The sequence below is a fragment of the Chiloscyllium plagiosum genome, unplaced genomic scaffold, assembly GCF_037043375.1.
Source record: "Chiloscyllium plagiosum isolate Xiang-an unplaced genomic scaffold, Cpla_swu_hap1 HiC_scaffold_18, whole genome shotgun sequence".
Classification (NCBI taxonomy): Eukaryota; Metazoa; Chordata; class Chondrichthyes; order Orectolobiformes; family Hemiscylliidae; genus Chiloscyllium; species Chiloscyllium plagiosum.
Genome location: NW_028270156.1, coordinates 16,838,522 through 17,415,237, shown reverse-complemented (window position 1 = coordinate 17,415,237; position 576,716 = coordinate 16,838,522). Strand labels below are relative to the sequence as shown.

Below are 576,716 nucleotides of genomic sequence, written 5' to 3'. Positions count from 1 at the left end.
AAAATGTGCAAGATCTGGGGGCCTTTCTTTTCACACAGTGCATTCTCCAGAACATTCACTTAATAGAACATAGAACACTACAGCGCAGTACAGGCCCTTCGGCCCTCGATGTTGCGCCACCTTGTCATACTAATCTGAAGCCCATCCCACCTACACTATTCCATGTACGTCCATATGCCTGTCCAATGACGACTTAAATGCACTTAAACTTGGCGAATCTACTACCGATGCAGGCAAAGCATTCCATACCCTTACTACTCTCTGAGTAAAGAAACTACCTCTGACATCTGTCTTATACCTATCTCCCCTCACTTTAAAATTGTGTCCCCTCGTGTTTGCCGTCCCCATTCTTGGAAAAAGGCTCTCCCTGTCCACCCTATCTAACCCTCTGATTATCTTGTATGTTTCTATTAAGTCACCTCTCAACCTTCTTCTCTCTAACGAGAACAGCCTCAAGGCCCTCAGCCTTTCCTCATAAGACATTCCTTTCATACCAGGCAACATCCTAGTAAATCTCCTCTGCACCGTTTCCAAAGCTTCCACGTCCTTCTTATAATGCGGTGACCAAAACTGTACACAATACTCCAAGTGTAGCCGTACCAGAGCTTTGTACAGCAGCAGCATAACCTCCTGGTTCCGGAATTCAATCCCTCTATTAATAAAGGCCAAAACACTGTATGCCTTCTTAACAACCCTGTCAATCTGGGTGGCAACTTTCAGGGTTCTGTGTACATGGACACCGATATCTCTCTGCTCATCTGCACTCCCAAGAATCTTACCATTACCCCAGTACTTTGCATTCCGATTACTCTGGCCAAAGTGTATCACCTCACACTTGTCCACATTAAACTCCATTTGCCACCTCTCAGTCCAGCTCTGCATCCTATCTATGTCTTTTTGCAACCTACTACATCCTTCGTCACTATCCACAACTCCACCGACCTGAGTGTCATCTGCAAATTTACTAATCCACTCTTCTAAGCCCTCATCCAGGTCAATTATAAAAATGACGAACAGCAGTAGACCCAACACCGACCCTTGCTGTACGCCGCTAGTAACTGGACACCAAGATGAACATGTTCCATCAACTACAACCCTCTGTTTCTTTCAGCAAGCCAATCACTGATCCAAACTGCTATGTCTCCCACAATCCCATTCCTCCGCACTTTGTATAATAGCCTACTGTGGGGAACCTTATCGAACGCCTTGCTGACATCCATATACACCACATCAACCGGTTTACTCTCATCTACCTGTTTGGTCACTTTGTCAAAAAACTCAATAAGATTCATTAGGCACGACCTACCCTTCACAAAACCATGCTGACTGTTCCTGATCAGATTATTCTTTTCTAGATGGTTATAAATCCTCTTATAACCTTTTCCAACGCTTCACCAACAACTGAAATGAGACTCACTGTTCTGTAATTACCAGGGTTGTCTCTACTACCCTTTTTGAACAAGGGAACCACATTTGCTATCCTCCAGTCCTCAGGCACTATTCCTGTAGACAATGATGATTTGAAGATCAATGCCAAAGGCTCGGCAATCTCTTCCCTTGCTTCCCATAGGATCCTAGGATAGAGCCCATCCAGCCCAGGGGACTTGTCTATTTTCACACTCTACAGTATTTCTAATACCTCTTCCTTGTGAACCTCAATCTCTTCTAGTCTAGATGCAAGTATCTCTATATCTTCCTCGCCAACATTTTCATTTTCTATAGTGAACACTGTGGAAAAATATTTATTTAGTGCTTCCCCTATCTCCTCTGACTCCACATACAACTTCCCACTATTATCCTTGATTGCCACACACAACTTCCCAACTTGGTAAAAGACTTGGCAAAAGATGGTGGTGATAAACAAAAACAAAGATCTGAGATCTGAAACAAAAGCAAAAAGTGTTGGAGAAACTCAACAAGTGACCTGCATGTGACTCCAGGCCCGCAGCAATTGCCCCCAAACAATTCAGGATGAGCAATAAATTCTAGCCCAAATGGTGATGCCCACATCCCATGACTGAATACAAAACAAAATTGCAACCATAAATGTAATTCTAGCAGGCAGGGAGTGTTAATGACAATTCATCCTGTGCTAATTCAGGGCTTACCCCAGTGGGGTCACGAGCTGAAGTTTTGGGGTCATGAGCTCCGATGCAGCAATGGCCGCAGTCCGAAACCTTTAAAGCTGGGAAATGAACATCCTGAGCATACTGGTGTTCCAGTTTCAAGTATCCAAGGCGTCTACGACCAGAATCTGCAATTTGCAAGTTTTACTGTCTTTGTCCAACTGTTCAATGTCCCCATTGGTCTTCTCCTTTCCACCTCCACCATGATATCATGACTGTTTTCAATTTTCAAGCCTTAAAATGCAATCACAGTCAGAAAAACATTTGGGAAGCAGTGTGATTACGTAAGAAATGTTCTGCCAACTGCACCACACAAAGCTGACCCACCTCGAAAGGTTTGAGAACTTCCTACCCAATTAAGTCCCCCTGCCTGCTATACCTGCCCCACCCCAGTAAATTCTACCCAAAGGTTCAGGTTAATGACGTTTCATCATTATTTATTTATTCTGCCATTTGAATTTGGTGTAAATAAGGGGTCTTGCTGAGTCGGTGCGAAGAGAATGTTTCTTTTTATGGGTGAATCCAGGACTAGGTGTCCATGTTTAACAATAAGAATTCACCCATATAAAAAGTGATGAGTTTTGTTTTCCCCTCACAGAGCGGCAAGAGTCTTTGAAACTCTTTCCATGAGAAGGCAGTGAAAAGTACAGCCCTTGAATATTTTTAAGGCCAAGATGGCTGGATTCTTGTTAAGCGAGGGAGTGAAAGTTGTTATCAGAGGTATGGGGGACTGCGGATTTGAGTTACAATCATATCACTCCTGGCCTTATTTAATAATGAAGCACTCGCAAGGGCCGTGAGGCTCCTTCTCCCTTATTGTATGTTCCTCCCTCATTTACATTATGATATCATTTCTCTACAATGGGCAAATGACACATTAAGCTCAAAGGTTTCCATTTGAAATACTTGCATTCTATCAATATTTAATAGCACAACTGCACAATTCATCTAGTGACAGCAATAGTGGCCTACACCTTATATAATGTACTGATACTTTGAGCTCAGAAGCAGTTAGAGATATAGTGATGGACACCAGTGAATAGCAAGTATCCCAGGAGCCAATTTCCTCCCCAAAAACCCTAAATTTCCATTTTTTTTTAACATTTGCTTTGTCGCATGTCAGAGAAAGTGCTCTCCTCTAAACGAAGTTATCACATCTCTTGCCTTCTGGTCAATATACTGGGCTGGCATTATACATTGACTGTTTTACAGTTTTGACAGACTGCTTGTCTGTTCTGTGCAGCAGCAGTGACACCTACAGTCTCACTATCAGCTGTGTTCGACATGGTAACTCCTCACAGATGTTTCACAGTCTCTGTTGGTTCCTTTGGCATTGAAAAGCTCTCTTTCTGCTCATATTCACAGTAGAAGCGTTAGCTGAAACAATATTTCCTGTTGTTTGAAAAATCTTTGAAATAGATAATTTGAAAATAAGCATGTGGGAGCTTAAGAAACCAAAGAGAAGAATTTGATGGCACCATAGGCAACACGCATCCAGCTTCCACCAGAGACTCACTCACTCAGTCCATGACATTATAACTTTTACATCTAGCACGTGATAAGATTGTCTTGTGACATGTATAACTCCCATTTCCATATATTTATTCAAATTTAAACCACCACTCCAAATTCCAGTGCAGTTTCGCAACTACCCGCATCTTTCCCCTATAAAATAGATGTGTTAAAATCCTTTGGATTTAACTACTTCATGTTGACTTTTGAAAGGAAAGTCTCAGTTAGGATTGCTGTTAAAACTATTTGGTTTTTTTGCAGTTCTATTTTGTTGTATGCATTAATTGCAGTTTCCTGGATAAGCGATTACTCGTTGTGCATTTGCTTTCTTGTTATCGTTTAAAGTGATGGTTGGCCAAGGTTCCTTTGATTTGGATGATGTGTTACAGTTGAATCAAGGTGTCTGCGTTGCTGTGGCAACATGTATTTTTACATGCGTGCTAAAGTCTGGTGTTGGCAGAGGCTTCCTTTCTATCACAAGGCTGACCAGGTATCACCACACCCCCACATCACTACCACCCTGAATGGCTACCATTAGCATTTGTTAGAAGGATTTACAGGTTGGTACTCAACCTGCTCAGCCACATTACAAAAGCACGTGGTTTGACTATCAAGTCCTCGTGTGGGACTCAAGCCCGAGCCTCTGGCTTAGCAGCAAGGACACATTCTCCACCGGACAACAAAAGTACCTACATTTAACTTGCACAAGGAAAATGAATGGATAATAGTGTACACACACACACACACACACAAAACAAGTTGCCTGGTTTAAGGTTTGTGATGTTGAGCAATGTGAAGAATATAAAGGTGCCTCATGTTGAAATGGACAAGCCATGCACAACAAACTCAGACTATTAAAGGTAACACTGGGATACCAAATGTACCTGAAGCACTTTGTTCACCCCTGTCATTATTCCAACTCACATTTATATTTCCTTTTGGATAAGCCTGAGAATGCTACATGCAACCTACCTTAAATTTATGAACTGTAACTGAATTTGTTCTTTATCTAAATACAATGTAAAAGCCTGTCATTGCAGTGGGAGGTGACGCGCACAAACCTGTAAAACATTCAGTAGGACTATCATTGACCATCTAGAGTTGGAATGACTCTGCTCAAGAAGGGAAGTTTCACATGTTATGAAGTTGTAATGCTACTAAGTCTGGATGTAGATTTGTTTGCTGAGCTGGAAGGTTCATTTCCAGATGTTTCGTCACCATACTAGGTAACATCTTCAGTGAGCCTCCGAATGAAGCACTTGTGGTGTAGCCCGATTTCTAATTATATGTTTGAGTTTCCTTGGGTTGGAGATTTCATTTCCTGTGGTGACATAATTTCCAACCCAAGGAAACACAAACATATAAATAGAAAGTGGGCTACACCACCAGTGCTTCATTCAGTGGCTCACTAAAGATGTTACCTAGTATAGTGACAAAACGTCTGAAAACGAACCTTCCAACTCAGCGAGTAAACCTACATCCAGAACCTCAACCTGAGCTGCAAATCTTCTCAAAACTCGTTATTTCTAAGTCTGCTATGTTTGCTTAGAGACAAAAAAGCTGCAGATGCTGGAATTCAAGATAGACAAGCAGGAGGCTGGAAGAACACCATAAGCCAGGTAGCATCAGATGGTGGTGAAGTCAATGTTTCGGGGGTAACTCTTCTTTAGGACTTTGGGGTAAGTGTAAGGGGATCTGCAGATAAATGGGGTAGGGGCAGGGTGGTGAGGTGGGGATAGGTGAAGGTAGGTAGAGTGTACGACCTGATTGTCGATGGGAGGTATAAATCCGTATGACCTGATTGGTTGATGGGAGGAATGAATCCCTTTATTTGTTGTGTTTGCTTGTCTGCATGCCACACGTATTCAATCAATACTTAATTACAATGTTGGCAAGGGGGAACACTTTTGTCAAGATATAAAGAAGACAATAGTTGGGCAAGACTCAGAGTATTTTAACAGTTCTCTCAAGTGCCAAACATCACAGATGGGGATGAGGGGTCCTCAATGCAACTCCACTTGTTTTTCTTTAATTATGCACAAATAATGTTGCAGAAGAGAGAAACATGGCACAACACTTTCCATATTAAAGACATCAGGACAAGTGCAAGAATTCCAAATTTCAAATGATCATAACAATGTATACTACAGGAGAAAAGAATGCCGATTAGTTTGCAAGTCATTGTGATTGCTTCGAATTTGCACTTCTTGTGTTTGCCCCAATAAATGCAAAAGGAGAATCTTTAGCAGCATGGTTCTCTTTTCACCAATAGAAAGATAAGGTTCAGGTAATATCAATCATATCATCGTGCTTACAAACCAAAAGAATGACAGATGCTGTAAAACAGAAATAAAAAGAGAAGTTACTGAAAAAGCTCGGCAGGTCTGGTAGCACCTGTGGAGAGAAATCAGAGTTAAGGTTTCGGGTCGAGTGACCCTTCTTCAAAACTGGCTGATATCATCGTGCATGTCAACTTCCTTTTCGTCCAAGAAGCAACCACAATGCTCCCACTGAGATAATGAACAATGGCTCTTTTATATGAAAGGAGATGAAACACTGCAATGATGACTGCTGGAAATCACAGATTAGTCCTTGTCTCCAAACCTGTTGATGCCACTAATATACTCATTCAAATCCTAGAAGTGACCAAGCATCCAATGGTTACCATTGCTGCCGCCACCAGAAAAAAAGCTGTGGAGTCCAACATTGGCACAACTGCATCCAAAGGTCAAAGATTGTTGCGGATCGTGCTTGATGTAGTTGTTGTGCTAAAATATAAAAGTTACAAGATTCAAGCCAACACTTTGCAATTTGTGAGATGTATCTCACCCATTCCATGTCCACCCAGCTCTTACTGCAATGCTTTCATCAGATAAAAGCCAAACATCTTCTAAAGTAAACTGAGTCCCAGCAGGTAAGCTGAAATTGTCCCTGCAGCTTCCGTCCAACACGGACCTAACAGGAGCTTGTACAGTCAATAGGAGGGCAGGCCATTTATTTGGAGTCCCAGACACAATATGCATACTGCTCACATGCTACATACACCCATAACACCTGATATCTGACTGTCCAGGCAATCCTGCTTCCAGGAGTGCATCTTCCTAGCTACTTACAAGATGAAGGAGGAGAAAGGGAGGACTGCAGATGTTTGAGGTCAGAGTCAAAAGAGTGTGGTGCTGGAAAAGCACAGTAGGTCAGGCAGCAGCTGAGGAGCAGGAGAATCGACATTTTGGGCATAAGCCCTTCATCAGGAATCATGATGATGAAGGGCTTATGCCCGAAACGTTGATTCCCTTGGTCCTCGGATGCTGCCTGTCCTGCTGTGCTTTTCCAACACCACACTCTCGACTACTTACAAGATGAACTTGATCCAAGCAAAAATTATTTTTAAGACTGACCAGCACATCCAGTACATTCCACTTTCTGCAGAATAAGTCAGGTTCCAGTTCCCTATCCATTTGAATGCCAGCACACATCTGTTCAAAAGCCTTCACTCCAACACCAGAACTGATAGCCATCAAGGCAAGGGGGTTCCAGATGTTTGGAGTCCACCTCCCTAGCTTGGACCCTGACAGCACCCCCTGCTGCTATTGCCTTATGAGGTGAGATGAAGGTTATGCCTCAAACAAGGCTGGACAGGAAATCATTCAGTCAACAGGGATCCCAGCTGAATTTGACTTGTGCTGTTTTGGGCCACACTGGACTCTGAAGTGAATCACATCTCAAGTTATAAATTGTATGTCAGTGGGGATCCATTGAATTCAGGCAGTGGGTATGATGTAGAGATTCTTCAGTTCTCCCAGACATCAGAGAAGGCCAAAAGTAAGGCCATTGTTTGGAGATGCACAATATGCGATATCTATACCCAAAAATAAAAAGTGCTCTTTTTTCCTATCTATGTAAAGTGGTGAATGCGGGTACAATTACAACACTTAAAAGACATTTGGATAGACACATGAATAGGAAAGGTTTGGAGGGATACAGACCAGGAGCGGGCAGGTAGGATTAGTTTAGTTTGGGATTATGTTTGACAATGACTGGTTCGACGGAAGGGTATGATTCAATGACCATGACTCAATGACTGGACTCACTCTTCTATTAGTTGTTTCAAAAGAAATGGGATGGGAGATAAAAGAGGTGGAGGAGTGGCATTGCTAATAAGGGATAGTATCACAGCTGCAGAAAGAGAGGTCGCCGAGGGTTTGCCTACGGAGTCAGTATGGGTGGAAGGCAGAAACAGGAAAGGAGCAGTCACTTGATTGGGAATTTTCTGCAAGCCCCCCAGTAGCAATAGAGACATAGAGGAGTGGATTGGGAGGCCGATTTTGGAAAGGTACAGAAGTAACAGAGTTGTTGTCATAGGTGACTTTAACTTCCCTAATATTGATTGAAACCTGCTTAGTTCAAATAGTTTGGATGGAGCAGTTTTGCTTAGGTATGTCCAGGAAGGGTTTCTGACTCAATATGTAGATAGGCTAACTAGAGGGGAGGCAAAATCGACGTTTCGGGCAAAAGCCCTTCATCAGGAATAAAGGCAGAGAGCCTGAAGCGTGGAGGGATAAGCTAGAGGAGGGTGGGGGTGGGGATAGAGAAGCATAGAGTACAATAGGTCAGTGGGGAAGGAGATGAAGGTGATAGGTCAGGGAGGAGAGGGTGGAGTGGATAGGTGAAAAAGGAGCTGGGAAGGTCAGACAAGTCAGGGGATCGTGTTGCTGGAGGTTAGAAACTAGGATGAGGTGGGGGAAGGGGAAATGAGGAAGCTGTTGAAATCCACATTGATGCCCTGGGGTTGAAGTGTTCCGAGGCGGAAGATGAGGCGTTCTTCTTCCATGCGTCTGGTGGTGAGGGAGCGGCGGTGGAGGAGGCCCAGGACCTCCATATCCTCGGCAGAGTGGGAGGGGGAGTTGAAATGTTGAGCCACGGGGCGATTTGGTTGATTGGTGCGGGTGTCTCGGAGATGTTCCCTAAAGCGCTCTGCTAGGAGGCGCCCAGTCTCCCCAATGTAGAGGTGACTGCATCGGGAGCAACGGATACAATAAATGATATTGGTGGATGTGCAGGTAAAACTTTGATGGATGTGGAAGGCTCCTTTAGGGCCTTGGATGGAGGTGAGGGAGGAGGTGTGGGCACAGGTTTTACAGTTCCTGCGGTGGCAGGGGAAAGTGCCAGGATGGGAGGGTGGGTCGTAGGGGGGCGTGGACCTGACCAGGTAGTCACGGAGGGAACGGTCTTTGCGGAAGGCAGAGAGGGGTGGGGAGGCCATCTGGTGTGTTCTATGGTGGAACTGCTCCTCCTGGGAGCAGATACGGCGGAGCAGTATCCCAGGAGGAGCAGTTCCACCATAGAATCCCAGGAGGATCAGTTCCACCATAGAATCCCAGGAGGAGCAGTTCCACCATAGAATCCGCCGTATCTGCTCCCAGGAGGAGCAGTTCCACCATAGAACACACCAGATGGCCTCCTTCTTTAGAGACCGCAATTTCCCTTCCCACGTGGTTAAAGATGCCCTCCAACGCATCTCGTCCACATCCCGCACCTCCGCCCTCAGACCCAACTCCTCCAACCGCAACAAGGACAGAACGCCCCTGGTGCTCACCTTCCACCCTACCAACCTTCGCATAAACCAAATCATCCGCCGACATTTCCGCCACCTCCAAACAGACCCCACCACCAGGGATATATTTCCCTCCCCACCCCTCTCCGCCAGGTGTCAGATCTCTCAATGGGAGAGCGTTTAGGTGATAGTGATCACAACTTCCTGATCTTTATTCATGGAGAGGGATAGGAGCAGATAGTAAGGGAAAGTATTTAATTAAGGGAGGGGGGAATTACAATACTATTAGGCAGGAACAGGGGTGCCTAGATTGGGAAATACACGACAGCAATGTGGAGGTTGTTTAGGAAGTACTTCCTGATAATGCTGGACAGGTTTGTCCCACTGAGGCAAGGAACGGATGGTAGGTTGAAAGAACCTTGGGTGACAAGGGATGTGGAACATCTAGCCAAGGGGAAGAAAGAAGCTTACTTTAAGGTTGAGAAGACAAGGATCAGACAGGGCTTTAGATAGTTACAAGGTAGCCAGGAAGGAACTGAAGAATGGACTTAGGAGAGCCATAACAGGGCAAGAGAAAACTTTAGTGGGTAGGATTAAGGAAAACCCTAAGGAGCTGTACACTAAGGTGAAGAACAAAAGGATGGCCAAAGTGAGGGTAGGGCTGATCAGGGATAGTGGAGGAAACGTTTGCCTGGAGACAGAGGAAGTAGGGGAGGTCCTTAATGAATACTTTGCTTCAGTATTCACGACTGACAATGAAACAGACTGATATTCTCAAACAGGTTGATGTTAGGAAGGAAGATGTGCTGAAAATTTTGAAAAACGTAAGGATAGATGGATATACCCATGGTTACTGCAGGTACCAAGGGAAGAGACTGCTGCGCCTTTGGAGATGATCTTTGCATCCTCACTGTCCACTGGAATAGTACCAGATGATTGGACGGTGGCAAATGTTATTCCCTTGTTCAAGAAAGGGAATAGGGATAATCCTGGGAATTATAGACCAGTCAGTTTTGCGTCTGTGGTTGGCAAAGTATTAGAAAGGATTCTGAAAGACAGGCTTTATAATTACTTGGAAAACCATAGTTTGATTAAAGATAGTCAGCATGGCTTTGTGAAGGGAAGGTCATGCCTCACAAACCTGATTGAATTCTTTGAGGATGTGGCTAAACACCTTAATGAAGGTAGAGCAGTGGATATGTGTACATGGATTTTAGCAAGACGTTTGATAAGGTTCCCCATTGTATGCTCATTCAGAAAATAAGGAGGCATAGGATATAGGGAAACTTGTCTGTCTGGATACAGAATTGGCTGGCCAATGAAAGACAGAGGGTGGTAGAAATGGAAAACATTCAGCCTGGAGATTGGTGACCAGTGGTGTTCTGCAGGGATCGGTTCTGGGACCTCTGCTCATTGTGATTTTAATAAATAACTTGGATGAGGAAGTGGAAGGGTGGGTTAGTAAGTTTGTCAATGATACAAAGGTTGGTGGAGTTTTGGTAATGTGGAGGGCTGTTGTAGGTTGCAACAGGACATTGACAGGATGCAGAGCTGAGTTAATAAGTGGTAGATGGAGTTCAACCTGGAAAAGTGAAGTTATTCACTTTGGAAGGTCGAATTTGAATGCAGAATACAGGGAAATCTCAATTACCTGAACGACATGGGCAAGGATCATTTTGTTCAGGTAATCGAATGTTCGGATTATTGCATGTTTGGATAACACAGTTTACCCAAGCATTGAGACCTTAGCATCTTGTTCGGATAATCCAAAATTTGGATAATCGAGGTTGTTCAGTACAGGGTTAAAGGCAGGATTCTTGACAGTGTGGAGGAACAGTGGGATCTTGGAGTCCATGTCCATAAATCCCTCAAAGTTGCCACTCAGGTTGATAATGTTGGCTTTTAGTTTAAGAGCCTTGATATTATGCTGCAGCTCTACAGAGCCCTGGTTAGACCACACTTGGAATATTGTGCTCAGTTCTGGTTGCCTCATTGTAGGAAAGATGTGAAAGCTTTAGAGAGGGTGCACAGGAGATTTACCAGAATGCTGCCTGAACTGGAGGGCATGTCTTATGAAGAAAGGTTGAGGGAGCTAAGGCCTTTGTCATTGGTGTGAGGAAGGATGAGAGGTGACTTGGTAGAGGCATAGATAGAGTGGACAGCCAAAGACATTTTCCCGTGGTGAACATGTCTATCATGAGGGGTGTAATTTTAACGTAATTGGAAGAAGGTTTATTGAATTGATTGTCACGTGTACCCAGGCACAGTGAAAAGCTTTGTCTTGTGAGCAATACAGACAGATCACATAGTTAGGTAGCATAGATAGTAAATAATAGGTGAAACAGAGCAAAAACAAAAACACAGGTACAGACGAATGTTAAGAGTTTGTGAGTCCATTCAGTATTCTATCAACATTAGGGTGGAAACTGTGTTCAGGCTTCTGTGCCTTCTCCACAATAGTAGAGGTTGTAGAAAAACATTGCCTGGGTGGGATGGATCTTTGAGAATGTTGGAGGCCTTTCCTTGACAGCAGGCCTGGTGGATGGATTCTATAGATGGGAGGTTGGCCTTTGTGATTGTCCGGGCCAAGTTCACCACTCTCTGTAACCATCTCCCATCTGGAATGGTACAGTTACCATACTAGGCAGTGATACATCCAGATAGAATGCTTTCGATGGTGCACCTATAGAACCTGTGATGTCATTCAGTGCTTGCCATAGTCGCTGGGTGTCTGTCTGGGTCTCTAGTTTGGATTTGTATTGGTCCTTGGCTGTCTTAATGGCTCTGCAAAGGTTATACTTGGATTCCTTATATGTGAGTGGGTCTCCTGGTCTTAAGGCCTCATGCCTGGTTTTTACCAGGTTCTGTATGTCGTGATTCATCCAAGGTTTACTGTTGGGGAACACCCGGATTGACTTCCTCAGTATGCAGTCCTCCACACGCTTGCTGATAAAGTCTGTGACAAAGGTGGCGTATTCGTCCAAGGTACCTGTGGATTGTTTGAACATATCCCAATTAGCCGATTCCAGACTGCACCGGAGTTGATCCTCTGCCTCCTCCGACCAGCACTGGACCTGTATCCATGAGGGGGTTTCCTGCTTGAGCTTTTGCCTGTAAGCCAGGAGAAGAAACACGGCATTGTGGCTGGAGTTCCCGAAATGAGTGCGGGATATGGAGCGGTAGGCATCCTTCACAGTGGTGTAGCAGTGATCTAAAATGTTCAGGCCCCTAATGGGGCAGGTAAGATTCTGGTGGTACTTGGGCAACACCTTCATTAGATTGGCTTGATTGAAGTCGCCTATTACAATAAACAGGACCTCAGGTGTTCAGTTTCCAGGGTGTTAGTGGTGGAGTACAGCACATCCAGAACTTCCTCAACCTTTGCTTGTGGCATTTGTACACAGCGGTTAGTATAGCAGCAGTAAATTCCTTGGTAGATAGAAGGGGTGGCATTTGATGGTGAGGAGCAATGGCTGCTCAGGGTTGCAATGTTCATGCATTGTTGTTGATTAAAAAACAAACCCCTCCACCCTTTGTCTTACCCAAGGATGCTGTATGATCCATACAATGGATAGAAAAACCATCAGCCTGAAGTGCACAGTCAGGAATGGATGAGTTGAGCCAGGTTTCTGTGAAGCAGAGTGCGCAGAATCCTGCAGTTCACGATGGAAGCTGAGCCGTGATCTGAGTTCGTCTATCTTGTTCTCCAGCGATTGTACATTGGGGGGATGTCAGAAGTAGTTTCTTTACATAGAGAGTGGTGGGTGCATAGAGTGCACAACCAGCAGTGGTAGTAGAGTCAGAGACATTAGGGACATTTAAGCGACTCTTGAATAGGCACATGGAAGATAGTACAATGAAGGGTATGTAAATTAGTCTGATCTCAGAATAGGATAAAAGTCGGCACAACATCGAGGGCCAAAGGGCCTGTACAGTGCTGTACTGTTCTATGTTCAATTATCTATGTTCTATGTTCTCACTGCCTGGGGACTGAATTCTAAGACAGTTGAGCAAAACTCCTTTAGAAATTTGATGGAACTTTTATCTTTGCACAAGTGAAGTGTATGACCCTGAGTACACAGTATCTAGATTGTTCTTGCAAATACCTTTCTTCAAAGACTGTTGAGCACTCAAACAGGGCACCTTGATTTGGATCATGAACCTCGATTGTGGCAGGGATTCAGAGTTTAGTCACAATATGTCTAATAATTAATTCAATTGGCAGTGGACACTTCATTATTTAATTTGCAGCCAAAAGGAAGTTTGTGTTCAAGTGACTTCTGTCAGCTGCTGTCTACTATCTACAATTAATGATTTTGCTGTTCTTCAAAAAAATAATAATCTTGTAAAGATATGTGAAGGCAGGTAGCAGTCTCTCATAACCCGAAACAGTAACTCTGGGGGTTACAAGCTTTGTACCAGAGTGCAAAGGACTGTACAGGCCAAATAAAGATGGATATTCTTGAAGACCAGGGAGTAACAGTCTAAGGATATAGAGTAGACTATTTAGGACTGAATAGCTGCAGAAAGCTGTTGAGGGCAAAACATTGAATATTTTCAAGAAGTTAGATATACTGCATAGGGCTGAAGGGATCAAAGGGAATGGAGCAAAAACTGGAACAGGGTACTAAGTTGGATGATCAGCCATGATCATATTGAATTGCAGAGTTGTCTTGAAGAGTTAAATGGCTGACTCCTGCTTCTATTTTCTATATTTCTATGCTTTGGGTGGCCAAACCTCTTGTCCATTGTCGATAACACTCTCTGTGTGAAAATGCCTAAAGGCCAGCCCAGCAATCTACAACAACAGCAAGGACCGCAGAACAATCCGCCATCCCATCAGCAAGGATCATTTACTTCACTGTGAGTTCTGTGATCCATGTTGGATTACTGAGCTTGACAGAGTGCTGCAATCAGATTTTGATGGCATTAGTTAGAGGACCAAATTTTTTTTATCAATGGGGTGCCAGAATTCTGAACCTCTCCGAAATCTAACTACGATGGAAGCAAAATCTCAAAATGAAATAAAGTCTAACAGCCATTCACTGCTGTTTTGGCAAGGTTCAAATAAGCTCTCTGAGCAGCTCCTCATTACTGATTTTATGTAGAAACCTGAACAACTGAGAGAAATGACAGTCTTTTAGGAGCTATTTATTTTATTCTTCCAATATAAACTGCCACATGCAGGATCATCAAAACAAATTCTAAGGTGTAAGAGTTTCAAGCATAAATAATGGTTTACTGACGGAATGCAGCCTTCCACTTAATGCAGGAGAACCAGTGTGTTTTAGGTTCCCTTAATATGAATGCAAATTATTTGGGTATAGGTTTGATTTTCATTCTCAAACATACCTGAAACTTAATGCAAAGGATGTACATCTAGGAGGAGATAGTGACACAGAGGTCCACTCTAATGCACTCGGTTGGGGTTAAAATCCTAACACAACAACTGCTGGAATTTAAGTTCAATTAATAATATAAAGCTGCTGTCTGTAATGGAAATCCTAACAGCTATCACCCATTGTTGTAAAAATTCATCTGGTTTTGCTAATGTTCTTTTGGGGAGGAAATCTGATACGTTTACCTGGACTGGCCTACACACAACTGCGGGCCAGTAGTTTTGTGCTTGAATTTTAACTGATCTGTGAAATGAGCTCATAAGCCACTCACTTCACACAAAAGGCAATTAGGGATGGGTAACATTCGCTGGCCATGCCAGCAATGCCACATCCCATGTTTACCATCGACCTTTATCTGTTCCTAAAACCGGAACCTGTAGCTCCAACTGCTCATGACACCCCTTGGCTTCCATCTTATAATGTATGTGTTCATTCTTTCCTCACTAACAGGGGATGGCAAGAGGCTTAGCCTATCATCTGTCTGGAAACTAAACTTATGGAATCAAAGTCTTATTTCTAGAATCTACCAAGGCCCTAACAAGATGGACAGTAGGCAGGCTTTAGTGTTGTTATACATTTGGAAAGAAATCGCATTATTGGACAATTCTGTATAGTAAATTGAAAAAAAACTAAGTAATACTTCATCCTGCATGTAAAACTTACTGTACTTAATGAAGGAATACTTAAAGAGAGGGCTAATAGAGGGTGCAAAAGAATGAAAAAATAATTCGTTGCATTTCATTTTATGCAAAGGGTGACCATTGACTGGGAATACATTTGTATCTCTAAAAACAAGAAGAAACAGAAACTGGGATTATTGGGTTACGAGGTGCATGCTTATGATGTGCATCTCTGTCAACAAAAGCTTATAAATGCATGTGTGAAGATAGGCACCAGTCTATGTTTTATCAGTTGGCTTTCTGGGCTATAATAAATTATTTCATTTTTCAAGGCTGGTGAGCATGAAGCTTCACTTTTTTTTATTAAAATGAATAACGTAGGAATTCTGTAGCCTACACTGTTCCATTTTCATCCATATGAATTGCGATGCTGCCTGACCTATAATTATTCAAAAGTTACTTTTTGTTTTGTTCATTCCTGGAACGTGTCACTGTCTGGATTAGCAGTTATTACCTGTCTCTGATGTACTTAAGAAGGTGGTAGTGAGCTGCCTTCTTGAACTGCTGCAGTCCATGTGTTATATGTTGACCCACAATGCCATTAGGAAGGGAATTCCAGGATTTTAACTCAGCGACAGTGAAGGACAAGTGACATAATTCCTCATCAATATAGTGAATGGCTTGGAAGGAAACTTGCAGGTAATGGAGTACGCATGTATCTGCTCCCCTTGTCCTTCTAGATGAAAATGGTTGTGAGTTTGGAGGGTATTGTCTAAAGAGACACCAGAACCAGATGCCAGAACAATTAAAAAACTACCCATGTCCTAACATCTGTTGCCCACAAATGGCTAGAGTCTGTAATTAAGAATAGATTAACTGAATACCTTGAAAATGTTCACATGATCAGAGAGTGCCACCTGAGCTTTGTGAAGGGTAATTCATTCCTGGTAAATCTGATTGAACTTTTCAACAAGTGACTGAAATAGTAGCTGAAGGGTATCTCATGAATGTTATTTATTTGGTCTTTGCAAAGACATTTATCAATACGCTCATAAGAAACTCTTTTCTGAAGTGGAAGCCCCTGGAAGTGATGACAAGTTATTGACCTGCGTAGGACATTAGCTAATAGGCAAAGATAGAGAAAAGTGACCAAGGATGGATGTTCTAATTGAATAGACCAATGACGTCCTTAAAAAGATCTGTGTTTGGACCTGGAGTAGTCACCATATCTATTAAAAGCTTAGAAGATGAAGTAGGAATCACAGATCTAATTTACTGATGACATAGAGATAGGCAGCATTAGAACATAGAACATTACAGCGCAGTTCAGGCCCTTTGGCACTCGATGTTGCACTGACATGTGATCCAATCTGATGCCTATCTATCCTACACTATTCCATTTTCATCCATATATTTATCCACTGACTACTTAAATTCCCTTAAAGTTTGTGAGTCTACTATTGTTGCAATGTACTATTGTAAGCAGTGTAGACAGAAAATTGCAAAAGAATATTGATAGAATAAATGAATGAGCAATAGTGTGCTAAATGGATGCCAATGTAGACAGATTACCAACATTTTTGATTAGTCAATTTGGGATGGCCGATAAATGTTGCCCTTGCCTTCAATGTCCACATCCCATGAATGAATAAAATATAATTGTGAAGTCTTCTCCTTTGAAGTTAGAAATGATATAAAAAGGTTCTTTCTAAATGGGGAAAAGTTTGTAACAGTGGAGATATCTATCTATGAGTTCCAACATATGAATCAGTAAAATGTATCAACAGATATACAAATTCATCAGAAAGGTGATTGAAATGATAGCTTTTCTATCAAGAGGATTAGAATAGAAGGAGGCAGAGGTCATTCTTCAGTATAAAATGCTATGGTTAGAACACAATTTGAGTTACTGCATACAGTTCCTGGCACTAAATCTCAGAAAGAATATACTGAGCTTACAGGGGGTTCAGCACAGATCTACCAGAATCATATCCTGAGCAAGATTTAGCTTACAAGGAACATTACACAAATTAGGGTTATGTTCCCAACTCCAAACTGACCTCACAACCTAACCCAATCTGAGTGCCCACCTTACCCACACTATCCCCATGCTGCTCTATCCACCAGCAAAACTATCAGTCTACCAACTGTGCTGTCTTCCCAAATGATCCAGTGTTACCAAGAAGAACTGCTATCAGGTACAAACTACATTTCGGAAGAGGGTAGAATGGAAGGAGATAAGTGGGAACACCATGACCTGCAATTTCTCCTCCCAGCCACACACCATTCCTTCAGTGCCACTGGATCAAAATCCTGGAACTCTCTTCCTTATGGCGTTGTGGGTCTAGCTATGCCAAATGGACAGCAGCAGTTGAAGAAGGCAATTAACCGCCAGCAACAAGGGATGGGCAATAATTATGAGCACCTACATCCCATGAACAATGTTTTTTTTAAATTCTCTGAAATAAATGCAGAGCTCATCCATAGTGGAAAAAGTTGGAGTAGAGAGACAACCTCACCATGGTTTCCTCTCCCAGAAGATTCTGATTGGAGATTGTCCCAAGTGTCAAGATTGTGGTAGAGAAGCAGCACAGTATGCAGGTTCCTTACCCCAGGAGCTCAGAGCCCATCTACTCCATCTGCTTTTTACTTTTCTTTTCCTTTCTCTATCTTTTATGTTTCCATTTATCATCTTACCTCTTTAACAGCTTCAGTGGAAGGTGTCTTAGTTTCATAGAGTCATAGAGTTTTACAGCTTGGAAACAGACCCTTCAAGCCAACTTATCCAAGTCCTAAATTAATTGAGTCCCATTGGCCAGCATTTGGCCCATATCCCTCTAAACCCTTCCTATTCATATACCCATCCAGATGCCTTTAGAATGCCATAATTACACCAGCCTCCACCACTTCCTCTGGCAGCTCATTCCATACACGCACCACCCTCTGTGTGAAAACATTGTCCCTTAGGCCCCTTTTAGGTCTTTCCCCACTCACCTTAAACCTATGTCCCCTAGTTTTGGACTCCCTGAGGACTTGTCAAATGTTTCACTTTATTTGTCTGTATAAATACATGTGACAATATGTTGCTATTCTATTCAATTATATGTATTATTTCTTTTTTCATATCTTTGCAATCTTCCATTTGTTTTTAGTCTAATGTTATTAATGCTCATGTCCTATAGTATTTCAGTCCAAAAAAATTAATTTATTGTCTTGTTGTATCTATTAATGATATCAGCATACTTTTATTCAAACTCTATTTCTTTCATTTCTTCTCCAGAGATTCAGCAGCTGCTTGAAGAACAGATTACTTTAGCTCAATGTCTGAAGCAATTCTTGCCCATTCACACTCTGGCCCATCGTTTGCTTCCCAATTCCCGTCACTAGAGTAATGTCAGCCCCAAAAAAAAGTGAAGAAGAAAATGCGTAAATTCTCTGAAGTGATGCGCAAGTATAACAGTATCAGGAATAATTAATGATACCATCACTATCATAACTAGGAGAGTAGTTGATTTCTGCCTGCTTCTGAGCATTCTTGTAACAGCAGCTCATATGAATGTGTCCCTTGTGGTTCACACAGTGGAATTTTGAGTTCATGTAGATAACTAAAATAGAATCAGCATAGTGTGATGACATTTGACCTAAAAGCAGTGCAATAAATAATTTTTGTAATTAATTTTCAAAATACTTGTGGAATCTATAATTGGTTTTACAAAGTTTGAATTTGCATCAGTTGTAAAAGGAAAAGCTGATATTTCCTTAATTAACAATAAATAAAAGACCATAAGACCACAGTAGCAGAAATTAGGCTATTCAACCCATCGAGTCTGCTCCACCATTCAATCATGGCTGATATGTTTCTCAACCCTATTCTCTTGTTTTCACCCCATAACCCTTGATCTCCTTGATACTCAAGAACCTATCTCAGTCTTAAATATACTCAATGACCTGGCCTGTATAGATTTCTGTGGCAATGGATTCCACAGATACACCACTCTTATCCTTATCTCCATTCTAAAAGGTGTTCCCTTTACTCTAAGGTATGCCCTCAGATCTTAGTCTCTTCTACTAACGGAAACATCTTCCCAACATCTATTCTGTCCAAGCCATTCAGTGTTCTGTATGTTTCAATTAGATCCTGCCTCATCCTTCTAAACTCTATATAAACCCACAGTCCTCAAATGTTGCTCATATGTTAAGCTGCTCATTCCTGGGACCATTCTCATCATATTGATCCATGTGAACTGGCAATGCTGGACCAGGAAGCAACACCAACTTGAAGGCAGTTAACATATGAGAGCCATGTGGCCAGAAACAAAATGGAGCTCTGGACCAAGAACAGCTGCAGCAGAGGGCAAGAAATAAAGAAGGCACATACGCAAGGAACAAATACAGAAATTTCTGGAAAAGCTCAACAGGCCTAGCAGGATCTGTGCAGAGAAATCAGAGTTAACATTTGGAGTTTGGTGACCCTTCCTCAGAACTGAACAGGAGAAAGTGAGGACTGCAGATGCTGGAGATCAGAGCTGAAAAATGTGTTGCTGGAAAAGCGCAGCAGGTCAGGCAGCATCCAAGAAATCCTTATGCCCGGAACGTCGATTCTCCTGCTCCTTGGATGCTGCCTGACCTGCTGCGCTTTTCCAGCAACACATTTTTCAGCTCAGAACTGAGCAGCCAGAGCTGCTGAGCTTTTCCAGCAATTTCTGTGTTTGTTTCTGATTTACAGCATCTGCACTTCTTTCAGTTTTCATGTGTACAAAAAGTTGTTTGTGTGGGTAAAGCAGCTGCACAGAACAGAAAACTTAAGATAAGATTAAAATAGGAATTGTGAATTGGACAAATTTACTGTCACTGCTTTAATGTTAGCAGCGCCAACCAGACCATTTAAGATGGTTTAGTAAAGGGAATGCATAAAGAAGTCACTGGAAAATATGTTCCTTCAATTCTGTCATGACCCTAGCTAAGCAAATTCTACAGGATTGTCCCATTCCGATAACAACTGTCTCAGGAACCTCAGAAGGAATAACACTAGAAAGTGCTGGAGAAACCCAGCAGGTCTGGCAGCTTCTGTATAGAGAGAAAAACAGAGGTAATATTTCAAGTTCAAATGATCCACCCTTGGAACTTACCCCAAATGCAATACAGCTGCTGGTGAAACAAATTTGAGAGCTGAACTGATTCAATGAAAAAGTGATAATTCCGAAATACCAAGACTGTGTTAGAGAATTTTAAAACATCACAAAGGGTACCATGAGTCTGCAGTGTGTGAGACAAATGCTTAAAGCAGTGTTAAATGTATCTTCCTTGCACCAACAACTTAAAGAGAATTTTACTATTTTATTTGAAGTGTAATTTGCCTGTTGTTATTTTCAATTAGTGTTGATTTTTATGATATGTTTGCAGGCCAGAAACACTGGAGTTAACATAGAGTTTTATTACATAACTGAAGTAGGTTCATTCCAATTTTCTTATGTACATGCATTTCAAACGGCTACAAGAGGGCACTATCACAATTCTTATTCATGATAAAGTAAAAATTATAAGTGAACTCATGTTGGCATTTTTGATTGGATGTTCTTAAAACAGTGGAAATAATTAATTAATGGAACATTGCAATAGCAAAAAAAAAATCAGCTATCTTTGAACTTCAATATATTACACCCTCATGATCCAGCAAGGACACACTAACAGAGCAGATATGTTGCAATGCTTGGACTTTCCTAGAACATACACAAATTAGGATCTGGATTAGGTCATTCAGCTCCTCAAGGCTGCCCCACTATCCAATAAGATCATTGTCGATCAACTCCACTTTCTTGCCTACTGCCTATATACTTCAACTTCCTTGTCAATCATGAATCTAACTCAGTCTAAAAAATTAATCTCTGCCCGTGCCTCCATCTCTCCCTGGGAAGACTCCAATGCCTCTAGCAATGTCTGAAATCTCTGTCCATGTGTCCACTGCACTTTAACTTTTCTGATAACTCACTAAGCAAGCCTCACATTTTAATCTTAAGCTGTTGGTCACTCTTTGAGCCTAATTTTACCCGCAATTTCCACTCACTGCTGGCTTTCACCTGTCATTTCAGGAAGGAAATTTGTCATCCTTACCCAAGTCTAGCCCTCATGTTGGCTCTACACCTGCAGCAAGTGGTTTGCTCCAAAATGGCCCAGAGAGTCAATCAGTCTAAGGATGAATTGTGATGGCAGCAACATCTACATCCCATGAAAGAATACAGAAGGAAACTCTGCCTACTACCTTAGCAGCCCACTCTCTCTCACTTCCAGACTCTTTTTTGCTAAGCGTATGCAAAGCTGCAGGGGATAGGCCACCAAATCTTTTTAAAAACGCAGCACCTGGCTGCCTGTTGTTAACAGTTGAGAGAGTAGTGAATACAGGAAACTCTAAGTTGAAGCACAGGCCTAATAGCAAAATGAACTTCAAATTGCTGGATATTTGACATTAATTCAGAGAAGAAAGTCAAAGACTAATCCGAGGAGTGTTTTATATTCTCTGCTACTTTTATGAGACTGACTGAAAATTGAATGCATACTTCACAAAAAGATTGTACTGTTGAGATAGGCTGTTTCATGTAGCTACAGTAGAATTAATGTATTTAGAAATTGTAATTAAGTAATTCAGTCACTGGGGATTAAGTGTTTTATGACTGGAGGTAATTTCTTTTGGTTTGAAGAATCTATTCTGAATGGGCAGAAAAGTCATGCAAATGATTTTATTTTTCCTCAAGAAGTGATTTTTTTTTTATATAAGAAAAATGGCTTAACATTTTAAACAGGGCTTATTTTAATATGCAGCCACCTTTCTATTTTGTTCTATTCTTAAAGATTTTTTTAACAATCAGACTGTCTTCAAAATTAAAAAAGGTGCCAGAGAAACTCAGCAGGTCTGGCAGCTTCTGTGGAGAGAAGGCAGAGTTAATGTCTTGAATTCTATTCAGAATGATTCCAAAGAAGAATCAGACTCACAACATTTTCTGTTTAATTTCAAAATTCCAGCATTTTGCTTTTGTCTGACTGCTTCAATACGAACTGACATTCCATCATCTTTTGGTTGTCTAACTCCAGTATCCATTGCAGTTTATGGGATCATGCACTTGTATCTAAGCCAACATAGCAACAGTAACTCTTCTTCAAAAGAAATGCATTGGCTGCCAAGTACTTCAGGGAATTCTGGGGATCTGAATGGGCATCACTTAATTTGAGCTTTTACAATTGACAGACAGAAGCAAGTCTCATGACAGTGTAGCTGGAGATTGAGAGCAAAGAGACTAAGTGCTGAAATCAGGGAATTTGTTAAGTGCATGAGTTTTAGGAGTTTAGTCAAGTTTGCATGTGTCTTGATTTTTAAACAATCAACTGCAGGTGATTGAGTGTCAGATTTTATTATTATTTTATTTAAGTGACATATCTGTCTCTTATTAAACTAAAGCAAAACTCTGAAGAGTGTATTGTCTTATTACTATTAGAATTCTCATATCTATATCCCAATCTTCCTTCATATATGATGAATAAAACTAATGTCCCTCTGTGTCATAGGTGAAAGTGTTAAGGGCTGCTTCACCCAGTCAGAGAGTAAACAATCAATGTCACCCTAGATATTTAATTGCTTCCTTTATCAGTGTCTGTCCGACATTGTATTTTTCCAAAGCTCTCATTTCTAACTGTCTCCTGCTTACACATAGTGTCAGGGATCTGACTGACACTAATCTCTAAGTTGCGTAAGATTCACTCAACAGAAAGTTGAAATTTGCCTTCCACTTCTAATTTGGAGATCCAAAATCCAAAGATCTAAATTTCCTCAAACACATAACATTTGTGTAGCAGCAAACTGTAGTTTCTCTTTTAATGTTAAACAAGCTTGCTGCTAGATGAAGCTACGGTTAGTTAATTCAGAAACTAGTTGGAACTGGTTCTTCGAAAATTGTGACTGACTTGGACTACTGGAATCTAAGCTTGTACAGATGCAGGGGGTTTAACAGTTACACATAGTAAGTCACACAAAAATGGCAGCTAGCGACTGAGTGAAGTGAGTCGGAGTGCTTAAATCTAACAATTTGGTATGCCAAGGGACACAGGGCAGTGAGGGTGGAAGTCCTCGTCTAACCTTTACAAAAATGAGTGGCACAAGAGAGGAAACCAAAGACTTGATAGCTGAGACCTGGAGGAGGATTTAATCACATGTGTGTGGTTGGTGAGTTTAAACTGTGGCAGCCTTTTAAAATGGTAAGGGAGAGATACAAGTAATGTATTAAACTTAGCACAACCAGTTAAACTCCAAATATAATCACAAAAGATTCTTAAGATATATCTGAAACTTGAAATTTTATTTGCTAAAACAAAACAAAATAAATATAACATATTTAACAAGTGATGTGCCAGAGGCCAGCCTCAATTTTTTACAATTGATATAAATGACTTAGATAAAGGGGCCAAAGGTATGGTGGCTGAAATTACTGATGACGCAATAATAGGAAGGAAAGTAAGTTGAGAAGAAGATACAAGGAGGCTACAAAAGGGACATTGATCATTTGATAAATCGGCAAAAATGTGGCAAACAGAATAAGTCATAGGAAAATGTGGAATTGTCCATTTTGGCAGGAAGAATGAAAAGAAAGCATATTATGTGAATGGAGAGAGATTGCAGATCTCTGAGATGCAGTGGGATCTGGGTGAGCTATTCATGAATCTCAAAAGGTGAGAGTGCAGGTACAGCAAGGAATATCTATTCCCAAAGAATTATGAGTGTTTGGAATTCCATTCCATAGTGACTAGCAGAGATGGTTCATTCAATCTATCAAATGCTGAGGTGGACAGATTTTTTGATCAAAAAGACAGTCAAGGGGGTCAGGCAGGAGAGTGTTGTCAAGGGCACAGTCATATCAGACAGAATCTTATTGAATGGCGGGGTAGATTTGATGGGCTGAATGGCCTAATCTATTGATATTTTATGTAGTTTTCAATAAGGTAGTGCATTTTGAGCTACGTTTCGTCTTCACTCTCAACCATATCAGTGCAAAATTCCCTGAGTATCAGGCACTACTGAATTTTAACTGCCAATGTACTATAAGCGTGCTTACTTTGTCAACCTCATTCCATAGTTTCAGAGCTTCATCCTTGGATTCAACTGGTATTTCTAGTTTAAAATAATCCATAGATTTGACCATTTTGCATTGAACTTCTGAGACCTGCATAAATTAAGAATAGTAAAGGCATCTTATCCTTACTGATCATTCTAACAATGAATGCATAAAACTGCTCATTATTATATACCATTTAGTCAATTGTCTATCCCTTCTGTGGGCTTACAGTGAAACCCACAACTCTGAACTTACAAACATATGAAAACGGAACAAGGCTGGGCCAATCGGTCATTCAAGTTTACTCCACCACTTCATAAGGTCATGGCTGATCTGACTTTAACCTCAACCTTTTGTCTTTTAGAATAGAATATCCTTTTATTGTCACATGTACTTCATTGGGAGAGTACAGTGAAAAGTTTTTACAATGTCTGCCTTCTTATGGCGACATCCCAGGTACAAGTACCTAGGACGCAGCAGAGGAATAAAAGTAGTTACATTACTTTACAGAGTTGGAAATTAAAATTAACAATAGGACATAATTAAAAGGGTTGACATTAAAATAACATACAAAATGTCAGATTGACATTACATTGTAGCAGCTCAATGCAGGGCCTCCGCACATGGTTTGACCGCCCGCGCCAGACACAATAAACAGCCGACCCCTCACCACTCCAAGCCGGCACTCAGTTGTTCCAAGGTAAGCTCCTGAGCAGCCTTCCCTGTGCCGGTCTCCGCCTGGGAGTCGCTGCCTGTGCACTGCTCCGGGGGTTGCTTCCCCGTGCTGTTCCAGGACTCGCTGCTCACACTGTTCCGAGGCTCCCTGCTTCAGGGACTTGCTGCCGGCGCCTGCATTTGCTCCAGGATTTGCCTCCGGTGTGAAGGGGAGAGAAGAAGAAGAAGGAAAAAAGAGAGGAAAAGAAAGAAAAAGGACAGGCAGAGCAGAGGAGCTCCCACAGGAGCATCTTACTCTGCTGCCAATCCTACATCCCTGCTTTTCACCAGTCATCTTTCATCCTCTTGATTCCACAACTTAATTGGGTGTCTTTCCTCTCTGGTATACCATGTTGTCGGATTTGTCTACATTTACAAAGGCATCTCTTCAAATAAGCTAATAATTGGTCAGGCACAATCAAATCCATAACAAAAACAGATATTGCTGCAAAATCTCAGCAGGCCTGGCAGCATCTGTGGAGAGAAGTCAGAGTTAAGGTCGACTGACCTGTCCTCAGAACAGTTCTAGTTGTTGTTGATTTACCTGGTTGCTTGTTGCAAAAATTGATGAAATTCACAATCTGATCATCAACCCCATTATTTTTAGCGAAATAGAAGGAAGACAGTTGGATTTATCACCTCTTTTGAACATGGACGTTGCTTTTTCTTCTTATGTATTTTTATGAAGCATTTTTAAATTCAAAACATTGACATTTTCTAAGTAAAGTAACAGGAAGACTTCTTGATGATGATGAATAAGATCTAAACAAAACTGACCTAAATTATCTGCTTGTCTTTAGAACTGTTATTTCTAGCAAAAGCATGCTTCTAAGTGCCTCACACATTGTGTTTTTTTTGTGCACATCACCACTGAAGTTCTGCATAAATTCCATTACTGTCCTGTTGCTGATGAAGTCAGATGTCCTGTTGATACCACTGTCGCATCGAGGTAATTGAGAGAAGGAACAAACAAATCAACAATCTTATGTATAAAGACACAAATGTCAGTCAATGGCAGCACTCCAAAACCATCAGTAATAGTCCACAGTGTTATTCTTCTTGATGAACACTGGACTGATTCCAAGACACAAAACCTGTGCCGTTCCCATTCTCCCTGTGGCAATAATAATTACCCAGCAAGCTGTTTTACTTCAAACAGTTTGTTTTTCCCTTTAGCTATAATATACCCAAATGGCATGCATGACAGACAAGCATTTATACACTGTTGAAGCAAATTTCATACAATTCTAAAAAGAAATGTGTCTCATTTTGCACTGTCTTATGCAATGTAAGTAGTGGATCAGCCAAATTTGCACACTGCAACTGTTCACAAACAACACTGAAATGATTGAGCAGTTGAAAGAATTGGACCCCAGAAAAATGAGCCACCAAACCAGCTGAATTTGGCCTCAATTTAAAATGTCATTGTTCAGGATGACATTTAACAAAGTTGAAGCGTTTTTGTCGAAGATCTATCATGCAATGCTTCCTTTCCAAAGTGAATGCGATGAACCTGTTACCCTTTTCAAATGCTGTATTTGTCACTTGCTTCATGCACTACAGACTGACTAAAGTGGCAGATGTACCCTGTAGTAGGTTGGAAGTATGTAGCAACATAAAAACATGCTGCAAAAAGCCTCCCAACGATGGTAATAGCTATTCTTTACCTGGATGTTTCCTGCAGATGTTACAATCTCTCAGATAAATACGGAGGGATCTTGTAATAATGGGCTTGCAAGGTAAACACAGAAAAGCCAAGTGCCCAAGGCATTCTGGCAGTTGTAATTATTGGCCCATTGCAAGTTTGTTTCAATATGAAGGTTGAGGAATTGATTTGAAAGTTTCAAGGAACATAGAGTCGTGGAGCTGTACTCTATGTTCAAACCGTCCATTCTGACCAGATGCCCTAAATAAATTTAGTCCCATTTGCCAGCATTTGGCCCATATCCCTCTAAACCCTTCCTATTCATATATCCATTCAGATGCCTTTTAAATGTTGTAATTGTACCAGCTTCCACCATTTGCTCTGGCAGCTCATTTCATACACGTACCACACTCTGCACAAAAGTGTTGCCCCTTAGGTCCCTTTTAAATCTTTCTTCTTAAAGGTATGCCTTCTAGTTTTGGACTCCCATACCCTTGGGAAAAGATCTTGTCTATTTACCCTATCCACGCCCCTCATGATTTTATAAACTTTTATAAGGGAAAATAGCCCCAGCTTATTCAGCCTCACTCCATGACTTAAACCCTCCATCCCTGGCAACATCTTTGTAAATCTTTTCTGAACCAGCTGCTCCTTTTTTGAGGTATTTTAGGTGTTAGAGGTGATTTCTTCGAATTCCAGGAGCAGCATTTACTGTTTTATATGCTGTTGCATTGTTTTGGAACTTCGGAGAAAACAAAATCAAAACAACAGCACTTTGAAAGGGAGAAGGACAGATAATAGGCAGCTCATGGTCAGTGAAAGAGAGAGAGAGAGAGAGAAAGAAACCCACACTGCTAACTGACACAGCAGTGAATCTGCACAGTTACTGCCTTTGCTGTTTGAATTCATGCATGGGAGTGTGTCTAGGAAAACTTAAACAGTGAAATTCACAACTGATCTTGGAGAAACCTGTGCGGGAGGGCTCACAGCACAGGAACAGATAAGTGAATATTCTTTACGTGTAGCCTTGCTGTAAATCTACAATAGTGAGAATGAGCTGCCAGAGAAAGTGGTGGAGGCTGGTACAATTGCGGCATTTAAAAGGCATCTGGATGGGTATATGAATACGAAGGGTTGAGAGGGATATGGGCCAAATTTTGGCAAATGGGTCTAGATTAGTTGAGAATATCTGGTCAGCATGAACGAGTTGGACCAAAGGGTTTGTTTCCGTGCTGTAAATCTCTATGACTCTAAGTTTCACAACATCTTTCCTACAGCAGGGAGACCAGAATTGTACACAAAATTCCAAAAGTGACCTAACTAGTGTCCTGTACAGCCACAACAACTACTATACTCAATGCTCTGACCAATAAAGGAAAGCATACCATACACCTTCGTCACTATCCTGTCTACCTGTAACTCCACTTTCAATGAACTATGAGCCTGCACCCAAGGTCTCTTTGTTCAGCAACACTCCCCAGGACCATGAGAACAAATTACATCTATGCATTCCCTTTGATATAGAGAGGTCCCAAAGCACTTCACATGAATTTAATGGTCAATTCATTTCAGGGGGATGGGAGTTAATGAAAAAGAGGAGATGGAGAGATTTGAGAAGGTTCTTCATTGTGTGCTAGCTCGACAGATGAAGGGACAACTCTTAATGATGGGTCAGAGTAAGTGAAGGAGATGCAATACACCAAGGTCAGAGTCAGTGAGACAGGTAGTCCATCGGGATACAAAGAATTTTACAAATTTAGGGAAGGATGCAGCTGTGAAGGAATTTAACATGAGGCTCAGAATTTTTAAAAATGTGGCAGTGGAGAGATAGGAACCCATGTAAATCATCAAGATGTAGGATGACAGACAAAGTGAGACATGAGTTTAGATCAGAGTGGTGCTGGAAAAGCACAGCAGGTCAGGCAGCATTCGAGGAGCAGGAAAATCAACATTTCGGGCAAAAGCCCTTCATCAGGAATAGAGGCATGGAGTCTCCAGGGTGGAGAGATAAATGGGGGGGGGGGGGGGGGGGGGGGGGCAGGGGAGGGGGGTTTACTGGGGAGAAAGTAGCAAAGAGTACAATGGGTGAATGGGGATGGAGGTGATAGGTCAGAGAGGAGGATGGAGTGGATAGATGGGAAGGAAGATTGGCAGGTGGGACAGGTCGTGAGGATGGTGCTGAGCTGGAAGGTTGGAATTGGCGCAAGGTGGGGGGAGGGGGAATGAGGAAACTGGTGAAGTCCACATTGATGCCCTGGGGTTGAAGTGTTCTGAGCCCCCAACCCCCCATTTATCTCTCCACCCTGGAGGCTTCCTGCCTCTATTCCTGATGAAGGGCTTTTTGCCTGAAATGTCGATTTTCCTGCTCCTTGGATGATGCCTGACCTGCTGTGCTTTTCCAGCACCACTCTAATCTAAACTCTGGTTTCCAGCATCTGCAGTCCTCACTTTTGCAAAGTGGGACATGACCAAGGATAAGATTCAGAGAGCAGAGGTTTGCATGAATTAAACTTGACGGAGACTGACAGACGAGTGATTGTTTGGAATTGTCTCATTTCAAGGTTATAGCATCATAAATGAGGTGAGTGAATGGTGGAGATATATAATGCTTTGGAGGGGGAAATGAGGTCTTTGTAAAGGAAAAGGCATGCAATCAGAAGTTAGGATTTAATAGGAGGGTTTTTACTTTGGGACACTTTAATATAGAAAATGACAAGGCATTTGATGGAGCATATTGTCATAAAATACTGGACCGTTTAAACAAACTAGAAATTGACAGAAATGAGAAAGGATTAATTTAAAATCTGCACCAGAATCAATCAGCAACTTGATGAGCATCTTCTCAGTCAAGACAAGAGTATGCCAAGCATGACTCCAAGCAATGAGGATTTGTACCGCCCCACCCCTGTTTACATTGATTCCAGTTTTGCTAGTGCTCCTTGTTGCCACACTCGGTCAAATCCAGCCTTGATGCCAAGGACAGACATCATCTCTGGAATTCAGCTTGTTTGTCCAGGTTTGAACAAAGACCATAATGAGATTAGGAGCTGAGTAATCCTGATGGAACCCAAACTGGGCATCACTAAGCAGTTGAGCAGTGCTTGTTGATAGCACTGCTGATGACACAGCCCATGATTTTACTGAAGGTCAAGAGTAAAATGTTGGGGCAGGTATTAAATGCGTTGAATTTATCCTGCTTTTCAGTGTATGATACACACCTGTGCAATTTTCCACGTTGTCAAGTAAATGCTAGTGTTGTAGCTGTACAGAACAGCTTGGCTGGGAGTGTAGCAAGCTGTGGAGCACAAGTCTTCAGCACTAATACTGGAAAACTGTCAGGGTCCATAGCCTTTGCAGTATCCAGTGCCTCCAACCATTGCGTGACATCACATAGAGTGTATGAACTGGCTGAACACTGTATCTTGTGCTAAGGGGGAGTTCAGGGGGAACCCAAAATGGATCATCCACTCAGAACCTTGAGCTAAAGATAGCTGCAAGAGGTTCAGACTTTTCCTTTGGACTGATGTGCCAGGCCCCCCCATCATTAAGACAGGGATATTTGTGGAGCTTCCTACTCCAGCTCCTTAGTTGAAGCCACGTGGTCCATCCAGTTTCAATCCTTTCTCGAGACTTTTGAGTGGTTGAATAAACTGAGTGACTTACTGCGCCACGTAGGCAATAAAGTGTCAGCCATCTTGTCATGGGTCTGGAGTCAAACAGAGGACAGTCCAGTTTTCCTTCCTGAAAGGATATTCAAGAATTTTTTTTTTTCAAAAATCAGCAATGGTTTTGTGGTCATTAGACTGTTAAAGGTAAGATTAAGGTGAATGATTTCAAATCAGTTGTCATTATGCACTCTCTTTCCTTTGAGTGGAATCAGCGATTTACAACTTAAGATTCCAATAACTGCCCATGCTCACTGATCCCACAACAGTTTCATTTGAAACACAGAAACTTGGAGCAGGAGTAGGCCACTCGGCCCTTCAAGACTGCTCCACCATTCAACATGATCATGGCTGTTCCTCTGTCTCAATGTCACATTCATGCTGTCTCAACATACCCATTGATGCCTTTAATATCTAAATGTTTATCAATTTCATTCCTGAATATACTCCGTGACCAACCCTCTCAGCTCTCTCTGGTTGTAAATTCCATTAGTTGACCATCCTACGTGTGAAGAAATGTTTCTAAATCTCAGTCCTAAATGGCCTACTCCATACCAAAAGACTGTTAGCTCAAATGTTCAAAACTCCCCAATCAGGACAAATATTTACCTTGTATCTAGCCTGTCTAGTGCTGTTAGAACTTTATATGTTTCAATCAGATCCACTCTCCTTCTCCTAAACTCTACTGAGTACAGGCCTGGAATATCCTCTCATACCATTGTCATGCCATCCCTAATATCAATCTAATCAACCTCCACTGCACTTCCTCTGAATTCAGTCACAGATCATTACCAGGTAGTTAATGGTAGTCTGACTAGTAAATAAGGACCTACAGGGAAGGAAGACCCTTCCTTATATTTGTGGACAGAATGTGGTGTGAAGTTATTCTATTTAGGTTCAATTAGAAAATGACTGAACGGGGTACTTCACATTTCCATTGGGTTCATATTGTTACTCAAATATTTTTAAAACTAAGGGTCACATTCTAAAGGTATGACAGAGATGAAAAGAAGATTCTTCAGAAACTGGTGAGCCTGTGGAAGTCGCTAACACAGAAAGTAATCAGGTCAAAATATTATGTTTTATATCAAGGATTTGGATATAACACTTGGGGCTGAAAGATTTAAAGGATATAGGGAAAAGCAGGAGCAGATTATTATGTTGGATAATCAACAATTATAAAGAGTGAGCAGGCTTGATGGGCTGTGTGGCCGACTCCTCCTATTTTCTATGTTACTTTGTTTCTATATCTTTACCCATTTTATTGCCTCATTACTTCATCCAACTGTGAAATAAATTGACTTCATGCATCAAACCTAACTTCCAATATCTTTAAAAAGTACATATGTGAAAGACATAGGTATCAGGTCCAGGTTATGAAGAAACAGCATTATTCTAGCATTTCTTCATGCTACCAAGCAAGTAGACAGAAGACAATACTCCTGATGAAGGGCTTACTCCAGAAACGTTGACTCTCCTGCTCCTCCGATGCTGCCTGACCTGTTGTGCTTTTCCAGAGCCATAGTTTTCGACTCTGACTCTCCAGCGCCCGCTGTCCTCACTTTCTTCTAGAAAACAATACTGGTCAAAAAGCAAATTGTTCAGATCCTGGAGCAAATGATACCAGCAAAACAAAGAAATTATCTGTGGCAATTTCAAACTCTTAACAGTGGGTATCACTGTAATTTCCAATGTTAGAAATAGCTACCTAAGTAGATTTTAGTGGTCCTGCCTGTTCCACTTATATAAATTTCTCATAAGCATTAATCTGCAATTAGCCAGTACATGGCTGCAAATGGAGCACAGCCAGAAAGTAATGAAAATATTTCCAAAACATTAGAACAGGCTTGTGAAGGCAGACATGCCATAACATCAAAAGAAGATTGTTCACTAATTATACTTATGCTTAGAGTTAACTAAATACAAAATGTGTTAAAAGCTATCAAGGTATTCTGCATCTCATTCTACCAGAGAAGACAATATGCATCATTAGCTTCAGTGCAAAATGATATATCAAGCAATTAGAGAAAGCCAACATTCAATAGATATTATGCAGTAAGTGGGAACATTTGGCTGCAACACAAAGGGCAGCCTGAAAATCATCAGCTGGGAAGATAAGCTGGCTCTCAGGAGCAATGTGGTTTGTAGGGTCCCAATTTGTGGAATGATAGTTGCACATGTTCACTGCAAAAGGCCAGTGCTCATTTAGCTGCACAAATGACCTTTCAAAGATGGGAAGGATGAAAGGGATTCCAGTATTTCAGTGGATATCTGCTGAGTGGCGAGTTGTTCTGGGACCAGTGCCTGATAAGCTGCAATGAAAATCAAACATAGGGGACACCAGAGGGACATGGTCGCTAATTAATCCGGTGAGTTGAGTAAGTTATAGAAAGAAAACAAGTCAGGCCTTGCTACAAAAACCCTCCAAAAGGTCAGACATACCTCAAGTTAGCTAAAAGATGAAAGATCCAGATTTATTCTGTTTCCTCCACCTGTCATGAACCCAACAATATAAACAGCTCATCAGTAACACTACTTGGGTTCTCCCAAGCACTTGACTGCCATCACATTCTTTTTTAACAGTGATTTATTTAGGTCACAGTTGAGAATGACTTCCTGGTCTTTCACATGACTAACCAAGATCTCTCTGGCTCTATTTCAAAACCCAGCTTCCAAAAAAATGATAATGGTTAAGTTTAATATACCTTTCAGACAATAATTTCTGATCATACCAGTAATACCACATCCAATAAACAAATAGAGTCCTTGTCACAGAATCATACAGCACAGAAACAGGCCCTTCAACCCAACTTGTCCATGCCAACAAGGAAGCACCTGCATCACAAGAGATAGAATGATTCAAGTTGAAGGTTTTTGTCCTTCAATCATCATATTTTTGTCATGACTGACAGTGGCTGTATTTGTAGCATTGGCAACAACTCTGACGTCCCAGGAGTAAATGAGGAAGATATAATAGCATTGGATCTAAGTGATAAAGTATATTACAACCATGTGCTTCCAGAAATTGTTTTAGAAGTACAGGAAACCATTAATGCCTTCTCCATGAACAGCTGCTTTAAAATGTCTGTTATTAAAATTCATAATCAGCAACATGTTCTAATTTTTATGCACAGAACAAATTAGACTTCTAAGCCTGAATTTCCTTGTCACTATGCACTTTATTTGTATCTTACAGTCTGCTGAATTTATTTCACTTTTAAGCAATATTTCTACCCTTCTGTCTATGACAAAATTTTCTCACTCCCCACTCCATCTAAATCTTTCATGATTTTGAACATTTGGTGTCCAGACTTGAACACAATCCTCATGTTCACTTCAAATCAGTATGTTGTAAAAGTTCATTAAAACTTTCCATTGTTAGTCCTGATTTATAAAGCCCAGGATATTTATGCCTTATTAACTTTCTCCATCTGATCCACCATCTTCAATAATTGCACACATGTACCTTCAGGTTTCTCTTTGCCTGCACCCACTTCAGAATTGTACCCTTTACTTGATATACTCATCCTCATTTCTTACCATGATGTGGAAATGCCAGTGTTGGACTGGGGTGAACGCCAGAGGTCACATGGCACTAGGTTATAGTCCAACAGGTTCATTTGAAAACACAAGCTTTTGGAGTGCTGCCCCTTCATCAGGTGAAGTCACCTCACCTGACAAAGGAACAGCACTCTGAAAGCCTGTGGTTTCAAATAAATCTGTTGGACTATGACCTGGTGCTGTGTGACTTCTGATCTTCTTACCACAAACTATTACTTCACTTTTCCTGTCATTGTCATGTGTCCACCTTCACCTGTCACTGTCTTCTTGAAGTCAATTATTATCCTCCTCACATTTCACAAAATATTTCCAAGATTTGAGCCATCGGAAATTTTGCAATTGCACACTCGACCTCTCAGTCCAAGACAAGAGTGCAGATCAAGACAAACTGGAGTTCTGGTTCCGATGCCTAACCATACAACTGTTCAGCTGAAAAATCAATTGCTCACCTCCACCCTCTTCAGTCACTGAGTCAATTTTAATTCAAAGAAGCCATTTCTCTTCTCTCTGTGGACTTCAAATTCTCTTTCGGCAAGGTGAAAGGAATTCACCTTTTTCTAGTTCGTCTCTGGATTAATTTTAATCCATTAGACACAGTTATATGAGGCTGTTAGTACCTGAAAAGGTCAACTGGCAACACAAGATAAGATCTGCCCATCAAGATCAAAAGGCTGTTTCTGGTGTGAGGCATTCAGTTCTCTGTGTGCTTTATAAGTTCTGCATGTGTTCTGCAGAATGTAGAGCTTCGGAGATTACTGCTAACAGCATGAGCTGAAGTAATGATGTGTAACTCAAGCCTGATAATACCATAAGAGACAATCATGTATCTCAAATGTAATGTAACTAGCTAAGTAACATGAATTAAGTCTATTAATTGTTCATCAATGTTGAACTTATCTCCTGCTGAAGTGTTGTGTGGTCATCCTTGCCCACATGCTATCAGTAGCTTAGAATTTGTGGCAGTGAATCAGCCTAAGATATCCTGGATGGTTCCAGCAGAAACTGATAGATATCAGAGCCCAAATTTTCTGATCAGAATCAGAAACCCCATTTCCAATGACAATTAGACAAAGAAATACTGCCTTCCCGTGAGAGGAGAGAAATTCCATGCCAGTAAGATTCTCAGTGGAAGCCCTTTCAAATGGTCAGAGCATTGCATCCAATATGAAGGAATTAAGCCCAAAATGTCAACTCTTCTGCTCCTCGGATGCTGCCTGACCTGCTGTACTTTTCCAGCACTACACTTTTCGACTCTGATCTCCACCGTCTGCAGTCCTCACTTTCTCCATTGAGTCCAGGAGTACTGATGTCATGTTACAATTGTACAAGATATTGTTAAGGCCAGGTTTGGAGTACTGCGTTCAATTCTGGTCACCCTGCTATAGGGAAGGATATTATTAAACTGGAAAGAATGCAAAAACGATTTACGAGAATGTAATAGAATTATAGAGTCATAGAGATGTACAGCACCAAAACAGATCCTTTGTTCCAACTCATCCATGCCAACCAGATATCCTGACCTAATCTAGTCCCATTTGCCAGCACTTGGCCCATATCCCTCCAAACCCTTCCTGTTCATATACCCATCCAGATGCCTTTTAAATCTTGTAATTGCACCAGCCTGGCAGCTCATTCCGTACATGCACCACCCTCTGCATGAAAACGTTGCTCCTCAGGTCCCTTTTAAATTTTTCCCTTCTCATCCTACGTCTATTCCTCTTGTTCTGGACTCCCCCACCCCAGAGAAAAGACCTTGTCTATTTATCTTATCCATGCGCCTCATGATTTTATAAACCTCTATCAGGTCACCCCTCAGCCTCCAACACGCCAGAGAAAACAGCCCTAGTCTCTCCCTATAGCTCCAACCCTAGCAACATCCTTTCTGGATTTTTCTAAATCTTTTCTGAATCCTTTCAAGTTTCACAACATCCTTTTGATAGGAAGGAGACCAGAATTGTGTGCAATATTCCAAAAGTGACCTAACCAATATCCTGTACAGCTGCAACTGACCTCCTGTACAGCTGACCTCCCAACTCCTATATTCAATGCTCTGACCAGTACAGAAAATTATCGAGACTGAAGGGCTTGGATTAGAAGGAGAAGCTGGATTGGTTGGAAATTTTTCCCCTGCGGTGTAGAAGGCTGAGGGGTGACCTTACAGAGGTTGATAAAATCACAGGGACAGAGGTAAGGTGAATAATAAAAGTATTTCCCTCGGGATAGGGAGATCCAAAACTAGACGGCACAGGCTTAAGCTAAAAGGGAAAAGATTTACAAGGGTCACAAGGGGCTACTTTTCCACACAAAGGGTGTGTGTATGGACTGAGCTGCCAGAGGAACTAGTAGAGGCGGGTATAATTGCAACATTTAAAAGACATTTGGATAAGTACTTGGATAGACAAGGTTTACATTACATTACAGTGTGGAAACAGGCCCTTCTGCCCAACTAGTCCACACCGACCCGCCGAAGCGCAACCCACCCATACCCCTACATTTACCCCTTACCTAACACTACGGGCAATTTAGCATGGCCAATTCACCTGACCTGCACATCTTTGGACTGTGGGAGGAAACCGGAGCACCTGGAGGAAACCCACGCAGACACGGGGAGAACGTGCAAACTCCACACAGTCAGTCGCCTGAGGCGGGAATTGAACCCGGGTCTCCGGCGCTGTGAGGCAGCAGTGCTAACCACTGTGCCACCGTGCCACCCACTAAGGTTTAGAGGGATGTGGGCCAAATGCAGGATTAGTTCAGTTAAGGAAAGCTAGTCGGCATGGACAAGCTGGGCTGAAGGGTCTGTTTCCGAGCTGTAGGGCTGAGTCATTCCCAGTATTTTGCTGTATGACAGTCTCCAGAGCAGGAATCCACAGTGAAGTAGGTCAGCACTGAGACCAAACTCCTCTTTCATGGCAATTCCAGCACAGTTCACGATTTAAAAGTTCTGAAAGCACTTCCACAGTGACTGATAGAAGACAATTTCAGTGAGGGAATAGGGGACCAGGTTGCTGGGAGTAGAGTGCCAGATTGATTAGAGGTTGGGAATATGGGAAGGGGGGGTGGGGGAAGATGAGGGATTAGAATGCTGAGTGAGTCGAGGTTTGCCGTGGCAAGAGGGTCAGGGATTGGGTGCCAGGTGGGTGAAGTGTAGGATACCAGATGATTGAGGGGGTCAGGTGCCTGCTCTTGGGTTGGATGGTGAGTGAGGGGATGCCATGTGATGAAATTGGGGTGCCAGGTCATGTGTGGACCTTGCCAGGGGGTGCTCTTGAGAATTATCCAGTAGTTGGAACAGGTTTTAATTGCTCTTGCTTTTCTTGGGTAGCCCTTAAACTGAGGCAATGAGATCCCTCATTGGAGTCTCTGACTCCAATTCACAACTGGACTGTCATTTGGAGTTTTCTCAACACTGAATGACTGTCCATCATAACTTCAATTTCCAGCACAATTCCTGAAGAATCAGCTACTTTGGGACTTCTCCATGTCTTTGTGAGTAACTGCAGTCTATGTTGCTACAATTACTATCTCCACTTCAGCAGGTCTGGGCCCAGCTAAAACATCAACACAGTTGTAGAAAGTTGATTGTGTTTGTCCAGCATTGATGATGCCTCCAGACTTGTTTTAAACTATTACTGAAATAAATCGGTAGACTTCTGCTGTAAAATTATTGTCTTTTCAGGCCTTAATTGTCATTTATGCATCTACATTTTGGTGTACTACAAGAAATCATATTTGCCTTTTTGTTTCCTGCATATTTATAGCTCAGGATGTGTTTAGAGTCATAGAGTCATTGAGATGTTCAGCACAGAAACAGACCCTTCGGTCCAACTCGCCCATGTCAACCAGATATCCCAACCCAATCTAATCCCACCTGCCAGCACCCAGCCCATATCCCTCCAAACCCTTCCTATTCATATACACATCCAAATGCCTTTTAAATGTTGCAATTGTACTAGCCTCCACCACTTCCTCTGGCACCTCATTCCATGCACATACCACCCTCTGCGTGAAAATGTTACCCATCAGGTCTCTTTTATATCTTTCCCCTCTCACCCTAAACCTATGCCCTCTAGACTTTATCTATTTATCCTATCCATGCCCCTCATGATTTTATAAACCTGTATAAGGTCACCTCTCAGCCTCTGATGCTCCATGGAAAACAGCCTTAGCTTATTCAACCTCTCCCTGTAGCTCAAATCCTCCAACCCTAGCAACATCCTTGTGAATCTTTTCTGAACCCTTTCAAGTTTCACAATATCTTTCCAATAGAATGGTGACCAGATTTTCACACAATATTCCAAAAGTGGCTTAAACATTAAGGAGTATGACATTTACGTAATTAGACTCACAGCAGAATATCTTTGCTCTTTTATACCACTATCATTGTTTCTGTAAGCATTTCAACTAATCAAAATGCTAACCCTCCTGGGCTACCATACATAGAAAATTGTTACAATTGCCCTGATTCAAAACAGATGTAAAATAAAATCTGGGATTTTAGGTAAGTAATTTTTGTTGACTTTATTGGTATTTTTTACCGATTATTATTTGGTTCTTTGATTATATTTAATGGATTCAGTGTCATATATTAAAGATTAAGTCATACTAAAAGTTATAAAGCTGAATGAAATGTTCCTAGACTGCACAAATAATAGTTTAGAAAAGGCAGGAGATCGACACAAAGTAAAAGTGCTTCGAGGGCAGGTACAGAAACTGTGGGCTGAATGGCCTCCTTTAGTGTGGTAACAATTCTGTGATTCTGTGATAGATTGTTTAAATTATTAATTTTCTTTTACAGCAAAAGAATACATGATAGAGTTTGGTGTTTCAGTTAGGTTCCAATTGTTCACTATCATGCCCTCTTGTTAATGCACATTTCTTTCATTCTACAGGATGTTAATTGCAAGCTGCAAACAAGAAACATAAATCAGTGTAAATTCTTGATGACAATACACAGGCATTTCCACCTTTGTCTTCGACAGCTTTACTGCACTCAGCAAGTCCTCAGCTTTATACTGAATACAGCAGGGAATCAGCTGAATTTTCACACTGCCCAAGAACCACCGACAGGATAAAACAGAGCATTAAAATATTTTCATGCTTTCGGCACTGAACAATGACTTAAATCAGGAGTAAAGTCCTTCTCTCTGGGTTCTCTCTGGCATCAATCAGATACAGTGGAAACAGGACTGGAAGAGAAAAATAACACTAAGTGTGACTGCATTTCCCAACAAGTGCATCCGTTGGTAGGAAAAAAATCTGAGGTGTTTTACGTGGATTTTGTTTTAGGAATTACCAGTGACATTCAATATAAAAGAACGAAAGAGCAAAGAGCAGAGGTTTTCTACTCTTGTTGCCAAAATGAGCAAGTTCATATTTTCACACATTATGCTGTACTCACCCACATACTTATCCTCTAGCAATCGCTTGTATTCATCTTATGTCTTCTTGACAATATATTTTCACTCAAGATTAGAGTAGCACTGGAAAAGTACAGCAGGTCAGGCAGCATCTGAGGTGCAGGTGCCCTTTATCATTTTGGGCAAAAGCCCTTTATCAAGAATGCCTGAAACATCGATTTTCCTGACCTAACCTGCTGTGCTTTTCCAGCACTACCCTAGTCTTGACTCTAATCTCCTGCATCTGCAGTACCCACTTTTGCCTCATATATTTTCAGATCTATCTTTGTGGTATCAGCAAACATAGTAGCTATATATTCGGTCCCGACATTCAGTGCACCCAGTGCCATACATACCAACCGTAGTTTCTCCCTGGTTTTCAGTATACCCTGAACCCAGGAGTCATTAGTTGGACCATGATGAACTTTTACTTTTTTCTTATTTATGACTTCTGTCACTAATGTAGGCACCACGGTTTGGCAAAGTATAAAACTTTTCATTTTTTCTTTGTAAAAACACACTTGACAAATAAATTGCTTTTCTATTCTATTCAACTGGTTTTGCAATAGGTTTGTACATTATATGCATGGAGTAAGGAAACTTTACCAGGAACTTTCTGGTTACATGTTCTGAATAAGCGCACCATTGATCAGAAAGAATATCAGAAGACCAGCTCAGAGAATTGCTAGCAAGCCTAATTCATACCTTACACATTTTTCTGGCAGTATTCACAAATGGGCATAGAATGCCCTTTCCAAGAACGTGCAAGAGTCTCTTTTGCTGGGCTGATCCTGATCCTTATGCATTTTCATAGAACTTCAACCACAACTTTTTTTTTAATACATTTGGTGTGGGTGTTGCAGTCTAGATCAGAATTTATTGCCCAGTCCTAATTATTCTTGAAAGTTTGTGGTGAGCTGAGCTGAGCTTTATTCCTGCACCGATGCAGTCCTTGCATTGTTGGTGCACTCACAGAGCTCCAAGTTAATAACTCAGCAGCAGTGAAGACATGCTGTTAGAGTTCTCTGTCAGATTGGCATGTGGCTGGGAGGGGAACTTGCGACTGATGATACGCCCCTGCATCTGCTGCCCTTGCTCTGAGTGGCAGAGGTCACAGGTATGGAAGGTTGAAAGGAACCTTAGTGAGTTGTTGCAGAGTATCTAGTAGATGGTACACAATACTACCGCTGTGCATCAGAGACAGATGGAGTGACTGCTGAAAGTTGTGCTTGGGACACTATTTGAATGGGCAGATTTGTTCGGGGTGAAATAGAGCTTTTTGAGTGTTTCACCAGCATTGCACTGGGGTATGTTGTACAATCACAGAACATGCATTTAACTGAAATCTGTTAAGGAAAAAGACGATTAAACTATAAATGCTCTAACTATCAGAAACCAGCTCCACAATTCCAAACACAGCTATCTGCAGAGGAAGTCTGTCTTCATCAAATTTTAAGAGTTGGACCCTGGTTGTGGAACAAGAAATTTGGCTCCTAGCACAAGTGGAGCAGGTCTTCATAATAGAGTATCCTGAACTTGTGCAGCAGCCTGCACAGTGCCCCCTGCTGGGAAGGGATCTCAAATGGTCATGTCAAGTTTGCAGCCGAAGTAGCCTATCAGATATAACCTTCTGCCCTTGACAGGTCTACAATTCAGATACAAGAATGGCAATGCTTGCTGACTCTCGGGAGCACCACAGTAACAGTGAAATGTTACAAATATATTTAAATAAAAAGAGTAATAAAAACCTAGCAAACACCTAAAAATACTTGATAGAGTTTTTTGAACAAACAAAGAGGATTGATGAGGGCAGAGCGGTAGACGTGATCTATATGGACTTTAGTAAGGCATTTGACAAGGTTCCCCATGGGAGACTGGTTAGTAAGGTTAGATCTCATAGAAGACCCCCAGGGAGGACTAGCCATTTGGATACAGAACTGGCTCAAAGGTAGAAGACAGAGAGTGGTGGTAGAGGTTTGTTTTTCAGACTGGAGGCCTGTGACCAGTCTGGAGTGCCACAAGGATCGGTGCTGGGTCCACAACTTTTCATCATTTATATAAATGTTTTGGATGTGAGCATGAGGTATAGTTAGTAAGTTTGCAGATGACACCAAAATTGGAGGGGTAGTGGACAGCGAAGAAGGTTATCTCAGAGTACAATGGGATTTTGATCAGATGGACCAATAGGCTGAGAAGTGGCAGATGGAGTTTAATTCAGAAAAATGCAAGGTGCTGCATTTTGAGAAAGCATGTGAAATAGCGGAAAATTACATTTTTATAGATGGGTGGTGACAATGCATAATTACCACACAGTTACTTTCCAACTAGCCTTGATGTCACCACACAGGACAAATTCACACCGTTGTTAACCTGTAGAGCTTCAACTTAATTTTATCGAATTACATAGAAACTACAGCTAGGCCAAACTTATCAACTGTTTTTATTAATTCATGAGATGTGAATGTCACTAGCTGAGCCAGCATATTTTCCCCATTCCTCATTACCCAAGGAGCAGTTGCTGTGGGTCTGGAGTCACATTTAGGCCAGACTAGGTAAGGACGGTTGTTTATTCTCCTGAAGCACATTAGTGAACCAGATGGGACTTTCCTAAACAATGGATATCGTCATCATTATCGTCATCATTAGACACTCAATTCCAGATTTTTATTGGAATCAAATTCCACCATCTGCCATGACAGGAATCCAATTTGGGATCCTAGAACATTATCTGGCTCTCTGTAGCGATAATCTCACTTAGCCACCAGCTCCCTTCAATGTTGGTGTTTATACTACAACAACAGTGAAACACTGGCATCTACCTGACAATGTGGAAAATTCTCCATGTACGTCATGTCCATAAAAGTAGGAAAAATCTAACCCACAGTCCACTCTCAAACTTAGGTGTTGGAAACAGTGTTATCAAGCAAAAAATCTGGACCCCACTGCCAAGACTCAGTTCTGCCAGGATCACTCACTTTATTGCAGCATTTGTCCAAATATTGATAAAAGCTAAACTTCATTAGTGAGTGCCTTTGACGTTGTTTGCATTTGACTGGTAGTGACATCAAGGAGCTCAGGCAAGCTTGAAGTCAATGTGACTTGGTGGAAGGGGTACTTCTCCACTGGTTTCAGTTTACCACAGGTAAAATGAAGATGGTGCTGGAGGGCACGCCTAGATAGCACTACCTGAGTTCCTCAGGGTGGGTCCAACCATCTTCAGCTGCTTCATCAATGACCTGTCCTCCATCTTAAGGTCAGAAATAATATTTACTTCTGATTATGCAGTGTTCAGCTCCATTTGCGACACTTCAGAAACTGGCAAAGTCAATATCCTGCTGCAATAAGACATGGACAGCATTTTTGTTTACATTGATTATGGAAAGTAACATCCACAACACATGCATGAAGCAATAATCTTCTCTCCAAAGAGAAAGTTCTATCACCATCTGCCTTGGCATTCGATCGTTATTATCAACATCATGCACATTACATGACCAGAAACCAACCTGGACTAGCCATATAAATACTACAAGAGCAGGTCTAAGGCTAGGAATACTGAAGCAGATGACTTAACCCATCAAGACTGTCTATCATCAGACAAGCACAAGTCAAGAATATGACGGAAAATCCTTGACTTGATTGAAAATATTAAGCTCAAGAAACTCAAAACAGCATGCAAGATAATGCAGTCCACTTGATCAACACCCACTCAGGACAAGCAGAGAAAGTGAATCTTTTGTGTCATAACAAACAAGATGAAGAGTATAACAGGTCACACAACTGCACTTTTCACTGGAACAGGCTGAAATGATGCAGTCAACAGGTTCAAAAAGAGAGTGGCCAAATTACTCAGGACTCTTTTGCTGTAGAACGGTTTGCTGGAAGTAAAGATGACCAGTCAGGGTCTGTTGCCATAGTGTTGAGCCAATAAGAAAGCGTGTGCAGATACAGGGTGGAAAACAGAGATCTGTTTAGGTACAGAGCTCATGGAAATTGAAGTTATTGCTGCTGTGGATGCAAAGATGAGGAACAGGGATAGTTGGTCAGTTCTCAAAGGAGAAACAGCAAAAACAGACTGACTACCAGACTGTCTTTCAGTATCTCAGGGAAACTAAACAGTTAGGGCACAGGATAAATGTTGAATTTCATGCCTGAAGAGTTACATGACTGTATATATAACATAACTATCAGTCAATAGAGGTATAATTGTTTGGGCAAACTCCAAATTTTCAGTAACAAAACAGAAATTGCTGGAAAATCTCAGCATGTCTGGCAGCATCTGTGGAGGCAAAGCAGAATTAACATTTTGGGTCCAGTGACCTTCCTTCAGAATGTGCAGAACAGTTCTGAAGAAGGATTCTGCTTTCTCTCCACAGATGCTGCAAGACCTCCTGAGTTTTTTCCAGCAATTTCTACTTTTGTTTCTGATTTCCAACATCTGCAGTTTGTTAGGTTTATTTCCAAGTTTGGAGCTATTGACACTCAGAGTAAGTCTTTGTATCAGTCAGAGGATAGCCAGGAGAAATTGTCCGCAAGTTCAAGAAAATGATTCATTTTTTTCAAGAACAACTATAAACAGATAATAAACGCCCAGCTTTCCCGTGAGATGAGAATGAATTTATAAAATGGATGAAACAAACATTTCTCCATTTCCATCTACTTTCAGCATTTAGCATATCCCAGACAAGTAGCAAATTATAAACTAAAATAGAAATTGCTGGTAAAGCTCAATATGCCTTGCAGCAACTGTGGAGAGAAATCAAAGTTAACATTTTGGGTTGAGTGATCCTTCCTCAGAAGGAAATTAGAATGTCATCAATAATGTGTTCCAACAATTTGGCTTGATTCCAATCTCAAAATATTATCTCTTCTCTACCGTTGCAACATTTCTTAACTTCCCATGCTTGCTGTACTCCCTGGATGAGATTGTTTTAGATTCAATTTGATTCAATTAGATTTCCCTACAGTGTGGAAACAGGCCCTTCAGCCCAACCAGTCCACACCGAACCTCTGAAGAGTAGCCCACCCAGACCCAAGTGTTTTGGGCCTCTGTCAAATAGGAAGTGTTTTTAGGTGGCAAACTTTAATCACAGAATTATGGTGTAAAAAAAGAGTAACTTGGCCCATGATGCCCTTACCAACTGTCCAAATGAGCATTGTAAGAGAGTGCCAATCTATTAACTTTTCTCCATAATTTTGAACATTGTTCCTACTTAAGTAATCTTGAATGATTTGATTGAACATACCTACTCCACACTTCCAGGCAGTGCATTCCAGGCTTGAACATCTTGTTGTATAAAGGGTCTTTTTTTCTCAAATAACATTTGTTTCTTTTGCAAATTACTTTAAATTCATGCTCTCTTGTTCTTAATTCCATGTATTTCTTTCCACATTCCCTCATAATCAGTGCATGAAAGTGCAACTCAGAGCTAGCTTTATGTACATTAATCCAACTGACCACCGGGTTGATAAAAACTTACCTTCCGCACACGGGATGACCTTAGAAAATTGTTGAAATGCCTTTTCAACTTTGCTATATCAGTCTGATTCACAACTCTAAACGCTGGACATTTTAAGTAGCACTATACTTTCATCAATCCTATTTGAGACTTCTACCATGCTAAAGTGGGAAGATCCTCATATTTTCTAGAGAGAAGTTTGAGTGGAAGAGTTCAAATATTCTCCCCAAGATAATGACAATTCATCTTTAAGATGCATTGTGGGAAAAGTATAGCCTTGGTCAGCATATATAATTGACAGGCACTGTGTCAGAGCCAAACAGGATTGTTTGCACAATCAACAGGTGAAAATGAAAGGTCTACTGCTTTATGGTGCATCCGTGATGGTGCGTTGTCTATCTTTCTCCACACAATTCCCTATTCTCACTGGAAGAAGTTGTTAAAACTGCAATTAAAGAAATTATTATTGTTTTTTTGTTAAATCAATAATTTCTTGGAGTTCTTTGTTATAACACCAGATGATCACTGATATAAAGCTATGCAAAGTCTAATCATACATCAGTCACCTTGAAGTCAGAGGACAAAACCCTGCAAACTGCAATATATAATTAATAAAAAGGATTAACAACCTGCTGCAAACCTGGACTATTTTAAAGAATTACAGCTTCACGTTAGCAGTAAAAGGCATACCTGATAATGAGGCATTATACAGAACATTCTTGGCCTTGAATTATATCTAGCGTGGACCATTGCTCTCTAAGCAAAACAATCTGTATTCTTCAGAAGGAAATGATGATTAAATTCTAGTTCCCGTGATAGCTGCTTTAATTGCAGCTGCAATAAAATATCAAGATAGAAACCAATTCAATTTTTTAGTTGATTGATTTGTTACTTACATAACCAACAGAATCAAACAAATCTTTTCAGTGCCATAAATTGTCAGTGTGGAAATGTGTGCTTCATCTAATAAACCAGCTTAGGCCCATTGATTGAGAATTTACTCTTTGTAAGACATTTGAATATTAACGTTGCCATTGTAATTCTTAATAACAGCTTTATAACTTAATGTGACAAATTTAGTAACCTGAATTTGACAGGAACAAGTTAAACCTTCATTGTTGCAAATTAAATAAATCGAGGTCATAAGTGGATTTGCGGTTTTGATTATTCATTTGGTAGAATTCTGAATATTTATAGAGTGGTCATTCCACTTCCAGGTAACCATTTTGCATGCTTTATCATTTGTCCAATTTGACCAAATAATTATAAACTAGCTGCACTGTAATGTAATATTGAGTGGAATCTTGCGTCCTTGCGTGCGGATGAGTTCAGTGGCACTTAATCAGAGACAGGCAGATGGGGACCCTGGACCTGCCTACCCCCATTCTGATTATGTCTGTGGTGGGAAAGTCAATGTACAATCTACCCAGCCTGACACCAATGAGGCCCTTAAGTGGCCAGGTACTACCATCTTAAGGACCTCATTCAACAGCAATGATATTAACGTAATGGCAAGTAGGGGTTGGTTTACCACGTGAGGAACACGACAAATAAAGTGCTGTTTTCAGGCTCCCTCATGGAATGCTTTTATTTTTCAATGGCACTCAAAGCCCAATCAAGGAATCTCCACATCAAGAAGGAGGGCCCCACTCAGAGCCAGCCCTTGCTGCCATCTCCCCTTCCCATTCCCTGGCAATCCAACCCCATGAGTCTAACTCCAGCCTGACATTCAGCAATGGATATCACACAGGTGATAAACCAGCATCAGCTCCTTGGCTGGGAGGACCTGATCCCAAGGGAAGGCCAGCCACTAGCCTGTCAAGTGCCCTAGTGGAACAAGATGTAATGAGCCCTCCCAAAAAGAGGCAAGGTGGGGGTCTCACCAGCCTTACTGTTAGCAAATCAAACCCCTGTCACCCCAACAAGATTCTGCCTATTGTTTCATTTGCTGGCCATATTTATATCACCAAAATCTATTCTGACTTGCTATGCGAGATGCTGCATTTTGGGAAAGAAAATCTTAGCAGGACTTATACACTTAGTGGTAAGGTCCTAGGGAGTGTTGCTGAACAAAGAGACCTTGGAGTGCAGGTTCATAGCTCCTTGAAAGTGGAGTCACAGGTAGATAGGATAGTGAAGGCGGCGTTTGGTATGCTTTACTTTGTTGGTCAGCGTACTGTGTACAGAAGTTGGGAGGTCATGTTGCGGCTGTACAGGACCTTGGTGAGGTCACTGTTGGAATATTGCATGCAATTCTGGTCTCCTTCCTATCGGAAATATATTGTGAAACTTGAAAGGGTTCAGAAAAGATTTATAAGGATGTTGCCAGAGTTAGAGGATTTGAGTTATAGGGAGAGGCTGAACAGGCTGGGCTGTTTTCCCTGGAGCATCGGAGGCTGAGGGGTGACCTTATAGAGGTTTACAAAATAATGAGGGACATGGATAGGATAAATAGGCAAAGTCTTTTCCCTGGGGTCGGGAGTCCAGAACTAGAGGGCATAGGTTTAGGGTGAGAGGGGAAAGATATAAAAGAGACCTAAAGGGCAACTTTTTCACACAGAGGGTGGTACGTGTATGGACTGAGGTGCCAGAGGAAGTGGTGGAGGCTCGTACAATTGCAACATTTAAGAGGCATTTGAATGGGTACATGAATAGGAAAAGTTTGGAGGGATATGGGCTGGGTGCTGGCAGGTGGGACGAAATTGGGTTGGGATATCTGGTCGGCATGGATGGGTTGGACCAAAGGATCTGTTTCCATGCTGTACATCTCTATGACTCTATGACTCTATCCAGGACCTCAGTGGTGTAAACAGTGTATGGTGGAAGTGCTTTGTAAAAGAAAAGTATTCCCCACCACATCAAAGATTGAAGCAATATCAATATGTTTTATTATCTAGAAAGTGTAGGTGACTTGTAGCAGGGCTGAGGTGAGAGATCAGACTTTGGAGCGAAAAGAGCTATATGACAGAAATGGGCACGAGGTTGGCTGAAAATTTGTTTCAGAACTTAAAGGGAAAATAAAAGTTGGAAATAGATGTCAGCCCCTTTCTCAACCTCTACTTTATCAATAATATTACGGCCACTGAAGACCCACTTCAACTTCTAATTCAATCTCTTAAATATACTTTCTCCTCTCTATTCCTGAACAATATTAAAATCAGAATTCCTACATTAATTCATTCTTTTCAGCATCTCAGATTACAAAACACCTTACATGTCTCAAACTTTCCAGCTCCTATAATTTTCTAATCTTAATTCACTTAATGTTAGCATGACCAAAGAACAGGAATAAGCCTGCTCCACCATTCAATAGGATTATGGCTGACCCATAGTCTTCACATCTACGTTTCTGCCCTTTCGCCATACCCCTTGATTCCATTCCTGATCAATGATCTATCTATCTCAACCTTAAATATACACAAGGATTCTGACCTCATGGCTTTTTGTGGCAAGGAGTTCTAAAGACTCTCAACTATCCAAGAGAATAAATCCTTCTCCTTAGTCTTCAACTGGTGCCCCTTTATTTTGACACTGCACTCTTCCCAACTTTCCCTATGGGGGAAAACATCCTTTTAGCATTTACTCTATCAAGCTCCTATTTACCTCTCATTCTTGTAAATTCCAATGAGTAAAGTTCCAGTCCATTTCACCTTTGCTCACAAGACAATTCCTGAACAGCTTAATGACCTGAACATTACTTCTGACTTCACCCTGGTCTGCTTTTCATCCTAAAGTATAGTCATTGATTTGTTAATAAAATCATGGATAAACAAAATGCTAAATCCAGGTAATATTATTAGAAGACACAACCTATAAGACTGGTCAAATTTCCCAGAGAGAGTTCTGAACTTAAACAATTCTACCTCATCCAGTCACAACTCTGTGCACATATTTTGAATGATGATTTCAACCTTATGCCCAATGTAGCAACAAGCGTTTACAAATGAAATGCAGTCATAGAGTCACAGAGTCATAGTGACAATTACTTCACGATTGGACAAACAAATGGAAGTACCACCTTGAAGGATGCAACAGTGTGTGCTACAGTGTGCAGTTCCACATTCCTTTTAGCATCAGTTAACTCTAAATTGTATAGTATACTTGAGATTTATGCCTTGAACAGGATCAGAACCATTCAAGCACATCAATTATAAGCTGCATGAATTTTTACCTGATGGGAGAAATTTTCAAAATTAAAATTTAACGTAAACTTCAGGAATAATATCCATTTGGAGAGTTCCTTACACATTCTTGCAAACCATTTGAGCAATGGAGAGAGGGATTTCTAATAACCTAAATGTAAGAAATGAAAATCTAAGTACTATAGCAAGATTATAAATTTTTAGAATGACCTGGATGATGTGACTTCATTTCCTTTTGTGGAGACATGACCATATCATTTAAAAGGAGTGTGCTATTTTAGAATTTTTTGTTTAATTGGTTAAATCAGTGCAAGACTGTGTTGGGTTAATTTGTATGATATTATTCAAAGCATCTCATTGTAACAAGGATATACAATGGAGTCATGTTATGTTGTTAAATGGGAAATTCAACATAATGGCCCAGATATTCTGATGGTCAGAGAGTTGTTGGAGTTATATTTAGTTCTTAGGGCTAAAGGAATCAAAGAGTATGGGGAGAAACCAGGAACAGAGTCCTGTGTTGGATGGTCAGCCATGATCATATTGACTGGTGGAGCACGCTTAAAATAGCCGACTTCGACTCCTATTTTTTTTCTTGTTTCTATGAACAGCACGGACTGAAGTTGTAATAAAGGATCATGTGGAGCCTATTACGCAGCTAACTCCATGGGATTTGTCCGGGAAATTGAAACTTTGAATGAGCAAATTCCCGCTTGTCTGAAACCCTGTCCCCCTCAAAGCCAATAAAATGTCAGAAGCTTTCTGACTCACTTAATCTTAATAGTTACTCGGTGAACATTATAGAATTAAAAAGCTGTTCTAACTCCAAGGCAAATATTAAACTGACTAGCCCTTTCCTGAACTGCAATGTCTCCAGATTCCCCGACACTCACTGACCTGACACCATCCCATTCCCAGCCTATGAACTAACCCAAACCTTCTAAAACCAATACATTGCCTTCATTTTGACCCAACCTTACACCCTTTCTCCAACCAGCCTTACCTCATCCTGGTCCAGACACCCATCACCTCTGCTGGCCTGACCAATCTCAAGACTCTATACTAGACCCAGCATGCCAGATCAGATTTCCACCTCCCCTCCCTGCCCTACAAGAGCAAGTGCCACCATTTTCTCCCTATACCTCACATTCACAGGGACACGCCCCCCACCAACCCATACTCCCCTCCCAGCACATACCCCTGCCACCACAAGAAGTGCAAAACCTGCACCCACACGTCCTCCCTCACCTCCATCCAAGGCCACAAAGGAGCCTTCCACATCCATCAGAGATTTGCCTGCACTTCCACGCACATCATTTACTGTATCCTGTATCCCAATGTGGTCTCCTCTACATTGGGGAAACAGGACACCTACTTGCAGAACGCTTCAGAGAACGTCTCTGGGACACACGCATGAAGCAACCCCAATGCCTCGTGGCTGAACATTTGAACAGCCCTCCCACTCTGCCAAGAACATGAAGGTGCTGGGCCTCTTGCACTGCGAAACATTAACCACCCAACGCCTGGAGGAAGAACGCCTCATCTTCCGCCAACCTCAAAGGATTAATGTAGATTTCACCAGTTTCCTCATTTCCCCTCCCCCCATCTTATTCCCAATTCAACCTTCCAACTTGGCACTGCCCTCATGACCTGTCCTATCACGGTGGCACAGTGGTTAGCACTGCTGCCTCACAGCGCCAGAGACCCGGGTTCAATTCCCGCCTCAGGCGACTGACTGTGTGGAGTTTGCACGTTCTCCCCGTGTCTGCGTGGGTTTCCTCCGGGTGCTCCGGTTTCCTCCCACAGTCCAAAGATGTGCAGGTCAGGTGAATTGGCCATACTAAATTGCCCGTAGTGTTAGGTAAGGGGTAAATGTAGGGGTATGTGTGGGTTTCGCTTCGGCGGGTCGGTGTGGACTTGTTGGGCCAAAGGGCCTGTTTCCCCACTGTAATCTAATCTATCTGTCCATCTCCCTTCCCACCTATTCGCTCCACCCTCCTCTCCGACCTATCACCTTCTCTCCCACCTTCATCTTCCTATTGCACTCTCAGTTACCTTCTCTCCAGCCCCACCCTGTCCCATTTATCTCTCAGACTCTGGCTCACAAGCCTCATTCCTGATGAAGGGCTTATGCCCAAAGCATCGATTCTTCTGCTCCTCAGATGCTGCCTGACCTGCTGTGCTTTTCCACCACCACACTTTCAATTCTGATCTCTAGCATCTGCAGTCCTCACTTTCTCCTAGTTAATTCACAGGGACACCCCTCTCTCTGACCCTGTCACTCCACACATTTCTCATCAAGGCTCATTTTCCACACCTCTCTCTTCTGCACGCATCATGACCACTCAATCATTCCCACCTACCTCATCTCCCAAACTACCAGTTCCTCCTGTCCTCTGAGCGTCCTACTCATTCACATGGAACACTTCACCACCTCTTCTACCCCTCACTTCCATCACATTGAAATCTCTCCCTCTGTCTCATTGTTGTGAGCAGTTTTATACTCAGTATAGTTTAGAAGGATTGGGAGATCTCATTGAAACTAACAGAATACTGAGAGACCTGAATAGTGTGGAAGTGGAGATGTTTCCACTAGTAGGAGAGACTAGGACCCAAGGGAAGAACCACAGAGTAAAAGGACGACTCTTTAGAGTTGAGATAAGGAGGAATGTCTTCAGCTAGAGAGTAGTGAATTTATGGAACCCATTACCGCAGAAGGCTGTGGAGCCAAGTCATTAAATATTTTTAAGGGTCAACTGGCCATGCTAAATTGCCCATAGTGTTCAGGGATGTGTAGGTTAGGTGCATTAGTCAGGTGAACTGTAGAGTAATAAGGTAGAGGAATGGGTGTGGGAGGGTTACTCTTCGGAGTGTCATTGGGGACTGGTTGGGCCTCATATCCTCTTTCCACAATGTTAGGGACACTATGGCCTATGTAGAAGTGCCGGTGTTGGACTAGGGTGGGCATAGTTAAAAATCACACTAAACCAGGCTATAGTCCATCAGGTTTATTTGGAAGCACTAGCATTCAGAACACTGCTGCTTCGTCATCAGGTGAGAAGGAGTACTGCTCCGAAAGTTTGTACTTCAATCTCGTGTTGTATGATTTTTAACTGAATATATTTAAGACAGAAGCCAATAGCTCCTTGAGTTGTAAGGAGATCAAAGGTTGCAGGGCGAAAGCAGGTCAATACGGTTGGGATCAGCCATGATCAAATAGAGGAGCAGACTCGATAGGAGGAATGGTCTAATTCTGCTCCTACATCCTATTGACTTATTTTAGGAAGGTTAGTGCACCCCCTGGGTTAGTGTCCCCACAGCACCAAGATTAACCAAACTATAAGCCCCAGACCGGTTGTACTTGACCTGCAGGACTGACCATGGCTCTATCCCCAGAGAGCAAAGACATGGATCCTTGCACTCTGGTAGAACCAAGTGCCAGACTGCCTGGGATCAAACCACCCCCCTCCCTCTCACCCACCCCTGACATGGAATCAAAAGACCTCAATTCTGACTGTGATTGCATCTGTTCACTGACTGTCATTTCCATTGACCTCACAGAGACATGGTCATTTGGTTGAAGCACGTGCAATGTGTTTTTGTCAATTGCTGGGACGTGCTGTGGGTGTAAAATTGATGCAGCATGTCCACTCCTTTGACTGTTCAATATTCTGAGCCACCACATGCTGGCTGCCTCTCCCTCTGTACTGAAGAGCAATGCAAGCATTGACGTTGGCAGCAAAGTGAGTGAGTGTTAAGAAATGAAGACAACAGCCATATAGCAATGTCCATATACATGCAGGTACACTGAGATGAAAACAGCATTGGATCCAGGCCCAGAGAACCAGGCAGTGAGCTGCTGCCTCCAGGTAGCCACTTTGACTACCATGTTAGGAATTGGCAGCATCTAGTTTCTCGAGAAAGGAAAGGAGAATTGGAAACCACATAGAAACGAAGAGATTCGGCCTACTAATGAGATGCAAATGCCTGGACATAATGCTGTCATTGCTCAATAGTAAGACTCTGAATTCACTTTTAAATTTTAAGGGGAAAATAAGAAAATGATTTTGATGGCACAAGATTCTGCTTTTGTCACTTTTGCCATATTTTCCTTCATTTCTCACCATTGGCCACCCCTCTCAAGAGAGAAGGAAATTCTGCAAGGGAAATATGGAGGTCGCATTCTTCTGCAATTCACTGCCTGCACTTTATGTATATAAATTTGTCCTCCCTTTCTCTTTATCAACCTGCTCCAGAACCAATCTTTTATTGTCAATCCTGGTCTTAGATTAGATTAGATTACTTACAGTGTGGAAACAGGCCCTTCGGCCCAACAAGTCCACACCGCCCCGCCGAAGCGCAACCCACCCATACCCCTACACATCTACCCCTTACCTAACACTAGGGGCAATTTAGCATGGCCAATTCACCTGGCCTGCACATCTTTGGACTGTGGGAGGAAACCGGAGCACCCAGAGGAAACCCACGCAGACATGGGGAGAACATGCAAACTCCACACAGTCAGTCGCCTGAGGCGGGAATTGAACCCGGGTCTCTGGTGCTGTGAGGCAGCAGTGCTAACCACTGTGCCACCGTGCCGCCCACGGTGCTAGCATGCTAGTAAAGAGTTAAACCCTAACAACATCAATGTTTACCATCTGATATTGGTAGGTAGCATACAGATCTTCCAGAAAGTTGAGAAATGCTAAAGTTTTATAAAATTCTGTGTCACGGACTGCTAAAGAATTTTTACAGTATGCTGAGGTAAGGAAAACGTTAACCTTATTTAAAAGAAAACTTACTGTGACTTCATCTTACCACGAGTCTGCAAAAGAGAGCATGATCATTGCAATGCTTCATGTCATTATGTATATTGTCAGATTGAGCCCCTTGTACAGTCTGTTCTGATATAATGCAATAGTTCCGCTCCTGTGCGATCCCGCGTTATAAGAAAATAATAGCTCCACTTAAACAAATGGGACCAGATTGTGTCATGGCCAGTAAAGGTAAGGAAAGTTCATGTTCTACAAATAATAGTCTCAATTCTTCAATCGCGTTATAGTTAATTCACGTTGAAGAAATGTGTGTTATAGCAGAGCTAACTGTACTACAGTTCATGCAACTATAACCAAAACAGCAGATCAAAGTGATTGCTTGAGGGGTTTCTGTAGTGCAGTGTTAGTGTTCCTGTTACTGAAAGTTGAGAAATGCTAACCACTGAAGAATTGTGTTGTCCTAAAATCAATGTCATTCAAATGGAACTTGATATCTTGAGAATTAACCCAAAACTCGGTTTTGCTAACCAGATCTATATGAACAGGACCTCTGGTACTCCCATTTATCTGCCAGCCAGGGCTCCCTGATTGGACCAGATTAACAGCCCCAACTCATATTCTATGAGGTCCACCTGGCCAACCGCATTACAATCACTACAATGACATTGTTTGTTGTGGTTCTGTTCGCCGAGCCGGGAATTTGTGTTGCAGATGTTTCGTCCCCTGTCTAGGTGACATCCTCAGTGCCTGGGAGCCTCCTGTCACAGGAGGCTCCCAGGCACTGAGGATGTCACCTAGACAGGGGACGAAACGTCTGCAACACAAATTCCCGGCTCGGAGGCTCCCAGGCACTGAGGATGTCACCTAGACAGGGGACGAAACGTCTGCAACACAAATTCCCGGCTCGGCGAACAGAACCACAATAACAAGCACCCGAGCGACAAATCTTCTCACAAACTTTGACTTCCGGAACTAGAAAGAAGCTCACAGCGCATCTGAACCAACAGTCAAAAAGAAGGGCTGGAGAGAGCAATTTGAGTAAGAAATTTAAAAGCATGTATTAGAATGATACTTCCCTGGGATTGAATGACTGCGTAGGATATTGCTTGGAAAATGTTAGAATCTTTCATTTTGCTGTTTTGTTAGAATCTTTCAAAAATCATTTTGTCTGAGGCCGTATATATATTATAGCTTTTTTCTTCTTTCTTTTATGTAAAAACTTGTGTCCTTTTGTTAAAAGACTGTTGGCAGGATCATGTGAATATGTTCAGTGAATGGCCACTACAAAAACCAAACCGCAAAAGTGAACTTATGATCTATCAAACTGGATTTCATTCCAGGTGACTTGTATTACCATTAGCTGAAATTATAGCACTATACTCTAAGTTCCAGACGTAAATATGGGCAACAGATAAACTATGGTCAAAATTCCATAGGGCACATGTAAACAGCAAATGTACTCAAGACAGATCCAACGGAACCCTCAGCAGTTCTTTATTTTTGAATATTTGGTTTTGAAACTCCTTCAAAAGTCACTCCATCATGCATACCTCAATGACCTCTTGCATCTTAATAGTTCATTTTCCTTTCCTGGTAATCTGCTCCTCTAAAGTCCTTGAATCTGCCCTCCAGGCCTACTCAGATGCACAGTTACAGAAATTTTAGCAGACAGTTAGCTTGACTATGTCAGTACTGCCCTAGCTTTCCCCAAGCTCTAATATTTCTCAGCTGCATCAAGCAAATACTGTTTGTGGGCTTCCTTCAACCGCATTCTCAGCTGCACTGAACTATTAATGGATCACTGGCTTCTCCCAAGCTCTCACAACTCCGGGATTTTTTCTAATACCTAACCTCAACATTTAGCTGCAACGACTGCTTCCCAGGATTTGTCTGAGTCCTAACTGCTTGGAGCCTATGATAACAGCATCCCTTTCAGGATACAGTCACTTCTCCCTGCTGCCAAACACACCTGACTCAAATTGACTCTGCCACTTGAATGGTTGATCACCAATGCTTGAACTGTTCTGGGTAACCTATTGAAAATTTCACAACCAGCCCTGCCCATATTACTAGGCAGGATTAAATGTAACTAATATTGGGGCACTATGTCCCCTGAAAGTTACAATTCTGCAACCAACATTCTCTCCACAGTTGCCAATTTCTGAACACATAGACACACATGAACATAGAAACATGGATATCACCACAGTAGACTTGCGGCATGTCCTCATTCCGTTGTCTTTCCCTTATGCATCTGTTGATGAAATTGTGGGGGTATCCGTTTTTGGCGAATACATTGTATAGGTGTTCTTCCTCCCTCCTTTTTTTGCAGTTCTGGTGTACTGCAGTGTGTTGTGGCCCTTTTGAACAGTGTCTTGATGCAACTTCTTTTGTGTGTGTTGGGGTGGTTGCTTTCGTAGTTCAGGACTTGGTCTGTGTGTGTGGCTTTCCTGTATACCTTTGTGGTGAATTCTCCATTAGGTGTTCTCTGTACCATCACGTCTAGGAATGGGAGTTGGTTGTCCTTTTCTTCCTCTCTAGTGACTCGGATTCCTGTGAGTGTGGTGTTGATGATCCGGTGTGTGTTCTCTATTTCTGTGTTTTTAATGATTACAAAGGTGTCATCCACATATCTGACCCAGAGTTTGGGTTGAATTTGTGGTAAGACTGTTTGTTCTAATGAGCAAAACCAATGTAGTGTACAAAATCCCATGCAAGGACTGCACAAAACACTACATTGGACAAACAGGAAGACAGCTAATGATCCGTATCCATGAACACCAACTAGCCACGAAACAACAGGACCAGCTATCCTTAGTAGCCACACACGCGGATGACAAGCAACATGAGTTTGACTGGGACAACACTACTGTTATAGGACAAGCCAAACAGAGAACAGCCAGAGAATTCCTAGAGGCATGGCACTCATCCACAGATTCTACCAACAAACACATCGACCTGGACCCAATATACCAGCCACTATAGCGGACAGCTGGAACTGACAACCGGAAGTGGCAGAGACAAACCACTATAAATGCCGGAGGAAACATCACAGAAGCACTTTACAGGAGGCTACCAACCACTGAGGATGTCACCTAGACAGGGGACGAAACGTCTGCAACACAAATTCCCAACAGAACCACGACAGTATAGCATAACGTAAGCAGATTATTTTCATCTTCTGTGAAATGAAGCAGTCAAAAATCAAAATAGCACTTGCATTTACTTTAAGAGGTGATACATTATCCAATATTTCAGAAGGAAATCAATGGATTTTTCAACACAGAATCTGTGGTATATGTCCATGTTGATATTCCAAATGAACATTCTCACACTCGAATTACGTGTCCCCACTCTGCAACCATTTCTCTTTATTCTCTTCATCCTCATACGCAACAAACCTCCCTTCACATACAACAGGTGTTACTTGCTTGAAGGAGAGAGTGAGGTCTGCAGATGCTGGAGATCAGAGCTGAAAATGTGTTGCTGGAAAAGCGCAGCAGGTCAGGCAGCATCCAGGGAACAGGAGAATCGACATTTCGGGCATAAGCCCTTCTTCAGGAATGAGGAAAGTTTGTCCAGCAGGCTAAGATAAAAGGTAGGGAGGAGGGACTTGGGGGAGGGGTGTCGGAAATGTGATAGGTGGAAAGAGGTCAAGGTGAGGGTGATAGGTCAGACTGGGGTGGGGGCGGAGAGGTCAGGAAGAAGACTGCAGGTTAGGAAGGCGGTGCTGAGTTCGATGGATTTGACTGAGACAAGGTGGGGGGAGGGGAAATGAGGAAACTGGTGAAATCCGAGTTCATCCCTTGTGGTTGGAGGGTTCCTAGGCGGAAGATGATGCGCTCTTCCTCCAACCGTCGTGTTATTGTGGTCTGGCGATGGAGGAGTCCAAAGACCTGCATATCCTTGGTGGAGTGGGAGGGGGAGTTGAAGTGTTGAGCCACAGGGTGATTGGGTTGGTTGGTCCGGGTGTCCCAGAGGTGTTCTCTGAAACGCTCCGCAAGTAGGCGGCCTGTCTCCCCAATATAGAGGAGGCCACATCGGGTGCAGAGGATGCAATAGATGATGTGTGTGGAGGTGCAGGTGAATCTGTGGCGGATATGGAAGTTTCCTTTGGGGCCTTGGAGGGAGGTGAGGGGGGAGGTGTGGGCGCATGTCTTGCACCTCCTGCGGTTGCAGGGGAAGGTGCCGGGAGTGGAGGTTGGGTTGGTGGGGGGGTGTGGATCTGACGAGGGAGTCACGGAGGGAGTGGTCTTTACGGAATGCTAATAGGGTAGGGGAGGGAAATATATCCTTGGTGGTGGGGTCCGTTTGGAGGTGACGGAAATGACGGCGGACGATGCGCTGTACATGGAGATTGGTGGGGTGGTAGGTAAGGACCAGTGGGGTTCTGTCCTGGTGGCGGTTGGAGGGGCGGGGCTCAAGGGCGGAGGAGTGGGAAGTGGAAGAGATGCGGTGGAGGGCATCGTCGACCACGTCGGGGGGGAAATTGCGGTCCTTGAAGAAGGAAGCCATCTGGGTTGTACGTTTTTGGAACTGGTCCTCCTGGGAGCAGATGCGGCGGAGACAAAGGAATTGGGAGAATGGGATGGCTTTTTTACAGGGGGCAGGGTGGGACGAGGTGTAGTCCAGGTAGCTGTGGGAGTCGGTCGGTTTGTAGTAGATGTCCGTGTTGATTCAGTCGCCTGAGATAGAAATAGAAAGGTCGAGGAAGGGGAGGGAGGAATCTGAGACTGTCCAGGTGAATTTGAGGTCGGGGTGGAAGGTGTTGGTGAAGTGGATGAACTGTTCAACCTCCTCGTGGGAGCACAAGGCGGCGCCGATACAGTCATCGATGTAGCGGAGGAAAAGGTGGGGGGTGGGGCCAGTGTAGTTGCGGAAGATGTGACCATGAGCTTTACATGTACACCATGTTGTAAAAATAAGTTCTTCTTACGTTCCTTATCTGATCTGTGAGTGACTAACTTATGTGTACACCATTTTATATAGTCATAGAGCTGTACAGCACAGAAACAGACCCTTCATTCCAACTCATCAATGCCAAGATATCCTAAATGAATTGAGTCCCATTTGCCAGGATTTGGCCCATATCCCTCTAAACCCTGTCTATTAGTATACCCATCCAGAAGCCATTTAAATGTTGTAATTGTACCTTCCTCCAGCAGCTCATTCCATACACGCACCACACTCTGTGTGAAAAAGTTGCCTGAGGTCCCTTTTAAATCTTTCTCCTCTCACCTTAAACCTACACCCTTCTTTGGACTTCGCTACCTTGGAAAAGGCTTTGGCTATTCACACTATCCATGCCCCTCATGATTTTATAAACTTCTATGTGGTCACCCCTCAGCCTTTGATACTGCAGGGAAAATAGCCCCAGCCTATTCAGACTCTCCCTGTACCTCTTTTTCCTTTATCCCTTTTATTTATCAAGGAACAGCTACTGTTTGTCCTTGACATATCTGTCAGGCAGGAGGAAGTGGTCAAGCAAGGGAGCTGTGGTTTACGAAAGAGATTGACTCTCTTGTCTAGAGGAAGAAGAAATCTTTTGTTACGATGAGACGAGAAGGCTCAGTTAAGGCGCTTGAGAGTTACAAGTTAGCCAGGAAAGACCTAAAGAGAGGGCTAAGAAGAGCCAGGAGGGGACATGAGAAGTCGTTGGCAGATAGTATCAAGGAACACTCCAAAGCCTTCTATAGGCATATCAGGAATAAAAGAAATACTAGAGAAAGATTGGGTTCAATCAAGGATAGCAGTGAGAAGTTGTATGTGGAGTCCAAGGAGACAGAGGAGGTGCTAAATCAATATTTTTCATCAGTATTCACATTGTAAAAAGACAGTGTTGTCAAGGAGAATACTGAGATACAAGCTACTAGACTAGATGGGATTGAGGTTCACAAGGGGGAGGTGTTAGCAATTCTGGAAAGTGCGAAAATAGATAAGTCCCCTGGGCTGGAACGGATTTAGCCTAGGATTCTCTGGGAAGCCAGCGAGGAGATTGCAGAGCCTTTAACTTTGATCTTTATGTCATCATTGTCTACAGGAATTGTGCCAGAAGACTGGAGGATAGCAAATGTTGTCCCCTTGTTCAAGAACGAGAGTGGAGACAACCCTGGTCATTATAGACCAGTGAGCCTTACTTTGGTTGTGGGTAAAGTGTTGGAAAAGGATATAAGAGATCGGCTTTATAATCATCTAGACAGATGATTATTATAAAGCCGATCTCTAGACAGATGATTATAATTAGGGATAATCAACACAGTTTTGTGAAGGGTAGGTCATGCCTCACAAACCTCATTGATTTATTTGAGAAGGTGAAAACAGGTGGATGAGGGTAAAGTGGTTCATGTGGTGTATATGGATTTCAGTAAGGCATTTGATAAGGTTTCCCACAGTTGGCTATTGCTCAAAATTGCTCAAAAGGAGCGAGAGAGAAAGCAGGAAATTATAGACCAGTTAGTCTGACCTCAGTGGTGGGAAAGATGCTGGAGTCAATTATAAAGGATGAAATTACGACACATTTGGATAGCAGTAACAGGATAGGTCAGAGTCAACATGGATTTATGAAGGGGAAATCATGTTTGACTAATCTTCTGGAATTTTTTGAGGATGTAACTCTGAAGATGGAAATGGGAGATCCAGTGGATGTAGTGTACCTGGACTGTCAGAAAGCCTTTGATAAAGTCCCACATAGGAGGTTAGTGAGCAAAATTAGGGCGCATGGTATTGGGGGAAAAGTACTGACTTGGATTAAAAATTGGTTGGCTGACAGGAAACAAAGAGATAAACGGCTCCAGTTCGGAATGGCAGGCAGTGACCAGTGGGGTACCGCAGGGATCAGTGCTGCGACTGCAGCTTTTTACAACATATATTAATGATATAGAAGATGGTATTAATAGTAATATTAGCAAATTTGCTGATGATACAAAGCTGGGTGGCAGGGTGAAATGTGATGAGGATGTTAGGAGATTACAGGGTGACCTGGACAGGTTAGGTGAGTGGACGGATGCATGGCAAATGCAGTTTAATGTGGATAAATGTATGGCTATCCACTTTGGTGGCAAGAACAGGAAGGCAGATTACTACCTAAATGGAGTCAAGTTAGGTAAAGGGGCAGTACAAAGAGATCTGGGTGTTCTTGTACACCAGTCAATGAAGGCAAGCTTGCAGGTACAGCAGGTAGTGAAGAAAGCTAATAGAATGCTGGCCTTCATAACAAGAGAGATTGTGTATAGAAGCAAAGAGGTTTTTCTGCAGCTGTACAGGGCCCTGGTGAGACCGCACCTGGAATATTGTGTGCAGTTCTGGCCTCCAAATTTGAGGAAAGACATTCTGGCTATTGAGGGAGTGCAGCGTAAGTTCACGAGGTCAATTCCTGGAATGGCGGGACTATTTTACATTGAAAGATTGGAGCGACTGGCTTGTTTACCCTTGAGTTTAGAAGACTGAGAGGGGATCTGATTGAGACGTATAAGATTATTAAAGCATTGGACACTCTGGAGGCAGGAAACATGTTTCCGCTGATGGGTGAGTCCCGAACCAGAGGACACAGCTTAAAAATAAGGGGTAGGCCATTTAGGACAAAGATGAGGAGAAACTTCTTCACCCAGAGAGTGGTGGGTGTGTGGAATGCTCTGCCCCAGAGGGCAGTGGAGGCCCAGTCTCTGAATTCGTTTCAGAAAGAGTTGGATAGAGCTCTCAAGGATAGTGAATCAAGGGTAATAGAGATAAGGCAGGAACAGGAAACTGATTGAGGATGATCAGCCATGATCATAATGGCTCCTGCACCTATTGTCTATTGTCTAAAATACAGAGGCATGGGTTTGAGGGTGATTTAACGGTTTGGATCAGACATTGACTAATTGAAAGAAGACAGAGGGTGGTGGTTGATGGAAAATGTTTATCCTGGAGTTCAGTTACTAGTGGTGTACCACAAGAATCTGTTTTGGGGCCTCTGCTGTTGTCATTTTTATAGATGAGGGTGTAGAAAGATGGGTTAATAAATTTGTGGATCACACTAAGGTTGGTGGAGTTGTGGATAGTGTTGAAGGATGTTGCAGGTTACAGAGGGGCATGGATAAGCTGCAGAGCTGGGATGAGAGGTGACAAATGGAGTTTAATGCGGAAAAGTGTGAGGTGATTCACTTTGGAAGGAGCAACACGAATAAGGAGTACTGGGCTAATGGTAAGACTCTTGGTAGTGTAGATGAGCCAAGACATCTTGGTGTCCATGTACATAGATCCCTGAAAGTTGCCACCCAGTTTGATAGGGCTGTTAAGAAGGCAGCTTTTATTGGTAGAGGGATTGAGTTTCAGAGCCATGAGGTCATGCTGCAGCTGTAAAAACTCTGGTGCGACCACACTTGGAGTATTGCATTCAGTTCTGGTCACCGCATTATAGGAGGTATGTGGAAGCTTTGGAAAGGGTCCAGAGGAGATTTAGAGTCATAGAGATGTACAGAATGGAAACAGACCCTTCGGTTCAACCTGTCCATACCGACCAGATATCCCAACCCAATCTAGTCCCACCTGCCAGCACCCAGCCCATATCCCTCCAAACCCTTGCTATTCATATATACATCAAAATGCCTCTTAAATGTTGCAATTGTACCAGTCTCCACCACTTCCTCTGGCAACTCATTCCATGCACGTACCACCCTCTGCATGAAAACGTTGCCCCTTAGGTCTCTTTTATATCTTTCCTCTCTCACCCTAAACCTATGCCCTCTAGTTCTGGACTCCCCAACCCCAGAGAAAAGTCTTTGTCTATTTATCTTATCCATGCCCCTCGTAATTTTGTAAACCTCTATAAGGTCATCCCTCAGCCTCCGACGCTCCAGGGAAAACTGCCCTACCCTGTTCAGCCTCTTCCTGTAGCTCAAATCCTCCAACCCTGGCAACATCCTTGTAAATCTTTTCTGAACCCTTTCAAGTTTCACAACATCTTTCTGATAGGAAGGAGATCAGAATTGCATGCAATATTCCAACGGTGGCCTAACCAATGTCCTGTACAGCCGCAACATGACCTCCCACCTCCTGTACTCAATACGCTGACCAATAAAGTAAAACATACCAAACGCCTTATTCACTATATCTACCTGCAACTCCACTTTCAAGGAGCTATCTACCTGCACTCCAAGATCTCTTTGTTCAGCAACGCTCCCGAGGACCTTACCATTAAGTGTATAAGTCCTGCTAGGATTTGCTTTCCCAAAATGCAGCACCTCGCATTTATCTGAATTAAACTCTATCTGCCACTTCTCAGCCCATTGGGCCATCTGGTCCAGATCCTGTTGTAATCTGAGGTAACCCTCTTCGCTGTCCACTATACCTCCAACTTTGGTGTCATCTGCAAACTTACTAACTATACCTCTTATGCCTGCATCCAAATCATTTATGTTGCCAGGTATGGAGGGAAGGTCTTATGAGGAAAGGCTGAGGCACTTGTGGCTGTTTTCGTTAGAATGAAAAAGGCTGAGGAGAGAAAAAGGCACTGCACTGTAATGTTCTATGTTCTGATTTGAATTAATATGCATTTCCAATAATGTTCTTTTACAAAACAAAAAAAAACTTGCCAACCTGTAATTGTGGACTAAGGATAAGTTTATTAAAATAAATGCTCTTAATGAAAAATGTGGGTTTTTTGTAGAGCAGTTGATTATAAACAATGAAAATAGGATTCCCTCATGTAACACATGGACACTTTCACTTCTCTAACTAGATATCTCCTTGAGCAGCAGTGTAATTTGTTACTGATTAGGACTATATGTTGGAACTTGCATTTTATAATTCATTTTATAATTGCACCAGGCATTCATTCTATTAGTCTGGACTGGAATCGGTGTTCCATTGGTCACAGAACACTGATCAACTCCACTGCTCCAGTCAGTCCCGTTATACCACGTGTTCTTAATCCATAACACGGAGTAAAACCAGTACACATCAATTTTTAATATGGTTTGGATTGGTCTCTACTCTTTTCAAATCTCTTGTTAAAGAAGAAGCACCAAACCTTCCCATCACTGCTCATTGTTGATTCAACAGAGTCTATCCATTCAGTCGACAATCACCCCTTGATGCTCACTGTCAGGAGGCTTCAGGCATAAGTTTCTGGTCTTTGATGCAGCTCGATCTGCAAAATGATGTTCAGAGAATGACAGTTGTCAACCTGATCAAAACTCTCAATATTTATGCCACACAGTCATTCCAGGAGAGCACAGGAGACTTTATCAAGGTGTTTCCTCCTTTGTAGGGCTATTCACCACTTCCCTGATGACCAGTTCAATTTATATAATTTGACAGAAGCTCCTACACAGATGACTTAGCAAGTCTTTGAGTTATGCTTCAGACTACAAGACTGCAGAGCAAATGCAGGAGAGATTAGGCCTGATAACTCTTTCTGATTGGATGCAGGTCATGAACCTTCTCCTGTGCTATAAAATATGATTCTGGGACTGTTGTGGTTTTTAAGGAGACTCCTAATGGATACAGGGAGGTGGATGTGGAGCAGTTTAGAAAGCGAAATCAGGAATGTGAAGCACAGGCACTCTGTGTAAGACTGTCAATGATAAGGAAGGAGTTAGAAACAAAAGTTAGAGCAATAGATCATTGCAGTTAAGTTTCAGGATGGCATTTTGTTCTCTTATGAACCGTTTCACGGACACGTTTTCGATAAGGTCAGTGGACATAAATTCATTACACATTTTTGCTTTTCTTGTACCAATGTAGGTACAGTTCAAATAATGTAAAAGCTGAAAGAACAAGTCAGGTCATTCAGAGAAAATGCGGTCACACAATGGCATTCTCTTGGTTTTTGTACAAGACAATTCCCTAGAGCAAAGCTGTTATTTGTCAGAACTTCACTAACACTTCAAAGTCCTTCTTGGTGAATGCTAATTAACTGCTTGAGAGGTTGCTTTTCTTTACTCTCCTGACTTATGGTCTGAGTTGGCTTTTTCAAATGAAACAGGGGGTCAAATTTTATTCTTTTTAAGAAATGTTCAACTCCCACATACAATTAAGAGAGAAGCCAATCCATTGTACTAGTATTGCAATTGCTGTATACACATTAATTTTAGAGAGGAGTGATTGGTGTTCAGGCAAATAACTACATATTTCCCAGAAAGAAAAAAAAAAGAGCTATTTGTAAGACTGCCCTCCCACACAGATCTCCCCTTACTATCTGCAGAATAACAAAAGTTAGTCATACAATCATACAGCATGGAAATAGGCCCTTCGATTCAACCAGTGCATGCCAAACATAATCTCAAACTAAACTAGTCCCACCTTCCTGCTCTGGTCCATATCGCTCCAAACCTTTCCTACTCATATACTTAACCAAATATCTTTTAAACATTGTAGATGTGCCCATATCCACCATTTCCTCAGAAAGTTCTTTCCATATGCGAAACACCCTCTGCATAAAAAATTGCCTCCATGTCTTTTTTAAATTGCTCTCCTCTCGCCTTAAAAATGTGTCCCCTAGACTTGAAACCCCTCATCCTAGGGAAAAGGCATTAACGCTATTTATATCCCTTATGATTTTATAACCTGCTATAAGGTCACCTCTCAACCTCCTAAGCTGCACTGAAAAAACTCCCATCCTATCCAGCCTTTCCTTATAACTCAAATCTTCTATTCCTGGTAAATCTCTTCTGTTTTACAGACATTAACTTTTAAAGTTTAGGAAAAACTTGGAGGGCCCAAATCCTCAGTTGAAATTGTAAGACTACAAAGAAATGGCTATCCCAGAAGTTGTCTTTAACTATTAAAATGTTCGTTTACATGCACACAACCTCTCTCAATGCCTTCATCCCACCCCACCTCCAGCTCAACTAAAAAGTAAATAAAGTTTTAGTCAGTCGTACTGGTCAACTGGTACAGATTGACAGCTATATTCAATATTTTATACAGATGGCAATAGAAAGATCATTGACAGAAGAAAGAAAAATACCTTTTTTGAATTTCGCTATCAAACATAGAAAAATATTCACGACAAACTAACCTTCTTACTTCCCCATCTCCTCAATCATCCATGAACAAATCAGAAATTCCCAAATAATCTTTGTGCAGTCAAGTAATGGCACCTGAGAGTGTGGTGGAGGCAGATTCAATTATGGCTTTCAAAATGGGAGTTAGGTAATTAACTGAAGATTAAAAAAAAATGTTCAGAGCAGTGGGAAAGATATACAAGTTAAAATAGCTCTTACAAAGAGCCAACATGGACAAGATGGGTCCAATGGCCCATTCCTGTGTTGTAAACACTCAATATTTCTATGATATGATAAAGTTGTTCTAAGCCACTGTGTAGATAATTATACCTGGGAATCTTATGCATATTTTGATAGATATGTAAAAATTTGCAAAGATATAAATTTTGCATGAGATATAATTGTAGCAATACCATTTTCACAACTACTTATTTCTAAAGCTGCATTCACTAACAAAACTGCAGTTGTATTTTACAAGAATCAAGAAGCCGTTAACATTTCATTATCACCAATCTCCACTTCTGTTTTCAGTGCTTTGTGATGTTTAAGATTTGTTGTCTGCTGTTTGTCTGTAGTCAACACTGCAATTGTGTCAAACTGCACGTATTTTGGACAGAATTTTGATTTTTTCATTTCAATGCCAAGGTCAACAGTCTCCACTAATGAATACTGACCCAAGCAGTCACTCGACTGGCATTAGACCAGGAATAAACTGCATTCCCAAACTAGCTTAATGTATCAGCAACTAATTATAGCACAGTTCCACCTCAATAGAATTCACTAATGACTTCATTATTGCAACTTAATTATCTTTTTATTCAATTTATGAATGTCATCTTTTAATTGCCAGTAATGGTGAATATAGCAAAAAAGCAGGTTTGAATTATAAATGCATTAACAATAAGTCATCAATTAATGTTTCATCTTCCTTGCAAATATGTTGTCTTGTAAACTTCATTTGTCTTCATGTTAATTATTTACTGTTATAATTCTCCTTTTACTGAGGTAATTGCCATAACCAGAGAATACAGACATAAACATTTTGACAGTTTTTAATCTTTGCGAATGAAATGCCGTTTAATTGCTCTCCATGGAACGTACCTGCATGCATAATAGTGAAATAAAATGATCTCTAAGCATCCTTTCACCTTCACAAGGGGATAATATCTGTCACAAACTAATTGAACTCATCTCTAAGCAAACCTGTCACAGTTTGGTCATGGTGTTTAAATTGAGGATGGATTGAAAACTGAAAAGATCAAATTTAAAATATTTACATAATCAAATATTTGAACTGTTGAGTGATTTCTCCCCCAGCTTGGACAGAGGTGAAAACCCTTAAGGTCATATGCATTTTTAAGTGGAAATTGTGTGTGATGGGCCATTAGTTCCAATAGTACAATCAAATAGCATCATTTTCATGAAAATAATCCCAGTAGAATTACTTAGAATGCTAAGAAATACTAGGTTGATGCATTGTGCATGTGAATTTTGGTTTAAATTTACACATATATTTCCAACGGCATCAATGGATTTTTATTTCTTCAGTGAGTATCAAGCTATATCCAGTCACTGTGATGAATACCAATCAATCCCTCTGAAGAAACTGTAGTAATCTTTTGTGTTTCCAACAAAAGAACTTCAGTAATTCCTGGACAATGTTTTCACCAATGCCAAAGCAACCTGCTTTAGCTCGGTGAAGAGGCTTGTAATCTATAATTGGTAGGCATTTGGAACTTCTGGAGCAATCACTTGGAATTGAGGGGAACTTGATTCTGGTTCAATGGCTTCTGAGGTGGGTGGTATGCACAAGGTACAATCTGCAGACCCTGCAATTGTCAAGTAGGTGCCACTTGAAGGATTGTGTGCTCCCTCCGATTTCACGACATCACCTCTGCCCATTCCCAGCAAACTCTTGACATGTTCATTACCTTCCTGAATTAACTTTCTCTTTTTTGCTCAGTCACAAACTTCCTTGAGTTAGTGGGCATGTTTGACCTCTTCAGCAATGTTTTAAGGAGATGTTCAAACCATTTCCACTGTCCTCCTGGCAGTCTCTTTCCCTAAGCAAGTCTTTGAGTTGAGCATTGCTTTGGGAATATTGCGTCAAGCATCTGATTGACATGTCCTGTCCAAGGAGCTGGTTTTGGGTGATGATGGCCCAGTGGTATTGTCACCTGGCTAATAATCCAGAAGCTAATGGTCTGATGCCATGAATTCAAATCCAACCATGGCAGACAGTGAAATGTTAATTCAATAAAAATACCTGGAATTAAAAGCTAGCCATAGTTATCTACCCACTTCAATCATTATGAAAACATACCTCATTCACTTTTGACAAAGTGGTTGACCCTTTGCTGCCCACTGTGCAATTAAGGCTGGACCTTAAATGCTGGCCTCACCAGCAATACCACATCCACAAACAAATAAAAATAATTAGCACCTCAATGCTGAACATTTTGGGAAGGACATTGCTTGTGGACTGCCTTTGTTACATTTTCATTTGGAGGACCTTGCAAAAGGGCCAGTGCTAATACCCCTCCAGTGCTCGAGGTGTCTGCTATAGGCCACAATAGCCTCCCAAGGACATAGAAGCATGGGATCATTGGTATCTGGTAGACCATGATCTTAGTCTTAGGTCCGTCCCACTAACAGAAAGACCATCTTAAAATACATAATGACGAATCAGCATTCAGCAAGCTACCTGCCAGTCTGATTGCCTGGTGGTCCTGTTATCCCAGCCAATGGCAGCAGTGGCCAGGACAGGAACTATGAGCGATGGGGAGAAGAAGGGCTTATGCCCGAAACATCGATTCTCCTTTTTCTTTGATGCTGCCTGATCTGCTGCACTTTTCCAGCAACACATTTTTAAACTATGAGCGATGCCCAGGTTCTGGCTCCGGGGACCAGGAGCAGGTAAGGTGTGGGGTCTCAGGCAGGGCATTGAGGTGAGGTGAGCCTCAGCAGGAGATGTGAGGAAATACAGTGTTCATGGTGTTGAGGGAGAGGATGGAGGTTCAGGTTGCACAACCGGGAGCAGATCTTGGCTACTGCAAAGGAAGCCCTGGAGAAAGGAACACATCCATTCTCACCCAGGGTATCCCTATGGGTCCCATCCACTTCCCCTCCATGCTCTATTGCTCCTAAATTGCTCCCATCAGTCTCAAAGTTGAAGCCCCACAGGAATAAATGACAAACGATTGGCCACTAGAGGGCCTCAATTAGTGCAGGTTGAGCAGGTCCGAGTAAAGGGGCATGTCAGAGGTCGTTTGGAAGGTTTCCAGGAGAATTTAATAGGTGAGTTTCCTTACCTGGACCCCGTTAGCAGGAGACTGGAAAACTCTGCTCAGGTGTTCTGATAAAAGGTGATCTGTATGATATGGCAGCCACTTGGTGGTGCTGATCGCAGAGGTGCAATGTTATGTGATTACTATATACTTACACTTCACCACCTTCCTTCATCTGCCAGGACTAACCATTGGGTGGGAAGGCCTGTGATCAACCTGCTTCTCCTGCCAAGAATTGAGATGCTTAAGGGACCAATGTAAGGCCTCACCCCACCACTGCAAAGATTAACCGAGCTGCAGGCAGACATGACTTCATGTGGAGTGCAATGGTGTCTGATCAACTCATTGATCATGAGGAAGCTAAGGAGGTTCACTGAGACTTACACACGTCCCCTCCACCTATGCTACTGATTCCCCTGACCTGATCTTGTAGCCAACTGTACTTCTATAATTCCCAATGCAGCTGCTGTTGGAATTGGAAGTCCTTGTCAGTGAATAAATCAGGAATATGTAACTACTCTCAACAAGAGTGACCATGACAACTGAGTAATTAATTAAGAAAAATAACAAAATCACATTGATTAATAAAGATGGCAAACTATAGCAATCATGACCATTGATTGTTGTACAAACCCACCTGCTTCAGCAATGTCCTTTAGGGAAGGAAATCTGCTGTCCTCACCAGGTCTGGCCTACATGTGACTCCAGCCTCACAGCAATGTGCTTGCTAGCTTAGTCATCTAATAAGGGCAATTATGGATGGACAACAGACATTTGCCTTGCCAGCAATGCGTATTCAAAGAATGAAAAAATAAAATAGAGTTTCCACAAGACTGTACATTTCTCTGAGTTTTATTTCTGAATTTTGATGATCCTGTAAATTGTATTCCTCCAATCTTAGGATATTCATATGAGATTACGTGCCATAGATGATCGGTGTGGATGTGTTGGACTGAAGGGTCTGTTTCGTGCTGTATAACTCTAAGACTATAATGATTATTTGCCCAAGATGCCACACATACACATCATTCAGGTGAAATTATGAAAACTATAGTGTTGGTTAGCACAAAGAAGATTCTCTGTGTTTCAACTAAGTTAGGGATGTCCAACTGAAGGGCACTTTTCAAAAGCTAAGCTAAGGCTTTCATGAACTTCACAGTCTCTTGTTTCTTCTGTATAAAGGCAGTAGTTTTATCTTGTCAACCCTAATAGTCCCACCAGACAATTTCTTTCTACAGTTGGTTGTTGAACTTAGAAATGTTTTCTCAGATTGGTAGCTCATGCTAACAGGGAGAAAACACTTTCTCTAATTGTTTGGAGCAAACTACATCCATAAAACAATTTACACTAAGAAGATTTACTGTTTTACTATAGTTTGCCATCTTTCTTAATCAGTGTGATTTTGTTATTTTTCTTAATTAAAGTAATAATTAACATTAATGAATTACAACTGTTGGTGAAATGCAACCCCTTGTAATGAAGCAAATAGATGAAAAAGATCAAGAAGATAGTAGATACCAATTTAAAATTGCTGTTTCTTGTTAACCTTCCAGTTAATTACCTTGAGTGGAATGTCATATAACCAAACATTTAAAACAACACAGCCTAGAAATTAGATTGCACTGCAATTAAATGTATGAAAGTTCAAATTAGCAGCTGGTGTGGGTGCTCTCATTTATCCAAGAATCTGCTCCCACCATGATACATCACACTGTTCACTGAAGACTGAAACTTCTGTTTAGATTCTAACAATTTCAGGAGGATCCTCATGGCTCTTTCAGGCTCTTTTGTGACATAAAGGGGTGTGGAGATAGGGCAGGGATGTGATATTCAGATAAATGATCAACTCTGATCTCATTGAATGGCAGAGCAGACTCAATAGCATCAATGACCTCCTTCTGTCCCTGTGTTCCTATGATCTGGGACTGATCACAGCACAGTTCATGAAGGCCACAATCACATTTTCCAAACATGATAATCAAACCAGGGACCCTTAAAGGGACCACACAACTCTGTCACCCAACACGTTACTTATGCCTTTTCAGCTTCCTTTCTTCACAGATACAGCTGGAGCAGAAGGTCTTCTTCATAGAATCATAGAGTCATACAGCACGGAAAAGACCCTTCATCCAACCAGTCCATGCCGACCATGTTCCCAAAGTAAACTCGTACCACCTGCCTGCATTTGGTCCATATCCCTCCAAACATTTGTTATTCATGAACTTATCTAAATTTCATTTAAACTTTGTAGCATTCACCACTTCCTCTGGAAGTTCATTCCACACATGAACTGTGTAAAAACATTGCCCCTCTTTTTTAAATCTTTCTCCTCTCACCTTGAAAATATGCCCCATAGTCTTGAAATCCCCCACCTTTGGGAAAGGACACCAGCCATCCACCTTATCTATACCCCTCATGATTTTATAAACCTCTATAAGGTCACCTCTCAACCTTCTACACTCCAGTAGAAAAGTCCCAGGTCTATGCAGCCTCATCTTATAATTCAAACCCTCCATTACTGGCAACATCTTGCTAAACCTCTTTTCAACCCTCTCCAGCTTAATGATATCCTCCGATAACAGGGAAACCAGAACTGCAGAGAGTATTCCAGAAGAGGCCTCACCAACAACAAAATAACATCACAACTCTTCTACCCAGAGGACTGAGCCATAACAGCAAGCATGCTAAACGCCTCCTTAACCTTTTAATCAAAAGGGTCACCACGGGAATCCAAGGTGGCAGCACCCTGGTAGGATCGCATTTACTGGGCTTCGTGCTACAACACTGACCCGACAGAACTAGAACCCGTCCCATACACTTTACAGTCAGTAAAAACAGAGAAAAGGAGTTAGAAACCTAAAAAAAGTCGACTTACCTTTGTCCTTGCAGCTGGAGAATGCCAAAGAAAGGAGCGAGCTTTCCCAGGACCAGGGCCATGGCTCAGCCCTCTGAAGCAGTGGGCTTGCTTACTCACCAGACCCTGGTTGAGGAGCTGGCCAACTCTCCTGGGGAAGCAGATCCAGAAATAAATCGAGGAGAAATTGGTTCCTTTATCTGCTAAGCTGCAAGACCTGGGAAAAAGGACCAATGAGCACGAGCGCCAGGCTGCAGGGGTAGGGGCAGAGACTGACTCCTCCAAGAGCCGAACTGAAGCCCTGGAAACACAGGTCCAGGGTCTGTTGGATCTGGGAGATGATCTTGAAAATAGGGGCAGAACAAAGAACCTGCATGTTGTTGATATACTGGAGGGATAGAAGATGAATGGCCAGTGGCTTCTTCGAGAAGTGGTTTCCAGAGTTCTTTGATTTGGAGGTTGAGAAGGGAAGGATCACAAATGAAAGAGCCCACCGGATTGCGGCACAAAAGCAAGGTGCAGGTCAGCGGCCACGTTCTGTCCTGGTAAGGTTCCATCATTATAAAGACAAGCAGAGGGTCATGGAAGCCTCTTTTGCCCAGTGAAGAAATCCGAGGGCGTTGGTATGTGGCGGTTCCAGAGTCATGTTTTTTCTTAATTAAAGTAATAATTAACATTAATGAATTACAACTGTTGGTGAAATGCGGCAGTGGTCCAGAAAAGGAAGTCCTACGATGATGTCAAGAGGAGATTGAAAGAGCTTGGGATCCAATATTCTGTAAGATACCCAGCGGTGCTTCAGATCAGTCATAACGAATCCATACATCCACAGGTCGGCGCAACATCAAGGGCCAAAGGGCCTGTTCTGAGCTGTATTGATCTATGTTCTATGTCCTATGTTCTATTTATTCGACTGGCCAGAGAAAGTGAAGAACTTTGTGGATACGCTGACTTAAGTCAACCGGCCAAATAGGCATAGAGGACAGGTTCGGGTTTGTTCTTCTTTACAAAGGACTTGGTGGGGTCTCCTTTCTGGTAATAAGTTGCGTGAAATGATGTCCGGGGATGGGTAGACTATTTATCTTTAATCTCTAAGTTATGTTAAGAGTTGGGTGACATATTTATTTTTACTTTACTTTTCACCAGTTTACTCATTTTCCCTCCCCCATACTATCCAAGTCCCAAGCCTTCAACTTGGCACCATCCTCTTGACCTGTCCATCACCTTTCCCATCTATCTGTTCCACCCTCCTCTCCGACCTATCACTTCTCTTCTACCTTCATCTCCCTATCGCATTCTCAGCTACCTTCCCCCAACCCCACCCCCCCTTCCCATTTATCTCTCAGCCCCCCCCCTGTGGTGAAAGGGTTAAAATTATGTCCCAATACATGTGTGAATCTAACCGGAATGGAGGTGTTGCTTAGTCCCGTGTGAATCTTATTACACACCTCCCCGTGTGAATCTTCTTATCTGTATGTAACCAGAATGGAATGTGTTTTTTAGCCTTGCTCTGCTGTTCACATGAATGTTTATATCTGGAAAAGAGTATATCAGCTGGAAAAGTCTCCAGTTCGGTGAGTCTGCTCCGGGGTTACGTTTAACCGCCGAGCGTGGGTTGTTGGCAACCGCTCTACGAGAACTGACGGCTCCCAGTTCCGGTAACATGTAGAGTGAGTATAAGCCAGACCCGGGAGTCTGCTCCGGGGTTACGTTTAACCGCCGAGCGTGGGTTGTTGGCAACCGCTCTACGAGAACTGACGGCTCCCAGTTCCGGTAACATGTAGAGTGAGTATAAGCCAGACCCGGGAGTCTGCTCCGGGGTTACGTTTAACCGCCGAGCGTGGGTTGTTGGCAACCGCTCTACGAGAACTGACGGCTCCCAGTTCCGGTAACATGTAGAGTGAGTATAAGCCAGACCCGGGAGTCTGCTCCGGGGTTACGTTTAACCGCCGAGCATGGGTTGTTGGCAACCGCTCTACGAGAACTGACGGCTCCCAGTTCCGGTAACATGTAGAGTGAGTATAAGCCAGACCCGTTGTAAGTATGAGACCTGGTTGTGGCGACGCTGCGGGGAATAAAATGCTCATATTCTAGCAGACTCGCCTCTTGGTCGTTTGTTCTGTGTCAGACTACTCTCCTACGAACCTGACCTTGAGAATTTTTTAAAACACCCCCCCACCCCTGCCCCACAAGCTTCATTCCTGATGGAGGGCTTTTGCCTGAAATGTCGATTCTCCTGCTCCTCAGATGCTGCCTGACCTGTTGTGCTTTTCCAGCAGCACACTCACAACTCTGATCTCCAGCATCTGCAGTCCACACTTTCTCCCTTTGGGAAACAGCTAAAACCTATGCTAGGGAGACTGGCTATGCTAGGGAGACTGGCAGATGGATGAGCAGCAACACTTGCTCGAGACACATGTGAAAAAGGCATAATTTGACTGGCCCTCACTGGTTAAACTGCAGAGGATCACAGTGCTTCGGACTACATTGAACTCTGCGCTCACACGGACAGCCGAGGGAGCTTGCATTTGCAAGTCAAAAGCTGTTTGAGCATGGGGATAAGCCGGGCAAGTACCTAGCGTACCTTGCTAGGAAAAGGAGTGCGTCCACCCCCCACCCCCCACAAAGCCATTACCTCGATCAGAGGGGACACTGGAAAGGTAACCTATTATTCTAAAAGGATTAATGCTGCATTCTGGAAATTTTACTCTGAACTATACCAATCTGAAAGTTGTGAGAGTGGGGCGGGTTAGGATGGAGTCTTTTTTTAAGAATTTGGACCTTCCAGGAGTGAGTGACCCCTGAACAACAGTCTCGCTTCAATGCCCCGTTGTCAGAGCAAGAGGCGCAGGAGGCTGTGAGACAGCTCCAGAATGGAAAGGCACCAGGTCCTGACGGGCTCCCAGTGAGTTCTATAAGGAATGTATAAGTATATTGTCAGGGCGATGCTTAGTGTGTTTACTGACTCACAAAGTCATGGCCTCCTCCCACCGTCTCTAAGAACATCTCTCACCTTCTTAAAAACGAAGGCCTCAAAGGACCGTGCTTCCTATAGGCCCATTTCACTCCTGAATGTTGACTTCAAAATCCTATCTAAGACTCTGGTATTAAGGCTAGAAACTGCACTGCCCTCCATCATTAAGAAGGACCAGACAGTGCTCATAAAAGGTCACAGATCAGGAGATTACTTAACATGATCTAAGTATGTCAACATCAATCGGTACAGAAATTGGTGATCTCCTTCGAAGCAGAAAAGGCATTTGACAGAGTCGAGTGGCCATATCTTTTTCATACTTTGAAGCGGTTTGGCCTGGGAGAGACCTTCATCAGGTGGGTGGAGGGTTTGTGTAGTGATCCCCTTGCCGCGGTCCTCACCAATGGTGTACCATCAAGCAATTTTAATGTTTGTAGGGGCAGTCGACAGGGCTGTCCCTTGTCACCGTTGCTTTTCACATTGGTGATCGAGTTGCTGGTGGAGGCAATACGCAGGGATCCCAAAAGAACTGCTCCAGAGGTGGGGATGAAGTCACACAAGATCACATTGTATACGATGACATTCTTGACTTCTTATCAAACCCAACAGTCTCAGTGCCACACCTGAAACAATGCATCAATCTATTTGGTGGTTTCTCAGGTTATAAGATCAATTTTGCGAAGTCAGAGGCCATACCCATGGGTGGTCTCCCGAGAGTGCCTGATCCTGAAGGCGGATCTCGGTTCCCCTTTAGATGGTCACAGGAGGGCTTTCTCTACTTAGGTATATTTATTACTCCTGTTTTTGATCAGCTATTCAAAGCCAATTTTGCCCATTTATTCAACAGAATCAAGCAGGACCTTCGTAGATGGGAGGCACTTCTGATCTCTTGGTTAGGTCGAATAGCCCTCATTAAAATGAACATTCTGCCCTGCCTGTTGTAACCTATGCGAATGCTTCTTCTGCTTTTTACTAAGCAAACATTAGAAGACTGAATCGCTGATTCAGTTCTTTTATCTGGTATCGCAAGCGGCCCCTAATTAAATTGACTAAATTGCAGTTACCTTACAGACTGGGAGGAGTGGGTCTCCCTGATATCAAAAACAATCAGTTAAGCTCGTTGCTATGTTACATGAATGATTGGGCCCGGAGGACCCTCACTCACTTTGGTTGGACATCAAAGCATCTCAGGCAAGATGCCCCCTATATTGGCTTGCTGTTCTTAGACAAAATGAGAACAGTTAAAGAATATTGCTATAGCCCAATAGTCATCAATACTGTCAAGGCGTGGAGGGCAATGCTTCAGGGTAAGGGCAATATTGCCAAACATAATTTTTGACAACCATAGTTGGCATGCTGGGCTTTCACCAGAGATGATGGACTTTGAGTTTAAACTATGGGCAGCTAGGGGACGTGCCTTGCCTGGGTGATTTATTCGAAGGGGATATATTGATGTCCTTTGACCAGTTGGTCAGAAATATGAATTGCCCAATAGGGCCTTCTTTCGTTTTTTTCAAATTAGAAATTTCATACAAAAAGAGACCGCACTTCTAACTGATCCCTATAAGTCCACCCTGGAGAAGAGGGCGTTGAGTGCTGAGGGTACATTATCTGTTAGCAACACATCACCTATTGGGAGCGGGTCCCTTGGACGGGACCAAACGGCTCTGTAGGGTATGGGAGAGAGAGTTGGATGTTGAGATTTCTTCTGAAATGTGGGAGGATATCTGGGAAAATACAAGAAGGATCTCGATTTGCAACAGGACCCACACTTTGCAATTGAAGATTCTCCACAGGATCCATTTGGCCCCAGATCGTCTCGCTAAATTTAAAGCAGGAGCATCTCCAATGTGACCTAAATGTAAAGTGAGTATGGGCACGCTCATACTTTGTCTTTGGTCCTGCCACAGACTGCGGACATACTGGAGCGCTGTGGTAGGTGAAATAGAGAAGGGCTTGGGGACAGAGGTGCTTATGGACCCTGTATCTCTTGGCTTTGTTAATTCACTTTCATTAGGTGCACACAAAAAAAGGCTTTTCAGTGTTCTCACTTTTTTGAGCAAGAAAGAACATTCTATTAGGGTGGGTGTTGGAAAATCCCGCAGGGCTGGCTGGATGGCTAAAGCTAGTCATGGAGCACATCCCTTCGACTTTCTTACAACTATGGTGCACCATAAAACTGAGAATTTCTCTAAGACGTGGCTGTCCTTTCTGGACTACCTGGGTTGAAACTTTATTGCTGGAACAGCACAGCAGGTCAGGCAGCATCCAGGGAATAGGAGATTCGACGTTTCGGGCACAGGCCCTTCTTCAGGAATGAGCAGAGAGTGTTCAGCAGGAGAAGATAAAAGGTAGGGAGGAGGGACTTGGAGGAGGGGCGTTGGAAATGTGATAGGTGGAAAGAGGTCAAGGTGAGGGTGATAGGTCGGAGTAGGATGGAGGCGGAGAGGTCAAGAAGAAGACTGCAGGTCAGGAAGGCGGTGCCGGGCTGGAGGGATTCGGCTGAGACAAGGTGGGGGGAGGAGGGATGAAGAAACTGGTGAAGTCCAAGTTCATCCCCTGGTGAAGTCCAAGTTGGAGGGCTCCCAGTCGGAAGATAAGACGCTCCTCCTCCGACCGTCGCGTTGTTGTGGTTTGGCGGTGGATGAGTCCAATGACCTGCATATCCTCGGTAGAGTGGGAGGGGGAGTTGAAATGCTGTGCTACAGGGTGGTTGGGTTGGTTCGTCCGGGTGGCCCAGAGGTGCTCTCTGAATCGCTCCGCAAATAGGCGGCCTGTCTCCCCAATCGCTCCGCAAGTAGGCGGCCTGTCTCCCAGGAGGACCAGTTCAAAATACGTACAACACAAATGGCCTCCTTCTTCAAGGACCGCAATTTCCCCCCCGACGTGGTCGACGGTGCCCTCCACCGCATCTCCTCCACTTCCTGCTCCTCCGCCCTTGAGCCCCGCCCCTCCAACCGCCACCAGGACAGAACCCCACTGGTCCTCACCTACCACCCCACCAATCTCCATGTACAGCGCATCATCCGCCGTCACTTCCGCCACCTCCAAACAGACCCCAGCACCAAGGATATATTTCCCTCCCCTCCCCTATCAGCTTTCCGTAGAGACCACTCCCTCCGCGACTCCCTTGTCAGATCCACACCCCCCACTGACCCAACCTCCACTCCCGGCACCTTCCCTTGCAACCGCAGGAGGTGCAACACTTGCGCCCACACCTCCCCCCTCACTTCTCTCCAAGGCCCCAAAGGAAACTTCCATATCCGCCACAGATTCACCTGCACCTCCACCCACATCATCTACTGCATCCGCTGCAGCCGGTGTGGCCTCCTCTATATTGGGGAGACAGGCCGCCTACTTGCGGAGCGATTCAGAGAGCACCTCTGGGCCACCCGGACGAACCAACCCAACCACCCTGTAGCACAGCATTTCAACTCCCCCTCCCACTCCACCGAGGATATGCAGGTCATTGGACTCATCCACCGCCAAACCACAACAACGCGACGGTCGGAGGAGGAGCGTCTTATCTTCCGACTGGGAACCCTCCAACCACAGGGGATGAACTTGGACTTCACCAGTTTCTTCATCCCTCCTCCCCCCACCTTGTCTCAGCCGAATCCCTCCAGCCCGGCACCGCCTTCCTGACCTGCAGTCTTCTTCTTGACCTCTCCGCCTCCATCCTACTCCGACCTATCACCCTCACCTTGACCTCTTTCCACCTATCACATTTCCAACGCCCCTCCTCCAAGTCCCTCCTCCCTACCTTTTATCTTCTCCTGCTGAACACTCTCTGCTCATTCCTGAAGAAGGGCCTGTGCCCGAAACGTCGAATCTCCTGTTCCCTGGATGCTGCCTGACCTGCTGTGCTGTTCCAGCAATAAAGTTTCAACTTTGATCTCCAGCATCTGCAGACCTCACTTTCTGCTGGACTACCTGGGTACAGATCTGTCTGCCATACTAGTAAGAGCCTTTATATAGCCATGGCAATTCTACGTAATGAGTCTGGTATCCAGAGAGGAGGAACTACGAACATATGAATAAGTATAAACTTATGCGCTCGATGATCGAGGGCTATTGTTTTGTTTCACTGAACTGTGTTATGGTTATTATTGTTATTATTATTGTTAAGATTTTCCTTTTATAGCTTAGTTATTACTTATTTATCTATGTAATTAGTGAGCTTGTTTTTTACCATTGGTTTGCATTATTTGGTTTTGTATTTGTCGCAATATTCAAAAGAAAAGATTTTCCTTTATTTTAATAAAAATATATTTTAAAAATAAAACAAAATAAAGGATCCACCACTCATTGGTCACAACTTGCCCCACTCACTTACTGCCTCCTCCTCTGGGCTTTGCAGAAGAGTTTTGCCATTGCTGACCAGTCTTGTTTACCTTGCACAGACTGGCAACTTTATCTCGCCCATATTGCATAAATACACTCACTCAATGGCTTTCAACTCATGTCCTTTCCTTTTACCAGTCACATGCTGAGCCCAGATCAAGGGTTGTCCAATCTCTAAATTGACTTCGCCTGAGGCCCACTGAAGACATTACCTAGTAGGGTGACGAAGCATCTGGAAATGAAACTTCCAGCTCAGCAAGCAAACCTACATCCCCTAAATTGACATCCAAATGTTAACGGAAATATGTGACAAAGTGCCACTAAACAATGTAAAAACAGAAACAAAACAGAAATTGCTGGAGAAAATCAGCCGTTCCTCAGAACTGGATCTGAATAAGGGTCACTGGACTGGAAACGTTGACTCTGATTTCTCTCCACAGATGCTGCCAGACCTGCTGAGGTTTTCCAGCACTTTCTGTTTTTGTTTCAGACTTCCAGCATCCGCAGTTATGTTGCATTTTGTAAAGTAAAAACAGAGGTCTTCAGAGGCCAATGTGAGGAGCTTTAATAGCTGCTGCTGCAGGGCAGTTGCTTCCATGATTTATTGCTGTTGCTTCACATTCTGACAGAAGATGATCCTAAAGCCACACGCCCAGAGAATATAAGGATTGCATTAAGCACACATCTGCCTATCCAAACAGATACTAATACACTGAAGCGAGTAAAGATGTATTACTATATAACACTGTGCCAAGCACACAGCGTTCCTCCCAGCAGCATGAACTTGCTGAAATCTTTATTGTTGGGTTGTCAGAAGTGATAGGAAGGTTTTTTCTTTCACTGGGTAGCATCGATCACGTATTTTGCCAGTTTTGTACTAAATCCTGACAAAGGTATTGTGGTATATTGCAGTGAAGATAGAAGCCAGACTTTAGTTTTGGCTTACGCTGATGAAAGAGCAGGTAATTAATACATTAAGGGCATGAAATCCAAATCTGTACTGTGCTACCCTGCCATGAAAATCAAAGGTCCACCAAGCAAGGCTGCAGTCACCTTGAGGGTGGTCCTGCTCAGGGACTGCTATTGATGCAGATCTGGGCCTACCACATACCTCATGAAATTGCTCAACTCCATTTGGCTGACCTGACTCACAGTTTACAGACATTAGCCTTACAAATCCACATCTGTCGCTCACCAAAGAATGTGTGTCCAGTTGCAAGAAGGATACAACACTAGCTTTACTTTAAGAGAAGGGCACCCAACGTGCAGATATGGCCATTCAGAACAGCCTTGCTAAGCAGTGTGTTTTGGAGGTGCAGTGGTGAGCTCCTGGATTTTGTCAGAGAGTGTCATTGCTTCACCAAAGAGAGGGCAGAGGATGTGGCAACTTGTCTGCACAAAGGTCACAACATAAGATGGGTGGAGCAGCAGACTCAGGGTCTACAGTGTGATGGTACAGAGGCTGCATGCCCTCTGGCAATCGCAGATCGGATTCCTCCATTCTCCTTGTCTGCCAGTTGAGCCAATGAACCTCACATATAGACATCAATAAGCCACAAATCCTCATCTGATTTCAGCCTAGCAAGTTTCAGTTTCCAATTTGCGCTCTGATAAGATTGCACAGAAACCATCCTCTCCTCACGGCCTGTTTCAGCCTATAGTTTTACAAGCCTCTGAGTTACATGCGGAGTCAATAAAATGTGGTGCCAGAAAAAGCACAGCACGTCAAGTAGCATCAGAAGAGCAAGAGAGTCGACATTTCGGGCAGGACCCTTCATTAGAACTGGGGAGGGGGAAGGGAGCTGAGAAATAAACAGAGATAGTGGAGTAGGGCTGGTTGCAAGGTAGGTGGGATGGCGAGAGGTGGATGCAGGTAGGAGGTGAATAGGATTAGTCAGTGGGAAGGATGGAGCGGATAGTTGGGAAGGAAGATGGACAAACTAGGTCAAGTCAAGGGGACAGGGCAAAGAGGGAGGCCTGAACCTAGGATGAGGTGGGGTTGGGTGGGGAGGGGTTTGGAAGCTGGTGAATTCTATGTTGAGGCCATAAGGTTGGGTAAGCTCCCAAGGCAGAAGGTGAGGTGTTCTTCCTCCAATTTATGTGTGGCCTTATTTTGATGGTTACATGCACTGCCAGTATCTGACCTAGAATCTCAGATCAAGATATGGGGTGCTTTTCATTAGTGCTGCTTTATCGCTGTCTCTTCTGTCTGAGACCTCTGTGGCTGGTCAGGTAGCCAAATTTAGATAAAAATAGAGTAAGTTGTGAGGAAGGGTCACTTGACCTAAAATGTTAATTCTGATAAGGCCATAAGACCTCGAAGCAGAAAGTAGGCCATTCAGTCCAAGGATTCTGCTTGTTTCTTAACTCCATTCTCCTGCTTTCTCCCCATAACCCTTGATACCCTTGATACTCAAGAACCTATCTCTCCACAGATGCTGCCAGATCAGCTGAGCTTATCCAGCAATCTCTATTTTTGTCTCATTTACAGCGTCTGCAGTTATTTCGGTTAGCCGATCTTGAATTTCTGAAAGCAGCAAATTGGAAAAGGAAGGAATGGATGGGGGATGTAGGAAGCATTTCTCATTTGTGTGGTAGCAGGATATGGATGAGTTGGATATTGACAAGAGGAATGAGGAACATAATCTTTTAGTGTGCATCATTCTGTCCATGAAAGAGAGAGAGAGAGGGCAGAATGTCATTGATTGTTATTTGGTAGTACAGAACTTGAATACTGCTCAGAAAGAGACACTTCTTATTGTTTTTTTTGACAACTCATAAGAGTACCAATTTAAGGGTAACATTATCAATTATTTTTGCATGAAAGGAGAGCACTGAAAACTTGGCAAGTAGACTCTGATTGGTAGGTGCATTGCCATGGTGAATGTACCGAGTAATGATGATTGACAGTTAACTTCCATGTTTGATTTTGTTTTAACCAAAAGCTTGACTCTGATTGGTATGACCCATAGAACTGAACCATCAAATGGTTGTCATCTTCTTTGTTGAGTTGAATCAGGTGCAATGCGTGTATATATCCTTCCTGTCTGCAAAGAACAGGGTCCTATCAATTAATATATATACCTTTACGTTCTTTGCAAACAGAAAAAACATATGCACAAATACCTGATGTCTTTAGAACACCAAACTGTGGTGTTAATATTTAGCACACTATGAATCAGGAAATTAGCAATGCATGTAATGTCAGTGATATAGTAGTAATAGGTGACCTCAGTTTGCATATAGACTCAGTTAATTAAGTCAATATTAATGCTATGAAGGACAAATTCCTCAAGTGTCTATGATATGAGGTTTCAGAACAGTACATTAAGGAGTCAACAAGGTATTGAGCTATTTTTGGGTTTAATGTGTGATGAAAAAAGGTTAATTAATACCTATGTATAAGCTATAAAGGAGCCTTGGGGCGACATAATACTTGAAGATTGAACATAGCATAATTCATTCTGAAACTAGGTTCTTAAATTTGAACAAAGAAATCTCAAGGGTGTGAAAAGCAGCTAGGGAAAACTGGGAAATACAATAAACGTTTGATGGCAGACAGGCAATTTGAAAATATACTACAAGGTCTACAATAGATGTCCATTCCTCTAGGATACAAACACCCAAAAGGAGAAATGGGTCAACAATGTCTAATGAAATAAGTTAAAGATTATTATCTATCTGCATTAGATTAAAGGAATAGGTAAGCCTGAGGATTGGGAACAACTTAGAATCCAGCAAAGAAACCCAAGAAACTGAAAGAAAACAGAAAACAGAATATGAATGGAACCTAGTGAGGAACATAAAGGCGGGATTTAAAAGCTTCCATCAATATGTGAAGGGAAAAAAGATCAACAAAGACTAAGATAGCAAACTGTGGGACCATTACAAGTGTGAACAAAAGGAGAACCAAGGAACTAGTGTAAATGAGGAGCAGAAAGTAATGAGTATTAGTAAAGACGTAGTACTTGAAAAAAATAGCTGTGGGGTGATAAATCTCCCAGACTCGATAAACTCAAGTCCACAGTGAAGGAGTCTGAGAAATTTGGAGTTTTTTAAGAAAGTTACTTGTAATATAAACCAAAAAGAATGCGGATGTGGTGCATTAGATGTTAAGCAGGCTTTTCATAAAGTCTCACAAATAAAATTAGAGCATGTGAAATTGGAGGGTACCCCCTGTATATTACTTTGGTTGGAAAATTGGTGAGTACACGGACAGGATTCTCAGAATGGCAGGCTGTGCTAAGTGAGGTACAGCTGATATAAGGAAAACCTTAGAGTCTATTATAAAGGATATAACAGCGAAGCATTTAGAAATACAGAATATAATCAAGCAGAATTGGCATGGTGTCATGAAAGGGAAATCATGCCTGATAGATTTATTAGAATTCTCTGAGAAGGGAACCAGCAGAATGGATAAAAGAGAAATATATTTGGATTTTCAAAAGGTGTTGATAAAGTACTGTAAGTTAGGCTACTTAATAAGCTCAGAAGCCATGGTGTTGGAGATAATACAATAGAATGGATAAAGGATAGGCTAACAAATAGAAAATAAAGAGTTGGGTTAAGAAGGGCATTTTCAGGATGGCAAACTGTAACAAGTGGAGTTCCACTGGGATCAGTATTGGGGCCACAATTATTTACAATACACATTAATGACTTGGATGAGGAAAGTTCTATAGCAAAGTTTATGGATGACACAAAAATAGGTATGAAGGCAAGTGCTGGGGATGATAGAATGAATTTGCACATGAATATAGACAGGTTGAGCAAATGGGCAAAAACCTAACCAATGCAATCTAATAGAATATAGAATATCCTTTTACTTGTCAAGTGTACTCTATTTTAGGAGTACAGTGAAAAGCTTTCACAACGTCTGCTTTCTTATGGCAACATCTAAGGTACAAGTACCGAGGTACCAAGGGACAATTCTTGGGTACATTATGGGAAAATGTTACGCAGTTTGGCAGGAAGAATAGGGGAGATGAATATTATTTGAAAGGAGAAAAAGAAAGCTACAGCTCAGAGGGATTTAAGTGTCCTTGTGCATAAAGCAGAAAAATCTAAGTGAACTGAGGAGGGAGCTAGGCCCATTTCAGACAGCAATTAAGAATCAATCATGTTGTTTTGGGGATGGATTCACAGTTATGCCAAGCAGACACAGGAGCAGGCATAGGACATTCAGCCCATCAAGCCTGCCCTGCCTTTATAGCTCATGACTGACCATCTCTTCAATGCCACCTTCCCACATTATCTTCATATCCCTCAATGTCATTTGTCTCCATACACCTATGGATTTCCATCTTGAATCTGTTTAATGATTGAGGTATAGTATCATAGAACATAGAACATAGAATGTTACAGCACAGTACAGGCCCTTCGGCCCTCAATGTCGCACCGACCTGTGAAATTAATCTGATGCCCATCTAACCTATACCATTCCATTATTATCCATATGAATGTCCAAGGCCCATTTAAATGCCCTTAACGTCAGTGGGTCTACTACTGTCGCAGGCAGGCCGTTCCACACACCTACTATTCTCTGAGTGAGGAAACTACCCCTGATATCTGTCCTAAATCTATCACCCCTCAATTTAAAGCTATGTCCCCTCATGTTAGCCTTCACCATCTGAGGAAAAAGGCTCTGACTGTCCACCCTATCTAACCCTCTGATTATCTTATATGTCTCGATTAAGTCACCTCTCAACCTTCTTTTCTCCAATGAAAACAGCCTCAGTTCCCTCAGCCTTTCCTAGTAAGACCTTCCTTCCATACCAGGCAACATCATAGTAAATCTCCTCTGAACCCTTTCCAAAGCTTCCACATCCTTCCTATAATGTGGTGACCAGAACTGTACGCAATACTCCAGGTGCGGCCTTACCAGTGTCTTGTACAGCTGAAGCATGACCTCGTGGCTCCTAAACTCAATCCCCCTACCAATACACCAACACACCATATGCATTCTTAACAACCCTACCAATCTAGATGGCAACTTTCAGGGATTTATGCACTTGGACACCAAGGTCTCTCTGTTCATCTACACTGCCAAAAATTTTACCAATACCCCAATACTCTGCATTCCCGTTATTTCTTCCAAAGTGAACTACCTCACACTTTTCCTCATTAAACTCCATTTGCCACTTATCCGCCCAGCTCTGCATCTTATCTACATCCCGCTGTAACCCATGACAACCTTCGGCATTATCCACAATGCTGCCTACCTTAGTGTCATCTGCAAATTTACTAACCCATCCTTCTACACCCACATCCAGATCATTTATAAAAAATACAAACAACAGTGACCCCAAAACAGATCCTTGTGGCACACCACTGGTAACTGAGCTCCGGGATGAATATTTCCCATCAACTACCACCCTCTGTCTTCTTTCAGCTAACCAATTTCTGATCCAAATTGCTAAATCACCTTCAGTCCTGAAACTCTATATTTTGTGCAATAGCCTACTGTGTGAAACTTCATCAAATGCCTTACTGAAGTCCATATACACCACATCAACCACTTTACCTTCATCCACCTATTTTGTCACCTTCTCAAAGAACTCAGTAAGGTTAGTTAGGCATGACCCACCCTTCACAAAACCGTGTTGACTATCCCTAATCAAATTATTCCTTTCCTGGTTATTATAAATCCAATCTCTTATAACTTTTTCCAACATTTCACTCACAACTGAAGTAAGGTTCACTGGCCTATAATTACCAGGGTTGTCCCAACTCCCCTTCTTAAACAAGGGAATGACATTTGCTATCTCCAGTCTTCTGGCACTACTCCTGTCAACAATGATGACAGAAAGGTCAAAGCCAAAGGCTCTGCAATCTCCTTCCTGGCTTCCCAGAGGATCTGAGGATAAATCCCATCCAGCCCAGAGATCTTATCTATTTTCAGATCTTCCAAAATTGTTAAAACCTCCTCTTTGTCAACCACAATTCCATTTAAACTAGTAGCCTGTATCTCCGTATTCTCACTAACATTGCCTTTTCCAATGTGAATACTGACGAAAAGTATTCATTAAGCACTTCCCCTATGTCCTCAGATTCCACACAAAACTTTCCACTACTATCTTTGATTGGCCCTAATCCTACTCTTAGTCATTCTTTTATTCTTGATATATCTATAGAAGGCCTGAGGGTTTTCCTTGATCCTATCTGCCAACAACGTCTCATGTCCCCTCTTGACTCTTCTTAGCCCTCTCTTTTGATCTTTTCTGGCTAACCTATAACTTTCAAGCCCCTTAACTGATCCTGTTAGAAGTGGTAGAAGTTTGAAACTCACCTCCACAAATGGCAATTGATGCCAGATAGTTTGTTAATTTTAAACCCTAGATGGATACCTATTGCCAGCCAAGGCTATTAAGTGATAGGGAGCAAAGGCAAGTGGATGGAATTCAAGTGCAGTTCGGCTCTGATCTCACTGGATGGTGGAACAGTTTTGATGGGTGGAAAAGCTTCCTTCTGTTCCTCCGTTACAATGAAATTGAATTACCTGTGATTTCAGAAGGTATCATGTCATCCTGTTTGTTATATTTGCAGATCTGCCATTCCATTCATTTAAGTTTTGATGTTATAATGTTTTCACCAATAACTAATGTAGTTTCTAAGTTAAATACTCTGCTCCCTGATGTGTGACATATAGGATAGCAATTTTCCTTCCATACTTATTTAAGGTTCATGACACAATGAAACCTAAAAGAAACAAAACAGCAATTCTAACATGACAAATATGATCAATGACAAGTTTATCTGTGGCCCATCTATGCAGTGGCAAGTTTCATTTGTCATGTGTTTATGTTGCTCTTGTGTTGACTGAAGCAGCTTAGTCGTAGGTTTTTATTTTGCATAATTCAGGGAAACGTTGTCTCCTGTTTAATTTGAGGGGTTCTGTTGACATCAAGTTATTTAAATGATTCATGTTTGTACATAACACAATTTAGCTGTTATCAAATAATCTCTGAACAATACAAGAAAGGGCAGGGATGCTGCGTCATAAAGGCTTCCATCAATTTTTAAATTTGATAATTCTGACAAATGGTCTGTCACTCGAGATATTTATATATTTTTAAGAGCTTCTCCAAAGACCCTCAAGAAATGTCTCACATGCTACATATAACTAGCTGCTTAAAAGTGTACAGTAGCAATGCAGAATTACCCAGATATTATTTTGCCTTTATTCTCCACGATGCAGTGCATCATTGCTGGATTGTTAATATATTTATTGCTATGCATCACCAAACAAGGCAAATCAATGAAGCAGCGTAATTCCAAAGTGGGGATTGAACCACAACTTTCCAACAGGTATGAGCACTTCCAGTAATCCCTGGTGAATCTTAAAACATTCATTTTAGTCTGGGCCAAATACCATGTCACAATCCACTGGTAGAGCCTAGTTCAGATCAAGCAGCTTGTAAAATTGCAGTCACTAAAACATTTAAGAGCCATTGCCTCCAAACTTTACCAGATTATTTTCAAAGTAATTTCAAGGGTGAGAAAACAATCCAATCTCTTACTTTAACATTACTATAATAAGGCTTATTTTAAACAAAATCAGCTGTTTTTGACTGTTTTGTCTTCGAAATTGAATCACGGACGATTGCTTCTGCAATTTTTGCCGGATTAACAAATACTTCTGAGTTGAACATGACAAAATCCATTGATATTTGTTGCTGGAAATCACAACATGCACTGTTCCTCTGATCAACCACGTTAATGGAACTAGATAACACGGTGTCAATTCAAACAGCAGTGAGCACATTCCTTTCCTCAGAGAGGTCACATGTGGACCACAGCCTTGTAAAGTTACCATAACTTCAAGCAGTAGGATCCCACAAACATTGAGACTTCAAAATCCTTTCACTGGATGAGAGAAGCTTAACTTGTTCTCCTTAGAGCTGAGAAGTTCAAGGACAGATGTGATGAGCAGTTCAGTGTCATAAAGGTGTTGAATGAAGTAGTTGAGGAGAAACTGTATCCAATAGCTAAAGTGTTGATAACCAGAAAGTAACTGGCAAAAGGACCAGAGGTTTCACGAGGATGAGTTATTTTATGCAATGCGTATTAGAAATTGGAACATACTGGCTGATTAGATGCTGGATAGATTCAGGAGTGATCATCAAAAGTGAGTTGGATAAATACTTAAAGTAGAAAAAAATTCAGGGTGCAGTGGAAGTAAAGGAGCAGAGCTTACAGAATTCCTCTTCCAAAGACGTATTGCAAACTAGATGCGCCCAATGGCTTCCTTCTGTGCAACATTATCCTGTGATTCTGAGAAAGAACGGCTCTGAGGCCAGGAAGAATAATGCTCCATAACTTAAACAAGTGGACAAAAACACAATAGAACCATGAATAAATTATACAGCCTTTCAAGGGGTTCTGTCATGACTGATCTTCCACTTCAAATTCACCTTTTTTGCACACCCTTCACTCCCATCCCTCTATATCCCTCAATTCTCTGAGAGCTGGATGCCTGTCTGCCTCCAGCTTAAATATATTCAGCAATGGAGTACTCATAAATGGACAGAGAATGCTTAAGATTCACCATCTTCAGAGTGAAGAAATTCCTCCTCATCCCAGTCCGAAATGATGGACTCCCTTATATGCCCCACTTACCAGATCAAAATCAAATGAAAAATATGTGGTTACATTTATGGGTGAGATTTGGCCAAACACGAAGTCAGGTTTAAGTGAAAAAGTACAACTTGCAAAATATTTCCAAGACAAGTGGCTTACGCCAATGTGAACCAAGGGTAAACATTAAGCATATTTATCATCGTGAAGAAGACAAGAATGAGTCACTTCTTCAACAAATTAATCGCCTTTTATTCCTCATCCCAACTCCCTTTCCCTACAAGACAGACAGTTATGGGATTATTATCTTTAGGGGACTACTCAACAAATTCAGAAGGAAAATATATTAAAAAAAATTTCTTTTCCATTTAACCAGTACCACAGTTGAATGTTAGCTTTTCTCAGAGACTGAAGATTAGAGGTTTAAATCTGGCTCCTAGAGAAAAGCACATAATTTGGACCATTCGCTGAGGAGTGCTGCAGTGCTATCTTCCCTCACCTTGAACATTCATTTTCAGTCCCATCTGCCTGTTCTATTAGCACCATTGCCAGGACTAGTAGGAAAAGGAGCACAGAACTCTCTCAGTGTCCTACCTAAGATTCATCCATATCACCAGCACCAAAAACTGATTTCATTGGTAATTTGAACTAAAAACAGAAAATGCTGGAAATACTCAGCAGAATGCAGCAGCATCTGAGGAGATGGGAATTAGGGGAGTGAGGGAGATTATACAATGAGGGGCTGACATTAGATTAGTATTCCAGAGGCCATGTCTAGGGCCAGGAAATCCAACCATAGCAACTGGTGAAATTTGAATTCAACTAATCACAAAACATCTGAAATGAAAGCTAATCTCAGTAATGGTGGCCACATAAATGCCAGGCAATGACCATCACCAATAAGAGACAAGTTAATCACTACCCCTTGACATTCAATGGTGTTACCATTGCTGAAACCCCACTATAAACATCCTGGGAGATAATCATTGACCAGAAACTCAACTGGGCTCAAAACATAAACACACTGGCTACAAGAGCAGGTCAGAGGCTAGGAATACTGCAGAGAGTAATTCACCTCCTGACTCTTCAAAGCCTGTCCATCATCTACAAGGCACAATTCAGGAGTGTGATGGAAAACTCCCCACTTGTCTGGATGACTGCAGCTCTAACAACACTCAAGAAGGACCATCCTGGACAAAAAAAACCCAGTTGATTGGCACCAAACCCACAAGAATCCACTCCCTCCATCACTGACCTATAGTTGCAGTAGAACCTGCTATCTATAAGATGCACTGCAGAAATTCACCAAGGATCCTCAGACAACACCGTCCAAACCCATGACCACTTCCATCTAGAAAGACAAGGGCAGCAGATAAATGGGAACACCACCACCTACAAGCTCCCCCCAAGCCATTCACCATCCTGAATTGGAAACATATTGCCATTCTTCCATTGTTGCTGGGTTAAAATCTTAGAATTCCCTCCCCAGTGGCATTATGAGTTAACCCACAGCAGGCCTGGGAGTGGTTCAAGAAGGCAGCTTACTGCCACCTTCTCAAGGGATGGACAATAAATGCTGGCCAGTGTACCAGAAATGAATTTTAAAAATTGACAACAATCATTGATTATTGGAAATACTCAGTTGGTTCACTAATGTTCTTTAGGGAAGGAAATCTGTGATCCTTACCCAGTCGAGCCTGCACAGACCTGATCCATAGCAATGCGATTGACTCTTAGCTGCCCTCAAAGGGAAACTGCCTATGGATGATAAATGTGAGCACACGCCAGTGACACCACAACAATTTGAAAAACAAAACAAAATTAAAGCTACAAGTCAATTATAATTCCTTCAGAATCCAACGCTTTCTGATTTTATCTTGCACTGATTGCAGCTTGTGGGTCATAGAAATGTTTATCACCCAATGACAGTAACTGCACAATCGTATCTGAAATAAATAGTGAAATGCTGGAGGAAACTCTGTAGGTCGAGTAACATCTGTGGAGAGAGAAACAGATTTAGCGTTACAAGTCTCAGGTGACCTTTTAATGAGATGAGCAGCCTGACCAGACCCCAGACCGTTGGCTTCACAGCTTCCAGACTGATGATACGCAATTCCCATGATTGCTTGTGAGGGCCCTAACACAAAGAACCCTTCCCACCGGCACCCCACCACCACACCACCACCCCCAACCCCAACCCCAACACCCCACACCACCAACTTCACAACATGGCTATTCAGTTGCACAGATGTTCAGTGTGTTTGTGCAGGTTGTCGGTGTAACATTGCTGATTCAGTATGCCATACAGAGAGATGTGGCCCCTGACCCGGACAGATCCCGACTGCCAAGCATGGCACACACAGTCTGTGTGTCTGTGCAGAAAGAGCCCTCAATATGACAGTTCCGAATGCCCTTCGGATCTGGCTGAAGTGCCAATGGACTATCAGATATGGCAAGATTAGGCAATGTATGGGTGCTGTGAGCATGTAGATAGGTGCTTAGTGTGTCAGTGCTAAGTGGGCAAGCGAGAAGTCCTAAGACACAGCCTTGAGCTGGGTGCCTGTGCCTGCATGCAAACTATCTTTGCAGCAGCCTTTCAATGCTAGTTCCTATGTGTTCCTGCACTGCAGATCTGCACTTCCTGCAAGTGGTTGGAGACATACAAAAAGGATGGGGACAGATTGACCCAATGCCAATATCCATGGACGAAGGGTGCAAGGGGCTGGTGCCCATGGATTGTATTCTGAGAAGCTAAAGTGTACTCAGCAACATGGAGGTTTTTGGGAGCCAGTGGTGACCTGAAGTTAGTAGATACTTGCTCTGGCCTCCATTTTGAGAATTCTCAGCATCTACTTCACCCATGGTGGGTAGTAGGACTGTAGGCTGCATATTATGAGTTGAGATGTGCCATTAATAAAGTTGTCAACAAACAAAAATTCCCCCTAGGAAGCAACTCAGTGCTGCCTAGTAGTAATTTTGCTTTGATGCCTGGAACTTAGTTAAAAGATGCAGCAAGTTGTGGTGAATGCAGGTACAGTTACAACATTTAAAAGACATTTAGATCAGCAAATGAAGAAACAATGTTTGGAGTGATTATGGGCCAAGTGCTAGCAGGTGGGACTAGTTTAGTTTGGGATAATGGTTGGCATGGACTAGTTGAACCGAAGGGTCTGTTTCCGTGCCGTATGACTGTATGACTCTACGTTGCTCCCAGCGTTGAGATAGTCCTTGCATTATTCTGCAACATTTGCCATCATGATCCACATCATTTAGGCCCCTATAAGATTCTGCCCAATGTTATCTTTGATGGTTTCAGCGTCCACAGTGCCTGTTGCAATAATGGCCAACACTATTGCCTCGAGGAGCGTTCGCCGACATTGGTGGCTTGTACCGTTCCAGTTCCCTGTTGCTGCCTTTGGTTGTGTGCCACCTTGAGTGAAAAATGATTGGATGGTGTGGCTGTCATCATTGAATATTCGGCAGCATGTGGAGGCTGTGAGTAGTGGACGTGAGATTTGCAGGAGTGCCAGAAGTGTGAAGGTGCAATAGATCACATGAATGTTGGGTATGACGGTGGTTATTGGTTGGTGAATGATGGGGTTACAGTGGATTAAGGAGTGTCAGAGTCTAATGGTATACCTGGTAGAATGTGGCATTTGAAAATATGTTTACTGACCTTGAGTGTGCTGGTGAGGTATTTGACCTTCTTGAGGCCCTGCATCAGGACCAGACACCTGCCATTCACCTCCATGTTAGCTGCACTTTCTGATCATGTCTTCTGCCACCTCCGTCTTATCAATCCCGGTTACTTTTCCCATTTGTCACCATCCTCACCTGGACCTCTAGGGCAATGTCTGAAAAGCCTCCACTCTTTGGCATTGTTACCCCATTCTTTGATATTTCCCAGTCAAATTTATGCCCTGCATAATTGCCTGTACCTGCTCCAGGCACAACACACCTCCTCTATCTGGGAACCCGTGTAATTTGAAGCACTGCAGTGTGATTTTAACTGGTGCTAGTTGTTCACCGCATTAGCCCAAGTCCATTCAACTGCGGAATAAAGCAATCCATGGAGCTGGATGCTGAAATAGTGTCCAACAGCAGGTGACACATAGCTAGCACAAAGCCTGAAATGCAGGCAACAAGCCGCAGGAGTGAGTTTCCCAAGTCCTTATAATGCCAAGTTAAACTGGTGAGTTCAAACGAAGTATTTAAAAGAATATTGTTGGTGTAATAGTGCCACCCAGTGGATTGGTTTGTCATTGTGGATATCATTAAAATGAAGACAAATCTTATTCGAATTCAGAATTGCTAACGGTAATCACACAGACAAGGTTCCCATGAAAATCTATGAGAATGTAAACATTGAAACAAGCCAGTTGGATCAATCTAGTGTGTGTTAGCGATTGTATTATTCATGAGTCTCCTTCAACACTCCTTCTACTTAACAGGCAGTCCCCAGGTTACAAACAGCTTCCGTTCACAAGTCAATTTGTACCCAAGTCAGAACATAATGCAGGACAATGTAAAGCAACTATTTGTAAGTACAGGGACTATTCTTTAAAACTATATCCCTGTATGGGATCGTGTTCATAAGTCCAAATTAGACATTCAAAAATGTAGTTGTGTCAGCATCACAAGCTAATATCTGTATTCTATATCTGTAATCAGCATTTATGAAAATATATATATAGTATATAAAATGAATAAGCACCAGTAATATCGTGGTTAGCAATCACCAGATTTATTTTATATTATGTTGATTGAAGGATAAATATAAAGTAGGGCGACAAATCTAAAGGAGCAGGCAGATTGGGTGTATGTGTGCATAATTCAGTGAAGTTGGAGGAAGCAGTAAGCAAAGCAGACAGTGTTCGTGGATTTATTAAGAGAGGCACGGTGTACAAGAGCAAGGAGGGATGTTGAACATGTATAAGAGACCTGTAAGACCTCAGCTGGAGTATTGTATACAATTCCACATTATGGGAAGGATGTGAGAGACCATCGACGTGATTGACAAGAATGTTTCCAGGGATGGCAGGTTGCAGGTATGAGGATGGATTGAGGAAGTTGAGACTGTTCTGCTTGGAGAGAAGAAGGCAGAGAGGAGATTTGATTGAGGTTTACAAAAGTATGAGCAGGCTAGACAGAGTTGATAGAGAGAACTATTTTCGCTTGGAAAAGGAACAGGAATAACATTTATGAAAAGAAGCAAAGGTGATATGAGAAAAATCTTTTTCATTCACCACTGGTTAGGTTATAGAATGCACTGCATGGAAATGTGGTGGAGGTAGGTTCAATTGCAGTATTCAAGAAAGTACTGGATGATTATTTGGATGAAAATAATGTGCAAGGGCATGAGGAAAAGCAAGAGATTGGCACCAAGTAATGAAGTTCATTTGAACAGCCAGTACAGGCATCATTGGCCAAAAAGACTCTAGCTGTGCTATTTGACTTCTGTGATTCTGTGACCTGGGTAAGTACATTGGGGAGAACATCTTGTTCTTGTAATGGGATCTTTTACACCCAACAGTGCAGCATTCCCTCAGCACTGCACTGGAGAGTTTGTGTTCAAGCTGATGAGTAGGACTTGAACCCAGAACCTTGTGATTCAGAGGAAACTGTTATTAACTGAGCAATAACTGACCCTCTAGCTCATCTAAACCTATTGTCATATCCTTCTAGTCCTTTCTTGCTCATGTTATTTATCTAGTTTCCCCTTCAATATGTTCATGCTTATTGTTTCTACTGGTACTAGCGAGTTCTGTGATGTTTGTAGTAAATTGTTATTATTTGGGAATTTGGATTTGAAACTGGAATAAGCCTTACTCAAAAGTGCACAGTTCTGTGAATGTACCTTTCTTTTGACAAAGCTCAGAAAATTATTTTGAACAGTGAGTTCTAAAACGTTTTCGAAGTAAGCACGAATTAAGTCAAATGACAATCGGATACCTGGGAGTTAATCTTTGAATATTTTTAAAATTGATTTTATGACGTTCAAGAGCCGTTCGTAGATTGAGTTGCTTAGTGCAGTCAGTACCTTGTTTGTTGTGAACAGCCAAAGGGATATTCTGTTTTTTACATCCATCAGTCTTTGGCCCACATACCTGGCATCACACCAGCATTGAAGTATACATTATTCATTTGTGTGATAGGCAAATCCACTATTGGTTTAAAGGCAGAATCTCATCAGTTGTCATCATTACTCATGTTACTACTGCATTATAGCAGCATGAAGCAGCGAGCGTCACCCATTGCTGAAACAATTGAGAAAATCTCCATCGAATCTGAGATAACCTTTTGGGATTGACAGTCTTGGGCACTTAGGTGCAGTATGTAGATGTGTAGGTATGTTCCAAAGACTGGTGGAATATATTAAATAGCATATAATTTCAGCAGTTCACGAGACTCAACCAGCCCACACTTGCAAAACTCACAACATAATATCCAGTTATAGATATGATTTCCAGAAGGCATTTGATAAGGTACAACATCAAATGTTATTGCAGAAAATAGAAGCTCATGCGGTTGGGGGTACATAAATGATTTGGATGAAGGGACCAAAGATACGACAGCTAAAATAGCTGATGAAACAAAGATAGGTAGTAAAATAAGTTGTGAAGATAACATGAAGAGGCTACAAAGGGATACAGAGAGTTTAAGTGAGTGGACAAAGATCTGACAAATGGAGTACTATGTGGGAAAGTATAAAATTATTCATTTTAGCAGAAAGAATAAAAGAGAAGCAAATTAACCAAATGGCGAGAAGTTATGGAGTTCTGAGATGCAGGGAAAGCTGGGTATCCAAGTGCACAATCACAGAAGGTTGGTTGGCAAGTACAGCAAGTCATCAGGAAAGCTAATAAAATATTATATTGCGAGGGGAATTGAATGCAAGAGTAGGGAGGTTATATTTCACTTCTACAGAGCATGGCATTTTAATGTATCAGAAGCAATTTAGAGAAGATTTACTAGACTAACACTTGGAATGAGCAGATTGCCTTATGAGTAAAGACTGCTCAGGCTAGGCCTGCATCCTCTGGAGTTTAGAAGAGTTAAATTGACATAATTGCAACATGTAAGATCCTGAGGATACTTGACCTCGTGGATATCGAAAGGATGTTTCCGCTTGTGAGAGAATCTAGAACTAGGGGGTCACACTTCAGTCACATGTTTAAAAACAAGTTAAGGAAAAAACATGTGTCTCTCAGAGAGTTATGAGTCTTCAGAATTCCCTTCACTAAAAGATGGTGGATGCAGAATATTTAAATATTTTAAGTCAAAGGTAGATAGGTTGTTGATCACCAAATTTATCGGGGATGTGTTGAGTTAAAATCCATGACCATGACCTTATTGATTGGTACAGCATGTTCAAGTGGCTAAGTGGATCCACTTGTTCCTTATCCATATGTGATTCTACAATCGGATAAGATTCATTAGATAATTCTGATTCTGCTAAGAATTATACTGACGATCACTTCAAGATTGTCAAATCAGGCTCACAATGTGGTGTACATGACTTGTCTACAGTAGAAGCTACATATTTTCACACACACAGCCCCATTCTTGGCAGACAGAAAGAAAATGTTCACAGACTGCGCCAGTTTTAACTCAAAGGTCACAGCCACTTTCTGTTGCAGGGAGGACACCCCTACACTTGTTTCAAATACTGAAGGGCTCTTTTACATGCACCTTCGACCTCGGACAGGGTCTCACGAAAGGTCCATGCATGCTGCAGTGAAGTATCAACCTGGATTTTTGTGCTTGACTCTCGAGAGTGGAAATTGAACACACAGTTGCATAAGCCAGAGGTAGGAGTGCTGACAATAATTGAAAACATTCTCTGTGCACATAGCCTAATACATTGTTTTATAATTTTAAAGACCTTGGTTTGTCACCCCTCAGCTTTCTCTTCTTGTTATTTACTGTTTAAGTACAGCCTCATTCTTTTAGCATGTCATCCAATTTTAATACTTCATATTTTAATCAGCATTTGTTTCACTTTAAATTTCCAAGACCAGGAATTGTTACAGAGTAGCAAACCTCTACCTTTTCTCTACACATTTGAGATAGGTTTTCACTGGAGAATCCAGATCACTTATTGAATGCCCAACTCAAAATATATGGAATGTTTTTTAGTGCCTATGAACATATGAAGCAGGAACACGGTCGGCCCATTGAGCCTGCTCCACCATTCAGTAAGACCGTAGCTGATCAGTGTGTGTTTTTAATTCCACGTTCCCATTTTCCCTGATATCCATTCGCTCACATGACAAGAATCTATGCACCTCTGTTATAAAAATATTCAATGGTCCCACCTCCACCATCATCTGAGGCAGAGAGTTCCAAAGTCGTACAACACTCTGAGAGAAGAAGGAAATTCTTGACTCCATCCTGGTAGCGCACAGCAATTCAGGCAGCATCCGAGGACAGGCAAAATCGACGTTTCGGGCAAAAGCCCTTCATCATTCCACCCTGACCTTAAATTTACCTGGACCATCTCTGACACCTCCCTCCCCTTCCTGGACCTCTCCATCTCCATCAGTGACGACCGACTTGACACTGACATTTTCTACAAACCCACCGACTCCCACAGCTACCTGGATTACACCTCTTCCCACCCTACCTCTTGCAAAAATGCCATCCCGTATTCCCAATTCCTCCGCCTCCGCCGTATCTGCTCCCAGGAGGACCAGTTCCACCATAGAACACACCAGATGGCCTCCTTCTTTAGAGACCGCAATTTCCCTTCCCACGTGGTTAAAGATGCCCTCCAATGCATCTCGTCCACATCCCGCACCTCCGCCCTCAGACCCAACCCCTCCAACCGTAACAAGGACAGAACGCCCCTGGTGCTCACCTTCCACCCTACCAACCTTCGCATAAACCATATCATCCACCGACATTTCTGCCACCTCCAAACAGACCCCACCACCATTGATATATTTCCCTCCCCACCCCTCTCTGCCTTCCGCAAAGACCGTTCCCTCCGTGACTACCTGGTCAGGTCCACGCCCCCCTACGACCCACCCTCCCATCCTGGCACTTTCCCCTGCCACGGCAGGAACTGTAAAACCTGTGCCCACACCTCCTCCCTCACTCCATCCAAGGCCCTAAAGGAGCCTTCCACATCCATCAAAGTTTTACCTGCACATCCACTAATATCATTTATTGTATCCGTTGCTCCCGATGCGGTCTCCTCTACATTGGGGAGACTGGGCGCCTCCTAGCAGAGCGCTTTAGGGAACATTTCCGAGACACCCGCACCAATCAACCAAACCGCCCCGTGGCCCAACATTTCAACTCCCCCTCCCGCTCTGCCGAGGACATGGAGGTCCTGGGCCTCCTTCACCGCCACTCTCTCACCACCAGACGCATGGAAGAAGAACGCCTCATCTTCCACCTTGGAACACTTCAGCCCCAGGGCATCAATGTGGACTTCAACAGCTTCCTCATTTCCCCTTCCCCCACCTCATCCTAGTTTCTAACCTCCAGCTCAACACTGTCCCCTTGACTTGTCCGGACTTGTCCAACCTGCCCAGCTCCTTTTCCACCTATCCACTCCACCCTCTCCTCCCTGACCTATCATCTTCATCTCCTCCCCCACTGACCTATTGTACTCTATGCTACGCTATCCCCACCCCCACCCTCCTCTAGCTTATCTCTCCACACTTCAGGCTCTCTGCCTTTATTCCTGATGAAGGGCTTTTGCCCGAAACGTTGATTTTGCCTGTCCTCGGATGCTGCCTGAAATGCTGTGCTCTTCCAGCACCACTGATCCAGAATCTGGTTTCCAGCATCTGCAGTCATTGTTTTTACTCCATCCTGGTAGGGTCAGCTGTAATTTAAAAATGGTGCCCCACCCCTAGCTTTGGACCATCCAACCAAAGGAAACATCCTTTCCAGGTTCACCTTCTCAAAAGCAATCAGGATATTATACACTTAGAGTTGTAGAGATGTATAGCACAAAAACAGACCTTCCAGTCCAACCCATCCATGTCGACTAGATATCCCAACCCAATCTAGTCCCACTTGCCCGCACCCGGCCCATATCCCTTCAAACCCTTCCAGATGCCTTCTAAAAGTTGTAATTGTACCAACCTCCACCACTTCCTATGGCAACGCATGCCATACACGCACCACCCCCTGTGTGAAAAAGTTGCCCCTTAGGTCTCTTTTATATCTTTCCCCTCTCACCCTAAACCTACGCCCTCTAGTCTGGACTCCCCGACCCCAGGGAAAAGACTTTGTCTATTTACCCTATCCATGCCTTCATGATTTTATAAACTCTAGAAGGTCACCTCTCAGCCTCCAATGCTACAGGTAAAACAGCCCCAGCCTCTCCCCATTGCTCAAATTCTCCAACCCTGGCAACATCTGTGTAAATCTTTTCTGAACCTTTTCAAGTTTCACAACATCCTTCCAAAAGGAAGGAGACCAGAATTACACACAATATTCCAACAGTAACTGAACCTACATCTGTACAGCCGCAACATAACCTCCCAACTCCTATGCTCAATGCTCTGACCAATAAAGGAAAGCATACCTTCTTCACGATCCTATCTTCCTGCCACTCTACTTTCAAGGAGCCATGAACCTGCATTCCAAGGTTTCTTTGCTCAGCAACACTCCCTCGGACTTTGCCACTAAGTGTATAAGTCCTGCTAAGATTTGCTTTCCCAAAATGTAACACCTCACATTTATCTAAATTAAACCCCATCTGCCACTCCTCAGCCCATTAGCCCATCTGATCAGGATCCCATTGTAATCTGAGGTAACCTTCTTCACTGTCCACGACACCTCCAATTTTGGTGTCATCTGCAAACTTACTAACTATACCTCCTGTATTCACATCCAAATCATTAATAGAAATGACAAAAAGTAATGATCAGAGAACCGATCCTTGTGGCACTCCATTGGTCACAGGCTTCCAGTCTGAAAAGCATCCCTCCACCACCACTATCTGTCTTCTACCTTTGAGCCAGTTCTGTATCCAAATGCCTAGTTAGAGTCATAGAGATGTACAGCATGGAAACAGACACTTCGGTCCAACCTGTCCATGCCGACCAGGTATGCCAACCTAATCTAGTCCCACATGCCAGCACCCAGCCCATATCCCTCCAAACCCTCCAATCCTGGCAACATCCTTGTAAATCTTTTTTGAACCCTTTCAAAGTTTCACAACATCTTTCCGATAAGAAGGAGACCAGAATTGCGCGCAATATTTCAACAGTGGCCTAACCAATGTCCTGTACAGCCGCAACATAACCTCCCAACTCCTGTACTCAATACTCTGAATATAAAAGAAAGCATACCAAATGCCTTCTTCACTATCCTATCCACCTGTGACTCCACTTTCAAGGAGCTATGCACCTGCACTCCAAGATCTCTTTGTTCAGCAACACTCTCTAGGACCTTACCATTAAGTGTATAAGTCCTGCTAAGATTTGCTTTCCCAAAATGCAGCACCTCGCACTTATCTGAATTAAGATCCATCTGCCACTTCTCATCTCATTGGCCCATCTGATCAAGATCCTGTTGGAATCCATGAGATCTAACCTTGCTAAACAGTCTCCCATGGGGAACCTTGTCGAATGCCTTACTAAAATCAATATAGATCACATCCACCGCTCTGCCCTCATCAATCCTCTTTGTTATTTCTTCTAAAAATTCAATCAAGTTCATGAGACATGATTTCCCACGCACAAAGCCATGTTGACCATCCCTAATCAGTCCTTGCCATTCCAAATCCCTCAAGATTCCCTCCAACAACTTGCCCACCACTGACGTCAGGCTCACTGGTCTATAGTTCCCTGCCTTGACATTATCAAATTTCTTAATCAGTGGCACCACGTTAGCCAACCTCCAGTCTTCCAGCATCTCACCTGTGACTATCGATGCTCCAAGTAACACAGCAAGAGGCCCATGAATCGCTTCCCTAGCTTCTCATAGAGTTCTAGGTTACACTTGATCAGGTCCTGGGGATTTATCCAGTTTTATGTGTTTCAAGAAATTCAGCACATCCTCCTCTATAAAAAGGACATTTATCAAGATGTCACCATCTATTTCCCTAAATTCTATTCTCCATGTTCATCTCCAGGGTAATCTCTGATTCAAAATGGGTCCACACAAAGGCCTTTGCTGATCTTTGAGGGGCCCTATTCTCTCCTTAGTTACCCTTTTGTTCTTAATGTATTTGTAAAAACCCTTTTGGATTTTCCTTAACACTATTTGCCAAAGCTACCTCATGTCCCCATTTTGTCCTCCTGATTTCCCTCTCCTACTGCCTTTATAGGCCTTTATAAGGATTCACTCGATCTATCCTGTCTATACCTGACATATGCTTCCTTCTTTTTCTTACTCAAAACCTCAATTTCTTTAGTCATCCAGCACTCCCTATACCTACCAGCCTTCCCTTTCACCCAAACAGGAATATACTGCCTCTGGACTCTCGTTAACTCATTTCTGAAGGTTTCCCATTTTCCAGCCATCTGCAAACATCTGCCCCCAGTCAGCTTTTGAGAGTTCTTGCCTAAGACTGCCAAACTTAGACTTCCTCCAATTTAGAACTTCAACTTTTCGATCTGGTCTATTCTTTTCCATCACTATTTGAAAACTAATAGAATTATGGTCGCTGGCCCCAAAGTACTCCCCCACTGACACCTCAGTCACCTGCCCTGCCTTATTTCCCAAGAGTAGGTCAAGTTTTGCACCTTCTCTAGTAGGTACATCCACATTCTGAATTAGAAAATTTTCTTGTACACACTTAACAAATTCCTCCCCATCTCAACCCTTAACACTATGGCAGTCCCAGTCTATGTTTGGAAAGTTAAAATCCCCTACCATAACCACCCTATTATTCTTCCAAATAACTGAAATCGCCTTACTAATATTTGTTCCTCAATTTCTCACTGATTATTAGAGGGTCTATAATACAATCCCAATAGGGTGATCATCCCTTTCTTATTTCTCAGTTCCACCCAAATAGCTTCCCTGGATGTATTCCCAGGAATATCTCCCTAAGTACAGCTGTAACGCTATCCCTTATCAAAACTTCCACTCCCCCTCCTCTCTTGCCTCCCTTTCTATCCTTCCTTTAGCAGTTGTATCCTGGAACATTCGGCTGCCAGTCCTGTCCATCCCTGAGCCATGTTCTGTAATCACTATGATATCCCAGTCCCATGTTCCTAACCATGCCCTGAGTTCATCTGCCTTCCCTGTTAGATCCCTTGCATTGAAATAAATTCAGTTTAATTTATCAGTCCTACCTTGTTCTCTGCTTTGTCCCTGCCTGCCCTGACTGTTTGACTCACTTCTTTTCTCAACTGTACCAGATTCAGATTGATCTCTTTCCTCACTATCTCCCTGGGCTCCTCAGCTACGCATTCATCTGCTCTATCCTTCTATTCCTACCCTCAGTAGCTCATTGCACTGGGAGTAATCCAGATATTACTAGCATTGAGAACCTCCTTTTTAAATTCCTGCCTAACTTTCTATATTTTCCCTTCAGAATCTCATCCTTTTCCCTTCCTATGTCGTTGGTGACAATGTGTGCAATGACCTCCTGCTCGTCCCTCTCACCTTTGAGAACATTCTGCATCCTCTCTGAGACATTCTTAATCCTGGCACCAGGGAGGCAACACACCATTCTGATTTTTCACTGCTGACCACAGAAACGTCTGTCTGTACCTCGGACTAGAGTTCCCTAACACAATCGATTGTTTTGAACCCAATGTACCGCTCATTGCACTTGAGCCTGTCTTGATACCAGAAACTTGGCTGTTTGGGCTACATTCCCCTGAGAATCCATTAGTCCCTACATTTTCCAAAACAGCATACTTGTTTGAAATGGGGATAGCCACAGGAGACCCTGCACTACCTGCCTATCTCTCCTACCTTTCCTGGAGTTAACCCATCTACTTGACTGTGTCTGTGGCTTTTCTCCCTTCCTATAACTGCCATCCATCACAACCCCTAGCTCTTGTAAATTCCTCATTACCTCTAACTGACGTTCCAACCGAGGATTTGCAACCAACGGCATTTATTGCAGATATAATCCTCAGTAACACATAACTCTCCCTAAACTCCCACATCCAAAGGCCATTTTTGCATCTTCCAATCTGCAGACCCAGAAAATAGCACCATCTTATTCCTCTACAACACATTGCTCCAGGCTAACCTAATACCTATGACCTAAGAGACATTTCTCAATAAAACATATAATCAAGAAAGAACCCACTTTCCTCACTATTGTAGATTTACAGCAAGGCTATACTTTAAACTATGCATTTATCTGTTTCTGTGCTGTGATCTTTCCCAAACAAGCTCCTCAAGATCAGTTGTGAATTTTGCTGTTTGTTAACTTTTCCTAGGCGCACTCCGATGTCCAGCGATACATGAATTCAAACAGCAAAAGTAAGTTAGCAGTGTGGGTTTCTTTCTCTCGCTCTCTCTCTCTCACACACACTCTCTCTCCTGCACAGACCACGTGCTGCCTATTGTCTGTCCTCCCTTTTAAGAGTGCTGTTGGTTTGATTGTTCTTCTCCAAACTCCATCAATCAGCCCACTTACTTCTAAAGTCCAGTGGAAACAAGCCCAGTCTGTCCATCCTAACCTCTGTTACACTAGTCCGAGGTAAAGGATGCAGTGAAATGAAGACGAACTAAAGCAGAAAGTTAAATTACTCTCCTTTCTGCTTCAAAAGGTACCTTGTTTCCATGAACGGTAGTAACTTCTAAACTGGTTAAGGTGGACCGCTAGTCATCAGCATTCTGAATCCAAAACGCTAAATAAGGCAAGTGCTTTCAAACGTTGTGTAGCAAACTAATCAATCATGTTCAGAGGGGTTTATGTACAAATTCATTGGGGGATAAGTTAATCTTAAGAATTTTATTATACCTTCACTTTGACCTTGAAATTACATTGCTGATATTGGTAAATGATTATGTAAGTGTTTCTGTGCAAAGATTTGACCTATATTGTTCAATGACTCTGCCACAGGCAGGGCAAGTGTTGCCTGAAGGATGGTGTGGATGAGTTACTTGAAGGTTTATGTTCCCTCTCCCATGCTTTAATTTCCTCCCAGGTGAAGTCTTTCAAAATGTCCATTGAATGTCCAAATGGCTTTCTTGACAAAGGAAAAGAATTAGGCCATTCGGCCCTTCAAGTTTGATCCACCATTCAATCATGACCACTGTCAGAACCACATTCTCATGCCTTCTCCCTGCAATCTTTGATCCCCTTACTAATTAAGAGCCTATTTGTCTCTATCTTATAGACACTCAGTGACTTGGTCTTTACAGCCCTCTGCAGCAATAAGTTCCACAGATTCATCACACTCTCGCTGAAGAAATTCTCCTCATCTCAATTCTAAAGGGCCATCTCTTCACTCTAAGGCTGTTCTCTCAGGTCCCAGTCATTCCTCCTAGTGGAAGCATCTTCTCCACATCCACTTTATGAAACATCAATTTTGATTTCTCTTCACAGATGCTGTCAGACTTGCTGTGCTTTTCCAGCAACTTCAAGTTTTGTTTCTGATTTACAGCATCCACAGTTCTTCTGGTTTTTATTTAGCAAAAGTACTTTGGTTTCTTCTTCCAGATCGTTAATATATAATGTGAATACTTGTGTTCTCAACAATAATCCCTGAGGAGTAACAGAGAGTGGAATTTGGCAGTCTGGCTGGAAAAGCAATGGGAAAGTTAAATCATCACGTTACAAAGGCATTACTTTGCTTTCCAATAATGGCCAAGCTTGGGCAGGGAGGAGACAATAGAGATTAAAGTAGGTGTGTTCAGTAATGGCAAGAGTAAGAGGTTTAAGTGGCTAAAGTGAGTAAATGGTCAGGATGAAATAGATTATAAACAGCACCAGATGCAGGTCCTTGGCCTCCTCCATCGCCAGACGCCTGGAGGAAGAGCGCCTCCTATTCCGCCTAGGAACCCTCCAACCACAAGGGATGAATGCAGATTTCTCCAGCTTCCTCATTTCCCCTCCCCCCACCTTTTCTCAGTCCCAACCCTCGGACTCAGCACCGCCTTCTTGACTTGCAATCTTCTTCCCGACCTCTCCGCCCCCACCTCCTCTCCGGCCTATCACCCTCACCTTAACCTCCTTCCTCCTATCACATTCCCAATGCCCCTCCCCCAAGTCCCTCCTCCCTACCTTTTATCTTAGCCTGCTTGGCACACCCTCCTCATTCCGGAAGAAGGGCTTATGCCCGAAACGTTGATTCTCCTGCTCCTTGGATGCTGCTTGACCTGCTGCACTTTTCCAGCAAACACATGTTTCAGCATCAGATATGACCAGGAAGAGTATGGAAACATTGGCTTAGGAACAGGGTTTGTGATAGTGAGTGAAGGTAGTGACTTTGGTCTTTTCTAGTATTTAATTGGACACATTAATCAGACAATATATAAATACAGACAACTGCTCTGCCCAATAAAAAATACTTCGAGGCCAATTCAACTCCACAAAAATGCCATCCTTATTGCTCAGCAATATCACCACTGCTTCCAAGACAATTAACTTCCTACAATCCATTATCAAATAAAGTAACATTTGCCAATATTCAGTGAAGGTCTCTCTCTCACAAATCCTACATTGGATAGGCAAGGTTAACCTTCCAAGGTTAATAGAAAATATATCAGCTAAGATCTTGCAAGCTAATACTGTAAAAGAGATGAATTAGCACTATTACTGATAACTAAATCTTTCCCTTCCTTATAAAATAGTGCAAGAGGTTGTGCTTGGTTCAGGCAGACTTTAAGTTCCTCTTTGAGCAGCAATGCATTATTCTTAAAAACCCATTGTAATATGATTCATGTTCGAATCTGTAAATGTTAATTGTAGATGACATCAAGATAACTTAGCTGTATTGTCTGTCATAGGAATGATGAGGCTATCCATTGCTAATTCAACATAATTTCCAAAGATATTTTGGGTCCATCACTACATGAATCCAGCTTGCGTTGTTTAATTTCACCCAACTTTCTCTTTGCTAAAGGGTATCTTTGTTAGGGGGTTGGTTAGCACAGACAGCTGGTTTGCAATACAATGTGATGCCAGCAGAATGGGTTCAATTCCTGGACCATCTGAGGTTACTGTGAAGGCCTCTCCTCCTCAACCTCTCCCCTTGCCTGAGGCATGGTGATCCTCAGGCTAAACCACGCTAGTCATCTCTCTCTAATGAGAGAGCAGACCTATAGTCTGATAGGACTATGGTGACTGTAGCAGACAAAGTATTGGTTTTATCCAAATGGCTAGAATAAACATATCCCATCCCTACAATTATCTCTCTGTGAATGACATTTCAATTTGATTAAAGATCATGGACTTGAAATGTTAACTCTGTTTTTCTCTCTCCACTGATGCTGCCAGACCTGTTGAGTATTTCCAACAAGTTTTATTTTTATTTCAAGTTTCCAGCATGCATAATATGTTGCTTTTGTCATAATAAATAGTACTTTTTTTTATCGTATGCTTTGGGTGACCATCCCTGCTTTTAATCATTTCTGTTTTGATCTTAATAAAGCCAGGACACTGAATTCTATTCATCAGTTAGATGTGTAACAAGAATGTAATGGTTTGTGCTTTAATCTAACACTGTATTTTACAACTTTATTTCATTATTTAAGTGTCCAATACAGGGTGGCACATGTGCGGAATGAACTGCCAGATGAAGTGGAAGATGCAGATACAGTTACAACATTTAAAAGACATTTGGACAGGTACCTGAAAGGTTTAGAGGGATTTGGGCCATACACAGGCAAGTGGGACTAGTTTAGTTTGGTAAATTTGGTCGGCATGGACTAGTTGGACCAAAGGGACTGTTTGTGTGCTATACAACTCCATGACTGTGATTCTAAGTTAACATGCAGATGCAGCAAACCGTTAGGAAGGCCACCTTAGCCTTTATTGGAAAGGAATCGCAGTAGGGATCAGTAAGAAATAAGGAAGCCTTATGAGAATCACACCAGGCTTTAACATGACCATAAGAATACTGTACTCAGTTTTAGTTGTTCTGCTGAAGGAAAAACACTTGAATTAAAGGGAATACAACAAAAGTTTACTTGAATGATTCTTGGAATGAGAGGACCACCTCATGAGGATGGATTGAATAGAAAAGACCTAAATTCCCTGAAGAATGTGAGGTGATCTCATTGAAAAGTGGAGGTCTGAATAGGATTGGTGTACAGTGAAATGAATAGGTGATGTTTCATCAGCTGGAGAGGCTGCAAGTCAGAATCTTAGTCAAATGATAGAGGTCAGCAATTTTGCTCAGTGGATTGTGAAATTTTTGGAATTCTCTGTCACAGGAAAATTTAATCACAGTCATTAAATTTATTCAAGACTGAGATCAATAGACTTTTGGACAATTGGGAAGTAAAGAATAGGAGAACTGTCATATCTTCTGATCAACAACCATTGTTGGGTGTGATAGGCTAGTTCATTGCCACCAAACCTCTTTTCTACGTTGAGTCTAAGGCATGTATAATTATCGATGATAGAGGATAGACCACAATAGCCATTAACAAGAAGAATCTTACACGTCTTACATAACAAGGGATAGTTTATCATTTGATAATAACAGAAACATTAGCTTGATAGGCATAATCACAGTTAACAGGAGTCAAATATGTCATGTCAGTCTCATCCTCATTCTTCTAAACTTTAATGATTAAACCCGAGCCTGTTTAGCCATTCTTGAAAAGTCAACACCTTCATCCTCGGGATAAGTCTAGTGAATCTCTTTTGAACGTCTTCCAATGCCATTATATGCGTTCTTAAATACAGGGGTTAGAACTGTATTCAGTACTCCAAGTGTAACTTCACTAACATCCTGTATAGTTGTATCAAGATTTCTCTATTTTAGACACCAAACCCCAGCAATGAATGTCAAGATTCCATTTGCCTTCTTCATTATTTGCTGCACCTTTCTGCTAACATACTGTGTTTCATGTTCAAGAACACCCAGACCTCTCTATGTAGCACTTAATTGGGTTTTCTCTCATTTTTGGTACACAGCTGCACCTTTCATTGAAAGACTATTGCAAGGACATTACATGCAGAGACAAACAGGCAGCTAGCTCATGGACTGGATCAAGCTGCATTTCAAGGTCGCTCACTTTCTCTCAATGTCTACACACACCTCAGGCCTATGTGAATGCTCACAACATGTTTTGTATCGACTTACCTTGCCTTTTTGCATTTTGTCCCCTCAGCAAGATGTTAAAGTCTCATTGTACTTGTATCTTGATTTGCCGTTTAGCATAGACATAAAGCCAGATAGCCTATCATAGTTGGCAGCAGTCATCAGTCAAGGGCTATCAGCCATAACTGAATGGCAGAGCAGACCCAATGAGTTGAATGACCTAATTTCTGCTCCTATGTCTTATGCTCTTATGTCAACTCTCACCAACAGCATGTGCCAATTTCTGACTTGGCAAACTCTCGGCATGTGCATCAAGCAAACGTCAAGTCTCTAGGTCAAAGGGGAGCAATCCACAATCAGTTCAACTGGGTCTGCCATCAATCAGGGGTTCCAATAGAGTCAGGCCAGGGTAGCTTTCTCTGCCAAAGTCCAGGGCCTTGTGCACGGTCAGTCATCTGCTTTGGGTGGCCAAAGTTAGGAGCTGCATCTCACTGTTACCCAGGGTGTGAGCTACAGCCAGACCAGCAGTTCAAATACATATCGTCAGGGAATTCACAAAACATCAGTCAGGGATCGATATAGAGAGCAGTCGGGGGTCTGGTCAGACATCAGTAAGACTGTCGAAATAAGTCAGCTGGGGGGGGTGGGTCACTGTCAGACCTGGGGGCTCAACTCAATGAACATTAAGGTGGGCAGGGAAGTGTGTTAGGCAACACTATGATGCTAGGGAAATAGGAGGGTCTCAACACTGTGATTTGGAGGCATCAAATGGGATGCTAGAGGGACAAGTGCTTATCACAATGGTGGGCAGAACAAGATCGTAGTAACAGCGCTCAGCCTGTAAGGATGAGATTTGCTTTCATTGCACTGCTACTACTGAGCATTGGTGATGGACAGAATGGATATGGTGCCAATCAAGTTGGTTGCCAAGCTTCTTGTATGTTGTTGGAGCTACAGTTATCCAGGAAAGTGGGAACAGTCCATAACACTGTTGTGGACAAGCTGTGGAAGTTAGAAGGTGAGCTACTTACTGCAAGGTTTATAGTCTTTGACCTTCTCATATATATCCATTACATTTACATGGCTTATTTTTATAGGTCAGTGTTAACCCCCAGGATATTGCCAGTGGGAATTCAGTGATGGAGATGCCATTGAATGTCAGTGAGTCGACGGTTAGATTCTCTCTTGTTAGAGATAGTCATTGTCTGGTACTTGTTTGAGGAATAAACGTTACCTGCCACTGGTCAGCCCAAAACCTAGATATTTTCCAGGTCTTGCTGCATTAGACTTCTCAATATCTGAGAAGCCTCCATATGAACAGGTCACACCTCAAGGTTGCCTCAGAATTTGTGGGAGGTACAAGACATCCAGAGTCTATTGTCCTCAATGCCATTTCCTCCAGATGAGCAAGGCACAATGGCAGTACATGCTGAGGATGCTCCATGATACTATCACAGGACAATGTCAGCTGCTGGAATGGAATCTGTAATGTGAGGGGCTGGGTGGTTGTCAAGGTGACAATCATATTGAACTTTTCCTCAACTGGTTCCTTCCAAAGAGATCTGCATGGGATCTCTCAATCACCCACCACAAACATATTAAGGTGGTTACCGATGCCTTTTACACCAGATCACATCAGATCACAGGTCATTCTGCACATCTTGATCAGGCAAAGATGGGATGTAATGATTACTGAAGAATTGGGAGAGCAGCACCAGTCATTGAAGGAGCAGAATTTAAGCAGAAGGAATATTACCTTCAGCATAGTGTGGCATCAACCACAAACCTGACTTGACTAATTTACACTTGGTTCTACTGGATGAGTGCAGTGATCATTCACTGACTATAAAATTGTTCACACTCAACATGCAAGCAATATATCTCTTCTCACTTCTGTCTTTTGATTTGTGTTCACTTTTGATGAATGGAAATTAATATTTTAAACTACTTGAAGTCTTGTCTTTACATGATGGTGTGATGATGCTGCTCCTTTAACAAGGTTATGTTGGCCTTGGATTTTTTTTCAAATGGGGTTGTAAAAGGCAGAGGTTCCAATTTGTCTGGGCACAGGTCACCTTGCTAATGGCTAACAGTTGCTGCCTAAGGCTACAATCAGGCAAAAGACTTTTTTTTTAAATTGCACAATGAAAGGAGGGTGGCCAGTTCTCCCATTTCAGGGATTTACCAAGCAGTCTGTCTGAAGCTGCTGGTCAAAAAAGGTTCTGGCAAAACAGGTTTCTTGATTCAACAGATGTTTCTGGCTGATTTTTTTTTCTCTCTCTCTCTCTCTCTCGCTCTCTCACTTTCTCTCTCTCTTTCTCTCTCTCTAAAACATCTCACCTGGGTTTGGATTTATCTTTTTTTTGCCAAAGGGTATGTTTATGGGGGTGTTGCAGGAAATTGGAACAGCTCCTTTGTTAAGTTGCGGAGATATCATGTTGTTGGGGTTTTCAAATTCTAAATTCTGTTTCCTTTTGCTTGTGTTTCATTCGGTAGTGTGTAAATAATTCTGTTCCACTTGAAGCTAAGTGGTTTGACTAGCTGCATCACTTACATCTGCCTAAAACAACTAAAAGAAAGTTAGGGTCTGCGCTACCTTCTTAAAATGTTTTGAGGGGGTCTGGCCTGGTCCGTAACAATGGTCCCACATCAAACAATAAGGTGCTGAGCTACAGAAGGCATTGGGGTAAGAGGAGCAGTGAAGTAAAGGTCATGAGATGGAAGGTTGCTAAAGACAGGTAAAGTTGTATGGCCTGGTGTTTAAACAGCTGTCAGAGTAGGAATGGTGCAGTTACAAGTTCAAGGAAATGTCAGCCATGTCACCTTCATAGCTGCAAATGTGTTGCTGGAAAAGCACAGCAGCATCTCCAGCATCTGCAGCATCTGCAGTCCTCACTTTCTCCATGTCACCTTCATGTCAAGAGAGGTGTTGGTTTCAGGCTGCCGTGCCACTACATTGACGGTAAAGGGCAACTCTAGACTGCCAACACTTGACGAGGCACATGACTGGAGATCCTGAGATTTGTCAGCAGTGACATAGATTTTCCACCTACAGTGAGGGTGAGAATCAGTCTTGCATCAGATGAGAGTGCTGCCATAGAGAACATAGCAGTTAATGGGGTGAGCTTGGGATGGTCATGAGAGAAACCTCACTAAGCCTCGGTGAGGGAAATTCTCCTTGGAACTTGACAAAACTGGCATTTACCGGAATTCTGATAAGATTCAGCCCATAATCCTGATGGCATTTGCTGACTTATTTATGAAAGCTTTTTGCGATAATAGTCAAAAAGAAGTTTTGGAGATTATCATATGACATTATAGAGAAACATTGCCTAGCTGCAAGCCAGTAATGGTGCAAGTTATTCTTATTTTAAATTGTTACGTCAACTCTGTGGGAGAGATTTTTCTTCTCAAATTTCAACTATTATTACAGGCCACATAAATCAAACAAAAAAACTGTGACATACATGTGCATGACAACATTACTTTACCCAGTCCTTTATCCAAAATCCTTGGGGCCAGTTGTTTTTCGGATTTCAGATTTTTTTTCAAATTTCAGAATGAATTACATTTTCACAGTGAAATAAAAGAAATCTTACCGAACAGCAGATCCACGTGTGACTAGTACGAGGGCTGAGGCACAATTGATGCCAGCCAGCGCTGGGCCACACCGTCACATCACACCACATCTGAGTGACGTGGGTTGAGTGGGTGTAGAGTTGGGTCACCTGTCCGCACTCCATACAACGTTGTTATACAGATAAAAACCTTCATGAGACAAGTTTCAGATTTTGGAGCTTTTTGGATTTCGGAATCTTGGATAAATGATTGTGTACCTGTAACAGCATGTTCTTGGGAAAAAACTGACATTTAAAATCATATCATATACAAACAGTATAAGAAAATATGGATCTATAAACAATTTCATGATAACTAAAAACTGTGTATGTTACACATACATATGTATATAGCAATTCCAATTTTCAACTGCTTTTAACTTGTGTCGGTTAATAAAATTGCCTTTATAATCTTCTATGGCCTTGAACCAAAATGTGAACTTATACACAAATTGTTCTGATAATGTAATATGCATGAGGTGAATAATAAGTCCTTTCTATTGCAATAGAATCACTAGAGACAAAAGAAACTATCATGTCCTCCCCCAGACTCTCTGACTATTATAAGTTCTACAGTAATTACCCTTTCATATTCAACATCACAGGTCAAGGTGGAAAGCAAAAAATGTTTTCTTTTATGAACCAGAAAGCATCTTTACTGCTCTACATTTAATTATATTGTAACATGACTCAAAGGCCTTAACAGCAAGACTTACTCCAAATATTGCATGCTACATTCCCACATGCACCACCCTATGCATTCTCCTATATTTTAGAAAGCAGGATTACAAAACATTCAGATCCTTCTTCCCTTTCACTTTTCTCTGATCCCACCTCTTATTCTGATCTCATACTTGGTTTTCACAATTCACTTTGACATTCCCCTGTTTTACCTGACAGAATCTATGCTCCAGTGTCCTCAGCTATACCCACTCAGATTCAAATTGATTTGCAAGTTCAGTGAAGCCATTTGCTCTTCTGACACTGTCACCTCTGCTGACACATTGTTGGCCCAGATGCTTCCTCATCACAGCAGATCCTTTCCTACCTCGAGCCTCCCACTGGTTTCTTATTATCTTCCCTTTGTGATATCAGCCATCTCAACTTTACGTGAGCACAGCTGAAAAGAGAGTCATGCTGTCCTATCTTCCCTCTAATTTCTCCAACTACTGCATGGAACTCCAGAGCCATGTGCAGCAATGACTGGGAAACCTGGAAGTGAATGCATCAGGACACTGACTGGCCCACAAGGAACCTCTGACTGGAACATTGTGCGTTTGAAGCTCTTCTCAAGTAGTCATCAGGACAATTGCAAGAATGCCAAATTTCAAAAAGGGTAACAATTTATACCACATGAGAGAAAGGGTGCCAATTAGTTGGCAAGTTGGCAGTGATGTTTCCTGCTTTCACCCCATATTGGAAAGTTTCACCAACATTGCCTCCAATTTCCAGCCTTTTCCTGTCTTCACATGGTTCATCTTTGACCAGTTCTTCTGTTCACAGATGCTATTATATCTGCTGAGTATTCCCAGCATTTTCTGTTTGTGCTAATCCATCATTCACTCCTCATACCCACCTCATAAAATCATCAGTCTGTGCAAGTGTCGTCACTATTGAAAGGAAGGAAACATAGTCACCACTCTTACACAGCAAGCTTCCACAAATGTCAAGGTGATAATGATCAAATAATCTTGTTTCTCCGATTTTGATAAAGAAATAAAAATTGCCCCAGCAATCTAAAAAGAACTGTTCTGTTTTTCTGCCAATAATCCAATGGGTCTCATACATTCACAGGACAGAACAGAGAGGGTCTCAGTTTAATATGTCATTTAATAGATGGCATTTTCAACATGCAGCACTCATTGCTACTCTGGTATGTCAACATTGTGTGCTCAAGCTCTAGAATAGAGCTTGAACCTACTACCATCCAGTTCAGTGATTAGTGCTGTGATTGTAATGGGGTCACACAGGTGGACCTAAGGAAGCTGGATCAGTGTCAAGGACTCTCCATGTGTGAATAAAAGGTAACTTTATGCATTTTTTTTTTCAGAGAGGTTGTAAAATCAGTAACTCTGAAAAGTCTGACTTGGATGGGTTTTAGGCAAATTTGATCATAGCTAACAAATACTGCCTCAGGCAAAAGGCTTTCAAGTTTGTAAAATAAAACTTGTACAATGAAAGGGGAGTGTCCAGTTCTCCCAGCTCAGTTTTTCCCAGGTTTGATTTTCTTTTGGCAGTCTGGCTATTCACCGAAAGCAGTCAGTCAGTTTTGAGGCTGCTGAGCCAAGAAACAGCTACATGGAAGAAGATGTTCCATGCTGAATCTCTCTGCCATCTCTCCCTGTCCTGTAAGCCCTGTGTTTGATTTTACCATTTGTGCCAAGGGGTGTTTATGGGGAATTTTGAAATTATTTGGAACAGCATCATTAAGTTGGGATAATCTGTTGGGTTTTTGGATAGGTTAGGTTAGTCAGTATTCTGTTCTGTTTTGTTCGTGTTTCACCTGGTAATCTTGTAAATAAGTTCTGTTTTGTTCAAAACTAAGTGGTTTGACCAGCTGCATCACTCCTGGAATATCCATGTTACACCTACTTAAAACAACGAGCAAAGTTAGGGTGTAGGCTCACTTCTTGAAATGATTTGAGGGAGTCTGGTCTGGCCCATAACAAGTTATTTCAATTAGAGTGCCACCAACTCTGTTACGCTAATACCAGCACTAGCCCAGTATGCTACTCCAATATTTATTCAGGCCCACCCCCCCCCCCCCCCCCCCCCCCCCACCACCTCGCTCAATTCTGCTCTTCCTACTTAAATTTATCGAGCAATGAGAGGCAGTCTCCCGGTGCTGAGACAGCTATAGGTTTCTAATGAACAATTTAAGGAAGGGATTCAATAAAGAATAAGTGCAATTCCTGTCATGGTATCACTGCTTTCATTTGGGCAGTTGACAATGTTTTCTTTTGGTCGTTGCAGCAGTAGGTTATACAGGGCAAGTACAACACCATAATAAAATCATCCACATGGGAAATTCTGCTCTGAAGGGCTGAGATGTCCATTTTTTCTAAGCCAAGGCCAACCCATTAGTGTTGAAGCCCACTTTAGTTCTTAACTCCATTCCTATTATGCATGTCCACTCAGACACCCAGGTGCTGGCAAAGGTCGGAATGGTGTTATTTATTTTGTTCGATCTAACAGAATAGGAACTGTTGCTCAGTAATACAGAATATCATCAAAAAATGTAACATGTTGCCAAAGCTTTCCATCTTGCTTTGGAGGAGGCAATTGTATAGTCAATGTAATGACAGTGCCAATGTAATGTCAGGTATATGGGCCACATATTCCAGGCATTACTTGATTGAATCAAGTAACATGTTATGGACTAGGCCAGACCACTCAAAACATTCATAAGTAGGCAGCCCTAGACCTAACTTTGCAATTTGTTTCAGTCAGTGTACAGTGAAAATTACCCAGAGTAAGATAGCTAGGTTAACTACTAGATGTTAAAACAGGCAAAAAATTTATTCACAAAATTACACAGTGAAACACAAAGAACAGAATAAAGAACTCCCACAGAACCTGACCTATCCAACTAGACTTAATTATGCTGTTCCGAATATACACAACAATCCTAATAAGCAAACACCCTTTAAAAAGCAGTATAAACGGAACACATGCTACAGGTTGACGTTGAAGGGCAGAAAAGAGAGAGAGTTTCCACACAGCTCCCTGTTGAACTTCCCAGTTCAAGACTGAATTATAACTGCTCAGCTCAGCTCGCTAAAGACCTGACCACTCCCCTCTCTTTATACAGGTCACTTCTAAATCATGACCACTTTGGCCTGAAGTCTTATCTGTTTATGTATAAACAAAAGGCCTCTCAAAATCCTTTTCATCTTTGTACCAAACCAGACTGATCGGAGTCTGGCCCGGTTTATTGCCCCTCTGAAAAATGTCAATGGCAGAGTCTCCTTGAGCCTCGGAACAGCTTTTAGGAAGGAAAAGGATTAGCTTTGTGGCACGTGTTTCTTCAGTTGTTCGCAATAGGCAGAACACAAACTATACCACAACCAATGCACATTTCCAAAAATTAAGAAGAAAGCTGTTAAATGTGATTCTGCAATTAGACAGCACTGGCTGATCAATTCTGTGTGCTAAAAGCTACAATAACAACCAATTTAAGACCATCAGCTAACGTCATAACATGGCTGATTTATGTGAGCCAGCAGTGACACTATTTCATAAGCAGTGATGATTTCTGCCAAAAAAGGAACATGTTGGGAACTCTGGACCACTGAGTCTGACATCAGTGATGGATAATTTGTTGGAGGGGATTCTGAGAGATAGGATTGACAAACATTTGGAGAGGTAAGAATTAATTATGAATAGCATGGCTTTGTGCATGGGAAATGGTATCTGAAAAACCTGATTGAGTTTTTTGAGGACATGACTGAAAAGATAGATGAGGGCAGAGTGGTAAATGTTGTCTATTTGGACCTGAGTAAAGCCTTTGATACGATTTTGTCTGGTAGACTGGTTAGTAAAGTTAGTTAAGTCAGGGACAGCTTGCCAATTGGATACAACATTGGCTTGATAGTAGCAGACAGAAGATGGTGTTGGAGTGTTGTTTATCAGACTGGACACATGTGACCAGTGATGTTCTGCAGGGATCGGTGCTGGGTCAACTGTTGTTTGTCATTTATATAAACAATTTGGATTAGAATTTGGGAAGAACAGTTAGATTCATAGAATCCCTACATTGTAGAAACAGGTCCTTTGGTCCAACAAGTCCACACCAACTCTCCGAAGAGTAACCCACTCAGACCTATTCCCCACCCTATTATCCTATATTTACCCCTGACCAATGTACCTAACCTACATATTAGGTAGCATGGCTAATTCACCTAACCTGCACATTTTTGGATTGTGGGAGGAAACCAGAGCTCTCAGAGGAAACCCACGCATACACGGGGAGAATGTGCAAACTCCACACAGACAGTCACCCAAGGCTGGAATCGAACCTGGGTCTCTGGTGCTGTGAAGCCAATGACTTAGTATGCAGATGACACCAAAGTTGTGGTATCATAAACAAGGAAGAAGATTATCGAAAATCATAAAAAGACTCAGGATGATCCAGGTTATGATTACAGATGCTCACAACAGACTTCACAGATACAGACAAGAAATTGCGCGCCAAAAGTCGTTAATTTCAAAAACCACTAATCAGGAATGGACCCGGACCATAGAACAGGCCGTCACCATAGGACAGAACAGGACTACACACCACAAAAAAACGGCACTAAAAGAAAAAATGGCCAAACTAACACACAACAAAGAGGACACCACAACACACACCTGGGTTAAAAACCTCTCCCACAGACAGCTCACAGACACGGAAAGAACAATACTGGCCAAGGGACTCAACTACAACCACAGGGACGCCAAGACAGCAGACTTCCTAGCAGCACTAGAATGCACACTCAGGAACAATGGACTGACAGAAGAGACACAACAAACAGTGAGACAAAGTATCGTACCCCTGATAACAAGGAAAAGACAAACACATAACCTCAACACCAAGGAGAGGGAAGCACTAAAATCACTAAGAAACGATAAGAACATAATCATACTACCAGCAGACAAAGGCAGAATGACGGTCATCCTGGACAAAGCAGAGTACATCCAAAAAGCACAACAACTACTTGCAGATACCAACACCTACCAAAAGAGGGAGTTTGACCCCACCCCACAGCTCACCAATAGGATAAACAACACACTGAGGAACCTACAAAAAAACGGACAGATAACCACGTCTGACCTACAAAGAATGAAACCTGAAAGCAACAACACCCCCAGATTCTATGGACTACCTAAAGTGCACAAACCAGACATCCCACTCAGACCCATAGTATCACTACCAGGGACACCATCACACAAACTGGCTAAAGAACTACAGCAGAAACTGAAACACCTGATCAGCGGATCCAGACACTCTATACAATCAACACAGGAATTCTTGGACATCATCAGAAATATACACATAGACAAGGAAGAAACTATGGTCTCATTCGACGTAACGGCACTGTTCACCTTTATTGACAAAGCCCTAGCCAGAGAAACAATAGCCAACTTGCTGAACAGACATAACAGACAACAGGACGTTGAACCCATCAACAAAGACGTCATACTTAAACTACTGGACTTGTGCCTCACAACACACTTCACATTCAACAACCAGATATACGAACAAATCAACGGAACATCCATGGGCTCACCGATCTCGGGACTCATAGCAGAAGCAGTCATGCAAAGGTTAGAACAAACAGTCTTACCACAAATTCAACCCAAACTCTGGGTCAGATACATTGATGACACCTTTGTAATCATTAAAAACACGGAAATAGAGAAAACACACTGGATCATCAACACCACACTAACAGGAATCCGATTCACGAGAGAGGAAGAAAAGGACAACCAACTCCCATTCCTAGACGTGAGGGTACAGAGAACACCAAACGGAGAATTCACCACTGAGGTACACAGGAAAGCCACACACACAGACCAAGTCCTGAACTATGAAAGAAACCACCCCAATACACACACAAACGAAGTTGCATCAAGACACTATTCAAAAGGGCCAGAACACACTGCAGTACACCAGAACTGCAAAAAGAGGAAGAGGAACACCTATACAAGGTATCCGCCAAAAACGGATATCCTCGCAATTTCATCAACAGATGCCTAAAGGAAAGACAACGGAACGAGGACATGCCGTAACCCAAAGGACTAGCCACACTACCATACATCAAGAACATCTCTGAAATGACAGCCAGACTACTGCAACCACTAGGACTTATAACAGCACACAAACCAACAGCCACACTCAGACAACAACTCACCAGAACAAAGGTCCCGATACCCAGCATGAACAAAACTAATGTAGTGTACAAAATCCCATGCAAGGACTGCACAAAACACTATATAGGACAAACAGGAAGACAGCTAATGATCCGCATCCACGAACATCAACTAGCCACGAAACGACACGACCAGCTATCCCTAGTAGCCACACACGTAGACGACAAGCAACATGAATTTGACTGGGACAACACTACCATTATAGGGCAAGCGAAACAAAGAACAGCCAGGGAATTCCTTGAAGCATGGCACTCATCCACAAACTCCATCATCAAACACATCGACCTGGACCCAATATACCGGCCACTACAGCGGACAGCTGAAACTGACAACCGGAAGTGGCAGGGTCAAGCCACTATAAATGCCGGAGGAAACACCACAGAAGCACTTCACAAGAGGCTCCCAAGCACTGAGGATGTCACCTAGACAGGGGACGAAACGTTTGCAACAAAAACTTGCAGCTCGGCGAACAGAACCACAGCATAAAAGGATCTTGATCAATTGACTAATGGGCTGAGGAGTGGCAGATGGAGTTTTGCATGTGAAGTATTGCATTTTGGTAAAACAACAAGGGCAAGACGTACATAGTTAATGGTAGGGCCCTAGTGGGTGTTGTCGATCAGAGAAACTTTGGGGTTTGAGTAAATAATTCTTTAAAGGTTGCATCACGGGTAGATAGGGTAGTTAGCACACCCACCTTTAATGCTCAGACTATTGAGTATAAGAGTTTGGACATTATGTTGTAGTTGTACACGACGTTAGTGAGGCCATTTTTGAAGTACTGTGTATGGTTCTCGTTGCCCTATCAGAGGAAGGATATTATTAATTTGGAGAAGATTCAGAAAAGATTTACAAGGATGTTGCTAGGACTGGAGGGTTTCAATTATAGGAAGAAGCTGGATAGGCTGAGACATTTTCTACATTATCACTCCAGAAGAGATCCAGTCACATGCTCTCTGAGACATATTGATTTGAAATCATGTCTCCAAAAAAGACTAACTAGCAAATTATTAAACACCTTTACATACATCGAGCAAACACACATGCCATTACAGGTTGTTCGGCTATAATGTACGTTTCATCAACACAAATTCACTGTAACATGATTGACGAATTGGAGTCACTGTTTCTAAAGCATGAACATTTCAATTTTGTGTTGACTGTAATGCAATTACATCACCAACACTTTAAGCAATGTTTCTAAAACACAATTTTTCCAATACGCGGGGTTGCATACAAACGCAACCATTGCATTACAGAAGAACTGATTGTAGTTCAAAATCCAAACTCTGAAATAAATGATATTAATTTATATAAGTCACACACCTTACTTCACATTTGTCAATCGTAAATCTATCTAACCTTGCATTGCATATAGTCCGTGAGCCAACTGTCACTGCTCCCTGGGAAGGAGAATTCTACAAACTAACAACACTCTGAGAGAAGAATATTTCTTCTGCTCCCAGCATTAAATGGGAGACCTCTCATTTTCAGAACATGCAACCTGTTTTAAACTGTTCTCCAATAAGGGGAAACTTCCTTTCATTGTCCTCACTGTCAAAACCCCTCATGACCTTAAAGATTTCAATTAGATTACTCTTCTAAATTGCATTAGATGTCAACCCAACCTGTTCAATCTTTCCTCATAAATTAACCCATTTATCCCAGGAATCAGTTCAGTGAGGTTTCTCTGGACTGCTTCTAATGCAATTATATCCTTTCTTACATAAGGAGAACAAAACTGTACACAGCCTGCCAGGTGGTCTCTAAGTGAGGCCCAGTTGCTTCTTAATCTCTACTTTCAAGCTTCCTAGATTAAAGTTCTGATGCTCCTTTTTCCTCCCATTCTGCTCCACATCCTTACCTAAACCTGGCATAAAATTGTAGTCAGTAATTATTTTGCCTTGCTTGAGTACTGCATTTTGGAAAGGCAAATCTTAGCAGGACTTCTACACTGAATGGTAAGGTCCTAGGAAGTGTCGCTGAACAAAGAGATCTTGGGGTTCAAGTACATAGCTCCTTGAAAGTAGAGTCTCAGGTAGATAGAAGAAAGCGTTTGGTATGCTTTCCTTCATTGGTCAGAGTTTTGAATACAGGAGTTGAGAGATCATGTTGAGGCTGTACAGAACATTGGTTAGGCCACTGTTGAATACTGTGTGCAACTCTGGTCTCCCTGCTATCGGAAGGATGTCATGAAACTTTAAAGGGTTCAGAAAAGATTTACAAGGGTGTTGCCAGGGTTTGAGAGTTTCAGCTATAGGGAGAGGTTGAATATGCTGGGGATGTTTTCCCTGGAATGTGAGAGGCTGAGGGGTGACCTTATAGAGCTTTATAAGAACATAAGGGACATGGATGGGGTAAATGTACAAAGCATTTTTCGCTGAGGTAGTGGAATCCAAAACTAAAGGGCATAAGTTTAAGGTGAGAAGGGAAAGCTTTAAAAGGGATCTTAGGAGCATAGTTTTCACACAGAGGATGGTGCATGTATGGATTGAGCTGCAAGGGGAAGTGGTGGAGGCTGGTACAATTACAGCATTTAGAGTCATAGAGTCATAGAAATGCAGCACAGAAACAGACTCTTCAGTCCAACTCATCCATGTGGACCAGATATCCTTATCTAATCTAGTCCCATTTGCCAGCACTTCTCCCATGTCCCTCTAAACCCTTGCTATTCATATGCCCATCCGGATGCCTTTTAAATGCTGCAATTGTATCAGCATCCCCCACTTCCTTTGGCAGCTTATTCCATACATGCACCACCCTCTGTGTGAAAAAGTTGCCCCTTGGGTCTCTGCTTTATCTTTCACCCTAAACCTATGCCCTCTAGTTCTGAACTCCCCCACCCTGAGGAGAAGGTTTTGTCTACTTACCCTCTCCATGACCCTCATGATTTTATAAACATCCAAAAGGTCACCCCTCAGCCTCCGACACTCCAAGGAAAACAGCCCAGCCTATTCAGCCTCTCCCTCGACACCATCCTTTTAAATCTTTTCACATTTCACAACATCCTTCCGATAGGAAGGAGATCAGAATTGCACGCAATGTTCCACAAGTGTCCCAACCAATGTCCTGTACAGCTGCAACATGACCTCCCATTTCCTGTACTCAGTACTCTGACTAATAAAGGAAAACACATCAAACGCCTTCTTCACTATCTTATCTACCTGCGACTCTTCTTTCAAGGACTATGAATCTGCATTTCAAGGTCTTGTTGTTCAGCAACACTCCCTAGGACCTTACCATTGAGTCTATAAATCTAGCTATGATTTGCTTTTCCAAAATTCAGCACCTCGTATTCATCTAAATTAAACTATATCTGCCACTCCTCAGCCCATTGGCCCATCTGATCAAGATCCCGTTGTACTCTGAGATAACTTCACTGTCCCCTACACCTCCAATTTTACTGTTATCTGCAAATTTACTAACGATACCTCCTATGATCACATCCAAATCATTTATATAAATGACAAAAGGTAGTGGACCCAGCACCAATCCTTGTGGCACTCCACTGGTCACAGACCTCCAGTCTGAAAAGCAACACTTCATCACCACCCTCTGTCTTCTACTTTGGAGCCATTTGGTTAGTTTTCCCTGTATTCCATGAGAACCAGCCTTGCTAACCAGTCTTCCATGGGGAACTTTGTCGAACGCCTTACTGAAGTCCATGTAGATCACATCTACTGCTCTGCCCTCATCAATCCTCTTTGTTACTTCTTCAAAAAATTCAATCAAGTTCATGAGACATGATTTCCCACGCACAAAGCCATGCTGACTATCCCTAATCAGGTCTTTCCTTTCCAAATACATGTAAATCCTGTCCCTCAGGATTCCCTCCAACAACTTGCCCACCACTGACATCAGGCTCACTGATCTATCATTCCCTGACCTGTCCTTACCACATTTCTTAAATAGTGGCACCACGTTAGCCAACCTCCAATCTTCCAGCACCACACCTGTACTATCAATGATACATTTATCTCAGCAAGGTGCCCAGCAATCACTTCCCTAGCTTCCCACAGAGCTCTAGGGTACACCTGATCAGGTCCTGGGGATTTATCCACTTTTATGCGTTCCAAGACGCCCAGCACTTCCTCCTCTGTAATATGGACATTTTTAAAGATGTCACCATCTATTTCCACACATTCTATACTTTCCATGTCCTTCTCCACAGTAAACATTGATGCAAAATACTCATTTAGTATCTCCCCATCTCCTACAAAAAGCTCATATAGTATCTCCCCAGCTTCACACATAGGCTGTCTTGCTTATCTTTGAGGGGCCTTGTTCTCTCCCTAGTTACCCTTTTGTCCGTAATGTATTTGTAAATGCATTTTGGATCTCCTTATCCCTATTTGCCAAAGCTATCTCATGTCCCATTTTTGCCTTCCTGATTTCCCTCTTAAGTGTACTCCTACTGCCTTTATGCTCTTCTAATGATTCTCTCGATTTCTCCTGTCCACACCTGACATATGTTTCCTTCTTTTTCTTACCCAAACCCTCAATTTCTCTGGTCATCCAGCGTTTGCTACACCTACCAGACTTTCCTTTCACCCTAACAGGAATATACTGTTGCTGAACTCTCATTCTGAAGGCTTCCCATTTTCCAGCTGTCCCTTTACCTGTGAGCATCTGCCCCAATCAGCTTTTGAAAGTTCTTGCCTAATACCATCAAAATTAGCCTTCCTCCAATTTAGAATTTCAAATTTTAGGTCAGGTCTATCCTTTCTCATCCCTATTTTAAAGCTAATGAATTATGGTCACTGGCCCCAAAGTTCTCCCTCACTCACAGCTCAGTCATCTGCCCTGCCTTATTTCCCAAGAGTAGGTCAAGTTTTGCACATTCTCTCGTGGTTCAAAAGACATCTGGATGGATCTATGAAAAGGAAGGGTTTAGAGGGATATGGGCCAAATGGTGGCCAATGAGATTAGATTTATCTAGGATATTTGAACGCGATGAATGAGTTGGACCAAAGGGTCTGTTTCCATGTTGTACAACTCTACGACTCTAAGACTCTGATAATGCAACAATGTTACTCTCTCCAATGATTAATGCCAGATTTAACTGACAAAAGCTGGAAAACGTGAAAAGAATCCAAGTTAATTTTTCTCATCCACATTAATTATTACTTAATGGACCAGCCTAAAGCTTCATTTAGAAATTTTGATATTGAATTCCAGTCCTGGGAAAAGCTCACTTGGGATCACTGCAACCAATAAAACCAAATTAAAATCAGTACCACTCCTTTTCAGTTCATAGGCAAAGTGAAAATTCAAGGAGAGGAAATCTCAACCCAGTAACTCACCAAAACACAATCATCTATGTATGATGATACTGCCACTTTAAGAGGTTATTTTGTCCTTGCTTCTTTTTGAAGAGAAGTTGTAAGACAGAGTTAGCAAGCTGTCTATAGGAAAGAAAACAATTTTGAAGGACTTGGGTTTTATTTTAAGTTGGAACAATGGAAGTAGCCTAGGTGTGGTCAGATCTCACAGACCTGGCTTTCTAGTTTTGTTTTAATTACTGGGTTTACTTTTAAGCAGAAGCCTTTGGGTTCTCAAAAGAGTCAGAAGCAACATTGAATGTCTCCTAGTGAATTTTCTCTTGATGTTTGTTTCCTCCTGGATTGGAGAATTGCATGTGAGATTCTGTGTCTGAATTTGCCTTTTTGCCACAGGGTGTGTTAATGGGATGTTACTATATTGGAACATTTAATTAGTATTTATTGATCAGTTAAGTTTTCCAATAGTTCAATTATTCTAAATTCCACTTTCTTTTCTATGTTTAATTTAACTATAGTTTTTGAATAAATTGGGTTTTGTGTAACATTGGTAGTTTGACCAGTTGCATTGCATTTGGAACATGACCCTTCACATCTACCTTTAACAATGAAACGTTTAGGGTCTAGGCTACTTCTTTTAAATATATTGAGGGGTCTGGTCTGGTCTGGTCTGTAATATGTGGTAATCTGTCCTATTTACAACAGAACCTTACTCACTTCAATTGATCTTAACAGTAACCTATGGACCCTCAAAAATACAATCAATACCCCACATGATGAATATGGTCATCTTCACCTCGAAGAATGTATAACTGCTCAATGACTGAAACAAGATATTTAGTATGTGCATTATTCAGTGTTAAACATCTTTCCTCACTGGGATATATTCAGAAGCATATGTAGAAGCTACTACAGCTAATCATATCATGCAAGAAAATTACAACCCCTTGAAACACAATTAGTGTGTGTGCTATCTCTTACTTACAGAGCAAATTAAACATCCTAACTTTTTTTAAAATAGCTTTTCTTCGAATTACAGTGCACAAGTTCAAATAAATAATATGAAAGTCAAGTGATGAAAAATTAGGTTGTCTTATTCCCATTAGTTGTATAAATACATAATAATCACTACTCCATTTTTTGTACAGTTAACATAAAGATCATTGTCACTTTGTCAGCCTCACACAGGAATTAGTCAAACGGCTAGATGTTATAAATTGAAATCCTTGAATGTGTTTAAACTATGGTTATAAATAGAAGGAAATAATGATAATTAGTTATTTATATTTAAACAAAGATTGAAAGCTTAATAGTTAATTAATGCCTGGAGATCTTTGTGATCCATATAGGTTTTGGTGATACATTGTACACTTCAATTCTCCACAATTTTCCTTTTTATTAAGTTGGAAAAGAGGCAAAATTCTCACTCAAAGTTTGAGATGTGAAGCCTTCAGGTATGAGACCAGGAGACAATGATAAACTTATTCTGCTTATAGTAGAGTCAGACTCTTCAGTCCAACTCATCCATGCCAACCAAGTTTCCCAAACTAAACTAGTCCCCTTTGCCTGTGTTTGGTCCATATCCCTCTAAACCTTTCCTGTCATGTACCTGACACATACACTAAACACCACCAACTTCATCAGCAAGGACAGTATCGTCAAGCTAGTGGACCTATGCCTTACCATCCACTTCACCTTCAACAACAAAACCTACAGACAAACCAACAGAACACCCATGGGATCTCCGATATCAGTATTCTTAGCAGAGGCTGTAATGCAGAGACTTGAACAACCAGCTGTGCCAACCCATCCAATCCAAACTTTGGGTCCGCTACATGGATGACACCTTTGTCATCACTAAATTAAACAAATTAGAGGAAACCTTCAAGACCATCAATAATGCCCCTACTGGCATAGAATTCACTAAAGAGGAGGAAAACAACAACAAACTGCCATTCCTAGATGTCGCAGTAGAATTCCTAGAAGCATGGCATTCCAACTGGAACTCTATCAACAAACACATTGACTTGGATCCCATTTACCACCCCCTGAGAAAAAGAACAGTAAATGACATCACCATAAGAAATGATGTCACCACAGGAAATGGCATTGCCAGCCCTAGGAAACTCAAACATATAAATAGAAAGCAGGCTACACCAGCAGTGCTTCATTCAGAGGCTCACTGAAGATGTTACCGAGTATGGTGACAAAATGTCTGAAAATGAACCTTCCAGCTCAGCGAGCAAACCTACATCCAAATCAATTTTCATTCTTTTATTTCTAGCGAACAGAGTCCCAATTTGCTCAATCCTTGCTCATAAGAAAATTCCTCCATATCAAGGATCATCCCGAACTGCTTTCATTAAATTATTTTTCCTTAAATAAGGGGACCAAAACTGTTCACAGTACTTTCGATATGGCCTTACCAGCACCTTGTACAGCTGCAGTAAACCTTCATCACTCGTATTCTCCAGCCTCCTTGAAATAAGGACCAACATTCCATTAGCCTTCCTGATAACCTGCTGTACCTGTGTGCTAGTTTTCTGGTTTCATGCACTAGAACCGCCAAGCCCTTTTGTGTTGCTGCTTTTTGTTATTTTGTTTTTCATTCCAAAATGAACATCACATTTTCCCACATTTTCATTTGACAAAAGAACATGTTTATTCCATAAAAGAAGAAACAGTACACATGAAACAGTTTAAAATAATCTTAACACAATCAGCAAAATGAAATATTTAGCCTTCTTCCCTGCAATATACTTTTTAGATAAGATTAGAGTGGCCCTAAAAAAGCACAGCAGGTCGGGCAGCATCCAAGGAGCAGGAAAATCGACGTTTTGGGCAAAAGCCCTTCATCACCCTACCCTACCCACCTCTGCCTACTTTACAGATACTCAATCCAGTCCAGTATCACTCCCACCTTAACTCATTCATTTCTTACTTAATAGATTATTTCTAGTTTTGATTACCGAGACTCTTCTTTTTTAATTCTGAGGCCTGGATTCCTTTTCTGTCTCATGGCTTTCTAAACTCCAGAGGATAAAGGCCTAGCTTGTCTAGCCTTTCCTCAGAATGCAATCTGCTCATTCCAGATATTAGCGTTCAAATTGAGTGTTAATCTGAATTACATTATTTTAGAATAAGATTTGTTTTCACAATATATTATAAAAGTTAAAAAAAACTGGTTGAAGGATCCTTTTATATAACCCTAATATAAACAAAGTATACAACTGGCCATCTCATACCTGGTTAAAACATGTGCATTTATGGGGTGACAAGCAGAGTAGTCAGACTAGAGAGAGCAGTGCACTCCTGCAGCCACAGTCATAACAGGATCCCAATCCCAAAAGACCACTGGCTAGCAGAATACACATGGTTCCCAACCAAGGTAATATCAAGGATCAAGAACAAATACATGGCATCAATCCTTGAATACACATGGCTACAATTCCAATTATAATCATAGCCAGAAAACCTGTGTATAAACACGCTCCTCACACAGCACAATGCAATTAAAATAGAGGATAACACTCAAACATGCACTTAAGTATAAGCTCTTGAAAAATATAACAAAAAGAGTACCTTTTATATATTAGCATTGAGCAGTTTGAGTCTGACAGCATGATTGAAGTAAGTGACCATTGCGTGATATATAGCCTTTAATCGAGGGTACTTGAACAGTCTTCTCATTTTAAAGTTGATGGTTAATTTAATTCCTTTACACACTAAGTCAATCACTTCTTACTGGATGTAATAACAAACTGAATTGCACAGACAAGATGTCACAGCCAGACACCAGTTTGTTACAAAGCAGTAATTCAAGAGTTGGTTGAAAGCTCCATGTATGTATATTTATAAATCAGCAGCCTTTCCTTTTTACACAGTTAGCCCCCTGAAGTCTTCATGTAAAAATACAGTCCCCTGTAATACAGGACCAATAAGACAGGAGCAAGATTTCACACTTGGAGAGTGGATCCACATTTTCTTTCATTTCCAACTGAATCTTAGCTCATTCTAGTGGAGAATATCATTAACAGATTTCCCTCTTTTTAACTCTAATCACCTTAAAGAACTCATAGGATCATACAGCATGGAAATCAGTCCAACTACTCCTCTTCAACCATGTTCCCAAACTAAACTAGTCCCACTCGCCTGCATTTGGCCCATATCCCTGCAAACGTTTCCTATTCATGTATTTATCCAAATGCCTTTTAAATATTGTAACTGTACCTGCATCCATCACTTCCTCTGGCAGTTTCTTCCACATTCGAATCACTCTCTGTGGAAAAAAGTTGCCTCTCATGTCCTTTTTAAAACCTCTTCATCTCACCTTAAAAAATGCTCCTAGTTTTGAACTCTCTCACCCTGGGGAAAGGAACACTTGCTATTCACCTTTATCCCAGCAATATTCTTTCAGATACTCAATCCATGAGGAAAATCACCCTTACCACAACTCTTTAATTTTTTTACTTAACTGTCTCTGTCCAATCTTTCTTCTTGGTCTGCTGAAATGTCTTTAAGACATCTTTCCAGTTCTGATGGCCTAAACTTCATTTCAGTTCTGACGGCCTGAACCTCATTCTAGTTCTGATAGCCTAAATCTATTTTCAGTTTCTGACAGCTAAAAACCTCTGCACAAACTCTCACAGCTTGGTGATTTCACAAACTAACCTGCTCTTCTACTTCGGGCAAAACTGTTCTCTGAACTAGAAACCTAATTCATCTGCGTGAATGAAACTGCAACTTGATTCTTCTGAACTGAACTCAAACTAAACAACTAGGGCCCCCAATCATTTGTTTTTCTGTGTATCAAAACCTTAGCAGTGTAAACACTTCATCAATTAACATCAAAGGTAACTGCTAGGCATTTACAAAGTCACTTGCTTTCTTGGACATCATGTAATTAGGTTACTCTGCCATATGACTTACCTTCCACTCTTAAATTCACAAAACTGAAAGCAAAATCCATCATTAAAAATCTAAATTCCCAAATGATAATTACATATAATGCTGCTTTATCACACCTTTCCACTAAAAAATTCTAACTAGTTTCCTAATTAACGAACTACAGATGCCCCCAGCAGTGAACTTGTCTAACACCGAATGACTGAGAAAAATTACACTTTGCCATTACAATTAGGTTATATATTGGAAGGAGATCAAAGTTTAAAATTCCCTCATTTACCAAATTCTATGGTTGAAGTATTCAGTCTCACTGCACTCAGACTCCAGCTGCCACTTTCGTTGCAACTACTAAGAAACAGCAACGGTATTGTCAACAATATACTGGATTTCAACTTGGGAACAAAGAACATAATCTCACACTGATGGAAAAGAAACACTGAGGATAATTGAGACAATTCAGGAAAGGTTCATTCAACTAGAGAATCCGAAGTGTATCTCATGAAGAAAGATTGAACAGATTGATCCAGTATTGGAATTAGAAGAATGTGAGACATTATCTTATTGAATGTTATGACAGGGCAGATGTAAGAAGACTGTTTCTCTTTCTAGCAGAGACCAGAACTTTGGGACACAAATTAAGATTTCCCTTTTGAGGCTGAGATGAGAACCTTTTTTCTCTCTCAGATGGTCTGTGGTCTTTGGAATTGTCTTTGCCAGAAAACAGTGAAGACTTGAATTTGTTCAATCCAGAATTGGATAGAATTTTAATTGACCAGGGAGTCAAGTGTTGACCAGGGAGATCAGGCAGGAAAGTGAAGTTGAGACCAATCCAGATCAGCCATACTGAATGACAGAATGAAGGGCTGAACAGACTACTCCTGCTCCTCAGTCCTGTGTTCCCACATTCTTTTTAGACTATGACTATTATTATGTTTCAATTGAATCAAAGGAGCATACTCGTTTCAATAATCTTATCAAAGGTTTTGACAGTGGATAGAAACAGACAACTTTGTCAGTGAGTCAGTGATATGGATATGTGTTTCCTCATGTTATCGTATGATGAAGCAATAAATTTCCAACACTGCATTCACTAATTCCAACTCTAAAACACTCAGCTATTCTTTGTTTATATTTAGTGATTGAAGTCTGGATTTAAAATAACCTTCCTTTTCCTAACATTGTTTTCGCTTCACACAGCAAGCCAATATCTTTTTTACTGTGACAGTCTATAACAGACCCCTGATGTTTGTTCTGTTTTTCTTGTTAAAAATACCCTTCCAGAATATGTTTATGTAGATTTCTGCTTCCCATATGATCAACATTTTTAACCTCCCGCGTATCTCTGACATATGCATCTATGCTTATGCTTCTCTGATCTGAACTTGCCTTAGCATTTGTACTCTTATGTCTCGTTTGCAATACAAACTGAATCATGTTATGCTATTCTTATTACATGCTGCTTCAACTTTAAGCATGTTCCTAATAATGCTTCGAGCACTCACATTATCTTTCAGAGATTTGTGCTTTCTTTTAGGATTCAATATTCGTCCATAAATCATGGCTACTGTCAATAGTTCCCTCTGAGTTATTCTTTACAGCTGTATTTGTTGGTTGTTTTGCCCTCTTCTGTCAAAAATGTTTATTCCTGTTCATCCTCCATTTAACCGAAACAAATGTCAATCATGTCTCAAGAATTCTCATCAGTCTCTATTTAAATGCACTTCTTGCCACTCCTATATGAGCAATGTAATTGTAAAACTCATTATGAAAATGGTTTTATATCTTTATATTGCATTAAAATATAATCTATGGAGCTTAATACAAAACATAAGAGATTTTTATTCTTATCCTGTAACTTAAGAAAACCTGCATATTTACATTATAATTATTTGTATAATGAAGTGTTCGTTATTGCGCAATCCTTTTATAATTTTTTACACTTTATGTTTATTTCAATAATTATCTGCCTATCTGTCTCTCTGTAAACATACTTAGAATCATAGAGTCATAGAGATGTACAGCACGGAAACAGACCCTTCGGTCCAACTCATCCATGCCGACCAGATATCCCAACCCAATCCAGTCCCGCCTGCCAGCACCTAGCCCATATCACTCCAAATCTTTACAATTCATATCCTATCCAGATGCCTTTTAAAAGTTGCAATTGTACAAGCCTCCACTACTTCCTCTGGCAGGCCATTCCAAACACGTACCACCCTCTGTGTGAAAAAATTGGGCCTTAGGTCTCTTTTATATCTTTCTACTCTCACTCTAAACCTATGCCCTCTAGTTCTGAACTCCCCGACCCCAGGGAAAAGACCTTGTCTATTTATCCTATCCATGATTTTATAAACCTCTATAAGGTCACCCCTCATAACATGTTAAATAAAATGTCTATGTCCTCTCAGGTGGATGTAAAATATCCTGTTGCACGATACAAACTTTCTTTGACTATACATATGTGCTATACCGTAAATCCATTCTAATAAATGGGAGTATTACATGCTTTTCTTCAAAATATTTGTGGACTGAATTAATTTTAGCTGTCACAGAGGAAAATACATAATTTGGTTTTTCAAAACTCAATTCTCTTCCCATCCTACAAGAGGCCATTAAGTTAGTTATACTGTTTTCTGCTGCCACCTGGTGTATTGAATAACCTTTGCATCTGATTATTCTGGAGATCAAGTATATGAAAAAAGACTGCCAATTACAGAGCACCTTGCACAACCTCAGGGTGTTCCAAAGCACTTTACATCCTAATGAAATGCTATTCAAGCAATCACTGTTATAATGCAGGGAAACATAACTGTCAATTTCCACACACCAAGCACCTACACATAGCAATGTAATAATGACAAGATAATCACTTTTTTATGGTATTGATTGAGGAGTAAATATTGGCCAGAACACCATTTCTGGGACTGTGTTCATCCAAATGAAAAGTTCATTGGAGCATTGGTAGATGTATCGTCCAAAAGTTGTCGTGATGCAAAGGCGCATTTGGGAGCCTAGTGAATTTGAATTCTGGGAGCCTAGTGCTTCAGTGAAAGGTTATAATTTCAATTATCATTGTTAGATGACAACAGATTGGTGCTACTGTCAGGGCAGCATCTCAGCAATCCTTGTAATGTACTTGAGCACGGATTGTCATACTGCTCTGAGATCTTGTAAAACCCTTTGAACACTGGAATCCACAGTCAGTTAGCAGCAGTCTGGGCTTGCATAGCAACCAACAATATTTCATGACCTTAGTCTGAGCTTCCAATGCTGCACAGCAATGTTCACAGAATTACTACAGTGCAGAAGGACATTCGGCCCATCATGTCCACACTGGCTCTCCCAAAGAGCATCATGATGCAGTGTCATTCTCCTGCCTTTTCCCCATGACCATGCACATCACTCTATTTAAACAATCATCTAACACCCTCTTGAAAGGGTCAACTAAAGCTGCCTCCATAATACTTACAGGCAGTGCATTACAGATCCTCAATACTTCCCTTTTGGAGAACTGGCACACAGCTATGATTTCATCCTGACTTAGCTACAGTCTACTAATACCCATTGCACTATTCTTGCCCTTATACTTTGCTGTGAACTATGCTCAGTTCAACTATCTTGCCAGTTTCTGGCTGCAAGTATCAGATCAAGACACAATCTCCTTCCTCCTCAGCCTGTTCTACTTGTTATTTTTCAACCAACTTGCCTGGCCAAGTGGCAATTTTTGCATGTCTGCAAGCACAAATACACTTGGGCAGACTTGGAATCAAGGAGGTTTGACAATGGAGTTGTGGGTAAGGGCACTGAGGTGAAAGAAAAGGATACATGGTTATACTATCTTCTGCTTGTTCTTCATACATATGCATATATGTGCGCGTGTGTAGATAGCATAGATATAGTATCAGTTATGGGCCATCATGTCTCGTAAAAGAGAGATGTATGTGAACGAGTCTGTGATGTGTTTGGGTGATGCCCCTAGCATTGATGAACAGCTGGCAGTAAGTGTAAGGTCTGGATGTGATTGGGCAGCTTCCCACAGTGCAAAGTGTGTGAGAGGGAAGATTCAATTCACACAAGGTTCACTTCACGGCTGTTCTTTTTTATTTCAGCAATATACTTTATTCATAAAAACACTTTATATGCAAACACAGTCATTATAGCCTCATGCCTGAAATATATGTAAATATAGTCTTTTATAAGTAATAAATGCCTTGGGTTTGTTTTTTCTACATAAGTAAAGACAGCGGACAGAATCAGAGTCCGATAACTGAACAACCCCCGTTGTACTTCGGCAGAAAGATCTTAGGTGGTGGTCTTTCCCCACTGTGCCTTGGTGGCAGCTGCCCCAGGCTTTAGTGCCTCCCTCAGTGTGTAGTCCTGGACCTTGGAATATGCCAGTCTGCAACATTCAGTCGAGGTCAACTCTTTTGTCAAGATTCATCCCGAGCAACTCCATGATGCAGGACTCTGTGCTCTATGGCCTATTCCCTAGGATTCACACCGAGTCAAACACGACTGCATCTGGAAGACCATCAACTCAGTGAAAGATATTCTTTGGTCTGCATAAGAATTGTTGATTTGATTGATGGTTGTTAATCAGGTTATATAAACCCAGGGAGCTGATCTCACAAATGTCAGTCTAGGCAGTTGCTGCTCCTTAGTTTCCGCAACCACAAATAAGTTATATTTACTTTTTGACTAAGTGTGATATAAACTGTTTGATATATATATATATATATATATATATATTCATAACATTTAATATCTTTTGGATTTGTGGCACATGCGTTTTCTGTATGTCTGAATTTAAGAATAAACTTGTAAATAGTTTTGCAAGCATAGTTATGTCTTTCAAAACAGTTTATGGGAGATGCTTTGGTAGCTTTCTTTACTTCAGGTTATTATACTACTGTTATGAAGTTGAAGGCATGTACTGTACCTTTAAGAGAGAGTGAATACTGTTCTGCACTGAGAGCTTTCAAGAACAGTCCAAGAGTGTACTGGAAAATTGAAAATATGTAACATTTAGCTATGAAATAGATATCTGAGTTGGTTGCTGTTTTAACAACAATTTGAAGTTAAGCAATCAGTTTAAATTATGCCCCAGGATACTAAAACCCAATTGAACCAATGAGACAATCCAATGTTGGGGATGTAAAAAGGGCAGGCATTTTCAAAATCGGACAGAATAACTGCTATCAAGAAAGACCTAAGACATTGAAACATTCTCCATCAATGAATGATGAAACATATTCGCAGTAAAAGAAAGAAGACGACCCAGGGAGATCTTCAGCTGGAAGAAGAAAGACACTGAAGATGGCAACCACTGAATGGTATTGAAATTAAGGTGATACAATTTTTGTGTTTTATTGGAAATTATTATAGACTATATTGTTATAGAGTTGGAGGCAGGAAATAAACAGTTAAGAGAAAGGGGGGGCTTAGAGTTGTGAATATTTGTTTAATGTTCACTTTTAGAGTTAAAGAATAAATTGATAATATTGACAGAGGAAGGACATATTTTTAGAATTAGCAAATAGTTTAGAATTGGGTTTAACCAATTGATGAGAAAGATGTTGAAGCCTTCTTTATTTCATTTGAAAAATTGGCTAGGCAGATGGAGTGGTCAGAGAACTTGAGGGTAATGCTAGTTCAGACTAAGCTGGTAGGCATAGCTAGTGAGGTATTTGCAGCGCTGTCAGATGAGGGGTCAAGAGATTACGCAGATATCAAACAGGCTATTTTGAGTGCTTATGAATTGGTCCCAGAAACATATAGACAGTCGTTCCGAAAAATAAAGAAGTAACCAGGTCAGACTTACGTTGAGTTTGAAAGAATTAAACACTGTAATTTTGATATATGGGTGCGGGCCTTAAAAATTGATAAGACTTATGAGGCTTTGAGAGAGATTATTCTGCTGGAGGAGTTTAAAAACTCACTTCCCAAGATGATACGAGCTCATTTGGATGAACAGAAGGTTCAGTAAGTGAGAAGAGCAGCAAAGATGGCAGATGAATAAGGCAAAATTTAGCTTCTGACCAGAATTTCATCCTGTGAGTGAGAGAAATTGGAAGAAGGGGAGATCCTACACTACTATACAAAGATTAGAGCGCACTGGTAATACCTTACCACAGGTGAAAAAGGAAGCCCAAGAGGGTGAAAAGGAGGTGAAAGGCCTCATGTGTTTCCACTGTAGTAAGGTGGGACATGTAAAGTCACAGTGCTGGTCATTAAAGAAAGGCATTATGGGAAAAGATGTGGTAAAAGTGGCTAAGCCAGTGGCATTAGTGAAAGTAGTAAAGGAAACCCCAAGAAAAGTCAAGGAGCTGTAAGAGAGTGCACAGCCTCGGCAGGGGCTGGGTATTGAGTTAGTGTCTGATCTCTATGAAGACTTCATCTCTGTGGGTAAAATTTACTCAGGAAGAACAGGGGGAGAAGGGAAAAATGTAATAATTTTGAGAGATATGGGATCTAAACAGTCTCCAATAGTAAGAGATGAACATATTTGCACTCTTTCTGACATTCTACCCAAGAGAGTGGTAATTTGTGGAATAGATGGACAGAAATGTAGCGTTCCCCTATGTACGACCAGGTTGGACAGCCAACTCAAGGCTGAGGAAGTAACAGTGAGAGTGATTGACAAAGTGTCAGTTCTAGGAATACAGTTTGTTCTTGGAAATGTTTTAGCAGGATCCAAGATGGGAGTGACACGCCCTGTTGTAAAGAAGCCAAAGGAAGACTGGGAGGTGTCTGAAGAGTTAAAAGAAAAATACCTAGGAAATTTTCCAGACTGTAGTAACAAGATCCCACTATCATAAGCCATGGCAAGAAGCAAAACCTAAAGAGAAAGATGAAGGAGTTGAGGTTCATTTAGCAGACACTCTGTTCGATGTAATGGTGCAAGAAAAACCTGAACAGGCAAAGGGTCTGGCAGAAGTGTTTAGTCCTGAAAGGCCAATGGCCTTACAACAGGAAGATGAGACAATAAAAGATAGAGGGTTATTATCTGAAATATAGAATCCTCAGATGAAAATGGAGACCACGGCAGGTTAATGCAGAGGAGAAATGGGTGGAAGTGCATCAGATTGTGTTGCCGGTTGTATACAGACAGGAGGTATTACAGGTAGCACATGAACTACCAAAAGGAGGTCACCTACGTGTGAGGAAGACTCAGACTAAGGTACAAAAACACTTCTATTGTCCTGGACAATAGAAGGATATGGTTACATTTTGCTATCCATGTCATACATGCCAATGGTAGGTAAGCCACAGGCAGTAATAAAAACAGCACCTTTGAAGCCAATTCCCATATTCGAGGAACCTTTCATGCGGGTTATAATTGATTGTGTAGGTCCTCTTCCTAAAATTAAAAGTGGGAACCAGTACTTGCTAACCGTAATGGATGTGTCTACCAGATTTCCAGAGGCAATTTGATTGCAGAGCATTAAGGCAAAAAGGGTGTAGCTTTCTTCCTATGTTATGGGCTGCCCAGAGAGATTCAGTCAGACCAAGGGTCCTATTTTACTGCTAGGCTGCTTAAGGAAGTCATGGATAGCTTAGGCATACAACACTTTAAATCAAGTGCATAATATCCTGAATCGCAGGGAGCTTTGGAAAGGTGGCATCAGGCCCGTTAAGAGCATGCTGTCAGGGCTACCTGAATGATTGGGATAAAGGTATCCCATTCGTATTGTTTGCCATTAGAGATGCCTCAAATGAATCTACTCAATTTAATCCTTTTGAGATAATTTTCACACATGAAGTGAGAGGACCTTTGAAATTAATTGAAGAGAAATTGACAGGACCGAAGTCAGAGATCTCACATTTGGATTATGTATCTGAGGTGAGAGAGAGATTAAATTGTGTAGGTGAGTTAGCTAAACAGCACCTGAAGAGGGCACAGCATAAAATGAAGCAGGTGGCAGATAAAAACTCTAAAATTTGGATATTTTCCTAAGGTCTTAGTATTGTTACCAGTGGTAGAAGATCCCTTCAAAGCCACGTTTAGTGGTTCCTATCAAATTGAGAAAAAGTGAAGTCAGGTAAACTATCTGGTAAAGATGCCAGAAAAAAAAGACTGTGTCAGGTATGTCATCTAAATATGTTGTACCCTTACTATAATAGAGACAGGGAACTGGAGAAACAGTGTTAGTTACTGCCCTGCAGAATGAGGAATCAAACCAAGATGTCGTGGAGTTTGATGTGCCTCAAAATATGTTAAACAATGAGGAAGTCCTTGAGGAGTAGGACAGTTTAGTGAACTAACTGTCTCAGGGCAAAAAGGTTTGTTGCAGCAGTATGAGGACACATGCAGGAATAAGATGGGAAGACTAATGGTTAGATTAGATTAGATTCCCTACAGTGTGAAAGCAGGCACTTTAGCCCAACAAGTCCACACCGACCCTCTGAAGAGCAACTCACTCAGACCTATTCCCCTACATTTACCCCTTCACCTCATACTACAGGCAATTTAGCATGGTCAATTCACCTAACTCAGCACATCTTTGGACTGTGGGAGGAAACCAGAGCACCCGGAGGAAATCCATGCAGACACGGGGAGAACGTGCAAACTCCACACAGACAGTTGCCCGAGGCGGGAATTGAACCTGGGTCTCTGACGCTAATATTATTGTGCATGAGGTGGAAGTAGGGAATGCTGTTCTGATAAAACAACACCCCTACAGACTTAATCCTTTCAAAGCCACATAGGTCCAGAAGGAAGTGAAAGTGATGCTCAATGAAGATATCGTCGAACTGAGTCAGAGTGAGTGGAATTTGCCAGTCGTGTTAGTTCCCAAACCTGACAGGACTCAACAATTTTGTGTGGACTATCAGAAGGTCAATGCCAGAACAAAATTGGACTCATACCCAATACCAAGATTGGAGGACTATATAGAGAAAGTTGGACAAGCCAACACACATCACAAAGTTGGACTTACTGTATGGTTATTGACAGGTACTTTTATCAGAGGAAGTGAAAAACTTTTCTGCGTTTGTAACCCCAAATGGGCTATACCAATTCAAAGTGATGCCTTTGGAATGAAGAACACACCAGTCACATTCCAAAGACTCATGAACAGAGTTGTGGCTGGATTAACAAACTGTGCTGTTTATCTGGATGATGTAGTGATTTTTAGCAAGTCATGAAAAGATTACTTAGCAGAGCTCTTTGAGCGATTAAGAGAAGCAAAATTGGTAATAAACTTAAAGAAAATAGAATTCACAAAGGCAGAGGCGATGTTCTTGGGACATAATATCGCTCATGGAAAGTTGTCCCCAAGGAATGCAAAGACAAAGGCCATTGAGGAATTTCCACAAACATCCTCAAAGAAAGAGGTGCTTCGATATTTGGGACTAAGCGGATTCTATTGGGAGTTTGTTCCAAATTTCAGCAGGGTGGTGGCACCGCTAACAGATTTACTAAAGAAGAACACAAACTTTCAGTGGACAGAACAGGAGGCATTTGAGAATTTAGAAGCAGTATTAACCACCACATCAGTTTTAGTTTCAACAAATTTTTAGAAAGCCTTCAAAGTTGCAATTGATGCGAGCGATATAGGAGTGGGAGCTGTACTGCTACAGGAAGATGATAATGAAATTGAACAGCCAATTGGCTACTTTTCAAAGGAACTCAACAGCCACCAGTGAAAATACTCTACCATCAAAGAAGAATTTTGAGTTTAGTACTGGCCTTACAACATTTTAATATTTATGTGGCGAATAATATATCAGAGACAGTTGTGCACATGGACCACAATCTTCTCATATTTTTGTAAAGATTTAAAGACAAAAATATGCAACTATTTCATTGGAGTCTTATGTTACAGACTTTTAATTTACAAATTTTACCTGTTGCAGGTTGTAGCAGATACATTATCGTGGATTTAAAGAAAAACGTATAGATAAGATTGAACAGATATATGTGTGCAGAAATTAATATGAACTCAGATTAATTACCTATCTATTTCATTGTAATGGGATTAAGAATTAGGAAAAAAAATGAAGCCATCTTTTCATTATGATGGTTCATTTCTTCTTAAGGGGGAGGTGTTATGAAGTTGAAGGCATGTACTGTACCTTTAAGAAAGAGTGAATGCTGTTCTACACTGACATCTAACAAGAGCAGTCTCAAAGTGTGCTGGAAATTTGAAAATATGTAACGTTTAGCTGTGAAATAGATACCTGAGTTGGTTGCTGTTTTGAATTTAACTAATCAGTTTAAATTATGCCCCAGGATACTAAAACCCAATCACATTTGAATTTATTGTTTTGCCAACATCAGACCAATGAGACAATCCAATGTTGTGGATATAAAAAAGTCAGGCATTTTCAAAATCATACAGACTAACTGTCATCAAGAGAGATTCAAGACATTGAAACACTGGCTATCAAAGGTACCTTTTCATATGAAACATATTTGCAGTAAAAGAAAGAAGATGACCCAGGGAGATCTTCAGCTGGAAGAAGAAAGACACTGAAGACAACAGCCACTGTTGGTTTTGAAATTAAGTTGATGTAATTTTAATAAATGTTTTATTGGAACAGTATATTGTTATAGAGTTGGAGGCAGGTAATAAGCAGTTAAAAGAAAGATGGGCTTAGTGTTGTGAGTAGTTGCCGTTTAATGCTCACTTTTAGAGTTAAAGAATAAATCGATATTATGTTCTTTAAATAGTGGAATTTGCGAGTTCTCTGTCACTCATATTTTAACAGGTAAAGAGGTAAGGTGAGCTTTTCTGGTTCATTAAACTGTTTAGTTTAATTAACAGAGGGGTTCACCACTGTGTCATAACACTAGTTAATGAGGTGGACCATTATGAATCATAGAATCCTAATGATGCAGACAGAGACCATTCAGCCCATTGAGTCTGCATTTAAGGTTTGTTAGAAAGTTCAAATATGGGGTGTTTTAAGCTTAGGGGAAGCACCCATAGCTTAGAGGGAAGCTGAATAAATGTAAGATCATGTATATGATAGCTGCAGGAAGACGCTTTCAGTGTTTTCAGTCAAGGTGTTACAGTCACAGTTATCTTAAACCTGTTAAGGTAATAAAACATTTTTTTTCTGGTGTGAAGGCTGTAAAATGGGTATTTTAAGGTCCCCTGTACAAGGGATTTTTTGGAACTTGGAAAGGAATATGTTGGGTTTAAAAGGGTTCTATTTTTACAGTATGCAATGGACATTATAAGTAATTAGTTTCATTTATTCTATTTTATCTTCATTTCATTTAGTTAATCGACTTTTGTCTTATTATTAACACAAATCTGCAATATTCCATGCTTCTGTTTCAGTGAGAGACCACTCATTAAAACCAAAACAAAAAATGAGTTGTCACACCAGGTTTCAATCTTGGATCTAACCTGTCTAGTAATAAGTTGGAATCATAACTCAAGTTATTACGCAGGTGTTTTTTTTCTCGGGAAGAAAATTTAGAGTCAATCTACCTCAGCCACTTCCACAAGCAAAGCTGCGTTCTGTTAACTGAGCATTGAGAAGCAGTGACATTATCATCATTTTCACATCATCCAACAGTCATAAATCATGGTATACCCTAAGAAATCAAAGGCAATAATGAGAGAGCAGATATGCATAGTAATAAAGAGGGAAATAATAAAGTGTGATCGAACAGGTAGAAAATATACACGGATCAGTGTAGTAGAAATTAAAACGAGAATAAGTATAATGGTAAAAATTAAAGCTTCTAGCTCTTTATCAATGGGTATGCAATATTTGCAACAAGGTGATGAGTTGATAACACAAATTGAAATAAATGAATATGACTTGGTAGCTATTACAGTGGTATGTTTGCAAGGAGAAAGTGGGGATTGCAGATGCTGGAGATCAGAGTGCAAAAGTATGATGCAGGAAAAGCACAGCAGGTCAGATACCATCCAAGGAGCACGAAAATCGATGTTTCAGGCATAAACACTTCATCAGGAATGTTTGCAAGGTGACCAGGTCTTGGAAATCAATATTAAGTGATGTTTGACATTTTGGAAAATAGAATAAGAGTACAAAATCAGAAATTGCAGGGAAACCTCAGCAGGTCTAGAACCCTTCTTCGGAACTCTGATTTCTCTCTACAGATGCTGCCAGAACTGGTGAGCTTTTCCAGAAGTTGTTTGTGATTTTGTTTTTGATGTCCTGCATCTTCAGTTCTTGGGGTTTTTTTGTTTAGAATTAGAATTAGCTTTATTGTCACATACGCTCAAATGAGTGCAATGAAAAGTTTGCAGTGTTGCCACTTAGGGTGCCATCTTAGGTCCAAGATACCTCGGTACAGATAATTAAATATTTGGTGCAAAATTGAAAGAATAATAAATAAAAGACTAGCAACAGAATAAAAAGGAAATAAAGTACTCAAAATAAAGTCCTTTTAGAAGGAAAAGGGAGGGAGAATAACTTTAATAAAGGAAGGTTTCAGTGCAGTGGTAAGTAGTGATATAGATGCAATAGATGTGATATGGAACCAGTTTCGCTGGAAATAATGAATAGCAAAGTACAGAAGTCATAGGTGTGAGTTGTCTAAGGCTCTTGAAGAGTTGTCTTACTGTGGGACAAAGTAAAAATCAGGAAATAATAGATATGTGAAGATATTACAAATTTTCATGAATGATTTTAATCCGCAAATTGACCATAGAAATTAGATGGGCCAGAGTAACATGAAAGGTGAATTTGTAGTGTGTATTCAGGGATTGTTTCTTAGAGCAGTACATTGCACAACTTATCCAGGACAGGCATTTTTGGAGCTAGTAATGCGTAATGAGGTGGGATTAATAAGAGATCTCACAGTTAAAGATCCTCTCGGGGATAGCGATCATAACATGGTTTCAGAACTTCCTTATCTCTCTGATTGTGCTCCTGCTTTGTAGTACCATGTATGTCATCTATTTGATACATTCCTTCTTTCTTTCTTCCTAGGATTGAGATATTGTTAAGTTGAAATACTTCTACGGCTGATGATATTTTAAAAAGTTGGCAATTGAAGCAAATCAACTGAATGATGTGGTAAAGGTGGTTGGCAATGGATGAAACCCTAGCCATTGTCCCCTACATCAAAGACATCTCGGAAATGACTGTCAGACTAGTCAGACCCCTTAGCATCATGGTAGCCTACAAACCCACCAACACACTAAAACAGCAGCTAATGAACTTGAAAGACCCTATACAGACAACAAGCAAAACTAATGTCATTTACAAAATATCGTGCAAGTACTGTAACAAATACTACATTGGACAAACAGGCAGAAAACTAGCCACCAGGCTCCATGAACATCCACTAGCCACAAAACGACATGACCCTCTCTCACTAGTATCCTTACATACAGATAAGGAAGGACAATACTTCGATTGGGACAACACATCCATCCTAGGACAAGCCAAACAGAGACACACACGATAATCTCTAGAAGCATGGCATTCCAACTGGAACTCTATCAACAAACACATCAAGTTAGACCCCATCTACCAACCCCTGAGAAAAAGAACAGGACATTACCACAGGAAATGACATCACAGAAAATAACATCACAAGCCCAAAGAAACCCAAACATATAAATAGAAAGCAGGAATCATCAATAGTGCTTCACCGAAGATTTTACCTAGTAGGATGATGAAACATCTGGAAATGAACCTTCCAGCTCAGCGAGCAAACCTACATCCAGAACCTCAACCTGAGCTACAAATCTTCTCAAAACTCGGTGGTTGGCAACATTGACTTGAAGTCTAAGGATAATGTCTAACTTCATAAACAGCATACTATTTGCTACATTTGTCGGACTGTCATCCAATGAAAAATTTGGTTGATTTCTCTTTGGACTGCTCTATTCAATTGTGTGGGGTGTAGACACAACCTGAGCTCACCATTTGGCTTAGAAACTGTTACAAGCACTGAAGAGCACCTTGATGGCTCTGTGTCAGGTGATATAACTCCACTAGTAACGCACTGTCAAACTATGCTTGAACTTTCTTCATCAAAGACTGGTAGCCTCCTGGGTGTTTATAAACATATTGGCTTAGCATATTAACATAGGAACATAGAAAATAGAAGGATTAGGCCATTCAGCCCATTTGATTGTCCAACTGAATAGCTTGTTTCCACTTTTCACCCATATCCTTTGATCCCTTTAGCCCCAAGTTCTTTATCCAACACCTTCTTGAAATCATCTGATGTTCTGGACTTGGTTGCTTTCTGTGGTAACAAACCTCACAGGCTCACCACTCTCTGTGTGAAGATGTTTCTCCTCATCTCAGTCCTAAATGGATTATCCCATAGCCCTAAGCTGTGACCTCTGGTTCTGCACTCCCACGCCACCAGGAACATAATTTCTGAATCAAACCTATCTAGTCTTGTTAAAATTTTGTAGGCTTCTATAAGATCCTCCCCTTATTCTTCTGAACCCCAGCAAATATAACCCTAACCACTTCAACTTCTACTCATATGTCAGTCCCAGCCAACCAGGAATCAGTCTGGAAAACCTTTGTGCGCTCCCTCAATAGTGAAAACATCCTTCCTTCAATAAGATCTACAGGGATGGTGCAGGAGGGAGGGTTTTGGATTATTGGATAATTGGGGCTCTTTCTGGGGTAGGTGGGACCTCTACAAGCAGGATGGTCTTCATCTGAACCAGAGGAGTACCAATATCCTGGGAGAGGGGAAATTCGCGAAGGCTATTGGGGTGGGTTTAAACTAATCCAGCAAGGGGATGGGAACCAAAATTGTAGTTCGAATATAGAAAAGGTTGAGAGTAGGGAGGTTCAAAACCAACTTTCAGGGATGCAAGATGGCACTGGCAAGCAACAAGTTGGTTTGAAGTGTGTCTACTTCAACGCCAGGAGCATCCGGAATATGGTGGGTGAACTTGCAGCATGGGTTGATACCTGGGACTTCGATGTTGTGGCCATTTCGGAGACATGGTTAGAGCAGGGACAGGAATGGTTGTTGCAGGTTCCAGGATTTAGATGTTTCAGTAAGAACAGAGAAGATGGTTAAAAAAGGGGGTGAGGGGTAGCATTGTTGATCAAGGACAGTATTACAATTGCAGAAAGGATGTTTGGGGACTCATCAACTGAGGTAGTATGGGCTGAAGTTAGAAACAGGAAAGGAGAGGTCACCCTGTTGCGAGTTTTCTATAGGCCTCCGAATAGTTCCAGAGACGTAGAGGAAAGGATAGCAAAGATGATTCTCGATAGGAGTCAGAGAGACAGGGTAGTTATCATGGAGGACTTCAGCTTTCCAAATATTGACTGGGAACACTATAGTACGAGTACTATAGATGGGTCAGTTATTGTCCAGTGTGTGCAGGAGGGCTTCCTGACACAGTATGTAGACAGGCCAACAAGGGGTGAAACCACATTAGATTTGGTACTGGGTAATGAGCCCGGCCAGGTGTTACACTTAGAAGTAGGTGAGCACTTTGGTGATAGCAATCACAATTCTGTTATGTTTACTTTAGTGATAGAAAGGGATAGGTGTATACAGGGAGGAGATTGCCGAGCCTTTGGCATTGATCTTTAAATCGTCATTGTCTACAGGAATAGTGTCAGAAGACTGGAGGATAGCAAATGTGGTTCCCCTGTTCAAGAAGGGGAGTAGAGATAATCCTGGTAATTATAGACCAGTGAGCCTTACTTCAGTTGTTGGTAAAGTGTTGGAAAAGGTTATAAGAGATAGGATTTATAATCATCTAGAAAAGAATAATTTGATTTGGGATAGTCAGCATGGTTTTGTGAAGGGTAAGTAGTGCCTCACAAACCCTATTGAGTTCTTTGAGAAGGTGAACAAACAGGTAGATGAGAGTAAACCGGTTGATGTGGTGTATATGGATTTCAGAAGGCGTTCGATAAGGTTCCCCACAGTAGACTATTGTACAAAATGCAGAGGAATGGGATTGTGGGAGATATAGCAGTTTGGATCAGTAATTGGCTTACTGAAAGAAGACAGAGGGTGGTGGTTGATGGGAAATGTTCATCCTGGAGTCCAGTTATCAGTGGTGTACCGCAAGGGTTGGTGTTGGGTCCACTGCTGTTCGTCATTTTTATAAACGACCTGGGTGAGGGTGTAGAAGGGTGGGTTAGTAAATTTGCAGACGACACTAAGGTTAGTGGAGTTGTGGATAGTGACGAAGGATATTGTAGGTTTCAGAGAGACATAGATAAGCTGCAGAGCTGGGCTGAGAGGTGGCAAATGGAGTTTAATGCAGATAACTATGACTCTAAGTGTGAGGTGATTCACTTTGGTCGGAGTAACCGGAATGCAAAGTACTGGGCTAATAGTAAGATTCTTGGTAGTGTAAATGAGCAGAGAGATCTCGGTGTCCAGGTACACAGATCCTTGAAACCCAGGTTGACAGGGCTGTTGAGAAGGTGTACAGTGTTTCAGCTTTTATTAATAGGGGGATCGAGTTCCAGAACCATGAGGTTATGCTACAGCTGTACAAAACTCTAGTGCGGCCGCACTTTGAGTATTGTGTAGAGTTCTGGTCACCGCATTATAAGAAAGATGTAGAAACTTTGGAAAGGGTGCAGAGGAAATTTACTAGGATGTTGCCTTGTATGGAGGGAAGGTCTTACGAGGAAAGGCTGAGGGACTTGAGGCTGTTTTCATTGGAGAGAAGGTTGAGAGGTGACTTAATAGAGACATACAAGATAATCAGAGGGTTAGATAGGGTGGACAAGGAGAGCCTTTTCCAAGTATGGTGAGGGCGAGCACGAGGGGGCATAGCTTTAAATTGAGGGGTGATAGATATAGGACAGATATCAGAGGTAGTTTCTTTACTCAGAGAGTAGTAAGAGTATGGAATGCTTTGCCTGCAACGGTAGTAGATTCGCCAACTTTAAGTACATTTAAGTCGTCATTGGACAGGCAAATGGATGTACATGGAATAGTGTAGGTTAGATCGGCTTCAGATGAGTATCACAGGTTGGCGCAACATCGAGGGCCGAAGGGCCTGTACTGCGCTGTAATGTTCTATGTTCTTTGTTCTGTGTTAAGATCAAATCTGCACACAAAGCTCCAACTGTGGTCTCACCAAAGCCCTGTATAATTGCAGCAAAACATCTCTGTTCCTGATTAATCCTCTTACTATGAAGGCTAGCATAGCAATTGCCTTCTTTACATGCCTACCTTCAGCAACTGGCGTACAAAAACACCTGAATCTCATTGCACATTCCCCTCTCTCAGTTTATAGCTATGCATATAATAATCTGACTTCCTGTTTTTGCTACCAAAGTGGATAACCTCACATTTACCCACATTGTACTGCATCTGATATGCATTTACCCATTCACTCATTTTGTACAAATCACGCTGATTTATCTCTTCATCCTCCTCCCAGCTCACTTTCCCAACCAGCTTTATCTCATTGGAAAATTTGGTGATACTAAGCTTTAATTTTACATACTAATCGCTTATGTGGGACTTTGCTAAATGCCTTCTAAATGTTCAAATAAACCATTTATGCTGGCTCCCCTGCAGCAACTCCACTTAGAGTCATAGAGATGTACAGCACAAAAATAGACCCTTCGATCCAACCCATCCACGCCAACTAGATATCTCAATCCAATCTAGTACCAGCTGCCAGCACCCGGCCCATATCCCTTCTTATTCATATACCCATCCAGATGCCTTTTAAATGTTGCAATTGTACTAGCCTCCACCACTTCCTCTGGCAGCTCATTCCATACCCATACCACCCTCAGAATGAAAAAGTTGCCCCTTAGGTCCCTTTTATATCTTTCCCTTCTCACCCTAAACCTATGCCCTCTAATTCTGGATTGTCCCACCCAGGGAAGAGAATTTGTCTATTTATCCTATTCTTGCCCCTCATGATTTTATAAACCACTACAAGGTCACGCCTCAGCCTCCAACACTCCAGGGAAAACGGCCCCAGCCTATTCAATGTCTCCCTATAGCTCAAATCCTCCAACCCTGGCAACATCCTTGAAAATCTTTTCTGAACCCTTTCAAGTTTCACAACATCTTTCCAATAGGAAGGAGTCCAGAATTGCACGCAATGTTCCAACAATGGCCTAACCAATGTCCTGTATAGCCACAACATGACCTCCCAACTCCTGTACTCAATGCTCTGACCAATAAAGTAAAGCATACCAAACGCCTTCTTCACTATTCTATCTACCTACAATTCCACTTTCAAGGAGCTATGAACTGCACTCCAAGGTCTCTTTGTTCAGCAACACTCCCTGGGACCTTACCATTAAGTGTATAAGTCCTGCTAAGATTTGCTTTCCCAAAATGCAGCACCTCACATTCATCTAAATTAAACTCCATCTGTCAATTCTCAGCCCATTGGCCCATCTGATCAAGATCTCATTGTAATCTGAGGTAACCTTCTTCGCTGTCCGCTACACCTCCAATTTTGGTGTCATCTGCAAGCTTACTAACTATTCCTCTTAAGCTCACATCCAAATCATTTATATAGATGACGAAAAGTAGTGGACCCAGCACTGATCTTGTGGCACTCCACTGGTCACAGGCCTCCAGTCTGAAAAGCAACCCTCCTCCACCAACCTTTGTCTTCTACCTTTGAGCCAGTTCTGTATCCAAATGGCTAGTTCTCCCTGTATTCCATAACATCTAACCTTGCTCACCAGTCTCCTTTGGGGAACCTTCTCAAACGCCTTACTGAAGTCCATACAGATCACATCTATCAATCCTCTTTGTTACTTCTTCGAAAAACTCAGTCTAATTTGTGAGACGTGGTTTCCCACGCATAAAGCCACGTTGACTATCCCTAATCAATCCTTGCCTTTCCAAATATATGTACATCCTGTCTCTCAGGATTCCCTCCAAAAACATGCCCACCACCGACGTCAGGGTCACTGGTCTATAGTTCCCTAGCTTGACATTACCACCTTACTTAAACAGTGGCATCACATTAGCCATCCTCCAGTCTTCCGGCACCTCACCTGTGACTATCGATGATACAAATATCTCAGTAAGAGGCTCAGCAATCACTTCCCTAGCTTCCCACAGAGTTCTAGGGTACACCTGATCAGGTCCTGGGAAATTATCACTTTTATGCATTTCAAGACATCCAGCACTTCCTCCTCTGTAATATGGACATTTTTCAAGATGTCACCATCTATTTCCCTACAGTCTATATCTTCCATGTCCTTCTCCACATTAACTGCTGACACAAAATACTTGTTTAGCATCTCCCCCATCTCCTGCGGCTCCACACAAAGGCCACCCTGCTGATCTTTGAGGGGCCCTATTCTCTCCCAAGTTACCCTTTTGTCCTTAATATATTTGTAAAAAACCTTTTGGATTCTATTTTCTAAAGCTATCTCATGTCCTCTTTTTGCCCTCCTGATTTCCCTTTTAAGTATACTCCTACTTCCTTTATACTCTTCTAAGGATTCACTCGATCTATCCCGTCTGTACCTTCCTTCTTTTTCTTAATCAAAACCTCAATTTCTTTCATCATCCAGCATCCCCTATACATCCCAGCCTTTCCTTTCACCCTGATAGGAATATACTTTCTCTGGACTCTTGTTATCTCATTTCTGAAGGCTTTCCATTTTCCAGCTGTCCCTTTACCTGCGAACATCTGCGCCCAATCAGCTTTTGAAAGTTCTTGCCTAGTACCGTCAAAATTGGCCTCCCTCCAATTTAGAACTTCAACGTTTAGTCACCTGTCCTGCCTTATTTCCCAAGAGTAGGTCAAGTTTTGTACCTTCTCTAGTAGGTACATCCACATACTGAATCAGAAACTTTTCTTGTACACACTTAACAAATTCCTCTCCATCTAAACCCTTAACACTATAGCAGTCCCAGTCTATGTCTGGAAAGTTAAAATCCCCTACCATAACCACCCTGTTATTCTTACAGACAACTGAGATCTCATTACAAATTTGTTTCTCATTTCCCTCTGACTATTAGGGGGTCTATAATACGATCCCAGTAAGGTGATCATCCCTTTCTTATTTCTCAGTTCCACCCAAATGACTTCCATGGATGTATTTCTGGGAATATCCTTCCTCTGTACAGCTGTAATGCTATCCCTTATCAAAAATGCCACTCCCCCTCCTCTCTTGCCTCCCTTTCTGTCCTTTCTGTAGCATTTGTATCCTGGAACATTAACCTGTCCACCCCGAGCACATTTCTGCAATTGCTATGATATCCCTGTCCCATATTCCTAACCATGCCCTGAGTTCATCTGCCTTCCGTTAGGCCTCTTGCATTGAAATAAATGCAGTTTAATTTATCAGACCTACCTTGTTCTCTGCTTTGTCCCTGCCTGCCCTGACTGTTTGACTCGTCTTTGTTCTCAACTGTAACAGTCTCAGACTGAAATCTTTCCTCACTATCTCCCGGGGTCCCACACACCCCACCTTACTAGTTTAAATCCTCCCGAGCAGCTCTAGCAAATTTCCCTGCCAGTATATTAGTCCCCTTCCAATTTAGGTGCAATCCGTCCTTCTTTTACAGGTCACTTCTACCCCAAAAGAGCTTCCAATGATCCAAAAATGTGAATCCTTCTCCCATAGACCAGCTCCTCAGCCATGCATTCATCTACTCTATCTCCTATTCCTGCCATCACGAGCTTGTAGCATCTGGAGTAATCCAGATATTACTAGTCTTCACGACCACCTTTTTAAATTCCTGCCTGACTCTCTGTAATCTCCCTTCAGAATCTCAACCTTTTTCCTTCCTATGCCATTAGTTCCAATGTGTACAATGACCTCCTGCTGGCCCCTTTCCTCTTTGAGAACATTTTGCACCCTCTCTATAAGACATCCTTGATCCTGGCACCAGGGGAGCAATACACCATTCTTATTTTTCGCTGCTGGCCACAGAAACGTCTTTGTCACATCCTGAAGAATTCCAGTAGATTTGTCAAACATTATTTCCATTTTGTAAATCCATGCTGACTCTGTTCAATCATGTCACTGTTTTCCAATTACTCTGCTACTAATTTTTGCAATGGACTCCAGCATTTTCCCCACTACCGACGTCAGGCTGACTGGTCTATAATTCCCAGTTTTCTTTCTACCTCTCTTTTTTTAAAGGTATTATTATTATTGAAAAAGGGATTTTTAAAATTACATTAAACCAAAAACAATACAAATCAAAACAATACAAAAAGAACAGAACTACACTCATGTACATATACGTATAAATAAATAAATAAAACAGCTCAGCATGACAAAACAATAATTCTCAATCATCCAGAGCCTTAACTTGCACATATTCATATGTTCATAATTCTCCCTCTCAGGGTGTTAGATTAATTAAATACGATCATCGTGGCTATATAAAAGCCCTTATCAGCGTGGTAGATGAATCTGTGTCCAGGTAATCCAAAAAGGGCTACCATGTTTTATATAAGTTTTCAGTTTTTTGGTGTAGCATACTTTTGAGAAAATCCAGAGGAATATGCTCCATGACTAACTTATGCCAACCCAACAGGCCCAGGGGTGGAGTTTTCAAACACCCAACATTGTAAATGTTTCCTTGCGCAGAATGTAAAGGTATTGAAAGGTTTTTTCCTACGTGCGTCTAAAGGAAATGCACTGGGCAGGCCCAGGAGAAGAGAGACCGGGTGCATGTCCAATTCTGTGTCCAAGATCCTCTCTATTTCATTTACCATAGTGCTCCAGTATGTCTGAAGCCTGTGGCAGGACCGAAGACAATGAGTGAGAGTATTCAGACCCGTTTTGCATTTGGGACACGTTGAGGATACTCCCACTTTGAATTCTGAGAAGCGATCTGGGGCCAGTTGGACCCTGTGGAGAATCTTCAGCTGTAGGGCATGGGTCCTGTTACAAATTGAAATCTTTCTTGCATTTTCCCAAATATCCTCCATGTCTCAGAAGAGATCTCGGCTCCCAGCTCTCTCTCCCAGACCCTGCTCGGTCTTGTCCGAGGAGCCACCCCTCAACAGGTGATAAAGAGTGCTGACAGAGAGTGTGTTCTTCGCACAAAGCACCCTCATCTCTGTGTCAGATCTATAAGGGTCGGTTAGAAGTGTAGTTCTTTTCTCGATGAAATCTCTGATTTGGAAAAAAGAAGAGGTGTCTGCTAGGTAGTTCGACCTTCTGAGTTAATTGATCAAAGGACATCATTGTTTTCCCCTCAAATAAGACACCCAGGCAAGACACAGCCCTAGGTGCCCAGAGTTTGAACCCGGAATCCATTGTCCTTGGTTGGAAGCCCAGTATGCCAACGATGCTTTAGTTATGTTGCCCTCGGTCTGCCGCATTGCCCTCCCCCTCCCATGCTTTAATGGTATTAATAATTATTGGATTATGGCAATATTCCTTAACTGTCCTCATTTTGTCCAAGAACAGCAGACTAATGAGGGGGTGCTCTGCCTGAAAAGTTTTGATGCCCAAACATATTGAAGCAGAGTCTCCGCAAGCCCAATCACTCACATAATTAGTTGTTTTTAATATCCAGGAGGTCAACTCTCCCCAGTCTGTGGGGCAATTGCAATTTGGTTAATTTGATAAGGGGCCATTTAAAGTGCCAGATGAAAGAATGTTTGTCAAGTAAAGATTAAAGGAAGCATTCGCATCGGATATAATAGGTGAGGGAGAATATTCATCTTAATAAGGGCTATCCAGCCGAGCTAGGATATTGGAAGCTCCTTCCATCTTTGGAGGTCTTGATTGATTTTGTCAAATAAGTGGGTAACGTTAGCTTAGTTGATCCTGTAGCCCAAACAGATGCCAAATGAATTGATATATCGCATTAGATGAGGTACCGAACCTGCTGGGTTTGACAGTAAGATAAGGACATCATCCACATACAATGTAATCTTGTGTGACTTTAGTCCCACTTCTGGGGCAGATAAGTTGGGGTCCCTACAAATGGCCACTGACAGCAGCTCAATCACCAATGTAAAAAGCAATGGCGAGAGGGGTCAGCTGTGTCGACTGCCCCTAAGGATATTGAATTTACTTGATCGAACACCATTGGTGAGAACCACAGCCAGAGGTTCACTAAAAAGGACTTTTACCCACTTGATAATGGCTTCGCCTAAGCCAAACCGTTCTAGAATATAGAAGAGGTACAGCCACTCACCCTGATCGAATGCCTCCTCTGCATCTAGAGCAATCACCACAACCTGTACAGCTTGTTGCTGGCACACTTGGATCATATTGAGCAATCTCTGAACATTGTTGGAAGTTCTGCGGCCCGCGATAAAGCCTGTCTGGTCCTCTTTGATAATGGAAGGCAGCACAGTTTCCAGCCTTAGTGCAAGGGTCTTAGACAGGATTTTGAAATCAACATTTAAAAGTGAGATGGGCCTGTAGGAGGCAAAGTCCTCTAGGGTCTTTCCTTTCTTAAGAATAAGAGCGATGTTAGCCTCTTTCTTAAGGATGATGGGGTGCAGTCATGAGTGAACGAGTAATTGTACATGTTAGGCATCAGTCCTGACAGTATGTTTATAAATTCTTGATAAAATTCACTAGTAAGTCTGTTAGAACCGAGCGCCTTTCCACTCTAAAACTGTTTCACAACCTCCTGCAGTTCCTGCACTGATCACGGGGCATTAAGGAAAGAATTGTGCTTCGGAGTTACACCTGGAAGATCCAGGTTCTTAAAAAAGACTCCATCCTAACTCTGTGGGCGGCACGGTGGCACAGTGGTTAGCACTGCTGCCTCGCAGCACCAGAGACCCGGGTTCAATTCCCGCCTCAGGCGACTGTGTGGAGTTTGCACATTCTCCCCGTGTCTGCGTGGGTTTCCTCCAGGTGCTCCGGTTTCCTCCCACAATCCAAAGATGTGCAGGGTCAGGTGAATTGGCCTTGCTAAATTGCCCTTAGTGTTAGGTAAGGGACAGATGTAGGGGTATGGGTGGGTTGCACTTCGGCGGGTCGGTGTGGACTTGTTGGGCCGAAGGGCCTGTTTCCACACTGTAATGTAATGTAATGTAATGTAATCTAATCTAACTCGCCCGTCCTCACAGTATTCAGATTGGTATAATTCAGAGTAAAATATCAAGGGTATGTTATTAAAGTATGCCTTCTCGGCTGCCTTCAACCACATTTCTTACTGGCAGAGTAGGAAATAATTATCCCCCTGGCATAAACTTTGGTGGTCACCGAGAGAATGGATGGGTCACTGGCTGAGTCTGAATTAATGGCTAGCAAAGCTCTGAATTCATTGGAAAAATACACAGTGAACTTACTATTCTTAAGAATGAAGGGATACATTTGCCAGTCTCCCGGGCCTATTAAATTGCCTTTAATCTTAACCAATAAATATACTGATGCATTATCAGAGATAGTAACATTCCCAATTGTACAGGATGCCACAGAATCCAGGGGTGCTGTGGGGATTAGAAAGAAATCAATCCTGGTGTGACACCTGTGCGGGTTAGAGAAGAATGTAAAATCTCTGCCCGTGGGATGCCTCCAGACATCCACCAGCCCTAGTTCTACACACAGATCCACAAACTGTTTAGATTGCAAAGAGGGTATTTGGGCATTCTGTCTACTGTGGGGTCCATAAGACAGTTAAAATCCCCTCCCCCATGATAATGCGTTGCAATGTAAGGTTAATGAGTTTGGAATTTAAGAGGGTAGGCCAGGGGACAGTAAACATTTAAAATACTGTATTCTTCTCCATATATCAAGGCTTTGGGAATTATGAATCTCTCATACATGTCTTTACTACAATCCAATAACTTAAATGGGCATTCTTCCTCACAAGTATGGCCACTCCCCTACTCCTAGTGTTGAAAGATTACAAATAAACCCGATCAAACCCATTCTATTGTAATTTGAAATGCTCCTTATCATCCAGGTGCGTCTCCTGCCATAGGGCAATACACACCCTCTCCCATTTAAGACTTGAAAGTACCTTTTTCCTCTTGACTGCGTGTGGCTCCCCTCGATGTTCCACGTACACCATTTAAGCATGTCATTAACCATAACACTCGGTAGTAACATTTGGACTCCAGAGAGAAAGACCTCGAATCATAAATCACTGAGCCTTAATGAAAGTAAATCCACAGAACATAAAAATTATAAAGACCAAAATAACTACAATTACCAAACCTTCAAAACGTACAAACACTACATACAACAGAAACCCAAAACCAAACAAAATACAAAGTGCTAATGGCGCTGAAAATGGGAGCTTACCCCCCCCACCCAAAGGGGGTACCTAAACATCCCAAAACTGTGTCTTTTGCCCCATTGCCAATATGGCAACCAGGGCAGTGGAATACAAAAATCCGGCTTGAACTGCCATAAATAGGCATCTAGCCATCGTAAACACCTTCTAGCTACAGCTGCACCACAGACACAAGCATAAAGAAAAAAAGATGGTAGAGTTAACAAAGGAGTTAAAAGTGAGTACTCTGCCCATTCCCAAGTATAATTTAAGCTGGTTAGTCCCATGCCCATTCCCAAGAATATTTTAAGCTGGTTAGTACCATGCCCATTCCCAAGAATATTTTAAGCTGGTTAGTACCATGCCCATTCCCAAGAATATTTTAAGCTGGTTAGTACCATGCCCATTTCCAGGTATAATTTAAGCTGGTTAGTCCCATGCCCATTCCCAAGAATATTTTAAGCTGGTTAGTACCATGCCCATTTCCAGGTATAATTTAAGCTGGTTCGTACCATGCCCATTCCTAAGTATAATTTAAGCTGGTTAATACCAAAGAATAGAGAAAAAATGAAAAGAAAGAGAAGTTGAGTGACATGATTGTCTGTATCCATTAAATCGTCCAGTCTAATTTAACGAGTCCACAAAATGTTTTGCTTTCTCTGGAGAGTTGAATGAATGTGTGGATCCATAGAAAGTAAATCGAAGCACAGCTGGGTACCTTAAAGAGTACTGGATCCCAAGCTCCCTTAAACTTTTCTTGATGTCATTATAAGATTTTCTTTTTCGGACCACCCCCGCTGAGAAGTCCTAATAAAACATGATCCTGGAGCCCTTGTGAACTAAAGCCTTCGGATCTTTTGCCTGGGTTCTAGAGGCTTCCATGATTCTTTATATATCCCCGTCGCTGTGAAACCACATGAGGACAGGGCGAGAGCGCTGGTCCACACCTGGCTTTTGCGCCATAACCCAGCAAGCTCTTTCAATTTCAAATTTTCACTCGCCCTGTTTCGACTTCTAATTTGAGGAATCACGACAGCCAGTCCTCGAAAACTTTCGCTGGCTAACCATCCCTCCGGTAGACCAATGATACAAACATCTTTCCTCTTGCCCCTATTCTTGAGATCATCAGCTTGATCATTGAAGTTACGGACCTGCTTTTCAAGGGCTTGGATCCAATCTTTGGATGAATCAATCATGGTCTCTGCCCTTGTCGTTCGGCGCTCAACATCATCCACTCTCTTCTCAAGGTCTTCAAGCTGTTGATTATGTTTTTGAGTTATGGCAGACAGTGGGTCCAACTTACTGTTCAACTTTTCTTTGATCCTGCTTTCGAGCTTTTCATGCATCTTCGCTAGCTCTGTGATAAGCGCCTGGTGAGTAATTGGGTCCATCGGACTTGTAAGGGGGTCCGCAGCTATGGCCGTAGGCAAACTCAATGCCTCCAGCGAGTGCCGCACCTGCTAGGAATTACTCAACTTTCTTCCTTTTTCTTGTCATCTCCACTTGACAAAAAGTGATTGATAAAGATTCTATGGCTATTTCAGTGGTTAGATTTAGCGAAATGGTTTGAGTGGGGTGGGTTCAAACACTGCTTTGCTTTTGCTGTGGTGCAGAGTCCAGCAAAGCAGTCTGTTCAGTTCGCCACCATCTTGGATTCCCTTATTGTCCTACCTCTCTTTTTTAATAAATGGATTATGTAGCTATCCTTCAATCTTTTGAAAATGTTCGAGAGTCCACAGAATCTTGAAGATGGCTGCCAATGCATCCAATATTTCTCGGGCTACTTCCTTAGGTACTCTGGGATGTAGATTTAGGTTCTGGGGATTTATCAGCCGTTAATCCCATCATTTCCCTACTAATTCTGATTTCTTCCAGTTTCTCCCTCTCATGAAACCCTGTGCTCCCCTATATTTCTGGTACGTTGTGTGTGTCCTCCCTTACGCGCACAGAATTAATGGGCATACTTAGATGGTCAGCCACTTATTTAGCCCCATATGAATTCTTCTCCATCTGATTGTAAAGCATTTAGATTTGTCTTCACCAATCTATTTCTCTTCACATAACTATAGAAACTTTTAAACTCAGTTTCTTATGTTCCCCGCGCATGTGTGAGAGTGTGTTCTCTCACACTCTATTTTCATTTCCTTAATCTCTTTGTCCTCCTCTGCTGAATTGTAAACTGCTCCCAATCCTCAGGTCTGTTGTTATTTTCTGGCTAATTGTGTGCTTCTTCCTTGGATTTAAGTATTCTGAAGTAATGAGATATGATGTTCTTCATGGATCTTGAAAGAGGTCATAGAGTCATAGAGATGTACAGCACGGAAACAGTCCGTTCGGTCCAACTCGTCCATGTCAATCAGATATCCCAACCCAATCTAGTCCCATTTGCCAGCACTTGGCTCATATCCCTCCAAACCCCTTCTATTCACGTAACCATCCAGATGCCTTTTAAATGCTGTAATTGTACCACTTTCTCTGGCAGTTCATTCCATACACACGCCACGCTTTGCATGACAAAGTTATCCCTTAGGTCCCTTTTATATCTTTCCCCTCTCACCCTAACCATATGCTCTCTAGTTCTGGATTCCCCCACCCCAGGGAAAAGACTTTGTCTATTTATCCTATCCATGCCCCTCATGATTTTATAAACCTCTATGAGGTCACCCCCTCAGCCTTCGACGCTCCAGGGAAAACAGATGAAATGTTATCGTTTTGACATTAAAAACACTCGTTCTTACAAATGCAATCCCATACAGAGGTGTAATTTTAAAGACCCAAAATACAAACATTTCCTGTATTTATGAATGGTTCCTTTTCGTGTCATGCATTGTGTTGCAACTTATGTACAAATCGACAAGCGAACAGACTCCAGAACTGAACCCACTCGCAACCTGGGGACTGCTTGTACATGCGTTCCCACTTAGAAGAGATGTTAATTGGTTATTTAAGACATGAGAGTCTCCTTGATCTCTTGGTAATCAAGAGGAACCTTGATTATCCAAACAACACGGGCGGGGAGTATTTTGTGCGGATAACACGGATAACACAGTTTAGCCAAGCATCTTGCAATCTTGTTCGGATAATCTGAAGTTCGGATCATCAAATGCCGAATAATCGAGGTTCCTCTATATAGCAATTAACTGACCTCAGCTTTTAAGTTCTTAGCCCCTTAAACCTTGTAGTTTAATTCTTACTTGATAGGCATCTACTGCTTGAAATTAAAATTAAAAGTTAAACTGCTGCACCACTATCTGACTTAAAATCTACCATGAAGCCTTTCACTTCTGGTGCTAATATCCAGAATCTCTGTTTGCACCTAAGAAAATGCTTTTTCCCCTTGGTGCTCTTCATTTGCAATTTCTTGAATTTTCTGCTTTTCAAAGTATTTTCTTCTCAGAAATTTTCTCCTTACTGCTTTTTTGCTGATAATGTGCATTTAAATTTGCAAAAGCTCTTGACATGTCCAATCATGGCTACATTGGAAATTGTCAGGACCCCTGCTAAGCATTCATGATGTTTGCAGAATTGCTTTGCTCCACCATGTACAGTAAACATCCTAAAGTGGCTTTTGGAGGCAGTTTTCCAATCTCTGTATTTTTGAAGGCTTTTGGGAGGATAATGCTGCCCTCTTGTGGCCTACACAGCTGGCCAAATCAGTCAAAGCCTCAGTATTTCTTCAGTTTACGGACCAATTCTGAGATCTGCGCTCACCCCGCATCACAGATTGGCTCGCTCACTCCAAAGTCAAATCCTGCTTTAACTGTAAAAAAAAAACTGACCTTCTCATCACAGACCCTTACAACAATCCAATCATGAATCAGCTCATCTTGTAATGCCCCATATCTGCAATGGCTAGTTAGTAAAGGTCACGAAGGAAGATGGTTGTGGTTGTTGGAGATCAGTCAGTTCAGCTCCAGGCACCTCTACAGGAGTTTCTCACAGCAGTGTTCTAGACTGAACCATCTTCAGCTGCTTCATCAATGACCTTCCCTTCATCATAAGGTCAGAAATGGGGATGATCACTGATGATTAAACAAAGGTCAGCATCATTTGCGACTCCTCAGAAGCAGAAGCAGTCCATGTCTAAATGCAGCAAGACCTGGACAAAATCCATGCCTGGACTGAAAACTGGCAAGTAACGTTCATGCCACACAAATAATAGGCAATGACCATCTTCAAGAAGAGACAATCTAACTATCACACATCGACGTTCAATTTAGTTACCATCAATGAATACCCCACTGTCAACATCCTGTGTGTTACCATTGAAAGGAAACTGAACTAGGTTTGTGATATAAATACAGTGGCGACATGAACAGCTCAGAGGATAGGAATCTTCACTCACCAAAGCTTATCCACCATCTAAAAGGCACAAGTCAGGAGTGTGATGGAATACTCCCCACTTTCCCAAATGAGTGCAGCTTCAACAACACTCAAGAAATGGTAAGGTCCTGGGGAGTGTTGCTGAACAAGAGACCTTTTTTAAAAAATATTTATTTAATATTTATTTATTTTTACAAATACATTAAGGACAAAAGGGTAACTAGGGAGAGAATAGGGCCTCTCAAAGATCAGCAAGGAGACCTTTGTGTGGAGCCACGGAAAATGGGTGAGATACTAAATGAGTATTTTGCATCAGTATTTACTGTGGAAAAGAATATGGAAGATATAGACTGTAGGAAATAGATGGTGACATCTTGCAAAATGTTCATATTACAGAGGAGGAAGTGCTGGATGTCTTGAAATGCATAAAGATAGATAAATCCCCAGGACCTGACCAGGTGTACCCTAGAACTCTATGGGAACCTAGAGAAGTGATTGCTGGGCCTCTTGCTGAGATATTTGTATCATCGATAGTCACAGCTGAGGTGCCGGAAGACTGGAGGTTGGCTAACGTGGTGCCGCTATTTAAGAGGGGTGATAAGGACAAGCCAGGGAACTATAGACCAGTGAGCCTGACGTCAGTGGTGGGCAAGTTGTTGGAGGGAATCCTGAGGGACAGGATGTACATGTATTTGGAAAGGCAAGGAGTGATTAGGGATAGTCAACATGGGAAATCATGTCTCAGAAACTTGATTGAAGTAACAAAAAGATTTGATGAGGGCAGAGCGGTAGATGTGATCCATATGGACTTCAGTAAGGTGCTCGACAAGGTTCCCCATGGGAGACTGATCAGCAAGGTTAGACCTCATGGAATACAGGGAGAACTAGCCATGTGGATACAGAACTGGCTCAAAGGTAGAAGACAGAGGGTGGTGGTGGAGGGTTGTTTTTCAGACTGGAGGCCTGTGACCAGTGGAGTGCCACATGGATTGGTGCTGGGTCCTCTATTGTTTTGTCATTTACATAAATGATTTGGATGTGAGCATAAGAGATACAGTTAGTAAGTTTTCAGATGACACCAAAATTGGAGGTGTAGTGGACAGCGAAGAGGGTTACCTCAGATTACAACAGGATCTTGACCAGATGGGCCAATGGGCTGAGAAGTGGCAGATGGAGTTTAATTCAGATAAATGCGAGGTGCTGAATCTTGGGAATGCAAATCTGAGCAGGACTTATTCACTTAATGGTAAGGTCCTCGGGAGTGTTGCTGAACAAAGAGACCTTGGCGTGCAGGTTCATAGCTCCTTGAGAGTGGAGTCGCAGGTAAATAGGATAGTGAAGAAGGCGTTTGGTATGCTTTCCTTTATTGGTCAGAGTATTGAGTACAGGAGTTGGGAGGTCATGTTGCAGCTGTACAGGACATCGGTTAGGCCACTGTTGGAACATTGCATGCAATTTTGGTCTCCTTCCTATCAGAAAGATGGTATGAAACTTGAAAGGCTTCAGAAAAGATTTTCAAGGATGTTGCCAGGGTTGGAGGGTCTGAGCTATAGGGAGAGGCTGAACAGGCTGGGGCTGTTTTCCCTGGAGCGTCAGAGGCTGAGGGATGACCTTATAGAGGTTTACAAAATATGAGGGGCAAGGATAGAGTAAATAGACAAAGTCTTTTCCCTGGGGTCAGGGAGTCTAGAACTAGAGGGCAGAGGTTTAGGGTGAGAGGGGAAAGATATAAAAGAGATCTACGGGGCGACTTTTTCACACAGAGGGTGGTACGTGTATGGAATGAGCTGCCAGAGGAAGTGGTGAAGGCTGATACAATTGCAACATTTAAGAGGCATTTGGATGGGTATATGAACAGGAAGGGTTTGATTAGATTAGATTACTTACAGCGTGGAAACAGGCCCTTCGGCCCAACAAGTCCACCTCCGTTGCAACCCACCCAGACCCATTCCCCTACATTTACCCCTTCACCTAACAAACTACAGGCAATTTAGCATGGCCAATTCACCTAACCTGCACATCTTTTGGACTGTGGGAGGAAACCGGAGGAAACCCACACAGACACGGGGAGAATGTGCAAACTCCACACAGACAGTCGCCTGAGGTGGGAATTGAACCCAGGTCTCTGGCGCTGTGAGGCAGCAGTGCTAACCACTGTGCCACCGTGCCGCCCATTGGAGGGATATGGGCCGGGTGCTGGCTGGTGGGACTAGACTGGGTTGGGATATCTAGTCAGCATGGACAAGTTGGACCAAAGGGTCTGTTTCCATGCTGTACATCTCTATAACTCTACGACACTATGACCTTGAAGTGCACGTTCATAGTTTCTTCAAAGTGGAGTCGCAAGTAGATAGGATAGTGAAGAAAGCATTTTGTATGCTTTCCTTTTTTGAGCAGAGCATTATGTCTAGAAGTTGGGAGATCATGTTGCTGCTGTACAGGTCATTGGTTAGGCCACTTTTGGAATATTGTGTGCAATTCTGGTCTCCTCGCTATCGGAAAGGTGTTGTAAAACTTGAAAGAGTTCAGAAATGATTTACAAGGATATTGTCAGGGTTGGAGAATTTAAGCGATAGGGAGAGGCTGAATTCTCTTGTGCTGTTTTCCCAGGAGCATCAGAGCCTCAGGGGTGACCTTATAGAGGTTTATAAAATCATGAGGGGCGTGGACAGGGTAAATAGACAAGGGTCTTATCCTGGGGTACAGGGTCCAGAGCTAGAGGGCATAGGTTTAGGGTGAGAGGGGAAAGATTTAAAAGAGACCTAAGGGGCAACGTTTTCAGAGGATGGTATATGTATGGAATGAGCTGCCAGAGGAAGTGGTGGAGACTGGTAGAATTACAGCATTTAAAAGGCATCTGGATGAGTATATGAATAGGAAGGGTTTGGAGGGATATGGGCCAAGTGCTGGCAAATGGGAACTAGATTAGGTTAGGAAATATGGTCTACATGGACGAGTTGGACCGAAGGATCTGTGTACATCTCTATGACTCTAAACCTGACATCATCCAGGACAAAGCAGCCAACTTGATTGGTCCAAGATCAATTCCCACCACTACCAGCACAATGTGTACTATCATGCATTACAGAAATTCACCAGGACTCGTTGTGTATCTTCCAAACTCATGACCACTATCTTCTAGAAGGACAAAGGCAGCAGACACATGAGAACATTACCACCTGCAAATTCCAATCCAAGCCATTCACTAACCTGTCGTGGAAATATATTGGAGTTGATAAAGCGTGGCGCTGAAAAAGACAGAGCAGGTCAGGCAGCATCCAAGGAGCAAGCAAGTCAATGTTTCAAGCAGGACCGTTCTTCAGGATGGAAACATATTGCCATACTTTCACTATCATTGGGTCAAAATTCTGGAACTCCTTCCCTCATAGTATTGTGGGTCTACCTACACCAACTGGACAGGAGTTGTTCAAGAGGGCAGATCATCACCACCTTATAAAAGGCAACTATGGATAGACAATAAATATTGGCCCAGTCTGTGATGCCCACATTTGATAAGTGAATTTAAAACAGAAGAAACAATTACTGAATTCCCCTGGTCGGTGGGATCTTTGATAAGTCACATTCACACAACTTATGATTCTATTTTGGGCTTAAATATGCTTCAAATTTCCTAAAAATGAACCTGAAATCTGTAAAGATCACACAAGAACATTAAAAGCAATAGCCTGATTGCAAACAGGAACAGATTAACCTGGTGCTTCTGCTCCTTGATTAGCAAGCCTGTTGTTGCTCAATATCATTAGAACTATTTCTTCCACAATTCCCAACACTGACCTTTCTGTGTGTATTGTGCATTTTCGAAGTGCTGTGGCAGAGACACTGGTGCTGCCATCCCATTTACATGTTCGTTGATGACATCACTATGATCGGTTGAATCTCAGATGGCGAAGAAACAGACTACAGACAGGAGGTGGAATACCTGGAAGAATGGTGCACTGAGAACAATCTAGCTCTCAATGCCGGCAAAACCAAGGAACTCATTATTGACTTTCAGCAGGATGTTACTCATGCCCCCTACACATTAACAGCATAGAGGTGGAACGAGTGGAGAGTGTCAAGTTCCTAACAGTGGTCATCCACAACAAGCTTTCTTGGACTCTTCATGTGGACACACAGGTTACAAAGGCCCAACAACATCTCTTTTCCTCAGGCAGCTGAGTAAATTTGGCATGACAGCGAATACCCTTGCCAACTTTTATAGGTGCACCAACAAGAGCATTCTGTCTGGATGTATCACTACCTGGTATGGCAACTGTACCATTCAAGATCAGAGAGTGGTGAACTCGGCCCAGACAATCACAAAGGCCAAACTCCGATCTACAGAATCCATCTACCAGGCCCGCTGTCAAGGAAAGGCCGCCAGCATTCTCAATTATCCATCCCACCCTGGCAATGTTTTTCTACAACCTCTACCATTGGGGAGAAGGTACAGAAGCCTGAACACATGCACCAGCCGGTTTCTAAACAGTTTCTACCCTACTTTGTGGGAATACTGAATGCACTCACAAATTCTTAACAATCACCTGTACCTGTATTTTCGTTTTTGCCGCTGTTTACCTATTATTTACTTTTCTATGCTACTTAACTCTGTGATCACAAGACAAAGCTTTTCACTGTGCCTCGGTACACGTGACAATAAATTCAACTCAATTCAATTCAGTTCAATTGTGGGTTTAAGTATATCTCTGACCTAAGAAAATATCTGATTTGTTTTTACCCCTGAAGTCTGCTGCTGATTCTTCTCCTCATAGATTTCAGCCTGTAGCTGTAACGTCTCACTGATTTGGAGTCCCTATTGCTGCCAACGTGCTTTGATTTGTTTTTACCCATACAACCCTTAGTTGATAGGTTCAAAGTTTGTGAGAAGATTTGTAGCTCGGGTGCTCATTGTTGTGGTTCTGTTCGCCGAGCTGGGAATTTGTGTTGCAGACATTTCGTCCCCTGTCTAGGTGACATCCTCAGTGCTTGGGAGCCTCCTGTGAAGCGCTTCTGTGATGTTTCCTCCGGCATTTATAGTGATTTGTCTCTGCTGCTTCCGGTTGTCAGTTCCAGCTGTCCGCTGCAGTGGTCGGTATATTGGGTCCAGGTCGATGTGCTTATTGATTGAATCTGTGGATGAGTGCCATGCCTCTAGGAATTCCCTGGCTGTTCTCTGTTTGGCTTGTCCTATAATAGTAGTGTTGTCCCAGTCGAACTCATGTAGCTTGTCATCTGCGTGTGTGGCTACTAAGGATAGCTGGTCGTGTCGTTTCGTGGCTAGTTGGTGTTCATGGATGCGGGTCGTTAGCTGTCTTCCTGTTTGTCCTACGTAGTGTTTTGTGCAGTCCTTGCATGGGATTTTGTACACTACATAATAGGTCTTCAAGCTAAAGTTCCCATGAGGTTTGCAACTTCAGGTTCCACTTTGCACTGCTCAGAGACTGCTTCCTTAAATGTCCTGTCTCCAGTGCATCTCGGTCTCTGTCTTCTCTAAGATTCGCGATTTCTTATTCTTGGGAATTCCGGCAACTCTTCTATTAGAATCATTGAATCCCTACACGTGAAAGTAGGTCCACACTGACCCTCCAAAGAGCGTCCAACCCAGATCCACTCGCCTACTCTCTCCCATCCCATAGCATAACCTACACATCCCTGGACACTACAGACAATTTAGCACAGCCAATCCACCTAACCTGCACACCTTTGTAGTCTGAGAGGAAACTGGAGCACTTAGAGTAAACCATGCAGACACGGAGACAGTGTGCAAACTCCACACAGAAATGGATAGACTCTTTAATTGGAACACTTACACAACATCAGAAAATGCTGGGTTCAGCTCCAGTGACTGTCCCCTAAATATTCTACTATTTGACCATACTCTAGCAATCCCCTTACTGTTGCACTGGGAACATGTTGCTGCTGAACAGTTTTTGTTCAGAACAATCCTGGAAGTGGGTCACCTACACACCTACTATCACCGTCTACATTGGGATAATTAATGTTCCCCAATTAGATCTATATCGTTTTTGTTTCTCTCTGTAATTTCCTCGTAATTTGCTCCCCATATCATTTCTGATGGCCTTGGGCCTACACAAAGCATTGTAAATGGACCTTATTTGTTCTTTAACTTTAGCAAATCAATTCACGAAGTCCACTTTCACAATGTGTCACAATTTGGACTTTTGAAAGCTTGGTTCCCTAGATTTCCACCATTTGCAATATTTTGCTTTCAAATTTGAGATATTATGACGCATCTCTGGAGCAGGTGGGTCCAGAAACTAGGCCTCCTGGCCCAGTTTTTAATTTTTGACTTTTAGTTAATGTGTTATTGTTTCTTCTGCTGAGAACGGGATGGTGCTGGCGCCAGAGGATCTGGAAGCTGCCCAATCTGGAGGTGACGGTGTCGAAGAAGAGCTTATGCCCAACACGTCGATTCTCCTGCTCCTTGGATGCTGCCTGACCTGCTGCGCTTTTCCAGCAACACATTTTTAGGCTGTGACCTCCAGCATCTGCAGTCCTCACTTTCTCCTCGCTGGAGGACTCCCGAGCGGTAGGTGGCGGTGTCGCTGGAGGAACTCCCGGGCGGAAGGTGGCGATGTCGGTGGATGAGCTCCCGGGCGGAAGATGGTGTATCACTAGGGGAACTCCCGGCCGCAAGGTGGAGATGTCGGTGGAGGAACTCCCGGGCGGAAGGTGGTGTGTCACTAGGGGAACTCCCGGACGCAAGGTGGCGATGTCGGTGGAGGAACTCCCGGGCGGAAGGTGGCGTGTCACTGCAGGAACTCCCGGGGGGAAGGTGGCGGTGTCGCCGGAGGACTGTAAGGTTGTCGCGAGGTTTACCGCTTGATTGACAGGCGGCAGCGAAGAGTATTGAGTGGCAGTCTCACGTTCTCACCAGTAACCGCAGTACAGTCGGTGCCGGGGGCGGGGGGGAGATTAAACAATGACCACGGTGGAGGAGTTGTACCGTAACTACGGCATTCTGGCGGACGCCACGGAGAATGTGGGCCAGGTGAGTGCGCGGGCGGCGGAAAACAGGCGGTGAATGCGCTTTGTTTAGGCCGGAGACAGGGGCCGGGCCTGGGGACAGGGGCCGGGGAGAGGGGTCTGGGGACAGGGAACAGGGGCCGGGCCTGGGGACGGGGGCAGGGGCCGGGCCTGGGGACGGGGGCAGGGGCCGGGCCTGGGGAGAGGGGCCGGGCCGGGCCTGGGGGGAGTGAGGTTCGGGTGGCGGGCTGTCGGCTTCACTGTTGGCTCAGGCTTTTAGCCAGATCCAGCCCCACTCGCCACCACCCACTCGCGTTACTCTACCCCGTCTCTCTCTTCTCCCCCCCCCCCCCCGTCTCTCTCTTCTCCCCCCCCCCCCGTCTCTCTCTCCCCCCCCCCCGTCTCTCTCTTCCCCCCCCCCCCCGTCTCTCTCTTCCCCCCCCCCGTCTCTCTCTTCCCCCCCCCGTCTCTCTCTTCCCCCCCCCGTCTCTCTCTTCCCCCCCCCCCGTCTCTCTCTTCCCCCCCCTCGTCTCTCTCTTCCCCCCCCCCCGTCTCTCTCTTCCCCCCCCCGTCTCTCTCTTCCCCCCCCTCGTCTCTCTCTTCCCCCCCCCCCCCGTCTCTCTCTTCCCCCCCCCGTCTCTCTCTTCCCCCCCCCCGTCTCTCTCTTCTCCCCCCCCCCCCGTCTCTCTCTTCCCCCCCCCCGTCTCTCTCTTCCCCCCCCCCCGTCTCTCTCTTCCCCCCCCCCCGTCTCTCTCTTCCCCCCCCTCGTCTCTCTCTTCCCCCCCCCCGTCTCTCTCTTCCCCCCCCGTCTCTCTCTTCCCCCCCCCCGTCTCTCTCTTCTCCCCCCCCCCCATCTCTCTCTTCCCCCCCCCCGTCTCTCTCTTCCCCCCCCCGTCTCTCTCTTCTCCCCCCCCCGTCTGTCTCTTCTCCCCCCCCCCCCATCTGTCTCTTCTCCCCCCCCCCCCGTCTCTCTCTTCCCCCCCCGTCTCTCTCCCCCCCCCCCCCCCCGTCTCTCTTCCCCCCCCCCCCGTCTCTCTTCCCCCCCCCCCGTCTCTCTCCCCCCCCCCCCCGTCTCTCTCCCCCCCCCCCCCCGTCTCTCTCCCCCCCCCCGTCTCTCTCCCCCCCCCCGTCTCTCCCCCCCCCGTCTTTCTCCCCCCCCCCCCCCCCGTCTCTCTCCCCCCCCCCGTCTCTCTCCCCCCCCGTCTCTCTCCCCCCCCCGTCTCTCTCCCCCCCCGTCTCTCTCCCCCCCCGTCTCTCTCCCCCCCCGTCTCTCTCCCCCCCCGTCTCTCTCCCCCCCGTCTCTCTCCCCCCCCCGTCTCTCTCCCCCCCCCCGTCTCTCTCCCCCCCCGTCTCTCTCCCCCCCCGTCTCTCTCCCCCCCCCCGTCTCTCTCCCCCCCCCGTCTCTCTCCCCCCCCCCGTCTCTCTCTCCCCCCCCCGTCTCTCTCTCCCCCGTCTCTCTCCCCCCCGTCTCTCTCCCCCCCCGTCTCTCTCCCCCCCCCGTCTCTCTCCCCCCCCCCGTCTCTCTCCCCCCCCCGTCTCTCTCCCCCCCCCGTCTCTCTCCCCCCCCCGTCTCTCTCCCCCCCCCGTCTCTCTCCCCCCCCCGTCTCTCTCCCCCCCCCCGTCTCTCTCCCCCCCCCGTCTCTCTCCCCCCCCCGTCTCTCTCCCCCCCGTCTCTCTCCCCCCCCCGTCTCTCTCCCCCCCCCCGTCTCTCCCCCCCCCCCGTCTTTCTCCCCCCCCCGTCTCTCTCCCCCCCCCCGTCTCTCTCCCCCCCCCGTCTCTCTCCCCCCCCCCGTCTCTCTCCCCCCCCCCCCTCTCTCCCCCCCCGTCTCTCTCCCCCCCCCCGTCTCTCCCCCCCCCCGTCTCTCCCCCCCCCCGTCTCTCCCCCCCCCGTCTCTCTCCCCCCCCCCCGTCTCTCTCCCCCCCCCGTCTCTCCCCCCCCCCGTCTCTCTCCCCCCCCGTCTCTCTCCCCCCCCCGTCTCTCTCCCCCCCCCCGTCTCTCCCCCCCCCCCCCCCCGTCTCCCCCCCCCCCTCCCCCTCTCCCCCCCCCCCTCCCCCCCCACCCCCTCTCCCCCCCCCCTTTTCCCCCCCCTCTCTCCCCCCCCCCTCTCCCCCCCGTCTCCCCCACCCTCTCTCCCCCACCCTCTCTCCCCCACCCTCTCTCCCCCACCCTCTCTCCCCACCCTCTCTCCCCCACCCTCTCTCCCCCACCCTCTCTCCCCCACCCTCTCTCCCCCACCCTCTCTCCCCCACCCTCTCTCCCCCACCCTCTCTCCCCCACCCTCTCTCCCCCACCCTCTCTCCCCCACCTCTCTCCCCCACCCTCTCTCCCCCACCCTCTCTCCCCCACCCTCTCTCCCCCACCCTCTCTCCCCCACCCTCTCTCCCCCACCCTCTCTCCCCCACCCTCTCTCCCCCACCCTCTCTCCCCCACCCTCTCTCCCCCACCCCTCTCTCCCCACCCTCTCTCCCCCACCCTCTCTCCCCCACCCTCTCTCCCCCACCCTCTCTCCCCCACCCTCTCTCCCCACCCTCTCTCCCCCACCCCTCTCTCCCCCACCCTCTCTCCCCCACCCTCTCTCCCCCACCCTCTCTCCCCCACCCTCTCTCCCCCACCCTCTCTCCCCCACCCTCTCTCCCCCACCCTCTCTCCCCCACCCTCTCTCCCCCCCCCTCTCTCCCCCCCCCCCTCTCTCCCCCCCCCTCTCTCCCCCCCCCCCTCTCTCCCCCCCCCCCCTCTCTCCCCCCCCTCTCTCCCCCCCCCCTCTCTCCCCCCCCCCTCTCTCCCCCCCCCTCTCTCCCCCCCCCTCTCTCCCCCCCCCTCTCTCCCCCCACCCTCTCTCCCCCACCTCTCTCCCCCCCCTCTCGTCACTCCCCCCCCCTCTCGTCACTCCCCCCCCCCCGTCACTCCCTCCCCCCCCTCCGTCACTCCCTCCCCCCCCAGTCACTCTCCCCCCCAGTCACCCCCCGTCACTCCCCCCCCCCCCCCCCCCGTCACTTACCCCCCCCCCCGTCACTTACCCCCCCCCGTGTCACTTACCCCCCCCCCCCGTGTCACTTACCCCCCCCCCCGTGTCACTTACCCCCCCCCCCCGTGTCACTTACCCCCCCCCCCCGTGTCACTTACCCCCCCCGTGTCACTTACCCCCCCCCGTGTCACTTACCCCCCCCCGTGTCACTTACCCCCCCCGTGTCACTTACCCTCCCCCGTGTCACTTACCCCACCCGTGTCACTTACCCCCCCCGTGTCACTTACCCCCCCCCCGTGTCACTTACCCCCCCCCGTGTCACTTACCCCCCCCGTGTCACTTACCCCCCCCCGTGTCACTTACCCCCCCCCCCGTGTCACTTTCCCCCCCCCCGTGTCACTTTCCCCCCCCCCGTGTCACTTTCCCCCCCCCCGTGTCACTTTCTCCCCCCCCCCCCGTGTCACTTTCCCCCCCCCCCGTGTCACTTCCCCCCCCCCCCGTCACTGACCCCCCCCCCGTCACTGACCCCCCCCCCCGTCACTGACCCCCCCCCCCGTCACTGACCCCCCCCCCCCGTCACTGACCCCCCCCCCCGTCACTGACCCCCCCCCCCCGTCACTGACCCCCCCCCCCCCGTCACTGACCCCGCCCCCCCGTCACTGACCCCGCCCCCCCGTCACTGACCCCGCCCCCCCGTCACTGACCCCGCCCCCCCGTCACTGACCCCGCCCCCCCGTCACTGACCCCGCCCCCCCGTCACTGACCCCGCCCCCCCCGTCACTGACCCCGCCCCCCCGTCACTGACCCCGCCCCCCCGTCACTGACCCCCCCCCCCGTGTCACTGACCCCCCCCCCCGTGTCACTGACCCCCCCCCCCGTGTCACTGACCCCCCCCCGTGTCACTGACCCCCCCCCGTGTCACTGACCCCCCCCCCGTGTCACTGACCCCCCCCCGTGTCACTGACCCCCCCCCGTGTCACTGACCCCCCCCCGTGTCACTGACCCCCCCCGTGTCACAGACCCCCCCCCGTGTCACAGACCCCCCCCCGTGTCACAGACCCCCCCCGTGTCACAGACCCCCCCCGTGTCACTGACCCCCCCCCGTGTCACTGACCCCCCCCCGTGTCACTTATTCCCTCCCCGTGTCACTCACTCTTTCCCCCCCCCCCGCCGTGTCACTCACTCTTCTCCCCCCCGCCTTGTCACTCACTCTTCCCCCCCCCGTGTCATTCACTCTTCCTCCCCCCCCCCGTGTCATTCACTCTTCCTCCCCCCCGTGTCATTCACTCTTCCTCCCCCCCCCGTGTCATTCACTCTTCCTCCCCCCCCCGTGTCATTCACTCTTCCTCCCCCCCCCGTGTCATTCACTCTTTCCCCCCCCCCCCCCCGTGTCATTCACTCTTCGCCTCCCCCCCCGTGTCATTCACTCTTCGCCTCCCCCCCCCCGTGTCATTCACTCTTCGCCTCCCCATCTCACTCACTCACCCGCTCCCATCTCACTCATTTCCCCCCCCCCGTCTCACTCCTCCCCCCAACTATCTCTGACCCACCCCCCAATTCCCTCTTGTCCCCTCCACTCTCCCCATGAAACCTTCTGCCACCTGACCCCTACTTGAGCCTCTTCGCTGTCCCCTCACCCCTGCCCCCACGCACCCCCCCTCACCCCTCCTCCCACCTACCCCTTCTCAGTCACACTTCCTCCCGCACACCCCATCTCTCTTATCGCCACTCTCATCCAGTCACATATTAGTGCAGAATGGAAATAGACCCTTCAATCCAACTTGTCCCTGCTGATCAAATATCCTAAATTAACCTAGTCCCTTTTTCAGTATTTGACCCCTGTCCCCTTAAAGCTTTTCTATTCATAGACACACCCAGATGGTTCTGGCACCACCCTGTGTTGGGAAAGGTTGCCCCCTTAAGTCCATTTTAAATCTTTCCCCTCTCACCTTAAACCTGTTCCCTCTAGTTTTGGACTTCCTACTCTGGGGAATCTTGGTTATTCATCCTTTCCATGCCCTTCCTGATTTTTATCAACCTCTATAAGGCCACCCCCTCTGTCTCTGATGTTCCAGGGAAAATAGCCCCAGCTTATTCAGCCTCTCCATGTAGCTCAAGCTTTCCAATCCCTTTTTGGCCACTTTCATGTTTTAACAGCTTTCCTGTAGTCAAAATTGATCACAGAATTCCAAAAGTGGCCTAACCATTGTCCTGTGCAGCCGCAACATGACCTCCCAACTCAATGCACTGACCGAGCATACCAAATGCCTTCTTCACTACCTGCCTACTTGCGACGCCACCTTCAAGGTACTATGTACCTGTACCCCAAGGTCTCTTTGCTCGGCAACACTCCCCAGCACTCTTACATTAAGGTTATAAATCCTGCCTGATTTGCCGTACCAAAATGCAACACCTCACATTTATCTCAAGTAAACTCCCATCTGCTGCTTCTCAGCCCATTTGATCAATAGTCCATTGCACTTTGAGGTGGCCATCTTCACTATCTACTACATCACTAATTTTGTTGTCATCTGTAAACTTACTAACAATGCCTCCTTTATTCATGTCCCCATTTTGTCATACAGCATGGAAACAGACCCTTCAGTCCAACAAGTCTGTGCCTAACATAATCCCAAACTAAGCTAGTACCACCTGCCTGCTCCTGGCCCATATCTCTCCAAACATTTCCAAAACACGTATTTATCCAAATGTCTTTTAAACCTTGTAATTGTACCACTTTCTCAGAATGTTCATTCCACACACAAACTACGCTCTGTCAAAAAATTTTGCCTCTTACGTCTTTGTTAAATCTCGCTGCTAGCGAAAAGCGAACAAACTTTATCTCTACCTATATCTCTCATTATTTTGTAGACTTCTATCAGATCACCCTCCCAACCTCCTATGTTCCAGTGAAAAATGTCCCAGCCTATCCAGCCTTTCTTTATAACTCAAACCTTCCATACCTGGTAAATTTCTTCTGAACTCTCTCCAACTTGATAATATCCTTCCTATAACTGGATGACCAGAACTGGACACAGTATACCAGAAGAGGCCTCACCAATGCCCTGTACAACCTCAACATGACTTCCCACTCCAATATCAAATGACTGAGCAATTAAGGCCAACATGCCAAATGCCTTTTAACCACCCTGTCCATACCATTTACATAAGTGACGAAAAGCAGTGGCCTCATTACTGTTCCTTGAGACACACTGCTAGTCACAGCCTCCAGTCCAAAAAACAATCATCTCTGGTCCTCATCATCTTCCAACCCCACCTTGCTCTCTTCCCACCTTCCCCTCCACTCATCCTACTGTTCTTCCATAAGGCCATTAGACATAGCTCTAGAAATTAGGCCATTTAGCCCATCAAGTCTGTTCTACCATTCAATCATGGCTGATAAGTTTCTCCACCCCATTCTCCTGTAGCCCTTGATCCCCTTGACAATCAAGAGTTATCCATCTCAGTCTTAAGTACACTCAGTGACCTGGCCACCTCAGCCTTCTGTGGCAATGAATTTCATAGATTGACCACTCTCTGGCTGAAGAAGTTTCTCCTCATCTCTGTACCCTTTACTCTAAGGCTGTACCCTTGGGTCCTAGTCTCTGTTGCTAATGGAAGCATCTTCCCAATGTCCACTCTGTCCAGGCCGTTCAGTATTCTCTAAGTTTCAATTCGATTCCCCCCTCATTCTTCCAAACACCATCGAGTATAGACCCAGAGTCCTCAAACTTTCCTCATACATTAAGACTTTCATTCCTGAAATCATGCTAATGAACCTTCTCTGGGCCTGCTCCATGGCCAGTACATCATAGGGCCAGAATTGTTCACAATATTCTAAATATGGTCTGACCACATTCAACCTTCACCCCTTGCTCATCCTTGTCCACTCCCCCTCTCTCCTAACCTCCCCATACTTATGCATGAAGATGTATAAGATGCTCAGAGAGCAGTTTCCCTAAGTAGCCACCATCCAAGTTCATGGTTCCTCTTTATACTTTCTTTACTTGTATGTGTATGAGCTTGAGAATTAGGAGGAAGAATAGGCAATTCAGCCCTTCAGCCTGCTCTGTCATTTGATAAAATCGTGGATGAGCCTTTACCTATGTATTTCAGTACAAAACAACACCCATTTTTAGAGAGAGATTTCATAAGGCTTCAGGGAGGTCAACTTACACACTAGCATCCGTGACAGGTGATTTCCATTGTGAAGCCAAGTCACAACCTGGATAAGAGCCAATCAGTTTCCATAGACGTTTTTGTCTCCCTTTAAGCAAATCATTCTAGTCGCAGCTGCTTACTCTATTGTCATATCCCCTCAAACTGGTTATTTCATCCATTTTTAAGTCTAATCTGGATGTATTCAGAGTCCCAGAGACTCCTAATTCTAAAGAAACTTTTTTCCCCTTGAATCTTGTTTTATTTTGTATCTATAGATTTTTTTTCTTGGATGTCTCAATGACTAGTTTGTTTTCACCCACTAGGATTGGTTGTGTATTATTTGCCTTAATATTGTGTGTTTAATATATTACGGTGCATGATCAGTGGTATTTTAATAAAGTGAGGACAGCAACAGTTCTAGTTGCTCTTACAGCTGGAGATCAATGCCTATGTTTTGTTCTTCTCTACTAAATTTTTTTCCTTAATGTTTGTGCCAATTAATCTTGATTGGACCTATTTGAGAAAAAAAAGCATTATGGTAGGAATCTGAAATGCACTACGCGGGAAGGCAGTCGAGGCTGGAAATAGAACAAATATTTTAAAACATTTTAAAAATATTTTAATGAGCATGTGAAATATCATAACATACAAGGATATGGGAGAAGTGCTGAAAATTGGGGTTCGCGCACCTTTAGTGGTAATTGTTTTTGGTGCAGAGTCAATGTGCCAAAGGGCCTTTTCTATGCTGCGTGAGTCTATGACTAGAAACATGTTGATTTGATCTGTATTGATCGATATTCTCGTAGCTTTAAATTTTGCTATTGTTTGTCTGTATTTGTAATATTCAAACAAAATACAATTCAATATTTAGTATTTTTATTTCCCAATGGCAGGCAACATTGTAACGAAACAAAAACAGAAATCACTGGAAAAACTCCGAGCTGAAGAGTGATTGGATTTCTCTGATTTCTGTTCACAGATGCTGCTGTACCTGCTGAGTTTTACCAGCAATTTGTTTTGTTTCTGATTTCCAGCATTCAGAGTTCTTTCCATTTAACGTTGTAATTAATCTATGTTTGTCTTTGAAAGCCTCAATACCCTTGCTATTGTTCATTTCTCAATATAGAAACACAGTGCTTTATTCAATATGGAGGTGCAAATTTGTAACAAATTTTGACAATTGTGACAAAATATTACAGAAAGATTTTATGTTCAGAAGTCTCATTTGATTTGAGGTTTAATGTAATTGCTGTGGTATTGCAGCAGTAACAATACTGGAGTTATTATACCTCTGGAACTGACAGCAATGTCTGGAATTTGTTCAAGTGTAAATGCAGAAGTTGCTGTCAGTGTTTCTAAGCTGCGTAAGATATATTGCTGGGTGAAAATCTTTGAGAATCATTGAATTTCAGACAATTTTATTCTTTTATTCCATAATATTCTCTGCAAAAACCCTTGACATTACGACAGCTTCTTAAATGGTTTGAACAATATACTCATTACTTGACTACTGCTGCTTCTGAAACCTGAGTTTATACTTGTGGCATGTCAATTTTGTCCATTAAGATGAAGTCCAATTTTAACTTTTACATTATAACATTTCACTTTCCACTACAATCGCGTGTATGCCCAGTCAGATTTATTCTCGTTAAAATTTAGTTGAAGAAAAAGATAATTGGTTCATTTTACTTCCTGGCTTGCTGTCTGAGAGTGTAATTTAGTGTGGTCGCCTGTTTAGTGATACTAGACAGATTAGATTACTTATAATGCGGAAATAGGCCCTTCGGCCCAACAAGTCCACACCGACCCTCCGAAGAGCAACCCACCCAGACCCATTCCCCTACATCTAACACTACGGGCAATTTAGCATGGCCAATTTACCTAACCAATTCACCTAACCTGCACATTTTTGGACTGTGGGAGGAAACCAGAGCACCCGGAGGAAACCCACACAGACAGTTGCCTGAGGCGGGAATTGAACCCGGGTCTCTGGCACTGTGAGGCAGCAGTGTTAACCACTGTGCTACCATGCCGCCCGGTAGAACATTATTCCAACACTTCACTACCGGACACTTGGTAGATCTCTTGTCTTTATGCCATTTTCAAATTAAACCCAGAAAAATCCACAGTGTAGATGGTCGAAGCTATTAAGCTAGTTTTGTTTGGAGTCAGTAGCTGTTGCTTTGCTATTAATTTTGAAGCCTGGCCACAGTGAATGTGTTTTTATAACTGTTTAAAGGGGATGCCATACTTGTGTATACAATTTGTATACAGACAAAGCACCAGTGTAAAAATGCTAGGCTTTTCTGATCTGTGCTTTCTGTTATTTAGAATAGCTTGACCATATTTGATGCAATTTGTCAAATTAAACTTTTTTTAAAATTCTAATCTATGACCCGTCATTAAATCTCAAAAGCACTGTGTACGTCTTGTAGATTCAATCACATATCTATATGATCTAGCAATAGAATAATGTAATGTGCCCTGCATGTGTAATATTGCTTCCCCTTAGAAAAGAGCACTGTAATGTACTGTGAACAATAAATTAAAGATGCTATATTGATACAACGAGTTTTGAGAAGATTTGTAGCTCAAGTTGAGGTTCTGGATGTAGGTTTGCTCGCTGAGCTGGAAGGTTCATTTTCAGACGTTTCGTCTCCATACCAGGTAACATCTTCAATGAGCCTCCGGACGAAGCACTGCTGATTGTTCCTGCTTTCTATTTATATGTTTGGGTTTTTTGGGTTGGTGATGCCATTTCCTGTTCTTTTTCTCCAGGGGGCTGGTAAATCTGGTCCAAGTCAATGTGTTTGTTGATAGAATTCTGGTTGGAATGCCATGTTTCTAGGAATTCTCGTGCGTGTCTCTGTTTGGCTTATCCTAGGATGGATGTGTTGTCCCAGTCGAAGTGGTGTCCTTCCTCATCTGTATGTAAGGATACTAGTGAGAGAGGGTCATGTCATTTTGTGGCTAGTTGATGTTCATGTATCCTGGTGGCTAGTTTTCTGCCTTTTTGTCCAATGTAGTGTTTGTTACAGTCCTTGCACGGTATTTTGTAAATGACATTAGTTCTGCTTGTTGTCTGTATAGGGTCTTTCAAGTTCATTAGGTGCTGTTTTAGTGTGTTGGTGGGTTTGTGGGCTACCATGAGGCCAATGGGTCTGAGTAGTCTGGCACTCATTACCAAGATGTCTTTGATTTAGGGGAGAGTGGCTGGGACACGTTTTGTCTGCTTGTTTGGATTTGTTGCTGAGAAGTCTTCAGACTGTGTTCATTGGGTATAGGTTGATTTTCGTCTGCTCTGCATAGTTCCTCTCTGCTGCAGTGTGTGGTGGCTTGATGGAATAATGTTCTGATGTAGCTTCGTTTGTGGATGTTGGGATGATTGCTTGTGTAGTTCAATATTTGGTCTGTATGTGTTGTTTTCCTGTAGACGCTGGTTTGAAGATCCCCGTTGGCTGTTCGCTCTACTTTGACATTTAGGAATGGCAGTTTGTTGTAGTTTTCCTCCTCTTTAGTGAATTTTATGCCAGTAAGGGTATTATTGATGGTTGTCTTCCCCCCCCCCCCCCCCGACAAAAAGAACAGGAAATGACATTGCCATAGGAAATAACATCAGCAACCCAATCAAACCCAAACATATAATTAGAAAGCAGGAATCATCAGCAGTGCTTCGTCTGGAGGCTCACTGGCGATGTTACCTAGTTTGATGACGAAACATCCGAAAATGAACCTTCCAGCTCAGCGAGCAAACCTACATCTATGTTGATAAGGGTGACTTAGAAAAGTCAAACTTTATTGAAGGCAGTGGTTTTAATGTGCTGGATGGGCAGATCAGGTATGTATCTTGTACATCTCCAGAGTTTGCTGTCCTGAGCCTTTAGTGTCTTAAAATGCCACACCTCCATCTTAATACGTGTATTTTGTTTTATGTGACATAAAACAGGGTACTGTTGGTAATATGTGAAAATGTATCCATCTGCAATACAGATAAGAGTTGTCCAGCTGCAAAGTGATCTTTAAAATGTGTACAATTTCTGAGTTACACCTTAAAACTGCAAGCTTTATTCACCGGCTAAGCTCTTTGCTCAGTCAACCAGTTTTGAGTGATTGTAGTCTGTATATTTGTAAAAGTTATGTTTTCTGACATCCCAGAGGAAGTTTGCTAAAAGCAACACCAACCAGGTTGATAAACTGCAGTGTTTCCTATCATGTTCCAGTCATTATCAAAGATAATGTTTTCTGTGGGAAGTGCTCAGGAATCCAACTATTGTCTGCCTGTATTGAAATGTGTGTTGTGTTGATATGGAAACTGTCATCCTCATAAAAAGTCCTGTGAATTGTGTAGTTAATCTTGAGTCTTTTGTCTTAAAGTTTCATGGGGGGGTTATGCAGTTATGGCGGTGTGGAGTGCAGGTGGGGAAAAAAAAATGGATTCAGACTTCAATCAGAGCAGCCACGATCTTATTGAATGGCAAAGATGGATTGGGCTGAAGAGCCAACACCTCTGACTCCTAATGTTCTTATCTTTAATTATTTTTGTTGAATTAATATGATTTTTCCCTTTATTCATTTTCTGATGCTAAAATTTAGAACTGAAAAGTAATTAAATACAAACTTGAGTCTTTAACCAGCAATAAAAGATGACATCACAGGTCCTTTTTATAATGCTAAATCATCTGGAAAATCTACCAATAAAAGAACATGTGAACCAATGAAGAGCTCATAATATTGCTGGATGGGTGCTGGGGAGTGAATGGAGAGAACCATGCATTGTTTAGAATGCAAGTAATTTATTCATTCAAGGGATGTGGGAATCCCTGGCAAGTTGAGCATTTATTGACTATCAGAAATTACTCCTGAGAAGGTGATGGTCACAATCTAAATTGTGCTTCTGATAAGATTTCTTTTGAAGTTACCTATTTCAAAACAGTGTTATAAAACCTAGCTTCTGAAAGTTCACAGTTCCACATAGGGTGCATCTCAATCTCTGCAACAAGTGATCTCTATTAAGCTGAATGATCTGAATATTTTGTGGGGCTTCTATCGAAGTATGGCAAAATGTATTTTTATTTTGCAGTACAAAGATGCATATCAGGGCATTCTTGATGGTGTGAAGAGTGGTGCCAAAGAGAAAAGATTGGCAGCGCAGTTTATTCCCAAGTTCTTCAAACATTTTCCTGAGTTGGCAGATAGTGCTATCAATGCCCAGTTGGATCTCTGTGAGGATGAAGATCTTTCCGTAAGGCTTATGTTCCTTTTCTATTTCAATCTGAATTTGTTGGTTTTGATTGGGTGGGTATGACAAGGTGAAAAAAGAGCATAAGACTGTATTCTTTTCTTTTGATTTTCCGTTTGGCATAAGTTTGGTTTCATTAATTTTGTTCAATTAACTTTCAAAAAGCAATACATTAGAAATTGTGTGCTCAGTGCTGAAGAATTAATGCTGAAATTTTGGAGAATTGTCATAAGAAAATATTAGATTGTCTAATACATATGATTAAGTAAATTTTGCATCATTGCAAATATGTAAAATCTAAGAGGGTGGAATTTTGTATTTAGATTCGTCGTCAAGCCATTAAAGAACTGCCTCAGTTTGCAACAGGTGAAAACCTACCAAGAGTTGCAGATATATTAACACAGCTTTTACAAACTGGTATGTGTTTTGTTTTTGATGTAGAGCTTTAGTTCACCTTGTGCTATTGTGAAAATTCCATTAAATATGTTACTTCTTACAAGATTAATAACAATGCTTTATATTGTATGAATGATGTTTGTACATTTTGTGATTTGATCTTTCTGCCTATGAAGTTGAACAAAGCAGGTGGAAAATGGTTAACTAGTCACCATTATTTCTTTGGGAAGAATTTTCTTTTTAACTGAATCCATATCAGTCTGAATTTGCGTAACTTAAACACGAGATATAGCAGTTTTTCCAGATTAAAGTTCATATTGTGGTTCTCCGTGGATCAATGTTGGCATCCTTTCTCTCCTTGAATTATATTAATATTATTGTACAAGGCACAATTTGAAAATTTGTAGATGACATCAAACATGAAAGTACTATGAGCTGAAAATTTTTTAAATCTTCAGTTGTCAGGTCCAGAGTCCCTGACAAGGCCAGCATTTGAGGCCCATTCCTTTTGCTGTTGAATTTGCTATTTTCAGATTGCAATTAACAGTCAACCACATTACTGAGATTCTGGAATCTAATGTAGTCCAGAACAGGTAAGGATAGCAGGTTTCTTTCCCTGAAGGATATTAGTGAACCAGGTGTATTTTTAAAACAATTAATAGTTTTTTGGCACATTATTAAACCTAGTTTCCAACTCCAAATTTATTTAATTGAATTTGCATTTCACCAGCTGCTGTGGTGGGATTTGATCCCATGTTCCAAGACCAGGGACTCTGGATTGCTACTCTAGTGATGTTACCATTACACCACCAACCTTTCCCATCCTCCATATGATGAATCTGTATATTCTCAAAATTGTTGCACCCTAAAAGGAAGCTGTTTAGCCCACTATGCCTGTGACGCGTCTCTAAGCATTATGATTCAATGGCATTCTCTTCCCTTTACCCCATATCTGTGCCACCTTGTTCTCAATTCTTTTATGAGAGTGAACAGGTTATTCTTTTATACTGTATCCATATCCCCCTCATAATATTGAAAGCAACCCCCAAAACCTCTGATTGATATTCACAACTGAAGTTCTTATCCTTGGAGCCATTCTCAGAAACCTCTTCTGCACTCTCTCCAGTGTACTCACATCCTTCCTAAAACATAGCACCCAAATCTGTAGACAATAATCTAGCTGAGGTCTAACTAATGTCTTCTACAAGTTTAGCATATGCCTCTATTCTGTCATCCTATTATAAAGCTTAAGTGAAAATATTAGGAGAGCTTCAACTTGAGTATTTGAACATCGCACTTTTGAAAGGATGCAAAAAAACCTAGAATGATTTCATGGATGAGGAACTAAAGTAAAAGATCGCTTGGAGTTGCTGGGGTGGTTCTCCTTTGAGAAACAAGGTTAAGAGGGTATTCACAAAAGGTTTCTGGATGAAGTAGTTTAGGAATAGCAGTTGGAGAAAGGGACGATTGAGAACCAGGGGCAGTGATTTAAGATGCTTGGCAGAAGAAACAATAGTGACGTGAGGAATGCACTAGTGTGTGGTGAAGGAACACTCAGTTCTGGGTTTCAGAATAGCACAGAATCATTTTTTGAAATGAAACATTTGCAACACTGCTATGGGTAAGTTGAAGAATGGGGACTTTGGCAATATTGCCAGGTGAGTTGTTGTTGGAGCAACCGGCTGCAGGAGCCATATGATCTCCACTGTGTTGTAATCGCTCCATGATTCTATTTATTATTGCTTAATCTAAAGGATGTGACTACCTCCTAGCTCAAAGTGTGATGGTAACTCTTTTATCCTTCCTAATATCCCTCAATGTTCATGCCTTGAGCACAGGCTGAACAATTTAATTGAATTCCTGTGAGATGCAGATACTTACCAGAGTTTTGGTCGCCCAGGGTTGCCAAATATTTAATTGTTGCTTGTCCTCCACCACCACCCCTGTTTGTGCTCTAACTTGCTTTTACGTGCTTTTTGTGTGCCTTGCCACTTGCTGATCATTCTTTTTCTATCACTCCACTCCAGTCTAATCTATTTTCTAGACCATGCAGTGTTTATGTATACTAACCTTCCTACTATTAAGGAAGTTTCACAGAAAATCTTAAAGCAATCATTCAGAGTCGCCATTTCTTTGTGAAAGAAATATCATATTTGACGAATTGATTAGAGATTTTTCAGAAAGAAATAAGCAATATAAATAACAGTGAACTGATGGATGTCCTGTACTTAGATTTGTAGAAGGTATTTGACAAGGTGCTATAAAACAAGAGCCCGTGGTGTAGGGAAAGATAGAGGATTAGCAGGCTATTCGGAAGCAGCAAATGGACATAAATGCATTTTTGGATTGGCAGGATGTGATGAGTGTTGGGACATAAGTGGAGCAGCAATGATTTAGAGTCTACGAAAATGACTTGGATAAAGGGTCAAATATATGATTGCTAAATTTGCGTAAAGAGGTAGTAGTCTAAGTTGTGAAGAGGTCATAAGTCTGCAGAAGAATATAGTTGGTTTAACTGGGTGGAAAATAATTGGCAAATGAAGTATGATTTGGGAAAATGGACTTGTCAACTTTAACAGAAAATGATAAAGCAGTGTATTATTCAAATCTAGAAAGATTACAGAACTGAGAAGCACAGAAGGATCTGGATGTCCTGGTACGTGAATCTTAAAACCTTTTATGGTAAATGTATGTTGTTGACTACTAAGGGTATCAGAGTCGAAAAGTATGGTGCTGGAAAAGCACAGCAGGTCAGACAGCATCTGAGGAGCAGGAGAATCGACGTTTCGGACATAGGCCCTTCATCCTTCACAATCCATTCAGCTTTGATTTTATTGAACAAGCTTGAGGAGCCAACTCTTGCTCCTAAGTCATATGTTTGTATGTGATTGCATTTCACATTATTCCTAACTTGATTGTTTTGTGCTTTGAAAACCATAAGCTCAATTATTTTGCAGCACAAATTCAATTTATCATCTAGGATTTTTAAAAAATCTGAAGCAGTTAAGGGCTGTTGGATTAAGTTTATCTTTAATGTGGTTTTTATCAGTTCACGTTAAGGAGAAATGATTTCTAAACCTTGCAGTTACTTTCTGTTCTGAATTACAAGAACTTCCTCTTTCTTGCAGATGATAGTGCGGAGTTCAATTTGGTTAATAATGCATTAATATGTATATTCAAGATTGATGCCAAAGGTAACTGTCATTTTCTTTCTAATTATTGCGACTATTTTACTAACCTACATGTTACTTGAATAAAAGTTCTGTGAAATGGTATGAAGATAGAATGGCTGTTTCAAGCTATACTTGGACACAAAACAAGTTTTTTTTCTATTATTGTTCATTTAGTACACACTGTTGAACATGTAGTTTGTTTGGAGAAGGCGCACAAAATTGAAAAGTTTAGTGTGTCAGTTTCTATTATTTAAGATTGTCATAATGGCGGAGGAAGCCATTTATCTTTCAACTAGCTTGAATTTGTCAGAGTGAAATGTTATCTAGTAGCAATTATTAAGACTGACAAATTATCTACCTGTAATAAGATGTGAAATGGGAAAAAAATTAAACATTTAGAAATTGCAGGAAAATTAGTATGACTGAGAAGAAAAATTAAAACCAGCAACAGTCTTTTTTTAAATGTTAAGTACTGACATTTGTAAAATCTTTAGAGTTGAGGAGGCTAATTAGGGCTGGAGGCATAAGGTTACTCTTAGGCATAATATTGACAAGTATTTAAATTTGAATCATTTGATATATTATGAAAATGCATTCTGAAATACCAGTTTTTTGAGTGGACATCTGTACCACTTGGTTATTATTGGCTAATCCTTTACCTCTTTTACAAACTTTCATGGTAGTAGGTCCACACTGAGTTTAAAATTAATTGTGTTCTTAATTTTCCCTGTTACCAAAAGGAACCTTAGGTGGTCTTTTCACACAGATAATACAAGGGGAGGATATTGTGCGAGAGCGTGCGATAAAGTTCCTTTCTACAAAACTGAAGGTAGTACCAGAGGAAGTTATGACCAAAGAAGTAGAAGAATACATTTTTGTGGAGTCCAAAAAGGTAACTCATTAATCAAGCAATATCTATGTAATTGCTATTGGGAAATTTCTAACGGTTCTTATATTTAATAGATTGACTAAATACTCCTTGTAATTAGTCTCAGGTGACCATTAAAAAAACAAACCGTGGTACTCTCAAAAGTGAGCAAGACAGGAACAGTATTCCTGGGTGATTTTCTGGTTCTGGTTGAAGTAAAGCTGTTCATGTAGTGCAACTGTTCACTGTGTTTGCAACAGAGCAGATTCCCAGATTCCTCATAATTGTGTGCTAGAAAAACTGTACTCTGTTCTTGAATTGAAGTAGCAATGAAGGACTCTCTTCAACCAGTCCCCTCGTGTGACGTGATTAAACTACCAGCGTCTGTCACTAATGAGAGAGCAGTCCTATGGTCTGATAAGACTTCGGTGACTTTACTTATACCTATATCCTTTCTGTATTTGAGGGGCTGTTCAGTACAGTAAATGATCTAAATTGTGAACTAGGTTGTGTGGCTTTGGAAATTGCAAGACTCTCTTTAGACAGTCAGTGCTTTACAATCAGTTACTTTGTCAGTCGATTAATTACTTTGAAAGCATTGTAATTAGCGTTTTGTAGATGCAGGCATAGGTATTGTTTTTAGAGAGATGAGGTGACGCTGGACATTTCTGAGAACTCAATGTAAAACAGTATTGTGGAATGAACGTATTTTTATAACCTGTAACTACATGTTTGAATACTGGTCAGAATTTGTATGAATTAGTGGAGATTGCTTTTTCCTTGTACCTAACAGGACTGATTATGTATCTGCATTCCAACAGATGGCAGTGATTTAAGAACATAACTCACTACCAATACCTTCTCAAGTGTAACTAGAAATAAATTGCCAAAGTAATCAATTTCAGAATTGCTCTGAGATTTGATCAGAAATTCCTTGGAACCAATCCCAATTTGCTGCCTAACTAGCCAAAATGTTGTTTATGCATATCAACAGGATTTCTGCTGCACGTCTGGCAATGTTATATTAGTGATGGGCATCAAATGGTGGCCTGCTAGTGACTCCACATCCCAGGAAATAATTTTTTTTTAAATTCACATTTTAGGTAGTTAACCTTTTGTCACAGCACTTTCTGGTATGGAGTTCTCCTAATATTGTAAAATGTACTAACAAAGGAATTAAGGATTTTAGAGGGCAGGCAGGAAAGTGGGTAAAACTTTGCGTCGTTTGATACATTATCAAAGGTTTAATGGATCATAAAATGCATTCTGAAATACCAGCTTTTTGAGTGGACATATGTATCTCTTGGTTATTATTAACTAATCCTGTGCCTCTTTTACAAACTTGCATGTTAGTAGATCCACACTGAGTTTAAAATTATTTGGGGTGAGAAATAATCTTCTCAAACAGTGGAGCATGCTTGATGGACTGAATGACTGTCATCTGCTCCTATTTCTTAAAATTTTCACTGAACTTAATGTTTTGTATAAGGCAGGGCATGACTGGAAAGGGTATATGTCATTGCTTCAATTCACCTTGAGATTCAGTACAATCTCAAATAGTGTGATTTGGAATCCATTGCAGTTGCTAATAATGAGAGGAATCAAACATGCTATCTTATTTTCAAACAATAATAATGCCACCAGCAAATGTCAGTGGAAGTAGATTGGACATATATTTAAGCACCTATTGCAGGTGTTTTCTTTTTGCACAAAAGAGTTGTGAATGATAATTCATTAATTAAGGAAAATCTCAGCAGGTCTGGCAGCATCTGTAAGGAGAGATGGCAAAGCTTTGGCAAAGGGTCTGTTAGACTCTAAACATCAGCTCTTTTCTCTCCTTACAGATGCTGCTAGACCTGCTGAGATTTTCCAGCATTTTCTCTTTTGGTTTCAGATTCCGGCATCTGCAGTAATTTGCTTTTATTCCTTATTGAAGTCCTTTTTCTGATGTGCACCATAATGAATTTGCAGTATCAAAGTATTTACTGGTTCCAAAAAAATCCATATAATTGAGTACTAATAGCTTTTATGTTCTTCATATATTTTTTACTCATTTCTGCTACTTGATATTTAAAAGACAAATATTAAAAAGAAAATCAGTCCAAAGTATACTTTTCATTCACTTTCTTTTTTTTATTTTGGACTGGATAGAACTGAAAAGCTCTTAGAGTTGGGCAGCCTAATTTACATATTTTCAATGATGAACATGTCCCCTACCCTCCACCTCAAGGTTTTTCAGTGCAAGAAGGTATTTTGTAGCGAGGGTCATCTTATTCCAGATATATATGAAATTATTTTGTTTTTAGGTACTGGATGATGTGACAGGAGAGGAGTTTGTTTTATTCATGAAGATTCTGTCCAGCCTTAAGAATCTTCAGACAGTAAGTGGTCGACAACAGCTGGTGGAGCTGGTGGCTGAACAGGCAGATTTAGAGCAGGTGTTTAATCCTGCAGATCCAGATTCTGTGGACAGACTACTACAGTGCACAAGACAGGCAGTTCCACTTTTTTCGGTAAGACTAAACTTAATTTGTGTATTTCAGAATTGTTGATCTGTGTTGTTTTCTGGCATGTCATGTGCTGTGTAATTGGGATGAACTTGAGATTTTGCATTTGAATTTCAGTTAACATGTAAAAAGAAATCTTTGAATCAGTTGTCACAAATAGCCGTTTGAAAGTGAGAAAAGCCTAGAGTTTTACTTGTCCCTGAGTCTCAATCAGAAACTTGAAGTTTTGGGTGCTCTCAATGTCGCATTTAAAAAAAAGATTAACTTTCACAATCTATTCTGTCTTTTAATGGATCAGATATAACTATGCAGACTTTAATCATCTCTCAGTTAAATGATTAGCATTCATCCATGTCATCCAACATTTCAGCAGTCATACTTTATTCATGTCTTTCAAATGGACTTGAATATGTCAATTTTGGATATTTCATACTGCTGTTGAAGAGTTCTTAAGAGTAGCAAGGATAATTTGTGAAGTGCTTAGTCAAACTATTGCCAGGTACAAGGAATGGATTTTCAAGTAGAAATTGAGCTCCTCTCAAACAAAATGGAGAGAATTTCATCATGCCAGTAGTTGGAGAATTGTAGCTAATCATCAGCTTAATGTTGGCAGAGTTTCCAAATAGTGTCATAAATGGAATTAGAAACTGCAGAGCGGCAAAGTTGAGTATTGTTTATGCACCTGTGAAACCTGATCGCACATTTATGGGTGGTAAATGCTTTGCCAAAGTGTATAATGTAAGCAAGTGCAGTACTGAAAACAATAGCCTCTGTTATATATTTGCTTAAACTTTCTGTATGTTTTACGACTAATAAAATTGTCAAGCTTTAGAATGGACTTTGCAACTTAATTAAAGTGCATTGTATGGTATGTGTTTTACATTAAAAGCCTTTCCCATAACTCTACAAGTATATAATGCTGCTTAACTATATTGTGAAGCGAATTGTAAAGTTAGAATATGTTCCATAAAATGCCTTGGATAAATATTAGCATAAACGCGCTGGTTGATTCTTGACTAACTTAAAATCGTTATTTAAAAATGCAGTAAATTTAGAAAGAAGTGGTTACTTTAGCCTTGTCTTGTGCATTGTTTTATTTGTGCTTATTTTTCAGAAAAATGTCCATTCAACCAGATTTGTCACCTATTTTTGTGAACAAGTACTACCAAACCTCAGCTCTCTTACCAGCCCAGTAGAAGGTCTTGACATTCAGTTGGAGGTAAGGTGTAAACCAAATTAATTTACTGTTTATAACCCATTATAAAGTATTTGTGAGCCATGTGTAAAAGTTTCTTTGTAACTGGCTCTCTCCTCTGCATACTCACATCCCCATTCCCCTAGCACATGCACTTTGAAAGATGTTTTTCCAATTGAAAAAGCATGTTCCTCTGGATCTGTGCCAATGGTTTTGCACATTCCACTGTAATGATGGAGGCCTGTAGCCACTTGCACCCCCTGGAAGTTCCAACCCTATCCATTACTGCACACCAGATCAGGCATGCGCGCACACCTCCATACTCCCTCTCTCTTCTCTTCTCATTCCCCCATCTCCCCGCCAATGTAGCTCCTCAAAATGTTGACATAATGTTGCAAATTAGATTCAAATCAAGGTCCATTGCAGAATTCTCCATAGGTTTGTATTCAAGGTTTATTGTTTAGCAGTACTTTACTGTTTTTTTTTCAATTCTTCAGTGACAGTTCAATATTTTAATCTTGCAGGTTTTAAAGTTGCTGGGAGAAATGACACCTTTCTGTGGTGATATGGAAAAGTTAGAAAGTAACTTAAAACAGTTATTTGAAAAATTGCTGGTAAGCAACTTTTTCTGGAAAATGTAATTTTTTTTAAATTCAGTCACTGCAAATATTTTAGAGCCACACATTTTTGAATCATTCTTTGCTGATCACATTATTTGTTCATTTCACAATTTCTATTCTGCATTATATCAACATTTCATTCAGACTAAATTTTACAAGACAGAAGAAGAAACTTCACATTTGGCTTAAGCTGATTTCTTACAAAGCAGATGGCTTTGTCAAGCACTTGCTGAAATATTTATCTGGTTTGAATTGTTAATGGTTTCATAGGCATGGAACAGATCAACATTTTACGAACTACAGCTGCATGAAAATTGTACATTTGAAGATTGTGCAGCCTCATGTGAATACTTGTGCGCAAACACATGAGAAAACATGTTATGTAACTTTGAATTTTGTAAAAACCTAGGAATATATGCCATTACCTCCAGAAGAAGCAGAAAATGGTGAAAACGCAGGCAATGAGGAGCCAAAGCTACAGTTCAGCTATGTTGAATGTCTGTTATTTGGCTTTCATCAACTTGGAAAGAAGCTTCCTGATTTCCTCACAGCTAAACTCAATGCAGATCGACTGAAGGATTTCAAAATAAGGTGGGGCAAATGTTATTTATGTTTATGTTATTCTACTAAAAGTTGTTCTGTGATAGTAAACTGACTTGATTATGATCATTCAATTTTGGTTGTCCAGTCATTTCAAGGTATGTGATTTAACTCAAATTACTATTTGCAAAATTCATTTGCCAAAAAGTTGTAATGGGTGCATAGTTTGCATGCTAGATAGCTCAGACTTAATTACTGGTGCTTTAGAACTGCATTTGATAATATCAAGAGGCTAGAAATCTGGGATTGTTCTCCTTAAAGTAGACATGAGTAAGAAATTTGATAGTTCCTCAAAACCATGGAGCTTAATTGATTAAATGAGAAACTGTTTCCATTGTCAGATTGACCAGTAGCAATAGAACACAAACTTAAGTTATTTAAAGAACTTAAACCAACATTAGGAATTATTTTGACGTATATAAAGTTGTTGATGATCTGGAATGCTCTGGCCAACTAAGGTGGTAGAAGCAGTTTTCAAAAGGAAATGAAATAAATGAAAGGGGAAAGGCTTGCAGGCCTTTGAGAAAGAGTGAGTAAGTGGGACCACTTCAATAACTTGATCAAGGAATTGGCATAGGTCCGTTAGGCTGAATGATTTCTTCTGCTGTACCATTATATGATTGTATTAGCATATCACTGGCATAGAAAAATAGGTAAGAGCATTAGTAGGCTATTTGGCCCTTTTGAGCCTGCACTGCCACTCTGTACGAACATGGATAATCATTGAGCTCAATTCTCCCAATCCTGCCCTCCTCCCATATCCTGTGATCCCCTAAGCCTCACAGCACCAGGGTCCCATGTTCGATTTCAGCCTCGGGTGATTGTCTGTGTGGAATTTGCGCATTCTCCCCGTGTCTGTGTGCGTTTCCTTCGGGTGCTCCGGTTTCCTCTCACAATCCAAAGATGTGCAGGTCAGGTGAATTGGTCATGTTAAATTGCCCACTAGTGTTAGTGTTAGGAGGGAAATGGTTCTGGGTGGGTTACTTTTCGGAGGGTCGGTGTGGACTGGTTGGGCCGAAGGGCCTGTTTCCACACTGTAAGGAACCTAACCTGATCTAAAAGCTATATCTGCTACCTCCTTAAAAATGTGCAATGTTTTGGCCTCACCCACTTTTCGTCAATTCCACAGAATCTCCATTCTCTGGGTCAAGAAACCCTCCTCATCTCATTCATAAAAGTTTACCCCTTATTCTTAAATTGTCCCCAGTCTGAACTCCCCCAATATCAAGAACATTCTTCCTGCAGCTAACCTGCCCAGTCCTGTTAGAATTTTCTATATTTCTGAAAGATTTCTCCCCTCATTCTTCTAAACACCAATGAATATAATCCTAACTAACTTGTATATTAATCCTGCCATTCCAGGAATCAATTTGGTAAACCTTCACAACACTACCTTTATAACAAATACATCCTTCTTTCGGTAGGAGACCAAAACTGTGTATATGTTCTAGGTGTGACCTCACCAGTGCCCTGTATAATTGCAGCATGACATTCTTGTTACTCTAATCATCTAGCTATGTAGGATCAACCTAAAGTTTGCCTGCTTTAATGCCAGCTGCACCTGCATGCTTACTTTCAGCTACTCCCTATTTCTGCCGTAGTGGATAATCTCTCATTATCAGCATTATACAGTATTTGCTTACTCACTCAACCTGTCTAAATCACACTGCAACTTTTCTACATCCTCCTCATAGCTCATCCTTCAACCATTTTTCATCTGCAAATTGAGATATTAAAAATGTTTCTTCATCTAATCATTAACATATATTGTGAATTGCTGGGGTCCTAGCACCGATCCTAGTGCCCCTCTGGTCGCTGTCTGCCATTTAGAAACAGACCCACTTATTCTCACTCTGTTTCCTGTCTGCTAACCAATTTTTTATCCATCTCAAAACACTACCCGCAATTACAAGCACTTAAATTTTATACATTAATTTCTTATTTGGGACTTTGTCAGGAGTCTTCTAGAGGCCCAAATAAACCACAAACATTGGCTCCTCCAGTCAACTCTTCACGTTACATCCTGTAATCCTAATAGATTTATCAAGCATCATTTCTGTTTTAGAAATCCATGTTGACTGTTTGATCCTACCCATGTTTTCTCAATGCACTGCTATAAATTTCTGGATAAATGAAGCTCTAGAATTTTCCCCTCTACCAACATCATACTTGCTGGTCCGTAATTCCCTGTGTTCTCTCTAACTCCCTTTTTTTTTTAAATAGTGGCGTTACTTTAGCTACCTTCATATTTGTAGAAACTATTCCAGAATCTTTGAGGATGGTCATCAATGTATCTGCTATTTCTCGGGTCACATCCTTAACTACTCTGGGATGTAGATTGTCAGGTTCTGTAGATTTTCAGCCTTCAACACAATTAATTTCTCAACACCATTTCTCTACTGATGCAGAATTGCTTCCGCTTGTTTCCTTTTACTGAGCACTGTTCGCGTCATTTCTGGTTTCCTTTTTGAAGACAAGTGAAGTATGAATTTAGTTTGGGGAAAGTGAGGACTGCAGATGCTGGAGATCAGACTCAAAAAATGTGGTGCTGGAAAAGCACAGCCAATCAGGCAGCATCCGCGGAGCAGGAGAGTCGACGTTTCAAGCATAAGCTTATCCTGGTGAAGAGCTTATGCACAAAACGTCGACTCTCCTGCTCCTCGGATATTGCCTGACCAGCTGTGCTTTTCCAGCACCACACTCTGAGTTTGGTTTGTCCGTCATTTCTTTGTTCCCTATTATAATTTCCCCCATTTCTGACCAGGGATCTATATTAATTTTCACCAAACCTTTTCTCGATCCATACCCTTAGAAACTTTTACAGTCGGTTCTTATGTTCCCTGCAAGATTACTCTCATACCCTATATTCCCTCTTCTTGATCAATCCTTGGTACTCCTTTGCTGACTCTTAACTGATCCTAATCTTCATGTTCATTGTTCTTTCTTGCCAATTTGTATGTCTCTTCCTATCTCTAACCTCCCTTGTAAGCTGTGATTTGGCCACTGTTCTTTTTGCATTCTGGTGTGTTGTGGAATAGGCCAGACTACTCAAAACATTCTTAAGCTAAGACTTAAACCTAGACAAAGTTGACTACGAGATTTTAAAACGGACAAAAAATGTATTCACAAAATTACGCAATGAAACACAAAGAACAGAATAAAGAACCCCTACAGAACTCAAGCTATCCAGCTAGACTTAATTATGCTGTTCTGATTACACACAACAGTCCCAATAAGCAAACTCCCTTTAAAAACCAGTATAAACGGAACACATGCTGCAGGTTGAAATTGAAGGGCAGAAAAGAGAGAGAGTTTCCAACAGCTCCCTGTTAAACTTCCCAGTTCAAGACTGAATTAAAACTGCTCAGCTCAGCTAGCTACAGAGCTGACCACTCCCCTCTCTTTATACAGGTCACTTCTAAAGCATGACGATTTTGGCCTGAAGTCTTATCTGTTTATGTATAAACAAAATCCTTTTCATCTTTGTACCAAACCAGACTGATCGGGGTCCGGCCCGGTTTATTGCCCCTCTTAAAAAATTCAAGGATAGAGTCTCCTTGAGCCAGGAACAGCTTTTAGAAAAAAAGGGACTAGATTTGTGACAGGTGCCAGACAGGAATACACAATTATTGTTGTTTACCTATTTGCTGTTTGAATATTTGTTATTCCTTTCACTAACATTTCCCAACCTATTATAGCCATTGTAGTTTCCCCTATTCAGATTCAGGAGGTTTTTCTCCATCTTGATAACTTCTGTCACGCTATGTTTGCTCATCCCCAGGCTATCTCTCACAACTGCGTTGCCAATTATTCCTTTCTCATGGCTTAATACCAAGCCTCAGGTGGTCTGTTCTCTCATTGATTCCTCAACATGCTTCAGTTTAGATTTGTGACAATGATACTCTGTGTTCCTTCAATCAAGTTTCCTCTCTTCTGAACTCCAGTAGAAAGAAGTTCAGTTTGCTCAACTTTTTCTCATTAAAAAAAGCTACTCGTATGCCTCTCCTGCACGTTATTGTGTTGTTGCAGTCCTCCTCAGTGACCATAATGGCCACAATATTGGATTTGAACTTTAATCTTGGAACTTAAAGGACAGTGTGGAATATATTGCAGTCCCCTCTGATTTTAATTGTATACTTTTATGTTCAGATTACAGTATTTTGCAAGAGGTTTACAAGTTTATATCAGACAACTACGTCTTGCTTTACAAGGAAAAACAGGTGAAGCTTTGAAAACAGAAGAGGTATGTATTCTAGCCAGTTGTTATCTTTCAAACTTAAATAAGGAGACTTGGGAGAAACTTAGATACTTCTGGTAACTACGTTGTATGAAATTGTTTCTTAGAGCAGAATTGTGCAGTTTGTAGCCATGTGTTTTGGAATATATCTCCAACAAAATGTATCTTTCACAAAGTGTTGTTTCTTTCCAACAGAACAAAATTAAAGTTGTTGCATTGAAGATAACCAATAACATTAATGTTCTCATCAAGGTAATCATTTTTATAATACTGATTGCAGAAAAGGGCAACTTTGTTATTTTGGGATTTCGTGCAGCTAAAAATTGATTATTGTTCCTGTCAAAGCCTGGCACACAGTCTAAAATGCTGTCATAACAGTATTTTTGTAAAGGGGGGTTGATGTTTTAAAAACAAATTGTAAAGAGAAGCTAAAGTATTGCACGGCCATGTGCATATACCTGCCTTGATTGGATGGAAATCTTTAAATGCTTTATTTAATGCCTTGTCCATTTGTGCAGTTAGGCAAATAGATTGAATTATGATTTCCTTTCTGGATGGCATAGATGAATTCTGTAAACTGACCAGATCGGATAGCTCATTTGGCTGAATAGAATGCAGTGCATACTAGTGCCAACAGTGCGGGTTCAGTTCCTACACTGACTGAGGTTATCACGAGCATTCTGCCTTCTCATCCTTGCCCCTAGCCTGAGGCATGGTGACCCTGCGGTTAAACTCACTATTAGTCCTGTCTTTCTAATAAGAGCACAGCCTTATGATCCCCTGGGACTATGGTGACTTTATCTTACTGATCTGAAAAGGCATTGAGTAATTTGCACATTTCTTTTGGTTAGGATCTGTTCCACAACCCTCCCTCTTATAAAAGCACAGTCACCCTTTCTTGGAAGCCTGTACAGAAGGCTGAAGTAGGGTAAGATTATCCTTGTATCTCCTGTCGTGGTATGCTGTTTTCGTTTCTCACAAATAAACTAACTGTAAGAAATTGCACTTAAACTATGTTCACTTTGAACTGTGTCACACTATGGATATGTGTTTTTATACAAAATCTCTGGAATAAAACTTGTATTTACTTGAGTGTTTTAAGATTAAGATCATAGTTGTTGGTTTGTCTACCTTTATTAGTTTTCTTTCAATTGCACAATATGAGTTGACAAAGAGGAACTTCCCAAGAGCTTTAGGTAGGCAAGGGTAAAAGACCAATGACCACAATAATAAAATACTTAATTTCTGCATTGTCAGAATGCTGCTTGTCAGAATTGAGTAACTTTATTTAATAGGAATGTCAAGGATAATCATGTGTTTCATGTTAATAGGCAAAAACGAATGGCTGAGGAAAACACTTCATCCCCTCCGAAGAAACAATCCCCAGCACAAAAACGGGATACCAGGCAGATTTACAATCCACCCAGTGGCAAATACAGCAGTAATCTTGGTAATTTCTCCTATGGTAAGCTGTGTAAATCCAATTGTAGATCTAGCAATTTAGTTTTTCTATAATGATGTAACAACTTGAATAGCATCATTGGTGGAATGAGAGTTTATCTGTAAGCTACTAAGTGACTAGATTTCTCTTCTCAGTGGTGCTATTGTGGAGAAAATGACACGTACAAAACTCTTAAATGTTCTGGCAATGTGACCGGAGAAAGCATCGTTGTCTAGTGCGCACCCTGTATTTGATAGCTGGGCCAGAGCAGCATTGATTGAATTTGGATCTAGTTGGCTTCTTCATTTAGCTTATTTTTTCAATAGAGAGAGTAAATAACTAGGAAAGCAATTCATACCTTTGGAGGCAGAAGAGGCCAGAAGTAATATAATGTTCTTCTGAATTTTTCTTACCTTGGCTAGTTAATTTGGAAAAGGAATAACTTGTTAGGATAAAAGGTTTAAGTTAAGTGTCAAATTTTGTGTAAACTGTATGCTCATGTGACAAGTAGATGCTTGTGTAATTCAGTATAATTTTCATACCTTAACAATGTTATTCAAGTTGCAATTAGATAAGAAAACTCATCAAGCATACTTTTTCCTTTTTCTGTAGCAGAACAACGAGGAGGTTTCCGTGGAGGTAGAGGTCGAGGCTGGGGTGGACGAGGAAATCGTGGCAGGGGACGTCTCTATTAGAACGAAAGGCTCCTTCACCATTGTCCATTGTGCAGTAGTTACTGTGTATTATAATCTTGGGATTGCTACACAGCACCTATAAGAACAGCTAGTAGCCTTCAAAGGAGAATTCTGTATTTAAGAAAACCTAATTCCTAGGAGATACCTTTGTACATTTCGATCTATGTTTATATGTGGGAATGTGAAACTGTTTTTCCAAGCCCACACAATTGTTCTGAAATGTGCTTTTAATTTCTTTTTCTTTGTTTTATACTGCAGTTCTGACATTTATAATAATTGTAGGCTGGAAGGAATTTTCAAAACATAAAGCACAGCAACAATTGACATTCCAAAATCCATCTTGGCAAAAGCAGTAGGATAATTTGAAATATGGTAGGAAATTTATGAGTAACTCTCGTTATGCTACATGTTCTCCAACTGGCAGTTTCCCACTATGTGATATAAAATCTGCATTTGCAGCAATATTTGAAAATAGTCCTTTTGTGATCTCTGGCCAGTATGGGAAATTTCAAGCCATTCTGAATTCCCAGTGCCATTGTTTATTTCCAAATAAATATGTGCCGCTAGACAAAGTAGCATCATGGTAACAGTTCATGAGAAGACTCTTGCAGCACTAGCACTTCCAAACTTTGGATTTCATGCTCCTCATGTTGAAATACCTAACTTTTTAATTCCCTACAATAGAATCCTACTCTGATAGTAGATTGGCAGTGGTTTTCAAAGGCTGGCTAACAATTGATAGGAACTTCAAAATGTTTCTTTTCCCCAATTTCTCTCTCTGGATTATGTTTTGCCTTTTCGCAGTAGTTCACTGCTTCCTGATTGAAATTGGTGAATTTAATTTGTGTCAAAACTATGGTTAGAAGCACACTGGTATAGCGGAATATTCATATACAGTGTGCTCCTCCATTGGGGCTGGGTCAGGAGTTCTTCTGAATTTAGGCAGATGCAACCCAAACTCAGTTCAGTATGTATCCTTCGGCAAATGAATGGCACTATCCCTATTGATGAACATAAGACTTCATGCTGTGATAAAACTACTTAGTGCTGTGCAGTATTTACATAACCTGTTGCATTTTTATGATCTGTGTGGATTAATTGTTGAGTGCTATAGTACTGAAGTACTGTATTCAAAAAGTACCTGTAGTTTTAAAAAAAGAATGATTTGCTTGATTCCAAAGCTTTGTCTGCATTTGTGCTTTGATCCCAACTTCATTGCCCGAGCTGCGTGGCCGATAATTTTTTGACAGCAATATTACTTTATTGTGCGTTTGCATCGTCATGAGGTAAGTTTGCTAATCTATTCTTGTCCATTCTTCAGTTTTCATCCTCTGTCCCAGTAAACTGACAACTAACAACTTTCTTACACTAATGTTTTTTTCTGATCATTATATGTATATATTTTAAAATGAGAACGAAAACCATTGCATTATTAGGCCGAACACCATATCTATATAACAGAATCATATACGGTTTGATTGGGGTTTTGAGCAAACCTATGTAACAGCAGGTTAACCCTTTCTAATCAATTTTCACTAGCTTTCAAATGCTTCAAGACATGATACACTATCACACATCAGGTCTGGTTGTGGGAATTAATGTCCAGCATGCTTACACAAAACATTACGTTATGGTTCTAGTTATTGTTATATGGATGCTACAGTCACCAGTATGACTGTGAATAAATTGCAAGTTGTCAGATGTTATTGCATCATGATCTTACAGAAAATTCACTTGCATTGGTGATCTTAGGAGTCTAGCTTTAAAAGCCCTGTTATCTAAATTGAAAAAATAAACATTAATTCAAGGCAGTAACTTGTGAATTGGTGAAAGCTATACAAAAACTTGGCAAAGTACTTTCACTCTGCACATGGTGGTGATGAAAGCCACTGTGGGATTGTTAATGTCAAGATTTGAACTGTGAAAAAAATCTGAATGGTGAAACAAAATGGTCTTGAATTAACATTCACATATGTATTTTGGTTCTTTAATGTCAATTGTCAATGTTACAGTTGTTTCAGAATATGAGTGATACAGAACTATTTAACTGCTTAACTACCTAGATTTTAAATTTATCATCGTGCAGACTTAAATAGTAGAAGCTGTATTTTGGAAGCTTGTTGTTGGAGGTGAATGAATGCATTATGAGCAAATCTGCATGAATGATATTTTCATATTCATTTTCTAAAATCCAGGTATTGTACAGTTTCTTTATGTGGAAGCTACCTAATACATTACCGATAAAGAAGGTATTTCAGGGAAAGATGCTTGTAAAAAAGAATACAATGGAACCTTTTCATTTATTTAATCTTTGATTTGCGATATAACAGTGCAAGACCTTTTAGCAGCATGTGGAAAGTTTCAATTGTCTTTCTCTTGTGCAGAAAGATTTATTTCAACATTGGGTTTAAATGCAAATTGAGATGTAGAAAGTAATTAATGACTTCTATCTCTATGGCTGTAGATAAAGCAGTTTGTTCAAATTTTATTGAGAAAAGATGTAATTGCATGTGACCTTTTTATAGGGATATCCATATTTAGAGAATGCAATTTGTAGAATTTTGCTAGTTTTTAAAATGTCATTGCAGCTTCTGTTTAGAAATGCAACAAAGTTGACTGTTCACTGCCTCATTTTCCTTTAGTGGAAGGAAATGCAAGCATTGCCCCATCCTTTTGGAATAAAACATTTTGTACAGTAATAGTGCACACTGTGTATTTTTTACTGTGCACCTGTAATCAATTTGTAAACTATAATGGAAGGTAGAAACTAAATTGTCAACTATCAGGTTTTCGAGGATTACACTTAACCAATAACTATTGAAAAAGTTTAAGTATTTTTATATAGTCTGTTAAGTTCAATCTGTTTATATGTTCGATCGTTAACTGAGGTAGTATGGGCTGAGGTTAGAAACAGGAAAGGAGAAGTCACCATGCTGGGAGTTTTCTATAGGCCTCCGAATAGTCCCAGAGATGTAGAGGAAAGGATAACAAAGATGATTCTCGATAGGAGTGAGAGAGGCAGGGTAGTTGTCATGGGTGGCTTCAACTATCCAAATATTGACTGGGATCACTTCAGTAAGAGTACTATCGATGGGTCAGTTTTTGTCCAGTGTGTGCAGGAGGGCATCCTGACACAATATGTTGACAGGCCTACAAGGGGCGAAGCCACTTTAGATTTAGTACTGGGTAATGAGCCTGGCCAGGTGTTAGATTTGGAAGTAGGTGAGCACTTTAGAGACAGCGATCACAATTCTTTCAGGTTTACTTTAGTGATAGGAAGGGATAGGTGTACTCCAACGAGCAGGAGTTACAGCTGGGGGAAGGGAAATTGCAATGCAATTAGGAAAGATTTAGGAAGTGTAGAATGGGGAAGGAAACTGCAGGGGATGAGCACATTAAAAATGTGGAGCTTATTCAAGGAAAAGCTCCTGTGTGTCCTAGATAAGTATGTACCTGTCAGGCAGGGAGGAAGATATAGAATGCGTGAGCCGTGGTTTACTAAGGAAGTGGAATCCCTGGTCAAGAAGAAGGCTTATGTTCGGACAAAATGTGAAAACTCAGGGCACTTGAGGGTTACAAGGAAGTCAAGAAAGACTAAAAAGAGAACTCAGAAGAGCCAGGAGGAGACATGAGAAGTTGTTGGCGGATAGGATCAGGATTAACCCTAAGGCTTTCCACAGGTATGTCAGGAATAAAAGAATGACGAGTTAAATTAGGCCAATCAAGGATAATAGTGGGAAGCTGTGTGTGGAGTCAGAAGAGATAGGGGAAGCACTAAATAAATATTTTTCGACAGTGTTCACTATAGAAAATGAAAATGTTGGTGAGGAAGATTCAGAGATATTTGCATCTAGGCTAGAAGAGATTTAGGTTCACAAGGAAGAGGTATTAGAAATACTGCAGAGTGTGAAAATAGACAAGTCCCCTGGGCCAGATGGATCTATCCTAGAATCCTCTGGGAAGCAAGGGAAGAGATTGCCGAGCCCTTGGCATTGATCTTCAAATCATCATTGTCTACAGGAATAGTGCCTGAGGACTGGAGGATAGCAAATATTCCCTTGTTCAAAAAGGGTAGTAGAGACAACCCTAGTAATTACAGACCAGTGAGTCTCACTTCAGTTGTTGGTAAAGTATTGGAAAAGGTTATAAGAGGATTTATAACCACCTAGAAAAGAATAATCTAATCAGGGACAATCAGCACAGTTTTGTGAAGGGTAGGTCGTGCCGAATGAATCTTATTGAGTTTTTTGACAAAGTGACCAAACAGGTAGATGAGAGTAAACCGATTGATATGGTGTATATGGATTTCAGCAAGGCGTTCGATAAGGTTCCCCACAGTAGGCTATTATACAAAATGTGGAGGAATGGGATTTTTGGGAGACATAGCAGTTTGGATCAGTAATTGGCTTGCTGAAAGAAAACAGAGGGTTGTAGTTGATGGAACATGTTCATCTTGGTGTCCAGTTAGTCGCGGCGTACCGCAAGGGTCGGTGTTGGGTCTACTGCTGTTCGTCATTTTTATAAATGACCTGGATGAGGGCTTAGAAGGGTGGGTTAGTAAATTTGCGGACGGCACTAAGGTCGGTGGAGTCGTGGATAGTGACGAAGGATGTAGTAGGTTGCAGAGAGACCTAGATAGGATACAGAACTGGGCTGAGAGGTGGCAAACGGAATTTAATGTGGACAAGTGTGAGGTGATACACTTTGGCCGGAGTAATTGGAATGCAAAGTACTGGACTAATGGTAAGATTCTTGGGAGTGCAGATGCGCAGAGAGATCTCGGTGTCCGTGTACACAGATCCCTGAAATTTGCCACCCAGATTGACAGGGTTGTAAAGAAGGCATAGTGTTTTGGCCTTTATTAATAGAGGGTTTGAGTTCCGGAACCAGGAGGTTATGCTGCAGCTGTACAAAGCTCTGGTATGGCCACACTTGGAGTATTGTGTACAGTTCTGGTCACTGCATTATAAGAAGGATGTGGAAGCTTTAGAAAGGGTGCAGAGGAGATTTACTAGGATGTCGTCTGGTATGGAAGGACTGTCTTACGAGGAAAGGCTGAGGGCCTTGAGGCTGTCCTCGCTAGAGAGAGAAGAATGAGAGGTGACTTTATAATAGAGACATACAAGATAATCAGAGGGTTAGATAGGGTGGACAGGAAGAGCCCTTTTCCAAGTATGGGGACGGCAAACACGAGGGGACACAACTTTAAAGTGAGGGGAAATAGGTATAAGACAGATGTCAGAGGTAGTTTCTTTACTCAGAGAGTAGTAAGGGTATGGAATGCTTTGCCTGCAACGGTAGTAGATTCGCCAAGTTTAAGTGCATTTAAGTCGTCATTGGACAGGCATATGGACGTACATGGAATAGTGTAGGTGGGATGGGCTTCAGATTAGTATGACAGGGCGGCGCATCATCGAGTGCCGAGGGGCCTGTACTGCGCTGTTGTGTTCTATATAGATGGGTACTTTCTTTTTAAATGTACAGTGTTGAGAGCAACTTTGAGTGACTGGGTTGTGTGACCTGGTAAAATCTAGAAAACAAGCAGATGGTGCAGATCCCCAGTAAATTGCTGAATACTAAAGTATTCAATCAAAATTTAGATGTTGACCTTAAATGAAAAGCAAAATGGGATGCTCATTTGCATTCTAGCAATAGGAATTCTAATTATGTACGTTGTTCTTGGGAACGTTTCTAATTGTGAGGATGTGTGCAAAGATGTGTTGTCAAAAGGTGGCCAATTTGGATCTGTATCAGAAAATTGAAAACAACTTGTTATTTGCTGATTCCTACATGTTTTGTCACCTTGCATTAAATGTCTTCCTTTGCCCCCAAAACACAATTACTTCTCCTAATTTGGAAAGATCTTGGTCTGACAAATCATGCAATAAGTAGTGCTATGAGGAAATTTAGTAGTGTAAATCACTTGAAACAAAAGAACATTGCAATGTTTGTCATGTGAGCTAGTATCTGACTGCCTGTAATGTGCACGCTATCTTCAGCTACTTAGTAATTCTAACATTTGAATGAATTAATGATTCATTGTCACGTGTATGAATTATCAAAGTATGTGATAATTGTGGATTCATTAAGTTTTCATCTAAATTCTGCGATTGCAAAGTTCATTCTAATGTTGACCTTTTAGCTTTGCCTTTACATGTAAATGCTTACTGGAATTTCATAATACGCAAACTTGACTTAAGAGCAAGACTAGGCCACTTGGCCCTCCATTCCACCATGCAATACAATCATTGCTGACCTGATTACTGCATTTTCCTGCTGACACCCAAATGAGTTTTCACCCCCTTGCTTACCAAGTATTTATCTATCCCTGCCTTAAAAATATTCGCAAGCTTTGATTCCTCCACCTCTTAAGGTAGAGGTACCAAAGTCTCTCAACCCTCTCGTCATCCTCGAGTTAAATGACTAATCCCTTATTTCTGAACAGTGACATCTATGTCTAGATTGTCCAACAAAAGTAAATATATGAAAAAAATGCAGGAATCATATGAAGGGAATTGAACATTTTTTCAGATGAAATATAAATGGATTAAAGCTGCATGTAAGCTCTAGTGCCTTGCTGTAATACTTCAATGTGGTTTCAACAGCTTCATGAAAATACTAAAATATCAAATACATTTAGATGTAGTGTATGTGCTGTGTACATTTTTTGCTGTCCGCAATTTGATATCAAACCTGGTCATTGTTAATTCTTATTTTAAGTATGATGTTGAAATTTAGGTCTAATGGAAGTAGAATTTCTTTTGGGAAGGATTTTTCAAAGCTTAGTTCCAATCATAACAATTTAACCATATTGCTTTCCTACACTGTCTTGTACTAAACTTGTTCTGCACTCTGTCTTGAGTATCATTGAGTGGGTGACAAGAGGGACACAGATTGGTCATGCAATGTGTAGTGGACTGCACTTTTATTGTGAGGCTTTTTCCTTCATCTAGCCTGGGTTAGTAAGTGATCCTTCATGGATTTCTGGAAAGATCTATATATCCCACCCTGATGGTGATACAATATTGGTGTAATAACTTGTTCCAAAAAGATTAGGATGTGATTTTTCACAAAGTTGAGTTCCTAGTGCCTGAAAAGAAGAGCAAGTTGTTTCTGGATTAGAAGAGGCAGTTACCAAGAAGATTTATGGAAAAAATTGAGTGTCGTAATCAGCTGTGATAACCAGAACATCATATTCAAAATATAATTGGATCAGGAAACTCTAGTCTTATTTTCTATGATTCGGGTTTGTTGTGCCTGCTTAATTCACCGTTCTCTTTATTGTTTACTGCTGTACGTTGGTTGGATACGTTGACTGTAAATATACCAGTGTCTCTTCTATTGGCTAGTTCAACACTATTCACAAACTAATAAGTATTTCCCATTTCTTCCTTTCCTGTGTAGTTTATCTTTTTTAAATCTTCTACGTGCTTGCATTAAATGTCAAATAATTTTTCAATCTAGTTAACACTGTATTTAAATCGGTAAATTCTGACTGCCTCCTTTTGATTTCAGTTCCCTTTGTAGTTTTGTTTCTTCTGAAAATGTTCCCAATTTACGTTTGAATTCCTAAATCCAAATGTGTAAATTAGAAAAGTTAGTCATAGCCCAGCTTAATCTTTCACCCATTCTCCCCCCCACCCCTAACACACACGCACACGCGCGCACAAGTTCAATGTCACTTGTTTTAGCAAGTACCTTACCTGAATCCTGACAATTTATGGCTGGTCAAATAGACTTTCATGTAAAATGTCAGACATCTTTTGGAAATAGAGGTATGGTGCATTTTAGTGAACTTTTCTTAAAGATATCAAGGAAGTCGTCAGGCAGAAGTTCTGATTCTCCGCCCATGTTGATTACTGTTTTACGGAATTGCCCATCTAATTTTCAGTCTTGAGAAAATGAGGACTGCAGATGCTGGAAAGTCAGAGTCGAAAAGGGTAGAGCTGGAAAAGCACAACAGGTCAGGCAGCATCTGAGGAACAGGAAAGTCGAAGTTTCTGGCATGAGCCCTTCATTAGGATGTGGAGGGGAAGGGGCATGAGAGATAAATGGAGGATGTGGGGATGGGACTGGAGGAAAGGTAGGTAAGGAGGTGGTAGGTAGATGCAGATGGGGGCTAATTGTGATAGTTCAGTGGGGAGGGTGGAGCGGGCTATGGGAAGGAAGATGGACGGATAGGACATGTCAAGAGGGCGATGCCGAGTTGGAGGGTTGGATCTGGCAGGGGAGATTTGGGAACTAATGAAATCGATGTTGATGCCGTGTGCTTGAAGGGTCCCAAGGTGAAAGATAAAGTGTTCCTCCAGTCTTGCATAACTGAAGTAGTTGCCTGTGTCTGTCACCTTGTTTTGAGTATGATTCTTTTCCAGTCTACTGGCACCTCTTCAACATCTAGTGAGTCTAATTTATCAATATCTCCAAAATCTCCACACTTACTCTTAGATGTCATTGATCCTGGACACTGTCAATGGAGATGTACTGTTTTTGAAGGACTTCTGATTCTATACCTGCATTTTCTAAATATCAGAATCTTTGTTTTTGCTGGGATTATTTTGTGCAATATTGATAACATATTCCGAATGGAATTATTGAAAAAAATGATCACTCGCTATGCTTAATACTTGTGTTCATTCTTTTACAGTCTGTCAACATACCCTATGGTTCTTACATATTTCCTGATTACACATTTGCTAACATTCTGAAAGGATCTTCTTTCTTTACATTTTGGGTCTGAAGTTATTTCTTTTCTAGAGATCCCTTTGTCTTCCAATCATCCTTTTCATGTATTTGATACTTATTTTATACTAATCCCAGTTAATACCTTCCGTTTGCCTTCTGTGGGATTTTCCCGATTTTCTCTTGATTTGTCCACTTGGTTTTATACTTGCCTGGTTTATACTTGTGAATCCAAGGGCATGTATGTCTATCCTACATGCCATGCATTGTTTCTGAAAGGTGGTCAACCCATCAACCAACTGCAGAACAGCCATACAAAACCAATTTCCCTTTAATTGGCCCTTCCAAGATGATGCACCTGACTCCTGAATGTCTCTCAAATTTCTGAATTTTAAAACTTTTTATTACTTTGGATTATTTATGCAATACGGTCAAACTTCACACTGAAGCACTTGAGCATTGCATTTGCACATTCTGAACCCGCATGAACGCAGGGCAGCTGAAAAAAGTAAAATAAATGAGAATGCACCAAATAATAATTATAAATAAAAGTAGAAAGGAAACAACTACAAGGAATCCACTGAGCAAATTTTGAGGAACCAGTCAGAAGAATCAGAATTAAGATGAAGGCCATAAGGTACGTTTACTGTGAACGCGGCATAATGAAGGTGAAAATGTGCAAAACCAATCTCGTCAAAAAGCCTGAGATTAAACCTAATGATGAAAGTACAAAATGTCTTCTGTAACTTTTTTATACAGAGGATGGTACGCGTATGGAATGAGCTGCCAGCAAAAGTGGTTGGGGCCAGTACATTAACAACATTTAAAAGGTATTTGGACAAATACATGGATAGGAAAGGTTTAAAAGGATACGGGGTTCGCGTGGATGGACATTTTGGTCAGCATGGACCAGTTTGGACCAAAGGGTCTGGGTCAGTGCTATAGGACTCTATGACTATCTGTGAATAGATAGTAAAAGTGAGATGTTTTGACTGTGTGGGTTATACTCAACCTAATGGGGTGAATCATTACTTTGCAAGTGTAAAATGGTTGACTGCAAGTCTGTAATGGAAATAATTTAAGGAAAGACACAAAACAGGCAACCAAACTCTCATCTGTTTTGCACCAATGCAAAGTATCGGTCCCTTTTGATAAACCAACCCAAGTTACATATATCACAAAATAAACAGTTACTCAAAGGACTAGTAATTGTTGCAAATTAATTGCATGAAGTATATTCAGGAAATCAATAAAGATGTATTTATTTTTAATAATTAATTTGTACAAACTTTTTAGCTTTAATATTGCAGAAGTTCATTCGATTGAGCCATATGGGAATATGACATCAAAAGATGTAATTATCTAGAATTTGCTGTGTCTTGGCTAAAATTTTTTTTTGGTTTTTGCAGTTTAAAACCTATAGTAAGTAAACTGTTCTATTCTGTAGGAATTACAAACAGAACATAAAAAGCTATTGCCATGTTGCATAGTTTCATATTGTGTGGAGTTTAATCTATGCAATGTGTCATGAATTATCGATGTACAAAAATAAACTATCAATTATATCTTTAATATATTAACCATTTGTCTGCACACACTTCCTGTCTGCAAAATGTTATTTGTCAACTTCTGGCGTTATAATTTTCCCAAGTCCACGTTTTGTGTAGAAACTGTCATGCAAATTAATTTCACTGTACTTGTCATTCTGACAATAGTGCTAACATATTACCAGAGTTTTGCATCACCACTTTTAATTCAGAAAAGTTTAAATGTTCAAATTGCAGTTAATTTTTAAACTAACCAGTACAGAATCAAATTTTATGCAGTAATAAAATGACTTACAAAATGGGAACTGAATTATATACAAATGTGTCATCCAATTATCAACACTTCACCGGAAAACAATTTGTTTTTTGATGCCTGTGCAACAGCACATCTGAGGCTAATGATTACTGAAGTGTAATTGTCCTGATCAAGTTGGTATATAGGTTGGGAGTTATTCATAAGACTTTGAGTAATTAACGTGTCTTTTCAATTCATGGTATCATGTTTTTTGATCAACTTGAACTTTAATTTCCTGGCCGCATTACTTGTGCTGTTAAAAGGTTCTACAGGTGTATTTATACTTCACCTTCTCACCGTACTCTGGAACTGCAAGTGAAACAACAGAGGATTTCATGTCAGAAGCAAAAGTCCTTTTACACTCTTGAATGCTGTCAGACTTGGGGTGCCTCTGAAACGTTGCTTAATATGCAGCATTAATGTAATGACAATGTCAAGAATTTAGCTTTTTTTGTGAAGTACTTCCTATATAATGGTTAAAATTAACTCTTGTCTCCCTTGCAAGCCCAGTATAATGAACACTTTTCAGGGCTACAAAAAGTATTGGTCTCAACTGCTCTCTACTCTTTCCAGTGATAGCTCAGTCCAATTTACTCCGAGTAATGTTGACATTTTTATAACAATGCAAGAAAGTTCCATGGGCCCAAGGTTTATTTGAAATCTGCTCTGAAAGCTTGTGATTTCAAATAAACCTGTTGAGCAATAACCTGGTGTTGTGTGGCTTCTGATTTTGTCCACCCAAACCAATACCCAACACTTCCACATCAAGGATAGAGAGGAAGCAGTGGATGTAATGTTCAGTGTTCCAGCTGTGATCTAACTAATACCTTGTGCAGTTTTTAGAAAAATTTCCCTACGTTCATTCTCCACTTCATTTGCAAAAAAGACCATTTGTGTTCTCTGTTACCTGCCAAACTTGATTTGAGATTCATGGACAAGGACTCCCAGAGCTTTTAGCAGTCTTTCTCCATTCAAATAATATTTGACTGCTCTATTCTTCCTGCATAAACACACATTTTCCTACATAATAGTCCATCTGCCAAATTTCTGACCTCCCTTTACCTGTCAATATCTCGCTGGAGACTCTGTCATCCTCACCAGTTGCCGGCCCACTATTTTTGTGCCCTCTGCAAATTTAACTGTAATGCATTCACCTTCCTTGCATAAGTAATCTAGATTATAGTTTCCCTAAGTGTGGAAACAGGCCATTTGACCCAACAAGCCCACACTGACCTCCAAAGAGTAGCCCACCCAGACCTATCTCCTACCCTATTGCTCTACATTTCCCCTGACTAATGTACCTAACCTAGTAATGATTTGGAGACGCCATTGTTGGACTGGGGTGTACAAAGTTAAAAATCATGCAACACCAGCTTATAGTCCAATTGGTTTATTTGAAAGCACTAACTTTCGGAGCGCAGTGCTCCAAAAGCTCGTGCTTCCAAATAAACCTGTTGGATTATAACCTGGTGTTGTGTGATTTTTAACTTTGTACCTAGCCTGCACATCCCTGAACACTAGTATAGCCAATTCACCTAACCCGCACGTCTTTGGACAGTGGGAGGAAACCAGAGCACCCACAGGAAACCCACACAGACACTGGGAGAAAGTGTCCATGGAGTTTGCACCATCACCCAGGAATTGAACCCAGAATTCCTGGTGCTGTGAGGCAGCAGTGCTAACCAGTGAGTCACGGTGCCACACACACATAATGAGTATATATTCTAAATAATAGCACTGATCCTTGTTGGACTTCATTAGTTACAGTTTGCCATCTTGAAAATGTGCCCTCCCCCCACCAGATTCTAAATGTCCGTCTTCTATTAGGTAGCCAATCCTCTATCCATGCTCACATTCTACCTTCAACACCATGCACTCTCATTAAGTAACCTAATCTGTGATACTTCATGAAACACCTGAAAATCCAAATATATTATGCCCACTGCCGCCTCTTTGTTCTTGTTGTGGTTCTGTTCGCCGAGCTGGGAATTTGTGTTACAGACGTTTCGTCCCCTGTCTAGGTGACATCCTCAGTGCTTGGGAGCCTCCTGTGAAGCGCTTCTGTGATCTTTCCTCCGGCATTTGTAGTGGTTTGAATCTGCCGCTTCCGGTTGTCAGTTCCAGCTGTCCGATGCAGTGGTCGGTATATAGGGTCCAGGTCGATGTGTTTATTGATTGAATCTGTGGATGAGTGCCATTCCCCTAGGAATTCCCTGGCTGTTCTCTGTTTGACTTGTTGTATAATAGTAGTGTGTCCCAGTCGAATTCATGTTGCTTGTCATCTGTGTGTGGCTACTAAGGATAGCTGGTCGTGTCATTTCGTGGCTAGTTGGTGTTCATGGATGCGGGTCGTTAGCTGTCTTCCTGTGGTTAGTGATGGTTTCTTCAAAATCTTCTCCCCAAGTCTTTGTCAGCCAGCTCTGTCCTCATTCTTTTGTAGTTACCTTTTAAATTTAGCACAGTTGTTTCTGACCTAATTGCCCTGTCTCTCAAACTGATGCTAAATTCTACCATGTTTTGGTCACAAATGCACTCTGAATTTTTCCTCATGGCCCCCTTCTGCCATATTCTGCATGAAGATGTGATGCATGATTAATGTATTGTCTTTGTTACATGCCTTTGTATTCTGGCTTATTCTCTGTCCCCATCCTGTGCCCACACAACTAATGTTAGGGAACCTCTGAAGTATCTTTTTTCAATTTTATATTTCTATCCATAAGGATTCTTTATTTATTCTGATTCAATATTTTTAACTGTAATATTTATTCCATCTCATACCAACAATGCTCCTTTACACCCTTCCTTCCTGTCCCTTTAGAAAGTTTCACAATCCTGAATATTTAGTTCTTAGATTTGATCCCCTTGTAACCATGTCTCCGTAATGGCTACACGATCATCCCTACCATCCTGAATTTGTGTTTAATTCATCTGTTTTGTTCTGAATACTACATGCCTTCAAGTAAAGAGCCATTAATCTTGTCTGATTACCATTATTTTTTTTCCTTTTTGCTGTTATTTAACTATTGGAAAACGTAACCAAATACTCAATACAATAACAACGAATTAACAGTTCCAATATAGTAACATCCCATAAACACATCCCTTGTCAAAAGGGCAAATCCAACACAGATTCTTACAATCCAGAGGAAACAACATCCAGCGAGAGATTTCAGAATAGGTCCATTAGGAATCATTTGCTGAAGCTTGCAACCCTTCTGGTACTCAAACGTCTTGTGATTGCTATAGCTAGAGACAGCCTGAACTGGGAGAACTGGCCACTCCCATTGGACAACTTTTTAAAAAAAAACTTAAAGGCCTCTTACGTTATTGACTTAAGCTGGCTGTGTCGCCACTTCAGCACCTCTATCTTTAATCCTCTCTTCAGAAAAAGCCAGGATAAAATAACTATGTAAAGTGACAGCTTTGTGACACCTCTTTCTTCTTCTCCTCCCCCCGAACAAAAACAGCAAACTATCAATATACAAAGATGTTTCATTTTAAAACCCCTTAGTCTTACTCTGTTAGTAGACTAAATTATATGTACACCACATTGACTCTAAACATGCAAACATTCACGATTACATTCTATTTCAGTCAGTTTGCTCCTGTCACCCAAACTTTCATCTTTCTTCTTCCAAGTCACGACAATATGTTGGCAATCACATTTTCTTGTCTGCAGCGTATAATTTTCAAAGTGAATAGCTGCAATAATAAATTCCATCTAAACAGTCTGGAATTGTCCAAAAATATTAGTGGGTTGTAATCAGTACATATAATTGTCTCAGACACACTACTGGCAATTTAAATGTTGTAATACCAAAACCAAGCTCAAGGTCTCTTCAAGTATGGAATATTTCTATTGATGATGTGCAATTTCCTAAAGAAATACCCAATAGGTGTTTCTATCTTTTTGTCGTCATCTTGTAAGAGTGCAGCATTACCCACATCACTCGCATCGATATCCACCTTGAATGGCTTTACATAACTCTGTGTGGCTACTGCAGTGCAGTGGTTAACACAGCTTTCAGGCTGTCAAATGACTTCTGATAGTGTGCCATCCGCTGAACTTTTCTGCATTTCTTCAATAAGTTAGTCAGTAGAGCAATCACACTGCTAAAATTTGGTATGAACTTCCAATAAAATCCACTCAATCCCAGGAATAATAGTACTCCTCTCTTCACTGATGGTATGGGGCAACTCCCAAATAACCTTTGTTTTCACATCCCGTGGGGCCATTTATCCATGTCCGATAACATGGCCCAGGAACATGACTTGGGCTTTGGTGAATTCACATTTAGCCAGGTTTATTGCCAGGCATGCCTCCCAAAATCGATCAAATAATTCTAATAAAGGTTGCAAATGTTCCTTCTAAAAATCACCGGATTGTCGATGTACACACACAATTGGGTAATCTAGAAACCATTTTATTGGTTAGTCTTTGAAATGGGGCTGGCTCAGTTTTCACGCCAAAGGGCATGACTTTGAATTGATATAGTCCATTTGGTGTTATGAAAGCCAAAATGTTTTCGTTCTTTTGGATAAAGCTACCTGCCACTATCCTATGAGTAAGTTGCACCTTCTCAATACAGTCTTTCAAATGAGGAATAGGGTATGAATCAGATTTTGCAACTGCATTAGCTTTGCAATAGTCCAAACATAATCCTTGGGTACCATCTGGTTTTGGCACCATTACTATGGGTAAGCTCCAGTTGCTGCAACTCACTTGGATTATATTATCTTTGAACATGCATCCAATCTCTTTCTGAACCTGTGCCAATTTTAGAGGGTTAAGTCATAGAGATGTACAGCATGGAAATAGACACTTCAGTCCAACCCAATCTAGTCCCACCTGCCAGCACCCAGCCCATATCCCTCCAAACCCTTACTATTCGTATACCCATCCAAATGCCTTATAATTGCAACATTTAATCAGCCTCCACCACATCCTGTGGCAGCTCTTTCCATACACGTACCACCCTCTATGAAAGCGTTGCCCCTTAGGTCTCTTTTATGTCTTTACCCCCTCACCCTAAACCTATGCCCTCTAGTTCTGGACTCCCCAACCCCAGGGAAAAGACTTTGCCTATTTATCCTATCCATGCCCCTCATGATTTTGTGAACCTCTATAAGGTCACCCCTCAACCGCCGATGCTCCAGGGAAAACAGGCCTAGCCTGTTCAGCCTCTCCCTATAGCGCAAATCCTCCAACCCTGGCAACATCCTAGTAAATCTTTTCTGAACCTTTTCAAGTTTCACAACATCTTTCCGATAGGAAGGAGATCAGAACTGCACGCAGTATTCCAACAGTGGCCTCACCAATGTCCTGTACAGCCACAACACGACCTCCCAACTCCTGTACTCAATACTCTGACTAATAAAAGAAAGCATACCAAACGGCGCCTTCACTATCCTATCTACATGCAACTCCACTTTCAAGGAGCTACGAACCTGCACTCCAAGGTTTCTTTGTTCAGCAACACTCCCTAGGACCTTACCATTAAGTGTATAAGTCCTGCTAAGATTTGCTTTCCCAAAATGCAGCACCTCGCATTTACCTGAATTAAACTCCATCTGCCACTTCTCAGCCCATTGGCCCATCTGGTCAAGATGTTGTAATCTGAGGTAACTTCCTTCACTGTCCACTACACCTCCAATTTTGGTGTCATCTGCAAACTTACTAACTGTACCTCTTACGCTTGCATCCAAATCATTTATGTAAATGACAAAAAGTAGAGGACCCAGCATCGATCCTTGTGGCATTCCACTGGTCACAGGCCACCAGTCTGAAAAGAAACTCTCCACCACCACCTTCTGTCTTCTATCTTTGAGCCAGTTCTGTATCCAAATGGCTAGTTCTCCCTGTATTCCATGAGATCTAACCTTGCTAACCAGTCTCCCATGGGGAACCTTGTTGAATGCCTTACTGAAGTCCATATAGATCACATCTACCGCTCTGCCCTCATCAATCCTCTTTGTTACTTCTTCAAGAAACTCAATCAAGTTTGTGAGATGATTTCTCATGCACAAAGCCTTGTTGACTATCCCTAATCAGTCCTTACCTTTCCAAATACATGTACATCCTGTCCCTCAGGATTCCCTCCAATAACTTGCTCACCACCGACATCAGGCTCACTGGCCTATCGTTCCCTGGCTTGTCCTTACCATCCTTCTTAAACAGTGGCACCATGTTTGCCAACCTCCAGTCTTCCGGCACCTCACCTGTGACTATGGATGATACAAATATCTCAGCAAGAGGCCCAGCAATCACTTCCCTAGCTTCCCACTGAGTTCTAGGTTACAGCTGATCAGGTTCTGGGGATTTATCCACCTTTATGCATTTCAAGACATCCAGCACTTCCTCCTCTGTAATATGGACATTTTGCAAGGTGTCACCATCTATTTCTCTACATTCTATATCTACCATATTCTTTTCCACAGTAAATACTGATGCAAAATACTCATTTAGTATCCCCTCCACTTTCTTCTGCTCCACACAAAGGCCACCTTGCTGATCTTTGAGAGGCCCTATTCTCTCCCTAGTAACCCTTTTGTCTTTAATATATTTGTAAAAACCTTCTGGATTCTCCTTAATTCTATTTGCCAAAGCTATATCATGTCCCCTTTTTGCCCTCCTGATTTCCCCCTTAAGTATACTCCTACTACCTTTATACTCTTTGAAGGATTCACTCAATCTATCCTTACAAATGCTTCCTCCTTCTTCTTAACCAAACCCTCAATTTCTTTAGTCATCCAGCATTCCCTATCCTACCAGCCTTTTCTTTCACCCTAACAGGAATATACTTTCTCTGGGTTCTCGTTATCTCATTCCTGAAGGCTTCCTATTTTCCTGCCGTCCCTTTTCCTGCAAACATATGCCCTCAATCAGCTTTCAAAAGTTCTTGCCTAATACTGTCAAAATTAGCCTTTCTCCAATTTAGAACTTCAACTTTCAGATCTGGTCTATCCTTTTCCATCACTATTTTAAATCTAATAGAATTATGGTCGCTGGCCCCAAAGTGCTCCCCCACTGACACCTCAGCCACCTGTCCTGCCTTATTTCCTCTAGGAGGTACATCTGCATACTGAATCAGAAAATGTTCTTATACACACTTAACAAATTCCTCTCCATCTAAACCCTTAACACTATGCCAGTCCCAGTCTATGTTTGGAAAGTTAAAATCCCCTACCATAACCACCTTATGATTCTTACAGATAGCTGAGCTCTCCTTACAAATTTGTTTCTCAATTTCCTTCTGACTGTTAGGGGGTCCATAATACAATCCCAGTAAGGTGATCATCTCTTTCTTATATCTCAGTTCCACCCAAATAACTTCCCCAGATGTATTTCCAGGGATATCCTCCCTCAGCACAGCTGTAATGCTATCCCTTATCAAAAATCAAGTCCCCCTCCTCTCTTGCCTCCCCTTCTATCCTTCCTGTAGCATTTGTATCCTGGAACATTAAGCTGCCAGACCTGCCCATCCCTGACCCATGTTTCTGTAATTGCTATGATATCCCAGTCACATGTTCCTAAACCATGCCCTGAGTTCATCTGCCTTCTCCGTTAGGCCCCTTGTATTGAAATAAATGCAATTTAATTCTATAAGGATGTTGCTTAATCGGAATAGTATTTCTTACATCTACATCGTGCCTCGTTTGATTAATACTTCCCAGCTTATTCCTACCTATCTCCCTATGCATTAGTAATAACTCCTTCAGGTCATTTCAATTTTCTTCTGGAAGGTAATTCAATACTTTGCTCCAATTTTTGAGAATTTCCTCATTATCCAATTTAATTCGAGGAATGTCCAAATAAGACTCCTGTGAACTTTGTTCTTCACACTCTGTTATTGTCAGTAACACATTCTCCTTTTACTGTCCTTCCCTGTCAAAATACCTTTTGGGCTTATTCATATGAAATACTCTGTCAGCTTTCTGTCTATCTGAACTCCTTATTAGATAATTCACTTCACATTTAAATTTGATAAGGTCCACTAAACCTTTCATTTAAAGGTTCACCTTTCACTTGAAATAACACTAGCACTATTTCTGTTAGCAAAATTGCAATTTTTTGATTTCTTGTCTGCTTCCTGTTTCATCATGTGCTGTGATACTTTTAAATGCTGTCTTGCCAACTCCCCCACTCTATTTAATCTTGCCCTAAAATTTGACACATAGTCCAAATATGTGATCTTTAAACTCAACAATTTTTTTTAATTAACTTGAGTAGTCCTCTCACGTCATGCCCAAAAACTAATTCAAATGGACTGAATTTGATAGATTCATTTGGTGCATCCCCAACTGCAAAAAGTACAAACAGAATTTTTTTTTCCCAATCATCTACTTTGATGCCACCATTCAAATGCTCCCTGCAATTCTGGATGGTATGCAGTGGATTTGAGTTGTTTTATTGTTGCATCTCTGTGGGTAATCCGCATCTAGTGAGAAATTTGAGTAACTCTTCAACAATCTTTTTAGCAGTGATATTGGATAATGGTTGGCCTCTGGAAGCATAGTGGACGCATCCATTATTGTCAACAAATACCGACTCCCACTTTGTGTTTCAGGTAGGGGGTCCTGTGCAATCAATTAAGACTCTTGTGAAAGGTTCTTCAAATGCAGGTTTGGGTATTAAAGGTGCAGGTTTTGTCACTGCCTGAGGTTTTCCAATTACCTGACGTGTGACATATCGGGTAAAATTAAACTACATCCTTATGCAGTCCAGTCCAATAAAAATGCTTTTGTTTTTACTTGAGGTTTTCTTACTCCTAAATGCTACTATTGGTACTTCACGTGCTACCCAACACACCATGTTTCTATAACCCACTGGTAATACAACTTGATGAACTTCTGTCCATTTTTCATCCGTCTGAATATGTGATGGTCTCCATTTTCTCATCAATACATTATTTTTAAGATAATAACATTCAGGAATACACTCAGATTCTTCTTCTTTACATGCTTTTTGATACAATTGCTTCACTTTTTCATCTTTCTGTAGTAACGCAGTTAATTTCTCCGAAGTAAAAATATCCACTTTGTCCTCCACCTGTTCTTGTTTTGTCTCAAACGTGGACTTTGATAATTGTACTAAAACCTCCTTATCTCCTCCTGCTTCAATTGGTGGCTTTGTGATCTTATTATCACACAGGAAAAAAAATCCTAGGATATATTTATTGTAATACCTCAGTTGCCTGATTTTTCCACTGGTTTTTCAGCTACAGTAGGCACCTATGATCCAGTTATATTGTTACGAAGGACAAATTGTATTCACTGAGCCTAGAGTTCCTCCAGTGCACCGACCAGCATTTCTCCACTTTTTACCAGACACTCCAACTCATTTTATATAATGGCGCATTTCTCGTCTCAGAATGAATGCCATGTGCTAGCACTCTTTCTAGCAATAGTCCTTCTGAATTACATATCTCCTCATCTCTCAAAATCAAAGATTGACATGATCCCACATTTCTTAATACTGTAGCTTCTTTACCTGCTGCTCTTGGCCTAAGGAAGGAAGCCTGACCAAGTAAATGGTTTAAGAAGCTGTGGCACTTCTTAACCAACCTCCAACCAGGTTGTACATTCTCGTGCAGCTTTTTAGCCTCCACACTGTTTTCCTTTACCACTTTAACAAAATTCACTGGCTTATCCTGTTTTCCTACATCAGTCTTTCTAATGCTTTTTTTAAACCTCCAACTCTGACTTCATGTGGCCTACTTTATTGCAGTGAAAACATCTGAGCTTTGTCATTTTTCTGTCCCCAACACGTGTTTCCTTTTCACCTTGTAAGCTATCTTTATTATTTTCACTGGGATCTTCTTTTCCCTTACACCCTGAGGATTTCTCTTTCTCCAATTTCTATCCCTCATACTTTGTTTGATCCTTTCAAATTCAATGTACATTTGATCGGGGTCCCTCCTCAGATTTCTGAAAAATCTGTTGACTTCTGGCACTAGCTCATGTGCACTTGAGATGGCTTTCTTCACCTCATACTCCCCGGATATCTCCTCTGATAGTGACACAAATATCTCACTGGCTCTACCTAACAACCTTGTTTGGATCAACAAAACCCACCTGGTCATCGGCCACTTCATTTGTTCAGCTACTTTCTCAAATGAAATGAGAAAGACTTCTACATCCTCCTTGTCAAATTTAGGCAATGCTTGGACATATTTAAACAGATCCCCACCAGGTCTTTGGCAATGATGGGTTTGCTCATTATCATGAAGGCTACATTCTTCCTTTACGTCTACCCTCTTAAGTCAACTTTCCTGTCTAATTGCCAACTTCTGAAGTTCAAACCCTCTTTTTCCTTGTTTTTCTTCTCTTTCTTCAGTTTAGACATTCCACTCTTTTTCGTTTTGTTCTGCCAGAGCTATTATCCTTTTCTCTTTACTCTGCTTTTAATTGTAATTCAAACTCTTTTGATTCCTTTTCATACTCGAGCTGCTTCATCTACAATTGAATCCATTTCTAAAGATTCCAGTGGCATTTCCACCAAATTCAAATACCGTGCTATTGCTGTAATTACTTCTCCTTTCCTCACAGACAAAGGCAACCCCAGTTCCAACTTGTCTGCCAATTCCAACAGCTATGTCTTGCTCACTTTTTGTACAAGTCCCAAAGTCATTTCTTCCACCTCCAGGAATCTCTTCGAGACTAGAAGAGCCATTACTTCACAAAGCACTGTGTAAACCAACCAAATTCAACACTCGGAACAAAAGACACTAACACCTACCACTCGCCACCTTTGAGTCCAACAGCCCTAAACCCAAATTGGAATTATAGAATTATCCCAACAATTCTGTGGGCGGCACGGTGGCACAGTGTTAGCACTGCTGCCTCACAGCGCCTGAGACCCGGGTTCAATTCCCGCCTCAGGCGACTGACTGTGTGGAGTTTGCACGTTCTCCCCGTGTCTGCGTGGGTTTCCTCCGGGTGCTCCGGTTTCCTCCCACAGTCCAAAAGATGTGCAGGGTCAGGTGAATTGGCCATACTAAATTGCCCGTAGTGTTAGGTAAGGGGTAAATGTAGGGGTATGGGTGGGTTTCGCTTCGGCGGGTCGGTGTGGACTTGTTGGGCCGAAGGGCCTGTTTCCACACTGTAATCTAATCTAATCTTAAAAAAAAAGAGACCCCAATCCATTATGGACCAAGCCAGACCCCCTCAAAATATTTTACAGTAGCTTAGACCCAAACGTTTTCTTATTTTTAAAGGTTGATGTGAAGTGGTTGTGCTAGCTATGATGCAACTGGTCAAACCACTTGGCTTTAGGAAAAACAATTTATTTAAGCACTATAGTTGAAACATGAACAAAAGAAAGTGGAATTTAGAATAACTCAACTATTGGAAAATTTAACCAAATACTCTATACAGTAACAGCTCATTAACTGTTCCAATATAGTGACATCCCATAAACACATTCCTTGTCAAAAAGATAATTCAAACACAGATTCTTTCAAGCGGGAGGGAACAACATCCAGAGAGATTTCAGAGAAAGTCAGGAATCATTTCCTGAAATTTGCAACTCTTCCGGTACTAGAACATCTTGTGCTTGCTACAGCTAAAAAAAAGCCTGAACTGAGAGAACTGGCCACTCCCCGTTGTACAATTGTTTTAAATAAACTTCAAGACCTCTTATATTATTAATTTCAGCCAGCTGTCTAGCCACTTAGGCACCTCTGCCTTTACAACCTCTACAAAAAAAACCCAGGACAAGGTATCCTTCTTAAAGTGACAGCACTATCACAGTATATCCTATCCCACTCTGGATATCATTACCTAAACAGTTGTACTTTAATTTTGTCAAATCCTCTTGCTTTGTGAGCTTACATTCTGCCTCTCCTGAACCATGCTTCTCCCCTCTCCCACCCCTCGAATTAATTTGAAAGACTTCTCTACAGCCCTCTTTCCCTGATTCATTGGTCTCAGCATTGTTCAAGTGAATTACATCCCACCAGAATGAGATCTATGTGCCCTGTCCCAGTACTGGTGCCAGTGCCCCATCCCAGATGAGAGAGACAAAGCAAAAAACAGAAGTTACAGATAAAAACAGACACGTGAATGTGACCTCCCTACTCCCTTTGCCACACCTGGAAATCTCTTTCCTATTTCTAGTCAATAACAACTCCCACTTATCTCCCCAAGTATCTTTCCAAATAATGCAACCACACTCTCCAGACTCCTTTTTGGTCAATGCTGCACTTTATTGGTACTCCAGCCCTGAACGTTGCCCAATACTACCACAATTTGCTATTTTCACAGATTAGAGCCTGTTACCATATGAGTTTCTACCATAATGCAAATGCGTCTGCACTGTGATGGTTGCTAAATGAAAGGGCCTTCCTCACACATGCCAAATCAAAGCAACTATCGTCCCCTTTAATGACTGCACTCCTGATGAAGGGCTTTTGCCGGAAACATTGGTTTTCCTGCTGGCATCATTCTGGATGAAGGGCTTTTGCCCGAAATGTCGATTTTCCTGCTCCTCGGATGCTGCCTGACTTGCTATGCTTTTCCAGCACCACTCTAATCTTGACTCTGATCTTCAGCATCTGCAGTCCTCACTTTCACCTGAAGATCCTAGGAGTCTGCCAGTAAATAATAAGGGCTAAATTCCAAGCTCCAGGGCTACGTGCTGAGGGATGTACTAAAGTTTGGGGCAGCTGTTGCCAAGATGTAGTAGGGAAAGACCACTTTCTAAGGTCATTCTTCAGAAGTAAAATGGGGGTCCATTTGGTTATCAGACCCTCTCGGTGCCTCAATGTATGTAAATAGTGTCTATAAGAATAAAGAAATGCTTTGCTTTTTTTTTTGCAACAGGAGGGAACAATTCCAATGTTTGTTCTTGTGCAAAGACTACAGAGGTTTGGTAACTATATTCATAAAAAGTCTTAATATTCATAATTTTTGTATTGCAAAAATATATTAGCAAGGGCTAAATTGTATGGTCACTGATAAGTTATTTCTGTTTAACAGCTTGGAAAGGACATAAGGTTGCACAGCCCATCAAGTCTGCACTGAATAACTACCACCAAAGGTGTGTTAATCCCAAATTTCTTGCACTTATCCCATATCCTTAAATGTTATGATAGTTTAATGCTCATCCAAATACTTTTTTAAAGGTTGTAAGATTTCTGGCCTCCCCTATCTTTCCAAGCAGTGCATTCCACATTCCCACCATCCTCTAAATGAAAAGGATTCGCTCTGAATTCCCTCCGGATATCATGCCACTTGGCATAAGACTATGCCTCCTCATGATTGACCTCTCAACCAAGGAAAATCACTGCTTCCCTGCTCATCATATCCAAAACCCTCATGGGCATACTCCTCGTAATCTTATACCCTTTAATCATGTACCCCTTCAACTTCTCTGCTCTAAAGAAAGTAAACTAAAAGTGAAGTATTTAACCTATGCAAGTATCAGTAAAACCATGTACTGGTTGGTTCTTTATCCAGAGTGTGTTGGACCTTTGAAATAAACTTTCAGCTTGTGCAGTGTGTACTGATTCTTGGCACATTTAAAGAAGACAGTCCGGTCAATTCATGATTGTGAAAGATAGGTAATCAGCCAGTTAATACTAACACAGACAACAGATTTTGGTGCTCTATTTGTTTTTTAGGGACACTATCTAGTCATTCAATGCATTGTCAGTGTGGAATTGCTAGACCAGCTGGCCAGTTTTCCAGTCAATTCCATATGTTTTTGTATGCACCTGATCAGTCCTTTCCTTTATTTCACTTAGCTATGACTTTTCATAAATCTGACCATGCAACTTTGTAGCTTTGTGTTTAGCAAATCCTGATAGAATCCCTGAAATAATAATTATTATTATTGATGGAATAATGCCTTAGCATAATAAGTAGAGCATTTCAGCGTAGTCTGCCATTCAATAGGGTCATGATGATCTGGTTGTAATCTTTGCTTGGAAGCTTGGATTACTGCTAAGGCTATTGCTATCATAGCTATGGGAGTCAGTGCTCAAAGCAGTATGCATGCACTCGGTGATCCATAAAATGTTGGAGCAGAAGTAGCCCATTCTGCCCATAGAGACTGCTCTGCCATACAATAAGGTCAGAGTTTATCTTCCCCCTTGTTATGTCAGTCATCCTTTGTTTTTAAGATTTTCCAAATCCTCTGGCTCAGTACTAATTTTTGCCACATTGTATGCTTTCTCTTTCAATGTGAAGATATTATTAATTCACTTGTTAACCATGTTTGGCTTATCCCCTTCCTAGAATCCTCCTGCATTACTGGAATATGTCTTTGCTGACAGCCAGCAATGTCTTTAACATCTGCCATTGTTTCTCATCTGTATGTGCTGCTAGACTCTTACCTGTCCAGTCCAACCAGTTTTGCCCTCATTACTTTGTACCCTGATTTAAGATGAGCAAAGTTGTTTCCAACCCAAGTTCTCCCACACAAGCCAATCACCTGAGTGATCCACAGTCCAGCAGATTGCTGAGATTGGTGTGGTGTTGCTTTAAGGAGAAAGTGAGGACTGCAGATGCTGGAGATCAGAGCTGAAAATGTGTTGCTGGAAAAGCGCAGCAGGTCAGGCAGCATCCAAGGAACAGGAGAATCGACGTTTCTGGCATAAGCCCTTCTTCAGCTAGTCATAGAATCATAGAGATGTACAGCACAGAACAGACCCTTCAGCCCAACTCGTCCATGCCAACCAGATATCCTAACCTAATCTAGTCCCATTTGCCAGCACTTGACCCATATCCCTTCAAACCCTTCCTATTTATATACCCATCCAGATGCGTTTGAAATGCTGCAATTGTACCAGTCTCCACCAGTTTCTCTGGTGGCTCATTCCATACACTCACCACCCTCTGTGTGAAAATGTTGCCCTTTAGGTCCCTTTTAAATGTTTCCCCCTCACCCTAACCCTATGTCCTCTAGTTCTGGACTCCCCCACCCCAGGAAAAAGACCTCGTCTATTTATTCTGTCCATGCCCCTCATGATTTTATAAGCCTTTATAAGGTCACCCCTCAGTCTCCGACATTCTGATCTCCCAACTCCTATACTCAAGGCTCTGACCAATAAAGGAAAGCATACCAAATGCCTTCTTCACTATCCCATCTCCCTGTGACTCTACTTTCAAGGAACTATGAATCTGCATTCCAAGGTCTTTGTTAAGCAACAATCCCTCAGACCTTACAATTAAGTGTATAAGTCCTGCTATGATTTGCTTTTCCAAAATGCAGCACCTTGCATTTATCTAAATTAAACTCCATCTGCCACACCTCATCCTATTGGCCCATCTGATCAAGATCCCATTGTACTCGGAGGTAACCTTCTTCACTGTCCACTACACCTCTAACTTTGACGTCATCTGCAAACTTATTAACTAGAGCTCCTATGTTCACACCCAAATCATGTATTTAAATGACAAAAAGTCAAATGATATGTCAATGGTTCATAATTGTTTACCAGTAACTAGAAACTATTTATAATAAGTAATGTGCAAGAATTACTATTCATGTCCAAGGTGATTTCCTCAAACCACGATTTACACCAAAGCAAAGTTTTAAAACTTTGGTAGATCTTCTGCATCTTTCCAAACATCTCCACATAATCATGTGACACTGGCATCATCATACATTATACATACATATTGCACACAATTATACATTTTGCAGATTCTCTTACTCTTCACAAAAGCTCACCCCAATGTACTTCATCTAACCTCATTAACATAACGTTTACCTTTATCCCCTCATGCAATCATTTGGTTTCCTTTTGCTGCACCTCATTTAGTTGATGTGTTTAATGTTCCACTGCTTTAGGACCTGTTCCACTTGAAGCTGAGTTTAACTGTGGTCTGTGGCAGCTGCATTTCATTCTCTACATTCTGCTGCCATGCTGCTGAATGATTTCTGCTTTGCTGCAACCTGCTGGCTGTTTATGGCTACAGTTTTTTTCTCTACTCCACTCCGAAGCCTTCAAAACATTTCCATCACTCTTGGCTGGATCGGACCATCTCTTCAAGCTTCTATTGCACCAAAAATAGAATGCACTTCACCTCTCTACAGCTGTCCTTCACACCACTTCCTCTTTCTGCATTGATACCAGAAGTTGATCGTTTAAGTTCCCTTACATCCCTGGACATCACTGCCCTTGGTTCTCGATTACAATTTCAACTTTACGTAGAGTCATAGAGACATACAGCATGGAAAAAGACCCTTCAGTCTAACTCGTCCATGCCGACCAGATATCCCAACCCAATCTGGTCCCACCTGCCAGCATATCCCTCCAAACCCTTCCTATTCATATATCCATCAGATGCTTTTTAAATGTTGCAATTGTACCAGCCTCCACCACTTCCTCTGGCAGCTCATTTCATACATGCGCCACCCACTGCGTGAACAAGTTGCCCCTTACACTTTTATATCTTTCCCCTCTTACCCTAAACCTTTGCCCTCTACTCCTGCACTCTCCCAACCCAGGGAAAAGACTTTGTCTATTTATCCTATCCATGCCCCTCATGATTTTATAAACCTGTATAAGGTCACCCCTCAGCCTCCGAGGGAAAACAGTCCCAGTCTATTCCAATTCTCCCTATAGCTCAAATCTTCCAATCCTGCCAACATGCTTGTAAATCTTTTCTGAACCCTTTCAATTTTCACAACATCCTTCCGATAGGAAGACCAGAATTGCACACACTATTCCAAAATGAAAACTGTCTATATGTAATTAGTTACCAAGCGAAAGACAAATAATTAATGTATGCTTAACCTATATTTCAACAAAATAAAGCTGGAACTGATGGATCTAGAACCGGGGTATACCGTCTCAAAGGGTGATGAGTCTTTGGAATTGTCCCAAAGGACTGGGGTGGTTCAGTGTTTTCAAGACTAAGATCAATTCATTTCTACATATTACAAGCATCAAACATATGTGAATCATGTAGGAAAATCTTGTTGAAGAAGGACATCAGCCATGATCTCTTTTAGTGGTCAACCTATGCTATGTATGATTTATGAAATGCAAATTGTAGCAACTATAAACTGGTTAACAAGGTTGATAATGATTAAATTCTGGAAAGGTAGTGAGACAAATTATTGTATTTAAGATGCAGTTAAATAACATGACGAAGTGAAATTGTAATTTATATGAAGAATGAGCAATGTTTGTCAAATGGCTTCTTTCCCCATCTATACTTGATTTTATGATAATATTGTGGTTAAAATATTCAAAAGCATATTTAAACATGTCTTCATAGAATATGAAATGATTTGCTGGGGGTCATAGATGGAATGTCAATTGAAGTGTTTCCAAGAATGTTTTATTTGGCTCGGATTAACAGAGAAAACACTGGAAATTGAAAGACACTAGAACAATGCATTGGTTGTTGCTGGCAAAAGTCTGAACCAGATCTGGTGGGCTAAATAACCCATATGATAAAGATTTATCACTTGCTTTTGTTCATTTTGTTTAATGAATGATATAATTAAAATTTTGAAGAAAATAACACTTCAACATTGGACAACATAGAAAAGGAAATCAATAGATAATTGCTGTATTCTAGCCTTAATCAAGAGTGTAGGTGGTCTTGTGGCTTAATTTGTAGTGTCTATTGACATTTACCCACCATTCCTTGGATACAAGAGAATGATATTATGTTGTTTTCATATTTAATGTACCTGTTTCTAGATCTCCAACTTTCAATCTTTTCATTTCTGTTTTATACACTAAATATTGAGGAATATGGGCAAGTGTTTAAAGCAGTTATTAGGCACTACTAATTGAGCTATAAAACCACCTATGCTCTTGATTAGAGACAAGGGTTGGGGGGCAGTTGGGGGTGGTTTGGCTCAGAAAAGTCAGCGTTATGTTTTGGGTCCGTTGACCCTTCCTCTGACTTTTCTTCACAGATGCTGCTGTACCTACTGAGCTTCTCCAGCTGCTTCTGCTTTTTTTTTTCCATGTTATTCCAATTATTTTGTTTGTCTCGAGCATCACCGTTTTTTTATACTTATCTCTCTGCCTCATTAATTGGATTCATTTATTATTCAGCAATTGACACTTGTTATGGACTATGCCAGACCCCCTCAAAACATTTCAAGAAAGTAGCCCAGACCCTAACTTTGCTTGTGGTTTTAAGCAAGTGGAAAGTGGATACTCCAGGAGTGATGCAGCTGGCCCAACCACTTAGTTTTAAACAAAACAGAATTTATTTACAAGATCACTGGATGAAATGCAAACAGAACAGAATATCCCCTCCGAGCGTACTTTCACAATCAGGACTCCCGCCCACCTTCCAAGGACCCCTTCGCCCACCTCCAACACACTGCATCCACCTGGACACCCCGCGCTGGCCTATTACCTGCCCTCGACCTCTTCATTTCCAACTGCCGCCGGGACATTAACCGCCTCAACCTGTCGACCCCCCTCCCCCACTCCAACCTCTCATCCTCACAACGCGCAGCCCTCCAATCCCTCTGCTCCAATCCTGACCTCACCATCAAGCCAGCGGACAAAGGGGGCGCAGTGGTAGTCTGGCGCACTGACCTCTACATCGCTGAAGCCAAACGCCAACTCGAGGACACCTCTTCCTACAGCCCCCTTGACCATGACCCCACCCCCCCATCACCAAACCATCATCTCCCAGACCATACAGAACCTCATCACCTCAGGAGATCTCCCACCCACAGCTTCCAACCTCATAGTCTGGGAACCCCGCACTGCCCGGTTCTATCTCCTTCCCAAGATCCACAAGTCTGACCACCCTGGCCGACCCATTGTCTCAGCATGCTCCTGCCCCACTGAACTCATCTCTACCTACCTCGACACTGTCCTATCCCCCCTAGTCCAGGAACTCCCCACATACGTTCGAGACACCACCCACGCCCTCCACCTCCTCCAAAACTTCCGTTTCCCCGGCCCCCAACGCCTCATCTTCACCATGGATATCCAATCCCTCTACACCTCCATCCGCCATGACCAGGGCCTCCAAGCCCTCCGTTTTTTCCTCTCCAGATGTTCCCAACAGTACCCCTGCACTGACACTCTCATTCGTTTGGCCGAACTGGTCCTCACCCTTAACAATTTCTCCTTTGAATCCTCCCACTTCGTCCAGACCAAAGGGGTAGCCATGGGCACCCGTATGGGCCCCAGCTATGCCTGTCTCTTTGTTGGCTACGTAGAGCAGTTGATCTTCCGTAATTACACCGGCACCACTCCCCATCTCTTCCTCCACTACATTGATGACTGCATTGGTGCCACCTCGTGCTCCCGCGAGGAGGTTGAGCAATTCATCAACTTCACCAACACAATCCACCCTGGCCTTAAATTTACCTGGACCATCTCTGACACCTCCCTCCCCTTCCTGGACCTCTCCATCTCCATCAGTGACGACCGACTTGACACTGACATTTTCTACAAACCCACCGACTCCCACAGCTACCTGGATTACACCTCTTCCCACCCTACCTCTTGCAAAAATGCCATCCCGTATTCCCAATTCCTCCGCCTCCGCCGTATCTGCTCCCAGGAGGAGCAGTTTCACCATAGAACACACCAGATGGCCTCCTCCTTTAGAGACCGCAATTTCCCTTCCCACGTGGTTAAAGATGCCCTCCAACGCATCTCGTCCACATCTCGCACCTCCGCCCTCAGACCCAACCCCTCCAACCGCAACAAGGACAGAACGCCCCTGGTGCTCACCTTCCACCCTACCAACCTTCGCATAAACCAAATCATCCGCCGACATTTCCGCCACCTCCAAACAGACCCCACCACCAGGGATATATTTCCCTCTCCGCCATCCGCAAAGACCGTTCCCTCCGTGACTACCTGGTCAGGTCCACGCCCCCCTACGACCCACCCTCCCATCCTGGCACTTTCCCCTGCCACCGCAGGAACTGTAAAACCTGTGCCCACACCTCCTCCCTCACCTCCATCCAAGGCCCTAAAGGAGCCTTCCACATCCATCAAAGTTTTACCTGCACATCCACTAATATCATTTATTGCATCCGTTGCTCCCGATGCGGTCTCCTCTACATTGGGGAGACTGGGCGCCTCCTAGCAGAGCGCTTTAGGGAACATCTCCGAGACACCCGCACCAATCAACCAAATCGCCCCGTGGCTCAACATTTCAACTCCCCCTCCCACTCTGCCGAGGATATGGAGGTGCTGGGCCTCCTCCACCGCTGCTCCCTCACCACCAGACGCATGGAAGAAGAACGCCTCATCTTCCGCCTCGGAACACTTCAACCCCAGGGCATCAATGTGGATTTCAACAGCTTCCTCATTTCCCCTTCCCCCACCTCATCCTAGTTTCTAACCTCCAGCAACACGATCCCCTGACTTGTCCGGACTTGTCCGACCTGCCCAGCTCCTTTTCCACCTATCCACTCCACCCTCTCCTCCATGACCTATCACCTTCATCTCCTTTCCCACTGACCTATTGTACTCTATGCTACTCTATCCCCACCCCCACCCTCCTCTAGCTTATCTCTCCATGCTTCAGGCTCTCTGCCTGTATTCCTGATGAAGGGCTTTTGCCCGAAACGTCGATTTTGCCTGTCCTCGGATGCTGCCTGAATTGCTGTGCTCTTCCAGCACCACTGATCCAGAATCTGGTTTCCAGCATCTGCAGTCATTGTTTTTACCTTATCGAATAACTTAACCTGTCTGCAAACCCAACAGAGTATTCCAACCTAATTATGCTGTTCCAAATACTTGCAACAATCCCCACTAAAACCCTTTGGCACAAAAGGTAAAATTAAACACAGGGTGTTACAGGAGAGAGAGAGAGGGAGAGATGGCAGAGAGATTCAGCATGGAACACCTCCCTGCATGTCGCTGTTTCTTGGATTAGCAGCCTCAAAACTGACTGACTGTTTTCAGTGAACAGCTAGATTTTTGAAACCAAACCAAACCAGAGAAAAGCTGAGCTCGGAGAGCTGACCACTCCCCTTTCATTGTATTTATTTATTTATTTTAATATTTCAAGTATTTAATTTAAAACTTGAAAGCCTTTTTTCCTAAGGCAGTATCTGTTATCTATAATGAAACTGATCCTAAAACCCTTCAAACCGAGACCTTTCAGAACTGCTGCTTTTATGAGCTCTCTGGGGAAAAAAGCCAAGGACAACATAACCTTGTTAAAGAAGCAGCGTTGTCACACACTTTACTCACATTGTCTAACACCCTTGGTCACTTATTATTTGACACTCCTCACACAAACAGTTGTATGATCTTTTGATCTCTCTGTCCGTAAGTTCTGTGTTCTGTGCGCTTCTCTCTCACTACGTCTGATGAAGAGGCTATGGTTTGAAAGCTTGTGATTTCAAATACACCTATTTGACTATAGCCTGGTGTTGAGTGATTTCTGCTTCTTGATTAAGGCACTGTTTAAAAACCCATTTGTTCAACCAAACTTTTGATTGCTGCTCTTAATGTACTGTTGTGTGGCATCTATTCTGAACTGAATTGAATTTAATTTAATTTAATTTATTGTCATGTGTACCGAGGCACAGTGAAAAGCTTTGTCTTGTGAGCAATACAGGCAGATCATATTGTTAAGTAGCAAAGATAGTAAATAATAGGTAAACAGCAGCCAAAACAAAAACACAGGTACAGGCGAATGTTAAGAGTTTGTGAGGCCATCCAGTATTCTAACAACAGTAGAGTAGAAACTGTTGCGAAAATGGCTGCTGTGTGTATTCAGGTTTCCATATTTCTCCCCGATGGTAGAGATTGTGGAAAATCCTTGCCAGGGTGGGATGGATCTTCAAGAATGCTGGCAGCCTTTCCTTGACAGCCGGCCTAGTAGATGGATTCTATAGATGGGAGGTTGGCCTTTGTGATTGTCCAGCCCAAGTTCACCACTCTCTGTAACTGTCTTCGACCTTGAATGGTACAGTTGCCATATCAGGTATTGATACTTCATGACTCTCAGAAAGTGTCTTTAAACTTTGTCCACCCTAGAGAAGCTATAGTTATGCTAATTGTTGGTGTAGACTATTTCAGTGGAATGAAGGTTTGGCTGGGTTACTGTCCTGGCTTCAAAAGTAAAATTCAACTTCTGGATCTTATTGGCTCTCGGCAAGTGTTAATCTAAAAGCAAAGGTTGTCTTCTATGGTTTCTTATTCTCCACTTCAACCCATACAATCTGCTCATTGCTTCTTCATACTCCAGGGAAGTTAATTAGTTTACTTTAGATTTGCAGCTGTGAACAATGATTAACTAAAATTACCTACTGTTTACAGCACAGAAACCATCTATTTGGCCCAAATGACCCATACCAGTGTTTATACATGAGCTTCTCCCTGTCTAAGACTTATTCATGTACTGACACGTAGCCTCATTTATACATCAAGCCTTCAGTGCAGCAATGCTATCTAACAACATTTCCACCACTTTAAGTGAAGAAGTCACTCAAATTATTCATTGATTTATTAGTGGCTGTCATATTTTTATTGTTTCCCACCCCCAATTCCCAACCATTGTGGAAAAAGTTTTCTAATAAAGGGTTCGGCAACATCTGCTGCATATGGTGAGGGTTTGAAGAAGTGATATCTGATCATATGAGAGCATTACTCCGACTAGACCAGTCAATAGTGGCCAGCTATTCCATTTGATTACAAACACTCTATCATTTCAAATGTATTTCCTTTTTTTGTTTGGAATTTATTTCCATCAACAGTCAAAGGCCTAGTTAGCTGATGTTGGCATCAAGTTCAATATTGAAGAGATCAGTTGTTCCTGGTTCTGCTGACTTCTGTTGAACCTCGCAACTATGCAGAAGACAACACTAACAAAACCCCATTAGCTGTGTGTTCAATTTGATTTGAATGCTAACCCCATGCTTTTAGTTAGCATTTTCTGTTCTGTGCTGCAGAAAACTTTACTTGGAAAACCAGCAAGACAGCATTAGTTTTAGCATGTAAACCTAAAGGATGAAATTGATTGCATTTTACAAAGTCACCTTAAATTCACTATGGAAATGTAGCCATTCTAATGCTCTTGTTCTGTGTTGCAACAGGCTATGTCATGACACAAAAAGTAAATCAACGTCGCATCCAAAAGAATGTTTTCTCTTTCCGCAAGCTTGCAAATTAAATAATAAATTAGGCAAACATTGGCAGCTCAGTGTCTGTTTGGGTCTTATGGACGACCAAAAGTATATTTTCTTTTTCCCTCGTCAAGCTGTTCAGAGGTGTTATTACACTCCTCTGCAACAGTTGGAATTTGAACCCAGGCCTCCTAGCTTGGAGGCAGAGACTTTACCACTGTACAAAAGCAGCCCCATAAAGGTAAGCCTAATAATTATAGGCCAGTCAGTTTGACTTTGTGAAAACTGCCACTGCACCAGAAAACTCGTCAAAATAATGCTTCCTGTGGTATTTACATACATGGTAATAGCTGGTAATATAAGTGCTGTGGTGCAAGGTGGACTGGTGCACAACTGTGGAACTTGCTTATTAAGGCTGCATGGTTGTTTACTGTATTTTCTTTCCTGAGGGTGGCAGCAATTTGCAGATCATTTGGCAAACTCATCAAAACACCTTTCACAAATTTATTAAGCTTGTTTTATAGTTAGGGTGAGAGAATATGAAGTCATGTTTCCTGTCTAATGGCATTTTGTCAACATCTGCACTTGCTCCAGTGTCTGTTTCTTGTTGCAATTTGGTGATTGTTGTGAAGGGCAGTAATTTCAGTGACTGGTGACCATTATTATGACACTTAGTGAGACACAGTAACCATTACTGTGAGGATCAGTGAGACACAGCGAGAGATGGCAACTATGGTCATGGCAGTAAGGCATGGTTCCCCTTTTAGAATCATACAATCCTTACAATGTGGAAAGAGGCCCTGATGAAGGGCTTTTGCCCGAAACGTCGATTTTCCTGCTCCTCAGATGCTGCTTGACCTGCTGTGCTTTTCCAGCACTACTCTAATCTAGACTCTGGTTTCCAGCATCTGCAGTCCTTGTTTTTACCTTCGGCCCGACAAGTCTACACCAACCCTCGGAAGAGTAACCCATCCAGATCCATTCCCCATACTCTATATTTACCTCTGACTAATGCACCTAACCTGCACATCCCTGACCACTATGGTAGTTTAGCACAGCCACTTCACCTAACATGCACACTTTGGACTGTGGGAGGAAACCGGAGCAGCCAGAGGAAACCCACACAGACATGAGGACAATGTGCGAACTCCACACAGTCGCCAAGCTGGAATCGAACCAGAGCCCCTGGCGCTGTCATGCTGAGTGATTCACGGTGGCTGCTATGGCGGTGCTCAGAGAAACAGTGACTATTTATAGTGAGGGGTCAATGCCTTGGGTGACTCTGTCTGTGTAGGAGTTTGCACATTCTCCCAGTGTCTGCGTGCATTTCTTCTGGTGCTCCAGTTTCCTCCCTCATTCCAAAAATGTGCACATTCCTTTGTATTGGCCATGCTAAATTGCCCATAGTACCCAGGGCTGTGTAGACTAGGTAGATTAACCATGGTAAATGCAGACAAATGGTGGGTCTGGGTGAAGTTCTCTTCGGAGGGCTGGTGTGAATTCAATGGGCCAAAATGGAGGGAATTCTCTGATAAATGAACTATGGTGGGGTTGATGAGCTGGTGATCATAACACTGAAGGACAGTGAAACACTGTGGCAGGTGACCAATATGGTAAGGGCAGTGAGGCATGTTGACCATTATAATGAGGGGTCATTAACCCTTGGTCACCAGTGACTAGTGTGGTGATGCTCAGTGTGCCAAGATGACCGGCGTCCATACTTGTGAGGGGCATCTTGCCCTGATGTACAGTGTGCCAGGATGACCGGTGGCCATATTTGTAAGGGACATCTTGCCCTGATGTCCGGTGAGGATGACCGGTGGCCATATTTATGAGGGGCATCTTGCCTTTATGTACAGTGTGCCAGGATGACCGGTGGCCATATTTATGAGGGGCATCTTGCCCTTATGTACAGTGTGCTGGGATGACCGGTGGCCATATTTGTGAGGGGCATTTTGCCCATTGTGCGTGGCCCGGTTGCATGCCCTGCACAATGATGGCGGCCTTTCCTGAGTTTGCCGCCCCCCCCCCCCGCTGTGTCACGTGTTTCCGGTCGGTGGGCCGGGTGAAGGTAGGGCGGTTGGAATTGAAGATGGCGGCGCGGAGTCAGGGCGCAGTCGGCAGTGGTGGTGGGCACTGCCACTCCCGCCTCCTTCTGGCCGTCTTCCTCAGCGCTCTGAGGAGTTCGCTGGGCACGACGCACTGGATTGTGACCGAGGACGGAAAGATTCAGCAGCAGGTACGGGCCGGCGGCTGACGGTGCGTGAGGGGAATGAGTGTCCCTCTCCGTGATTTCTCTGTCGTTGTCTCTCTCCCACACGCACACACTCTCTGAGCTGCTGCTGAGGCAGGCCGAGCCGGTGCTGGACAAGTTCGTGTGTGTTTTGTTTGACGAAGCGGGCCTGCACTTGGCACCGTGGAGGTGAGAGGCCATTTCGCCGTGTCACCTGTGCGGTGCCTTGTTGCTGTTCCCCCCCCCCTCCCTGCCCACTGGGCGGTTTCACTTGCTCATCGAAACCTGTGGTGAAAACCCTCATGATTTGTGAGTGACTCCGGCCTCCACTGTGCCCACCCCCGTGACTGAAGAGCAGGGTGGCATGGGCGCCCACCGAACTGGCCCTTCCTTTATCTTAATAACAAAAAAAACCCCAAAGAATTGCGGATGCTGGAAAGCAGAAACTGCTGGAAAAGCTCAGCGGGTCCGGCAGCTTCTGTGGAGAGAAATCAGAGTTAACATCGAGTGACCCTTCCTCAGAACTTCTGGGTTTTTTTTTCTTTCTTCAGCTTGTAGTTCTTGCCCACATCTGGGTATGTCACATGCAATGTGCCATCACGCGATTTCAAATCAACATTCTCTGCAGCTTAGAAGAACGTGGGGAGTAGATGCATGGTAACATGAGGGTTCACCTCTAAGCGACACACCACCCCCAACTTGGAAATATACTGTTGCCAGGGGAAATCAGAACTTACTTCCTCCCACTCTATGGACATACCTGCTGCATCAAAACTGCAACAATTCAGGGTGGCTCATTACCATATTCGAGGGCAGTTTGAGATAACATTATTCCTGTGTGTTTAGATTAGATTAGATTACATACAGTGTGGAAACAGGCCCTTCGGCCCAACAGGTCCACACCACCCCGCCGAAGCGCAACCCACCCATACCCCTACATTTACCCCTTACCTAACACTACGGGCAATTTAGCATGGCCAATTCACCTGACCTGCACATCTTTGGACTGTGGGAGGAAACCGGAGCACCTGGAGGAAACCCACGCAGACACAGGGAGAACGTGCAAACTCCACACAGTCAGTCGCCTAAGGCGGGAATTGAACCCAGGTCTCTGGCGCTGTGAGGCAGCAGTGCTAACTACTGTGCCACCGTGGCGCCCACAAATTTCAGCTTGTTGCCAGATTAGTTGTAGTGATTTCCCCAGAGAGGTGATCTGTCATGTAGACCTGTTTTGAGTGGTCATTGTATCATTTGCATTGAGCACCTTGATATGGTTTGCCCTGAGTGATTATGTAGTCACCTTTGTGGGAGACATGGCCTGCCTCTCTAAATACTGTGTCCTGGAGGGTGGTCTCTGTATTAATGAGTGTAGCATGACTAATGACCACATTGCTTGAGTGTTTGTCTAGTCATCACTTAGCTGTCAATGATTCACATCAGAAGCAATTCAAGCTTATGAATTTACACTGGATAAGTGAAGAGACACTCACTTTTTGCTTGTGTTGTCTTCCAGACAACGGCTGAATCTCTCTATTCTGCTGATCAAAATGTGGCATTGGTACTTTTGATTTCAGAAAGTCATGATGCAATTAAAACTCCAACTGCCATTATTTATGCACTGTGCTCCAGAATGCTGTTGTTTTAAAAGAAAATCACATTCTACATTTGTGTTTAGTTTCAGATTATATGACATAGAAGCAGAAGCAGGTCATTCAGCCTGTCAACCTGTTGGAACAATGCTGTGCAACCTGAAAAGATTTACAAGGATGTTGTCAGGGTTGGAGGATTTGAGCGATAGGAAGAGGTTGAATCGGCTGGGGCTGTTTTCCCTGGAGGGTTGGAGGCTAAAGGGTGACCTTATAGAGGTTTATAAAATCATGAGGGGCATGGGTAGGATAAATAGACAAAGTCTTTTCCCTGGGGTTGGGGAGTCCAGAAGTAGAGGGCATAGGTTTAGGGTGAGAGGGGAAAGATATAAAAGAGACCTAAAGGACAACTCTTTTACACGGTGGGTGGTACGTGTATGCAATGAGCTGCTAGAGGAAGTGGTGGAGGCTAGTACAATTGCAACATTTAAAAGGCATTTATATGGGTATATGAATAGGAAGGGTTTTGGAGGATTATTGGCTGGGTGCTGCGATATGTGGTGGCATGGACGAGTTGGACTGAAGGGTCTGTTTCTGTGTTGTATGTCTCTATGACTCTGTAAGTCTTCTCTGCCATTCAGTGAGATTATAGCCAATCTGACAGTCTTCAACTCCACCTTCCTGCCTTTTCCCATAACTTTTGATTCAAAATCTGTCTACCTTAACTTTGACTAGTACTTAACAGCCCAACCTCTACAGCTGTCTGAGTTAAAGACTTCCGCGGATTCATTACCCTCTGAAAGAAGAAATTCTGCCTCATTTATTTTCAGGAGATGACTGCTTTTTCTGAGATTATGCCTTCTGATCCTACACTCTCCCAAAACAAGCTACAACCTTTCTATTAGGAGAAAGTGAGGACTACAGATGCTGGAGATCAGAGCTGAAAATGTGTTGCTGGAAAAGCACAGCAGGTCAGGCAGCATCCTGAAGAAAGGCTCATGCCCGAAACGTTGATTTTCCTGCTCCTTGGATGCTGCCTGACCTGCTGCGCTTTTCCAGCAACACACTTTCAGCTACAACCTTCCTACACATACCCTGTCGAGTTCCCAAAGAAGTAGTTTAACAGGATTTAACAATTTCCATATGTAAATGTAAAATCTACATTAGAGTTACTTCAGTGAATTTATCTAGGCTTGGCATGCATAATTTAAGGTAGTCAGAAAAAATGCTTGATAAGTATCTGCTTTGCATGCAACCTACTGAGTAACTGACCCTCTAAGAGTCAGTATTAAGTCTGATGCATGGTAAGTATGTTTGATGTATTTTAGCTGAAGTATGAAAGTCCTATGGTAAATGTGATTTGATACACCTTGGAAGCAGTAACAAAATAGGTAATCAATGAATGGCAGGACACTAGGAAACCCCAAGGGATCTTGAGTGCCTGTCCACAGATCCCTGAAGACGACAAGACGGGTTAGTTAAGATATATGGCACAGTTGCCTTTATCAGTCATGAGAGCAAGGAGGTGATGGTGGAACTGTGCAGAACTTTGGTTAGGCCTCAACTGCAGTTCTGTATGCGTTTCTGATCGCAGTTAGAAAGGACGAATGTGATTGCCCTGGAGGGTGTACAGAGGAGATTCACAGGGTGCTGCTTGGAATGGAACAGTTTAGATAAGGATGGCTGGACAAGATCAGGTTGTTGACTTTGGAGCAGAGGAAGCTGAGAGAGGACTGGATTGAGGGGCATAGCTAGGCTAGATAAAAGGCAGCTGTTCCCCTTAGTTGAAGGATCAGTAACAAGAGGACATAATTCCAATTTGAAAGGCAGGAGGTTCAGGGGAATTTGAGGAAAAATCTTCACCCACAGACTGCTGGAAATCTGGACGTTTTGGAGGGTCATAGAGGCGGGAAACCTCAACCTTTTAAAAAAAAATACTTGGATGAGCACTTGAAATATCAAAACATTTAAAGCTATGGGCCAAATGCTGGAAAGTGGGACTACTGTAGATTTAGAGTAGTTACTTTGTTGATGCAAACTCGATGGATCAAAGGGCTTCTTCTGTACTGTGTGATTCCAAGGTGTGGATTGACCTGAATCTAATCAATTATGAAAATGCTTGTTTTTGTGTTGGTAAATCAGAGACATCTCAACAAATGTTTTGTGTGAGGTAGTTTTTGAAATACAATGCAAGAAGTTGAAGTGTCACACGTAGATATCTTTTTGATACTATAATACTATGGTATTTGGATTTTCTGTGACAGATTGACCTTCGTTATAGAGATCAACTTGCAGAAAAGCACACTGAAGCATTTCAGTTTCTTTTCCAGTACCTCTCCATGGAACAAAAGAGTAGTTCAAATAGGAAAATAATTTTTGTACGGTATCAACCAAGGAACAATATAAAATTGATATAACTGCTTTTTTCTTTATCTTTTAAAACTGTCAATTTCTAAACTCAGTTTCCTAAAATCTTGTTGAAAAGTGCTGAGTTGTTCCTGGCAAAATAGTCAATAGCTATTACAATTTGATTTGGCATGGGGCAATTTCAGATGTTTTTAACATTTATTAGCATAATGTAAAACCTAGACTTGGTGACAAATTCACAAATTTCTGCATGTTGAGAAATGAACTTTTAATTGTAGTGGGAAACTTAATCAATTAAAAATGTCATAGTTTCACCTTGTATTGGAATTGATGGCATCAATAGGAGCACCTTTTTGATTGCACCCTTTTGTAATATTGTCTGTAAACTAGCAACCTATATGCCCTGTGATTGATAACCTTGCAAGTTTGGTAAAAGTAAGTTGTGCACATTGACTGGAGCTTAAACCATGCTGGAGTAATATCCAACGTCATTGCTTGGGTGGTAACCTGACACACTGAGTCACTACTTGAAAAGTAAATGGATTTTACATTCCATAGTGGAATTAGAATCAATGGGCTTCAAAAATTAGTGACACATACATTTCACCAGCTTACCCCCCAGACAGTAAAACAGAAATAGTTCTTTGTCCCAAAACTATCTGGTCCTTATTCACAATTGCTCAGTATGTTAAAATATTGTGAGCCATTTGAAGTTGTAAGAAATCAAATGTATTTTACCTGTACCTTTGCATATTGAAATAATCTGATTTTAACCTGAAATAAATCTAATTAAATGGTTAAATTTTACACTTAAAAGGACTAAAAACAAATACTCAATTCAGATCTTTTCCTGCAGCCTTTTATTTTCTCACTCTGAACAGAATTATTCATAACTTGTATTTTTGAACTGATTTTTCAGCCAGTATTTAAGTGGGTTGAATTCTGATTACCTTTGGAAATATGTACTGCAAATTTATCATTTATACCTAAATATAAATGTAAGATAAGGGCAGCATGGTGGCTCACTGGTTAGCACTACTGCCTTAGAGCACCAGGGACCCGGGTTCAATGCCATCTCGGGTGACTGTGTAGAGTTTGCACATTCTCCATGTGTTTGTGTGGGTTTCTTCTGGGTTCTACGGCTTCCTCCCACAGTCCAAAGATGTAAGGTTAGGTGGCTTGGCTGTGCTAAATTGCCCATAGTGTCCATGGATGTGCAGGCTCGGTGGATCAGCCATGAGAAATGCAGGGTAACAAAGAGAGGGTCAAAGGTGGGTGGAATAGCCTTCTTCCACACTAGGGATTATATGATTCTATAAAGATCATTTCAACGTAGGCAAAGCACAGTACAATGCTGATATAGGCAATGTTAAGTAACAGTACGATCCAGTCCTAATTTCAATCTGACAAAATGACTAAGTGCACAAATGTGGCTGGCACAGCATCTTTATCTGCAAGATCAATGGCTTGAACTTTCTAATAGTATGTCTTTTTGTGTTGGTTAACTTTAGCTTCTCAATGTCTGAACGTACCAAAGGGAAAACTTGATGGTCTCACAACCTTTTTATGCAAAATTTAATAAAATGAATGTTAAGTTGAATTGAGCTACCTAAATTAGTTTTGCAAAGCAGAGAAGTTTGACTTTATTTTGCATTCCAGTACCAAATTTAACTTCTTAATATTTATGAAATTTCTTGGCAATTTTGCTTGTGCAAGATCTTGACACAACTGTTCACAGAATCCAGCTCGGGGGAAAAATACTTTTTTTTTATTTGAACAAACCAGATTCTATGCGTAACAAATGCTCATTGATATTGACTCATAAAGTATTTCGTGGCCCAACTTTGTAAGCGGCACAAAATGCTGGCTGCAGAGATTTAACAGGTTCTCGAGTGTAGGTTTCCTCTTTTCTAATGCCAGTTCAATTCGCTACAACTACAATGGATCTATGATGTCCAAAAACACAGCAGCAACAGACTGTTTGAAGCTTTCATACTGATTGTGAGGCAGGACATGAAATACAGAAAGTTGAAACCCTTGTACAGAATGCAAAGTAAAGATTGGAAAATAATATGGGATTATAGATGAAAAATATCAGAACAAAATCTTTAAAATTACATGTTAAGTTTTAAGTCTTCTTAGGGAGTGAGATTTCAGCTTGTAAAATTCATTTTACAACACTGAGAGGTTGTTCAGTAATTAAACTTTATATGCTGGTTCAAAATTCAGTTACTCCTGTATTGAACAGGCCATAACATTTTCATTGGTTTTTGCAAAGCAATTCGGTCAGTAGTAGAGGTTCACAATGAATCAATGATTTCAAGACAGCAACAGTATATCCTGGAGAGGAGCAAGCTATTGCTGACAGCAACTTTAAAATTCCACATTTCATATGTGAGTGCCAGAAGTTGCTGTCAGCATTGTGCAGTAACATCAGCGAGTACTGTTACCACCATTATTACTACCCAAAATTTCAAGCAAAACAATGGCCGGCATCGAAAATCTTTAATTTGTAAGACTAAAAATAAATGTTGGAAGATTTTTAGTAAAGCTGATTTTTTAAAGTGAATATGTTTAGTATATGTCTCCCACTCTATTTATTCAGTGCACTTACATGGTTTAGAGTAATCTGACTTACTTTTGTGATTCTGCCAGTTTAGATAGTTGCTTGGCAGTGCAAGTATACATTGAACTGATTTGCCTTCTGAGTGTTTTTTCCAAACCTGATTGGAAGCAGCTGGTTGCCAATTATCACTAATCTTTGACTAAATAGCTGAGATTATATCATAGTTGAAAAAAATTTAGGCTGAATTAAATGTTCTCTCATGCTAATATATACGTTAATATGTAAATCTGCACTCTTAACATTACAAATTACAGAGGAACAACACTGGCATCTACTAAACAATGTGGAAATTTGCCTGGTCATGTTCTGTTTCCAAAAAGCAGGACAGGTCTAATGCAATCACTTGCAACCCTCTCTGTCTACTGTTGTTCAGCAGCAAAGGTAATCAACAGTGCTATCAAGTGACATTGGCAAAAGGATAATCAGTGTGGGTTCTGTCAGATCATTTGGCTTCGGGCCTCATTATGGCCTTAGTCGAACGTGGACAAAAGGGCTAAACTCCAAGTCAGCGCATTTGCAATCTGGTTAGGAAGATGGTTATAGGTTTTGGAGGTCATCGTCATCTACTTCATCAATGATTTTTCTTTTGCAAAATGTTCACTACCCACTACGGCAAGAATTGATCAAGATTTTCTTTTTCCCAGAATTTGCACCACCAAAGTAACAAGCAATGACTGTCTCCAACAAGCAAGAATCTAACCATCGCCCTTTAATGTTCAATGACATTACCAAAATTAAATCCCCACGATCAAAGTCTTGGGCATTGCCATTATACTGGTCCAGTCAAATAAATGCTGTGCCTACAAGAACAGGTCAGAGGTTAGGAATTCTGCAGCAAGCAACTCACCTTTGTCACCCTAATGAAATATTCTCCACTTGCTTGGATTGGTTGTAGCTTCAACACTCAAAACAAAACTTTTATCATCCAGAACCAATTGATTCAGATCCCATCCACCAATTCAACGTTCACTCCATTCGGATCCCATCCACCAATTCAACGTTCACTCCCTTCATCATTGACATGATGTACAATGCAAGATTCCTTTAGGAGCACCTTGCAAACCTGTGTCCTTACTACCTAGGGGGAAGAGGACAGCAGGTGAATGGGAATACAATGACATTGCTATTCCTTCACTGTTGCTGGGTCAAAAATCTAGACCTCCCTTCCTCATAGCTTTGTCATAGACAGAGGTGGTATAAGACGAGCCCACACTTGCAGAACTCTAAACAAAAATATGTGCTGTTTAGATGTGTTAACGCTTGCTGAACAATCCCAGCTATACTAGCAACAAGTTTACAGTTAGCAGTGAAGTTTTGAAGCTTGTAGTGTGGCTCATTTCACTTGCTAGCAGTGACATACATTCACTGAGCCGTTCTCTAGAAACAAAAGGAATGTGTTCAAGCTTTGTCTTTGTTCTTGAATTATCGTGGAGCCTATAATTCCACTTTACTCACACCACATCATTCGGTTCACTTGACAGCTAGTGGTATTTCTCCTGTGGTAGAAATAGTTGTATCTGTATGAAATTTGGTAATCTTGTGTTGTCCTGTTGAGTGTGAGATGAAAGGCTTTGGAAACATATCTGTCTTCATAAAGTTCTGTCTTTCAAAGACACTTTGTAAAAGAAAAGGAAGGCAGGTATCTCCTGTCTCCTAGCCAATGTTTATTCCTCTATCAATATCATATTTTTTTAAAAAATTATCTGATCATTACTGCTTTGCTGTTATGGGAGTTTGCTATGTCCAGTTAGGTGTTTTGCATTTTCTACTTTGAAACTTGATTAAACTTCAAAAATGAATGATTTAGCTGTAAATTACTTTGAAATATCCGGTGCTCCAGAAAGACACCATATCGGTGCAAATGTTATATCTCAATCTGCACTATCAGAAACAAGTTTTTTGATTGTAATTACTATTTATAGGACAGTGTTGTGCAATAATTGGTGAGTGTGTTTCCCCAGGTTGCAACAGTGACAGCACATCCAAAGGAAGTCCTGTACATGCTCTTTTCAAAGTCAGCCCTCCAATGTTTGGTCGAAAACATTGACCTCAAATTGCAGAAATATATATGATAAACTCTTAAGTGCTTTGAGGGTATTGAGGTCTAGCTGAATGCAAGTTATTCCATACTCTGGATTTATAATGCTGTTTTAAAATGAAGTGAAAAGACTAAACATATTTGTAGTGTTGAACAACGCATTTTGTTGATGTTCTTGTTAAAATACCTTGCCCTTCCAGGCTAAACTAAGTAGACTGGGCACTTTTCAGGGCCAGGAGTCATGTTGAGTTGTTTAGGAGTTTGCACAGTACACAGCAAAAAACCTGATCGGGGTAGCCACTGAATGGCTTTGTTGTGCCTATTTTCACATCAAATTTGCACAGTGAACAAATAGCTCGAATCTTATTTACAAAGTTGCCATTAGCCAGTCTTACTATGAAACAATAGGAATCCCAATATGTTTATTGACCAGTGAAGGTGAGTTTGCAGAAGGGGAGACATGAGTAGAGTGCCCTTGGCTGACTTTTGAATAGGTCATTGAGTGCAGATAGCTCACTTGACTTCCATGTTAAATGTGAATTTGAACATGACCTGGAGCCCATGAAGATAAACAAGTGAGGATCCAAGCATGGGGAACAGATTATCTTCATATCAGAAATAGGCAAATAATACGAAGTTGAGTGTTATTCCTTCAAAAACACACTTCTCATAGAAGCCAACAAAGACACTTGTGGCATCTGGGCCTATTAGGGATCAAATGACAAAACCATGTATTTGGGCATTCTTGATATTGTTAAAGCTGAATTCATAAGTTCAATGAATACTGATTCACGCAGTAATGTGGGGGATCTAGATTACCATGCTGCAATGATGTCTATGCCTTTCTTGAGTGTTACATTGGTGAATAGGCTAGTAATGTCAAATGAGTACATGGATTCTGCTTGCTCAAAACCAATTGTAGCAATTTATCCAACCATTTGTCCAGTTCACATTGTGCAAAACTAGCTATAACTAAAATTGGGCATAAAGTGACAAACATTTGTACATCTTGAGCAGCTTATGTATGTGGATGCAGTGAGCTATGAGTATGACCCTATTGTATATAAATGCTGAGCTCAAGCACAAGTCCTGTAAACTATTTCTGAGCTTGCTTTAGAGTAAGGCTTGTCCATTTATGCTAAGCAAAAGGTCTGATCAATACACATTTGGACCTGTCATATTAAGAATAGCATGTACTTTGTTGATATAGCCATGCTAATTAAGGACGACTATTCCAGTCCCTTTGTCAGGGTTACTGATTCAAATGTCTAGGTTTGCTTTTGCCCTCTCAATGCTGTATTCTTGTTGGGTATGAACATCAGACAAGTAGTTGAAAGTATCCATACACTACATCAGCTGGCCGTGTCTTCCAAGGATTCACTACCTTCAGTGGACACTGATTTTGTTGCCTTACAAGAGATGAGTTCAAAGTTTCTTCTTGATAAGATGAAAGATGAACACTCGCCAAAATTTAAATCATGCGCAAGAACAAACTCCTTTTAGACAGTACAGAGCCTGAAAAATATACTGCATGTTTGGTGACATTGTTAATTACATTAGCAATGTGCTTCCACTTAATTGAGTTTACATCCAGACATATTTTGAACAGGTCCTGTTTATGGTGTAATCATCGATTGAAACAATATAATGGCTTAAATGGACCAAATCAAAAACTGGAAGAAATTTCTTTGTCAATATAGTTGAGAATACTGCAAACCTACATCCACAGATCATTTTGCTCCATAGGATTGATACAGTTCCATGCATTGCAAAATTGGCCTTATCGGCAACCTCGTTATTAGCACCGAAACCATTTGTGCATTGTGCAAACTTAATGCTAAAATAGGATACATCAGAGCCATCCTGCAGGATAATGGCTACCCTCAGCAGATCATTTCTCTCTATATATTGTGTAAACTCCTGAATGGTTCTAAGCGAGCCACTCTTAGTCCTGAATAAAATGCATGTTCTCAAGTTTAAGGGTACTGTATCTCCAGAGTTTGAGCAGCAGGATGTTTCCCACACTGCTACAATGCATTAGCAATGTGAGTAGTATTCAATGCTAACATTGTTGCTGCCTTCAAACTGCCTGTCACACAAATGAGTAATGTGGTATATGAATTTAGTGCTGGTGAGATGTCAGTTACATATACTAGTCTTTGAGAGATACAGCTTATCAAATCAAATAGCTATCTCTTCAGCTGTTCACAATAAGCAAGGTACTGACATTTTTCTAACTAGCCCTCGCTGCCAAAATTTGAAAGAAAGCAAGCAAGTTAATGTCCATGTCTTATCAATCTTTGCATGTGTCAGTTTGTGAAGGGTGCATTTAGGAAGATGTAGAGTTATAAGTTAGCAATACGTATTTCGAATTGTCGTTGAAAGATAATTCGTTTGGAATAATATTTCCTTAAGTATGGAAATCATTCTCATTGAATCTGAGATATCCAATCAAGTAAATTGGAGACTTTAGATAGTTTGATATGTATGATGTATCCCTGAATTGTTGGACCTGATTTTCAGCACACTAACCCTGGTGACAAAATTTGAATTATGGCTGGGATGTTATAACAAAAGCAATAGGAGATTGGGTATGAAGTTATTAAGTGATAAAGGAGCAAAAAGGGAGAAAAACAGGTCTTCTGCTACAAGAAAGATAAGATGGCATTAGAAGCTGCTTAAACCTTCCTGCAGGTGAAAGAAAAACCCCTGACGAACTTTAACAAGAATCCAAAAGCCAGGTTGATTGAATTAACACACAAATTAGACGTGGAATTGCCTGCCAAATCTAAAAAGGAAGAAATAACTGAAGACCACGTGCAGCATTGGGCTTGATTAGATTAGATTGCTTACAGTGTGGAAACAGGCCCTTCGGCCCAACAAGTCCACACCGACCTGCCGAAGCGCAACCCACCCATTCCCCTACATTTACCCCTTCACCTAACACTACGAGCAATTTAGCATGACCAATTTACCTGACCTGCACATCTTTAGACTGTGGGAGGAAACCGGAGCACCTGGGGGAAACCCACGCAGGCAATGGCAGAATGTGCAAACTCCACACAGTCAGTTGCCTGAGGCGGGAATTGAACCCGGGTCTCTGGCGCTGTGAGGCAGCAGTGCTAACCACTGTGCCGCCGCTTGATGGAAACAATGGATGGAAATAGAACTAAAAGATTGGAATTTGAGGAAAGGGCACCAGAAAGAGAATTTAAGAGCATGGAATTGCAGATGCAAAGGAGAGAGGGAAAAAAAATTAAACTTAGAATGATGCAATTTTTAAAAAAAGTTAATTGTTGATGCAGACTCAAGTGGGAAAATCATAAATCATAATCCAAAATCCTGTAAGAAAATGTTTAAATTTGTACTGACCCTGCCAAACGTTGAGGCAAAAGCCATGAAGGCATTTGGTATAGGTTTGCTCGCTGAGCTGGAAGATTCATTTTCAGACATTTCGTCACCATACTAGGGAACATCAGTGAGCCTCCAGATGAAGCATTGGTGGTATGGCCTACGTTTTCTTTGTGTTTAGGTTTCCTTGGGTTGGTGATGTCATTTCCTGTTCTTTCAGGGTGTGGTAAATGGGATCCAAGTCGATGTGTTTGTTGGTAGAGTTCCGTTTGGAATGCCATGCTTCTAGGAATTTTCGCGGGTGTCTCTGTATGGCTTGTCATAGGATGGATGTGTTGTCCCAGTTGAAGTGGTGTCCTTCCTTATCTATATGTGAAGATACTAATGAGACTGGGTCATGTCTTTTTGTGGCTAGTTGATGTTCATGTATCCTGGTGACTAGTTTTCTGCTTGTTTGTCCAATGTAGTGTTTGTTACAGTTCGTGCACGGTATTTTGTAAATGACATTAGTTTTGCTTGTTGTCTGCATAGGGTCTTTCAAGTTCATTAGCTGCTGTTTTAGTGTGTTGATGGGTTTGTGGGTACCATGATGCCAGAAGCAATCATCCCAACATCCAAAAACAAAACTGCATTAGATCATTATTTAAATGAGCCACCACACTCTGCAGCACAGAGGAACTACGAAGCGCAGAGGAAAATCACCTATACGGTGTATTCAAAAAGAACAGGTACCCAATGAACACAGTCCACCAATTTCTCAGCAACAAACCCAAACAAGTAGACAAAACGTATCCAGAAACCTGAGCCACTCTCCCTTACATCAAAGACATCTCAGAAGTGACTGCCAGACTACTCAAATCTCTTGGCATCAAATTGGTATTAAAATTACAAAATCACCACATGACCTTAATCAGAGTCACAGAGATGTATAGCATGGAAACAGACCATTCGGTCGAATTCATCCTTGCTGACCAGTTATCCCAACACATCTAGTCCCACCTGCCATCACCTGGCCCATATCCCTTCAAACCCTTCCCATTTATATACCTATCCAGATGCCTTTTAAATGTTGCAATTGTACTAGCCTCCACCACTTCCTCTGGTAGCTCATTCCATACATGTGCCACCCTCTGCGTGAAAAGGTTGCCCCTCAGGTCTCTTTTCTATCTTCCCCTCTCACCCTGAACCTATGCCCTCTAGTTCTGGACTCCCCCACCCCAGGGAAAAGACTTTGTCTATTTACCCAATCCATGCTCCTCATGATTTTATAAACCTCTATAAGGTCACCCCTCAGCCTCCAACCCTCCAGGGAAAGCAGCCGCAGCTTATTCAACCACTCTCTATAGCTTAGATCCTCCAACCTTGGCAACAACTGTGACACTGTTACTTAAGAACGGGGCAAAAATTAACCCAGGAAACAACACACCTGTCAGCTTGACAACGAAAGTAGGAAAACTGATGGTGGCTATACTATGAGAAAAGGTAAATATACACTTAAAGAAAAGTAAGTTAACATTATGCAGTCACCACAATTTTCATAAGGGAAGGCCATGTGTGACCAATTTAGTTGAGTTCTTTGATGATGTGACACAGGCAGTCGATGAGGAGCATTTGTTTTATTCACACATGGGATGTGGCCACCTTCAGAGAATCATATATGAGAACCGGACCTTCTGCTTCTGCACTCCCCTAAAAGTTGGGGAATACAGACACGCTGGTGTCTCTGGCCAGGTCAGCATTTATTGCTCAGAGGGCAATGAAAAGTCAGACACATCGCTGTGGGTTTGGAGTCGTGATGATGACAGATTTCCTTCCATGAAGGACATTAGTAAAGTAGATGGGTTTTTCCAACAATTGACATTGGTTTTGTGGTCATCCTTAGACCCTTAATTCCAGATTCTTTATTGATGTCAAATTCCACCATCTACCATGGCAGGATTTGAACCCAAGTCCCCAGACCATTAGCTGAGTTTCTGGATAAGCAGTCTAGTTATAATACCATGTGGCCATTGCCTCTCCATTGCTGTGAATCTCATACATCTGGACTTCCAGAAAGCTTTTGATACGATGCCAAATGGGAGGTTGCTTAGCAAATCAGCGCTGTTTCGGGATTGATGGATCCGTGGCATCATGGATTAAAAGTTGCCTACAAGATTGGAAACATTGTAGGTATAGATGAGCATTTCTCAGATTGAAGACAAGTTGAAAATGGTGTTCCCCGGGAATGATGTTGAGACCCTTGCTTTTTCTGCTTTATATAAAATGGTTTTGAGAAGAATGTTGAGAGCAAAGTCTTTAAATTTGCAGATGATACTAAGCAAGGGAGAATAGGGGATTGTGAGGATGATGCTGATCGACCTCAGAAACAAGTTCACCAAATGAATTTCAATACAGAGAAATGTGAGCGATTGCATTTTGATAGAAGAAACATGTAGAGACAATACAAGCTCAATGGTACAACTTTTAGAGGAGTACAGGAGCAGAAGGTCCGTGTTCTGGCATATGATTCTCTAAAGGTGGCCAGGCAAATTGAAACAGCTTAAACGATTCTTGGGCTTATGAATAAAGGCATAGAACATAAAGCAAGGAAGTCATGCTACGCCTCTACAAATCATTGATTTGACCACATTTGGAGTCTTGTGTTCAGTTTCTGGGCACCTTATTTAGGGAAGGATGTTAAAGCTCTGGGGAGAGTTCAAAGGAGATTTGCTAGAATGAGGGATTTTAAATACAAGGAAAGATTAGAGAAATTGGGCTTATTCTCCTTGGAACAGAGAAGACAAAGGGGCGAAGAGGATAATTCAAAGTATTTGGCATGTGTTTATTAATTGTAGCACAGAAAGCAGATCCCAGATTTAACAAGTTGTATGTTTAATTGTGATATAGAACATAGAACAATACAGCGCAGAACAGGCCCTTTGGCCCTTGCTGTTGCGCCGACCTGTGAACTATTCTCAGCTCGTCCTCCTACACTATCCCAAAATCATCCATGTGCTTATCTAAGGATTGTTTAAATCTCCCTAATGTGGCTGAGTTGACTACATTAGCAAGTAGGGATTTCCACGCCCTTACCACACTCTGCGTAAAGAACCTGCCTCTGACATCTGTCTTAAATCTATCACCCCTCAATTTGTAGTTATGCCCTCTCGTACAAGCTGATTCATCATCTGAGGAAAAAGTCTTTCGCTGTCTACCCTATCTAATCCTCTGATCATCTTGTATGTCTCTATCAAATTTCCCCCCTTAGCCGCCTTCATGCCAATGAGAACAGACCCAAGTCTCTCAACCTTTCCTCATAAGATCTTCCCTCCAGACCAGGCAACATCCTGGTAAATCTCCTCTGCATCTTTTCCAATGCTTCCACATCCTTCCTGTATTGGGGCAACCAGAACTGTACACAATATTCCAAGTGTGGCCGCACCAGCGTTTTGTATATTTGCAGCATGATATTGCGATTCCGGAACTCAATCCCTCTACCAATTAAACCAAACACACCGTATGCCTTCTTAACAGCATTATCCACCTGGGTGGCAACTTTCAGGGATCTATGTACATGGACTCCAAGATCCCTCTGCACATCCACATTACCAATCTTTCCATTGACCCAGTACTCTGCCTTCCTGTTATTCTTCCCAAAGTGCATCACCTCACATTTAGCTACATTGAACTCCAATTGCCACCTCTCAATCCAATTCTGCAGTTTATCCAAGTCCCCCTGCAACCTGTAACATTCTTCCAAACCGTCCACTACTCCACCACTTTAGTGTCGTCTGCAAATTTACTAATCCATCCACCTATGCCTGCATCTAAGTAATTTATAAAAATGACAAACAGCAGTGGTCCCAAAACAGATCCTTGTGGCACACCACTAGTAACTGGACTCCAGGCTGAATATTTTCCATCAACTGCCACTCGCTGCCTTCTTTCAGAAAGCCAATTTCTAATCCAAACTGCTAAATCACCCTCAATTCCATGCGTCTGCATTTTCTCCATCAGCCTACCATGTGGAACCTTATCAAAGGCTTTACTGAAGTCCATGTATACCACGTCAACTGCTCTACTCTCATCTACATGCTTGGTCACCTTCTCAAAAAACTCAATGAGATTTGTGAGACACAACCTGCCCTTGGCGAAACCATGTTGACTATCTGAAATCAAATTGTTGCTTGCTAGATGATTATAAATCTTATCTCTTATAATCCTTTCCAAAACCTTTCCTACAACAGAAGCAAGGCTCACTGGTCTATAATAGAAATACATTGTATTCCTGTCCATGCATTATATCATCTAAATTATTATTGTTTTCCCCGCAAGTATACTTAACTCAATTCATCCCATTTTGGTCTGTGATTGTCCTGAAATTGTTTATTCTTTTCAATTATTCCTGCTTCCTTTGCCACACCAAAATGTGATTTCAGCTATGTGATGATCGCTGGCAGTCAAACATTGCCTGAACTTTCCAATTTCTCACTCTTTCAAATTCACTGATAATGTATGTTTCATGTTTTTTTTCCCTGATGTAGTAGCCTGTATCCAGAAACAGTCTGTTATCAATTGCACTGTTTTGTTTCATAGGGTGCTCCCCACTCTCTTTGTAAATGAAGCTAATTCAACTGCTTTAGTTATTTAGCTTCCACTTGAAAGTAAGAATCGCCATCAACCCATGGGCGAAGTTCCCAGGAATCCTTTCAATTTTAAAAATATCACTTTCTATGCAATAGATCGTTTCCCCTTTTGGTATTGTATTGTTATCTTGCTGGGGTACTTAGTGCCTTTTATTTCATCTCCTGAAACAGGTGGTTTCCTGATGCTTGCTGCAAAGTTCTACCCCACACTTGTTTTTGTATTTCATTTCTCAAAATGTCTTTCATCACTTCTTAAAGGCATTAGGGGCATTATTTGAAGCGCAACAACTGAACATAAATGTTTTGTGTGCCATTACTTGTTTAGCCCAGTGATACGAGGTACCTTGCTGGTCAATCCAGTCTGCTTGTCCTCAAAGCCATTGATACTCATTGATGGCAATATTTAAAAATTTCTGTAGTGATTGGCTCCTTTCACAGCAATCATGTTTGTCATTGTATGTCATTCCACATGATGCATTCAAGGCCTCAAAATCAATATAAACAGTGACAACGCATTCTACAGATTAGACTCAATATTAATTCAATGAACGTTTGGAGTTATTACTGCTACCAAAACAATTTATCAGTGAATGTAAGAAAAGTAATTGCATTATTTAAAAATACACTTTAACAATCTCCAAGTTGTATCCCTGTTGGTCTGATAATAGATCCCGATTTTGCTCAATGTTTTACTCCAAGGTAGAATAAAAATAAGTTATTTGTTTTCTAAAAAGTTAGCAAGATGCCAAATTTTTAAAAATTAATTCACTGGTTGAGGGCATCGCTGGCTAGGCAGCATTTATTGTCTACCCTAATTGCCCTGAGGGCAGTTGAGTCAACCACATTGCTGTGAGTCTGGAGTCACATGTAAGCCAGACTAGTTGAGAATGACAGTTTCCTTCCGTAAAGACATTATTGAACCAGATGGGGGTTTTTGACAATCGGCTGTTGGTCATCATTAGATTCCTAATTCTACATATTTATTGAATTTAAATTTCCGTGGCAGGATTCAAACCCAGAAGGTTATCTGGATTAACAGTACAGCTCGGTCATTGCCTCCCTGTGACTTTGTAACTGAGATCATTTTGAATAGCATCTTATTTGTGTACATAATGCGCGAGCCTTCACTTCAGGCTTGGATTCTAAGTATCAAAACAAATCCATAGATACAGGAGAGCAGAGGTAAGCCTGAGCATTGCAAATGTTTTTGAAGGTGACCCCTACTACAAAAGCTTGAATCTATGTACTTTTCAAAATAAAGAGGTATTTGTTTTTCTGTTTGGAGCATGAAGCTTCTTGAACTTCAGATTCAGGACAGACCCTACCGTGGGATGTTTCCATTATGTGATCCACAAGCAATACAGGATTTAGCGTTGTTCAATGCAGCAGACTTGATCAGGGAGCTTAAGGGGATGGAACCTTTAGGCGGTAGTGATCATAATATGATTGAATTTACTCTTAAATTTGAGAGGGATAAGATAGAATCAGAGGTAATGGTATTACAGCTGAATAAAGGCAACTACAGAGGCATGAGTGAGGAGATGGGTAGAATTGACTGGGAAAGGAGGTGCAGTGGGAAAGAAAGTGGGCCATAGAATCCCGACAGCGTGAAAACAGGCTATTCGGCCCAACAAGTCCACACCGACCCTCTGAAGAGTAATCTGCCCAGATCCATTCCCCTAACCTATAACTGTACGTGTACCCCATACTAATGCACCTAACCTAAACATCTCTAAACATTATGGGCAGTTTAATATGGCCAATTCATATAACCTGCACATTTTTGGATTGTAGGAGGAAACCCATGCAGAAATTCGACCGGGGCTGGAATCGAACCGGATCCCCGATGCTGTGAGGCACCAGTGCTAATCATTGAGCCACCGTGCTGCCCACATTGGCAGGAATTTCTGGGAGTAACTCAGGAGACACAGCAGAGATTCATCCCGAGGAAATAGAAGCATGGTATATGGAGGATAAGGCAGGGATAGCATAAAAGCAAAAGAGAAAGCATATAATGTGGCAAAGGATAGTGGGAAACCAGAGGACTTGTTAAAGTACCTACTCGAGACAGCTCAAAGAATCCCTAAAGGAAAGGTTGGTAGGTATAGGGAATGCTGGATGACTAAAGAAATTGAGCGTTTGGTTAAGAAAAGGAAGCATATGTCAGGTATAGATAGGATAGATTGAGTGAATCCTTAGAAGAGTTTGTGAGAAGATTTGTAGCTCGGGTGCTCGTTGTTGTGGTTCTGTTCGCCGAGCTGGGAATTTGTGTTGCAGACCTTTCGTCCCCTGTCTAGGTGACATCCTCAGTGCTTGGGAGCCTCCTGTGAAGAGCTTCTGTGATCTTTCCTCCGGCATTTATAGTGGTTTGTCTCTGCCGCTTCCGGTTGTCAGTTCCAGCTGTCCGCTGCAGTGGTTGGTATATTGGGTCCAGGTCGATGTGCTTATTGATTGAATCTGTGGATGAGTGCCATGTCTCTAGGAATTCCCTGGCTGTTCTCTGTTTGGCTTGTCTTATAATAGTAGTGTTGTCCCAGTCGAACTCATGTTGCTTGTCATCTGCGTGTGTGGCTACTAAGGATAGCTGGTCGTGTCGTTTCGTGGCTAGTTGGTGTTCATGGATGTGGATCGTTAGCTGTCTTCCTGTTTGTCCTATGTAGTGTTTTGTGCGGTCCTTGCATGGGATTTTGTACACTACATTAGTTTTGCTCATGCTGGGTATCTGGTCCTTCGTCCTGGTGAGTTGTTGTCTGAGAGTGGCTGTTGGTTTGTGTGCTGCTCGGAGTCCCAGTGGTCCCAGTAGTCTGTCTGTCAGTTCAGAAATGCTCTTGATGTATGGTAGTGTGGCTAGTCCTTTGGGTTGCGGCATGTCCTCGTTCCATTGTCTTTCCTTTAGGCATCTTTTGATGAAATTGCGGGGGTATCCATTTTTGGCGAATACATTGTATAGGTGTTCTTCTTCCTCTTTTTGCAATTCTGGTGTGCTGCAGTGTGGTGTAGCCCTTTTGAACAGTGTCGGAAGACTGGAGGTTGGCTTACGTGGTACTGTTTAAGAAAGCCAGGGGACTATAGACCAGTGAACCTGATGTCGGTGGTGGGCAAGTTGTTGGAGGGAATCCTGAGGGATAGGATGTACACGTATTTGGAAAGGCAAGGACTGATTAGGGATAGTCAACATGGCTTTGTGCATGGGAAATCAGGACTCTCAAAAATGATTGAGTTTTTTGAAGAAGTAACAAAGAGGAACGATAAGGGCAGAGCAGTAGATGTGATCTATATGGACTTCGGTAAGGCGTTTGACAAGGTTCCCCATGGGTGACTGGTTAGCAAGGTTAGATCTCGTGGAATACAGGGAGAACTAACCATTTTGATACAGAACTGGCTCAAAGGTAGAAGACAGAGGATGGTGGTGGAGGGTTGATTTTCAGACTGGAAGCCTGTGACCAGTGGAGTTCCACAAGGATTGGTGCTGGGTCCACCACTTTTCTTCATTTATATAAATGATGTAGATGTGAGCATAAGAGGTATAGTTAGTAAGTTTGCAGATGACACCAAAATTGGAGGTGTGGTGAACAGCGAAGAAGGTTACCTTCGATTACAACGGAATCTTGATCAGGTGGTTCAATGGGCTGGGATGTGGCAGATGGTGTTTAATTTAGATAAAGGTGAGGTGCTGCATTTTGGGAAAGCAAATCTTAGCAGGACTTATGCACTTAATGGTAAGGTCCTAGGGAGTGTTGCTGAACAAAGAATCCTTGGAGTGCAGATTCATAACTCCTTGAAAGTGGAGTTGCAGGTAGATAGGATAGTGAAGAAGACGTTTGGTATGCTTTCCTTTATTGGTCAGAGCATTGAGTGCAGGAGTTGAGAGGAGGTCATGTTGCAGCTGTACAGGACATTGGTTAGGCCACTGTTGGAATATTGCGTACAATTCTGGTCTCCTTCCTATCAGAAGGATGTTGTGAAACCTGAAAGGAATCAGAAAATATTTACAAGGATGTTGCCAGGGTTGGAGGATTTGAGCTATGGGGAGAGGCTGAACAGGCATGGGCTGTTTTCCCTGGAGCGTCGGTGGCATAGGGTTGACCTTATAGAATCATGAGGGGCATGGATAGGATAAATAGACATAGTCTTTTCCCTGGCGTGGAGGAGTCCAGAACTAGAGAGCATGGCTTTAGGGTGAGAGGGAAAAGATACAAAAGAGACCTAAGGGGCAACTTTTTCACGCAGATGGTGGTACGTGTATGGAATGAGCTGCCAGAGGAAATGGTAGAGGCTAGTACAATTGCAACATTTAAAAGGCATCTGGTTGGGTATATGAATAGGAAGGGTTTGGAGGGATATGAACCGAGTGCGGGCAGGTGGGACTATATTGGGTTGGGATATCTGGTCGGCATGGATGAGTTCGACTGAATGGTCTGTTTCCGTGCTATACATTTCTATGACTCTGTTTGATTTAGGTCATGTGGTGTTTTTGTAATTTTAATGTAATTTCAATTTTCTGTAAAAAGATCACTTGTTTGCAGCAATAAGGGGAGTAGCCTGAGAGAACTCTTAGGGCTAGGAGCTGGTGCTGCTACTCTGCTCATGGTTTTAGAACTTTAGCTCAAGCCTGGCTTGTAGGTATCTATGTTATAGTGTAACATTGATGCCATTCGTAAATAAAGGCAATAATGTAAACTAAACTGTCTGTAAGAGTTTTATATTCCAGACTGCCACAGTGTATGATCCTTGCTGAAAGTATTTTACGACTAATCATACTCAAACAAAATGTAATTTAATTCCCCACTTGCTTATATACCTGTCTCATTTTTTTGGTGGACCTGTGAATTGGTGCTCAGGTTATTTGAACCTTTTACAGGTGTGTGTGTTTAATAAATGGAGGAGAACGTTGGTTGTTGGTGACTGGCATGGAAAGTAATATAACTTAATTATTAATCTAGGGAACACTCTGGACTATTCAACACAATGTTTTGCCATGCCCAGAGCTGGCAGCTGGTTTGATATTGAATTGATCAATCATTGGAAGATCAATACTAGCCAGCTAACCACAGAGAATATTGATTTTAAAAAAAGTTCTTGCTGGTTTTGCAGATACAGAGGTATTTTTGGAAATTTTAGGACCGGCTTTTTTATAACTTTCTAGTTTTCTGTTCAGTTAAGGAATTGTTGAATGTCACAGACTGTAAGAAATCAGTAAATAATTCTGGGAGTCTACTGAAATTATTTGAAGTCACCAGTGACTTCAAAATTAGATAAGTTTTCCACTGGCACAAACATTTATCATCCAATGGTTGAGTGAAGATGTGGCATTCATTGTGTCACACTGTTTAATCGCAACTCTTTTCTTTCTCTTTTTAATATATCCTTTAACTGTGTCTTTCTGTCGGTGAGAGTGGGTGATTGTCAAAGAAGATTGGGTTTAAGTCCTAGATAATTAAATTACTTTGCATTTAACTTTGTCCTGCTAAATTACAGTACTAATAAATTGTTGATTTTTGTTTCAGTTGTCAACTTGGTGTTCAAGATCTGTTATTCATTGCATCTGATTAGCAACAATTGGTTACATTTTGAGGGTTGTTGAATATTTTAATTTAATTATGTTGCTACTCCAGTGATAATAAGGTTGATTACGTTGGCTTGCTATCCCTGGTCAAAACACTTAATGGAATCAAAATTGTTAATTCTTGAAAAATAATGTATTCCTATGCCTCAAAAATGTTATCTTGAAATGTGTACAACTTGTGAGAATGTGGCTATGCCACTGTGAAAATGTATTTTGAAATTATTGGAAATGTTATCATGTTTCTATTTTTGGCAGGTTGATTCCCCTCTTAATCTGAAACATCCCCATGATTTGGTAGTATTTATGAGACAGGAAGCTACAGTCAACTACCTCAAAGAACTGGAAGTAGGTTGAGAAATCCTTTTGTTGATTAAGGTGCATGAAATTTGGTGGAAGAGGAATTTTAATCAAAGAACTGGAATGTTTCAGATGTTTTGCAACTATTATAAGCAAAGGTTATTATCAAGCTTTATGTTATAATAAAGGCTAAAGAGGAGCAACTTGCAAGACATTTTTATAATTATCAAGCTGGATAGTCTCACTTGCAAACTTGCTCATTTTAGCTTATTTAAAATTTTTTGTACATTGGCTTCTTCTAGTATTTATAAGGTTTGTATCACTATCCCTTCCATCCAGATTTTGAGTCACTGAAAATTTCTGATTTGTTTAATGGGAAAGACAAAAGACTCATTATTGAGTGCTCAACTATTGTATTTATTTGATCTACACATTTAGATTGTTGTCATCTGAATCCAAATCCACGGAGGCAGGGTTTCATGAAAATCTTTTGAATAGAGGGATATATAATCTGAACAAACTTACTGTGGACACTACATGAAATAATGAAAATCTATATCCGATTATAATCTTCAGCATACCAAACTCTTGCAGATAAAAGATTAAAGTTCCTAATCTATGACCTGAAGGTATAGAGACTTTTGATGCATTAGCTATCAAATGCATCACTTCTCAGGAGGAGAATGGAACATTTTTATGAAGCTACTAATGATTTAACATGAGTAAAAGTTAGTGAGCAAAGTTGAAAGTGGGGTGGCCATGTCTAACAATTAAGGAAAGGTTCATCGAGCAACCTTGATTGTGTGCTTACACTGTCCTCTCCAGCATACCAGCTCTGATACGTAATGTTCAGAGCACTTCCCGAAATGATCTTCATGAATAGGGCAATTGAATAAGATGGAAGAAAAAGATTGCTACTAAATAAAAAGAAAAAAAAGATAAGTTATCTTTTCCATTTTGGTTAATTCCTTATTTCTATGTTGGACATCAAATTGGCGAAGCACTCCATTATTTCAACTTAGCTCGCTGGAGAAGGTGAGTGTTTTCAAGTATTTGGTAAAGAAAAGAATTTAGCTTCCAGGAAAATCTAAACCTGTGTTCTATTTATCTTAAAGTTACAAAGAAAGATCTGTTACCAAGTTTCATTGATTCTAATTATGTGTGGATTTAACCATTTCAATATAAATTCATCTAATCTCAAAACAGTTATATTAATAGATGTTGTGTGACTTTATTGTTTAAATAGAGAAAAGTGAAGTCTTAAACCCTCATCTTTGCTATTAGATACAATAATTCAACTTTTTATACACAGAAACACTTAGTTGCTCAGAAAATTCATATAGAAGAAAATGAAGATCGAGACACAGGTTTGGAACAGAGACATTACAAAGAGGATTCTGACTGCATTAAAGCCAAAGTGCCTCTTGGAGACCTCGATCTTTATGATGGAACATTCATTCCTCTGGAAAACAAGGATATCAGGTTTAAAAAGGCATTTTGTTTTTAAAAAAAAGTATTTTCTTTCTCTTCTCTGCCAAACTGTGTATCATTCACCAGCTGACGAACAAGAACGCTATTCACCTCCAAGCCAGTGACCGTCATGACAGTTCAGGGTTCAGTTTACATTGACTAGTAATCGAGATCAGTCATTTCTGCTGAGATGACATCAGGGAGCTGCTGTAGTGATGTTAACCATGAATCAATGTAGGGATAACTCCAAAAGGAGCTCTGGAAATCAGCATCAAGATAGTCCATTAATAATATGTGGGAGCTAGTGAAGAAGGGAAGTAGTTGCTAATAAACGTTTATCTGGTGCCATCCTTTCTAACGGAGTTAACTCCTAATTTTCATTCCAATCAAGCTTTTCTTTGATTTCAAGGATTTCTTACTGAAATTATACCTTATTCATAACGCCACCAGATTTGGTGTCTGATACAGAGGGACATCTGAAAAGTTAACCTTAGTATCAGAGGTGAACTGATGATGAAAGTTACAGTATGACCAGTTTTTTTTTCTGAGTGCTAAGTTGTTAGCAATAAGTTATGAAAATGCTATTATTTAACTAGCATTAAATGTGATTCCAAGCCAGAACATGTTAGGCCATTTACTTGATTATCCAAAAGGTGGTACTTCAGAAATAGTAAATAAAAACATAAAAAGATAAATTCCTCTTGAGGTCAAATTCCATTACTTTGAGGCTATAAAGGCATACGTCAAGAGTTGACTGAATTCTGTAAGATGGAATGGTGGTTTACAGTATTATTTAGACATACAAAGGAACCTTGATTATCCGAAGAAGACTGGCGGGGAGTATTTTGGTTGGTTTAATCCAATGCCAGATAACATAGTTAGCCTCGCATCAGGACCTTGCAATCTTGATCAGATCATCCAAAATTCGGTTAATTGAATGCCCAATAATCAAGGTTCCTCTGTAGACTTAAAATCTGAAGTCACTGAATTGTGAAATCAATGCTTCACTGAAACAAAAGATGACTAATTTGTGTGTGGGCTCTTAATTCTTGCAATGGTTATTAAGTTATAAACTTGCAACTTGATTTTAAGGGATGTTTTCACTTTGCATATGTATTGTAGATTTTTACAGCATGGAAACAGACCTTTTGATTCAACTCTCCATGCCCACTAAGTTTCCCAAATTAGTCCCACTTGCCAGCATTTAGCCCTGCATCCCTCTGTTCATGTTCCTGTTCACATGTCATGGAGAAATACAGCACGGAAAATGACCCTTCTGTTCAACTCATCTGTGCCCACCAGATATCGTAACTAATTTGAGGGTGGCACGGTGGCTCAGTGGTTAGCACTGCTACTTCACAGTGCCAGGAACCTAGGTTCGATTCCCATCTATGTGGAGTTTGTACATTCTCCCCATGTCTGTGTGGACTTCCTCCAGGTGCTCCGGTTTCATCCCACAATCCAAAGACGTGCAGGGCAGGTGAATTGGCCGTGCTAAATTGTCCATAATGTTAGGTGCATTCATCAAGGATAAATATAGTGTAGGGGAATGGGTCTGGGTGGATTATTCTTCAGAGGGTCAGTGTGCACCTGTTGAGCCAAATGACCTGTTTCCTCACTGTAGGGAATCTAATCTAATCCCATTTGCCAGCAGCTGGTCCATATCCCCCTCAACCCTTCCTATTCATCTCCCCATCCAGATGCCTTTTAAATATTATTGTACCAGCTTCCACCACTACCTCGGGCAGCTTGTTGCATTCACACACCACCCTCTGCGTGAAAAAGTTGCCCCTTAAGTCCCTTTTAAATGTTTCCCCCTCACTGTAAAGCTATAGCCTGTACTTCTGGACTTCCCCACCCCAGAGAAAAGACCTTGACTATTTACCCCATCCAGATTCCTCATGATTTTATAAACCTTTTATAAGGTCACCCCTCAGCCTCTGACACTTCAGGGAAAACAGCCGCAGTCTATTCAGCCTTTCTATAGGTCAAACCCTCCAACCCTGGCAACATCCTTCTAAATCTTTTCTGAACCTTTCAAGTTTCATAATATCCTTCCGATAGGAAGGAGATCAGAACTGCGCACACTATTCCAAAAGTGGCCTAACCAATGTCCTGTACAGCTGCAACATCACCTCCCAACTCCTGTACTCAATACTCTGACCAGTAAAGAAAAGCGTACCAAATGCCTTCACTATCCTATCTACATGTAACTCCACTTCCAAGGAACTATGAACCTGTACTCCAAGGTCCCTTTGTTCAGCAACACTCCCCAGGACCTTACCATTAAGTCCTGCCCTGATTTGCCATGTCTTTTAAATGTTGTTACTGTACCTGCATTTACAATATTCTCTAGCAGTTCAGTCCATATACGCAACCACCTCTGCGCGTCAGGTCCTTTGTAAATATTTTGTGTCTCATCTTAAGTCTATGCCCTCAAATTTTGAACTCTCCATTCTGGGGAAAAAGACCTTTGCTTCACCTTATCTACGCCCTCATGATTTTATAATCCTCAATCAGGTCACCCCTCAGCCGCCTCTGCTCCAAGGGGAAAAAGTCCTAGCCTATTCAGCCTCTCCTTATACGTTCAAACTTCATATTTATGTGTCTATGTACATATATATTTTATACAGTTTGTATTTTATAAATATGGTGTTTATAAGCCAATTTGCCTTTTAGTAGATTTTTTTGACTTTACTACAGCTTCTTGTAAACTGCAGAAATTGACATTTTGTTCTTTTCTTAGCCCTGAAGAATACATTGATACAAAGGCCCCATTACCTCAAGACCTAGACACACCAGATTGCACAAAAATGATGGATCTTCCATTTAGTATTCATGCTTTTCAGCATTTGAGGGTAAATGCTTTTCTGTAGGCTCTTCTGATTATAACAGGAATTGCACTTAAAATAACAATTGATTAAAATCTTAACTTCCGAGATTATTTTTAGGACTGTATGGATTTGTAATGCTCATTCACTAAATGAAAGGCAATAGTAATTTGTATTTTTATAATACTTTTCATGTTAAAGACCATCTAATTTCTTTGCATGAGGAAAATAGTAGAGACTGAGTTGGTGGTAAGGAGTCCATGGGGGAATTAGCTATGTAGATCTTTTAGGAGCTGCTACAGGCACAATGGGCCAAATGGCCTCCTTTTGCACTGTAAAATTCTATGATTCTATAATTAAGTTAATAATTGGAAAGTATTTTAGCCAGTATGTAAGGTTGTGGTACAATAAAGTGGCATTTTGCTTTGCGGCCTAGAACTGCGTTGGATAACCCAGTTCTGCTGAAAACTAGCTTTTAAGCTATAATACGTGTACAACAGCAGGCCTGGAGGTTTTTCGGAATGAAGTGTGTAGCTCTAATTTGCAGTTTAATTTTATTTCCAGTGTCAATAAATGTGAAACAACAGTGTTTAATTTATTGAGAGCATTTTTAAACTACTGTCTGCTTCTAGCGAGGACTTTATTTGGAAGAGTACTCTGGATGACATGACTGTTAACCCTTGGGAGTTGCATTTAAATCCATCGCCACCGGAGGACCTTAAAATACTATGTACTGGTTGTATAGGTCCTATTTGAAATTAAGTTTAAATAAGCTTTTTGAATCATTTTTGTACCTGTTAGTAATTTTATTTTGAGAGGCATTAAGAAAATATGAATTTGCTCTGTTCTTTCTTAATTGACATTAAGAAAACAATTGAATGCTAACAATCAAGTAGTGAAATGATGTTAACATTCATGTTATTGTATTTTGTAATGCAATCATCTTTTCATATAAGAGTTAACTGTCCTATTCAAAAAAATACTCCTGTTCTAATATTTATCTATACAGTGTGCATGAAGGGCAAGAAAAGTCATCAACATCCTATAGTATGTGGCATAAACCAATTGAGACTAAAGAATGATGAAACTACAGAACTATTTTGTTTTAGTATAAAAATATATACTTACCGAGTTTCAGGATTTGAAAATTGAAATGACTAGTAATACCTAAAATTTTAATTTTAGGGTATCCAAGAACGGATTAATCTTACAGCACCAGTGTTATCAAAAGAAGACCCCATCTTTATCAGCTTATCAAGAAGATTAGGTAGAAGTATTGAAGAAATAGGCCATAGAATTAATGCGGCCTTGTTGAAGGTACAATTTACATTTTTTATCTTCACTTAACATCTTTCTTTTATTAGCTGTTAACGTATGAATACAGATAATGTAAGCTATGCATGCATTTCAAGAAATGTATTTAAGTTCAGATAAAGCAAATCAGCCTTGAAATGTCAATTCAATTACTCCAACTCTTCCACATTTTCCACACAGCCTTGCAAATTTTCTCCCCATTTTTGGGTTTATCTAATTTCATTTGGAAGTTAATATTGAATCAATTTCAACATGCTTTCACCGCCGTGTGATCCAGATCATCATTGTGCAAAAAGAAAAGAATCATTTACCAATCACCTTGAATCTATGACCTCTGGTTGCTTACCCTTCTACTACTGGAATCAGTTTCTCCTTGTTTATTGTATCATAATTCTGCGTGATTGTGAGTATCTCTATTATATCTTTTCTCAACGGATCTGTTGTAGAAAGAGCACCTCAAGTTCCTCTAATTATTCCACTGGTACCATACTTAAAAGCCTTTTCTACTCTATAAGGTTTTGACATTGTCTTTGTGTGTTATGATCTGGAATGCACTACCTAAAAGGTGGTTGGGAAGCAATTGAATATAGACTTCCAAAGGAAGTTAAATGACTTCATTTCATACTCCATGTTTCTATTTAGAAAGCCAAAGCTACCATACACATTTTAACAGCCTTTTTATCTAGCCCTGTCATTGCAGTTATTTGATTGCAATTTGTGTCTATTCCATTTAATTCATGCTGCCACTTGTTGGTCTTTCTACCAAAATGCTTCCCTTCAGAGTTCATTAAATTTCATCTACTATATTTTTCCTACCAACCTATTACTATTTTCTCAAAAAACTTGACCATTATCTTGGAACTCCATACCCAGCTCTTGACCATTAATATAAATCAGAAAGAGCAGTAGTAGTTTATATTCACAGCTGGCTTCTTTCTGATCTGTGGGAGGAAGTTCACCTCTATTTTTTGTTCTTTAATTTATGTTTATGAAACTGCTGTCGCTTAGGCTGATGAGAAAAATTGAAGCCAATGAGATTAATAATGTGGTAATTTATCAAAGATTTTTTGCAAGATCCGTTTACACATCAACCACACTACCTTCATTACTAGAGCTCTATCAAATCAAACACAATTTGCCTTTAAAAATTTGTGCTGGTTATCATTTATTACTTCATTAAAATGTCAATGAACTAGCTGTCTTCTTAGTACCTTCTAAAATTAATGTATCATTAAATACTTAATGCTGAAAGTGCAGATTATCTTTCTAATCAGTTGAACCCTCACCAGATGTTTATTGTGTACAGTCATACAGCACAGAAACAGACCCTTCAGTCCAAGCAGTCCATGCTGATCATAATCCCTAACTAAACTTGTCTCATGTGCATGCTCCTGGCCCATCTCCCTACAAACCTTTGCTATTCACGTAACAATCCAAACGCTTTTTGAATGTTGTAACAGTATCTGTATCCACCACTTCCTCAGGACGTTCATTCCACTCCGTGAACCCCCCCCCCCCCCCCATGTAAAACAATTTGCTTTTTTTCAAATTCTCTCCCCTCAGCTCTCCCCGCCCCCACCCTACCTCCCATTCGTCGCTCTTCCCCCCCCCCACCCTCTTCTCTTCCATCCCCTGACCCCTCCTTCCCCTCCCACTCCCCCATCCTCTTTTCACCCCCTCTTCCTCCCCCCCAGTATTTGGGGATGAACACTGACTGACTGAGAGAAACTTACACCATCTCCTTTCCTCACTCTGACAAAGAGCATCTAGTTCCGATGACTTGTACCAATATCTTCCATACAATTTTGGACAAACAGTATAACACCTAGTTATCTAATATGTTCAAAATGTTAATTGAAATGAAATCCAATTGTGAATTTGGGATTACATACTCAACCGCTGACTTAATCGTGTCACTTTATACCTAATGGTATGTTGTTGTCCTTTTCATCTGCTGTAAGAATTGAGAACAAGTTTTAATCTCCGCAACTTCCAATACTATTATTCTCGAAGGAGAGTTTTACTGTAACATGTTTTAAGTAAATATGATGGTGAAACAATAAATAACTAGCTAATTTTGATGACATCTTCCAAGGAATAACTCAATAAATAATTGTCATTGTTAAAGTTGTTTCCATAATTGTATGAGATTTCCAAACTCATTTTACAAGCTATATTCTGTATGTTAAATATCAGTTTATTCAGCACCACTTCTCTTCAGCCACATTATTGTCCAAGCTTAATGGTAAACATAAAATGAATTTATCTTTTCAATACAATTTCTATGTATGTAAAATGGAAAGTGACTTAAAAATATTTTGAAATTTACCATATTAATACATCACCAACTTGCCACATCCTAAATTCCATAATATTACTGCTTCAGATATTTCTACTTCGACTTGAGGAATATGCAACATTCAGAAATGCCATTAATCTGAAAGAACATGATCAATATTTGTTTAATATTTATACTGTTCACAAACCTAAATAAAAATTATTAAAGGAATGTATTTTTTACATGAATAATAAGTCCTTTAATAGTTCAGTAGAGTGATGCCAATGGTCACATTATAATACTTTGTAATGGATTAAAATTGCAGATTAAGTGCCCACAATGATGCAAAGCACCATTTCAACCATTCCTATTATCTAATGTTTCTGTTATTACAATGTTGTCATTATTTTCAGAATACATCATCATGGGTATTGTATAACATGGCTTCATTTTATTGGAGGATGAAGAATGAGCCATATCAGGTGGTCGAATGTGTCATTCGGGCATTACATTTTTCTCCACGGTAAGCTTTCAGAAACCAAGTGATAAACTTAATACCGATGGGGTTCCTCTTTGCATCTTGACCAATATTTCAGGGTCAAAGCCAGCAAAACCAGTGCTTATTTGTCTCATTTTCTTCGTGTAGATTGGCAGCTTAGTTGAACATTATTAATTGCTGCAGTTGAAGAAATAACTAATTAGAGGTAAAATGCTTTGCAACGGCATGTGCATTGCAATAAGATGGAATCCGTCTGGTGGAAGTCATGCTTCAGGTATGCAAACGTCTGTTTAGACCATACCTGGAGTACTGTATGCAGTTCTGAACATCACATCTTAGAAAGAATATATTGGCCTCGGACAGAGAGGGCAACATAGATTCATTAAAGTCTTACCTAGACTCCAAGGTTTAAGTTACTTGGAAAGATTAAATAAACTTGGGTTGTAATTGATGAAATTTAGAAGATTTGATCAAGTTTTCAAGGTATTCAGAGTCACGAATGGAGAAAATACTGCTGCTGATTGTGGACAAGCTTTTTATTCACTCATGAGATGTGGGCATTGTTGACTGGGTCAGCATTTATTGCTCATTCCCTTATTGCTCTTGAGATGGTGTTGGTGGTGAGGTGACCTCTTGAGCCACTGCAGTCCATGTGCTGGTAGACCCACAATGCTGTTAAGAGGGGAATTCCAGGATTTTGACCTAGCAACTGTCTTGGAATGCGATATAGTTCATTGTCTACCTGTGGAACAACTTTCATTGTGGTAAAGAAGGCATCTGGCATTGCTTGCCTTCATTACTCAGACTATTGAGTTATAGGAGTTGGGATGTCATGTTGCAGTTGTACAGGATGTTGATGAGGCCACGTTTGGAGTACTGTGTACTGTTCTGGTTGCCCTGTTGTAGGAAGGATATTATTAAATTGATGAGGGTTCAGAAATACTTACAAGGATGTTACAGGGTCTGCAGGGTTTGAGTTATAAGGAGAGGCTTGATGACCTGGGACTTCCTTCACTGGAGTGTAAGAGGTGGAAGGGTAATCTTTTAGATGTTTATAAAATCATGAGGTGATTAGCAAAGGTATTTTCCTTGGCGTTAGGGAATCCAAAACTGCAGGACATAATTTTAAGATGAGAGGAGAAAGGCAACCTTTTCACAGAAAGGGTGGTTTGTTTGTGGAATGAAAGAGGAAATGTTAGATACAGATGTTGTTACAACACTTAAAAGAAATTTGCATAGGTACATAAATAGACAAAGTTTAGAGACAGATGGAACAATCGCAGGAAAATGGGACTGGTTGATCCCATTAGGGAAACTTGATCTGTTTCTGTGCTGTATGACTCTCTTTCCAAGTCAGAGTAGCTTGAAAAGGGGAACTTGCAACTGGTTATGTTGCCATGTATTTGCTGTCCTTGTCCTCCTTCACGGATTTGAAAGGTGAATCTTTGGTGAATTTCTGCAGTGCATCTACTGCTGCTACAGCCATATCTTACAGGAGCAAAATTACACTCAAAATGTGAAAGAATGTTTTAACTTTGTTCCATAAGCTATGCTTGTAGGTGAAGCAGTTATTAATTTTCAAACTGATTTTACTAGCCAAGAGTATTAAGGGAACAAGGAAAAAGCAATTGATGGTTGGGTTAAATATCATCAAAATCTGAATCATCGATTCTCAGAGCATAGAAGAGATCCTTCAACCCATGGAGTCTGCATCGACCTCCCTACACTCGTCATACTTTGCAGCACTTGGCCCGTAGCTTTGAATGCTATGGATTTCAAGTGCGCAACTAAATAATTTATCAAGTTTGTGAGGGGTTCCTGCCTCTGTCCTCCCAGGCAGTGCTTTCTAGATTCCCAGCCGCTCTGAATGAAAATTTTATTCCTCAAATCCCCTCTAAATCTCTTGCCCTTCACTTCAAAATGGCGCCCCTCATTATTGATCCTTCAATTGAGGGAGCAGCTCCTTCCTATCCACCCTGTCCATGTCCCTCATAATCTTTTACATCTCAGTCAGGTCCCCCCTCAGCAGCCTTTGCTTAAAAGAAAACAATCTGAGCCTTTCTAGCCTCGCTTCGGAACTACAGTGCTCCAACCCAGCAACATCCTGACTAATCTCTTCTCCATCCCTTCCAATGCAATTATGTTTCACTGAATGGTACTGAATAATCTCAAGGTGCTACATTGCCTATTCCTAATCTTTACTGCAGCAAAAATGACGTTAGTTATCAATCTGTGTGGTGATCCATTCTTGGAGAGAGCTGCATTCTGATTTAGAGGACTACAAGCCTGTACTCTCATGAGAGGGGAACAAGAATATAGAGGGACCTCGATTATCCAAATGCGATGGGCAGTATTTCATTCGGATAATTGAATATTCGGTTAATTGATTTCCTCTGGGGCTTGGAGTTTTCTGTGAAGTCTGCTCCCTGTTCAGGAGACTAGACAGCAGCACACCGTGCACAAGACCCCACCCCTCCCTGTCTGCTCCCACCACATCCCCCGCCTGCCCCCAACCCCATCCGCTCCCACCTGACCCCCAAACTGTCCTCCCAACCCCACGCCCCGTCCATCCCCACCCACTGTCCAAACCACGTCTGCGCCCCCACACTCTGGGGCAGCCCAACTGTACATCAACAGTAAGACTGCTGCTGCCTTTGTGGGGTAAGTCTCCAAATAGCACGTGTGCACGCAAGCGCACATACACACAAAAAACATTTTGACAGGTTCCACCTTTGCCCTGTATAGGACAATGTTGGGGAGATTATCTGGAGAAGGGGGGAGGTTCAGAGTTCACCTCTGTGTAGATCTCCAGGGAAAGTGTGGGGTGTGAGAGAGAGGGCAGGAGGTCAGTCATTTAGAGGCGGTGCCTGGACTGTCCAAGACTGTTCTCAGCCGAGTTCATTTTTAATCATTGTACCTGTAAGCAAAAGACACGATCAGTGTTGAAACAGCTGTTTGACGTAATGTTTCTAACAGGACCTTGAGATCCCCTTCGGATTGTCCGATTTTCAGGCAATTAATATTCGGATGATCGAGGTTCCTCTGTATATGTGATGTTACTGTCACATGCCGTAATTGTTTGCATAAGGGATTTTAGAGTCATACAGAAACACAGCACAGAAACAGACCCTTCGGTCCAATCCGTCCATGCCGACCAGATATCCCAATCCAATCTAGTCCCACCTGCCCGCACCCGGCCCATATCCCTCCAAACCCTTCCTATTCATATACCCATCCAAATGCCTCTTAAATGTTGCAATTGTACCAGCTTCCACCACATCCTCTGGCAGCTCATTCCATACATGTACCACCCTCTGCATGAAAACGTTGCCCCTTAGGTCTCTTTTATATCTTTTCCCTCTCACCCTAAACCTATGCTCTCTAGTTCCCTGACCCCAGGGAAAAGACTTTGTCTATTTATCTTATCCATGCCCCTCATAATTTTGTAAACCTCGAGGACCTGATCAGATGTACCCAAGAATTCTATGGGAAGCTGGAGAAGTGATTGCTGGGCCTCTTGCTGAGATATTTGTGTCATCGATAGTCACAGGTGAGGTGCCGGAAGACTGGAGGTTGGCAAACATGGTGCTACTGTTTAAGAAGGGCGGTAAAGACAAGCCAGGAAACTATAGACCGGTGAGCCTGACCTCGGTGGTGGACAAATTGTTGGAGGGAATCCTGAGGGACAGGATGTACATGTATTTGGAAAGGCAAGGACTGATTTGGGATAGTCAGCATGGCTTTGTGCGTGAGAAATCATGTCTCTCAAACTTGATTGAGTTTTTTGAAGAAGTAACAAAGAAGATTGATGAGGGCAGAGCAGTAGATGTGATTTATGTGGATTTCAGTAAGGCATTCGACAAGGTTCCTCATGGGAGACTGATTAGCAAGGTTAGATCTCATGGAATACAGGGAGAACTAGCCATTTGGATACAGAACTGGCTCAAAGATAGAAGACAGAGGGTGGTGGTGGAGGGTTGTTTTTCAGACTGGAGGCCTGTGACCAGTGGAGTGCCACAAGGATCAGTGCTAGGCCCTCTACTTTTTGTCATTTACATAAATGATTTGGATGCGAGCATAAGAGGCACAGTTAGTAAATTTGCAGATGACACCAAAAAATATATTTCATCACTTTCTGTCACTGAGTTAAATTGTTATATTTATGCGCAGGAGTCAACATCCCATGACTAATTCTACTTCCTCAGTGGTGTGATGTCTAGTTCCACCCTATAATGGCATCTTTAAAAGCTTCAGGTGGAAAGGAATCAAATACTGTACTCTTCTAGATTTGCCTGTGTTCCATATACTCGTTGAAAAATCCAAATGTGAAGATGTAGGGAAAAAATGTGTGCTTGCATGTGATGCCAACAGACAAAGCATAATTTTGGACTTCTACTCATTAAAAATATGTCCATTCATAAATAACTGCATCATTTATTTTGTACCTATTCTTTCATTGTGCAACAAAACCTGATAATGATTTATGAGAGCAGAGACCAAGTGTATAATTTTATTCAGTGATTCAAGGTACTTTTTAAAAAAAACTGTTATAACCATGGTAAGTGAATGTGAGGCCTGTGATTTTTCTTGTAGAAATTAATTACGTCAGGAGTTCTCAACTGGAGTCTTTCAGATGGTTTCAAGGGTCTGCTTCTTCCTGAAGGAATTTTTAAAAAAAAATTCCTGTTATGCAGTAAAATTTCCTGCATGATTCCTAATTTGTGCAGTGCAGTGTACGTCACATAAGCCTGCACAGGATTAATCGTAAGACGACAGACTCTGTTAGAGATGGTGGTGGTACAGTGGTGAAATCATTGGACTGGTAATCAACAAACCCAGGAGATGGTATGGGGACCTGGCTTCAAATTCCACAGCAGCTGGTGGAATTATATTCATTTTTTAAAAAATTCTTCAATTAAATGTCTAAGTCCATTTGGTTCACTAATGTTCTCTGGGAAGGAAAACGGTTGTCCTTGCCTTGTCTGCCTGCATGTGACTCTAGATCCACAGCAATGTTTGATTAGAAACAGGCCCTTCAACCCAACAAGTCCGCACCGATCCTCCGAAGAGTAGCCCATCCAGACCCATTCCCCTACCCTATATTTACCCCTGATTTGGCAATTTAGCATGGCCAATTTACCTAACCTGCACAACTTTTGGATTATGGGATGAAACCGGAACACCTGGAGGAAACCCACGCAGACACGAGGAGAACATACAAACTCCACACAATTGCCCGAGACAGAAATCAAACCCGGGTCCCTGGAACTGTGAAGCAACAGTGCTAACCACTGAGTCACCGTGCCACGCAGTAAACGGAAATGATAAAATCAGACTTCAGGAAAACTCTGATGAAATGGGCAGCAACAGAGACCTGGGGGACCATGTACTGAAAGTTTGAAGGTGATAGTTGTTGACTCCAACATGGTTAACTGTCTTCTGAAATGAGCCAACATTCAGTTGCATCAGCTGCTAACAAGTCTCAAAAAAAATGGAACTGAACAGACCATCTTCATAAGGGCAAACTTAATCTTTGTTGACCCAGCAAAATCCTCCTTACCATCATCTGGAGGCTAGTGCCAAAATTAGAATTATCTCACATGATAGTCAAGTAACAGCCTGACATCATCATATTCGTGACATCATTCCTTTCACACCAATCCCAGATATCTCCATCCCTGTTCCACAAGCAGCCCAAAACCAGCAGAGGTGGTGCCATGGGCCCCCTCAGCATTGTCTCTAAACTCCATGAAGTCTCACAGAATCAGATCAATCTGGGGAAGGAAACTGGTTTATAAACATCTACGACTCTGCCTTCAACTGATGAATCAGTGCTCTTCAATTTTGAATAGTACTTGGAGGAAGCATGGTGACTGGCAATGGCACAGAATATACTCTGTCCATCATGAAAGCTCAGCAGCATCACTACTGAATAACTGGTAAGTCTGAAAGGGCATAATTGTTAAATGGGCCTGTGGCAAGTGGTGAGGGAACTAACAAGGGGAAGAAACATGCATCATTTCATCTTCATCCATCTATCTGCTGCAGATTCATATGTCCATGACAGTATCAGTAAGGGTGACCACTGCACAGTCTTTGTGGAGGTGAACTTCTGTCTTCATTTTGCAGGCATCCTCCATCATGTGTTCCACAATGATCGTGCTAAGTGGGATAAATTTCACAGATTTAGCACTATAAGACTGCAGAATTGTACTCCAATACAATATTGAACTTCATGGCTCAGAATATTCCCCGACTCTGACCTGATGTCAAAAGTGGGAATCAATCTCAGTTCAGTGAAGGGTTAAAAATAAGGTGTCAACCTAGTGAAACTACCAAACAGAACTGCTTGCTAAATGGTATAAGCAATTGATCACGTCTAAACTCTGCTGTGGTGCCACATGCAGTTGTGAATGATGTTGGATAATTAAGTCACTGGAGGAGAAGGTTCCACAAGTAGCCCCATGTTCCATTTGGAGGAGCCCAGCATGTCTGTACAAAAGATATGGGCCTGGACAAAATTCCAGCAATAGTCCTGAAGACATGTGTTTCCAGAACTTGTCACACCCATGCCAAACTGTGCAAATACGTCTACAGCACTAGCATCTGCCCGACAATGTGAAATTGACCAGGTTTGCCCTAGACACAAAAGACTGGAAAGTCCAGCCTGAAAATCCAACCCATCATTCTACTCAATCATTGTAAAATGATGGAGGGTATCATCAATTGAGTCATCAAATGGCACTTGATAATTCAACAGTCGGCTCACTAGTATTCAGTTTGGGTTCCGCTAGGGTCCCACCTCATTATAGTCCCATTCAAACATGGACAAAAGAGCTGAACTCCAGAGGCGAGGTAAAAGTTACTAACCCCAACATCAAGGCTGTATTTCATTGAGTGTGGTATCAAGTAGCTCCAACAAAACTGGAATTAGTGGAATGCTCTCTGCTGGTTGAAGGCAGTCTTAGCAGAAAGGAAGATAGCTATGGTTATTGGAGGTCAGTCATCTCAACTCAAAGACATTTCTTCACATATTGCTCAAAGTAGTGTCATAGGTCCAACCACCTTCAACTGCTTCATCAATGACCTTCCATCATAAGTTCAGAAGACCGCTGATAGCGGCGACTCAAATAATAATGCAGTCCATGTCCAAATGCTGCATGACCTGGTCAATATCCAAGTTTGGGCAACAAGTGGTAAGTAACATTCAGATCTTACAATTGCTTGGCAATTCCCATCTCCATCAAAAGAGAATCTAACCATTGCCCCTTGAAATTAATTGACATTCCCATCAGTTAATCCTCCACTGCCAACATCCTGAGCATCACCATTAACCAGAAGAAGAACTGGACTAGCCGTGTAAATACAGTTGCTACAAGAGCAGGTAAGAGGCAAAGAATCTTGCAGCAGATAACTCACCACCTGAAAACCTGTCCATCATCTCTAAGGTACAAGTCAGGAGTGTGAAATATTGCACCCTACATAACAGGATGAATGCAACTCCAGCAACACTAAAGATGTTTAACACCACCTGGGACAAAGAGGCCTGCTTGACTGACACTATGTCTACAAAATTCCAGTCTCTCTACCCTCCACACTCAGAAGCAGTGGAGCATCTACAAAGTGTACTGTTGAATTTTACCAAGATTTCTTAGAGAGCACATTACTAGTCAATGACTGCTACCATCTAGAAGGATAAGGGTAGCTCATATCTCACCGCCTGCAAGTTCCCCTCCAAACTACTCACCATCCTGACCTAGGAATATATCTCTGTTTCCTTCCTGTTACTGAATTAAAATCTTGGAACTCGCTCCCAGTGTCGTGGTTGTACCTATGCCAAATGTGTTGCAGTGGGTTCAAGAAGCTAACCACGACCTCCTTGAAAGAATCGAGGGTTGGGCAATAATCGTTGACCCAGTTAGTGAAGTTCATATCTCATGAATTAATTTTTAAAAAGCACGAATAGAATAAATGGGGCTCCTGCCATTTGATATTGAAGGAGAGTGAATTTCTCCCCCTGATCTGAGAGTGACAATTGGGATTGAGTTCTTTTCCTGTAATGGTGCATGCTCTCCTGCATGCCATATTTAAATCAGAAGAGCAGAACAAGAAGTTGATGGGATCTGATGTCTGTTTTGTGGAGTAATAAGTCAGGAATTAATCAAAAGTCGATGAATGACAGACTTCACTTACCTATTTATTAAGCATTGCACCACTGCTCATATGTAGGACTTGTTTATACACAACTTATAATGACCGGTCGGCTGATCAAACTGCCTCTGCTCCCAACATTGTTTGCCAACCAACTTCTAAATCCGAGATGTATCAATCAGATGAGGTGCACACAGCTGGGGAAGTCTGCCTTTTTGTCTGCAAGTGTACCATTTTCCACTGGGAACTGAACAGAAGGTTAGCTGGTCCATCGTACCTGGTGATCTATCTAAGCTTGTCTTGAGATTTTGCTGAGTGCAGAGTTGCTGCTGTTTTTAAACACCTGGCAGAAGCCGATCTGTACCAATAACAAGTTTCAAATTCAGTAAGAAAGGTCAATAAAACTACATAGTTATTTGTATATTTTTACACTGAAGAACAACTTCCATGAACTTTATGATGGAGGAAAGGGTTCCCTAAAGCAAACAAAAGTTTGGAAATGCCTGCATTATAGTATATGTATATACTTTTTTTTAAACAGGCAACATAAAGATGTAGCATTGATGAATTTGGCCAATGTCTTGCACCGAGCCCATTTCTCAGCAGATGCAGCCATACTGGTTCATGCAGCATTGGATGTATCCACGGACTTTCTCACAAGTCATTACACTCTTGGAAACATATATGCTGTAAGTATGCTGAATATATTTTTCTGATTTAATTTTGTTTACATTCTTGTTAGTGTGATTAGTGGTCCTTAAAGTTTTATGCAACAGTTCTATTTGACATAGTTTACATACAGAAATATTCAACTGTCATACTAGGAATTACTGAAAAGAGATGTGTTGCCAAAGCTTTTCATCAGAGCAAATGCCAGATTGCCAGATCATCAGGATGCCAGATTTCTTGCCTTTGCGCTAATGAGGACAAAATGAACCAAAATGATGTGTCTATCTCTCACGCAACAGTTGCGTTCTAAGTTGCCTAACATCAGTCGTCAGAACTAAAAGGAGAATTATTACATTTGTATCATTTTGTTTTGGTATTTTAAATGGAATGCATTAATAAATTTTGAAGTTTGTCTGTTTTACATACACACAAAAATCTTAATCACACACAGGACCCTGCTCTTTAAATGCAAAATTAATTTATCCATGTGTTGCACCTTTGCCATTGAGGAAAGGGTTATAGACATTGCCAATCCCAGCTGCATTCCCTATGGTCATACCCAGACCAATTACAATCTGCGTGCCTGGTCTGAATTTAACAAGCTCGCTATAATTGACTGTATTCAGTGCGCTTTCCTCATGCCGTGCATGTTGGCATTCCCTTTCCATTTCTTTTTGTGACCCAGCCCTGATAAATGCAAGATGAAAAACTCTTAACTCTTAGCAATGTTTTAAGTTCTGTACTGCCAAGCAATTAAAAAATAACTGATTACTTGTAACTGGCTAATATTTTGATGATTGATAGAGTTCCAACTGGAATTCAGTTCTTTGCCCCATTGTTTGAAATCCTAATTGGTTTTGGTTTAGTAGTTCTATAGCCATGACATTTTAGGACATGTTAAATAGCGATTAGCTAAACCATGCTTTTTACTGCAAGTAACAGGAATAAAAGTTAAAACATGATTGATTCAATGAAAAATATAATGGGTCAGTTAAAACAGAAATATTTAATAGTGGGCGGCACGGTGGCACAGTGGTTAGCACTGCTGCCTCACAGCGCCAGAGACCCGGGTTCAATTTCCGCCTCAGGCGACTGACTGTGTGGAGTTTGCACGTTCTCCCCGTGTCTGCGTGGGTTTCCTCCGGGTGCTCCGATTTCCTCCCACAGTCCAAGGATGTGCAGGTCAGGTGAATTGGCCATGCTAAATTGCCCGTAGTGTTAGTTAAGGGGTATATGTAGGGGTATGGGTGGGTTGCGCTTCGGCGGGGCGGTGTGGACTTGTTGGGCCGAAGGGCCTGTTTCCACACTATAAGTAATCTAATCTAATCTAATCTAATCTTGTATGCGAAGATATGGAAGAGGGTCATTGAAGATGTATGATGTGATAAATGACTCTAACCAATAGTCACTGCGGCAAGAAAAGGGCGTTGCCTTTGGAGGCAAATCATATAGCATTTGATCTAACAGGATCTTTCAAAAAAAAATTCTGGCATCCTAGTGGGAATGGATACACCAATTCGACTTGTCCTGACAGAAGTAAAGATTTCAAGTGTAAACTCGTTACTACAAGTCTAGAGCAGTGAATAAATTCCCTCCCTTTTCCCATGTCAGAGACTGGTATAACAGAGGTGAATTTTATGTTCCAATTTTGCATATCTTAATCCTACATGATGTGGAGATGCAAATCAGAGAGATACTCCTTTTTTTTTTAATATGTTTATCAATAAGGTTCACTCAAGGATAAAATGTATTACAATACTACAAGTAAAGCTTTTCTTAAAAAGAAAAATCCATTCTCCAACCCACCCCATCACATGAATACAAGTAGCTACAAATAAAAACAAATTATAGGATGGAGAGAGGTGAAGAATTTAAAAGTTCAACAGGTAATTGTTTTCAGTGGTTTCCAAGATCTCAATGACATGATGTTGCTGTCTCAATGGTTTAAATCCAATGTTGCCCTGATACTATCTATTGGGTTTTAGTTTGTTTAAAATTTTCTGGATGGTTTGTGTTCCTACAGTCAGTGTTGCCAACCAGACTGTTTTCACCTTGACAGAGATAAAGTGTTCTCAGCCTGTGTTCAGCATTCCCTTTTCTGAGTGGATCTTTGTCCTGTAGCGATTTCTGAAACTGGAAGTCAGTGCTGTGATCAGCAACAGCACGCCAATCAGTGTGCATGTAACATTCGAAGCACTGCAGCCTATAGGGATGGCTGCCTGTTTTCAATGCTGTATTCTTAATTTTAACTCCATTGATCTATTAAAAAGCTGATTGAAGTGGTTTGTGTATTCTGTATCAGTGGAGGTTACTGTTTCTAGATTGTGAATTGCAGTAGATGTATCATCTCCAATATTCCCTACAGTGTGAAGCAGTCCATTCAGCTCATTGAGTCTACACTGACCCTCCAAAGAGTATCACACCCAGTCCCACTTTTCTACCCTATCCCTGAAACCCTGCATTTCCTGTGGCTAATCCACCTAGCCCGTGCGTCTTTGGACTGTGGGAGGAAACCAGAGCACTGTGTGGAAACCCACACCAATGCAAGAAGAATGTGCAAACTCCACAAAGGCGGAACTTGCAAACTCCACACAGACAGTTGCCCGATGCTGGAATCAAACCTGGGTCCCTGGAGCTCTAAGGCAGCAGTGCCACTAACCCACAGTGCCACCATGTCAATCAAATGTGCGTTGAGGACTTTTCCATGCTTCCCACAGATGTAATTACTAATTTCAAACCCCTTGTGGAAAAATATTAATTTCAGACTGTTTTTGGTCAATTCTATGTTGGTCTCATGAAACTTGGCCAACCTATTTATATCTGATAATACCATTTTAAATAAGTATTTTTGGTCCCCTTTTTTTATAGCCCATGTCTGTACGATCAGACTCCGTACTCTGCTCCTTCTTTCTCCTCACTCCCTTTGATCCCCTTAATCCTAAGAACTACACCTAACTATTTCTTTGAAACATTCAATGTTTTGACCAGTATAGGACAAATAGAGATTGTCAAAAGTAAGTTCCAAATGACATGAATGACCAAGTAGGGTAGTCAGTGGACAGAATGGAAAACATTTGTACTTTATGGTACCATCAGTATCAAACAAGTATAGAACATTTTTTCAGCATTATTAGTAACTTGAGATGAAATATTGATATAACTTGCAATTTCTTCTTTTCCAGATGTTAGGAGAATATAACCATTCAGTGCTATGCTATGATCAGGCATTGCTTATAAGGCCAGGTTTTGAACATGCTCTGAGAAGGAAACATGCTGTCCTGTGCCAGCAGAAATTGGAACAAAAATTGGAGGCACAGCACAGGTATGATGGGCTTAAGAGAAACATGGTTGCAATTTTGTTTTAGTCTAGTACTATAAGAAGAGTGTAGTACAGAAGGAAACCAGTCAGCTCAAAAAGTCTGAACCAAGTCTTTAAAAAAGGAATCCTGTAGTTTCACTGACATACTCTTACTCCAAATTCCTGCAGTATGTTTTCTCCTTAAACTATTTATCTAATTCTCTGTGAAAACATTTGAATCTGCTGAACATCATGAAGTTCAGTGTTTCCTTTTATAGTTGATGCAAGTAATTCCAGTCGAATAATAACCCTCCTTCAACTTATCTAACAAATGTATCCATAACAGTTATTTGATAAGTTTAACCTGGAACATTATTCGTGAATCATTTCAGCTCCACTAAAATATTCTTAGAAAAGATATTTTGTACTTATCATTCAATAGAGGGAACATCTTGATTTGCAGTGCAAGTAAATTTATATGTTTTGCTCATAAGTTCATCCCATGTTTAGTTTCATTTTCCTTTTGCATTGTTGGAACTTAATATGATGATTCATGTATTTAGATCTTTGCAGCGAACGTTAAATGAACTAAAGGAATACCAGAAGCAGCATGATAATTACCTGAGGCAGCAAGAATTGCTGGAGAAGCACAAAGTTATGCAAGATGAGCAACTGCTGAGAAATATAATCCATGAAACACAAATGGCTAAAGAAACTCAGCTAGGTAAATTCACTGTCTTTTGATGCAAATTATCAAATAGCAGTTTCGGAAATGTCATCATACTCAAATGAGCGTTTTCGCAGCTGCCTGTAGGTAGATGGTTACTTTGTATATCGGCATAAGTGCAACAATCAATTTATTTTACAATATCCAAGTTTCAACAATGTAAATTTTGAATTATTTTGTCAACTTTTGGAACAATTTGGTTAGCTTTGTTCAAGACAATGGATAACGAGGGCGATTATTTTGGGGAATACAATAATAAATATTGGAGCCAACTTATTTAATTTGTAGATTCTTTTTGAAAACTGTTTTGCAGCTACTTGTTTTATTTCCTTGTTATATTAGCCGGTACAGGTTGTTCTGCTATAACGTGACAGTTACATTCCTCTGTGAGCTCACTCTAAGAAAACCCACCATAGAACACCGCGCTGTAAAGGATCACTGTACAAAATCACTGTACCCACTCAGTAGAAGGTTGACAATTTGTCAGTCGCGTTATAGCCAATTCATGTTGATGAAACACACGTTATACCAGAACGATCTGTACATTATCCAGGAGGCAACTTAAAAAAGATAGTTTACAGGTGTTACGCTCCCAGCTAATGGTACTTCTGGCCAAATTAGATCTTAGAATGAAAGCTTGATAAATTTTTATTTTTATTTTTGTTTTGTTAGTTAATGTGATGGTTTGTTACTAAGGTATGATCACACAAGACTGCAGTTTTTTTTTAAGAACAGAACTTTATTGTACAAAGGAAGAAATAAAACAAAAGCAAGAAACTGTCGGTAGTCAGTTGAGTCGAACTATTAAAAAGTTGAGAAAGTGGTGTTATTTGTCTGGACTTGAGTATTTGTAATGGATAATGACAGGAAACAGGTTTAAACTTTGCCTGTCTGTGTGTATTTATTTCTTACTAAGTGTCTTGGATATTTGCTGTGGATTGTGCAATAATTCAATGAGTCCTTTCCAAATCTGGCCGTGTGAGCTTTTTCACAAATCTGAGAGCCTAAATTTTCTCAATTCCAATAATCAAACATAGAAGTTTCAAACATTAAACATTTCTGTGAGGTAGCTGATCCCTGAACTTCCCTAAATCTCTCCTGAGAGACAGAGTTTGTATTCTGAACAGAATTTTTAAAAACGTATGCATCCTAAATTCTTTTGAAATTTGTAAGGATAAGACCACAATTACAGCCCAGTCATTTAACTTTAGTCATGGGAAAGCTTCTGGTAATAATTATTCAGGATTTAATTAATAGAAAAAAATGAATTGATTCAAGAAGAATCAGCATGGGTTTTGAAAGGGTAAATCGTATTGCAGGAGGATCTTGAAGAGGTAGAAGAAAGGGTTTAAGAGATGCTGTAAATGTAATTACTGTAATTATGTGCAATGCGCCAATCTTGTAAAAGGTAAAATGTAATTGTTCGATGCAGTGGCACAAAATAGGTTTGTGAAAAAAGCTTTAGAGTGTCAAATAAAAGGAACTGTAGCAATCTGGATGCAAAATTGGTTCAAAAATAGGGAACAGAGTAATAATCAAATCCATATTTTTCAGAGGAACATTTGTAATGGAGTTCATTAGGGTAGATACTAGGACCCTTGCTTTTCCTGATTTGTGTTAATGATCTAATTCTACTGTTCAGACAATTTCAAATTTACAAATGATGCAAAACTTGGAAATGGTATCAGTGTAGACAGTGTAGAACCTCAACTGGACATATACAGGTGGGTGGATAGACAGCTAATGATGTTAAATGCCAGAAAGTGTGAGCTTTTGGTAGGAAAAGCATGGACAGATGCAACAAAATAAGGCATATACAATACTAAAGGAGGTGCAGGAGCGAAGTGACCTGGGTGTGTGCGTGCATTCAGATTCTTAAACATGGGGAGAAATAAAGCAGTTAATAAAGCATGCAGTACTTTGGGCTTTGTTAATTGGGCTATTGTGTACCTTCTGCTGAATTTATGTAAGATACTTGTTCGACTTCAGTTGAAGTATTGTGTACAGTTCTGGGCTCACCTTTTGGAAGAAAGCATTGTAGGGAGTGCAGAAGAGATTTACATAAATAGTTGCAGGACTGAGAAAATTCAGGTCTGTGGATAGATTGGAGAGTTTGGGACGTCTGTTTTGGAGAGAAGAAGGATAGAATTTTGCAAGTAGTGAGGGGTCTAGATAGAATAGATGGGGAGAAATTGTTTCCCCTTGTAAAAGAATCGAGAACAAGTGGGTGTAGATTTAAAGTGAGTTGTAAAATAAACAAATGTGATGTGAGAAAAGTCCTTTTCGCGCTACTAGCGGTTTGGAAGTGGAATGAACTACCTCTGTGTGGTGAAGGGATATTCAGTTGAGGAATTGAAGAAGACACTAGAACACAGCTTAAATCAAAATAATGTGCAACAGTATGAGTAAGAAGCAGGAAAATGGCACTAAGTTGTGAGACTTATTTGGAGAGTGGCTGCAGACACGAGTCCAAATGGCTGCCTGCATTGTAACATTTGTGATTCTGTAATTGATCTGAAAATACAGCTGATGGCTTTACATGTTTACCATACCTGTCATAAAGATAATGCTATAAACATGTTTCCATCAGCACCACAGAGTTCTACATTCGCTAGCTTTTTGACAAAATGCTGGATTTAATCACTTGCAGAAGGGTGATTTATTTTTTAAGAAGTAAACAATGCTCACATTTGCCTATATTTTAAAATTTAAAATACCAAAAGTTGCATTAATATACATAAACGAGACATGCTTCATCGCATATGCTGTAGCACCCCTCTTGAGAAGTGATCAGATTTTGTACAACATGTACAGAACATTCTTTAACTTGTGATATGACAAAATTGGGATCAGTAAGAAATTACTCAATAGTACAAAAATCAATATTTAAGTTAAATTTGTTTTTTAATTTTTTAGGAAACCACCAGCTTTGTCGTTGGGTTAACAAACAGCAAATTTTACACTGCCAGTGGGATCGTCCTGTGCGCTATACCAGAGGAGATCTTTTTGATACAGTAGAACATGTACAGGTATAAATTAAAATAAAATAGTGGTTTAATTTATGTTTGATATAAGGTGACAGCAATTTGGGCTCACCTTAAAATGTTGTTGTACCTGTTCATCTTCAGTTCACTTCCACTGTTTCCAGCTCCTTCACCCATTGCAAGATCACGATATTCGAGGCTTTTTTCAAAATGGTAATCCAGGGCTTATGGTCACCATTACTGCACTTGCGTTTTGTTCCAGATTTTTTTAATTAGCTACTTTTAAGTTATTGAACTGGCAAGTATCCAAACTAATGTCTCCAGACCATTAATCAAGGTTTCTGGATTGCTATTTCAGTACTATTATCAGCAAAAACAGTAGCACAGTGGTTGATCTAGCAGTCAGTACCCACCATTCATCTGGGTGTGCAATGTCCACAGTGACTAGAGCTTGTTTATTTCTCTTCCCTAGTCTGTCACCTTTCATCGGCTGTGATGCTTATTGTGAACAACTCATCAGCCCAGCTCTTTAATCAACCTAACGTCATCTGCTGTCATCTGTGAATTTGTAAAGCTATATTTCTGTTCCCATTTCCAAGTTATATTAATCCTATTATAGTTGGCATCCTGTTCTGTATCCTTCACCAACCTTCATTTTCTCTGTTTAACCATTTTTCAGATCTACTGTCGTGTTAGAAATATTTGTCCCATTATTTTTCAACATCAGGATTGCACTTTATTTTCTTGAAACTGTAGTGTATTTCTTCAATACTAAATGAAATGTTTTTAAGTTGTTGCAGAACTGTGTGAATGTCAGAGGCCAGTCTCGCTCCAGCACTACCTCTGGATAATGCTACAGGATAACTGCAAGGAAGTAGTAATTAATTTTGATAAAATTTAAACAAATGGTAAAGTCACCAAAATTTGGTCATAGAAGTACTATTTTAAGTACATTTGTTGAGTTAAGATTGTTCTTAAGAAAATAAAACTAGATTAAAATACAAAATCTGAATGACAGAAGGTCTTGACAGCAGTTATTATCTAAAAGTTGCCTTTCCAGAATGTAGAAGCACGACGAGATAGAATTTGAAGGTTGTATAATTTCTTTAAAGTATTGCCCAAAATTTGGCAGTCAGAAGTAAAGTAAAGACAATACTCATGTCTAACCTTGAAGAAAGCTTCCCATAAAGATCCAGCAATCTCTGTGACATGGTTCCTATCCTTTGCAAGCGGAAAGCACATGTGCACACATTGTGCATTTTTCAACCAAAGAAAAGCTTGGAAGAAAGGCATTCCCAGGTAATCTATCCACTTCTACCAATCAGGGTCTACTCGCCAGCCAATCAGACACCCTTACGCACTTCAAATTGTTGTTCCTTTGAGTTTTTGGTATTCTTGTGCTTCCGTCCTAATGAATTCAAGATGAAAAGCTTCAACAGAAACTCTTTCTGCATGTTTCCATGCAGCAGAAATTGCTGTCGGTTTCATGGGATAATTATGACAAATGCTGACTGTTTGACCATTGTTGCAATGACAACATTTGGGGCTTTTATGAATTCTATCTTTCAAATTTGTTTTTTGTTTTATGATGTCAGTTAAGATTTTAAATATTACAATTGAGCTTAATTTACAATGAAATGTATTGGAAGCCTCATCATTTTTTTTGAAGAATTTTAAGGTATTCTTCCTTTTGTATTGCTCACTACTTGCATTATATCTATTTGAGGCGACACGGTGGCTCAGTGGTTAGCACTGCTGCCTCACAGCACTAGGGACCCAGGTTCGATTCCAGTTTCGGGCGACTGTCTGTGTGGAGTCTGCACATTCTCCCCGTGTCTGCATAGGTTTCCTCTGGGTGCTTTGGTTTCCTCCCACAATCTAAAGATGTGCAGGTCAGGTGAATTGGCCATGCTAAATTGCCCCAAAGTGTTGAAGGATGTTTAGGTTTGGTGCATTAGTCAAGGGTAAATGTACATCAATAGGGTCTGGGTGGATTACTCTTCGGAGGCTAATTGTGGACTTCTTGGACCAAAGGGCCTGTTTCCACACTGTGGGGATTCTGTATAATAGTTTGCATATAATTTTTAGTTCTCTTTCAGATTGGTGGAAAATCACTGTATAGCAAACTTTCTTTTATTCTTTCACTTTTCGATGTCTGTAAGATTTCATTTGTTTCAGAAGGGTTAACTGGTTTGGGTTAGCACAGAAAGTGTTTCATTGGGTCACACTGTGGATCTGTACTTGGTATTTCTTACATTATTGGAATATTACACAGACCCAACATTTTCACAATTGTCTAGAAAGTAGTTAAATACATGTGAAAGTGCATTTTTCCTTTCAGTTTGGAGAGGATAGTTCCACCTCAAGTATGATGCCCGTTGAGATGAAGTTAACGATGAATATGACATGGGACAGCATACAGCAGCAATTTCCATCATCACCAACAGGTCGATCAGTGTTGAATATATGGGGAAAAGATTTCTCAAGCTACAATGTAAGTAGCAGTGAGGCTTTGTTTTGTGCTCCCTATATTCTGAATCCTTATGGAACCACTGTTCCTGACCCAGGATGATAATCTTCCAAGCCAACACCTGTATGTAAAAATTTCAGTGCTATTCTTTTTCTTCAGGATTTCATTCAGATTAAACCAAACCTTTGGGTTTTGGTTTGAATCTATTCATATAACATTAACTTTTTCATTTCTTCCTAGCTACATCTCAATCGATTTTTTTTTTGGTTCTAATTTATTTTTATTCCGCATTGTTTGAAAAAGTTGCTGAAGCTTCCTTTGAGACAACAAAAAAATTTACTTAAAATAATTTGATAAATTGTTTCAGTTTCGTTTTTGTTTAGGAATGCCATATTTTAATAGTAAGTCATTTGACTTTGTGATAAATGCTGTAAAAAAGACTTGGGCCATTGTACTGTGATATAATGATTCTTACTAATGGCATTTTTGTTTCAGTTCTGAAGTAGAGACATTTGTGCTGCTTCCCGAAATAATAAGGCATTGTCTGCTCCTTTGATCAGCATATTGTGCAGACAGTTAATATTGCCGAAACCCCATACAGGGAAATTAAAAATAAAAGCTGAAGGGATCACCCCAGTTTGCAATTGCATACTTCAGTGCAGTTAGTTATAACATGGAGTAGTCAGGCTTATGTTAGCAGATTGCCTATATACTCTTGTTGCGAACGGGGCCGTGAAAAGTACTTGTTTTGCAAAAAGTAATTTAGAGTATTATTTTATTCAGAAATGACCGCAAGTTTAGAAAGCTGTCTTTTTTATAATTCTTTACAAATTTACTTGGAAAAAAAATTGGTCAGTTTTCAAGTTAAAATGGTGTATTACATTAAGAAATACAATGGTTAAAATATGAAATATTTATACATACACTGTTTCTGTTGCCAGGATATACTATGGCCAAAAAGATTGGACTGTATACACACTTATCCCACTCTTCCCAAGGCAGCTGATCTTCCAACATATTTTCTACCTCCAGAATACAAAGGATTTGGGTAAGAATTTGGAGACTGTTGTTGAAAATTGGACCATTTTGTAAGGTACTGGAATGCCATCTTAACAACTAAATGCAGCAAAGTGTAAGTAATTGCTGTAAAAACAGCAGAGCTGCAAAACAATAATGCATGCTGATTTTTTTCTATTATTAAAAGTTTGGGGGTTTTTTTAAGTAATTTGCCAAGAGATATCAAGGCTTTGACCATGTTATAAAACCATAAAATCTAGAAGCAGAAGTATGCTATTTAACCTTCAAATTTGCTTCACCATTCAAAGAGTGATAATCCTTAACTCTACATTTCTGCCTCTTTGTCATAACTCTCAATTCCCTTACTGATTAGAAATCTATCTCCCTCAGCCTTCAATATACTTAACCCACCCTCTACAATCTTCAGCAGTAAAGGTTCCACTGATTCACAGTCATCTGAGAGAAGAAATTCCTCCTTATCTGTGTCATCAATGAGTGAGATTATGCTGCTGGCCCTAGATTCACCCATAAAGAGAAACAACCTGTTAGCATCCACCTTATTATAAAACTGGTAAAAGAAATGGTTCAGAATTTATAAAGTATAGGAGTGAAATTGTCAGTTAATTCAATTCTGACATAGGAATGCTTTCAAGAAAATGTTTTCAAAAGTCCAAAAGTAGACCTGATTTGGAGATGCCGGTGTTGGACAGGGGTGTACAAAGTTACAAATCACACAACACCAGATGAAGGAGCGGTGCTCCGAAAGCTAGTGCTTCCAGTTAAACCTATTGGACTATAACCTGATGTTGTGTGATTTGTAACTCCAAAAATAGAGCGATGGTTGTGCATTGGTAACGTTACTGAATTGATAATCCAGAGACAAATGCTGTAGGGATAGCGTTTCAAATTCCAGTACAGCAACTGGTGATCTTCAAATTCAATTCATAAATCCTGGAATTATAAAAGTAATCTGATTCACTGATTTCCTATCGAGAAGGAAATATTCAATATTTACCTCCTATCCCCACCTTGGTCGGAAGAGTAGAAGCATGGACTATTTTCTAAATGGGAAGAAAATTCAGAAATCGGAAGTGCAAAGAGACTTGGGAATTCTAGTCCAGGATTCTGTTGAGGTAAACTTTCAAGTTGAGTCAGTAGTTAGGAAGGCAAATGCAATAATAGTATTTATTTCGAGAGAACTTGAATATAAAGGCACAGTTTTACTTCTATAAGGCTCTGGTTAGGCCACATTTGGAGTATTGTGTGCAGTTCCGGCCCCATATTTCAGGAAGGATGTAGCAGCCCTGGACCATGTTCAGAGAAGATTCACAAGAATGGTCCCAGGAACTAACAGCTTAACATATGAGGAATGTTTGAGGACTCTTGGTCTATACTTGGAGTTTAGAAGGGTGAGGAGTGATATAATTGAAACTTACAGAATACTGGCCGTGACAGTATGAATGTTAGGAAGATGTTTCCATTGGTTAGAGAGAGACTAGAACCCGAGGGGTATAGCCTTAGACTAAAGAGAAGGCCTTTTAGAACAGAGATAAGGAGAAATCTCTTCAGCCAGAGAGTGGTGAATCTTTGGAATTCGCTGCCACAGAAGGATGTGGAGACCAGGTCATTGAGTATATTTAAGACAAAGATAGGTTCTTGATTGTGAAGGACATCAAGGTTATGAGGAGAAAGCAGAAGAATGGGCCAACCACTTTGAAGTGGTTGAATGGCAGAGCAGACTCGATGGGCTGAATGGCCTAATTTCTGCTCAAATGTCTTGTGGACTCTTAAGTGGGTGGCACGGTGGCACAGTGGTTAGCACTGCTGCCTCACAGCGCCAGAGACCCGGGTTCAATTCCCGCCTCAGGCGACTGACTGTGTGGAGTTTGCACGTTCTCCCCGTGTCTGCGTGGGTTTCCTCCGGGTGCTCCGGTTTCCTCCCACAGTCACAAAGATGTGCAGGGTGAGGTGAATTGGTCAAACTAAATTGCCCGTAGTGTTAGATAAGGGGAAATGTAGGGGTATGGGTGGGTTTCGCTTCGGCGGGTCGGTGTGGACTTGTTGGGCCGAAGGGCCTGTTTCCACACTGTAATGTAATCTAATCTAATCTAATCAAAAAAGTGCCCTCTGAAATGACCTAACAAGCCACTCAGTTCAGGGGCAATTAAGAGTGGCCAACGATGCTGACCTTGATGTCTAACCCTTTGATAATTATTTTCATAAAATGGTGTAATGTAATGTCAACCATGTACCTAAATAGGGATGACACTTTGCTACCCTGTGTCATATACTTATATAAACATATATGGAACAACCCAGGAAAATTACAAGGATTAAACACACTAATCCTAATTAATATCATATGTACATATAGCTTACTTTCACCTTTGGGTATATTTTACTAAATTGTGAGTATATAAACGATTGAGACATTTTCTTTCTTTCTTATTAGTGTCCGATCATTTCTGATGCCTTCAGGAAACCAAGATAGAGACATGGCTGGCAGACCTCCTGACTGCTCTTCCATGTTAGATTTCCACAGTAATGAACAGCTTTATCAACTAGTGAAAGAACTGGAAAATACACCAGACTTGAAATCAGGAATACCAGACTACTATGCCAAACAGGTAAGTTTGTTTTTTAATTAACTGAAAGCCAAATTGCATAACTCTTGTTGAATATTGTTAATGCTAATGTTGGAGCATCTTTCGGTGCAAGAGAAACTGGTGCCAGAACGTGCAAGGGAGCAATGAGCCAGAACAAAATGATTGGAAGAGTAAAGTAAACCTTAGGCCCCTCCAGCCTGCTCTTGCAGTTAGTAGTTCATGGCTAGTTTCCCTTTTCACCCCACTCCTGATCTCTCTTGTTTTTCTGAGGGACCAAACATCTGTCTTTCTCAGCCTTCAATCAATTTAACAACAGAGCATCCATGATCCTGTTCAGCAAAAAAATTACAAAGATTCACAACACTCTCAGTCAATAAGTTTATCTTTAAGCCTAAATAATCAGTCCCTTTCCCTGAGGCTGTGGCCTGAGTTCTAGATTTCCCAGTTAAAGGAAACAGCCTCTCTGTCTCTCTCAACAAAACCACTTTACAATCTTGGATGTTTCAGTGAGATTACATAATTCTTTTAAACACCACAGAATATGTCCCAGGTTGACTCAGTCTTTCATTATCGAACAATCACATCATTCCAGGAATTAATATGTTGGACCTTTATTGTATCAACTCCAAAGCAAGTATATCCTTCCTTCAGTATAGAGATCAAAACTGCGCGCACTGCTCCAAATGTGATCTTACTAAAGTCCTCTTAATTTGTAGCAAGACTTTGTTGTACATGTACTCCAGTCCCCTTGAACCAAGACCTTTGGTGTTTAACTTGCTGAAAAATAGGTGTAGTATTTTATCCTAAGTTGGTATGTTAACCCACATTTATTGGATTATATCACTTCTATTTATTTAACCTTTTGTAGGACAGTCACGATGCTGCTTTCCCCCAATCTCATTTTTACACTTTAAAATTGTGCCTCTGTATTCCTTGCGTATGTTTTCACCTGGTTTCAAACATGCACAGCCTAACATCTCGCCATTCCTTTTTTTAATCACAAAACAGTCCAGTTATTTTGGAAAAATCTCCCTCAATATTGTTTCACGTGTTCACTCGCTGATTCTTTGTCACTTTATTGTAAGAATTAATAAATTGCCATTCAAAGCACCAGAGATGGGATTGAGAGTGCCGTTTTCTTCTTGTACAGCGCAGTGACTGGAAATTATAGTACAAATGTGATGAAAATACTACAAACAATACTTTTATTTCAATTAAACATAGAATGCAGAAGTTATTGACCAAATTAAGTCAATGCATTCAAGACATTTTGTAGCTTACTAACTGGATAGGCATCGCTGATATAGTGGAGAAGACTTGACAGTTGCAAAATATGGTGTTATTCATGCAGTGTCATATTTCATGCATATGTCACACGGGAATGGTTCCAGGAATGAGAATTGCAGTTACGAGGGTTCATTGAAAAGTTAGGCCTGTTCTTAGAGAGAGAAAGACCAAAAGAAATTGATAGACAGTTTCAAATCATAAATGGTCTGCCTAGAGTAGATAGGGGGAAGCAGTTACCAATCGTGAAAAGGCACAGAAGATGGAACACACCTAAAATAATGTACAAAAAGAAGCAAAGGTGGAATGAAAAAATACTTCTTCAGTCAGTGAGTGATTAGGATACGGAATGCATTGTTTGGAAGTATGGTGGATGCAAGTTCAATTGAGGCATTCAAAGATGATGTAAAATGCAACCTTTGGCTACATTTTTGTAGTTCACTTCGCAAATATTTGTTTTTCTTTGAACAGGCTCTGTTTTCTCACTTGAGTATTATAGAGGAACAAGTTGGAGAAGTTATCTCTCAAGCTATTGAAAAGGTAAACTGATAATTTCATCAGATTAAAGAAGTAAAATCCAGACAGTCTCTAGCACTTTAAACATTCATATTTTCAAGTATCAAAATAAATCTGTTTGATCAGCTGATTTTAAAAATTTCCTGTTGCTTCCCAGAAATAAATTTGCAAACATAAAAATATCTCTTTAACATTGTCTGTATTCTTCTCTGCATAACCTGTAATGAATGTGCAATAAGTACTTTGTCTCCTGTGCACTTTTTTTTGTATATCTCCACAAATATAACATCATGGCCTAGTATCATCCCCGCTGTACCATTATCGTGAAGCTGATGCACTGAAAGTGCTTGGGTACTTAACAGGATGAACATCAGGCATACCTAAAATGGGATGTCAACCTGGTGAAGCTACAGCATATAACCACTTGATGTCTCACAGACCAGTCAAGCTCTAGCCTGACATTATCATACTCATAGAATCATAGCTTCATCCCAGATAACAGCATCACCATCCCTGGATATGTCCTCTGTTACTGGCAGGACAGACCAAGCAAAGATGGGAGCACAGTCAGGAGAGAATTGCCCTAATAGTCCTCAACATTGACTTTGGGCCCCACGAATAGCATCCTGTCTTTGGTTGAGTGTCTAATCAGTCTTGTTCTAGTGCTCTTTCCCTCTTTTTATTCTCTCTTTTAATCTGTACTATATCTATCTATAATGCTCATTTGAATGTTGGTGCTGTTACTATTGAGTCTACTGTCACCTGTTCAGGCAATTCATTCTAGATCACAGTAATTCACTATCTAAAAATATTATTAACGTTATAAATATAAAAGAGTGCTTAATCAGTTGAAATAGTTACTCCTTGAGATTTTGGAGATTTGTAGCTCAGGTTGTACGTTTGCTCGCTGAGCTTGTGGATTTGTCCTCGGACGTTTCATCACCATGCTAGGTAACGTCAGTGAGCTTCTGATGAAAGCTAGTGTTCTGTGCTGTTTGTGTTTTCATCTGTTGTGGTGGGTGATATCACTTCTGGTTCTTTTTCTGAGATGTTGGTAATGGAGGTCCAAATGGTTGGGGTCCAAATTGATATGTTTGGTAATGAAGTTCCAGTGTGAATGCCAGGCCTCCAGGAATTTCCGTGCATGTCTTTGTTTAGCCTGGCCCAGGATGGATGTATTGTCCTAGTAAAACTAGTATCCCTCTTCGTCTGTGTGTACTCCATATTTGCTCTACTAAGAGCTTTCATAATTTTGAACACCATTTAATGAACTTTTAATTTAATAAGCCTAGCTTTTCTAGACATAACCAAATTCATAAGCTCATAAGAAATAGAAGCAGGTGTAGACCATTTGGCTTATCAAACTTCAACAAGATCACAGCTGATCTGGTTTTCATTAGAATTCCTCTTTCCTGCACGCCCCCAATAATCCTTGACTCTTGCCTGACAAAATACTGTCTAACTTATCCTTGAATATTTTCAACAAACCAGCCTCCACTTCTTTTCATGCAAGAGATTTCTGAAGATGATCCTCTGCCAGAAGATGTTCCTTGTTATCTTTGTCTTAAATGGAGAGCACTTACTTTGAGTAGAATCCCCTATTTCTAAATTCTGCATGTGAGGGAACATCTTCTCAACATCCTCAAAATCTTGTGTTTCAAAAAGATCACCTTTCATCTTTCTTAATGCTGATAACTTTGGGCACAATCTACTCAACCTTTCTTCGTAAGACTGCTCCTTTATTCCACAGCTCATCCTAGTTAGTCTTCTCTGAATTGCTTCGAATGCAAGTAGATCCCAGCTTAAGAAAGGAGACACGAACTGTACACATTACTCTAGGTGGCTTCACAAATGCCCTGTACCCGAGTAGCAACGCCTGCCTAGTTTCATATTTCATTCCCCTTGCAATAAAAGCCAAACATGCTGTTTGCCTTCCTAATTACTTGCTGTGATTCGATCCGCTTGTGATTCATGTACAAGTGCACCCAGATCCCTCTTTACATAGTTTCCCTCCCTTTAAATAGTATGCTATTCTTTTCTTCCTGTCAAAGTAAACTACATCAGATTTTTCTACATTACATTCCATCCACACACTCACTAAACCTTGATTTCTTTCTTATCTTTGTATCTTTACCCATTCCAATCTCTTCCTCAGCCTTTTAAAGCCATGGCAAACTTTCCTAAAGTTTGGTGTCCTGACTTCAACACACTACTCCAGTTGAGGTATATAATAAGCAATTTATGAGGGCTTAGTGTACCAGTTATTTTCGTACTCTTCCATTGGTAAAACCGAGAATTCCTTCGGCTTTTAACAGTCTTTTGAAATTTGTCCTGTCACCTTCAAAGATTATTCCTACATCTCAAGCTTTTATTTCCTTAAAAATTGTACCAATTAGTTTGGTACTTGAATCTGTTTAGTCTCGTGAACACAATGGGTAGATCTGAATTATTGTACTTTTGCTATTGTTCACTGGATAACCTGAAGGTTAGCCAGTCAATTTAGGTTCACGTTTATTTGTTGATTACATAATTATGTGGCGTATGCTTACCATTTTAATACGTGAGCAATTACTTTTCAACTGTCATGCAATCTGACCTGTTAAAGTCAAAGTTCATTCTATACCGAGAAATTTTGTACAGGACAGAACAAGTTCTTCTGACTCATAATGCTGATGTCTCACCCAAACTTATACAAGACAGAGCAAGTTACTCTGATTATAAAAACTATGTAGAAATTTATAACGTACACATGTCTGGGAAAAATGTTTTCAGTTCATGCAACTGTTAACACTATCTAATATTACTTTTTGACTAATCTAAATTAATTTTGGTGATGAAGTGAGCAGTTATTATTTGAAAAATCAACAGATCTGCTTCTCTTCCAGCAAACTGCTCCAATGTGGTTACTATTGAATGAAGCTGGTTTGTACTGGCGAGCTATTGGGAATACAACTTCTGCTCTTGACTGTTTAAGACAAGCATTGAATCTGGTTCCAGAAGATTACATGGATATTCCACTTGTCAACCTGGCTAATCTTCTAATTCACATTGAGCTACATCAGGATGCTGCTGCTCTTTTGCAAAAAGCACTGGCTATTAACGGCACAGAGGTAATTTCACCAGATTTTTAAAAATTGATACTGCATCAAGTCAGAACGCACAAAAATTGTGCTGTCTTTGAGTTCAAAATGCCAGTTAAAAATATAAATCACTTTTTAAAAAATTATGGATTCATTTGGCACATGCGATCCATACTATCGATGGACCTTTCCAAGTTGAACCAAGATGCACAGTAGGAATTGAGTGAAACTGACCCAATAACAACAATTTGAAATCAATGACCCTGTGGTCAGCTAACAACAGCGGATCTGTCAGTTGTAAGAACTACATATATTTGAATTAAAATGTAAACTTAGAAAATAGAAGTTTAGATTCTACTGTGTTACAGAGAATGAACTAGTTGCTTTTTATGAAAACTCGATGGAAAAGTCGAATAGCGTGGTGCACAGTTATTAGTTACACATAAATTTTGTAACTTTTACTAGTGAAAATGGGGAGTTTTGTACTGCAGATTACCCGCACTTTCCACATCCTAGAAAAATATATTTTTAATGCCATCTTAACACCAGCACTCGATAAAAATTGCATTGTCAAAGGCACACTGAATAATTTTGTGTTTTAAACTGGAACTGTGACATAGATTAGTTGACTCAGCACAAATTAAAAATCAGAACTTAGTCCTGCACTATATCATGACATCTTGACCCTATCGTGACCAAGAAGTTATGAGATACAATTTTCAAAGTTATGAATATTAATGAGAGCCCGTGGGCAAAAATTCCATCTGAGAAAAAAAGCATGAGATTTTTTTTATTGATGGCACTTTAACTGTTGTCATTTCTTATCTTTGTCTCCTTGGTTCCAAACAAAGATCCATCAATTCAGTATCACAACCATGAAGCACTTGAAAATGGTGTTAGAAAAATTGAAAGCATTAGTCTTAGGAGTGTTATTTCACTTTGTGCTTATCACATTGCAGCATGATACCTCATCTGTATTTACCTCTAGCAGTAATATAAGTACTCACATCTATACTGATACTTTCATTTGAGATGAAGATATGTCTAAAATTTTCCATTTGCACATTTTGAATACTTCAGATGTTAACCTAATGGAGGCAAAAGGTAACAAATGTCCCAACTGCTAAACGTGGCATTTTGCTTTATTTCTAAGCTGCAATAGCTGACAAACTTTGATTAGATTAGATTAGATTACTTACAGTGTGGAAACAGACCCTTCGGGTCCACACCAACCCTCCGAAGAGCAACCCACCTAGACCCATTCCCCTACATTTACCCCTTCACCTAACACTACGGGTAATTTAGCATAGCCAATTCACCTAACCTGCACGTTTTTGGACTGTGGGAGGAAACTGGAGCACCCGGTGGAAACCCATGCAGTCACAGGGAGAATGTGCAAACTCCACACAAACAGTTGCCTGAGGCGGGAATTGAACCAGGGTCTCTGGCGCTGTGAGGCAGCAGTGCTAACCACTGTGTCACTGTGCCGCCGGTGTGAACTTGTTGGGCCCAAGGGCCTGTTTCCACACTGTCGGAAATCTAATAATAAAATTTGCATCATTTCAGTTTGTCTGAGCGTTGAATTAACCGTAATGTGTTGCTTTTTCCAGCCACTAACACTTCTAAGCTTAGGGAATGCCTATCTGGCTCTCAGGAACATTAGTGCTGCTCTTCAAGCCTTCAGAACAGCGCTGGACAGAACAACTAGATGCCCTGAATGTGACAGCAACCTGAAGTTAATCCGCTGCCTACAGTTCTATCCTTTTTTGTATAACCTTACATCATCTAAGTGTACAGGTAAGCAATAGAGTAGATCTTGAAGGAAGCAAAGAGAAAACTCCATAATTATGCCATCTTTTAAATGGATGCATATATATGTCTTCATAAGGGTACAGACAAAATCTCTGCTAAGTAAGATGCGCAATGTTTTATAAAGCTTCACCTACATGGACACCTAAAAGCGTATAATGTTGCATTAAGTCTTAATTTTTGTTAGTTATGTCTGATCTCAAACTGTAGAGAACTGGAAAATAGCCAATGTTCTTTTGTTCAAGAAGGGTAACAGGGATAATCTTGCAGATTACAGGCCAGTAAGCCTTATATTAGTGGTAGGGAAATTATTGAAGAAGATTCTTTGGAACAGGATTTATTCACATTTGGGAAAATATGGACTTCTTAGCAATAAGCAGCATGGCTTCGTGCAGCAGAGATTGTATCTCACAAACTTGAGTTCTTTCAGGAAGTGATAAAGATGATTGATCAGGTCAAGGCAGTGAGTGTTGTTTACTTGGACTCTACCAAGATCTTAGACAAGTTCCCCAATGGCACACTGATACAGAAGGTGAAGTCACATGGTATTGGCAGTGAAGTAGCATGATGGATACAGAACTGGCTTGGGCATTGAAGACACTAGTGGTGTGAGGGTGTTTTTCTGACTGGAAATCTGTGATCAGTGGTTGTCTGATTAATAAGTTGTGAATAACAGATTTGGGGAACTGTGGATAGTGAGGAGGATTGCTAGAAGATACAGCAGGAGATAGATGACGTGTAGAGAAATGGCAGACGGAATTTAATTCCGGCAATGCAAAGTACAACATTTTGAAAGATCTAATGCAGAAGGGAAGTGTACAATAAATGGCAGAATCCTTAGGAGCATTAACATGCAGAAGGGAGTTAGGCACAGAAGTCCACACTTTCCTGAAAATGGCAGCACAAATGGATAAGGTGGTCAAGAAAGTATGTGGCATGCTTGTCTTCATAGGTCAGAACAAAGTGGTAAAAATTAGCAAGCCATGTTACAGATGTACAGAATTTTATTTAGGCCACATTTGGAATATTACGCATAGTTCCGTCGCCAAATTACCAGAGGATGTGAAGGATGGAGAGGATACTGGACAAGTTTGCCGGGATGTTACTTGTTTTGAAGGGTATTATCAATGAGGAGAGTTTGGACAACGGTTTTCACTCGAATGCTGGAAGGTTACGGACGACCTGATTTTAAATTTATAAAATTGAGAGGCATGGATAGAATGGATAATCAGTCTTTTTCCTAAGGGATATAGGTTTAAGGTAAAAGGGAGTAAGTTTAAAGGAGTTGAGAGGCAAGAGTCTGGAATACAATGCCAGAGGAGGTGGTAGAAGCAGATGCAACAGCAATGTTTAAGAAGCTTGTCATATGCATGAATAGGCAGGGAATAGAGGAACATGGACTGCGTAGGCAAAAGGTTTTTAGTTTAGAAAGGTCTCATGTCGCTGGAAGCTAGGTGGTCCAGAAGGCCTGTTCCTGTGCTGTACTGTTCTTTATTCTTTTGTTCTAGAACCAAGGGAGTTTCATGAAAATGAGATGGGTGCCAATCAGGATGACATGAGATAAAAGTTTTTTATTCAGACTGTTGTGAATCTTTGTAATTGTCCACAGCGGACTGTGGAAGCTCAAACTTTGAGTATGTTCAAAACAAGGAGTTGTAGAATTCTGATTACCAGTTACATAAAGGTTTATGGGAATAATGGGGGTGAAAGGCAGTAAAGTGTTCAATCAGCTGTGATTGTATTAAATGGTAGATTAGGCTCTGTTAAGTTCTTTTTCCTGAGATTCTTACGCACTTGATGCAACTACAGCACACCAACTTCTGTGAACAACAACCAAATTTATTAAGCACAGTACAATACAAGTTTTCTGGAGGAACCTTTAAAACACGCATCGCAGGGCTTATGGAGTTGTGGCAAAAGCTCTCCAAACAAAGGAAATAGTCCTTCCTTTATACAAAAAACTTTACATCACAGTTAGTAATGCCCACAAGACAAACCCCAGCCACTCCCCTACAGTCACATGCCACTCAAGATGCAATGTAGTGACCACCTCACCTCCAGAAACAATGTAATGCAAATCATCCCTTAATGGCCAGATCTGGTGTGAATTGCATTTTTTTTAACTATAGGGAGTAGTCAGAATTCCAACTATAATGTTCTTATTGATTTCTGAATAGGAATGAAAATAGGCTTTTGAATGGCAAGGAAATGGCCATGTAAGTGGCTCTGGATAATAAGAGATGATAAGGTAATTTCTTACAATTTATCTGTAAATCAGAAGCATCCCCACCCATGTCTCAGGTCATGCAGTTTCCTAAAGGTCAGCAGAGTAGATTAACAAATTAATCTCAGAATGAAAGATAAACCATATATTTTGTTTTGGTGAAAGTGGATACTGCGGATGCTGGAGATTAGAGTCAAGATTAGAGTAGTGCTGGAAGAGCACAGCAGGTCAGGCAGCATCCGAGAAGCATGAAAATTGACGTTTCGGGCAAAAGTGTCAGGATGATGAAGGGCTTTTGCCTGAAACGTCGATTGTCCTGCTCCTCGGATGTTACCTAACCTGTGTGCTTTTCCAGCACCACTCTAATATATTTTGTTTAGTTAGGTAACATGGCATTCAGTCATAAAGATATATTTATTTGGGGCTGCAGATTTTAACAGCAGAACAGAAATTTATTACACACAATAAATTCTCTTAGAAGAAAACTACCTAAATCTAGAAGACTTTGAAAGATCTTAAAGCACATAACAGAACAAACTTTTAGCATGTTTCCTGACACTAACCATTAATAGAATCTCAGATAAAGCCATAAGAAATTGGAATAGGTGCAGGCTCAAGCTTGCTCTGCCATTCAGTTTGATCGTGTCTGATTCGACATTCCTCATAACCACTTTCCTGCCCTTTCCTTCTAACCCTTGGTTTTCCTGCTGATCAAAATGCTTACCTCAGCCTTCAGTGTATGCAAGGAATCTGCCCTACAGCTATCTGTGGCAAGGTGTTTCAAAAAAAGAGAGGAAATGACTTGATTTGAGAAGATTTGTAACTCAGGTTGAGGTTCTGGATTTAGGTTTGCTTGCTGAGCTGGAAGGTTCATTTTCGTCACCATACTAGGTAACATCTTAAGTAGCCTCCAGACTAAGCACTGCTGATGATTCCTGCTTTCTATTTATATGTTTTGGTTTCTTTGGGGTGGTGATGTAGTTTCCTGTCCTTTTTGTTCTGGGGGGGTGCAGATATCAAATAGGGTCCAAGTCAGTGTCTTTGTTGATAGAGTTCCGGTTGGAACTAGTATCCCCCCTCTCTCCAGTTTCCTTACATACAGATTAGGAAAGACACCACTTTGACTGGGACAACATATCCATCCTAAGACAAGCCAAACAGAGACACGCACGAGAATTCCTAGCAGCATGGCATTCCAACTGGAACTCTATCAACAAACACATTGACTTGGTCCCTATTTACCATCCCTGAGAAAAAGAACAGGAAATGACATCACTACAGGAAATGACATCACCAACCCAAAGAAACCCAAACATATACATAGAAAGCAGGATGAAACATCTGAAAATGAACCTTCCTACGCAGCGAGCAAACCTACATCAAGAAATTACTCCTCACTTCAATGTTAAATGGCACCCCTTTATCCTGAGGCCATGCCTTTTTGTCCTAGACTCTCCAATGAGGTGGAACACCTTATTAGCATTTACTCCATCAAGCCCCTTAAGAATCCTAAATGTTTCAATGAGAGAACCCCTCACTCTTATAATTCCAATGAGTTAGTGACCCAACAAGTTTAATATTTTCTCAGACGTCAGTCCCACCATACCAGGGATCATCCTAGTGAAGCTTCTCTCAACTGTCTGCAATGAAATTATATAGTTTCTTAAATAAGAGAACCAAAACTTCCCTCATTACTTTAGATGTGATCTCACCATAACCTTGTACAGCTGCAGTAAGGCATTCCACCTCTTATACTCTCACTCCCTTGAAATAAGAGCTAATGTTCCATTCCTTCCTGATTACCTGCTATACCTGTGTGCCAGCTTTTGAGTTTCATGTACAAGCACCGCCTGTAACTTTGTAACATCTTTCTACAGTTCTCAATTTAAATAATATCTCTTCCAAAATGAGCAATCACAACTTCACATTGTTCCACAGGGATGCGATGTAGGGTATATATCTAGACAGAGATAATGGCTTAATTTCTCTGGACTGGAGGCTCTCTAACAGATTGTTTCAGAAAACATGTTGGTTGTAGTAGATATTGCCTATTAAAAACCTTACATGCAGTAATACCAGCTGATGTTTTCGTGTCAATGTTTTACATTTCATAGCTTGTAAGCTCAGACCGAAGCAAATGTCTGAGTCCAAACAAGTGTGCTTCTGTACTTTCCAAATTGTTTTTCCAATCAAATATAGACAAATAAAAATGAAAATATTATCTAAACATAACATGATGATCAAATTGGGAATTAAGTCTGTTCAAATTCTTTGGTCAAGTTACCTCCTATCTTCTCTAATCTTGTTTAACCTGAAGATTGTATTGGTTTTTACTCCAGTGGCATGCATGACATAGGAGATTGTGTGTGTTTATTTGAATTTGCTGCTTTGTATCTACATTTGTCAGTTGCATTTTTAAAAAGCTCATGGTCTTGTCTAAATCTGGAAAAAAAGACATTTCGTTTACACTTTTCATCTTTCGGTCATTAGGACAATTCAAAACAATTGCCGATTTAAAGGGAATATATCATTCATCCTGTATTAGAGTGCTAATTGATTAACGTCATGAGTGTCATGCTGGGAAAGCACAGGAGGTCAGGCAGTATCTAAGGAGCAGGAGAATCGACGTTTCGGGCATAAGCCCTTCAGGGTGCCTACTTGCAGATCGCTTCAGGGAACATCTCTGGGACACCCACACCAACCAACCCCACTGCCCGTGGCAGACAGCAACTTCCCCTTCGACCGCAGGAAGTGCAAAACGTGCAAAGCACAAAAAGTGCATCCACACCACACCCCTCACCTCCGTCTCAGGCCCCAAAGGATCTTTTCACATCCAACAGAAATTTACCTGTACGCCCACCAATGTCATCTACTGTATCTGTTGCACCCAATGCAGTCTCCTCTACATTGGGGAGACAGGGCGCCAACTTGAGGATCGTTTCATCTCTAAGACAACTGCATCAATCAACCCCACCACCCCGTGGCTGAATACTTCAACTCTCCCTCCCTCTCTGCCAAGGACACGCAGGTCCTGGGCCACCTCCATCGCCAAACCCCTACCACCTAACGCCTGGAGGAAGAACGCCTCATATTCCACCTTGGGACCTCTGGAGGAAGAACGCCTCATATTCCGCCTCGGGATCAATGTGGATTTCACCAGTTTCCTCATTTCCACTCTGCCCACATTATCCCAGTCCCAAGCCTCCAACTCAGCACCGCCCTCCTTTTCCAGCCTGATGAAGGACTTATGCCCAAAATATCAATTTTCTGGCTTCTCGTACACTGCCTGACCTGATGTGCTTTTCCAGCACCCCACACTCTACTCTGATCTCTAGCATCTGCAGTCCTCACTTTCTCCTCCCTGCTAATTGGTTAGCAAATGGATTGATTGCTAGAGGTATTGTATGGAGAATGCACCAGTTGATGATGACCGACAATTAGCCATCAGGTTTTTTTTAAACACTGGGTTTACTCTGGTCAAGATATTGTCCTGAGAAATGAACAAGAGAATGGTTATCACTTAGCTTGTTGCATTGAAGCAGGTGCATATTATTTTTGCCTGCAGAAGGTCCTTCCTGTCTATTAAAACATTCAGTACAAGCAAGTGTACCATTTTTTAAGCACTTGGGGATATATACCAAATGTTATCTAATTGTAGAATCACGTATAATTGTAAGTTGACACAAGCTGGTTGGGTAAGGTCAGTATCTTGCTTTTTGTGAAAGAAATGTTGTTACCCTGAAACATTAGCTGTTTTTCTCCTTCCTTAGATACAGCCTGGACTATTGAGTGTTTCCAACATTTAATACTTTCATTGTGTTGAAAATGAAGCTTCTTACAATATAAAATCATGTTTATGTTGAAACGTGTGTTGATCTATTAATTTTCTGTTAGCTTTAATAAAAATGGTGTTTCACCAATCTTACAAATCAAGAATAATATAAAACATGCATGTCAATGTTCTTATTCCTAGAAGACCATTGTTACAACATAGAACATGACTTATCAGCTCATGAACATCAAAAATATTTTACCAATCCAGAAAAGATGATAGAGTCCTCAGAGGAAGCCGTCCTTGAAGAAGCTTCCCAGCTGTCTGGAGACTTAACAGGGGATTCATCATCATCTGAGCTTAAATGTGAGTCAATTATTTTTTATTCCTTCATGGGTGTGGATTTGTAACCCACTTCTGATTACCTTTTGAAGTTAGTAACTTGTTAGGCCACTCCAAAGAGGATTTAAAAGTCAACCACCTTAATGTGGATCGAGAGTCACATGAGTTAAGGATGGCAGATTTTCTTCTTGAAAGAGCATTCATGCACCAGTTGGGTGACATTGAAAATGACAACTATCATTACTGTAGTTAAGCTTTATATTCCAGATCTATTAACTGAATTTAAATATCACCAGCTGGTGTGGTGGGATTGAACCCACATCCCCAGAAAAGTAGCTTAGTCCTCTGGATTACCAGCCCAGTGAAGACACCACAACATCACTGCCCCAAAACGCATCTTGGCTTTGTAATGGACATGATAAAGTTAAAAACATGCTTGATACTTGTGTTGATCTATTGATCCCAAAGGTGTTTATATAGTAATTAAAATTATAATACAAATTAGTGAAATTCAGCTGAGAACAATCATTTTCCAATCACAATCAAAACCAGAATTGACATAGTTAAAAGAGAATTATATTGACAACTTACAAATGTAAACAAATCATTGTTTGAAAGATCTGGAAAAGACAATTTATGCCAATGAACATAATTTGATTTTACATCCATCAGTTGACCTTATCATGGGTCAAATACATTGTAGATTCTGCTTGATTTCCATACTCAGCAAAAAAAAATGCACGTATCTGTTTGAAGGAATTTTGCACAGATGGGCAGAAGAGAATTATTTTTCTTAAGGATGTCAGCAGCAATCCTGAAGGAAAGAATTTCTGAGGTCATCTTTCTGGGTTTATGTGATCATTGAGTTGCATTTATTAATAAAGGGAAGTTTTGTTTCTTACTTGGCAGTTAGCCTCAAAAATAGGAACAGGAGTAGGTCTTTCAGTCGCTCAAGTCTGTCCCACTACTCACTAAGTTTATGGCCGCTGAAAAGTACATAGAATATTCTGAATGGATTAGTCGGGTTCCTCATTTGGACTAGATTGGAATTAGGAGACACAGTTTAGTAGTAAGAGATCTCCCTTTTAATACAGATATAAGGATTTTTATTTATTTCTCTCCAAAGGTTGTTAGCCTTGGAATTCAATCATCCAGCCTCTACTATTTTGAATTTATTCAAACCAGAGTTAGGTTGCGTTTTAATTGACAAAGGCATTTAGGGGTCTGGCAGGAAAGTGGAGTTGAGACCACAGCAAGATTAGTCATAATCTGATTGAATAGTGGAGCAGATTTGAAGGAACATATAATCTGCGTCTTGCTCCTAAGCTCCTGTGATTTGGCGAGCTTGTTGGGCCAATAGCCTTTTTTTTTCAGTGTTCATTTGTTGGTAACAAAATCACTGGGTTCGCCTACACTAAATGGGCTGTGGCATTTCAAGATCGCAGTTCATCATACTTCCCAAAGTCAACTAGAGTAAATACTGGCCCAGTAATTGATGTTGATATCCACATTGTACGGGTGGTTTCTGGAGGTGGCGGTGAGGTTGCTGTTGAGCTGCTGCATGGTCAGAGATAGGCTGCGTCTTGGTTGATAGATGCTCCCTGTTGCAAACCGCGGGTATTAGTACACCATGGAGAGGCTGAAGTTGTATGGCTGGGAGCAGAGCAACCTCAAGTCTGAGCAAGGGAGAGCAGTAAAGTAGTACCGATTGGGTCATGTACCATAGTAAACAATGTTAAAAAATAATCTGATCATGTGCAATGAGATTTCTACCCCAGTGACTTAAAACATTGCAGTGATGCAACTGTATATGAGCAATGTTGGACATGAGACCCCCCTGTATTCAAGATTGAAAAGGTTCTATTTGGACTTTCCCAACTCAGAAATCACCTTTAAAAATGTTGGACTGTGCTCACGTATCAAAATGGATAGAGTCTTCAAATTAGCTGGAATCAGATTTTTAAAAAGAAGTACACTTTTGAAACAGATGTATGAGAAAACAACACATTTGAGCAACCTTCATGGTTTAAATTGATCATTTAGCTGTAATACAATGGATAGAGGATTCCTATGTAGCTGCAATGAGAGACTACCCAGATAAATGCTGAAAGCTTCAATATGAATGATAACTACAAGGAGTGAGGTTAGAGACATTTATGGCAATTATAGGCAATTGACAGGAGTTGGGGGATTATAACAGTAGAATGAATCTCAAAACTATCCGTGGTATGGTTTGATCAATTAATTGTTCTAAACAAAACACGAAGGTTAGAAAATTATGCATGACACATTAGGTTTGGAAGTGAAGATAGTGGTATGTGGGCTATATCAAGTAATGTGGCAATATAACAACAGAGGTCAGCGAGGTCTGTCTCAAATGCAGGATCAACTCACTGCGTTCTTGAACTAAATTCTGGACATCATGACAAGATTCTCACGAGGAAGTGGGGAATTGCCAATTAAAGAGGAATATTGCTTGTTAACCTTACTATGAACCTCCCTGGGTGCTCACCGAACTTCAGACATGCAGGAAAAGCACAGCAAGTCAGGCAGCATTGAGGAGCAGGAAAATCGACATTTCGGGCAAGAGTTCTTGCCCGAAACATCGATTCTCCTGCTCCTCGGATGCTGCCTGACCTGCTGTGCTTTTCCAGCACCACACTCTTGACTCTGATCTCCAGCATCTGCAGTCCCTCACTTTCTCCCAGCTATGCAGCCTGTTGGGTGTGATTAGCAAACCAACAGACAAGCTTCCAGATTCAGAAGTCATTGCATGCAGGAACCACAGAGGTCCCATTCTGAAGAAGGTTCATTGGATCTGAAATGTTAATTCTGCTTTTCCTCCACAGATGCTGCCAGATCTGCTGAGTTTTTCCAGCAATTTCTGTTTTTGTTTGATTTCCAGCATCCATAATTCTTTGGTTCATTTGAAACTTATAATTGCTTCCTGTCAAATTGAAGCACTTATCAGTAGGATAAGTGAGCATCTTTATAAAACGGAACATGTCCACGTAGCGACTCAGCCATTTGGAATCAAGGGTAATTGGTCTAATGCTGTACCATTGCAGAACTGTTTGCAGTAATGAAGCCTGTGCAGTACTAGATCTGTGATCAAACAAGCTAATAACACATTTTCATGTAGATCACCGAGCATGAGACAACTAACACTTTGGAATGTTCTCCACGGTATATCTTGACTCATTTACTCTTCTGCTGTATAGATACTATGTTCTGTTGTCTTAGTTCCAGACAATTCAAGATCATGTCATTTATGGATTCTTTAAGGTATGTTGTATTTGTTTTGCACCCTGAAGAAATCATTACCTCTCTTTCCAGTATTGTTAATTAATGGGTACTTGCTGTTTATAGCTGTAATTATAGCAGAAAACAACAGCACTAATGAAAGAGAAATTCCCAAAACCTTGAAGACTGATGAAAATCCATCTGCCACATCAGAAGTTTTTGAAAATACTTGGCCCTCAGAAAAAGACCTTTTGGGAGCATTTGAAGGAGCATTTGAGGTTAAAGGTCACCGAGTGGACCTACAGGGGATTCGGGTTTTAAAGAAAGGTGTCCAGGATGGAGTACCAGGATCCTGTTTTGGAGATTGTGAAGATGATGATGATGACGAAGCTGAATGGGTAAGATTAATTCAGTAATAAAGGGAATTTTTTTTTTTTTTAGTTAATGCTATTTTTGCAATCAGTGTGGTTTGTAGATATTACTTGGTCATTTGTTTATTTCCATGCGCTACTTTGTTATCTATAAATTGATTCATAAATTATTGATGTATGTACCTATAAACGTGCATATTCCATTGGTCTCTGGTCATGATAGCTTCTTAAGATGTTTTGTATCTGAGCCCATCATCTCCTATTTTTTTATTGCGACAGCTTACAAGTATTTGATTGGCTGTTAACCATTTAGGGTGTCCTGAAGTCATGAAGTGTACTAGATGAATGAAAGTCTCTTTAGAACTCTTAGTATCTGTGCCCTTGAAATGAACGCAAAAGATGTTCAAATGACAGAGGTTTTTATAATACAATTACATATATTGTTTTGTATTTATGATTGCAGCAGTGGGAGTTTCAAACAGGCTGTCAGATTTGAACCTTCGCAATTCTTTAAATATCCCTGAAAAAAAATTATCAAAACTTCGTGAGATTGAACGTTGTCACATTTGTCAATAACAGTCATGCAAATGTTAATAAATCACACTGTCCATATTTGCTCAAAATTAGCTATATTCTATTTCTGGAGGTGGCTAACTAAATTTGAAATATTGGCCAAGAGATTACAATTAGGGTCAGAATTCTTAGTTTCAACTCATGTCCAGGAACCATTGAAGACATCAATGGAGAGAATCATTGCTGAATTCATGCCTCCTTTTACAGTGCTGCATGCCGTAATGTGTAAAGTGTTGGGGTAGGTTGCCAGCTAGGTAGGGCGAGGAGGGTGTGAGATGAGTGAAGAATGTATGGTGTCAGTTTCATGGATGAGTCTTTAAGGTAGGTCAGGGAGCACCTGTCAAGTTTTTCATCCCTTAATTCCTTCCCTAGATTAGGGCACTGAGAACTGCTGGTGCCATTGTAAAATTAAGTGAGTTAGCACAGAAGTAAAGGATCAACCCCAAAATCTTCAACTGAATGGAGTCGCTGAGCCATTGAGGGACCCCAATTTTTAATGTGTAGATGCAAAAACAATATCTAAATAAATCCTCACAAAATGAAGGGCAATGGTGTGCTGGATGTTATTGCAGGAGTATTGGAATACAAAGGATAAATTTGTGCAGAGTCTTTGAGAGTCCACATTTTAGAATATTGTGTGTATCTTTAAGATATATTTGCAATGAAGCCACACAGCAAATGTTGACCTGATTCATTCCGGGGATGTGAGGACTGTCCTTGGAGTTTAGAAGAATGAGAGGAGATTTTAGTGAAATAATGAAAGGGCTTGACAAGGTATCCCCTGAAGATCACTCCCCCCACCCCGGCCTCCGGAGCACAGAAACAGACCCTTTGGTCCAACTAGTCCATGCCGAACATTATACTTGACTGGAGAATCTAAAACAAGGGAATCTAAATCTCAGGGTAGAAGGGTGATCATTTAGAGTTGGGATGAGGAGAAATTTCTTCATGCAAAAGGTTGTGACTCTTCAGAATTCTTTGTTCTAAAGGGTTGTGACTCTGTCTAATTTAATATATTTAGGGCAGATGTTGATAGACATTTGGTCTTTCAGGGATCCAGTGGAGAAAGGGTGTAGATGAGTAAAATGGACCATGACCATAATGAACAGCAGATCAGGCTCATTGGGCTTTGCAGTCTTCTGCTCCAATTTCTTATGTTCCCAGGAGCGCACCATTATGCATTATTAAAAACTGATACATAATTTGAAGCTGGAAAATTGTAAATTGTAGATGTTCAGAGTGCACATATGTGGGGTTTAAACTGTAATCGGTTATTGATGTATAAATGGTCTGTCATAGCCCAGGCTGTTTGGAAGTCCAAGACCTTGAATTAGAAGATTTAATGAAGCTATTAAAATATAAAAACAACTGTTCATTGATTAAATTTAGTCATGTTATTGTGAAATATATAATGTTTGATTTTTATTTACAACTTTATTTTCGAAATTACAGTTGATGGGCTCAAAAAAGCATGGCTGTGATATGTTTATGTATATTTTTCACTAAGTAATATTTGTGGTCAGCAATTACATTTACACTAGATGTGTATCGATTCTTACATAAACTGCTTTTGACACTCTAAGAATGATTACTTTTGCAATTAAGACAAAATATACTGCTTGTTTACATTCTTAAATCTTGAAACTCTTCATTTTTGTTTGAAAAAGATAACTGTCCAAGTTAAACGTATTAAGAAGTCAAAAATAGACAGTGTAGATAATCCAGACTACAGTATTCGAAGCAGTGAGAAAAGTGACAGTTATCTCGTAACTGAGGAAGATGATCGTTATCGTTCTGCATTTGAAATAAGTGGGCCTAAAATACCATCACCAGGACCACAAGGTAAATGATTATCAAAATATAGGTTTTGAATTCATTCGTGCTACTTTATTTTGTGCATGGATCAATCTCTCTTCCCTTTGGACCAGAATCTTTGTAACACATGTATAAGATTAGATTAGATTCCCTACAGTGTGGAAACAGGCCCTTCGGCCCAACCAGTCCGCACTGACCCTCCGAAGAGTAACTCACCCAGACTCATTTCTCTCTGACTAATGCACTTAGCACTATGGGCAATTTAGCATGGACACTTCACTTGACCTGCACATCTTTGGACTGTGGGAGGAAACTGGAGCACCCGGAGGAAACCTCACACAGACATGGGGGGAGCATACAATCTCCACATCGTCGTCCGAGGCTGGAATCGAACGTGGGACCCTGGTACTGTGAGGCAGCAGTGCTAACCACTGAGCCACCATGCTGCCCCCAATCTATATAACCTACATGGAAATTGATAATTCTTCTGGAGAATAAAATAATAATCATTAGTTACAGGATTATGCAAATATTAGAAATAAAAGCAATGTTAGACCATCTACCATTCAGTATAATACATGGCTGATCTTCGACTTCAGCTCCACTTTCCTAACTGCACCCTTGTGGCTTGACTCCCTTAGAGAAACGTCTGTCCAAAGACACTCATCTTCCAACTGAAGGGATTTCTCCTCATGTCAGTCCAAAGTAAAATGTTTGCTATATTACCAATTTGTAATTTCAAACCCTGTGGACTTCTTTGTGGTCAGCACACTTCTCGGTAATACTCATGAAACTTTGTGTGTGCATTAAATTAAGTGGTTGCAAATCTCCAATGTTCACACATGTTTTGAACACTGAATGTTAGGAGCATTAATGTGGTGCATTTCACTTTCTCTAATTTTTCTCAGCAAATCCTCATTGTCACACAGATTAGTGAAAATAATAGAATTGTCTATACGTTTGCTATAAACTTCCAGTTTATGCTAACTCAAAATTAGGGAATCTCATCTTTGCAGCATTGCTTGAAAAGTGGTGCTAATGTCACTTTATTAGTCACAAAACAAATTTAGTTCCTGAGATTAGTTCCAGACATTGTTCCTGAGATGAATCAATATACCACTGCATAGTGCTCCATCTAGCAGCCCAATGAAGTACTGCTGAAACTCATTTGCTACAAATAGATGCACTGTCTGATTTAGCAGGGTGGTATTGTTCTACCATGTAGTATTGTTCTATCATGTTTTTTCTTATGGAGCAGTAATGAGAAAATTGCATGCACTTTCTTATGTCTTGCATTGTGCCAAGTTGACTAAACTTTAGGAATGGTACATTATGAAGAACAAGGAGATTTATAATACCAGATGCTCTGTTTTAGTTGGCTTCATATTTGTGTATCTTACAGGAAAGAAGCGAGATTATATCAGCCTTGGATGGCCTAGCCCTGATGAATGCATGAAAATCCGTAGAGTGGAACTCACAATGGTTGCAAGCACGTGGCTAGCAGTTTCTGCCAAAAATATAGAGTAAGCCAGATTTCTTTCCTTAGATAATATGAATATTTTTTATTGCATATATGTCCTAAATACCTTAGCATACACAGGATGGGAGCATCACGAACGAGGCTGGTGTTTATTGTACATTGAAGCAGTTTTAGTTGTCCTCATTGGACTTTTACCAAATTAACATAGACAAAAGCGCTAGCTGAAATAAAATAATTTAGTCTCCTTTTGTATGTGTTTAAACTATCTCATTATGTATGCACTTCAATTTGCCAACAGTGTAAAGTCTACATATCCAAGCTTTATTCTTCAGCAATTAATTAAGTCTTACTGAACATAATCAGAAATTCTATCCTGAAAGGATAGTTTAGAAATAACTGTAAATTTAGAAGTATGTATAATTTTAAGGAGCTCAGATGTATCAGTTGTGATTATCCAAAATTAAAAATGTTTTAAATTGTGATACTGTTTGGTTTCCAGAATGATTTGAAGTAACAAAAACATTCAAGGCATTAATGAATTTCTGAACCTACATGGCTATAGATATTATAACTTGTAAAGGAGAATATTTCTTTGCACAGCTGCCAGAGACGCACTTTTTAATTTCTAACCTCATCTTATTTTGAGACGTGTCGTAAGTGAATTAATGTGCATTGGACAACTTAGCTATAAATAATAACAAAAAATCAAAAATAATAAACTATTGTAAATTCATCATTGGAAACATTGATTGAAATTTTTTTAGGGTGGAAGGATAAAACATTGGTCCGAGATATGAATTTACTTAATCTCTGTCTGTCATTTAGACACTAGGCATGTTACTTGTGTTTGGGAAATTATTTTGTACATGTTAGTGGTGTTTTTGTGCTTAGAACAGTTTTGCAGTGATGTTTCTCTTTTACACTCTCAATACTTTTCTGTGCTGACCGGACCATCATCTAAAAATTATGAATTTGTGTTGTAGTAATAAAATAAGTTATCTATCTCATTCATGGTATTTTGACTTCAGTTTTTTAATTAAACCACTTTTTTACGTTAACTAAAATTATCCAGTTTTGCAGGAAAATTAGACATGCTGAAAAAGTTTTTGAGGGGTGGAAGAATCCTTCATCTTCATTAAAAAACTATGCAAGATGTACATATTGATAGTAGTGGAATGTCCCTGAGCTCACTGGACATTGCGTCGATTTACTAGTATGCCCTCAAGTCATTTGTGATGTGTCACTATCATGATCTAGACAAGCTGCCACTGTATGAATTTGATTACAACGGGAGTTTTGGGTGATGTAAGAAGAGAGGAAAATTTGAGCAGAACAGAATCACCAACATTAGATTATAGGAAATTGGAGCAAGAATAGACCATTCAGCCCATTGAGTCTGTTCTACCATTCAGTAAGATCATAGCTGATCTGGTTGCACTGTTAACTCCACTTTCCTGCCTGTACACATAAACTCAACTTGTTTGTCAGTATATTTTAAAATATGAGAGAAATTCCAAGGTTGGAATGAGTTCTGACAAATTGTTACAATTTGAATTAATGAGCCTGATTGTCCCAAATATCTGATGTTGCCTGATCTCAAAATTGTTTCTGATCAAAGACCATGTGTTGCTGTTGAGGACACTTTTGTACAATGATGTGGCAGTTAATGTTTGTTATTTCACGTGAAATTTGAAAAGTGTGTCTACACTTTAAACACTGACTGTTATGTTACAGTTTTGTCCACTATTTTTTCCCAGGATTGAATCTCAATTTTAACATCGCACCATTTATGCCTAAATAGATAGTGTTGTTATGGGATTGCAGCAATTATAAATGTTTTCCTCATTTCTGCAGGGAAGTCCTTGCCACCAGTTTTTGATGGAATGACTCCTGATTCCTACCCCTGGTTTATTTCCAATATATATTGTATACGATATGCTTGCTATATTTGAATCTGCAACCGCCTTTAAGAATTTTCTTACATACCTTAATGGGCTAGATCATGTGTTCATTTTCACTTTTGTAATGGAGCACTCCAACACAATTGTGTTCTTTGATATGCCTATTGAGAAATCTGGTAAAGGTCTTGACTTCTGTCCGCTCACCATCATTCGTCAATATACAGGGTGGAATTCCTACAGTTCCACGTGGTATAGGATTGGCTTTATCAGTATCATTGTGAATAGTGCCTGAGCTATTTGCTTATCGTGTAGACTTGATGCTGAAATAGGCTGCATCAAAATTATCCTGCTACCTTAGTCAGATCATTATTTGCCTTACATTGCACAGATTCCTGAATAGGCCTAAGACCATTAATGTCTATCCTGGATAGTGCACAGTTTACAAATGGAAGGATAAGACACTTCAAACATTTGAGCAATAATTGAAGCTAACCATTTCATATTGCTAATACACTGTACAGGTAGCAATATCAGAGAAAAATGTGTTTAAGCAACAAGTGATTGGACTTTGCTTCTAGTGTAGTCAGAGATTCCAAAGCAGTCCTTCAAATTGCAAGTAAATGGGAAAGAGTAGGGAAATGAGTCAAACCAAATTGGTTTTTCAGAACATCCAAAGATTCAATGGACCAACTGACTGCCACGTCGTATTCTATGAGAATTTAGATATGATATTTAATTATTGTTAGTCATAAAATATCATCAGAAAATGTGGTTATAGTGACATCAAGTTTAGCTTTTAAAAGAGAATTGGATAAATAATTGTAAGAGAAAATAAATTAAACAGGTGACACACAAATGTCAGAAGAAATGGGGCTAAGTGGATTACTTTTTCCAAAAGCCTGGTCAAATAGCCATGTGTGATGATGTAATATGCATTCATCTACTTTTACACAAAATAAACTGACTTGGCTCTGTTTGAAATGGGAAATGTTGGAAAAGATATAAATCGCAACATTAAAACAGTAGGAAAAGTAACCTGTTCAAATATTTTTTAGTGCAAGACTAATAAAGTGCCTTTCGGAATCTTATAACATTCAATGTTGAGAAAACCAGTCTCCATGTCACTACAGTCACCATTGTAAATAAATTCCAATGATTGTCTTTAGTTTTCAGAAACTCATTGTCATGTATTTTGCAACTTTCTTCTAGTATTACAGAACATATTGACTTTGCCACGTGCCTGCAAGAGCCAGCAGTAGAACCTGTTTGTAATGCCAATCTTCCTGCCAGTATGCACACTTTAGACCATTTACATGGTGTAGCGAGTCGACTCAGTATTCATTATACTGGAGAAAGCCAATTGAAGGAGGTGAGCTGAAATGCAGGAAGAAATCACCTCTGCCATGAAACTTCCTGTTTTCTTTATTGATTTATTGTGTGTTAAGTCAAATTTGAAGCTTAAAAAGTATTATATTGATCAGCCAAATAATGTATGTTATAATATATGTCTAATATATTAAATCACTTGTATAACCAAATATAATGATGCAAAGTAATCAAATTATTCCCAATCCTGTGACTAATTGTAGACTACAGCATGCTTTGCATAGTGCAATCTTTTATTGGTTCACCACAATATGATTTCGGATACTAGGAATAGTTTCTTGCAAGACATGGATGAAGCCATTTGACTGAAGTACTGGTCAGATATCCTTTATCCGCACATCCAAATATCAAAGGTCTTTCAAGAACAGACCCAAACAGATCTGTAGATTTGCTGAGATCAGGTGCTTTGGAAAAGAATTTTGCAGGCCTACAAACAAAGCTTTTTTTTCCACAAAGGGTCCAAATCCAGTGTGTCTATGAGGCCATTTGGATCCAGTCAGGCCCTTGGGGGTAGGAAAAAAAAGAGTTTTACCTTAAGGTCCATTCACGTCTATTTGGACTAAGAGCCATGTTTTTCCTCAAAGGACCCTAGCAGACCCATAGTGGACCTAAGCGTGGTCATTATTTTGTCCCAAATTCTTCTGCTCTGTGAATAATTATTCATACAAACCTATGCACACAATGTGATCAATAATAGATGGGTGCAGCCATCACAGGAGGTAATAACCATTTTGAATTACTTACATAGTAAAACAAAGACCTGTGGAAGCTGATGTTCTGTTAAACCAAAACTGGAATTGCTGGGGAAATATAGCAGGTCTGACAGCATCTGTGGAGAGAAAGCACGGTTAATGTTTCGAGTCCAATGACCTTTGTTCAGAACTGACTTACTTAACTGATTCATTAAGTAAGATGGCAAAGATTTCCCAACATAGCTGGCAAAACTGAACAGTCCCAAAATGTGGGCGGCACGGTGGCACAGTGGTTAGCACTGTTGCCTCACAGCGCCAGAGACCGGGTTCATTTCCCGCCTCAGGCGACTGACTGTGTGGAGTTTGCACGTTCTCCCCGTGTCTGCGTTGGTTTCCTCCGGGTGCTCCGGTTTCCTCCCACAGTCCAAAGATGTGCAGGTCAAGTGAATTGACCATGCTAAATTGCCCGTGGTGTTAGGTAAGGGGTAAATGTAAGGGTATGAGTGGGTTGCGCTTCGGCGAGGCGGTGTGGACTTGTTGGGCCGAAGGGCCTGTTTGCACACTGTAAGTTATCTAAACTAATCTAACTCTTGCAAGATTCAGAATCCGTTTCTTTGATCAGTGCATCTGAGATGCAGTCTGTTTTTTGTATTTCCTTAATGTATAATTTGTATAATTCAGCATTCCAAACAGAGACTATAATCTTGATTTTAACCCGATTTGCAAGATAGAACAAGCAATTAAAGTTTTGCAAATCTCTTTACTGCATTGTATCCTAAAGCCAAAAATATCCTTTATTCAGAAAAGAGTTTGTCCTGAGGTTTTTGATAAAGGATACCTGACTTATATAAAGGATGTTGTTAGGCTTTCATTCAATAGTCATTGTGCAGCTTTTTGGCATGTGGTACATTGTTGTACACTCTCTAATACATTGATGTAGGTTGGACTAGATTTAATTTATTCTCTTTAATTTATTCACTTTAATTTAGTAATGGGATGTGGGCATTGCCAGCTAGCCCAGCATTTATTGCTCATTCCTAACTGCCAGAATGTAGTTAAGAGATGGAAATGTGTTGCTGGAAAAGCGCAGCAGGTCAGGCAGCATCTAGGGAACAGGAGAATCGACGTTTCGGGCATTAGCCCTTCTTCCCCAAAACGTCGATTATCCTGTTCCCTAGATGCTGCCTGACCTGCTGCGCTTTTCCAGCAACACATTTCCATCTCTGATCTCCAGCATCTGCAGACCTCACTTTCTCCTCAAAGAATGTAGTTAAGAGTCAACCACACTACTGTGAACCTGGAGTCACATGTATGACAGCAAAAATAATCATGGCGTATTTCCTTCCATAAAGGACCTGAGTAAACTAGACAGATTTTTACGACAATCACCAGTGATGACTATATGTTCACCATTAAGTTTACCTCTTTTGTTTAAGTTGTTTATTGAATTCCAGGTTCACAGGATTTGTATCCATGTCTCTTGGCATTAACCTGGAGTTCTGGATTAGTAGTCTCCCTCTCCTTTTCTCTCTCGCGGTCTACCACATTTTCTCCTCTCCTCTTCCCTCCCCCTTTCTTTTATATTGGATATTATTAAAGGGCATTATTCTGTTGGACAATGTTTAAAATTTGCACTAATGTACTGTTTACATAACTAGCTTTGCAGTGTTTTATAATTTTCTGATCTAAATTCACTTATTTGATATTGGATTGGTTATCCCAGAAAAAAAAAGTTGTGCAGAATCTAAATTTAAGTTTAATCTATTTGCAGATGTATTAAATTAAATGCTCATAGTTTGGGAACTTTAAGAAGTTGATAGAGAGGGCAATGATGTGAGCTTAAGGAACATGAATGAAGAAGCATCGTTACCCAATGAGTTGAAAGGACCTGAGGCTTGCTACTACTGGGATTTGTTGAAGTGAATAGTGTAAATGCATTTGAGGAAGTACTAAGCAAGCGTATGTGGTAGGAAATAATAATTGGTAATGGTGATAGATTTAAATGGGACAAGGAGGAGGAGGTGTAAGTGCAGCAGAAACATGGACATTTTATAAGAAATAAGAGCAGGAGTAGACCATTCAGTCCATTGAGCTTACTGTGCCCTTCAAAAAGATCATGTCTAATCTGCCTCTCCCTCAAAACCCTTGATTCTTTTGTCAGCAGGGTTTAAAATGTACAAAAAAATTATCATCACTGGAGCGATTCTGATAAAAGGTTATCACCCAAACGCAGCATGAATTGATTGGCTCAAAGGGCCTGTTTCTGTGCCATGTCTCCAATGTAATTTTATGTAAAAGTTGTTTCTTATCAAGAACCATATGCAGCGCTTAAACAGGGCATTTTGATTTAACTATGTGACAGTAAATATTGCTAGTTATGACATGAAATTTGAAAAGTTCACTAAAACATCAACCATTGAAATTTTTACATTGCAATTTTCTTTGCCTTCTCCTCCTCCGTTCTTAGACACTAAATGTGCAAAGCTTCAGTTTTGTTGAGGAATGAGACAAGTTGCGATTATCCTCCATAGACCAGAGAAGGTTATGGCGAAATTAACAGAGGCCATCAAAACTAGTAAGGGTTTCGACAGAGTTAATGAAGAAAACCTGCTTACGCTGGCAAAGGTTTTAATAACCAGAGGATGCAGATAATTGACAAAAGGGTGATGAGTGTTAAGAGACAGTGACATTTTATGCTAATTTTAACAGTATTAATAGTTCTATTTGTTTTTACCAATAGGTTTTACAAAATCTAGGCAAAGACAATTATCCATCCCAGTCATTTGAGCAGGTTGGAACACGAATAGCCAAAGTGTTAGAAAAAGTAAGTTGCTTCCAGTGATTAATTTTTAATTGCAGTTCTAAGTTGAATATGACATCCAAGTTTCAGTTGCCATTTACTCATTGTGGACCTAATTTAAGATTCGTGCTAAGTATGAAAGTTTTTGATTGGACATGCAAATCTTTAGTTTACAGGGAACTCGAATGACTCCTCTTCTGTGTACGTAAAATCACAGAATCGTTTATGGCATAGGAGAGGCTGTTCAGTCCATCCAGTTCATGTCAAATCCCAGCAGACAAATCTAAGCAATCCCACTTTACCTTGTGGTCTCTGTAGTCTTGGAAGTTGATTTCCTTCAAATACTTACCTAATTTCTTGTGGAAATCATTGACTTCGCGCATCCATCATTGTTGTGAACAGTAAGTTCCAGGTCATTACCAACTGTGTTGAGAAGTTCTTCTCACATTCTTCTTGTACATCAAAGAACAGTACAGCTCAGGAACAGGCCCTTCAGCCCACCAAGACTGTGCCAACACATGATGCCTTTCTAAACTAAAAATGTTTTGCCTCTATGTGGTCTGTATCCCATTATTCCCTGCCTATTCATATATCTGTTAAGGTGTCTCTTAAATATTGATATATCTAGCTCCATCACCACCTCTGGCAGCATGTTCCACCCTCTGTTTAAAAAAAAACACTGGCCTTCCACATCTTTAAACTTACCTCCTTTGTTTTTAACCTTAAGCCTATGTCCCCTAATAATTAACATTGCTGTCCTGGTAAAAAGAGTCTAACCATGTATTCTATCCATGCCTCTCATAATTTTGTAAATTTCTTTCAGGTCACCCCTCATTCTTTGACGTTGAAGTGAAAAAGTCATGCCCAAATATCGAGTTTGTGTCCCTATTACTCATACAATCAGTTAATGGGAGCTTATTTTCCATATCCATATCCTGTACACCTTTATCAAAATCTCCCCTCAGTCTCCTTGCTGTATGAAGTACCTTGTAACTTTGTCCCTTTCAGTAGCTCCTGCCACCTTTATTAAATGTATGTGCCCTCTCCCCAACCTTTCTGCCAAAATGTATCATGTTATGTTACAGAATATAAAGAATGTGGGTTTGAATCTGTAGTTTTTCACGTGTTAATTTCTGGCCTTTGCTTCTCATTAAAACATTATATCAGTTGGAAGCTGTTTGCAAACCTAAAGCAAGCCTATCTGACCATACGTAACTCTTTGTGGCTCAGAGCAGCAGTAATTTTATGATTAGAAGTACTTTCTCATGGTTTCAAATATTTAATTCAGTGCCACTTTGCAGATCCGTAATATACACTTGTATCTAAATACAACACAGCACACTGATGTAAATCCATCTATGTTCAAAGAAGTATTTATAAAAACACTGTCTAAACATCATTTTTTTATCCATGGAGTGAGACCACAGCTTTCAAATATTTATCCTAGCTGAATGAGAAACCTTTCAAAATGTTTGATCAGTTCATTATTATGATTTTTAATTCAACAGAATCAAACTTCCTGGGTGCTTTCAAGTATGGCTGCACTTTATTGGAGAGTTAGAGGTCAAGGAAAGAAGGCTATTGACTGCTTACGTCAAGCATTACACTATGCACCTCATCACATGAAAGTAAGAAATTCCATATGTCATGTTTTAATGAAACGTTGTCAAACCTTTTGGTTTGAAAGAAACCTAATCTTGGGCAGTAAAGTAGACACTGCATATTTTATTCTTGGTGAGTCTGTGCATTCGGTGTATATGAAGGTTCTAAGTGACTATCGCAATTCCAGAAAAATATTTGATCTATAACTTTCCTTGACAGGTAGGTCTTCAGATTTGCACTTTAATTCTTTTTGTTCTATTTTATACTGACCCATCACATAAAAATCATGTTACTGATTTGAGCACTGCACTTAGTTGAGTTTTTTTCATGTGATTAGTTAATATAATGAGGTTTATTTGCACATTGGTCTGGTCTCTTATGTGATATTTATATTGCTTCTTTCGTATTGATGCAAGTCATTTTTGAAGGCCAAGTGAAGTTTAGATGGGAACTTTGACTTTAAATGTACTGAAGGCAAAATTATCAGGTTAAATAAGTAGTTTAATGGTATTTAAACTTTGCATCAGATGCACTGTAATTCTAGCCTATCGCAAAAACACATTTCTGATCTGAACCACCACCTCATTGCAATCTTGCAGTTTTTGGTCACAGGGACACTTAGTCTCATGGTTATCCATTTAGCCCTTTTGCCTTTTCAGTCTTTCATTGTTATCACAGCTGATTTGTAAATTGCCTTTATACCATATCCCTTAATATCTTTGTCATATTATACACAAAGAAAGACTTAGAACATCTATTCTAAATTTGCCTTACATAATCTTAAACCAATAGAATCATAGCTGCCTTGGCATATGTGAAAATTGGACTAAAAAATAATTCTGTAACTTGCTAAGTATCTGAAGACGCCATGCCTTCTCCAAGATGAACACAGAACATTACAGTGCAGTACAGGCCCTTCAGCCCTCAATGTAGTGCCAACCTGTGAAATTAATCTAATACCCATCTAACCTAAACTGTTCCATTATTATCGATATGTATGCCCAATGCCTATTTAAATGCCCTTAACGTCAGCGAGTCTACTAGTGTTGCAGGCAGGCCGTTCTACTGAGTAAAGAAGCTACCCCTGATATCTGTCCTAACTCTATCACCCCTAAATTTAAAGTTATGTCCCCTCGTGTTAGCCTTCACCATCCGACAAAAAAGGCTCTCACTGTCCACCCCATGTAACCCTCTGATTATCTTATATGTCTCGATTAAGTCACCACTCAACTTCTCTCCAACGAAAACAGCCTCCGTTCCCTCAGCCATTCTTTGTAAGTCCTTCCTTCCATACCAGGCAACATCCTAGTAAATCTCCTCTGAACCCTTTCCAAAGCTTCCACATCCTTCCCATAATGCTGTACCAGAACAGGACGCTGTACTCCAGGTGCGGCCTTACCAGTGTCTTGTACACCTATTCCTGATGAAGGGCTTTTGCCCAAAACGTTGATTTTCCTGCTCCTCAGATGCTGCCTGAACTGCTGTGCTTTTCCAGCACCACTCTAATCTAGAATCTGGTTTCCAGCATCTGCAGTCATTGTTTTTACCCAGTGTCTTGTACAGCTGAAGCATGACCTCGTGGTTCCTAAACTCAATCCCCCTACCAATAAACACCAACACACCATATACCTTCTTGCCACCCAGGTTGATAGGGTTGTTAATTTTCAGGGATTTATGCACCTGGACACAGATCTCTTTGTTTATCTCCACTGCCAAGAATTTTACCATTAGGCCAGTACTCTGCATTCCTGCTACTTCTTCTGAAGTGAACTGCGTCACACTTTTCTGTATTAAACTCCATTTGCCACTACTCAGCCCAGCTGTGCATCTTATCTATGTCCTTCTGTAACCCACAACATCCTTTGGCACTATCCACAACGCTGCTTACCTTAGTGTCATCCACAAATTTACTAACCCATCCTTCTACGCCTACATCCAGATCGTTTTTAAAAATGACAAACAGCAGTTGCCCCAAAACAGATCCTTGCAGTACACCACTGGTAACTGAGTACCAGGATGAATTTCCCATCAACTACCACCCTCTGTCTTCTTTCAGCTAGCCAATTTCTGATCCAAACCGCTACATCACCTTCAATCCCGAAACTCTGTATTTTGTGCAATAGTCTACCGTGTGGAACCTTATCACATACCTTACTCAAGTCCAGATACACCACATCAACTGCATTATCTTCATCCACCTGTTTTGTCGCCTTTTCGAAGAACTCAATAAGGTTAGTTAGGCATGACCTACCCTTCACAAAACCGTGTTGACTATCCCTAATCAAATTATTTCTTTCCAGATGATTATAAATCCTATCTCTCATAACCTTTTCCAATACCTTACTCACAACCGAAGTAAGGCTCACTGGCCTGTAATTACCAGGTTTGTCCCGACTCCCCTCCTTAAACAAGCCTTCTGGCACTACTCCTGTCGGCAATGATGACATAAAGATCAAAACCAAAGGCTTGCAATCTCCTCCCTGACTTCCCAAAGAATCTGAGGATAAATCCCATCCGGCCCAGAGATCTTTTCTATTTTCAGATCTTCCAAAATTGCTAAAACCTCCTCTTTGTCAACCGCAATCCCATCTAAACTAGTAGCCTGTATCTCTGTATTCTCACTAACATTGCCCTTTTCCAATGTGAATACTGACAAAAAGTGTTCATTAAGCGCTTCTCCTATGTCCTCAGATTCCACTCTCAACTTCCCACGACTGTCTTTGATCGGCCTTAATTTTACTCTAGTCATTCTTTTATTCCTGATATACCTATAGAAGGTCGTAGGGTTTTCCTTGATCCTATCTGCCAACAACTTTTCATGTCCCCTCCTGGCCCTTCTTAGCCATATCCTTAGAACTTTTCTGGCTAGCTTATAACTCTCAAGCCCCCTAACTGAACCTTCACACCTCATCCTCACATAAGCCGCCTTCTTTCTGTTGACAAGAGCTTCAACTTCTTTAGTAAACCATGGTTCCCTCTCTCAACAACTACTTCCCTGCCTGATAGGTATATACTTAGCAAGGACCCGCAGTAGCTGTTCCTTAAATAAGCTCCACATTTCAAGAGTGTCCATCCCCTGCAGTTTGCTTCCCCATCCTATGTATCCTAAATCTTGCCTAATCGCATCAAAATTGCCTTTCCCCCAGTTATACCTCTTTCCCTGTGGTATATACCCATTGCTGTTGTAAACATAACTGAATTGTGGTCACTATCGCCAAAGTGCTCACCTACCTCCAAATCTTAACACCTGGCCAGGTTCATTCACTAGTACAAAATCCAATGTGGCTTCGCCCTTTGTTGGCCTGTCAACATACTGTGTCAGAAAACCCTCCTGCACGCATTGAGCAAAAACTCGCCCATCTAAACTACTTGAACTATAGCATTTCCAGTCAATATTGGGGAAGTTAAGGTCCCCCATAACAACTACTGTTACTCTTGCTCCTATTGAGAATCATCTTTGCTATCCTTATTTTATGCTATGACTTTTTTAAAAATGTAAAAGCCCTATCCTGATCCATTCATTCCTTATGGTTTCCCTGATAACATTATCCATTCACTTTTCTGTTTTCCGCAGTACCTCACGGTCTTGACCTATGTTCCAAGTGGAACTGTTTCAGTACTCCAGTTGCAGCTTAATTGAAACATTCAGGATACCTCTAGGATATAAATGCAGCTAATTTGACAGGATAATATAGTGACCAGCAGATAAACTAAAAATATCTGCTGCACCTGACCCAAGAAGTTATATTCCCACTACTTCACACACCACAGCATAAAAGCAACATATTGCTGATGCTGGACATCTTAAATAAAAACAAAGTTCTGGAGAAACTCAACAGATTTGATAACATTTAGAAAAAATAAAAGGCTGCTTTTGAAAAAAACAAGAGTTAATGTTTTCATTTCAATATGAAATGGTGGAGATTGGTATAATGACAGCATTTAAAAGGCATCTGGATGGGGATATGAATAGGGAAGGTTTAGAGTGATATTGCCCAAATGCTGGCAAATGGGACTAGACTTAATAAGGATATATGGACAGCATGGACGAATTGGACTGGTCTGTTTCTGAGCTGAATATCTCGAGTCTGAGGCACATTGATACCACAAGAATGCTGAATTTCTCCTGCATATCCTACTTTTATATAAAATTAAAGTCTTTTTCCAGCTACCAATATGACCAATTAGATGTCTTTTCTGTATCAGGCTTTAAACATAAGATCTATCAACTTTTTGTTTTAATGTGTGTGACTCTTCAGGAACAGCGACAAAAAACCTATTTCTCTACTGATATTGACTTTCTGAAAGAAGCAACATTTTAGCAAATGGATTGTCCTTGAAGGCAAAAGGATAAAACATAAAATGTTAGGGATTTTTCTTTTGTTGTCCTGACATGGGTGGTCAAGTCACTAATCATACATGGTTGTCTGTGAAGCTTTTCAGATGCAGCTTGCTTAGGAAAAATTACCTTAAGATGCTTCTTCAAACACCCTTTCAAACGAACAAAGATGTTTACCCTGAATTCAACAGAACAGTTTCATTATCAGCAATGGAAAATCAGCTAAACAGCTTGTTCTGAGTAAGCTTTCCTCCTGCTCTGTTTTTAGAAGGCTTCCTTGCAGCTGAACTAGATTTTAGAAAAAACAAAAACTCTCCACCACTCACTGATCAAAACTGGACTCTAATGGTCTACAACAATGGAAGCAGTTATCACCAGTCATCTGATTTCTAAAAAGCCTTGTTTGAGAAAAATCACCAGAGTCCACAGTGGACTTGCAGTTACTACTTTTAAATGATTCCAGGTATTTCCACAAAACATGAAATCAATCAATTTTATGCGATCCTTTAAAACTTAACTTATCCAAGCAATCTTCATAATATATTTTAGTGTACCTCCTTCTCCTTTTACCTCCTTTTAATTCCAAAATTCAGTGAATGTTCATTTGCTTAAAGCATTTTCTGAAGATTAGCATGGGGGGAGTCCAATGAGTTCACAATCTCCTTTGTTTCTGTTCCCAATGAAGAATCTATGATTTCAAAAGTTTGGAGATTACGTATAATGCAGAAATATCATGGACATTGGGGATTTAACAAACCTAAGGAGGACATATGATTGGTCCCTGTTTTAATCTGTTTCATTTTGATGTCTTCTAATGAGGCATGTGTTCTTGGTTAGTATCATGAGTTTTGTTTTCAAAATTGGTTTCATCCCAATCTAGTGTAGGACTGTAACACTGGATCGGCGTCATTTTGCAGTGGCATTTGTCACTTCCTGACCTTTCTCTGGATGCTGACCTACCAGCTCTCAGCCTTTCCTACTCCCTAATCCACACTTTCATTGCTGACTCCTGAAGCTGTCCTCACGTAAAGCCCTTGGTCACAGTAAGATTCAAGATTAAGTGGTGGTGGAGAGAGGTTTCAGGAAGCAAGATCATCTGCAAGTGGAACCTAATAAGAAAGTTAGCATATTAATTTTGTATTTTATGTTGAATGTTTTTAAATTTAGAATCATGGACCAGCATCCCCACAGTGCAACTAGTGGCCATTTGGCCCATTGAGTCTGTACTGACCGTCCGAAGAGCATCCCACCCAGACCCCCCCCCCTCTCCTCTTCCCGTACACTGCACTTACCTTGGCTAATCCACCTAGCCTACATGTCCCAGGACATTATGGGACAATTTAGCACGGCTAATTCACCTAAACTGCCCATCTTTGGCCTGTAGGAGGAAAGCTGAGCACCTGGTGGAAACCCACGCAGACATCCAGTGAATAAGGAGGTCTTCCAGGAACAGTGGGTGGTGGTAGGTTGGGGCTAGAACTGGGCAAGAGCTGTGCCACAAAAGCAGGGTACGTATTAATGAAATAGGTTTGGTGAGATCACTGAGAGATTCTGGGCAACTTCACAAGAGAGAAGCCCTCTGTGAAACTTGATAAAACCGGAACTAAGCCAAAAAAAAGTATTCAGCCAAGTGTCTTTTATCAGCAATATTCAAGTTCAGTACCACTAAGTAAATGTACATTCGTTTGTGATTTTGACTAGATTTTGACTAAAGTTTGCCATTCCTAGCTTCAAAAGATTGAATATTCTTGATTTAGGACTTAAACCTATTTAATTAATCATCTAGACATAAAAATTGCAGCTGTAGCCACCATGCCTACCTTAACTGCTTTTGCAGACCTTGCTAATGCTACTGTTAAACTGAGGAAAACTGTTTTGCCTTACTGTTATCCACCAAACCTTGTACAGGATTCACAAGGTATTGAGCCTTTGGAATTGTGATAATCCAAATTAAGGTAATAAACGTTTGGAAATACGTGATATGAAATTATACCAAATCCATCGTTACACAAAAGATGAGAAGTTATTTTAATATTCATGGAATTTTTTGACTAAAGGTGTTCAATCTAAAATAATTTCTCTCTGCGCATGCTGTTAGATTTGCTGCATATTTTCAGAATTCCCTTTTAATTCTAAATTTCCAATATCTGAAAAATGTTACTTTTGTGTTATTGATTAACTTAGTTTTGGAGACAGTCCTTGATATTCAAGTTTGCAGGTTGTTTAATGATCATCTCCTGTAGATGATCTAACATTGAGATGCAGTAAACTGGATTGAAAAGTCTTATTGATTCCTCCTTTAACTTGCTTTATTATTTTTGAGCAGGATGTGCCTCTCATTAGTTTGGCAAATATTTTTCACAATGCTAAACTCTGGGATGATGCAATCATCGTCGCTACTATGGCAGTGGAAATTGCCCCCCATTTTGTTGTCAATCACTTTACCCTGGCTAACGTCTATTTAGCAATGGTAAGTAGCACTGGTTCGAGCATAACTCATGGTCCATTGGTATGGCTGAATTTCTGTTCATATTGACTTCAGACTTCACATGTTGGGTGAAATGACACTTCCCTTGGAAAGCACAAAAATATTTGAGTAACTATCATGAACAGGTAGTTTTGTTTTGCATGCAAGTGATATAGACCATTGACCTTCCTTACAATTTTAAATTTTGGGAAACTTTGAGATTTATTTAACGATGGTCCCATTAGGTCCAATTTCTGCTTTTATTTAACATATTTTTCTCATTGCACTTGTGTGAAACCTATACTATATCTCTAGATTAAGGTTACCAATGTGAATCTATTTTTTGAAAATTATATGTATAAGCAGACAGCAGCATGAAATACGAATCCAGTTCACCACCTGGCTGTAACCGACAGCCTTTAGCCCACATTAAGGCAGCTCAACAACGTGGTAAATGAAAGATGTAGGAAATATCTGAAGTCAACAACGTTATCATGGAAACCATTATGTGCAAAATGGAATGCTTTAACTACACTTTGCATTGAGCTTGGTTCAAGGTCAAAGTGAGATGATTGAACCACAGAAAGAATGAAGTGACATTTGCGGGCAGAGGACAGCAATTCTCAAAGCAATCACCTAATTCACCTCCCCAAGCCATAATGTGAGCAGAAAATAGGAAATGTTTGGAAACTGCTTTTCGGCAGTTTGCAGCAGAGCCAGGAGAAGGGGTTGCATATGGTACCAAAAGCCAGGACTGGGAATTGGGCAGAGCCAAGCTCGTTGTCTTAAATGGAATTCTCATCATTTAGCATCCATAGGTACAGAGTTGAAAGAACTTCCTTTTTAAAAGTTTCAGAACTGTCAGCTTCACAATTGAGCTCATCTTCCATGTGAGTTTCTTGCGTAGGTGATTTGTTGTGTCACTGCTTCTAACCTTCGTGCACCTTCCTGGTTTTGGTTTTCTTTGAAAGCCTGCCAGAAAAGCATCAAGCTGCCCAAAGGTCAATAACGGTGGTTAATACTGGCAGGCTTACAGCAATTGTCAGAACAGTGCTCCAGATTAGAATTAGAATTAGATTTTATTGTGTGTACTCAAGTATAGGTATACCGGGTGACCCCCGTATTGGCGGAATCGTTTTCCGCGGTTTCAGTTACCCGAGGTTTGCCATGGCTCAAACATATAGGGAACTTTCCACCACCAAGTCACTACAGCGAAGGAACATTTCCCATTGAAATGAATGGGTTCACTCCTATCTGCAGTTTCAGGCTTCCACGGTAGTTTGTGGAACATATCCCCTGTGGCTACGGGGGGACTACTGTACATGAAAAGTGTTCAAAGTTTCCGTTTTTGATCAAATCTGGTCAAGAAATGGTAAGAAAGATCCCTAGAGTTATTACTAATTGAATGTTATGAGGGAAGCAATTTTAATGTTTAATGCCACAAGATTTAATACTGCTCTACACATAAAAGTTATCTGTTGAATTTAAATTGGCATATAAATTTTCTTCATACCCAGAAGTAGGCATAATTCCAATGAAATGCTGTGCTAATGTACCCAGACCTCCTCCAAAACCAAATGTAAGAAACTAAAAACAGAATGATGCTATACAGGGGGTTGACTGATTCTCGCCCCTTTTTATTGGATCTTGCATTTTAAAAGAAAATTCTTAGGGACAGGATTTATTTGCATTTGGAAAAGAACGGACTTATCAGATAGTGTGCAGGGGAGGTCCTGTCTCTGCTTTTTGAGGAAGTAATGAAGTCTACGTAGAATTTACTAAAGCATTTAACAAGATCATTTGTGATAGGCTGGTCCTGAAAATTGTCATGTGGGTGAGTTGCTAAGTTGGATACAAAATTGGTTTGGTCGTTAGAAGACAGAGGATAGTTGTGAAGAGGTGTTTTTCTGACTTTGTGGTCTGTGACCAGTGATATTCCATAACGGTCAGTGTTGGGACCTCTATTGTTTCTGAATAATTTGTAAATTATTTGGACGAAAATGTAGCTGGTCAGATGTCACAAAAATTTGGTGGGATTGTGGATATTGAGGAAGTTGGTTCAAAGGATATAGATCAACTGAAAAGTTGGGTGGAGAAATGGCAGGTAGAGTTTAATCTGGACAAATATGAGGTGATGCATTTTAGAAGGTCACATGTATGAGGAAATTATACAGTAAATGGCAGGATCCTTAAGAGCACTGATATACTGAGGGATCTTAGGTGCAAGTACAAAGCTTCCTGAAAGGGACAACATGTGGATAAGGTGGTAAAGGCAGGAGATGGCATATTTGCCTCCAATCAACACATTGAGTTTAAAAGTTGACAGGTCATGTTGCAGCTGTATAAAACTTTGGTTAGGCTACATTTGGAGTATTGTGTGTTCTGGGAACCACACTGTAGGAAGGATGTGGTGGTTTTGGAGAGTGTACAAAAAATGTTTACCAGGACGTTGCCTGCATTGGAGTCTATCAAATATAAGGGAAAGTTGGACAAATATGGGTTGTTTTGCTAGAGTGTCAGAGGCTGAGGGTTGACCTGACAAAGTATACAAAATTGAGATAGCATGGATAAATGGAATCCTTTTCCCAGGATAGAAATGTCAAATTCTAGGGGCATAGGTTTAGGGTGATGGGAATATTTAAAAGAAATGTGCTGGGCAAATTTTTAAACAGTGTGATAAGTGCCTGAATGCACTACCAGAGGAGGTAGTAGAAGCAGATATGCTGGCAGTGATTAAGAGCCATTAGATAATCAAGCAGGGTTTAGAAAGTCATGGACCATGTTAGGCAAATAGCATTGGTTTAGAATGGCGACATGGTGGGCTGAAGGCCCTGTTCCTGTGCTGTACTGTTCTGTGTTCAATGATGTGAAGGTTTTAGAGAAGGTGCAGAAATGTTTTATGAAAATATTTCTAGCAACAAGGAATTTAAGTTATGAAGTTATGCTTTCTTTATAGAAAAGAAAGCTAAGACCAAAGTATTCAAAATCATGAAGGGTCTGGATGGAGTAGATCGGGAGGATCAAGAATGAGAGAGCACAAATTTAAAGTAATGACTGAAAGGCGCCAAAGAGATGAGAGAAGAAACATTGTCGTGCAGACTGTTGATCGGGTCTGGAATGTATTGGAAGCAGGTTTTGTGGAGAAAGATTTCCAGAATAGGAGTATGTAATATGTTCATGGTGAATCAGAAACCTATTTTAGACTGCACATGATTCTTGAGTCTTTTTCCAATCTGACTGAACTTTTCCCAATTGCCTATTATTTAATTCTACCTTGGTACTTCTCTATCAGTTTTTTTGTGAAATTAGGTGTTAAAATGTATTGTAGTGAGAAGCAGCAATCGGCAAAATCTCCAAACTTTCTGATCAAGCAAGTGCAAACACAGTTGTGAACCATTCAGTCTTTATCCTCTGACCCTTTAGAAGTTGTATTGGGCCCCAAGACCCCTCTCTGACAGTGAAGCCCTATGTTGTTCAATCATTTCACACTGTTGCTTTGAAGTCATTTGATCATCTACCCTTTGAGGTTACTGATGAAATAGAATCCAATTACATCTTTGTACGAAGTAATTATATTGAATAATGTCAAGTATCCAGGCTGGCGAAAGTCATCTTGTGCAATTTATCTGCAAGTATCCCTTTCCCCCAATTCACTGTTATCGTGTATTCGTACTGCAATGTGCAGAGCATGTTAATGAAGCAGTCACCAAAATCAGTGCTAAAGGTAATGGGATAGTTTTCTGTGAAATTGACAATATTTCACCATACTGTTAGAATAAAATTTGTATCCTCTAGTTTGTTTACTACTTGCAATAGGATCACCTTTAGGGTTCACACAAACTATCACTGAATTATATAGTTGATATTCTTGATATTAATGACCCATGCTATATATCCAGAGGTTGATATTTATAGTCAGATGTCAATAATGAACATTGTCATTTTGCTAGGACCTTGCTGGAATTGTTGGTAAATCTTGATGGAGAGGCTTAAAGGGGAACAGAAAGTTAGGCACCTGGACTTAGTACAGGCCCTGTTGGTTTTCCTATTTTCTATCTCTCAGGCTTTAAATGGTGGTCATGGTTAGCATAGGAAACTGTAAATGAGCAAATATTATCTACTGTAGTTATACAGGAAGTCACGAGTGAATGTTGGGTGAGGGAATTATGCCTCCAGGAAGTAGAATGGGAGGTAGCAGATGATCTTCTGAATGCAGCGCTGATGGAATTGAAGGTAGAGACAAGAGGAAGACCTGCAAAACCTGCAAGAGTAAAAGCCTAGGAAATAGAACTTGCATAATCAAATAACTTCTGTGGAGAAAAACTAGCTGGATGAATAAGCAGACATTTGCCTTGGCAGAGTCATCAGCACAAATGTGAAACGTAAAGAACAGAAGGGAGACCCTGAACGAAATTGGTTGAGGGGAAAACAACATAACATAAGAAGTGTATGTTGTCCAAAAAGCCTGTTGCCCGAAATAAAGAAAAGTACATCCAAGAAGCAAGTGGGTGATGAAATTACTGTCTAAAGGTTAGAGAAAGATAAAAGCTGGAGGCAGAGTACTGTAAGTTAGATTTACCAAGTTGGAGTGAGAAAGAGTACGTGTGTCAAGATGGTAAGTGATGTATGCAAGACCTTTTGAGTATTATGGAAAAGAAGAAACGAGAGTATTCCATTCAGCCCCTCAAGCCTGCTGTACCATTCTAGATCATCATCGAGTTCAGTGCCGTTTTCCTGTGCTATCATCATATCCTTCTCTATGTCTGCCTTGAATATACTCGATGACTGAGCTTCTACATCCTTCTGGGGTAGAGAATTGCAAACTTTGATATAAGAAATTCTCCCCCTTCGGTCCTAAATGCTTTCCCCTTACTCTGTGTTTCTTGGTTCTAGATCCCCACCCATCCCTGAATCCAGTTGGGTGATACATTCTCTGTGCACCCACGCAGCCCAGCCCCTCAAGAACTGTATATTTCAATCAGATCACCTTTCATTATTCTACACACTTGAGAGTACAGGCCTGTCTCCTGCCATCCCGGGAATTAGTCTGCTAAACCTTCACTGCGCTATCCTTCCTCAGATAAAGGGACAGAACCTGCACATAGTACTTCAGGTGCGAATTCACCAAGATTACCTATGTTTGAAACAAGGCATCTTTATTTCTATAGTATATTGGACTTCATACTCTTCAAAAAAGATAGGGATCATTGCAAATTCTTTATCTGGAGGAAGTTAATGAAATTAAGGTCATTTGCTTAAGATATGAATAAGTTCTGCCAAGCAGAATATAGATATGAAATGGGAAGTAAGGAACTATAACAAATATAAACTGTTCCTCCTTTTTTGATTATCCTTCTGCCTCTAGGTTACGGTTGACCACAACATCCACTTCCAACATTTCGTCACCAGCTGGCTGGGACTGGACTGTCTTGGCTTATTTCTCATCTCTCAAACCATACCCAGAACATCTCCTTAAGTGGCTTCCTGTGCCACTGCATCTCGCAGCTCCTGTGGATGTAGCTTTAGCCCCTTTTATTTCTTAACTGCATGCTCCTCGACAATGTTAGCTGAAAACACAATGTCAGTTTTCACAAGTAAGCTGACCACAATACACTTGATCTCACCACTAACCTTCTTGACTCTTCTGCTGTCTTTAAGTGATCAACTGCTTGCCCATTGTCCAATCCGGAATGAATTGGAAAGACAAAACTGTCTTTTAGGATCCTCTACAAACTTCATTCCCTAGCTGTTTCCCTGGTAACTGTCTGAGGCTAACGCAGACAGTTTAGAATCTTGGGATCAACAGATTGAGATCAACAGAGGGCAGCATAGTCACAGACACATTCAAATAGTCTTGTTAAAAGCACGATAAAATGATTCACTGTTGTCAAGATGTTAAAAATCTTCTATCTTCCTCCTAGGAAGACTACGAGAAAGCAATGCGATGGTATGAATCTACTTTGAAGCTACAACCAGAGTTTGCACCAGCTAAAGATCGTCTTCGCACTATCCAGTGCCATTTGTTAATGAAAAAGGAGAGACGCTCTCCATAAGGGTAACACCATTACCATTAGACACAATTATCTGGTGCCTGCTTCAGACCTTTTAAAATGGTGAACACCTAGTTTAATTAAGGGAGATTATATTTGGGAAAATATGGAATATGAAATGAGCTACAGATCAAAGCTTTTAAAAAAGTATTGTAACTATCACACCATAATATAATTACTGAAAAGAAGAAATAAATTACATTAAAAACAGATTACAGCAGTATTGAATTTGTATTTTAAATGATAATGTACAAAACTTTAAATGGTTTTAAGTATGCTTTGTGTATGCAGATCAAGTCAGGAAACTTCTAATTCCTTTGGGGAAATACTGAGGACCTGTGTGAAGGTGGAATAATAAATCATTTCTTAACAACTGAAGTTTTTATTTATTTTGTATTCTTATGTGCATCTGTTCTGTAATGTTTGTAAAATCCTGTAGGTGCTGCTCGTGATAAAGACATTTTTAAATGGATATCAATCCCATTCATTAAAAAGAACAGTCTATACCATTCACTTCAAATGCCATTTAAAATGCAGAAATACTTACAGTCTTAATACAAGTAATTTTATGAACACTTTGGTTTTCACAATGAGGTGCAATGTACAAAATTAGTAAATTAATGAAGAAGTGAAAGCTACATTGTTTTCTGTTTAGATGCTTGATGTTTACAAAAAACGCAGGCAATTCAGGGATTAAATATAATGTGCCAGAATTAGTTTTGAAATAGTATAATCTCAAATTCAATAATTTACTTAAGGAGGTACAAATTTCATAAATGCATGATAATTAATATTTAGTAACTTGTCCTGTAAAACTTTAAGGTTTACATGGTAATAGTTGAACAGAATCAATCTAACTGGAAGAGTTATCTGCATATTAAGCATTGAATATTGTTCTTGGGGTGTATTTTTTTCTTCCTGTGGTTGCCTAAACAGTAAGTCATGTTAGCTTGAGGCAAGAAATGTTGTTCTTGATGACACTTAATTAACAATGCAGTGTTTAATTCTTCCTTATTGACTTCTTTCCAAATTGTATATCCTTCAGATGGTGTGCTTAATCTACTCTTAAAGCTTGCAGTGTTCTATCAGGCTTTATTTAGAAATAAATTGATTCATTTTTTCTTATATTCCTTTCGATTTTGCCATAAAGCTACTTATTTTCTTTATTTTTAAAATGTGCCAATATAGTAGTAAATATATTTGAAATAATATGCAGGAATATTTCCCACATTTCATGTCTGGAAATGTCAACTGCAGGTAAAGGGAACTGGTTAAGAGACAGGAGGACTACTTAGATCATAAAATCTTTCCGATCTAGAGACTGTAGATAATTATTCCAAAGCTAAAAAGAGAGACGTTGCCAAAGCTTTTTTTCTTGCACTCATAAAGACTAACGCAAAAATGCCAAAATTTCAAACAATCACAACATAATCTCCTGGTGCAGATATTGTGATGATTCTTCCATTCTCACATTTATCATTGATGTACTTCAGTAACACACACTTTTCAGCAGAATTGTTGATTCCCATTTCCCCAATGAACATCACCACCTGTTGATCTCTTTCTTTAAGGAATATAAAATTCCTTCTGAATAAAGGGGAGCAATCAAACAAACCTATTAATGTCAAAACCAGAAATTGCTGAAAAAGCTCAGCAGGTCTGGCAGCATCGGTGGAGAGAAATTAGAGTTAATGTTTCAGGTTGAGTGACCCTTCCTCATTAGTTCTGAGGAAGGGCCACTCTACCTGAAACATTAACTCTGATTTCTCTCTACAGATGTTGCCAAACCTGAGCTTTTCCAGAAATTTCTGTTTTGTTTCTGATTTACAGCATCCACAGTTGTTTTGGTTTTTAATCTTATTTATGTTTCTGAGATACCTTTTGCTTTTATGCAACCAAAAGCACAAGTGCTTCACCCACAAATGCAAACTAATCCATATGTACAGAGAATTAAAATAGGTAAATAATTACCTGAGATTCTAGTTGAGTGATTTGTTTAATGACATTTAGGTTTTAACATAAAATTTCCCAGGATTTGCTGGGAAATAAGAGTTTAATGTGCGTACCATTGGTCCTGTATTATAAGTCAGTAATTCTGATGAAGCAAAATGCTAAATTGCAAGTTGCCAAATGATTTAGACCATTACAATATGTTTCATTCAGTTAATTTGGACTTCACTGGCTGGGGCAATATTTATTGCCCACCCCAGGTTATTCTTGAGAAGGTGGTGGTGAGCTCCTTTCTTGAACTGTTGCAGCCCATTTCAGGTAGGTAGATCCACAATGCTGTTGGGGAGGGGAATTCCAGGATTTTGACCCAGCGACAGTGAAGACACAGCAACATATTTCTATGCAGTGGTGAGTTGCTTGGAGGGTAAGTTAAACGCAGCAGATCAAAGCAAATTTTATAAGTAGCAACTCATATCTTTACTTCCCAAGCCTGTTCACCACCGACAAGGCACAATCAGGAGTGTAATGAACTTGGTTCAACAACACTTAAGAGGCTTGACACCATCTAAGGCAAAGCAACTCACTTGATCATCCAAATATTCACTCCATCCCCCACTGATGTTCAGTGTGCACTGCTCCTGCTGCTGCTCTCCAATATACACTGAAGAAATTCACTAAGGCTATGTAGACAGCACCTTCCAAACCAACGACCGCTACCATCTGAAAGGAGAGGCAGCAGATACATGGCAAAACCACCACCAACTGCAAGAGGGCTAAGATTCCTTAGAATTCCTTTCCCCAAAGGACTGTGGATTGGGAATCATAAGTACTTTTGAGATAGAGGTAAATAGATTCTTGATTACTGAGATGAAAGATCATCAGGGATACACAGGAATACAAAATTGGGGTTAAAATTGGATTTGCCATGATCTTAATCAATGGCAGAACAAACTCGAAGGGCCGTGTGATCTTGTTTTTCTTGCTTTGATCTACTTTTATAGCCACAGTATTTGCATGGCTTGTCCAGTTTATTTTTTGGTCAGTGGTAAGCCCCATGTTGGAAGTGTCAGGGTGCGATGGTTAGCTTCCCTGTTATTGGAGATGGTCATTGCCTGACACTTGTGTGGTGAAAATGTTACTACCCATCAGTCCAAACCTGAATATTGCCTAAGGCTTGCTGCACTTGAATGAGGACTACTTCAGCATCTGAGGAGTTGCAGTCATCAGTGAAAATCCCCACTTCTGACCTTATGACAGAGGGAAAGTCATTGAAGAAGCAGCTAAAGATGGTTGGTTCCCTGCAGAGATGTCCTGGAGCTGAGATGACGGACCTTCAACAAATAATCATTTTCCTTTGTGCTCAGTAGCAAAGAGCTTTCCTCTCAAAATGGAAGATTGCTTTCAATCTGATTGTAAATTTCATTAAATTGTTGCATTTACGCTGTTAACACTAAATTACAATCAAAAATTTTAAAATTAAAATTCTCTCTCCAATCTTTTCCTTAATTGCTGAATGAGGGAAAGCAAATTTTTAACAATTAAGGCAAGCCGTGAATGTCCTGCTTTAATAAAGTCAATGTAGACAGGCAGGAGGCTGGAAGAACACAGCAAGCCAGGCAGCAGTGGGAGGCATAGACACTGATATTTCGGGTGTAACCCTTCTTCAGGACTTCTCCACCTCTGAATGCTGCCAGGCTTGCTTGTTCTTCCAGCTTCCTGTTTGTCTACTTTGGATTCTAGCGTCTGCAGTTTTTTTTGTCTCTAACCTTCGTAAAGTCAATGTCAGTAACATGAAGGGGAAATGTCTTCATACAACTATTATTCCTGAGTGTTTTACTCTGGACCTGCCGGAGAGTTGAAGTCATAAAAGTTTTACATATTTTGGAAATCCTATAGCAGTAGACTTGAATTAGTAATATAATTTGGATGGGCAGTAAGTGATTACTGATCCAAATGCAAAGGGATTCTTCAATCAAAAATTAAGAACTGCTAGTGCAGTGGTTCACAAATTGCAGTCTACGCATTCCTCTTGTCTGGTTCAGAGATATCTTTTACCGAGTCTGCAAAAAAGATCCTCCTCGAAGATTAGAGTGAGAGAACTCAAGGGGACAAAAAAAGGAAAAGAAGTCAAGGTGGCCATTTAGTATGAATTAAGAGTAATCATTCCCAATTTTAGGCATGTTTTGGCTACAGAACTGTCAATTGAAATAGAACATTGCCCAAAAATTAATCCTGTTCACAAATTCCACACACAATTATTAAACTGATAAGCATGTCTCTGTGTCAGAATACACGATTGATTTTTTAAAAAGTTTTTAAATAATAAAACTTTAAAAACTTTAACCTCATGGAAATTAAACAAGCCACTAGTGAGATTTATAAACCAACTTCAATCCATATTATTTGCTTTTCAAAATAAGTGATTTGTGATTTTTATACCAAAACTCCTCATTTTTAATCATATGTGTCTCAATTTATGAGACCGTGAGGCTGGAATGTTTGGAAAGTATTTTTAAAGTATCTGTGTAGTTTGTTTTGAGTGGCAAGATTGTTAAATGCGGCTAACTAGATTTACCAAAAATATGAACATTTTAAATCCGTATCAAGCCACCGTCTGAGTCACCCTATTTTCAATTACTGGTTATGACTTCTTTGTAGTCGGACTCTGGGATGGTGTTCAGTTTCTTAGTATATTATGTTTCCAAAAAAAGTCAAAGCCATTGAAAATATGCTTATTAGAATTCTTGTGCTCAATGGTTCTAGCTTCATTTTGAAAGCATTCCTAGAAGATTGCAAATGATCAAAATGAGTGGAAACTCTCAATGGCGATTAATTCATCCGGGGTGGAGACTGTTTGAAGTGTGGTATTGTTACAAACTAGTGTAAGAGATTAATGAAACTCAAGTTGTGCTCATTACAATTTGTGCTTAAAATTTTATAGATTTTTTTTAACCAGTCATTGCTGATATCAGGGACATGGTGGCATTGAAAAACAACACAATTAAGTGGAAACTCAGGCTCTTGTTCTTTTACTGTAGCTACTAATATATTTTCTAACACTTCATGGTAAACTAGCAGGTTGTTCATTCCTGGATTCAGTCTAAATCCCTTTTTGAATTGGAATCTGCTCCTTATCGATCCTCTGGAAAGTAGGAAATATAACTTTTTATTCTTCATTTATGCCTTAATGTTTGAACAGTAGTGATACTTATTTCATCCCATCGCTACAATCTGAGTACAGTTCCTTAAGCTTTCCATTTTAATTTAAACCGAATCTATGGAATGAAGATTCCTTCTCTATATGAGTTCAATCCCAAACTGTTAAAGGCCATAAAATAGCCTACAAATTCTCTATCCCAATGGAAGACCACAGAAAACCTGGTACAAAAATGAGGTGCTAAAATTACGCTGGGTATTGAATCTCTGTCTATTCCTTTTAATAATAATAAGGTCTTGTGCAGTAGACAGTGACCTTCCTCTGGGCCAGAAATTCCAAGTTTCTATCTCACTCCAGGACTTGATGGCTTTTGGAAGATAAGTTTGTAATATGATCAGACAGGTTGGTCAACATGCAATTTCTTCCAGTTTTCCTATGGCAGGCAGTGGGAGTGTTTCCTTGTCAGCAATGCTTGATGTAAAGTCACATTATGACCAGTTCCAGAAAGAACTAGCTACTGAAACAGATGTATGATTTGCCTAACTCGTGTGGGATGAGGCCTGGGACAGCCTGGAAGTATATTAACATTCCTGGTTGTAAACAAATTAGGATGAGCAGGGGAGCAGGGATACCCAGTTATCTAAGATGCATTTCCAAATGGCAATCTGAAGCAGGCGTAATAAAAATCAGTCATGAGGTGCCCATGATAGAACACTTCTTCCAAATGGTGTCCATCTTTATGAACATTAAAATTAGCCATGAAATACAGGTTTAAGGAAGCAGCCTGTTTGTGAATGGCAGAAGAATATCTGGGAATTGTGTCCTTAAGAAACATTTTGCAACGTTAGGAAATTATTCTGCAATAAAATGTCTCTTTCTTAATTTAAGCCTTCACTGTAAACTGCTGTTTAACATTTAAAGTCATTACATGACATGAATAAAAATGCATTGTCCTAATATTCTCTTGCACATTAATACTTAAAGGAGCATCATGCTTTTATTAACAACAAATAATATTAATTACTGCAAAGGCCAAAGCCCAGATCGCAAGGCTGTTTGTGGTTCATCTCCTGTTTGCACAGACTTAATGATCCAAAGAGGCTTTGTCCTTAAAAGTCTCCAGCCTGAAACTGTGAATTTTGAAATACAGATAGTTCTGGTATAACCCATGTTTTGTTAACACAAATAGGCTATAATGCGATTGACGAATCATAGACATTGTTTGAATGAAGCAAGCTTTCTACTGATCGAGCACAGTGAATTTCTGTAGCAATCTTGTACAGCACTATTTTCTATAGTGATTTTCCATAATGTGGTTGTTTATAGCATGAGGTTGCTGAGGGATGCAACTGTCACATTAGAGCAAAACAGCCTGTAAACCTCATTCTTCATCTTTAATAAGAAAATTGGTGATATTGAGAAAGGTTTGATAAGTACTCTCTCATTTTGTCAATTACTATTAATCTAACATTGTAGCAGGCAGAGGTGCAATAAATAAGAATAAGAACACACAAGACTATGCACTAAAATGACCGCGACAGCGAGAACTTGCTGTTCACACCCCATTATTTCTGAATTAAAATGACTGGAGTAACTAGGGTCATTCAGACATTTTTGTTTTTAATGGCTTAAGTGAAACTACTCTCAAACAACTGCTCTAGTTTGGAAAGAAATAATTTTACACGTGTGAAATATCTCTTGCCGAGGAACTTGTTTTTTTAAAATAAAGAAGCAACGCTTTTTACAATCAATTTTCCTGTCTGTCCTTAATTCTATCTGTGTGTTTTCATAAGAAAGAGGAGCAGAGTATGCGACTCAGCCTGTTGAGACAGCTTTGCCATTTGTTTACATCATAACTGTTCTCATTTTTTCCTCCACTCCACTTGCCTCAATGCTTCTCATAATCACTTAACCTGTTACTAATTAAAAACACATCTGTCTCTTTAAATTTACTCTGTGTCCAGCATCCATCACACTTCAGGGTAGTGAATTCCACAGATACATGACCCTCCGAGAAATAATTTCACCTTCTCTCAATTCTAATTCTGCCACGCCTTCTCCTAAAATCTCCACCATGTACGTAGCAGATACTCATGTGACTCAACTAACGTTGTCTATTTCATATGCTGTAGGCAAGAATGCCCTGAGGCATGGTACATTGGTGAGACCAAACAGAGGCTACTGCAACAGATGAATGGACACAGCAGAAAAATAAACAGACAGGAGTGTTCCCTCCCAGTCGGAGAACACTTCAGCAGTCCATGACCTTCGACCTCTGACCTTTGGGTGACCATCCTCCAAGGCAGACTTCAGGACAGGCAACAACGAAAAGTGGCCAATTGGCTGAAAGCCAAGTTCAGTACCCATGGGGATGGCCTCAACCGGGACCTTGGGTTCATGTCACGCGACAGGTGACCCCACTGCACTAACACAGACAGACAGACCCTCTCTCATACACTCGCACACACACACTCTCACAGACTTAAACCCCTTTACACACACACACATCCTCTCACAGACACTCCTAAGCCCCCCGTGCGCAAATATACATATAAGTTTGTGGGTTGAATTTGTATTTGCAGAATTACATTTTACTTTCCTCAAAAACTGCATGAATCTATGTAAGATTCTGTAAATCCGTTTTTTAGATTATAATCAGTCTGACCATTGTGGCACAGACAACCTCACAGGGAGCTAACATCTTCAAGACATTATCTGGGCTGACATGACACCACTTGTTAAAGTTCACTTGCGAATGTAACTTTTAAAAAAAAAAGTTTTGCAATTTACATATGAAAACACTGAAACCAACATGGTCATTCTAAAAGATGAGAGACTTAACAAACAATCCAGATCTTTTTCAGTATATAATTTCAGTTACATCACTCTGTAAACTTTTGCTATAAATTCTGTGTCTTACAATCTTATTCTCCACAATAACCTGATGAAGGAGCAGTGCTATGAAAGCTAATGGTTCCAAATAAACCTGTTAGACTATAACCTGGTGTTGGCTGATTCTGAACTTTGTACACCCTAGTCCAACCACTGGCGTCTCCAAATCCTAAAATTATGACCTCTTGTTCTAAATTGTCCATTAAATTGGCAACATCCACTCCAGGTTTACTTTGTTAATCTTGTATACCCTAATTAGATCTCTCATACTTATAAACTCTAGAGAGTATAGGCTTAAACTGCTCACTCTGTTACTAGAACACAAATGCTTCACCTCCTGGGATCAGTCTAGTGAATCTGCTCTGAATTGCCTCTAATACAACTACATTTGAAAAAAAAATTACTATGGGTGTCGCTGTCTGGGTCAACATTTATTGACGATTCTGGATCAGTGGTGCTGGAAGAGCACAGCAATTCAGGCAGCATCCGAGGACAGGCAAAATCGACGTTTCGGGCAAAAGCCCTTCATCAGGAATAAAGGCAGAGAGCCTGAAGCGTGGAGAGATAAGCTAGAGGAGGGTGGGGGTGGGGAGAGAGTGGCATAGAGTACAATAGGTCAGTGGGGAAGGAGATGAAGCTGATAGGTCAGGGAGGAGAGGGTGGAGTGGATAGGTGGAAAAGGAGCTGGGCAGGTCGGACAAGTCCGGACAGGTCAGGGGATCGAGTTTCTGGAGGTTAGAAGCTAGGATGAGGTGGGGGAAGGGGAAATGAGGAAACTGTTGAAATCCACATTGATGCCCTGGGGTTGAAGTGTTCCGAGGCGGAAGATGAGGCGTTCTTCCTCCAGGCGTCTGGTGGTGAGGGAGCGGCGGAGGAGGCCCAGCACCTCCATATCCTCGGCAGAGTGGGAGGGGGAGTTGAAATGTTGAGCCACTGGGCGATTTGGTTGATTGGTGCGGGTGTCTCGGAGATGTTCCCTAAAGCGCTCTGCTAGGAGGCGCCCAGTCTTCCCAATGTAGAGGAGACCGCATCGGGAGCAACGGATACAATAGATGATATTAGTGGATGTGCAGGTAAAACTTTGATGGATGTGGAAAGCTCCTTTGGGGCCTTGGATAGAGGTGAGGGAGGAGGTGTGGGCGCAGGTTTTACAGTTCCTGCGGTGGCAGGGGAAAGTGCCAGGATGGGAGGGTGGGTCGTAGGGGGGCGTGGACCTGACCAGGTAGTCACGGAGGGAACGGTCTTTGCGGAAGGCGGAGAGGGGTGGGGAGGGAAATATATCCCTGGTGGTGGGGTCTGTTTGGAGGTGGCGGAAATGTCGGCGGATGATTTGGTTAATGCGAAGGTTGGTAGGGTGGAAGGTGAGCACCAGGGGCGTTCTGTCCTTGTTACGGTTGGAGGGGTTGGGTCTGAGGGCGGAGGTGCGGGATGTGGATGAGATGCGTTGGAGGGCATCTTTAACCATGTGGGAAGGGAAATTGCGGTCTCTAAAGAAGGAGGCCATCTGGTGTGTTCTATGGTGGAACCGCTCCTCCTGGGAGCAGATACGGCGGAGGCGGAGGAATTGGGAATACGGGATGGCATTTTTGCAAGAGGTAGGGTGGGAAGAGGTGTAATCCAGGTAGCTGTGGGACTCGGGAGCTTTCCACATCCATCAAAGTTTTACCTGCACATCCACTAATATCATCTATTGTATCCGTTGCTCCCGATGCGGTCTCCTCTACATTGGGGAGACTGGGCGCCTCCTAGCAGACACCCGCACCAATCAACCAAATCGCCCAGTGGCTCAACATTTCAACTCCCCCTCCCACTCTGCCGAGGATATGGAGGTGCTGGGCCTCCTCCACCGCCGCTCCCTCACCACCAGACGCCTGGAGGAAGAACGCCTCATCTTCCGCCTCGGAACACTTCAACCCCAGGGCATCAATGTGGATTTCAACAGTTTCCACATTTCCCCTTCCCCCACCTCATCCTAGCTTCTAACCTCCAGAAACTCGATCCCCTGACCTGTCCGGACTTGTCCGACCTGCCCAGCTCCTTTTCCACCTATCCACTCCACCCTCTCCTCCCTGACCTATCAGCTTCATCTCCTTCCCCACTGACCTATTGTACTCTATGCCACTCTCTCCCCACCCCCACCCTCCTCTAGCTTATCTCTCCATGCTTCAGGCTCTCTGCTTTTATTCCTGATGAAGGGCTTTTGCCCAAAACGTCGATTTTGCCTGTCCTTGGATGCTGCCTGAATTGCTGTGCTCTTCCAGCACCACTGATCCAGAATCTGGTTTCCAGCATCTGCAGTCATTGTTTTTACCTCATTTATTGACGATCCCTGGTCTTATGGACCAGACCAAACCCCCTCCAAGCATAACAAGGATATACTCTTGACCCTAACTTTTAGCTCATTTAAGTCATGTGTCAGGTTCCAGATATGATTTGATTGGTCAAACTACTAATCTTTCAGCAAAACACTTTTTAACCACACAGTTAAAACACACAAAAAAGGGCACAATGTTCACTATCAAAATACTTAATAAAATAATATTGTGCAACCACTACTCATCAACTGTTCCAATATAGCGGCATTCTATAAATACACCATTGGCAAAGACAAATTCAGCATGTGAAGCAGATCTGTTTTTCTATCTCCAGTCCAGGAGGGAAAAGAAAACTGAAATAATGAATCTAGAAGCATAGAAAGAACTGTATCTAGCAGCTTCAATACACTTGAATCCCCCCCCCCTTTAAAAAATGAACCATCCGTATATAAAGATGGCTTCATTTTCAAAACCTTTAGCCTTATGTTATTAGTACTCTGTATACATTAAACCATTGCATGCAAACATTCAATACTATAGTCCATCTCAGTCCACTTCGTCTGCCACTGAACACCTCCATCTGAGTCATGACAACCTGATGGCAATTATGTTCTCTTGTCCTGCCATGTGTATCATTTTCAAATTGAATGGCTGTGACAATAAACTCCATCTAAATAATCTGGAATTTCTGTCATTCAAATTTTTCCAAAAACGTTAAGGGGTTATAATCAGTATATACAATTGTCTCATACATTATTACCAATACAAATGTGAAAATGCTGCAATGCCAACACCCAACTCTAGGACTCTTTCTCAATGGTGGAATATTTCTTTTAATGAATATTTAACTTTTAGGCAAAGTATCCAATATGTCTGTCTATCCTCTCTTGTAAGAGTACAGCATCAATAGCCACCTTGAATAGCTTTGCATAATTAGGTGTTGCTAATTCTGGAGTTACACCACAGCTTTAAGGTTGTCAAATGCCTTCTGACATTTCTCTGTCCACTGAAATTTTCTGCACTTGAAGCTTCAACAGGTCGAATAATGTAGCAACCACACTACTAAAATTTAGTACAAATTTTCGATAAAAACCATTCAATCCTCGGAATCAAACTTCCCTCTTTGTCAACAATATGGGAAACTCCCCAGTAAGCTTTGTGCATCCTGTGGGGCCATCTGTCCATGTCCTAGGAATGTGAGCTTAGGAACATGACATGGACGTTAGCCAGGTTTATCACCAAGCCTGTCTTGATCAAGTAATTCTGCTAGATGCCTTCCATGTGTGACTAAAACTCACCAGATTATCTATGTACACCACATAATTGGGTAATCTCAAAATATTTGTTTATTGATTCGTCTTTGAAATGTGGCTGGCACACAATTCATATCAAATAGCATGACTTTAAACTGGTAAAGTCCATTCGGTATCCCGAAAGCTGAAATTTCCTTCGACTTTCAGATAGGGTAATGCCATAATCCTCCAACTAAATTCAATTTAGGAACATAGGTTGTTTGTCCCATTTTCTCAATGCTGTCTGTTCCAAGTAAAGAGAAACAGAGGTTTACCTAAAATCAATTTTGATTAGAAACTCAATTTAATGGGAAACCGGAAACAGCGCAAGAAATAAGAAATTTCATAAGTACATTGACTTTGTGATAGTCCTCACATATTTGTTAGGTACCATCTGGTTTTGGCAATATTACTATGAGTGAGCTCCATTTGCTGAAACTCACTTCAATTATATCGCCTTTGAGCATGGCTTTCAATTCTTTTTTGAACCTCAGCCAGTTTTAGAGGTTTAAGTCTATAAGGATGTTGCTTAATTAGAGCAGCATTTCTGATATATACATCATGCATAATCAGTTTAGTACATCCCAGCTTATTCCCACACATACCCATGTAATCAGGTCATTTTTGTAGCAGCCTCCTGGCTATTAAAACACAGATTGCTAACTTGGCCAAATAACAAAGGATGCTGGGTATATTAGCCAAGTAAAACTCTGAAATCATAAAAACCCACACGCCAGACACAGTGCAAACACAGCAGCCAGGTGTTACTGAAACCATAATGTAAAAGACAACAGTTATTCTGGACAGATACTCCCAACAACTTATCCACTAAACAAAGTAAAGCCCAGACAGAAAGTCACTGGGTTCTACTACACAAAGAAACTAGCAGTAGCATCATCTAAATGATTGACACTGTTTCAAACTATTAAGTGCATTTCCATGATTGGTCAAAACAATAGAAAATTCCAGAAAACCATCTAAAAGGTGTAAAAATAGGGTTCACTTGAAGACCTTTCATGTGGAAGCTCTTGGTCTCTCTTAAATCATCTGAGACCTTTTGAGGAGAACAGCCTGGCAAGAGGCAGAGACCAACTGACCATCCAGAGAGAGAGGAAGGAAGCAGCTTTGCTGACCCAAAGCCACAGAGAGCATGACTGCGTAAATTTACAAGAGATTCAGGAAGTATTGTACTTTAAGGAGCCAAATAGGATTAAGGAGAAGTTTGATGCCAATAGTCTAATGTTCACAGTGACTCTGGATGGCATGCAGTTGATTTAAATAATTTTATTTCTAAGCAATCCATAACGTGCTTGAATAATTTTTTTTATCTAATTGTATCAGTGTGGGTATTCTGTATCTAGTAAAACAGAAAAGCAACTATTCCACAATCCTTTTAGCCATGATACTATGTAATAGAATTGCCTCTGGAAATCTAGTAGACACATTCATTAAGATCAATAAATACTGATTGCCACTTTTTGTTTTATGCTATCATTATCCTAGCATTATGCTATTATGCTAGGAGTCTGATGCTATCAATTAAGGCTCTTGTAAAAGATTCCTCAAATGCTGGAATAGGTATTAATGGTGCAGGTTTTATAACTGTCTTAGGGTTTTCTATTAACTGGCAAGTATGACATCTCCGGCAAAATGCAAACCCATCCTTCGGCAATCCAGACCAATAAAAATATTTTTGTTTTTTGGCTTGAGTTTTCCTTAGTCCAAGTGACCTTGTACTGGTAACTCATGCTATCTGCAATGCTTCCTTTCTATAACCCACAATTTGATGAACTTTGGCCCAATTTTCATTTGCTTGAATATGTGATGGTCTCCATTTCCTGAACAAGACTTCATTTTTAAGATAGCAACATTCTGGGATACACTCAAATTATCTTCTTTATATGCCTTTTGATACAGCTACTTTAGTGTTTCCTCTTTCTGATGTAATTTAGGTAATTTCTCTGAACTTAAAATATCTATTTTGTCTTCTACTTGTTCCTGTTTTTTTCTCAAACATTGATGAAATAGTTTCTGATAATTGAACTTCAACTTCCTTATCTTTACTCCTTGATTACTCCTATTGATTCAACCTATGGCTTTGTGACCTTGTTATCACGTAGTCAGGGAAAATACCAGAATATACTTCGCGTAACATCTCAGTTGTCTAATTTTCCACTGGCATTTCAACCTTGGTAGGCATCACTCCCACCTGTGATCCAGCTGTCTCATTACCAAGGATTAACCATTTCTGGAACCGAGAATTTCTATTATTGCTTAGACCACTTCACCACTTTTCATCAGAATCTCCAGCCTTACCTCATATAAAGGAACAGGAGTCTTCTCACCATGAATTCTACATGTTACCATCTTTTCTAGCAATACTTCTTCCGAAATACATATATCCTCATCTCTCACCAAAGATTGATGTGCTCTTGCACCTCTTAAAATCTTAAATCTCTTTACCTACTCCTCCTGTCATACATGAGTAAAGCTTACCCACACATGTAAATTCTTTAAAAAGATCTGGTACTTTCTTCTCAACCAACCTCTGAACAGGCGGTACATTTTTTTTCAGCTTTTTAAGCTTACCCACTGCTTTCCTATACCATTTTAACAAAGCCCACTGGCTGATATTGTTTTCCCACATTAATCTTCCCAATGTTTTTTTTCTAAACCATCAACACTGACTTCATGTATCCTAATTTATTACAGTGTTGTTACGACATGGGGTAAACCCTTCTGCTAATTTAAACCCGACACACACAGAAGCTCACCTTGTGCTATAATCTGTTAAATTTCAAGAGGCAAAGAACTATCCCCAGAGGTCACTATTTAAAGTAAAAATTAACAATTTTATTCTTTAAGTCCAAAAGAGAGCATTATTTTACAGAAAACAAGATTTACAAAAGAATTTAAATTTCAAACCCAGCCAGCAGTCAAATCTTCTCTTTGTATATTCCTCTGTAGATTTTTCTTTGTCGACATTTCTTCAGTATTCTGCTTCACATGTCTTTCATACGAACAGGTACCTTTCAGAGAGCTGTTTGGCTAGCAGTCTATACTTGTTTGTTTTCTTGGCCGTTCTCTCCCTAACTATTTAAAATGCCTGGTTTTATACCCCAAAACATCAGATCGTTTCATTGGTTTAATGTTGTCAAGATACTAAATTCCTATTTAATTGGAGTTTGGTATCTGGGGCATAATTTAAACTGACAAGCTGAATTTGAATTTATTTTTGTATCATGGCAACTCATCTGCATTATTGGTTTCACAGTCAAATGTTACATTCAACTTCTTTCAGTGCACTCTGTGTTTCTAAGTCTGTGCCAGCTTCCAGTCTCTCTTAAAAGGTACAGTACACTCCTACAACTTCATAAGTGTAAACATCTGAAATTATTTTTACCTCTCTTTCCCCCTCCTGGGTTTCCTTTTTACCCTGTGGTAAACTATCTTCAATGAGATCTCCTTTTCCCTAATCACCTGAGGATTTCTCTTTGATTTAATGAAACAACTCACAATCATCTGCCAATTCAGTGTTAATTTTGCAGTCTTAACTCTCTGCTCTTCCACGTGAGTTTTCACTATTTCAGGAAATGAATTTTAAACTCCTTCATTTTAAGTTGACTTTCACTTTCGATGCCAAAGTTCAAAATTTCTCTCTTAATCATAATTCAAACTGTTCCATTTCTTTTTCACATCAAGCTGCTTTAATTCTTTTGCTCTTTGTTCCACTGCAATTATGTCTCTCTCTTTTGCCTCCCTTTCTTTTTCACTTTCCTCTAATTCAAGCCAATTCACTTGCAATTGAATTTTAGCTGGTTACAAAGATTCCATTGTATTCCTGACAATTGTAAATGCTGAGCTATCACTGCAATTGCCTCCCCTTCCCTTATAGGCACAGGCAACTTCAAATTCAGTTTATCTGCCAATTCCAAAAGCTTCGCTTTACTCACCTTCTGTAAACCACCCAAAGTAACTTCTTTTCCACCCAGGAAACTCTTAGCCTCTGGAAGAGCCATTATTATATGAGGCACACCCTGTTTAAACCAGCTGAATGTAATACTTGAAAACAGAACACCAATACTCAACACTCACTGTCTTTGAGTCCAATAACTCTAAACTCAATCTGGAATTAGAGATTTTGATTCCAACAAGAGCCCCCAGTTTGTTATGGACGAGACCAAACCCCGTCAAAACATATCAAGGAGATAACCTAGACCTGTGTTCCTGTTATGATTTGATTGGTCAAACTACTAGGCTTTAAGCAAAACATACTTTATTCTTGCACCACAGTTAAACACAAACAAAAAAAAAAGAATTAGCATAACTTTAACTCTATCAAAATACTTAACAACACAGCATATTTAACTACTACTCATCAACTGCTCCAATGTAGCAGCATCCCATAAACACACCCTTGGCAAAGGCAAATTCAGCTAAACTGATTTCCCTCATGTGCTACCTCCAGTCTAGGAGAAAGGAAAGACTAAAAGAATGAATTTAGAAGAAGAGAGAGAGAGACGGGGGGGGGGGGGGGGGGGGGGGGGGAGGGGGCGGAGGGAGAGAGCTGTATCTAGCAGCTTCAACTCCAATTCCACAACTTCACCAACTAAAACCCTGGGGTAAGCCTGACTCCATCCACTCATGCTTCTTTGGTCCAATGAAAACAAACCCAAAGCTACTAACTCCACTCTCCATGGAGCAGACACCTCAGCACCAGGGTTACAACTCAACTCTTCATGAAAAAACCGAACATTACAAATCCCTCATACAGGGCAACACAATCACTTTTAATGGAGGAAGAATTAAAAGTTCAGTTGGAAGTGCAGAATTAATAAATGATATTGGTGGAGAATATACTCTAATCCCATTATATAAAAGTACAAATAGAATGTGATTTTTTACTTTTAAAGTCATAAAAACATTACCTGTTGAGGAAGTAGATTTACTTCCAAGTAAAGATTTGGCAGTTAGCTTCAGAATGCCCAATCTGAGACTAGTACAAGAAACAGAACAATCACAAGGCTAGGTTGCTGGCATCTTTCCTTCATGTGTGGTAATCAGGGAAATGGTTAAACAAAATCCATCAGTAAGGGTCCATGTGACGCCACAAGCAAGTGAAAGGATCACTGAAAGTTTCCTAAAAGGGGAAGATAATCCAGAGGCAGTGTTTGGTACAAGGCCTCTAAAAGCAGCACAAAAAGCCAATTGTGAATTAAACAGATGAGCACACAGTCAGTATATACTGAAACAGAGAGCAGAGGAGTTTCAGATGCTCTTATCTTAAGAATGGACGGCTTATGAGGAAGTGGAGACCCCTGGTCATTTCCCAGTTGTGCGCCTGTCGGTTGTATATCAGATAATAGTACCACCCAGCTATCGGAGGCAGATGTTGCAAATAGCACATGAGATTCCTATGGCAGGATATTAGGGATTCAGAAAACTTAAATGTACATAAACAGGTATTTTACCTGGCCAAACTTGTATAAAGATGTGGTACAGTTTTGTAAATGTGCCATATTTGTCAAGTTGCAGGTAAACCTCAACGTGTGATTAAACACCACCTTTCTACTGTTCAATCGTATATAAGCGATGGTGAGGGATCTAAAACAAAAGCCAAAAGAAATATATCCTTACTGTTAGGGAAAAGACTACTTGGTTTCCAGAGGCTATTCCCTTCAGATCAAAGTGGTGGAAAAACTCTCAATTTTTCACTTGTTATGAACAAAAGTCAAACTTTATGACAATACAGATGATATTTTGAAAAGGTTGTATGGGGATTTAACAACTGAAATCGACTGCATACCATAGGTGCTTTGGAGAGGTATCACCAACTCTCAAAACAATGATCAAAGCCTATCATTATGAATGTCCAGAGTATTAGATTTTCTCTCGATTCCAGCCAGGGATTCTCCAAAATGTATCTATTGGCATCAGCCCATTCAAATTGGTATCAAGGTTAGAGTTGCACTGGAAAAGCACAGCAGGCCAGGCAGCATCCGAGGAGCAGGAAAATTGACATTTCAGGCAAAAGCTCTTCATCAGGAATGAGCCTAGGAGCGTCGGGGGTGGAGAGATAAATGGGAGGGAGCTGGAGCTGGGGAGAAGGTAGGTGAATGGAGGTGGGGGTAAAGGTGATAGGTTGGAGAGGAGGATGGAGTGGATAGGTGGGAAGGAAGATTGACATGTGGGACAGGTCATGAGGACAGTGCTGAGCTGTAAGATCGAAACTGGAGTAAGGTAGGGGAGGGGAAATGAGGAAACTGGTGAAGTCCACATTGATGCCCTGGGGTTGAAGGGTTCCGAGGCGGAAGATGAGGCGTTCTTCTTCCAGGCATCAGGTGGTGAGGGAGTGGCAATGGAAGTGGCCCAGGACCTGCATGTCCTCGGCAGAGTGGGAGGGGGAGTTGAAATGTTCGGCCACGGGGCAGTGGGATTGTCCCGGAGATGTTCTCTGAAGCGCTCTGTGAGTAGGCTTTTGCCCGAAACATCGATTTTCCTGGTCCTCGGATGCTGCCTGACTTGCTGTGCTTTTCCAGCACCACTCTAATCTTGACTCTATTCCCCAGCATCTGCTTTACCCACTTTCCCCCGTTCAGTTAGTGTTTGGCTATAAAATAAGAGGACGATTAGAAATAAACTGCTAAGTCAGTAAAATGTTTGAGTTTGAGGATGTGTCCACATTTCTCAAAAAGATGAACAGGAACATGCACAGAAACATCTAAAAACAAGATGAAAGAGCGGGCAGATAGGTATGCATCAAGCAGAATTCTAAAACGAGGAGATGAAGTTTGGGCACTGTTCCCTTCACAAGATGAGCCATTAAAAGCCAAAATTCAATGGTCCCTACAAAGTAATTTAAAGGATTAATTCAGTAACGTTTAATTGATACTCCCGATCAAAGGAAAAAGAATCTGTTGCATCATATGATGAAGTAATCCAAGATGGAGGACGGGAAAAATGTCTGGCTGTAACAGCTGCTCCTTTTTTGAGGTATTTTAGGTGCTGGAGGTGATTTCCTCGAATTCCAGGAGCAACAATTACGTTTGGGAATGCTGTTGCATTGTTTGGGAACTTTGGGGAAAAAAGGCAAAACAACAGCAGTTTTAAAAGGGAGCAGTGCAGACAAAGGAAGTACATGGTGAGGTCAGTGCAGGGGAGGGAGAAAGAGAGAACCTGCACAGTTACTACCTTTGCTGTTTGAATTCACGTACTGCTGGACATTGGAGTGCATCTGGGAAAATTAACAAACAGTGAAATTCACAACTGATCTTGGAGGAGCTGTTGGGCGAAGTTCACAGCAAGAAGCAGATAAGGTAATCATTGTTTTAAATGTGGCCTACAGAGAATCTGCAGTAGTGAGTAGAGTAGGTTCTTTCTTCATTATATGTTTTTGAAGATATGTCTCTTGATTAAACTTAAAATATAAGCCATAACTATTAATTTAACCTGGGGCAGTGTTTGTAGAGGAATAAGACGGTGTTATTTTCTGGGTCTGTAGATTGTGAAGGAGCAAAAATGGCCTTTAATAGAGGCCATTTTCAGATGTGGGAGTTTAAAGAGAGTTTAAGGGTTACTGCGAATTATATCTGCCATAAATGCTGCTGGCTGCGAATCTTATCAGATCGAATGGATTGGTTGGAGAGACAGTTAGAAGCAGTAAGGAATTTGCAACAGCAACAGTATATGATGGATGGCAGTTATAGGAAGGGGGAAAAGTCTCAGATACAGTCGCATGGATGGGTTAACTCCAGGAAAGGTAAGAGAGGTAGGCAGCCCGTGCAGGAGTCTCTTGTGGATATACCCATTTCAAACAGGTATGCTGTTTTGGAAAATGTAGGGGGTGATGGATTCTCAGGGGAACGTCGCACAAACAGCCAAGTTTCTGGTATGGAGACTGGCTCTAATGCAACGAGGGGTATGTCGGCTTCCAAGAGATCAATTGTGTTTGGGGATTCTCTAGTTTGAAGTACAGACAGATGTTTCTGTGGCCAGCAGCGAAAAAGCAGAATGGTGTGTTGCTTCCCTGGTGCCAGAATCAGGGATGTCTCAGAGAGGGTACAGAATGTTCTCACGAGGGAGAGGGACCAGTAAGAGGTCATTGTCCACATTGGAACCAATGACATAGGAAGGGAAGGGTGATTACAGAGAGTTAGGCAGAATTTAAAAAGAAGGTCCTTAAGAATAGTAATATCTGGATTACTCCCAGGGCTACGAGCTAGTGAGGGCAGGAAGAGGAGGATAGAGCAGATGAATGCATGACTGAGGAGCTGGTGTATGGGGGAAGGGTTCACATTTTTGGATCATTGGAATCTCTTTTGGGGTAGAAGTGACCTGTACAAGAAGCACGGATTGCATCTAAATTGGAAGGGGACTAATATACTGGCAGGGAAATTTGCTAGAGCTGCCCGGGAGGATTTAAACTAGTAAGGTGGGGGGGACCCAGGGAGATAGCGAGGAAAGAGATCGATCTGAGACAGGTACAGTTGAGAACAGAATTGAATCAAACAGTCAGGGCAGGCAGGGACAAGGAAGGACTAATAAATTAAACTGCATTTATTTCAATGCATGGGGCCTAACAGGGAAGACAGATGAACTCATGGTTAGGAACATGGGACTGGGATATCATAGCAATTACAGAAACATGGCTCAGGGATGGGCAGGACTGGCAGCTTAATCTTCCAGGATACAAATGCGACAGGAAGAGAGGCAAGAGAGAAGGGGGAGTGGCATTTTTGATAAGGGATAGCTTTACAGCTGTGATGAAGGAGGATATTCCCGGAAATACATCCAGGGAAGTTATTTATGTGGAACTGAGAAATAAGAAAGGGATGATCACCTTATTGAGATTGTATTATAGACCCCCTAATACTCAGAGGGAAATTGAGAAACAAACTTGTAAGGAGTTCTCAGCTATCTGTAAGAATAATAGCGTGGTAATGGTAGGGGATTTTAACTTTCCAAACATAGACTTGGACTGCCATAGTCTTAAGGGTTAAGATGGAGAGGAATTTGTTAAGTGTGTACAAGACTGGGTGGCACGGTAGCACAGTGGTTAGCACTGCTGCCTCACAGCGCCAGAGACCCGGGTTCAATTCCCGCCTCAGGCGACTGTCTGTGTGGAGTTTGCACATTCTCCCTGTGTCTGCGTGGGTTTCCTCTGGGTGCTCCGGTTTCCTCCCACAGTCCAAAAATGTGCAGGTTAGGTGAATTGGCCAGGCTAAATTGCCCCTAGTGTTAGGTGAAGGGGCAAATGTAGGGGAATGGGTTTGGGTGGGTTGTGCTTCGGCGGGTCAGTGTGGACTTGTTGGGCCGAAGGCCCTGTTTCCACATTGTAAGTAATCTAAAAAAAAAGACAATTTTCTGATTCAGTATGTGGATGTACCTACTAGAGAAGGTGTAAAACTTGACTTACTCTTGGGAAATAAGGCAGGGCAGGTGACTGAGGTGTCAGTTGGGGGAGCACTTTGGGGCCAGCGACCATAATTCTATTAGATTTAAAATAGTGATGGAAAAGGATCGACCAGATCTAAAAGTTGTAGTTCTAAATTGGAGAAATTGATGGTATTAGGTGAGAACTTTAGAAAGCTGATTGGGGGCACATGTTCACAGGTAAAGGGACGGCTGGAAAATGGGTAGTCTTCAGAAATGAGATAACAAGAATCCAGAGAAAGTATATTCCCGTTAGGGTGAAAGGAAAGGCTGTTAGGTGTAGGGAATGCTGGATGACTAAAGACAGTGAGGGTTTGGTTCAGAAAAAGAAGGAATAGACAGGATAGATTGAGTGAATCCTTAGAAGAGTATAAAGGCAGTAGGAATATACTTAAGAGGGAAATCAGGAGGGCAAAAAGGGGACATGAGATAGCTTTGGCAAATTGAATTAAGGAGAATCCAAAGGGTTTTTACAAATATATTAAGGACAAAAGAGTAAATAGGGATAGAATAGGGCCCCTCAAAGATCAGCAAGGCGGCCTTTGTGTGGAGCCGCAGAAAATGGGGGAGATACTAAAAGAGTATTTTGCATCAGTATTTACTGTAGAAAAGGATATGGAAGATATAGACTGTAGAGTAATAGATGGTGACATCTTGCAAAATGTCCATATTACAGAGGAGGAAGTGCTGGATGTCTTGAAACACACAAAGGTGGATAAATCCCCAGGCCCTGATCAGGTGTACCCTAGAACTCTGTGGGAAGCTAGAGAAGTGATTGCCGGGCCTCTTGCTGAGATATTTGTATCATCGATAGTCACAGGTGAGGTGCCAGAAGACTGGAGGTTGGCTAACGTGGTGCCACTGTTTAAGAAGAGTGGTAAGGACAAGCCAGGGAACTGTAGACCAGTGAGCCTGACGTCGGTGGTGGGAAGGTTGTTGGAGGGAATCCTGAGGGACAGGATGCACATGTATTTGGAAAGGCAAGGACTGATTCGGGATAGTCAACATGGTTTTGTGTGTGGGAAATCATGTCTCACAAACTTGAGTTTTTTGAGGAAATAACAAAGAGGATTGATGAGGGCAGAGCGGTAGATGTGATCTATATGGACTTCAGTAAGGCTTTCGACAAGGTTCCTCATGGGAGACTGATTAGCAAGCTTCGATCTCATGAAATACAGGGAGGAATAGCCACTTGGATACAGAACTAGCTCAAAGGTAGAAGACAGAGGGTGGTGGTGGAAGGTTGTTTTTAAGACTAGAGGCCTGTGACCAGTGGAGTGCCACAAGGATAGGTGCTGGGTCTTTTACTTTTTGTCATTTATATAAATGATTTGGATGCGAGCATAAGAGATACAGTTAGTAAGTTTGCAGATGACACCAAAATTGGAGGTGTAGTGGACAGCGAAGAGGGTTACCTCAGATTACAACAGGATCTTGACCAGATGGGCCAATGGGCTGAGATGTGGCAGATGGAGTTTAATTCAGATAAATGCAAGGTGCTGCATTTTGGAAAAGCAAATCTTAGCAGGACTTATACACTTAATGGTAAGGTCCTAGGGAGTGTTGCTGAACAAAGAGACCTTGGAGTGCAGGTGCATAGCTCCTTGAAAATGGAGTTGCAGGTAGGATAGTGAAGAAGGCGTTTGGTATGCTTTCTTTCATTGGTCAAGAGTATTCAGTACAGGAGTTGGGAGGTCATGTTGTGGCTGTACAGGACATTGGTTAGGCCACTTTGGAATATTGTGTGCAATTCTGGTCTCCTTCCTATTGGAAAGATATTGTGAAACTTGAAAGGGTTCAGAAAAGATTTTCAAGGATGTTGCCAGGGTTGGAGGATTTGAGCTATAGGGAGAGGCTGAACAGGCTGGGGCAGTTTTCTCTGGAGCGTCAGAGACTAAGGGGAGCTTCGAAATTGACGTTTCGGGCAAAAGCCCGGGATAGTAGAGAATCTAGACACTACATTTTTGTAACTGGAGAAAGATCAACACAGAGATACATTGAGATTGCTCAGAAATACAAAGGGGTTTGCTAATATTTGGATGCACCACAATAACCAAACATGACATGGGTAAACCAACCTGTATATCAGTTAAACCCAGAGACACAAATTCAATATATGTTGGTGAATCAATTAATTGAACAAAATCAGACTATTTGGAGTTCTCCTGTTGTATTAGTCCTAAAGCATATGGTTTGATTAGATTGCACATAAAAGAAAGTGAATGCAGTAGCAAAGATGGATTCATACTCTATTCCCAAACTAGAGGATTGCATTGATAGGGTTGCTAACATGTAAATCTTAACAAAAATTGATTTGTTAAAAGGGCATTGGCAAGTACCACTGGCAACAAAAACTAAGGACATTTCCACATTTGTCACACCTAATGGACTGATGTTGAATTATGCCATTTGAATTTAAGAATGCTGAAAATGTGTTGCTGGAAAAGCGCAGCAAGTCAGGCAGCATCCAAGGAGCAGGACAATCCATGTTTCGGGCATGAGCCCTTCTTCAGGAATTGATTCCTGAAGAAGGGCTCATGCCCGAAACGTCAATTCTCCTGCTCCTTGGATGCTGCCTGACCTGCTGCGCTTTTCCAGCAACACATTTTCAGCTCTGATCTCCAGCATCTGCAGTCCTCACTTTCTCCTAGAATTTAAGAATGCCCCAACTACATTTGAATGATTTATTAATAGGATTATAGCTAAGGTACCTAATTGTGTATTTTACTTGAGGGACACTGTAGTATCCAGGGCTACATGGAAGGAACAGTTAGGAAGCTTTTTTATTTACAGAATTATAGTCAGTCTGGTTGGTGTTAAATCCAGCAATAAGTGAATTTGCAAAAGTCAAGGTGATGTACTTCGGACATGACGTGAGATAAGGACAGGTGTCGCCCAGAAAAGCAAAAGTAAGGGCTATATTTGACTTTCCCACACCCAAAACAAAACAGCAGATAATGGGTTTCCTGGGAATATGTAGAATTTATTGAAAGTTTGTATCTATCAACACCCCTTTCAGTTAATGATCTTTCATTCACATTCTTGCTTGTGCCTCAATCTCAAGATTTTACTATCATTGAATATTCCATTTCACTGTATATGCCAAATGTCTCTCTTGTTTCTCAGAAGACGTTGGAAATAAATAAGGATTAAAGATTATGCCCAAAAAGTATTTCTTTCTGAAAATCTAACTCCAGTTCATACTATGATTCATATTCAACATCTTCACACAATTAAAGGCAAGCACTGAATTATGATTTCTAAATAGAATTTTTAATAATCCTGTATATAGTCTGTTAAGTTCCATTATATACTCTTCTACAGAATAATGACCCTGCTTTCTATGTCTATTAAATTCTGGCTGCCCCATATGCATTTAAAACATTTTAGAAACCTTGACCTTGACCAAAAATTTGAATACAATTTCCAAACCTTCTCTCATGTCTAATTGTTGAGCTCTGTGATTATTTCACACTGGATCTTGTTTCTAGTAGGAAGTAACAGGCAGGTACATACTTTCATTTTAATTGGCTTTTCAATTTATAACCCATTTCAGCAAGGTTTCCCGGTCCCGGTGGAAACTGGGTGGGTAAAAGGAGGCAAGAAAGGATGAATCCTCAAAATGAGGACTCTTCCAGTACTGCTTGAAGCTAACCAGCTTCACTCCCCAATCACTGACCAAACAGCATATCTGCAATCTCTGAACCCCAACATGCGCTCCCTTAACAATCACAGACTTTCCCTCAGTGCAGCCTCACCTCCAAATCACCAACACCCCATCCTAATGTTCCTCCACTTCCATGATCTCCTCTGATAATTATTTCACCGCCTCCACAAAATCCCCCTCTCACACTCTCTAATTTGCTTGCCTTCTTACAACCTCCCCCTATTCCCCATGAATTCCCCTTCCTTCCTGCTACTAAATCATGACTGCTGGTGCCACAGTCTATCCTGTCAAAAAGACAGGTTGTTTCAAACAGGCTGGTCAATGGCATAAACCTGACCTTTAAAAAGTTAAATACATTATTACAGATTTCTCATTCCAACTCCCTATCAACCTATAAATTAATTATAACACCTGTTTTAATTTGAATTACACATTATTTTTAATTAAGTGGAAGTTCATAATTTATTCATACACGATAAATGTGTGTGTATGTGTGTCTGTGCCTGTGTGTGTGCCTCTGCATGTGGATCTGTGCGTGTGTCTGTGTGTGCTTCTGTGCCTGTGTGTGTGTGTGTGCCTGTGTGTGTACTCTGCGTGTGTACCTGTGCATGTGTCTGTGTGCGCGTCTATGCCTCTGTGTGTGTGTGCCTCTGCGTGTGTACCTGTGCGTGTGTCTGTGTGTGTGTGTCTGTGTGTGCATCTGTGCTTGTGTGTGTGTGCCTGTGTGTGTGTGCCTCTGCGTGTGTACCTGTGCGTGTGTCTGTGTGTGCATCTGTGCCTGTGTGTGTGTGCCTGTGTGTGCGTGCGTGTGTCTGTGTGTGCGTCTGTGCCTGTGTGTGTGTGCCTGTGTGCATGCATGTGTACCTGTGCATGTGTCTGTGTGTGCGCCTGTGCCTGTGTGTGCATGCGTGTGTCTGTGTGTGCATCTGTGCCTGTGTGTGTGTGCCTGTGTGCATGCATGTGTACCTGTGCATGTGTCTGTGTGTGCGCCTGTGCCTGTGTGTGTATGCGTGTGTCTGTGTGTGCGTCTGTGCCTGTGTGTGTGTGCCTGTGTGCATGCATGTGTACCTGTGCATGTGTCTGTGTGTGAGCCTGTGCCTGTGTGTGTGTGCGTGTGTGTGCATCTGTGCCTGTGTGTGTGTGTCTGTGTGTGTGTCTATGTGTCTGTGTGTGTGTGCGCGCATGTGGGTCTGCATGTGCGTGTGCGTTTGCATGTTCACCTGTGGGAGTGTCTGTGTCTGTGTGTGTGTCTATGCGTGAATGTGCCTGCGGGTGCATGTGTGCATACATGCCTGTGGGAGTGTCTGTGTGTATGTCTGCATGTGTGTGCGTGTACATGTCTGTGTCTCTGTGTGTGCGTGTCTCTGTGTGTCTGTGTGTGTTTTAAGCATTTCCTCTAAATATCATGTTTAGTTGGAGTTGGAATTTATTTTTGCACTTAAAAAACAAATTAAGTTACATACAATCACTATGGCTGTGTAAATAACTAAATATATACTGTGCACTATTACCAAAAATATTCTAGATATAATGGGAAAACATTGCACATGTAAATCTGCGCACGTAATACATTTGCAATGAGAAACATCTTCATCTGAATACTACTGTAATGCTTCAAAGCATATACAATATTCCTTTATATGGAAATAATGTTACCAAGTTTCACATATGCTTAGTAACAGTTGCACACATCTTGCATCAATACATTCTGAGAATCAATTACTATATTATCTAATGGTTTTCTTGTAAGATCAGCCTAGTTTTGTTCTATCTTGGTGTACGCTGGTTGATGCGCTATTGAGCTATTTATAGATGTTTCTATATCCAGCTGCTTCTTTGTAAGAACTGCAACCAACCTGAAGGGCATTGCAGAAGTGAATGGCATTGAATATGTACAGCAATGAGACATAATAATTACCAAATAGTCACTGCATTTAAATGTCACTCCTGCTAATTTAATGCATAACGTAAAGGATTTCTTTCTGTAACCTGCTTTTAAAATTGAAGCAAACACTTAAAACAAAAAAGGATATTTGTTAAAAAGCAGATTGGTGAAGATTTTTGAAATATTTTAAAATCGTGCAGATACTTTTTCAGTTTAGTTTCATCAGAAGACATTTTTCAAACCAACATGAAAGAGGGTGGAATCTTAGTTCACTTTTTGGAAATAGTGCTTCTTATTGACTCAGAAATAGCTTAGAACAAAGTATGAAATTATGAATTGTAAACCAAGCATTTATCAGTGCTTTGTTTCGTGATCAGCAGCAACACCTTGCATTCATAGTGTAGCAGTAATGAAGAAAATCCTCACAAAACACTTCACAAAGTGGATGTCTGTATTCAGCATTGACTTCTGCAGGCACATTTGTTGTAGAGAAAGACAGTGGACCAAGAAGATGCAGCATTACTGGCCTCTGCTTTCTCTGGAGTCTCCTCTCGGTCAGCTGAGACTTTTGTTTCTGCTCCTGTCATAGACATGAAGGGTTGGAAGGGGCACGGGCAGGGAAGTGAAATTAAAGCCACATCAGATCAGCCATGATCTTATTGACAGCCAGAGCTGGGTCACGGAGTTGAATTGGTCCTCCCACTACAATTTCTTATATTTATTTTCTTAATTTCTCCTCCAAAGGCCTTCTATAGAGTCAGTCTCTGGAGGTTGTGGTTGTCAGCCTATGGTCCTCAGGCCTCACAGTATTCTATACATTTCAATGAAATTTCCCCCTCTTCCATCTAAACATAAGTATAGACCCAAAGTCCTCAACCACTCCTCATATGACAAGTGCTTCATCCCCGGGATCATTCTTGTAAATCTCCTCTGGATCCCCTTAAAGGCCAGCACAACCTTCCTTAGACATAGGGTCTTAAAAATGTGTTGCTGGAAAAGCGCAGCAGGTCAGGCAGCATCAAAGGAGAAGGAGAATCGACGTTTGGGCATTAGCCCTTCTTCAGGAATCAGATATAGGGTCCAAAACTGCTCACAGATTTCCAACCAAAGTCTTATACAGCCTCAGCAGTACATCTCTGCTCTTGTATTCTAGCCCTCTTGAAATGAATGCTAACATTTTACTTGCCTTGCTAACTGCCAAGTGAACCTGCACATTAACCATAAGAAAATTCTGAACTAGGATGCCCAAGTCCCTTTGTGCTTTAGATTTCCAAATCCATTCCCCTTTTAGAAAATAGTCTATGCCTCTATTCTTCATACCAAAGTGCATAAGCTCATACTTTCCCACTTCGTGTTCCATCTGCCACTTCTTGGCCCACTGTCCTAGCACGTCAAAACCATTCTCCAGTTTCCCCCTGCCCCTCCACCTATCTTTGTGTCATCTGCAAATTTAGCAACAACGTTCTGAGTTTCTTCACCCAGATTGATAATGCATAATGTGAATAGTTGGAGTCCAAACATTGACATCTTCAAAATTCCACTAGTCACTGGCTGCCAGCCTGGAAAAAAATCCCTTTATCTTCCGCCAGTCAGCCATAGCTCTACACATGCCAGCACCTTGCCCCTAACACCATGCCTTTTAGCTGCCTCCTATGCAGCACCTTGTCAAAGGCCTTCTGGATATCCAAATAGATCTCGTCCATCTGCTGTCCTTTGTCTTAATTGTTCACTACATCCCCAACGAATAACAGATTCATCAGGCATGATTTCCCTTTAATGAACCTGTGCTAATTCAGCCCTATGTTATCATGCAATTCCAATCTCATCTATAATAAGAGTCTAAAATATTACCAACAACTGAGGTCTGGCTAACTGGCCTGTAATTTCCTCATCTCCTGCCTCTCTTTTCTTAAGGAAGGATGTTATATTGGTCATTTTCCAGTCCTCTGGTACCCTCCCTGAATCCAGTGTTTCCAGAAAGATCACCAACACCGCCACAATCTCCTCAGCTATTTCCTTCAGAAACATGGGCTGCAGTTCATCCAGTTCAGGTGATTTATTCACTTTCAGCGTTTTCAGCTTCCCCAGCACCTTCTCCTTTATGATGACAACTGCACTCCCTTCTGCACCCTGACTCTCTTGAAGTTCTGGTGAGTGGCTAGTGTCTTCCATTGACAACACTGATGCAAACTACCCTATTCAGTTCATCTGCCATTTCTTTGTTCCCCTTCACTGCCTCTCCAGCCTCATTTTGCAGCAGTCCAATGTCCACTCCTATCTCTCTCTTATCTTTTTAGACATCTAAAGAAGCACTTATTATCTAATTTTATTTTACCAGCAAACTTACCCCCTTATTTCTCCTTCTTGTATCATTCTTTTTTTTTCCAAGTAATCTGCTGCTGTGATTTTTTTTGTTGAAAAAACATTTTATTTTTTATGAAATTATAAAAGTACAAAAGGTGGTATAATAATCTTATATTACAAGAACATTAACAATAAACTACCTACTACTCTACAAAACAAACCAAAAATATCACAAAAGTATGGAATTAGCTTAAATTATACTAGACTAACCTAACTTAAATTAAATCACACCACTCGATGCACCCCCACGGAGGCTCCCATCCATGGCAGCATCGGTTATTAAACCCGTATTTAATCAAACTTCCTTCTCCCCAAGGCCCCCAGACCTCCAGGCCCAACCTTCACGGCAATAAAAAGGCCCTGGTCAATATGGCCGACAAGTCCATGTCTATATAATTTTAAAAGGGCCACCACGTCTTATCGAATAGTTCCATATTCTGGTGCACGACATTCATAAGAAAATCCAGAGGAACGTGTTCCATCATTAATCTACGCCACCCCTGAGACCTGAGGGGTTTTCTGAGGTCCAGCTCATTAAAATATTCTTACTTGCACAATATGTGAGAATGTTGAATAATCACTTCGTAAGGACCGACGCCATAGGGTCATTATACAGCACTGCCACCCACCCAGCGAATGCCCAGTTCCACCACCCCCCTCCCCTCCCCCTCCTGGGCCAAATCATTCCAAGACACCAAAAGAGTACAACCACTCCACCCGGTCAAATGCCTTTTCCACGTGCAAGGAGACCACCAAACCTGGAAATGACCTCTTCGGAAATATCTGTACTATATTTAATACTCTCCTGATATTCTTGGAAGAGCTATGACCATTAATAAAACCTACTAGGAGAAAGTGAGGACTGCAGATGCTGGAGATCAGAGGCAAGAGTGTGGAGTTGGAAAAGCACAGATAGTCAGGCAGCATCTGAGGAGGAGAATTGACGTTTTGGGCAAAAGTCCTTCATCAGGAATCTTCCTAGTATGCTTTTCCAGCACCACAATCTCAACCTTAATAAAACCTGTCTGGTCTGTCTTTATGATCGTGGCAGTACCTTCTCTAATCTCAGAGCTAATGTTTTGGACAGGATTTTAAATGAACATTCAGAAGTGAGATAGGTCTATATGAGGCACAGTCCTCAGGATCTTACATTGTCTTTAGAGAGAGCGGAAGACAGTCCTGGCGGTATGAATGATTGTACATACCCAATATTGGCTCAGCCAACATGTTTATGAGCTCCTTGTAGAACTCGCTTGGAAACCCGTCTGGGCTGGGTGCTTTGCCACTTTGGACCTGCCTTACTGCCTCTTGTATCTCTTGTATTGTTAAGGGCACATTCATACCTGGGAAGTCCAGATTCTCAAAAAAGGATTCCATCCTTGCTACTCTATCCTCACCACCTGCCGACCGATATAACTCTGCATAAAATTTCCTGAATATTGCATTAATCTTTTTAGAGTCATGAGTGATACTACCAGTCATAGAGTCATAGAGATGTACAGCATGGAAACAGACCCTTCGGTCCAACCTGTCCATGCCGACCAGATATCCCAACCCAATCTAGTCCCACCTGCCAGCACCCGGCCCATATCCCTCCAAGCCCTTCCTATTCATATACCCATCCAAATGCCTCTTAAATGTTGCAATTGTACCAGCCTCCACCACTTCCTCTGGCAGCTCATTCCATTCACGTACACCCGCTGTGTGAAAAGGTTGCTCCTTAGGTCTCTTTTATATCTTTCCCCTCTCATCCTAAACCTATGCCCTCTAGTTCTGGACTCCCCCACCACAGGGAAAAGACTTTGTCTATTTACCCTATCCATGTCCCTCATAATTTTGTAAACCTCTATAATGTCACCCCTCAGCCTCTGACGCTCCAGTGAAAACAGCCCCAGCCTGTTCAGCCTCTCCCTATAGCTCAAATCATCCAACCCTGGCAACATCCTTGAAAATCTTTTCTGAACCCTTTCAAGTTTCACAACATCTTTCTGATAGGAAGGAGACCAGAATTGCACGCAATATTCCAACAGTGGCCTAACCAATGTCCTGTACAGCTACAACATGACCTCCCAACTCCTGTACTCAACACTCTGACCAATAAAGGAAAGCATACCAAACGCCTTCTTCACTATCCTATCCACCTGTGACTCCACTTTCAAGGAGCTATGAACCTGCACTCCAAGGTCTCTTTATTCAGCAACACTCCCTAGAACCTTACCATAAAGTGTATAAGTCCTGCTTAGATTTGCTTACCCAAAATACAGCACCTCGCATTTATCTGAATTATAACTCCATCTGCCACTTCTCAGCCCATTGGCCCATCTGGTCAAGATCCTGTTGTAATCTGAAGTAACCCCCTTTGCTGTCCACTACACCTCCAATTTTGGTGTCATCTGCAAACTTACTAACTGTACCACTTATGTTCGCATCTAAATCATTTATGTAAAGATGTCAAGATACCCAGCACTTCCTCCTCTGTAATAAGGACATTTTGCAAGGTGTCACCATCTATTTTCCTATATCTTCCGTATCCTTTTCTACATTAAATACTGATGCAAAATACTCTTTTAGTATCTCCCCCATTTTCTGCGGCTCCACACAAAGGTAGCCTTGCTGATCTTTGAGGGCCCTATTCACTCCCTAATTACATTTCTGTCTTTAATATATTTGTAAAAACCCTTTGAATTCTCCTTAATCCTATTTGCCAAAGCTATCTGATGTCCCCTGTCTATCTTCCTGATTTCCCTCTTAAGTATACTCCTACTGCCTTTATACTCTTCTAAGGATTCACTCAATCTATCCTGTCTAAACCTTACATATGCTTCCTTCTTTCTCTTAATCAAACCCTCAATTTCTTTAGTCATCCAGCATTCCCTATACCTACCAGCCTTCCCTTTCACCCTGACAGGAATATACTTACTTTGGATTCTCGTTATCTCATTTCTGAAGGCTTCCCATTTTCCAGCCGTCCCTTTACCTGCGAACATCTGTCCCCAGTCAGCTTTTGAAAGTTCTTGCCTAATACCGTCAAAATTGGCCTTCCTCCAATTTAGAACTACAACTTTTAGATCTGGTCTATCCTTTTCCATCACTATTTTAAATCTAATAGAATTATGGTCACTGGCCCCAAAGTGCTCTCCCACTGACACCTCAGTCACCTGCCCTGCCTTATTTACCAAGAATAGGTCAGGTTTTGCATCTTCTCTAGTAGGTACATCCACATACTGAATCAGAAAATTGTCTTGTGCACACTTAACAAATTTCTCTCCATCTAAACCCTTAATACTATGACAGTTCCAGTCTATGTTTGGAAAGTTAAAATCCCCTACCATAACCACCCTATTATTCTTACAGATAGCTGAGATCTCCTTACAAGTTGTTTCTCAATTTCCCTCTAACTATTAGGAGGTCCATAATACAATCCCAATAAGGTGATCATCCCTTTCTTATTTCTCAGTTCCACCCAAATAACTTCCCTGGATGTATTTCCAGGAATATCCTCCCCCAGCACAGCTGTAATGCTATCCCTTATCAAAAATGCCACTTGCCCTCCTCTCTTGCCTCCCTTTCTATCCTTCCTGTCGCATTTGTATCCTGGAACATTAAGCTGCCAGTCCTGCCCATCCCTGACACAATGGACTGCGGGGTACATTTCTTCCTGGCCAAATATACCAGGTATCTACCTGCCTTATCACCATATTCAAGTAACCTTTGCTTTGCAAAAGGAGAGCTCTCCCTTCAACGCCCAGGTAAGTACTGAATTCAGAGCCGCCTGGAGAGCTGTGACCCACGGACAGTCTATCATAATACACCGATTTGATTGTCTTCAGCCAGGCCTCAAGTATACGTTGCTGTTCTCCTCTCTGCCTCTGAACTCTCTTTTGAAGTACTCTCTAAATTTGCTATCCTTCAAAAAGGAATGGATCCATGCGCCAATGTTGTGTATTTATTCCACGACCTCTGATCTTGACAACCAAGTACACTGCCACATGGTCCGAAATGGCTATCTCTCCCAATCCTGCAGGATAATACCAAATCCAGACAGATCGATGGAACAAAGAACATGTTAATTCTTGTGTGGCACTTGTGCGGGTTGGAGTAAAAGGTAGAACCCCTACCATTAGGGTGGAGACCTACGCATCCACCAATCCCAACTCCCCACATAAATCCACTAACTGTCTGGACCACGGGGAGATACCCGAGAGGCTCCTTGGCATCCTGTCCACCTCGGGATCTCAACCTATAATTATACAGTGCACCCCAAGAGCCATCAATTTGGAGAATGCGTCATTTACGAATTTAAAAGGGTGCGCCGGGGGGCAGTAGACATTCAGGATGCCATACCCTTCCTCATTTATTAAGACCTTGAGGATGATGAACTGCCCATTTTCATCCTTAATTTGCTCTATTATCTGAAATGGGAGGTTTCTCTGTACTAGTATGGCCACTCCCCTGCCTTTAGAACTGAAAGAGGTAAAGAATACCCTACCAAACCTCTCCCTGCTATAAGTTCAAATGTTCCTTGTCATTCCAATGCGTATCTTGTAGCTGGGTTGTCAACCCTCTTTTTTTCTGAGGTTTGAGAGCACCTTCTTTCTTTTGATTGGGGAATGACTCCCCTTTATGTTCCAGGTGCACCATCTAAACAAACCACTCGCGATAACCATCCACAGTGGCCCACAGCCCCTTGAGGGGAAGAAGCTTACTCATGGTGCACTGAGCGGAGACAAAACAGGATTTATAAAATCTAAAAACTACCTCTACAGATACTACAAAAACTAAAAAAGAACTAACCACTACTCAAATTAAACAAACACATAAGCAACAAATAATTGGAGATTCCCCCCCTCACCGTAGGGGGCTCTTTCCCAATCCCTACTACCATCATGGTTCATTCCAGCTAAAGCGTCACCCCAAACCCAAGCAGTACAGAGACAAAGAAAACCTAATACTTACACAGGTGAAAATTAAAAGTGGATGCCCAACCCATACCCTCCATACGTCAACCCCATTTGTCTTTAGTGGAAGAGATAACCACCCCAGAGGAAATGAGGGAATAACAGAAATTAGTAAAATAAAGAGGAGGATTTTTACAAAGCAATGCCAAGCATATAAAACCAACAACCAAGAGAGCAAAGGACATACCATTGTCTGAAGCTTTTTTCTGACCCAGACCAACTATTTCCAAGAGTCGAGGAATCCCTTGCTTTTTCTGCTGAGTCAAAGTTGTAAACAGACCCTCCACAGTTGAAGCTCAGTACTGCCGGGGACCAGACAGAGTACTGGATATTCAGTCTCTCAGCCTCTTCCTGACTTCATCAGAAGATTTCCTTTTCTTGATTACAGCCTCAGAGAAGTCTTGAAAAAACATAATTTCTACCCCTTGTAACCAGGGCCTGCAAGTCTTTTTCCAGCCTTCTGGAAGCTTCCATTATCATTTGATTTTGCTTGTAACACTGGAGTTCACGCTAGGACTAGGCAGGGACACTGATCCGACCTGGACCTGCGCATCCGGTGGGCCTGCTCTACACGCACTGGGCCCGACTCTACTCCCAGCCCCAGAAACTGCGGGAGCCACTGCTCCAGGTAACTAACCAGGTTCTCACCTTCACGTTCCAAGATCCCGATTATTCGTAAGTTCTTCTATTGGCCTCGATTCTTGACCTGGTCCAGCAGGGCCTGAACCTGGCCTTCCGGTGTATGGATCCTCCCTGCCGAATCCTCCGGTGCAGTCTCCGACACCTCAGTCCTTTGTTCGACTGCCTTGACCCAACATTTGGTTCTCCTGCTCATGTTTTTGTAGCATGGCAAAGATCGGATCCAGCGCCGACTCGATTTTTCCTTCGAGTTTTACAAACTTCGAGACAAAGTTCTGTTGCACCAATGGGATCCAAGGCTCCCACAGGAGTAGGGGCCATGGCTGTGGGCACTCCCGGCACTGTATGGGGATGCTGCGATCCTCACGTTCCCTTCCTTTTAATCGTCTTCATCTTCTTCCCAAAAACATTAGGATCAGTATTTAAAAGGTTCTAGGGGTTTTGTTTTACTTTACTTTCCCAATTTTTCTTATAGATAGCCAGTGAGGTGGGTGGGGGGTAAAAGCACCACTTTACTTGAGTTATGGTGCAGAGCCCAGCACAAAAGATCTATCAGATCGCCGCCATCTTGGATCCCCTCTTTGTGACTTCTTTAAATGACTTGCATGAGGAAGTAGAAGGGTGAATTAATAAGTTTTCTGATGACATGAATGTTGTTGGAGTGTGAAGGGCTGTTCTAGGTTGCAATGGGACATTGACAGGATGCAGAGCTGGGCTGAGAAGTGGCAGATGGAGTTCAACCTAGAAAAGTGTGAACTGATTCATTTTGGAAGGTTGAATTTGAATGCAGACTACAGATTTAAAGGCAGGATACTTGGCAGTGTGGAGGAACAGAGGGATGTTGGGGTCCACATCTGAAGATCCCTCAAAGTTGCCACCCAAGTTGATAGGGTTGTTAAGGAGGAGCATGATGTGTTGGCTTTCATTAGCGGGGGGATTGAGTTTAAGAGCTGCAGGGTTATGCTGCAACTCTATATAGCTGAAAATGTGTTGCAGGAAAAGCGCAGCAGGTCAGGCAGCATCCAGGGAACAGGAGAATCGACATTTCGGGAGCCCTGGTTAGACCACCCTTGGAATATTGTGATCAGTTCTGGTCACGTCATTATAGGAAGGATGTGGAAAAGTTAGAGAGAGTGCAGAGGGGATTTACCAGGATGTTGCCTGGACTGGGGGACATGTCTTACAAAGAAAGGTTGAAGGAGCTCGGGCTTTTCCCATTGGAGTGAAGAAGGATGACAGGTGACTAGATAGAGGTGTACAAGATGATAAGAGGCATGGATAGAGTGGATAGCTTGAGGCTTTTTCCTCAGGGCAAAAATGGCTATCATGAGGGGGCATATATTAAGGTGATTGGAGGGAGGTTTATGGGAGATGTCAGAGGTAGATTCCTTACACAGAGACCTCATGCCAGCAGTGGTAGTAGAGTCAGATACATTAGGGTCATTTAAACAACTCTTGGATAGGTACATGGATGATAGTAAAATGAAAGGTTTGTTTGATTTTAGAGTAGAATAAAAGGTCAGCACAACTTCAAGGGCTGAAGGGCCGTACTGTGCTATGTTCTGTGCTTTTTAAAAGGCTTTCCAATCCTCTAGTTTCCCAGATTTTCACCATATTGTATGTTTTTCTTTCGCTTTTCTGCTGCTGCTGATTCCCTGTAGTACATTTCTTCTTCTCTGGGATGAATTTCTGCTGAGCCTCCTGAATTACCCCGAGAAATTCCTGCCATTTCTGCTCCACCATCTTCCCTGCTAGGCTTTCCTTCCAATCAATTCTGGCCAGTTCCTCCCTTCTGTCTTTGTAGTTACCTTTACTCAATTGTAATACCATTATGTCTGATTCCAGCCTCTCCCTCTCAAACTGCAGGATGAGATGGACTCTCTTTCCGCCATATCTTCTATTCTTAAACTATTCAAAATAGTGCTGGTTTGTAGCAAGCCTTTCACTGTATTTTATTGTGTTATTCACTGTAAAATACAAGTGACAATTCATTCATTCATTTTATGGTCACTGTCCCCAGGAGCTCTTTCACCTTCAACTCTCCAATCAAGGCTGCCTCATTACACATCACCAAATGCAGAATGACCTGTTCCCAAGTGGGCTCTGCCACAAGCTGCTCCAAAAATAAACCATCTCATAGACATTCCACATGTTCCTTTTCTTGGGATACGATACTGATATGGTTTTCCCCAATCTTTCTCCATATTGAGGTCCCCGATGCCTTTGCTATTTCCTGTTTTATTGTTTCACGACAGATAGGAGGCCTATACACCAGGGTCTTGCTCCTTTGCAGGCCTCTGTATTGGTGACCATATCCTGCCAAAGACACACTGAGGATATGCCTGAAACAGCAAAAGTGGGAATAGTTCAGCTTTTCTCCTGCCTGACAGATATTGTCTAGGTCTCACCACTGTCATTCAATGTGCTTGGGGCATAGGTTTCGTAGTTTGATGGGGTTGCACTTTGATGCTATCAACCAGATTGCTATTGTTCTATACTCTCTTACTCAGCTTGGACATAACAGTTCCAACTTTTGCTACATGGGTGTTGATTTCAGCATCACTCGACAGATAGAAGCAATGTGCAGGGTTAAGGGGGAAAGGCAGGAGATTGGCAATACATTAAAATGCTCAGACAGCCAGTGCAGACACAAGGGGCCAAACGGCCTGTCTTCTGCACTGCAACAATTCTGTGATTGTACAGCCTGCATACATGAAGCTATTGATAACCTCCAGAATCTCACTATCAATCCTGATGGATGGTTGCATGACAACATCCTGGACCCTGCCATTTGTCTTCCTAATGGCTGTATTCAAACCAAAGTTTTACAGGCACAATATGGACGTCTACTTGCTGCTGCATGTGTTCCTCAGTACTGAATATTAGTGCCTCATTGATAAAGACATGGTGCGCCTTTGCTTTAGATCTCAGGCAAGCAAGGCTGAGCAGCTTTCCATCAGTTCTGATGTGCAGGTGGTAAAAGTAAAGGTAAAGTCACCATAGCTTTACCAGGCCTGAGGATGTCTCTCTCAGTAGAGACACACAACTGGTGACAGTTTACCCTGAGGGTTGCCCATGCCTCAGGCATGTAGGGAAGTTGAGAAGAGTCCTTCATGGTAACGCAGCCAGTACAGGAATTGAACCCACGCTATTGGCATCACTCTGCATTGCAAAGCGGCTGACCTGCCAACCGAGTGAACTAAACAGCATGTGTAGGTGGACATGACATGTAAGTGACCTCAAGCTTTACAATAGAAGCAAAGACAAGGATATATCAAAGACTAATCAGAATCAGGACACAAGGTTGTTTAACCCCAATGCAGGGTTTTAATGTTGCCCTATCATAGCTGATCTTACCAGTCACATTGTCACTGAAGGGGGAGATCACACTGAGCAGCTTCTGAATGTTTTTTTCTGGGAACTCAAATAGACCGACTCTGCTCACATGATCAAAAGCCTTGATGAGATCATTGAAAGCATGTGTAACAGCAAAGTTGTCTTTCTTTAAAATTAAGTGGTGGTGAAGCATGACAATGGGGTACATGCAGCAAAATTCCTGTTTTGCCTCAACCATCAGTTTGAAAACACAAAATGATAGGCAGCATTTTACACACAGCAAATGAAAGAAAGTCAAACAATGTGATGCCTCTTTTGATGTGCCTTGTAGTCAGCTCAAGATATCTATGATAAAGACAGTACAGCAGTGCACCATAATTGGATGAAAATACGTGGCCCCATAGATGGGTACTTTGCAGATTAGCTGCCTCACTCTACTTAATTTTCAATCTCAACTATGCCACTGTGGGAAAATGTGACATGGATAATCTCACAGACCTCCCTTAAACTGGATTCAAAGATCAAGAAACAATGGTGTTGCCAAATGAGAAGATGGCAGTGTAGTGGTAATCTTATTGGACAATTGTTTCAGGGGCCCAAGTTAATGCACTGGGTATATGTGTACAAATCATACGTCTCCTGGTAATTCATAGTCAATTAATAAAATCTGGAATTGAAAACCAGTCTTGGTGGTGACCGCTAAAAAACATTTTTTTTGCAAAAACATATTTGATTCACAAATTCTCTTCAGGAGAAAGAAAATCTGCCATGTTTATCTAGCCTAAATAGAATGTCAGACCCGTGGCAACTTGGTTGAATCTTAAGTGCCTGAGGAAGGCATTTAGTTCAAAGACAATAAAGGGCAACATGTGGAGGAACAGAGGGATCTTGGGGTCTATGTTCATAGATCTTTGAAAGTTGCCACTCAGGTGGATAGAGCTTGTAAGAAGGCCTATGGTGTATTAGCGTTCATTAGCAGAGGGATTGAATTCAAGAGTCGTGAAGTGATGTTGCAACTGTACAGGACTTTGGTTAGGCCACATTTGGAGTACTGTGTGCAGTTCTGGTCGCCTCACTTTAGGAAAGATGTGGAAGCTTTGGAGAGGGTGCAGAGAAGGTTTACCAGGATGTTGCCTGGAATGGAGAATAGGTCGTACGAGGAGAGGTTGAGAGTGCTAGGCCTTTTCTCGTTGGAACGGCGAAGGATGAGGGGTGACTTGATAGAGGTTTATAAGATGATCAGAGGAATAGATAGAGTAGACAGTCAGAAACTTTTTCCCCGGGTGCAACAGAGTGTTACAAGGGGACATAAATTTAAGGTGAAGGGTGGAAGGTATAGGGGAGATGTCAGGGGTGGGTTCTTTACCCAGAGAGTGGTGGGGGCATGGAATGCGCTGCCTGTGGGAGTGGCAGAGTCAGAATCTTTGGTGACCTTTAAGCGGCAATTGGATAGGTACATGGATGGGTGCTTAAGCTAGGACAAATGTTTGGCACAACATCGTGGGCCGAAGGGCCTGTTCTGTGCTGTATTGTTCTATGTTCTATGTTCTAATTGGCATCAAATGCTGGCCTCGCAAGCAGTGTCCACATACCATGAAAAAATTAATTAAGTGGTAGGAAATTAGGGAATGCCTGATTCATAAAGTCCTACAGAACAAAAACAGAGCCTTTGGTCCAACTCGTCTGTGCTGACCAGACATCCCAATCTGACTTCGTCCCATTTGCCGTATTTGGCCCATACACCTCTAAACCTTTCCTATTCATAAACCCGTCCAGATGCATTTAAATGTTATAATCATACTCGCCTCCACCACTTCCTCTGGCAGCTTGTTCCATACACGCATCTGTGTGAAAAAGTTACCTCTCAGGTCCTTGTATGAATCTTTCCCCTGTCACCTCAAATCAATACCCATTTGTTTCTGAAAAATACCTTGGCTATGCACCCTATGTATACCCCTCATGACTTTATAAAGTGCAATAAGTTCACTCCTCAGCCTCCAGTGCTCCAGGGTAAAATCCTATTCAGTTCTCCATATAACTCAAACCTTCCAATCCTGGCAACATCCTTGTAAATCTTTTATGCACCCTCTCAAGTTTAACAACGTGCTTCCAATAGAAGGGCAATCAGATTGAATGCAGTACTCTAAAGGTGGCCTCAAAAATGTCCTGTACAGCCTCAACAATGACATCCCAACTTTGAGACTCAATGTTATGACCATTGAAGGCAAGCATGCCAAATGTTTTTTTCACCATCCTGTTTACCTGTGACTCCATTTCAAGGAACTGTGCACCTGCACCCCTAGGTCTCTTTGTTGGGCAACACTTCCCAGATCCTCACCATTAACTGTATATGTCCTGCCCTGGTTTGCCCATGCAGAAGGATTTCTCTGGTTTACATCTCAGATTTCACTTTTGAGCCTGTCTTATTGTGAAACAATTTAATAGTAAAGTGGTGCTCAGTAGATTTGATTTCTAACCATGTCGTCTCTTTGCTGTGGTCATTTTCTACTAACTGGCTGATCAATGAAGAGCATTGAAACAGAATGGTATAACACTGACAGTCGCTGACTTTGATAATGACCACAGTTTAATATTGCAAACCTACTGGAGGCCTCTCAGCCTCGGTATAACACTCCTTACTTCCAGGAGCCACTTCCTGATATTTCAAGTTATTTTAAAATGTATGTTCCCTTAACCAAGTGGTTATTCTGGTTTATTGTCTTCTGCTTATACACTGGCGCTAGATAAAACGACCGGAAATGCAACAGTCATTCTCAACAATCCAACTGGTTCACTAATGTCTGACAAAGAAGTCAGACACTGCGAGACATCCTGCATTTTCCTATAACATCCTGCAACATCCACCTCGTCTGGTCTCCTTATGACCTGGAGAAAGAGAGGACTGCAGATGCTGGAGAGTCAGAGTTGATTCAGCGTGGCAGTGGAAAAAGCACAGAAGGTCAGGCAGCATCCGAGGAACAAGAGAGTCAACGTTTCGAGCACAACCTTTTTTTCAGGAGCCCAGGAGTAAGAGAGTCGATGTTTTGGACATAACCCTTCAGTCCTGAAGAAGAGTTGCACCCGAAATGTCGACTCTCTTGCTCCTCAGATGCTGCCTGACCTGCCATGCTTTTTCCACCGCCACTCCAGTCCCACACTGCTCAAGGAGAACTCGATTCATGGAGACGTATTGCAATAAAAGGAAAGAAATGCATTACAAAAAGTAGGAGAAAACAATACATAATTTTGTTCACAGTTTTAACAGAATCCAAGAGAGAATTAGCAACAATATTTATTGGCTGTTTATTAATGAATTTGTCATTGTACTGTTGGTAGAGTCATAGAGTCATAGAGATGTACAGCATGGAAACACACCCTTCGGTCCAATCAGTCTATATCGACCAGTTATCCCAACCCAATCTAGTCCCACCTGCCAGCACACTGTTAGCAGATCATAATGGGAGAAGGTTTTAAGTTCAGGGTGACAGAAGAGGCAAGCTCCATGTGATTTCATTAGATGTGATTCCAATATAATAAATCCACTCCTCATGCAAATTGCTTTTATTATTTAAAATATTAAAAATCTTGTATTTCAATTAAATTTATAGAAAATGTAGAAGCTATTTTGCGAAATTTCACTGACCTTACTGTCAACTAAGAAAGTGATTTAATGTTTATGAATGTTCAGTATGAATACAGACTGTTCTGAATGCAAATGTTGTTGTGATTCAGCTTTGAGCTTAAAAAGACATCTAGTGCTATTCTCTAATGAGCTGATTGAAGACACAACAGATTGATTCCTGATCTATTTCACCCCTTACTTAATTTTCAGTAATCATACATATGAAAGTTCTGAGAATCAAAGTTGAATGAGAGGCTTGGAAAAAGGATTTATGTATAGTTAGCACTGGCTGTAGACACCCTAGGGGCCAGATTTGAAGTCAGTCGAAACATCGTCGCTTGAACAGAATTAAAATTGGATCTGGGGTGTATGTTATCTGAATGCACCCTCTTCCATTACGATCAGCTAATAGTACAATGCCACATTCACTAATGAACAGATTATAAATGTTTCAAGTTAATTCCCTCTTGGATTCTGTTAAAACAATCTCAGATGTTTTAAACACAGTGATATATTGTTTTAGAAACTTCAGCTTTACATGACTAAATAAATACTAAATCAAACATATTACAGAGCTTGAGGTGTATCATAAAGATTCTGGAATATTTCTAAAAGTAACAGTTTCACAGATGTAAGAACTACACAAATGTAATTGACCTTGATCCATAATAGTTGTACTAGTAAACTGACCAATAATTGGATCTGTATGTCACATAAGAAACATTCAGTCTACCTCCATGTATTTTGAACCCAAGTTATAATGGAAGCAAAGGAAGTTGAGATAATTCTTTCGAAGACAGACTGAAATAACTCCACAGAGACCGGTATCCTGTCACCAAGTCACCCTTTACTTACACGTACATAATACTTAACATTGGTCCAGCTCCCTCAGAACAAATAGAATCTCTGACATTCTGGTATGTATGTTAGCCAGGCCTCCCTGATTGGACTAGTTTAACAGCCCCAATCAAAGAACTCATATTCTATGAGGTCCGCCTCATTACAATCACTATAGAGAGATTTTGAGATTGCTTGGAGGACATTGTCTGCAGAGTGAAGTAATTTGACAAAGCTAATTTAAATACTCTCCTTCCCCAGCAAAAATATCAAACACAAATTAAATATCACAAAGCTAAAACCAGTCGGGCAGGCAGGAGATTCTTTCTTTTAAATCATAAGATTTTAAAAATCATCAGACCAGCTTATGGAGAAAGTTACCTGGGGAACCACTGTTGTATAATAAATTTAAATTATCCAGAATTGTGTTTTGGGCAGAGATTGACAGATATAATGAGAAAACAAACAGGTTGGATGTGATCGATCAGGAAAGCTATTTTTGAGTCAAATAGCTATTGTTTCAGTGAAACACCTCAGGGTTAATTTAGTAGAAAGACGAGAATAGATGGTGAACTGCAATGGACAAGTGAAGTCATTGTATTAACTTCTTAAAGAAGGTGCACATTGCAAGGAAATGGCCAGTAGTGTATAAATGATTGTAGATAATTTCTGTGACTTTTGGATGAAATTAAAAGGAAAAGTACTGGGAATCCAAGCAATACCTTACACTTGGGGAGTGCAATCTGAAGAAGAGCAGGAGATTTCCCCCCAATGTCATTAACCAATATTCATACCTCAACAGACACCGCTGAAGCAGCTTACTTTGTCATTATCTCACTGTTATCTGAGAAAGCTTGCTGCTACAAATTGGTTTCCCCATTTCTCTATATTATAATGGTGACTGTAAAGTGCTGTATGTTATATAAACACGGTAACACAGAAAATAGGAGCAGAAGCAGACTTTTGCCAACTTCGCCTACTCCATTCAACATGATCATTGATGATCCTCTATCTCAATGCCATATTCTTGCTTTGTCCTGATTCTCATGCCTTCTGTAGTAAAGAATTCCACAGGATCATCACCCTCAGTGAAAAAACATTCTCCTTATCTCAGTCTGAAATGGATCACTAGTGGATCCTGAGACTGTGACTCTTCGTTCTGGACTCCTGGCCACAGAATCATCATTCCTGCATCCAATCTGTACAGTGCTGTCAGGACTTCATACATTCCAATGAAATTGTCTCTCACTTTTCTAAACTCCAGTGAATGGAAATCCAATCCATGCAATCTCTTCTCGTATGGTAAACCTGCCATCCCAGGAATTAGTCTGGTGAACTCTCACAGCACTCGTACTATAGCAAGTGTATATTTTCTTGGGTAGGCCTTCATAGCAAGAGGTTTGAGTACAGGAATAGGGATGTCTTGCTGCAATTGTGACTTGGTGAGACCACCTGGAACATTGTGTGCAGATTTGGTTTCCTTACCTGAGGAAGTGTACGTTTTTGCTATAGAGAAGTACAGTGAATATCAATACTCAAGCTTCTTGAGTATTGTTGGAGCTGCACTCATTGCTACTTCTGACTCTGATGGAGGCAAGGTAATTGATAACATAGCTGAAGATGTTTGGGCCTAGGACACTACCCTGAGGAACTCCTGCAGAGATGTCCTGGAGCTGAGATGACTGACCTCCACCAACTACAACCATCTTCTTATGTGTCAAGTATGACTCTAACTACCAGAGTATTTGCTCCCTGATACCCACTGATTCCAGTTTTGCTAGGGCTCCTTGATGCCACACTTGGGCAAATGCAGCCTTGACACCAAGGGCTGTTGCTCTCACCTCACCTCTGGAATTCAGCTGCTTTGGATCAAGGCTGTAATGAGGTCCAGAGCAGAGTGGCCCTGGCTGAACACAGACTGGGTGTCACTGAGTGGGTTATTGCTGAGCAGGTGCTGCTTGATAGCACTATTAAAGACACCTCCCTTCACTTTACTGATGATCGAGAGTAGACTGATGGGGCAGAAATTGGCCCGGTTGGATTTGGCCTGCTTTTAATGTACAGGACATACTTGGGCAATTTTCCATATTGTCGGGTAGATACTAGTGTTGTAACTGCACTGGAACAGCTTGGCTACGGGAGCAGCAAGTTCTGATACACAGATAGGAAAGTAGAAAACAAAAGTGGAAGGTAGATGAGACAAAGGAATGCAGCAATTAGGGTTGGAGTACAAAAATGTTATGTCATTGAGGTAGGTCTAAATGCACAAAGCATTTGCAGTGAAGAGACAAATTAACAAATAGTTATAAATGGCAAAGATATGATTGTGACTACAGAGCCATGTTTGCAGAGTGACCACGACTGGGAACTGAACCAGCTGGATGCTCTTTGGAGGGGTCAGTGTGGACTTGATGGGCCAAATTGCCTGCTTCTAGGGATTCTATGAATCCACATTAACAATATTTCTGTGGTTGATGAATTCCTGTCAGTGTGTTCAAGGAAAAAGGTCATGAAAGGTGCTATATTAATGCAAGCTTTTCTTTCTTACCTATGAGTCATCCTGATGTTTTACTTAAAGAGTTGCAGGTACTAAAGGGAGATGGAACTAAAGTGAAATAAGGCCACAAAAATTCAATAAATTATATTTCAAGATGAACAGATTTAGGAAAACCCCAGGTGCAGGAATGAAATGCAGTAGTAAACGATGACGGATAATCTGAACTCTGTGGGATCTTGTGATGTCTGATCAGTTCACATGTCTAGCACAACCCACTGTGTCCATATAAGCCTCAGTAATGAAGATCCTATTGCAAGATGGCGAAAGAATTCATGACATCCACACCATGTGGATATTATTCAAGAATTTTAGAAGAGTAGTCGATCAGCCATGATCTCATTGAATAACAGTGAGCTCAAAGGGCTGAGAGGACTAGTCCTGCCCCTATTCCAGATGAAAATTACATTTTGCCAGTTGTTAGACAATGGGATTTTCTTTTACAATATTAAAATACTGGTCATATCATCCTGTTAAATTAATGTTCTGGTGTAGAAATTGGGCTTCACTGTAGATCTGTAGCATCTACATCTGTGTGGCAAAGATTGTCACCAGGTTTACAGTGTGGGGCGTGTTTCAGTCAGAGAGGAATATTGGATCGTCTGGTTGGACCTATAGGGATCCCAGTTTTATTTTTAGAAACAGATGGCAAGACATTCACCATCTTGTGGATATTCTTGCAAAATAAATAACTGCTGCTTTGAGAAAGGCTGGTGCTTTTTAAAGTATAGCAAGGAAGGATTTTAACTCCTGTGATTATTTGTTTGTGGATTACCCTGCGGTTACCTGTTGCACTAGTAACAGGACAAGCAGTGTCCCCCCCCCCCACCCCCCTCTCCCCCGCTCGGGACCAGTCAATAAGCTTTTCCAATAACCACCCTCCCCTCCTGGCAAATACCCCCAGAAAGCCTGTGCACAGTCCCTGATTGCTGCACTCACGATGCTGAAACTGCCTTCCTGCAGATCAGGCTCGCTCCCTTCCCTCGGCGTCAGGCTATTGATAAATTTCTGGCGGTGAGACAGGGGAACTGCACGGGACACAAACAGCTCCATTTCTCAGTGTACTGTATGTCTGCGCAAATCATTAATGGGCCGCTTCACGGACTTTTCTGTGAATGAGCAGGAGCTGCTGCCAGATATAGACACGTGAGGCACGTGCTGTGCATTTTATTTTTTGGGGGGAGAAAAGGACCAAAAGGAGGAATAAAATCAGAATTGTTTTATTTAAACATTGGGGGGAGATGATGAAACATTGAAGGGAAACCTGCCACAGTGTAACCTTTTAATTGGTGACTCTCGTGCCGCCAAATTTGTGTGTGGGTGCGCTCTACTTTGTCTTTTTCGATAATTCATTCATATTCTTCGTGTATCCTTACAGAGGTGAGCAATGCCAGTGACGGGGTTGCAATCACTGACTGCATGGGCTATTTTTAGGCCATCAAAAGAGGGAGGTATTTTTCCAATAGATATTTTTGGGTGAAAAAAATCGATGCATTTTTGTTAGATATTCCTCTCTCGGCATCCTGCGAGGGCAGTGGGTAGAATATTTCATGACTGCTCCCAGTTGCAGAAGCGTGCTTTGCTCCTGAATTAATTTGATACTATTTTTGAAACTCAGTGTTTCTAAGGGAGACCTAATGACGCAATGACGTCAGTGCAGGTCAGGAACACACTGGAAGAGCCGAGCTGGTTGGTCAGGGCAGGGCTTTTTGCAAAATACAACCCCCTTTCCCGCCCCCCACCACCAAAAAAAAAATCCAGGCATATAAAGCACCACTGAGTATGTTTGTAATCCGAAAAATAGAATAGCTAACCTGGAGGGTTGGTCTGAATCCGATTATTATTTATTTATTTATTTGCACTTGTCAACATTTCAGTAGCTTGTACTAGATACAAATATCCCTGATTATTTATTAGTTTGCTCTCTCCTGAATTTGGCACCGAGCACCAAATATTCTGCCACTGTTAATTCAGAATGCAGACTCACACGTGAAGTGCAGAGCTTCTGTCGCCTTGCGCATAGATTATGATATCTGGTACACTTTCAGAAATGTACATATATACGTATATAAATGGTTGTATAGAATTCGTGTCGTCAGAACAGGACACAGCTGCAGATCTGAACCGAGTTGGTAAAAGGTAAGACGCTCAAAACATCGTGTGTGTGTGTGAGTGAGTGAGTGTTTCCTTGTTTTTTTTTGTTTTCTTCTCCACTCGAAAAACCACTCAAGTCAGGGCGGTAGATTACTTACTTGCTGATAATGCTTGGTGCGTTCACTCTCTGTTTTGCTGTTTCTTAAAATGACATCTGTGGATAATTTGGCATCAAGCCCACATTCAAGTAGGTTCGGTCTCATCCTGATTTTTCTCTGTTGTGTATTATTTCACAATGGTCTTTTGAAAATGTTTTGTTAATGCTAGGTCGACGCTTGAACCGTACCAGGGAAGTGGGGTGGACATGAAGAACAAGCCCAGCTGAGGGTCCTTCAGTCAAATTCTCAGTATCACAGCAGCACTGCCCATCCTGTTAGAGGTACTGCATGTAAAAGTTATTTTGTTTTTCCAGCCGTTAGCAGCTTTAACAAGAATGCTGACTGGGCTCAATGTAAGCAGAGCATTCACCATTGCTCGTGACTCACTGAAGGATGTGATTGCTTAACACCCCCTCATGTGTTAAGGATACCATACTCCTGCAGGCGATAATGCCTGAGTAGAGTTTGAATACACTCAGAATATAATATGTCACACATTGATATAGTTTGTTAAGCACAAGCAAATGGAGCAACCGAAACCTTTATGAAAACAGTGCAGAAAAGATAGGGCATAAAAATAGATAGAGTTAAGATATCTGCAATAATCAGTTCATCACAATATATCATAAATTCCAGCCTAAACCTGAACATCTAATGAGGCTGTTCATGTGTTCTGTATTTAATTGATATTCTGTTATTTGCCGATTGTGGACCCAGTGTGATGGTGTCCCAAGTGCAGCAAATGCCCTGCTGGTTTTGCCCTAAGCTCTATTTACTGTATTGCTTTGACTATGGTCATCCATTGATATTGCTCTTGTGCTGTTTTCTCTATATGCCAATTTATGTATTACTACAGCTGGCAGAATCACCTACAGTAGTCCAACCAATGTTATTTAGATTGAAAAGCACTGATGTAATCATCAGCTCTTTCCATTTGGAACAAAATGTGAGGTGTTTTTTGCTTTCTGCAGTCTGATGAGTATGCACATATATAAATATCGGCTATATTTCTCACACCCTGTCTCTATCTCTGCAAATATGTTCTATATTTATGTTATGTATCTTTTTTTCTACTTTCAGTCCAGGGATAGATCTACGCAAGAAGACCTCAGCAGATTCATATCACATGTAAGGGCATCTGTGACAAAAGAATCTTGAGATGTTTTATAATTTACACTGAAAATAGGCATCAGGACATTTAAATTTTAAAAAATGTTATCTGTCAAAAATGCACACACTTATTTGAATCGAGATTGGTATGAAAAACAATCTATGGCATTATTCCCAACTGATCTTTAACCTATTAATGTACATACAGACAGAAGTGCGTATTCTTCTTAGCGAAGAGCAAGGTTTGCATTTTTATAGCACTTGTAACCAGCAAAATATCCCAAAGTGCTTAACAAATGTATTATCAAGTAATAAGAAGATAGAGAGCAACAGAATCAGATATCAGATGATTGACTACTTTTTCAAAAAGGTACATTTCAAGGAATGGCTTAAAGAAGGCCAGCTAGAGGGGAGAGAATTCAAAAGCGAATTCCTGAGCATGGAGCCTGAGAAACTGAATGTACACCTGTCAGTATTGGAGTGATTAATATGAAGGTTGTACAAGCTGCAAGAATTGGAGGAATGTAAATATTGAAACATAGATAACAGGAGCAGGAGTGGGCCATTCGGCCCTTTGAGCCTGCTGTGCCATTTGATACGATCATGGCCGATGATCCAAGTTAGAAGATTCCAAGTTTCCACTTTCTCCCCATATCCTCTAATATGTCTAAAGGCTTGGGTGGCTAGAGGTGGTTACAAAAATAGAAAGGGGCGAGGTCACAGAGAAACTTGAAAACAAAGGTGATGATTTCAAAATTAAGACTTTATCAGAATGAAAACCAGTATAGGTCAGATAATCATTGATGGGTAAAATAAATTAGATGCAAGTTGACTTGTGTTTTTCCTCTTCTGAAGTTGTTAATGTACACACCTTTATGTAAGGTGGAAGACAGGAGACCAACCAGGATGGGAATTAGAATAGTCAAATCTAGCAGTAACAAAGGAATGGAGGAGAGTTTCAGCAGCAGATGAGAAGAAGCAGAGTAGGAAATCAGCTGATGTTACAGAAGTGAAAGCAGGCAATCTTGGTCATGCAGTGGATGTGTGATTAGACACTCAGTTCAGGCTCAAAGATGACATCAATGTTGCAAATGACATAGCTTGTTATTATATACTAGTAAAGAATTTTAGCACTTCATAGGAATCCCATTAGCAAGGTTAGATCTCATGGAATACAGGGAGAACTAGCCATTTGGATACAGAACTGGCTCGAAGGTAGAAGACAGAGGGTGGTGGTGGAGGGTTGCTTTTCAGACTGGAGGCCTGTGACCAGTGGTGTGCTAAAAGGATCAGTGCTGGGTCCACTGCTTTTTGTCATTTATATAAATGATTTAGATATGAATTTAGGAGGTATAGTTAGTAAGTTTGCAGATTACACCAAAATTGGAGGTATAGTGGACAGCGAAGAAGGTTACCTCCGAGTACAATGGGATCTTGATCAGATGGGCCAATGGGCTGAGGAGTGGCAGTTGGAGTTTAATTTAGATAAATGCAAGTGTATTTGGAGAAGCAAATACACTTAATGGTAAGGTCCTGGGGAGTGTTGCTGAACAAAAAGATGTTGGAGTGCAGGTTATTTGTTCCTAAGAATTGCAGGTGGATAGGATAGTGAAGAAGGCATTTAGTATGCTTTTCTTTATTGGTCAGAGCATTGAGTATAGGAGTTGGGAGGTCATGTTGCAGCTGTACAGGACATTGGTTAGGCCACTTTCAGAATATTGTGTGCAATTCTAGTGTCCTTCCTATCACAAAGATGTTGTGAAACTTGAAAGGGTTCAGAAAAAATTTACACGGATATTGCCAGGGTTGGAGTATTTGAGATATAGGGAAAGGCTGTTTTCCCTGGAGCATCAGAAGCTGAGGGGTGACCTTATAGAGGCTTATAAAATCATGAGGGGCATGGATAGGTTAATAGATAAGGTCTCTTCCCTGGGATGAGGGAGTACAGAACTAGAGGGCATAGGTTCAGGGTGAGTGGGGAACGATATAAAAGGGACTTAAGGGACAACTTTTTCATACAGAGGGTGGTACATGTATGGACTGAGCTGCCAGAGAAAGTGATAGAGGCTGGTACAATTACAGCATTTAAAAGGCATCGGGAAGGGTATATAAATAGAAGGCTTTAGGAGAGATGGGCCAAGTGCTGGCAAGTGGGACTAGGTTAGGTTAAGATATCTGGTCGGCATGGACAAGTTGGACCAAAGGGACTGTTTCCATGCTGTATATCTCGATGACTCTATGTAGGTAGCAAGAAACAATGAGGAAAGGCAAAAGGAGAAGGTTATGTTAAGTTATCTTTTGGTATATAGAATTTTGTTGAAAAGAGAGATGTCTTGCCAAAAATAAAAATAGAAATTGCTGGAAAAGCTCAGTGAGTCTGTTAGCATCTATGAAGAGAAAACAGAGTTAACGTTTTGGGTCAGACAACCCTTCCTCAGAGGAAAGCTGACCTGACCCAAAACGTTAACTCTGATTTCTCTCCACAGATGCTGCCAGACCTGCTGAGCTTTTCCAGCAATTTCTATTTTTGTTTCTGATTTATAGCATCCTCAGTTCTTTTGGTTTTTAAAAGCTGCCAAAGCTTTTAATCTTGCCCTCTTTAGGATATCTCAAAGAATAGCAATTTTCAAACAATCACAACAATTTCAATAACAGAAATAAAAGATGCAGGTTGGCTGGCCAGTCAAGTAGCATTCCTTTCTCTTGTGGCATAAGCTGTTGTGATCAGTTGAAGTTTGGCATTTTTGCATTTGTCCCAGTGAGCACAAGATTAAAAGCTTCAGAATCAAGTTTCTCATGCTGACCATTTATAAATCACTGGTTCGGCATCAGTTTGAATATTTTGGCTAATTTTGCATCCCACTCTTTAAAAGGGAAGAATCTCTGAAGGCAGTTTGCTCGAATTATGACAGAGGTAAGACAATTCGGTCATGGAGAAAGACTAGAAAATCTGAATTTGTTATAGGGTCATAGAGATGTACAGCATGGAAACAGACCCTTCGGTCCAACCCGTCCACGCCGACCAGATATCCTAACCTAATCTAGTCCCACCTGCCAGCACCCGGCCCATATCCCTCCAAACCCTTCCTATTCATATACCCATCCAAATGCCTATTAAATGTTGCAATTGTAACAACCTCCACCACTTCCCCTGGCAGCTCATTCCATACACGTACCACCCTCTGTGTGAAAAAGTTGCCCCTTCGGTCTCTTTTATATCTTTTCCCTCTCACCCTAAACCTATGCCCTCTAGTTCTGGACTCCCTCACCACAGGGAAAAGACTTTGCTTATTTACCCTATCCATGCCCCTCATAATTTTGTGAACCACTATAAGGTCACCCCTCAGCCTCCGATGCTCCAGGGAAAACTGCCCCAGCCTGTTCAGCCTCTCTCTATAGCTAAAACCCTCCAACCCTGACAGCATCCTTGTAAATCTTTTCTGAACCCTTTCAAGTTTCACAACATCTTTCTGATAGGAAGGAGACCAGAATTGCACGCAATATTCCAACAGTGGCCTGACCAATGTCATATTCAGCCGCAACATGACCTCCCAATTCCTGTACTCAATACTCTGACCAATAAAAGAAAGCATACCAAACACCGCCTTCACTATTCTGTCTACCTGTGGCTCCACTTTCAAGGAGCTATGAACCTGCACTCCAAGGTCTCTTTATTCAGCAAAACTCCCCAGGACCTTACCAATGAGTGTATAAGTCCTGCTAAAATTTTCTTTCCCACAATGCAGCACCTTGCATTTATCTGAATTAAACACCATCTGCGACTTCTCAGCCCATTGGCCCATCTGGTCAAGATCCTGTTGTAATCTGAGGTAAACTTTTTCGCTGTCCACTACACCTCCAATTTTGGTGTCATCTGCAAACTTACTAACTATACCTCTTATGCTCACATCCAAATCATTTATGTAAATGACAAAAAGTAGAGGACCCAGCACCAATCCTTGTGGAACTCCACTGGTCACAGGCCTCCAGTCTGAAAAACAACCATCCACCACCAACCTCTGTCTTCTACCTTTCAGCCAGTTCTATATCCAAATAGCTAGTTCTCCCTGTATTCCATGAGATCTAACCTTGCTAATCAGCCTCCCATGGGGAACCTTGTCGAACACCTTACTGAAGTCCATATAGATTACATCTACCACTCTGCCCTCATCAATCTTCTTTGTTACATCTTCAAAAAACTCAATCAAGTTTGTGAGACATGATTTCCCACGCACAAAGCCATGCCGACTATCCTTAATCCATCCTTGCCTTTCCAAATACATGCACATCCTGTCTCTCAGAATTCCCTCCAACAGCAAGCCCACCACCGAGGTCAGACTTACTGCTCTATAGTTCCCTGGCTTGTCCTTACCACCCTTCTTAAACAGTGGCACCATGTTTGCCAACCTCCAGTCTTCCGGCACCTCACCTGTGACTATCAATGATACAAATATCTCAGCAAGAGGCTCAGCAATCACTTCCCTCGCTTCCCACAGAATTCTAGGGTATGCCTGATCAGGTCCTGGGGATTTATCCACCTTTACCCATTTCAAGACATCCAGCAGTTCCTCCTCTGTAATCTGGACATTTTGCAAGATGTCACCATCTATTTCCCTACAGTCTATATTTTCCATATTCTTTTCCACAGTAAATACTAGTGCAAAATATTCATTTAGTATCTCCCCCAATTTTCTGTGTCTCCACACAAAGGCCACCTTGCTGATCTTTGAGGTACCCTATTCTCTTCTCTTAAAGCAGATAAATTTAAGAAGAGAATTGTTGAAAATGGTGAAAGACTTTGACAGCATACAACAATGCAAAATTATTTTCACTGCCAATAACTATTGAGTATAGATTTAAGATAATTATTCCAAAAATAGAATCCAAAACCACTTACGTGATGCCTTTAACATAAGACATCCCAAAGTGTTTTACAGGAGAACTTAAGACCCAGCCACTGAACCTATTAGGTCAGATGACCAAAAGCTTGTGCCAAGTTTTAAGAAGTATCTTGGAGGAGGAATGTGAGCTTAAGACGTAGAGAGGTGAAGGGAGGTTATTCCAGAACATAGGGTCTGAGCTACTGAAGGCCCAGCAACCAATAATGGAGTAGTTAAACTCAAGGATGGTCAAGAGGTTAGAATTATGGATCACATATATCTGGCAAGGTTGTGGGTGAGAGGAGATTACAGAGATGAGGGGTGTTGATAAGAAGTAAATATTTTTACAAGCTGTGATGTTATGGCCTTAAGTGTATTGTCTGAATCGGTTGAGAACGTAGTATTATGAGGAAAGAGCAAGAGTGTGGTACCAACTTTGCTTTCAAAGAACCACAAGCACTATGGACTGAACGGGCTCCCATATTCTATGATCCATAAACCTGTGATGTATGGTATGACCAGAGATCATCATTCTGTTATAATTGCCTTTGTCATATGGAAAATTTTAGAGTATCTGATGCACAAGTTATTGTCTGCACTGTTTACTTTCTCTCCCAGACTATAAACCTCCGTAAGTAGTTCGACATTGAACTGCCTCGGCAGCAGTGTTATTCTGGGTGAGTTTGTAAAGAGCATTTGAAGATTTCAGCACCACGAACAGCTACCACGTTGCTTTCGAGCCTTTTGGAAACGGGCTCACATGCAATCAACAGCCGGCCGGCGGGTTCCTATCTTAGCACCACTCAACTATTCTAAGCATAGATAACCAACAAGACAATATTATGAGTTTCCAAAGATCCATCTTTGCTGGAAGTATAGTATTATCACGTCACTGACAGTAAAAACACATTGGCGTGACTGCATCTATTTCTGATCCTGAATTGCAACCAGATAGGAAAAAACTCGAATTAAGAAATGGTTTAAAATAAAGGAAAAACAGGATTGTTGACATTTGAAAAAAAAACTTAAAGTTCACATTGTATTCATTGTCTGTAAAAGTACGGGAGTTTGGTGAGTGCCTAAATTCACTTGACGATATTCATCTTTCATGCAAGTACCATCATCTTTTCCACCGATTGTGTTCCATGAATTGTGATGTTTGCTACTGCGGTATAGGAGTGTACAGCTGGACCCAGATACATTTCAGGAAAAGAGAGGTAGTAGTTATAAAGATATGCTGCGTTGTCCGGGGAAGAAAAGCACCCTGGTGTTTTGTACACGTTAGAAAAAAGGATTACAAACCAGCACAAGCATGTCTGTGTTTTGTGCACCTGTATGTGGTGTGGGTGTTCCTCTCAACGACACAATTGGAGAATATTATTTTTTCTTTTGTATTCATGTTTCTGCTTAGCTTTGCTTTGGAGTTTTCAATAAGCAGTTTTGCTTGTGTCCATTTGCAGTAAATAACCTGAAGTGCCTATTATTCAGACAGCAATGTGTGCATCGTTGCGTCTGTGTGCAAATTTCTTAAATGTTGAAGTGTGATTCTGCAGGGGTTTTTTAATTAACACTGAAATGAATGTAAATGAATGATCCCTTATTCATTAAAGATCATGCCTTCTGTCTGTTCCATTTTCCTTCAATGTGAATCTAAACATCTGTAAAATGAAATGGCCAAAACATACCGAATTGTTCTCTGGAAATATCTATTTCGGTGGTACTTGCTTTTTTTTGTCTGTTGTGTGTAACTTTGCTCTGTCAGAACAAGGATTTCAGGTCGACTTAAGTAGCCCTACTGCTTCTTCCCAAGTTATCCTGAATTGTTTATTGACAGTTGTGTATTTTCCCAAGTGGTCCAAAGATTGACGCGATAATGTGCTGTTTATCATATTTGTGAACGGGAAACATATTTGATGGGGTGGCTATCGCTAGATTAAAGACACTGCATTCGGTTTTCGGAAAACCCATCAGCGTGTTTTATATCCGTACTTTGCAAAGCCTTCTTCAATTACTACACAGAAGAGAGACTTTTAAAAAAAAGCTTTGTGTGATAGAATGGCTTTTTTTAAAAAAACGCAGGAATCAATTTGAATGGTCAAACTGCACATTGAGGAACCTGACTGGTGCAAATAGGAACATTTGTGTCTTTTTTTTTCAGATTTGTGTCACTTGTTTCACTGGGATTGGAAGAACAATGCTGGCCTGCTCCTTCCTCACTGAGTGGACAGTTCTGCGGGGTTTATTTTAATCACAGTGTAATTTTAATTCTGGGTCTTGTCTGTGGAAAGCTGCACGAGCTGATTCCGTGGGAGCCCAGGCAGAATGCGTGGGCGCTGAAAAGTAGCAAGCCAGAGCCAAAGATTCTTGTAATTTGCGTCACTGCAGGAGACGGGGCTGTTTGCCTGACAAATAGACAGAATTAACCTCGCTTTATCAATATCTGGCTGTAGTTCGATTGAAAAGAGAGAGGGGGAATGTGCTCCTGGCACAGGCTTGTTTCTGCAGTGTGTAAACCGTGCGAGGTACACCAGGCACAGCACACCCTAGATTACAATGCCCATGCCTAGAGGCTAATGCTAATGTTTTGGCGCTGAAACATATTTTTAAAAAAAATCCTCATTCGGATCACCCCCGAGACTCTTAAAGAGACTGTGAACGTGACGTCAATGGAATAAGACTGACGCGTACCAACTCACCATTTCCACACAGGCTGGAGACGGTAGCTACAGAGTCCCTCATTCCTTCCCCTTTATCGCTCCAACCCCACTGCCCAAAGAGCCACCTTTTGCTCCTAATTCCTCAATTGCAGAGAAAACAGAAATAAAATTTTGTAAAGAAAGGCCTTGGGGTAAAAAAAACACCCAAACAATAATGACTGGCGTGTTAGAAAGCTGGGGTTGTATGTATTTTTGTAAATTGTTGCTTCCCAGAAGTGTTTTGCAAGGAAGCGCTGCATATTATCCAAATGTGCGAGATGCAAATAAAATGAAAGGTGGACCGCTAAATATATTTGAAAGCCGGGGGCACACGATCGAAGCCCCAACACACCCAGACAGCTGGGGAGATGTGTAAATGAGACCGGAGAGTGTAGAAAGGTTTGAAATCTCTGCAATGATGTAACTAAAAGCTAGCCAGATACAAGTGGTGCAGAGATGGTAAAGGATCAAAATCTCAGTGTTCATTTCATGGTTTGTACGTCACGTTGCAGCAAAATGCCTTTGTGAGTAGTTTTTTTTGAGACCGCAAGCTAAAAATAGCACGGGGTTTGATCGCACTCCAGAAATAGAAGGAGGGATTTACTTGCATAAAAAGAGAGCGCGGGTGGAGGAAAACCTGATTTCGACTTCTATATTTGCAACTCAATCAGAAAATTAATAGGATACTTTTGTTTTGCCGAGGAGAGGAATCCTAAGCGATGGTAGGTTATATTTGTATCTACAATGATGTGAAGCTTTACTATGCATTTTTAAAAAATTGTCTCTGAATATGCTCACAAGTAGATCGCATTGCATGTGTTTTTCTTTCTAAGAGATACTCATTGTGGAGAGTAGGCAGCAGGTGGATGGAGGATCACCCTGAATCCTTATATATCTGAATCAATATCAGTTGGAACCCGCTCTCTGTCGGCGGTGCTGAGACTCTCAGCAAACGTGATCCCGAGAATGAGCCAGCTTTAACGTGGCACTGTCATAACTTCGAGGGCAAAACAGATTCTGGGACAAGACGGATGGAGCTGTGAAAGTAAACACAACGTAAAAATATAATCCGTCCTTCCTTCATGCTGAATTGTAAGTCGATGCTTTAGAATCGCTCTATGTCCGCAAAACAAATATCAATTCTCAATAGTCAGTTCTCACTTCCACTTTTGACAATCGATTATATCACCCTTTCTGATTGGCGCCTCCAATGTTACTGGGTGTGATGGTAGACGTATCTGTTTGTTTGGGAGGAGGGGGCGAGCAGCATCTGGAGAAATACTGTACGGAAGACGGTAATTGTAGCAACTTTGTAAACAGTTCTGAGCTCTTCTGAAGTTTTAAAAGCAATATTAACATTTAAGGTGCACTGAAGACTTTCCTGCTAAGCTGTGGCATTATTCTGATGTTTCGTTTACGTCAGTTATAGGCAGACATCGAATGCAGCCTCTTAAACATTGTACTCACTGACACATGCGTCTATTTTTCAGCTCTTCCCGCCTATAATTCTGAGTTCCCTACTGGATGATGTTCTGTAGAGTAGGAGGCTATAGGACGCTTTTAAAAAAAACCTCTTCTCCCACACATTCTTATTTTTTGTCTCCTCACTGCTCTTACCGCGATCATCACATACTTCCCCTCTCACTTTTCTGTTCTTACTGATATTCTGTTTGGATGAGTGGGTGGAATCTCTATTTAAGTTGTGGTGTTTTGGGAAAGTGGTGTGCACTGATTGTATTGAACGGCGCTGCCTCTGCTGCCACTGCACCTGACCCAGAGTTCTGTCTGGGAAGTGGTGCTCTGAGTAACACTGGAACGGATTATTGCATTATTGATATACATTATAGAACATATCCTGTGAATACCAGCTACATGAACAAACAGAACATAGTATAACCCGTCCCTTCACCAAGCGGACATTCACTTGGTCTACAAGTCGTCAACATCCCAACAGTGTGGTGAAGATATACAGGGAACTAATGTAACGGCCAAACACTTGTAAGTTAATTGCTTCGACATGCACAATTCGTACTGTGTGTTTAGACTTGACGAACTCTACGACAGATGGATGAAGATCTATCTGAATGTCAAAATTAGATTAATTTATACAGGCGGTGATGCGCATTCTGCATTGGTGCAATCCTAAATTGAGCTCCTGTATGTTTCTACTTATCCAGTATCGGCGGCAGCCTTGATGTTGTCAGTATGCAATTAGACCCAGTGAACAGGAACGTAGATAGCAGGATGATGAGGTAGATGCATCAGTGAAGCACAAATCTAGTCGTCAGGCACACATACACAGAGACGCACGAGCTAATGAAGAGACAACAGACGATCTGCATTTACAGGTATCATTATATTCTGTAAACAAACACATGCTGATTAACCCACACCAACACCCACCTTTTGAACCGACCTGCCGCGTTTGCAAGGCACCAAATGTGCGCCAAAGTTCACCAGCCGGCATCTGTGTGGGATCGAGTGCCGAGGCGCTGTGTTTACAAGCCGACGGTGCAGACTGAAAATAAAACACGTGCAGTAATACAGGCATCCCGTCCAACTCCCAGCGTCGCCTTCCATTAAAAACAAACCAAGGTCGCTTTCCCCAGTGTTTGGCTTACTCCACAGCGAGACTCGTCCAGGATTCTGAGTGAATTAACTAATTCAGAGTGGCGTAATTTTTCCACAGCATGGCTTCAAAGTCGTGACTGTGAAGTGAGTAATCTGCGTGGATGCGTCATGGGTCCAGTCACAGTTCACTCGCAACTGAAGAAAATCGTGACTTACTCGCTACATCCCCAAATGAAAGGCTCCCAATCAGAACTTTGCCAACAGGACTGCAGTGCAACCGGGCGATCCGATCGCGCTTTCTTTTATTATCCTCCATAGGACCAGAAGATTGGTCCTAGAATACCTAATTACCAAGATCGTGACCCTCCCACACAATATAATAACTTATATACTTTCTGTGGGTGAGAGGAATTTTAGTTTACATTCGCTGCTGAACGTGCGAAATCCAGGAATGAAAGCGGAAGACAGAGGTAAGTCAGATCAAGACTTTTCAAAACAATTGTAAACCTTTAGGTTCATTATCGTTTGTGGTGCAAACGTTAGTGGCTCACAGTCAACCGTCATATTGCCATAGTAATCTCGAGAGTGGTTATAAACTGCGAAGATGCATTTGTATTGTTTTGTTGTTAATATTCCTGTGGTGGCCTGGATGGATACTTCTTGCACTGTTTGGTTTTCGAAAAGAAGCAAACTGTTAACACACCATGCTCAAGTGGAAGGACAGCGTCCCGCAGCATAGAGTCACTGAGGATTCTTACAAACTTCACCTGCTCTCCTGGTTATGACCACGGCGGTGCCTTTCCTGCAAAAAGATGCACAGTTCCTGCTGGGGAACAAAAGGCTGTTCCTTGACGGGTCATGATAGGAAGCTGCGAGAGCTCTCTGTGCACAAGCAGGGGCAGCAGGCAGTTTTATTTTGATTGCACCCCTTTCCTTCCCCGTCCCCAGATGCTGCTGTTTTGTGGGATGGAGACATGGTGAAGACTGGACGTGGTGGACACGAAGGCGAGCCGGACAAATGTTCTGGGGAAGCCGGGCACCCTCGTCAGGCGCTGTGAAGGGGGTGGGGGCAAGTAAGGTTCAAGCCTGGCCTGAACCTGTTTCATTGGGAGCATGTGTGTGTGTCTGTCCATGTCTCTGCCTGTGTCCCTGTCTCTGCCTGTGTGTGTGTGTCTCTGTGCATGTCTCTGCCTTTGTGTGTGTCTGTCTATGTGCCTGACTCGCCTGTATGCCCCGAAGAGTGTGTCTGTGCCTATGTGTGTGTCTGTTTATGTGTTTGTCTATGTGTCTGTTTGTGTGTCTACGTGTGTCTATGTATCTGTATATGAGTGTGTGCTTATGTGTCTCTCCGTGTCTATGTGTGTATCTATGTATCTGCCTGTGTGTGTTTATGTATCTGGCTGTGTCCATGTGTCTGTGTCTATGGATCTGTCTGTGTGTGTGTTTATGTATCTTCCTGTGTCTATGGACCTGCCTGTGTGGGCGTTTATGTATCTGTCTGTGTATATGGATCTGTCTGTGTGGGTGTTTATGTATCTTTCTGTGTCTATGGATCTGTCTGTGTGGGCGTTTATGTATCTGTCTGTGTCTATGGATCTGTCTGTGTGGGTGTTTATGTATCTTTCTGTGTCTATGTATCTGAGTGTCTATGTGTGTGTGTGTGTGTGTGTTTTGAAAGGGGGGCCCTTGAAATGAGCTCTTTCGGGATTGGACGGTGACGATTCGGTGGAGACCAATGAGCTTGCGCGCCGGTCTCTATTTATTTACTGGTCGGGGCAGCGTTACCTCCTTTACGCAGCGACACCAAGTCTGCAGCACAGACTACACTTGGAAACAGATCGTGAGGATTCAAGTCCGTCTCTCCATCACTCCATAGAAATACCCTTCTCTCTCGCTTTTTTTCCCCTCTCTCTCTCCCTCTCCCTGCCTTTTCTCTGTCTACCCTCCCTCCCTTTCTCTATCTGTTTAAAACACCAGGAGGCAGTTCCTGCTCCAGCACTAAGTGGAGTTGATGAGTGGAAGCAGTGTCTCAGAGAAGATTTGTGAGGGTGGGGAAGGGGGAAACCTGGCTCTTTTCAGTGAGGCGATGGATGGGTGGGGGGAGCTCCATACGCGTCGTGGAAGGAGGGAGCATGGATGGATGGAAAGGGGGTGGGTGAAGGTGGAGGGGGGGAAACCGTGTTGGGCGCCAAACAACGGCTCCAGCTGAAGATCGAGAGGACCATCTACAAAAAAGCCAAGATCTCCGTTCGTCTGCTCGGAGCCTTGATTTTTGTTATTGTTATTGGCAGCTTCCCTTTCACTTACCCCCCCACCCCAAACCTACCCCCCCCCCCCCCCCTCCCCACCACCACCACCCCAGCTGATTTTTGTTTTTTGTCTTTCTCGAATCTTTTTGCGGTCTGGGCTTGCTGTATGTGACTCTGTAACCGGGAAGCCCTTACCCCAAAAAGCATTCGCGGAGGACGCGTTCATCGAAGATTTACCACACAGAGAGAGAGAGAGAGAGACGCTGCTGGAACTGAGGGTAGCCGCCGTACAGCGGCACCGAAAGGACCGGACTCATTGTGGATCGACCGCAGCTCCCTTTTGCCCAGCACCAGCGAGGGCTGTTGGGGGGGGGGGGGGGGGGGGGAGTGGGGTGGTGGGGGTTTGGGAACCATTGCCAATACCCACCCCAACCCTCTCCTAACCTCTTACCCTCCCTGACTCCAACCACAGCCCCGCCTCACCAATTACCCCACCACTCCAGTCCCTTATTTCCAGGCCTTACTCGACCCCCCCCCCCTCCCCCAACCCCACCCCACCCCACCCCCCTTTTCCAAAATACAAACTTTCCCTCATTGCAACACCTCTTCAGTCATTGGGGACTCCCACAATAAATGAGAACACATTTCTTCATTTTCAAGGTGGGGGGTGGGAAGGGGGGGGAAAGAAAAAAAAAGTTCATGAAAACAGCATCAATTCAGCTTCACCACAGCAATAAATACTTTATGTTCAGTGTGTGTCAAACACGGACTGTGTTGAAAAGAGCCGACAAAATGGCTGGGTAACGCTTAGAGTTGCATCCTTTCATATCAATACCGCACACCACAACCCTGGTTTTCTTTTTTTAAATTATTTTAGAATCCCTTTTCTTTATTTTGTAGAAATATGGAGGCATGCAAAATAGAGTAATGCAAGAAACTGCCCAAACTTTCTCAATTAATAAGCAGAGGAAAGCGTGCCAGTGAACCAGGATCGAGAGGCAGCGTGCGCGGCGGTGTCTATAACTCTCGATCATATTCCAGCCGTATTTCTTCTTAAAACTCCACAATAACTGTTACAGTCACGCGTTTCTCGCTTTTATTCTGCCTCGGTAGAGATAAACAGTTAAAATTAAAATGTATTTAAACACGGTTCAGGTAAAGTAGGAACAGAAGCGTGTCTATTTCCAAATCACAGCGAGCTTCAAGAGCAGGAACAGGGCGTTTTTACGGACAATTTTACCTTAAAAGAATGTGCGTGTGTGTGTCTATGTGCATATTGCACACGCTTCGGTGGAGAAAACTTTCTCACCGGCGGCGTTTCATGTTAAATACTTGGCGAAATCGAATTAGGAAGTTAAACAAAGTGAGGCCATTGACCAATTGTCTGCTTTTCGCTCAAAGGGGATAAAATAATGTACAAGGAAAAGCAGATGTACCTGTTAGTGGGCTATAAGTAATGAGACATGTTTTATTCCTGAAAATTAGCGTTGAAAGCCTCCTTGTTGAAGTTCAGTAGCATGACTTTTAGGAGACATAGACATTGTCAGGCCTTCAAGTGAGTATCAGATCAGGGAGCTGTTGTGTACATGGGGACTAAAACAAGGAGAGTTTAGATTCAAGAAATGAAGGGAAATGTTGCCCCCTTGGTTATTTCCAAATTCCAACAGAAGATGTATAATGAAGATTATTGGAAAAAAATAACATGGGAATGAATCACTAGATTTAGCAACAAACTTTATTTCAAATTGAATTGTGGAAGTAAACATCTTTTAATCGCACTCATTGTCCTCAGTCACTATTGCAACAAATCATTGTGTTTTCTAAGATCATTCATCTTTACCCTAATAAAGTTAACCATTGCAGGTTCTGACTACTTATATGGGTTAACATCACCAGTCCCATAACCATATACATAAGGGCTGTGATTGATCTTAGAATAATGCTTCATTTTCAAAATAAAGCTTTCTTTTTACTGTTTAGAGAGATTGGTTCCTAAATAAGACCATTTCATGAAGACCACATTAATAAAAAACTTAAATAATGCAGGAAGCAAGCTTAATATGATGTAAAATGCTTTGTTCCTGGTACCTACCTAGAACCCATATCTGCAGTAAATTTATTGCCATTTATTTATTTCGTTTTGGGTATTTCTGGCTAGGTCATGATTTTATTACCATCTTTGAGTAGCATCTTCTTGAACTGTTGTCTATGTAAAGTAGTGCACCAAACGATTCAAATTAATCACAGCAAACACAAAGATGTTATCCAGAAAATATAGTGAAAATTTACCTATGAATAATCAATAAAACCATCTTTACTGTTTGAGAAGAGATCATATGCCAGTCATGATTGAACATAGAGTTTTGCATTTGTATAGCACTTTTTAACCATCTCGTAATATCCCAAAAGGAGTTACAACTGATGAAATAATATTGAAGTTTAGGCATTGTTGCAATGTAGGAATTGCATAAATATTTAAATAATCACAAGTATATGTAAGAGTGTATATAGTCTATTATGCAGTATGTATCAATTGTTTACAAGACGTCACATATAATCATCTAAAGAAAGACATTTAACATTTAATAGAATACTAGCCATCTTTCCTGACCTGTTCCAATGTGCTTGCTGACCTGCACTGGTTCCCGATTTTAAAATTCTTATCCTCACTTTCAAATCCATACATGTCTTTCCCCCCTTATTTTTGCAATCTTTTCCAGTCTCATAACCCTCCGCCATCCCTAAATCTAACCTTTCGTGGACTCCCAATTATAATTGCTCAATCAATGGTAGCCATGTCTTCACTTGTCTGGGCCTCAATTCCCTCCCCACACCTCTTTGCATCTCTCCTTCATTCTCCTCTTTTAATACAGTCCTTAGAACATATCTCTTTGTCCAAGTCTTTGATCATTTGACCTAATGTCTCATTTTGTGACTTGCTGTCTTCATTTTTAATCCTCCTGTAAAGCACCTTGGGATGTTTCATCTGGTTCATTAAAGAGGAACTACATTAAGAGTACCTTAATTGAGGTATAGGAGATGCTAAAGAGAATTGACAAAGTAGGCATAGAAAGGATGATGCCTCCTATGGGGCAGCCCAGAACAAGAGGTCATACTTTTAGGATAAGAGGCAGCAGATTCAAAACAGTAAAGAATAGAAATTATTCCTTTTGCGAATCTGTCAAATTCACTACACCAAAGTGCAGTAGACACTGTAACATTGAGTAAATTCAAGGAGAAGATAGATTTTTAATCAGTATTGGGTTGAAGGATTATAGAGAAAGGGCTGAAAAGTGGAGTTGAGGCCGAGCTATGAGCATATTAAATAGCAGAGCAGGCTCAGCAGCAACTGCCTATTCATGCTCACAGTTCTTATGTTTCGAAAGGCAACCTATGAAATATAACTTGGTGAGGTGGTGGGTTGGTGGATTTTGACAGTGGACTAGTAATCCTGAGATCTAAGCAATTGCTCTTGAAATAGAGATTTGAATCCCACCATAGCAAAACTTAAAACAATGAATATCTGGAATGTAGAGCTAGTTGAATGGTGACCATGTAACCATTGTCAGTTGCTGTAAAAACTCATTTGGTTAATAATTTTTTTTATTCATTCACAAGATGAGCGTATCGCTGGCTAGGCCAGCATTTATTGCCCATCCCTAATTGCCCCGAGAGAGAGCAGTAAAGAGTTAACCACATTGCTGTGGGTTTCTCTATAACCCTTCAACCCATTACTAATTAAAAATCTATCCCTCCCCTAAATTTACTCAATGTCCTAGTATCCATCGCACAGTGGGGTAGTGAGTTCCACAGATTTACAATCATTTGAGAGAAGTAATGTCTTCTCCTTGCTGTTTTAAATCTGCTGCCGATTGTGCTAAAACATGACCTCTTGTATCAGATTTCACCACATGAGGAATTATCTTTTCTATGCCTTGTTTATCACATTGTCACGTGAAGACCAGACCAGGTAAGGCTGGCAGTTTCCTTCCCTAACAGACATTAAAGAACCAGATGGGTTTTTTCCAACAATCAGTTCATGGTCATCATTAGACCCTTAACTTCACAATTTTAATGAATTCTGCCATGGTGGGACTTGAACCCATGTTCCCAGAACATTGCCCAGGTCTCTGGATTAACAGTCTAGTGACATTGCCACTAGACTATCATGTCCCTCTTTAGGGAATAAAAACTGTTGTTCTTACCTGTTCTGGATGCTCATCATAAGAACGAGAGAACACAGATTTAAAATTATATGCACAAGAAGCAAAGGTGATTTGAGAAAAATGTTTTCACTCAGAGAGTAGTTGCCTGGAAATGTGTCATGGCAGGTTTAATTGAGGCATTCAAGAAGGTCTTGGATGATGATTTAAATAAAAATAATGTTCAGAGGTATGGGGATAAAGCAGGAGATTGATAGTAGGTAGTAATGCTAACTTGAAAAGTCGATATAGTTATGATACACGATATGGCCTCCTTCTGCACCGTAATGGTTCTGTGATTGTGCAAGAGTTGAGACTCCTGGCCCACAGCAATATACTTGACTCTTAACTGTCCTCTGAAATGGTACTAATAAGCCAGACAGTTCAAGTAGCAATTAGGGATGGGTATTAAATGTGGGCCAACAATGCGCACATCCCATGATCAAACACAGAAAAACAATTTGCTATTGGAGTTAGAACCAACTTGTTTTGAAACTAATGCAACAGCATAATTTACCTTGTTGCAAATGTTGTTTTTAGGTAAGCATTTGTATATTCATATTTTGAGGTAAGATTTTTAAATAATAAATTTGAGATTGTTTATAATCTTCATAGGTTTAAGTAAAATATAGTACATGATTGTACATGTAGTACAAGCCTTCACAAACCTTGCATAGTACATGATGACAGATCACAGTCATGAAACATTAACTCGCTGTTTCTCTCTATAGGTGCTGCCTGACCTGCCAAATATTTCCAGAATTTTCTGTTTTCTTTTCAGATTTCCAAGATCCAACATTATTTAAATTGTGGTACAGTTTTTGCATTTTCATTGATATTACAGTACCATAATGTTTGACCTTCTAAATGATAAAACACGCTATATGTAACACTTTATTTTCACTTTTTTTTGTATAAGGAGGGTCTCCTATTTCAGAAATGGAATGACATGGCTGCCAGGGCATCTAATGTCCATTTCTGGTCAGGTCAGCCTTCAGCACATTGATACAGTTGCTTTTGCCACATTCCCAATTCTGTTTCATGCACTCTCCAAAATTCCTTAGATTTCAGATTCAAAATGCACAGGTACAACAATTCTTTCAAAATTGGCCTCAGTTTTCTATACCATACAAATTATATCTTCATGGTCCAATTTTATTTATTAACTGTTTACATTAAATAACAATTTTTGCAAGTTTTTAAAATTCTAAACAGAATGTTAAGTTTCTTTGATTTTGTTTTTTGAGGAAGTAACAAGAATGATTCAGAAGAGAAGGGTAGTGGATGTTATCTACATGAACATTAGTAAGGCACTTGATAAGGTACCTCATGGCAGGCTGGTACAGAAGGTAGAGTCTCATGGAATCCTGAGATGGCTAGATGGATACAAAACTGAATTGGTCATAGAAGACAGAGATTAGCGGTGGAAGGGTACTTTTCAGAATGGAGATCAGTAACTAGTGGTGTTCTGCAGGCATCTGTGCTGGGACCTTTGTTGTTTATAATATATGTAGGTGGAGGAAAATGTAAGTGGTCTGATTAGTAAGCTTGCAGATGGCACCAAAATTGATAGAGTTGCAGGTGCTGAAAAAGATTATCAAAGGATACAGCAGGATATAGATAGATTGCAGGTTTGGACAGAGAAATGGCACATAGAGTTTAATCCGAACAAATGCAAGGTGATGATTGGAAGATCAAATTCAAGTGTGAACTGTACAATCAATGGCAGAACCCTTAGGAGCATTTACGTCCAGAGGATCTGGGCATACAAGTCCACAGATCCCTGAAAGTGGCAACACAGGTAGATAAGATGGTCAAGGAGGCATACAGCATGCTTGCCATCATCAGTCAGGACAATGAATATAAAACTTGGCAAGCTATGTTACAGCTGTACAAAACTTTGGTTAGGCCTTATTTGGAATATTGCATACAGTTCTGGTCACCACACTAACAGAAGGACATGGATCCTTTGGAGAGGGTGCAGAGAATAAATCCCAGGCTGTTGCCAGGGCTGGAGGATTTTAGTTACAGTTGTTGGAAAAATGAGGATTGTTTTCACTGGAAAGACAGAGGCTGAGGGGCTATCTGTTGGAGAGCTACAAAACTATGTGAGGCACAGATAGGGTATATATTCAGAGGTTTTTTTTTCCCGGGATGGAAAGAAAACACATGTTCAAGGTGATAAGGGAAAAGCTTAGGAGAGAAGTGTAGGGAAACTTTTTCACACTGTGTGTGGAGGCTGCCTGGACCGCATTGCCAGTGGAGGTGATGGAAGCATGCACATTAGCAACATTTAAGGCATATCTTGAGAGAGCCATGAACAGGAGGTGAACAGAGGTATAGAAACCGCACCTGGACAATAAGTAGTGGGTCTAAATAAGAACAAGGAATCGGCGCAAGTCTTGGTGTGCTGAAAGGCCTGACCCTATGCTATATTGTATTGTATTGCATTATAAAATTTATGAAATTAATGCTGTAGCTGTCAGTCTTTTGTCTTTAATGATTCTTAATATTTGAGTTGACATTATTTATGCAATCTGAATGTTAGTGAGGTGACCAGATATTATTCCAGCTTTCAGAAGATACATGCTCACATGAATTGATATTAGATAAACATAATGTATATTGAATAATCATATTTCTGTCCAATGAACTGCCTAACCAGTACTGTATTTAATTATTAAGATATAAAGGATATGATATTTACCACTATTCATTCCTGCCATAGTCTTGTAAACAATAACTTTCTATCCTGGTATTATCTCTGCATGCACCACAGGCTACCTTGGTAGTACTCCATTTTGTTATTTTCCCTAATCTACACAATGGTGTTCACATATTTACAAAGTTAGCATATCTGGAAGCTAATTCGAGGCATAAACATTGTGTGTTGTGTTGTACTTAAATAAGTAATACTGCAGAAAGCTTGACCAAGTTGAAATGTAACAGTTAATGCAATTTATTTTCTAAACTGGATTGATCAAACTGTATAAACTACTTGCATGAAATAAAATAGATAATGTGACTTGACATTGTCAGAAGCTTTAGTTATGTTAATATAGTGTAGAATTTCCTAGATTATTTCTTCTTCCCCATTTTAACCAATAGTATTTGAAGCAAAATCTATTACATTTTATGCATTAGTAGATGATAGTCTTAATTTAAGTTGAATTCATAAAATAGTTCTTTTTTTATTAGTAATGACTTACATTTCTTCAACTGGATAGTTTAAATGCTCAAGTATAGATAGTGAATGCATTTAATATATTGCATTTTTAGACCCACCTGATGAGACCTATAAAATGTTAAGGATCATAGAACAGTATATGAATGGAAACTAAGTTCAAAACCATCACACACCGCTATGTCCTAAATCAACCTGAATTATGCAATTTAACTTATTTTGTCAAAATCGTGATATGCACCTGTGCAAAAGGTAATGAAGTAACTATTGTATTAAAGATTTGATTCTCTCCCTGTATACAAAGGTAAAAACAAAATAACATTAACAATTAAAACTATTTCCTTGTTTAGGCTACAGAAGTGCTTATATTTGGAATTTGTCACTAAATTCACCAGAATAGGCATGTCCTGAAATAAATATATCAACTTTTCTTGTTAGGTTATGCATAAAAATCTTCAATTTTAAATTAATGCATCAGAGTGTTTGCATTTTGCAACAAAATGTCTCAAAGCAGAGTACATATTTTTGAAAATGACTCTGTTTAGCTTTCATGTAGTATAGTTTATCTTCAATGTTCGCTTTTCCTTTCTGTTAACTAATATATCTTCCTTATTTTTCCATGCAGGACATTTATTTCTATCTCATCACCTTCAATAGAAGAAAGATTTTACCTGTCTATGATGTTTGTGACAACTTTGAAAGCAGAACATTGCTGTAAAATTCAGGTAAGGTCAGTTTCCAAAAAGAACGTGATGCTTACATGTTAAAATATTGCCATTTCTCACGCAGTAAACAAAATAGAAACTAATTGGCACATTACTGCCTTGGTTAAAATGAAGAATATTCCCCAATTAGTAAACTGATGTCTAAATTGATATCAAATATATTTTCTCAAATAAACAACAATTAAATGCTACTTTGCACAGGAAAGGAACCTTATTTTGTTTGCAAATTTTAGATGTTTGCATGAAATAAAGTAATTAGGATTAGGAAGATATTATAACACCTTGTTTAAAGTTGAGAAAAAGAGGACATATTTTAAAATAGAGTTTGCTACAACTCTACATCCAAGATTGTTTTATGCTTTGAAAAGTGTCGATATATAAATAATCCTAAGAGGTAAATATTAGCAACATATATGATAGACATAATTGAAATTCATTTTGTAAGATCAAATTGAATTTTTGAGGTGTCTCAAGGAGTTGGAGTATATTGAATGACATCTTTTCCATTCAAACATTTAGTATAAATAAACTTTTTAAGAACTAATAAATGTAATGTTCTGTTTTACATATTTGTACTTTAGGCAAGTTAGCTCTTCTGTGCAGGAGCATGATTATTACCAGAATAGATAATTAATAATAAGACAATTTGTGTCAATGTGTTAAAAATGATACAATTCAGATTTTATTTACAATGACAGCTCCATTCTACTATAAATTAAACAAATCCACTATTTAGCTAGAAATTTGTAATTTATTAAATACTTAATTCAGTAATGTTAACTTTGATCACAACACAAACCAGGGAAGAAAAGAATGGTAAATTCTCCTGAATTTACAAAGTCCTGTTTTAAAGGGAATATATTCAAGTTGTAAGTCCAGCAAACTACTTTGAATTAGAGAATGTTGGCTACTACCAAACATAAAGAAGAAAATATCAAATTACAATAAAATGGTAGATAATAAATGGCCATATCTTGCAATATCGGTGCTAGGTGTTAAGCGAACAGTAGTAAAAAGGAAAGGAGAAACTAAAGCAGAGAGAATATAGGCTACAATTCAGCCATAGCATCGAATTGCATGTTTAAGTTATATGATTTGAAAAGTCAAAGGAAGTATTGGCTAAGTAATATGTAGGGTCATGCCCAACAAAATTTGGTGGTAATTTAAAATTACTGTGTAAGTATTTATGATTTTAAAAAAAAAAGTTCTATAGTGTAATTCTTCTGATAGGAATCTCATATTTTGATCAGAAATGACGAAATAATTAAGTCTCTGTCAATTATTTGTCCAGAATGCAAAACAGAGGACTGGTCAAACACAATTCATATAAAGGAGATAAAGCTGCTTTATTACATCTAGTAATTGCTCAGTCCCAACCTGCCCCAATTGTATGTTTGACTAATCCTGAAAAACAAATGCATTCCTTTTTGGACTACACGTTCTTTAGAGACATGTCACTCCAAATTATTTTTTCTTGTGGTGTCAAGTAATCTCATATCAATAATTTGAGAGAATAAAGATACTTCCCCTCCAACTGTAAAAATATACAAAGAGCAGAGGATTTTTTGTTTACATTACAATTTGGTAAATTGCAATCACATTCTTATGGGGTGTGGAATAGTTAGAGAACATCCAGAGTATATCAAAACTGATATAACTCATATTCTGCTTACGATGGATTAAACAAACTCATTTGTTAAGTAATTAATTCAGTAATGTTACGTTTTGGTCACAATACAAACCAGGGACAGGAATGAATAATGGATAGTATATTACATATTATATAATCATAGTTCTAAGGCAATAATTTCTAACCAAAAGACCAAGAAATTGCTTGGAATTAAATAATGTCAGCCACTACCAAATATCATGCTGACCGAAAGAAGAAAATAACTTAAATCTGTCTTTCTGTCTGTCTGTCTGTCTGTCTATCTATCTATCTATCTATCTATCTGTCTGTCTGTCTGTCTGTCTATCTATCTATCTATCTATCTATCTATCTATCTATCTATCTATCTATCTATCTATCTATCTATCTATCTATCTATTTATCAAACTATCCATTCATCCATTGACTTATTTATCTTTGCTTTGTGCTGTTTATTTAGTTTTGATTCATAAATCTAACATTTCTGAGCACAACATACACTTTTTAACATAGCATGACATAATTTCCTTCCTAAATCTCTGTTGATAAATTTTCAGTGAATGTCAATCTTATGTTGTTTATCTTAACCCTTTGCCATTATTAAACTATATTCTTTTCTTCAATACATATTGCATAACTAATGTTTTTAAGCTGACAATGACATCAGATGAAGTACTGTTGTAACTCTTGAAAAAGAAATATCGTATGATACAAAATACCTTAATATCCCATGTAATGTCATAACAATGCTTAACTGAATGAGATAAAGAATCAAGTAATATGTTGCACACCTTCAACTTGACTTTTGCATTTATTTGTTTCAACAAACCACATCACATATTAGCGATTTTTTTTAGTGTTAACCATACTGTGATTTCAAATCTGTGCAAATAACTCTTTAGATAAAGTTAAATTAAAATTAATATATAAGTGATGTGTCAACTTCAATAAATATAATTGGAATGCCTCAAATCTGATTAAAAATTTTAACATTGCAAAAATAATCATATATTACAGCATATATATTGCAGTGTTAATGTGTAAATTATTATATTCAAACTAATGTACAATCAGTAATTAATCTTAAGCATGATATCTCTAACCTCCGTAATTGATCAGAAGGTAACAACATCATATAGTTTGTTAATAAATCACACAGAGCAGGAAGATCCACTCCCGAGTTTGCTGACCTTAGAAAAGTCTTAATGCTCAGATTGTCTGTATTACGCCCAAAATTGGAATGTGAATATTCTAATGAGGGCCCTGCTTTTGATCTTTGTCCATGGACACCCCCCAACTAACATCTTATTGTACATTGACATTGACAAAGTTCAATACATGATATACTGTATCTGTAATGTGCTTTCTCATGGTCAAAGGTCTCCTGGTGCTCACTGTCTTGAATCATGTATGGAGAATAATCCTTTGAAGGGATTCGGAAGGGTTGGGAATATCCAACAAATGATACTTTTTTTTAAAAATCACTTTAAAGAGACAAGAAGAGAAATTAGGATAAAATTGGAAGGGAAAATATTGAAATTTCTTCCTTTCTTTGTCCTTTGAGTTTTATAAGTATGCAAATTATTATGAACTTCTTTATAAACAAAGAGACTTGAGCATGGTGCTGCCAAATTTCTTAAAAATACATTTAAGAACAGATACTGTTGAAATGGCTTGTTATCCACGTGAGCCATGCACTTAACCTGTCTTACCCTTTTGCATTTTTTTCTCTAGATATAGATTTTTTAAAAATAACAAACACATAAAAGATTTCAAAAGATGGGATGAATATACCACATATTATATTTAGCTCTAAGATAGGAAATAAAGCTTTGACTTGCATATTAAAGCATTTTTTTAAATAAACTATTTTAATCAAATATTTGGCTAAACAAATGATCAGCACTCGTACATCCTCTTTATTGACTGATAAAAGCAAACAATTATGACTTCATTGGAATCTGTCAAATGTTTAGATCTTCCATTCTTTTATTAGCAAATTAAATAACCAATATTTGTCTCCAGTAATAAAGATACTTTAACCTTGGTCTTATATACAGTATAAAATACCCACACATGATATAATTTGTAAGTGTGTAATTTATGTGCAACATAATATGTCTACTTCTTAAAACGGATATGAATTTTGCTCTGCCAGATTAGTATTATATTAAAATGAAATTATTTTCTCATTTACAGCATCAGGAAAAAAAAGATACTTTTTTATTACCCCTCTCTATATATAAGCAGCTCATATTTTTTAAAAACAAAATTTCAGCTATTTACTTTCCTTTGGACATGTTTTCCTACTCCTGAGTAGGAGAGTTCATACCCTAAAATCTTTTATAAATGAAAGCAATATGTGTTCTTTAATGGAAAAGAGTTTTTATTTTACTGAACAAGGATTACAATATTAAATTAAAATGTAAGTAATATTGCAGGTTAAAGCAAAAGATTCTATAGACAATTGATTCTATCCAAGTTGAATATTTGACTCAACCTGTAGGTAAATATTTTTTATTCTAAAAGTGGAAATAATGACAGTAAAAGGCTATCAGGTTTAAATGAGAATCTGACTATTTATTTTACTGTAGCTCAAGATTAAAATATGTTTAAACCCTAATGGTTTATTGTGGGGGTTACAACTGTTTGAATAACACTAAAATATTTGTTGTTATCAAAAGGAAAATGAAATGCGTAACATTACAAATCTGGTGAGTGTAAATGTTTAATCAAAAAGGCCTCATTGTAAGAGAAAGTACGAAGGTTTAGAAAATGCTGGTAAATTAGGCAATTTGTGGTATATTTAAATACCTATATTCAAAAACAGAAATCGGCATTTATTAGTTTCATTTGCAAAGAGAATACTAGAATGGAATAAATACAATATTTATTGTAATGATGTTGAGGTATGAAGTAATAACTTGCTATGTTTTTCATTTATAATTTTAATTGTGTGGATCACTACGAGGTATCAGAAATGGTTATTTCTGTCATAGAAGTTTTGTTTAGATTGTATTATGTTATTCAGAGGAAATGGAAAGAGACAGACAGAAAAATAAACTTGCTATTTGATATAAAAGCGAGGACATATATCACAATATCTGAGGTAAATTTTGGCAGGTATTTTCCTAAAACTGGAATATGCTTTTATGTATTTTGGTTAAAATAAATATTTTATTTTAAAAGTAATCAAATGTGATTGGACTGTTAAGCAATAGTTACTTTAAATTATTACTGCAAATTTTACATTTGTGCAAGTTTTGATAAGGAATACAGAATTATAAAAGATGCAGTAAAATGTGATGCTGTCGTGAATGCTACATTCTGTATTGTTCAGAACATTAAAAAAGGGCAGAATATGTCTTTAAGCCTATTTTCTTTCAATGGAATATAAATAATATTCTTGTCAGAAACCAAACCTATAAACATTTTATTCATAAGTTATTCAAATATCCAGAATGAGTTTACTGTAAACATACAGAACTGCACTATTAATTAATTGGCAATAAAGAAAAGTACTCAGTTAATTATTTTACATATTTGTATAAAATATCTATAATTGATAAATTCTTGCCGTTATTACTCTTTTGTCAATGTTAGTGCAATATAGATCACATTGCAGCTTGTGCTGCATTTGATTAAATACTGTATTTTAGTTGTTCTAAAAGTCCGTAGTTATTAAAAGTTGGACAATTTTTTTTATAAAGCAGGATAATTGTCATTAATTAAATGTACATTTCTTTATTTCCGGAGTAATTATTTCTTAATTGGAATGTTAACAAAAACCTGGTAGTTCAAAACTAATGAAAATAGAGAAGCTCAGGTAATATGTTTTTCCATTCTCATAGTTTTATAGCATTGTTTGTGGCAGTTGTATTATTCTATTAGTTAGTGAAAGAAATATTATTCTTTAAAGACAAATAAAACTGCAAATGAACAATTTGAGTTTGTATTGAATTAGAAAGATGATGAAACACAAAAATGGAGATATATTTTCTGTAATGCTTTGCAATATCGTGAAACACACTAGAATATAAGATTCAACAAATAATATCAGAAAATAGGTTTCAAAATATAATACAAATAATAATTTATTGTTTTAGAATACATTATTTTTACCTCAGAAAATGCCCATATTATAAAAAGCACTTAGGTGTTTTATAATGAAACAAAACACATTTCACACATTATTTTTCGTTTTTTAGGTAGAATGTAGAAAGATCAGTGTATTGTTTGTTTCAAAAGATAAATTTTAAATTTATACTGCAACTTCTTAAAATACTTGTAGTAACTGATAGTTGTAAATGTCAGTTTCAAATTATCGCCTCCACATTCCAGATGATAAAATATACAACACATTTCGAAAAATAAATTTTCAAGTTAAATAACATTACTAATACTGTCTAAAATCAATGTTTGCAATGAAATGTTTTTAAAAGTGTGCTTGCTCAAATATGAAGTACAGATTGTTGGACAAAATGACATTTATTGTGAAAAGAGAATTGTTTGCAAGAAATAATTTCTATCATTACCCCACAATTTTGGCCTGAATATTTTGTGTATCTTTTAAATATTTTTAATAAATGTAGCACATGTTGTGATTAAAGCTACCACTTCCGTGTTTCTAGGCTCGTGAGATCTCACGAGAAGACTGTTGGAGCGGCGTGAATTTGCTGTTACCCTTGGATTGTGGGACCTGTAGTTCTAAGGAGCAGCGTGTCCACGGTGGTAGTTGTGGGTGAAAACGACAAATCCCACAATGCATCGGCGGAGGTGGAGCTGACGCTCATAACGGGCCCCTCGGACCGATCGACGTACCTCCCAACCAATAGGATATCGGAGGTAAGTAAGCCAATGGGCGCCTGCCGGAAGCTGGGCGCGTGTTTCCGGCCGGTGCCAGGAGCTGCACTTGGAGATGATGGTGCCTCTCGGATCGCTGCCGGCTGTTCAGTTCTTTTACTGGCTCGGCGTGGCCACCGTGACCTGGCTGTCACTGAAGACCGCCTTTAGGCTGCTGAATGGGGCGAAGGCCTTCGTGTTTGGAAGCAGGATCAGGCTGCTAGAGTACGGCCGCTGGGCAGGTGAGTGCGCTGGGGAGGGTCAGGCTGAGGGAGGGTCAGGCTGAGGGAGGGTCAGGCTGAGGGAGGGGAGGTCGGGGTCGGTCGGTTGGGCTGAGAGGGGTGAGGGGGGCGGGTCGGGGAGAGACGGGTCGGGGCGAGGGGGGCGGGTCGGGGAGAGATGGGTCGGGGCGAGGGGGGCGAGCCGGGGAGAGATGGGTCGGGGCGAGGGGGGCGAGCCGGGGAGAGATGGGTCGGGGCGAGGGGGGCGAGCCGGGGAGAGATGGGTCGGGGCGAGGGGGGCGAGCCGGGGAGAGATGGGTCGGGGCGAGGGGGGCGAGCCGGGGAGAGATGGGTCGGGGCGAGGGGGGCGAGCCGGGGAGAGATGGGTCGGGGCGAGGGGGGCGAGCCGGGGAGAGATGGGTCGGGGCGAGGGGGGCGAGCCGGGGAGAGATGGGTCGGGGCGAGGGGGGCGAGCCGGGGAGAGATGGGTCGGGGCGAGGGGGGCGAGCCGGGGAGAGATGGGTCGGGGCGAGGGGGGCGAGCAGGGGAGAGATGGGTCGGGGCGAGGGGGGCGAGCAGGGGAGAGATGGGTCGGGGCGAGGGGGGCGAGCAGGGGAGAGATGGGTCGGGGCGAGGGGGGCGAGCAGGGGAGAGATGGGTCGGGGCGAGGGGGGCGAGCCGGGGAGAGATGGGTCGGGGCGAGGGGGGCGAGCCGGGGAGAGATGGGTCGGGGCGAGGGGGGCGAGCCGGGGAGAGATGGGTCGGGGCGAGGGGGGCGAGCCGGGGAGAGATGGGTCGGGGCGAGGGGGGCGAGCCGGGGAGAGATGGGTCGGGGCGAGGGGGGCGAGCCGGGGAGAGATGGGTCGGGGCGAGGGGGGCGAGCCGGGGAGAGATGGGTCGGGGCGAGGGGGGCGAGTCGGGGAGAGATGGGTCGGGGCGAGGGGGGCGAGTCGGGGAGAGACGGGTCGGGGCGAGCCGGGGAGAGACGGGTCGGGGCGAGTTGGGGAGAGATGGGTCGGGGAGAGACGGGTCGGGGCGAGGGGGGGCGAGCCGGGGAGAGACGGGTCGGGGCGAGGGGGGCGAGTTGGGGAGAGATGGGTCGGGGAGAGACGGGTCGGGGCGAGGGGGGGAGAGACAGGGAGAGACGGGTCGGGGCGAGGGGGGCGAGTCGGGGAGAGATGGGTCGGGGCGAGGGGGGCGAGTCGGGGAGAGACGGGTCGGGGCGAGTTGGGGAGAGATGGGTCGGGGAGAGACGGGTCGGGGCGAGGGGGGGAGAGACAGGGAGAGACGGGTCGGGGCGAGGGGGGGAGAGACAGGGAGAGACGGGTCGGGGCGAGGGGGGCGAGTCGGGGAGAGATGGGTCGGGGCGAGGGGGGCGAGTCGGGGAGAGATGGGTCGGGGCGAGGGGGGCGAGTCGGGGAGAGATGGGTCGGGGCGAGGGGGGCGAGTCGGGGAGAGACTGGTCGGGGCGAGGGGGGGGAGAGACAGGGAGAGACGGGTCGGGGAGAGACGGGTCGGGGAGAGACGGGTCGGGGAGAGACGGGTCGGGGAGAGACGGGTCGGGGAGAGACGGGTCGGGGAGAGACGGGTCGGGGAGAGACGGGTCGGGGAGAGACGGGTCGGGGCGAGCCGGGTCGGGGCGAGCCGGGGAGAGACGGGTCGGGGCGAGCCGGGGAGAGACGGGTCGGGGCGAGCCGGGGAGAGACGGGGAGAGCCGGGTCGGGGCGAGCCGGGGAGAGCCGGGTCGGGGCGAGCCGGGGAGAGCCGGGTCGGGGCGAGCCGGGGAGAGCCGGGTCGGGGAGAGCCGGGTCGGGGAGAGCCGGGTCGGGGCGAGCCGGGGCGAGCCGGGTCGGGGCGAGCCGGGGCGAGCCGGGTCGGGGCGAGCCGGGGCGAGCCGGGTCGGGGCGAGCCGGGGCGAGCCGGGTCGGGGCGAGCCGGGGCGAGCCGGGTCGGGGCGAGCCGGGGCGAGCCGGGTCGGGGCGAGCCGGGGAGAGCCGGGTCGGGGCGAGCCGGGGAGAGCCGGGTCGGGGCGAGCCGGGGAGAGCCGGGTCGGGGCGAGCCGGGGAGAGCCGGGTCGGGGCGAGCCGGGGAGAGCCGGGTCGGGGCGAGCCGGGGAGAGCCGGGGAGAGACGGGCCGGGGCGAGGGGGGAGAGACGGGTCGGGGCGAGGGGGGCGGGTCGGGGAGAGACGGGTCGGGGCGAGGGGGGCGAGCCGGGGAGAGACGGGTCGGGGCGAGGGGGGCGAGCCGGGGAGAGACGGGTCGGGGCGAGCCGGGGAGAGACGGGTCGGGGCGAGGGGGGCGAGCCGGGGAGAGACGGGTCGGGGCGAGGGGGGCGAGCCGGGGAGAGACGGGTCGGGGCGAGCCGGGGAGAGGCGAGCCGGGGAGAGACGGGTCGGGGCGAGCCGGGGAGAGCCGGGGAGAGGCGAGCCGGGGAGAGACGGGTCGGGGCGAGCCGGGGAGAGACGGGTCGGGGCGAGCCGGGGAGAGACGGGTCGGGGCGAGCCGGGTCGGGGCGAGCCGGGGAGAGACGGGTCGGGGCGAGCCGGGGAGAGACGGGTCGAGGGGGGCGGGTCGGGGAGAGACGGGTCGAGGGGGGCGGGTCGGGGAGAGACGGGTCGGGGCGAGGGGGGCGGGTCGGGGAGAGACGGGTCGGGGCGAGGGGGGCGGGTCGGGGAGAGACGGGTCGGGGCGAGGGGGGCGGGTCGGGGAGAGACGGGTCGGGGCGAGAGGGGCGAACCGGGGAGAGACGGGTCGGGGCGAGCCGGGGAGAGACGGGTCGGGGCGAGGGGGGCGAGCCGGGGAGAGACGGGTCGGGGCGAGCCGGGGGGAGACGGGTCGGGGCGAGGGGGGCGAGCCGGGCAGAGACGGGTCGGGGCGAGGGGGGCGAGCCGGGCAGAGACGGGTCGGGGCGAGGGGGGCGAGCCGGGGAGAGACGGGTCGGGGCGAGGGGGGCGAGCCGGGGAGAGACGGGTCGGGGCGAGGGGGGCGAGCCGGGGAGAGACGGGTCGGGGCGAGGGGGGCGAGCCGGGGAGAGACGGGTCGGGGCGAGGGGGGCGAGCCGGGGAGAGACGGGTCGGGGCGAGCCGGGGAGAGACGGGTCGGGCCGAGGGGGGCGAGCCGGGGAGAGACGGGTCGGGGCGAGGGGGGCGAGCCGGGGAGAGACGGGTCGGGGCGAGGGGGGCGAGCCGGGGAGAGACGGGTCGGGGCGAGGGGGGCGAGCCGGGGAGAGACGGGTCGGGGCGAGGGGGGCGAGCCGGGGAGAGACGGGTCGGGGCGAGGGGGGCGAGCCGGGGAGAGACGGGTCGGGGCGAGGGGGGCGAGCCGGGGAGAGACGGGTCGGGGCGAGGGGGGCGAGCCGGGGAGAGACGGGTCGGGGCGAGCCGGGGAGAGACGGGTCGGGGCGAGGGGGGCGAGCCGGGGAGAGACGGGTCGGGGCGAGGGGGGCGAGCCGGGGAGAGACGGGTCGGGGCGAGGGGGGCGAGCCGGGGAGAGACGGGTCGGGGCGAGGGGGGCGAGCCGGGGAGAGACGGGTCGGGGCGAGGGGGGCGAGCCGGGGAGAGACGGGTCGGGGCGAGGGGGGCGAGCCGGGGAGAGACGGGTAGGGGCGAGCCGGGGAGAGACGGGTAGGGGCGAGCCGGGTCGGGGCGAGGGGGGCGGGCCGGGGAGAGACGGGTCGGGGCGAGGGGGGCGAGCCGGGGAGAGACGGGTCGGGGCGAGGGGGGCAAGCCGGGGAGAGGCGGGCCGGGGCGAGCCGGGGAGAGGCGGGCCGGGGTGAGCCTGGGAGAGGTGGGCCGGGGTGAGGGGAGCGAGTCGGGGAGAGGCGGGCCGGGGCGAGGGGAGCGAGTCGGGGAGAGGCGGGCCGGGGCGAGGGGAGCGAGTCGGGGAGAGGCGGGCCGGGGCGAGTGGAGCGAGTCGGGGAGAGGCGGGCCGGGGCGAGGGGATCGAGTCGGGGAGAGGCGGGCCGGGGCGAGGGGAGCGAGTCGGGGAGAGGCGGGCCGGGGCGAGGGGAGCGAGTCGGGGAGAGGCGGGCCGGGGCGAGGGGAGCCAGTCGGGGAGAGGCGGGCCGGGGCGAGGGGAGCCAGTCGGGGAGAGGCGGGCCGGGGCGAGGGGAGCGAGTCGGGGAGAGGCGGGCCGGGGCGAGGGGAGCGAGTCGGGGAGAGGCGGGCCGGGGCGAGGGGAGCGAGTCGGGGAGAGGCGGGCCGGGGCGAGGGGAGCGAGTCGGGGAGAGGCGGGCCGGGGCGAGGGGAGCGAGTCGGGGAGAGGCGGGCCGGGGCGAGGGGAGCGAGTCGGGGAGAGGCGGGCCGGGGCGAGGGGAGCGAGTCGGGGAGAGGCGGGCCGGGGCGAGGGGGGAGAGACGGGTCGGGGCGAGGGGGGCGAGCCGGGGAGAGACGGGTCGGGGCGAGGGGGGCGAGCCGGGGAGAGACGGGTCGGGGCGAGGGGGGCGAGCCGGGGAGAGACGGGTCGGGGCGAGGGGGGCGAGCCGGGCAGAGACGGGTCGGGGCGAGGGGGGCGAGCCGGGGAGAGACGGGTCGGGGCGAGGGGGGCGAGCCGGGGAGAGACGGGTCGGGGCGAGGGGGGCGAGCCGGGGAGAGACGGGTCGGGGCGAGGGGGGCGAGCCGGGGAGAGACGGGTCGGGGCGAGGGGGGCGAGCCGGGGAGAGACGGGTCGGGGCGAGGGGGGCGAGCCGGGGAGAGACGGGTCGGGGCGAGGGGGGCGAGCCGGGGAGAGACGGGTCGGGGCGAGGGGGGCGAGCCGGGGAGAGACGGGTCGGGGCGAGGGGGGCGAGCCGGGGAGAGACGGGTCGGGGCGAGGGGGGCGAGCCGGGGAGAGACGGGTCGGGGCGAGGGGGGCGAGCCGGGGAGAGACGGGTCGGGGCGAGGGGGGCGAGCCGGGGAGAGACGGGTCGGGGCGAGGGGGGCGAGCCGGGGAGAGACGGGTCGGGGCGAGGGGGGCGAGCCGGGGAGAGACGGGTCGGGGCGAGGGGGGCGAGCCGGGGAGAGACGGGTCGGGGCGAGGGGGGCGAGCCGGGGAGAGACGGGTCGGGGCGAGGGGGGCGAGCCGGGGAGAGACGGGTCGGGGCGAGGGGGGCGAGCCGGGGAGAGACGGGTCGGGGCGAGCCGGGGAGAGACGGGTAGGGGCGAGCCGGGTCGGGGCGAGGGGGGCGGGCCGGGGAGAGACGGGTCGGGGCGAGGGGGGCGGGCCGGGGAGAGACGGGTCGGGGCGAGGGGGGCGAGCCGGGGAGAGACGGGTCGGGGCGAGGGGGGCGAGCCGGGGAGAGACGGGTCGGGGCGAGGGGGGCGAGCCGGGGAGAGACGGGTCGGGGCGAGGGGGGCGAGCCGGGGAGAGACGGGTCGGGGCGAGCCGGGGAGAGACGGGTCGGGGCGAGCCGGGGAGAGACGGGTAGGGGCGAGCCGGGTCGGGGCGAGGGGGGCGGGCCGGGGAGAGACGGGTCGGGGCGAGGGGGGCGAGCCGGGGAGAGACGGGTCGGGGCGAGGGGGGCGAGCCGGGGAGAGACGGGTCGGGGCGAGGGGGGCGAGCCGGGGAGAGACGGGTCGGGGCGAGGGGGGCGAGCCGGGGAGAGACGGGTCGGGGCGAGGGGGGCGAGCCGGGGAGAGACGGGTCGGGGCGAGGGGGGCGAGCCGGGGAGAGACGGGTCGGGGCGAGGGGGGCGAGCCGGGAGAGACGGGTCGGGGCGAGCCGGGGAGAGACGGGTAGGGGCGAGCCGGGTCGGGGCGAGGGGGGCGGGCCGGGGAGAGACGGGTCGGGGCGAGGGGGGCGGGCCGGGGAGAGACGGGTCGGGGCGAGGGGGGCGAGCCGGGGAGAGACGGGTCGGGGCGAGGGGGGCGAGCCGGGGAGAGACGGGTCGGGGCGAGGGGGGCGAGCCGGGGAGAGACGGGTCGGGGCGAGGGGGGCGAGCCGGGGAGAGACGGGTCGGGGCGAGCCGGGGAGAGACGGGTAGGGGCGAGCCGGGTCGGGGCGAGGGGGGCGGGCCGGGGAGAGACGGGTCGGGGCGAGGGGGGCGAGCCGGGGAGAGACGGGTCGGGGCGAGGGGGGCGAGCCGGGGAGAGACGGGTCGGGGCGAGGGGGCGAGCCGGGGAGAGACGGGTCGGGGCGAGCCGGGGAGAGACGGGTCGGGGCGAGCCGGGGAGAGACGGGTCGGGGCGAGCCGGGGAGAGACGGGTCCGGGCGAGCCGGGTCGGGGCGAGGGGGGCGGGTCGGGGAGAGACGGGTCGGGGCGAGGGGGGCGGGTCGGGGAGAGACGGGTCGGGGCGAGGGGGGCGGGCCGGGGAGAGACGGGTCGGGGCGAGGGGGGCGAGCAGGGGAGAGACGGGTCGGGGCGAGGGGGGCGAGCCGGGGAGAGACGGGTCGGGGCGAGCCGGGGAGAGACGGGTCGGGGCGAGGGGGGCGAGCCGGGGAGAGACGGGTCGGGTCGAGGGGGGCGAGCCGGGGAGAGACGGGTCGGGGCGAGGGGGGCGAGCCGGGGAGAGACGGGTCGGGGCGAGGGGGGCGAGCCGGGAGAGACGGGTCGGGGCGAGGGGGGCGAGCCGGGGAGAGACGGGTCGGGGCGAGGGGGGCGAGCCGGGGAGAGACGGGTCGGGGCGAGCCGGGGAGAGACGGGTCGGGGCGAGCCGGGGAGAGACGGGTCGGGGCGAGCCGGGGAGAGACGGGTCGGGGCGAGCCGGGGAGAGACGGGTCGGGGCGAGCCGGGGAGAGACGGGTCGGGGCGAGCCGGGGAGAGACGGGTCGGGGCGAGCCGGGGAGAGACGGGTCGGGGCGAGCCGGGGAGAGACGGGTCGGGGCGAGCCGGGGAGAGACGGGTCGGGGCGAGCCGGGGAGAGACGGGTCGGGGCGAGCCGGGGAGAGACGGGTCGGGGCGAGCCGGGGAGAGACGGGTCGGGGCGAGCCGGGGAGAGACGGGTCGGGGCGAGCCGGGGAGAGACGGGTCGGGGCGAGCCGGGGAGAGACGGGTCGGGGCGAGCCGGGGAGAGACGGGTCGGGGCGAGCCGGGGAGAGACGGGTCGGGCCGAGCCGGGGAGAGACGGGTCGGGCCGAGCCGGGGAGAGACGGGTCGGGGGGAGCCGGGGGGAGACGGGTCGGGGCGAGCCGGGGGGAGACGGGTCGGGGGGAGGTGGGCCGGGGCGAGCCGGGGAGAGGCGGGCCGGGGCGAGCCGGGGAGAGGCGGGCCGGGGCGAGCCGGGGAGAGGCGGGCCGGGGCGAGCCGGGGAGAGGCGGGCCGGGGCGAGCCGGGGAGAGGCGGGCCGGGGCGAGCCGGGGAGAGGCGGGCCGGGGCGAGCCGGGGAGAGGCGGGCCGGGGCGGGCCGGGGAGAGGCGGGCCGGGGCGAGCCGGGGAGAGGCGGGCCGGGGAGAGGCGGGCCGGGGCGAGCCGGTGAGAGGCGGGCCGGGGCGAGCCGGGGAGAGGCGGGCCGGGGCGAGCCGGGGAGAGGCGGGCCGGGGCGAGCCGGGGAGAGGCGGGCCGGGGCGAGCCGGGGAGAGGCGGGCCGGGGCGAGCCGGGGAGAGGCGGGCCGGGGCGAGCCGGGGAGAGGCGGGCCGGGGCGAGGCGGGCCGGGGCGAGCCGGGGAGAGGCGGGCCGGGGCGAGCCGGGGAGAGGCGGGCCGGGGCGAGCCGGGGAGAGGCGGGCCGGGGAGAGGCGGGCCGGGGCGAGCCGGGGAGAGGCGGGCCGGGGCGAGCCGGGGAGAGGCGGGCCGGGGCGAGCCTGGGAGAGGCGGGCCGGGGAGAGGCGGGCCGGGGCGAGCCGGGGAGAGGCGGGCCGGGGCGAGCCGGGGAGAGGCGGGCCGGGGCGAGCCTGGGAGAGGTGGGCCGGGGCGAGGGGAGCGAGTCGGGGAGAGGCGGGCCGGGGCGAGGGGAGCGAGTCGGGGAGAGGCGGGCCGGGGCGAGTGGAGCGAGTCGGGGAGAGGCGGGCCGGGGCGAGGGGATCGAGTCGGGGAGAGGCGGGCCGGGGCGAGGGGAGCGAGTCGGGGAGAGGCGGGCCGGGGCGAGGGGAGCGAGTCGGGGAGAGGCGGGCCGGGGCGAGGGGAGCGAGTCGGGGAGAGACGGGCCGGGGCGAGGGGAGCCAGTCGGGGAGAGGCGGGCCGGGGCGAGGGGAGCGAGTCGGGGAGAGGCGGGCCGGGGCGAGGGGAGCCAGTCGGGGAGAGGCGGGCCGGGGCGAGGGGAGCGAGTCGGGGAGAGGCGGGCCGGGGCGAGGGGAGCGAGTCGGGAGAGGCGGGCCGGGGCGAGGGGAGCGAGTCGGGGAGAGGCGGGCCGGGGCGAGGGGAGCGAGTCGGGGAGAGGCGGGCCGGGGCGAGGGGAGCGAGTCGGGGAGAGGCGGGCCGGGGCGAGGGGAGCGAGTCGGGGAGAGGCGGGCCGGGGCGAGGGGAGCGAGTCGGGGAGAGGCGGGCCGGGGCGAGGGGAGCGAGTCGGGGAGAGGCGGGCCGGGGCGAGGGGAGCGAGTCGGGGAGAGGCGGGCCGGGGCGAGGGGAGCGAGTCGGGGAGAGGCGGGCCGGGGCGAGGGGAGCGAGTCGGGGAGAGGCGGGCCGGGGCGAGGGGAGCGAGTCGGGGAGAGGCGGGCCGGGGCGAGGGGAGCGAGTCGGGGAGAGGCGGGTCGGGGCGAGGGGAGCGAGTCGGGGAGAGGCGGGTCGGGGCGAGGAGGGCGAGTCGGGGAGAGGCGGGTCGGGGCGAGATGGGCCGGGGCGAGCCGGGGGGAGGCGGGCCGGGGCGAGGGGAGCGAGTCGGGGAGGGTCGGGGCGAGGGGAGCGAGTCGGGGAGAGGCGGGTCGGGGCGAGGGGGGCGAGTCGGGGAGAGGCGGGTCGGGGCGAGATGGGCCGGGGCGAGCCGGGGGGAGGTGGGCCGGGGCGAGCCGGGGGGAGGTGGGCCGGGGCGAGCCGGGGGGAGGTGGGCCGGGGCGGGCCGGGGCGAGCCCGGGGGGAGGTGGGCCGGGGCGAGCCCGGGGGGAGGTGGGCCGGGGCGAGGGGCTGCGAGTCGGGGAGAGATGGGTCGGGCTGAGGGAGGAGAGGTGGGTCGGTCGGGGTGAGGGAGGCGAGGTGGGTCGGTCGGGGTGAGGGAGGCGAGGTGGGTCGGTCGGGGTGAGGGAGGCGAGGTGGGTCGGTCGGGGTGAGGGAGGCGAGGTGGGTCGGTCGGGGTGAGGGAGGCGAGGTGGGTCGGTCGGGGTGAGGGAGGCGAGGTCGGTCGGTCGGGGTGAGGGAGGCCGGGGTGAGGGAGGTGAGGCCGGTCGGTCGGGGTGAGGGAGGTGAGGCCGGTCGGTCGGGGTGAGGGAGGTGAGGCCGGTCGGTCGGGGTGAGGGAGGTGAGGCCGGTCGGTCGGGGTGAGGGAGGTGAGGCCGGTCGGTCGGGGTGAGGGAGGTGAGGCCGGTCGGTCGGTCGGGGTGAGGTCGGTCGGGCTGAGGGAGGTGAAGTCGGTCGGTCGATGAGGGAGGTGAGGCCGGTCAGGGTGAGGGAGGTGAGGTCGGTCGGTCAGGGTGAGGGCAGTGAGGTCGGTCAGGGTGAGGGTCGGTTGGTCAGGGTGAGGGTCGGTTGGTCAGGGTGAGGGAGGTGAGGTCGGTCGGTAGGGGTGAGGGACGTGAGGTCGGTCAGGGTGAGGGGGATGAGGTGAGGTCGGTCTGGGTGAGGTCGGTCGGTCGGGCTGAGGGAGGTGAGGTCGGTCAGGGTGTGGGGGATGAGGCCGGTCGGTATGGGTGAGGGAGGTGAAGTCGGGGAGAGATGGGCCGGGGCGAGCCGGGGGGAGGTGGGCCGGGGCGGGCCGGGGCGAGCCGGGGGGAGGTGGGCCGGGGCGAGCCGGGGGGAGGTGGGCCGGGGAGAGGTGGGTCGGGGCGAGCCGGGGGGAGGTGGGCCGGGGAGAGGTGGGTCGGGGCGAGGGGAGCGAGTCGGGGAGAGGTGGGTCGGGGCGAGGGGAGCGAGTCGGGGCGAGGTGGGTCGGGGCGAGGTGTGTCGGGGCGAGTCGGGGAGAGATGGGCCGGGGCGAGTCGGGGAGAGATGGGCCGGGGCGAGTCGGGGAGAGATGGGCCGGGGCGAGTCGGGGAGAGATGGGCCGGGGCGAGTCGGGGAGAGATGGGCCGGGGCGAGTCGGGGAGAGATGGGCCGGGGCGAGTCGGGGAGAGATGGGCCGGGGCGAGTCGGGGCGAGTCGGGGAGAGATGGGCCGGGGCGAGTCGGGGAGAGATGGGCCGGGGCGAGTCGGGGAGAGATGGGCCGGGGCGAGTCGGGGAGAGATGGGCCGGGGCGAGTCGGGGAGAGATGGGCCGGGGCGAGTCGGGGAGAGATGGGCCGGGGCGAGTCGGGGAGAGATGGGCCGGGGCGAGTCGGGGAGAGATGGGCCGGGGCGAGTCGGGGAGAGATGGGCCGGGGCGAGTCGGGGAGAGATGGGCCGGGCTGAGGGAGGAGAGGTGGGTCGGTCGAGGTGAGGGAGGCGAGGTGGGTCGGTCGGGGTGAGGGAGGCGAGGTGGGTCGGTCGGGGTGAGGGAGGCGAGGTGGGTCGATCGGGGTGAGGGAGGCGAGGTGGGTCGGTCGGGGTGATGGAGGCGAGGTGGGTCGGTCGGGGTGAGGGAGGCGAGGTGGGTCGGTCGGGGTGAGGGAGGCGAGGTGGGTCGGTCGGTCAGGGTGAGGGAGGCGAGGTGGGTCGGTCGGTCAGGGTGAGGGAGGCGAGGTGGGTCGGTCGGTCGGTCAGGGTGAGGGAGGCGAGGTCGGTCGGTCAGGGTGAGGGAGGCGAGGTCGGTCGGTCAGGGTGAGGGAGGCGAGGTCGGTCGGTCAGGGTGAGGGAGGCGAGGTCGGTCGGTCAGGGTGAGGGAGGCCGGGGTGAGGGAGGTGAGGCCGGTCGGTCGGGGTGAGGGAGGTGAGGCCGGTCGGTCGGGGTGAGGGAGGTGAGGCCGGTCGGTCGGGGTGAGGGAGGTGAGGCCGGTCGGTCGGGGTGAGGGAGGTGAGGCCGGTCGGTCGGGGTGAGGGAGGTGAGGCCGGTCGGTCGGTCGGGGTGAGGTCGGTCGGGCTGAGGGAGGTGAAGTCGGTCGGTCGGTCGGGGTGAGGTCGGTCGGGCTGAGGGAGGTGAAGTCGGTCGGTCGATGAGGGAGGTGAGGCCGGTCAGGGTGAGGGAGGTGAGGTCGGTCGGTCAGGGTGAGGGCAGTGAGGTTGGTCAGGGTGAGGGTCGGTTGGTCAGGGTGAGGGTCGGTTGGTCAGGGTGAGGGAGGTGAGGTCGGTCGGTAGGGGTGAGGGAGGTGAGGCCGGTCGGTCGGTCGGGGTGAGGTCGGTCGGGCTGAGGGAGGTGAAGTCGGTCGGTCGATGAGGGAGGTGAGGCCGGTCAGGGTGAGGGAGGTGAGGTCGGTCGGTCAGGGTGAGGGCAGTGAGGTCGGTCAGGGTGAGGGTCGGTTGGTCAGGGTGAGGGAGGTGAGGTCGGTCGGTAGGGGTGAGGGAGGTGAGGTCGGTCAGGGTGAGGGGGATGAGGTGAGGTCGGTCAGGGTGAGGTCGGTCGGTCGGGCTGAGGGAGGTGAGGTCGGTCAGGGTGTGGGGGATGAGGCCGGTCGGTATGGGTGAGGGAGGTGAAGTCGGTCAGTCGGGGTGAGGGAGGTGAGGTCGGTCGTTCGGGGTGAGGGCGGTGAGGGCGGTCGGGCCGAGGGAGGTGAAGTCGGTCGGTCAGGGTGAGGTCGGTCAGGGTGAGGTCGGCCGGTCGGTCAGGGTGAGGGAAGTGAGGTCGGCTGGTCGGTTAGGGTGAGGGAGGTGAGGTCGGTCAGGGTGAGGGAGGTGAGGTCGGCCGGTCGGTCAGGGTGAGGGAGGTGAGGTCGGCCGGTCGGTCAGGGTGAGGGAGGGACAAAGCAGAACATTGAATGCCAAAAATGTAGGTTGTGAAATATTAATTAATTGGTCTTAGTTGAAGTATTGTGTAGAATTTGGTAAATCATAATTTAGCGGAGTTGTCAAAGAAATGGAGAGGGTACTGGGATAGGTTTGAGGATGAAGGACTTGAGTGGAGAAGTTGTTTTCTTTCTCAGCTTTTTTAAAAATTAGTCACATTTACAAGTAACGGGTTTGATAGGGCGACTAGAGAAAAACTGTACCCAAGGTGAATGGGTTGGTAATCGGAGCACGGATTTAAAATAAGATTAAACATTACATCTCTCTATTATCTGGAAATTTGTTTCTAATCTTCATTTCCTTTTTAATAATTTTTCCCTCTTGTCACTGCTTTGTAGCTAAGTGAAAATAATTTATCTTGATTGATTTTAACACTCTAAAGACTCATAGTTCATGTATTCTTTTCTTGACTCCATTGGAAAGTTCTAATATTTTTGGAGAAATACAATCTCACTTCTAGTTATATCTGTAAACTTGCACAATATGTACATGTCCGTGTGTATGAAAATAATGAGCACTTTATTTTAAGAGGATTGCGATCTGGAATGATGGAAACTGATTTCGTAGCCACTATCAAAGGACAATTGAACGTTTTCTTGAAGAGTTCTAGTTTTCAGGATTAAAGGGAGCTAGCAAAGGCATAGCGCCAAATAGCCTTTGTATGATTCTTCAGATGCAGAACTTTCTGCCCTCTGGTCCCAAAAAGTCTGAGAGTTTGTAAATTGTAGAGCATCCTACTTCAGATGCACTGTCACAGTACAGAAGAAAACTATTTCATCTTCCATCTGAGAGTGGGTGTTCCTTCCACACGAGCCAAATCCAGTTGCTGCATCTAGTAATTCTGTCTAGTTAATACTGCTTTTTTGAAGCAACCCTTTAATTCTGTTATAAGATGAAGGTATGGGATCTATTTCAAGATCAGTTCAGAGCAGAAATTGAAATTTCTAATCGCCCACTACCTGGAAATTTTTCTCTAGCCTTTTCCTTTTTTGAACTTTATTTTAATATCATCTCACTGCTTTGTAGATGAGTGAAAACTTACTTTGATCTTAACTCCTAAATCTTTTAAGACTCTTAGTTGATGCCTTGTCTTTTCCTTGACTCTATTGAAAAGTTCTAATATGTTTGGAGAAGAGCAATCTCCTACCTCAAGCAGTATCTGTGCACTTGCACAATATGTACATTCCTTTCTAAGGATGTGTGAAATTGTAAGCAATGTTCCAACTATGTGTTTTAACGTGTGGAATCGTGGGAGGTGGTTATTGCTGACAAGGTCAATATTTGTTATCTCTCCCTTGTGCCCTTGATAAAATCAAGAAGAAAGTATTGTAGATGCTGAAAATCTGAAGTTATAAACAGGAAATACTGAAAAACACAGCATGTTTGGCAGCATTCAATATATGTAGAGAGAGAAATATCAATGAGATTGAGACAGAAGAGTTGAAGGTTGTGGTGAGCTGCCTTGAATTGCTGAAATCTGTGTGGTCGAGGAGCTTCTGCAATGCTGTTAATAAGTTCCAAATTTTGCAGGAACTAAACATAACTTATTTGTTTTGTTTTCTTTCCTCTAGCTATATTTTAAAGGATTCTGTTTAACCTCTATGACATGAAACTATACTTCCAGTTTTGATTTCCGTGCACGCCAGTTTGTTCTCCAGTCTTATCAAATGAGGCGTATGTACATTTCTAAGTTCAAAATGTATCATTCCCTTTTCTCAGCAATAGCCCACAATTCCTATCTTTCTATCCTGCTTGCCAATTTGTGCTCTGATTCATTTTTCTTCATTCATTTTGAGCGGCACAATGGCACAGTGGCTAGCACTGCTGCCTCGCAGCGCCAAGAGACCCGGGTTCAATTCCCTCCTCAGGCGACTCTCTGTGTGGAGTTTGCACATTCTCCCCGTGTCTGCATGGGTTTCCTCCGGGTGCTCCGGTTAGGTGAATTGGCCATGCTAAATTGCCCGTAGTGTTCGGTGAAGAGGTAAAGTTAGGAGAATGGGTTTAGGTGGGTTCCGCTTCGGTGGGTCGGTGTGGACTTGTTGGGCCAAAGGGCCTGTTTCACACTGTAAGTAATCTAATCTAAACTCCATCTGTCTCTCCTCAGCCCTCCTTTTGTGAACCCTTCCAGCTCAACACTTAGGTTTGTCAGCAGACTTCAATTTTGCATCCCCAGTTCTTAAGATTTGAGTTTTTTCTTGTCATATGTACTGCTGTCCAGTGAAAAGTTTTGTCTTGCGTGCTTTACTGGCAGGCCACACGATACAAGTGCATCAGGGTAACAAGAGTGCAGGATACAATTTGCAGCTGCTGAGAAGGTGGAGAGAGATCAGTATTAACATTAAAGAGGCCCATTCATAAGTCTGATAACAGCAGGGAACAAGCTGTTCTTGAATCTATTCGTACGTGTATACAAACCTTTATATCTTCTGCCTGGAAAGAGGCTGAAAGAGTGTATAACTGTGGATTGGGCAGGGTCTTTGATTATGTTGGTTGCTATCCCGAGGCAGCGTGAAGTATAGATGAAATTAGTAGATGGTTTGTGTAATGGACTGGGATGTGTTCACAATTCTCCGTAATTTCTTTTGGCCTTGGGAAGAATAGTTGCCATATCATGCTGTAATCCATCCAGATATGCCTTCAATGGTACATTCGTAAAGATTTGAGTAGCTTCCTGAGGAAGTAGAGGCATTGCTGTGCTTTCTTGACTGTAGTGTCAACGTGGGTGAACCGAGACAGATTGTTGGTGGTCATCACTCCCACGAGCTTGACGCTCTCGACCATCTCTACCATTGATGCAGACAGGTGCTACTCTATCAGTCACTGGCTGTTGGAAGGCTACAGCACAACCCTATCAATGTTTTTGCAATGTTCTATTCTTGAGCTCTACCCATATAACTTTGCTGGATGAGCCCTCCAAGGACTCTTCCCTCAGTGCAGCTGGTATTCTCCCTTGCCAGCACTGCAACTGCAACTGCCCCTACCTCTTTTATATCCCTCTCTATCTCGCCTGAAACATCCATGTCTTGGAAGCTTAAGCTGCCAGTCTTGTCCCTCTCTCAACCCAGTCTCTATATTAGCTACAACACCATAGTTACATGTATTAATCCAGACTCTAGGTTCATCTGTGTTATCTGTCATACTCTTCAATTTAAAATAAGTATACCTTTGCCTGCTGTGTTCAGTAACCTCTCCCTGTCTGTTCTTCATCTTAGTCTCTGACTTCTCTTCAGTCGCCTTACTTTCTGACCTACTGCTCTGCCATTCTAGTTTAAACCTCACTGAATGGCACTAGAAATCCTCCCTGCCAGGATATTGGTACCCTTCCAGTTTAGATTCAACCTGTCTTTCTTTGCAGGTCTCATTTGCCCTAGCAGACCACCCAATGATCTACATAACTGAAGCCTTTATTCCCACACAAGTTCTTTAGCAATACATTTAACTGCACTATCTTATTCCTAACCTCACTGACATATGGCACAGGAGGTAATCCTGAGATTACAACCCTAGAATGGGCTCATCCTTAATTTGTTTTTATTTCTGGTTGCAAATAGCTGTATTTTATATTTAGCTTAAATTACCACTTTGTCTTAAACATTGTAGTTCTCATGTACATTTCAGTTTTTGGCTGGAGTATCCAGATTTGTTGAGTTTTCTAGTTTGAACCTGTGCCCCCAAGAACTGGGTGACTGTTGAAAGAGATTTTTAATGTAGAGAGTAGAACTTTTATCCATGTTCTAGACTGGCATTTAATTATGGTTCCCTGATGTGTAAATGCAGTGTGCTTATCCTTTTGGTGATTACTTATGCACATGTTTTCGCTGCATTATTCTCAGAATTGTTTAAGTTGGTAGTTTAAATCTTGTGTTTAGAATGTACACTCATGGAGATATAGTTGGGAATATGTTAATGTGTGCTATGGTTTTGAAGAAAAATCTTGCTCATCACGCAATTCCTCTCCTACTTAACAACCCAGGAGTGTGCAGCTAAATTCTGGAATGAAACAGCAGTGTATTGAGGGGCAAGGATGTACTCCAGGAATAGTTTTATGCAAACTCAAACCAAAATGCATGTAGATGCCTTTGGCATCTCCCTCATACAAATTTAAAGAATGTTCTTGAAGTATTTTTCAAACAATTAGTAAGTTATAAGACCTTTTTCAAGCAGTGTGTTGAATGCGTACAGTTTATTTTAGAAATTAGATTTTAAAATGAATACTCATTTGACTTTCTTTAGCATTTTCAGGTGGGTCACTTAACAGGGTCTTGTCCAAAGATCTGCAGTGTCTCATTGTGTCTACGCTTAAAATTATTGCAAAATTTCAAATAGGTTGCAATTTGTTTAGCTAGAATTTACACTAGGGGGCGATAGGTTATAGAAAAAAAAACAATGTCTATACTTTGTGCATTTTTGTAGTGCAAGGTGTCCATTTTATTAGTGCAAGGTGTCCATTTTTTAATAAACTCAGCATTTTTGCTATAAAAACCCATGAGCCTTGTCATGGACTAAGCCAAATCACTCAACATTCTTAAGCAGGCAACCCAGACCATAACTTTGAACGTGTTTCGGTAAGTGTGCAATGTAAGTTACCCAGAGTAAGTTAGTTAGATTGACCACCAGGTTTTAAATGCAGACCAAAGTTTATTGTCAATTATACAATGAAGCACAAAGAACAGAATAAAGATCCCCTACAGATCTCAGTCTATCCAAACTATACTTAATTATGCTGTTCTGAACATAAACAACAGTTCAAGTAAGCAAACCCCCTTTAAAAACAGCAAAAATGGAACAAATGCTTATGGGTTGAAGTTAGAAGGGCAGAAGGAGAGAGCATGTTTTCACACAGCTGAGCTCCTAACCAGTTCTGGACTGACACTCTCACATAGAGAGCTGACCACTCCCCTTTCATGATACAGATCACTTCGACAACATGACCACTTTGGTCTGATGTCTCACCTGTTTACATATAAACTAAAAGGCCCCTCAATACCTTTTTATCTCTGTACCTAACCAGTCTAATTGCAACTGGGAGCTGTTTATGACCCTTCTGAAAAGCACCAAGGACCCAGAATCCTTGAGAAAAGGAACAGCTTTTAGAAAAAAGGGTCCAGCTTTGTGACACCCTAAACTTCAAAATATAACTGGCTTTTAATAGTTTTATTGTTCCCCATAATCTTTGAGCAGTTCTAAACTAGAAATGTTAATTGATTTGGCTTATAGGAAATCAGACTTTGGAAAACATAACTACAGCAATGTTCTGAGAAAGGCTTGCCCGGTTAATGTTTTATAGTGCTGATATTTGGGAATGGTTGACAGAATATAGGGCTACAATGATAGTCTCCTGCTGTATGTTTATAGAGTGCCTCTAATGTCATAGTGTCTAGCCAACATAAAGTGATATTAGGGCAAATGGTCAAAAGCTTAGTTTGACATTCCTCAAACTCTGCATCTTTAAGAGAATTACAGAAGATTATGGAGGGAATGCCAGAGCTATGGTTGTTGACAACTAAAGGCTGGTAATGGCAGAGCAAGTAAAGTTCAGTGTGCTAAAGATGCCAGTGTTGAATGAGCCCAAATATTTCTGAAGTTTGTACTTCTGGAGATGATTAGGGGAAGAAGAGGAAGGGGCATGGCCAGGGAAGAATTTGAAAACAAGGATGGAAGTTTTAATTTTGCTTATAGGGCATGGGTGGTGTAAAGTGCTGTGGGAGCTAGTTGGAAGAGGGTCTGAGTTTTCAAAGTGTTGACTAAAACGTCCATTTTCTCACCATCTGGCAATAGTACTTCTGTAGAACTAGCCACCCCTAGTCAAGCTGTTTCCATACAGTCCCAATATGGCATTTGACCAACAATGTGGAAAATTGCCCAGGGGTCTGTCTTGTCCACAAGAAGCTGGACAAATCCAACCCAACCAATTAGAGCTGTATTAGTCTATTCTTTGTCATCAGTGGCATTTGATCAGCTATAGCCTCGCTGACATTTGGTTTTGATTCTGCCAACTAGACTCGTGTGTTGGTAGTGTCCTTCATTCTAGATCAGGAGACCCAGGTTCAAGTTCTGCCTACTCCAAAGATCTGACATAACATCTCTGAACAGGTTGATTATGTAACTGGATACTGCCAGGGGCTCTGAACTTCTTTTTGTTTTTAATTCATTCAGTCATGGAATGTGATACCCACATCACTAGGCCATCACTTATTGCCCAGAGGGCCATAAAAGAGTCAATCATATTGCTGTCAGTCTGCAGCACATGTAAGCCAAACTAGGTAACGACAGCAGATTTCATTTCTCTGATGGACATTAGTGAACCAGCCATTAACATGAGACTCTTAATTCTGGATTTCTCATTCAAATTCCACCTGTGTCTCTAGATTAATGATCAAGCAATAATGCCACTCGGCTATCACCTCTCCTCCACCATCTGACCTAAGTGTAGTTTTGGCCAAAAGAGCTGAATTGTACAGGTAAGGTGAGAGTGATTGCCTTGTTATCAAGGCCACATTTGTCTGGGGCTCTAGAGCACTAGAGGCAATGGAAATTGGAAAGAAAGGTGTTTGCTGGTTGGGTTTGTACCTACTACAAAGATGGTTTTGCTTGTTGAAGGGCAATCTCCTCTGTCCCCTGGCATCACTGCAGGAGTTCCTCAGGGTAGTCAGCAAGGGCTATCTTCAGTTGCTTCATCAATTGCCTTCCCCATTTCTGACCTTATTCTGGAGGGATGTTTAATTGCAAGATGTTAACCATTCATGACAGCCAATATTGAAGCAGTCCATGTCTTTATGCAGCAATACCTGGCTTGGATTGCTTAATGGCAAGTAAAATTTACATTGCCTGGTATTTGTGTAATGACCATCTCCCTCAGTGCCATTACCATTGCTCAGTTCTCTTCTCTTCCTTGTCCTAAGAGGTTACTATCAACTAGCAACTGAACTAGATTGGTCATATAAATACTAGAACTGGTCAGGAATCAGGTGTTCTGCAGCAACTAGGCACAAGTCAGGTGTATGTTAGACTCCTGTCCACTTGCCTGGTTAGGTTAGCAGCACTTTAAGAAGTTCAACACCAGCTTGGACAAAGTAGCTTGCCTGATTGGCACCCCATCCTCTACCTAAATAAAACCCCCAGCTTTCAGAGCGCTGTCCCTTCATCAAGTGAAGAACTGGTGCGCAGGTGGAAGACAAGTTAAGTGGCAGGTCAGAGGAGCAAGAAAATTGACGTTTCAGGCATAAGTCCTTCATCAGGAATGAGGCTATTGCGCTGGGAGGGCTGAGAGATAAATGGGTGGGGCTGGGGGGAAGGTAGCTGAGAGTGGAATAGGTAGATGAAGATGGGGGAGAAGGTGATAGCTAGGAGAGGAGGGCCAAGAATGGCAATAACTAGACGAGAATGAAACTAGGCAAATGTGGTCTCTCTTAGCTGACCTTCTGTTGAGAAGTATATGAGTTATTGGCCATGTCAAAGATTGCTGACTGGATGAGGTGGGGTAGTTTACACATGAACATACAAAGTGGAAGCTGGTCTTTTAACTCCCTTGAGCCTGATTTGCCACTTAATATGATCCTGGCGATGTTTTTGTCACGTCATATCCATATTCGTGTCAGTCCCTGATAATCATTTGCCTCCTTGCTTAAGAACCTACCTCTTCTTTTTAAAAATATCCAAGGACTCTGCTTTGGCCCTCTTTTTCTGGAAGATGGTTCCAAAGACTCCGGACCCGCATAGAAAACAATTTTGTCTCAACTCTGTTTTCAATGGATGACATCTTATTTTTAATACGTGGCCCTTAGTTTTTGACCCTTCTACAAGGAGAAACATTCTGTATGCATCCAACTTGTGAAGATCCCTCAGGATCTAGCTGTTCGATCAAGATGCCTCTACTCTTCTAAACTACAGCGGACATCACCGAGCTTGTCCACCCTTTCCTCATGAGACAACCTACTCATTCGATATACTGATCTCTAACCTGCTTCCAATGCACTTAATTCCTTTCTTAAATAAGGTGACCAATAGTATATGCAGTGCTCCAGATGTGACCTCTCAAGTGCCCTGTGTAACTCTTGCATAACTTCCTATTTTGTATTCCATTGCCCTTGCAATTAATAATATTCAGTTTACCTAGTTACTGTGCTTGCATGCAACCTTTATTGGTGTCACTATCTCACACACCCTTTATCTGGTTAAATGGCTAGGGTGAAACCAAACTCGAGGTTTGCGGAAATGGTTCCATGGGATTGTAGTGAGTCTTGTATGTAACTCCTATTGAATAGGTTCCTGGAGATTTGACCTTGAACATTCTGCCTTCAAATTTTATTTAATTTAGAATCAGAGTTTTATAGCATCAAAAAGGCCCTTGAATCCATCATGTCTGCATGAGTCATTAAGCACCATTTTCCCGCCCTTGGCCTATAGCCTAGTATACTATAGTGTTTGAAATACTATGTAACTGTTGTAATGGTTCCTGCCTCTAGCTACTTTCAGGCAGTGTTCCCTTTGTGTGGGAAAAAAAGCAGCCATGTCCCATGAATCACTTGAGAGTCTTTCCCCCTCTCTTTCCCCTTGATTTTATCAAATACTTGTTAGGCCTCAAAATTAGGATGGCATTCAACTGTGGACACCAGACTCCAAGATGTATTAGCCATGCCAATATCTTGGAGAAAGTACAGCAGAGATTTAGTGGTGTATTACCAGGATTGAGGAATTTTGTTTACCCGAAGAAGTCTTTCTGGATTTTGTTCTCATAACCCTCTCTGTCCTAAAGGTCTTGGAGATTGAGTTATTCAAGACCAGTTTTGACCGAGTACGTGAGAATAAAATTTCCAGTGACAGAAATTGGACACAAATTTAGGATGTTTGGCAAAAGAACCTGAAATGACTTGAGAACTTTTTTTTAATCCTACAGTGACTTGTTGCGATCTGCTGAAAGGATTTATGGAACCAGGTTCGATACTCATTTTCAAAAAGGAATAAAATAAATACTTGGAGTAAAATTGCATGCGAGAAAGCAGAACAGTTTGGAAAACTGACCAAAAAGCTGGCCTAGGTGTCATGGGATGAGTGACTGTCTCATTATTCTGAGATAAAGGGTAAAGAATAAATTGTGAATTGCTCATAAGTGTTTACACATTTGTAAAACATGCATAATGCAGTTTAAAAAAAATTAGTGAGTCGAGTCGTATAGTTGTATAGCATAGAAACAGACCCAACCACATTCTAAATTAATCTATTCCCATTTGCTAGCATTTGGTCCATATCCCTTCCTATTCATTTACCCATCCAAATGTCTTTCAAATGTTTTTATTGTATAGCCTCCATCACTTCCTCTGGCAGCTCATTCCATATGTGCACTACCCTCTTTGAAAAGAATTTCCCAGGTTAAGTTTGTTCACTGAGCTGGAAGGCTTGTTTTCGTTACCATGCTAGGTAACTTCATCAGTGAGCCTCTGGTGAAACACTGTGTTATGTCCCGCTTTCTATTTGTGTCTTGGTCTCTCAAGATGGTTGATATCATTTTCAGTTCTTTTTCTCAGAGATTGGTTAATGGTCGGTCTGAGCAGTTTTTAATCCAGGCCTCCGAGTTGTCTGTATTCTTTTGTGTCAGCTTGTCTAGTTTTTCTTGTAGGGGTTGGTTACGTTTTTGTTTTCTTTGTTTGCTGTTGGTTGATGCTGATTGCTCATTACATTCCTGGTCTGTAATGTTGGTGTATAATGTTTTTTGACGCGCGATTTCCCAGTTGTGTTTGTGGAACTGGTTATGGGCATCATTAATTAATTGTTGCAACATTCTGCAGCCGTTCTGTTCTGCTATTCTTTTGGAGCGTTGAGTGGTGGTTTGTATTTAAGGCATTTTGGTAGTACCTGTTTCCTGAGGCATTCATGCAGGAAGTACAGTTCGCAGATGGCGATCAGTCAGATGGTGTTGGTTTCCCATCTTCAGGTTAGTTTTAGCGTATTGCGTCCAGCGGTGTTTGTGATTTTTGACAACATTTGTAGCTCAGGTTGAGGTTCAGGCTTTAAGTTTGCTCATTGAACTAGAAGGTTTGTTTTCAGGTGGCATGGTGGCTCAGTGGTTAGTACTGCTGCCTCACAGCACCAGGGATCCAGATTCAAATCCAGCCTCTAGCGACAGTGTGTCTGTGTGGAATTTGCATGTTCTCGTGCATGGGTTTCCACTGGATGCTCCGGTTTCCTCCCACCATCCAAAGATGAGCAGGTTAGCTGATTTGGCCATACTAAATTTCCCATTGTGTACAGGGATGTGTAGGTTAGGGGCATAAGTTGGGACATGCAGCATACTAGTGTAGCGGAATGGGTCTGGGTGAGTTACTCTTCAGAGGAGTGGTGTAAACTTGTTGGGCCAAATGGCTTTGCCACACTGTAGGGATTCTACGATTCGGATGTTTCGTCACCATGCTAGGTAACATCAGTGAGCCTCCGGTGAAGCGCTGGTGTTATGTCCCGCCTTCTATTTAAGAATAGAACTGGAAATGATGTCACTTATCTTGAGACCAAGACACACAAATAGAAAACAGGATATAACACCAGCTCTTCACTGGAGGCTCACTGTTACCTAGTATGAAAACAAACCTTTGAGCTCAGCGAGCAAACTTACAACCCGAACTACAAATATTCTGAAGGGGTAATGTGCCATGGGTGTGTAAGGAAATAAGGCAGGCTATCAAAGTGAAAAAGACGACATACAATATGGCCAAAAACATCAAGAATCTAGAAGATTGGGAAAACCTTTAAGGTCAGCAGAAAGCCACAAAAAGAGCTATAAAGAAAAGAATGACAGAGTATGAGAAAAAACTAGCATGGAATATAAAGACAGATGGCAAAAGTTTCTATAAATATATAAAATGAAGAGTGGCTAAAGTAAATGTTGGTCCTTTAGAGGGTGAGAAGGTGTGGGCAGTTATGGGATATGATGAAATGGCTGAGGCATTGAACAGGTACTTTGCATCGGTCTTCACAGTGGAGGATACTATTGATGTGCCAGTAAGTGACAGTGATGAAGGCAGGTGAAAACCTGGAAACAATTATTATTACCGAAGAGCTAGTGTTGGGTAAGCCAATGGACCTAAGGATAAATAAGTCTTCTGGTCCTGATGGAATGCATCCCAGGGTAATAAAAGAGATGGCGGAAGAAATAATAGGTGGACTGGCGGTAATTTTCCAAAACTTACTGGACTCTGGGATAGTCCAACCGAATTGGAAAATAGGAAATGTGATGCCACTGTTTAAAAAGGGAAGGAGACAAAAGATGGGGAATTATAGACTAGTGAGCTTTAGTGGGAAAGATGATGGAGTCTATTATCAAAAAAGAAATAGCAGGACAACTCGAAATAAATTGTCCCATTGTACAGACACAGCATGGGTTCATGAAGGCCAGATCATGCTTCACAAATCTTTTGGAAGTCTCTGAAGACATTTCAAGCAAGGTGGACAACAGGGACCCAGTGGATGTGGTATACCTAGGTTTCCAAAAGGCCTTTGACAAGGATCGCACATCAGTCTGGTATGTAAGATACCGATCCATGGTGTTAGGGGTAGGGTATTAGTGTGGATAGAGGATTGGTTGACTGACAGGAAGCAAAAAGTGGGGATAAATGAGTGCTATTCTGGCTGGCAATCAGTGACTAGTGGTGTGCCTCAGAGATCAGTGTTGGAATCATAATTACAATTTTATATTGATGATTTGGAGTTGGCAACCACGTATCTGGTGTCAAAGTTTGTCGATGACAGTAAGATGAGTGGCAGAGCAAAGTGTGCAGAGGACTGTGAAACTTTGCAGAGAAACATAGATAGATTGAGTGTGTGGGAAACGGTCTGGAAGATGGAATACATTGTTAGTAAGTGTGAAGTCATACATTTTGGTAGGATTAACAATAAAAAAGATTATTACTTGAATGGTAAAAAGTTGCAGCATGCTGCTATGGAGAGGGACCTGACTGTCCTTGTGCATGAATCGTAGAAGGTTGGTCTGCAGGTACAAGAATTAGGAAGGCAAATGGAATGTTGTCCTTCATTGCTAAAGGGGTTGAGTTTTAAAGTGGAGAGGTAATGTTACAGCTGTACAAGATGTTGGTGAGGCCACCCCTAGAGTACTGTGTACAGTTTTGGTCTCCTTACTTGAGAAAGGATATACAGGCACTGGAGGGGGTGCTGAGGAGGTTCACTAGATGATTCCATAATTGAGAGGGTTGCCTTATGAGGAGAGGTGGAGTAGATTGGGATTATATTCATTGGAATTCAGAAGAATGAGGTGTGATCTTATAGAAACATAAAATTGTGAAGGGAATTGATAAAATAGAAATAGGATGTTTCCACTAGTAGGTGAAAGTAGGACAAGAGGGCATGGCCTCAAGATTAGAGGAAGCAGGTTTAGAACTAAACTGAGAAGGAACTATTTTACCCAGAGGATTGTTAATCTATGACGAAGGAGGTTGATGAGGGGAAAGCGGTAGATGTGGTATATATGGATTTTAGTAAGGCGTTTGATAAGGTTCCCCATGGTAGGCTACTGCAGAAAATACGGGGATATGGCATTGAGGGTGAGTTGGAGGTTTGGATTAGGAATTGGCTGGATGGAAGAAGACAGAGGGTAGTAGTTGATGGCAAAGTTTCTTCATGGAGTGCCGTCACTAGCGGTGTTCCGCAAGGATCTGTTTTGGGACCATTGCTGTTTGTCATTTTTATAAATGACCTGGAAGAGGGGTTAGAAGGTTGGGTGAGCAAGTTTGCGGATGATACCAAAGTCGGAGGAGTTGTTGACAGTGAGGAAGCATGTGGCAGGTTACAGCAGGATATAGAGAAGCTGCAGAGCTGGGCAGAAAGGTGGCAGATGGAATTCAATGTAGCTAAGTGCGAGGTGATTCACTTTGGGAAGAATAACAAAAAGATGGGGTACTGGGCTAATGGTCGGATACTTGGTAGTGTGGATGAGCAGAGGGATCTTGGTGTCCATGTACACAGATCTCTGAAAGTTGCCACCCAGGTAAATAGTGCGGTGAGGAAGGCATATGGCGTACTGGCTTTTATTGGTAGAGGAATTGAGTTCCGGAGTCCTGAGGTCATGATGCAGTTGTATAAGACTCTGGTACGGCCGCATCTGGAATATTGTGTGCAGTTTTGGTCGCCATACTATAGGAAGGATGTGGAGGCATTGGAACGGGTGCAGAGGAGGTTTACCAGGATGTTGCCTGGTATGGAAGGAAAATCGTATGAGGAAAGACTGAGGCACTTGGGGCTGTTTTCACTAGAGAAAAGAAGGTTTAGGGGTGACTTGATTGAGGTGTACAAGATGATTAGGGGGTTAGATAGGGTAGACAGTATGGACCTTTTCCCGCGTATGGAGTTGGGTATTACAAGGGGGCATAGCTTTAAATTAAGGGGGGGTAGATATAGGACTGATGTTAGGGGTAGGTTCTTCACTCAGCGAGTCGTTAGTTCATGGAATGCCCTGCCAGTAACAGTGGTGGACTCTCCCTCTTTATGGGCATTTAAGAGGGCATTGGATAGGTATATGGAGGATAGTGGGTTAGTGTAGTTTAGGTGGGCTTGGATCGGCGCAACATCGAGGGCCCAAGGGCCTGTACTGCGCTGTATTCTTCTATGTTCTATGTTCTATGTTCTAAATTCCTTGCCCAGAGAAGTCGTTGATACTACTACAGCAAACGCTTTTAAAGTAAGGTAGATCTTTTTTTTTAAAAATAAAGGAATTAAGGGATATGGTGAAAACACGGGTAAGTGGAGCTGAGTCCACAAAAAGATTAGCCATGAACTTAGAGTTGGGGAGCATGCTCGAAGGGCCGGATGGCCTACTCCTGCTCCTAGTTCTTATGTCCTGACATTCTAAGATCGAGTTGTACTCAGAACTTTCTTCACTGTTCATTACGGCACCAATTTTGATGTCATCTGCAAACTTACTAACCATTCCTCCTGCATTCACATCCAATTCATTTATATGCATGACATACAGATGAAGACCATACAGATAATACCCACCCTCTACCACAATCAGTCATCTTTGTCACTTCTTCCAAAAAAACTTAATCAAGTTATTGAGACACTATTTCCCCACACAAAGCCAAGTTGACTATCTCTAATCAATCCTTGCCTTTCCAAGTAACTGTAAATCCTGTCCCTCAAAATCCCTTCCCCACATCTTACTCACCACTGACGTCAGGCTCACTGGTCTATAGTTCACTGGCTTTTCCTTACCACCTTTCTTAGATAATGGTACCATATTAGCCACCCTCCAGTCTTCTGGCACCTTGCCTATGGCTATCGATGATACAGATATCTCGGGATGGGGTCCAGCAGCTTCTCACAAAGTTCTGGGATGCACCTGATTGGGTCCTGAGGATTTATTCACCTTTTGTGTTTTAAAAATTCTAGCACCACCTCTGTAATATGCACACTTTTAGAGATCTCACTGTTTATTTCTCCAAGTTCTCTAGCTTATATGTCCTTCTCCACAGAAAATACGTGAAATACACGTTTAATATCTCGCCCACATCTTGCGGTTCCACACATAGGGCCCTATTCTTTCCCTAGTTACTCTTTTGCCCTTAATGTGTTTGCAGAAGCTCTTTAGATTCACATTAAACCTTTTTTGCCAAATCTGCCTCATGTCCCTTTTTTGCCTGCCTGATTTCCCTCCAGTATATTCTCTTGCTGCCCTTATGCTGTTAGCGGGAGTATTTGTCCAGCTTTAATTGTCTTTATTTGTCCCTTTGCAAGATGGAGACCTTGTATGTACGTCAGCTTGTTTATCTGGATCAAATGTACAATGTTGTTTCAAGAAACAATAGCGATAAATCTAAATGGTCTTTTCTGGGGGAAAGCGTGGGGTGTTGAATGCCAAGGAATGGCGTAGCTATAAATATTGGTAAAGGTATTTAAATGTTTAACATTAAAAACAGATCCATTGGCAAGTGTGTTTTAGAAATGTTTAAAATGCTAGAGACTAAACTTTGAATGGAGAAATTTGTCTGCTGTGGCTTGTATGTTCTTGTGAATTGTGAGCAATGCCATTTATGCAACAAGTCTTTGGCATAAATATGGATCTGCTGTGAGCTGCAGATCGAACTTTTGTCACTAGTGAGCAGAGGCTTAGACATGTGCTGTTGTCAGGGCTGGTGAATGTAGAGTGCTGACATTAGGTCAATACCCATGGGCATCTCGTGTCACTGCCCTTCCATTATGGATGAAGTGAATTTTCTCTCAGGTTAGGATCCTTTGATAAATAAGGAGATTTCTAAATAAAGAAGTTGAGTTTTTATCCAAGTACATCATTTTAGAGATTGCTATCCTATTGTAGTGTCTTCAAAGATGTCTAAATTTGGCAAGTTAATCTTTCTCCTAGATTGCTGGTTGTCTATTACCAAGCTAGTACTTAATTTTGTATGTAGAACTAAGAGCAGGAGTAGGCAATTAGCCTCTGTTTCTGCCATTTGATACCATCATGTTGCTGTCATCTTAATCTCAACTCCGATTTCCTGACTTCTATTCATAAACCTTCAACCCATTACTAATTAATCATCCATCTATCTTATGTGGACTTGTTGGGCTGAAGGGCCTGTTTCCACACTAAGTAATCTAATCTATCTCAAATTTTAATTTGATCAATTAATCAGATTGTAGGTTATCCCTTCAATTGTTAATCAGCCATTGACACTTTACTCACACCATCTGACACTCTTGATCACGTGCAGAGACCTATTATTCAGCCTGTCAACACTCCACATTGTTCTGGAATTAGACAAAGAAAATTACATAGGTATGAGGACAAATGTGGCCTGAGTAGATTGGGCTGGAAGGCTAAAAGTTGAGACAGCAGATGAGCAGTGGCAGATGTTTAAAGAGTTACTCAATTCCTGACAAATAATATGTCCCAGTGAGGAAGAAAGATGGTAAGGGTTAGGTGTAAAACATGCATGGCTAAACGAGGAGGTTAAGGATAATATAAAGTCCAAAACTAAGGTAAACCATATTGCAAAGGCCAGTGGTAGGCTGGAAATTTGGAAACTTTCAAACATGAACAAAAGGATACTCAAAAATTAATATAAAGAGCTCAGGTAAATTACAAAAGAAAACAAGCACAAAATAGCAAAAAGCATAGCAAAAGTTTCTATAAGTATACAAAAGAGAAGAGAGTCACTAAGGTGAATGTTAGTCCTTAGAAGATGAAACCGGAGAATTGATAGTGGGGAACACTGAAATGGCAGAGATGTTAAATTAGTGCTTTGCCTCAGTTTTCGTGGTAAAGAACAATATTATTCCTACTGGAACAGGAAAGTCAGAGGCAATACAACGTGTAGAACCTAGAACAATCATAATTGACATGGAAGAGGTATTCAGCAAATTGTAAGGGTTGAGGGCAGACAGGTTCCCCAGGCCTGATGGCCTATATCTTAGGATATTAAAGGAAATGGTGGCAGAGATAGTGGATTCCAAAATTTCCTGAACACATTCCAGTGGATTAGAAAAAATGCTACTATAGTGCCCTTAATCAAAACGGGAAGGTGGCAAAATGTGGGAAATTACAGACCAGTTAGTTTCACACCTGTTGTTAGAAAGTGTTAGAATCCGTTATCAAGGAAGCAATATCAGGACCCTCGGAAAGTTAAAACACTATTCATCAGCGCCAACATAGTTTTATGAAGGGCAAATCACATTTGACTAGTTTGCTGGAGTTCTTCAAAGATGTAAAAAGCAAAGTGGATAATGGGGATCCTGTTGATGTAATATATTACATTTGATCAGGTGCAGCACAAAAGGTTAATTCACAAGATTGGATAATATGGGATTTGGGGTAATTATTAGCTTGGATAGATGACTTGCTAATGGACAGAAGACACAGTCTGGAGAAATGCTTTTTTTTCTGGATGGCAAGATGTTACTAGTGGGGTGCCACAGGGTTCAGTCCTTGGACCCCAGCTATTTACATCTATGCTAATGATTCAGGTTAAGGGATGGAAGGTTCTCCAGTGTTCTTGTGGAGCATTCTAGGACAAGAGGTCATAGTCTTAGGATACGGGGTAGCAAATTTAAAACAGTTGATGAGAAACAACTACTCCCAAGAGTTGTGAATCTTTGGAATTGGCTCCCCCAAAAGTGTGATGGATGCTGGGAACATGAGTAAATTTGAGGAGGTGTAAGACAGGTTTTTAATTGATAATGGGCTGAAGGGTTACGGGGAGAAGGCAGGAAAATGGAGGTGAGGAGCATATCAGCCATGATCGAATGGCAGAGCAGACTCATGGGCGGAATGGCCGAATTCTGCTCCTATATCTTACACCATTTCTATGATCTTTTTGATTATAAAGCCTGTGCTTGGTTACTCTCTTTACTTCACCTGGCGAAGGGGCAACGTTCCAAAAGCTTGTGATTTCAAATAAACCTGTTGGACTATAACCTGTTGTTGTGACTTTTGACCTGATCTGTTCAGATTGATCTGCCAAGGGATATACATAGGCTAATACAGTGGGAAAGAGCTGCAAGATGGAGTACATAATGTGGGAAAATGCAAAGTGGTCCACTTCAGTAGGAAGAACAGGAATACTGTTTAAATGGAGAGAGACTACATAATGCTGCATTTTGGAGATATCCAGGTATCCTTGACCATGAATCACGAAAAGCTAGCATGCAGATGTAGCAAGTAATAAGGATGGCAATTGGATGTTGATCTTTATTTTCGGGTGAATGGAGTAGAAGCATAGGAAAGATTTTCTGTAACTGTATAAAGCATCGCTGAGACTACACAGTCAGTGCCATATACAGTTTTGGCCACTTTAAGGTGGTTGGAGAGTTGGTTAGGTGAGTCTGGAGAATTGTTGGGCTCTCATGTTTCTGATAAAGCTTGTGTTTGGTACTTTCTGAATGACTGTTGTCAGTACATCAGTCACAAGCTAGGGATTCCCATGAATTGGTGAGACTGTTCAACTCCATCAGGAATGTAATGAGGATGTCCCAAATGCATTCCATTGTGTTCCTGGAAGAGGATGGATCTTCAGGTACAACAGATGGCACTTCTCCAATGCTTTGAGATACCTGTGATAGGTGGTCCAAGTATTTGAAACATAAAGGAAGGCAGGGATCACTGTTGTCTAGTGAACCATGGTCTTAGTCTCTGGTTTGAATTCCAGGTCCTGAGGTCTTTTCCTCAGTTAGTCAAAGGCTGAGCTGCAACATTTCAGGTGAAGAAGAATTTTCTGTCTGTCATCGATTGTTCAGACAAGTGATAGAAAATGGTCCACGTTTTATAGAATCCTGCTGCTGGTGAGATTGCACTGTGGGAGCTAGTTTAAGAGGAACTTCATTTCCGTGGCATTCTGCTTCCAAGATGGAATTGCCCATGATTTAGAGCTCAGTTTCTATCTGTTCTGAGTGTGTGCGCGCACAACTCTCATCTGCCTCCTGGAGCTCAGTAATGTCTTAATGGAGACTATCTTTGACTTGAATATCTTGAATTTCATTCCTTAATACCCCAGCGGGCTCAGTTGTGAATTCACCCTGTTCTGAAGCCAAGTTGAATTTGCCATTTGGCAGCTGATAAACAACACCAGCCATTGGTGTTTTTGGAATTCTTGCTGAAATTCTGAAAAACAGCAGAGATATACTCCCGGTCCACCTCATTTGGAAAGAAAAGTGCATGCAGGAGTGCTTTCAGTGTACTGTGATCATGGCTCTGTTCCAGAAGAGAGACAAATCAACTTAACAGCAACTACAGAGGAATCCTCTTGCTGTTGGCCACAGTGAACATTATTTGCAAGGTTGGCACTCGGTTGCTTCCTTCTGGTGACTGAGGAACTCCTTCCAAGTTTGTAATGTATTTTTCACCCATCAAGAAGCTCTGCAAACATGATGTCCACTCTGCTAAGTCCACAAAAATTGAAAGAAACAACATCAACTGCCGTATATGCACTTTTTTGACTGACTGTATGAAAGCCTGTGACTATTTCAACATTAAGGCTTATGGAGTGTGCTTTGTCACCATCTTCTCCCACATTAATAAATCAACCACAGATCCTATCTTAGTGCAGAGTTTGGTCAAATGCTGTGTCATTGCTCCATCCATCTTCTACATCTTAGAGGTTGCAACACTGTACCTTACTTCACAATGGTGATGATTTGCTGGAAGATAATCTACAAAAAAGATATAAAACTCTTCAGCCTGTGCCGTCATCAATTTCAGACCAAAGTTGTTTCAAGGTTAATACATCATAAATAATTAATTATCATGGTCTCAAAAATAGCCTTGCATATAGGACAGGGATCCACTCAAGGATGTTTTAAGATAACTATTATCTGGAACACTATGTCTTCTCTTGTTTGCACCATGATGTATTGTGTTCTAATAAAGTTATTTAGAAAGATATGACTATGCATCTGAGCTTTAGATAACTCGCAGTAATACATGTTATACATGTTATTTCAAATATTACCTACATGTAATATTTGATATAACGTAGGTAAAACATTTCTATATAAATGTCTTTGAAGCTATGTAGTCATCATTTTGAATTTAAAGAAATTTAATTATTCGTGGAAAGGAATGTGAGATTTTCTATTCTGGGCTTTCGCTGAGTTGCATAACTTTAATAAATAACAGAACTACTGAAAGCAAGATAAAGTTTCTCTCACTTAGTAAACCATTCTTAAAGGAGTAGATGCTGTAACTGTGGATCAGAGTATGTTTCCCACTCCCAACCCCTGTCACATGAGTGTGGTACTCTTGGCGTTGTGTGGCAGTATACATTTTGGGGAAGGCAGTGATGCAATGTCATCAGACTTGTAATCCACAGCTAAGGTTAACATACTGGGGTTATGGTTTTGAATGTTAAGTGGTAACATTTGAATGCCAAGGAAATTTGTAATTGAAATTCTAATAGCAACTATGTCACCTTTGTAAATTGTCATCTGGTTTACTCAAGTCCTGTAGAGATGGAAATATGCTGTCCTTACCTGGTTTGGACTAAGTTTGCATCCAGACCCATAGCAATGTGGTTGACTTTTAGCTGTCTCTTAGCTCTCTAGGCAGTTTCATTCAATCAATTGAAAAGCAGCTGGGGATAGACAGCAGACTGCGAGCACCACCTGTGTCCCATGAAAGAATTGAAAACAAACAATGTTAAAACTGCAACATTTCATTTTACTTCTGAATTTAAGATTGCAATTGGATTTTTCACTTCATTAATCAGGATCTGTTTAGGTCTTGAGTTCGGTAAGATTTCACTGTAATATTAACCCAGATCATTGCACTTTATCTGATCTGCATTACTTTTCAGTACATGTTGAATACCCCCTTTTAAATAAAAGTAAGTTACTTGTTATAAAGAGTTCCAAAGTGACTGAGAGAGCATTGAAATTTTACCAAAGAATGAGTACCTCTGAGGAAGCTTTAACAATTAGGTCCTGGGTCCATTTCCTTTGCTCATTTTGTCCTTGGTAAATTTATTGAGGTTTTGTTTTCAATCTCTTTATTTACTGCTCTGTTGTGGGATGTTCCCCAAGCTGAGTTGAAATAATGTATCTTCCCTTTACTACCTAATATTGTAAAACACAAGGGGATGTTATAAGGCTGTTACACATTCCATACTGCAAGTGAAAGGGCTCAATTAAAATATGAACTATTTACCTTTTTCCCTAGTCTGTAGAGAAGTGCTGCTCACTTGCTAATTCCCTAAAGTGCAATGTTTAAAATAGGAACCTCATTGCGTGGGGAATTACAAACATAGACCTATGCCCCTACATTCTCCGGTACAGCTTTCCTGAGTGGCCCTTGAGGAAGCTGGCATGAGACTTTGGCTTTTGACATAAACTTAAGCAGTGATAGCACTAGCTTGGTAGCTCTGTGGAATTGATGGTCCAATATCACAGAATTGTACAGCATTGGAAGAGGTGGTTTACCCTATTATGCCTCTACCAACACTTGGAAATTGTGACTCCTCCTTGGAATATTTTCTTTTTTGACTTTTTATCCAATTCTCATTTGAATGCTATTATTGAATCTGCTTCCACCATCCTTTCAAATAGTGTTCCAGATCATGTTACTTAATATCGAAATTCTCCTGCTATGTCGCTTGGTGTCTTTGTGAATACAGTAGTCTGAAATCTTTCTTCTGATTGCCAGCCCTTATGCTACTGGAAGCAGTTTGCCATTTACTTGATGACTTCTCATGATTTCAAACAGCTATCAATTCCTCTAGGAAGTGTCCACTCCTAACAAGAACAACCTCACTTCTCTAATCTCTTATTGTTTCAAATTTATTCCACTGTTAGGTTTTGCTGGCTAACTTTCCCTTTTGAACAGGTTTGATTATCTGTTTGTCTGGCACCATTCCTCTATTCAAGCAGGATTGAACGATTGTGGCCAGAGCCCTTTTCACTTCTCTTAGTAACTTAAACATCCCATCCAGATCAGAGGAACTACTTTGCTAATCTTTTAAGTACAGTACCTCTGCTTTTTAAAAATTCAGGTTCTCTTCTAGACCCTCATTTTACTGTTACATGGGCAGCATCGTCATGCATGAAAAGGCTTTATCTGATCTCTGGAATTTAATATTGTTTCCTATCAGCAAAGGGTTGCAATTGATAGAATGATAATACCAATATTATATTTGGGGCTTGATTACATTTTAGTGAGTGGGTTTTGAATTGAAATTTTGAGTCGCTGTCCTATTTCATGGAATCTTAGAATCCCCACATGATGGATTGAATGGCCACAAAGTCCATACCAGGGTAAATTTACTCCACACAGTCACCTGAGGGTGGAATTGAACCCGGGTCCCTGGTGCTGAGAGACACCAATAACAACCACTGAGCTGCCCTTGGAATTATTAAGCCCTGGTTTAACAGTTATCTCTAAATTGTGTCAACTGTTTGCAGAAGAATGCATGTGACATCCGCCATATTTTCTCTCTAAAGAGAGAAGAATGTAATTAGGCCAATATGTATTGTCTAAAACTGTGCTTACACTTACTTGCAAATGAAATGGCATAAAGGAGCAAAGTGCACAGCAACCAAATCTTGGATGCTATCTTTGTTTTCAAAAACAAGACTTACCTTAAATGTTTGTTTTTTTTTCCCCAGTAAGTTCCTACATTTGCCATTGAGTTTGAATATCATAACTTGCAAGGAAAAGCTGACTTAGGTTTCATCTTGGACAGTCAGCAGCAGCACATTTGAGTTTTCTAAAGAATTACCTGATTCCAACTAAAGTTGGTAGCATTTAAACCATTTTTTTAAAACCATTTTTGGGGAGAAATCCCAGTTGTAATAATTATGCAGTTTTCTGCAACAAGCATTTACAAGTATCTTTAATAGGGGATCTAAAATGCTAACTAGCAATATTGATTAAATTGATTTTAACTAAGCCTTGGTGTCAATACTTTTTTCATTTCTGCACATATACCAAGCATACATAAAGCCATTGACCAAAATCTTGATCAAAGAGCTTTCAGGGAACATCTTAAAAGTAAGGAGATGGTATTGGAGAAGGAATTCTAAAGGTTGGGATCATTGCAGCTGAAACGATTTCTGTCAGTGGTGGAGAAATTAAAGTCAGATATACAAGATCAGAATTGGAAAAGTGCAGAGATCTGACAAGAAAGGAGAAGGCAATTTGGTCCCATCATCCTGTTCAGCCATCCAACGTACTGGTACTGTTCTGGTTGCCCTGCTTTTTAAATTGGTGAGGTTTCTGAAAAGATTTGAGGATGTTGCCGCGACGGGAAAGTTTGAGTTATGAGGTTAGGCTGGGACCTTTTTCAGTGGAGTGTGGGAGATTGAGGGTTGACCTTTATAGAGGATTAAAATCATCAGGGGCATTACAGAGGAAGAAGTGCTGGATGTCTTGAAATGCATAAAGGTGGATAAATCCCCAGGACCTGATCAGGTGTACCTAAGAACACTGAGGGAAGCTAGGGGAGTGATTTGTGACAGAGGGTGATGGTGGTGGGTTGTTTTTCAGACTGGAGGCCTGTGACCAGTGGAGTGCCACAAGGATCGGTACTGGGTCCTCTACCTTTCATCGTTTTATATAAATGATTTGGATGCGAGCATAAGAGATATAGTTAGTAAGTTTGCAGATGACACCAAAATTGGAGGTCTAGTGGACAGCGAAGAAGGTTACCTCAGATTACAACAGGGTGTTGATCAGATGGGCCAATGGGCTGAGAAGTGGCAGATGGTGTTTAATTCAGATAAATGCGAGGTGCTGCATTTTGGGAAAGCAAATCTCAGGACTTAATGGTAAGGTCCTAGGGAGTGTTGCTGAACAAAAGAGACCTTGGAGTGCAGGTTCATAGCCCCTTGAAAGTGGAGTTGCAAGTCGATAGGATAGTGAAAAGGCATTTGGTATGCTTTCCTTTATTGGTCAGAGTATTGAGTACAGGAGTTGGGAGGTCATGCTGTGGCTGCACAGGACATTGATTAGGCCACTGTTGAAATATTGCGTGCAATTCTGGTCTCCTTCTTATCGGAAATATGTTGTGAAACTTGAAAGGGTTCAGAAAAGATACACAAGGATGTTGCCAGGGTTGGAGGATTTGAGCTATAGAAAGAGGCTGAACAGTTTGGGGCTGTTTTTCCCTTGACCATCGGAAGCTGAGGGGTGAGCTTTTAGAGGTTTACAAAATTGAGGGACATGGATCGGATAAATAGACAAATTTTCCCTGGGGTTGGGGAGTCCAGAACTAGAGGGCATAGGTTTAGGGTGAGAGGGGAAAGATGTAAAAGAGACCCAAGGGGCATCATTTTCACGCAGAGGGTAGTACGTGTATGGAATGAGCTGCCAGAGGAAGTGGTGGAGGCTGATACAGTTGCAACATTTAAGAGACATTTGGATGGATATATGAATAGGAAAGGTTTGGAGGGATATGGGTCGGGTGCTGGCAGGTGGGACTAGATTGGGTTGGGATATCTGGTAGGCATGGACGGGTTGAACTGAACGGTCTGTTTCTATGCTGTACATCTCTACAACTGTATGACTCTAAATAAGATGAATAGCAAAGGTCTTTTCCCTCGGGTGGGAGAGTCCAAAACTAGAGAGCATAGTCTTAAGGTGAGAGGAGAAAGGTTTAAAAGGGACCCGAGGGGTCTTTCCAGTGTGGTTTGTATGTGGAATCAACTGTCAGAGGAAGTGGTTAATGCAGGTACGGTTACAATATTTAAAAGACATTTGAACAGTTACATGAGTAGGAAAGGTTTCGAGGGATGTGGGAATAGTGTAATTTGGGAACTTGTCGGCATGGACGATTTGGACTGAAAGGTCTGTTTTCATGCTCTATGGCTTATGACTGTTCTGATAATAACTGTAAGTCCATTTTCCCCTCTGCATCCCTTAAATTCCCTTCTAGATCAAGAATCAATCCATCTGAGCCTTTCATAAATTATATGTCCCAATCTCTGCTGCTTTCTCTGGAAGACAATTTCAAAGACTCTTGACGGTCTGAAGAAATTCATCCTTGTCATGAACAAGGAGGCTCTTTATTTTGAAACTGCCCCTCCAGGTTCCTGGTTGTCATACGTGGTAAAACATTGCACCTCACCAAGGCCCTCAAATATTTTGTTTCCGTAAGGTCAGTGCTCATTCTTCTGGTCTTCTGTTAGCCAATCCTACAAAAAGTCTTTAATATATCGTACCTAATGTCATAAGCTTTTAGAATCATAGAATCCCTAGAGTGTGGAAGGAGGCCATTCGGCCCTTTGAGTCAACACTCCCCATCTGAAGAGCATTCCAGCCAGACTTAGCCCCCTACTGTATCCCTGTAACCCCACAATTAGCATCGCTAAATCACCTAGGCTGCATATTCTTGGACACTACGGGCAATATAGCATGGCCAGTCAAGCTAATCTGTGCGTCTTTGGACTGTGGGAGGAAACTGGAGCACTGGACAAAAACCCACGCAGACATTGGGAGAACACCACGCAGGCAGTCATTCAAGGCTAGGACCAAACCAAAGTCCCTGACTTTGTGAGGCAGCAGTGCTAACCACTGAGCCACCTGTGCTACACTGGGTGTAGCACATGCATGCAACAAATTGGAACTCTGGAATAGCAGAGGATGGTTTTGATCCATTAACCTTTAGGTTATGGGCCCAGCACATTTCCGCTATGCCACTATGCTAGTGTATCGTCGCCAGCAGTTGTGATGTTTTATCAAATTTCTTTTAGCTTCCTTTGCCCAAAAGCATGTCCTTGGCTTACTGCTAAGGCTCCTTCCTGAGTTTTTTGCTTGGCAAGTTTTTCTGTGAGGGTTTGCATTTGCTTTTCACTGTCAGGAGGAGTGTAGGGAGGTAGGTTCCCAGATGTTTAAGTGGGAACCAAGTGTGAACTTGTACTGTTCACACTAATCTGAAGCACCTGCTACCCAACTAATCTAAGTGCCTCTTAGAAATCCAAATACACCACAACTGCAGATTTCCCTTTACCCAACATACGAATTTCTCAAAAAAAACTAAAATTAGTCAACCATGATTTCCCTTTCACAGAACAATGTCATCCATTTTATTTAGAAATTCTTAAAATAGTGCAAGGTGATACCCATAGTGTGGGTTCAATTTCCACATTGGCTGGGATTATCATGAAGAATTCTCCTTTTTTCTTGCCTGCCACATAGTGACTTTCAGGTTAAACTATCAAGTGTGTCTCTGTGTGTCTCCGTCCAATGACGGAGCAGCCCTATGGACTGATAAAATTGTTGCAACTTTTACTATCTTTGGAAAAATGGTAAAACCCATTCAATGTGAAATGTTAAGCCAACTGGTCTACAATTTCTAGTTTTCTGCCTGCCTTTGCAGTGCATCTAGTGTAAGGGCAGATTTGAAACTTTAATATGTCTGCCACTCTCTCTTTAACATCTTTATTTTTCCCAATGCTCCTTTAGCCACCTATATCTTTATACTCTTGTAATCACTTTAATTTAATTTTTATGACAGCAGTATAGATCCAAGATTTATGTCTTCAAACAGAATGTGAAATTTGCATTTTATGATCATTCCTTTTTGTCTAAAAGATTTTTTGCAGTGAAGTAATTAATTAATCCTGCTTCATTACAAATTTCCAGGTCGAAAATAGCCTGCCATCTAATTGGTTCCAGAACATATTTGCTCTGAAACAAAATGTCCTGCATACAGTCTCTGAGGTTGTCTAGAGGAGAAGTTCACAATGTGACTTGTTCAGTTCAGATCAAGATTGAACTTGCCCATGACTTTTATAATGCTTTTCTTTCAAAACCCTATGTTATGGAGAGAATTGAAAATAAAGATGAGAATTTTAAAATTGAGGCATTACTTGACTCTGAACCACTTCCGGTCTGCAAGTGTGAATAGGGTGAATTGGACTTGGAAGACGTTTTTGGTGTTATATGCATATAGAATAAATAAGATATTTATTTTGTTACCTTTGGACCCGCCTCAAACGACTGACTGTGTGGAGTTTGCACGTTCTCCCTGTGTCTGCGTGGGTTTCCTCTGGGTGCTCCGGTTTCCTCCCACAGTCCAAAGATGTGCAGGTCAGGTGAATTGGCCATGCTAAATTGCCCATAGTGTTAGGTAAGGGGTAAATGTAGGGGTATGGGTGGGTTACGTTTCAGCGGGTCGGTGTGGACGTGTTGGGCCGAAGGGCCTGTTTCCACACTGTAATCTAATCTTAAAAAAAAATATGGGCGGCACGGTGGCACAGTGGTTAGCACTGCTGCCTCACAGCGCCAGAGACCCGGGTTCAATTCCCGACTCAGGCGACTGACTGTGTGGAGTTTGCACATTCTCCCCGTGTCTGCGTGGGTTTCCTCCGGGTGCTCCGGTTTCCTCCCACAGTCACAAAGATGTGCAGGTCAGGTGAATTGGCCATGCTAAATTGCCCGTAGTGTTAGGTAAAGGGGTAAATGTAGGGAAATGGGTGGGTTGCGCTTCGGCGGGTCGGTGTGGACTTGTTGGGCCGAAGGGCCTGTTTCCACACTGTAATGTAATGTAATCTAATCTAATAATGTGACATGAATCAGTATTAGCAGGTCAGTTGAACTGAGGCAACTTTGAAGTTGGGTGAGACAACGCAGGTGGAAGTCTTGGTGTTTGACCAGGTATGTGATTGGAACCAGTCTTGTGGTCAAACGGCGTTGAGGCTGTGATCATTCTAATTCTGCTTCAAACAGTCGCTGTGGATGGAGTTTGTGAACAAGAACTAAAACAATGAATTGTTATCCACCACTTCAATATTTTTGAGTGAATTTCTGCTAATATTGGATGATAAACCCTAACAAACCAGAGGGAGGAATCCTGAGGGAGTGGCTGGGTAAGTTATCAGGCTATCCTTGGCTTCCATTTGGCACTTGATCTGTTTTTGAATAACATCATAAAATATAACAAAAGAAATAGGAGCAGGTGACATGGTGGCTCAGTGGTTAGCACTACTGCATCACAGCACCAGGGACCTGGGTTTGATTCCAGCCTTGGGTGACTGTGTGGAGATTGAACATTCTCCCTGTGTCTGCATAGATTTCCTCTGGATGCTCTGGTTTCCTCCCACAATCCAAAGATGTACAGGTTGGGTGGATTGACCATGCTAAATTACCCATAGTGTCTAGGGATGTGCAGGCTGGGTGGATTAGCCATGGGAATGCAGAGTTACAAGGATGTGGTGAGTCTGGGTGAGATGCTGTTTGAAGATTTGGTGTAGACTTGATGAGCCAAATGGCTTGCTTCCACACTGTACAGGTTCTATGATCTTTAAGTCAGCCCTTTGGGCCTACTCTGCCATTCCTACCTGCAATTTCTAAATCCAAAATGCCTAAACCTTTGCCCCCTCAGTCAGTGTGACTTTATTGCAGCTACTAAGCTCGTGGTCCTGCTGCCTTGACTCCATTCTGACAAAATTGCTGACCTACCTCACTTCCCTTCCTGGCACCCATGTTAGCAGCTATTAATACTGCTTTCTCCTCAGGCACTTTCCACGTTTGCCTTCCAAATCTCCTTAAAATCCCTCAAAAATACCCTTGAAGTCCATCACCTCCATCTTTTATTTCCCTTTCAAGTCCTTGAATGGCACTTGTTGACCACATCCAAACTCATCTTTCCTGGACCCGTATGTTTGAACCCCATCAGTTTTCCATTCTACCATAGTAATAAAACATTTTTAAATCAGTTACTAATTGCAATGCTATTTAACTGTTTAAATAGGCTAACAATCCCTTCTTAATTTTCTATCCTTCTCAACCTGATGTATCCTTCTACATACTTGGCCATATTGTCCTGCTCCAACACTTTGTTACTTTGCAGTGCAGTGCTTGCCTGTTTGTAGTCTTATCTATTCAGTCATCATCAGCATATTGCCTGCAGTGGCGTCTCTTCATGCTTCTACATTATTAACTTTTTGTCCTCAGAGAATCCTTGGTGGTTGCCTATTTCTGATATACGTTGTACCCCTCAGTGATATTGGAAATGGCACCTATTTTTGCAATGTGCTGACCTCACTATGCCCTTTGTAACCATCACCTCTCAACCTGTCTCTAAATTGTCAGATTGCTTTTCTTTTAGAAACTACGGATGCTTAAATCAGAAATACAATAGAGATTGCTGAAAAAGAACTGTTCTGAGGATTAGTCAGTAGTCCTGAAATGTTAACTCTGATTTCTGTTCACAGATGCTGCCAGACCTGCTGAGCTTTTCCAACAATCTGTATTTTTGCTTGTCTTTTAGAACTGGCCAAAAGACAAAAAGTCCCTGAATTAATTTATGTCAGACAGAAGCCATTGTCTTGAGTCACTGCCACAGTTTTTAGTTCCTGAGCCACTGACTCCATGTCTCTCCCTGGCCAGTTTGACAATGAACCAGACTGTTTTCAGCATTACGTTACATTTCACCTTGATAGTTTGAAACCACATAATCCGCTATTGCCAGGTCTACCATTTACCAAAAGCCACCCCTGTCTCAGCTCATCTGAAACTCTCGTCCTTGACTTTAAGATCTCGAGGCTTGACTATTTTCACAAGTGGCTGTCGTCCTGCGTTTTGTTTCCCTTTTACTTGCGAGCACCCAGAACCCTGCTCCCTGTAACCTCACATAGACTCATGCAGTATGGAAACAGACCTTCAGTCCAACTCATTTGTGCTGACCACACATCCCAATCTGACCTAGTCCTCTTTGCCAGCATTTAGTCCATGTACCTCCAAACCCTTCCTAAATGTTGTAATTGTACCGACTTTCCCATCTTCCTCTTGTTCCATACACACATCACTCTCTGTGGAAAAAGTTACCCCTCCGGTCCTGTTTTCAATCTTTCCCCTCTCACCATAAATTGTTGCCCTCTATTTTTGGACTCCCCTACCCTAGGAAAATGACCTTGGCTATTCACCTTATCTATCCCTGTCATGATTTTATAAACTTCTGTAAGGTCATCCCTCAACATCCATGAATAAAAACCTAAGGTTCTTCAGTCGCTCCCTATCGCCCAAACCTTCCTGTCTCGTTTGCAGGTTACCCTGTGCTCACCACTCTGCATTGCTTAATCAAAAGCAAATACCTCAACTTTCTCTGATCCTTTCCAGACCATATCTCTCTATTCACTCCAGTCCTGTTATGGTGTCCTGCATGCCTCCGATTTGGACCTTTCACTAACCTGATTTTAATTACTCTAATTGCTTTGTGTAGCTTTAATTCCTTCAGTCCCAAACTTTGGAGTTCCCTCTCAGAATTTCTCTTCCCTCCTTTTGTAAGCACCTTGCGATCCATCTCTGATCACCCGCCTTAACATCTTTTTGTATTCATTTGTTTATGGGATTTGGGTATTGCTGGTTTATTGCCCATGCCTATTTGCTCTGATTGTAATTAAGCATCAACCACATTGCTGTGTGTCTGAAGTCACATGTAGGCCAGGATGGCAGATTTTCCTTAGCTAAAGGATATAGGTGAACCAGGTGGGCTTTTCCTGACAATCATCAATGGTTTCATGGCCATCTTTAGACTCTTAATTCCTTGTGTAGCTCTATGTTGAATTTTATAAGGCTCCCATGAGGTTCTTTGGACTTTTTAACACGATGTTAAAGTTTGTCATTTTATAAGCAGACACCTGCTTGTACATTTGATAACTTTTGGCTAGTTTTCATAAGAAAAAATTCTGATGAAGTTTTTTTTCATAGCTACAGGTTGGATTTTATATATGGACTTGCATAAAAATCTCTGAACTGCAGCGGAGGCATGCTCAGGTATTCCAGTCCAGCTCGCAGCCCCATCTGACAGGTCTGCAGTGGAAGCTATTTTTAGGCACCTGAATGCCATTTTTGACTCATAAAATATTCATCCGCATCTCGCTGGCAAGCCATCAATTGCTATAAATGTGACGGGGGCAAGATTTTCTCCTCTCTCTCTCTCTCTCTCTCTCCATTTATTTACTGAACTAGAACGTTTTGATGAGATATCAGTGGTGAAGCAAAAAGCCCTTGGTTTGCAGATCCTCACCGCATCCCAGGCATGCTTCCCTGCACAACTGCTTACGCACCGCTTATTGTCGTCTGTCACGGGTGGATGGCTTGTACCTTTTTGCGCTTGTTGTTCACACGCGAGGAGGGGATGGAGCAGTGTAAAATGATGTAATTTTTTTCTCATGTTCTTTAATTTTTCTTCGGGGGGGGGGCGGGGTGTGGAGGAGGCAGCAGGGTTTGTTCTACATCTCAAATTATCCTTCCCCCCCCCCTTTTTTTTGATTTTCACTTTGGAAGGCTGATTTTTCTTGTAGCTCGCGGTCCCCTTTTCATTAAAGATGCGGTAACACGTGCCTGCGTGCGCTCCAGAGACTCCAGCAGCTTCTAAATCCAGCACAAGAGAGCGCTTGTTTTGCTTGGTTTGATGGAATCAATCGGGATGCTTCTATTTTTAGAAGCCAAGAGATGGAAATAGCAACTTCGTTCCTCCTGTAACAGATCGCCCCCTCCTCCCCTGCGGCAGGCGTGCTGCTGAAGCCCTTGTCAGTCAGACCTTTGCTCTTGAATGGGATGCATCTGTCACGATTTTGCAGTGGTATTAGCCGCTAATCAATGGAGTCTTACTGCACAGATAAAGGTCACGAGGACCTGCCCAGAATAACTTAAGCTCTCGGGCGTGGGCATTGCAGTCACAATTCAGGCAGGCGATGTCAAAAATAAAAACGCACGAGCTAAAAATATCCCAGGTGTACACGGAGCTTTTAAAATATAAATTTTTATGCATTTATAGTTTGAATGGATAGGCTCAGAGCTAAAAATAGGACTGCTCCTTGCAGGTTACAGAAGCATTTTTTTTCCGTTCATGCAAGTAGGAATAACTCTCGCTGATAGCAAATGTTATCAGGTTGTCACAAACCTCTCAATTGAAATAACATGTAGTTTAAATTTGTAATTTGGTAGTTTTTTTTTCTGTTTTGAGAATTACAGGTTGTAGTTTTTTCCCCAAAAATAATCTCTTGGGTCATTGGAAGTGTAAGACGCTGCAAAATAGATTTTCATTTTTAAAAGAAAATATTTGCAGGGCTGCAGGGGAGTGGTGAAAGTTGAATGGCTCTTGCAGAGAGCTGGTACAGACAAAGGCTGAATGGCCTCCTTTGTTGTAACAATTCTATGTGTAGTGATGCCAGTCTGTTACAATCTTTAAAATCTATTGTGTACATTAATAAAATGTTCTACTTTGTATTCTGGATGTGTATGGCAATGATATGACTACGCTTGCCCTACAAAGATGGTGCATCCTCATTGCAACATATTTTTTAAAGTCAAGGACATCATTTAACCAGTAGACAGCATTGAGTTAGAAAGCAGTTTTGCACTGGGGTCGCATATAAATGAACCTGGAGTGAGATGATCAGTGTCTTTTTCCTCTAGGAGTTGAGTGAATATGTTGTATTTCTGGCAAATTAGCACTTTCACAATTTGATTTTCCTGACTGGCACCAACCCACAAATGATCAAATTTGTTGGATTTTGTTGTGGTTCTGTTCGCCGAGCTGGAAGTTTTTGTTGCAAACGTTTCGTCCCCTGGCTAGGCGACATCATCAGTGCTTGGGAGCCTCCTGCGAAGCGCTTCTTTGATGTTTCCTCCGGTGTTTATAGTGGTCTGTCCCTGCCGCTTCCGGTTGTCAGTTTCAGCTGTCCGCTGTAGTGGTTGGTATATTGGGTCCAGGTCGATGTGTTTGTTGATGGAGTTTGTGGATGAATGCCATGCCTCTAGGAATTCCCTGGCTGTTCTCTGTCTGGCTTGCCCTATGATAGTAGTGTTACTATCATAGGGCAAGCCAGACAGAGAACAGCCAGGGAATTCCTAGAGGCATGGCATTCATCCACAAACTCCATCAACAAACACATCGACCTGGACCCAATATACCAACCACTACAGCGGACAGCTGAAACTGACAACCGGAAGCGGCAGGGACAGACCACTATAAACACCGGAGGAAACATCAAAGAAGCGCTTCGCAGGAGGCTCCCAAGCACTGATGATGTCGCCTAGCCAGGGGACGAAACGTTTGCAACAAAAACTTCCAGCTCGGCGAACAGAACCACAACAACGAGCACCCGAGCTACAAATCTTCGCACCAACTTTGAACACTTTGTTGGATTTTCTCAACTTGCCATGAGATTTGACTTTGCAAGCTTCAGGTTCATCTGATGCCAGAACCACAACACTGTCAATACTTAAGATGTCTAACACAGATTTGTAGTGATTATAATGGATGTGATAATGCATCTCTAGAGTAGATTGGACTTAAACTTGGGCCTCCTGGCTCAGAAATGGGGGCACTACCGCTATCTTAGACAAGCCCTCCATTCTTTTTATCCAGTTCATCAAGTTAACCTTATTGCTACTGGTTAACAGAACATTTCTCCAACAAGTATTGTCCATTGGTGCAATACAAGCAACAGAAAATTCTTAATCGATGCATCATTTGTTGTCTATCGATGTTCATGTTCCCAACAAAATTGCTGTTACAAGTTTAAATTCTTTTAGGAGATGGGCTTTTCAACCACCATGCTGTGGATTTCTCCTGCCTAGTTTGAATCAAGGTCAGGAACAAAAATCATGAGTCCCGGTGCTTTTAGGCATGGTCTGAGCGTAGCAGGCCTCCTACAAGCCACAGGTTCTGATGTTCCCCTCTGTCCAGGGTCCTGGCGTAATAATGCTTTTAGATAAATTGAATATTTTAGTTCTCCTTAACCACTATAAGCAAGACCTGATTTAATGAAGGTCCACCTAATTTGGTAGTTTCCAAATGCTGGAAGAGTCAAACCTTAATCATACAACGGTGGAGCATAGGAGGAGCCGATTTGAATGAGTGTCTATTCCTGCTCTTCAGTACATTGGTTCTGTAAGTCCCACTTTCCCACTATTTACTCCATTGCCTCACAACTTAGTTTCCTTCAGGTATTTATCAAATTCTCTTGAAAGTTGCTATTGACATTGTTTCCATGCACTTCCAGTATTCCAGAGCACAGCATACTATTTTCATTTAAAGCATTTAAAAAAAGACTTTTGGAATACTTATGTAGGGAGCTAAACTTGGCCATTTTATGCAAACTGGGGAGAAAAGAGCAGAAGTCTTGTTATAAAATATTTCTGAAGTTACATTTGCATTTTGATTTATCAGAAAGACACTTGTGATCTTATATTGATAGTTCATTATAGATTCTTTAAGCAGTTAAATATGATTTTTTTTTTGTTTCAGTTGTTACAGGAGCAACTGATGGAATTGGGAAGGCTTATGCAAAGGAGGTATGTTAGAAAATTAGTCATGGTTTTAATTAATCATTCTTTCCCACTTTTCTGCACACTGTTTAAGGTAAACAAATCTTCTCTTTGTTCAGGATGAAATTTCGCAATTTTGTGCTAATTAATTATCTTAGAACAAATGTGTATCTATGTAGATAAAATATATATAAATAAAATGTCTGTTTATATTTCTGTTCAGCCATAAAGCGTTTTATATAGGGTACCAAAGAAAATTGAAGCAACTTTATATATTTGGACTTGTTAAAGTGTTATTTACCTGTAACTTTGATTTTGTTTTGACTTTTGACTTTTTCATTTTACACAATAGCTTGCCAAGCATGGTATGAATACCGTCCTTATCAGCAGATCCCAAGAAAAATTGGACCAAGTTGCTAACGAAATAAGTAAGTCATACATTTTCTTCTCTGTTTTTCTTCCTTTTTTTGCTTCTCCCCACTTCCTCCTTTATTACCATCTAATATTCACTGATATACACTTTCAACCAAGTCATGTTGGGATAAGCTCAGAAAAAATCCAAATCCAATCATATTTCTACCAATCAAGGAAAACAGCTGAATGTTTATGTAGCTGTGTTTGGGGAGGATATCTGTGGTGGAAAGAAAGGGAGAGTCTGGCTGTGTTTACTGAATAGCATTGACCCATTCATTGAAAACGCAGAATGAAATGTTTGCGGACAGGTTATTAGTGTTGGTCAAAAGTACTCCAGCCGTAGAGGCTACTGCATTGATTTAAAAACAATGAGATTGGCTTAAATCAGCATTGAAAATTTACTAACCTTATAATGCATAACTAACAGTAAAGATTTATATTAATGTTATTGGTGAAACTTTCTCATAGTAATGCACCAGGAATCAACTTTTTGCATTCAGCAGGGTAAGTGTGTTATCTGTGCACTATTCTATCTCATTCTTTTAAAAACAGTGGTCCAACTCACACCCCAGACAGTACTTAAGGCAGAATGATAGCTACGTTTTCCTCCAACTGAGTTGATAACTATAATCTGAAGATACTTCAGCTAAATTAGGATCAAATGTGTGTTGTATAGGTTATGGGCACTTCCTCATCCAAACAGACAATTCTTTAATAATCATGAGATGTTAAAGGCAGCATTTATTACTTGCTCCTAATTGTTTTTGAACAAGTCACTTCTTCAGAGAACAGTTGCTTTGGGTCTGGAGGAATATTTAGGCCAGACCAACAAGGGACTGGAGAATCCCAGATAGTGTCTAGTTTAATGGCAGTCACAGTTTCATGGGCACATTACAAGTCCAGCTTTCAGTTCCAGATTTTTTTTCATTGGATTTGATTTCTGCCAGCTGTATGATGTTGGCAAATACATTCCAGTATTCTGACCCAGCGGACTGACCGAACAGCGATACAGATCAAGGTGATAAGTGACTTGGAGAGGATTGCAGGTAGTGGTGTTCCTACATGCGTGCTATTCTTGTCTTTTTTAGATAGTCGTGGTCATACGTTTGGAAGGTGCTCTTTAAGAAGCCTCAGTGAATTTCTCTGATGTAACTTTGTAGTTCATACATATTGCTGTTACTGAGCATTGTTGGTGGGACTAGATGTTATGGATCTGGTACCTGTCAAAGTGGGCTGCTTTGTCCTGGATAGCGTCCGAAGTCTTCACTTTTGTTGCAGTTGCACTCATTCAGGCAAATGGGGTTTATTCCATCACACTGCGTCTTGTAGATGATGGACAGGCTTTAGAGAGCCTGGACGTATTGCTCGCTCCTAACTTCTGACCTACTCTTGTAGCCACAGTAGGTCAGTTCAGGTTCTGCACAGTTGTAACCCCAGGATGTTAATAGTGGGGGATTCAATGTTGGTCATGTTATCGAGTATTGAGGGGTGATGGATTCCCTTTTGAAGATGGTCATTGCCTGGCACTTGCGTGGCATGAATGTCACTTGTTGACCCAAGCTTGGATATTATCCAGGTCTAATTGCATTTGGACATGGAATGTATCCGTTCCTGAGGTATTGTAAATGTTGCTGAATTTTGTGCAATCAGTAAACATACACTCATGATGAGAGTTAAATTGATTCAGCCTAGGACACTACCCTGAGGGACTTCTGCAGAGATGTCCTGGAGATGAGTGAGCTTCAACAACTCCAACTATCTATATGTTAAATATATCTCCAAGCAGCAGGGCCTAGACTTCCATTGACTGAAATTTTGCTGGAACTCCTTGATGCTACACTTGGTCAAATGTGGCCTTGATGAACACCTTTTGGAGTTCTGTTTTGTTCGTGCTACAGTCTTAGTTCAAGCAAGGTCAGGAGCTGAGTGGTCCTGGCAGAATCTAGACTGAGTGCCATTGAGGAGGATATTGCTAAGCAATGCTGTTTGCTATCACTTGACACCTTCCATCACTTTATTGATGGTTAAAAATAGACTGATGGGGTGGTAGTTGACAGAACTAGATTTGTCCTTTTTGTGTCCAATTGATCACATTGTCAGGTCTTTGTTAGTATTGTGTTTGTACTGGAAAAGTTTGGCAAGTTCTAGCGTATAAATCTTTAGTACTATTGCCGGAATATTGCTAGGGCCCATGGCCTTTGTGGTTTCCAGTGCATCCATCTACTATTCGATATCATGTGGAGTGAACTGAATCGGCTGAAGGCTGGCATCTGTGGTCCTGGGAACCTCCCGCAGGAGGCCAAGATGGGTTGTTTACTTGCACTTCTGATGAAGATTGTTGCAATTACTTCAGCCTATTGTTTGCACTGATGTGCTGAGTTCCCCCATCATTGACAGTTGGGGTATTTATGAAGCCACCTTCTCTAGCGAGTTGTCTGAATGTCTACCACTACTCATGACTAGATGTGGCTGGACTGCAGATCAGATATCTACTCACTTGGTTATGGATTTGTTTCACCATGTCCATCATTTCTGTTTATGCTGCAAGTCCTATGTTGTAGCTTCATGTCGGTTGATGCCTCCTTTTTAGATATGCCTGATGCTGCTCCTGCCTTGTACTGCTGCAGTCTTAATTTGGCCAGGGTTGATCCCTGAGTTGCTAATGGTGGAATGGGGATATGCTGGGCCATGAGGTTGCAGATTGTGTTGGAATGCAATTCTGCTGCGGGTGTTGGCCCACAGTGCTTCATGGATGTTTGTTTTGTGTGTTGCTAGATTTCTCTGAAATCTATCCCATTCAGATCAAGAGTCTTGTCGCATAACACTATGGAGGATGTTCTCCATGTGAAAATTAGACTTGGTCTCCAAAAAGGTAGGTGGCACAGGGGTTAGCACTGCGGCCTGTGGGAACTAGGATCTCTGGTTCGATTTCACTCTTGGGTTACTATATGTGGAGGTTGTACACTTTCCCCATGTCTGCATGGGTTTCCTCCGGGTGCTCTAATTTCCTCCCAAATTCACAGATGTGTAGATTAGGTGGATTGGCCATGCTAAATTGTCCTGGAGTGTCCAGGGGTGTGCAGGCTGGGTAGTTAAGTAATACCCTGTGCGGAGTTATGGGGATAGGGTGGGATGGGGCTATGGGTGGGTCTGGGTAGAATGCTCTTCAGAGGGTTGGTGCAGATTCCAAGAGTCGAAAGGCCTTTTCCCACATTGTAAGGATTCTATTCTATGAATCTAAAACTGTGGTGATCACTCCTTCTGATACACTCATGTTCAGATGAAGCTGTAGCAGGACTATCCTGATAAGGTACTGAAGTTGTCCCTGTGTATTTGCAGCAAATGTTGGACATAATTCAGACTTGGGTTGATAAAATGGCAAGTAACATATCTCAAATGCCAGGTGTTATGTTCCCAGCTGATGCTACTAAGGGACAAGCTAGAATGAAACCTGCCTTGGTAGATCCAAAAAATCTCTGGTGGTCATGAACTGAGACCTCAGTGTGCATAGGGTTGCACAGGCTGCAGATTCTTGAACAATAAAACAGAACTTTTTAAATTATTTTATGAACTCATTTAATCAAGTTAACAAAGCTATCCAAATCCCATATGAAAAATCATAAAATACTGTAAAAATGTCTCTTTTATTCCCCAGAATATAGGAACAGGGGGAGGGCAATCTGCCTGTTGAGCCTGCTCTGCAATTCAATGTAGTCATCAATAATCGAACACTTCAATGACATTTACTCATGCTAGCCCCATACACCTTACATTATTGGTAATCAGAAATCTATGAATCTATATTTTAAACACAGTCGGAGAGTTGATTTGGCTTAGTCTTTGTGATAGAGACTTCCAAAAACACTCCATCCTCTGAGACAAAATGCTTTTCCTAATTTTGGACCTAAAGAGCATCACCTTATTTTTGAATTGTTCCCCCGATTCTAGACGCCCCATCCAAGGAAAATCTCTTGGCTGCATATACACTGTCTATCCCTTTTTAATTAATTTGTAGGTTTCAATTAGATCATCTCTCATTCTTTGAAACTCTAGAGCATACAGGCCCAGTTTGTAGGATAATCCCACCATACAGGGAGCAGGTCTGATGAATCTTTGTTGTATACCTGCTATGGTAATAACATTTCCTGAGATAAGGAGACCAAGACTGCATACAGTATTCCAGGGTAGCTGTCTAACCATGCTTCTCTATAATTTAAGCAAGACTTCATTACTCCTGAGGAGGAAGTGAGGACTGCAGATGCTGGAGATCAGAGCTGAAAATGTGTTGCTGGAAAAGCGCAGCAGGTCAGGCAACATCCAGGGAACAGGAGAATCGACGTTTCGGGCATAAGCCCTTCTTCGGGCTTATGCCCGAAACGTCAATTCTCCTGTTCCCTGGATGTTGCCTGACCTGCTGCGCTTTTCCAGCAACACATTTTCAGCTTCATTACTCCTGTACTCTGTTCCTTTTCCAATAAAAGGTTAACATTCCATTGTCTGTAAATAGTTTGGTACACCCTGTATGTTAGTCTTCAGTGACTTATTGACAAGGATACTTAGATGCTTTTGTACACTTTCTAACCTCCTTAACATTTAAGAAATACTTTGAACATCTGTTCCTTCTACTAACATGTTTTTGCCAAGTCACTAAGCCTGTTCAAATCCTCCTGAACACTCTAAGTCTTTCTTGCATCTTTCTGCTTAGCTTTGCATCAACTGCAAATTGGTAAATATTTGGTTCCCACATTCATTTTTTTTTTAAAATTAACTTGCTCAGATATACTATATTGAACACGTCTGGAACAGGTGTGACTTGAACCTAGGTCTTCTGGTCCAAGGTAGGGACACTACCGCTGTGCCACAAGAACAGTTAAAGCCAAGATGATTGCTGGTTTATGTTCAGTTAAGGGGTATTGATATTTTATAATCAACCTGCTCAGAGACGTTGTTGCACATCTCTGGTGCAGGTAGATCTTGAACCTGGGTCTTGTGGTCCAAAATTGGTGATACCACAAGAGCTCCATTGCTCCCCACATTCAAAACACTGACAAACATGTGGGCCAGCTGTGGCTCAGGTTCTGATTTTTGCAGTATCTCCCTAGTCAAAGCCAGGCAACAGAAGAATAATGTGTTTATTCCTTCCCCTGGTTCTCTGCCGATCAGCCAATCCTAATTCATGCTGATAACTCCTATCCTACATACTTTAATCTTGCAAACAATTTCTTGTGGGGTCCTTATCAAAAGCCTTCTGAAAATCCAAGTATAATACTTAATTGACTCCACTTTTTTTGATTTTTATTAACAATATCCTGAAAAACGTCTGACCAGTTTGTCGCACGCAATTTCCTATTTGCAAATCTATGCACAGTTAGATCATGATTATCCAAGTGCCCATTTCTCACATACTTTAGTGATAGGGAAACAGAATCTATTTCTAATGTAATGCTGACAGGCCTGTAGTTCCCTTTATTCTCTTGCTCCCTTGCTACACATTATTTTACAACATTTCAAATTCAGAAATTACCCTTCTCTCAAATAATTGATTCAACTTGACTATGTCTTTACAGTTCTGTCTGTAAAATGTGAAGTCATCTCATGTAAATACTCATGAAATTGAAAGCTTAGACTTTGTCTCCTAATAATCTGCAGTTTTCTAACCTAACTCTTATGGTCAGCGAGCTTTACAAGTTAAACATTTACACCAATGTATTTGAGCTTTTCCAATCTGTCCTTCACTCCTTTCCAGGAATGAAACTACTTACTCTAACCCAGTCAAGTCTCTTCCAAATCTCTCTCAAAGCTTTCAAGTTCTGGGTTTCCCTAAGGTTTGATCCTTAGGGTTGAAGAGATCAATGGGTATGGGGAGAAAGCAGGAACATGTACTGAGTTGGATGATCATATTGAATAGTGGAGCAGGCTTAAAGGGCTAATTGACCATTCCTGCTCCTATTTTCTATATCACTGTAAAAATCAATCCTGGATTATTCTAAACCAAAAGCAATCTAATGACTTTCAACGTTTTCTCCGTACTGTAAACCTCACAGAAAAACAATCTTCTATTAACATGCAAGAGGCCTGCAGTCACCTGTTCTCTGACACAGACTAGATTAGATCGTGGTCATTATAGAAATCTTTGACCTTGTTTCATTTTGAATCCTTCACACAATTAAGCAACATATGCATTACTGTTTTGAAATCCAAATGCTAAAAATTATAATCATTTATATATTAAGTCACACCTTTCATCACACAGGCAATAACCACATCCTCAACAAATGAAAATCTTAACTATGTCCCCATGATATTCAATGGCGTAATGATCACTGAATCCTTCACTAGCAACATCCTGGAAGTTACCATTGACTAGCAACTGAACTGGACCAGTCGTACAAATAATGTGGCCACAGAACAGGTCAGAAATTAGGAATTCTGTGGCGAGTAACCCAACACCTTCATTATAATCGTAGAATAGAAGCGTTGTGTTCAATTCACAAACTGCTCTGTGGGAGTTTACTACATCTGCTTTGATATCACCTTCCTAACCATAACCTGTGCCACCTTGATGGACAAAGCCAGCAGATGTGTGGAAACATGACCGTCAACACATTCTCCTCCAGATCACCAATCATTCTGACTTGGCACTAGATCTTTCACTGAAGATCATTAAAATCGTGGAATTCCGCCTCCAGCATCGCATCACATCACATTGACTGCAGCAGTTTAAGATGATGTCACACTGCCACCTTTTTGAGGACAATTAAAGGTGGGCAATCACTGCCCATTGCCAATGACACTCATAACCCATAATAAAAATGGAAAAAAACCTCCCAGCCACTGTGATGGTTACCGTCAAACAGAAACTGAAGTAGATCAATCCTTTAATTGTAATTAGAATTACTGAGTTTTTCTTAAATGGCCAACTTGCTGATTCCCAATTTTTTCCACTACCTACAAAGCACTAAGTTGTCTGGAAGTTGCCTTGATGGGTGCAATTCCAACAATGTTGTAAAAGTTTGATAGTGTACAGGTCACAGTACATTGCTTGTTCTGCATCTCGCCACTGACACAACAGCCATTCACTTCAGTAACAAACATCACTGGTAATGGGCAGTCTTTACAGGGTTCACTACAGCAATTCACTGGTTTCTTTGGCAATAATTTTCCAAACGAAAGACTTGAGATCACTGAAGTGACTGACAGTAGGTCTAGTGGAGCAAAATCCCCATCACATTCTCCAAGTATGACTCATTCTAAACTGGGTATGACATTGTTTCTTCATTAGTGAGAATTCATAAACTTGGAGATCCCTACATGATGGGACAGTTGGTGTCACTTTGCAAAGCAAAGACAGCCTCACTCCCTTTTCAAGACTGCCAGGAGCAAGTAATATTTGCCAGCAATGTTTACATGCAGAGAATGAATAAATGGAAATAGTACGTTCTATGCAATTTGACTTTTGAATGGAAGTCTTTTCTACGTTGGCCAGTTTCAACCCACATCATGACAGACTTTCATAATTTACCACATTACAGGTAGTTGGCAGGGTTGTAATGATAGATATTGGAAACGTTTACATTGGTTCAGAGCAATGTTATGGTACATGGTTGAGCAGACGAGAAGGAGCTTTATTTAAATGCAACTGTCTTATACTGAATAAATATTGATAGGCAAATATCTCACTTTTGAGTGTGAAAAATAATTAAAGGAAGAAGGGATTAAATGAAGCTAAGAATGTTCACACTTAACATTCAAATGTAATATGTATGCCACACTGAAAGAAAGTTACATAGTTTGTACATGTGTAAGCTGAGTATTTAATTGAGAGTCTGCGGACACTAAAATGTATAATCCTGTTTGGCCTGGATTGAAGTATTACCCTTGTAAATGGTATTTAAAAATTGTCATGATTTGTCTTACTCTAGCTTTAAATCTGCTGCATTGTTTGAAGTATGAATTCCTATGTTTGTGTTAGTGAACTGATTTCAAACCGTTGGAAAGGTAAGTCATTTTAGCCAATCTCAGTACAGTGCATACTGAGTGCTGCTATTCAAGCCCTACAGTAGGAATGTGAATTTAGTTTTAAAGTAGTTATTGAAACTATTAAGGTTACATTGTTTAACTGTTTTATGTGAGCAGGTGTGTTTATTGCTAAAACACTGTTTATTTTCAGCACGTAGTGTAAATTATACTTCCCAAAGATGAAAAAGAATATTGGGTAAATTTACAGAACTGTAGGAACATCTTGCATAATATCTACAAACATTAAATGCCTTTCCAAAACAGGAAAAATGTTTCAAAAGTTACTAACTTTTTATGTTATATCCCCGAGCAGGCCAAAACCACAACTGTTTCTAATGCTATCTATTATTCAGCAAAGTTAGCATATTTACATGCTTTTCTGTTAGTCTTGTATGTTGGAAGATACGCACACAACTCAGCAGGTCTGGCAGCATCTGTGGGGCGAGAAAGAGAGTTAATATTTTAAGTCCAATGACCATTCTTCACAACGGCAAGTAGCCAGGAAAAGGTGGTATTTATGCTGATGATGTGGCAATGGCTGACAAAATTCTGGGTAGGCAGACAAAGGGGTTGTTATTAAGTTAGATTACATTGCCAGTGCACGGTTTAGGACCTGAGGGCATAGTCACAGAATAAATGAGTGCCAGTTTAAGATGGAGGTGAGGAGGAATTTCTTCTCTCAGGATCTAAAAACTTCAGAACTCCTTGTCACAAAGAACTGTGGGGAAACAGTGCTTCTACATATTTACGGCTGAGATAGATTCTTGATCAGTATGGGAATCAAAGGGTACGGGGAAAGGGCAGGAAAGTCAATGCGAGGAATGTCTGATTTTATATGATCCTATTCAATGGCAGTGGAGGCTTGAGGGGGGTGGATTGACCTACTCTTGTTCCCATATCTTTTGGTCTTATTTCAGGTGGCAAAGATATGTTGCTTGATTCAAGGTATTGGAACCAAATGCCAATAAAATTCAGGTAAAGTTGAATCCTAATTTTCATGCAGCCAGCAAAATAAATACAACTCTAATTCTTATTGAGCTGAAAAGAAACAAAGGTTACTTGTGTTAATAAGCATCAATGACTGTGTGTGAATAGTAAGCAAAGAACAGTACAGAATAGTAACAGATCCTTCAGCTCACCAGAAGGTTGTGGTAGCGGATTGGTTTGTGGACTGAAGGCCTGTGACCAGCTGTGTGCTACAAGGATTTCTGCCGGATGAACTGCTATTTATCATTTATATAAATAATTTGGATGGGCATGGTTACTAAGTTTGCAGGTGACACTAAAATTGGAGGTGTAGTGCTCTATGAAGAAGGTTATCTTAGAGTACAGTGGGACTTTGATCGGATGGGTATTTGGGCCGATGAGTGGCAGATGGAGTTTAATACAGATAAATGCACGGTGTTGCATTTTTGTAAGGCAGGGTCCTGAGGAATGTTTCTATGTAAAAAGACCTAGGATGCAGGTGCATAGTTCCTTGAAAGTGGAGTTTCTTGTAGACGGTGGTGAAGAATGCATTTGGCATGCTTGTCTTCATTGAGAGTGCATTGAGTATAGGAGTTGGGATATCATGTTGCAGCTGTACAGGGCATTGGTAAGGCCACTTTTGTACAATTCTGTCTCCCCATTATAAGAAATATGTTGTGAAACTTGAAAGGGTTCAGAAAAACGTTTGAAGGATGTTGCCAGGGTTGGAGGGTTTGAGCTATAGGGAGAGATGGAATAGGCTGGGGCTTTTGTTTTCCTGGAGTGTCAGAGGCTGAGGTGAAATTAGAGGTTTATAAAATCATGAGAAGCATGGATACGATGAAAGCCAAGGTCTTTCTCCTCTGGTGGGGAGTCCAAAACTATAGGGCATAGTTTTAAGGTGAAAGGGGAGCAAGATTTAAAAAGGACCTGAGGGGTAACTGTTTCTTGCAGAAGTGTTTTTGGAATGAGCTGCCAGAGGAAATGGTGGAAGTGAGTATAATTGCAACATTTAAAAGGCATAGCCTCATAGAGATGTGCAGCACGGAAACAGACCCTTTGGTCCAACCTGTCCATGCCGACCAGATATCCCAACCCAATCTAGTCCCACCTGCCAGCACCTGGCCCATATCCCTCCAAACCCTTCCTATTCATATACCCATCGAAATCTGGATGAGTTTATGAATAGGAAGGGCGAGAGGGATATGGGCCAAATGCTGGCAAAATGGGACTGGGTCAGACTGCGATGTCTGCTTGGCACAGCTATGTTGGACAGAAGGGCCTGTTTCCATGCTCTATTACTCTGTGCCAACCATGATGACATTCTAAACTAATTCAAATCTGCTTGCATGTGGTCTGTATACCTTTGTTCTCTGGCTGTCCTGTATCTGTCTAAATGCCTCTTAAAGACAATCCCCCTACTCTATTTCTGTAACTCTGCATTTCCCATGGCTAATGCACCTAACTGACATCCATGATTACTGGGTAATTTAATCCAATCCATCTAACTTTCATGTCTTTGGACCTTAGAAGTTATAAAGTCAAGAGGAGCATGGATAGGATTAATAACCAAAGTCTTTTCCATGGGGTGAGGGAGTCCAAAACTAGAGGGCATAGGTTTAAGGTAAGAGGGGAAAGATCTAAAAGAGATTTGAGGGGCAACTTTTTCACAGGGTTGTGCATCTATGGAATGAGCTGCCAGAGAAAGTGGTGGAGGCTGGTACAATAACATTCAAAAGGATGGGTATATGAATAGAAAGGGTTTAGAGGGATATGGACTTAATGCTGGCAAATGGGACTAGATTAATTTAGGATATCTGGTTGGCATGGACAAGTTAGACCAAAGGGTCTGTTTTCGTGCTATACAACTCTGACTCTATGGCAGTTCTGCAACATTTTCATTTTTATGTGACCAGGACTGTACATGGCATGACCACTAACTTGCTTTTGGCTCTCTATTGCCTTTTAAATACATTTCAGCACCTGATTTACATTCTGCCTCTGATCATGTTGTGATTATCTCTTATTACTCAGGAACATAGACATTTTCCATCCATATTGTTTCTTTCCAGTGCTAATCATTTCAGCTTTTGGTGCCCACATGAGGTATACTTTTTGTATTCTACTGCATTCCATTTGACATCTGGTACCAGTATTGAATTCGCAAATCTTGTTATTGCTTATCTTGTATAATTTTGCAGTCTACCAGCTTCATTAGCTTTGTAACATCTGCGCATTTAACTACTGGGTTTTGGAAACCTCACCAGATTGGTTTGGGAGTGATGCTGAACAAAGATTGTCACAAATGGACTTCTCCTACGTGAATCTATATTGACTTTACTCTGACAAAATTTTCTACTGCACAGATTCTGAGAGGTTTGCATTGTGTTGTATAATGAAATATGAGTAATAACCAATTACAATGTTCTGCGTTTCCCAGTTATTTACTTGGTATTGAAGACTTAACAGAGTTGAGTTGTCAGCTTCAATTTGTTTGGTAGAGATATTTATGTCACCAGTACGTACATACACATTGAAAAAATTATTTGATGGTAAAGTCATAGCCTACGTGAGTTCTACATTTCTTTGATATGTAGTAGCAAATAAATAATTTCTAAAAAGCTCTTAAGCTAGTTTACAATATATTTTTCTATTAATTTTTAATATTCAAGAACATCTTGTTCAAGGAAGAGAAGTTGTTCCACATTACCTGTTTGTGCAGCACTTTGCAACACCAATGACCCATTTGTTATGAAGTGTTCTCAAAGATTACCCAGTCAGTTTGCAAGTCATAGGAGTAGCAAGTGTAATCTGGGATGGGTAGGTCACTCCTCACTTTTGTACTGCTGTTGCTGCAGCCAGCAGATTGTTGCCAGGGCTCAGGGAGAGGTTGTGAAATGGAAACTACTCTGCTGTGACCCTGTGTCAGACATGAGTTCCAAAGGTTAGTCAGGTCACAGAAAACTGATATAAACTGAGATTTAGGGATACGTTTTTAATATAATTTATTGCAAATTTGACTTTTTGCATTTTGAGTTTAAAGGCATCAGTCTTTGTGAGTTTGAAGTTAATAGTTAACTTTTAAGAATCTCTTCAAAAGCAGTTTTTGAGGCCTGATTTTTGAATGAACAGGTTTACTGTGTGCCACCAATAGGTTTATTGTTAATCTTGGATTATTTTGCAGCTTGACAAGTAAATCATGCGGCCTCAAAGTTTGCTAGAGATTTCTGGAACTCTCTTTACTTATGCTGAAGGGAAACTACTTAGAGGAGGAGTGTTTTGGTTTTATGTTGAGTTTTGAGCAGTCCTATGAAGCTCCTGTAATAAGATGGTTGTATAGACCAGTGCTTCTGAGAAAGGAAGGATATATCATGGACTAGATTGGCTTAGTGAGGAATTAGTTACTTAGCGATCATAAGTATTGGGACAAAACCCTGAAGAGGTTTTAAATGGAGTACATATAACCAGTCATATAATAACTCCAGGAAAAAGCTATTTGTAGTTAGTCTAAAAGTTGAAGTGGCGACAAGTATGATTGCAGCAGGTCACAGGACGTCGAATGGAATATTGGCCCTTATTTCAAGGGGGTTGGAGTATAATGAGGGGAATCTTAGCTGGTTTGAGGGGCTGAGCAGCTTAGTCTTCCTATTTCTTTCAGTCTTATGATCTTATTTGAGGTGGCAAAATCTGCAGCATTGTAAACTTTTGTTTCACTGAGACCACTTCACTAAAATAAATCAAAATACAATCTCATGCTAGGTGTATGTCTAGGATCTATCTTCTCTGGTTATAACGTCAGCTGGGGTCATGACACAAGTTAGACATGGAACCCACCCACCCTTGTTACATCTTTACGTATAGATGAATTAAATTCATTTAGAACAGTAGCTTTTGTGCAAGCATGAATATTTTTAAACAAGGGACAGAGTGTCCCCTTCAAACTTCAATTTGAATTGAACTGATTGTAAAGATTGCACATTCCTTTATCTCTAGTCTGTAAAATTATACAAGGGCTCCATAACTACGTGGACCTCACTGTTCAATCTCCTTACTGAGCGTAGAAACATACCAACTGACTTAAATTTACTTCACTGGAAAAAGCACTTCCTAACCAGGTGGTAGATTTATTGGCTTCCTCATTCATGGATTTATGTTTCCATTAGTTCTTCTGCACTTGAATTTTTTAAGTGTAGCCAGTGCTAAAAGACTCTGTCTACTGTTTGGTTTCACACTTGTAATAAATGTAAAAGGGGCTTAACATAATGACTTTATGATCTTCCATTGCAGTGCTATGTTATAGAACAGCCCAAACCCCCTCAAAATATAACTTTAACTCTATTGAAATTCTTAATAAAATAATATTTAACTATTAGTCATCAACTGTTCCAGCATTGCAGCATCCATAAATATACCCTTAGCAAAGGCAATTACAGCAAAACTGATTCTACTTATGTGCTATCTTTAGTCTAGGGGAAAGGAACACCGAAAGAAACAATCTAGCAGCAGAGAGAGAGATGTGTCTATCAGCTTCAACTTCAAAAACCCTAACTTTATCTGAAAGCAAAATTAAAACCCTGGGTTTCTGTGAGCCTGACTCCACCTCATAGAGTCCTACAGCATGGAGACAGATCTTTTCGCCCAAACTGGTCCATGCTGACCAAAATGTCCCTTCACGCTAACCCCATTTCCTTGCACTTGGCCCATATTCTTCTAATACTTTCCTATCTATGTATTTGTCCAAATGCCTTTTAAATGCCTCAACCACTTTTGCTGGCAGCTCATTCCATATGCATACCACCCTCTTTTTAAAACAAAAAGTTGTCCCACAAGTTCCCTTTTATTCTTTCCCCTCTAACCATAAACTGATGTCCTCTACTCGATTCCCCAGTCGTGAGCAAAAGACTGAGTGCATTCACCCTACCTGTGCCTCTCATGATCTTATACACCTCTATAAGGTCCCCCCTCAGTCTCTGACACTCGAAAGAAAGTCCTAGCTTGTCCAACCTCTCCCGATAACTTGGACCATCGAGGCCAGGCAACATCATTGTAAATTTCTTCTGCACTCTTTCCACTTTAATAAATTCCTTCCTATAGCAAGTTGATCAAAACTGAACACCGTACTCCATGTGCGGCCTCACCAATGTACTGTAGAACGGCAACATAACTTCCCAACCTCTGTACTCAGTGCCCTGACTGATGAAGGCTAGTGTGCCAAAAAGCACCTTCACTGCCCTGTCTACCTGTGGCCACACTTTCGGAGAAGTGTGAATCTGAACTCCAGGATCCCTCTGTTCCACTACACCTTCTCGTGCTTCTTTTGTTGATTTTTGAGCAAAACAGTCAGGGAGCTCAAAGCCCCTTCTTCTGAAGCGGACATTCCAGAAGCACTGATAACACTTCTCTGCCAGAGAGAGAGAGAGAGAGCGAGCACAGAACAAATCTTTGTTAAAGCCATAATATGGTCCCACCCAGCATGTACTGAATATCTGCTCCAGCTGAACCCACTTCGCAGTGGGATTCAAAGTTGCATTTGGGACTTTAAGATTTTCTTGACAAGTTTCCGATAGTTGTTTGGCTTATCCATGTGCAAAATAATAGAATTATAGAATTTTACAGTACAGAATGAGGTCATCTGCCCCATGTCTGTGCCAGCTTCAGAAAGATCCACCCAGCTAGTCCCATTCCCCAGCCTTATCTCTGTAGTCCTCTAAATTCATTTTCAAATACATATGCAATTGTTTTGAAATCACCTATGGAATCCACCTCCACCATTCTACTGGACAGCACATTTCAAAATCGTCACAACTGAGTAAAGAAGTTTCTTCTTATCTTACTCAGCTCTGCTGGCAATGTTGAAATTGTGACTCGTAGTTCCTGACATACCAACTAGTGGGAACAGAATATCCCCCTCTACTCTCTCAGTTATTCATAATTTTAAACACCCTAATAAGGTTAGCTCCTCAGCTCCAAGAAGAATAAGTCCAATTTCCCTAATCTTTCCTTGTATCTAAAATCTGTCATTCCTGGTGTAATTTAAATATATCTCTTTTGCATTCTATCCAGGGCTTTAACATCCTTCCTTAAATAAGATGCTCAAAACTGAAGGAATAGCACAATTTGAATAGTTGCGCCATGTCAAACCAAGTAAGCACTTCTGTGACTTACAGGCTCAATGAAAATGACAATTAGTATTTATATAGTGGCAGCAACTCTAAGACCATACAATACTCTAAGACACTTCACAGAAGCATTATCAAAAAGAATATGACGCTGAACCACTTAAGGAAATATCCGAGCAGATAATCAGTATCTCAAAGAAAAAAGAGGTCTATGGAATGTCATGAAAGAGGAGTAGAATAGAATCCCTACAGTATGGAAACAGGTCCTTTGGACCAAGACGTCCACATCGACCCTCCGAAGAGTAATCCACCCAGACCCATTCCCCTACACTATGGGCAATTTAGCATGGCCAGTTCACCTGACCTGCCCATTTTTGGATTGTGGGAGGAAACCCACACAGACACTGGGAGAATGTGCAAACTCCACACATTCAGTCGCCCAAGCTTGGAATCAAACCTGGGTCACTGGTGCTGTGAGGCAGCAGTGCTAACCACTGAGCCACTGTGCTAAGAGAGAAAGCAAAGTGGAAATTTACCGAGGGATTCCAAATCCAAGGGTCTTGCAGCTAAAAAGACAGCCCACCAATGGTACAGCAGTTTAAATGAGAGGAAAACTGACAGTGTTGGAAAAGATTGGAAAGGTAAGGCAAGGAAAGTCATGGAGGGGTATGAAAGCAAAGGTAAGAACTTAAAATTGAGGCATTGCTTAACTCTGAGACAGGGTAATTTAGTGATCACAGCAGTGATGGGTGTATGGGACTTGGAGGCAGTTAGGAAAAAAGGCATGCATTTATATATCACCACGAGACCACTTTTAAAAAATGTATTTATTATTATAATGTAGGAGGCAAAACGGATGTTTTACATACAGCGAGCTGCTATAAATACTATACAATAACAACCAAATAACCTGTTTAAGTAATGTCTGTTAAGGGATATGTATCAGCCAGGTCACTAAGAACAACTTCCCTATTCTTGCTCTAAGTAGCAGTTGGGAATTTTTTACATCCACCTCGGGCAGCTAGATTTTGGTTTAAAGCTTCACCTGAAGGAAGGCATCTCCAACAATATCTCTGAACTGCAATGGAGTGTCAACCTTGATTTTTGGGTTGAAATCCTGAGGAGGGGCTTGAACTCTCAACTTTGTAACTCAGGTGTGTATGCTACCAGTTGACTTGCAGATGAGACGAGCAACAGGAATTATGGATGAACGAGCGCACAGAGGTTAAATGTGAAACATTGGCCAAGAGAAGCCAAAATAACAGTGTATCAGCAGCTGTAACAAGGATACAATCTAATCCAATCTAAACAGTTTCCATCTTTTCCCATCTTAAACCAACTTAATTAGCCCACTCACTGGGTACCTGGAATTACTAACTTTTGCTGGCAATTATTTATTTCTTTATGGATTCCACTGTCGTGTCTGTAAAAAATTTTTGATACAGAATGAATTTAATGGACCCAGATCACATCCTTTCACCTTGCAAACATAATGCTTTTCTCAAATGTAAGCAAAATACTGCAGGTGCTGGAAGTCTGAAAAAAACTGAAAATGTTGGTGGCCCAGTAGTTAGCACTGCTGCCTCACAGTGCCCGGGACCCTAGTTCGATTCCAGCCTTTATTGTCTGTCTGTGTGGAGTTTGCACATTCTCCCCATGTCTGCATAGATTTTTTCCTCGTAATCCAAAAATGTGCAGGTTAGGTGAAATGGCCATGCCAAATTGCCCATAGTGTTCAGGGATGTGTAGGTTAGGTGCATTAGTTAGGGGTAAATGTAGAGTAATAGTGTAGAGGAATGTATTGAGTGGGTTACTCTTCGGAGGATCAGTGTGGACTTGTTGGGCCAACTGACCTGTTTCCACACTGTAGGGATTCTGTGATTCTATCAACTCAGCAAGTCTGGCAACATCTGCAGAGAGAGAAAAACAGTGATTCTTCAGAGTAGTCTTCTCTTTTCATTTCACTTCTTTCTCTCTGTCTCCCACTTAGCTTCCAATTTATAAATGAATAAACTAAAATCCATTTGCCACTCTTCCCTGAATATTTTCCATTGTTTTCCTTTCACGTATGGCAGCAAATGCAGAACAAAAGTAGCCAGCGTTCAAAAAACACTATCTGGATTCATTCTGTGCATGTAGTATTGTTCTGTAAAGTTTTATTTGCCTTTATGCCTGTTAATAGAGGCATCGGCGCCTTTAAATGACTGATCAACTGTCCGTAATAGAATTTGTTTTCCAAGCTCATTATTTCTATTTTATAAATAGATTTCCTATTTTTAAAATACTGCCAAATGCATTAATTTGTGCTCAACATTGAATACTATTGGTGAATCAGCTATTCAGTTGTTAAATTACAACTTACTTGAAATAGACAGCATCGTGACATTTGGTGAAAAAGTTTTAAAATCCACTTACTGTAGGGTCAGCAAACGTAAGTAAGTGTAGACGATAAACCGAATGCAAACCAATTACAAAATTACAATAAACCAATTACAAACTTGATTGCTCACAAAGAGTAAACAACTTGCAAAGTAACAGGTTGTTAGCTTTCGACATTCAATTTTTATCCAGTGCGTGAAGCAAAATTTAAATATGAATCACTTGAGATAATACATAACTTAATTTCCGTTGTAATAGTTTATCAAATTTGGACATTGGGGGTGGCACGGTGGCGCAGTGGTTTATTTCATAGCTCCCACTGTAGCAACTTCAGGAATAAACTTTTTACTTTTAGAATAATGGGGCGGCATGGTGGCTCAGCAGTTAGCATTGCTGCCTCACAGCAGCAGGGTCCCAGGTTCGATTCCATCCTTGGGCGACTGTCTGTGTGGAGTTTGCACATGCTCCCCGTGGCTGTGTGGGTTTCCTCTGAATGCTCTGGTTTCCTCCCACAATCCGAAGATGTGCAGGTTAGGTGATTGGCCGTGCTAAATTGCCCATTGTGTTAGGTGCATTAGTCAGGGATAAATATAGGGTTGGGGAATGGGTCTGGGTGGGTTACTCCTCGGAGGGTTGGTGTGGACATGTTGGGCCTGTTTCCATACTGTAGGGAATCTAATCATAAAATTTATTATAAAACCTTTCAATAGAAGGGCTGTTCTAAAATATAAACAAAGCGCTGGAGAAAATTCAAATTTGGCAGCATCTGTGAAGAGAGTTACAAATTTATTTATAAAAGCCAATTAGTTGAATTTCTCAGCACCATTTTAACCATCTAATATAGTGTTTTTGCTCTACTTGAGTCACTTGGCACTTCCTCTCAGCCTGTCAATAAATCCATCGATGATTTTCATAGTTGTATGTTTGTATAGCTTCCCCTTAGATACATTAAAGATTGCTCGGCAGTTTTGGCTATTTATTTCTTGCAAATCAGTGGCAATTTACTAAGAATTTTAATTGATATATCAGTAGTATGTGATGCTTAATTTTCTCTTTTGGCTTTTTAGACTAATTTTAAGGCAATCTGAAAGAATTGTGTGCGTTATATTGAGTATGGATTGCAAACATATTTTCTTTGGTTAGGTTGTATATGAAAGGTAGCTTCAGTGAACAAGTGTCTTCCAGCTAAAACTTGATCAGTTTTGACATTACTTAGCTGTGTAAAGCCCTGTCCAAACATTTAGGGACAGGTGAGAATAGGACCTGTTTTTTTTTTAGGAAATATTCCAGTATCTGTCTCTAGTGAGCCTTCTAGCCTGCATTTAGCATTGAGGGCTAGAGGCAGGAATTCCAATTGAAACTGTACAAGAAGCGCCCTATTATAAAATTCCCCCAGCAGATTTTGATTACAGAAAAAGGATATATAATTTCATAAATGTGAGTATATTTTGCTTAATAAAGTAATAGTAGCTGTCTTTTGGAATTTTATTCATTAATTTATTTCTGCAAATAGCACTTTCACAATGTAAAGCTGCATTTAATATTAATTAGTTTTGCACTCCATGTAGCCTATTGTAGCCTTGAGAAACATGTGTGAAAGAATGTACAACTTGAAATTATATCATTGACTACACAGTTTGTATACTTTAGGCTTTTGATTTCAGCACAGGTCTTTTCTGTGTTCCAAACTAATTAGTTGAGAAGGATGCATGTTTTGTTGCACTCATTTACTGGACATATCTTGACTAACTTTACCATAAGTAATATCGTACATACTTAAATTGTGACGATCAAATGAAATAATGAGCAGCAAAATATTAGGCTTGGCAATCCAAGTGGGTTACGTCTAATTTGAGAGTTAGTACTTTAGTTGGGTTATGTATGCTATACTTATCACATCCAAATGAAATGAATTTGATTGATACATCAGAAGATAGAATGGAACAACTTTCCAGAACACAAGCAGGCATTTGGCCTATCATGCCAGTGTTGGTTCTTTGTCCAAACTACTTAATTAGTCTCGCTCTTTTCAGACAGTTCTGAGTGATGTCTCTATTCAATGTACTATATAATTTTGGTTTCCATAAAACAGTTGGTGAATAGTAATTCTTGCTTTGCTTGGATTAGATATCTTTAAGCCAGATCTTTGTGTCCTTGGATTTCGGTGTGCATACCAGATTATGCACCATTACCATATTTTGCAAATTTTATGCATTTCTGATCAAAGAAAATTATACCGTTTTAAAACATTTTTTTTGTTAGTATTTTGAACTTTTAAGATGCCGTCAAAATAAAACAAATTCCAACATACACACAGAGCATTCTAAAGAATGATTCTTTCCTATTGCTTTTCCATGGTATTCTTTCTGTGGTCAGAAACCCAAGATAATTTACAAGAAAGTATAACTTAAAAAGGAACATTAAGGTTACCAATTAGTTACTTTTTTTGATTCAAGCAAACTATTGCCTAAACTTTAGGTATAGTCTCAACAATATCTTAGAATGTACCAATAATCTTATTTAACCAACAACTTTTATTTTGTCAAGATAACTGGAATTGTAGCTTCCCATGTGTTGTAACAGTTGTTTTTTTCAACTCAACAGCACCAAAACTTTTGATCAGGATTGTTCTAGGTATGATTTCTTGGCCAGTTTTTTTTTATGCTTGTTTGTGTTGAATTCCAATAGTCTTTAACAGTCTTGGGCTCTATCTAAAGATGGATGTGCTGGCCTTGAAAGTGGTTCAGAGGTGATTTACAAGAATGATCCCAGGCATGAAGGGCCTGTCATATGAGGAGTGGTTGAGAACTCTGGGTCTGTACTGTATGGAGTTGAGAGAGATGAGTGAGTTGGGGTGAGGAGAATCTTATTGAAACTTGCAGAACACGGAAAGGCCTGGATAGAGTGGACTTGGAGAAGATATTTCCACTAGTAGGAGACACAATGATCAGAGAGGCACAGACTTCATGTGAAGGGAGTGAAGACCCTTTAGAACTGAGGAATTTCTTCAGCCAGAGGATGGTGAATCTGTATAACTCATTGCCACAGAAGGCTGTGGAGGCCAAGTCATTGAGTGTCTTTAAGATGGAGATTCTTGATTGTTAAGGGGATCGAATATTACAGGGAGAAGACACTCAAATAGGATGAGAAACATCTCAGGAGAAAGTGAGAACTGCAGATGCTGGAGGTCAGAGTTGAGAGTGTGGTGCTGAAAAAGCACAGCAGGTCAGGCAGCATCCAAGGAGCAGAAGAATTGCCATTTCAGGCATAAGTCCTTCATCAAGAAAGGAGATGAAGGACTTCTGTCCAAAACGTCGCTTCTCCTGTTTTTTGGATGTTGCCTGACCTGCTATATTTATCTGGTACCACACTGTCGATTGGGAAAAGTCTCAGCCTAAATCGAATGGTGGAGCAGACTTGATGGGCTGAATGGCCTAATTCTGCTCCTATATTGTATGATCTCATATCCTGGGTTGCAGGGTGAAGAGAGAATTGACCAACACTGAAACCATTCCTTGATACACTCCATCTAGATTCATAGACAGAAGGAGACATTTTATGCCATAATAGCTCTGCTGACATTTTGAGATTTTTCAATTCATTCCATTTGTTTGGTCTTTCTCTGCAAAACATTTCTCTTCAAATCTTAATTCAGTCCCATCTTCAAAGTCATTTTTGAACATGCTTCCGCTAATCTCAATCGTGCAGTGCATTCCAAGAAATTGCTACTCTGCTCAAAACTTTCTTTTTCCCTTATCCTTCTGTCTTTTGCCAGTCATCTTAAGCAAATGGAATTAACGAAACTTAAAACAAACTATACAAATCCTTCAAGATCTTGAACATCTTTTAAATCTTCCCTTTTCTTTCTCTGGTAAAAGGAATACACAAATCTTGAAATGTAACCTAACTTTTTCATTCTTGGCACCGTTTCAGTACACTTTCTCTATACCCTATACAAGGCCTCACCATCTTTTGTATGGTGTGATGCTTAGAGTTAACATGGTAGTCTTCAAGCCTAATCTGAGAATTATGCAATTTTTGGCATGGCTTCTTTGCTTATGTTCTATGTCTGTATTTGTAAACCAAGGAGATTCTGTAGACTTTTTTTTCTTAAGCCATGTCGCTTGTACTATCACTTTCAAACTTCGTGTATATGGTCCCCAAGGGCTCTGTTGCTGCCCATTTCAGAAGAGTTTTCCTGAAGTCTGATTTTATCATAGCCGTTTACTGGGCAGCACGGTGGCTCAGGGACCTGGGTTCAATTTCTGCCTCTGGCAACTCTGTGTGGAGTTTGCTCATTCTCTCTATGTCTGCGTGGGTTTCCTCCCACAATCCAAAGATGTGCATGTCAGGTAAATTGGCTATAGTGTTAGGTGCATTAGTCAGGGGTAAATACAGGATAGGGGAATGGGTCAGTGTGGACTTGTTGGGCCAAAGGGCCTGTTTCCATACTGTAGGGAATCTAATCTAAAGTTTACTGCAGTTGAGTTTCGCATCATTTCCAGATTTTGCGATTGTGCACAAAGTTGCAATGTAAATGACAAGCGACAGTTCCATCACTGAGATTTGGTGCACAACAATACACTTCCTTTAGCTTTGATAAAGAGTTACTCATGACTCCTTTTTGACTTGAGCCAATATTGTATCTACAGAATAAGGGTCTCATTAATCTCATGGCTGCAACCCTCAACTTGATTCTTTGTGTAGCTGTAATTGTTGTCTCCTTTTTGCCTCCCACCATCCCAATGTTGGTTATTCAAGTTGCCACTGTTTATTGTCTGATCCATGTATGAGCAATTCTGCAAATTCATCTGACACTAGCAGCCAAAGAATAAAGCTTCATGATGGCTTCAAAAAAGAGTGGGGAGAATATTTGGACAAATTCAAGTTTTTGATTTTTTTAATTTAAATATGTGGCATCTGGGTATAATCATTGGCATTGTTGAAACCTATGTGAGATGTTTTAAATCTTTTGTTTACAGTTTTGTTTCAATAAAGACTTCAAGTATTGGTATGTGATGACATTTTGGACTTTTAACTGGAAGGTGAAATAGTCCTGAATAGTTCAGTTGCATTTTGAAAATCCAGCTTATTGTATTGATTAAATGTAATGCTTTTTAAATCGGTGACTGCTTGACTAGCTTTTAAAAACACATCTTTTTCACCCTCTTCTCAATTGTTTCCTGTGGTGATCAATCATTCATTCCAAAATTAATTTCTACATTTTGAAACTTAGTTTGTCTATTTCAGAAGTGCAAGAGGAACAAATATCTAGGGCTTTTTAAGCTAAACAAAAAAAAGTTGTTTCTCAAGTTTTGCTCCGTTGTAATCTGTATCTTTTTATGTAGTGGATTCAATTTGGCCATTACAATATTTGGTCCCTGGATTAAAAACTAGGATTGTGACATCTTTATCGCCTGTGAAATGCTCCTTTGAATTCCAGAGATGAATTGCTTCACTTAAACAGGTGCTTCAAAAGCACTTTAAACTTTAATACTGATTTTGTTTAAACCAATTTTTCTGTATCGCAGCATAGTTAATGCAAAATTATTTTTTTAAACCAGCTGTGTTACTGTTTTCTTACATATACCCTGAGTGTTGTGCTTGAAATGTAAACTAATGACGTGATTTGCATTTATGGATTGTTGCAACTTTCCAGTGTACACTTTGTATTCTTCACAATGTAATAAACCAGTGTTTTCAGTTGCTAATTTCACCATATAAACCCACTGCAATTTGAATGTGGTGAATCATTTGGTTATCTTAAGTTGGTTAAGATTGACCAACATTGCTAGGTGCTGCTGAAAAAGCTGGTGACGTAGTTGTCTGAGTTTGCTCACTTGACCATGTTTAGTACAATTGAACCAGTTTTGTAAGTTTATGGAAGCATTTTCTCTCCCTTGGCAACTGTCTACAAATCTCCACCTTTTCTGATGCCTCTGTTATGATTTTGAAAAATATTTCTAACAGATAATCTAGTCCCATTGAATTACTTATAGGGGTTTGCAATAACTTGTCTATTTGTACGATTTAAAACATCTGCACTATGTAATGATGAGTAAAACGTTTTGACTTTTTTGAATTAAGTGCTATTGAATGTATATAGTATTGAATTGCATTTGTTATGTTTAAATTCAATGTTAATGAATTTCCCTGGAGTTCTCGCCTGAAGTTTATGCTCAATCATTGAGTATTTTAAAGTTCTTGCATCTAATAACACCACCTAATGTCTGCTGCCTTGCAGTTTCTTAGTTTCACCCAAACAGATCCCACATGTTGTTCTTCCAATCTGAGATTTTCACTTACTGACGTAATGATTCTTTCCCTTAACACTGGCACAACTCTATCTCCTCTTCCTCCTTGCCTGTCTTTCCTAAACATCAAATATCCTTGAATAATTGCTTTCCAGTCCTGGTCACCATGTTTCTGTAATGGCGGTTAGAGTATTTCTATTCGTGCCTTTCAAACATCTACCTTACTGCAAATGATCAGGTAAAGTGCCCTTAACTTTTTGACATTATCTGTTTTGAAGCATACTCTCCTATTTTCTAGTCTCGGGCAATTTTTTGACTTCCAGAGGTTACTCCCTCAGGTTCCCACTCTCCAAAAACCTAATATTAAAAAGAGCAAGAGAAAATCTTTGATGGTATCAGTTCGTCTAATGGAGGTCTAACCTGACCAGTGTAAGCAGGCCTCAGCTGCCCCAGAACTGGTTCAAATCCTCAGGAATCTGGTGCCCTTCCTCCTACTCCAGTTCTCCAACCATGTATTCAGTTGATCAGATCTCCTATTTTTATGCTCATTAGCATGTGGCATTGGGAGCAATCCTGACATTACTGCTGTTGAGGTTTGCTTTTAATTTCCGTACTAACTCCCCAAAATCTGCCTTCAGGACTTGATCTCTCTTGCTACCTATGTTGTTCATATCAACGTGAACCACGACTTCTGACTCATTTTCCTGCTCCTGGGAAGGATGACCTGCAACTGTTCCATGACATCCTTGACCCTAGCACCAGGGAGGCAACACACTATCCACAGTCGCGTTTGCTGCACAGAAATGCTTGTCTGATCTGACTATGGGATCCTCTTTCACTATTGCTTTTCCATCCTTTGACCCCCCCTCCTTAGCTAAATTGTCTATAGTGTCATGGGCTTGACTCTGACTACAATGACCCTACAAGAGCTTGTTTATTATAATTTTGCCTTGTTTAACTTTTCAGTAGTTCTTTGAATAAGTTGAATATCAGTAAATCCATTCCTGGATTTATTACCATATGGTGCATGTCATGTGTAAATGATCAAATATCCCAATGTGTTTTGCTCTACTAACTTAGCTAGAAAGTGAATGTTGGGTAGGTATGAAAGGCTAGCAGTGGTGGAAAGAGCTTTTAATCTGACCTAAAGCAGCTGGAGCATGAAAATCAGGCACCACGGTGAGGGAGCAGTTCCTTCAACAATATCATGCTGCAGCAGCTTAACATTGAAATATCATTTGGGAGAGTCAGAACTAGAGAAGTCTGCAAAGCTAAGACTAAGTAAACACTCACCTAGATATATGAATATAGTCATCAAGTTTTCAAGACCAAGAGATTAAGATTTCACATCTGCACCTTAGCATTGAGGGTAGGGTATTGTTGAGTTAGTTACAGTCTAAAGTAGCAGAATCGGTTCACTCTAGTAGTTAGTGTTCTTATGGACAGTTAGTCCGTTTTCTTAGTGGCTTGCAAAGGTACAAGTGTAACAGCTTAGACTTTAGACAGGAAGAAACTTCTTGTTGTCATTTAATTAATATTCTGGAACAATTATCTAAGATCAATACAGTTAATGTAGCTTCAAACTTGGACCTGATCATACCAGTGTATTGCAGGTGCAACCAACCCTTTTGACTATGACAAGGGAAATTTGCTAAGAGCACCAATTGGTTAAATTTGAATATCCTTCTGTTAGTTTGTATCCGTTCTGCATAATTGGAACCATTGCCAGCATTAGACTTCCACCTGAGCCCATTTATGTGTTTTGTAGCTATTCAAAGATCATCAATGACTGTGGAATAACTGTTTGTTTGAAGTGCTAAATAGAAGATAAATATTCAAAACCCCTTAGTTTGTTTGAGAAATTATTCAGCCAGTGTTTCTTGCTAAGAATGGAGGTATAGCTAAACCCACGTGAAAGCCATTTGTTATCTATTGATACGGATGCAGTGTACAAGAGCAAGGAGGTGATATTGAACTTTTATGAGACACTTGTCAGATCTCAGCTGGAATACTGAGGATCCCCGATTTTATGAATGCAATCCCAAATAGGGTGCAAGTTTACAAATCCGACATACAATCATTTCCTCTACTTATGAATAGTTGCTTTACGTTGACTTGCAACTACATGTGGAACCATGGGCGGAGGGCAAGATCTTAAACAAATATTGTCAGAATTTTACTGGAGAAAGACATGGAAGCTAGGGATCTCAGAAATAAATGTCTTGAAAACCGTCCACATTATAGAACCAGAAGTGCTGGAAGTCTTAAAACGCATAAATGCAAATAAATCCCTGAGACCTGATCAAGTTATCCCAGAACATTGTGAGAAGCTAGGGAAGAAACTCTGGGCAGAGCAGAGTCCCGAGCAGAAATATTTGTATTATCAACAGGCATGGGTAAGAGGCTGGAAGACTGGAGAATGGCTGGTGTTGTTCCATTGTTTAAGAAAGGCTGCATGGAAATGCCTGGGAGCTGATGTCGATTGTGGATATGTTGTGGGAGGAAATTCTGAGACACAGGATAGATATGCATTTGAAAAGGAAGGACTGATTAGGGGTTATTAGCATGGCTTTCTACATGGGAAATAGTGTGTCTCAAATTTGAGTATTTTTGAGAGGTGACCAAGATGGTAAAGGTCGGTCTCCTATACAAGTTTTGATAATGCAAACACTCTAACGTGATTGATGAAATGGGGACACTGTTTCTAAAGTGGGGACTTTAAAAACATGTATTGGTTATAGTGTGATTCAGGCCTCATTATTTTGACTTGTGCTGCTATTACACGATTATCTTATCACACAGGATTACATGAGAACAGAACTCCCGTGTAATAGCAGAACTGACAGTAGGTAAAGGCAAGGTGGTAGACGTTGTCTACATGGACTTTAGCAAGGTCTTTGAGGTTCTGTTTGGTATTCTGGTTAATAAGGCTCCCTGCTTCTAGGATGCTGCCTGACCTGCTGTGCTTTTTCCAGCACCACTTTAATCTAGATCAGCTGGGATCCATGGAGAGCTAGCCAATTGGATACAAAATTGGCTTGACAGTAGAAGAGAGGGCTGTTTTCAGACTGGAGGCTTGTGACCAATGACGTTTCACAAGGATTGGTGCTGGTCCACTCCTAAATCTTTTATATAAACGATTTAATGAGCATATAGGAGGCATAGAGTCATACAGCATGGAAACAGACTTCTCGATCTAACCTGGCACTGTTGAATAAGTTTCCCAAACTAAACTAGCCTCACTTAGCTGCATTTGGCTGATTTATCCTCTGAACATTTCCTTTTCAAGTATCTATCCAAATGTCTTTTAAATGTTTAATTATACCTGCCTCTACCATTACCTTTTTGGCGGTTCATTCCACATACTAACCACCTTTTGTGTGGAAAGAATTGCCCCTCAGGTCTCTCTCAAACTTTCTCATCACCTTAAAAATATGCCCCCTAGTTTCAAACTCGCCCACCTGGGAGGAAAGACCTTTGCTATTCACCTTATCTTTGCTCCTCGAGGTTACCACTCAAACTCTTATGCTCTAGTGAAAGAAGTCCTAGCCTAATCAGCCTCTCCATATAACTCAAACCATCTAGTTCTGGCCACATTCTTGTAAATCTTTTCCGAACCCCCTCCAATATAATAATATCCTACTTATAGCAGGGCAGTACTCCAGAAGTGACCTCACCAACATCCTGTGCAAGCTCAACATGACGTCCCAACTTCTGTACTCAATGGTCTGAGCAATGAAAGCAAGGGCATGGTTAGTAGGTTTGTGGATGATACCAAAATTGGTGGTACAGTGGACAGTGAGGAAGTTTATCTAAGAATACAAGAGAATCCTGGTCAACTATATGGTGGCCTGATGAATGGCAGATGGAATTCAGTTCAGACGAATGTGAGGCATTGCATTTTTGTAAGACAAGCCAGGGCAGGACTTAAGCAGTTCGCGTTAGGGCCTATAGAGCTGAACAGAGACCTAAGGATGCAGGTATGTAGTCCCTTAAAAGTGAAGTCACAGCTAGACAGTGGTGGAAAAGGCATTTGGAGCACTTGCCTTCTCTGGCCAGAGCATTGCGTACAGGGGTTTGGGACGCCATGTTATGGCTGTACAAGACATTGATAAGATCATATTTGGAGAGCTGCATGCAATTCTGGTTGCTCTGCTATAGCATGTTGTTAAACCGGAAAGGGTGCAAAAAGGATTTACAAGGATGTTACCGAGACTTGTTGGTTTGAGGTATAAGGGGAGGCTGGACAAGCTGCAACATTATTCTCTGGTGTATAGGAGACTGAGGGGTGACCTTAGAGGTTTCTAAATTATTGAGGGGTATAGAGAAGGTGAATATCAAGGTCTTTTCCCCAGGGGAGGGGAATCCAAAACCAGAAGGCATAGGTTTAAGGTGAGAGGGGAAAGATACAAAACAGACCTGAGGGGCAGCTTTTTCACAGAATGGTGTGTATATGGAATGAACTGCCAGAGGAGGTTGTAGACGTGTGTACAATTGGAACATTTAAGACATTTACACAGGTACATGGATAGGAAAGATTCAGAGGGATATGGGCCAAATGCAGGCAACTGGGACTAGTTCAGTGTTAGGAAACCTGGTCAGCATGGATGAGTTGAACTGAAGTGTCTGTTTCAGTGCTGTAGGATTCTGACTCTACATTGTATTCCGACTTGCCAGTTGCTCTGTACAAATCGACTTGCGAAGGAACTTAAGAACCCATTTGCAACATTGTGGCTGCCTATTCTGTGCATAGTTGTAGGATTCACATTATAGCAAGGATGTGAAAGTATTAGAGTGTGCAAGAGCAATATACAAGAATAGTTCCAGGGTTGATGGATTTTAATAATTAAGATAGGTGGTAGAAGTTAGGACTGTTCACCTTGGAGTGAAGGCTAGGAGGAGATCTAACGCAAGGTTTCAAAATCCTGAGCAGACTTGATAGAGTAGATTAGGAGAAACTCTACCAAAGTGCAAAAGGATCAAAAACTGGGTGGCACAAATTTTAAAGGGATTTGTAAAAGAAACGAATGCTATGTGAGAAATACCTTTTCTCTCAGTCAGTACTTAGGGTCTGGAATACACTTTGAAAGTTGAACGTAAGTTCAGTTGAGGTCTTGAGAGGGGTATTGGATAATTGTTTGGCTATTAATGTGAGGGGGTTATGGGGAAAGAACAGAAAATTGGCGTGAGCTGAGCCAGTTGGCTGCCTGTGCTATAACACTGACTTTGTGGTTCATGTATCTTGAAACTGATTCCATGCATTATTTCAAAGTCCTGGAGTAAATTGTAATATGCACAAACATTCTCTTTTCTAGGGGAACAATTCAAAGTTGAAACTAAAACTCTTGCAGTGGATTTTGGAGAAGGAACTGAAATTTACAAGGTTATTGAGGTTGGCCTGGCTGGACTAGAAATTGGCGTTCTGGGTATGTACCTTTTGAATAACACAGGTGAAATTCCTGTGTCTCTGTTTACAATGCTCAAAGCCTAAACTTGCAATTGTGTGTACTTAAAAGCAAATGTTTTATGACTTTTTAAAAATAAGATGTTGATTTAATTCCATAAGAGGGAGGGATTTCATTTTCGATGTTATGCTTCGCTAGTGAATGTTATCTATTCACTTCTTCTGGGGTACAGCAAGCCTCCATACAGCAGACACTTTATTTCTTTCACTGAATAAGCTAGTGTTGCAATTCCCCAGATAGCCCCTTCCCCCTCCCTTCTTTTGCTTTGGAAAATTTTTGAAAGAAAGTTGCTTCAGTTTAATCCCAGCTAAGTAGTGTTTACTGAGTCCTATCTTCTGTGAAGTCATCCTCTGCCTCCAGTTGAACCACACTTGTTTTTAAATTTGTATTATAAAATATCTGTCTTTACAGTGATTTGCTGATTTGCAAAATAAGTCTCTGCAGGTAAAGGATTTGATGCAGCAGTTTTATTTTTTTTCCCAAGGTGCAAGACATTTTAGTTTTTTTTTGTTTTGATACTTTACAAGATCTAGGTGGAGAAAATCTGTGCATTGTGTGCAGGGAAGGGAGAAAGGGAATGGAGTGGTCATACTGACTTGGAAAGATATACTATTGGAAAAAGAGGCTGCTCTTGAGGATGCAGTTAACAGAATTTGTTTGGCTAGAGTTGAGAAATAAGCGAGGATGATCAGTTGACTTGGGGAATATTCTCTTGATCCAATTTAAAAGAGAAAAAAAGCAAATTCGCAGGGAAATTGAACTTGCAAGAGCGTGAAATGAGGCTTTATCCCCATTGATATTCAGGTAATTAATATTAGTGTAAAGGAAAAGAGGGGAAGAAATGTGTCCAGAGAACTTTGTTGAGCTGTATGGTCTTGGTTCTGCTAGAAAGGACACTTAGCTGGATGTGGTGCAGGAGGGTATGATCATCGTGGTCCAAGAGAAAATGGTCATGATGGCCTAAATGTCTGTGGGGGAATGCTTGGATAAGAGCAATTGTACAGCGAAAGGTTTAGACTAATAAGTGCAAGGAATGATCTAAAGTAGAACTTCTAAATTGGAAGATGGCACGTGTCAATGCGCTTAAAGAAAAACTAGGATAACTGCAATCATTCTGCCCTCAAACTGCCCTCCATTCCATCCTCTTCCGCCGACCCAACCAGTGCCCTCCCACTGACACACTCATCCGATAGGCTAAACTGGTCTTCACCCTCAACAATTTCTTCTTTGAATCCTCCCACTTCCTCCAGACAAAAGGGATAGCCATGGGCCCCAGCAATACCCCTGTCTCCTCTTCAGGTATGTGGAACAGTCCATCTTCTGCAGGTACACTGGCACCATTCCCCACCTTTTCCTCTGCTACATCGATGACTGTATTGGCGCTACCTCGTGCTTTTGCGAGGAGGTTGAACAGTTCATGAACTTCACCAATACCTTGCTCCCTGACCTCAAGTTCACCTGGACCATTTTGGACACCTCTGTCCCCTTCCTGGACCTCTCTAGCTCCATTTCCGGCAACAGACTCAACATGAATATCTGCTTCAAACCCACTGAATCCCACAGCTACTTGGATTACACTACCTCCCACCCTGCCTCCTGTAAAAACTTTATCCCTTACTCTCATTTCCTCCAGCTCTGCTGCATCTGCTCCCAGGAGGACTAAGTCCACCATAGAACATGCCAGATGGCTACCTCCTTCAAGGATCGCACTTCCCTTCCCACGTGGTCGATGATACTGACCAGCACATCTCACACCTTCGCCCTTGAACCCCACCCCTCCAATTGCAACAAGGACAGAACCTCCCTGGTCCTCACCACCTACCCCACCAACATCTGGATACAGCACATCATCCCCTGCCATTTCTGCCAACTACAACCAGGCTCTATCTGCATTCCGAAGAGATGTTCCCTCTGCAACTCCCCCATCAACACACCCTCCACTCCTGGCATCTTCCATGCCTCCGCAAACAAGTGCAACACCTCCCTCATCACCTCCGTCCAAGGCCCCAAAAGATCCTTCCACATCCAACGGGGATTTACGTGCATTTCCACACACATCAGTGTCCATTGCTCTCAATGTGGTCTCCTCTACACTGGGGAGACAGAATGCCAACTTGTGGAACGTCTCTGGGACATAAACACTAAACGACCCCATCGCCCTGTGGCCGAACTCTCTAACTCGCCCTCCCACTCCGCCAAGGACATGCAAGTCCTGGGCCACTGCCACCACCAACCTCTGGCCACCTGACGCCTGGAGGAAGAACACCTCATCTTCCAACCTGGGACCCTGCAACCGCACTGCATCAATGTAGATTTCACTAGTTTCTTCGTTTCTCCTCCCCCCCCACCTTATCCCTGATCCAACCTTCCAACTCGGCACTGCCCTCTTGAACTGTCCTACCTGTCCATCTTCCTTCCCACCTATCCGCTCCACACTCCTTTCTGACCTGTTGCCATCACTCCCCACCTCCTCGTACCTGTCGCATTGCGAGCTACCTCCACCCTCACCCCCATCCATTTATCTCTCAGCCCCCTTGGGCTACCCACTCACACCTGATGAAGAGCTTATGCTGGAAACATCAACTCCTTGGATGTTGCCTGACCGGCTGTGCTTTTCCAGCACCACACTTTTTGACTCTGATCTCCAGCATCTGCAGACCTCGCTTTCTGAGTTGAATAGATTAGTGTCAGGTAGGCATTTATACTTCCAATTGGCCAAAGTTGTTGGTCCAACTTGTGTTTCTGAACTTCAGTGTGTAGAGGCTGGAAGTTCCTGCTGTCTTTGGTCACCAGATTGTCCACGATTTGGCAATAGCAGAGCTGTTTGATGCTTCTGTGTGATCTGAAATTTCTTACCTTGCAACTATAATTGCACACTTTTATTTTGACACCGGTCATTCCATCTGCACCCTTTGGTGAGCCCAATATACCTGTTTTTTTTTTGTCAGGCAGATAACACTTACGTTGTCACTTCTGGAAAGCTTTTTTTTATTTACCTATGAAATAACAATGGGTTTTTTAATGGCTTGATGTACAGTTTAAATAGAAATGCAGGGATGTGCATTTCATAAAACAGGTCATTTGGTTGACTTTCACTTTTTTGGATGATAGCCTATTCTTTATTCATTCACTTTATCAATATATGGATACTTCTGTGAGAGAAGGAGCTAAACCCTTTTAGGCAATAAGGCCGTGCAGGGGAATGAAGTAAAACAGGGAGCACTTTGGATCTAGCGATCGTAACTCTATTAGTTTCAAAATGGTTATGGAATAGGATAAACCTTTCATAAAAGTTGAAATTTTGCCTTACCATAATTAAAACCTTTAATTGTATGCGATAAGAACTTTCCAAAGTTGATTGGAATAGACTGTTTGCAGGTAAAGGGTCGTCTTTGTCAAGTGGGAAGCTTTCAAGAGTGTGATGACGAGAGTTCAGAGGCAGTGTATTCCTGTTAGAGTGGAGGGTAAGGTTGGTAAAATTAAGGAACAATGGATGAATAAAGATATTGAGGTTGAAATTAAAAATAACGATCTTATTTTTGACATGGGCAACTTGGTTCAATTGAATCTCTTCACCAATATAATGAGTGTAGGGGCATTCTTAAAAAAAGCAGGAAGGCGGGGAGGGGATATGAGCTAGTACTGGCAGATAAGGTAAAGGATAATCCAAAGAGATTCTGCAAATACACTAAGAGCAAGAGGGTAACTAGAGGGAGGGTAGGGCCCCTTAAAGATCAAGGAGCTTATCTTTGTGTTGAGTCCCAGGAGATTGGAGGAATACGAAATGAATATTTTACACTAGTTTTTACTGTTGAGAAAGAAATGGAGTCTAGAGAATGCAGAGAAATAAACTTTGATGTTTTAAAAACAATTCACATTACAAAAGAGGAAACTCAGGAGGTCTTAGAGAATATAAAGATGGATAAATCTCTGGGACCTGATCTAATGTACCCCAGAACATTCTGGGAATTAAGGGAGGAAACTGCAAAACCCCTTACAGAAATATTTGCATCATTATAACTACTGGTGAGGTGCCTGATGACTAGAGGGTGGCTAATGTTATACCTTTTAAGAAAGATTGTAAGGAGAAACCAGGGGAGCTATAGACCTGTGAATCTGACTTCAGTTAGAGGTAAATTGCTGCAAGTGTTTATAAAGTTGGGATTTATGGACATTTAGAGAGGCAAAAATTGATTAGGGATAGTCAGTATGGTTTTGAGTGAGGAAAATTATGTCTTTCAAACTTTTGTAGTAGTAACCAAAAAGATTGAGGGCCTAGCAGTAGACATCGTTTAGGTGGATTTTAGTGAAGCCTTTAACAAGGTTCTGCATGGTAGACTAATTAGTGGTTAGGTCACATGGGATTCAGCGTGAGCTTGCTACTTGGCTTGATCAAATGGGCTGAAAAATGGCAGATGCAGCTCAATCTGTGTAAATACAAGATATTACATTTTGGTAAAACAAGCAAAGCTAAGACTTATACAGTTAATGGTAGGGCCTTGGGTAGTGTTGTAGGACAAAGGGACCTAAGGGTGCAGGTGCAATAATTCTTTGAATTTAGATCACGCACTGACAGGGTGATCAAAAGCATTTGGCAAGCTTGTCTTCATTGCTCCCTCCTTTTGGGTATAGGAGTTAGAAAGTCAAGTTGAGGCTGTAGAGGGCATTGGGGCCTCGTCTAGAGTACTGGGTCCAGTTTTGGTCGCTCAGTTATAGGAAAATAATTATCAAACTGGAGAGGGTTCAGGGTGTTGCCAGTTATGAAGGCTTCAGTTATAAAGAGAGGCTGGATTGGCTGAGACTTTTTTCCACTAGAGTGTAGGAGGTAATGAGTTTTCTGTTCCCTAGGATGGGGGATTTCAAGATTAGGGGGCACATTTTTAAGGTGAGGTGTGAGAGATTTATTGACATGAGGGGCAAATCGTTTGCACACAGGGCGGTTTGTGTGTGGAATGAACTTCCTGAGATAGTAGAGGATGCGGGTACAATTACAAGTTTGAAAGACCTTTAGAACATGAATAAGAAAGGTTTGGAGAGATATGGGCCAGAAACAGGCAAGTTTCAACCTGAGCTACAAATCTTCTCAAAGGGATTAGTTCAGTTTGAGATTGTTTGTTTGACTGGTTGGACTGAAGGGCCTGTTTCCATGCTGTATGACTTTGAGATCTGGGCATCACTGGCTTGGCCAGCATTTAATGGCCTTGAAAAATAGCAACAATCTGCCTCCTTGAAGCACTGAAGTCTAAACGGTGTAGGTGCAGAATGAGTTCCAGATTTTTACCCAGTGACAGTGAAGGAGCAGGGACAGTTCCAAATCAGGATGGTGAGAGAGTTGGATGGGATCTTTCGTATATTAGTGTCCCCATGTATCTGCTGCCTTTGTCTTTCTAGGGAATCAAGAGTGCAAGTTTAGGAAGTGCTGTTTATGGCACCTTTTGTGAGTTGTTTTAATGCACCTTGGTGCAAATTGCTGCCATGAGTTAGTTAAGTGAAAATTAAGGCAGTACTGTTATCTTATTTAAAGGCAAGGTGCTGTGTTCCTGATGTAATTTGATTGGTTACACTACCCTGCTTTAAGCAAAGCACACTTTACCCTACACTTAAAATACAAACAAAAGAAAGAAGAATTGGTATAACTTTATTGAAAAACGTAACCGAATAATCATTATTTAATTACTATTGTTCCAACTTGGTAATATCCTACAAACACACCCTTGGCAAAAGCAAATTCAGCAAAATGCTGTCTGATGTGGTGCTTTTCCGGTCCAGGATGAAAGACACTGAGAAAATTCTGTTAGAGGTTTGGCAACTTCCACAAACAACTTGTAAAACCACAGAAAGCTATACTAATGACCTCGGTGATGGGCAAGTTGTTGGAGGGAATCCTGAGGGACAGGATGTACATGTATTTGGAAAGGCAAGGACTGATTAGGGATAGTCGACATGGCTTTGTGCGTGGGAAATCATGTCTCACAAACTTGTTTGAGTTTTTTGAAGAAGTAACAAAGAAGATTGAGGAGGGCAGAGCAGTAGATGAGATCTATATGGACTTCAGTAAGGCGTTTGACAAGGTTCCCCATGGGAGACTGATTAGCAAGGTTAGATCTCATGGAATACAGGGAGAACTAGACATTTGGATACAGAACTGGCTCAAAGGTAGAAGACAGAGGGTGGTGGTGGAGGGTTGTTTTTCAGACTGGAGGCCTTTGATCAGTGGAGTGCCACAAGGATCAGTGCTGAGTCCTCTACTTTTTGTCATTTACATAAATGATTTTGATGCGAGCATAAGAGGTACAGTTAGTAAGTTTGCAGATGACACCAAAATTGGAGGTGTAGTGGACAGAGAAGAGGGTTACCTCAGATTACAACAGGATCTTGATCAGATGCGCCAATGGGCTGAGATGTGGCAGATGGAGTTTAATTCAGATAAATGCGAGGTGCTGCCGTTTGGGAAAGCAAAACTTAGCAAGACTTATACATTTAATGGTAAGGTCCGAGGGACTGTTGCTGAACAAAGAGACCTTGGAGTGCAGGTTCATAGCTCCTTGAAAGTGGAGTCGCAGGTAGATAGGATAGTGAAGAAGGTGTTTGGTATGCAGGCTGGCCAGGACATTGGTTAGGCCACTGTTGGAATATTGCATGCAGTTCTCGTCTCCTTCCTATCGGAAAGATGTTGTGAAACTTGAAAGGGTTCAGAAAAGATTTACTAGGATGTTGCCAGGTTTGGAGGATTTGAGCTATAGGGAGAGGTTGAATAGACTGGGGCTGTTTTCCCTCGGAGGCTAAGGGATGACCTTATAGAATCATGAGGGGCATGGATAGGGTAAATAGGAAACGTCTTTTTCCTGGGGTTGGGAGTTCAGAACTAGAGGGGCATAGGTTTAGGGTGAGAGGGGAAAGATATAAAAGAGACCTACGGGGCAACTTTTCACGCAGAGAGTGATACGTGTATGGAATGAGCTGCCAGAGGAAGGGGTGGAGGCTGGTACAATTGCAACATTTAAAAGGCATCTGAATGGGTATGTGAATAGGAAGGGTTTGGAGGGATATGGGCCGGGTGCTGGATTGGGTTGGGATATCTGGTCGGCATGGAAGGGTTGGACTGAAGTGTCTGTTTCCATGCTGTACATCTCTGCTAGACTATGAATCTAAAGCCCTGGTTCCGTGAGAATCTGACTCCACCCATTCATGCTGCTGCTATTGTTTAAAAAAACCCCAAGGTCTCACAAGCTGTTTACTTTCCTTTATTGGCTTGGAAGTGACTGCTCAGCATTTATGGCTCAAAACCTCTTCAAAACAAACGTAGGACAAAATACACTTCCCAAAGCTATAGTGTTGTTGCCACCTGCAAATGGGGAAGTATTTAGTGTCTCACACTCATGAATTGTACCTTGTGGACGGTGGACAGGCTTTGAGGAATTGAGGTGTTACCTTTATTTAATGGTGTAATTGCCTTAGCTTAAGTGAGTTGCGAGTTTCTGCAGCGCGGTGGAGGGCAAAACCAATGTGGTGATGAGTGAAACCCCTGACCTCGATGGCGGTCTTCCTGAGCAGGGGCGAGAGCAGGAACATGTGGTCTGATGTGGCTGGCGGTGAGAGCAGGAACGTGCGGCCTGTTGGGGCTGGCGGTGAGAGCGGGAACGTGGCCTGAGGAGGCTGGTGGCGAGAGCAGGAACGTGCGGCTCGAGGCGGCTGGTGGCGAGAGCAGGAACGTGCGGCTTGATGCGGCTGGCGGGAACATCTGACCTGAGGAGCCTGGCGGCAAGAGCAGGCAACTGTTCCTGAATTGGCAGCAATCCAAGGCGGTTGGTGGTGACAGTGGGAGCAGGTCGCTTGAGGCGGTGCAAGAAGCAGAAACAAACAGCCCAACGCAGCAAGACCTGGGCGGTGGTGGGGGTGAGATTGACGTTTTGTGAGGAGTGTGAGCCCAGCATGGCCAGGTGCTCATGGACTGTGGGCTTGAACTTTTAACAGTATTTCTTGATTTTTTTGAATTTTAAGTAAAGGCGACTGTAATGTTTAAGGTTTTAATCTTGTTTCTTTACTTTTTTGCTTTGTACCCAAGATTCTGTACCTGAGTACCTTTGTACCTAAGATGGTGACTTATAAACTTTTCACTGCACTCATGTGAGTGCATCTGACAATAATGCTCATTCTAGTTCTAATTGTCGCATAACTTTCAGTCTCTGACTTGCTTTTGCCGCCACAACATTTATATGGGTGGTCTAGTTTTGTTTCTTGTCAATGCGAACCCCTCACTGGGATTTCAGTGATGGTAACACCATCGAATGTGAAAGAATTGATAACTAGATTCTCTCTAGTTGGAGATGGTTATTGCCTAGCACTTTTCTGGTATGCATATGACCTGCCACTAATCAGCTCAAGCCTGAATGTTGCCCCGTTCATGGTGCATTTGGATATCAACTATCTGAGGAGTCATAATTGGTGCTGATCATGGTGTAACCATCATCATCTCTGAACAAACGGTAGAGGGAAGGTCATTGATGAAGCAACTGAAGATGGTTGGCCTCGAACGTTTACCCTGAGGAACTCCTGCAGAGATGTCCTGGAGCGGAGATGATTGCTCTCCAGCTGTGAATATTATTTCAGAACAAGATTACCTTGAAACTTCGAGGGAACTGCTCATAATCACTGATTCCTGATTGTGTGCAAATTGTACTTAATTTTCAGAAATGAAGATCCTAACTTCATTTAAATATTTATTTGAATGACCTGTGCCAGCTTCAGTGCCTGGAGACTAATTTAAAAAGGATTTGTAATTTAACTGGCATTAGTGGTTCTCCTTTATCATCAAATCATAAAATCCCTATTGTGTGTAAGCAGGCCATTTAGATTAGATTAGATTCCCTACAGCGTGGAAACAGGCTCCTCGGCCCAACAAGTCCACACTGACCCTCCGAAGAGTAACCCACCTAGACCCATTTCCCTCTGACTAATGTACCTAACACTATGGGCAATTTAGCATGGCCAATTCACCTGGCCTGCACATCTTTGGACTGTGGGAGGAAACCGGAGCACCCGGAGGAAACCCACACAGACGTGGGGAGAACATGCAAACTCCACACAGATGGATAGTTGCCAGAGTTGAATTCAACCTGGGTCACGGATGCTGTGAGGCAGCAGTGCTAACCACTGAGCCACCGTGCTGCCTTTCCTTTTTTCCCCTTGCTTCACCTTGATCCCCTAAATTTTATTTTTCATTTTTTGACTAGACGTATGGAATCTTTCCCTTCTTTCCCACCTGCACAGGGTTATTTCTTGTGTATCCTATGAATTTGATGCTTTTGTCATGTGTCATTTAGGAAAAAAAATCTACTAACTCATTGTCCTGATAGTCAGTGGGTGGAGTAGTTGATGTTGATCTCTAACTTTGAGGTAGTTAAGTTTTGTGTGACAGAATATGATGTACCTTTCAAAGTTGAAAATGTTAATTGTAATGAAACTAATTGAGTAAGATTCCATTATTTAAATTTTACAGTACCAAGAGCATCCTGCTAACCATATGCCAGTAAGGAAATATTTGTTACTAGGTTGTGTATCTTCATAGGAATTCCCCATTCATATAAATATTATTGAACTAATGACCAACTATAAAGAAGTCAGTAATTTTTTTCTGCCTGTAGTGAAAGCTATGAATGGAGCTTAAAAACAAAAAAGTCAATTTATTTGTATTGTTTCTATTAAATCTTTATTGCGGTAGAAGAGGGACATAACTGTTGAAGATTTTTGCCTTGCACTCCTCATGACAGAACAATGATGTTTCAAAGGGAGCAGCAATTTTACACTGAGGGAATTGGTTGTGTTGAAAGTCTGGCATTCTTGCACCTGTCCTTATGAGTGCAAGCTAAAAAGTATGGATTGCATGTCTACTTTCCTTTTTCCCTCTTTTTTTTTTTAAACTGCAAAGCGACAATTTGAATCTTGAATAAAATTTTCTATCAGGAAATTCTGACGATGAAGAAGTTAAATGAACCCTAATATATTGTTTTAATTTTCTTCAGTGAACAATGTGGGAGTTTCTTACGACTACCCAGAATATTTCCTGGATGTTCCTGATCTTGATAATGTAAGTATTCTACTTTTAATTGATTTTCAGTCTTGTCCTCAAGGGAAAGTTGAGAACTGAATGATGCAATGGGTCATAAGCTAACTCTCTTTATCATTTTGGGATGCATTCAAACTAATGTAATACAAATTTGCTCTCCATACCACCCCACAGCGCAAACATAACTGAGGTTAGTATTTATCTTTATATCTTGTGATGCCATGCTATGGTACCCATGATGTGGAGGTGCCAGTGTTGGACTGGGTTGGGCAAGGTCAGAAGTTTCATAACATCAGGTTATAGCCCAACAGATTTATTTGAAATCTCAAGCTTTCAGAGCATTGCCCCTTCAACAGGTGAAGTAGAGCTGACAAAGGGGCTGTGCTCTGAAAGCTTGTGATTTCAAATAAACCTGTTGGACTATAACTTGGTGTTGTGTGACTTATGACCTTGTTGTTGTGTGACATGATTGCAATAGATTCTGGTCTGGTGTAAACACTGCCATGGGGTCCATTGGGCTGGCAACTTCCTTGATTGTATCTTGAGTGAATGTACTCACTTTGTCCTGTGGTTATTTCTACCATTGGGTTACTTTCTACACCAAGCATTCACATCTTTTGTATGCAATTCTTAATTGCTCCCAAAGTGCAGCGGATAAAAGTAATTTGTGAAAGCAAAGAACTGTGGATGCTGTAAATCAGGGGTGGGGAAAAAAAACTCAGCTAAGCAGACACAGTAAGTGTGGAGAGAAAGAGTTGATGTTTCAGATTGATGGACCTTCCATCAAAACCCTTTATCTCTATAGCTGGTAACTTATTTGCTGAATTTTTCCATATTTTTTCTTATTTTGAAGAAATTGGTCAGAGGTGGAATGGAGTATGAATTCCAGCCGCTTTACTCCCATCAAGTGAACAAACGAAAGTTTCATGCCAATTAATATTTCTCTCAATGCAGCTTTCATGTTATACAATTAACGGTAGGGCTTTGGGGAGTGTTGCTAAACGGAGACCAAGGGCTGCAGGAGCATAGTTCCTTGAAAGTAGAAGCACAGATAGACCGGGTAGTGAAGAAGGCATTTGCCACGTTTGCCTTCATTTTGAACTTTTGGAAGGTCATGTACAGATGAAAATTATATAATGAATGTCAGAATCCTTTGGAGTATTGATATGCAGGGGGATCTGGGTGTGTAGGTCCACAGATCACTGAAGGTGGCAGTCCACATATAGAGAGTAGTAACAATGACCTATGGCATGCTTGCCTTCATTGGAAGTGGCATTGAGTTTCAGTATAGACAAGTTATACTGTAGCTTTATACAACTTTTAATTAGGCCTCACTTGGAATATTGCATACAGTTCCGGTCACCCCACCACTAAGGGATGTGAATGCTTTGGAGAGGGTGCAGAAAGGGCTGACAGTGCCCACGTCCCCAGTTTGAAGTTGCTGCAAACCTGGTGCAAAGGAAGATGGTTGTGGATGTTGGAGGTCAGTTATCTCAGCTTCAGCATGTAGCTGCCATCTTCAGCTGCTTGATCAATGACGTCCTCTCCATCAGAAGGTTGGCAGTGAGGATGGTGACTGGTCCTTGTGTTTCTTTCATAATGTCTCAAATGTTGAAGCAGTTGATGCCCATATGTGGCACGATCTGGATGACATCAGACTTAGGTTGATAAATGGTAAATGTCTGTGTCACACATGCCAGAAAATGACCATCACCAACAAGAGAATTGAACACTGAGGTTCAATGGTCACTGCCATTGCTGATGGGTGGTATGGTGGTGAAGTAGGGTCCCCCACCCCCTCAATCTATCATTGTGGCTTGGATTCAATGCATTCTAATTATAAGTAGAGAATTACTGAGCACTCTGGATCAGTCATCCAGAGACCCAAGTTAAATTTTGGGGATGTGCGTTCCATTTTAGACCTCTCATGGGCAGCTGCTAGAATTTAAATGCAATGAAAAAAATCTGGAATTGAAACCTGGTCTGCAGTATTGTGACCATTTAACTTGTTTTTTATTATAAAAACCCATCTGATTCATTACTGCCCTATTAAGTGTTATCCTCAGCTGGTCAGGTCTACATCTGACTCCAGTCCCACAGCAATGTGGTTGATTCTTAACTCAGAAATTGCACTGGCAAGTTACTCAGTTCAAGAACAGTTAAGGAGGGGGTGACATACTGACCTTGCTAGTGACACCCACAACCCATAAAAGAATGTAGAAATCTCCTTCCCTTGCAACATCGTGACAGTAACCATTAACTAGAAACTGAACTGAACCAGCCGTATAAATAGTTTTGTTGCAAGAACAAGTCCGAGGTTCAGATTTCTCTGGTGTGTAATGTACTTCCTTGTCTCCCCAATGCCAATTCACAGTCTGGAAGGCCCATGTCAGGAGTATGATGGGCACTGTCCAGGACAAAGCAATCATTGGTTGGCAGACCATCTAATAGCAAAATAAAAAAAAACTGCCTTCGGTTTGCTGTGCTGTAGTAAAATGTATGTTAAATTCTTTATTCTCAACTCCTTTTTTTTAATAGATATTTTTATTAGAAATTTAACATTTTTACAAGTTTACAAAAATAAACAAAACTCTCAAGTACAAACATTGATATACAATTAAATCTTAAATATATAATAACCAAAATTTAACAAAAGAAAAATACCGAGGGGAAAATAAACAAAACTCAACTAACTACTAATCTAACCTACAACTAACCAGGGTGCATATTTAAGTCGCTTACATTATTCAAATAAGAGAAAGAGAGAAAAAAACAGTGGATAACATAGAAATTGGGTAGTGAGATACGTGCTCGGAATGTGTTAACGTCAGATGTAATAAAACCCGTATTCGTGCGGGATTTCTCTCCCAGGGGGCCCCGGACCAGCCAGGTTCGTAATCTCAATTAAATAAAAGCCCTTGTTAGGATAGCCGAAATATCTGTATTCATATAATTCAAGAAGAGCTGCCATATTTTATAAAATAATTCGGTCTTTCGGTGCACCATATTTGTAAGGAAGTCAAGGGGAAATACATTCCATAATTAATCTGTGCCAATTTGAAAGTCCAGGGGGGCCCTCAGCCACCCAGTTTACCAAAATATTTTTCCTTGCACAGAAAGAGAGAATAAAAAATAGTCTCTTCCCATGCATGTCCAGGGAGGATAACTTCGAAAAGCCCTTAAGGAGAGATATGGAGTCCACTTTAATTTCCGTTCTTAAAATTTCTGTCAGGGCACTTGCTACTTTAGTCCAGTATCTATGGATCTTATGACAGGTCCATAGACAATGTACAAGAGTGTCCACCTCTATTTTACATTTGGCACACATTGCAGATGCCCCTGCCTTAAATTTTGTCAATCGATCCGGTGCTATATGGGCCCTATGAAGTATCTTCAGCTGGATAGCCTGGGTTCTGTTACAGATGGTGATTCTTATGGCGTTTTCCCAAATGTCATTCCACGTTTCTATAGAGATTTCTAGTCCCAAATCCTGATCCCATGTTTTAAGCAGATTGTCCATATCTCCCGATACTTCATCATGTAGTAAATGATAAATAGTACTGATGCAGGATACCCCCATTGGTCGTAGTACTCTACATTCTCTATCTGATTTATAAAGACTATCTAATAACGTAGTCTTCTTCTGTATATAATCTCGAATTTGGAAGTATCAATAGAGGTCTCCATTAGGTAATCCAAATTTCTGACGCAGCTGTTCAAAAGACATCAGGACCCCATCTTTAAATAGGTCCCCTAGACATAGATACCCCTGGATCTCCAGAGTTTAAAAGTGGCATCTGTAAACCCCGGTTGGAATCCCCATGCTCCCACTATCTGCGCATAGGGGGATGTTTTATGTGAGTTGCCCTCATTTTGCCGCATTATATTCCAAGCTTTAATTGTATTTAGTCTTATAGGGTTTTTACAATGATGCGTAATGATTTTCCTCTTGTCTGAAAATAAAAGGTTAGTAAGTGGGCATTTTACTTGAAAAGCCTTGATGTCCAGCCAGATTGATTGTGGATCAAACAAGACCCAATCAGCTATGTAACTTAATAAGGAACTGAACTGCTATTTTCTAAAATCTAGGAAGTCCAATCCTCCCCTTGCCTGTGGAAGCTGTAGCTTCTTCAGCTTAATGAGGGGCCGTCTATGATTCCAGATAAAGGAACCGAACCAGCCATATAATTTACGTAGTGCCAGCCTTGGCAGCATCACCGGAAGCATTCTCATAGGGTATAGGAGATGGGGCAGGACATTCATTTTAATTAGTGCTATTCTACTCAGCCAGGAAATTGGAAGGTCTCCCCATCGCTGGTGGTCCTGCCTTATCCTTTCCAGTAAATGCACCAAGTTAGCCTTGTATAACTGACCAAATACTGGGGTAATAAAAATGCCTAAATATAAGAAACCCTCCAGGGAACCAACGAAAGGGAAAGTGGGATCCGTCCACTAAATGGGGTATCATAGCAAGGCCACCCATTGGCATAGCCTCCGATTTTGAGAAATTAATTTCATAGCCTGAGAATGCGCTAAATGTATTAATAACTTGAATTAAGCGAGGTACGGACATCAGAGGATTGCTGAGGAATAGAAGAACATCATCTGCATACAGGGTAATTTTATGTTTACCTGTACCAATCCTTGGGGCCACTATATTAGGATCAGCTCGTATAGCTTCTGCTAGTGGTTCAATTATTAGCGTAAATAACAATGGCGAGAGAGGACATCCCTGACGGCAGTCCCTACCCACACTGAAGCTATCCGAACCTGATCCATTGGTAACCACAACTGCTTTGGGATCACTATACAGTGTTGAGACCCATTTGGTAAACACCTTTCCAATGCCAAACCTTTCCAATGTGTAAAACAAATATGACCATTCAACCCTATCAAATGCCTTTTCCGCGTCTAATGAAACTACTATTCCTGGTATCTTTCCCTGGTGGCAGGCTTGAATCATATTCAAAACCCTTCTAATATTATTGGATGATCTATGGCCCTTAATAAACCCCATCTGATCCTCCTTCATGATATGTGCAGTACCCTTTCTAGTCTCAATGCTAACGTTTTAGAAAGGATTTAAAAATCTACATTTAGCAAGGATATTGGTCTGTATGATGTACAATCTTCTGGATCCTTTCCTTTTTTAAGGACAAGAGAGATATTTGCCTCTTTCAGTGAAGGCGGGAGACAGCCCTGACTATATGCATATCTATCCATGTCCATAAGTGGACCAGCCTATATTTCTGTAAATTCTTTATAGAATTCAGCTTGAAAACCATCTGGGCCAGGTGCCTTACCACTCTGAAGTTGCCTGATTGCGTCAAGTATTTCTTGGACTGTTAGGGGAGCATTTAAGACCGATACCTGTTCTGGAGTTAGGCCCGGAAAGATCAAATTTTAAAAAAATGATTGCATCCTCCTAGTCCTGTCTTCACAATCCTGCGATTTATATAAATCAGAATAAATTTTTCTAAAGATTGCATTAATCTTTTTATGATCATGAGTCAAAATACCGGTACTTTCCTTGATAGACATGATAGTTTGAGGGGCCTTTTTTTTCTTTGCAAGAAATGCTAAGTATCTACCCGGTTTGTCGCCAAATTCATATAACCTTTGTTTTGCAAATAATATTTCCCTCTTAGCCGTTTGGGTAAGCATAGTGTTTAGAGCTGTCCTAAGGGCCGTAATCCTTTGCAATTTAATAACAGAAGGTCTATCAGCGTATGCAGTTTCAGCTGCTTTTAAGCGAGCTTCGAGCAGACGCTGTTGTTCTCCCTTTAATTTTTTCTGGGTCGCTGAGTAGGAGATGATCAAATCTCACATGTAAGCTTTGATGGTCTCCCACATCATTGATGGGTTGCTAGCCATACCTAAATTAATTTCTAAAAAAGTTTTAAATTCTTGAGAAAAGTACTTTACAAATTTACTGTCTTTCATTAGGAAGGGGTCCATACGCCAATCCCATTGTTCCTCGCCTTGGTTTCCATATATACAACAGTGTGGTCGGAAATTGCTATACTACCTATTTTACAGGATGATATGGAATTTAAAAAAATTGAGGGGGCAAAAAACATATCAATTCTGGTATGGCATTTATGTGGATTGGAGTAAAAAGAAAAATCTCTGCCCTGTGGATGAAGACATCTCCATACATCTACTAATCCTAATTCTTTGTTCAGATCCACCAATTGTCTAGATCTGGGAGATACTCCTGCAGTACTCTTGGGAATCCTATCTATTTCCGGATCCATAATACAATTAAAGTCTCCCCTTATAATTGTATGACGGGCACCAAAAGCCATCAATTTTGAGAAGGCTTCCGTTATAAATTTAAAGGGGTGTGCCGGGGGGCAGTACAAATTTAAAATCCCATATTCCTCTCCATTTATAAGGGCTTTAATCAGAATATATTGTCCAGATTCGTCTTTTATCTGATTTAGGATTTTGAAAGGGAAATTCTTCCGAACAAGAATAACAACTCCCTGACGTTTTGAGCTAAAAGAAGAAAAAAAGGCCTGATCAAATCCACCCTGTAGTAATTTCAAGTGTTCTTTATCCAACAGATGTGTCTCCTGTAGGAGAGCTATATCAACTCTTTCTTTCTTAAGATTTGATAATATTTTCTTCCTTTTGACTGGTGAATTACACCCCTTGACATTCCAGGTGCACCACTTAACCGACTGATCAACCATAATCATCCGGGCAAATCTGAAACCCCTTGGGAGGGGAAACCCTATCCAAAACATCCCGAGCGTAGAACATGTAAAATTCACAAAAATAAAGGCTCTCTAATACCCTCACAACAGTATAATAAAAAAAAATAAAACGTATTTAAATGGAGATTATCCCCCTTGTTCCCAGGGGGTATCACTTCCTTTCCAAAGGTCCATCGTATCCTCTCCCAGCCAATGCCCCATCCTTGACCCCGGCGGCCTCAATAGAATGAGGAGAATTCAGATATAATACAAAGCTAGAGTTAACAGTGAGCACCCTACCAAGATAATATTAAACAGTAAGGTAAGATAAATGAAAAAGGGGGGGATATAAACCAGAGTGGTGGGATATAAACCAGAGTGGGGGAAAGGCAAACCAATATCCATTGTCTCTTACAATTTATCTAAGGGAGTCCAAAAATTCCTTAGCCTTTTCTGGTGATCCGAAGTGATATACGGATCCTTCATGGTTAAAGCGTAGCGTCGCTGTGTAGCGTAAGGAGTACTGAATATTTAAGTCCCTTAAACACTTCTTCGCCTCATCGAATGCCTTCCTCTTTCGGACAAGAGCTGGGGAAATGTCCTGGAATAACATGATCTTGGATCCTTTATCGATGATGGCTTGGGAATCTTTTCCAAGATTTCTAGAGGCTTCTAGGAGTATCTGCCTCTCCTTGTAGCTCTACAGCCGAAATAGGACCGGGCGAGGACGCTGGTTCGAGCCGGGCCCGTGTATTGCAACCCGGTAGGCCCATTCCACCCTTACCTGGCCTGATCCAGCCTCCTGATTTAAAAGCTGTGGCAGCCACTGCTCGAGGAATGCTGTAAGCTGGCCTTCCTCTTCCCATTCGGGAAGGTCCAGCAAACGAATATTTTTTCGGCGACCTCGATTATCGAGGTCATCAATATGATTCTCTAAGTTCTGGACTCGCTGTTCGAGAGTCCGGACCTGATCCACGGCCGATTGCGCTGTGGTTTCGGAGGTCGCGGCCTTTAGCTCCGCCCCTCCGATTCGGCGCTCGATTTCTTTAATGTCTCGGTCGTGCTTTTGCAGCGCGGCCGAGAGTGAGTCCCATCGACTTCGGGATTCTTCAATGAAAGCGTCAATCTTTGCATCCAGTTTGGAGATGATTTCCACAAGGCTTGTCACTGTAGGTAAGTCCCCCGGGGCGGCTGCAGATGTCTCTGCTTCAACTGGAGAGGGTGGGGGAGGGGTTCCTGCTTGCTGAGAACTGCGGGCTCCCTTCCCTTTAGTCATTTTTACTAAAGATTAGATTGTTTAAATTTAATACTAAGCAACTAATTAATTAAACGGCTATTTTAAATGATTTGGTGAGTGTGGTGGGGGTGTGTGGTCCACTTTGCCTAGGTCTTGGGAGGAGCACTGTAGACTCAGACTTGCTGGGTTGCCGCCATCTTGGATCCCCCATTCTCAACTCTTTAATGTGTGAGTTCTTCTATGTTTAATCCTTTCACAGTGTGGTTGAGGGAAATACAGAATTGTAAAACTGTCTCCTTATGTGAGAAGGTTAAATTATTGCATGCCTTCAGTTTGTATACCTTAGACATGTTCTGTTTGAGCTGCTATTTTACTTAATGTTTGCTTACCCAGGAATAATTTTGGATTTGATGCTTCCTGAGCATGGAACAGTGAAGCCCACTTAGAAGAGCAAATGATGATCAAATGGCTGGCTTATTTCTTATGGTCGAGCTGGTGGAACACTTTCTGCTGGATGCAACAAATTGCATCCTTCTCTAATGATAAAGTAAGGTCCGCCACCCTTCCAACTATCATTGGAAGGGTGCATTCGAATTATACTAGAGAGTTACTGAGCACTTTGGAGCATTTTCCTGGAAACTCCTCCAGTAGAAACTAGTAATCCCCCCTGATGCAATTCTGACTCATGACTGCAGGCTATGACCACCCTATTGTTCGCCCCCAATTGTAAAAGTTGAACCACAGAACCTTACAACATATATAACAGACCAACTTGTTTCCTTTTTTGATGGCTGTTTGCTCGAGTGGGAAATCAGGTAAGAGCAACAAGTGGCAGTATCAACATCGAGTAGAAGAATTTTATAAAAAACGTAGCCATTCTATCAACAGTTCACCTTGATCTCTGTCACGTTGTTCTATTAGTCTGCAGAGGCAGCATTGGGGCAGACATCAGCAGTGCTTAAAGACAGCAAGGGCAGCAGAAGCAATAGCAAAATTCAATGCCTAATTTGGTGCTTTGTTTGCAAACTGGCTGTTACGTTCAGAGGGCTGAACTTTATTCTGGAGAGCATTCAGATGAGAATTTGTGTGTAACAGCACCCTCAAGTGGCAACAGTGTAGAAACATCGCAGAAGGTTGGAGTGAAACAATTGCACTGCAGAACATTCCTGAGATTCATAGTACAGAAATTTATCTTGCATTTTTTTTAATCTAACGTTCAGCAAGTTGTTGTTTCTGCAGAAATGTTAATATATTCAAAATTTTGAATTAACTAGTAAAACTAGAAGCTGTGTATGACTGTCTGAATGTAATGATTTCACATTTATAAGTCACTGATACATATTTCACATGACAAGAACCAGTACTATGACCAGTGAGACTCTTGTCTACAAGATGGAAATCTCCCATAGTAAACGCACCTCTGACTTGTTAGCAGAAGGTGCAGTTATTGCAATATTTCAATCCTCTATCGTCCCATTATCCATCAAAGCACCACTGGTTGCCTTAAAGACTGTTCCGAGAGAACTACCCGACATCATTGCAGCAGAATTGTCACTGATGGGTTTCAGTGTCTTCTAGGAGCAGGTAGTCATTCAATACAAAATTCACACCGTCATCAAGAGGCCCCCCTCACAATTGGGAATGGGAGTTCATACCGTTGCTGTTTGGGGTCCCTACTCATTTCCTCCTCCACTTGTAGAGACTCAAATATGTATCCAAAAGGTCCTGAACCAACGTGATGCATGACTGTTCCCATATACTTGCACTTTGAGAGGATTAGAATACATTATAGGGATATACTGCTGAGGCAGTATGAAGCGCTAATTTGACTGTATTGGAATATTGAGCAGTTTTGAGCCCTGTATATAAAGGAAGGGTGTGCTGGCATTGAAGGGGTGTCCAGAGGGGGTGATCATGGGAATGTGAAGGGCTTGTTGTATATAGAGCAGTTGAGGACTCTGACCTGTGCTCTGAGTTTAGAAGGATGAGGAGGAATCTCATTTAACCTAGAATTCAGTGGACAGTTTCAAATTTTGAAGAGGAACAAAAGTGGAAACATAATCTGTGTGAGAAGGACAGTTCAGAACTTCAAAAGGGCATTGACTAGTTGTTGGTGAAGGCATATAGGTAGCAGGTGTATTTCATTGTAGGGTAGTAAGAAAATAGATGATAAAATAAAAGTTGCCATCCTAAAAGTGTACACAAGTAGAGAGACCCAACTGTAACTTTGCATTAGTCATTAAAGTGGAGAGGAAACTGGAGAAAATGTTAATGTTCGAAAAAGATTCAGAAAAGAAAGGGCACAGATTTGAAGTGCTTTGCAAAAGAAGGAAACGTGAAAAAACGTTTTCACTTAACGAGTGGTTCGAGCCTGGAATGCACTGCCTGAAGGTGTGGTGACAGGCTCAGTTGAGGCATTCAAGAAGGCATTGTGATTATTTAAATAAAAATAATGTACAGGATTTACAAGGAAGGAATGGCGAGCTGGTGCAAGCACAATGGGCTGAAGATCACTCTGCATCTAACAATTCTGAGATTGTGATTTTTCTTCAATGCGTGCTGTGAATCTCTCTCATTTCTTCCAATTGTTTCCAAAACACATGGTTATTTCAACTGGCCCTGGGAATTCCCATTTCTTTTAATATCAGTTGCTAACGATAAAAGATATTCTGTTAACCAGGATGAAATAAATGTTTGGTTGTTGTGATGATCAGGTCTTAACCAGGGTTGTTTGGGTTTGGCACCTATCTCTGCCTTGGCTCTGTGAGGGCAGGTTTACCAATGAAAAGGGACAAAAACAGGTCTGTCCCACCTGTTTTCTTCACATCTCTTCATCTTTTCCCTTGTCTGGGTTAGTTTGGCTGTCTCCAATTTACTTTCTGACCGACCCATTTTTAGATAGCACTGACATAAAATTGTTCTTTTCTTTCTTTGTTTGCTTCATTATTCCTTGTGCCTCCCTGGGGTCCTTGAAATGTCCCAGCCTGCCTTAATAGTTTCGCCTGTATCCACCTTGTCCTTGGAGGATAAGAGATGGAAATGTGTTGCTGGAAAAGCGCAGCAGGTCAGGCAGCATCTAGGGAACAGGAGAATCGACGTTTCGGGCATTAGCCCTTCTTCCTGAAGAAGGGCTAATGCCCGAAACGTCGATTCTCCTGTTCCCTAGATGCTGCCTGACCTGCTGCGCTTTTCCAGCAACACATTTCCATCTCTGATCTCCAGCATCTGCAGACCTCACTTTCTCCTTGGAGGATAAGATGCAGGAGAGGAAGTAAATTATTTGGCCCATTGTGCCCACTCTACCATTCATTGAAATAACAGCTGATACGATATCCCTCAATTCCACTTTTCCTGCCTTATCCCCAAAGGCCTGATTCTCTTGCTAATTAAAAATTGTCTTGTCCACCAAAAGTTCATTGAGTAATCCTTCGAATCTCCACTTTTTGGATCTTGGTCTGTCGTAACGGAAGTTACCAGTTGTTTGTCACATTTCTATGGGAAGCAGACTTCCCCATTTTATTCTACCATTTCCAATGGGAAATAAGGGGCTCATCTACATTAATAGATTAGTTCACCTGGTTTACCCAAGGAGCATACAGGGAGAACTAGCCATTTGGATACAGAACTGGCTCAAAGGTAGAAGACAGAGGGTGGTGGTGGAGGGTTGTTTTTCAGACTGGATGCCTGTGACTAGTGGAGTGCTACAAGGATCGGTGCTGGGTCGTCTACTTTTTGTCATTTACATAAATGATTTTGATGCGAGCATAAGAGGTACAGTTAGTAAGTTTGCAGATGACACCAAAATTGGAGGTGTAGTGGATAGCGAAGAGGGTTACCTCGGATTACAACAAAGTCTGGACCAGATGCGCCAATGGGCTGCGAAGTGGCAGATGGGGTTTAATTTGGATAAATATGAGGTGCTGCATTTTGGGAAAGCAAATCTTAGCAGGACTTGTCCTAGGAAGTGTTGTTGAACAAAGACATCTTGGAGTGCAGGTTCATAGCTCCTTGAAAGTGGAGTCACAGGAAGATAGGATAGTGAAGAAGGCGTTTGGTATGCTTTCCTTTATTGGTCAGAGTATTGAGTACAGGAGTTGGGAGGTCATGTTGCGGCTGTACAGGACATTGGTTAGACCACTGTTGGAATATTTCGTGCAATTCTAGTCTCCTTCCTATCGGAAAGATATTGTGAAACTTGAAAATCTTTTCTGAACCCTTTCAAGGATGTTGTCAGGGTTGGAGGCTTTGAGCTATAGAGAGAGGCTGAACAGGCTGGGGCTGTTTTCCCTGAGTGTCAGAGGCTGAGGGTGACCTTATAGAGGTTTACAAAATTGAGAGGCATGGATAGGATAAATAGACAAAGTCTTTCCCTGGGATCAGGGAGTCTAGAACTAGAGGGCATAGTTTTAGGGTGAAAGGGGAAAGATATAAAAGAGACCGAAGGGGCAACTTTTTCACGTGGTACGTGTATGGAATGAGCTGCCAGAGGATATGGTGGAGGCTGGTACGATTGCAACATTTAAGAGGCATTTGGATGGGTATATGAATAGGAAGGATTTGGAGGGATATGGGCCAGGTGCTCGCAGGTGGGACTAGATTGGGTTGGGATATCTGGTCGGCATGGATCGAAGGGTATGTTTCCATGCTGTACATCTCTATGACTCTGTGACAGAGCCTACGATCTGTGGTCTGCGCTGCCTTTGATTACTTCACTTGCAAAACCGTCCCTTGATTCAGATCCCAAATTGGCCGACCAGCTCCCTGCCTGAAATACCGATCACCTTATCTAATGAGCAATGGACTAAATGTACTTGGCAGCCTGATATTACTATTAGGTCTGCTTCTAGTCCCACTGGTCCTGATAACCAAACCATTGGTTAAAGGTTAGTGAAAATTCTGTCAAATTCGTGGAGTTCAAGTAAGCAAGGATTTTATTCACCTATAGACAAGGGAGTAGACATTGGTTGCTGGGGAATAAAGAGTAAAGTACACAGTAAAAGGCAGAACCCTTGATACCGAAGGATCGAGGTGCACAGGTCACCAGTTCCCTGAAAGTGGCAACACAAGTGGCTGATATGGTCAAGAAGGCATATGGGGTGCTTGTCTCCACTTCTTGGGCCATAGAGTGTAAAAATTGGCAAGCTATATAGAGGTTTAGTTAGGCCAAGTTTGGAATATTTTGTACAGTTCTATTTGCCGCACTACCAGAATGGTGTGGAAGCATTGGAGAGGGTAAAGAAATATTTTGTCAGGATGTTGCCTGGTTTGGAGGGTATTACCTGGAGGCGAGATTGCACAAACTTAGTTTGTTTCCAGTTGTGTTTTGAAGTATGAAGGGCAATCTGTTAGAGGTTCACAGAATTATTGAAGTATATGAATAGAATGGAAAGTCTTTTTCCCAGGGTAGAAATGTCAGTTATTTGGGGCATCAGTTTAAGGTAAAAGGGGGTAAGGGAGATGTGAGAGGGAAGTTTTTTTTTAAACACAGGGTGGTAAGTGTCTGGAATTTGCTGCCAGCGGAGGTAGTTTAGGTGGATACATTGGCAACATTTAAGGGCATCTTGACAGTAGAGGGTTACAGCCTGTATAGTTGCAAAAGGTTTCTGGTTTAGAAAGGCACCAAGTGTTGGCACAGTCTTGGTGGGCCAATGGGCCAATTCCTCTGCTGTACTGTTCTTTGTTCTTTTATATCCTCGTACAGCTGAACATGCACGTACTAATGGATCATAGTGGCTATATTCAGCTTGGGAGCATATACACCCATTTTATTTGAAAAAAATAAATTCTATATTTAAAAAAAAAACTGAATCAGGGATGAGATTTTTACATGTTTCAGTGCCAAATATATTTGATCTATGCTTGATTTATCTATTCATGGAAAGCTCTTCATTCTGTTACATCTGTGTTTCACTTGAAAGTACATCACATTTGCACCTAATTGGCTCATATCATTTTCATAAATTTTTGAAGAATCAATTCAGAGCACATTAGTTGACGTGCAGCAAGCAGGAACAAAATGTTCAAAAAAAGCACCAGTCGAGAAAAGGAAACAATGTACTATATCAGAACTTACATTAAATGGAACAAAAGTGATGGAAATAAGACTTGTAATAAAAACAGAAATGGATGGTTATAATCTGTGTAAAACGTAGCATTGTGTTAAACATGTCTGGAAGTCTGCAACGTAAAATTGTATGACTTTCTAGATATTTAGACATGATCTTTTTGTATATAAGTGAATTAATATTTATCAAAATTACTTGACAGAGAAATCCATTTTGTTGGCAAACTTGCAAGGGGGGTTTTCTGCAGCTAATTTGTTAAAACAGCCACCTATTTGTTTCAGGTTACATTTAGATCAGAGGTAGGCTGTTGAACTTTCAATATAGTAATTGAGTATTTGTTTGTTGAGATCGTTTCGGAGGGTAGGTCCAGAATTGAGAGAGAAACCAGGGAATTGCAGGATTTTGTGTCTGGTCCAGTCCTTATGGTGAGGCGGTACATGGAAAGGAGTTGGGGGAAAAATGCTTGAACAGTTTGACACCACCCATTCAGGCTTCTTCTATTGTTTCAATTTTTAAAAATCCCCCAAGGCTCCTCAAGCTGTTTGTTTTATTGGCTTTGAGCAGACTGCTCGAAGCCTCTGTCTCATTCTCTCTTCATAAAATGAAAAAAAAAACAGAATAACATACACCTCTTCAAGTCATCATCTCATCACACTCCTTAAATGGTGTCCTCTGGTATGTCTCAGTGTCCGCAGCTCAGACTCAGCTTATGAACTTTGAACCAAAGTCACTCATGCAGCCAACACTCACTGTGGGTGTGGTCCACTTTCCACCAGCTCCACATATCGTGGTATGGAACATTTTCAATGTTCAATGCAGAGATTTTCCACCTCTGTATGCTGCAGTTAAAAACTATAGCTGAATTTACTTCCCCCGCCCCCAGCAGAATCTACTCTCTCTTCTCTCTTTTTCCCCCCCCGCCACCCAAAAGAAGTTCCTAGTGCATAACCCAACACCCTGACCGAATCTCAACATCAAACACCTAGTGCTAAAAAGTGTCAATTTTCTGTTGAGGGAATTCTGAGTAAAATCCAAGTGCTTCTTTTTCTCAAAAGGTAAATCAAGGACGAAGGTAAGAGTAGCCTACGTTTCTTAAAAAAAAAAAGAGCTTTCCATCCAAGGACCTTTCCAAAGGTCAGGAAATCCAGGGGAAAATTACATGACCCAAAGTTAGGGAGGAACTCTGAAAGCATTTCCTTGAATAAAGGGGCAGCATGGTGGCTCAGTGGTTAGCACTGCAGCCTCACAGCGCCAGGCACCTGGGTTCAAACCCAGCCTTGGGTGCCATTCTGTGTGGTGTTTGCACATTCTCCCTATGCCTTTGTGGGTTTCCTCTGGGTGCTCCAGTTTTCCACCTCAGTCCAAAGATGTGCAGGTCAGGTGGATTGGCCATCCTAAATTACCCATAGTGTTAAGTGCATTAGTCAGAGGGAAATGGGTCTGGGTGGGTTACTCTTCGGAGGGTTGGTGTGGACTTGTTGGGCCGAAGGGCCTGTTTCCATCCTGTAGAGAATCTAACCTTAAAAATAAATTCTGAAAGCAAAAATTGGTGTGGCTTGGATTGCTTTGTTTCTAACTATGGTAACTTTTAATCTGCATCTTTGTACTTTATTTTGTACATTTCACCTCTCTCTCATTCTCTTCCCCTCTCTCTCTACCAAGTTTATGCTGCCTTTTCATTGGTTTTCTGTCCCTGGTTGCCATCTTTTGCATCTGCTTAATGCTGTCAGCTCTTTGTCTCACGAACTGAAAGATGGGTTTGCAATTTGTATTACAAGATTAGATTTGCATTGATCTAGAAATCTACATCTCTTCCTGTGCTGTGCATGCAATCATTTGATCAAGATGTCAAGTTCAGAAACACTGGAGGGAAGCAATTACTCATGTCCATAAAAGTATTTTAGAAGAGCCACGGATATTGTGGATAATGTAAATAGTGGAGCTTAATGCTAAGCTCATTATTGATGCCAACCTGAAAGCCGCCTTGCAGATGGGAAATAGTTAATGCTCATTTGCAGACTGTCTCCTTGAAGGTATTAACATTTTGGGCTAGGCTGTTGAGAAACAAGTAGGCAGAAGTGGGTACTGCAGATGCTGGAGATTAGAGTCAAGATTACAGTGGTGCTGGAAAAGCGGAGCAGGAAAATCGACGTTTCGGGCAAAAGCCCTTTATCAGGAAACAAGTGGTAATTCCATAAAAACAAATGCTCCTCAGGAAGAGGTGCTGTATTCTTTGCTAAGGTGTTCAGTCATGAGTTGAGGACAGTGCTCATTTTAGTGAATGCCAGCTTTCAAAATGTGCAGGCTAATCAAGTCTGAGTGAAAACAAACTTGTTGTTTTTGGTGAAGTAATCTGTTTGGTTTAAACAATGGATTGAGAGGGTTGCTGGGGCATTTAAAGAGACTTGGTTGAATTCGGGTAATGCATGGCATGTCATCTTTTTTTCCTCCTGTTAAGGGGATACACACGGTAAGTATTTCATACAGAGGATGGTGGATGTTTGGAGCACATTGCCAGCAGAGGTGGTAGAGGCAGGTACTGTAGGTTCATTTAAGCTGCGTCTGGACAAATGCATGAGTAGGTGGGGAGCAGAGGGATACAGATGCTTAGGAATTGACCGACAGGTTTAGACAGTACATTTGGATCAGCTCAGGCTTGGAGGACCAAAGGGTCTGTTCCTGGGCTGTAAATTTTCTTTTCTTCTAAAATAATAGTTGTACTTGAGAAAAGGGAGCACAGCTTGGGCTCAGCAAAAGACAAATAAAAATAAAATACCATAGAGAGAAATAATCCAGGCTCAATCTCATCAATGGAGGAGCAAGGTATTCCGCTGAAAGGACAGGACCAACTAGACATCAGTAGGACTCCATGGATGAATATAAAGGTAAAGTCTCAGAGGACTTTCTCATTAGAGACAGAGAGAGAGAGAGAGATGACTGGTAGTGGTTCAACCTGATGATCACCTGCTGCATGGGTCTTAGGTAAGTGAACAGGTTGAGAAGAAAGCCCTTATCATAACCTCAGCTGGCGAGGGAACAGAATAATTGATGATCAGAAAGAGAAAGAGACTTTGAATATGTAGACTGATAAGGAATGCAAGGTTGATGAGATTTGGAGAGCGTCAAAATAATTAGAAAGGCAAAGAGAAGATGTAAAATTGTCAAATAACATAAAACAGTAATATTTACTGGCACATTAATAATAAAGGTAGTTAAATCGTAATATGACCATTACGAGATAGACAGGATATGGCAATGACAGCTGGTTGAAATATTAAATTATTTCTTTCCCTTGTCTACTGGAGAGATGGAACAAGTAAACATAATGTATAATGAATAGTGAGATAAGTACACGGAAATAAAAATAAGTGAATCTGTTGACTAAATGGAAACTCAGAGGGGAAAGCCCATGATTTGGATGGATTGCATGCACATTTTAAAGATCTTGGGGAGAAATAGCAGAGACATGACAACACTTCGTAAATAATTTGTAATAAGCAAGGTGTAGTGCCAGAAGTCTGACAAATAGCAAATATAATTCCTACATTTAAAACAAGGGGACAGAATTGTCCAAGGAACCTGTCAGCTAACAGTTGGTGGTATGAAACAGAATGGAATTCCTACTAAAGGAATTGACAAAGAATAATATAACAGTCAGCATCGATTTACAGCACTTGAGCTATGCTGTCTTTACAGATGCAGAAACACAGGAACAAAGTTTATTTGTGAAATTAATTTATCAAGATAGGATTACTATAAATTAAGTTTGATGTAAACTCGAGCAGAGATTTTCATTTTAACACAGGTTCTACTATCCATAATAAGTTGAAACAGAAGAACTTGCATTTGTTGCTGCATTGATTATCAGGCTTAATTCTCTCTTTCCTTACATCTGTTGCTTCTGGTCTTTCATAGAATCCCTATGGTGTGGAAGCATGCCATTTGGTCCATCAACTCCACACCGCCCCTTTGAACAGTAACCCACCCTGACACATCCCCCTACCTATCCCTGTAATCCTACATTTCGTGTGGCTTTGGACACAATGGGCAATTTAGCATGACCAGACTACTTAACCTGCACATCTTTGGACTGTGGGAAGAAACTGGGGCAACTGGAGGAAACCCACATAGATATGGAGAGAATGCGCCTGAGGGTGGAATTGAACCTGGTTCCCTGGAGCTGTGAGGCAGCTGTGCTAACCATTGAGCCACCATGCCACCCAGAATCCATGATTCTTCTACTGCTGCAGGGACCTGAGGGGAGCATGTCTAGCATCCTAGCTTTTATCCAGTTAGCCCCTTCCACTGCCCTGTCATTCTCTCAGATTTGTGCTGGTCATATCCTGAGCATCTTTTTCTAGACCAACCATACGTTATCATTGCCATGTAAAGTTCTCCATATCATCATTATTTAACTTCCCCTACCTCCAGCTGCTGCACCTCCTGTTCTCATCTCTTAATCTCCAGCGCATCTGTTCTTTTAGCTTACACAATCAAATTGAAGTTTCTACAATGACTTAGCTTTTTAACTGCTTATCTAAATTGCAAGCGTTTTTTTTTTGAAGAGATACAGAGACAGTTAATAAGGATGATACTATTGATGTGTTTTACTTGGACTTTGAAAAGGCATTGATTCATTGTCAGGCAAGAGGCTTGTGGGCTATGTTATAGCATCGTATTGAAGGGACTGAAATAGTATTGCTACAGAGAGTAGTTGTCAATGGACGTTTTTCGGCTGGAGGAAGATTTGTAGATGAGCTCTCCAGGGATTGTTGTTGGGATCCTTGCTCTTTCTAATTATATTAATGACCTAAACCTTGATGGACACCCCATAGTTTCAAAATGTGAGGATAATGCGTAGCTTGGGAACATTGTGAACTCTAAGGAAGTTGGTGTAGACCAAAAGAATTTCGGCAAGTTGGTGGGATGGATGGCTGGGGAGTGGAGTCCAATGTGGAGAAATGTGAAATGATTAATTTTAATAGAAAAAAAACATGGGGAGACAACATAAACTAAAAAGTGCACTCTAAAGGATGTGCAGGAGCAGAAGGGCTTGGGCATGTAGGTGCATAAAGCAATGGTGGCAGAATGGATTGTTTGCTGGCTTCAGGACAAAGCCGTGAGAGTAAATGTTATTCAGAGTGGCAGAAGGTGAGAAGAGATTGTCGCAAGTTCATTGCTGGGACCACTGCTGTTCATAATTTGCACAAGTCATTTGGACTTAGCAATCAAAAACACCAAATTGCGACAGAAGTTGATATCAAAGAGGACTGCACCAAAGTGCAGCAGATTAACATGAGATTGACCAATTTACCTAGTTTTCTTAGGAAATGGACAATGTGACTCACGTTGCAAATCTGGGGGGTTGTAGTGGAATAGTAAGGATATGAAAACAAATATGCTATTGTTAAGGCCATTAAAATGAGTAAAAAAGTACTGAACTTCATTTCTATAGGGGTAGAATTGAAAAATAGCTTAGCAAAACTTCTCTATTTTGGATCTTTTCTAGACCATACTTAAGAAGGCAGCTAGTTCTGAATAGGATGCAGAGGAGGTTTACAATGTTGATATGAAGAATGTGTGGACATACATATCAGGAAAGGATTGACAGACTGGTAATGTCTCCTGGGGCAAAGAAAAGGCCTGAAAGGTGACCTGCTGGAGGTATTTCAAATTGTGAATGAATGGTTTGACAACATAATCGAGAGAATGCTTCCACTTCCAGGGAAGAGCGCAACTAAAGTTCACCAATATGAGCTGGTCGTCAAAAGATTTAAGGGAATTTGGAAGAATTATTTTTACTTAAATAGAGGTGCGCATGTGAAACCTAATACCAAAAGGAGTGTTTGAAGTGAAAACTCATTTAAGGCAAAGCTAGACAAACATACGAATAAGAGTGGATACAGGATAGATTTAACTAAAAATGAGTGAATGCCCAAATGGAGCATAAATGTGGTATGTGATCATTGGGCTGAATGCTCTGTTCTGTATTCTGTGACCTGCGTAGCAAATAGTATCCACCTTCTCTTTGTACAAGTGTCTACCCATTCCCATTGCTGTAACATTGAGAAAGTAGAGGCTGAATTATTATAGTAACAAGTTTAACAGAGAATTTTTCTTTCTCTTAGGTTATCAACAAGATGATAAACGTCAACATCATGTCAGTCTGTAAGGTAAAACAAATTCATTTAATTTCTGTGAAGTTTTAATTCGTTACATACCCACTTAAAGATGGGTTACACTACATTTGGTTAAAATTATGTTCTAAAAGTCAACTTAGTGTATTATCAGTTGCAGACAAAAATCAAATTATTTCATAACCAGTGACACTCTTACCTTGAGTTTTTTCAAAATTTTCCCCCACAGCCACATTCAAGCAGGTTGTGTTTTTTTCTGCGTGTTAGCAACAGCCCATCACTACTACTACATGTTGATTAAGAACTGCCTCTTGTTCATCACATGCAACACCTAGTACTGAATTCAAGCAGTCTGTAGACCTCTGGTTGATTTTAACCTTTCTCGAACTGAAGCTGATTATAGTTTCTGCATTGCTTTGCCAACTCAACTTATAGAACTACAAAATGGTAATGGAAGATCAGAATTGATACAGCATGTCCTTTCCATCTCTCTGCAAAAGCAAGTCAGCTAGTTTGATTCCCCTTCTGTTTTCCTGTAACCTTGTAAGATTATCCTCTTTGAAGCCTATAACTGAATCTGCTTCCATCGCACTTTATGGAACTACTTCCAAAACTCTAACTCTATTGTCCTTCAGCCATTAGATAAAAACTTGACGTAAGTGTAAGGCCTTCCAGGTGTGGTGGTGTAAACATTGCGTTTGCATGTTTGGAAATTTTGAGCTGGAGCACAGTTTATTAATAGAACTGTTTTGAGAGGGAGAATGTTATTAAGCTTAATATTAAAGCAACATGCTTGTTCTTTCTTTTATATATATCTTTCTTTAGAAAAGTGCACTTTCTACCAAATTACAATCTGGTTGTCTTTGAAGGATTAATTTCCAATGTTGCAAAACTTGCCTTTATTTTCTTCTGCACATTCGTATGAACTTAGGCTCAAGCTCCCTATTATTGGCAGCCATGTCTCAGCCATTGTTAAGGTTCTACCTAGGTATCAGGGCTGAGAAATTCCTATCATTTGTGGAATTCTGACATTAGCATTGATTTTCTGACTTCTTTCACTGTGCTCATCAGTAGGTTTGGCTGCTATCTCATGTCATGAGATTCCAAAAGTCTGGGCTATCCTGCAGACAATCTACAAACTCCATTGTGGAGAGTCTCTTTGCACCCAGCTGTCGTCACTGAGCTTCATACCAAACTGAACCTGGCTGTTATCGGTCGTCCAGTGCAATCTACTGATTGTAAGGTGGAGCCTTGCACTTGGGAGGCTGGAGAAGGGTACAGAAGGAAGACAGAGTAGCAGATTTCAGGTCGTGGCTGTGGTTGGAGTGTAAAGGTGCTGGTTATCACTCAGTGGCCTCACCACAAAGGCGCCTGTGGGATTGCAGGACCGCTTGGGTTTGCTGTAAAACTGTTGGAAAGGCAAGGCTGTCGACTGTGTGGGACCCTGGCAACATCCTTGTATATCTTTGCTGAACCCTTTCAAGTTTCACAGCATCCTTCTGATAGGAAGGAGACCAGAATTGCACGCAATATGCAAAAGTGACCAAACCAAAGTTCTGTTGATTTGAACGACTTCATCCTAGACTCTGCTTATCTACCGAAACACTCATTCGTGTCTCTGTTAGCTTTAGGCTGGACTGTCCATGCCTGGCTGGTCTTCCAGCTTAACCTCCCACTTGGGATCATCAAAACCTCTGCTTGTATCCTCACTCACGTGTCTTGTTCCCAGTTTTCCGATCTAGATTTTTACCAGGCCAAGCAATGACTTTAAAATATTCGTCCATTATTTCCAAAACCCTCCATTCCTTGTTCTACCTCACAACCTTGAGATATCTACACTCATCTAATTCTAAACTTTTGAGCATCCTTGTTTTTTATTTCTCATCCATTGGTGAAAAGACCAAGGTGACTGGAAGCCTGAAGTTCTGGAATTCCATCCCTTTAATCTCTAATCCTTTTATATCCCTTTCCATTCCTTTTCAATATTTTTTTTTATCTCTTTGACAAGGCTTTTAGTCATCTGACCAAATCACTTATGTGGTTTGATATATTCTGTTTCGTATCCTTCCTGAGAAGCACCTTCGGGCATTTTACTTTGGCAATGCCTCATCGATACAAGCTAATGGCCAGTGACGTGGACATTGTGGTGGTAACAGCAGTGAACTAGTCAGCACTCACTGTTATCACGCCACTGAAACTAACATGAAATTCAGGGGTTAAGTTTAAGCAGAATAATGTGCAAATCCAGAGCACGGTGGCACAGTGGTTAGCACTGCTGCCTCACAAAGCCAGAGACCCGGGTTCAATTCCCGCCTCAGGTGACTGACTGTGTGGAGTTTGCACATTCTCCCCGTGTCTGCGTGGGTTTCCTCCGGGTGCTCCGGTTTCCTCCCACAGTCCAAAGATGTGCAGGTCAGGTGAATTGGCGATGCTAAATTGCCCCTAGTGTTAGGTAAGGGGTAAATGTAGGGGTATGGATGGGTTACACTTCGGCGAGTCGGTGTGGACGTGTTGGGCCGAAGGGCCTATTTCCACACTGTAATGTAATGTAATCTAATCTAATCAGAAGTTGCTGTCACTGATAGTGCACCCACTGGAGGGACACAGTTGAGGTCCTGCCAAGAGTGAAAGTTCAGTGATCAGTGAAGTCATGAAAAATTCCAGTTTTACATTTGGTCTCACAGCAAAAATCTTTGAAAAAGTTGAATCTTGTTGAATGATGTGTAACTACAATGGATTAACTTCAGAATTATAGCAGAACACCTTGATTAGCCTTGAAAAGATAATTTACAGTTGGGGAATGTTAGAATTCTGCATTGATAAATTCCATACTTCTAACATTTGTTTTCTACTAATATTTTATCTGGAATTTTAAATTGGAAGTAAGAGTGGTTTTTAACTTTCTGGGTTTGCCGGAGAATATCTATGATTTCCCTGCTTGCTGATGTCACTGATGCTGTACACCTAGGGATCTCCCTAATTTGGTGTCAAATTGTAAACTGCTGCCAAGAGGGGGGGATGTTGATGTCATAAAGATCTTTGTGGGCAACTTTTCTCCCATGGTTAACTTTACCATTGACTGCAAAACCTGGGTCAGTGTTTTTTTATATTCTAACGAGAAAGATTATGTCATTGAAGATACTGAGGTTAGCATTAGTAGAGAGGATTGCCCCTACTGAGTCAAGCTGGCTGGCTAACCAACCATATCCAGAAGCATTGAGGGCTCTTTAACTCAGATGTTTGGTTCATTGATTTAGCTTCTGAATTCCCGTATTGCTCGATGTATAATTGTGGAGGCAACCCAACATGTGATCTGTCTTAGTTTTATTCGCCAGTCCCTGGAGAGGATGGTAGCCTGTTGGACATTTGATTGTTTATTTATTATGAATTTAAGTCCTTGCTCTAAATATACCAGGTACCAAGCATCGATTATACATGACAAAGTGATCAACACAACCCAAAGATGTGCAGGTCAGGTGAATTGGCCATGCTAAATTGCCCGTAGTGTTAGGTGAAGGGGTAAATGTAGGGGTATGGGTGGATTGCGCTTTGGCAAGTCAGTGTGGACTTGTTGGGCCAAAGGGCCTGTTTCCACACTGTAAGTAATCTAATCTAGCACCTGGCTCCACTAGTTGGAGATGTAGACTTTAAGTGGTTGATTGCCTTCTGCAACCTATCCATATATCTAACTCTAGATAAAATCTAGCAACAACTGTTATCTAGTTTGTTTCCTCATTAAATTTGATGTTTGTCCATTTTAAGTGAAAGAATTGCTGCAGTAACCTTTGATGCTTTGAATGTTCAAACCAAATACTTTCTAAGCCAAATGGTGACATTTACCCACCATGCAGCGAGTCGTTCCCCTACCCCATTACAAACTAATCAACAGCAGAATGATGACAAGGCAAGTTGCTTTGCTCTGTCTACCAGAATGAATGCATGGAATAAAATTCTTCATTTTGAAGATTTGAGGTCTAAACCGCATCTTTGTCAATATTAAGTGGGTTTCCCTCCGTTTTTTTTTAATCTTGTACAAAGCCATAACTTCTCACCATTTTCCTTTGGCAGAATGTGACCTGTTATTTTTTGATGTAACCTGGAGACCCCCAAACTGTTTCACCAGTCAATGAACCATCTTAATAGTCACTAACACTAGCAAGATTTCTCAGTAGTTTTTGTTAATTGTTTCTGCGTTTGATAAATGTAGCAACCATTGCAATGAGAGTTGCAACATCTTGCAAGCAGGAAAAAAACTTGTTAATTTGTTTTGCCTCCATTGTGAAGAAGGTTGAATGATTCTTCAACTCCTGGTTATATGCAGACAGGGAAGAGAGGCAATTTGAATTTTACATTCATCACTGTCGTTCTGTGCAGAGTAGTTTTCTTTTTTTATAGATATTTTTATTAGAAATTTAACACTTTTACACGTTTACAAAAATAAACAAAACTCTCAAGTACAAACATTGATATACAATTAAATCTTAAATATATAATAACCAAAATTTAACAAAAGAAAAATACCGAGGAAAAAAAAACAAACTCAACTAACTACTAATCTAACCTACAACTAACCAGGGTGTATATTTAAGTCTCTTACATTATTCAAATAAGAGAGAGATGAAAAAAAACAGCGGATAACATAGAAATTGTGTAGTGAGATACATGCTCAGAATGTGTTAACATCAAATGTAACAAAACCCGTATTCGTGCGGGATTCCTCTCCCAAAGGGGCCCGGACCAGCCAAGTTCGTAATCTCAATTAAATAAAAGCCCTTGTTAGGATAGCCGAAATATCTGTATTCATATAATTCAAAAAGGGCTGCCATATTTTATAAAATAATTTGGTCTTTCGGTGCACCATATTTGTAAGGAAGTCAAGGGGAATATATTCCATAATTAATCTGTGCCAGTTTAAAAGTCCAGGGGGGCCCTCAGCCACCCAGTTTACCAAAATATTTTTCCTTGCACAGAAAGAGAGAATAGAAAATAGTCTCTTCCCATGCATGTCCAGGGAGGATAAGTTCGAAAAGCCCAAAAGGAGAGATACGGGGTCCACTTTAATTTCCGTTCTTAAAATTTCTGTCAGGGCACTTGCTACTTTAGTCCAGTATCTACGGATCTTATGACAGGTCCATAGACAATGTACAAGAGTGTCCACCTCTATTTTACATTTGGGACACATTGGAGATGCCCCTGCCTTAAATTTTGCCAATCGATCCGGTGCTATATGGGCCCTATGAAGTATCTTCAGCCGGATAGCCTGGGTTCTGTTACAGATGGTGATTCTTCTGGCGTTTTCCCACATGTCATTCCACGTTTCGAAAGAGATTTCTAGTCCCAAATCCTGATCCCATGTTTTAAGCAGATTGTCCATATCTCCCGATACTTCATCATGTAGTAAATGATAAATAGTAGTACTCTACATTCTCTATCTGATTTATAAAGACTATCTAATAACGTAGTCTTCTTCTGTATATAATCTCGAATTTGGAAGTATCAATAGAGGTCTCCATTAGGTAATCCGAATTTCTGACGCAGCTGTTCAAAAGACATCAGGACCCCATCTTTAAATAGGTCCCCTAGACATGAGATACCCCTGGATCTCCAGAGTTTAAAAGTGGCATCTGTAAACCCCGGTTGGAATCCCCATGCTCCCACTATCTGCGCATAGGGGGATGTTTTATGTGAGTTGCCCTCATTTTGCCGCATTATATTCCAAGCTTTAATTGTATTTAGTCTTATAGGGTTTTTACAATGATGCGTAATGATTTTCCTCTTGTCTGAAAGTAAAAGGTTAGTAAGTGGGCATTTTACTTGAGAAGCCTTGATGTCCAGCCAGATTAATTGTGGATCAAACAAGACCCAATCAGCTATGTAACTTAATAAGGAACTGAACTGATATTTTCTAAAATCTAGGAAGTCCAATCCTCCCCTTGCCTGTGGAAGCTGTAGCTTCTTCAGCTTAATGAGGGGCCGTCTATGATTCCAGATAAAGGAACCGAACCAGCCATATAATTTACGTAGTGCCAGCCTTGGCAGCATCACCGGAAGCATTCTCATAGGGTATAGGAGATGGGGCAGGACATTCATTTTAATTAGTGCTATTCTACTCAGCCGGGAAATTGGAAGGTCTCCCCATCGCTGGTGGTCCTGCCTTATCCTTTCCAGTAAATGCACCAAGTTAGCCTTGTATAACTGATCAAATACTGGGGTAATAAAAATGCCTAAATATAAGAAACCCTCCAGGGACCAACGAAAGGGAAAGTGGGATCCGTCCACTAAGTGGGGTATCATAGCAAGGCCACCCATTGGCATAGCCTCCGATTTTGAGAAATTAATTTCATAGCCTGAGAATGCGCTAAATGTATTAATAACTTGAATTAAGCGAGGTACGGACATCAGAGGATTACTGAGGAATAGAAGAACATCATCTGCATACAGGGTAATTTTATGTTTACCTGTACCAATCCTCGGGGCCGTTATATTAGGATCAGCCCGTATAGCTTCTGCTAGTGGTTCAATTATTAGCGTGAATAACAATGGCGAGAGAGGACATCCCTGACGGCAGCCCCTACCCACACTGAAGCTATCCGAACCTGATCCATTGGTAACCACAACTACTTTGGGATCACTATACAGTGTTGAGACCCATTTGGTAAACACCTTTCCAATGCCAAACCTTTCCAATGTGTAAAACAAATATGACCATTCAACCCTATCAAATGCCTTTTCCGCGTCTAATGAAACTACTACTCCTGGTATCTTTCCCTGATGGCAGGCTTGAATCATATTCAAAACCCTTCTCATATTATTGGATGATCTATGGCCCTTAATAAACCCCATCTGATCCTCCTTCATGATATGTGGCAGTACCCTTTTCTAGTCTCAATGCTAACGTTTTAGAAAGGATTTTAAAATCTACATTTAGCAAGGATATTGGTCTGTATGACGTACAATCTTCTGGATCCTTTCCTTTTTTAAGGATAAGAGAGATATTTGCCTCTTTTAGCGAAGGCGGGAGACAGCCCTGACTATATGCATATCTATCCATGTCCATAAGTGGATCAGCCAATATTTCTGTAAATTCTTTATAGAATTCAGCTTGAAAACCATCTGGGCCAGGTGCCTTACTGCTCTGAAGTTGCCTGATTGCGTCAAGTATTTCTTGGACTGTTAGGGGAGCATTTAAGACCGATACCTGTTCTGGAGTTAGGCCCGGAAAGGTCAAATTTTTAAAAAATGATTGCATCCTCCTAGTCCTGTCTTCACAATCCTGCGATTTATATAAATCAGAATAAAATTTTCTAAAGATTGCATTAATCTTTTTATAATCATGAGTCAAAATACCGGTACTTTCCTTGATAGACGTGATAGTTTGAGGGGCCTTTTTTCTCTTTGCAAGAAATGCTAAGTATCTACCCGGTTTGTCGCCAAATTCATATAACCTTTGTTTTGCAAATAATATTTCCCTCTTAGCCGTTTGGGTAAGCATAGTGTTTTGAGCTGTCCTAAGGGCCGTAATCCTTTGCAATTTAATAACAGAAGGTCTATCAGCGTATGCAGTTTCAGCTGCTTTTAAACGAGCTTCGAGCAGATGCTGTTGTTCTCCCTTTAATTTTTTCTGGGTCGCTGAGTAGGAGATGATCAAACCTCGCACGTAAGCTTTGATGGTCTCCCACATCATTGATGGGTTGCTAGCCGTACCTAAATTAATTTCTAAAAAAGTTTTAAATTCTTGAGAAAAGTACTTTACAAATTTACTGTCTTTCATTAGGAAGGGGTCCATACGCCAATGCCGAGGGGATGTCCCATTGTTCCTCGCCTTGGTTTCCATATATACAGCAGCGTGGTCGGAAATTGCTATACTACCTATTTTACAGGATGATATGGAATTTAAAAAAATTGAGGGGGCAAAAAACATATCAATTCTGGTATGGCATTTATGTGGATTGGAGTAAAAAGAAAAATCTCTGCCCTGTGGATGAAGACATCTCCATACATCTACTAATCCTAATTCTTTGTTCAGATCCACCAATTGTCTAGATCTGGGAGATACTCCTGCAGTACTCTTGGGAATCCTATCTATTTCCGGATCCATAATACAATTAAAGTCTCCCCCTATAATTGTATGACGGGCACCAAAAGCCATCAATTTTGAGAAGGCTTCCGTTATAAATTTAAAGGGGTGTGCCGGGGGGCAGTACAAATTTAAAATCCCATATTCCTCTCCATTTATAAGGGCTTTAATCAGAATATATTGTCCAGATTCGTCTTTTATCTGATTTAGGATTTTGAAAGGGAAATTCTTCCGAACAAGAATAACAACTCCCTGACATTTTGAGCTAAAAGAAGAAAAAAAGGCCTGATCAAATCCACCCTGTAGTAATTTCAAGTGTTCTTTATCCAACAGATGTGTCTCCTGTAGGAGAGCTATAACAATTCTTTCTTTCTTAAGATTTGATAATATTTTCTTCCTTTTGACTGGCGAATTACTCCCCTTGACATTCCAGGTGCACCACTTAACCGACTGATCAACCATAATCATCCGGGCAAATCCGAGACCCCTCGGGAGGGGAAACCCTATCCAAAACATCCCGAGCATAGAGCATATAAAATTCACAAAAATAAAGGCTCTCTAATACACTCACAACAGTATAATAAAAAACTATTTCTAAATAATAATAAAAAAAACGTATTTAAATGGAGATTTTCCCCCTTGTTCCCAGAGGGTATCACTTCCTTTCCATGGGTCCATTGTATCCTCTCCCAACCAATGTTCCACCCCTGACCCAGGCGCTCCTCAATAGGTGCTCCTCAACCTCAACAAATAATAATTAAATATAATAATACAAAATACCAAGGGAAAACAACCCCGCTCCTAGAGACAGAGGTAAAATAGAATAAGGTAACCACCTCCCCCCCCACCAACATAACCCCCCAGCTTATATATCCCATACACACATACATACATAGAATAATAAAAAAAAACAACCCCAAGGGGGGGAGAAAATCCTTAAATAGAGAACAAATAAATAAATCCCTCTTCCCCACCCTCCAAGATAATATTAAACAGTAAGGTAAGAAAAAAGAAAAAGGGGGGGGAATATAAACCGGAGTGGGAGAAAGGCAAACCAACATTCATTGTCTCTTACAATTTATCTAAGAGAGTCCAAAAATTCCTTAGTCTTTTCTGGCGATCCGAAGTTATACACGGATCCTTCATGGTTAAAGCGTAGCGTCGCTGGGTAGCGTAAGGAGTACTGAATATTTAAGTCCCTTAAAAACTTCTTCGCCTCATCGAATGCCTTCCTCTTTCGGACCAGAGGTGGGGAAAAGTCCTGGAATAACATGATCTTGGATCCTTTATAGATGATGGCTTGGGAATCTTTTCCAAGATTTCTAGAGGCTTCTAGGAGTATCTGCCTCTCCTTGTAGCTCTGCAGCCGTAACAGGACCGGGCGGGGACGCTGGTTCGAGCCGGGCCCGCGTATTGCAACCCGGTAGGCCCATTCCACCCTTACCTGGCCTGATCCAGCCTCCAGATTTAAAAGCTGTGGCAGCCACTGCTCGAGAAACGCTGTAAGCTGGCCTTCCTCTTCCCATTCGGGAAGGACCAGCAAACTAATATTTCTTTGAGGTTGGTGATAATGATGCTTAAATTGGAAAGCAATTTACTTCAGAAATCTTTACAGAAATCAGGTTTCAAGTACACTGCAGCTTTTAGATAAAATTCACTTGTTGGCTTTGAATTGTTCCTACACAGTTGGGCTCAGGCTAAGTGAAGACTTCAGCCAACGTGTAATTATAAATAAAAGCACTGCCAGAGAAACATAAAGTCTGGCAGCAACCGTGGAGAAAGAAATAGCCGTGTTTTGAGTTCAAATCAATTTGTTTTTGGAGCCCAGAAGTTCTAAAGATTCATATTTAACTTGTAATGTGAACTCTTACTCTTTCCACAGATCCTGTCAGACCTGCTGAGATTATCTGGCACAGGTTTTATTTCAGATCTTCAATGCCCACAATATTTTGTTTGTTTCAATGTATAATTAAACCCTTTAAAATGCAAATGAGTTTTGGTCATGTGGAATTAGCAATTGTCATGTAATTTAGTCAATGTTGTTTTGCTCTGGTCAAAACTCATTTAAAATTTGTTAGATGGTTTTAAGCACTTCTGCAACCATACTAAGTTTTGATGAGTCATCCATCCGCATCTTGATGTGGAAGCGCTGGTTTTGGACTGAAGTGAACAAGATCAAAAGTCACGCAACACGAGGTTGTAGTCCAACAGGTTTATTTGAAATCATAAGCTTTTGGAACATTGCTCCATCTTCAGGTGAAATGGAGGGAAGCACTCAGGCACAGAACGTATAGGCAGAGAGATCAAAAGATTATACAAATGGTGTGAGTAAAGTGTCAACAGGCTGAATAACAAGTCTTTCGAGGTGATCAAAAGTGTCAGGTAGTGAGAGTAAAGTGTCAGCAGCTAAATAGCATGTGAAGGGATGACCTATGAACCGATTAATTGAGGCAGAGAGATAATTACAAAAAAATTTAAATCTGATGCATTTGGAAACAAACCAAATGACTGGCATAGCATGATAGGTATAAGAGTCACTTGTTGAGGGTCTAGACTGTGACCATCATGTGAATCACATGATCTGTAGCCGTTTTAAACTTCAGCAATGTGTACTTTTTGAACAATTTAGGAAATGTTTCTAGTCTCATGGATGTGACATCACAATTCTTTAACTTGTTTTGCAGGACAGGCTTCTCGATTTGAACAAATCACTTCAATAAAGAGGTCATGCCTCTAGCACTGCAGCATTCCCAAATTCTGCACTGAAGTTTAATCCAATATTACTTGTCCTACACCTGGAACTGGGTTTTGAGCACATTCTTTTGACTGATAAAATGGCTTTGCCAACTAAGGCCATATAAATGTGTAAATATACTATGGAACATCTTGGATTACAGTTGCTTGGTAATAGAGTTTGAATGTTGCTTAAAAAAATCAGTTTTCACTTCATTCATCTTTGCTCATCAGGACAGATGCAAGAATGCCAAATTTCAAACAGAAACCCCCATAACAATTTATGCTGTGAGATGAAATGAGTGCTGGCTAGTTGAGGCTTTAACATGTAGAATATGCTAAGGAACTATTGTTATAGAACATAGAACAATACAGCACAGAACAGGCCCTTCATTCCTCAATGTTGCACCGACCTGTGAACTATTCTCGGCTTGTTTTCCCCCTCCACTATCCCATCATCATCCATATGCTTATCCAAGGATTGTTTAAATCTCACTAATGTGGCTGAGTTAACTACATTGGCAGGCAGGGCCTATGCTTTCATTTGATTCAAAAGAGATGCAATGCCTTGGTACATTCCTGTTTGCTGCAGAGCTCATTCGTGTTTGTACGTATAGCATTCTCCGTTGAAATGCCATGACCAATCAAAGTTGACTTACCAACTAGTGAGTGCCATTTTCTCATGCAATATAAATTATTGTTCCCTTTGAAATCTGGTATCCTTGCATCTGACCTGATTGCCAGATGAAACAGCATGTCTCTATAATATTAATTCGGGAAATATACTCCTCAATAAGAATTCTAAGCCTTGCATGAAACACTTTAAGTTGATTTGGTAGTTTTTGGTATCTCTTCAATATGTTTTAAACAATGTAATCATCCCTTTCCAAAAGTTTCTTTCCACTCCTGAACCACACATAACTACTCCTTTTCTTGCTGTCTTCTCATTGTGTGCTAATATATGTGGAGGTGCCAATTGGTGTCAGTTGCTCAATCACAAAGTGGAATTAGCTTGGGATTGACAAAAGCCTGAAGAAGTGTGCGGTGCGTTTGACGATGGGGAGGAAATGAACAAATAACATGATTTTGGCTGCAATATTAAAAATATGTACTTGAAAATATCTTTAGAAACGTTTCTCATTTTTCCATTTAAAAATGGATCAGCAATTCTCTTTGTTCTCTTCAAATGTATGAACACATCAATATCTGTTGCATTGTAAAAGAACTTCACCAAAATGTATAGGGTATAAATAGATTTCCATTGCATAAATTACTCAGTTTTGCAGCTTCCATTTTTTTAATAGCCTATATTTAAAGTCTGTCAGTTTACAATCTGAGGAAGTAGTTGTAATGAATTTTGCACTCAAACTTTAAATTTAATTGTGAGATGTGCTTCAGTCAATGGGAATGATTCATGGATTTGTCCATTATTTGGAAACAAACGGAACACTTCAGTTTATGGGAGATTAGAATATATTTCTTGGAAAGATAGGAAGAGATGTAAATGATTTCAAACAATAATATTACAGAGAGACTTCAATTTTTTTGTACTATGATTTTCTGATTTGTAAAATTCCACGAGCGTTGGTGACATCTGTTCCTTCAATTTGATGCTACCAAAATCCAGCATAGTTGTGTGTCCTGTCTTAGTCTTACCTCTTCAATGGAATGTAACTTTGTTGATTATTGTGAAATATTTCCTTAAATGTCTGTATCTTTACTGACTATCCCTAATCTAATTTCCCAGTTCACTTTAGCCATCTCTGACTTCATGCTGTCAATCATTCTTTCTTAAGTTTAAACAAAATAGTCTTAGACCCAGCCTTGTCTCCCTCAACTGTATGCAAAATTCAATCATGTTCAATCTCTCCCTCTCTTCCCCCCCCCCCCCCACTTTCTCTGTCTCACCCCCTTTCTCTTCCCCTCTGAGTCTCTCCCCACGCACCCCCCACCCCTTTCTCTCTCTCCCTCTTTCTTGCTCTCTCCAAGTCTGAATGTTTTATTTTCACATGCTTCGCCCTTTATTTCAGCTGAAGGGTGTATTTCCTGTAAGAAGGTCCTATCTTCTTACATTCCTGTGATATTTGAATGTTTTAACATGCTTTTTCTGTAATTGGTTTGGATAAAGAACTTTCAGGCTGTTGTAACATGCTCTTTTGAGGGTTCTGAATCCATCAAAGAGTGGTGTATACTTCATCTTTGAATCCTCTGAAATTTAGTAGACAGATTATTGGTGTCTCAGGGACTTGAAGGATTTGAGGAGCAGGCTGGAAAGTGGGTTTCAAGCCCACGTTTTAATCATATTGAATCATAGAGCAGGTTCAATGGGGTGTAGTCTATTCCTGCTCATGTTGCTTGTCTCTTCTGCTTTAGAATATTGTCTTTTCCATCTTCACAATGTCTTGCTACCAATCTGAACTAGTTGCTGATCTTCAGTGTAAATGCTTCTGTGCTTGGAAAATTGAAAAGGCTTGGGGGAGGGGAACAGAGATCTCATCTCTGTCCCCCTCCCCCATCTTGGTCTCATCTTCCCTCCACCTCCCATTGTACAGTTCTCTTTCTCTTACAAGTGCAGTTTCAGATCTTGGTAGTCCTTTAAAAATTGGGCTGTGTGCAGTATTTACCATGTTCTCTATTTCTTATCAGATCAAGAGAAGAATTTATTTAGAACGGTGTGTTGTGTGTTCCACAATAGTCATGCAGATTATGAATTGATATTATAAATTTGCCAGTTGTACACATGAAATAACTGGTTTCGAGTATGATGGGGTGAACGTTGACTAAAGGTTTCCATGGTGCAAGCTATCGAGTTGGTGGACAGCTTTCTTTGGTTTATCTCTAGCTGGGGGACATTACAAAAGTTAACGTGTGTCTCAATTATAGCGGTGCACTGCCAGGGTGATCCCCACAACCTGGCTCATGTACTGTTTAATGTTTTGGTTACTCAGTTCTTTGTCCATGTATGCATGGAATGTATTCAATTAAAGAGGAAAGTGACATTCAGAGATTATAAAAAATTAAGTTGAAAGGCAAGTTAAAATAGCAAGCTTGTAGAAAGTGTAGCCTCACGTATAAAAGAATGAAATTGTTAGCTGTTTAATTAATTTTCAGAATATAGCTTAAATCTGCTAAGCACCCCCCCCCCCCCCCCCCCCCCCCCCCCCCAAAAAAAAAACAGGATAATGTCCGTTTGTTTTGTTTGGACTTCAGTTTACTCTGGCTTGAGAGCAACCCAAAGTGGTAATGGAAATTACTTCACAGGGCCTCCAATTTGTAGGATGTCCATAATCAAAGATCATGTTGTGAATGCAGGGCTTTAAACTTTTCAAGCTATCTGTTTAATTTCAGGTAATGACAAAAATCATGTAATCTGCTATTAATTCTCCCTGTGGCAAACTTGGGAGAAGTCACCATGGTGACTGAGGGGCCAGGGCATGTATTACAAATATGCTCTGTTCAAACATTTGTTTGACATGGGCATCATTGGCGAGGTGAGTATTTATTAGAATCCCTAATTGCCCTCGGGAAGGTGGTGAGCTACCTTCTTGATTAGCTGCAGTCCTTGGGATGTGGTGAGACACAGCTCTGTTAGAATGTGAGTTGTAGGATTTTGACCCAGCAACTAAAGGGATGGTGATATAACCTAGTTTGGTCATTTTTTTAAATGTTTGGTTAATATGTTGGTTAATCCTTGAGGCACACTCTTCTAATGTTGTGGATTTTCATTAATAACAGATCAGAAATTAGAAATAATAATTTAAAAAACAATATCTAAAAACACAGTTTCCAAGTTATAAAAACACAAAAAGCCAAATTTCAACCTTTTTCTTGATTACTCTCTGCTATGGACTTGAACTCAGTGAAATTACAAGCCTATCTGAACACTTTAAGTTTCGACTTAACTGACTCCTTAGTCTCCACATTACACTGCAAAATAATTATTTGATGATGCCTTTCCAAGTCTGCTGACATGAACTTTTCTCAGATCTGAAAGCCTAATCCTTCTCACTTCAAATAACCTGCAGATTATATTCAAACTCTTCTGGTGTGGAAGCAGTACAAACTAATTCCTAATGCTGAGTTGACTTGTTGCTTGAACTCCTAGGAGAGAAACTAAACTTGCTTCTGAACTCAACCCTGGTGTTTCCTCCTTTCAAATAATGTAGTCTCACTATGATGTTTTTTCTTCACTATCAGGGTCAAAATCCTGGGACATTTGCGCAATAGCACTGTAAGTGTATCCATGCCACATGGACTGTAGTGGTTCAAGAAGGCAGCATTGCACAATCCTCTACAGAGCCCCTCAGAATGCAAAGATCGCAGGAAAGAACTTCAACAATGAATTAGGATGGCCAAGAGGATCCATGAGAGTCTTTGGCAAACAGAATTAAGGAAAGTCCCAAAGCATTTTATGCACATAACAGGAGCAGGAGGGTAACTGGGGTGTTGTGGGGGAAATCGCCAGTCTCGAGTCAGAATCGGGGATCAATGACAGAGTTTATTGTACAAAGAAACCGGAGCTCCAGGAAGAGAGAGACGTCCGGCAGCACGGCTGTCAGTTGCGACCCTTCTCTCACTGTCGGAGGACACATCACAATATTTTATACGTTCCATGGTATAATGGTCCAGATATCGAGTCTTTGTGCAGCATGGTTTGTTTACAGAAAACGTTAGTCATTATCAATTTCAGCAATTTCGCAGAAGGCCATTGCTGCAGTAATTGGTCATGATCGTTCTTCCTGAGATCGAAGATCGTTTTCCATTATTGCAAACCAAAGGTATTAACGTTTGTATACAAGCAGTCTCAGGTAGTTAACATTTCTGGTGGTGGCTGGACTCAGATACTTCAGGCAGTATACTTTACTGATGTGTATTCTCTCCCCCACTTGCCTTAAACTAATTATCTGTGTTCTGTCTCTATTGTGCTGGTATTCTGTTGGCCTCAGGCAGTATCTGTATGATTCGCTGTACTTTTCCATATAATGGCTCAGTAGCCATCTTGTGTGCTAAGTGACCAACTTATGGCTCAACGGCCATCTTATGTCTGTGTGTGCCCCATGCCAGCATGTCATGTGTCAACTTCCACTTTAGGGGAAAAGGTAGATCCACTCAAGGACAAAGGCAGGAAGGAATTTATGCATGAAGCTGGAAGGTGTAGATGAGATCATTAATTAATATTTTTCACGAGTATTTGAAGGGAAAGGACAAGGTGGATTATGAGTCTTGGGAGGGAAATGTTGATATTTTAGAGCATGCCAATATAAATAAAAAGCTGTTGGGTGTTTTGAAAAGTATTAAGGCAGACAAATCTCCAGGACCTGATGGGACTTGTCCCAGAGCACTGAGGGAGACAGGTGAGGAAATTGCTGGGACCTTGTACACAGCCTTTGTATCCAGGTCAGTCACAAGAGGAGTCCCAGAGAACTGGAGAAGAGCCGATGTTGTTCCTTTGTTTCAGCGGGGCAACAGGTATAATCCAAGAAGTGAGCCTCATGTCAGTGGTAGGGAAATTATTGAAGAAGGTTCTTAGGATAGGGTTTACACACATTTGGAAAAATGTAGACATATTAGCAATAGGCAGCAAGGCTTTGTGCAGGGCAGGTTGTGTCTAAACCTGATTGAGTTTTTTAAGGAACTGAGGGCAGGGCGACGAATGTCTACATGGATGTTAGCAAGGTCCCTCATGGTAGGTGGATACAAAAGGTGAAGTTACATAAGATCTACAGTGAGCTGTTAAGATGGACACAGAACTAGCTTAGTCATTGGTAGAGAATAGCAATGGAAAGGGTGCTTTTCATATTGGAGATCTGTGATCAGGGGTGTTCTGCACGGATCAGTGCTGGAAGGAGAATGTAGGTGGCTTGATTAGGTTTGTGGATGACAAAGATTGGGGGAGCTGTGGATAATGAGGATTGCTCGAGGATACAGCAGAATATAGACTGGACACTTGGGGGGTGGAGAAGTAGATGGAGGTTAATCTGAACAAATGTGAAGTTTTGGGAAATCTAATGCAGGAGGGAAGTATGCAATAAATACTAGAACCCTTATTTGCATCAACATACAGGGGGGTCCGGGCATACAGATCCACAGTTCCCTGCAAGTGGTAACACAAAGTGGATAAGGTGGTCAAGAAATGTGTGGCATGCTTGCCTTCATTGGTCAGGCCATAGAATATAAAAATTGACATGTCATGTTTCAGCTCTCGCAAACTTTATTAAGCCACGTTAGAGTATTGTGTACAGTTCTGGTTGCCGCGCTACCAGAAGAATTTTGAGACTTTGGAGAGGGTACCGAAATGGTTTGCCAGGATGTTGCCTGGTTTAGAGGGTACTAGCTAGAGGAGAAAGTGGACAATCTTGGTTTGTTTTCACTTGTGTCTTGAAGGTTGAGGGGCAACCTGAAAGAAGTTTACAAAATTGAGAGGCATGGATAGTCAGTCTTTTTTCCCCTAGGATAGAAATGTCATTTACTAGGTGATAAAGATTTAAAGTAATAGGGGGTAGGTTTAAATGAGATGTGATAAGCAGGGTTTTTTTTTAAAGAGTGGTAAGAGGATGTGGTGAAGATGGATACAGACTACATAAAGGCCAAAGGTTTCTTAGTTTAGAACGGCATAATGTGTTGTTTCAATCTTGGTGGGTCAAAGGGACCTTTCCAGTGCTAGAGTGTTCTTTGTTCTTTTGTTCAAGAGTAGTTGGAACTGGACAATGACGCTGGCCTAGCCAGTGACATCCAGAGCCCAGCTGTAATGAATATTTTAAAAAGCTTGGAGTGGAGAATAAATACTAGCATGACTGGTTGGATTGAATGGCTTGTCTCTGCTGTATGATGATTTGTGCCATTCATAGTTCACAGCTTCGAAAATACAAAAGCGGTGAAATTGCAAACAGCATTCAGTTGTTGGATTTTGATTTTATATGCAGTGGAGTATTGAGGCGTAAAATCAAATTTTAAAACATAATTCACAAAAATGTTTACATTTAACAATACCATTTAGTCGACTGTCAAAAATATTTCTGGAGATCATCTTGTATTTCAAGGTCTGGAATTAAAGTTTCCCGTTTTCTGGTTTTTGAATTCTTCACTAGGCTTTATTATTATCGGAGCTAACTGTTGCCAATCAACCATGTACGACTGCAGCTGAAAATATTTTAACTTTTTACTAATTTGATCGTGATGACCTATAACTCAGGAATTCCCTACCACTTTATGAACTTGCATTTTCATTTTTATTTTGTCTTGTACTATTTCTACACAAATACTACTTGTTTCAATAAAATATTAAGATTAGAACCATAGAATCCCTTTAGCGTGGAAGCAGGTCATTCAGCCCATCAAGTGCACATTGACCTTCCAAAAAGCAGCCCACCCAAACCTATCCCTGTAACCCTTAAATTTCCATGGCCAATCCACCCAACCAACACATCCCTGGGTGCAATGGGCAATTCAGCATGGCCAGTTCACCTCCCCTGCACAATTTTGGACTGTGGGAGGAAACCCATGCAGACACAGGGAAAATGTGCAATCTCCACAGACAGTCACAGACAGTGGAATTAAACCTGGTCCCTCGCACTGTGAGGCAGCAGTGTTAACCACTGAGCCACCATGCTGCCCTATCGTAAGTATTTTTCTGGTAGAGTCGGTCAGCCTTTAGCTTTTTTTTTTAAGTTTTTGATGGTTTTGGTCCATTACAAGCTTTGACATTTATATTTTTCTTAATAGTTAATCATATAACACTTTGTACATTGCATGATATAAGTGTGGTTAGCAAATGGTGCATTTTGCAACATGAGCATGGTCATGGAATTACAATTTTTAAATATTTTCTGTGTGACTTGACTTTCAATTTATATTGAATATGATGTTTTAGAAAACTTTAGGTTGTTGGTCCATGCTACTCAGGTGATCAAGTAAGACTGGCAGATATTCATAAGAACACTTAAGTGTTAGATCTACTTAGCTTGCCATATGTTTCCCTGCCCTGTTTTTCTTTTTTGTATTGCGCCCTAATACAGAACAGGAAAATCTGTCACCTATCATTCTGTTTTCAGCCTGTGGTACAAACTAAAACCAGTTTACTGGAGTAATTAGTACTGTCATCTTTAGGTTTTCATTATTGCAAGATATGCCTTGTGTGCTTTCCTAACTCTGCTGCAGATTCTAAACAATATGCAGAGCTGGGCTGAGAGGTGGCAAATGGAGTTTAATGAAGACAAGTGTGAGGTGATTCACTTTGGTCGGAGTAACCGGAATGCAAAGCACTGGGCTAACGGTAAGATTCTTGGTAGTGTAGATGAGCAGAGAGGTCTCTGTGTCTATGTACACAGTTCTTTGAAAGTTGGCACCCAGGTTGACAGGGTTGTTAAGAAGGCATGCAGTGTTTTAGCTTTTATTAATAGAGGGATCGAGTTCCAGAACCATGAGATTATGCTGCAGCTGTACAAAACTCTGGTGCGGCTGCACTTGGAGTATTGTGTGCAGTTCTGGCCACTGCATTATAAGAAGGATTTGGAAGCTTTGGAAAGGGTGCAGAGGAGATTTACTAGGATGTTGCCAGGTATTGAGGGGAGATCTTATGAGGAAAGGCTGAGGGACTTGAGGCTGTTTTCGTTAGAAGAAGGTTGAGAGCTGACTTAATAGAGACATATAAGATAATCAGAGGGTTAGATAGGATGGACAGGGAGAGCTTTTTCCAAGTATGGTGACGGTGAGCATGAGGAGGCATAGCTTTAAATTGAGGGGTGATAGATATAGGACAGATGTCAGAGGTAGTTTCTTTACTCCGAGAGTAGTAAGGGTATGGAATGCTTTGCCTGCAACGGTAGTAGATTTGCCAACTTTAAGTACATATAAGTCGTCATTGGATAAGCATATGGATGTACATGGGATAGTGTAGGTTAGATGGGCTTCAGATTGGTATGACAGGTCGGCGCAACATCGAGAGCTGAAGGGCCTGTACTGCGCTGTAATGTTCTATTTCTATATCAATGAGTGTCGGATTTTTTAAATTCTGATTGCATCATCATAATTCTGCTGAAATTCTTGAAGTTGTACAGGGAGTGCTTGTGTGTAAATTCTAGATATTTTTCTTTAATAGTAAACATTATTTATACAATCCTTCTGGTCTCCAGAAGATAGTCTCTCGGATCCTACAACCAGTGGGCAGATCAAATTTTACATCATATTTTTCTTCCATTATAATTAAACTTTTAAATAATCTAAGGCGGCTGATTTTAGGCTTGAACCATGTTTACCTGGCATGGTAGTGGTGGACATGAGATCAAAATATTATCTTAGGTTGAGGCAAGCGACATGTACAAATGACAACATTTATCCTAGTGCACAGGGTAATTAATGTGTCATCATCTTTTGGGAGCAGGATGGTTAAATGAGATTAGAACAATGTCATCACATGGAGAGTAATCCTGCACACTGGCTAGGCCAAATGACCTGTTCCAGTGTTAAATATATATATCTTACTTGTAATTCGAATGTACATAACAAGCTGTTTGTTAAAATTAAATATTTCAGAAAGTTTGTTTTCTCTTCAAATGTTTTTATTTGTCTGAAGTCTGAACATGATTCATTTTCTTCATCTGTTTGCAGCTGTTTCTTTCTTTAAAAATGTTGCTTGGTGTGAATGATTTGACACACTTTATCTGAGTGTTATTGTCACTATCTTCCTGTTTTGAAACAAAATAAGGAGTATGAAGTGAATTGTAATAAGGCATTTTCGTTTTCTTTTTAAAAAGTTTCACTGCTTCTTGTTCTCAGAGTTTTGCTACAATGCAATGGTATGTGGTATAATTTTAATGTCAGGATATGTTGTAGGTTTGACAGCTGTTTGTTTTGTTAGTCCTAAATAGACTTCCCTCATGCTGTGTAATAAATTGAGACAATCTCTATGCAGGTACACAGTTTCTGATGTACTCAAGTCAGTATCCATAGGCAACGGTAAGGATTGTGAATCTGAGTTTCTAAAACTCAGATTGGAGGTAGTCACAAATTCAGGTCCATAATTGTTTATTAACTTGTGATGTGTTGTAGTTATTATTCCCATCTGCACTTGCAGAAGGTTCAAGATGTATTGGACACTAAACTGAAAGCATTGATACTGCACAGCGTGACCTTGGATGGAATCTCTTTTTTTTTACTTTTCTGGAGTGGTTTTGAATCCATGAGGTAAATGCAACCAAACATGAGGAAAGGATCTCTAGATAAAGGCTTGATTGCTCCTCAACTAAGATTGGGTTACTATTGTAGCCAGCAAATGAATTTCACCTTGCCCAGTTTATCAATAGTTTCTTCCATATTTTGTAACATTTCATAGACTGGCATGACTTGTGTTGAATTCAAGTCAAATATCTGTTTAGAATGCATTTGAAGATTTTGAGAATAGGCATTGCCATAAATGATAAAGTATTGAAATAGTATTGTATATTTGGAATATTAATGTTAGTCAAGGAAATATTTCAGTCTTTTAATAAATTTATGTTAGTTATTCTCAGCATGTAACCGGGAATCTGACAGACAAGGTGAGCTTTTTCCATGGTATCCGCTTTCCTTATCTTCATAAATTTTAATTGTTTCGTAGATAAATCCCTAAGTAAGATGATTTTATGATTTTCCTTGGCACAAGAGACTGTTCATCTGTGTAGATTATGAACTTTTATCTACTCTCCACAATCTGCGCAATGGAGGAAAGGGACTTGCAGTTAAGCTTGCTAATTTACCTTCCATCAGTGTAATTTCCTTAGCTTTATTGTAACAATACTCCTGAATGTCTTGCAATCCGTTTAAGGAATTTGGTTAAATTTCAACTATGACCTCTCGGTTTCTTTATCTTTAGTCAGTCATATCCATTGTTTTTGATACAGAAATGAAAATATCTAACATGGGCATCTGTTTGAGTATTGGAGAGGCCTTTCTTTGTCAATGCATTATGAGTAATATCCGTAGCTGTGAATGCTGACTGGTTGTGTGTAATATAGGCCATACTTTGAATGAAGAATCATTCCCTTAAAGTGAGCAGAGCATCTGCATGATATTGTATATAAAAGACCTTAATAACTCACTCGTGCTTGTGTTGGCTTTGAGTTACAGATTGTTTGCATTTGAAAAATGAGCAATTCAAGATCGACGAGAATTGGAGCCTGTTTGAAATTGATTAAATATACAGTGCGAATTCTGATAATGCATTGTTTTAGTAGAATTATTCCACACAGAAAAGGGCTATGGCTTGTAGTGTTTGCAACTCAGTTGGTGGTTGTTGCTTACAGTTTCATACAATCGTAGGACACTGTAGCACAGAAGGATGCCATTCCTTTCATCAAGTCTGCACTAGCTCTATTGAAGAACAATCCATTTAATCCATCTTGACTTTGCTGTCCCATGTCTCTATGCCTTTCTAAAATAATCAAAATGTAGTTCCACTTTGTGGAATCCATCATGTGTTGTGTTCAGGCCTGACTTTGATCATTTCATGCATTCTACTCCATCCAAGTTTGTTGCTGCTTGTGCTTTGGTTTGATTATCAAATCAAATTGCGTGGAGGAGCATTGTTCTCATCAGTGCCTTGTAGCTATGTTTGCAAATAGGTTGGTTTTCTTCAACTACTTTTTAATTCTTATGCAGCACTCCCTCCTCCATCCCTCCCTCAAATTGTGACCTGGTTTTGGGTAGGGTCCCATTGGCTGTCACACCAGATCCCTGACCACAAGCTTATATGTGGACTGTAAGTAGGTTATTTGTTCATCAGATATTCGAAGTGCAATAGAGATATTTAATGCAACAATCCTAGGTTACTAATTAGTGTAAGTATACAAACTGTGGCAAATCCTCTGGAATTAGTGGTAACTTACTGCGCTGAATTGGCTAAATATGTGTACCCTAAACATTGGTGGTTGATTTGGATGTTTGGAATCCAGGATGATCGACAGAATTTCATGCTGGCAACTTGTCAAATCATTAATTTAATTACAGGTTTAAATGTAGGCATTGCAACTTCATGGACAATATGATGGTATGTGTGAAATAGTTTACGTTTACCTACCACAAGCAGATCAAGATGTAGGTCTGATGGTAATGGATCTTGGACTCAATAGTGTTATGTATGTGGGCAGGGAAATGCTGGACTTGCCTACAATCTTAAAGACCAAAAATTAAAGCCAATGTTGAAAGTGCTGTCCGTGTTTTCTTCCATTAATCTAGAAATACATGACCATTGTTAACTGGAGGAATTTGCAGCTGAAACCTCAGCTATAAGTATCCTGGGGGTTTAGCAATGTACCAGAGTTTGAGGTGGAACAGTCCTATAAATACTGTGGCTGCAAGAGTACATCAAAGACTAGGAATTTTGTGTTAAGTATTCCCCCCCAGTCTCCCCAATGAATCTCCTCCATCAATGGACACATCAGGGATATAATGGAGTATTTGCACTGGCTTGGATGAGTGCGACTCTTAACACTCCAGGAGCTTGATGTCATTCAGAACAACCGGATTCAAAGTAAGGCATAGAAAGCTAATCGGAGAGTTGAGAAATGTTTCTGCTTAGAGGGTGGTGGGAGTTTGGAACTCACTGCCTAAAGGGGTGGTTGAGTCAGAAATTCTTATAACATTTAAATAGTATTTTGATATTTGCTTGCATTGCCATAGGCTCATGGGCTATGTACCAAGAGTTGGAAAATGGTAATAGTGTAAGACATGTGTTAACTGCCGTGTATACAATAGGATGAATGGCTGTAAGCGTCTAAGGCCATAGGCCATAGGATTTAGGAACAGAATTATGCCATTTGGCCCACTGAGTCTGATCTACCATTCCATCATCGCTCAAACGTTTCTCAAACCCATTCTCCTGTCTTCTCCCCATAACCCTTAATCCTCTTACTAATTAAGGACCTAGCTATCTCTGTCATAAAGACACTGAATGACTTGGCCTCCATAGCTTTCTGCAACAATGAGTTCCACAGATTCACTACCCTTTGACTGATCGGTAGTGGGCAAGTTGTTGGAGGGAATCCTGAGGGACAGGATTTACATGTATTTGGAAAGGCAAGGATTGATTAGGGATAGTCAGCTTGGCTTTATATGTGGGAAATCTCTCTTCCCTGGGATGAGGGAGTCCAGAACTAGCGGGCAAAGGTTTAGAGTGAGAGGGGAAAGATATAAGAGAGACTTAAGGGGCAATGTTTTCACACAGAGGGTGGTATATGTATGGAATGAGCTGTCAAAGGAAGTGGTGGAGGGTAGTAAAATTGCAACATTTAGAAGGCATCTGGATGGGTCTATAAATAGGAAATGTTTGGAGGGATATGGGCTGGGTGCTGGCAGATGGGACTAGATTGGGTTGGGATATCTGGTTGGCATGAACGAGTTGGACAGGGGGATCTATTTCTGTGCTGTACATCTCTATGACTCTTTTGTTCAAAGCACATTGGCATCCTATCCACCATCTTCAACATTCATTAATGTCGTCTTCACTAATGCACTGTGGGGGCAGTGTGTACTATCAGCAAGTTTAGATTAGATTAGATTAGATTCCCTACAGTGTGGAAACAGGTCCTTCGACCTGACAAGTCCACACTGACCCTCCAAAGAGTAAGCCACCCAGACCCATTTCCCTCTGACTAACGCACCTAACACTACAGACAATTTAGCATCGTCAATTCACCCACACATCCTTGGACTGTGGAAGGAAACCGGAGTACCCGAAGCAAACTAACACAGACACCGGGAGAATGTGCAAACTCCACACAGTCGCCCGAGGCTGGCATCGAACCCTGGTCCCTGGTGCTGTGAGGCAGCAATGCTAACCACTGAGCCACTGTGCTGCCCTTGCACTGTACTAACTCACTAAAGCTCCTCAGCAACAGCTTCCATAGCCTCAATGTCTGCCTTTCAGAAGGACAAGGATAGCAAATGCATGGAAACACCATCTCCTGCAGTTTCTGCACACTGTCCTGACTTGGAATCATCCCTCCGCTGTCGCAGGGTTAAGGTCTTTCCTAATAGCACTGTGGGTATATCTTCACACCAAGGACTGTAGCAGTTTGAGAAGGTAACTCGACTCTTACTTTCTCTGAAGCAATTGGGGATGGGTAATTGATAGTTGAGCCGTTGACATCCAGACTTGCAAATGAATTAATAATAGGTCAGACAATTTGAGAAGATTAGATGAGATTACTTACAGCGTGGAAACAGGCCCTTTGGCCCAACAAGTCCACACCGACCCTCCAAAGAGCAACCCACCCAGACCCATTCCCCTACATTTATCCCTTCACCTAACACTATGGTAACAATTTAGCATGGCTAATTCACCTAACCTGTACATTTTTGAACTGTGGGAGGAAACACGAACACCCGGAGGAAACCCACGCAGACACTGGGAGAATGTGCAAACTCCACACAGTTGCCTGAGGCAGGAATTGAATCCAGGTCTCTGGCGCTGTGAGGCAGCAGTGCTAACATTGATTCTGATGTCATTATTATACACATGGAACCATGTCTGCAGCTGATGTCCCAGGAGCTCACCTTTAGTTATGGTGGAGGAGGATCAAAGAAGGAATCATGGGAAACTCCACAATGATGAATGTGGATGGAAGAAAGAAGCCATTCTTGCAGATCATAGAATCATAAAATGTGTTGGATGCATGCTGGTCAGAAAAATAGGAATCAAAGATGAGGAACCGCTAATCAAGGCAAAAGGAGTCCTGTTGGAGAAGAATCACCGCTATGTAGAATTGGTAACAGTGCAGTAGAAAGCCATTCAGCCCATCATAATGCACAGGCTTTCCTCACTTATCATTCTTCCATCTTTTCCCTATAACCCTGAACACTGTTCCTTCTGAAATAAACGTTGAGTTCCTTTTTGAATCGCATAATTGATTCTGCCTCTATGGCATGGCTGATTGTGGCAAAAGCTGCAGAAAGATTCCACCATCCCCAGCTCCAAAAGATGATGGGCACACAGCAAACATCCATTTCAGATAGGATGACTTCATATGGTGCACCTTTGCTGCTGAGGCAGGAGGCGAAAGTTGGAGAGACAGGTTCGATCACAAGTAAGGCTATCAAATGTTGTTGTGGGTGGTTTTTGGAATTGGCATCTGTTACCAGGCATTATTGACACTGGTTGTGGTGATTGTGCACACCAACCCACAGGAAGTGTCACCATTTTCCTGTCAGATGTTGATTCCTGGATGTGATCATCAATGTCTCCGGCCTTCATATCACACTTGAAAGCACAAAGTGGAGCTTTTGGGTGTCCTGCTGATCATGTGATTCCAGCTACTTCCTGTACAGAAAATTCTTTGAGATGCAACCGTCTGCCATCCTGTAGGTTGCTCAAGCCAATGAAGCTTCTTCTGTTTGTATGCTAACAAATGTGGGTGATCTGCCTTTGATCAGACTTACATTTATGTCTTTATCCAGGCAGAATAAAATCAATGTGCTGCTGAAAGTGAATATGGAAATTATTTTTTTCCGTTTAATGATTTCTAAGTTGTTCATGTTACTCTACCAGAAAAACTACTTCGAATGCATGCCTTACAAATCAATTATCAAAAAGTCCATGGACTGTCTCTCCCATGGAGAGAACATGTAACTACTTCTCCCTCATTGTAAGTATCAAGAAAACTGGTCATGAGACAGTGCATTGCATATTAGCTGCTGATCTCTCTCATCCTGATGGAACTGTTTAGCAAATTCTGCTGCCTTGGTTCCATGGTGATAGACAATCTGTCTCTTGCTGCAGAGCATGATAGAAGCAGCTTCCATCTTGGCCAACTTGCAAAGCATCAAGCTAATCCATTGGACGAAGCTGCTGGTTTGTAAGACTTGATTTCTCAGCATGTTCTCTTGGTTATGATTCTGAAACATGGACATTTTGCGACCCAAGCAGAAAGAATGAGGAATAATGCACCAGTCACAGGGACATCATTTGTGATTTTGATTAAGGTCCACTTACTTGGAGAGGTTGAAGCAAGGGAATTAGCTACTCTGCCAGGGTAAGCAGAGAGGAAAAGGAAATTTAAACACCACTTCAGGTGTATTTTTGAACTATAATTAGAAAATTCAACAATAAGTATTTTATTATATTGCATTTTATGATATACCAATTGTCTTATATTTTGCTCCCTAATGGATGCTTATGTTATCATACTGAATTTTTTAAAAACTCCATCACGTTCATCCAATTATATTTTTACAACAATGGTTTTCCAATATTAAGTTATGGTGTAGATTTGGTTAAAAGTAATCTGTGTAAATTATACGTTTTACAAAAGGCAGATACTGCAGTCTAACAGGGTTTACCTGACATCATGTTTGTTTAATAAGGCATTCTGTAAAGAAAATTTCAATACTATATTCTATCGAGATTGAGAGAAAATGAATCCAAACAAGTTGCAATTTCACGACTTTAAGTTATTAGCAGCATGGAGAATCATTCTCAACTGTGTCTGCAGATAAATATACTCAATAGGTCGTGCTAGGTGAAGCTGCAGAGAAAGAGCGTGTGTGCCTGAGAGAGACTGTGTGGGTGTGAGTGTGTGTGGATGAACAGAGTCTGTGGGCGTTGGTAAGCGTGCTGCAGGGAACAAATGCCATGAATTCAAGATTTTATGTAACATACAAAATTAAAGTTTTTGCTCGTGCAGAAGAATGAAATTTGAAGACCTGTTTGATTTTTACCAGCTTCTGATGCATTCACATTCCTATTCAGATTCATAACTGTTTCAATTATTTGATCTCTAATACCGCCAACCACTATAAACTGTTTAAGTCTGCTTTTAATTTTAAATTAATAATTAATAATTTATATTAACAATTTGGTAAATGAGTGATTATGGCAATTGCAAGCAAACTCTCTGGTACATAATGTTATTTGGAACATAGGTAGGATTGGTGAAATTATTAGGTTATATGTGCCACTTATGACTACTTCTATGTGTATCATCTAACAATCTAAAGTTTATCTTTCTAATCTCAACAGAATTTGAAAGTTGTACTAATGATCAACAGCATTTTTTCTGGCTAGTGTTTTGCGCCCATTAAGATGACACATGTCCATGCGTAGGAGCTGGAACATTTAGTACTTTTGGAACTCAGTGTGCACATAAAGCATTGCCTGGTAGCATCGCAGAACGCAGGCCATATTTAGGCACAGTTCCATCTAATTTCTGAGTGTTTCTAAGTTCAAAGCACGCTTTCTTTTTTCTTTCCTAATCACTTTATAGCTCTGCTACAGGGATAAGTAGTATAGATATTACAGCAGAGCTGAAAATGTGTTGCTGGAAAAGCGCAGCAGGTCAGGCAGCATCCAAGGAGCAGGAGAATCGACGTTTCGGGCATAAGCCCTTCTTCAGGAGAAGGGCTTATGCCCGAAACGTCGATTCTCCTGCTCCTTGGATGCTGCCTGATCTGCTGCGCTTTTCCAGCAACACATTTTCAGCTCAGATCTCCAGCATCTGCAGCCCTCACTTTCTCCTCGTAGATATTACAGCAGTACAAGTTTGTCACTGCACTAGGTAACTTCGAGAGTGTTACAACTAGAGAAGGAGTTTTCTGTCTGCTCTTTCATCTTGCAGATAAAATGAAGCAGTACTCTGTTGTCATGTGGACCTCAGTTGTTCAGTTTGTGAATGTTTTGAGAATAAGAAGATATTCAACTTGTACCCATATTAAAACTCAATTTGCTATTAAATGCATTTGAACAGCATGATGTGTTGCATTTAAAGTCATTAAAAATACCAATATTTTACTAACCATTTGAAATTTTACTAATTCCTTTAAAGATTTTACTTTAAAACTTTTATTGTAGGTTCAGTGTCTTGGCTGAGGTAGAATCCATTGCACAGCAAGCAATTGAATTATTGTCCGTAAACTAAGTTTAAAGATCACAATTGTGAATTGTTGCCTTGAAACGAGTTGGTTATGGTATATTAAACTTTCCAGTGAAAAATACTGTCATGTTAATGTAAATCCTTTGGAAAATGGAATGATCGGTGCTTTCTAACTACAACTGTTAGTGGGAAAAGTTAAACAAGTTGTTAGGAGAGCACGTTTTCTAGATTAGCATAAATTTAATTCACTGTCTTGTTAAAATGAAACATTTTGCATCAGAGAACATTAAAATATTAACTACTAGTTAGCTACTTTAATATGGTGAATTGTTGACCTGGTATTGAGGGTTCCTTTTTCGAAGTTTATGTTGCACCATCGCATGAGGACATCCCCAAGCTGAATACAAGTTGCACTGTCTATCTAGATTTGCAATGATTCCAATTTCAAACTCTCATCTTGAAGGACTGGTCAATTTCCTGAGCTAATTGAAGTAGATTTAGATTGAATTAATGGACAAGTTATACAAGTTGTGTTACTGTTGTGTGATGTCTGAGATTTTCATGTATATGTTTAATATCATTCTTATTAAGGTTGCATTTTTGAATGAGCATGTTTTTCTGTCCGATGACTCATTTATTTCTACATTTTCTGTCTGTTAGCTGATCATTTATCCAGCTCAGTACATTACCTCCTGTAACTCGGAAGATGGACGAGGGAGATCTAGTAGATGTAGTGTACCTGGACTTGCAGAAAGCTTTTGATAAAGTCCCACATAGGAGGTTAGTGAGCAAAACTAGGGCGCATGGTATTGGGGGTAAAGTACTAACTTGGATTGAAAGTTGGTTGGCTGATAGGAAACAAAGAGTAGTGATAAACGGCTCCAGTTTGGAATGGCAGGCAGTGACCAGTGGGGTACCGCAGGGATCAGTGCTGGGACCGCAGCTTTTTACAATATATGTTAATGATATAGAAGATGGTATTAGCAATAAAATTAGCAAATTTGCTGATGATACTAAGCTGAGTGGCAGGGTGAAATGTGATGAAGATGTTAGGAGATTACAGGGTGACCTGGACAAATTAGGTAAGTGGGCAGATGCAGTTTAATGTGGATAAATGTATGGTTATCCACTTTGGTGGCAAGAACAGGAAGGCAGATTACTACCTAAATGGAATCAATTTAGGTAAAGGGGCAGTACAGAGAGATCTGGGTGTTCTTGTACACCAGTCAATGAAGGTAAGCATGCAGGTACAGCAGGTAGTGAAGAAGGCTAATAACATGCTGGCCTTCATAACAAGAGAGATTGAGTATAGAAGCAAAGAGGTTCTTCTGCAGCCGTACAGGGCCCTGGTGAGACCACACCTGGAGTACTGTGTGCAGTTCTGGTCTCCAAATTTGAGGAAAGACTTTCTGGCTATTGAGGGAGTGCAGCATAGGTTCACGAGGTCAATTCCTGGAATGGCGGGATTACCTTACACTGAAAGACTGGAGCGTCTGGGCTTGTATACCCTTGAGTTTAGAATACTGAGAGGGGATCTGATTGAGACATGTAAGATTATTAAAGGATTGGACACGCTGGAGGCAGGAAACATGTTTCCGCTGATGGGTGAGTGCCGAACCAGAGGACACACCTTAAAAATACGGGGTAAACCATTTAGGACAGAGATGAGGAGAAACTTCTTCACCCAGAGAGTGGTGGCTGTGTGGAATGCTCTGCCCCAGAGGGCAGTGGAGGCCCAGTCTCTGGATTCATTTAAGAAAGAGTTGGATAGCGCTCTCAAGGATTGTGGAATCAAGGGTTATGGAGATAAGGCAGGAACATGGTACTAATTAAGGATGATCAGCCATGATCATATTGAATGGTGGTGCAGGCTCGACGGGCAGAATGGCCTACTCCTGCACCTATTGTCTATTGTTTTACATGCTTTAAATTTTCTAGCAAGATTCACATGAGGAACTTGATCAAAAGCCTTCTGAAAATCTGAGTATACTATGTCAATCCTTTATAAATTTTGTTTGTTAAACCTTCAAAGAAATCAATGTTTGTCAAACAACTTCCCATTCATAAATCTATGCTGCCTCTGCCCAATCAGATCATGATTATCCATGTGTCTATTTATCACATTATAATCAATTCCAGCATTTTCCCTACTTCTGATGTAAAGCTAACAGGTTTGTAGTTCTGTTTTCTCCCTCCTTCTTCATAAATAGGGTACCATTTGTTACGTACCAGTCTTCAGGCATCATTCCAGAATCTATGGAATTTTGGAAGAAAATCATCAATGCATTGATTATCTCTTTCTTCAAGAATCCAGGATGTAGAACATCACGTTCTGGGGATTTACCAACTTGCAGCCTGATCATTTTTCCAGTACAATTCTTACTAATACTAATTTCCTTCAGTACCTCATTCTGTCTTGCCATTTGGTTCTCTTGTTCTGGGAGTTGTTTTTGGTTTCCTCAGTGCAAACGTTCTTTAATCAATTAGTTTCTCTGCCGTTCCTATATTTCCTATTATCACTTTGGACTCTGCCTATAATGGGCTCATGTATGTTTAGCCAAATATTTCCCTTTTTACGTACTTTTAGAAACTTTTATAGCCTCTTTTATGTTTTTGCTAGATTGCATCCATATTCTATTATCATTTTTTGATCAATTTCTGGATCCTCCTTTGCTGTTTTCTTAAAAACCTCCCAGTCTTCAGATTTACTGCTATTTCTGGCAACTTTAAATACCTTTTTTTGATAATCTTCCGCAATCTTGAACTTCCTTTTTCAGTCGTGGTTGGCTGACTGTTTTGAGTTTTTGCACTTCAAAGGAATAACAGGTTTTTCTAAGTCAATTATAATTCTTTTAAAAACTATCCATTGCTTGTGCAGTCATTTTCCCAACCACCTCGGCCAATTTGTATCTCATGACTTCATAATTTTTCCTTATTCAAATTTAACACCCTAGCCTCAGTTTGAAATTCTTCACTTTAAAATCAAGTGTAAAATTCCATCATACTCTTCTCACTCTATCTACTCATTTAGTAAGTTGTTTAAAAGCACTTTGGAAGTCTCCAGACATGTCCATATCCAAGAAGAATATTTTGGTCCCAACGCGCATATTCTGCAGATAGTTTGGCAGTTGGCTGCGACTACTTGATTTATCAATAAGCAGCTGAGGAGGAGGGGAAAACACATGTCAACATGATTCTTGCAGTTAAAAACAATAACTGCAGATGCTGGAAACCAGATTCTGGATTAGTGGTGCTGGAAGAGCACAGCAGTTCAGGCAGCATCCGAGGAGCAGTAAAATCGGCGTTTCGGGCAAAAGCCCTTCATCAGGAATAAAGGCAGAGAGCCAGAAGGGTGGAGAGATAAGCTAGAGGAGTGTGGGGTGGGGAGAAAGTAGCATAGAGTATAGTAGGTGAGTGGGGGAGGGGATGAAGGTGATAGGTCAGGGGGGAGGGTGGAGTGGATAGGTGGAAAAGAAGATCGGCAAGTAGGAAAAGTCATGGGGACAGTGCTGAGCTGGAAGTTTGGAACAAGGGTGAGGTGGGGGAAGGGGAAATGAGGAAACTGTTGAAGTCCACATTGATGCCCTGGGGTTGAAGTGTTCTGAGGCGGAAGATGAGGCGTTCTTACTCCAGGCGCCCAGTGGTGAGGGAGCGGCGGCAAAGGAGGCCCAGGACCTCCGTCCTCGGCAGAGTGGGAGGGGGAGTTGAAATGTTGGGCCACGGGGCGGTGTGGTTGATTGGTGCGGGTGTCCCGGCGATGTTCCCTAAAGCGCTCTGCTAGGAGGCGTCCAGTCTCCCCAATGTAGAGGAGACCGCATCAGGACCAACGGATACAATAAATGATATTGGTGGATGTTCAGGTAAAACTTTGGATGTGAAAGGCTCCTTTAGGGCCTTGGATGGAGGTGAGGGAGGAGGTGTGGGCGCAGGTTTTGCAATTCCTCCGGTGGCAGGGGAATGTGCCAGGATGGGAGGGTGGGTTGTAGGGGGGCGTGGACCTGACCAGGTCGTCATGGAGGGAACGGTCTTTGCAGAAGGCGGAAAGGGGTGGGGAGGGAAATATATCCCTGGTGGTGGGGTCTTTTTTGGAGGTGGCGGAAATGTCGGCGAATGATTTGGTTTATGCGAAGGTTGGTAGGGTGGAACGTGAGCACCAGGGGCGTTCTGTCCTTGTTACGGTTGGAGGGGTGGGTGCATGTGCATGCTCATGTGTTTCCAGTCTTGATGTTGGCATGACCTTGTGCGATCTTCAAAGAACAAGAAAATGCTTTTTTTACAACTGAATCCCAGTCAATGTGCTACATTTATATATGACCTGTCTTTATCCTTTAAATAAAAGGAAGCTTTGTTTCATTTCTGATTTGGTTCGTTGGGGCTAATTGTCAGACACACTATGTACTGACAACCATAGCCAGGCAGTCACATCAGTTGTAAACTGCACTGTAAATTGTTCAAGTGTGGTGAACTTATTTTTTAGTTCTTTTTTCTTAAGTTTCCTTCATTCATACTTTTGTATTCTTTACTTCTCAAAAGTATACTAACAATGCAGGTAGTTCGCTAAATTTGACAACAATTAGTTTTTTTTATGTATTATCCTGTAAGTTGTGGACATAAGTAATTGCTATTTTCTGCAACACTGGTACAGTAGTTAGGCCATTTAGACAAATAGTCACATTGATATTTAAACTAATGACCAAAATCATTGTACTATTTGGAACTTCTCAGTCAGTGAAATTTGTTTTTAGATTTTGGTGCCCTTGCAGATTTATTTTTGTTTATTGTGGTTTTCAGTGAGGAGAGTGGGTGGGGGGAATTGCTGCTATCTGCCACCACAACTCTTGTTCTCCTAAGTTATTGATGACTTTGGAGTGAAGTCAATCCATTTAATCAGCAGGGAGCAGCGACACTGAGTTTGGCAATTTGAGTTCTGGAGTTGATTCAAGAAATCACCATGTGGATACACAGTTGCTCAGCAGTGCAGCATAGCAAGCAGGTTTCAATCTGTGAAAGAGCGTACTTGTTTCTTTGCTTTGATGTGGTGTCTCTTTTTTTTTAATAAAATGTTCTCTGACACCATAGCTTTACAACAAATTACGAAGGATTTGAAGTTAAAACAGCATTGATACCATTTAGTGAAAGCAGGAGCTCACTCCATTTGCCATCAACATATATCTGTGACTTCTGTGCCTTGAGGTCATTTGAGCTTTTTGATGTACAGATGAATGGTCATTCTAACACGTAGAATACAAAATAAGTTTGGCTAAGTTAATACTAACATTTGAAAGTCATCTTTAAAAGAAACACTTTGGGTATATTGGAGGACCACGTAGCTGTTTATTTCAACTGTAAGGCAAGTGCAAATTTACCAGCGTCTAAACTCGTGCCTGAGAAATTTGCTAGCAGATCTCCACTGATGGAGATAATTTCACTGATATGGCGATTTTAGTTATTGCATATTTTAGGGCAAGGTTTAATGCAAAAAAAAGCATGAAGCAAATGCAATTATATATGAGAGCTCTTTGTGGAAGGTTTTTGTGTTCTGAGCAGTTATTAGAAATTAAATTAAGCAAACACAGTTATAAGGTGCTACATTTTTAAGTTCATCCAACAGGTCGATGTTGCAGACACTTTCCTGGATTTCCTTTGATCATGCTATCATTAATACTTGTTGCATCTGTCTGGAATGAAGAAGCAGTTTCATTTAGCACGTCAAAAAATAAAATTGAGAGAGACTGGCAAGGCCCTGCAGTTAGTTTGTAGCCAGTAGCGCTCAGTAAGGGGAGTTCTAGGAATCCGATAAAATGATTGTACTTCAGCTGCTACTGGTTTCTCAATGGAACTGATAGCTCACTCATAAAAATCACTCGACTAATGAAAACGCTGCAGACCTTGGCAAACATGAAGTTATATTACTCTGTGTGCAAGCATAATGAGGCTTCCATTTCATTGCCAGCCCCTGAATTACCTTTTGGATCAAAATTTTAACAAATTAGTCCAGGAGCCCTAAGTTGTGCAATTGATCACACAACCTAACTGACAGCTTTTTTTTAAAAAGTACTAATTTTACATAATTGCAAGGTCTCTTTTAAAATCTCAATGCTACTAAACAGAAATTAATTAACATACCCTCCCCATTACCACTCCAAGTATTCAATTTCTAATGTAGGACAATTGTCATTGAAAGAGAATAGAAATCACGGAGACTGCACCCTGCATTTATATGAAAAGCACAACATGACTTTAATGCAAATTGACAATTTGTGTGCCAATTTGATGTTAATCTCTATTTAATTCAACAGTGTTTACATTTTGCAGCTGTTTCTATAATATGCACAAAATTTTATGATGCTGATTTATTTGTGAAGTTTTCTGCAGGTGTAGGTTTATTTATACAGCAATTTACATCTTTGGGGAAACTAAGCAAAACTGTTAATTATTGCAGAATTTTTTTAAAATGAGGAAACTAACCTGATGCACTAAATTTGGAGCACATTGGTTTGTAAAAGAATTCCCATTTTTTTAAGAGTGTAGTCTTAATAGCAAAAAGTCTTCCTAAATGTTCGCATTATCTTAGGACTCATGCATTTCAGTGAATGATTCTTGTATTTAACTTATAAAATCTTTGAATGGAGTGACATTTCTGTACTTAAGAAAATCAAGATATTTTGAAATGAATTTTAAAATTTCTAGTGCAACTGATTTACTGAATAATTGAAGAGTAATGTGCAAAGAGTTTTAACAAATAGTGTTGTCACAGAAAGTTGATTGGAGAATAGAAAGGAAACGATTAAGTTAAAGAATTTTTTGGATTGGTCGGTGGCTTTTCATAATGGTCTCTATTTGGGATATTAAAATAAAGTAGAACCATAAATAATTGCCTTGGGATGTGAAGAAACAGAATCTAGATTTGATTATGTCAAATTGAGGAATTAATAAATGATGGTATATAGGACTACTGAATGGCAGAGGCTAGCAGGATGCTTGTTCAGTGATTGCTGCAGTTCACAAGAAATTGCATGGAAAGATAGGGAGGAGGAGTTAATCTGTAATAGCTAGGCCTTTGCAGATGCGCCTTGGTGTACAGGTATGAAGACTCCAGACATAAGTAAATAAGGCTAAGAAGAAGTGAACAAGATTTGGCTGTAGTTGGAATATTGTATGTAATTTGGGCCACGGTTCGCAGGGAGGATACATTCGCAGTTAGTATGAGGGTTGACTGGTTATAATTTGCTGCATAACTGATTCTTCAAGTGCGCAGCGGTGTGGCATCATATTTATTGCCTTGGCCACCTTGAAAGTTACTGGACCACTTCTTTGTTTGTAGTAATTGTTGTATAATCAACTAACTCACGCACAGCAATTTTTAAAAATTTAGTCATATTAAAGAAGATCTGTGATTAAAAATATTTAGTTAAACAACCTTAGATGAGTTGTGCTAAAAGCTTATTTAAAATGGAGTTTCCAGTTTTATGGGAAGGTATCATTCTGATGGGTCATGATGTTGGAATAAAGTCCTGATATTTATATTAGTCACAGGTTAAATTCTCACACCCAAGAGTACAGACTTGTATCAGGTTTGCACCAGTATTTAATGTTCATAGTCGATGGATGTAATTACAATACATGCAAGACAGTTGATAAACGTACCATTTCAATGAATGTCCACATTCTGAATCAACCACATGCTTGTATATAGTCTTTCATGGTGGATTCTTGTGGGACATCATTGAGCATGTGCATCAAAACATTATGTATTGTCACATGTGAAACATGTTCCCTCGTCGTGGAAAATGTAATATGGCACAATGACTCAGTGGTTAGCACGTTGCCTCACAGCACCAGAGACCCAGGTTTGAGTCCTGCTTTTGGTGAATATGTCTGTGGGGAGTTTGCATGTTATCCCTGTGTTAGCATGGATTTCCTCCAGGTTTTTCAGTTTCCTTCCACAGTCCAAAAGTGTGCAGGTTAAGTGGCTTGGCTGGAAGCAAATTTGGCAACCGTACATTTGGTTCCTTCAACCGAGTCATTAGTATAAATTGTAATTACATGAGACTACTGCATTGATTTCTGGACATTCTAGTTGTCACACCTACTGTTTCCTGTTAATGAATTCAACAATCTTCTATCCACATTATTACACTTCCTTGCATTATAAGCTTTTATTTTGAGTTGCAATTTTTGATGTGCTATCTTCTCTCACACCATCCAGAAGTCAAAGAACGCCATATTCATAGGTGGTTCTTTATCCACCTTTCTTGTTACTTCCTCAAAAAACTCTCATAGTTAGTCAAACAAGACTTCCCTTTTATCGACTTTACTGTTATTAACATTTTTCTAAGCACCCTGCTCTACAGTTCTTGATAATCCATCATTTTCCCTGTGAAGGTGTTAAGCCAACTGATCTATAGTTTCCTGCTTCATTCTCCTTTTTTCTCAAATACAGAAGTTGCATTTCCTGTATGCCCATCGAGTGGCACCTTTTCACAATCTAGGGAATTTTGGAAAATTAAAACTGGTGCATCTACTATTTCAGCAGCCTGCTTTTAAGACCAGAGATGAAGTCCATTAGGACCTGGAACTTTTAGTTCTAACAATTTATCGCTGTACCCTTTCCCTAGTGAATGAGTTTCTCCCTTCCTTTCACCTCCGGACTCTCAATTATTTTTGAATTGTCATTTGTGTCCACTAAAGTGAAGGCAACTGCAAAATATTTGTTCAATTCATCTGCCATTTCATTATTTTAAATAAATAATTCCCTCGACATACATACTCAACACACACTCTGGAAGATCAACACATACTTGTTTTTTTTTCTTTTATGTATTTCTAAAAACTAATTTCTTGCTAGCTTCCTCTCCCCCTCTCTTTCTTGTTAAACCTTTAGTTAGCTACAAAAAATTGTGTCCTTCCTTTACGTCTTTCTTCCTCACTAGAAAGTATCTTTGAGTATTCTGAAATACTTCCTTGAATGTTTACCACTGCATCACTTCTGATCATTAGTCACAAGAACACGTGAGCTATTTGGCCCTGATGAAGGGCTTTTACCTGAAAAGTCGATTTTCTAGCTCCCCAATTCTGCCCAACCTTTTTGCTTTTCCAGCACTACTCTAATCTAGACCCCCATTTGGCCCAGAGTCTGCTCCATTTTTCAGTGAGGTCATGACTGATCTAACACATCTGCATTCCACTCCTATCTTTTCCCCATAACCCTTGATTCCCTTGCTAATTAGAAATCTAGTATATTTAAGACTGAGAATATAATGACCTGGCCTCGACTGCCTTTGGTGTTTTTTGTAAAATTTAAATGATTCCATTGCACTTTGGGAGAAGAAATCCTCCTCACCTCCATATTAAACAGGTGACATCCTCATTCTGAGAATGTGCCTTCCAGTCCCAGACTATCCCACAGGGGAAACCAACTTTTAATGGCTACCTTATTAAGTCAAATAATAATCTTATGTTTTAATAAAGTTGTCTCCTATTCTTCACTCTAATGAGTACAGACTTAAACTGCTCAACCCCTCATAAAATCCTTCCCTGTCCAGGATCAACCTAGTGAACCTCCTATGGACTGCCTCCAATGCTGTTATGTCTTCCCTTTTTAATGGGACCAAAACTCTTCACAGTCGTCTAAGCGTGATGTAACTAATGCCTGTGTATATTTTGTAATCAACCTGTTCAGTGATGCAGCCCACACACCTCTAGAGCAGGTGGGATGTGAACATGGGCCACTTGGTCCAGAGGTAGGGACAGTACCACTGTCATAATGCTCAGCCTCTAGTCCTTGTATGGTTTTAACAAATCTTCTCTGTCTATATACTCTGTTCCCTTTGAAGTAAAGACCACAATTCAACTCATCTTCCCAATGAAATTATATGCTAGTTTCTTGTGATTCCTAGCATGTAAACCAATATCCCAGTTGACTTTAGCTGGCTCTGTCTTCATGCCCTCAAAGTTAACTTTATTTAAGCTTAAAACACTAGACTTCAATCCACTCTTCCCTCCCTCAAACATTTCAACATTCAGTTGTATTATGATCACTGGTACCCAAAGACATTTATATATACTATGAGTTCTTTAATTAATCTCTCATTGCATATTTGCAGATCTAGTGTAGTCTGCTCCCTGCTTGATTCTAGAACATGCTGCTCTAAGAAACTGTCCTGAAATCACCACTGTGAGCCCATTGTGTATGCTACCTTTGGTCCATATATGTGAGTAAAACTCCTCCATGATCGTCTCTATTTTTCACACAAATCCCTTGCTATTTCTTGCTATGTACCCCATCCTTTGGTGTGATTACAGATAGATGATGCGTACACTCCCCTGTACAACTTCTAAGCTTGCTTATCTCTACCAAAGTTGATTCTCCATTTTGATTTTCTAAACTCCCTCTATCGTACCAGTGTCACCTTTAGACTTTGCTATTCTTCCTTGATCCCACATACCCTTGATATATTCCAATCGTATTCTTTGCCATCATGCAGTAATATCTGTATCATGGCTACCAGTTCACACAGTATTTACTTATAATCATGCTGTCACTTATGTTTTATGATGATGTATGTAGTCTGCTCCTGAGCCCTTAGTTCTGTACTTCTATTATTTTCATAGCCGCCTCACCTTATCTGCTGATGCAACCTCTTAGTTTTGCAACATCTATTTCTTCGAGCCATGCTTTCATCATTTCCCTTATTGTCATCTTGCTCCCCTGCTATGACTTTTATCTTTAATTTATCATATCTTCCTTACACTGATCCTTCACCCACTTTTAATTTAAAGCTCTCTGTTACACCCAGTTATATAACTGGGTCTAATGAATTTCCAAAGATGCAGTTCCCACTTTCCCCAATACTGCCAGCATCCCATGAAACTCCTTTCTCCCCCACCAAGCTTTGATTGCCTTTAACTTTCTAATTTTACTTATCCTCCACTGATTTGCTCTTGGCTCTGGTAGCAATCCCGAGATTATTGCCTCTGAGATTTAATTTCATAATTTAATTCTTTGTCATCCATCCCCCCCCCTCAGGAGAGAGCTTTTTTTTTGACCTGTCAGTTATCCCAAAATGCATCGTGACTGTTGGATCCTCTCCCCTCTCACTAAGTTTCTGTCCAGCTGAGAGCAGTTGTCCCCAACCCTGGCACTGGGCAGGGAATATTCCAGACTCCACTTTCTGTCAGTAGTGAGAGAATTGTGTTGATACCCCTGACCATACTGAAGCTTCTCCTGTTCATTTTCAGGATCACTGTTCTTCTTTTCAAGTATTTATTGGTCTTTCCTCATGCTCTCAAATAATATGCCAAAATAGTCAAATACATCCCATGCAACATCTTGTAAATCTTTACATATGCGATTGGCTTGTCTATGCTCCATTCTCAAGACTTGTGACTGATCGGTTGTGCAGCCATGAAACATTCAAATGTAAGCCAAGAAAGAGTTAATATTCTTAGGGGAATAAATTCAAACAGCCTGGGAGATTCTTTCTTAATTAAATCCATATACAATGCATTTAAATCTCTTATGCTTTTAACTGGAAGGGTTATCATTCTAGCAATTGACCGTTTAAGAATTTGGGGTCTGATAGGCAAAGTTGTCTTTAATTCCCACAACTGGAACACTCTGCTGTGAAGAGCCTTCGTTTCCAGCCAATGATGGCTGAACTCAATTCTAGATCGCTTCATAGTCAGAACAGGACTCGATACAAAAGGGGAGTCCCCACAATACCACTGTTAGAGTTGACACGTGTAGCCATTCAATTCTGACAGATGAGTTCCTATTGACAGAGGAAATAGACAATTATGTATCCCATCTGGGTCCTCTATCATTTGGAAAGAAGAGAGTAAGACTAACACTTAAACATCGGTAAATTTCTGATCCTATTAAGGCATTGAATTACAGAATGCCTACAATGTCGAAAAGGCCATTTGGCCAGTCGAGTCCACAATGAGCCTCCAAAGAGAATTCCACCCAGACCCAGCCCCTCTACTCTATCCTTGTAACCCTGCATTACCACATCTAACCCACCTAGCCTGCACATTCCTGGACACTATGGGACAATTTAGCATGGCCAGCCTACCTAACCTGCACATCTTCGGACTATGGGAGGAAACCCAAGCACCCGGAGGAAACTCTCACAGTTGCCCAAGGCTAGAATCAAACCCAGGTCCCTGATGCTGTCAGACAGCAATGCTAACCACAGCCACAATGCTGCCTGTCCTCATGGATTGAAAAATGTGGTTCTGGAAAAACACAGCTGTCCTCGTGGAGACTGCCCTCTTGACCTGCAATGAATGTAAATTTCTCCAACTTCCTCATTTCCCCTCCCCCCACCTTATCTCAGTCCCAATCCCTGGATTCAGCACCGCCCTCTTGACCTACAATCATCATCCCGATCTCTCCGTCCCCACCCCCTCTCCGGCCTATCACCCTCACCCTCACCTCCTTCCCCCTATCGTATTCCCAGCGCCCCTCCCCCAAATTCCCTCTCCCCTACCTTTTATCTCAGTCCGCCTGGCACACCAGCCTCATTCCTGAAGAAGGGCTTATGCCCGAAACGTCGATTCTCCTGATCCTCGGATGCTGCCTGGCCTGCTGTGTTTTTCCAGCACCGCATTTTTCAACTCCTGGTCTCCAGCATCTGCAGTCCTCACTTTCTCCTCCCTGTCCTCGTGGATGTTTGGGTAAGCTTTTCAGAGCCTTCTGTAGCCTATTCTGGTATAGCTGCTATACGTGATGCCAATAGTTAGCACTAGTATGTTCACTTTAAAGAAACTGTACCAGTCCTGTTTTGCAGCATACACAGTGAAGGGTTGTTGTTTGTGACGCTAATGCAAGATTTGTCTAGCTTGTACATGTAAGGAATTTTTCAAAGAGAATTATGCTAAAAGGACATTTTATTTATGCTATAGTCTCATGTGAAGACCTGTCATATTTTGGTTTTATTTCTTTTGATAAGTTTTAGGGTCCAAAGCAATTCTTAGATTAGGTTTGCAAATTTATTTTGAGTTTTCTTTTCAAATTTCACTTATTTTGCTTCTGCAGATGACTAAGGTGGTATTGCCTGCGATGGTGAAGCGGTGAGTCACTCAACTCATTATTATTTATAAGGGAGAATCCTTCCTTCAAGAATTCATTTTAGAATGACTAATGAACCTTGTCTTTCCGTTTAAATGATTGAGTAACAATATATGTATCATAGGGAATGATTCATAAGCTCAGGGAAGTCTTCCCTTTTGATATTGTGGCTATTTCTTTCTGTAGGTGAACACACACAAAAAAAATGAGTCATCAGTCGAGTACAACCTAGTTTTCTTCAGTAGGTTTTTGACATTTTTAAAGGCTGTCTCTTTGGTATTTCCCAGGGATAACCTCACCAGCCATAAACAGCACTGCAATAAGTGAATACAGAGTATTTTATTCACAGGTCATTTAAAAATGAAGTATTGGGCCTTTGTGAAAGAAACTGAACTCCTGAGATTCAAAAACTAAAAAGAACTGCAGATTTATTCCACAAGTGAGAGAACAACATTAATCGTTGGCTTAATTATAATGTCTATCATAGGTTAAAACGTCACACTTTGCTCTTCTATATCTTGTCTGATTTTTAAGGTTTTCCAATATAATTTAAACAAATTAAGACTTCCATATTTTTACGTCATTGCTCCCTATATCATCATTTAAAATCTGTCTTCCTTTCCTCAGCCTGAGACATTGCGGGTCAAAGATAAGTGTGCAAACATTGGCCACGAGCTATTTTCAAGCCTATGAACATCACAGAATGCACTCCTCAGTCAGGACACCTAAGACTCACCTGTACATGCGCATCCAATCATTTGGAATAAATTGGGTGAGCTGCTGACGCGTGTCATTCTTTCTGAGGCTCCTTGTGCATTGTTTGCAGCTAAATCTGAGTCAAGATTAGAGTGGTGCTGGAAAAGCACAGCAGGTCAGGTAGCATCCAAGAACAGGAAAATTGACAATTCAGGCAAAAGCCCTTCGTGATTCCTGATGAAGGGCTTTTGTTGAAATGTCGATTTTTCTGCTCCTTGGATGCTGCCTGACCTGCTGTGCTTTTCCAGCACCACTCTAATCTCCAGCATCTGCAGTACCCACCTCCACCTGCTAAATCTGAGTTGCCTGCTTCTCTGCTTGCTGTCCAGTGGTAAAACCCAGGAGCAGAGGAATGTTGAGAGTATTAGACAATTACAACTGGCAGCATCCTGTGAAACAGGGGAACAAATATCAAGCTATTTAAACAACATTTCCTTTTCCTTGTCTTGTTAGTGGCTTCCTGATGCAGCCCCACATAAAGCATTTTGCTGTCATCTGCTCAGGTTTGCAGAGGAGGCTTAAAAATGGATTGTTAATCTACACTAAACAGTCGAGTGTTACAGCTATCAGAGGTTGTACACTACTTGAAGGCCGAGTAGAATTAGCACTGTGCAATAATTCTATCTGTTCACTGGTATGAAATTTTTCACTACAAAATATGGACTTTCATAATTTTTAGTAAGTTATTGTAATTATTAATGTCACAATTGGTCCATCACTAATAATTAAGATTTACAAGACAGCAGTGTATAGCTCTTTGGATGTCACTTGGTTGCCAGTGGAACCCTCGTAAATTTTTTCAGTAATGCTGCATTACATGGTAGCTCAATTTAAAAACTATGAAATTTGAGGGATAAAAGGTTTAATAATTCTCATTATTTAGACAAATCCTAACAAGGCGAGAACAGTTACTAAATGAGAAGTCTAATTCATACTATCTAATCATCGAGTTTCTAAGCTATGAATCCCTTACTTCCATGTCTATATTTCTTATAAATGGTATTGTTGCTTACTCTGAAACTGGCTTGGAAGAATTATTTGTCGTATTTGCATTTTAATTAAAATGGCCATTTATCTGGTTTTGGGATTAAAGGGGGGAAAGTAATAACATATCCAGGGTGTCAACTGTCTGAAATATGTTACTGACAATAGTTAATCCAGCAGACCTAGCAAGTCTAGAAATGACCCAATAACAGTGAAATTGAAACTTTTTAACTATTGTTTTTGGACAGTATATTAACCAGTGCATGGGTTCCAGTCATCAAGCAGAGTCCACTCCATAGCTCAGTACAGTAGATGAGGTCTAATCTGCACATGTTTCCACACTAGACACTTAGATCTTTGGTCGGTGAAGCAGTCATCTTATATTGATAATGTTTGGAGCCCTCAATTCAATCTTTTACAAAGATTGATACATGATAGATTTGAGATTCTCCAAGTGTTTTGCCTGGAGCGAGGCCTTTTATTTGTCTCCATGAATATTTGTGTCCTTAATGAAGTGTTTGTGGAAAGCAAATTTTATAAACACGTGAGAAATAGCATCATTTCCTTGCAGCTGCATCATTGTATCTGGTGATCATGAGGCTAAGGTGATTAACAGACGATTAAGTGATGTTTATCACTATTCAGCATTTTAAATAGGCAATGATCTCTTTGATCCTGTCTTTAAAAAGAATTCTGCTAATCTTAACTAGAACTGATTTAAAAGCAAAGATCATAAGCATTCCATTATGGATTCTGAATTGTCATTTGAGACACTAGTATAAACCCACGTGCTCCATATGAAAGGAAGAAAGCTGTGGATGTATTAACATGTTTACTATCAGGTGCACTGACTGACGAAAATGGTATGTAGTTTATTGTGCATATACACTGATAAGAAATGCACGAGTATCACCCGTGATCAGGAAGGCCACATGTCCAGTCCAACTAAAAGAATGTATTTAAACTGTTACAAGTACTTTATTTGGCCTTGAGAGAGGACTGAGCAGTTGAGGTGAAAGTAGTGCTGCAATTTTGCTGTTTTTTTGTATATTGGAGTATATTGGATTCTCCATGTAGTCTGTAATGGGGAGTCTCCCCATTACAGACTCCCCATTTGATCTGTAATGGGGAGTCAACGTGGCTCTCCATGACACTCTGGTCCTTTTAGAAAGACGTTTTCTGTTGTAATCCAGAAAATAGCTCTTAGTTCAGACTAAGAAGTCCAATCAATCAAACGAACATTGAGCAAATATTTTCAAACCTAAATACTTCTCGAACAAGAATATTTTGCCCATCATTTCATTTCAAAATCTCAAACATGGTTACATAATTACACATTTTTACCATTGTCCAGAGCTTCAGACTATAAATAAGTGTGCAGGTTGAGCATTGTATTGCCAAATATTTATTCTGAAATTGTTTTCTGATCATTTATCAATAGATTCCCTTGAACAGAAATCTGTTTTCTTGAATATAAATTTACATTTGTTTCATGTAAGAAATTTTCTGTGAACCTTTTCTCTTTGAGATTATGGTCAATTCTGTAATTAACAGTTGGATAAATATCCAAAAATCCGCCACCTACTAAATAGCAGTGCTGTGTCCACTTTTCTTCATTAGCTTTGAGCACTGAAGTCAGGTTATATTCCTGCGGTTTTGGCTCACTCATCGGAGCTTCCAATAGTGTGAAATGACTTGAAGAGAGTCGTACCTCATGGTTTCAGTGCACTGAGCATATCATAGCTACCATCCTGTTGCTCACAACTTTGCCATCAACATGAAGGTGGCTGTATAACTATATATTTGCAAAATCTTTCCATTGTGCACACATGTAATAAATCATTTAAATGATTTATTTCAAAGCTCCCACTATAGCAACTTCATGGTTAAGTTTTTTGTTTATAATGTAATCTTGAGTGTTCGGTCTACAGTTCATCCTCGTTTATTCCAAATGTTAACTGAATAATGCATATTTTTAACAGGTCAAAAGGCATCATCCTCAATGTGGCATCAGCCACTGCACTGTGTCCTGTTCCTTTACTGACTCTCTACTCTGCCACCAAGGTGAGATGTTGCCCATCCTCTCCATTTTTTTTCTGTATTTGAGTTGGTACGCATGATGAAAAGGGCTGGTTAACTTGTAAATTCTCATCGCATTTATGTTTTGTTTCTTTATCTTTCCCACAGTTAGAATCTGATCTTTGCCCAACATATTAACTGTATGAATTGGATATCATTTTTAAATTGTAGCAGCTGTACTTGTTAAATGTTTGAAGAGGAATCATACTGGCCTCAATATTAATTGTTTTCTCTCTTCAGATGCTGCAGCACTTTGCAGTCAATAAGTTTTAAGACTTTAATGTTAAGTTATTAAGTCTTTAATATTAAGTTTTAATTACATTAAGCAGCATTAATAAGCTTTGTAGAAGTAGGGATTGAAGCTTAGAACACATTAAGAAAAGGTAGTTGGAGCCACCTAGTATTTGTACAATGCTGATGCCTGGTAGCAGAAATAGGTAATCAATATTTTCATTATTTTACTTGTGCACTTTGTTTCTGTGGTGTTTACAGAAACAAATGCCTGTGGGAGACTGGCAAAATTTATTCTGTGTACAGTGGAAATTTGGCCTCCACTTTTAAGTCTTAGTTCAAAGCCTAAAAATCAGGTTTAACTTGATATTTTTGACAGCTTGCTTGAGTTATAACTGTGTGGTGTGTCAAACTCTATGTTGTGAAATAATGGCGATCCCAGTAATATTTATTCAACTGTGAATTTAAACAATATAAAAGTATTGTGATACGCCAAACAAAACATTCCTGGCAGGGAAGTCTGCTTCGTGGAAAGTAGCTAAATGTGTCATCCTTAGCACATACCTGCATGTGCATATCTCTTAGGTCCCTGCAGAATAGAATTGTTATCAGTCAACTGCCTCATCATTGTGTATTGTTGGGAAGTGAGGTGACTGAGAAGTCAATTGAACATGTACTGCAACATTTGGATACGGCTAATTCAGTTCAAATAAAAGTTCTGATTTTGCTATTAGAATGAGGGAAAAAAAATTGGTAGCTTGCCAGCAACTTTTGACTTACATTTGCAGGTTTGATGATGTTGTTCTTAAATTTTGCTGAAAAGAGAGACATTGCGGAAGTTTTCATTCAGCACTCATCAGGATAATTGCTTGATTAGTCTCTACTGTAGCCAAGGCATTATCACTGAGGCCTGTTATATAAATTGTGGCAATCATTTGAAAATTGACCTCTTTGTTTGTCCTGGAGAATAGAAGGCAAAGGACCTTCCAGATCCATGACCACTTCCATCTCAAAGGACAAGGGCAGCAGATATATGGGAACATCATCACCTGCAATATTCCCTAAAGCCACTCCTCATCCTGATTTGCCATTTCTTCACTGTTGTTGGGTCAAGATTTTGGAACTGCCTCCCTTATGACATTACGGGTCTTTCTACATCAAATGGACGGCAGTGTTTGCAGAAGGCAGCTCACTGCCACTTTTCAGGACGGGCAATGAATGCTAGCCTAGCTAGCAACACCTACATCCCATGATTAATAACCATGAAGTGCCATGACCGTGGTACATTTGAAGTGTCATAACCCACTGAGGTAATGCATTGGAAATCCATCTCCACAATTCCTGGACTTGCCCCAGACGTGAAGATTTGATGAAACTATTGAATTGTCCAATTCTATTAACTAGGAGAAAGTGAGGACTGCAGATGCTGGAGGTCAGAGCCGAAATGTGTCGTGCTGGAAAAGCACAGCTGGTCAGGCAGCTTCCAAGGAGCAGGAGAATCGCCATTTCGAGCATAAGCTGTTCATCGGGAATGAGGGGGTGACTCAAGGGGGGGTGAGAGATGAAGGGAGGGGTTAGCGCTGGGGGTGGGAAAGGTAGCTAGGAATATGACAGGTAGATGGAGGTGGGAGGTGATGTTGATAGGTCGGAGCGGATAAGTAGGAAGGAGGATGGACTCTCCTGACGAAGGGCTTTTGCCCGAAATGTCGATTTTACTGCTCCTTGGATGCTACCTGAACTGCTGTGCTTTTCCAGCACCACTCTACTCCAGAATCTGGTTTCCAGCAATTGCAGTCATTGTTTTTACCTGGAGGATGGACAGGTAGGACAGTTCAAGAGGATGGTGCCGAGTTGGAAGATTGAATCTGGGATTAGGTGGGGAGAGGAAATTAAGAAATCCCCATTGATCCCATGTGGTTGGAGGGTCCCAAAGCGGAAGATGGGGCATTCTTCCTCCAGGCATCGGGTGGCTAGAGTTTGGCGGTGGAGGAGGCCAAGGACTTGCATGTCCTTGGCAGACTGGGACGGGGAGTTAGTGGAGAGGGAAATATTTTCCTGATGGTGGGGTCTATTTGTAGGTGGCAGAATGACTGAGGATGATGCATTGTATCCTCCACTTCCCGCACCTCTGCCCTTGAACTCAACCCCTCCAATTGCAACAAGGACAGAACCCCTATGGTCCTCACCTTTCACCCCACTATCTTCTCTCTGACCATCCACAATCGCATCACCTTAGGGGATCTCCCACCTGCAGCCTCCCATCTCATGGTCCAGAGACCCTGCGTCGCTTGGTTCTACCTCCTGCCCAAAATTCACAAAGCTGACTGCCCTGATGGACCCATCGCTTCAGCCTGCTGCTGCCCCACCAAACTTATCTCTGCATACCTTGACACAGTCCTGTTTCCCTTTGTCCAGGATCTGCCCACAGATGTTTGGGACACCGCCCACGCCCTTCCTATCCTCCCATTTCCCTGGCTCCCAGTGCGTCATCTTCACCATGGACATCCAGTCCCTGTACACATCCATCCACCATGATGAAGGCCTCCAAGCTCTGTGTTTCTTGCTCTCCTGCCGACCCAAATCGTACCCTTCCACTGACACATTTGTACGATTGACTGAACTGGTCCTCACCCTCAACAATTTCTCCTTCGAATCCTCTCACCTCCTCCAGACAAAAGGGGTAGCCATGGTCTCCAGCTATGCTTGCCTCTTCATCGGGTACAGTCCATGATCTGCAGCTACACCAGCACCATTCCCCACCTTTTCCTCCGTTATATTTGATGACTGTATTGATGCCACCTCGTGCTCCCGTGAGGAGCTTGAACAGTTCATCAACTTCACCAACACAGTCCACCCTGACTTGAAGTTCACCTGGACCATCTCGGACACCTCCCTCCACTTCCTGGACCCCTCCATCACCATTTTCGGCGGTAGACCCAACACTGGCATCTACTTCAAACCCACCAACTCCCACAGCTACCTGGGCTACACCTCCTCCCCCTCTGCCACCACCTGTAAAAACACCTTACTCACAATTCCTCTGCCTCAGCCATATGTGTTCCCAGGAGAATCAATTCCACCATTGAACATCCCAGATGGCGTCCTTCAAGGATTGCATTTTCCCTCCCACGTGGTCAATGATGCCCTCCAGCGCAGCTCCTCCACTTTCCACACCTCTGTCCTTGAACCCCACCCCTGCAATCGCAACAAGGACAGAACTCCCCTGGTCCTCACCTTCCACCCCACCAACCTCCAGATGCAATGCATCATCCTCCGCCATTTCTGCCACCTGCAAACAGACTCCATCAGGATGTATTTCCCCCTCAACCCCAATCCGTCTTCCACAGAAACCATTCCCTCCGTGACTCCCTTGAGGTCATGCCCCCACCAACCCACCCTCCACTCCCAGCATCTTCCCTTACCACTGCAAAAAGTGCAAAACCTGTGCCCACACTTCCCCCCCCCCCTCCCCTCCATCCAAGGTCCTAGAGCATCCTTCCACATCCGTCAAAAATTTACCTGTACTTTCACACGTCATCTACTGTATCTGTTGCTCTCTGTGTGGTCTCCTCAACACTAGGAAGACAGGATGCCAACTTGCTGAATGTTTCAGAGAACATCTCTGGGACACACTCACTAAACAACCCCACCGTCCCGTGGTCGTACACTTTTAACTCCCCTTCCCACTCTGCCAAGGACATGCAAGTTCTGCGTCTCCTCCACCGCCAAACTCTAACCTGGGATCTTTAACACCCACCTGGGAAGTCAAATAGGATCTATGTTTCTCTCGTTTGAAATGTGGCACCACCAACCATGCAGCAGCCCCTCAATACTGTACTGCAGCGTTAGTGCAGCATTTTTCAAGACTTCAACCCAGACTAAAGAGGTTTGTGGGGTTTTTTAATGCTGGACCATAAATTAACTAATTTATTGAACTTTGTTTCATAACTACTTACTACAATATCCTGTTGTATGTAAAGCAAGCCCTCTAAGACACTACCCCTACGGTTTCTACTACCTCTGCCACTCAAAAAAAAACTACTAAGAGTCCCCTACTTAGAAACTGACAAACCATATCCCTTATTGCTTTAATTTTAAGCATTTGACATATGAATGTCTGGTTGTACTGTAGTATATTCCACAAGCCTACAAATTGAGTTACAAACTTGGGAATGGAACATGTTCGTCACCCAGGCTCTGTACATTTGCTGAGCCCTGGCTCAAATGAAGGCTGTTTAAAATCTCATTGTAAAAAATACACACATGTTTTAATTTGTATTGAGTGTGAGTAGCAAGATAATTGACTTCATAAAATCATAACTTGACTATTATTTTAGTTAACAGTAGATTTCATGAATTTTACCTCCTGGCACAAGGCTGTTCCCACTGTGATCACATGCTGGTAGTTCAGGTACAGGGTTTGGGCTGCAAATCATTTCAATTCAGGACTGGAAATCATGCACGATCTGCTAGCTCTGTGCCTCAAATCACAAATTTGTGCTCCTGACTGGCGAGGTTCTGCTCTATGATTACAACCTCTGAGAATCGAAATTAATCGAAATAAACCCAGAACAGCATACTACTGAACTCTCTCTCACTCTCCTGACTTAATTTCTGTTTATTTTTAATAGTCTTTTGTGGATTTCTTTTCGCAAGCGATACATATTGAGTACAAGAGCAAGGGAATCGTTGTCCAGGTAAGTAGAGCTTGGAGAAGTATCCTTGTTACTGTACAGTTACTATAGGAACTACTGTCATAGCAACTACAGTAAATTATATTCATATAGCAGCTAGTGTGACGCAAGCTGAAGGGTGAAAGCAAAAGATGGTGTTGGTGAGAAAAAGAGTGCTGATCTTTGAAACAAAACTTGCAAAAAAAATTACAAATGTGATATTTTCTTTAAGCATTACTGTATTTATGTACTCCAGGTTAAGTAAATTTGCCTGAATATTTTAGCTCTTCCATGATTTAAATTATGAAATTATTTTCAATTTCCATCTACTTTTGTGGCAAAACTTTTAAATGCAATACATAATTGAAAATGATGAAAACATGTACTTTCATACATCTTTTCAGTATGTTTGAATAATTAGTTGTTGCTAAGGTATAAACATACCTGTATAAGATATCTTAAAGACAGCATATGAAATGAAGTTTATAAAAACCCTTCTATTACATTCATCTCGATGTCAACTCAATTTTGTCCCCTCTCTGTAATCCTTTAACCCATTTCTAATTTAAAAATCTGTCTATCATCTTAAATTTTTTTAAATATTCCAGCATCCACTGCACTCTGAGGTAGTGAATCACATGGATTCACGATCCTTTGAGAGAAACAATTTCTTCTCACCTCTGTTTTAAATCTGCTACCTCGTTATCCTAAAACTGTGACCTCTTGTTCTAGATTGTCTGACATGAAGAAACATTCTCTCAACATCTGCTTTGCCAATCCCTTCAGCAAAATTGGGGGAACTTGGGCTTTTTCTGTCTGGGCGAGGGCAACATTTTAGTACTCTGTGTGGGCAGAGATTATAAAGATGAACTCAAACTTGGCTAAATTCAATCATGGGGCCAGTGGCTGTGGATTACGGAGGTCTGAAGCAATAACAAGGGTAGGACTTGCTGGAGGTGCTTGGTGGGTCTGTCCACATCTGTGCAGAGGCAAAGTGACATTTTGGGACCATGACTTCAGAAGGGCTGAGGATAGGCTTTCTGGGCTTGAGGTGTTATCTCGCTTCGTTGATGCTGCTGTACTTGCTGTGTTTTTCCAGCGATTTTCTGTTTGTTTCAGGTTTCCAGCATCCTCAATTCTTGGAGTTCACCTTCATACAAATCAGACTTGGCTCAGTAAACTCAGTAACGGTGGAGAGCTGTGGATGCTGGTGATCTGAAGCAATAACGAAGGACAGGAATTACTGTAGAGGCTGGGCATTTCTGAAGAGACAGTGAAGATTTGATGTTTTGGAAAGTCCAGTGAATGGTTTTGAGTTACATTCTGTTGAAGTCTCACTATTTTGAAGCATTAACTCCATTTTTGTTTGATTTTTTCTACGGATGCTGCTTGGTGGTCTTAGCTAAATTCACCTCTTTATTCATATGGACATAGCAACAGGCAGAAGCCTTTAAATCTATCAAGCCTGTTTCGCTCTTCAGTGCGATCATGGCTGAACTGTGGCCTAACTCAGTTAATCTGCCTTTGGTCCGTACCCCTTAATGTCTATGCTGAATAAAGTTTACCTATTTCAGATTTAAAGTTAACACTGTAGCATCAGCATGGGGTGGCATGGTGGTTAGATCTGCATCGTAGTTCTAGGGATCTGGTTTTAATTTCAGTCTTGGGTGCCTGATGCTATGGAGTTATGCAGTAAAATCCATGCTCCATTTCTGATTTGTCAAGTGTTTATTGAATCTTCATTAATTTTTGTGCTAGTTTTCTTTATAATTTAGTCTGTCATCTCAGCTTCAGTATATCTCTGCAGGAGTCCCTCAGGGTAGTGTCCTTGGGCCAACCATCTTCAGCTGCTTTGTCATTGATCATCCTGCCATCATAAGGTCAGAAGTGGGGATGTTTGCCAATGATTGCATCATGTTTGGTACCATTCACGACTTCTCACAGATGCAGCAAGATCTGGATAATATCCAGGCTTGGGTTGACAAGTGTCAAGTAACTGGGAGAAAATGAGGACTGCAGATGCTGGAGATCAGAATAGAGAGTGTAGTGCTAGAAAAGCACAGCAGGTCAGGCAGCATCTGAGGAGGAGGAGAATTGATGTTTCGGGCATAAACCCTTCATCAGGAATGAGGCTTGTGGGCTGGTGGGGGAGGATAGCTGGGAATGCGATAGGTAGATGAAGGTGGGGGAGAAGTTGATAGGTTGGAATGGAGGGTGGAGCCAATAGATGGGAAAAATGATGGACAGGTGCCGAGTTGGAGGCTTGGGACTGGGATAAGGTGGGGAATGAGGAAATGAGGAAACTGGTGAAATCCACATTAATCCCGTGTGGTTGCAGTGTCCCAAGGCAGAAGATAAGACATTCTTCCTCCAGGCATCTGATGATTAAGGTTTGGCGATGGAGGAGGCCCGGGACCTGCATGTCCTTGACAGAGAGGGAGGGGAGTTGAAGTGTTCAGCCACGGGGCGGTGGGGTTGGTTGGTGTGGGTGTCCCAGAGATGTTCTCTGAAACGGTCTGCAAGTTAGCGTCCTGTCTCCCCGATGTAGAGGAGGCCACATCGGGTGCAATGGATACAGTAGATGACATTTAGAACATAGAACATTACAGCGCAGTACAGGCCCCTTGGCCCTCGATGTTGCGCCGCCCTGTCATACTAATCTGAAGCCCATCCCACCTACACTATTCCATGTACGTCCATTTGCCTGTCCAATGACGACTTAAATGCACTTAAACTTGGCGAATCTACTACCGATGCAGGCAAAGCATTCCATACCCTTACTACTCTCTGAGTAAAGATTTGTGAAAGTACAGGTAACGTTGGTTTCACACAATTGCCAGGCAATGATCATCACCAACGAGTGACGATCTCACCACTGCCCCTTGATGTTCAATGGTGTTACCATCACTGAATCCCCATTCTAGGGTTTACCATTGACCAGAAACTCGACTCACTACATAAACACAGGGCCTACAAGAGCAGGTCAGAAGCTAGGAATGCTGCAGCGAGAACTCGCCTTGTGACTCCCAAAACCTGTCCACCATCTACAAGGCACAAGTCAGAAGTGTGATGGAAGATACCCCACTTGTCTGGATGAGTGCAGCTCCAACAATACTTATCACTTGACACCATCTAAGACAAAGTATCCCGTTTGATTGGCACCACACCCACAAGCATTCACTGTCTTCACCACCAATGCTAGTGTGGCAGTGTGTATTATCTACAAGATGCACTGCAGAAATTCACAAAAGATCCTTAGGCAGTACCTTCCAAGCCCACAACCACTTCCACTTAGAAGGACACAGATCAGAGGCGGGAGGTGAATCCTGGGGAGGTGAGGCCCTTGTGGACTAAAAATCATTGTGAGGGGGAGGTGAGGGCTGGACTACAGGCCACCACAAGCTCTTGTGGACTAGAAATCATTGTGAGGGGGAGGTGGGAGCTGGACTACAGGCCACCACAAGCTCTTGTGGACTAGAAATGAAGCATTGAGTTTTGAAGCCCGGCATGGTTTGGAGACTTGGTCCAAATGACCTGAAGGCTAGGTGCTGGCACAGACTTGGTGAAAAGGCCTATAATTTGAGTACTTTTTAAAAACTTTATTCTTATACTGGACTTTTATTTATTATTCTTTCAATTCTGTAACAAATACTTTAGTATCTGAACCTAGGTATCCTGCACCTAAGCTGGTGTTATAAGCAGCAACATTGCAAACTTTTCACGACACTCATTTGAGTGCACGTGGCAATAAAGATATTTCTATTCTATTCAAGGGCAGCAAATACGTGGGAACACCACCTCCTGGAGGTTCCCCTCCATGTCACTCACCATCCTAACTTGGAAATATAATGCTGAGGTGAAACCCTGGTTTTCTCTAATGGCATTGTAGGTCAACCTACAGCACGTGGACTGCAGCAGTTGAAGATAACAGTTCACTAGCCAGTGATGCCCATGTCCCACAAATAAGAGAAACTGCTCTTATTTATAAACCCACAATGCTGATATGCAATGTAAATCAAAATATCCTCATAGCTTCAGACCCATAAGTCCTTCCTCAGCTACAACTAAATTACAAACTGATAGAACAGGAGAGAATTACACAAATACCTACATTCAGTGAATGATGTTGGCCACTGGGCTAAAAGAGTAATATTTGCTGAAGTAAGTATTGTTTTGTAGGAAAAAAGTACAGTAAATGAGGTTCAGTTGGATAAAACGTTTATAAATTAGCCTTTCTGAGAATTCTACAGAGGCCAGTATCCTGTCACCAAGTCACTCTTTATTTACAAATGGAGAGTCATAGAATCCCTACAGTGTTGAAACAAGCCATTTAGCCCAACAGGTCCACACCGATCCTCCGAATAGTAACCTACCCAGACCCTACCTTATATTTACCCCTGACGAATGCACCTAACCCACACATCCCTGGACACTATGGGCAATTTAGCACAGCCAATTTACACAACCTGCACATCTTTGGATTGTGGGAGGAAACCGGAGTACCCGGAGGAAACCCACACAGACACGGGGAGAATGTGCAAACTCCACACAGACAGTCACGTGAGGTTGGAATCGAACCCCCGGGCCCTGGTGCTGAGAGTCCTTGAGTCTGCTCTGAGTGAACAGAATGTCTGACACTCCACACTCCTGTTCTTTTTTCCTTTTTTTGTAAATGCTATTACCAAGTCACTCTTTATTCACATGAGCACAGTACGTGGGCTATGGCCAGCCAGCTCAAAACCAGTCTCTCGACTGAGGAGATCTTCTGAATCTCTTGATTGTTGTTTTTTTCCCTTCACCGCCATCCCCCTGCTCCCACAGCAGCCGAAGGAGGTTCAGCTGTTGTGCTTATTTTATTTCCCTCGTCAGCTCGTGTGCTAAATCTTTATACTTTCAAACACTAGGAAAACACTCCATTCTTATCTGTCAGCCAAAGCTCCCTGATTGGAGCTGTTAATCTGATCCACTCAGGGAGCTCAATCTATGGAGTTGACCTTGATATAATCACTACACTTAACAAAATATTGAGGAGCGAATAATGTTTTCAACATATGTTCTTGTTGTGGCCCCTTTGTGCCATCTAGTGGTTGATATTTAAATTTTCCTTCTCTGGTCTCCGGCATTCGAATATCGGATTATCGGGCAAGATCGCAAGGTCCTGATGCTCATCTGAACTGTTATCCAGCATTCGATTATCCGGAAGTTGATTAACCGAATGAAATACTGTCCACCCGTGTCCTTCAGATAATTTAGGTTCCTTTGTATTTCCATTCAGTCTTTTCTGGTAACTTGGGTAGGTAGTACTGTGCAAACCTTGAACTGAATACATTTGAAACAGATGTGTCCTCAATTACTACAGTGAGAAGGTGGGTTATTTGGCCCTTTGTACTTGCACTGATTTTATTACCTTGTGCCAATCTCCTGCCTATCATGCCTCAAATTGCAATATCTATTTGATTTGAGACAATGTCTGATTATAAATAAATTCTTATGTGCATGGTCTCAAATAATAAGTTTGAAATATCCTTGGTCTGCTGCTTGTATGAGTATTTCAAATAACTTACTACTGTTGTGGAATATGCCAGTGTTGTTACCATTTTAGGTTTGGATTTTCTGTGCTATTTAAAATTAAGTCATGATTATGAAATAGCAATAATTTAGAGAAGTGAGGACGTTGTTTTCACTAACAACAGTAATCTATTTCCCAGCAATAATGTTACTAATGTATTTTTCTCTTTGCACTTGTTTTTGTTAGAGTGTGCTGCCATTCTTTGTGTCTACAAAGATGAGTAAGATCCGAAGGCCAACTCTAACAGCACCGAGTCCTGAAACCTATGTGAAGGCTGCTTTAAAAACAGTTGGTCTTCAGATGCAAACAAATGGCTATTTACCACATGCCATTATGGTAAGTATGCAAGTTCTTAACAGTTGTTTAATTTGTCACTTGGTTTTGGTGCATCGCTTAACTTTTCTGTTTTAAGTGCTGACTCATCTTTTGGATATGGTCACATCAGTACCAGCAGCCTCCTGCAAAACTTGCAGGAGTGGTCGGCTCTTGTGTGAACCAAGTGATTGTTGGGTAGCTTCACAGTCTCATGTGAGAAGGAGTGTCCTGTTAAAGGAAGGATGCTGGCAAGATTAAAGGCATATATTTAAGAGGGAGGAAAAGGATAGACTGTCCAGTAACTACTGTAAATAATTTATCCCGTGCTTCGGTTGTTGTGGAGATTGAGGAGACAGTTTCTGACTGTTGTAATGGTGGGTCTGGGTTTGGTAGATCTGCCTTTCCTATTCCTAACCTCAACCCAAACTACCTCAGATGGCGAGTCTTCATCCATTGTCCTTTCCACAGCTGTAATACTATCTTTGACAAGCAATGCCACACCTCCCCCTCTTTTACCCCCACCTCTGACCCTACTAAAAAATTTAAACCCTGGAACCTGCAACAGCCAATCCTGTCCCTGTTCTACCCATGTCTCCGTAATAGCCACAACATCGAAGTCCCAGGTACCAACCCACGCTGCAAGTTCACCTACCTTATTTCGTATACTTCTTGCATTGAAGTATACACACTTCAAGCCACTTTCCTGTTTACAGGCACCCTCCTTTGAAATTGATGCCATGTTCCTAACCTCCCTACACTCCAGGTCCTGCACCCTAAAGCTACAGTCTGGGTTCCCATGCCTGTATTGGGGCGATTGAGAGTTATAAGGTAGCCAGGAAGGACCTGAAGAGAGAGCTAAGAGCAGCAAGGAGGGGACATGAAAGGTCCTTAGTTGGTAGGATTAGGGAAAACCCTAAGGCTTTCTATAGGTATGTCAGGAATAAAAGAATGATTAGGGTAGGAATAGGTCCAGTCAAGGATAGTAGTGGGAAGTTGCGTGTGGAGGCTGAAGAGATTGGGGAGACATTGAATGAATACTTTTCGTCAGTATTCAATCAGGAACAGGACATTGTTGTCAATGTGAGTACTGAGTCACAATTAAGTAGAATGGATGGCTTTGAGGTATGTCGAGAAGAGGTGTTGGAAATTCTGGAAAGGGTGAAAATAGATAAGTCCCCTGGGCCTGATGGCATTTATCCGAGGATTCTCTGGGAAGCAAGGGAGGAGATTGCAGAGCCATTGGCCTTGATTTTTATGTCCTCGTTGTCTACAGGAGTAGTGCCAGAAGATTGGAGGCTAGCAAATGTGGTTCCCTTGTTCAAGAAGGAGAGTAGGGATAACCCTAGTAACTATAGGCCGGTGAGTCTCACTTCTGTTATGGGCAAAATCTTAGAGAGAATTGTAAGGGATAGGATTTATGAACCTCTGGACAGGAATAATGTGATCAAGGATAGTCAGCATGGTTTTGTGAAGGGCAGGTCGTGCCTCACAAACCTTATTGAATTCTTTGAGAAGGTGACTAAGGAGGTGGACGAGGGGAAAGCGGTAGATGTGGTGTATATGGATTTTAGTAAGGCGTTTGATAAGGTTCCCCATGGTAGACTACTGCAAAAAATACGGAGGTATGGCATTGAGGGTGAGTTGGAGGTTTGGATTGGGAGATGGCTGGCTGGAAGAAGACAAAGGGTAGTAGTTGATGGCAAAGGTTCATCTTGGAGTGCCGTCACTAGCGGTGTTCCTCAAGGATCTGTTTTGGGACCATTGCTGTTTGTCATTTTTATAAATGACCTGGAGGAGGGGTTAGAAGGTTGGGTGAGCAAGTTTGCGGATGATACAGATTAGATTAGATTAGATTACTTACAGTGTGGAAACAGGCCCTTCGGCCCAACAAGTCCACACCGACCCGCCGAAGCGCAACCCACCCACACCCCTACATTTATCCCTTACCTAACACTACGGGCAATTTAGCATGGCCAATTCACCTGACCTGCACATCTTTGGATTGTGGGAGGAAACCGGAGCACCCGGAGGAAACCCACGCAGACACGGGGAGAATGTGCAAACTCCACACAGTCAGTCGCCGGAGGCGGGAATTGAACCCGGATCTCTGGCGCTGTGAGGCAGCAGTGCTAACCACTGTGCCACCGTGCCGCAAGTCGGAGGAGTTGTAGACAGTGAGGAAGGATGTGGCAGGTTACAGCGGGATATAGATAAGCTGCAGAACTGGGCAGAAAGGTGGCAAATGGAGTTCAATGTAGCTAAGTGTGAGGTGATTCACTTTGGTAAGAGTAATAAAAAGCTGGGGTACTGGGCTAATGGACGGATACTTGGTAGTGTGGATGAGCAGAGGGATCTTGGTGTCCATGTACACAGATCTTTGAAAGTTGCCACCCAGGTAAATAGTGCGGTGAAGAAGGCATATGGCGTACTGGCTTTTATTGGTAGAGGAATTGAGTTCCGGAGTACTGAGGTCATGTTGCAGTTGTATAAGACTCTGGTGCGGCCGCATCTGGAGTATTGTGTGCAGTTTTGGTCGCCATACTATAGGAAGGATGTGGAGGCACTGGAACGGGTGCAGAGGAGGTTTACCAGGATGTTGCCTGGTATGGTAGAAAGATCGTATGAGGAAAGGCTGAGGCACTTGGGGTTGTTTTCATTGGAGAAAAGAAGGTTTAGGGGTGACTTGATTGAGGTGTACAAGATGATTAGGGGTTTAGATAGTGAGAATCTTTTTCCACGTATGGAGTCAGCTATTACAAGGGGGCATAGGTTTAAATTAAGGGGGGGTAGGTATAGGACAGATGTTAGGGGTAGGTTCTTTACTCAGCGAGTCGTGAGTTCATGAAATACCCTGCCAGTAGCAGTGGTGGACTATCCCTCATTATGGGCATTTAAGCGGGCATTGGATAGGCATATGGAGGATAGTGGGCTAATGTAGGTTAGATGGGCTTGGATCGGCGCAACATCGAGGGGCGAAGGGCCTGTACTGCGCTGTATTCTTCTACGTTCTATGTTCTATGTATAAGTCCTGCTAAGATTTGCTTTCCCAAAATGCAGCACCTCGCATTTATCTGAATTAAACTCCATCTCCCACTTCTCAGCCCATTGGCCCATCTGGTCCAGATCCTGTTGTAATCTGAGGTAACCCTCTTCGCTGTCCACTACACCTCCAATTTTGGTGTCATCTGCAAACTTACTAACTGTACCTCTTATGCTCGTATCAAAATCATTTATGTAAATGAGAAAAAGTAGAGGACCCAGCACCCATCCTTGTGGCTCTCCACTAGTCACAGGCTTCCAGTCTGAAAAACAACCCTCCACCACCACCCTCTGTCTTCCAACTTTGAGCCAGTTCTGTATCTAAATGACTAGTTCTCCCTGTATTCCATGAGATCTAAGCTTGCTAATCAGTCTCCCGTGGGGAACCTTGTCGAACGCCTTACTGAAGTCCATATAGATCATATCTACTGCTCTGCCCTCATCAATCTTCTTTGTTACTTCTTCAAAAAACTCAATCAAGTTTGTGAGACATGATTTCCCACGCACAAAGCCATGTTGACTATCCCTCCTCAGTCCTTGCCTTTCCAAATACATGTACGTCCTGTCCCTCAGGATTCCCTCCAACAACCTGCCCACCACCGAGGTCAGGCTCACCGGGGTCTATAGTTCCTTGGCTTGTCTTTACTGCCCTTCATAAACAGTGGCACCACGTTTGCCAACCTCCAGTCTTCCGGCACCTCAACTGTGACTATCGATGGTAAAAACATCTCATCAAGAGGCCCAGCAATCACTTCTCCAGCTTCCCACAGAGTTCTCGGGTACATCTGACCAGGTCCTGGGGATTTATCCACCTTTAACCATTTCAAGACATCCAGCACTTCCTCCTCTGTAATCTGGACATTTTGCAAGATGTCACCATCTATTTCCGTACAGTCTATATCTTCCATGTCCTTTTCCACAGTAAATAATGATGCAAAATATTCATTTAGTGTCTCCCCCATTTTCTGTGGCTCCACACAAAGGCCGCCTTGCTGATCTTTGAGGGGCCCTATTGTCTCCCTCGTTACCCTTTTGACGTTAATATATTTGTAAAATCCCTTTGGATTCTCCTTAATTCTATTTGCCAAAGCTATCTCATGCCCCCGTTTTGTCCTTCTGATTTCCCTCTTAAGTATACTCCTCCTTTCATTATACTCTTCTAAGGATTCACTTGATCTATCCTGTCTATACCTGATATATGCTTTCTTCTTTTTCTTAACCAAACCTTCAATTTCTTTCATCATCCAGCATTCCCTATAGTTACCAGCCTTCCCTTTCACCCTGAGAAGAATATACTTTCTCTGGATTCTCGTTATCTCATTTCTGAAGGCTTCCCATTTTCCAGCCGTCCCTTTACCTGCGAACATCTGCCTCCAATCAGCTTTCGAAAGTTCTTGCCTAATACCGTCAAAATTGGCCTTTCTCCAATTTAGGATTTCAACTTTTAAATCTGGTCTATTCTTTTCCATCACTATTTTAAAACGAATAGAATTATGGTCGCTGGCTCCAAAGTGCTCCCCCACTGACACCTCAGTCACCTGCCCTGCCTTATTTCCCAAGAGTAGGTCAAGTTTTGCACCTTCTCTAGTAGGTACATCCACACACTGAATCAGAAAATTGTCTTGTACACACTTAAGAAATTCCTCTCCATCTAAACCTTAACACTATGGCAGTCCCAGTCGATGTTTGGAAAGTTAAAATCCCCTACCATAACTACCCTATTATTCTTGCAGATAGCTGAGATCTTCATCCTTCGTTGTGTACTCCTTATCACTTTTCTCATGCCTTTTTTGCCCCCTTTCTCATGCTGTTTGTATCCTCATTCTGTGTTGCCTTTGGCCCCTTCATGCATGTGCTCTTTCTTGCCTATTCTCCTCCACCTCCTTGCTCACGCTCTCACCAGCCCTCCTTTCCCCTTGTTCTCTCTTGCCTGCTCTCCTCTGCCCCCTCGCACCTGCACTGTCTCCTGCTTTCTGTCCCCTCGCTCGCAGTCACACTCGCATGCCTTCCTCCATTCTCTCGCTTGCACTCTCTTGCGCCTGCCCTCCTCCGTCCTCTCACTCTCTCTTGCATGTGCCCTCTGCCCTGCATCTAAAAGATCATAAGCTACCATCTCCATTTGGATACTGTGCCCTGCCCTCCTTGTTAGCATTTTGCAGGGATTGTTTCCTCTGAGACATACCTGGTCCATGCCTCCTGCATTCTCCACACCCCTACAGTACTTTCCCGTGCAATTGCAGAAGATGCAACACTTGACAGTTTACCTCCTCTGTCCTCACTATCCATGTATCCAGGCACAACTTCTGGGTGTAGCAGTGATTTACCTACTCTTCACTTAATCTAGTTTACTCTATCCAGTACTCACAATACGATTTCCTCTATACTGGGAAGATGAAACACAGACTGGGTGACCACTTTGTGGAGCACCTACTCTCTGCCTGTAAAGATTGCCCTGAGCTTCCAGCTGCCTGTCACATTAACACATCACTGTGTTCCTGTGCAAAACTTCTGAAGGACACCTGCTCCGACAAGCCACAGTGCAAACGGGAAGAATAATACTTTGACTTAGGTACATTTACACCCTTCAGGACTCAACATCAACTTTAACCAATTTCAGAACATGAACACTACCTCCTTGTCTATTAGCTACTCTCTCATCCCCCAAGTCCTGTCATAAAATGGATTGCTTTCAGCACAGCCAACCCATTTTCAACTAAATACTGTCTCCATAATCACCTAGTTAACTTCTTCCTGGTTTACTATCAACAGTCCTTTGTCTGCCTACTCTTATTTTTTTCTGAATATGGGCTCCATCTACACCTATCTACTCACTTCTCCCCTCTTTCCCTTCCCACTCACTACCACTACACAAAATGCCTGTTAACAGCATACATGGGATTCCACATTTACAACACTTGTACTTACACCCATGTGGGATCATATTTGTAATCTTAAAGAGGCAACATAACATTTCCTGAACTTAATGGTTCTTTGGTATAGTCTTGCATTGTGTTCTGACTTGTGTACAAATTGACTTGTGAACAGACTCCACAATGGAACCCCGGGGATTGCCTATAGCACCATTTCCATACCTGGATCACTGGATGCGAAATGTTAACTCTGTTTCTCTCTCCACAGATGCTGCCAGACCTGCTCAGTTTTTCCAGCAATTTCTGTTTTCGTTTGTCGCAGATCTTCAGAATCCATGTTCTGTAATTATTATCCTGGTGTTGCCTTACCTGCGTCTTGTGCACCTCTTTCATTCAACTCTGCTGATTTCCGCATTGCTGTATTTTATTTGTGATCAGGAACTTGCTTTAAATGACCAAAGTTACTTTCTCACATGTTGCCAATGATATATGAGAGTAATAATTTATGGCAATAACGTGTAAGCATGTGATAAAATCACACTCAGTACTTCAACTTGCCTATAATATCACATAATGTAATTGTCCATTTAGCTTCTCTCCTTGAGACCAGACTTCTAATAAGATTTGGGATTTAAATTCTGTTCTCTAATGTGCCGCAATCTATATGTAATCATTTAATTTTTTGTCATTTACTATTATTGCCGAAAACATTTTCCTTTCACAACGCACCAGAACTTGATATTGAATATACATTAAAATAGAGTCAAGTGGCAGCTTTGAATTAAAATTAAAGTACAGGCAGTCCCTGGGTTGCGAACTATGTCTATTCTGGAGTCCTTTCACAAGTCCATTTGTACACAAATCAGAACAAAATGTAGGATAATATGAAGTAGCCATTCATAAATACAGGGTAAGTTTGTATGCCAGGTCTTTTAAAATGGCATGGTGTTTGTGAGTCAGGTGTTCATGAATTGGGGGCCGCCTGTACAGCAGATGTTGGAAATCAGAAATAAAAACTGTTGGAGAAACTCAGCAGGAATGGCAGCATTCGTGGATAGAGGAAGAATTAATATTCTGAGTATCATGTGACTTTCTACAGCTTTGAAATCCCAGATTGTAGCTTAGTATGAAAAATCTTGTCATAAAATTAAATGTCACTAATTAAAATGCATGTCAATATTCTAATAAACATCTTTAGGGTTGGATTATGGCATCTGTACTTCCAACGTCTCTAGTCATTAAGCAGACCATGAAGATGAACCAAGGATTGCGTGCTCGTCACATTCAGAAGCTGAAGGAGAAAGGGGATTGACAGGATTTGCCTGCCAACTAACAAGCTCAAGATAAAAGTGATTCTTTATCATGTACAGCAACAATAATTTTCTTGTTTCCTGCGAGTCATGAACCATGATTCAGTGAATTTCTTTTTTTTTTCTCTCAAAGATCAAATCGGGATATTGAAAACAAATTTTGTTCTCTCTATGCTGCAATGTTCATTAAAAAAAATCCCTTTAGGGTTCAGTGACTTGTGTTTGTTTACTTTGTTTTGGTAAAGATTCTTTAATACTGTTCACTAACCTTATACTGGTAAGTAGAGTTCTGTGTAAGCATTGAAGTAATGAAACACTAAGCTTTACTATGTTCTGGCTTTAGAACTGGAAAAATTAGTCAACACTGGCTTGTACTGCTCTAAAAGTTATCAATTCTAAACAGTACATGCAACACTCTCTGTGCTGCTGATGAGATAAAACTGTTTTAAAAGTATCTTTGAAAGATTTGACTTCTTTTTCTCCTCTTTGAGCTTATGACTGCTCCACCATTCAGTGAGATCATGGCTGATCTAACATTCCTGTCATGGATTTATGATCTTCAAAATGTACTGGTCAGGTACTTAGGCATAAAACAATGCAGTTATGAAAATAGGGTTTAAGCAACTTAATTCCTTGAAATTAAGAGCAAATGTTTCCAGAATTATACACAACTGGATTTACTTTCAAAACAAAACCATGGCAGATCCAAGATGGGGTTAATCAGAAGAGATAACTAATGTGATAAACCAAGGCTTAATCTATTTTTTTTAAACCAAATAACAATGATGAGTGATAATCCGAGGACAGAGTGCTGTCTGTTTTATTTTTGACACCTTGGAACATGACTAACACAATTTGAATCATATATGTTTACAATATAACCACATGTATTCTCCTGTGCACTGAAACCAATTGTTCTCCAAAAAGCTTGTTGTAGCTAACTCCTAACGTACATGTACATTTAATGTATTTTCTTAAACTGGGGGTTAAATACTCAATTTGTGTGTTCCTGGTACATCCTGGATGTAAACATCACATTTTTGTTTTGTATACTGCCTGCTCTTGAGATTCCATCCATTCATTTTTCATGGTCCAACAATCATGGGTTACAGTTTATTTTCTAATGTCTGTTTGCTAGAACCACAAATAACCAACTGGCATGACTTTAAAGAATTAAGTTCTATTACTGTATTTGGAGGCGAATTATTATAAAATTGTGACAAACACCTATTGCTATATTTTTACTGATCGGTATATCTGATTTCAGTGCAGTTGTTGCCAACTGTATTCAAACTATCAAACAGTTTTGATATTGAACAGTTAATAATTACTAATTACTCAATGAGGTACTTTGGGTAGATTTAAAAATTACCGTTAAAACACATCTGATTTGAATCCTATGCAGTAGTCAGTCATTACCTAGTTTGAACAATGCTTTCTATCATCTGGGAAGATGGTTCTGGGCAAAATAACATTAAATGATAGAATCTAAATGTTATTTTCCCAGACATGATGCTTGTGAAGCATTTCATATTTTAGGCCCAACTTCTTCAACTGCACGACAGAAGTGAGGAGCTCTGAAGCCAAGTATTACTGGTATCCAAACAGGCATGAATGTTCCCAAATATGACCTTAAAAGCAGGTTGGACATCACCTTAAGGGATTCATTCCACTTCCAGATTTGTGTCTTAGATTTCACAGTCAATCGTCCATAAGACTAGGGCTAGTAGCTTTGTATTTCAGTGACTAAAGTAATGCATGAAAACAGATTTTAAAAATGCATCTGTATAAGATGATTTACAGCAGTAAACACCTACTCCTCTGGTAGTTTTGTGGCTGTGTGAAGCTGTTTTTCCAACAGGTGTCTAGGTAAGCAAGTTTCTACAATCAAATTAATTTGATTGGAGTTGGTTTATAAAATATCTTGTTCCACTTTTATTAAAAACTCCAATTAAAAACATTCAAAATCATCTTAAGCTCTGTACTTGCAGTTGCTTGTAGCAAGAGTTTTTCCTGTTTTTCATATATGCTTGCTACTGAGTGTTTTTGAATAGTTGTTTTTTTCCTGTGGGAGACCAGGCTTGAAGAAGGCTTTATAAATTCAGTGCACACTGGTTCTGTGTTGAGTCTTGCCTGTACAGAGTCCTTTAGCTGTCTGGAATTGCCACCAGACAATTTGAATTGATCAATTATGAATTAAACTAGTTTCATTCACAATTAACATTCCAACGGTGATGGTTACAGATTGGGTTGCTTTAGAATTGGGTGTCAGAAAAACAATTACTAATTGGCATTCAAATTATGTAATCGGCCAACGAAGATTGCCAGTTTCTAAATACCTGCTGCCAATTTTTAAATACCTGCTGCCAATTTTAATGAATTTGATCTGAAATATTGGGTAGTGAATGGCGGGGGGGGGAGGAACTGGTGGTTTATGATATGGTCCCTAGCCATTTGGTGGGTGGGCAAACCTATTTTGGAGTGAAACAAGGCATTTTGTTTTTAAATTATTTGTATAAGTCAATATAATACAGCTTTAAAGCTGACTTCTTATTTTACAAACCTTTATTTCTGGCCTATATTTAGTCCCAGGTTCTATATGATTAAAATTGTAGGTCCTGATTTTCTGCATTTGACTCCGATTAAAAGTGTTGAGGATCAAAAAAACAGCCCATGCAATCAAAATGTTATATACTTCAGCAAACTTTTCTTTGCAGGATCTGATGGTTGCAGTATCAGTTTGCCTGCTCATATACATGACTCAGAATCCATTTATACCCCAGGTTTAGTGTCAGTGTAAATTTTCCCCTTGCAACATTAACAGATGTAATGTAAATCATGCTTGGAGATCTGAATCTCAACAACACACAATGTCACTCCAGCATCTTTGTCATTACCTTGGATTAATGCTATATGTATAAATGGAGCCTCAAAGTTCCAGCTGTACTATAAATGGACTCCAAATGGCTTAGTTTTCATGTTTAACTATGGCTTGTTTGTGCATTTTGCATTCCATACCAAATGCTGGAAATACGTTCAGATATAAATTGGAGTGGCAAGGATGCCACATCTCCTAACCCTCCATCTCCTTGGTGATCGAAGTGAATTTGAGAATATGAATATTGAAAATAAAATGTTTATGGAAGTTTCATCCAGATGTGTATATCACCCTTTCTATGTGCAATTGGCTATAAATATGAACTGAAAATAATCTGTCATATTTTTAAACATCAATTTGTGTTTATTACCCAGTTTCTTAGGCTTTGGAGGCTTGTTTTAAAAATAGAATACAATATTTTGTACAATACAATATGCTCATTGCAAACATGAAACATAACTTGGTGACTTGATTATCTCTAACTCCTAACCCTAAATTTACCCCATCAGGTCAGCATGAACATGCAGTTTAATTAGGGATCATTATGGCTTGCTTACTGTTGTGTAAAAAAAAATCTAGTGGCATTGAAAGTTCGCGATATTTTTGAACATACAATACCGATACAATGGTGCTGAACTGGTTAAGTATGAAGCTTGTGTCCTGATTTGCTTTATATGCAAACTTAGTAAGCCGAATGAAAGTACTGTACGATTGTGTGAAGTTTCTTTGGTGATAAGGTGCAAGAGAAAAGGTGAGATTAATTGTCTGTCCTGACTCAGTTGTGTGTTGATTAGTATTGCAGAACTTGATTGCTTTCACAATTCGAAGTGATTCTGTTCATTAAGTGAAGTGAATGAATAAAGTTTTTTTTGTGAAATTCTACTTTTGAAATTCTGGCTATTGTGATAACTGGTCTACAAGTTGACTCACTGAATATGAAGCCTCCACCTATTAAAGCAGAAGGCCAATGAACTAATTCAAGTGTTCTATCACTGAAAAAACTAGACCATCCAACAAAGGTGCATTTTTAGGTCTAAATTCTTTGTAATTTTGCACCCACAGTATTAGAATATGAAGTCACCATGGAGAATTGCTGTGGGTGCAGACATTCAATATCAATGTCACCACAAGAAGCTGCTTATCCATTGACGTTATTTGCATTTGGATCTACTGAAAAACAGAACTTCACTAGAATCAGAGTTGTACAGCATGGAAACTGACCCTTCAGTCTAACTCATCCATGTCAACCTAGATATCCTAAATTGATCTAGTTTTATTTGTCAGTGTTTGGCCCATGCTCCACTAAAGCCTTCCAAATCATTATAAAGCCACCCCGAGTGCCTTTTAAATGTTGTGATTGTACCAGCCTCCACAACTGCCTCTGGCAGCTCATGCACCATACTCAATGTGAAAATGTTGGCCCTTTGGTTCTTTTTATATCTTTCATCTCTCACCTTAAACCTAGCCCTAGCCTATTCAGCGTCTCACTATAGTTCAAATCCTCCAACTCTGGCAAGCGTAAATCAGAAGTGAAGGTGCTAAGGTCATTGACTACAACGAAACTTACACTCCATATCTGCTGTGCCCAACCAGACCTAAGCACATTGAAACACAGCTCATGTTCAGTCAAGGTGTCTGTATAATGGGGGCACCCAGAGTTGAACTGGAGATCCCTTGATCTACTCTCAAATGCCCTACCCCTAAGCTATACCCCTACCTCAAAGGTTATTTTTAATAAGATTGCTGTATTGTTACAGTAAATGTTCATGTAATTATACAACATTTTGAACACTGGTCACCAAAATGAACAGATATCACAAAATATATTACCGTATGTCCTGTCTATACGTTAACGATGGAGGTTGAAGGAATGCACACTTTCTCGTCTCAATTCCACCTTGACACAGTATATGTTTAAATGTTTTGCACGGTGACTAAGCTGGCCTTTTATATGTTTTTATCTATGTTTAGATCATCACGCTTCTTGTGGGCGGCACGGTGGTACAGTGGTTAGCACTGCTGCCTCACAGCGCCAGAGACCCGGGTTCAATTCCCGCCTCAGGCGACTGACTGTGTGGAGTTTGCACGTTCTCCCCGTGTCTGCGTGGGTTTCCTCTGGGTGCTCCGGTTTCCTCCCACAGTCCAAAGATGTGCAGGGCCAGGTGAATTGGCCATACTAAATTGCCCGTAGTGTTAGGTAAGGGGTAAGTGTAGGGGTGTGGGTGGGTTGTGCTTCGGCGGGGCGGTATGGACTTGTTGGGCCGAAGGGCCTGTTTCCACACTGTAATGTAATCTATCTAAAAAAATATATAATTTTTTCATTTGGGTTTATTAATATACCAAAAGATAGATTTTTTTAAAAAAGAAATTTGACAAATATGTAAAATGAATCTGTAATGGAATCTCATTCTGTTTCTGTGTATCTCTTTGTAATCTCTGGATTACAACCTGGGCCACATGCAAATTGGCATTGGATACACAAAATTAGAGGGAATGCCTGGCTCAGAGACTGGAGAGAAACGGGCTCAAATTCATGGAGAAAGGGGGGCTTTACCATTGGAATAGTTTACACCTGAACTGGGCTGGAGCTTATATTCTTACGAACTGCACAACCACGAAGTTGAGAGATTTTTAAGGGATTGAATGCAGAAAGATGTAGTAAATCAAATAGTAGAGACAAAGCAACAGAGGGAAATTATAGTTAGGAAATTGTCAGGGAATAGCAGTAAGGGACAGAAAGAAAAACAATCCTTGAACTACGCAACAATCAAAACTAATATCACAAGGACAATAAAAAGATGAAACTAAAATTTCTACAGCTGAATGCACTTAGCATTCAAAACAAATTAAATAAACTGAAAGCGCACTTTGAAGTCAATACAGTCTGATGCCTACTATGGGCATCTGCAGCAAAATGGCAAGGAAATAATTCCTAATGTTGATGCCATTCAAGAAGAATAGGAAACTAGAAAAGGCTGAAGGGGTTACACTGTTAGTCATGGGTAGCACTTGAACAATAGCAATAAACTGGAAATGTCAGCAGTCAGGTTAGCCTGAATGAAGAGTTCCTTGAACCTTTTGAGGTAATTTCTCAGAAAATGACCTGGAACTGATGAGAGAGCAGGTTACATTAGACTTGGTTATTTACAATGTAACAGGATAAAATAATTACTTCAAAATAAAGACATCCTGAGGTAGCAATGGCAACAATATGATTGAATTTTACATCCTGTTTGAAAGGGTGAAGACTAGGTAAAACTTGTCTTTATTTTGGTTTAAAATACAACTGTAGGGGCATGAAAAGCAAGTTAGCTAAGTGAACTGGCATACTGGGCTAGGGAACAAATCAATAGCAATGCAGTTCATTCAAGGGGATATTACAGAATACTCAGAGTAAATGTAATCCTACCATAAAGAAAATTTCTAGAGAGGATTAACCATTTGTGGTTAACTAAATAAGGTAAGGAAAGGACATAATTTAAGGAAAGAAAAATCATGTGACTGTGCAAACTTGAATAGCAGGTCAGATGATTGGTTAGAATATAAAGAATGGCAGAGAATGATAAAAGAATAAAAAAGTTAGGTTAACAAATTAAAGGAGAGGAAGCTAGGTAGAAATGTAAAATTCAGATTGCAAGACTTTTGAAGAATATTTTAGAGTAAGTGTTGATTCTGTAGGCCATGAGAATGGGGAGTTCATAGTTTCTCCCTTCACTTAAAGATGTACAAAAATATCATTCCAGTAAGAGCTACCAAACAGGAAGTGGGACTTCATACAATTTCAATCAAGACAAACTTATTACTAAGCAAACTGATAGAGCTGTGAGTTGACAAGTCTCCAAGTCCATGTGGACTTACCTAAGGTCTTTAAAAAGGTAAGCATTTCCTCAATTCAGGAATGGTTCCATCAGACTGGAAAGTAGCAAATATAACCCCTTTATTCAAGAAATGAGAGAGGCAGAAAACAGGAAACTATTGGCCAGTTATATGCTGTAGATGAAGAGGAGCCTGTAGACGAACAACACTATTTATTATTTATTTACATCAATGACTTGGATGAGGGGAGTGAGGGAATGGTAGCTATGTTCACAAGGGCATCAAGATAGGTTGGAAAGTATGCTGTGAAGAAGACATGGAAGTTTCAGATGGCAACAGATAAGTTGAGTGACTGGACCGAAATCTGGCAGGTGGATTAAAATGTGCAAAGTGAAGTTGTTTACTTTGTCAGGAAGAATGAAAAAGTCTGCTTAAATGGAGAATGACTGCAGAATTCCGAGGGGCAAAGTGAATTCAATGTTCTGGTGCACGAGTCATAAAACTTTAGCAGGTACAGCACAAGTAATCAACCAAGCTAATGGGATTCTATCCTTTATTATGAGAAGGATTGAACGTACAAGTAGTCTTGCTTCAATTATACAGGTGAGGCTAATTCTTGAATACAGTGTGTAGTTTCTGTATCTTTGTTGCAGAAGGATGTAAATTCACTGAAGGCGGTTCAAAGGAGGTTTACTGGATTGAACAAATTATCTTATGAAGATAGGTTAGTTGGGCTGGGCTTGTTTCCATTGGTGTTTAGAATAGTGAGGGGTGGCTTGATTGAAGTGTATAAGATTTTGAATGGTCTTGACAAGATGTATGTGGGAATGATGTTTCGCTTTTGAGGGTCAGTCCAGGGTGGCACAATGGTTAGCACTGCTGCCTCAGCGCCAGGACCCAGGGTTGATTCCCACCTCTGGTGACTGGATTCCCTCCCACAGTAAAAAGATGTGCAGGTTAGGTGAACTGGCCATGCTAAATTGCTCATTGTGTTCAGGGATTTGTAGGTTAGGGGCATTAGTGGTAAATGTGGAGTAGTAGGGAAATGGGTTTGGGTGGGTTTCTCTTCAGAGGATCGGTGTGGACTTGAAGGGCCTGTTTCCATACTAGGGATTCTATGATTCATAGAACTAAAGGGTATTGTTGAAAAATAAGGGATCACATCTTTTAGGACTGAGTTTGAAGAATTTTTTTTTCTTGTCAGTGTTGTGAAACTTTGGAAGTTCCTGCCTTAGATAGAGGTAGATAAGATTCTTGTTAAGCAAGGGGATTAAGGGTTATTGTGGATAGATAGGAATGTGAAATTCAGAACACAAACAGATGAGCTATGATCTTACTGATTGGAGCATGTTCAAGAGGCTGAATGGTCTACTTTTGCTCCTGTTTCATAACTTATGTAGAGAAAGTGAAGACTGTAGATGCTGGAGATCAGAGTTGAAAAGTGTGGCACTGGAAAAGCACAGCAGATCTGGCAGCATCCGAGGAGCAGGAGAGTTGACGATTTGGGCATAAGCCCTTCTTCAGGAATGTAGGGTGGAAAGGGGGCTGAGAGACAAATTGGGGGGGGGGGGGTGTGGAGGGAAGGTAGCTGGGAAGGTGATAGGTAAATGCAGGTTGGGGGTGTGATAGTGATAGGTCGGAGGGAAAGGTGGAGTGGATAGTTGGGAAGGAAAATGGACAGGTAGGACAGTTCAAGAAGGCGGTGCCAAATTGGAGGGTTGGATCTGGAATAAGGTGAGGGGAGGGGTGACTTGGAAACTAGTGAAGTCAACATCGATGCCGTGTGGTTGGAGGGTCCCAAGGCAAAAGATGAGGTACTCTTCCTCCAGTTGTCGGGTGGCTTGGATTTAGTGGTGGAGACAGTCCAGGACTTGCATGTCCTTGGCAGAGTGAGAGGGAGAGTCAGCCTCAGGGCGGAAGGGTTGTTTGTGCGTCTCCCAGAGATGACCAAGTGTGGCATCAAGGAGCCCTAGCGAAACAGGAGTTAATGGGAATTAGGAGGAAAACTCTACTGTTTGGAGTCAAAAGTAGCATAAAGCAAGATGATTGTTGGAGTCGGTGAATCATCTCAACCATAGCACATTGCTCCAGGAGTTCCTCAGGGTAGAGTCTTAATCCTAATCCTAACCTTCAGCAGCTTCAGCAATGACTTTCCCTGCATCCTAAGGTCAGGAGGAATGACTAATAATTTTAGTTTGACTAATAATTGCACAAGTTTCAGCATGATTCACAATTCTTAAAGCTGAACC

At 41.8% G+C, this 576,716-nt stretch overlaps 3 protein-coding genes and 2 long non-coding RNA genes across 10 annotated transcripts; 4 read left to right on the top strand and 1 right to left on the bottom strand.

Moving 5' to 3' along the window:
* Window positions 1-164,822: 164,822 nt before the first annotated feature.
* api5 (apoptosis inhibitor 5) lies at window positions 164,823-194,232 on the top strand. Of its 2 annotated transcripts, none has more exons than XM_043705483.2 (14): window positions 164,823-164,986; window positions 177,169-177,330; window positions 177,651-177,744; window positions 180,852-180,917; window positions 181,637-181,788; window positions 184,071-184,277; window positions 185,386-185,490; window positions 185,991-186,080; window positions 186,496-186,677; window positions 190,836-190,929; window positions 191,119-191,175; window positions 191,775-191,851; window positions 192,255-192,388; window positions 192,980-194,232. In XM_043705483.2, the coding sequence occupies exons 1-14, from the start codon at window positions 164,918-164,920 to the stop codon at window positions 193,057-193,059; spliced, it is 1,569 nt and encodes a 522-aa protein (XP_043561418.1). In that variant the 5' UTR covers window positions 164,823-164,917; the 3' UTR covers window positions 193,060-194,232. The 2 variants fall into 2 exon arrangements, with proteins under 2 accessions (XP_043561418.1, XP_043561417.1); XM_043705482.2 differs by having other exon boundaries at window positions 164,828-164,986; window positions 192,977-194,232.
* A 34,450-nt stretch (window positions 194,233-228,682) lies between these two features.
* Window positions 228,683-323,734, top strand: ttc17 (tetratricopeptide repeat domain 17). 4 transcript variants are annotated; one of them, XM_043705477.2, is made up of 25 exons: window positions 228,683-228,851; window positions 251,260-251,349; window positions 252,614-252,783; window positions 255,518-255,629; window positions 256,788-256,919; window positions 259,608-259,717; window positions 268,386-268,533; window positions 271,696-271,835; window positions 272,375-272,535; window positions 275,455-275,567; window positions 277,864-278,016; window positions 278,934-279,040; window positions 281,462-281,636; window positions 283,371-283,439; window positions 286,301-286,525; window positions 288,106-288,292; window positions 294,502-294,666; window positions 298,012-298,283; window positions 300,497-300,671; window positions 302,047-302,167; window positions 305,235-305,394; window positions 308,844-308,927; window positions 310,412-310,531; window positions 317,171-317,314; window positions 323,233-323,734. In XM_043705477.2, the coding sequence occupies exons 1-25, from the start codon at window positions 228,705-228,707 to the stop codon at window positions 323,362-323,364; spliced, it is 3,612 nt and encodes a 1,203-aa protein (XP_043561412.1). In that variant the 5' UTR covers window positions 228,683-228,704; the 3' UTR covers window positions 323,365-323,734. The 4 variants fall into 4 exon arrangements, with proteins under 4 accessions (XP_043561412.1, XP_087852446.1, XP_043561414.1 ...); XM_087996321.1 differs by lacking the exon at window positions 228,683-228,851 and adding an exon at window positions 242,228-242,295; XM_087996320.1 differs by lacking the exon at window positions 251,260-251,349.
* Window positions 296,203-381,839, bottom strand: LOC148146857 (uncharacterized). The gene is made up of 3 exons (XR_015760116.1): window positions 381,603-381,839; window positions 306,156-306,240; window positions 296,203-296,318 (listed from the first exon to the last, which is right to left on the bottom strand). It is a non-coding gene; the product is annotated as an uncharacterized LOC148146857 (long non-coding RNA).
* On the top strand, window positions 370,019-398,525 carry LOC122557665 (uncharacterized). 2 transcript variants are annotated; one of them, XR_006313899.2, is made up of 6 exons: window positions 370,019-370,400; window positions 370,683-370,794; window positions 371,594-371,641; window positions 378,662-379,921; window positions 392,031-392,130; window positions 398,410-398,525. It is a non-coding gene; the product is annotated as an uncharacterized LOC122557665 (long non-coding RNA). The 2 variants fall into 2 exon arrangements; XR_015760115.1 differs by lacking the exons at window positions 378,662-379,921; window positions 392,031-392,130; window positions 398,410-398,525 and adding an exon at window positions 377,122-378,437.
* A 153-nt stretch (window positions 398,526-398,678) lies between these two features.
* Window positions 398,679-571,533, top strand: hsd17b12a (hydroxysteroid (17-beta) dehydrogenase 12a). The gene is made up of 11 exons (XM_043705480.2): window positions 398,679-398,862; window positions 444,381-444,427; window positions 444,753-444,828; window positions 473,867-473,977; window positions 484,039-484,103; window positions 504,214-504,258; window positions 545,915-545,949; window positions 549,670-549,751; window positions 554,629-554,694; window positions 560,426-560,575; window positions 567,662-571,533. Exons 1-11 carry the CDS (start codon window positions 398,697-398,699, stop codon window positions 567,773-567,775), a joined length of 957 nt encoding a protein of 318 aa, XP_043561415.2. The 5' UTR covers window positions 398,679-398,696; the 3' UTR covers window positions 567,776-571,533.
* The last annotated feature ends 5,183 nt before the right edge of the window (window positions 571,534-576,716 follow it).

Excerpts from the sequence above, each read along its gene's own strand:
- api5 (XM_043705482.2), top strand. The coding sequence starts at position 164,918 with ATGACCACGGTGGAGGAGTTGTACCGTAACTACGGCATTCTGGCGGAC. Across the intron at positions 177,331-177,650 it reads GTGAGGATGAAGATCTTTCC|ATTCGTCGTCAAGCCATTAA; the intron begins GTAAGGCTTATG and ends TTTTGTATTTAG. Across the intron at positions 184,278-185,385 it reads AGGCAGTTCCACTTTTTTCG|AAAAATGTCCATTCAACCAG; the intron begins GTAAGACTAAAC and ends CTTATTTTTCAG.
- hsd17b12a (XM_043705480.2), top strand. The coding sequence starts at position 398,697 with ATGATGGTGCCTCTCGGATCGCTGCCGGCTGTTCAGTTCTTTTACTGG. Across the intron at positions 444,428-444,752 it reads GGAAGGCTTATGCAAAGGAG|CTTGCCAAGCATGGTATGAA; the intron begins GTATGTTAGAAA and ends TTTACACAATAG. Across the intron at positions 545,950-549,669 it reads TTGCCTGCGATGGTGAAGCG|GTCAAAAGGCATCATCCTCA; the intron begins GTGAGTCACTCA and ends TATTTTTAACAG.
- ttc17 (XM_043705477.2), top strand. The coding sequence starts at position 228,705 with ATGGCGGCGCGGAGTCAGGGCGCAGTCGGCAGTGGTGGTGGGCACTGC. Across the intron at positions 259,718-268,385 it reads GCATTACATTTTTCTCCACG|GCAACATAAAGATGTAGCAT; the intron begins GTAAGCTTTCAG and ends TTTTTTAAACAG. Across the intron at positions 272,536-275,454 it reads GGCTAAAGAAACTCAGCTAG|GAAACCACCAGCTTTGTCGT; the intron begins GTAAATTCACTG and ends TTAATTTTTTAG.